The following is a 523,274-nucleotide window of genomic DNA, read 5'->3' on the forward strand; positions in this document are numbered from 1 at the left end:
GCAACTAATCCATACCTGCCTAGGATTTTGTACTTGTCACTTTGCTGCAACATGTGTCAACTCTGATCTTCAGCATGTCAGCAGGGATAGAACCTAGATGTTCCCTGCCTTCCCCCAACTCTAAAACCACAGGCCTCTCTACCGCTTGCACTACAGAAGAATCTGTCAGTTGTTAGAAGTAAAGAGCCTATGAAACAGTTTGGCAGTTTCCATTTCATCGTGAAGATGGCAGTAGTAGGTGAATGCAGAGGCATAGTCTAATCTCTGTCATGAACAGCGAGGCATCAGGGTCAGATCCTACCAATTTAGGATAACCTTGGTTAAATTCTCTTGAACAGCCACCACCTGCATGTTAGTTCAGTGGGGTTGTTTGGTTTACAGCCTGAATATTGCCTTGGTTGCAGGATAGTGAGCCAGAGTTACTGAACCTCAGAGTTGCTGGACTGAGTACAGTCCAGGTCAGAAGGGAGCAAACAGTGCTACTGTGTAATAGCTGCTTGGTGGCTCAATTGAATTTGGCCAGTGGATCTCTTAGCTGGTGGAACTCTTAGCAAAAGCTCGGGTTGTCCACATCCGGAAAGGCCACTGCTGCTACTGTCAGAACTGGGTCCTTTGTTGGCATGCTCTGCGGGGAAGCAAAAGGATAATCATGCTTTGGAGAGTGAGCCACCTGTTTATACCCTAGAGATGCCTGCAGGTTACAGTTGGGATGGGAGCAGGGGATAGTTTGCAACACCACTGCTTAGGCTGCACCTGTTCTGTAGAGAACAGAGGACTTCAATCTCCAGGGCTGTCAGTATAGCAATTTCACTAGTGCAAAATTCACCACCCCTTTTTTATGAGTGTATTTCAGTATTGCCAGACACAATCTCTCCTTTGGTTTCTTTATGGATAGAGTGGCCACCCTGTGGTGAAAATACAACTGTTTGGATGTTATTTTTATGGGAATTTCCTGTTGTTCTGAAGTCAGATGGCCATCTTAAGTTCAGATATCACTTCCAACCTTGGTGCCGAAGAGCATGGGTTTGGGTACCTTTATGTGCTGCAAGATGCACCTGTTTTCCCAAATTCCCAAGGGAGTTTTTTGGGATGGGGGTGGAGTGGAGTGGTGTGGAGCTGGGATCTCAGTTATAAGTTGTTATGGTATATAGTATGTAGGCTGCATAGAAGTCAGGACATATTAGCTCTGTGTATCTATCACCAAGGCCGTGTAAGTACTTAGACAGCTGCACATTGGGACATGTTTGCTCTTAGCCATCTTGCTCAATGTTTTCCTCCAGCTTCAAACAGTCCCACACAGAAATAACTCTGGTGCATAGTGTTTTGCATTTCTACAGGGCTTTTCATCTGAAGATCTGTCAATATAGAGGAAGGTGTCTTGGTTGTGTCCACAGTATCCTTGATAGAGAGGCGGGAAACCTGAGTCCCAAAGAGATTAAATGAGTCAGTAGCAAAGACAGAACTTGCTCCAACTTAATTCTGTCCTAGTTATATTTTCATCACTGTTTTATATCTGCGATTCACTTCTCTGGGGTCTCTCAGCAAAAGTCACTTGACCGAGAGTTTGGTCCTAATAAAAGCAACCCATACATTGTTGTTCATTGCCCGCCTTAATTCATGAACCCACTGGAATTTCTCATTGCAGCTTAATTGGGTTAAGTAGTTTGTAATGCAATTCTCTAGCAGTCTTAACCCTATTCCCAGGTGGCAGGTATGGTTTCCAAAGTATAGCCCATTATATATACATTCTGGCAACTCCAAGAAGACAATCCAGATTTGTATTTACTGATATCTTTTTATAAGCGTGCGTTGCATATTTGAAGACAGCCGTTTTCTCCCTATCCTCGCCCCTTTTGGAGTCAGGTGAATATTTAGAGAAGTACGGTATTGAAATGGTATTTTACAGCAGTATTGGCATAAATTTCTTACGCATGTTGTTTTAATAAATTGGCCCTTCTAATGCTTGTGAACAATTCCCAGGCTCATAAGTAATTTAAGATGAAAATGGGGAACAGAGCGGAAAAATGAATGGAGACACTGACACAAAACAGTATCTGGAGCAGTGTCTCCTCTTTCATAACAAACCGGAACACATCAAAATAAGGACCTGCGCTCCTGCTCCCACTCAAGCTGGGGATATAACTCTCACTGGGAGGAATGCTGAGAGGATAACCTTTTGGTTTATTGCAAATCCCGAAAAATCAAAAAATCTTTGTTTCGGGTCAAACCAAAAATACAATTTGTCAAAACTTTCAGTAAGTCAGAAAGTAAAAAGAAATTTTGTTTTGATTTTGAATAATTTTTAATATTTGAATTTTTTGTAAATTAAAGGAAAACTTGGCATGAAAAGTCACTTGGAATCAAACCATTTTGATTTTCTCAGGGTTTTTTTAACAGAAATAATTTGAAATAGATACAAATTTATAAAATGACTTTGTGATGCCAAATCTGCTTTATCAACTTACTTACCTATTTATTTTAAAGGTTAACCCCATTTAAAGTGGGAGCAGGGTTGGGTGCTAGAACAGACTCAGCCAACCTTCTATCTGGGTTGTAGGCAATGCCACTGAAAGCCGTGAATCCATTATTCGGGGTCCCTTGGGCTTCTTGAACATTGAAACCAGACCCATATATCTTGCTGAATCAGAGCCTGGTTCACTGGGAGCTGTGCCTGAGTGATGGTTAATTAGTTAAGGTGTGTGTAGAGTTTTGAAAAATATCAAATGCTAACACTATGTACCTGCAAAGTATGATTAACGTGGATAAATTCACCCTTAATATACTAAAAGTCTTCCCCTTAAAGGGATTGCCTGTGGAATAAATCAGGTTTCTTATATTGTCCTTACGAACTTACCGATGTCAAGTGCTTCTGAATTTTCAGCTGCCTCCTGGAAAACGGGAACAGAACAGTGTGGTGGATTTTCCATCACTTGAACTCTTTTAGATCAAGATTGGATGTCTTTCTAGAACAGGTGCTCTAGTTCAGACAGAAGTTACCAGCATGATGCAGGAATTACTGGATGAAATTCCAGGATCTATGTTATGCAGGAAGTCAGACTAGCTGATCATAGTGGTCCCTTCTCATCCTAAAATCTATGAAATTAGATGGCTATGCTGACTAGATACGGGCCTGAAACAGAGCTGGTCTGTTCCATTGTCCAAGCTGCATGAAATTCGAATAATAAACACAACTGACAAAAAGCAAATTAGATTTTTAAAAACCTTCTGCTTAATTTTTAATTCCTTCTAGGTCAGTATTGAAAGCTTAGTGTGCTTAGTTCCAAACTATTGGTTTGGGTTTGTTTCTGTACATTCTCTCACCATCCCAACTGAGCAAACATGAGAAGTATTAGCCAAGACGTTTTTTTCCTTGAGAAGTTATGAGGAACTGAAAAGATACTGTGACAACGTGTAACATGTTTACAGATGGAGGAGCCAATTCAGAAACATTCAGGAAGCATTTCTTCCAGATCATTGTCTAGTGTGAGAACCGAATCTATCTGAAGGTTCTCAAATTGTTGGTTACTTTGTTTTTTTTTCATTTACACTGGACATGGAGGTGAGCTGTGAAGTCTGGATCCAGCTACAAATATCCCCAGGTCTTCAGTTCAATGAAGTCTAGATCCAGTGTTTTCAACTGGACCCATATCTAATCGTCATTCTTTCTGTACTTCTGGGTTCTGTCTAAGAGCAGAACTGGAAGTGCCAAAATACCTCAGGAAATACAATGCTGGCAGTTGTATTTCTAACTTGTTCAGAAACAGATGACTAAATATATTTATTCCTAAAATTTCTAGTCAAATTCTGTAGAATCAAGTTGTTTGGATAAGTTTTGGCAAAAGCATCTAAGCATATGGTGGCTTGTCAGGACTGCATCTGAACTCTGAACCCATCGCTTCTGGGAATGCCATGGTGACTTACTACTGGCATGTTGTCCATGGCACCCATTCTCTGTGCATTCAACATGCAAATACTTTTCATTTAACCTTAGGCACAAACTGCGTAGACTAAATGATTCAACTTGATGTGGGGGAAACGAGAGGCCCATTCATTAATCAACTCCACTCAAGGTTGGCCCATCTGCCCCTCTGTAGATGGAGATAGACGGTGGATGAGCCAGACCAAATGGTGCTGTGTCTGTGACCCTTTGTGCTAGGTTGCAACACCCAAAGCAGGGAGGCTGACCCAGTCCTGTGGGATGGGACCTACTGCTGGAGGGTGAATGAAGAGTGGGCTTGCTCTTTGAGCCCTTTCCCCCAGGCCTCAGCTTTCAGCACTCCTGTGATGGGGGGTACTGGCCCAGCAAGAGCTGAATTTGGGCCAAGTGGGCCCAATCAGCCCATTAGGCTGCAATCTGGGAGGATTAAGCCTGGGAGGAAATCCCTAATTAGGGGAAGCTCACCTGTGTGGGAACAGGCAGGGCTTGTATGAAGACAGGAAATTGGAAGCAGAGGAGGCTGCAGGGAGGTAGTCTGCAGTCAGTCTTTGGGAGAAGGGAGGTGTATTTGGGAGGCTATAAGGACAAGTAGCCCACTCCTGGGAGGAGGGAGCTGTGAGGCTGGCAAACCCAGAGGAATGAGGAGGGCTAAGAGGTAAGGAAAAGGCTCAGGAAAAGGCTGCAAGGTGCAGGTGGCAACCACACCTTGGCTGCTGTTTAGAGGGCCCCTGAGCCAGAACCCAGAGTACAGGATGGGCCCAGGTTCCCCTGCCAGCCACTGAGGAAGTGGCACCTGGGGCAGTGAATAGGAGGACTGCCTGAGACTACTGGTGAGCAGGAACTTTGATACACAAACGCCACCCCCCCCACACACACACACACACCCCCGAACGGGGAGCCACACTGTGACCTGGCCGGAGAGCCAGGTCACAAGGGGAGGCTGCAGTTCGTGGAGTAAGAAAGGAGCTGCAGGCCAAGAGAGTGGCGGAGTGTAACCACTGGAAGGGGCATGGGCCTGGCAGAGCTAATCCCCAGAATGGCCAGGAGGAGGCGCCATCCAGTGGTGAGTGGAGCACCCCATCAGAACCTCCACTATACTCTTGCAAAAAATACATTATTTGGTGACCTTTCTGTGACTTATTTTTCCCCTCACACCTCTGCCCTGAAATGCACTAAAAATGTCTGTGCCAAAACCGTAGCCTTAATTATGCTCTCGTTAAGGCCCTGATTCAGACAGGTAGTTAAAGTAGGTGCCTAACTTTCAGAATGTGAGGCAAGTGCTGTCTTGAATAGAGTCCTGGATCTAAAGGAGCTCTCGCGGTTAGGAAGCTTTGGAATGTTCAGGGACTTACTCACAGACAATAATTGTATTTAAACTGCCTCATCGGTTTGCACTACGCTGCCCTAGAGAGTATGAACAAACAGAAGAAATTCTTCCTCGAAGTTTTTTAACTTCATAGCGGCTTTTCAGCATTCAGTACGCAGAGGTAAAGGGTCATGTGCATTTGCAGGCACCAGATACGCGGTTGCTTTTTAACTTGACAGTAGCAGTTGGGGGAATGAAGTTAAAATGCAATTTTTCTCAGTCAAATGGCAAGGCCTAGAAAAACACATGTGGGCTGTGTGCCCTGAGCCAAGATCAACGTCACGAAACCTAAAAGACCAGTTCTACAACAACTAGGGAAAAAATGAGCCCGTCAGTGTCATGATGGATGGGAGTGAGGAACCAGCTCGAGAGTATTCAAACAAAAAAAAATTTTTTACAAGGCAAAATGTTAACATTCTGCTGCCATTATTTTGTTATGGGTAGGAAATTATTTCAACAAGCAGCTGAAAGATATTTATATACCAGCCGCTCTCTGAAATACAATGAGAACAGAGGCCTTATTTCTCTGAACTAAGTCTGCATTCATTTTAGGATCAGAATCACCCTTCTGTCAAAACCTTGCCATGTGCTTGCTCTAATTCTTGTCTCTCTCCTGTCTGGGAGAAAATTTTGATTTTGTAGCACTTGTTCGAATTTGTCAGGAAAACAAAAATGAAATATTTTTGTTTGGGCCAGTTTGACCTGAATCAGAATATTGAGGATGTTGAACTAACCTAAAATGTTTTTAGGGTCCATTCAAAATTAAATTGCGTTTCTGTGTTGTGGCATATCGCTTCATGGGAGTCATAGTTCAGATCTCCTTTCTCTCCTATGGGCTAGAATCCCTAGCCAGACCTCTCCCATGATGCAATGTAGTCTTCCCTCTGACAGAGTGATGTGGTGCATATTTGGGAGTCACAGGCCTGCAGGTGCCTGATGGGAGATGTAGGCCAGCAAGGGAGCCTGGCCCATAGGGGAGAATGAAGGAATCAGGCACCCGAACTACAAGTCCCATGAAACAATGCACCTTAACAGAGAAATTCAGTTTAATGTTGAACTGACTTGAAATATTTTAGGTCAGTTCAATATACCAAAACAACATATTTCGCACCATGTGAAAAACACCTGACCTAGCAGCATCCCCTGGGCTGATGTTGCAGTTTGACATGTGCAGAGTTCTCCCGGGAGGGAGCTGGAGTGCAGGGTGTGCAAGGACTGCAGGATAGCCCCTGTCTGCATTGTCAGCAGCTGGTAACCAGTGATGAAATAACCTGTGTGTGTTTGTTCCTTTTACCACATTTGTTAAACTCCTATGACTCAAGGACCATGTAGAAGAGGAACCAGGCTCCAAGGATTTAGTCCTTGTTTTTATAGTACAAGCTGGATCACTTAGTGCTCTGCAGCTTTTTAGGGTGATTTTTCCCTGACTTTGGCACTGTGTAAGTGCTTACGTTTCAGGGTCCACCTCTGCTGCCAGGGGATACAGCCTGGGCCAAACTCATGAGCTTTATTTACAAAAGACTAATATTTGAACTAAGCTCAGGCATCCTCAGCCAGCTACCTCCTCAGCTCTCTCGCCAGCAGCTTCCTCTCTTCCCTTCCTTTAATGATGAGCTTGGCTTCCAGCCTCTGTTCTGGCTTCCTGTACTGGGTCTGTGGGCCCCCCATTCATGTGTGTGAGTATGTTCTGTCTCAGAGGAGCTGGGGGCAGTGTGTGCTGGATTGCTTTGCTCCAGCAAAGGATAATAGGGCACGAGCACAAGTTGGGGAGATAAGTATCGGAGAACGTGAGTCAATCATTAAGGGCTTGGTTGTGCCTTGTAACCTGGGGATGGCACGGAGTTGCACTGTCCTAGAGGGAGCAATGGTAGCCAGGCTGCCTCACAGAGCTCCCAGGCACCTTGGCTGCTGTATCTTTGGCCCAGCCAGTCAGATTCACTGGCCAGTGTGGGGACAGGGCCCTGGCCGCGCCCCTTTCCCACCCCCTTTGTGTGCTCAGGGAAGTGTGGCCGGAGCAGACCCTATACTTCTGGGCCTGGCATTCTGCCTAGAACCTCTCTGGGCTGTGCAAGGAGGGGAGGGCTCTGCACAAGGGCCACTCAGAGTCTTGTCTTGGAGGTAGGAGGGGGAACCTAGAGCATTAGGCGAAAGCATCTAAGCCATTGGTTCCCAGTCACCAGTACACTGAGCATTACTTTCCAAGGCTTTCCAGGGCACCTGTAACGCTCTGTGTACTGGTGACTGGGAACCAATGACTTACCTGCTCTTACTTGTGAGGAGTCCAAGTCGGGCACAGTGTGCAGGCCTGCACAGCCCCCTGAGTGGGGCAAAAGGGGAATGAACCCAAAGAAACCCGTTGCCCTCAGTGACAGGTCTGCCTTCTCCCTTTTAGATGCCATCAGCCTGCAGTGGTACAGCCTGAGGGCTGCAGAGGATGGGACCCTGTGTGCACTGGCCATAGCTGAGATCATGTCCCAGAGACAGACTGTCCATCCAGGAGCTAAGGCAGGGAAGGAGGAGGGATGGCCGTAACTCTCAATCTGGGAGGCTTGCAGTGAAAGTGCTGAGGAGGACTGGGGTGCTGAGGAAGTTTCTTCTCCTCCTCCAAGATTGCTGTGGTCAGTTCCCCAGCTGCGCTCTCGCTCTCTGTTCTGACCACATCATCCTTCCACCAGCTGGATTTGTTTGGCAAACTCTCATCTGACCCACAAACCCTCCTTATCGCATCATCCTGCATATCTTGCGCTTCTTGCAAGTCTTTAAGATTTGGCCCCGTGTATACAGAGCTCCCCTGAAATGCCCCCTTCTCTGCCATGGAAGATGGTGACCCACAGGGAAAAAAATTTGTGGGTGTCTAGCACCCACCGGCAGCCAAGCTCTCCTCCTTCCCTCCCCCCACCTGCCTGCCAGCAGACCTGCCGATCAACTCCCCCCCCTCCTTCCCATCGCCTTTCACCTGTCACGGATCAGCTGTTCCAGCGTTCAGGAGGTGCTGGGAGGGAAAGGGAGGAGCGGGAGACCAGGCAAGCTTGCGGGAGGGGGTGGAACTGGGCAGGAAGAAGTGGGGTGGGAGTTTGGGGGAAGGGTTGGGGTGGAGTGGGGGTGGGGCCTGGAGCTGAGCAGGGATTGAGCACCCCTGGGGAAAATTGGAAACCGGCACCTTTGTGGTGACCAGCACAAATGTAGCATGCAAGAGGATTTTTGGACAAACACAGAGTAAAACCCCAAATATCTGTTCAAAATTAACATTCCATTTCATATTGGCTTAAATTGAGCTGGTTTTGAGAACATCCCATTGTGTAAACTCATAGGGCCAGATCCCCAGCTGGTGTCAATGACTAGAATTATAGAAGTGTAGCACTGGAAGGGACCTCAGTCGGTCATCTAGTCCAGTCCCCTGCACTGAGTATTATCTAGACTGTCCCTGCTAGGTGTTTATCTAACCTGTTCTTAAAAAACCTCCTGTTGTTTTGGTTTCAAGCAGCCATACAAGGGGGTTGCACCAGTTGAATTAGCTAAATTGGTACAATTGTCTCATGTAGATTTGGCTTTGTGAGGGAAGAGTGAAAAGGAAAGAGCACAGGTAAAGGGGAGAGACAGTTGGGGTGAGATTTTCAAAAGCACTCAGGATTGGCCTAACTCTGCTGTCCAGAGAAATCTTTGGTAAAATTCCCATTGATGTCAACACGTGCAGAGTTAGGCTGAAACTTGGGCTCTTTTGCAAATCCCACCTGCGGCCACCAACATAAAGTAGAGGTGATTCCTGGCAGAAATGGATCTGGAGGAGGAGGGGCATAAGGTTTGCTCACATTCCTCAGATGGATTATGGATTCAGGTGCACTAGGTGGGCAGAGGGAATGCTCCGTGTGTGCTCTCTGCCCATCCCCTTTTGCAGCTGGACAGCGTCAACGGGACTCTGGCCCTAGGGGTTTGTCACAGTGTTGCTAAGGTGGGGAGATGGGTGAGGCTTTCAGAGAGGGAAATGGGGCGGGGTGCAGGAAGGGGGTCACCTCCAGGTTAATGCTCCCAACCCTTAGGGTGTCATGAGAAACCCTGCTGAGAAAGTACCAGAACCCTTTAAAAGTGAGTGTCATAAGGGAGGGGCCAGGGGGCCGGGAGCATGGACTCTTCCCCAAGGTTTTGTTCCTGCCACGCTGTTTAGTTTTTTTCCATTGGGGCCACCTGGTTGTCTTTGGCAAAATCAGCATCTCAGCTCATTGTACATCCCTGGCTCCAAATAACATGCTCTGGTTCCAGTTTGAATGCTGGTCTCTCTGAAACCCAAGGCGGCCAGAGAATTGCTCCTCCACCGCGCTGTGGAAAAAGGGGGTGGGGTGAAAAGGAGAAGAACTATTTCCTGCAATGAAACTCTAGCCCATTCCACTTAAAAATAGCAGGAAAACAAATTCCTGAGGGACCTTCTAAAAAAAGATTTGATGCTTGTCTCTGCCCTGCCCTCCAAACTCCTCGTTTCTCATTTATCTGGCTGCTTGGCAAGAGCCCTGTTAGACACACTGGAATTCTTTAAACTACAGAATGTCTCAATGCCAGGAGAAAGGACTGTGTTATACTCCAAAGGGATTGGGGGGAAAAACACTGCTCCAGTTCTGATAGGTACAGTATAACATCCCAGAGCCTGGGATCTAACGCCGATTTAACTGGCTGCAGAGAAATCTTCCCCCCAGAATAAGCAGAACATTGTGTGCAATAGGCCTGGCTAAGGGCTTCGATGCTATGTCCCCATTTGGCAGCCAGGGCAAGAGACATGGGTGGAGGAAGGGGGAGTGGTCGGGGCGTCCTTATGCTCCAGTGATCACTGGCTGCTGGACCAGCTGCTAAGAGTTAGATTCAAGATGATTCGGTGCATTACAACAACTGTATTGAACCTGCTAACTCATGAACAATGCTCATGTGCCCATAAGTGGCATTCTTTAAATTAACTATCTAGCTATTCAGTGCAAAACTCAACTATGCTGACTGGTGCCTCTGTGATCCCCACATGCACAGATCTACCGTATGTACTATTATGACCACAACAGCCCATTGGTTCCAGAGGCAACTGGCCTGTGACACGGGCCGTGCAGAGGTGGCATAAAGTCACATTTCCACCTCTCCCTGCTGAGCTGTCCTCAGTCCTCTCAGACTGCAGCTCAGGATCAAAGCCAACTGCATCTTCTATAACCACCCTCCGCAACAGGGCAGTCAGGCTATTTCTTAGTGAAAAGGTATTACTTGGGTGTAGAGCTGTGCGAATAACTGATCTTTTGGTTCACCGGCAGTTCCAAAAAAATCATAGGGGAGGAGGAGGAATCATTTTCAGTTGGCCGAAAAACTGATTGATTTTTTTAAAAAATTTTTTGGTTAATCAAAAAATATTTAAAAATTGTTTGGGGTCAGATAAAACATGACATTCCAGCTGAAATGAATTGTTTAATTTGTATTTCAGGCCTTTTTAACCGTTTGATCATAAAAGTAGAGGAAATCTTGAAACAAAATGTCTTTTTGACCCAAAAAATCAAAACATTTTGTTTCAAAATAACGTATTTCTAGATCTTCAGGATTTTTTAAAGGGTTGGGGGGGGTTGTTTGGGGTTTTTTGATGGAAACAATTTGCCAACATCTAAACAAATTTACGAAATGTTTCAGTCGACCTTGATCTTTCAGTGAAAGGTGTAGACAAAAAATTTCTGGCAGCTCTACTTTGAGAGGTCCAGAAATGCTAATCTACGAGACTCCCCTCCCTGTTTCACCCCAGTTATTGCTCCGTGCAGTGCACAGTTGAAATGCATGGTCCCATAAAAAGGCAGGAACTCTAGGCACCATTTAATGAGAGTTGCGGGGGGGGAAATTAGACAATAAGACTGTCACGGGCACTTACACTGGGGAGGCTACAATAGACAGAATCGCTGTCCATGTGCATCATGACCATCAGCAAGCCTGGGAAGGAATACACCCATCCCCCAATGGTAGAGGATTTCACTGGTGCTCCAGGGACTTGATGGTCCTTTTTTATTCCTCAGAAACCTCATGTCTGAATTAGAGATGAGTCAGGTTGCTCTATAGCAAAGCCAAAGGGAATTAGTCAGGTGACACATGCACCCTTTAAACGAATCCTGCAGGGTTTCATGCAGCTGTGGGAGAGGAGATACCCTGTTCGTTTCAGCTCCTTGCTCTCTCTTCCCCCGCCCTGTTGCTTTTTGTTACTCGCCCCCTTTTCTCCTCTGTCTCCCCGCCCCATCGCCCCGCTCTCCTCTACCCCACTGTCCTAGTATAATGGCCAAAGAGGAGTGGATATGGACCCACCTTTCCAGGGTGTTGTGAACACAAGGCCTGACTCTGCTTCCACTGAGGACAATGGGAGTGTGTTCAGACCCGCGATTAATTTGTTCTGTGCCTTTACAATGTGAAGCATTACAGATGCGTCACGTCACTCATTCCTCTCCCCACCCGCTCACTCCTGGCTTCTCTCTACCATTCCCCTCCTTTCCCTCGCTCTTACCCCCCTTCTCTCTCTCAATGCTCAGTTCTTTCCTTGTTCACCCACCCGCCCACCCCTTTCGCTCTCTTCCCAGCTCTGACTGCATAGGGGCCCTGACCACATCTCCCCCTCTTCAATGCTCAGAACTGTGAGAGAACCAGCCTGATAAGCAGGACTCTGGGAAGTTCCTATTCCTGTCCAGGAAGGATGAAGCTTCAAGAGGGGAGGATCCATTTTAATAATGGGCTTGCAATGTCTGCAAGAAAACAGCAGAGTGAGAATCCCACTGCTTACAATGCTTCTGCCCTCAGGGTGCTATTGGCCCTGCTGCAGGGATTGATTAGGGACCTGCCATATCTAGTCTCCCATCATAGAATCATAGAATCATAGAATATCAGGGTTGGAAGGGACCTCAGGAGGTCATCTAGTCCAACCCCCTGCTCAAAAGCAGGACCCATCCCCAATTAAATCATCCCAGCCAGGGCTTTGTCAAGCCTGACCTTAAAAACTTCTAAGGAAGGAGATTCCACCACCTCCCTAGGCAACGCATTCCAGTGTTTCACCACCCTCCTAGTGAAAAAGTTTTTCCTAATATCCAACCTAAACCTCCCCCACTGCAACTTGAGACCATTACTCCTTGTCCTGTCCTCTTCCACCACCGAGAATAGTCTAGAACCATCCTCTCTGGAATCACCTCTCAGGTAGTTGAAAGCAGCTATCAAATCCCCCCTCATTCTTCTCTTCCGCAGACTAAACAATCCCAGTTCTCCTCATAAGTCATGTGTTCCAGACCCCTAATCGTTTTTGTTGCCCTTCGCTGGACTCTTTCCAATTTATCCACATCCTTCTTGTAGTGTGGGGCCCAAAACTGGACACAGTACTCCAGATGAGGCCTCACCAATGTCGAATAGAGGGGGACGATCACGTCCCTCGATCTGCTCGCTATGCCCCTACTTATACATCCCAAAATGCCATTGGCCTTCTTGGCAACAAGGGCACACTGCTGACTCATATCCAGCTTCTCGTCCACTGTCACCCCTACGTTCTTTTCCGTAGAACTGCTGCCTAGCCATTCAGTCCCTAGTCTGTAGCTGTGCATTGGTTTCTTCCGTTCTAAGTGCAGGACCCTGCACTTATGCTTATTGAACCTCATCAGATTTCTTTTGGCCCAATCCTACAATTTGTCTAGGTCCCTCTGTATCCTATCCCTGCCCTCCAGCGTATCTACCACTCCTCCCAGTTTAGTATCATCCGCAAATTTGCTGAGAGTGCAATCCACACCATCCTCCAGATCATTTATGAAGATATTGAACAAAACCGGCCCCAGGACCGACCCCTGGGGCACTCCACTTGACACTGGCTGCCAACTAGACATGGAGCCATTGATCACTACCCGTTGAGCCCGACAATCTAGCCAACTTTCTACCCACCTTATAGTGCATTCATCCAGCCCATACTTCTTTAACTTGCTGACAAGAATACTGTGGGAGACCGTGTCAAAATCAATGACACTCATGCTATCTTGACCCACTTTGGCTGCTTGCATACAACCATTGCAGAGAGGAAGGGCAGCTCAGAATGCCAGTGATCCATTGCATCTCATTCCTGTTCTTTATCCAACCCCCCATTGCAGGCAGGTGCCCTCTGGGTGGGACCGCACTAGCTAACCAGTGTCGTACCTGGCTGTAGCCTCATTTTCTGAGCTGCTGAGCCCTCATCGCTCTCACTGACTTCTTTGGGATCTCTGAAAACCAGGCTATTAGTGATTCAATTGGTGGGGCTCTTTTCTTTTGAGTCAGTAATGAACTGGTGCCCCCCACAGCTCCAGCATGGAGCTAGGGGCTGTTAACATGTGCTGCAGAAAGTGGTTTAGGTGATTCATTAGAACAGATCTCTTCCCTCTGGATCAGGAATGACGCCTAGACTCACCATGGTGCTGAGGGGGCCCGCTGCTTCTGGAGCTACAGTATTTCCGATGATATGTAAAACCAAGGACTGGGCCACTTGATGTCATTAAAGATTCCCAGAAACTTTTTCAAAACCAGGGATATTAGCCCAGGTTTTCGGGCCACGTTCTAATTTGGGCGACTACGTTGTGCCTAACTCTAGTCCCACGGCACTAAACCAATTGTATCCTGTTGCTGAGAACGGCTAAATAGCTGCTGCTTTCCCTGGGACCAGTGATCCATCCTGTCTCAGACAGTGCTAGGACCAGCTGCTGCAGCTCTTGTGGTTTATCTAACTCCATTCAACTGAGCCAGCGCAAACCCCTTTGTGGTCCGTCTTCAATGGATTTCCACCTGGTTTATATTGATGCAGCTTAAATTAGTAAGGAATTGACTTAAACTAAATTGATATAAACCAGGTGGAAACCATTGAATGTCTACACAGTGGTTTGTACCAGTTTAACTAAATTGGGTTTTAAACTGATTTCCTTGCAACTTTGCACGTAGAGAAGGCCTCAGTGAAACTTGCAAGAAACCCTGCAGAAAGCAGCTACTGTGTTTCAGTGTAGGAGGAGCGTGTATCGTGCTTTGGGATGTCTCAAGATGGAAGGCACTATATAAAGATATTATTGTTTTGGGTAGGCAGGGGGGTGGAAATAAAGGTTGTGACAAAGAGGCTCAAACAATGCAAATGAAATCCACTCTCTGGCCAGTCTAACAATTGCAATTTCCTGGTATTCCTTGGATGCTATACAACGTGCGAGGGAGATATTTGAAAGCCGGTGTGGCAGAGGCTGAGGCGCGCAGCTCTGGTTATCATTAACAGCGGCTCTCTCCCTCATTTTTAGTATTCCCTCCGGTGAAACGCCTGCTCTGTTTCATTAACCTTTTCGTCAGCGTGGCGAGCAGCGGGAGGCGACTCTGCACAGCGTCGTCACCCCGAATTGAAACTCCCCCTCTCAGCAGCTCACGAAAGGAGCCATATTTACCTTGCCACATCGAGCAAAACAAGGCTTGTTGGGGGGTTTGGGGGGCAGGAGGGATTGTTTGTTTTGGGAGGGAGAGAAAAACACTTCTCTGAAATTCTGTGTAACCGATCCTACGAGAGCCACATAGTGGCAGTCTGCCTTGCTGTCTGAAATGTGCATTGGAAACTACTTTCAATCAAGGTAACCATTCAGCTCCCCAAGCCAAGAAAAATAGTGGACTTGGTGTCAGACCATTAGGAACAGGCTCTCTCGATAAACCTGCTTTCCTTGCCTTCGTACGGGCTGTTGGGGGGAAAAAAATCAACTTCATGGTTACTGCAGCCTTGAGTTACACACACAGGTTGGATCCTGACAAGCAAAATATTTGCTGCACTTTGGAAGACACGTCCCAGGTTGTTCCTCCCTTACTATTGGGCCTAATTCTGATCTCCCTTATGCCAGCATAAATGTGGTCAATGGAGTTACTCCAGACCTTCCTGGGAGTGACTGAGAGCAGATTATAACCCAGCTGTCTTTTTCTACCTTTCCCTGCTCCATAACTGAAAGGGGTTGAGTGCGAACCCAAGTTCTTGCTGGAAGCTGCACCTCCCTTCTCATGGAAATGACAATTTCCAGGTGAAATTTAGGCTATGTGGCCGCAACGAAGCCTCTGACCCTGTCTCCCCGACTCTAGATGTATGTCAGCGCCTCTCCTTTGGGTGGAGTTCTGGGACAGGGTGTGTTTAATCTACATGGAGTGTCTGAGGGGCCAGCACTGGTTCCAAGGACTGGGCAGTGGGCCGTGTAGTCTAAGCTCAGAGGAAGGTGTGCCAGATGGGAGATTTGTACCCTGAGGGTCCCCAGAGACCCTAAAATAGAGACCATTCCTGGGCTCTGTTCAGACTCCGGAGGCTAAAGCCCCCAGGATCCCATCGCTGCTTCTCCCCGCACAGGTAAGTGGCCAAGAGGGGGCGCTCGATGAGACCTGTAACACAGCTGCTCCATATTAAGGGGCAGGATAAAATCAGCAGTGGAGATATTCACAGCCAAACCTAGCAACTACCTCCATTGGCACTGGTGCAGTTTTGTCAGCTTTCTTGGTATGGACATGTTATTAAGATGAAAGACCGAAGAACTATGAACATACTTACTAAGGAATGCTGCTACGTGGTCGATCATGTGGTCTCCAAAAGCTTCAGGGGCATGATAAGATCATCAATAATGGACATAGACTGAATGTCCAGCCAGACTGTTAGAGATCAGTCCAGGTGGCACACAACCTGCAAAGAGACTACATCCCTTTGTGATACATCATGATGATAACCATTACAGGATTCATGTGCACCATGGCATTCGCATTTAGATTCCCAGCTTCCAAATGCTGGAAGACTGAGCTGTCTGCTTTCTGTGCTGTACCCTTGGGAGGTTATCAAGTGAGATCAGATTTACTGCTTCTAAAATGTCAGGAGAGAGTAACGGGCAAAAATCTGGTACAAGACTCAGGCTACAATAATATATGATACAATACAGACATTTGAAAGCTTTTGGGGCAGAAGAAAGCCACCAAAATGGAAGGCCTGTTAGCAGAAGGATGCATCCTCAGCAAGAGCAGGCGGTTTGGGAAAACAGCTCAATTCTTTCAAGTATCCTGCTGCCACATTGGCCCCTGGGAAGTGAGACCACCAGTGGGTTGAGTCTTCAAAACAAGTCCCACCATTCACAACATACTGCAGCTATCTTCCCCCAGGTCCTGTATACCTATTATACCAAACAACAAGCAGCCAACACCGTATAAGCTTTCTGGGACAGGGACTGTGTGTGGGGACACTGCCTAGCACATTGTGGTCACCTCCAGAACACAAAGGACGGCCAACAAGAACACAGCCATGTCAGTCAGAGGTTTTCGCCTTCTGTGTTTCTCTGGGGTCCTTCACAGTCCCTGCTGAAGGCGAGATGATGTGGATACGGTATTTGCTTTGTAGTTGTTTTATGCCCATGGTCAGTGGAATGCCACCCAGCTAAGAAGCATCTGTGTAAGGATAGTATACAGGTGCCTGAGAGAGAGACCCGAATCCCCATCTTCTTTTTCCCCATCTCTTGGACGAGCTGTTAAAAAGCAACCAAGCATTTTTGTAGAGGAAACAAGGCCAAAGAGGTCTTACAGCAAGGAATAAGCCTGAACGTGCTGAGAACATCTGCTGTCTGAGCATCATCATGTACCTTTGTCTGCCATGCCATCCTTCCAACCCAACCGTTCACCAGCCTAGCTCAGAACAGCAGAGATGCTCTGGTGAGTACGCAACTCAGAGTCCTCAGAGTAAACAGAGAAGGGGCTTGCATTAAGACCCAGTGCACTCTGGGACAGGAACTGGACCAGTGGATGATTCTGACTTTAGGGTACGTCTGTTACTTTAGGGGATGTAATTTCCAGCTCAGGTAGATGTACCTCTGCTAGCGTTGAACGAGCTAGCACTCCAAACCTTGTAGTGCATGGGCAGTGGGAGAGGCCAGCTGTCCGAGTACATACCTACAGTCTCAGACGGGATCATAGTCAGGGCAGCTAGCCCGCGCAGTCACAGCTACACTGTTATTTTTAGCATGCCAATTCAATCAGAACTAGCACAGGGAAGGTTACCCACGATGGCAATTACACCTCCAGCGAAGATATACCCTTAGACTCTGAGATACCGCCTGCTTAGCAAAAAGAACATACAACTAGGGCACACTGGGCCAAACTCACCACTATTTGAACCAGGTGGGACTCCACTGAAGTCAGTGGAGTTTTGCATGCTTACCCCAGTGCTAAATTTGCCCAGCTCTCACTACTTAGCATGGTTATCACAGCAGGTCACATAGACATGGTGAGCGGTGCAGAGCTGTGCACTGACTTATGAAATCCATCAGGCAAGCAGCTGGCTGGAGGCAAGTTTTCCTACAAACCAGAATGTTATTTAACCACAGAGTTTAGTACATTAAAACAAAGGGGCTGCCAACCAAAAAAAAACCCCGACCCCAAGCCTGGGGTCCATTATTCACTTTGGCATTGGCCATTTGTGGGTTCCTGGAGCTGTGTGAACATTTCATAAATTTTGTTGCAGACTTGAAACGTGAGCCAGGTTCACCCAAACATCTGCTGGGGACAGAGGACTCTTGTTTGTAAACCCTGGGCCAAGTCTTGTGTGAGCCTGGCTTGAGCTTTGAGTGATCTGGACCCTTTGGGTGGAACCCATCGACATTAACTGTGGTTTGGACCCAAACCCAGGCAAAACTCTGGGTTTGGCTCAGCTACGGTTGGAGGAGCAAATCCTGCTTCACAGCCATGGGAGGGCCCTGCCTGCAGCGGAGCTGGTTCATTCCTACAGCACAGAGAAGGGATAGAAAATGGAGAGCTCCTAAATCTAGCAATAGGAGGCCACGTCTGCAGAAATGGTGCATTGCCGTGGCACAAGGAAGGGATATGGCTGGGTTTCCCTACACATCCATGTACCGAAAGCTTTGGGGACACATGACAGGGCCTGACTAGGGCCAATTACTGCTGTGATAGTCTGCACTGGAAGAAAGTCAGGGCTGAGAAAGTCTAATGGCTGCTGATGCCCAGCTGGGGAAGGAGCTGGGCAAGGCATAAAGAGAAGAAGTTGGTGATAAGAGGGGGCTGCAGGGAGGAACTCTGCAGTCGTGCTCTAGGGAGGAGAGGCGAGGAGAGAATGCACCCCTAGAATAAACCCTGGATCCTGTCTGGGAATACAAACTATGGCAAGAACCTGGGAGAGGGTGAAGTAGCCACAGGGAGCAGAGGAGGCTTTCGTGGTAACCCAGGATAGGTCAGGAGACAGGACAATAGGAAAGAGCCCAGAGAAACAGCAATAGGATCTGGGATTGGGCAAACTGTGGTTGCTGGAGCAGAGGGTCCCTGGACTGGAACCCGGAGTAGTGGGTGGGCCCGAGTTCCCCTGCCAGCCACTGGGGAATTGGCATGGTCTGGGCAATGGCACTGAAGACTGCCTGAGACAGTTAGTCCTGAGAGATTTTGATACCCTGGAGGGGAAAACTACAGTGACCTGGTTGGAAGGCCAAGCCACAGAAAGGGAGCACCTGAGTCCCAAGGAGTGGGGGGGAGGGGTCCGGGCACTGTGCAAGGAAGGGGGTTTCAGACCTGAGTGGAGCTAATCCCCGAACCCAGCCACAAGGAGGTGCCCCGTGGTGAGTGAACCTCGTGACAGGGAGGCAGGCCTGGGCAGAATAGGAGTCAAGGACGATGGATTGGCTGCTTTGTAGACCTGCTGGCTATTGTTCTCCATGAAGCAGAGGTGCAAGAGAACCTCTATAGTAGCCTCAGGGCAGCAGCTCCTGCTCCTCCACAACCTAAGGAGAAGGAAGAATTTCTCCCGGTCATGCTCCACTTCCCACTTTATGCAGGGGAGAGGATTTAGCAATGACTTAGGGGTGGGGTTGTTGCTTGACTATAAAAGACAAAAGCTGTGAGCCCTAGATACAGCCATAACTGGCACAGGAAGGGAGCCAGAGATCCGAAGCAAAAAAAAAAAAAAAAGGGCTTGCACAAACCCAGTGAGCCCAAATTGCTGGATTCCTCAGGGCTCTATGTGATGTATCTGTTAGCAGTGAAAACGTGTGAAGACTAGCAAGGATTCTTGGCTTAGCATGTGCAAGCGGGGTGCTCTCCCTCATAGGCTAAACATGATGGAGAACAATGAGCTCCGGGAAACCTGTGACAATAAGTTGACTTGAGTTTTCATCAGTCACCCGCAGTTTTGTGCAGATTGGTGGTTTACTACTGATCTGAATTAGAATGATCTCGGAGAAGTGCTTGGAGTAACAGATTCTTCTGTGTTTATTTTGGATGTACATCCAGTGGAAAAATATCTTCCAAAGCATTTTGCTTGGCTATGTGGCCTGTTTTATTTGGAGACCAACTGATGATGATGAGTGGCATTAAATGTGAGCGCTGCTTGACAGCTTTTTGACTCTCATGCAAGTCCAAGTAGCAAACTCCATATGTCTGTGCACGTGCATGGGCAGGGGATAGATAGGAGATTTAGAAGAGCTGCCAGATGTATTTATCTGCTCCACACTAAGTATGAGTGTTTATCAGACACAGTGCGGATGGCAAAAGCGCGTCCGTCTTTGCAGTGTTGTAATGCACAGCCCAGAACGCTGATTTGCTGGAAGTCCCTGCAGCATAAAGGAAAACTGAATGGAGCATTTCTGCCATAAATATTGCAGAGATGAGTTTGATCTGATTTGCAATATCACAGTGGTTGACTGTGGCTTTGCTACAAGCCCCACATGAAGGGCAGCATATATATATAGCACCCGCCCCAGGAGCAGACTGAGGCTGCTTCCCGGTTTCCCCTTGCCCCAGGAGGACAAACCTTGGGCCAACCTTATTCCTGGCACAGGACACATCCTCCAGTGAACCAGCACAGCTGTGCTAGCCAGTGTGTTGTGGGGGTGAAGCCAAGGCTCTGCCCCTTCCCACCCACTCCCCTCCCACACACCTGGGAGGGATGTTGCAGTCCCACAGAGGCTGCTCTCCCTTCCTCATTGCTATGCACAGCATGGGCAGCTGGCCCAGGGAGCAAGAGGGCACCTAGCAGCCCGTCGCTGCCCTGAGCTGGCCTGGGGGATGGGCCACAGGCAGCTGCCAGCCGTGGGTCATTGGGACAATGGTCGAACACGATTTCTCCCTTCTTTGTATACAGCTTTCCAGAGGCAAGTCTAGGCAATAGGGCAGGCAGCTGCAGGTGGGATAAATCCAGAGTAACTTCACCACAGCCTGCGGATGTACTCCTGGTGTAACTGCGAGCAGAGCTGGGCCCCAAGAGTTTCATAAACTTAGGAGCAATAAGGCAAATAAAATGAGATTAACCAATTACATTTAAAATTAGAGAGAAATGCTTTTGACAGTAATTTTGAATTTCCACCCCCACCCCGCCCCCACCCCAAATGTTTCCAGCTGCAACCTCTGACTTGTGAAGCATTCACCTGAGACGTGGGTCATGGTTGCTTGTTATAACTGGTGCTTTCAGTGCATTCGGTCTCTCCTAACAAGAGGCCTCCTCTGCAAAACATTAGCCTGATCCAATGAATGGCATCTCTGCAATGAAGTCCAGACATTCGGCTTCCTTACATGGAGCAGAGAGAAGCAGCTAGACATTAAGGCCCAGATTTGCAAGGATATTTAGGCATTGCTCCATTCAACACTGCAACACCTAGGTGATTTAGGAGCCTAACTCTCCTAGGCTCCTAACACTCATAGGAACCGCAACATTGAGTGAATCAACCCCTAAATACCTTTAAAACCTGATCTTAAGCTCTTTGGGGCAAGGACATGTATTTGATGTTTGTACAGCACAACAGAGCTCTAGCCTGTAAGAACCACCACACTCAATGGTAAATAAGAAGGAGCATTACACAGGCAAAGGGAAAAGGTGCCATCTGTCATCTCATACCATCACATCCTCACTACTAGCTCCAACCACTCATGCAGAGATCCACTCTAAAAAGGATGATGGGGTGGAAATGTGCTGGGGGCAGAAGAAAGAATTTGTCCTGCTGTGTGCAATAGCACATCTGCCCCAGGACACAGCAAGTTAAATAGCAAGCAAGGGGTAACACGTCATCCAGAGGCTGTGCACTGGTCAGTCCACTGGTGCCTTCCCAGACCTCCTGCTGCCCAAGGCCACCCCTTGTGTTCAGAGCCAGGGACTGGGAATGTGTAACTTTCACCCCCAGCCTGTGGAGTTAGGGCCACTTTGTGCGGTGGTGAAATGTGGCCCTGTGAATTTGCTGGCTTATGTCAGCTTATCTCCATTTCCGCGGAGAAGCTGGCAGTGCACTAAATCCTGAGGTGCTTTAGGAAGGGGACAAGGCCGCGTCTGCAGTTCTTTCTTATTCTTTTTCTGGAGACATTAAAAGGTTTATTTATTATGCAGCTTGCCACACAACTAGCTTTCATCTTGAGGGCTGCCTAATGTTTTCAGGCTGTTTACTCCCTTAAAATGAACAGATGTTTTCGGCTTATCCTTTGGCCTCTGCTTCCAAATCCAGCAGAATTCTTCCCAGTGCTCCTCACTGGAGTAACAGATTTTTGGCTCTCATAGTGAGGAAAAGATATCATGGGGGTTGGTTTGACTGTAAACATGGAGGCAGCCATCACTTCCAGCTGGGGATATCGCTGCATCTTCATAGAAACAGTCGGAACTTCCAAACACACTTTTGATTATCGCAGAGAACAGTTGTCCTTCAGCAAGCCTACTTTTCTTTCTAAAAGAGATGCTATAGCTCCTACAGACGTTATCGACTTGAGTCAAAGACGGCTGGGTGCGGCTTTCGGCCTGTGTTATGCAGGAGATCTGACTAGATGATTGGAATGGTCCCGTAATATTTATGAATCTATGAAACAAGGCGTTGGAGGTCGGAGTGTGGCTTTGCCAGGGCTCAGCTAATGCCTATGAATTTGTTCGTGAATATTCATGAGGAACCTTTTTGAATTCTCTCTGGGTGTGTTCATACCACAAACCCGTTCTCTAGCCCATTTCAGCCCCCACTCGGGCCAACTCTGCCGTTCACTCCTGTGTTTCTGCTTTACCGTCCAGTCTAGAATGCTTTTCTCAGGTGATTGATGCCAATTCGGATATTCCGGTTGGGATTTTCAAAAGCACTCATCATCGGCCTAACCCTGTTTCCACTGATGTCATTGGGAGTTTCACCATTGAATCCCTCACCCTCATCTTGTCTCGGGCCAGGAGATGAATTCAGGTGATGCTGAGTTTGATCATTTATTACTTTGTAACTTGCTTATTCATTGGTAGCAATAAACAGAACGAGTGTGAAAAATATAAACTGCTGTCCTTCATTCAACAGACACAGAGAGGGCGAGAAATCTGAATGGTCTGTTATGGCTGCGTTAAATCCAGTCAGAAAATGTCTTAATTTGTTTACACAGACTGATGTGTCAGATTTTAATGCTTTCCAGGTGCTATAACTCAATGCTACTTGGGCCATAATAACCTTTCTTCATAATTTCCTTTGTCACTGGTGATTATCAAGGAATGCAGTATGCTATATAGAGACGAGATGAAACCAAATGCGGGGACCCAAACACCCCTGACTGATATTAATTTAATTTCTACGACGCGTGTCACAGAGTGACCCTCAAACCTGCACTTTGCGGTGATAATCATCTGCCCACACTTTAAGCAGTCTACAACCTGCAAACCCCTTTGTGTCACTCTGCAAAGTGTATGCCCATGTATCAGAATTGCACCGCATGCATGGGTGTTTCCTAGTACGCGCAGCTGCAGATTTTAGTGATCAAAAGTTTAAGCCAAAATAATAATACTTTGTACCTTTATAACATCTTCCATCTGATGACCTCATAGTGCTAATTAACTAAGCATCACAATAACACAGTGTTGTGGGTAAGTATTCTCCTTTTACAGATGGGGCAGTTAAGGCATAGAGAGGTGAAGTGATTCACCCAAGATCTCATGGGGAGTCTGTAGTAGAACCAGGAACAAAACCTCCTGAGTTCTAGCCCAATGCCTTAACCACAGAACCATCCTCCCTTCCTTTAACTTTGAGAGTGTCTGAATCCAAATCCAAATTCTGTCGTGATGTCTCTGGTTCTCTTGATAACGTGCTGATCCAAAGCCTTAGCGCCAAACTCTGATCTTTAAAATACAGACCTGAGTTTTGTGGCTTGTGACATGCTTTAATCAATGCTTTTGGTCGCTAATTTGGCCTCTATCGAATGACTGTTTCTTCCATTTAGTGTTAGCTAACTGTCACCATCTTGAGCTCATTGCTGGCCACTGTACCACACTCTGCGTAGAGGCAGAGATAGAAGAGAGAGTATTTCATTTCAAACAGAGAGGGACATAAGCTACAAAACTCTCGTCTGAATCTGAATTTCCCCAACACTCAGGGTCAATGGAATCCATGACAGCCCCATCCCACAAACACAAAGACAGGATCAGTCCCAGTGGTACGTCTCAAATGCATAACGCTGTTGGTGGCTGGATCCTAGATGCCACCTGTGATGTTCAGCTCTGTTTCCAGACTACCCTGTGGCCCCAGCTCTGGTACACTGCATCTTTTGTGTGTAAAGTTAAAGGAAGGGAGCAACGGAGCCGAGACCGGTGCTGAAATAAGTAAAATAAGAACCCTGGCAGAATACCCCCCGGCTGCCTCACCTCACGTGCCTTCTGAATTACACACTTTGTGTCATCCTGAAATAGGATTTCTGGCTCTTCCTTCATTCACAGATTTATAAATTTGAAGGCCTGAAAAGACTGTTGTTATCCAGTGTGATCTCCTGCCTGACACAGACCACAAAACCCTACCTACCCAGTAAACTCGGCATCAAGCCCATAACGTCTATTGGAGCTGTAGCATTTCTTTAGAAAGATAGCCAGTCTTGATTTAAAAAGACTTCAAGTAATGGAGAATCCACCACCTCCCCAGGTATGTTGTTCTAATGGTTAATTACTCTCGCTGTTAAAAATGTTCACCTTGTGTCTAATCGGAATTTATCTAGTTTCAGCATCCAATCATTAGATCTTGTTTGCCGTTTTCTGCTAGGGAGCTGTTATCTGAAATCTCTTCCATGATGAGACCATGATCAAGTCACCTCTTAATCGTCTCTTCAATAAATTAAATAGGTTCTCTATGCCTCTCACTATAAGGCAGGTTTCCATATCTCTAACCATTCTTGCATCTCTTTTCCAAATCCTGTAGCTCTTTTCCAAATCCTTTCCAGTTTCTCAACATCTTTTTTGAAATGTAGACCCAAAACTGGACCCACTGTTCTAGTAGTGCTTTGTGGTTTGCTAACCAGCCCCCTTGTGAGATGTTTCAAATCTGAATCCTATTTAGCCAAACTCCCAAAGTAGTAGGTTTTGATGTCCAAAAAAAATGGATGTGTGGTTAGCCCCTCTCGGTGCCGGACCTGTTTGTGAAACAGGGATGAGAAAAATATATAATGCACACCCTGTGCACAGTCTTACAGACATCTGGCAAGATCTCAAAGCTCTTTTAAAACATCCATTTAGTCTTCCAACAGCCCTGCAAGCTAGGTAAGTAGTATTAACACTCAGAGGGCTTTTTTATTCATTGATCTCAAAGTGCTTTACAAAGGAGCATTATGCCCATTTTTAAAATGGGTCCACTGAGTCACAGAGCCGTGTAAAAGACTTGATTTCCAGAAGAATAGAGGACTCCACTTGAAGTCAGTAGGAGCTGTAGTTATGAACCTGAAAAATCAGGCCTTTAAATGACATGCCCAAGATTCCACAAAGAGTGAATCGCGAAGCTAGGAATTAGAGCTTGGGTCTCATGACTCTGTCCAGGACCTGATCTACTGACGCACACAGCCTTCTGTTCATGTATTCATACTTACATAGAGAAATGTACAAGCATGTGTCTTGGACAATGCTGTCATTCCATGAGGGAAACCTGCACAGTCATGTCGGGTATCAAAACATTCCAGAGAGTCGTCACAATGACCATTGGCCATAAGCTTGAAATCACCTCGTCCTTTACAGCCAAAGGTTGCAAACTGCGCTGCTGAAAAGACTGCTAAAGAAAACAAATAACAGCTGCGCCGTGCTCCAGCAAGAAGAGCTATTAATAATTTCCAGCTTTGTTGGCTTGCCAGAGCTCACCTGCGCTGTGCAACTGCATTAAAGGAAGAGCGACTCCGTGGCTTTTCAGGGAACAAAAGGTTGGTCTGTAAGCCACAAAGCCAGGGAAAATTTTAAATCCCAAAAATAGAAAGAAGAAAAAAGGACATGCCAGCGAGACGGGATCTCATTTCATTTCTCGGTCTCTGTGGCTCTTTCTTTGCTTTTAATGTCTCGTACCACAGCTTATTTTAGCCCATTTGGTGGAAAGTTTAAAATGTTTACTTAAGGGCAGAGCCTCAGCTGTGGTAAACGGCCATTGCTCCACTGCCTTCATTTTACACGCACTGAGCATCTGTCCCTTAGTGCTTAAAACACTTGCTGGAAGCGGAAAGCGGAGTTGTGTGAAATAAGCGGCAAAGGCAAAATGGAAATATTCTTTCCATATCAGCAGAAGCAAATGTGCATACTAGTGGGCTGGGACAGAGGTTGCTTCCCTCACACTCCACACAGAACTTAAGTTTTGGGTCACTGGCGCCATATAGTCCCAGGTGCCTCAGCTCTTTCCCATCTCACCTGCAAACTCCCCTACCCCCATCAACCTATTTAGAGGCAGCACAGCGCCCTCTTTTACAGTTTGGCCCCTCTCACATTCCCTCGCACAGCCTCACTGTGCTGGACTGTGTAAACGGGGCTTAGGGGAGCCAGAGAGCCCAATTCACATTTTCTATGGCACCTGGAGGGAGACTGGTAATGAAGGATTAGACCCAGCTGGGGAGAACTAGATGGGGGATTTCCTATCAGGCTAAGACTGAGGGTAATAGGGAGAGCAGGCCCAGGAGGGCGGTAGTTGGGAGCCTGCTCTGACAGGAACCACAGAGGGGCCTGTGGGAAGGTGCCTTTACCCTGCCCTGAAAGGAGAGGGCAGCTGGGGAGAAGGAGACTCCTAGAGCAGCTCTGGGAGAAGAGAGACCCCAGGAAAGAAGCCCGGCAAGTCAGCGGCTCGGGAGGAGCTAGGCCTCCAGGGAGAAGCCCTGGGAGGCCTCACTCTGTGATGGAGCGAGGAAGAACTCTGCAGAGCCTGGGGAAGAGTGAAGGTCTGTTGAGGATTGAGCCTGGGAAGGGTGGGAAAGTTTTCTTTTTTTTTTTTCCCCTTTGAGTCTTAAGTCAGAACTTTGTTACCCTGGAAGAGTGGGTCTCTTAGGGTGATCTGCCTGGAAGGCCAAGTGACTCCACGGACCACCAAAGTCAAGAGGAGGAGGGTGAGGCAGACGGGCTGAAATGCCAGGTCTCACCATGAGGAGGTGCTCTGCGATGGTGAGTCTGTGACCCCACTGAGGTCTAACATTGTTATTCACACCCCAGAAAAACACACGCACTAGGTTTCCTGTCTATGATGTGTAGACTTAGTCCTTCCTTTGACACACTGACCAATCAGCCTTGAGATTAGCTTTCCTTAGCTATCCTGATTAGCTTTCCCTAGCTATTAAGTGTTTTATTAGCCAGGTTGGTGTTTTTGCCTTTGGATTTGCTTTGCATTCATTCAGGGCAGAGTGAGTGAGAGCCCTGATATGTCTTTATCGGGCTTGAAAATCCATCAGAAGTACTGATAGTCTATAGTGGGTCTAGAACTTCCCCTATGTCATGGCTTGGTCTCTGTTCTTCCTTTCACCCTTTCCTGGAGCATTTACGTTCAAACACATTTTTCCTGTCTTCCAGTTGCTTTCCTCCTCCTCCTCTTCCAGTACAAGTCAGCCCCAGCCACGTCCCATCTCCCTACCTGCATCAGCTCAGATCCTGTGTTTGTACTACGTGTAAAATGATCCCTGGCACAGATGCCATTCAGCTCGGTGCTTTTACGAACAACATCTGCAAGTCCTTTTGTTCACCAAATCCTGAGGGGCGAAAAATTAGTAAAGATGCACCTTGCTTTTCTTTCCTGTCAGGATCACAGCAAGATTAAGTTATTCTGGATGTATCCCTTCCAGAGTAACTGAGATCAGAGACTGTCCCACTGAGCAGAATAGACTACTAAACTTTTAGCATAACTTCACCACCATCTGAGATATAGCACCATATCGATGACTGGATTTTCCTCTTTGCCCTAACATTTACCGCTCCCTTGGCTTTTGCTGTGCACCATGCCTGTGACTAACTGCATCGCTGGTATCTCTCCTTTAATTACCCCCATAGAATCACAGAATCTCAGGGTTGGAAGGGACCTCAGGAGGTCATCTAGTCCAACCCCCTGCTCAAAGCAGGACCAATCCCCATGAGGACACATTTTCAGCCTCGTAATTATATACATGACCCATGTTAAAATAAGTTTTCCACAGGAAAACACACACACACACACAGAGCTGACAACAATTGAGCGTTATTCTTTATTACCTTTATTCTGCAGAATGTCCTGTACATCAGGTTTCCATAGTGGGAGCTTGGGAGGTTTCTGTGAATTCTTGGTGAGCTCCATGTTGAGACTTGCCAAAAGTCAGGGAAACAACAATTATTGGGCGTTGGCTACACCATCACTTTGGGAGGGGAGGATGGCTATGGATCTGGCCCAGCCACTGGCACAGTGCTGAGAGCAGGAGTTGAGGGCATTTAGCACCATGCAGAAGTGGTTTGTCCCCTTGCAGAATCAGCCCTTGGGTACTGTTGAGAGGAATTCTATGACCCACACGCTTGCTGGGTGCTCTCTGTGTTTGACTTGGCCAATGCTTAATTTGTAATGAAAGAGGTGCTGGGGCTCAAGCAATTAGGTGCCGGAGCTCAAGCCATTTTTTACATTCATAACTGATGCCGCAAGCCCAGAGGTGCTGGGGCTATGAACTGCCAAGCCTAGAGATGCTGGGGCTCAGGCCTGGCAAGCCCTGGCACAAATTAAGCCCTGGAGTTTCCTGGGGGGGGGAGGGGGGGCCTAACCAAATTAATGTGTGGTTGCTCTGTGTTTTTACTTGCCTAACAGTGTTGAGGGGCAAAAGAAATTCAAGTAGCCTCCATGTGTCTCGCCTTGGGATGATGTTCCAGTTCTCTTACTTGTCGTAATTACAGTCTCCAAGCTAGTAATACCATGGCTGGGTGGACGGCTGACTCACTGACTTCAAACAACAACAACAACAACAATAATATTGGCAGCTGTTGGCCGCAGGGAGTCCCTGTTCCAAACACAACCCCTCTGATAAACCGCACCACCGCATATAATCTTTAAGAAAGACACCAAATATTGCGAGACACACAATAAAGTAATCAGAGTTGGCAACACCACTTATGGGTGAGGCCATAAAACAACAACCAAAGCACCCGGAGGTCCTGCCTGCTCTGGAGAGTTGGTTCTACCATGTTTACCGCTACTTAACTAATACAGGCACCATCCAAGGAACTAAATTTAGCTCTGGGATACATGTACACAACTCCTAATGACTTCAGTGGGAGTTTATGCCAGAGCTGCGGTTGGGCCCCACTGAATTCTCGGTCAGTGTAAATCACACTCAATTAGCACACCTGGTGCATGTCCGTGGGGGCGAGTTACACTAATTGGCCCATACCCCTGTTTTCTGACTAGCCTACACCACTCACAGAGGACACTCATTATTTGTATGGTGGTTGTGCATAGAGGCCTCAATCAGGAGTCAGGGACCCAATGTGCCAGGTGCTGTACACGCATGTAAGAAAAAGACAGTCCCTGCCCCAAAGACCTTAGATTATAAGACAACAGGTGGGTACAGACAGATGGTAACTGTGGGATAGGGAAGAGTGGTGTAATAAGCAGTGGTCACAGCATGTCAGATTAAGCCCAGAAACTTCTATGGGGTGCCTGCTTGATCTGGATTTTGCCCTGTGTTCTGAGAAAAATAGCACTTTGCAAAGCTCAAGGTAACGAAGCCTCAGAATGTGTGAGTGAAGCAGGCTCCAAGCAAGCAAGATGGTGCTTTGCCGTTACACGTTTTAAGAGTGTGTGGATTTGATGTAAAGCCTGTTATATTTGGCTGGTAACTTGCTTACTTTGTGTCTGAGCAGATAATGTTGCTTCAGTAGTATCTATTCCCCCCTCCCCTCCTTTAACTTTACAAAGTATGTCTTAAACCTTCTCAGGAAATGTCTATAGAGACTGTCTGCACAGGAAATATCTCCGAAGGGGAGGAGGGGGAGGAAAGAAAAGCTGAACAGACCTAGATTCTTCTCAATAGATAGATTGTGTGCAATCGCTTCCATTTCACTTCCTACTTTGGTGCTGTGGTGGGCTTTTCCTCGCAGCTCCCAACCCTCCCACACTACAAGTCTTTAATAAGGTTCCTTCGCTTGGCCTCCCATTGCACCAAATCCCAGTAAATTTCCTTGTATTCTCAGGACCAGATTTTCAATAGAGCTCCGGGTCAGCGTTTCAAGTGCTCAGCAACCACAACTGGGGCGGGATTTACCAAAGAGCCTAGGATTGCCTTACATCTGCCCTCCCTGCCCTCTGCCCATGGAACTCCTCCTGACTCCAAAGACAGGGCCCAGCTTTTCCTCCCTGTAGCCCTGACTCTACAGCTTGTCCACAAGCATGGACCGCTGTGTGACATCCCACTGATGGGAGTCTGCACAGGCACAGGGTCCTTTCAGCTGCATCGTTGCAGCATCAGGGGCTAATAGGAGAATGAAAACTGGGGAGAAGAAACCTCAAATCTAACCATCGCACGTGCACATGGACAGACACACACACACACACACACACACCCCTGCACACACAACAAAAATCCCCACCCTTTATTTTTATGCCCTGTCACTTGCGTGTCTCCTCTGCTAGCTCAGTTTGTCAGCAGCGTTACTTACTTTCTGCAGCTTACTTTGAAATTCTGCCATTGGTTTAAGTTGAGCAGCAGCAGAGGTGGATTTCCCTCATTCCTCTCTCCTCCTGCAAGTTTAACGAAGGATTAAACATCTCTGAGACGCAAACCACAAATCATTGCACTTTACTGTCTTAATTTTAGTTGGACCATCTGGATCAAACACAGCCAGTCTTCAGTCTTTTATGATAACAGGAGGCTGCTTTGTGGAATGCTCCTTCTCTAACGGAATATATTGTTACCTCTTTTGACTTGTTTGGTTGGCTCGTAGTGCAGGTTGTTTCTGTTAGGAGGAGAGATTAATGAAGTGGTCAGGTATCTCTTTGATGCAATCCTGTTTATTTGCACAGGATGGACACAAAATCTTGTTACCCTGAACACAGTAGGAATCAAACAGGCGGCAATTTCTTTGCTCATGGTTCCACGCCTCCTTCCATCCACTACTCTGCCCAAAAAGTTCTCTCTCCTAGCTTTCTCTCAGGGCCACATTTTAAGCGCTCCTTGGCTGTCTGCTTGGCTTTATTTTTTTATGCTTCTTTCTGGTGGTTCTGTGGCTGCTTCCAGTGCTTCCTCTCTGACATACGCACCGCCATCAGACATGCCCAGTGAAACCCCTTCACATAGCTCAGTTTCTGACCAGCCTTGCACGTGACTTGTGTTTTGGATGGTGGCTCCTATTGTTTCAGCTATCTTACTCCAAAAAGGAGTTTAACTGCTTCCTGAATGAAGGGTGTCTGTCACGCCCACCAGCCTCATCCAACCTCTCTCATAACGACACTTAAAAATGGGTTTGAATTTCATCTAACTGCTTTCATGTTCAGAGATCCATATCTGCACTTGAGAGGAAAGAATTAGCAGGGAAAACAAGTACCTCGTTAAAGTTAACAGGACAAAGCACAGAGCATATGACCATGGAAAAACTGTGGATTAGGCTGAGTGCGGTATAAACAATGTGTTTTCTTCCTAGGGTTATCTGATGTATAAAGGAGCCTAATTTTTGGATTTTCTTGCCTGAGCCTGAGACTTTGAATGCTAATGTCTGAGTTTGATCAAAGCCAGCTGAATTCACACAGGTGCTGTATATACAGCATCCCCCTGAAGCTTCAGAAACTAACCAGGGGAACACGCCTAGTGGCCTCTTGGACAGCAATAATAATGCTAATGGAATTCTGAATGTATCTACTTACCCCATCAAGCTGGCCTGTGTTCACCGTCCCTCCTAGGACCTTCTGGGATTCCTTCCTCCCTCGTAGCAGCAGCCATCATCCCAGGCCTCACTCTTTCACTGGGATGAAATGCAAAGCTCCCGGAGAAGCAAAGAGCTTCACCCTCACCCAAGACACTCCCAGAAAGCTCAATCATGCCGTGAAAAACCCCAAAATTCTTGCAGCAGCTGCCGCTGGGTTCTCTCTCTCATATGGCGGGCCCATGCCTCACAATGGGCTCGCAGGCCGGCCTCTGCCCCCTTCCTTTGGGACTCCAATTAGCTTGTTGACATCCTTTATAGAAGAACAGAGATTTTTTCATTGCAAAGAGCTCAGCCCCCGCAGGGAGCTGGCCCATGCGGGCAAATTACAAAGTGAAACTGTGTTTGTGCTGCCATCCCCACGGTTCCTCACGTGTAGGTCGGAGTATCTGATGGCAAGGAATGTGGGGGTGGGGAGGTGGAAACAGAAGTCTTTTCGCTATGTGTTGGCCTCCTCTCCAGGCCTTTGCACGTTGGAAACCATTTCAATTATCAACCCTCACAAACGCTCTTGTTTTCTACATTCACAACCTGGCCCCGTGAGGCTTTTCTGCCTTTCCTGCTACCGTCTCTTCCGACCTATTCAGTCACTCTGCCGATAGCTGCAGCTGTCCTGGTGGTTCTTTCTGGGAGGAGGGCATTGACCCATAACACCAGCGATCATGCCATTCTTCCCTCCCTAACCACCTTTTCCCACTTGTTTCCATTGTGGACAGCAAAGGTCTGGCATCCATCGTCTCTGTCCCTTGATGTCAGAAAGCCTGTAACTGGCTGTTGAGCTTTGCCATTTTTGTTAGGAAACATCTTAGTTTAGGACAGGAAGGTGAACACGCAACTGGTTCAAGAAGCCGAGTTTTCGTCCTGTTCCGAGTGCTTCCTTTGCCCTACTATGAAGGTGGATAAAGGGTGTCTTTGCTAGCCCCCAACCTCACCACAAGCAAGTTTGTCAGCTTCCTGTCCACACTGTACACATCCCATGGAGAGCGGTGTGTTTCCACAGCAGGGTGGAATCCACGCACCGTGAGATCTTTGTGTTCATGGGAAGAGCCCCCCACAACCTTCTGTTTAATCCACAGAGACAAGCACACAGGATGGGCCATGGCAAGCCGTGCTTCCCCAGGCTGCCCCACCAGAATGCCTCTGCCTCCACGTACAGCACCCTGCACACCATCTCTGGTGTGGGAGGGGAATTTTGTCTCAATGGCCCATTCAATGGAACTGCACTTACCACCAACTGTGGCAGTCCGTTTTGAGATATAGAGCCTTGTCCACTGGAAACTGGACCAAGACCACCATAGCTTCCTGTACCCTACTTCATAGTATGCACAGTATTGGATCATTGGATCATACCTTGTGCCTCCCACAGCTGTTTGTTTGTTCCTCTACCTGATATCTCTTGTCTTAGGGTTTGTCAACAAGGAGAAATTTACGGCATAACCATACCAGTGTAATTGTACCACTGTAGTTCTACTGATTATGGTATAATTCCTCATGTAGACACTCATTCTTGAATTAGTCCCTTTCTCCAGTTTACTTTGTAGTGAGATACGCTAAACCAGAAAAAGGCATTCTTATTGTGCCCACATGGGGAACTTTACCGGTATTACTCTAGAGGTGTAATTATCCCAGTATAGACAAGAAGTTGGGTGAGGGACTGTCTTTTTTTCCCTGTGTTTGTGCAGAGCCTAGCATAATGGGATCCAGGTCCATGGCTGGGGCCCTAGGCGTTTCCTCAGTACAAATAATAAACACTGTCATAACACCAGAACCCTCAGATAGTAACAACTTTGTTACTACCAACCCAAGCTGGATTTGAACCAGTGTCCTACATTGAGCTGAGCTATGCTGACCAATACCAGCTAAGGATATGGCCTATTTCCAATATTGTAACTTCTAACATGAGCAGAAATCAAGTCTTTTGGATGGAAAATTTCACAAAATGCAGCTAGAATAAAATGTATGGATTGACGTTTCATTTTCTGGGGATCCCAATAAAAACCCGAGGCTGGGTACATCAGAGTACGAGGGCTCCCAGCGGGCACATCGCAGTAAGCGGGCTCCCTCTGGGAACCAAGATTTATCTTCCAAACATGCTGAAGGGAGACAGTAAGCAACAGTGCTTCAGCCACGGGGCTTTCTTCATTCACTCTATCTTGTGTGTAGTTAGAGTAACCCTTTACTTCTAGCATTTCATGGAGCTACTCACTCTGCAAGCCCAGTAACAGATGGCCACCAGATCAAAGTTCATCAGCATTCTGTATGCTGGATTTCAAGCTTAGAAATTCATCTGGTTCTAGTAAAATATAGCCTGAAACCTTCCTAACATTTCAGCTCAACCACAGAATTCTATTAAATGTCTAAGCCTCCCCATCCTCACAGGAGACTGAGAAGAATCATAGGATATACTTAAAAAGGGCTTGATTAGCAAGTTAATTAGAAAAGATTTAAATGCAGTCTTGTACTGGTATGTCACTGAGGATCAGCATTTTTAATGGAGGCTGCGGACTCTTCTTTTACTTTGGTTACTCCTGAAACTTACAGGAGGGTCACATTCAGACCTGGAGCAAGAGGATACAACTCCATTTGCATTCTCTTACATCTGATGGCCTCAATAATCAAAACACCACCATTACTGCTGTGCTAGGAGTATATACTATACTTCGGATTGTTTAGCTGTTCGGCATTTGTCAGCAGAGTTTGGGATTTTTGCATTGCTCCTCAGTGTTTTTCACTGGTTTTCCTTGTGTGCATCTCATTGCTATTATTAATACCTCTGCTGCGCCGAGTAAGAGATGGTCCCTTCTCTGGAGAGCTGACCTAATCAATAGACAAGACAGACAATGGATGAGAGAAAGAAAGGAGTATTCTCTCCATTTGGAACTGACACCCAAAAGAGATGATGTGATTTTAGCTGTATTACTGTAGGACCTAGGCCCACCAGTCATGGAGGAGGACCCTGTTATGCTAGGGGCGGTACAAACACAGAACAGCAGACTAGGTAGGGAGTCTGTAGCAGAGCTGGGAACTGAACCCAGCTCTTCTGAATATCAGTCCAGTGCCCTAGCCACACCTTCCTCTTGAGGGTATAGTGTGTGTTAGGTGCTTGTTGCTTCTGCAAAGTCACAATTGCTTCTGAATACATCAGATGAACTCCTGGGCCCACTGAAATCAATGGCAAAACTCCCATTGACATCAATGGGGCCAAGATTTCACCCAACATTGTTAAATTCTTGTATTCCTCAAACCATTCGTGATTCTTTCTTTCTTTCTTTCTTTCTTTTTTCTCCTCCTCCTTTAAAAAAATCACATCACTATAGAATACTTATTCCTATGGTCTATGAGAGCAGCGTACACTCTGCAACTTACTTTCTGCCTTGATTTGTATAACTGGATGGCACAGAGCTGATGGGGAGTAAACCAGAAACTGTTCAAAATGACACAGAAGAGAGACATCCAAATGTCTTTCTCACATGTGTTTCATTGTTTTAGGATGAAATCCAAACACTGCAAATTCCAGTGATTCTAGACTTTTGGAGTCTCAGACCTTTCTGTACAGTCATCTCCGTGGTTTCATTGTGGCGCAGCAAACCTGGAAAGAAAGCTTGTTGGATTGGATCTCAGGTATTTTAGCTAGTGTAGCTTGAGCTGCCAGTGGTGAAAAGAGCGCTCTCAAGCATGAATGAATGTTTTATTCTGTGCGTTTTAGATGAATTAAGCATAGCCAGGCATTATTGATGGGCTGGAGAGTTTTTCTCATAAGAAGTATTTCCATTGACACATAATAAATGTTCTTTGCGATACCTATGTGTAGAAGTGGGAGGCATCCCGTGGTTGGCAGAGGCTACTCAGATGGTATATATTTAACACACACACCCCTAATTTTTGGCACTAGTTTACCCCAAAGCACCATGTATTATTTTTCACTCTTCCAACACAGACACACCCAAAGTCCTGTTCAGAATTTCTGAGCAGTATAACTTCCTAACTGAGACAAGATGATGCTTGGGACAAATCCTACCCTTAGTTATGGTCGGGTAATTGAGGGCACAAGCGCACATTATTTGCCTCATTACAGAAATGGTCGCAGCGAGTGTCTCTTCCACTGGACCCAAAAGAGCAACTTCATTAACTGGTAGCAGTAGTTGGCTCTTTATCCCCTATGTAGAACAGGCAGTGTATTATTCATGCCTACTCTTAGGGGTGGCTTATCACAAGTATCTGAGCTCCACAGAGTTCAAATCCCAGCATGGCCCATGGTGGGAGAGTCATTATAAACTTGTGACCCATTTGAGTATTTGAACTCTATTGACCTCATTCTCTTGAATTGAGCTGTCTCTGACTGGGAGTGTGTGTAACCCACCAGCAAAGGGTGGTAGTTCTCCCTTTCTGCTGACTGGCCTATGTAGAGGATATGAGCCTACTACTGCTACTACCAAATGGAGCTAAGTAAGTTAATAGAGGCCTCTGCTTTTGGTACTAAAGGTCCTGGTTTCTACCCATGGTCTCCTAATCTTATTTATGTTAATACATTTAACATGTGTGAAAAATGTAACAGCATTTAATATTCAGCACCAAAGTTTGTGTGATCATTTAAAGTCTGTGCCAACAAAATGCCAAAAGGTTGAAAGCTTATAACTAGCATATTTTAATGAAACTGCATGCAACATGCCATGATCATTCACTAAAATAGCTGAGCTTTTCCTGTAATTAGGACAGCACAGAGTTCCGCTCATGTTGAGCCTGCTCTTGTGTTTTATGAGAGATCCCACTACGTATAAACATTCCTGCCCTTGGGTCAGTTTCAGAATTCCTTAGCTAGTGGGGAGGTGGATGCAGGCTGAGCTGAATGTCTTCTGCTTGTGGGTGAGCGGAACTAAGATGCCAACAGTCCTTAGACACTGCATTTGGGGCCAAATTGCAACTTCAGTGAAGCCAATGGGAATTTTGCCATCTACTTCAACAGGATATGGTGGCACATCTTAAACTTAGCTTGTGAACTCTTTGGGGCAGGGAATGTCTCTTTATGACCTGTTTGTACAGCGTCTTGCATAGTGGGGCTCTGGCCTCTAGGCACTACTGTAACAGAAATCATAACACTCAGGATTTGGTCCTTGGTGGTGTATTGTTATCCCTTCCTAGTTAGCTGTTGGCCCCATGGAGATGTGCATAGTCCAGTTGATCCATTCCATTTACCGATCAATAGAGGGTCACCTGGCCTGAGTAATGCCACCTCGCATCTGTATGGATTATTGGAACATCGAATGGGGTACTGGGAGACAATTTGAGCCAGCTGATCTGCTGAAGAGCTGGCTGTTGTTGGCATTGATTTGATTGATTTTTTTTTTTTTAGCGCTTGTATTACTTTGGCAGCTAGCTAAGTACTACTGTGAAAATAAAACTATACTCACAGATGCTGAGAGCCAGGGTGGTCTAAGAAATGAGTCCAAGGACCTGCCAGGATCATATGTGCCGTTGATTTAGGAGCCAGTCAGATGTCTTCACTACCCCCTTCCACAGCCCTGGAGTGCCCTAGCAGCTGCGGGACCTGAGGGCTGAAGAGAGAGGATATTGGGAACATATCCATTACATGCTGTGGAGCCCAGCTCCATCCATGCTGGGAATGAGAGCAGGAAAAGGGAAGGGCAGCATGGGCCTCGTGTATCTATGAACATAGAGATCCAGGAGTACATCTATCCGGATACTTCTGCAGTCCCAAAGTCACAGTACGTATAGAGAGTGGTTTGGCTATCACTGTCTAGGAATCTCTGCAAAGCCCCCATGCACTTCCATTGTGAGTGAGAAAGCAGAGCAAGGGTGCAATTAGACAGCAATGACTTGAGATTCGGGGCATTTCCTGGAGGTTAATGACCCTGGGGGGAGGAGTTGATGGCCCAAGGTGCTACCAGGCACCTTGAAATCCAGCCAGTCACCAGTGCCTGAGGATGCCAAGGCAATTGTTGGAAAGGGAGGGGAGAAACCTGCAAGCAGGTGTGTTGTCTCTTTATGGGTGATGCTATTTCATTTGGTGCATATGGAGCATGTGTCCTGTGAGACCTCTCGGCCACTTGTGCCCGCTTGTGGCAGATGAGATCTGCTGGATTCTTGGAGTTCCACATTCCATATCAGGGTTCTCAGCTGATGCTCCTCTCCCCTGGAATCAGCTTCTCCAGTGTCTTGGCAGATCCCGGGTTGCTGAGCTTTGGGACACAATGCAACCAAATGTATTTGTTCAGCTAATCCCTGAATACCAGTTTCCTTCCAAAGCTAATGGAACTCTTCCAGATTGATTCCAGTGCAAGGGGGGCAGGATTTGGACCCCTGGGCTCCTGAAGGTATGTGAGGGAGGTAGTGACTGCCATGCTGCAATAAGCAGGGCTGTCTTGTCTATTCAGATTATAAATTCCACAGAGCAGGGACTGCCCTCTCCTTCTCAGTGTATGTGCAGAACCTAGGACAGTGGGGACCCGGTCTCAGCGGGGGCCTACGAGCGCAGCTGTAATTCAAATAATAATAACAGGGCTACATTAAAACCACCTTGGACGCTTATAGCACGAAGCCTGTCTAGATTCACCCCCCGCCCCCATGGGATGTCTCAGAGCATCAGCACAATTCCACCTCAACTCCGTAACAGCAGGCAAGTTACTTGCACTACTGCATTTTCTCTTTTAATACTCCAAACCGCCTCAGTCGTGCTCCCTTCAGATCAATTTATTTTCTGAACTAAGAATAAAGTTGTTGCAACTGGATGCCAACAATTTCCAGTGCCAGGAAGATACTGCTGCTCCCGCTGCCTCTGTTTTACACTGAACTTTATCCGCTCTTACGTGTTTCTCTTTGGCCTTCGGAGCCAGTTCAAAGTCAACTGCCTTTCACTTTCATTTAATTTCAATCAAATGTATGCTGATTGCTGACTTGCTGTCTGTTTTTTGCATGTCACCAACAAATCACTGCCTCGTCATATTGTTTTGACAGCCATCAAATCTCAGCCTCCCAACTCATTAGGTTTTTTTAATTGACTTGGTTTCAGAGTAGCAGCCGTGTTAGTCTGTATTCGCAAAAAGGAAAGGAGGACTTGTGGCACCTTAGAGACTAACCAATTTATTTGAGCATAAGCTTTCGTGAGCTACAGCTCACTTCATCGGATGCATCCGATGAAGTGAGCTGTAGCTCACGAAAGCTTATGCTCAGGTTAATTGACTTGGAAAGCTTCGTATATGCAGCCCAGATGCAGATTTACATATTCAAAGGAAAATTCACACTAAATTTTCAAAGCCTCATGAAAGACTTACATGGCTGGAGCAGGGCTTTGGTAGTAGAATACAGAGTCTTTCATTGGAAGTTGCCGGTTCAAATCCAACCTGGATTGATGGTGAATGAAAGATGTTTGATGACATCCAGTGCCTGAGTGGATGGTCTCTGTTCCATTTCTTTGTTAGTAGGTCCCTTGTCCTTGCTGGTAGCTTCTATCCTTGCTGATCATCTCAGCAGAGAGGCAAAAGGCTGCAGGGACGTAGAGGTTGAATTCTCTTACTCCCAAAGATGCTGCCATTCTGAACAGGGAAGGCAGTGCTGGGGAAGCTTACCCTGCTTCTGCCTGCGCTAATACTGTCCTCTGACTAGGCAGAGCAGGGCTAAAATCTCATGCAATGCTGGAAAATGTACCCCTCCTGGCTACAGACTGTAGGTCTGGCTTTTGCTGGACTCTGGTATTGAGACAGCCTTGGGGGGTAGTGGGAACATGGAGGACCAAGGAGTCTGGGCCTATACTGGTCCCAGTTACCATGCAGATTTGGAGTCAATGGGAGGGGACTCAGCATCTTGCAGTTCTGACTGTATTTGCAACGTTATCAGCCATTCTGGGTGTATTTGGAAGCCCAGAGGGAGGGTGCAGTCTCCAAGGTCTTAGTTCTGATTCATCTTTAGCGCTGTGACCCCTGTGAAGGGCTGTTTTTCCTTCCTTAAAGGTTCTGCTTTTGCACATATTCCTCGGGAGATCCATGGTCAAGGTCCATTTATGGGGCAAGGCAGAAATGCTTTCTCCATGACTTCTGTATGTTTTTTCTGCACAGCTCTATGCACTGCCTTTATAACTTCACCCATCCTACTCTATGGCTCATTTAAGCGCAAGGTTTTCTTTGTGGACCGGGAGTGAAATCCATAATTGTCCTGCCACGGAGAGAGGGGGGAAAAATCACAAGCTATTCCACACAAGCCTGGAGTCCTTTGGGTATTACAACACATCTCGCCAACACATCATTCAACATCTCATTATCTGTGAGGACACTTATTATTAATTACAAAATCTCAAGCTGTCACTGTCTAAGCCATTGATTTATTTCCTGGAGAAACTAGATGTGGTATATGAAGCTATGCAACTGCTCTGGCCTTATCTTCACCTTTAAATACTTAAGGGCTCTGCCTGTTCGACAGGGCGATTGCCATGTTGCACAGCAGAGCTGGTGCAGCAGGTTACAAAGACGTGTGCATACGTGCACACTGTGTTCTCCTACGGAGACTTTACTTTTGTTCTTTCCAGTTATGTGGTTTCCCTTGATATAAGGTAAGTCAGTGAGTGGGAAATACATGGTTGTTTTGGATGGGTGAATAACCTTACAAATGTTCATTAAAAAGTAATCCCCAATAAATACTTCTGTGTGATACTTCTGTAGCATCTTCCCAGTGAGGAGCTCAGAGTGCCTTGCGAGCATTAACACAGGTAGCCTCACAATACTCCCATGTGGTAGAGAAGTTGTACTCCCATTTTACAGATGGGGACACTGAGGCACAAAGAGATGAATTGACTGGCCCAGACACCTGAAGCCTGTGACAAAGCCAGGAATAGAACCTAGATCTCTTGACTGCCAGACAATCCCATTCTTCAGCCACAGTTTGCCAGCCATTTAAAAGCATACGACAGAGTTTCAGGGCAACGGCACCTGTATTTGCCCTCCATGGTCTTGTAAGGTCACCCACTTTGGGCTTCCAGCTCCTAGCTGTCACCCCTCTTTTGGGTAGACACCCATGTACCACTCCCTCCTAACTGAATTTTAAGGCTCCAAAGCCCCCTGCCTTAGACTGTGATGTCTCCAACAAGCCAGACTGTCTAAAAGCCAGCCCTTGCACTTTTTCTCTCCAAGAGCTAGGACCAGGGTATTGCCTGGTTCTGAATAGGGCGAACACTCCTTCGTGTGCTGAACTTTCCACACATGCGTAGACCCACTGAAATCAACGGGACAATTTACATGCCTAAATGTTTACAGGATTGAGGCCATCATTTGCTCCCCTGTAGAAATAGCTCTATTCATTCAAAGTCTGTGGGTGTTTGTTTTGAGTACAGATATTTGGATCAGTGCTCAAGGCCGATGCAAGGTATAAAGCAAAAGTGCTTTCTCCCTCTAGCGGGTGGGGAGGGATTACTTTGATCCTTGGATAAAAGGTGCTATAGAATTGCAGACAGCACTTCATAAATAGTGTTATTCAGCTTTCAGACTCACATGCGCCCTGTAAAGTACAGAAATAACATTAAACCCGTTTTGGCCCAAAGCAGTTTAATAAATGATTTGGCTAAGAGAGAACCCAGCAGCTCAATGGCAAAGCTGGGTACAGAATTCTGCACTCCCTGCTGTAACAACTAAGCAAAACTTCCACCCTCGGCCTAGGCTTTAGCTGTAGAGGCCCCAGTCCCCCCAGCAGTACCAAAGCCCTGCTCAGCATGACTGGAATAGGGGGAAACTACCATTAGGCTCTCTTGTAACTTATGCCAGGCAGGAATCACCAGAATGAAGCTTGCTCTGGTCATACCTCTCCCATCCTGGCATACTGCTTGTCACTCATGCCAGTGCAATCCTCTACCACCCATTTAGGGCAACTTTAAGGCTTCTTTATGCCACCAGAGCACCACAAAGGGGCCTTAAGAGAGGCCAATATCTGGCCCATACCTTTTAGTCCTGTGTCCTTTATACTCCCTCTTAGACATCTGCTCTCCTGACTCCCACCCCGTTCCTTAGAGTTACACAGAGCCACCAAGCAAGAACAATCCCCTGTTATATCCCATCTGCTAAATTACAAATTCACAGGAAGACAGCTGCCAGCATGTCCAAATTAACACTTTAATCCAGGAGACAACCTAAACTGGCCTGCATGTTTTCTATGTGCAACACTTTAGGTGGATCATACACACAATGTGAATGTCTTATTAAAGTCTCAAAGGCAGCTATTAAAGCAGTTAAATAGAAAATGTAACTGTCCAATCTACCTGATCACCATTTCTGTGAAACACTTACAGTACCCCCACATGTGCGTTAGGCTTGAATCTTTTCACTTGTTGCTCTGTACATAGCTCCTTCATGACAAAGAACGCAAGCGCCTTCTGCTGGTTGCAAGTGGGAAAGGCGTAGTATATCTCTCCCCCTCCCCTCCCCCCACAAGCATTCTGTAGAAAGTCGAAAACCTAACAAAACTTGTTAGCTCTTGCGGGGTGTTCTTATGTTCAGAGAGGTTGTGGTTTAACTATGCTGTAGAGCTGAACTATAGATATAGATATAAACTCAGCTGGTTCTTAAAAACGGCTGCCTTTAAGGAATACTAAATTGGCACATGTTGTCATATAGGATGCAGGAAGCATCCCCTTTGGAGGAGGGGGACAGCGGTGGCTCTTTGTCATCTGTGTGCTGCCTGGATTCTGGGCTGCTGCAGGGACAGAAATATGCAGTGTAATATAGAGCTGCCCTGGAGGCTGCCATAATTTGGAACACTCCTTCCTGGGCCGCCTTGCAGCCCAGAAGTCCCATTGCCCTAAGTGCCATGAGAATGCCCCCACTCTGTCCTTTCCCATCACTGGCATGCGCTATGTGTTGGGGCTTGGGAGGGTAGGAGTGGTGTAGTAGTAATGTTCCTGCATTGGGAGAATTCTCTGCCAGCCCCTTGCAGCTCTTTTGAGGTCACTAGACACTCCCAGAGTTGTGTATAGGGACCAGGGTGCAGGTCAGAGTCTGGCCCAAGGTCACTATCTACAGTCTGTCTGTCTTTTAGAAATCTGTTACGTCTCAACCCCTCGGAGATCAATGGGGGTTTTGCATCTTTTCCCATCTGTTACTAATCTGTGAATTTTGCATATGCCAAACCGCAACACCCATATGGAAAAACTCTATCTCCTATAGTTCAAAAATACAACACATACTATGGTTCCGTGCCTGCATTCCCTCCCCTGCCCCCCCCGACACACACACACCTCCTGCTGTGTGGGACGCAAGCAAGGACAGCGCGTGTGGGATGCCTGGAGAACCTTCAAGGGGCAGGGAAGGGAGAGTTACTCTGTAGAACTGAGCTCTTAGGGGTTCCAGCCATAATAGCATAATAAAGGGAGTTGGGAGCACAACAGGGTTTGGCTGAGGTGGTGGGACAAACAGATCCTTGACTACCCAGATTCACCAGCCAGTCCCTGGGAGTGGCTGGATAGACTGAGTGCTTGCGGAGTGGCTTGACTGTGTTCTGCAGAAGGAGAATTCTGCCCTCTGCTGAACTGCTGCGTAAAGCTGGTTTACTGTGGAGAAGGCTTAGTCTGCATATGTCAATTTTCTTTTTTTCTAGAATCCACTGGCTTAGGGAGAGCCTCTTATCCCTCCCTAGGCCAGGGGTTCTCACAATAAAATTTTTGGCAGCCTTAGAGTGCAGCCACCAACTCTTGCGGGTGACCACTCTGACAATTTGTCCTAAAATATTTAATTAACTTCAGGAAAAACAAATATATGTGCACATATCCATGTCCAAATCATTGTAATTTATTTATTTAGGGTTTTTTTTTTCAGACTCAATAATAAAAACCATGTACAGTTGTCTCTATTCTTCACTGGACCTAAACAGAACAGAAACAAAATATTTGCTCGTTCTTCTCTTTTTTGGTTGTTGTTTTTTTTTTTGGTTGCTGGTTTTTTTTTATTTAGCCTTGCTAGCTAGTAAGTCTGCTCCTGTGAAAACTGATATTTGTAGGTTTGTTAATATCACTTTTCACAGCAGACTTACTCGGCCCAGGCAAGGCGGGGGACAAATTAAGCTCTGAATGGAGAGGCGAGTTGGGAGGCAGTGGGGGCTAGGGGCAATGGAGGGCTGGGGAAGGCAGCAGGGGCCATGAGCGCTAGCAGGGGTGGGGCGGAGGGTGAGCCCGGCACTGGAGCCTGGAGCTCGAAGCCCCGGGGCCAGGGGATGGAGCCCAAAGCCCCGCAGCTGGAACCCAAAGCCCCATGGCCAGAGCCAGCCACCCAACACCCCAGGGCTGAAGCTGGAAGTCTGAGCCCCACTGACCCTGGGAAAGAGGGAAAATCACACTGGCTGCCTGCTCCTCTGGTGTTTGTGGCTCCAGAGGGGGGCAGGGCCAAACACCTACTGGTGGCCCCGGGGAAGGGGTGAATGCTTTGCCGCTGTGCCCGCCCCCACCCCAATAACTACCCAGGAGGCTGTGGCCGCAAGAAAAACCCCTGGTGGCCACATTTGTGAAACGCTGCCCTAGGCTCTGATGGGCACAAACCTGCCCAAACTGCATTTAATTTAAAACAAAAATGTATTACATATTTAGCATCAAATTTTCAAATAACTCTAAGTGACTTATGAGCCCAGATCCGATTTTCAGAAGTGACCTAGGCACTTAGGAGCATAAGGCACTTTTGAAATGGGACTTCAAAAATAACATGAGTTCACATTAGCTCAGATCCAGTTGTGTGACCAGCAGGTGGTGCAAGTGACGGATTGGTGTTGGGATCTGTCGTCTTAATTTAGATGGAATAAATGGGCCAAAGGTGTTAACATAACCCAGTCATTGTCCCGTGTTGCACAGTGTTAAAAACAGTTCAGGGTTTGGTATACAGAGGCCTCAGCCTGCTTAGTGCCAAGGCAAACACGCTATTAAAATTCATATGAACCTAGTATTAAAGATACAAAGAAGAAGGAAAAACAGTTAAAGCATTTACAAAAAAAAACAACGAGGAGTCTGGTGGCACCTTAAAGACTAACAGATTTATTTGGGCATAAGCTTCCGTGCATAAAAAACCCACGTCTTCAGAGGCATGGAGTTAAAGCATTTGAAATGTAAAGTATTACATAAGGGTTTCATTTTTCACAAAAGTTCTTGTTCCCTTTCCTTTTAGCTGAAGAGTTTCAGAGTAGCAGCCGTGTTAGTCCGTATCCGCAAAAAGAAAAGGAGGACTTGTGCCACCTTTTAGTCTCTGAGGTGCCACAAGTCCTCCTTTTCTTTTTTTAGATGAAGAGAGATTTTAGAGGGAAAAGTCCCTTGTTTGGCAGTCTCTTGGATGGTATTAAAGATGGTAATAACTGTCGTTCTGGGTACAGGATAAGGGAGTTGAGATGGGCTGGAGCCATTGTGATTGCTGTTGAAGTCTGATCTCATTTCATCCTAGGTGTTGTTTGGGATTCAGCCGGAGCCAGTAGAGATGATGATGTTATGTGGGCCCATGCTGGTCAGGATGTCTCAGGATCAGGGTGACAAGGGTGGGGCCCAGGAAAAAGAGAGGCTAGCAGCCAGAATGGTGATGCTCGCTCTGATCCCATCCATCTGTTATTTCTGTGCTCTCTTCCCAAAGTCTCTTTCTCCAAGGACCCCCAAAAGGAGTGGTGAGTGGGATAGCCCAGCCCCTCATTATTTTGTCCATCAATTAGGCCTAATTTCCAATACACCCATTTTGATTCATGAATTTCCGGTTCCACATCTTCTGTTTTCACTAGGCGTGATTTCAACATATTCCTTGGACTATACCAGTGTGGCCTTTTTGTTTGGACCAATTTAATCTCTGTCTGATTTGCTTGTACTTGTATATAACATTAATTATTGACAACAACTTGACCTATTTTTCATGGTTAATTTCTAAGTAGGCAAACGCTGTACAGTCCAATGGTTCTCAAAACCAGTCCGCCGCTTGTTCAGGGAAAGCCCCTAGCGCACCGAACCGGTTTGTTTACCTGCCGTGTCCGCAGGTTCAGCCGATCGCGGCTCCCACTGGCCGCGGTTCGCCGCTCCAGGCCAACAGGGGCTGTGGGAAGCGGCATGGGCCAAGGGACATGCTGGCCACCCTTCCCCCAGTCCCCATTGGCCTGGAGTGGCAAACCACTGCCAGTGGGAGCCACGATCGGCCGAACCTGCAGACGCGGCAGATAAACAAACCAGCCCAGAGCGCCAGGGGCTTTCCCTGAACAAGCGGCGGACCGGCTTTGAGAACCACTGGGATAGACCAATTGTCACAGCAGATTTTAAACCTCTGAAGGCCCAATCCTGCTTGCCTCACTCATAGATTCTTGCCTTTTTAGGCCCAGAAGGGACCACTCGAGCCTGACCTCCTGCCTAACACGGGCCATTGAATTTCACCCTGTAACTCTATAATGGAGAGACTTGTAGCTGGAAGGTCATTTGTTCAAAAGTGGCTGAGGGCAGTAACACCCACAGTTGTGATAATAACGAATTGCTTGTGTTATTAAGCGGCTAGAGGCCTCAACCAGGATCCCATTATTCTAGATGCTGAACGTCCAAAGCGTAAGAGACAATCCCTGCCCCCTAAAGAGCTGACAATCTAAATAGACCAGACAGATGAAAGGTGGGAGGTGGAAAATGGAGGCCCTGAGGGAGGAAGTGACTTGCTGAAGGTCACACGACAGATCAGTGGCAGAGCCAAGAAGAGAGATCCCAGCTCTCCTGAGTCCCAGTCTGGTGTCCTAGCCATTGGACGTCTTGCTATTATCTCACAGCTTTTCTGTGGCCCGTGTGAAAAAAGTTGAGTACATGATAAATAGCGTTTTCATAGCACTTGTGGATAATTAGAGTCTGAGACCCATGCCATGGCCAGTTGCCTGGGTGCATCCATCTTTGATATTTAATAATACAAAATTACTCCCAGGATCTAAAAATATCAACTTCTAATCTCTCCCCATCACCACCCTATCAATCACTAGGTTTTAGTGTTGGTAGCTGGTTGTACCGTAAATGGAATCTAGCATTCTTTCCCAAAGATTGAAGCAGATGCTTTCAAGAGGCTGCCACATATTTTACAACATTGCCACCAACTCCTCCGTGGTTGCCAAGTTCTTCAAAGGCTCTTAAAATGAACCCAGTAAAAAGATGTGAGCTGAGATTATAATTTACAGCCTGATCGTCAATTTTGTGCCTGCAGGTTCCTATGGGCTTCTCTAGTCCTTTCCAGCAAGCTAATGGAAACCAGTTATATATCTTCAAGGCAGAATGCTGAGAGTTTAAAGCATTCCCCTGACTAGGTGCAGTGAAGAATCAATACTCTTTCTTTCTGTGCTGGCCAAATGACAGTGCATCTTTACTTCACTACATAGTACTTAGCTTTAGCATTAGTCATAGGTTAGGGGGCAAAATATTGCTCCCTCCTTTATATATAGCTTGTTGAAGCCCTCCAGAGTGCCGTCCTTCCAGCCCAAAAGCAGGTTAGAAGCACCTTATAGGTTTCAGTTAAACTAATCAGCATTTTTCTATTACTCCAAGAGCTGGAGACATCTGTTTTTCTTTCTCTTGACCAAACCTAGTGATGGTTTAAATGAGAATATATCCATGTGTCCTCCTAAAGAATTATCTCATTTATCTGAGCCACAATGTCTACTGACACAAAAATGGTGTGAATTACTGGAGACTTTGTCTTATGCCATTTATTATACATGGGGGCTCAGTTAGCGAGTCTAGTGTGGCAACAGATCTAGATTCCAATAGTCTTTGTGCTTAGGGGAACACAAAGACTGATTCTGAAAATCCTTTTGCAGGTGCTTAACTTTATGCACTGTGAGGAATCCATTGATGTCAACCATCCAGCATGTTACAATGGACTGCTCATAGTGCACATTCTTAATCATGTGCATACAATTTTGCAGGATCAGGGGCATAAGATTGTGCCTAACTCTTGTGCAAAATGTGGAAGACTCCTTGTGTCTTTCCACCCTATCTATCTTGCGCAACTACACGTGGAATGGGGACAATCAAGCCTTTAGTAGAGTTTTAAAGTATGTGTCACCCCATGTTGTAATTTTAAAAGGTGTCTGTTTTTAATAAAGAGAAGAACTGGGGAGAGGGCCAGTATGTATACTCTATACAGCTTAGATCCCAGCATGCCATGGACATAGCCAGAGTGTTTTACTTTAAAATAATGCACAAAGCATGTTGCAACTTCAGCACAATTCCCTTTTTTCACTCATTTGCTTAAAACAAGGAAAAACAATCGATTTACAAGAAATGCAGTTCACTTCATTTCCTTCACTTGGTCTCAGCCAGAACAGAACATCATAGAGACATAGTGTCTTGATGTTTTAGCTGCCAAGACTACACAGCAGTCAGCTGTTATACACAGTAGGGAAAGATCTTGGGATTTCAGCTCCAAAACAGAAACCTACCACCTGACCTCTAGGAAATTTCCCATTGGTTTTCAGTAGTCTTATGACTTATAGCTTCTGTTGTCATTAGAAGGGTGACATGGCCACACATACACTTGAGCAGCTGTGACAACCCATCGAGAAGAGGCGGTTGTACCTGTAGCCAGTACATTCCAGTACACATTGAACCAAAGCTTTGCAGTCTTCTCTTGCAAAACTCCCATTGATTTAAATGGAAGATTTGGGCTGTAGGAGTTGTTCCTAATGTAACTCTGTCAACATCATGCCATTCTTCCAATGGAAATTGCACTAGAGCAGTGGTTCTCAACCCATAGCCCATGCAGTAGACAAAATAGGCACAGTTCTTCATGTATATTTTGCTCTCCAAACACTGGGTCCTCTGACCTTTTTCTTGATCTTTAATAAGAAGTAGTGAACAGAACATAGCCCTGGTCTACACTAGGACTTTAGGTCGAATTTAGCAGCGTTAAATCGATGTAAACCTGCACCCGTCCACGCGATGAAGCCCTTTTTTTCGACTTAAAGGGCTCTTAAAATCGATTTCCTTACTCCACCCCTGACAAGTGGATTAGCGCTTAAATGGGCCTTGCCGGGTTGAATTTGGGGTACTGTGGACACAATTCGACGGTATTGACCTCCGGGAGCTATCCCAGAGTGCTCTATTGTGACTGCTCTGGACAGCACTCTGAACTCAGATGCATTGGCCAGGTAGACAGGAAAAGAACCGCGAACTTTTGAATCTCATTTCCGGAAACTGTGGGATAGCTACCCACAGTGCAACACTCCGGAAGTCGACGCTTGCCTCGGTACTGTGGAAGCATGCCGCCTAGTTAATGCACTTAATGCACTTAGAGCATTTTCTGTGGGGGGACACACACTCGAATATATAAAACTGATTTCTAAAAAACCGACTTCTATAAATTCGACCTAATTTCGTAGTGTAGGCATACCCATAGGCACATGTATGTGGACAGATCAGTGACTCATGTCCCTGCACAAAGAGGATTTTAAATAAAAGATCTTTAAAAATTGTGATGGGTTTCTGGCCCATGTCTGAAACCTTTTTGTTTTGCCCTGGAAAGTCTATAGCCTTCCCCTGTGACTTGTAAATATTCCAGTCTTTGTCTTTGCAGTCATGTTGTTTAAGTCTAGCAGCTGGGATTTTCAAAGGACCCTAATTCATAGGCACACAATTCCCATTGAAATGTACTGGGACAAAGGCACCTAACTACCTGAGGTTCCTTTTAAAAATCCCAACCAGTATAAACAAGAGGTGACTTGCCCAGTCATGGGATCCTGGCTAAAGGCCATTTCATAAATTAATACTGAAAAGTAATGGATTTGCTAAGTATATTGTTGGTAAAGATGACTGAATGTTATGGGAACTGATCTGGCAAGGTGCTGAGCGCATCCTGCAGTGAGCGGAGCACCCTGGACTCTCTCAACAAGCAGTGGGAGCCAAAGATGCTCAGCACCTTGGCCACAAACTATGGGCCGGATCCTGCAATGTTTTACGTTGAGAGAGTTAGGTCAACTCGCTTGCATACGTAAGGGGTGAGATATGATTTGCTTACAGTAAATGAGCTTTCTGGGAAGCATGAGATGTTATGGATGCATAGAGCTCCTGCCAGGTGGCCCCCATGTGCAAATTCAGAGCAAGGTCAAGCAGACCTATTTGGAGATGTTGCTGTACTAAAAACAAATGATGCTGATGTTCTCAAATATCCCGCTGCAAGGCAAATAGCTGCTCGGGAGGCTTGTGCCAATGTGCTATCCTTGGCCCTGTGCTTGGAAACCACATTCTGCTTGGTACTGTTTCATTAGCAATAAGAGATACAGCAAGCAGAGTTGTAGGAAAGAGATCTTTTCTGTGCATGCCTAGAGGCCAGTGTTACATGCTGAGAAGTCTGTGTCTGTCTCCTAGCAAACTTGCCCCAGCTTCCTTTCTTGAGCCTCAGGCCTGATGTTGCACCAAACTAGCTCGCTCCTAAAACCTGACCCCTTTTCTCCAGTTCCATTTGTAACCCTTCTGTCAGGTGGAGTCAGCAGCAAGCAGGGTTGGGTTTGATATCTAGAGCTTCCTTTTCAACAATACAACATAGAACTGGCTCGAATCCCCACCCAGGAACCTTGGAAAATTACACATCACCCCTGGGCGCCTCTAGACAATCAGGGGTAAAAGTAACTGAGGACACTTACCGGTACGGGGCGGGGGGCTCTGGCCCCTGGAAGGGGTGAGGCCTCGGGCGGAAGGGGCGGGGCTGGGGGGTCAGCATCCCCCAGCCAGCCCTTCCATGCTGTGGCCCGTGCCACCCGGGGCTCTCGTGTTGATTTAAAGGGCCCGGGGCTCTGGACGCCGCTGCTGCAGTAGCGGCATTCAGAGCCCCAGGCCCTTTTAAATCGCCGGCCCCAGGGCAGCTGCTCCCTTTGCCCCCCCACCCCGCCCGTCAGCGGCCGGGGGGAGCAAAAGGGGCAGGGACGTTAAAGCGCTGCAGGATCGATCCTTTGCCGCGGCAGCGCTTTCATGTGGGCTGGGTATGGGCCGGTGCGGGTTCTGACCGGTATGCAGTACCGGCCATAGCGGGTCACTTGCACCCCTGGAGGCAATACTTCCCCACTCGCAAGCACAGAGTCTGAGTGTAGAAAAGAAACTTTTAATGAAAGGAGGGAAGTCACCTGACATTCATTTGGGAAAATGCCACAAGCAGGGTTCAAAATCATAAAACTGTGAGCAGGATCCCCCCCCCCCCCCCAGAGTGCGTGGGGCAGTGCCTTCTGCCTCATGTTCTTGGGTCCTACAACCAAAAGCTCCTTTTCTGCGCCCCTCTCCACACCCCACTCACAGTGATTGTCCTTGCTCAGTGAGGATCCAGGCATCTGTGTGAGTTCATCTCCCACCCAGGCTAGCTGGGAAGGTAGAACTCATTCAGACCTTGCTTACACACTCATCATGCTACACGTTACAGTTCTTCAATCTTCCATCTTTATTATTCATGTTGCTGTCGTGCCTAGGAGCCCTATTTCTGGCCGAGGCCCTGGGCTAGTCATGGTATGAACAAAGACCAAAAAGTCGGTCCCTGCCCCAAGGAGCTTATAGTTTCTCCTTTATCTTTATCATCTCTTCTGTAAATAAATCGTTGGACACATCACCATTTTTTCAAGGACAGTACAAAGAAACCAACCTCGCTCCATGAAATGGACTTCTCCTGGCATTTTCAGAGCTCTCTCCTTCCCCTCCCATGCCGTGAACAGTTTGTTAGCAATTAGTTTACATCTGCCAGCTACTAACCCACTTACTGTACAGTGCAGGGCCCAAATCCTGCCCTCAGCTGTAACCCTGCATTGAAGCTGATGGCTTGAATGAGTTTAACTGAGAGCAGAATTTAGCCCCATGATCTTCTAATGAATGATTTGCAGTATTGCTACCAGATAGCAAAAATGTTAAACCAAAAGGGAATGGTCTTGATTGCAATTTTTAACATTCCAGTTCATACCTGATGTAGTACTATATCTCATCTCAATCACAGTGGGGTTACACAGGACCCAGGGCGGCTACATGGCTATTATCGATCAGTTATGGGTGCATTATTAATAATCATTAAATGAAAATGTACTTCAAGTAGGTGACACCAGTTGTAGGTTGTATTATTGTGGTTATACCAGTCCAAATTCTGTTCTCATTTACACCGCTGTGAATATGTAAAAACTCCACTGAGCCACATTCTAATCTCAGTGAGATGGGTTTAAATAGGAAATAACTGGGTTGACTTCACTGATGAGTATTCTGGATTTACCTGGGTGTAGCAGGGAACAGAAATAGGCCCGATGTGTGTATTGTCACCACAGATTTTGCAGCAGAAACATTCCTCATACTGAATTGGGTGGATAATGGTCCCTCTTCACATCCCCAACCCTGCTGCAGCATCCCCCTCCCAGCTTCATGATCAGCTGCTCTGTCTTCTGACTTTGTTATTGTTCACAATGTATTAAATTGCAAAGGGGATAAGGAGAAAGAGGCAGTTGCATTGATCACTGTTTATTAGGGGGTGATTTTTCAAAGGCACTTAGAGAGTCAATGGGCGTTGGGTGTTTCACTGCCCTTTGTGACTTTGAAAATATCCTCTTGTATTCCTGTTAGTTGAGCACGAACATAGAGCTCAGGGCTCTACAGACAGGGCCGGCTCTAGGCACCAGCAAACCAAGCACGTGCTTGGGGGCGGCACTTTTCAAGGAGTGGCACTCTGGCCCTTTTTTTTTTTTTTTTTTTTTGCGCTTTTTTTAGAGCCGGCCCTGTCTACGGAACACATGAATGCTGGGCCAGAAGCTGATAACCTGAGACATCTGCAAGACAAAGAGATCATCACCCCCCCCCCCGCCCCAAACCTTCCCACTGTATCCACCATCCAGCCCTGTAATTAGTTGATCCTTGAAACCACGCAGCCCCTTCCCCAAGCACCATGCCAGGTTCCATCCCCCCTCTACAAGTAAAACTAGTCCAACACCTAAAAGGCCTTCATGTAACATTTATGCCACCTACTGTTTACCAGGGAAACCAAACTACTGCACTTGTACTGAGTTAGTTTTATGAACAGTGAGGAGGTCTGAAAAATAAACCATCTAGTGAGGATTTTTTATTCGATTTGTTTCTGTGTAAAACTTTTGGCAGCCTTCACACGGGTGATGCACAGCACAATCCTTTCTACAATGCTGTCACACAAACCTAGGGAAGGCGTGCAGGGATACGGCTCACGTGTGCCACCAAGTAGATCCACAGGCAGATCACCCGGCCTGTGGCTCTCTGCCTGTGAGCAAGGTAGTGCCAATCAAAAGTATTCTGTAAATCTCTATTTGAGAAATGTTTCTAGATCCACAGACCTCAAACATAAGACCACGGAACAAGCAATAGAGCAGAGGTGGGCAAACTGAGGGCTGGATTCGGCCCGCGGGATGGCTACCGCCACGGGCTCTGCACCGCTCTGGGATGTGGCCACAACACGTCCCTGCAGCCGTTGGGTGTGGGGGTTGTGGGGACAGAGAGCTCCGCACACTGATCTTGCCTGTGGGTACCTCACCCAAAGCTCCCATTGGCCAGGAATGGGGTACCATGGCCAATGGGAGCTTCGGAGCAGGTACCCACAGGCGAGGGAAACACGCAGAGACCTCTGCGCCCCCTACCCCCGGGGGGCCGGAGGGACGTGGTGCCAGCCGCTTCCCGGAGTGACACGGCGCGGGGCCTGGGCCTGGGCGGGCAGGCAGGCAGGCAGGGAGCCTGGTTTTGTCTTATATCGGCCCCTATTACCCCCACCCCCCTCCCAATTTTTCACACTTGCTGTCTCGTCACCCTACCTGCAATAGAGGAATGCTGGTCCTGGAGCTAAAGCCTAGGACTAGGAAGCAGTAGATCCTGGGATGTGTTCCCAGTGCCCGGACTCCTGTGTGACCTTGGGCAAATCACTTGGAGACAAACTTTGAAAGAAAGAAGCCTGCAATTTGAATGGAAAAAGATGCATGGGATTACCACCACTGCAAGGACAGTCACTGACATTCTACATCAGAGCCATTTTGGTTTCCACACTCAGAGAGCAGTGAAGGTAAATGGCTATATGCCAAGGCATTCTTTTGGCATCTACAGTTTGGGTGGAATGAATTAGGCTCTAAGATTTTACAGTTGTTCCCCAGCAGTTACAGAGGCTCACACCTCAGCATTCTGACCTGGATCTGGACTTTGAATGTTGCAGTGCTAGGGGCTGGGTCCAGATTAAGGATGAGATGCTGAACACCTCCAGCGTTTTGTGTTGTGATGGGGGGCCATCACTGCCAGGAGTCCAGCTCTGTGTGCAAAGAGAATTTAACTGGCTGTAGATAGTAGTGCTTTGTAGTCATTACGTAGCACCTCCCAAAAGAGCTTTGCAGGCATTGAGGACTGAAGCTTCTCAGCACCTTGTGAGATGTTTTAGTCCCACTTTACACATGGGGAAACTGAGGCATAGAGAGGTTAAGATAGTCTTTCCAAATAATTCAGAAACAATCATTTTGGGTTTTTTGGCTTATCAGTCATTGTCAGGGGGCTGCAGAAGATAACACCTAAAGTTTAAGTGGGTCAAAACTGGAAAAAACAACAATTTTCACTTCTTTGTTTTTAATTTGTTTCCTTCATTTTTTCATTTGGCTACACAGCAGGTGGAAACTAATTTGAAAAGTTATAAAAATAGGGAAAATATGCAAACATTTACATGAAACTTTCTGGTTTTTTTAACCAGCTCTAGCCAGAATGTGTCTGTGCTGAATCCTCCCTTTCTACATCCAAAGGGATTTCCATTACCTGGACTACAATGAATTTACATTTCAGGATCAACGGCACAATTGACCATATTTCCTTTTTCAACTGTACAGCTGTTTTTGCCTTTTAATTTGTGCTACATTATTAGGGAGTAACACTGAATTTAACAATGCTCCTGCGTTTGCTGCAGGATGATTCAAACATCAGTACATTTACCTTCTGGCAGGAGTTCCAGGAGAGTCAGCTTCCTGGCCCATTCCGCTAACATTCCTAAATTGAATCCAACCAACAGTGAAGCTGCTTAAAAAGATCTGAGATAAAACAGAAAAGGAAGTGTGCTCTAATAGAGTGGTTTTCAGGCCTCTGGGGTCAATTCCTGGCTCTGACACTGACTCACTTTATCACCTTTAGCGAGTTAAGTCTCTTCTCTGAGCTTCAGTTTTCCTATGTGCAGTAGGGAAGAACTAATATTTTGCTGTCTCACAGGGATGTTGGGAGAATTAATCAGTTAATGTTTTCGAAATGCCTTAAAGATGGAAAATGCAAGAGAAGTGAGAACTAGGATGATTATTACCCCATTGACTAAGATATTCTGATTTGCTGAAGAGCACACAGGGTCAGACTTACAAAGGTATTTAGGTGCCTAGTGGGCTTTTCAAAAGCACCTAAGCAGGTTAGGCACCTAACTCCCATTGCAATCCCTCACAATTAATGAAGAATTAGACCTACTCAGTGGTTCCCTTCCTCTTCACCAGCCCTCTTGCTGGGTTCTCAGTCACCTATTAGCTATGCAATGATAACAAATTAGGAGGCTGTTCAAAAACGAAATTAGTTGTGGGACAAATGTGCAGTCAGGGCAACGGAACTTACAACAGGGATGAATTCAGCCCCCACAGTTAAGTCTGCAAGAGGTGGAATAAAGTGTTTTGGCTTTGCCTTTTCTGGGAAAATATCATTTGTGCAATAGAAGGGTACAGATGGGGGAAAAGTCAAGTTCAAATCTGTATCTGCCTGATACAGTGTTGCTATCTAGCCATCCAGTTCTTCTCTTGGAGCATACTGCCTTAGCATCTGAGCAGTATTTAAGCAAAGACGGAGAAATAATATGTCTCTCTTCCTCCCCAGTAAATAGGATAACATGCTTGATGAGGATTAAAGTTATTAGTGGGTGCATGCACGTCATAGGAATACTCAGCTGAAGAAATGAGTTTTGTACTTAATTCTAAAGGCAGCAAGATCCATGGTCCTCTTTCTCTTGTGGGAGTGAGTTCCCATAGTCTAGGTCCAGATCCTATGAAAGTTCTGTCTTCTGTGCTCACAGGCCTCCTCCTACACATGCCTTACGAAAGTCTATTACATCTACACAGTTACCTTTATCAGCCAAACTTGTAATCACATCAAAGATTGAAATCAGGTTTATTTGACAAGACGTGTTTTTCTATAAAACCATGTTGACTGACATTAATTATATTCCTATCCTTTAATTCTTTATCACCTGAATCCTGTATCAGCTTTTCCATTATGTTGCCAGGGATTAATATCAGGCTAACTGGCCTATAGTTACCCAGGTCATCCCACTAGTACTTTTTGAATAATAATAATATAATATATAATGACTGTCATTTGTACTGGAGTAAGACTACGACTGGAAATCAGTGTCCACGTGTATGGTTAAGGAGACGTGCCAGGACACGGTGGTGTCTAAGTTCCCTCCTACTGTCGGCAGAGGTAGTGAAACGATATTCTGTTGCATGTTCTGTTTCCATCGTAGCAGAGTGCCAGGATCGCCTGTCAAGGGACGTAGACTCCCAGGTCATTAAATCCAGCTTGGCAGACTGTATGTCCCACTTGATGCAATCCTTGTAGCAGAGTTTGGGACGGCCAGGCTTCCTACTGTCTTTTTTTAAATTCACTGTACAGAACTCTCTTAGGCAGGTGATTTGTTATCCATATGTATGACCCAGGCCATTGGCCTCCGTGCTAGCATGGCTTTCACACTTAGCATGGCTGCCAGCTGTAAGTACTTCAATGTTGGCGATTTTGTGAGACCACTTGATTCCCGTTGTGCTGCGTAGGTGGCGTTGTTGCAGGCCATTCACTTTTTGAATATGGCCACGATAAACAAGTATAGAAGACAAGGGAGCACAACAGCTCTGTAAACTTGGCATTTTGTGGAGGTTTTGGCCCCTCGTCTTGTCCAAAGTCTTTTTGTAGATGACCGAAAACTTAGGCAGCTGACTTTAAGCATGCTGAAAATTCTTTATCAATGCTGGTGTCACCGGTAACTGTGCTATCTATGTAGCAGAAGGACTTGACATTGTTTAATTGGTAACTGTTCAATTTTAATTCTGGTGGTGATGGAACTTATGGGTTTCTGCCAGGAGATGGTTGATACAGAACTTCTGTTTTCTTCACATTAATACAAAAGCCAAAAAGGGACACAGCGTGGACAATGGAATTCAGCAAATGTTGCAGGTCGTTCTTGGAAAGGGTGGCAAACACTAAGTCATCAGCACCCAGGAGATCCTTTATTTCACTTTCCTGGGATTGGCTTCCAGCCTTGAATCGATGGAAGTTTCGAAGCCTGCCATTGAATCGTGGTGTTAAAATGTCACCTGCAGTGGTTGTACATGCGGTGACTTCTACCACTCCAGCCAGGAACAACGTAAATAAGCACACAGCCCTTTTTGACTCCAGGGGCTACAGAAAAGGGATCAGAGGAATCGGCACCCACTGATACAAGGGCCTGCATGTTGTCAGGGAAGCAGTGTATAAGGTTTATTAGTTTGTCTGGGCAGCCAAACTTAGCAAGAAGGCACCAGACAGCAAAGCATCTGACGGAGTCGAACGCCTTACTGAGGTCCACAAAGGCAATTTACAGGGGCAGTTCTTCAGCAGCTTTCTCCTGTAACTGAAGCCTTTTCAGCAACAGCTTACCGAGGATCTTACCAGCGATGGAGAGAAGCGAAATGCCACAATAATTGCCGCAATCATGTCTGTCCCCTTTATGCATATAGATTGTTACTATTTGGCATCTTTGAAATCATGGGGTAAAACCTCATTTTCTCCAAGCAGAAAGTAAATAGGTCTAGAAAAGCTTTGTGACGTATAGGACCACCATGTTTCAGCACTTCAGCTGGGATTTCATCATCTCCAGCTGCCTTTCCGTTTGCCATTTTCATAAGTGCATTCTTAGTCTCCTCCAAAGTTGATGGATTGTAGAGTTCAAATTGAACTGGTCTTTGCTCTATTGAGTCTACTACTTGATCATTTGCACTCAGCTCATGATTGAGGAGAGTCACAAAATGGTCTATCTTTTTAGTATCATACTTTGCTCAGTCCTTTTTGAATATTGGCAGAACATTAGCGCTCCTTCAGTTTTATAGAATTTCCCTGGTATTCCAAGATGTAGTAAAAATTAACACTAGCTGGCCAGAAACCTCCTCAGCCAATTCTTTTAGGACTCTTGGATGCAACTTCTCTAGGCCTGCTGATTTTAAAATGTTCATCCCTAGTAAATGTTGTCTAATATCCTCCTCAGTTACTAATGGACTGGAAAGTATGTAATCCTCATATAAGAGTACATTGTCTGCTTCATTCCAAATACAGAACAGAAATATTTATTGAACACTGCTGTCTTTTGTGCATCATTAACAATTTTATCATTACCATCTAGTAAGGGGCCTATACCATTGTTAGGATTTCCTTTGTTCCCAATATACTTTAAAAATTCTTTATTGGCCATAGATTTACTACTGGTTGCAAGAGATCTCCAGCAGATGACTCCCTAATTGAAGTTCCCCAAAACAATGCTATTTTTCTTTCCACACATTACAGGAATATATAACATGCTATCTTGTTTGACTGATCCCAGATGATGGTGGAGTGGGTTCAGTTATATTGAGTTGCCTAATTGCATGGTGCACACTAGGATGTTTGCACTGCCATGTGTACAGATATTAGCATGCATGTATGTCTGAACTTTTGTGCATCTGTGACAAACACATCTCTGTGCACATTCACACATCTCGTACATTCACACATATGTGCGCACAAAGCATGAGTACAGACACGTGAACCCAGATACATGAACCCAGATGAATGCACAGTTTTTACTTCTAAGGGCACTCTGTGCCGAAAAAAAAAAATTCTGCGCACAATATTTTAAAATTCTGCAAAATTCTGAAAATTTTATTTATCAAATGTGGAGGCTCCAGCGTGGCATTGGGGAGCACTGGTCACTGGCTGCACCAAGGAGGGAGATCACTGTGCAGTTCCCCCTGGGATATGGACTCAGCGGTGAGGCTGCACCCAACTCTTACACAGCGCAAGAAGGGGGCCTGCCTTAGAAACACCCCAGGGCCCTGCCCCTCCGTGTGAGCGGGCAGGCTCAGCAAGGCAGAATCCAAGTGTGGAGGGGCTTATTGTTGGGGAATCCAAGTGTGGGTTGAGAGGGTTCTGTGTGGGGCAATCTAGATGTAGGCAGCTCAGTGGGGAATCCGGGACGTGTGGTGGGATCTGGATGCATAGAGTCTTGTTGTGGGGTTCTGATGCAACGGTAATGGGACTCTGCAGGGGGGTCCAGGTGAAGGTGATTGGGGTTCAGCTTGGGGGGTCTGGGTGTGGGGGGCTCAGTGGGAGATCCAGATATTGGGGGAGTGGGGCTCAGTGGGGTGGGGATCCAGGTGCAACTGATTGGGGCTCGATGGGGTGGGGGTCCAGGTGTGAGTGGCTCATCAGGGTGGTCCAGGTGCAGGGAAAGTGGGGCTCATGGGGGGGGGGGCTCTGAGTGTAAGGGGGTGAGGCTCAGTGGAAGGGTCTAGGTATGAGGAGGTCTGGATGCACAGGGGTTGGGCAGATGGAGGAGCAGCTCCCCGTACAGGGATCCTTCTCCCTGCAGCTGAGGAGTGATGGGTGCAGGAATCAGACTGAGGGGGAAGTTTGCAGACCTTACAGCTGGGGGAGAAATCTGGGGGTGGCTCTGACCTGGCCCTGTATGCCGTGCAGGGGAAGAGGAAGTTCTGTCCTCCCCAGCCCAGTCGGGACTAGCAGCTGTGCCTGGTGCAGGGTAGGAGCCATCAGCTGGGTCTCCCCTGCCCCACAGCGATTTACCTCTCTGCCGGCTGCCCTGGGCACCCGAAACACCCTGCTGGGGAGGGTCACATGACCGCTCTTGTGGCTTCTCTTTGCTTCCCCATCAGAAAGTCATTTTCTGCCGGGAAGCCAAGAAATCTGCGGGGGACATAACTGCTGCCCAGGCGCAGCGGCGCAGAATTCCCCCGGGAAGAAGCTGCGCTCACACTTATAGCCACGCCTGTATGCACAGGTCCCTGCACAGCTGAAGACATCTGCACAACCAGGAAGATGCGCACACAGCTACGTGCACAGCGGCCCCAGCTGCATTCCCAGGTTACACACACGCAGCGACAGCCCATCTAACCCCAGCTCTCCTGCGCCGTTCGGCACACGCTTGCCAAGCTCCTATGCACACGAGGGTGACCAGAGGGGAAGTGTGAAAAATCAGGCTAGGGGTTGGGGGGTGCAGAGGTGCCTGGAGCAGACGCAGCCCCTACTACCCGGACTGTCCCTAGAACATCGGGGCACCTGGGTCGGTTGCCCGCGCACACACAGACCCACTCACGGGCACGCGCCTCACACTCGCACACCATTGTGCACACGCAGGTGCCAGCCCAGCTCTCCCGCACAGTTGCAGGGGCAGACACACCCACTGAGGGGCCGGCACACTGGGGGGGGAGGGCACGCGCTCAGGCGCGCGCGCACGGGGGCAGGCCCGGCCCCTCCGGGTCAGCGGGCGGCGGCGGCGGCAGCGGCGGCGGCGGGGGATGAAAGCGGTGACCTTGTTGCCATGGCAACGGAACTGCGGTCGCCGCAGCCGCACCTGAGCTCTGCGCCTGCGCCGCGCCCCCGCCCCCGGGGAGCCGTCTGGCTTCGCCCCCCGCCAGTGCCCCGCCCGGCCCGGGGAGGCGACCCGCAGCCGGGTAAGTCTCCGCGCGGGGGCGGGTAGCTCTGGGCACAGAGGGGCCCTGCCGGGGGCTGGCCTGGCCTGGCCTGGCCCGGCCCCGCCCCGCGCCCCCCCCCCCCCCATCTCCGTGTGGGGCCGGCGGCGGCTGCCGCGGGGGAGAAGGAGCTGCCCCCAGGAGCGCCCCGAGAGGCCGGGGTGTCTCGCGTCCGGCCCCCCGCCCAGACAGGTGGGGGGGCAGCCCCGGGGGCTCGGTGTCTCGCGTCCGGCCCCCCGCCCAGACAGGTGGGGGGGCAGCCCCGGGGGCTCGGTGTCTCGCGTCCGGCCCCCCGCCCAGACAGGTGGGGGGCAGCCCCGGGGGCTGGGTGTCTCGTGTTCCCCCCCCATCCCCGCCCAGACAGGTGGGGGGCAGCCCCGGGGGCTGGGTGTCTCGTGTTCCCCCCCATCCCCGCACAGACAGGTGGGGGGCAGCCCCGGGGGCTCGGTGTCTCGCGTTCCCCCCCTCCCCCGCACAGACAGGTGGGGGACAGCCCCGGGGGCTCGGTGTCTCGCGTTCCCCCCCTCCCCCGCACAGACAGGTGGGGGACAGCCCCGGGGGCTCGGTGTCTCGCGTTCCCCCCCTCCCCCGCACAGACAGGTGGGGGACAGCCCCGGGGGCTCGGTGTCTCGCGTTCCCCCCCTCCCCCGCACAGACGGGGGGGGCAGCCCCGGGGGCTGGGTGTCTCGCGTTCCCCCCCATCCCCGTACAGACAGGTGGGGGGCAGCCCCGGGGGCTGGGTGTCTCGCGTTCCCCCCCCATCCCCGCACAGACAGGTGGGGGTCAGCCCCGGGGGCTCGGTGTCTCGCGTTCCCCTCCTCCCCCGCACAGACAGGTGGGGGGCAGCCTGGGGTGTCTTGCCTCCACCCATCCCCCCACAGATAGGTGGGGGTCTGGGTGTCTCGCGTCCTCCTTCTACACAGACAGGTGGGGGGGCAGCCTGGGGTGCCTCACTCCCCCCCCCCGCAAAGACTGGTTTGGGGGCTGGGTGTCTCGTGTATTCGTCCCCCCCTACATGGACAGGTGGGGGGGGCAGGGTGCCTTGCATTCCCCCCCTACATGGACAGGTGGGGGGGGGCAGCCTGAGGGACCGTGGTGTCTCGCATTTCCCCACCTGCCGCACAGACAGGTCGGGGGCACCCTGAGGGGCCAAAGTGTGTCGCCTCCCCCCACACACATAGGTTGAGGGCAGCCTGAGGCCGGGGACGTCTCACCCCTTTCTCCCCACGTCTACGGGTGAGATGAAGACTTTTTTCCTGCCCTCCCTTACCACTTTCACTAAGGCAGTGGCTCTCAACCAGTGGTCTGCAGACCCCTGGGCGTCCACAGACCTTGTCTAAGGGGTCTGCAAAAGGTGTTTGTTACCAAAGAAAAGTGGTTTTCAACCTGTGGTCTGGACACCTCGGGGTCTGCAGACTGTTTAGATTTCCATAGGGGTCCTCACCGCCGTATGAAAGTTTTAGGGGTCTGTAAATGAAATAAGGTTGAGAATCACTGCATTAAAACATTTCCTCCTGCCCACGCCTAGCAGAGAATAAAGCTGGGTGTGCAGGGCAAAGGCTTTCTTCTCCATGAATGTGAATGTGCGGGGACTGCAGGATTGTAGCAAAACAATTGCCTTCCACTTCTGTGAGTCTTTGCAGCCCCTGCTGCAGTCCGCTGGGCAATAGGGGGTGGGCAGGGGGGGTTATTCTTCTGCCCTGTTACTCCCTGGCTAACTCACTGACAGGAGCGTTTCTTTAATTCCCTGTTCCTATTTAGAAAACACAAATACATTTCAGTGGATTGACTGAATTCTTCCCTGGAAGGGGAGGTGGCATAACTGCTTGTCTTAGATCATAAGGTATGCCATGGGGGTACCTAATAAAAAAGGAAACCTGAAGGCCTGTGTTGCCTTTGAGTTTTAGGGAAGTGACATTATTCTCCTCCTCTTCCGTTGCAGTGAATCTGTAGGGTGGGTGAAGAAAGAAAAGATGGAAGGACTGTGTGCGGGGAGGGTAAGGGTGGAATCTTTATTCAAGCCAAGGAGGTATTTTATGTAAAGAGTGAGCCCATCATTTGTGGAAATAGTAGCAAGGAGTGTAAAGCTTGCCTTTGGAAATGGAGTGTTTTCCAGCCACCTAGCTGCTGTCTATCTCCAAACCCAAGAACTAAGGTGGGACAAAGAGGAGGTTGGAGAGGGGAGAGAGAGAGAGTCCTTGCATGTTTGTACATTGCCACTGTAAATTATAATAATATGCTTTTTTAATGTATATTAAACTGTCAAAAACTGAAGTAGGGACGATAAGATTGAAGAACACGGGGCTGTGGCAGCCCGACGGTGGGATTGTAGAGTTCTGAGCTGCATTGCAGGTGCATAAGAAATATCCAGGAGACTTTGTTTGGATGGGTAAACACTTGAGCTAAAATGTGCCTTTGTTGATGTTTATACAGTAGTAATTCTCTCTCTTAATATTTTAAAAATTAATTTCATATCCGTGTGGCTATAGTGCAGTCCCTCCTTACATATTGCTTGTTCACTAGTAAATATAGTCCGTTAGGGTGGTACAGTAGTATGACTGTGAACTAGTAAGAGAATTATGATCTTGTCTTAGTTTAATATAGATATACGTTTTCGCATTCATAAAACTATACTTATCCCTAGGTTCGTTTGACTGTTTAAAACTATTGATATACTGGAACAGCTAATAAAATGATAAAAATAAAGAAATCTATCCATTAAATTCCATTTATGTTATCTGTTCTGTTGAATATTAAAGCTGTACATCGACTGTATGAAGTATATTGAGATTTCAGTGGTGTTTTGTTGTTTCATTGAATTTTCAATTCAAAGGTGGGGAGATCATGATTCAGGAAGACATTGCATGCCTAAAAGAATATATAAAATGAGTAATTGGACAAACTGGTGCATAACTGCTGTAGCCTATTACTATGTGTACTGCGTAATATATGTTAAAAACATTGTTGCAGGAAGAACTGTGACAGCCAAGCTAAATGCTGTATACAAGATTCATAATAACTGAACTGAAAATTAAAATTGTAAACAAGTAATTTTTAAAAAACTTTACAATTCATACATTTGATTTCAAATTTTAAAAATGTTATCCTTTTGAACAGCAGTTTTCAAATTATCAAATTGCATTTTTCGTTGGCATAATTTGTAAAATTAAAAACTTTTTTCAATGTGGCTCATTATTAAAATCTTAAACCTTTTGAGAATTACTGTGTATTTGTTTGGAGGAATCATCAGTAAGCCTTTGTCATCAGTGGGCAGAAAGAAAATTCCCCTCTGGTGTTTTTCCTGTAAAAAATGCACTTTTTGAAGATTGTATATAGTATAGTAGAAGGATTAGGATTGCAGGTGGAATAAACTAGCTTGCAAGCTTTGCTCTTGATGTCATATTTAGTCTAGCATTTACTTTATTTAGAATTTTAAAAATAGTGAAAGATGTCTAAGGAATATTTAAAGCCAAATGTAAAGTGGTATCTAGGGATTATTTTTATAGCATCAGTATCTCCAGTGTATACTTTGTATGTATGTAAGTGGACAAATATAAAATAATCCATCTTTCTGCCTGAGGTCTTGCAGATATGTTGTCTCATTATTTTTAATAGTAAAATATTCTAAATGACTAATTTTTAGAACCAAATTAGTCTTATTTCATCATGTTGTATATAACTTTGATCTGTCATACTCCTGAAGTGCTGTTTCTGTAATGCTTTGAAACCTTTTGCGCCACCAGCTAACAAAAGTGACTTAACTGATCAGTTTGTCAGTAACTAATAATAGCATTTCTTTGCAGTGGGATGAGGTATTGTAAGATCAGTGACTCAAATGACTTAATTGTAGTATTGGATGCTCTATGGGAATGCGTAGGCATGTACTGGCCAGAGAACAGTGTCTGTAGCTGTCTTGTTTCACAGTCTTTTCCTGTTCTCCCTTTCTTGATTCTAAAAGGGGTTTAGGAATCTAAGATCTGAAAAAAGGGAAGACCTAGAAAGGGAAAAATAAAGGTTTTATGAGATGATTGTACTAAGTGACTCTCATTTGAGGTCTGGCTCTTTATTCCGGCTTTTTCATGTCTGTTTACTGTAGTGCACAGTAAAACCATGCATTTATTTCACAGCAACACCCTTATTGTATTCACAGACAAAAACACCTATACATACCTTTTGTAGATTGTGCTTTAAGGGATGAGAATATTTTACTATAAATTAATTGTACAAGCTAAATTAATATTGAATATTGTACAATAAACTAGTTTTCCAGCAGCTCCTACAATACCCTTTGAAATAACTGTGCTGAATGATGCAGCCCAGGAGAGTGGAAGGAGTTAAACTGGAGAGGTTGCACATTGTTTGTTTGTAGAAAAAAACTTACTACAACTATATAACTAGAACTTGTTGATTCCTTTTGCATCTACGATATGCCAAAATAAAATTTCTGGGACATTCCGTAGCCCATTCTTGTTTTAGTGCTGTATTTTAACATTTTTGTTCGAATGTTAGAGTAAGATAATTCACTGAAGATTGCCATGCTTTGAATGTCTTTGTTTCCCTTTGCAAGGGCCAGTGTTTGCCTCTCTAATGAACTTCTCGTAGCTGAGTACAAGAACTGTTACGTTTATTAGGCAATATTAAAACTGTTCCTCTACCTACAAGAGGATATAGATCAATACCCATAGTTCTATCTGTATTTCTCAGAATCTTTGTCACCATTGACTGAAGAAATTACTTTGCAGGGTAATGTTAGTATTATATCAGTATTGTATCTCAGCTAGTTGGAGAAGTCAGCTAACTAGATTGATAGTTCTGAACGTAGGATAAACACTTGAGAACTATTGTACTTAAATACACTTCCCCTCCTTCACATAATATGTTCATAAAGCAACAATATAAGAAAATATTGCAAATACATTTTTACTGTTCTATTTTGGGGACAGTCTTCCATTCAGTGAATTCAGTTGTAAAATTCTCATTGACTTTACTGCGGTCGGAATCAGGCCTTTAAAATGCTAGAAGATTAGTATTAGAGCACTGAGAGTCTTAGGATCCTGAAGATTGGTCCACAAGCACTGATCTTATATGAAATGTATTTTTAGTTAACAGAAAGAGGCAAACATTTAACGTTAACTGCATAACTTTTTCTTTCATGTTGCTTGTTACTCCTTTAGACAACAGATTTTTCACTTGCAGATAAAGTAAGCACAACACTGTTTCTGCAATGGTAGATCTAACCCAGTGCAAAGCATCTGTTCTCTGGTACAACTCATGCTGAAGATGCACATCGTTTGCAAAACAGGCCTTTAAAGTGAAACATACTGTGCTCAGAACTATGACAGACATTCTATAAGCTGTTTTCAAATTAACCTTCTTTTTTTAAAGAAAAATCCTGTTTACTTGCTATCAGATGCTTGTAGACAGTGGGTAGGCAGTTTTCCTGTGAAAATCTGTGAAATAATGTTTTTGCATGTAAACCCTACAAACGTAGCACTTTCTCTTGCTGTCTTAATTATTGAAAAGCAAACTCCATTTCAGGTGGGAACCAGAGTAAGCCCAAAGCAATTAAAAACAGAATATGTTGTTTTGTTTCCCATTACTTTTAAAGGTTTGGTTCAAATTGTCCATCCCCTATTATATTTCTAGTCTGCATAATTTAGGAGTATACAATAGCTGGGTGTAGTATTAATAAGACATCTGTGAGTGTTTGTGTTTACTCTTCTGTTAAAAAAAACTAACAAACCCAAAAACCTATCATATGCTATTCCTTAATTGCATTTTTCAAATAATACAACCATTGTTTGTCATGTGGACCTTTTCCTCTTAAAAATCTTATTTTGAGCAGAGTAAGGGAAGCAAAAATTTGAACATGTTTGTAGTTCTAAGTCATTATTCTAAAACAATGGAGCGTACATTTATGAAACAGTATAACTGGAGGTAGATGGACAGGTAGTGAAATTTTTCACTGTTTTACACTATTTCAGTATTTTACACAAAAAATACCATTAAGTATGTTAGAGGGCTTGCTGCCTGCAAGTTACCATCAAAGTGAAGCAATTGAACATAGGTATGGAATTGTTGTCAGTTGTGTTCTGATTTGGATGTGCAGACGCTTTCTTTGTAAATGGATTTTCCAGGAAGGACGATTCTCTTTGTGGTGCTGAAAGACTCCATCTTGTTTTGCCCAGATATGTTTTACATATATACTAGATATAGTTTGAGATTTATGCATTGCTGTTCCAAATAAACTGTTGATCACTATGTGCAAATAAATGGATAAAGGCATTTGGACTTGTAATTTGGTTGAATAGGGAAATAGCTCCAGATCATATGGGGAAGGCGTCCTTTTCCTATAAAAAAGGGGCAAATCTAAAACCATGGAAATTAAATCCAAAGAACTAGTGTTAATGAAACATGAAAGTTGAAAAGTCAAGTGTTCAGAATCAGGCCATTCCAAAAATGATGGCAAATCCTTTCCTCTGAATCTCTTTTGGGATTCTCACAATATTGTCCGTATAAACTTTTCCTTTAAAATAACATGAAAATATTGGCTCTGAGTTCATGAGGGAATTACTGAACACTTGAAAAATCCAAGAGATTTGGTTTCCTCTATATTTTAGAACCATATTTCTAATTTAAACACCATTATAGCTCCAGATTTATGTACAGAATACACAACACTCAGAATATGTCCTTGTAGGAAAAATTCTTTGTCTTGTAAATAATTTAGGGCCTGATCCTGCTTTTGATTTTTTTGCTTCCATTTTCAAGACCCTTTCTAATGAACTTCTTGTAGCTGATTACAAATTCTGTTACATTTATTAAGTGATATTAAAACTGTTTCTCTACCTAGAAGAGGATGGAACTTTTCTTTCTTTTTCACTGACTATGGAATTGTCTCTATTAGTGAAAATGACGTATGGTAGCTAGTTGTAATATTGCATTGCTGTCCACAAATCTAACTGTATTCAGGGCAGAAGGCAGAGCCCACCCTTTTACTATGGCTTTCCCTTCCCTGATGGAAATTATATTAAGTAATAAACTACTGTCTGATCTCAAAATGGAGGAGAGAGAAATGAAGTGATGCTTTCAAGGAGGGGCCATGCTACTGGCAAAAGGAAGAGAAAACTCAAATCTGTACACAAAAACTAGTTGAAATTTAACAATTTTTTTGGTCAAAAATTATTCTCAATTTTTTATGAATTTTTTTATCAAAATGATTACTGACATTTTCCTCCAAAATGGGTTTGTTTTTTAACACTTTGAAATGAAAATGTCAGAGTTCTTTTTTTTTTTTTTTTTTTTCCTGACCAGCTCTATGTGCAAGGCACTGGGATCCTGTAGTAATGGACATGGGTCACAGCATATCTGCATAGGTATTTATACGATCTCTGGCACTCCTGACATTGTACAGAATCGTTTGCCCACGATGATATTGTCTAATACAATCTGTGAATCACTCCAGTGCTGGTGATCTCTTTATGTATAATGCCACATTATTTCTCTGACCTAATAGAAGCTTGCTTCAGTCTGTTCTGATTTAATTGTGGCATCTATGGGACTTGTGTAGTCTCAGGGGGTGAGAAGGATTGTATGATCTTCATTTTAATCATTCTTGCCAATACTTATGATTTTAAGGTAGATTGTGTCAAATTTACAGGAAGTTACTGAGGCATCTGTAAAGAGTACAAGGTGGCTTATCTTGTTCATTTTCTGAACATCTGGGAACTTTAAATTGTTGCTGTCAAGACTGTCTCCTCTTAATTGATCTTCCTGCTACTATGCTGGGGAGGCCACATATGTCTGTCTGGAAAACAGCAGGGGAAAATCACCTTGTAAAATAACCAGGAAAAATGTTAGAAGTGATTTCTTAACAAATATAGGACTATATTCTCATTCTGAGGGGAGGGAAAGACATGTTAAATTTCTCTTTCCTCTCCAGAGACTATAATTATGCTTGAAATATCAAATAAAGCTTTGAAAAATGTGAGGGCAATGATATACAAATCATTGGTGGTAAAGAGATGGCAGTTTAGGCAGACTTGTATATCTGAATCATGAGAGATGTTGGCTTAATAGTAAGCGTCTTATATTTTCTGTAGCAACCAGGGAAAGGAAAATATTTACCATAGACTGTAGGAAGGAGATTGTGTGGTCCTGTTATATAGTGAAGGCTTCTACATTGCAATTTTTAATCAAAAGGAGAAACCTGTGCATGTCTGTCATATTTTATTATTTTATCCTTTGAGTTTCATGTTTTTCCAGTAATATAAAAAGTCAGTTTGACAGGAACACTTTTGTCATCTGTGAAACCGAAGCTGACAGGAAAGGGTCTTCAAAAGATAGTCTGTGCCCCTGCTTTCTTTAGGTGACTTCTTGAAACTGAATTTGCTACAACACATAAGAAAATATTCTGTCAGCTTGTGGTATGTTTTGATGAAGTAAGGAATTGGTTCTCAGCTGAGAGGAAGTTAGTTGTCTGCCTGGATAAATAGCGTATTCCAGCATAAGATCTGAATGCATGTCTGGAGGGTGCTCAAGTGCTTGTTATGTCTGGAGATGGATGGAATAGGTACCATCTGGAAAGAGATGACTTTCTTGTTTAACTGATCTCCCTCAGTCAAAAATAAAACCTTATCAAAATGGCTAGTTAGCTTCATTCCAGCACTGTCTTAATATGTTCTCCCTCCTGGATTCTAAACCATCATCTCTCTGCTCTTATCTTATGATGTGAGTGTTATATGAAGGCATTCCAGTTTGTCCACAGGAGCCTGATACACAGCCAGAAAAGGCTTCTGACTACCTCAGAAATATTTTGAACTACATCCAAACACTTCAGATCAGAAGGGGCCCTTCTCTCAGCCCTGCCTAGCATTTGTGAAGCAAGATTCCTACTTTTGTCAACTATTTCAGTTTAGTTTATTTTACTTTTTGGTTTAAGAATACATACATATATACACATACATATATACACATACATATATACACATACATATATACACATACATATATATATTTTAAAGAAAAAATACTCTGTAGGACTGAGACAGATCTACCATGAAGCGTTTTTTTCTGGTATGCCACAGTAGAGTGGGATTTTGCCCTCTAAGAGCTGCTGAATATGTCGGCTTTTGACTTGTATCAAGATTTCATCTTGCATAATGTAGTTCATTTTGGCAGGTAACGCTGCATCATCCACACACAGCCATGCTGACACTGAGAGGAGCCAGGAAAACATTCACTTCTTGGGGTGGGTAAAAGAATTTTAACATTTATTTAAGACTTCATGCTAGAAGGTGAGTGAAGTCTTGGACTGATTCTTACACAAACAAATCTACTTGCATGTTGCATTTGGTGCACCTGAAGGAACGTTGTTTGATTAAATTTATCTATTCCTCTGTCTCTAGGAAAAAGGAAATTGAGAATCTGTGTATGTCCATAAATCTTTATGGGCAGGTTGGGGCTTGATCCTGAATTTCTTATTCCATTTACATACTTTTCCTTTTGGCCTCCATTGAGACCACCACCTTCGTCTACATCTCCTGGGTTTGGGTGGGAGGGTGGAACATTGTATGTTTGTCTAGATAAAAGAACTTGCACAATCGTGCCGACACGCTCATTGTGCTAATGCCAGTATGAAAACTGTAAGGGTATATCTACGCTGTAGCTGGGAGAAAGCCCCCCAGCCTGAGTAGACTTGGTTAGCACTCTAAAAATAGCAGTGTAGAGCTCAGATCCAGGGGGCAGGGTGGGCTTGAGAATCCATACTGCTACTTGATCCACACCATCCACGTAGCTATTTTTAGTATGTTAGATTGAGCTGAACTAGCATAAGTCTGTCTACTCAGAATGGATGTTCACTCCCAGCTGAAGTGTAGACATACCCTAAATAACTAGCAGTATTGTAGCTGTAAAACAGCTGTCATGCTCACTGTTGTTTGTAATCGGCGGAGTTTGACTTGTAAATACCTTCCTCTCTTAATTCGTATCACTTCTTAAATATTTGGAAAGGTTGAAAGACTTTTTTTTTTCTTTAAATAGTTGAAAAACTAAATATTTTATGACAGGTTTCAGAGTAGCAGCCGTGTTAGTCTGTATCCGCAAAAAGAAAAAGGAGTACTTGCACCTTAGACTAACCAATTTATTTGAGCATAAGCTTTTGTGAGCTACAGCTCACTTCATCAGATGCATTCAGTGCGTTCGTTAGTCTCTAAGGTGTCACAAGTACTCCTTTTTCTTTTTAAACATTTTATGGTATCTATAACTTTTAGTTTTCTTTTGACTGTTGGCCTTACTCATGCGAATCATCATGCTGACTTCAATAATGCTACTCATATGCATAAGAGTTGAAGGTCTGGGTCCTTAAATAGCCCAGATGGATTCAGCTGCCGTCAGTCTGGTAAGAAACCTTCTCTTTTCCCCTGCTTCGTACTAGTCTCACTCTTGACAGCAATTGGCACGTTCTTTCTTTTCTGGGAAGGCAGAAGGTAACTTACTTCAATACCATCCCAAAGCCCGAAGAAAACATCGGGTATAGGGCTTTCTCCTTTGGATTTTCTATTGGAGTCAATGGGAGTTGTGCCCAAGTAAGGATTTCAGGGTTCAGCTTATAAAAAGTTACTGCTATCCTACCTGCTCGGAAAAACCTCAGATTCCCATGCAAGTAGTTCTTGAGTCTGGATCTCGCTTTGTAGACAGGTCCCTTGTGTCATGCATCAACTAACCTGAGTTTATGAAAACAATTGTCAGACAAGTTGCATGGAAGGACACTGATTCAGAACCGCACATATAAAATACATATAAATTCTAAGGTGAATCCATACATGCATTCATGAGTAGAGCCTTTATAATGAATGCAAAGCAACTAGATGAAATACTGTTCCGAACTACACTTCAGATTCAGTGTTTATTTTACAATGCTGACTGGGTTTTTTTGCAGCTTTGGTTTTTTGTAGGGTGTTCTGTTTTTTTATACTAAGTGATAGGATTAATTCTATGATTTGATTACCCTTGTTTTATCAGTAAATCTCATACTTATAAAAAAAAAGGATGTAGAGGTTATTACATTAATTGTAGAAGTATTTAGCAACTGTTCAGATGTCACTTGAATCTTTAGCAGCCTAGAAGACATGATGGAATGTGATCACCTTAAAACAATCACCTTGCTATGAAGTTTTTCCCCTTAACATAGCAGTAATACTTTGCACTTGTTTAGTTTTGCATACTCTAGGAAAGGGATGCTATCAACTTGAAATTGAGTCAGGTTTTAGAAAAAAGTTAAAAATAGTTTCAGATACTGAGCTTGCTCCAAAGTCCACTCCTGTCATTTTTTTGTGACTTTAAGAAACAATCCCCTGTTGCTATGTGAAAGACCGACACAAATAGGGAAACTGATTGTACATGGAAACAGTGAAACTTACTAGATGTAAGGTGATTGCTTACTTTAGGCCATCTGACATCTGAACAGGTTTTTATTTCCTCTAGCTTTTCGCTTGTAGTCTGCATGTTATTTCTAACAGTAATTAAAAAAAAAAATTTCACACAAAAGTGTAATTTTTAAGTTGGCAGTATCCCTGTAAGTCGTCTGAACTAATTACAAAAAGTAATATTCTAAATCATAAAGTTCAGAGTTAGCTGCCTTTTGTTCAAGGACTGACTGTGTTATAATGAGTTCCCATTGGTGACGTGTGTATTTTCAGGACGCTGCCATTGTTTCTAATTGTGCACCAATCTAGTGCTCTCTTCATCCATGCATCTCATACATACATACATACAAAAGGGGGTTACAAATTTTAAAATTCCGCCAACCATGCTGAGTGCATCCCATTGAATAGCACTGAGTTCCTGTGAAAACAAAGCAATATCCTCTTTCTCGTCCTGTAGGAGAGGTGAAGCATTAAAGTTCTATCAAAGTGTTTGTGCAAAAACTTAAATTATTTTCAAAAGTACAATTGATGCATCCAGAAAAACAAAATACAATTCTGTTTGTACATGTGTGCTCAGCTGCCTACCTGCATTCCCCAGACCATGAAGCATCCTCCCAAGGGAGCAAAATAACCTTTCTGAGCACATAAGGGAGGGCCATGCACTGTCCTTTTTAGTGGCTTTTGCATCAGTCTCCAAAGTCTGTGGTTGAGTGCGTCCAGTTCTGCCCTCAGTTACACCATTGTAAAATGCGAGGAACTGAACGCTCAGAAGCTTGTCCAAACTGTCTAGACATGTAGTACCTAATCTCATTAAGGTAAACATAGTCTTTTTGTTTCAATACCATTTGTAGTTCTTTGGCTCATGCCTGACACAAAGCAAAATAACAGTCAAAGAGCTGTCTTCATGTAGTAGTGACAGTGCTCTCAGTACGGGACAGTAGTTTAGTTCATTTCTGTTGACCATGGGGGAACTCATCATTAAAAGCATTAATGGCAGCATTATCCTGTTCATTAATACCTTTAGTGCATGAAATAATTCCCAGATCACAAGCATTCCCCGGCAAAGCAAAGAACAAAACCCTATTGAGCGAGGACAAAGAGCTAAAGTGTAAAGAGCAAGCTGTGTACGCAACATAGAGAATGAGCTGCTTCAAAGGCACCAAAAAGAAACTTTGATTGTTTCTGGACATAGTGTGCTTTGTAAATACTAGAAACACCAGGAAAGGTTAAGGTATCTCCCATTCTTTTCTAAATCCTCCTTCGGTCTGCACTCTTCTGGGGTGTTGGGCCCAGATCTTTCAAACCTCTTCCCTCTATTTCCCGCTTAAATCCATGCTTGTGATACTCTTGGGGAAGTGCGTGGGAAATGTTTAATATATTCCTAGTTTCTGATCATCTTGCCCTAGAAAATGTAGCCCAATCACAGACTAAGTGAATCAGTAATAGAGGTCCAGCTTGTTACACAGCCAGGTTTATTCAGATTGATCCTTTCTTATGCTCATATGATTTGTGCTTTGGAACATCAGTTTCAGAATCTTTGGAATTATCATCCATAACAATCCATTTCAAGTTAAGTTTGCATCTTGTTCAGTTACTGTGTGCCTAGCAGTACAAAACAATTTGCTATCAACCCAGGAAAATAATAATTTATACTTTTTATTTAACTGGCTTCTACTAGATAGCTCAAGTGAAGATTTTTTTATTCTTTTCCCAGATGAGTAAATAATAATGTGTTCAGCCCTTCCTCTCTTCCTATACTACCAGATGGATAGTGCATTAGCTAATAGATGTCTAGCAAAAAAACATATTGCAGAATTAGAGCCAGCTGAATGATGATGATTGATCAGCTAGCATCTGAGAAGCTGTTCAGCTGTCAGTTGTCTTGAGTTTTTCCAGTTCTTCTCCCGATCCACCCCTTGCTCTAGGAAAAGTCATCGAGATTAGGATTCAGTGACCTTTCTGCACTGCAAAAGCATAGAATTCAAAAAGGCAGGCAGCTATTATATGTCAATACAATGACTGTCTTCCAAAGATATAAAGTTCCCTCTTATTTGTATGGAGTGATATTTTCCCCCATTTCCAAGAAAATGCACAACTTCTTCCACAGAGACTATATAGAGTTGTTTCCACCTGTCTTGGAAGAGGGTAATATGGCTGGGCAGGCTAACGGTGGAATTGGGGAATATGATGCCCACATACCCAAGGAAACTTCAGCAGAAGTGAATGCTGCTTTGTGTAGCATTATCTTTTATCATTGCCCTTCACCTTCTGTTTTTTTCAGAGGAAGAGGTAAGGTGCAGGCATGACCACAAGGCATCCCCTGGGATTTGCTGTAGTGCAAAGTAAAAACACAGGAAGACCCCACAGGACATTCTCAGGATTGGAGGGCTGTGCTCCCTATATCGTCCAGAGGAAGGAGAAAACTGCTTACCTGAGAGGGGCTGCTACCGCAGAAACACTTGTGAATTAAATTCCATAGATTTCCCTGATTAACTTCTGCAAGGGAGAGAGTCCTAGGTCCATATTGTCAATTTCTGATGTCACATTTTCCTGCCAGCCTCATAAAACTAATCTGTTTTATTTTTTCCTTCAAAGACTAGTTAATCCCAATGTGATCCTTAGCTCCCTTAGGTCTTATGTGAAAAAAATAACCCCTGATGTGGAGTAATACTACTGTATAATAGTAGATTATTATACAGGTTGTCTTGTTTTCTGACATATTATTTTGTTGAATATATTTATTTGGAAGGTTTATATATTCTGAACATCTTTTCTGTTACTTCTTTGTGTCTTTAAGGCTTTTAATTTTTTCTTAAAACTTTTCACCTCACTTTAACCTACAGGCACAAAGCTGCTGTCGATAATGATCGTGATAGGAAAGGTTTCCAGATATTATTTATAGACATCTCTTTCACAAAAAAAGTTTATTTTTATACACTGAAATTAACCAAAGAAATCAATTGCTGATATTAACAAAAATTCTATTTGAGCTCCCATCTGCCAGTGCAGCTCTTTTAAGAGGGTAAAGCACTGTAACCATATCTGAAAATCCTACCATGTTTGGGGAATGGTCTCTAATGCAGATTTCATTCTGCTGTTGCATTCAGTCAGTGAGAATACAATGAGCACTTAAGAATCAGATGATGCTGTAAAGCTTTTATATGGCTGAACTTGGCTTTGCAGAGAAGGCTACATCACTCTGAAAAGGTAATGCAACAGAAATATTGACAATGCTTAAAATTAATGGTGCCCCAAGGTCATTAATACAGCTGAAAAGTCCATTTAAAAATTATCATCTGGCCTTGTGGGCTCTGACAAAATACAGTTATGATGGCAACAGAGTGGCTCTCAGCAAAGCCTCCTCCCTCACTTGCAAAGCAGTTATGACTGTTCTGAACCAATCCTGTTTTACTGAAATCCAGGTTATACCAGACCATCCACCCAAAGCTTTTTTGTTACTTGTCCAACCCAGTAGTCTTTTGCTTAGAGCTCTGTTGGACTATAACTTTCCATTGCTTTATGTATTATGATTATGGTGATTTAATTGCCTACTAACTAACTTTGTACGTTGTCAGCACAATGCTGGCAAGGCTACCGCCCACCCCAGCAAAGACTGAACGAGCAGTGTTAATTTAGAATTCTTTTTGTAAAACAATCATTTAATCCGTGAGCTTTTTTCTACAAATCAGCTGAAAGCTCCATGCTACACTTCCATGGAAACTGGTTCCCAAAAAGCCCCTTTACCCCATTTTTGACAAGCCAACTCTTGTTTCCATGGGAATAGCAGCCTCTAGCTGACTCATCAGAACTGTATATTTCAGCTCTGGCTACCAAGTAAGATCAGCAAGACCCTGTTTTTTAACTATCAGCTAGATTCAAGAGGCCACAGAAACCTCTGGTTCTCACTTTGGGGTGAGGGGTTGAAGTTGGAAAGTAGTGTGTGTATTTTTAGAAACATTTTTCAATTTCATTAACTTAATTTACTGTTAATGTTCCCAAATAAAGATGTTTTACAAAATGTAATTACATACCTAAAAACATCTTTTATGTTTTAAGTTCAAGCATTTAAGATTGCCAGTGTGACCTTAATTCTTCCCCCTTGTTTGTCCATCCTATGCCCTGAATGCGTCAGGGATCCTGGGGGGAGAGGGGAAGTCATGTAATTAAATAATGTATCGTAATGCATATGCACAAGAGGGAGGAAACAAGATTGCATGGGCAACCGTAAATCTGACACTTCCTAATGCTTGAGTACTTGACTTTGCCACCTTAATGTTAATTCTCTTAACATGACAGGTTTCAGAGTAGCAGCTGTGTTAGTCTGTATTTGCAAAAAGAAAAGGAGTACTTGTGGCACCTTAGAGACTAACCAATTTATTTGTGCATAAGCTGCATCATAAGATGCATCCGATGAGGTGAGCTGTAGCTCACGAAAGCTTATGCTCAAATAAATTGGTTGGTCTCTAAGGTGCCGCAAGTTACTCCTTTTTCTTTTTTCTCTTAACAGTCTCTTGTACATACTTTTATCCTTCTTTTAAAGTTTAAACAAATTGTTATGAAAAACTGTGACACTCCTCATCGTGTGTCATCAGTGTTTGTACCCTGAACCTGCAGGACAGACTTCTGCCACTGAGCTACAGGGCTAACTACAATAGCTGGCAGTAGGAGAAGGCTGTTGTCCCAGCAGGGGTATGGGCTACTGGAGCCAGGGAATGTTCAGGAGTAGCTTGGCACACATCTGTCTTCACCCTTTCTTGGAGTTTGAGGGAGCTCCTGCCCCTTGCGGTGCCCTCAGAAGGGGGATGGGCCCCATAAGCGTATGCCAGTATGGGGGGAGCCTGGTTCATGCTCTCACACACCAGCTGCTGCAACAGCTCCACGTGTTTCCGGTATAGCGTGTGCTGCTGATGTCGCTTTGTCAGCACGCACCCAGCTCGTTAGAATGTTTGTTGTCAATTATTATTTTGATGTGGTGCCAAAACTTTCCTGAAGCATGCAAGGAAGAGAAGGGAAATGGTGATTTTCAAACGTTCATAACTTTATCAAACCTCAACAACTTCATGGGACCAACAAATGGCACTTCCCTAGCCTGAGGGCTTTCTTCCTGCAGAATTTCAAAGACCTGTGCAAACAGTGGAGGCGTTAGAGCTTCTCAAAAAAAAAAAATGTTAGGCAACCTAAATATAGAGATTACTACCAAATCAGAATGCATCAATAAGTACAGCAGCACTGGATACCCCTTCTTCTTGGTTGGCTTGGAGACTGGCATTACTGATATTACAGCTTTCTTTACTGGATTCTTTAGTGGAGCATTAAGTAATCAGGGAAGCTGGTGTTCTGTCATAATTTCCTCCCAAAATCATCTAATTCCTGGACACAACTTCCACATGTGCAAAAATGTTCCCCCTTCCCTGCAGTCTCTCCAAGAGATTTTAAAGTGATGAAGGTTCAGTTAGAAACACAGGGGCTGAGGTTACATAATATCTCACGTAAAATGGAGATATGGCAACTGTATCAACTGCATACTATCACTTCTGGATTTCTGGCAACTACTCTGTGCAGATCACCCTGGGACTAGAACACTCCAAAATGCCCTTTTAAAATAATCTCAAGAATCAGACCCTGACCACTGCTTTAATGCCTTCCTCCAAAAGGAGAATATTACTGCCCTTGCCACAGGGTCCCATCTTGCTTTTGTCCTTGATTACACCATGCTCAGTAGAGTCCTTGTGGTCACACTTAGAGTCATTATTGTCATCCCATGAGCTGCAGATATTATGGTAGTGCAGTGGAAAGGTGTCTTTAGTGTTGTGTAGCTCTCTCACGCAATGTTGTCCTATTCATAGATTATAAAGCCAGAAGACACCACTGTGGTCATCTAGTCCGTTAGCCATCTCCATCTCTTGAGTGCCACAGGGCAGATCTAACACCTAGATAACTACTGCCTTACAGTCTGTAGAATCCAATGCCTTAATGTTTCTGTTTGTACCAATATTTTATGAGTACCAGAAACAGAGCCATATTCTCTTTAAATGACACATCCCATTGGTCCATTGTCTTGTTCTATAGTATGTCATCACAGAATCTTGGACATTCTGTCTTGTATGGAGATGTCGGGAGGCTGTTCTTCAATACTGAGAATCCTGCAAGAAGTTGCAAGGATCTGTATTACAGTGCAGTAGAAAATGCTATCAGAGACAGAATAGCGCAACACAACGTATAGTTCTCCTCGAGCAACCTTCTCTTAGTGCAGGTTCCATTGTATCCATTTGAGCAAAAGTCAACTTCCATTAGGTAATCTTAACAACAGTTTCAAAGTATCCCAGCCCCGGATGTTTCCAGCACATTTGGCTCAACCTTTAGTTAAAGGCAAATGATTTGCTGGTCTCTTGGACGTTCACGTAAGGTTTCACCATACTTAGGTACAATACACTTCAGTGCTTTGTTTCCTTGCCCTATATAGGGGGAGTTACTGCGTGTGCCTAATTTCCTGTGCTTCAAGAGGTGAATCAAAGTCCACAGTAAAACAGACATCTACTATTCTGTTTTCTTGGAACTCCACTTTTATCTTGTTAAGGGATTAGTGCCTAAAAGCCTGTCTGGAGCTAATGCTTTAATGTGTTAACTACAAACAAATGAACACCCTGTGTCCCCCGCCCCTAGCTCTCAGCATGGAGGCTGCTGCCTAGAATGCACTCAGACTTTCTATGAATGTTAATGACCAGTTCCAATAATAGATGTAATTAAATGCTTTAAACAGGTAATGTGAAATGCCTTTTACTCTTTGTGGGCCTGATTCTGCTTTTGTACTGGTTCTACATGAGTGTAACTCTACTGACATTATTGAAGTTGCTCTGATTCACCCAAGGCTAGAGCTGGACTCTTTATATCTGCAAGGTAACTGTGTGCTATAACTCTGACTCTCTTTAATAACAGGTTCCTCAATGTCAGGATGGCAGCTTCAAACCTGGAGAACCAGTTGCACAGTGCCCAGAAGAATCTGTTGTTTCTCCAGCGGGAACATGCCAACACACTCAAAGGCTTGCATGCTGAGATTCGACGACTGCAACAACATTGCACAGGTAATTACATAAATACTTCCAGCAGTGTTGCTATGATCACTCAGCAGGCTCAGCTTTGCGAAAGGCTTCACTCCCAAGTCCTCTCCTTCCTGAAGCCATTTGAAATACTATTTCACAATAGTATTCAAATATTATTTGACCAGTTGCACTTCCAGAAGAAGCTTGGTATTATATTATATTTTAGTAATTGCATAAAAACCTGCAGGTTCATGCCATTTCTCAGTATTGAAATCTCCATGAATCATCATCTCCTGTTTTGTACTTAGCTCAAACAATGTACATTTCTGAGTACACAAACTATTGTAATAAATAAAGTACAATTGTTAAAATAACTGAAAAGCCTGTTTTGTGAAGTGTTCTCTCATATTTATTTCATGTACATTGGCTTTCTTGCTAATATGGTAATCTGCAGTGGGTCCCTTAGTTCAGAGTAGAAAGGTTCTGCTATAATTTATTATAGCAAATAATAATGTACAGTAGAATGTCAGAGTTATGAACTGACCTGTCAACCACACTCCTCAATTGAAACTGGAAGTACACAATCGGGCAGCAGCAGAGACACTCCCTCCCTCCCAAAAAAGCAGTACAGTACTGTGTTAAAAATAAACTACGAAAAGAATAAAAGCAAAGGAGCATTTTTCTTCTGCATAGTAAAGTTTCAGAGCTGTAGTAAGTCAGTGTTCAGTTATAAATTTTTGAAAGAACAACCCTAATGTTTTGTTCAGAGTTACGAACAACCTCCATTCCCGAGGTGTTTGTAGCTGAGGTTCTACATGTTTTAAGGGCTTATAAAAATGTTTGTAGTGCAAAATATGTATGTATGGTCTAGCAAAAATAATTTGCACTCAGGTCTAATGTGTTGATAACTGATTTTGATGTAGTAGCAAAGATCACTCTTATATTTCTACTGGCTGCATCTAATGTGAATTACTGTACCAGCACCAAATGAACGTAGAAACCCTCTTAGGTCCCAGCTAGTGTGTATTCCCAGCCAATGCAGGATTTTCCCCTATGGTATATTCTCCAAAGCTTTGTCTAGTCAACAACTTTTGAGAGAATATTTCACAGTATTCATGTACAGGTGTGCACTGGGCTCAAGCAAAATAGCCTATTAAACTAATCAATGGCAAACAATGCTAATAAGTGAAAAAACGGACAGAACAGATTTTACTCTTCAATTTTAGTCATGAAAATCATTTTAAGTATTTACACAATAAACATGTCAGAACACTTAATTCAATCAAATTAAACCCAAAACTTAACATGTGCAGCTGCAGGATACAGAGGTAGTTTGGGGAGCATTTTCTATAGCTTTCTTTAAGGCACTGACTTAAATCTGTTGAAGCAGACTTTTGCTACTAGAAACATCTATGAATGCAAAACACAGTTCTAACCTCTTTACAGATATGCTCTATTTTAATCATACGTAATGTCCAAAAAATAAAACCTGTTTCTTTTTTAGATTTGACCTATGAGCTGACTCTGAAAAGTTCGGACCTGGCAGGTAAGAAATGCAGTGCAGGTGATGCTTTTCATGTTCTGGTTAATGTCTTCCATCTTTTGGTGTGTTTGTGAGTGCGTGTGAGTGAGAGGTGTGGGCATCCATTTTTTTTATTATTATTATTATTTTAAACACATCACAAGTATGTAATAACACTTTTCACTTAGAATGTTCAGTGCCTTCCAACCAAGGATCCCAAAATGCTTTCTTGCTTGCTAGGCTTAATTTCTGAATGCTTTTGAAGAGTTCCTATCCCAGGGTCACAAAGAAGCCTATGGAAGGACCAGAAATAGAACCCAGAACTGCTGACTCCCATTTCTTTGTTTTAACCACCAGACCAGCATTTCCTTCTACTCAGTACAGGAAGACAGAAACTATAAATACTCTCACTCTGCCCATAAATCACATTCTTGAAACTGTGCGAATACTGTCGCTGCATCACAGATCTGGAGAAAACTGCCAGGCATTTCAGCTGTGCTGGGCTTCAGCTGCTGATACTTAAGAGCATAATGCTTGCTGGGGATAACCCCTAGACTAGGGAAAGGGTACAGACAGTTAGGCCTCACAACACGGCTCTGTGTTAAGTATTTGATTGTACCTATTTTACAGAAGGATAAGATGAAGTATGAAAAGATTAAGTGATTTGCCCGAGGTGTCGTGCCATGGCAGTGGAATAGCGCCCAAGAGTTCTGACTTGAAGAGCATTCTTCTAACCATTAGCTCACCATTACATTTATAGACTTTCTAATGTGGTACAGCCAGGCATTCTCCTAGCCATGTCAATGAGTTCTTGTTACTCTTGGGGGTTTAGCAGGATTTGCAAAATGACTTAAATTTGGGAGCATTCAGCAACCAAAATTTACTATAATTTCTGGCTACTTTCCTAGAGCAACTGAGCTATCTTCATTTTTACTTAAACTTGGTATCATCAACTGGGTTCCCTCCCCATCCGAAGCTGCTGAATGTGGCATTGTCTTGTATCTAATTTTTTATTTAACTAAGAGCTATTGTGTTAGCTTTTAAACTAAGAAGTGGCCAGTGTACTTCCAGAAGTTAGCCTTTGGGATGTTCTTACATTCTGAGAATTAATTTTAAAGAAAGGAGTTGCATTGCTCGTTTTTTACTTAGCGGCTATAATTAGCTTGAAACAATTTACTTTTCCTGTTCTAGAAAATGGTAATTCAAGAAGTGATGAACTCAAAAGAAAATGTGAAGCACTTGAAGCTCAGCTGAAAGTCAAAGAGGCTGAAAATAATGAATTATTAAAGGAACTGGAACAAAAAACTGCAATGATAATGGTGCTGGAAAACACCATTAAAGAAAGAGAAAAGAAGTATTTAGAAGAGTTAAAAATGAAAAGCCATAAGCTAAATATGCTGTCAAGTGAACTAGAGCAGCGAGCAAGCACTATTGCATATCTAACTTCACAACTGCATGCTACCAAGAAAAAGCTTATGAGTTCAAGTGGGACTTCGGACGCCACCCCATCTGGAAGTCCAGTATTGTCCAACTACAAGCCAGCCCCTCCCAAAGATAAGCTACCTGAGACTCCACGACGCAGAATGAAAAAGAGTCTGTCAACACCACTAAACCCGGAGTTTGAAGAGGCCTATAGATTAGGATCGGATAGCCGAAAGCTGCTGTTGCGAGAGCCTGTTGATGCTATGCCTGATCCCACTCCATTTTTACTGGCCAGGGAAACTGCAGAGATCCACCTGATCAAAGAAAGGCCTTTAGTTATTCCACCCATTGCTTCAGAACGCCCATCAGGCGAATCACATAGTCCAGCAAAAGAGAAGCAGCACAAGGCGCATATTGGTGTGGCACATCGAATTCACCATGTAACAACATCCCAGCCTCAGCCTGAGGTTGAAACATTAGCAGTGGATCAGGTCAATGGAAGTAAAGTGGTCCGAAAGCATTCAGGGACAGACAGAACTGTTTAAGTGAAATGATTGATGTGATGCTCTATTATTCTGTTGCTGTTTATGCACTGTGATCAAATAGGATAAATCTCACCTGCAGTAAAGTTTCTTTTAATGCCCCATGCATGCCAAATTTTTTCCAGATCTGTCATTAATAATTATCCTACTTCAATGAAACACAAATGAGACTCTCTGTTCATATTGCAAAGTATATAATTACTAAATGCTGTGGCCAAATCTAGGTGTACCTGACTGCTTGCTTCTAAGTACTACTCCATTTACTATAACTGCATAAGTGGACAAAAGCACAGGCTACAGTCTGCATTATTAATCAACATTAATGAAAAAAAGATACTAATTATAAACCTCCAGCAATATGTATTGGCTGTTAATGTTTAAAATGTCAATGTTCCTTTGAAGTCTTGATGGTGTGTATGTAGCGTTTCATACACAGACTCTAACTTTCATGACAAAGCCTTTCTTATGGCAGCATTGAAAATAATGCAGATGTGCACATGTGTTAAGATAACCTACGAGAGAACTTTTTTTCAGTGGTCCTGATCAAACTGTGTTCATATTTTTGTTACATTTCTTTCCACTTTTACAAAATTCCCAACAAACTTTATTTTATTAATCCTGTATTTTGATTTGTGTCCTTTTCTTCATTCTTTTTAACAGTTTCAAATGGTCATAATATATAACTGACTCTGGTGGGAGTGTAGGAAAGAGAATACCAATTGAAAAACTATTGTGTAAGTCTTCATGGAAAGAGTACGAATACTGTCCTAATGGAAAGCAGGCTCCTGTTTTGGTGTTTAGAAATTGAATGATTAATATTAATCTTACACTAATTAATACTTTGCACTATGGTGCCTTTTGTACAAGGCTCTTAAAACGCCTTACTAAGGTGTAAAAATAATACACTGCACAAAAAGTGCACTATTGAAATGTTTGTTTTTATACTTAGTCTGTATATTGTACAACAACATAAAAACCATCAGACCTAACCAATGATTTATTTGTTTTTGTTTTAAGTTTGAAACAACTTTATGGAGACACCAGGCTCATTCTTTTTTGAGGCACGCTCACAGAAGGATGCAAAACCCAGATGGTATTTCCAGAGTTATCTGGCAATGTTAACCTTGGGAGCCTTTCAACCCATTCTCAGTGTTTTAAGTGGTTTGGAGAATTCCATTACTAAAAATGTCAATTATTAGCAAAGTACAAATATTCTTTTAGGTTTTTTTAGAGGATGGGGATCTACAGTTCAAAGGAGAAATGAGTTACTAACCTGCGAGACAAAAAAGGGGAATGTTTTCATTTAACCCACTATTTTAAAAACTGTTTTGGGTTAGTCATCTCTAGTAGCAAACAGAATTATTTAAGTAGTTTATCCTTAAGCTCCTCATTCCAGATGTTTGGAAGATGGCACTAGTTTGCAGTTCTGTAGCACACTTCAGCCATAGATGTCAAGGTACTTTACAGCAGTGGATAAATCTCATACTCATTTTAACCCATGTTTTGAAATGACTTACCCAAGAGACCACAGGAAGTCAGTGCTAGAGAACTTGGCTTTCCTCAGGACATTGTCATGCTGGCATTCAAAGGATGGGAGGAACAGTGTGGTCTATGTGATTCCTATGCTCTCAACAATACTTCATCTCTCCCAGTAACATACCAGCTGCTTGCCCATTTCCCTCCTCCTTCCTTTCCTCTACCCTAAATACACACAACACAAAAATGCAAATGCATATTCCTTTAACTCCTAAATTTCTGGGAGTTAGCCTCAACACTCATTCTTGCTGTGGTAGGAGTCTGCTGTCCGATAAAGCACAACAAATAGAATTGTGCATATGATGATTCCAAAATGCTGGTAGGTCCATGATGTGCCTTTACCAATTTGAAATACAATACTTGTTTAAGCTAATAAAAGAAACAACTTCTTAGAGGTTGGAAGTAGGTACTTATCCTTTAGACTAAGGACATTATAGATCAGCTAGTGCTCTGGAAAGTAATCCAACTTCCCATCTGTGCCTGTGTCTAAAGTTTACAGAAAAGTGTAAGAGTGAAGCTACAATTATATGAAAATTAAATCAAAACATGTCTGTGGCATGACTGAACAACCCCCTCTCTTTGCTCTCTGATCAGATTATTTTGTTTTAAGAACTCTCCAACCTAAAAGGCTAAAACCTTTATTTTTTCAAAAGTACAGAAAAGATTAAATTGAAATAAATAGCTAAAATCCTTCTTTAAATATGCAGACAGAATTAAATATAAGTTAACTGCATAGTGCTTTTTATTTACTAAATCTTAATGTTTTAGGAAAAATTGCTGCAAATACTTGTTTTGAAAATGTCTCCGGGCCAGTTTAAAATCAGTAGAATTCTCTTGAAAATGCAGGGCAAAAAAAACTTGATCCCGTGCTTCTTGGCTTAATTTGACTTCATAAGTTGTTCTCAGATATCCACCAATACACTTTGGGTGTGGGAAATCAACAGTTTAAGGTGTCAGTCAGAGTTCAAAGTGAGACAGACCCCTTGCAGCACCCAATGGGAAATATGCTTTGTGGTTGAAAGATCAGCTTCAAAAACTAAGCCAATGCCCATGGCATTTCTTCTCATGGAGGTTGTGTACACAGGTGTCCGGAATGTGTTCTAAAGGCAAGAGAAAGGCAGGTATTGTTTGAAGTACAACAGGGGGCTCATGACGCTGCAAACCTGCTCATGCATCTGACTGCCGTGGAACTAATCACATGAATAAGGATCCTTAACAAGGATTAGGGTTTGCAGGATTGAACCCTTACGCCTTTAGTAAAGGTGCTATAAGAATCTTGCATTCACTATTAGAATACTATTAAGACAGCCTTAATTTAAATCCCTGGTTGGGGCAGATAGGGGGACAGGGATGTATCAGCTTCCCCAATTTTCATTTCATTCAATAATCCTAATTGGCCAAAACTAAATGTGTCACCAAGTGATAGCAACTAACAGCAGAGAAATCTAATTAAGGAAGGCAAAAAATTATGCCTTGTCTATTTCAGACACAGTCATCTCTAAACCAATTTTGTTGTTAAAACGATCACATCGGTATGTGCTCTGCCTGTGGTAATAGGAAAGAGCCTGTCAGTCTGTCCTTGAGGGAAGATATTCATACCTGTAGTTTGAGCCGGTGTGATTCAATAGGAATTATCTTTAGAATAGGTAAATCTACCGTCAAGACTTTGGGCTTGCTTCGGGCAAGACAGCAATTCTCAATGTCCCAGTCTGCTCCTTCCAGATATAGACCAGAAACAAAGCATCCTGCAGCAAGTAGAAAAGCAACATCTTGTAAATGAATCCATTTAAAAAGGATTCTTTTTTTGTAAGGCTCATTCTCTCTGGACTAGCCAGACCTTGTTAGTATGGGTTTACAGCAACCTCAGCGCATTGAAATACTGTAAATGACTCCTGTGTTTACTTATTATGAATCAGGCACAAGCCAATTTCATGCAGTTTTTAAAATTAAAAATACCTTTAATTACACTATCTAGAGTAAACATTTTTAAAGGCGCTCAATCTTAAGAGCTACATTTGCAAAGGCACTTAGGTTCTAGAATCCCAGATTCACTAAACCCTTGCTCAGCTGCTTGCCTAAACTCACTCAATGCCCAAGATTTTCCTGTAAAAGTGCCTGTTTCCACCCCTGGGCCCATGCATTGCTGTGTCCCTCTAGGTGTCCACATGCTTAAGCCCCCATGTGAGCCTGAAAATCCACTGATCTTGCCTGCAGGGCCTGAGCTAGGCAAGCTCAGAGGCTACCTAATGCCACACACCATGGGGGGAGGAGGATCTGCCTCATAAGTTGTAGCCCAGTGATTAGGATACTCAGCTGGGATATGAGAGACCCCCTGACTTCAAGTCAAGTTAACAGCTGCCCCCGCCCCACCCCGGGAGAAGGGATTTGACCAGAGATCTGCCACCTCTCAGATGAGTGCCCTAACCAGTGAGCTAGTCCAGTGTGGGAATCCCTCAATTGCTCCTGTCGAAGCAGTTCCACTACATATAAATAATGAAAGAGGCAAAATGGGCCAAAGCATATGAGCCTGGTAGGTAAGGCACTCACCTGAAAGACCCAGGAAAATTGGAACAACCCAGTGACATTGCTCAGGGGTGTGAAAAATCCATGCCCCTCAGTACTGTAGTTAAGCTGACCTAAGTCCCCAGGCAGACAGTGATAGGTTGACAGAAAAATTCTTCCATTCCCTCGGAGACAGATTTACTCCAGTGCCAGGAGAACCTCTCCCTTCGCTGTAGTGTCCACAATGAAGCACTACAGCAGTGTAGATGTAGCATTTTAAATATGGACAGAGCCTAACTCCCATTCCCGCTGAATACCTTGGCATCAGTTCCTTCCATGAACGGTCCTGCATGACAAACAACTCCGAGTTCTTGGCTGCAAAGGCGTAAGTTAAAACAAACTAACACTCATTACCTTTGTAAAATGACCATTGTGTTTGCAGCCTAATTAACAACCGCTTTCTCAAACTCTGCACTGGAAAGTGCTACCTTGCCCAGGGCGCTCGGTGACTTCCTCTGCAGTACCATACTGGGTCACTTGTGTGTACAGGGTGGAGCGATCCAGTGGCCAGCCATTTTTCCTACAGGTGGCTTGAACAAGAGCTGTGAGATAAGACTCAGGAATCTGTAGTCCTGAGAGCCACATAACATTTGGTTCGCCCTCATTAACCTGGAATCAATCACAAGAGAGACCTCTTTCAATTCCGAACTGCTCCGTCTCATGAGGGACCTGCCTGCTCCTCGTTCAAAACCAAGGGGTTCAGTGCTAAAGCCCTGCAACTGTCACTCAGTTTAAGTGGAAGCTGCAGGTATGAAGCATCTCTAAAGACTGGCCAAGGAGCCCTATCTGATCTGCCCACTGCAAGGGTTCAGTAATGCCGGTGTCCCTACTGTAATGGAATGGGTTCGTTTCAAACAGCTTTTGGTGACAGCGTTAAGTGTTGAATCCTACAGACGGACTCTAATTTGGGCAGTAAATAATGCAGATACAGCAGAGGGTTTCTCTGTTCTCTTACTCACCCAGGACGTGTACTGGTTATACCTATTCCTAAAGTAAATCATCCAATTTCCAAGTGTTTTTAGCGTGTCAGCTGCCAGCTTTCTCCAGATGCTCGGGATCTGTCCATTAAAGAGAGCCCGAGCCACTTCATCCAGTTCACTGCTCATTCCAACTTCCCCAGCCAAGGCCTGGGGAGAGAATTTGCAGAGACAGAACTTAAGAATTTCAAAGCCCAACAAATTGAAATGAGGAGGATTCCCTTTGAAACTGAATAGTCTTACTCTTTGTAGTTCAGCCAGGGATCTGGACATACGAATGATCAGTTTGTTAAACCGTTCCAATTCCTGCAATAGCACGACTGTTGTTGGTGAAATTTCTATTCCAAAAGTCTTTCTTATCTGGTCAAGATCAAATATTTGAGGCATCTTGTTTTCTATGTCCTTTGCAACCTGTCCAATATATTCATCTCGACCAATTCCACTGCCAGATTCCCCTGTAATTAGAACAGTTTAGCGAGCGCTAAATAACTTTTATGTTTTCTATTAGTCTAAATTCAAACATTTCCTATAGATTTTTAATACTAGCGGATTCTTGTTCCTCTCCTGCAACATCTTGCACATGGGCACCCTTCTTTGCCCATATGGAGCCATGCTGAAGTCAATGGCAATGTAAACACAACAGACTGCCCATGTGCAAGAAGTTACAAGACCAAGGTCTTAGGCATTCATGATTTACTTTTTGTTTGCAAGAACTGTATTCTAGGTGACAGAATCATACCTGTTTGAGGTTGCAGCTCAAGAAGATGAGACCACATATCTCGAGCAGCTTGTGTATAGTATCCGATTTCGGCATTGGGATGAAGACCAAACACCTCTGGGGTATTAGCAAGTGGTAGAGACTCTAGCTCCTCTATAACACAAAAATACATGAGGCTTATCCAAATGCAGTGTATTAAGATACAGCTACCAGATCTATTTGTGTCAAGGGTGTTTAATGTTTAAAAAGTAAAGAATGTATTAAAATTGTAAACTAAAGATTTTATAAAGAGAAGTGTGATGAGCTGACCACTAGACGCTCGCAGATTTACACACGTCTGGCCTTATTAACCAAGGGAACAAAAGCATTTCAATCAGTGCACACAGTGGATGGCTGAAGTTTGAGACAGCCCTTATATAACAATAGAAATACAGAAAGGAAAACAGATTGTAGGTAGAATTTTTAAATAGTAACTTGTCTAGAAGGAAATGTATTTCTTACCAACAAACTCATCCTTTGAGTTCCCTGCTGGGATTTTATAATCAACCTCTTCATTTTTATAAAAATGGAACGGCTGAAATGTGTCAAATATGAAATCCCCTAAATACTCATCCATATATATGGTCAGAATGCGACGATCAAAGCTGTCAATTGCACGCCCACCGTACATGACCTAGAAATTGGTGAAACTATTTTATATAACATGCTTACTTGCAACAAGTAGATTTTAAAACTTTTGGAAACATCAAAGTATGTTTGGCTGTTGCATACTGCCCCTCCAAGAGGAAACCCTGTGCTTCTCTGGTAACACCTCCTTATGGGGCAAAAGCATGTGCTTGGACACTAGGGGGAGTCTAGAGATGGCTGCCAGATTGTGAAGACCATGGCAGAGCTGGTCCTCTCAAGCTTGATTACTGCAGGGACCACAAAGGGTCAAGAGCTCACTAAGATGCAAAATTTCAGTTTCTTCTGCCGCTTTACTGAAATATGTAGTGTGTAGTGAGAGCTCTGAAATGTTGCAACAGGAGCTTTGTAAATATCCCTTCGTATAGTTCACACTCCAGCACAGGCCTATTGTAATGATAATTCTTTGCAGTTATTCTGTGTAGTGCTTTTCATCAAAGGATCCCAAGGGCTTTCTAATCAAGAATTAATTAAGAATCCCAGCTTCTCCGTGGTGTAGGTAAATGTTATGTCCCTATTTCACTGAGACAAAGAGGTGAAGTGACTTACTCAGGGCCATACAGCAATTACTTGAAAGAACCAGGAAAGAATCTTAGCCCACTTTGCTTGAAGATAAGATTGATCTTTTTGCAAGTGCTGTCCTTATTTACATGATTTCATTTTACCATCAGAGCTACTTAACAATCAGATTTACCTCTCCAATGAGATACTTGAGACTGCCCCATGGGATTTTGTCATCATTTTGCTGGTAGGCTTTGGTCAAGTATGTATTCAGGATTTCCATGCACACCTAATAACAGTTATTACAAAAGTGTTGGATGAGAAGAGTTACAAATTTGTCAGGCAAGGATACAGACATTTAGTTTTCACAAAATTCTAATTCGTACATTAATCATCATGTCTTCCTCAAAAGAAAATGAAAAATAAATCTCACAAGAAACAGCCAGCAGGGGCAAAATGTAAAGAGGCTGGATCAGGAACCTGACTTGTTATTCTCAGCAATCCTGATACTGGCTAAAAGTAACTTTATAGACTCAGGGGTCTACAGGGTCTGTGATGACAGGGAAAGGAGGAACACTAACTTACTGTGAAAAGGAAGATGGACAGACAGAGCATATTTGCAAAGGTAACCTGTGCAAACTCAAGGGCCATTAGGTTTAGCTTCTTACCTGGAAATCAGATTCATTAAAATCATATGGTACATTCCAGCCAATCTTCCCAAACTTCCTTCTCTCCTGAACCACTGCATGGAAAAATGCTAAGACATAGACCAGTGATTTAAATGCGCCATGGGGGCATTGCTCAAGGGCTTCATGGGGAATTTTGAAGTAGGTGGCTCTCATATTCAGTTTCAGCCCATTCGGTGGTTCTGTTACAACCTAGCAAAAGAAAAAAACCTCTCAATTAGCTGGCAAACTATTAAAGTTATGAACTTTACACTTTTGCTTCATACTAAAAATATAAAGAGCAGTTATATAACAACAGTAATACTTTATTAAGTATACTTAATTATATTTTGAAATCAATTTCAAATATTTTGAATTACACATTTTAATTATGTTGCCTTACATCATCCTTCTGAGAAAGGTAAGGCTTATTAACCCTATTTTGCAGATGGTGAAACTGAGGCACAGACAACTTCTTAGCTTGATTTTCAAATGTCACAAAAGCGCTAATTTGTGCTTGCAATGGTCACAGCTGTGCTCACAGATTGGGTTTTTGTAGTCTTAAATGGAAGATATACACATAACTATGTTTTGCAGATCTGGGATGAAGCATGCCGGTGGTGAATATTTTAAAGATGTCATTGATACACTAAAATACATATCTGAATCAATGACTAACTGTCACTCTGCTGTGTTAACATCTGTCAGATAAAATGATAATTGTCACAGCAATGATTTACAACCACAGAAATAGTCACCACAAAAAGAAGATTAGTACAGCATCTCTGGCATGCCATTTATAAATAATCAGCTCATCTTGCTTGTGATAAATGCTTCAGCCTTATGTAGCAGCTGGAAACAACTGTCCTATAAGAACATTTGCCCTATTGACACTGTTGCCCAGCTAGACACAGACCTCGGCTCTACATTTTCAGCATTAGAGAAATGACAGGAGGTGTAGCTGGGTATTTCTAATCCACTCATCACCATGGTGTTTGGCTCTAAAGGGCATTTACAAGTTCACTTTTACTGATGAATTGATTAAGAAGTATGTGCCTAAGGGTAGTATCAGATGAACACGTCTATTAAACTTATTTCACATCAGTGAAACCTCACCTGCTGGAAAACCAGAGGATGACAATAGGATCTTGCTTACAAAGAAAAAAGACAGCATTTAGGGCCCAATCCTGCATGCAGGCCACACTCCCACCAAGGTCAATCAGTTTTGCCTGAATAAGAGTGGCATGTCATGCATTAAGAGTGGTGTGTCATGCCCTCTGCTGGTGTTTCATCCCTGTACTGTACCTTTAAAGACTTCTGAAGTATTCCAATGGGAAAGCCCTGAGTAGGGTCAGTAGTCAGCCACAGGCGGAAGTCTGGATGAGGTTTAGTAATTCTCTCCAATGCTTTCTCCAAATCAATCAGCCATTTCACCAAAAGATGACAGTTCTGCAACATTAACCACTGTCCACGAGCCACTGCATTCTCCAGCAACTGCAGTGCAACCTGTGTCAATGAGATGGAAATAGCTGCCTATGAGTAAAGCTTGCTTTGACCCTGAAAGTGCAGGGCTTCTGAATGGTTTAGTGCCTCCAACTGCTTCCTCATAGCAAGAAAACAGAGCATTTTCCTTCTTTCTTTTGAAGCAGAATTCTCTTGGCACACTCTGAGGGAAACAAAAATGTGCAATTAAGCCATTGTTCCAATTCGCAGAGCCTCCCAGGAATACCTTGTGCTCTTCTATTTCATTAATTGCTTTAAAAATAAAAACAGCACAAAGCTTTCAAACACTTGAAAACAGTAATGAAGTAAGCTTAGGTCATTAGAGTGCGGTTTTCAAAAGAGCTTAGTATTGGTCTAACTCAGCTCTCACTGACACCAATGGGAGCTTTGCCACTGATTTCAAATGATAACAGAGTAGCCAAATGCTGAGTGTTTTTGAAAATCCCCCCGCCATGCTAGAGCAGGGAAACAAGCGAAGGTACAAACAGAGCACAGATGAGGGTTTTTTTGCTTGCAAATACCAATATGCAGTGATGACGTTCCCTACATTCATATCAAGTGATGGAGCGGCAGGGACATTGACTGAAATCTGACAGCCTGCATATCTGCATCTTTTCAACCTCAACAATTTTTTTGGTACAGGTGAGGAAGCAATTCTGAACCTGTCTTGACTCAAACAGCAAATTAACTGACCAGACAAATGTCTGCTCTTATTTTACAGAAAGTGATTGCTTCTAGGGCGGTAAGCTGTATGCCAGTTCCCACCCAGATTGCTTTGTTTTTAATACACAGAGTATGGCTTTCCCAAAAGCAGGGGGTTGTTGGGACAGATGCCTGGACAGCCCCGTAATGTCAGAAATGAGATCTGCAGCAGTCACAAAATAATGTACTGAAGGCAGCACACACACCATCCCGCTGAACTGTGCTTTGTCACAACAAAGATACCTTTTCTTGTCCTTGTCCCATGGCGAGGAACTTGAGTCGATTCCCTCCAAAGCCCGTCCGATCAGCCAGTTTCATGAGGTCACTGGCAGGGTCAGAGCCAGGACTTAGGATAAAAACAATGGGCGAGTTAGGTGTGCTCTGCTCGAAGATAGCTTCAAAGCTGATCACAGGAGGCTGAACATATCTGGGGGGTTGGGGAGAAGTACAATAAATTGGTACACTAATTTGCACAAAATATTTAAAATGCCATCTGTTAGGGGAGCGTTAAATGGGACAAAGGGCTATTAATCTCAGTTACCTGTTTAGGCAAATTATGGAAATACATGAACGGAAATTAATGATAATACTTTGCTGCAGTCCCTTCAATTCAAAGGATCTCAAAGTTAAGTACAAATTTAGGGGCTGAACCTGCAAACCCATCATCCAATGCAGTGTTTGCCTCACATGCAATCTATGGGACTATATGTAGGAGGAGTGAGATTGCGGGATTGAGCCCTTTAACTGAAACACTTACTATATCTATGGATCACATCACACACGACTGAAGTACAGCGACCTGTGGTGTGGAATTTGGCAGTTATTTAACAGTATGTACCTTAGGACAAGATGGTAAGTGGAATACTGTGTTCAACTGAAACCATGGGGAGAATTTACAGAGAATGAACATCACCACTGAAGCTGGAAATTGGCTCAGACAAAGGGTTAACACTGGACCTAATGAAAAGTGCGGCATGATCCTTAATCATCAAAGAGATACACCGTCAGTGCTGGGTACTGTACCCGAGTCTTGTAAACATTACAACCAGAGCTGGTCAGAAGATAGAATTTCTATTCTGTAAGAAATTCCAACATTCCAAAAATCTGTTTTCATTCTGAAACCAAACAAAGAGTCAGAATTTCCTGCAGAATAAAATATTTTAAAATTTTTGATATGAGGGTCAATGAAATGTTTCATTGTGTTAAAACAATATAATATAAATAATAATATACTATATTAAATATATATATAATCTTACAGTAAAATTATTATAAAAATGAAATTAATCAAAATGATAAATTTGAAGCAAACTATTTTTACCTTTATAAAAACAAAATGTGTCAACATCATCAAAACAAACCAAGAAACTCAAAACGATTTGTTTCAACTCCCTCCCCCTCCAAATGTTGTCAAAATTGACACATTCCTGTCAAAGGTTCTGATAAAGCTGCATTTTGTGACAGAAAACTGTTCCATCAAATTTTTTTCAAGCAGGTCTAATTATAACTGATCTCAGCCCATTTTATGTATACTTTTAATGGCAAGGAATTTTTAAAACTTCTATTGACGCTTTTCTTGTTAAATCTACTGATGTCACATACATTGTGCACTGTATATATGGGAAGTATAGATGTTCAAAATAATGATACTTGTCAGTTTAGGGGGGGTACGGTGTTTTGGTGGGAGGAAGAGCGAATGGCAAAGATTTGCATAATGAGAGGGACAGCTAATTTCTGGTAAAGTGAAATGAGCAAAGGCCTAACATCTTCAGGTAGAGTAGCTAGGGGTTATCACACTGCCCCTAAAACAGCTGCAGCTCCAAAAATGCTTATGTCCTCGAAGTTATAAATACCAGCTAAAATAGGACACTTGCAATTCTTGAAAAATAAAATCCATCCAGTCTGATACAGAACCTTTAACTATGCATTAAGAGGCTAAATGAAAGGAGAAATGTACATGGATATGCACTAGAATTAGCTGAGGAAGGCTCTGGAGAAAAGCAGGGGATCATCAGTTACTCCTTTGCTCTCCTGTGAGCAAATCTTCCCCACATATATTTACCTCAGTAAGGAAGCACTGGACAGGAGACCTTTTGTATACTTTTTTCCCCACTTTACACTGATTTTTCAATTAATTACCACCTGCTTTTTGTTTACTTTTCAAAGCTCTCAAGTCAAAAAAGCTTGTGAGAATCTAACACAATTCATTTTTCATTCACATTTAGGTTTGTGTCTATGAAATATCAATCTGCAGTAAATACTTAGCAATTGATTCAGGTTACCTCCGACTTTCTTTGGTTCTTTTAAAACTTAGAAAGATTCTGGATAAAAAAAAAAATATGACAGCAACTTACTTCTCATCCATTGTCAGAGTAACGTAGTCAGTTACTGCCCGATATATGCGGTCTACTCGGAAACAACGTAAAAGCAGCAGCTTCTGAAAATGTGTGAGACTATTTTGGTATTGCATGGGAAATGGTGATTGTTCCAGGGCATCCAGATCATACCACTAAGAAAGGAAATACAGTAGAGAACATGAGTTGATCAGATGGATAAATCAACCAAGTTTATTAGGAAAGATAAAGTCAATCTGATAACAGGACTGCAACAAGAGGTACAGACATGGGGAAACAGAGAAGAATCAGAGAAAATTGAAACTAGAAAAGAGAAACTAGAAAAAAATACTAAATAAATGCCAAAAATCAACTTTTTCAGTATCAAACGTGTCTATCCAATGCCATTGTCATACTTTCATTTTATGGTAATTCTCATAAGATACAACTAAATGAGGTCACAAGCTCAAGACAATAATGGATGGTCTAGAGAAGGTGAATTGGAGATTCCTATTTACTTTCCTGCATAATGCAAGAACAAATGAACATTCAATGAAATTGAAAGGCAGCAAATTTAAAACTGATAAAAGGAAATACTTTTTTATACAACATGTAAGTACTCTGTAGAACTCACTCCCACAAGATGATAAAAGCTAATAATTTAATAGGATTTAAAAAATGATTAGAGGTAAAATCCTGACTCTACTGAAGCCAATGGCAAAACTGTCATTGACTTCATTGGGGCAGGGATCTCATGTTAGACATTCAACTGGAAAACAAGAACATCCACAGTTACATAAGATAAGATGTTTTAAAACATTTAAAACCCTCATGATTCAAGACATAAGCCAGTCACAAATTGCCCAGGGTCAGGAAGAAAGTTCCCCAGGAGTAGGTTATTCCAGATTTTTCATTATCAGTTTCTTGAACCTTCCCCAGAAGGATCTGGTACTGGCCAGTGTTGGAGACAGAACAGCAGACTAAATGGCTGACTGGTCTGACTATGGCCATTTCCATGTTTCTATGTAGATCATGCAATTACCCCCAGCTTCTAAAGAAACATCCAGTCAGGGAATTAAAGGGAAAAGCCAGTGATCGCTCAAACATTTTTAACAAGTTGGATCATGTTTGAACATTTAATTGAAGAGGGAGGGAATAGAAACTAGACTAAGAAAATCACTTACTTCTTTCCATACTTCAAGATTTTTTTCCACGTCATCTGGAAGAGACCCAAACTCCTCAGGAAATAGTTCAGATAGGCGAATTATGTCCTCCCAGCCTTGATCCAAAAGCCAAGTACACGGTTTCTTTCGTGTACTCTTCTCCAGGGAAATATTGCCTAGTCATAATTCAGAAAACTAAATAAATATCACTATCATAAAAGGGAGCACACTGACTTTTAATTAGTCTGCTGGAGAACAAGTTACTACTTTGCAAATATTTGCATGCCAAGTTTGTATTTTTGCCACTATTTATGCATTTAACTAAAGATGGACTCTTGGTGTAAAATCCTGGCCCCTCTGAAGTCAATGGGAGCTTTGTCATTGACTTCACTGGAGTCAGAATTTCACTGTTGGCCTTTCTGCCATCAAACAAGCTGGAAACAAATGCAAGGGACCACATCCTCTACTGGTGTAAACGAGCCTAGGCCTATTGAATTAAACTAAGCTATGCCAATTTACATCAGCTGAGGATCCACTGTGTCAGTTACAACGTGCTATAACCCGTTAATAGAAGTAGGTAAACTACTACTTTGTCTTTAGTTGAACATATGCCAGGTATTTTTGTTGAACATCTATTTTAAAATATTCCTCGGGGCTCAGGCTCAGCATGCTAAATTTTAGGATCTATATGATTTAGGAGCCCACGTCCCATTGAAAGTAAATGGGACTTAGGTGCTTATGGAAATTTTACTAAGGAGCTAACTTTGATAGTCAAATATATGTAGTCAAAAATCTTGATTTTAATTCTGGAAGAGCATATAACTACTAGAAGGTACTAAGTATCCAAGTTACCTTTTAAAAAGAAGTCCAGTTCTTCTTGTGGGACTCTACCATCAGCTTGTTCTATTTTGATAGTCATATTAAAGGAAAATAATAACTTGTGTCTCTCAAACAAGCCTGAAATAAGAACATAATATTCTCATCAGTCTGCTTCTTAAGAATTTGGGCTTGGGACAAATTTCAGATCCAGATCTTGACTCTGATCACCCCACAAAGTTCAAGGTGGTGAATTTTGGTTCAGCCCGCTGTAGAGATCTGAGCCTGCTACAACATTCACATCCAGATCTAGCTTCAGATTCCAAACGATCTCCCCTCCAAAGCTCAGAGAGGTTGAGATCAATCTTTCTGGTTTGGAACCACTGCTATTTGTAACTGATTGTTTATTAAAAGTAGAAGTACTTCTTAAATATCCAGGGGATGGAATACAGCACTTCCCTGCGTCTCAGAGCGACCTTAACATGAGGGAAGAAGGGGTAGAGAATGCAGAAGCATTAGCAGCGAACAGAATATTTACTGAATTCAATATTTGTTGAAATTCCTTGGACAGCACAAAATTACATTGCTTTGCACAACTGACTGAAGGAATTCCCATTACAGTCATTCAAACATACACAATGCCATCCCAGTGCTTAATCACACTAACCTGTGCAGCCATAGTTATATATGTTGAATGTCAATGTATCCATGATATTTTTTAGCCTCTTTGGAAGAACTGAGTTGGGCATGGATTTCCGAAGCGAAAACCCGAACACATCTAGGAAGGAGGCCAAGGAGTATTGATACATGGTGTTGACAAGGGCCATTTCAGATAAAACAAAGAACAAAATGGCGCCCCTCTTAGCAGCAGGTCGGTAGCCATCTCGCAGCTTGTCAATGTCCACTGCTGTCTTCTCAGCCAGTTTTAGTTTCTCTGATACCTAGCAAGTGAGAAATGTGGCTCCCAAGCATTAATTTTATCCATGTATAACTACTACACAGAACTACATGGTTAATGATATGCTGAGCTAATCTGTGGCTAAACAATATTGAAACAGCATTTTGAAACACTATGAACAAGCCTTCCAGGATTTAAAAATATATCAAGCAGTAAACAAGTATCAGCATTTATAAAAAATCATATGAACACTGGCAGGTGTGCCATCAAAAGCCAATTGCTGCCACAGAACCAAGAACATTTCCTTGAAACAATCCCACATTGAATAGCTAAAAATTCAAGTAGCCTTTTTTAAAGAAAAAAATCATATTAATAAACATTCTTTTCCCTCTCCAAAAATGCTTTAGTTCAGTTTATTAAACTTCCAGATGATAAAGTTGGAATATCTGTGATACAGAGCACTGTATGTTTGTAAGAAATACTGGAAAAGATTTACAAATTTCAGTGAACCTTCAGTTTGAATAAAACCATGCAAAGATTGTTTCAGAGTTGGAATAACATGTTACCAAAGATACAGAGATAGACACATGCTTTTTTTTTTTTTAACTAAAAGATCCCTATTATAAGGAAGTCTTCTCTGAAGGTAGGCTTGCCATTTGTCTGATGGAATAAAATCCTCCCCATGGCACTGAAATATGTCATGATGTTACATCATGAATTCATGATCCAGATGAAGACCTTCTGACTCACCACCATCACATCAAGCAGAACATTGTAAAGTGATGGTGTTTCATGGGCCCAAGATTGACTTTGAGACTTCTGCACACTAAAGGATTTCCTCAGGAAATATCATGCTGTCTGGCCCCATACCTAAAGATAATATATTTCTGATTATGGATAAACATTCCTGGATCAAGTGGGCAACTCGGAGCAAACAAATTCTTAAAGAATTAAGATTTCTGTCTCTGGACACAAGTGCTAGATCTGTGCATGTATGGAGTTCTCATAGACAACTGCTCACCATGTAACTCTCAGCTCCTTTTCAACTTACATCCTAACTTAAGGAATAAAGGAGGATGAAACAAATCCCAAAGGAAAGACAGGGATTCCTACGTAGAACAACCATGAGATAAGGCTCTTATAGGTACCTCAGTAGCTTTGGCTTTTGTCTCCTCCAGGGTGTGCACCAAGTCCACATTATCCAACATGTTTCCTGTGGAAGTTGCCAGTTCCCGGAGGAGAGAATCTTCCAGATCTTTCAGCAAGTTTTTGTTCTCGCTGGTTTCCTGGATGAGATGTTCTCTCTGCTCTTCTAGCTCTCTTCTTTCAAACCCCACAATAACACTGAGCAGCTGATCCTCAAGGCCTTTTAGTGTAACTATGGATGGAAAATGAAGAACCATGTCCTCAGCACAATCTTTCTTAAAACACAAGGTTAGCTTTCATACAGTTCCTTCAGGCTATATGATCTTATATAACTCTGTGCTGAAAAGACAGGTTTAGTTAACAGCATTGAGTTTTGTTCTTCTATATTGGTTCTCACCTGACACATCTAATAAGCAGCATGTAGTTTAGTTTCCTTTTAGACTAACAGCAGGAAGTGGAAAAATTTAACATTAAATCATAGAATCAGAGAATCGTAGGATTGGAAGGGACCTCAAGAGGTCTTCAAGTCCAGTCCCCTGCCCTCAAGATAGGACTCAGTATTATCAGAGGCTGAATACAAGGAGGAGTATAAACAATATAACATACATTATAGTATTATACATAGTTAACAGGCACTGCAAATTCCACTGCCAGAGAGCCAGGACATTTCTGTCTCCCTCTTCTGATGTGGTCAGAGGGCTAGCCATTATTTACAGCAGTTGTTCTCTGTTTTCTAACTCATCTAGGGCCAGATTTTGACCCCCTTACTGCTACTGAGAAGCAGCTTGCCCCATGAGATGTCAATGGGACTAGTGGAGAAAGGTGTCAGACAACATGAGTAAGGATGTCAGAATCTGCCTTTCACTCAGGCCAGACCTGGATTTGCGCAGGTACACAACTAGCACTTAATCCAGCCGAAAAGCAGAGTTACTGCCTGGATTCATTGGTTTCAGACTAATGAATCTGCAGCTGGACTCAATATCCCCTGGCTGAAAACGCTTGCATTTTGCAGTTGAACTCATCCAAACTCATGTGCTGTGGTTTCTGATACAAGAGAAAGGATCTCAGCTTTTTGGAGCAATAGCTCATCTGAGCCTAGTTTATGCCCTATATTTGCACTACTGAGCAGTTAATACTCTGTCCCTAACAGCATGCATATGCTCACCTGTATAGTTGATAACCATGGCTTTTCCAAACACCGATGGTGAATATTTAGGGTTAGCTAGCTTGGTGTTCAAGTACAATTTGAAGTTATTGTCATAGTCTACCTCCTTATCACCCAGTACGATAAATATTCGCCCCTGGGCAACTTTTATATTCTTTTCTAAGACGTTGTCAATCACAGGATCTATGTATTCATCTACATCATGGAACAAGAAAGGACTCCCATACTTTATGGCCATTTCTAGTTGTTTAAGGAAATCAGGGTCATTAAAGGAAGCCATCTGAAAGAGAACAGAAAAATGGAAAGATTTGGAACAGTTAATATTGCGTTCACTGAATATTTCTATTTTACAATAATTACCAGTATTCATTAAGCTTGCTGTTTGTCTATGCATCTCTGCCTTTCATCCTACAGATGATATAACCCTGATTGGGAGAGATCAAAGAAAGCACATTCTTGATTCTGATCCACTGAGAAAAACTATCCGCTTGGAAAACAATTCTTTCCTGCTGCAACTGCATCCCTAAACACAATGTGGCCTAAATTTTTATCTATCCTGTTCTTGCAAGCACTGGGGCTTTCTGTGAGATGCAAGTCATGCACCTTGCAGCATGAGTAACGAGGCACGCCCAAAGTTCAAGTGAGTTTGCAGGTGCCATGCAGAACGAGCATCACATTGTTGGGTACCCAGAACTGAAAAGGTAGGGGTTTAGATGGCTAGGCAATGGAGCAAGGAGGGGAAAACAGTGGTTTTGAGTGAGCTTGGAGGACTGGAACAGTGAGGGAATTGAGGATCATGGGAGGGTCATGGCCCAGGGGGATTAAGACTAAACAGTTCTTCGATACAACAGCATTTCACCTCCCCAAACAGACACCCCTTCCAGATGAACTCCTGAATTTTTGACAACATGCTTTATCACTGGAGAAGAGGCGTCTTGGTGGCATCTGCCTCTGGTCTTCCAATGTCACATAGCACTAAAAGAGACAGAAGCAGGATGTAAGCTGTTGCTCCCCTGCTGAGGGTAGAAGGAAATTGGAGCCCAGCATTCTTTGTTCCCAAAATTGGAGGTCTCTGACATGGCAGCTTGGCTTCTGGTGTTTCAAATATCCTGCTTCAATCCTCCACAGGCTGGATGCAGGGCGGGGTCACTATCCATCTGGATAATTGACTTTATGTTTAGATGCTTAATGGCACTGCACTTCCATCCTGTTGAGGCTCAACCATCATGACTGCCAATTCCCACTAGTAACTGGTGCCTTGGCCAAGGACAGATATTTATGCATCTTTCAAAACAATAAATATAAAAATAAAATGAAAATTTAGCTTCACCCGCAGATTATTTTTTTCTTCTTTTCTCCTGATCCAATTTAATGCCTGCTGCTGGGGGTCTATGCACAAAGGGAATCGGCTAGCACGTGTTGTCAGAATGCCATTCTGAACAGAGAGCTCATCTGGAGGCAAACCTTGGGAGCCCCACCTGGGAAGGAAACAGAGTAAAGATTGCTGTGTATTTTATTCTTTATGGTACAGCAGCATGCTTCACTTACGGGTAAACCAGTGCTATTCTACTGAGCATTCTATTACAACACCCTAGAACATACAGTGTATCATGGCAAAAACAACCTCACAGCAGCGAGTCAGAGCCTGGGTCTACAGAATTCCACTACAGTGCTGAAAATAGCCATGCCGATGTTTGGGCTCGGGCTCTGAAGCCCAGGGAGAGGAGTGGGTTTCAGAGCCCAAGCTCCAGCCTCAGCCCAAACATCTACACAGCTATTTTTAGTGCCACAGCATGAGCCTGAGTCTGTAGACACAGTCTCTAAGACTTGCTGCCATGGGTTTTCTTTTTGCCATGTAGACATAACCATAGACTCCCAAGGGAAACAATGAAAGCATCATTGAGTTACTTATAACTAGCCTGGTTAAAGCACTAATTAATGTACTATGGTGAATAATCCTGAACTAGACAGAAACTGGTTTAAATGAGACAGGTCCTGACCCAGATCCACTGAAGTCAATGAAAGGACTCCCACTGATCTTTGCATCCCACTCATAGTCTGGATCTACTTTGTGAAACAAATTTTTCAATGGCATCATGTGGTACCAGCTATACTGAGTGCTATAGATGTACAAAGTACGATTTGTTAGATTCCAGGTGCTCAGTTCACAAGAAGAAAGATGTTTGTCTCTCTGCCAGCCGTGGGATCTGAAATTCTTCCTGGGATGCTTGTGCATCACGAGTAGTAAAGATTATACTCTACGAATTCAGCCATTGCTCACCCCGGTAAAAGCCCACTGCATTGACATTCTGACCTTTCTTACACTTATCTATCTAATCTCTATCAGGTACTTCCAGAGCACCAATCACTGTATAGGATTTAGGGGTCTTCAGTTGGTAGCCTAAGGGTAACAGAGAGCAGGAACAGAGCTCCAGACTGGAATTTAGTTAAAAACTCTGTTGATCATAGAATATCAGGGTTGGAAGGGACCTCAGGAGGTCATCTAGTCCAACCCCCTGCTCAAAGCAGGACCAATCCCCAATTTTTGCCCCAGATCCCTAAATGGCCCCCTCAAGGATTGAACTCACAACCCTGAGTTTAGCAGGCTAATGCTCAAGCTCAAACCACTGAGCTATCCCTCCCACCCTTGATCAGTGTGAGCAGAATACAGTATATTTCATATTGGAGAGGGGTCAAGATTAGACAATAGCTGTATTGGTTATGCTTGGCTAACAGGAGTAAAAAGTAGTTCAAATTTAATTTTGTCATTGGAGTAAGCAGACAGGACTCCAAATACACAGGGGGAAGATCTCTTTGCAAGGCACTTTGAGATTCTCGGACTATAAAAAAGGACTATATGAAAAGGACTATAAAATTATTATTCTCTATTGAGAAAGATGATCCCATTTTCAAACAGTCACTTTTCAGAGGCGATTGTACGCTGATGGCTTTTTTCTGATTTTCCTGATTTAGTGCAAAAACAGAGATGGTCCAAACCCAACCCCCTCCTCTGCCCCCGAACCCAACAATCTCCAATCCTGGATCCAGATTCAGATCCAAACTGTGTGACTTCAGCCTTTCTCTACACTCAGTAGCAGCTGGGCTGCTTTTTTAAAGCTCAGTGATTTCACATACCTGCTAATCTCTACGTCATCAGTCAGGAGGTTTTCCAATCTAAAAGGCTGGCTGAGAGGAATCTCTCGTGATCGGATATCTTCTTGCCACTCATGGTAGATCATCTCATTACGGAAATCCCAATTGAATGCCCCTTCATAGCTCAGAAAAGCAGCACAAAGTAGACAGTCACCTAGCAGCTTCACTTTTCGTATTTTTAACTCCTCTAAATCATTTGTCCATCTGATAGAAAAATTAATGAATTCTGGGTCAGTCTGAGATCTTTTCTGCAGTAGGGGTCAGAGAACTCCAGCATTTCTAAAGCTGATTATGTTTTAGCTTCAGGTTGAGAAGAGCCCCAAACCTACAACCAACCACATAGCACAGCAGTAATGGCAGCAGAAAGTTCAATTTGACCTGGATTTGCATCATGCCTTTAAACAGTACTTAACTGCAGCTACATTTTGCTTTTTCCATTTCAATTTAAAAGATTAACTGTGAGTCTCAAATATACCCAGTAAAGACTTCTGGATTGAAAAATCATATTATTTGTTTTTATTATTTTTCAGGGGCCAAAGTATGTTAGTTGCTTCACAGAAACAAACAAAACACACAGGGTGCAATTTTCAAAAGCACTTAGGGAGGTGGTGGAATCTCCATCCTTAGAGGTCTTCAAGGCCCAGCTTGACAAAGCCTTGGCTGGCATGATTTAGTTGGGGTTGGTCCTGCTCTGAGCAGGGGGTTGGACTAGATGACCTCCTCAGGTCTCTTCCAACCCTAATCTTCTATGATTCTAATTCCCATTTTCAAAAGTGACTTTCATTGAAACTTAGGCTCCTAAGTGCCTAAATCACTTTTGAAAACGGGACAAACTCCTACATCACTTAGGTGCTTTTGAAAATTTTATGCGTGGTTTCTGAGCTTACATTTTAATGCAAAAAATCTCTCTTCTGGCACTAGACTTAACCTTATATTTTCAGATCCCAAGCCAGAGATGAGCTTGTCAGCAGCGATAAGTCTCCTTTCCATGATCTCTGCTTCTTCTTGTAACTGTTGTTTTTCCCTTATTGCAGCTTCATACTTGTCACCCAAAGCTTTGAGCTCCCTCTGAATTGTCGCCAGCTCTGTCTGTATCTTTTCCAGATCACGTTTACTTAAATAGTAGTTCCGTTCCAACCTAGCCACCTACATTATGAAAGACATCATGTGTCATGTCTGAGGAGAGAGGAGTTTTATTTTTTGGTGCAAAATCATTGGTTTTCAACCTTCAATTAGCTATTTCATATATGTTTAAGACAATCTGGTAATAAATAGTGTAAGAAGAAAAAATAGGCACTGTTTTTCACCCAACTCCTCTCACCCAATACACGTATAATATGGTCTGATTCTGCAGTCCTGACACTGACAAAACTCTTAGCCTTGATCTAGCCAGGTACTTAAGCACATGAGCAGTCCCACAGACATCCATAAGAGTACTGGCTGCCTAAGGAAAAAGGGATTAGGGCCTAAAAGAACATTTAGAGCCAGGACTTGACAAATGCACTTGCCCATTGGCCAGCAGAAAACCTTCCTTGGTGAGCAGAGATGTTTCGTAGTCGTACTGGTAGGATTTACACTTTAATTTTATAAAAGAATTACATTGCTAGCCCTTTTTAAACAGGCCATAAAAATGGTTCCTGCTTAAACCAGGGAAATGGATTCGACATACCATTGAGTCCCTCTATGCTCAAATGCCCTGGGTATTATTTTAAGTGAGTTTTCAGTAGGCATCTATAACTTCCTTCTCCATTCTCCCCCCCAATATTACATTACAAAACTCCTCCTTTTACTTCATGTTTTAATGCAAACAGAAACTGGTATCACAGACCTATAATACAATGAAAACAGCAGCTTGCAATTGAAAGCCTGGCTTCCTAAAGTGCTTTGAGGTTTACTGAGGAAAAGTGCTATATAAGAGCTAGGTATTATTATTACAGTGGTTCTAGCAAACACCACTTTCATAGCTGTTGACACTTTGACGCGGAGAAACACTGCAGTACATAAAATTCCCAAGTGTTATTTTTGTGGCAACAAACACTCTTCATAGTCCTTTATGTTCATATTTGCACACTGTACCTTTTCTCTCTTTGGCCTGATTTCCTTAGCTACATCACAGTAGCTCATTACTGCCTCGACAAATTTTAACATTCCCAATCCTGCTCTGCTAACAGCTTCCATTTCTTCAAATGTCGTGTTAAGAGTCTTTAACAGAGCTAAACGTTAACACACAAAAACACTGCAAGTCAGTTTAATAACAATGCATAAATCACAAGAGCAATAGCTTTCCTTGTGAATCAAATCTCAGCTAGCTCTCTAGCTCTGTGGTATGTATTGGAACAAGGATGTGATAACCAATGCAAAACAATTTTACAGTATAAGGTTATGCTGCTGGACAATAATAAAACAAGCAAGATATTGTCAGATATTCAAGGACTTTAGGCCAGCTGACTCCAAGGGAAGCTGAGTGAGAGCAGCACTTCACAGGGATTGCTCAGCATTTCTCAAAATCTAGCCCTTTGCTTGCTAAACGGCAGTCAAAGGTTATTATGCTCAATGGACCAAATTCTCTTCTCACTGACCCCTGTGTAACTCCACTGGAGTTACTCTGGATTTACGTTGGTGTAAGCATGAGCAGAATTTGGTCCAATTAGTTTGAGTTGCAGCCCACTGCCTTTCCGTGACACATGTGTGTTGTATCTTTAATGTTCATCGTGAAAATGATGTGACAATTATACTTTCCAAGTAGCTAAAAAACAAACAAAGGCCCTGCTCAACTGTTCAGTTTATGTCTAACCTTCTCTAAGCAAAAGTCAACCAAGATTACAATGCAAGTTAAGGCATAACCCTGTGCAGAGAGCAAGCATAAGGCCTTTGTGCCAGGAAAGACCTGGTTAAGCCCACAGTGCAAAACAAGTTGGGCAGAAGCCTCACGCTTGCCCTCGGCGCCAGGGTAAATTTCACCTGAAGAGAAGAAAGCATCCAGCATAGCAGCTAACATCTCAAATAATATTAATAAAACTCTACATTAAATTCCAAGTGCCTGATTCATTAGCTGAACAATTTACCTCGGACGGATTTAACTTGGGTCTGAGTAATTCCATCAAAATCTATCTCCATTAGGGATCGCAGGAAATTTGGGTCAGACATCATTCCTTTGGCCATCTTCCAGTTTAATTCTTTGTATCCTCTCATTATGAGGATACATTCACAAACAGTCTGCACCTGTTTAGGGGGCTTAGCAAAGGACCTAGAAAATAAACATGGGGAAAGGGGGGAAATAAAGTGCATGATGCTATAAATACATAACTCTTGTTGGAAGAGTTTTTTTCCAACCAGTGGTGTTTAGTGCAAGGGGTGGTATAATATAGCAATTCCCCAAGATACCTCCTCATCCAAGTGAGAAATACAATCCAATCCAAACAAGGAAAGATTTATAAACAGAGGGCTAAAAACTAAATATTACATTCATACAACAACTTCCTCAAGGTTTCTAAAGGAGTTCAACCATCAGAGAAATAAAACCCTTAACCATGTTTTTACTGGAGCTTAAAGCTGCATCAGCCTGCAGTAACAGTGACAGAACACTGGCAGCAGCTGTGCTGAGCTGGTTTTGGAAATAATCCTCGGGACTCCTGGCTAAACTAGTGTAATCTACTAGGGGAACAAAGGAGATTTTAGGATGGAAAGGTGAGAAGAAACTCATCAAAGTCTGATACTCTGATCTTTCCTTTGAATTACAGTAGCAGTTGTATCCCATCGTACAATATTTTCTTCTGGGTACTCATCTATCTCCTGTTTAAAGGTCTTTATTATATTAGGTGTATTAAATGTAAGTGTGCTTTCCTATTCAATATTATTTAACAACTGTGAGGGATGACAGGCCTTGAACCCGGACCCACAGGCAGCATCAGGCCACAACCACCACCCAGCAGATCACCTAAACAACCAGAGAAAGGGAACCAGTGAGTGCTAGCACGCAGAGGGCCCCACCCCTGAAGCTCCCAATTGGGGGAAACATCCAGCACCCTTTATTGGCTGAGGTGCTCTATATAAACCAGCTCTATATAAACACAACACAAGAAGTTGTCTGAGCAACCCCTGGCTGGCTGCTACTATGGGACCCCTCCTGCCTGCCTGACTCCTGAGCCCTGCATTCCTGCCTGCTCCAGGTCTGGTGAAAAGCAACGGTGTGTAACAACAGCCAGATGCTCCATTGGTGTAAATCGGCATAGCTCCATTGAGTGGCAGAGGAAGGTCAAGTTGCCCATTGCAAGGGGAACAGGGAGGAAGAGTGTCTAGAGGCCTAGTGGGAGGAGGACAATTAAGAAGTGTGGTGGGGGCTGGAAGAGTCTGAAAGGAGAAGGAATGGCAGAATTTTGAGGGGAGCTGAAGTTTGGGTATAGCTTTAAAGCCACCTTTACAGAAGCTATTATTAAAACACAAAAAGAAGAAGGTATATAAAAAGAGAAATACACATTCATACCATTAAAAATCTTTGAAACTCAAGTGCTGTGTATCCCACATCTAGTGCAGAATAAAATCACCACCCCAGAGTGAAAGGGCTAGGATAGCTACTGCTTGAATGACCCCCACATAGACTTCAGCAGTACTCAGGGTGGCAGAAATGTATTACAGAATAATTAGAAAGACGTCAAATATTGGATTGCTTTCCTGGAAGGAAGGACAGGCTTGCGGTTGACACACAGGACTTGGAGATCCCCAAGCTCTGCCTCAGACTCCCGATGAGACCTTGACCTCTCTAGCCTCAATCCCCGCATCTGTCTAACAGGGATGATCATGCATCCTTACCTCACAGCAATGTGTGAGGCTGAGGGTGCTGGTGCTTGTCAGGTACTTAGACTACAGCAAAGGCACCGTGGAATCGAATTTCTAAGAGTTTATACTCTTACAAATCAGAATTAATCACCTAATCTCTGTGACATCAGACTTGTCCAGCTTCTGCAGCTCCAGTTTAGCAGCTTCTAAAATAGGCATGGCCTCAGCCAGGGCCGTCTCAGCATCCTTCTTTTCAACAGCAATGACTTTATTCTGTTCTTCTATCTCCACTGCTTTTTCTTCTGCCAATTTTTTCTTCTCCTCAGCTAAGAAGTGCAAAAGGCAGTACATAGTAAATGGCTTACTAAGATTTGTATCTAGCTAACAAACCAGTAGAAGTGCACATGGCCTAAAATCAGAAACTACCACTATCTCTAGATCACTATTAACTCATTTGGTGCTAGGTCACAGCTGTTCACAGTACTCTTCCCATCACAGATAAGTTCTGGAATGCTAGGAACAACAGAACACCATCTCCTTTTCTACTCTCTTCTTCCTGTTTGTGTCTCCTCTTTCAGAGAGGAAACAGCTTACAAATCCCCTTCTGATTCCCGGCCCATTCACTCCCATTGCCTTCCCACATGCTGCCATGCCTTTGCCTCACAAAACTCCCCTTGCCGCTAGTGTCTTCTCTCACAATTTGCTCCCCAACAGTTTGGGATGGGATGTGAAGAAGAACACTGTATCTACTTGAAACTCCAATGGATGTTACTATGGGCAGATTGCAATTGTACAGGTTGGAATTTGGTCAGGAAACAAACAGTCAACAGTCGTTCTCTTGTGCGAAGTACTATATGACCATTAATGACACCATGGTGGGACCTTCGGTCAATACTGACAGAACAAGAGTATCACTTACTGAATCATCAACCCTGCGTTCTTTAAGAATCTCCCAGCCTAATACTGACCTGGCCCAACCCAGCTTAGCTTGTGGGATATGACAGGAGTTTTAAATACTTGCCTATTGCTGTGTTGGTTGCTATCTCTTGTAACAAGGCCTCACAGGCAGCTGATTTTTCAGCCAGTACAATCTTCTGCTCTGCAAGTTTCTCATTTAGTTCATCCAACTGAACAGCAGCTTCCTTCAGTTTAGCTAATCCTCCTTCCAGACGTTTGCATTGTGCTTAGTGAAAAAGAGGGAGAAATATTAGTGATTCATGAGCTATCATACAGTGACAGACACCATTATTTAAAATGTGTCCTGTTCTGTAGTCAAAGAAATCAGTCCTTTTCTTAAAACTGCAGCAGGCCTCCCTTGCCGTTTCTGCAGGGTCACAAGTTGTTATGGAGCTCCCAAGAGCCCAGGTTCCTTGGTCAGGCCTGTTGTTGAGAGTGTAAAATGGTAAGGAGTCCAGCAAGAGAGTTTTCCCCCTTTCAATCCCAGTGCTACAGCATCAGCTCAGGAGTCGCAGAACTTGGCTGAACCACGTCCCCTCTCCTCCTGTGGCACATTTTCTGTGCTTCTGCAGAAGACCAGCTCTGACTGTACATCAATCACATTTCAATGCATTAGGCACATTTCAGTATCCACCAGAATACAGCTAACTGCCAAGAGGAAAAAGCACATGTCACACAGGCATCTCTATAAAACCCTGAGCTGAGTCTGAGACACCAAGTTCAAATCCATATCCAGACTCTCCCAAAGCTCAGGGATGTTTGGATAGGAGGTTCAGGCTCGGGTCCAGATAAAGAAGAAGTGTCACTCAGGGAATAGCCCATTATTCAGGTAACATTCATTTGGGTTGTATTTATTTTATTGCTTTTCAACAGACTTGCTGAGTGAAATGAGTCTGTTTAAAACATTTCAATCACATATAGTCTTAAAAAGAGAAAACCTTACCTAAAATGAACTGATTTTTCTCTTCCAGCAATTTTGAGTAAGTATTAATGAAATCAAGATAATTCTTTGGTGTAACATAGTTGCTGCGTCTCAGCTTTTGTAGGAATTTTTTACTGAAATTTCCTACAGATTCGTGCACCATGACAATGTGCTCAATCACAAACTCTGCATGCTCTGCCGGGATCAATGGATTTTCTCCTGAAAAGAGGATATGAAAAATAAAACATCTCAAAGGCATTTAAAAGGATGCTAAATTTCATTTATCCCCATTTTACAGATAGGGAAACTAAGGCACAGAGAAATTAAATGACTTGCCCTAGGACAAAGAAAAGTCAGTGGCAGAGTTAAGAATAGAACCCAGGAGTCCTAACAGCTGGTCTCCTGCTCAGAGTACTAAACCATGCTGCCTCTAGGCTTGGGAGTTCTCTCTTAACTTTACCAGTATATGTAAAAAATGTTCTTTCCCTGCACACCCCCACACCCCCTGAAGAAGGCCGCAAATTTGAGTTCTGTGGGGTCTGGGATATAAGCACCCACTGTCAGATTGAGCTCAGGTATTTGCATTATAGTACAATGTACTATTTTCCAGCCACCAATTCTTTTCTAGCCTAACTCAACTCACCATTTAAACAACAAAGGACAAGAAGTTGTAGATGTGAAAGTGTAAGATTAGAGCAGATAGTCCACTGCAGTTCAAGACCAACACAACCAGATCTGCAGAGGTTTAAAAACCAGGGTCTGTGCAAGTTTAAGAATCAAACATTTCCTGTGGACCCTCTATGGGAAGCTGGAATGATTTGAGAGCTGTGTTTAGATACAGCTTTGATGTCTACCTTCTTAGCAGAAAGGAGGGAGTGAGAGTAATACTGTTTCATAACTAAAGCTCCCAAGTCCCTTTCCATTCTCCTTGCAGCCAGCTCCCTGTAATCCCTTGTGCATCTATTACTTTTTACTGCCTCTGGGTGGGATTTTCAGAAGGGCTTAAGTGCCTCCAGAAAGCAAGTCCGGGATCCGTGCTTCTCAAAATCCCATCCTCAATCTCTAAACCACGTTCATTTAAGAACCCCGAAAGGGATCTGTCTAGAAGTGAAAACCTGTTCTTTGGCACTGAACCTTGTGCAGAGGACTGGAAACATCCTGCCAATGTTTGTCAGGATGCTTTATTTCACTTACCTGGCCATAAGATGATCTAACTTCTTGGAAATGCAGAACCGTCAGCTTTGTTGTTTCAATTTGAATTTTAGAAAACTTAAAAAAATATTTGGGGAAGAGACATATTAAAAGACCTATAGTCTGAGAAGGGAGGATTTCACACCTGTCAGGATTTATACAGCCTGAGCAACTGTAAGCAGCTAAGGCTCAGCTCAGACACCTGTGCTTTTATGAGTCAACAGTGTGCCCTTGTTGCCAAGAAGGCTAACAGCATTTTGGGCTGTATAAGTAGGAGCATTGCCAGCAGATCAAGGAACATAATCATTCCCCTCTATTCGGCATTGGTGAGGCCTCATCTGGAGTACTGTGTCCAGTTTTGGGCCCCACACTACAAGAAGAATGTGGAAAAATTGGAAAGAGTCCAGCGGAGGGCAACAAAAATGATTAGAGGGCTGGAGCACATAATTTATGAGGAGAGGCTGAGGGAACTGGGATTATTTAGTCTTTAGAAGAGAAGAATGAGGGGTGATTTGATAGCTGCTTTCAACTACCTGAAAGGGGGTTCCAAAAAGGATGGGTCTAGACTGTTCTCAGTGGTAGCAGGTGACAGATCAAGGAGTAATGGTCTCAAGTTGCAGTGGGGGAGGTTTAGGTTGGATATTAGGAAAAACTTTTTAATTAGGAGGGTGGTAAAGCACTGGAATGGGTTCCCTAGCGAGATGGTGGAATCTCCTTCCTTATAGGTTTTTAAGGTCAGGCTTGACAAAGCCCTGGCTGGATGATTTAGTTGGGGATTGGTCCTGCTTTGAGCAGGGGGTTGGACTAGATGACCTCCTGAGGTCCCTTCCAACCCTGATATTCTATGATTCTATGATATCTCAGTAACCATTTTTGAATGTTTTTTAGTCATTACACCGTTAGTTTAGACCCAAGAAGCATCCTTAATGTAAGAGCAAATAAAGAGCCTTACAATATCTTAAAGTAAGGAGCGTGTTTCTTGATACCACAGAATACACCATGAATTTGAAGGTTAAAAACGCCTGACATTTTACTTACCTAAAAAGCACTTGGCAACTGCGTACAAGGCTTGTGGGGGCCAGGGCAAGAACCAGTCAATACCAGTATTGTTAACAAGACCTTTAAAAAAATGAATATTGTCAACAAAACAGTCCATCTTCAGTAGTAACCCCTGATCCTGAAAACATGCTTATGCTTAACTTTACTCATGTGTGTGTTTGCTGGATCAAAACCTTAATTAGTACAGTTGTCTGGTATTTTCAGCAAAGGTGCTTACACGTAAGCCAATCCCTCTATTTCAATATCAAATAATGAAGAAAGTGCCCAGTGTCCAGGCCTATCCCTCTTCTAACTCAGTGCATTGTTCTTTAGTATGGGATGCAATAAAACTTCTCTTATTTTCACAGTCACTCACAAATCCACTTTTCTCTGTAAATACCAAACCAGCAGATGGAAACAATTCGAGAGTTACTCTAACACAGAGACTAAATGCTGCAAAACAGGCAGGCCATTTACTGTACATTCCTGGCTCAAAGAAGTTAATCAACTGATTGTTAACTGTCTGACCCAAATATAAACTGACCTTGTAAATGTCAATCAATAATCTCCACTTATGTGTGGTAAGTAACTGTGCAAGTTCTTAATAATGAAACGCACTATGCTGTATGTTTGCCTTGATGCAGTTTAACTGCCTGTGTGTCTGATATCTGCACACACCCACTGGAGTACATAAAAGACAACTGCAGACCTGCATCCCATAGGTACACAGGGGCTAAACACTAAAGTGTTAGATTTAATATACAGACCTGGGAAATTTCTGCAACGCGTTCTCAGGGTATCACCAACTGGTGACATCCCAAGTACAATGTGAAGGTTGTTTGCACTCTTATTTACAAAATACTGCCAGACACTTTCTTTAGCAGGTCCCATTCCAGCTTTAATAGCTTCATCTCCAATCTGACTGAGTATGGAGTCTTTTTCATCGTCTGGAAAAAGTGCTGGTACAATTCCTACCATATAAAGACAGAGGAGTCACAGAAAGTCATCAGTATGGCAAAGAGGCAGCAGGGCGTAGGGAATGAGCATGGGCCCAGAAGTCAGGAAATTCCTGACTTCTAAAATTGGCTCAGCAAAAGTTACTCTTAATAGCTCTGGACAAATCACTTAATTAACCTCTCTGTGTTTCACTGTCCCTATCTAGGAAATGCGGGCAATATTTATGGTACCTTCATATCTTACAAGGGTGTTGTGAGGAATAATTACTTCATTTTTGTTTAGGTTTCAAACATATAAAACATCATAGCTCAAAAGATTGTCTCTTTCACCAACAGAAGTTGGGTCGAGCTTACACAGAGCTCTCTGTGTATCCTGAAAGCTTGTCTCTTTCACCAGCAGAAGTTGGTTCAATAAAAGATATTACCTCCCACACCTTGTCTCTCTGATATCCTGGGACCAACAGGGCTACAACAACACTGCAAACAACATATAGGTGCTAAGTAATTTATCGGTGCTTATAATAATGTAAAATAAAATATATTTAAAATTATTTTGATCACATGCATATGAAAAATTAAAACGCATGCTTCATCAGATTTGTACATAAAACGTAACTAGTGAATATCATAATCAATCTACATTTTAACTGTCACAAACAAATGGCTACTCTATGTATTTAACAACTGATACAGACAGACATCATGACAGGGTTGGACAGACAAATAGACAGACACAGAGATACACACAAGGGAGACAAGGAAAGAGAACACAACAAAGAGAGTAAGTGTGATCTGTGTAATAGAGATTCTGAAACTGTGGGCTGTGGAGCACTGGTGGGTCACAAAGCACTTGGTGGTGATCTGTGGAGGTTACCTATGCAAGCTCGTGCTGTAGTTTCCATGGGGATTCATAGATATTAAGGTCAGAAGGGACCATTATGATCATCTAGTCTGACCTCCTGCGCAATGCAGGCCACAGAGTCTCACCCACCCACTCCTGTGATAAACATCTCACCTATGTCTGAGCTATTGAAGTCCTCAAATTATGGTTTAAAGACTTCAAGGAGAAGAGAATTCTCCAGAAAGTGACCCGTGCCCCATGCTACAAAGAAAGGCGAAAAACCTCCAGGGCCTCTTTCAATCTGCCCTGGAGGAAAATTCCTTCCCGACCCCAAATATGGCGATCGGATGTTATTCAATTGCCAATGAGAGAGGACGTGTCCTCTGGATCATGAATGGAATCAAAGATTTACGTGAGACAATCTCGATTAAGATATAGTCCACATTAAGGAATAGTTTGAGAATTCTGGGTCAAGCACCATGGCCAGGGCAAAATAACCATACTGGCCCACTAAACCTACCCAGACATATGCATATGACCATGTGGGGATGCAGAAAAGCTATAACCAAAGCCAAGGTTATTTCAGGTAATATTTAAAGAAACAGTGTTTTTGCCCTCAGACTGAAACATGAACTCCAGCATCAGAGGACACAGTACGAATAGGAAACATTAATATTTAAAAGCTACATTTGTCTGGTGGCTCGAGCAAAGGTGCATTTTTGATTGTGCATTGCAAGTATTTATGGATTAGCAACCAATGTTCCTGCATCACCTGAAGTTAGCATATTGTTGATGAGTTCCAGGAAACCTTCTTCTGCCACATGGGCATCTGTAAACAGGAAAATCATCGACCTGTTCTCAATACCAAGCTTTACATACAGTGTTTTTAAGTCTTCCCGGAAATTATTTTCTCCATATCCTCGACTCAGAACAATTTCAAACACCTAATAATGTAACATAAAAATACACTTGAAAGACACAGAATATTGTAGAGATGGGCCAACAACATGATTTTGAATCTGGAACGCAACTTCCCCAGGGTTCTGGTTTGGTCCCATAACTAGTAAACATATAATGTGAAAGTAAAATGGTGACAAAATATTTACTGCTCTGTATTCTCTTTAAACTATTCCATCCCCACAATCCTCCAGGCTCAGAACCTCAAAATCATTTTGGACTTCTCCCTCTCCTTTGTTTCCCCACTATCTTATTTAGATGTTTGTACATCACTGGGCACGATGAGGCCTCACTGGTGCCTCCGAGAACTACTGCACTACAGATAAATAACAACAGTGGCAGTTAAAGGCTACTGATTTTTCACTTAGATCTCCAAAACCCACCCTGTATTCTCTGTTCCCACCCACAAACACCCAGGTTCAAGACCTCATAATCTTCCATGCCAAATGACTGTAATCTCCTATCTCCAGCCTCCAAATGCTCACCTCACCCACTTCAATCTCTCCAGAGAGCAGCCATTACCCTGATTTTGACTTCACTCATTTTCCATCATTGTCTGCATCAGGCTTAATTTCTGTGATGTCCCTTTCAAGGCTCTACTCAATTTAGGGACCACCCACCATTTATCTATCCTCACCACCTTTTAGTGAAAATGTGCAATCCCACAGACCTCACATCCAGCTGTATATGCAGCCAGTCTTGCAAGGGACTGTTTTCCTGAGCCTCCCACTCCTACAAGCAGCGCATGGCCACGATCCATCCGTATGATGCGATGCACGCGGGTTAAATGCTCCAAGGCATCATCAAAAAGCACCAGATTCATTTTTGTATTAACTTCATTGTACTCTTCAAGAATCTCCTTTAAAGCCAATTTGTTAGACAGTTAACAACAGAAATGGGAAATGCTGAAAAGGTTAATAAACAAACGTAATGTAATAACAATTTATTTAGAAGCGTTATTACACAAAAGGACATTGAGAAAAAACAGATTATCAGAAAGAATTTAGCATTTAGGATTTCTTCAGCTCATGGAATAGATAGATGTTCACTGATTTCTATTATTTCATACCCAAACCTACTGCCAATGGAAACTATATGTGCATAACAAGGGGCTAATAGACTCCTTAATGGTTCCAAACAAGTTTACTTCACACAAAGAACAAACAAAAGCCTGAACTGGAATATTATGAAAAATGGGCACTATTTATTTACTTTGGAAATGTTTCAATTTCATGGATAAATCTGTTTAAAATCTAATCCAAAACTGAGTTAAAATGAGTTACCGACACCTGTCCTTGAACCCCCCTAACCATTTTTCTTGCTTTACAATCAGTATTTTCCTGTTTGTAAAATGTTTTTCACACAAACAGCAAGGGAAAGTACAACTCAATGAGGAAAGAGTGAAAATGACTATATGCAAAGCACTGTCACATGCACAAAGTAAATGAACTGATAAAATAAGGGGGAAATACTTTTCTCTCTCTAATCCTTTTCCATTTGAGTGCTCTCAGTTGTTATTAGTCACAAAAGGGGGAAAAATTCAGACTGAAATATGACTTTTCTGTTGACAGCATCCCTTATAAAAAAAACCCCAAACTCATGTTTATAAAACTTGAATTACTTACTTCGAGCCCAGAATGTCTCCAACTTAGGTTTTAGTTAAATGTCAGAAACATAAAGATTAAATGAAGTGAATGCTATTTTTCTGTAGCTTTTAGTCTGGAAACTTGTCAAAGTCTGAATGTACCGCAGGTGGCATGAAATCATAGAAATGTAGACCTGGGAGAAGCTTGGAGAGGTCAGCTAATCCATCCATCTATGTTATAGCCACACCCACCTGAAGGGCAAACTGTTGTCAACTATGGGTATGGCTACACTGTAAATACAAACCCAAGCTGGCCTGTGCCAGCTGACTGAGGCTCACAGGGCTTGGGCTAAAGGGCGGTTTAACTGTGGTGTAGATGTTTGGACTTGGACTGGAGCCCCAGCTCTGGGACCTCCCACCTCGCAGGGTTCTAGAGCCCAGGCTCCATACCGGAGCCCGAATGCCTATATTGCAATTAAACAGCCCCGCAAACCAAAGCCCTGCTAGTACGAATCAGTTGGCACAGGCCAGTGTGGGTTTTTATAGATATACCCTATAAGTTTATACAGACAAACTCATACACAGATGCTGGTTAAAGCACTATACCTGAAAGAGAGCTTTTGCTGCATCATAGTCCTGGATGTCTTCATAAACACGAGGTTCCCCTTCATTCAGTGCCATTCTGAAGTCTCCAAAAAGAATAGGGTCTCTCATGACCTGCTCTAAATCATCTTTGTAATACTCTTGAATCAAGCCTTGTATATGCCCTTGTACCTTGAAGTATATAAGAGCAAATAGTTAAAATGATGCAAGGAGTTCTGAATTCAGGAACACTAGAAGGGCCTGATCCTGCAAACTCTTACTCATGAGCTATTTGATTGATTTCAATGAGGCTACTGGCACAAATACAACAGCTGCAGGATTGGACTCTACTAGCATTGTGTGTTTATCCTCTAAAACCCTGCAATATATACAAGCAGCCCAGGCACCACTGATGCCAGTGAGCTGCACAGGTTTAACAGAGAGCAGAATATGCCCATTATAAAAAACACGACCATTATTCTAGTAAAATGACATACCACCCTTCACTCTTATAGTTAGTTCTGATGTCTTGCCACCAGTGTCGCCCACACTTCATTCACTCTTGTAATACATAATGTAGACACATATTGTATACAGCACACACATATGCACATAAATATAAATGCATTCATACACTCATATATACATTATATAGTATTGGATGCAAACATATCAAAGTGTAAGGAGATTTAGCACATCAAAATGTTTTTTGTTATTCAAATATTTTATGGTACTACACAAGAAATTGTGAGCTCCCCATCCTGCAGCCTTTACAGAGACAAAATTTCCATTCGGCCAGTGTATAGCTGCCTAAATTCATAGTTTTTAATACTGATTGTCATCAGTTTATCTCAGGGCCTGATGCTAACCCTTAATCGGGTAAAACTCACATGATTGGGACTGGTAAGCTTCAGGACTCAATACTGCAGAGCTATATTGAGATGATGGTAACCATGGCAATGAAGCATAGAGTCACAGAGTTTAAGGCCAGAAGGTCACCTAGGATGACCTCTTGTAGATGCATGAGTAGTTCACGGAGTCAGCAGAAGCCTAACACGCATGCAGCACCTCATTCAGCTTTCCAGTGCTATATTTTATATATCTGATGCCTGTAATGCCCAGAAGTTTGTGATATCACAGTAAAATCACAGCTTAAATGACCTTTTGTCCGTTTGTGGGTTTGTTCACTTATTCTGTTGTAGCCAGTTACTAACCTTTTTCATGGTTTTTACATCAGTGGGCTATGGGTATGTCTACACTGTGAAATTAGGTCGATTTTATAGAAGTCAATTTTTAGAAACCGATTTTATACAGTCGATTGCGTATGTCCACACTAAGCGCTTAAGTCGGCGAGTGCGTCCTCACTACTGTGGCTAGCATTGACTTACAGAGCAGTGCACTCTGGGTACCTATCCCACAGTTCCCGCAGTCTCTGCCCATTGGAATTCTGGGTTAAGCTCCCAATGCCTGATGAGGCAAAAACATTGTTGCGGGTGGTTTTGGGTACATGTCGTCAGGCCCCCCTCCCTCCATCCCTCCCTCCGTGAAAGCAACGGTAGACAATCGTTTCACGCCCTTTTTCCTGGGTTACCCGTGCAGATGCCATACCACGGCAAGCATGGAGCCCGCTCAGCTCACCGTCACCGTTCGCCTCCTGGGTGCTGCTGGCAGACGCGGTACTGCATTGCTACACAGCAGCAGCTCCTTGCCTTCGCGGCAGACGGTGCAGTAGGACTGACAGCTGTCGTACGTCTCCTGGGTGCTCCTGGCAGACCTCGGTGAGGTCTATCAGGGCGCCTGAACAGACATGGCTATTCTCCTCTTAGAGCACCGAATGGGAGCCAGAGACTCCAGGTCATTCTCTTCTTTAAGTTTCATCTCATGGAGATTCAGTCCTGTCCAGAATATCATGGGAGCTGGAGGCTTCTTCCTCAGGCTGCTCTCCCAGCCGGCAGCACTGCACAGTTCACCTACCCCAGCCTACCCCTCGCTCCCATGGCTCATGAAGCCTGGACAGTAGAGAGGAGCAGTTCAACTATAAGGCTGAGCAAGTGCAGAATGGTGGTAGAATGTGCCTTTGGACGTTTAAAAGCTCGCTGGTGCTGTTTGCTGACTAGGTCAGCTCTCAGCGCAACCAACATTCCCATTGTTATTGCTGCTTGCTGTGTGCTCCATAATATCTGTGAGAGTAAGGGGGTGACGTTTATGGTGTGGTGGGAGGTTGAGGCAAATCGCCTGGAGTCCGATTTTGAGTAGCCGGACACCGGGGCGATTAGAAGAGCACAGCAAGGCGTGCTTGCGCATCAGAGAGGCTTTGAAAACCAGTTTCATGACTGGCCAGGCTTCGGTGTGACAGTTGTGTGTGTTTCTCCTTCATGCAAACCTGCCCTCTTTGTTGATTTTAATTCCCTGTAAGCCAACCACCCTCCTCCCTTCGAAATAAAGTAACTATTGTTTTGAAACCATGCATTCTTTCTTTATTAATTAAAAAAAAATGAGATAACGGACAAGGTAGCCTGGGTGGGGTGGGGGAGGAGGGAAGGACAAGGTCACATTGCTTATTGTAGCCACACTAAAAATCAAACTGTTTGAATGACAGCCTTCTGTTGCTTGGGCCATCCCCTGGAGTGGAGTGGCTGGGTGCCCAGAGCCTCCCCCTCCGTGTTCTTGGGCATCTGGATGAGGAGGCTATGGAACATGGGGAGGAGGGGAGGCGGTTATACAGTGGATGCAGTGGGGCTCTGTGCTCTTGTTGGCTTTCCTGCAGCTCCAACAGACACTTCATCACGTCCTTTTGCTTCCCCAACAGACGCTTCATTATTTCTGTTTGCTCCCCCATTAGCCTCAGCATCGCGTCCTGCCTCCACTCTTCACACTCACTTAATTCTTTCCTGGCCTCTGCCACTGAATGCCTCCATGCATTAAGCTGTGCCCTATCAGTATGGGAGGACTGCATGAGCTCGGAAAACATGTCATCGCGAGTGCGTTTTTTTTGCCTTCTAATCTGCGATAACCCCAGGGACGGAGATGATAGGGGAAGCGTAGAAACATTCTACGCTCTACAATTCTGGGGGGACTGCATGATCACCTGTGTTGCTGAGTTCGCCATGCTGACCAAACAGGAAATGAAATTCAAAAGTTCCCGGGGCTTTTCCTGTGTACCTGGCTAGCGCATCAGAGTTCAAAGTGTTGTCCAGAGCGGTCACAATGTAGCACTCTGGGATAGCTCCTGGAGGCCAATACCGTTGATTTGCATCCGCACTACCCCAAATTCGACCCAGCAAGGTCGATTTTAGCGCTACTTCCTTCATCAGGGAGGAGTACAGAAGGCGATTTTAAGAGCCCTTTAGGTCGACGGAACAGGGTTGGTTGTGTGTACGCAGTCATTTATAAATCGAACTAACACGGCTAAATTCAACCTAACCCTGTAGTGCAGAACAGGCCTATGTTTAAATCAATTACACTGGTGTAAAACTGGAGTGACGCAGTGGTGAATCAGGGCCACAGTTTGATTTCAAGACTGTAGTAGAACAGTTGTTATCTTTACTGTTTTGAACTAATTCCCATATTAATATAAAGGATTACTAGTAAATGGAAGAAGTTACTTACCAATGTCTTGTCTACTTCATTGATCAATCTATCATGGAAAACTCTCAGGCACTCATTTCTCCAGACTCGCAACATCTGTGTGACTGTTTGGAACCTATATCAAAGTTAAAGAATCAGACTTTACCAAATCAGTGGACACAACAAATAAGGTGGTTAATAGTGCTGTTATCAAATCAGGATTTGTTTCCTTTTTCACTGGAAAGAGTAACTTTATCTGCAGAGATCATATTTTACAGTTCTTGTCATCAGGAACAATATTACAATTCAGGATTTTCTAAACTCCTTTCCTCCCCTAAGTGATGTATCTACAATGAAAGGCAAAACAGAGACAACTGCATCTATGCATAGGTTCCTTTTTTACCTACCTGGATAAAAAAAGAAATCTACATAGCTATTCACATAGCCCAATCACTGATTAATTTTATCTTCAATTTAATTTGATTAAAACCTCAGTAATCAAACACTTTTACCCTTCATTCTCAGCAATGCTGTTCAGGCAAAAGTACTGGTTAATTTGGCTATAAAAAGTTCCCATTTAGGTCCCCAATTCAGCAAAACATTTAATCATATGCTTCAATTTGTCCTAGTCAACAAAGCACTTAAGCACATGCATGTGCTTAAACCCCACTGACTGAAGTACAGGCCTAAAGTTTTGTGCTTAAGTACTTTGCTGAACTGTGTTGGACGGCTGAATCGGGGCCTTAATAATTAAAGAAAAGGCCACAGCACTTAATGGGACAGAAGAAAAACAAGTAATGATATTAAAAGATGCTTTACAGATATTTGTTACTGACTTCATTAGCACTGCCATGCACTATGCAACCTGGAGGTCAGGTGAATAACAAGATAAACCATTAATTTACTCAAAACAATAGGAAGCAACTTGACTGAAATAAGAAAAAGGCATTGCAATCAAAATTAAGATCAAAGCTGTGGCATAGCAGAAGCCGGGTAGCTGAAAGTAATTATAGACACAGCATCCCTAACCTATGCCATTACAGATAGGCAAAGGCATATTGACATGGGTTGACTTAAATGTCAGTCTTAAACAGGTGATAACTGAACAGCTGAGAATTATGCTAGAGCGAGGAACTCTCACCTGGGGTAAAGCTGGCAGAACAGACGCCTGCACCAAGTGCCCCCCTGATCCTGGCATGGAGTGTGTGTCAGGAAAAGGAGGTGGTGTATCAGAGCACAGTGATCCTCAGCTGGTATACGGTTCTTTAGGGACTATATGCTGCTGGAAGTAAATCAGAGAAGCTCTAGACCTCTCTAACTCACACCACAACTTAGAATGGTCCAGACACCCCCTTACTATCAAGAAGCTGTATCTGACTCCCTGATACCCAATTCTCCTGAGCAAAGCACAGCTCAGCAGCAGGAGAAAAGCTACCCCTTATTATCTCCTATTTATGTGACTGCTACATATGGGTTTCAGAGTAGCAGCCATGTTAGTCTGTATTTGTGAAAAGAAAAGGAGTACTTGTGGCACCTTAGAGACTAAATTTGTTAGTCTCTAAGGTACCACAAGTACTCCTTTTCTTTTTACATATGGGTGTTTTCCAGATAGCAAAACTGCCTCGCACTGGGCCAGATCATAAATGAGTGTAGTTCCACTGAAGTCAATATTTCTAAATATTTTTTCACTTACCGCTCTGGGGTTGTAAGAACAAGTCCATTGTAGACCCTGGAGAGATCACGCAGATTAAAAATATAATGGAATTTGGAAGGAGTTGGTGGTAGATCCCGGACAATTGCTTTATAAAGTTCCAAAGTACAGAACGTCATCTTGTCAGCGATCGCTGCTATAGAGTCATTAAAAATCTGCAAACATGAGAAAGGCAAGAGTTCTTCACGAGACTGATTGGGGAGAAATGCGTTTCATCAAACATACTTCACTTTCCTACTCTTCTACCCCTACTTGACAGATTTAAAATAAGTCAGTGCAAGATAAAATGTTCTTCAGAAATTCAGTGTATAATGTAACGTGTGCATCTGACATTTAGTCTGGCTATTTTATTATTTAGATTGTAAACTCTTTGGTGCAAGGGACATCTTTTTGTTCTGTGTTTGTACAGCACCTACCACAATGGGGTTCTGCTCCCATGACTGGTGCTCCTAGGCACTACTGCAATATGGATAATAAATAATATTCTCATATATAAAATTGCAATTTCATGTGCTCAGTGATGCAGTTTAATGCATTATATTTAATTTTCTGTGTTTCTTTTCAAGTCAATATTTTGTAGATCTTTGTGCATTTACAGTAACTGGCTATAGGTAGCTATGAAAAACATCAATTTACGAAGTGTCTTCTGGCTTAAAAGTCTATTGCTCAATATGTATCAATTCAGCACAAGATGACCACTCTTTACTAATTTTTTATTAGCAATATTCTTTGAACAGCTACAAAAAACACTTACTTTATGGTGGGTTTTCTTTTCTGATCTTAATAATATTTTAGTATTTATACTATCTGAAGACCAATAAACACATTAAAAAATCCCATTACAAGGAGAAAGAAAAGAGGAGGGAAAGGAGAAGAGAAAAGCATGTAAGGTTCTAAAATGAATCAGAATGATTAATGTGGAGAAGTGAAAATGATTTGCAAAACTGTTTGTCAGCAGCAATGTGGGGCCTGATCCAAAAGTCTACATTGAAGTCAACGGAAAGACTCTCATGATTTCAGTGCGTCTGTGGACAAGGACCATGGTGGGTAACAAAATCTCTTAGTAGAGTGATTGCAATACTGCCAATCTGAAGTGTGGCGTTATTGTTTGCTACTACTTCACACCACTTTGCCTTCCCAGGCAAGTTGTTCCCTATTTGGAGCCAAATTCTTCCCTTGGATAAATGTATGAGGCTCTCCCAACTTGAATGAAGACCCAGGAAAGTATCTGAATGCCCACTAATAACAGTCACCAAGCTGTAAGGGAAAGATTGGCCACAAACGGGAAGAGGGGAAATCATTAAAAGAAACACTTTCAGGTTCTGTAGTTTCATGGAAGATAAAACTAATTAAAAATAACAACCCTATTAAGCCTTTTAAATAAATTAAAATTACCTCAGTGTGACCTTTCAAGATGGAGGCATAAATCAAATGCAAAGATTCCTCAGAAGGAAAAGGTACATTGAAAACACTGAAGAGTGAAATGAATCGAGGGTCAACTTCATTACGACCTCCTCCAGCTTTGCCCATGGCAGCAATAAAGCCAAGGTCTCGAAGACTCTTACAATTCATCTCCTTACCACGGTCATATAAGGAACCTTTTTCCAAGAGCAACTTCAACAAGGCTATTGGTTGCTGTGTGCCATATTCATCAACCTTTGTAAAATGAAAGAGCCAACATATTTCAATCACAGCATGTCTGAGTCACCTGTAACTACTTTGAGCAAGAAATCATTAGCTCCATATTCAATAGACTATTAGCATGTCTAAGTAACATTTTGTAGGGCTTTGGGCACTGATTGTCCTCACTCATTCGGATTGTCTCAGGTGGGGAAAGCACCTCATGTTGCTGATGAGTGACACACAGGTACACCCCTACCCAGCTCTTGGAGAGATATGGATGGATTCTAAGGAAGTCACATCTCATGGCGCCAATATCAACCAGAGGGAGGGTCAGTGTATCACAGGAATTTTAAGGGCAAGAAGAAAGGAGGATCCTGATGGCGGATCCTGATGGCAAAAGAGGCCACTCAAGACAATCTGCCACCATTGGCAACACTTCAGTGTGATGCTCCCCTTCTTATAGGCCTAGGGCAGCAAATTTGGCCCAGCCATCCCTCTGTCATGATGAAGGAGTTGCTGGGCCAAATTTGGGTGAGTGGCATTGCAACCTCACACACTGAGTCACAATGCCACTCAAATTTGGCCCGGCCACCCCTCTGTCATGGGGGGCTCTAGGCAGCTGCCTAGTTTGACTATAGATAGAGCGACCCCGGGATGGCAGCCTATCCACCAAAAAAGATACATTTTTAAAGTTTAAGAGTGATATTGTAATAGCACTGAAATATGCCAGGGTGCTCAGAGGTCCAAACCTTAGAAATTGGAAGGTACAAAGCTGAAGTCCAAGCGTGTATAATTAACCCAGTTGGACCTGTGCATTAATGGACCACAAGAATGCAGCCTATCATCTTCTTATGTTATATTGCAAACAGGATTGTAGCTTACCCTTGGCATGTTCATATCATCCATGAAAACCAGGAGGCGCTTTCCCATAGGGGGTCCATAAGTATCCTTAGTACGTTTCTCTACATTTGCTTCTAAGTTTCTCTGAATGTCCATTGATGTTGTGCGAGAAGAAAAGTTAATTATTAGCAGCACCTACACAGGAAGAAAAAACTTGATCAAAACGGTTTTTAAAAATATTTTAAATGGCACTTTTTAGACAATGTTCTTCACATTTGACAATATGAACAAAATAGCACACCAGCTGTACATTAAACACCATTCTGGTCTGGCTATTCATGTAGAATATAGCCAGTGTCACTCTGGGGGTTCAATAAGACACCAAGATGGTCATTTGATAAATACATTTTTATCTTATAAAAAACTGAATCCCTATTTACGAATAACTACATTAATCCAAAAATATTTTAGATACTTAGGACCTTGCAATCAGAACCCTGCATCCAAGTGCAGCCTCATCAAAGTCAAGGGAGCTGTGCACAGACTCAGGGCTCTACCAGTGCAAATCCAGTTGTTGAATCGGGGTTTTAAACTGGAGGTATTATTTCACCCACCACGGAAATGCAGCCACCTCTGGGGTGAAATGCAACTATTTAACAACATACAACATGAGAAAGAGGAAAACACAGGTTTTATAAACAGAACAGAACCCACAAGTACATACGTTAGTGTCTTGGTTTAGGTTTTTTAGAAATGTTTGTGTAGTTGCAGTCTTAGAAGTACCAGATTCACCAACAAGAACAACAGGGTGTTTGATTTTTACCATCTGTTCTAACAACCATGTAGTGCGTGTTGTATCCACAGTAGGAACTATTAAAAAAAAAGAGTAAAAGATCAATTTAAAATGCAGCAGAGCTGGAGGTTTTGCATATGTAAGCACTGCTGGTGCAAACCCATACTGTGTTAATATACAGTTGCATAAAAAGAGTAATCTGAAACAGCAGAGAAGTAACCGTATTTAAGAACAATCTTAATTGCACAACCCTCTCTTTTCAATATTTATTGTGGCAACTTTATTTATGTGTGTTGAAATAGATTACATTCACCCCATGCACAGATCCAGCAAAAGCTTGTGCACCATTTAAGCCCCACTTAACCGCTATTTTGAGGATTTAACTGGGATTTATGAAGGCCTTTTACTGGAGCTCTGCAGAGGTGAATTTTGCACTGTGTGACTAGATTGAAGCAATTAGGGATAACTTTAGTGGCCATATAATTTATTTGTGTTTTCAGTGAAGTTGACATGTACTTGCTGAATTGTTACTATAAAATTATATGCATTACTTTGTCATAACTGTACAACTCACTTGTCACTATTTTATTATGCTCACATAACAACTTATATTGTCAGATTTCAGAGTAGCAGCCGTGTTAGTCTGATTTGAAGGTATACATTGTCCCCAAATGTGAAATAGTTATGGGTGAGGACAAAGTCACAAAGTTCAGCCACCAGGTTTGCCGTGACATTATCGGGGATAGTGTTCCTGATGACTTGTAGGCCATCTTTGTGTGGACTGTTGGTGTAGAGGGCTTCTACATCCATAGTGGCCAGGATGGTGTTTTCAGGAAGATCACAGATGGATTGTAGTTTCCTCAGGAAGTCAGTGGTGTCTCGAAGATAGCTGGGAGTGCTGGTAGCGTAGGGCCTGAGGAGGGAGTCTACATAGCCAGACAATCCTGCTGTCAGGGTGCCAATGCCTGAGATGATGGGGCCCCCAGGATTTCCAGGTTTATGGATCTTGGGTAGCAGATAGAATACCCCAGGTCGGGGTTCCAGGGCTGTGTCTGTGCAGATTTGTTCTTGTGCTTTTTCAGGGAGTTTCTTGAGCAAATGCTGTAGTTTCTTTTGGTAACCCTCAGTGGGATCAGAGAGTAATGGCTTGTAGAAAGTGGTGTTGGAGAGCTGCCGAGCAGCCTCTTGTTCATATTCTGACCTATTCATGATGACAACAGCACCTCCTTTGTCAGCCTTTTTGATTATGATGTCAGAGTTGTTTCTGAGGCTGTGGATGGCATTGTGTTCTGCACGGCTGAAGTTATGGGGCAAGTGATGCTGCTTTTCCACAATTTCAGCCCGTGCACGTCGGCGGAAGCATATATTGTATTATGGGATTTCATGACAGGTTAATTTTTACTCTGACTAGGCAATTAAGCCAGGCTCTGTGATTTTCCTGGCTTGTCTACCCTGGGAGACTGTGGGTTGGTCTTTTTCACTGGTTTAGCAACTCCCTACTTTTTACCTTAGTAGTTATGTAAAACATGGTTCCTAACAATCCTTAAAAGATGAACTGTGAACTAACTCATTTTTTATCCAACTCCAACTGCTTCTTTATTATATATAAAGATGGCCTGACTGTTCTTTTTTTCCTTGTCCTTTACATTAAGATGTATCATGAATATCAGTTTTCCACATTCCCCTGAAGGGTTTTGACAAGATCCTTGAAGAACTTGAAGGGTGACACCCCACAAGGCTGGACCTGAACAGTTGATCTCTGCCACTGAGAGGGAAGGAGTGTTGAGTCTAAGGCTATGTCTACACTTAAAATTCTACAGCCCCACAGCTGCAGCTGCACCAATGCAGCACTTAAATGTAAAAAAAGTTACTACAGCAATGGGAGGGGTTCTCCCGTCGCAATAGTTAACCCACCTACCCAAGAGGCAGTAGTTAGTTGGACTGAAGAATTCTTCCATTGACCTAGTGCTGTCTACTCGGGGATGTAGGTTGGCTTAACTATGTCGCTCAGCAGGGTGTGGATTATTCACAATCCTGAGCGACATGCAAATGTGTAGACTAGCCCAGCTGTCTAAGGTAACAGTCTATTATGATGGCTCCAGCATGAAGAAGGCTATCAAAGCCCAATATTTCTAATTGGAAAAAAGGGCAAAAAAAGAAAAACCCCTTGCAGTAAACTTTAAGGCTATTGTTGAATATCACAAAGGAGCAGTAAAGAGCAAAAATATTTTTTTTTGCCTTGTCATTCATCTTCAGTTCCTGAATGAAACATCCCAGAATGGAATCCTGCACTGCACAGGTTATTTATTACTAGAGGGCTATAGATAGCACATTTTAGATTAAAGGATACCAACACTTACCTAGAATGTCAATAAATTTCACATCAAGCTTATGAAAGTATTGAGGAACTAGTTTGCTCCAAGGTATCCACTTTTTTTGACGCCCATCAAAATGAAAGTCATACAAAGTTGGAAGCTGACCTGCAATCCACAATGTGGTTCTCGTTTAACAACTAAAGATCATCTGGGACATTGAAATATTTCAGGAGAAACATCATTTGACTAAGATAAATGTGCAGGGTGAGATTTTGTAATAAGAGGTGCAGCACAGAACTCGCAGCCTGGGGGAGTATCCTATGGTATCTTTAAGTCACTTTGGTGCCCTCTCAATCTTGGGTTACTCCAGGGGCTAGAGAGACCCTGACAGCCTGTCTAAGTCATCTGAGAGACAAGGTGGGTGAGGTTATATCTTTTATTGGACCAACTTCCGTTGGTGAGAGAGACAAGCTCTCAAGCTTATACAGAGCTCTGCTTCAGGTCACCTCTCTGTAAGCTTGAAAACTTGTGTCTCTCACCAACAGAATTTAGTCCAACAAAAGGTATTACCTCACCCACCTTGTCTCTAATATCCTGGGACCGATATGGCTACAACAACGCTGCATGTCTACATTATGGCAGTCTCCCCAGACTTCCCACGGCCATAGTGAGCGCTGCCTAGAGTCTATGCAGCGCTGAGTGCTGAGGCCTCCCTGACAAGCCATTCCCACCCAGCCCCCAGACCACCGCTATCCCAGGACTTGCAAGGGGGACCCTCAGGAGGAGTCTCGTGGCTGTCTTCCACAGTGTTTCCTGCCTGGGCAATCCTCCCCTGGGTGGAACTCTTCTCAGAGAGTGGGTCAGTACTTGAGAGTCATTCAAAGTCAATAGTAGCAGATGGCTCTCAGTGACAGTCCTTCAAAGAGGTGTCAATAACACCTTTCTAGCACAAGACAAATGTCTGGAGTGCAGAACAACACGCTGCCCTCAGGCAAGTTTAGACATGATGTTCAACACATCTTGTATTTAACTGTGACACTCTGAGTACATTTCCCAGACCTGAAGCAGAGCTCTGTGTAGCTTAAAAGCTTGTCTCTCCCACCAACAGAAGTTGGTCCAATAAAAGATATTACCTCAGCCACCTTGTCTCTCTAATATCCTGCATACAACATACAATACAAACTGTTTGATACAGGCATATCCCACTCTGTCACAGCTGTTTTTTTTTAAAACAAGGGAAGTGTCCCAGATTAAATTATAAATGACAAAATCCTACCTGGCAGTTCCCCTGGTTTAGCCATGACATTATCATCTTGAACCATTGACATTGAGGAAATACGTTTAATACTTTCATCAAATTTAATTCTTCCAGTATCAAGGAGGGTAGCACCTAAAGAGGAATACAAAGCTTCCAGGAAGTAGCATTCCAGAACATCAGGATCATCGGGTTCCAGGACTACTACGGCTTCCAGCATCATAGTCAACTGCGTCACCTGTGATAAAAAATTGAGAAACAACGGCTTCAGATGAAGTTCAGAATTATGATGACTTTTAATATGCCTTCTTTTCTTTTCATGCCTTTGGGGCAAGGCAATATATTCAAATGTGTTGTGATGATTTGTGTGCATATAGGTGTGTTTCTTCTAATATAGGTATTCATTAAAGTAAAATAATAGTGTTAGCAACTGACTGTCTTTATTTTAGTGGAAATAGAAGCGTATTTTGTCTAGAGGTCATACTGAGGAACACTTTGGTTTCACCGCTGTCATTGGCTTGCTGTGTAAACTTAGAAAAGTTATGTAGCCCCTCTGTGCCTCAGTTTCCCCTTCTGTAGAAGCGTCTTAATCAATACTCTTTATATCTTACCATATTTAAATCTGTTTGGGGAACAATGGTTTTCAGCTTCTCTCCTTGCTTGCCATCCACAATTCCTTCTACAATCATATCGATAAGGTATGGTACGTATTTTTCAAAGAGACGATTTAATTCAACTTGTTCTTGCTGAGAAAAAAGAGATAGGACATAGCCACACAGAAACATTAAAAGCCAGTTTGCTACCTGTCTAACCAACTGTAAGTAGTCTTAGGACTTGTCTAAGCAGCCCCATAATTTGGACTACGAGGGTATGAAATTCCACACACACTAGCATCCTGCAGTCTAACTGCCCTGTGTGGATGCTGCGGGTGTGAATGAGAAGGTATCTAGGTCTGTTTGAAAGATGACTATGTTAACATGAACTAGGTACCTTCTAGTCTGTGCCAGCAGCATCCACATGGGGCAGAGCACAACAATTTGGGACACTGCAATTTCCACCCCTATAGTCCACATTGTGACACAGTTTAGACATAGCCATAGAGATGTTCCCTGTACCAGAGGAGGTCTGGGTATGGTTCCCTCAAGAGGTGCAACATCATTCTATGGGCCAGATTCTCAGTAGGAATAGATCTGAATCAGCCAGCTGAAGGCAGTAGAGCTATGCCAACTAAAACCCACTATGCATCTGGTCCTTTGAATCCAAATCAACTGAGAACACTGAGCCAGCCCAAGGGTTAACTCTCGTAGAACTGAGCTGAATTCACAGAATTCTTGCTTCTCCAGTTTCCAGAAAGATCAGGACATGTTGCAGGAAGAACTTAATCAAGTGAGGAACTTCCAGGTATAGGAGGCCATTCTCTAGATCTCTGCTATAAAACTTGGAGTCTGGTGTCTTTCTGCTCACACTACAACTCTTATCAGCTGTATGAATGGATGACACATATTTGTTTGTACATAATACAGGGATACTTGTTATAAATACACTTTAAATAGATTATTCTTTTTTCTGTACAGGTAACCTTATTTTTAACATAGTAACAGACATGGTGGTGTACACTGAACAGATACATCATGATGCCTACTATTTTGTTTTAAAGTACCCTAATGAATTATTGGTATACTGGAAGATTACTACCTTTTATTTGGCGTATTATGAAAAATCAGGGGTGGTGAAGATGGTTTCTTGGATTTATTACAGGATTATACTTATTTATTGCTGATAAAATTGGTTGAAGCCAGGGCATGGGGGTTACTCTAGAGCAGTGGTTCCTGAACTTTATTGGCTCACATATCACCTGTGAAGTGAATGGCTGGAACATCAAGATCCCATACCAGCAGTGGAACTCTTTTACTAAAGTATATTATTCTATGTTAGTTCATTTTCATTTCCTTTTGTCTTGGGATTTGTCTACACTTAAAAAGCTGCAGCTGCATCACTGTAGTGCTTCAGTGAAGACATTCCGTACACCAACAGGAGGGGTTCTTCCATTGGGGTAGATAATCCACCTCTCTAAGAGGTGGTAGTTAGGTTAATGGGAATATTCTATCGACTAGTGCTGCTCTACACCGGGGTTAGGTCAGTATTGCAGAGCTGTGGATTTTTCACCAGCCTGAGAGGCGTAGTTATACCACAGTAAATTCCTAGTATAATCTAGGCCTTGGTATAACAAAAAGCCTCTTCAAAGCAACATGCAGCATATTACATAAGCAGGGGTCATGGATTCAGTACTTTATAATATGAATCGGTTATTCTTATGACAGTTTTTGGCTTTTATTCTGGAAATCAAGCACCTCCTGCTGATCTGTTTTTATATTATTTGTTTCCACACCAAAGAATTAAAGGTTAACATGCTCATTTTCTTACAGCTCTAATCAAACTTGGTAATAGTGATCTATCTGTATGACAAATGAATTCTAAAGAAATTCAGCCAATGAAGGTGCCACAATTCTATATTTAATTCAGGTAGTTTCTGAAATCATTATCTCATCAAAACCAGCAATTTTCTACCTTGTTTCCTCTCTGGTTAAGCCATTTCTCCCAGTAGGGCTTATATTTCAAGTTTTTAGGATCTACAAAGACCATCCCACAACGGGATACGGTAGCAGGAGATGCATATTGTAAGTCTCCAACCTAGAAAACAAAGTTGCAATGATGGCCATAAATAACTTGAAACCATGAAGAGCACTTGTGGCTCCTGCTTTTCAGAATCTGCAGAGGCAGATGTAGTTAACCCTTTAGTTGTTGTTAAATGATGTGGTCATTACTCACCTCAAATAACAGAGCACAGTGAGTCTGCAGCCTGATGCGCTCCCCGTTGGCCAAGGTTAACAACTTGTTATCATCCATTACAGAATTCATATTTTCCACCCAGAGAGCATCCACATCTCCATCAAATAAAATGTACCTGTAGACATGTCAGACAAAGGGACCTTGAATAAACAAAAAGAAAAGGAGTACTTGTGGCACCTTAGAGACTATCTTTTTGCGGACACAGACTAACACGGCTGCTACTCTGAAACCTGTAGAATAAACAGTGATTCATCTTCAATACTCCCCTCATGTTTTGAAATTAACAGGGCACAGTCTATAGATTTATTTCCTTTTTGAAGTACTATCATCATCATCAAAGATGTTAGCTCAATTTTAGGATAAGCATATGAATTAACTCTAATGGAAGAGATTTAAAGGCTCTCTTGCCCTTTCCATCTACCTGCCTAGTTCCCATTCACCTTACTAGGAATACTGAGCTCACATTAACAGACTGCTACACATCTACAGGCTCAGTTCATACAAATTTGCTTTTGAGATTGCTTGCCTGCTGAGGCTCAAGCATTCTCCTGCCGAAGTACGAGAGGAAGATGTTCTCCTTGGGCCTGACCCAAAGTCCACTGACTTTACAGTATATCCACCTTGGAAAAAGCTGCCTAGTGGTGGGGAAAAAAATCACCAAATGTGTGGCACCACATGTGAGGGGGAGAGGACTTAGTCGCCACTTGGAAGTTATGGTATACAATAGGGCAGAGGTAGAGAGCTCATAGGCAGATCTCCCCAACCTGCCTCAAACAGCTCCACAATTCCTCTCCCACCTTTGTGGCCTCATGAGAGTCACTGAACTCCTCAGCTTTAGTTTCCCCATCTGTAAAACTGAAATATCATTACATATCTCATTCAAAGGGGTGTGTATTAGATGCTGTTTTCAAGTGCTTTCAACCAGAAAACTCTATTTAAGAACTAAGCAATACTGTTAGTTCCCTTCTTCACATGTACAGTGCACAAGGCCCACAAATGTGCAATGCACAGGGCTGCAATTGCAGAACTAATAATATGTTAAATTTGCGTCTGATGAAAGGCCATGACTATTGCCCAGTTTAAGGTAATTCAATGGAAAGGGAAAAGATAGTATCTTATGTAGCTTAAAATCACTCTAGTAATTCAAAATAAACTTAAGAGAATGATTCCTTACCTATCAGTACCTGTGGTTCTTCAAGATGATTTGTCCACATGGATCCGCTCATATTGCACCTGCATCTAATGCATGCAAGATCTCATATGTATGAGGCACATGTGCACCAAGACTGGGATCCACATGGACAAAGACTCAAAGAAGAACTGTCAAATACAGGTAACATTTTTAGCAGAAGCTATTGTCCCTACAGAATCAGATTGGGACACCAAACTCTTAGGACAATATCTTTGTTTGGTTCCTATCCTCTGGGTATGTTCCCTTCATTTTTCCTTAGGACTGTTAATCTAATTTGTATTAAACATAAAATAAAGTGACTGTAAAATTCAGAATACCTAAAAGTTACTAATATATTTTCTAATTCTTAGGTGGTTACCTTCGCTCTTTCTTATCAGTAGGTTTGTTGATTTCCCTGAAGATGTTTGATAGAACTCCATCTGTCCAATCTCGCGTGGTAGGGTCAAGAATACCATACAGCTCAATCACACTCATGGCTTTAGGGTTCAGCATATAAACCTTTGTCACTAATCCTAGCCTAAGCAGAGAGATAACAGAAAGAACAATATTACCAAACACACCACAGCCCAAGTTGAACTTCACACTAAGCAAACACTACAGTAGGATAAAGTTTTAGGGAAGATCCAAGCATGACCACATAGGACTGCTGCAGTACATTTGTCCTGTAGACTATGCCCTTTTTCAAATTCTGATTCCCTTACATCTACTTCTGTGCTCACCTGGTTTGGGCCTGGCACAAAGTATTAATGACAACAGACTTGCCACCTCCAGTAGGTCCAACCACCATAGTAGTATGACGAGTTAACATTGTCTCATACATTTGAACTACTTTATCCACCTGAAAAATAACATGAACTTAGATAATTGTTTCAGAGTAGCATCCGTGTTAGTCTGTATCCGCAAAAAGAAAAGGAGGACTTGTGGCACCTGAGAGACTAACAAATTTATTTCAGCATAAGCTTTTGTGAGCTAAAGCTCACTTCATCGGATGCATGTGATGCATCCGATGAAGTGAGCTGTAGCTCACGAAAGCTTATGCTCAAATAAATTTGTTAGTCTCTAAGGTGCCACAAGTACTCCTTTTTTTAGATAACTGTGTATACAAAACTCATATGGGCCAGATTTTCAGTTGGCGTATATCAGTATTGCTCCACTGACTTCAGTGATGCCACTCCAATATACACCACATCAGGATTTTACCCACTGTTTACAACAATAATGTTAAACAATTCAACATTTTTTCTACCTGGATTGGTAAAACGACATAACCACCTTCTTCCAGCACGTGTTCTACAGCATCGTTAAAGTTAGGGTAGCGGACTCGAGGACAATCCAGGCCAGGAAACAGGTCAGAGATCAGGCCAAGGAAGAGCGGTACATCTTCAAACACAAACTTAGGAAGATTCATATCTCGGAGAGCTCTCATCAATACCACATCCTAGACAAAACACAAAAGAATAGAGAATCCCCAAATATTCAACCAATTTTCAAAAGTGTAAATAGCCTAGAAAATATTTGTATAATACCACTATACAATTATTTTAACACAGTGTTAGCAATTTTTACTACATGCACTCCTGATACCTTTAGATAATTATCTTGGCACAAATTACTATTGGAAATAAAAGCCATTTCATCATGGTGAAGCTGATCAGTTTCAACTGGGATTTTAAATTGCATTTTTTCATTATATGACCCAAATTTCCAAACACTGGTGCTGGAATGTCCCAAATTACTGGTTGTTTCTTGAATTAATTCACACAGGCTCACTGTTAACGTACTTATTTCCTTTAGAAAACTCTGCAAAACCCACATTTGGGTATACAAATGTACTGGAAGGTATGGTACAATTAGCAGCTTTGCATGTGCAAATATGGGTTTTGATTATACAACTGGCATATAAGCATTTTTGGTGAGCATAATTTAAGTGTTACATTGGAAAATTTTACTCTCTATATTCATCTAACCTTTGCATCCTAGATATAAATATTAAGGCCCAGATCCTCAAAAATACACAGGTGCCTAATGGCAGTTAGGTGCCTAAATACCTTTAAGGACCTCGCCCTAAGACCTTCAAACATATGTACAAATTATATACAAACTAAGGGTTAAAACAGCCATACACACTTTCTTTTATCTGCATTTTGTTGATAACGTGGCTACCCATATTTACATACCCTTTCTGTAAGCACTGCATGTAAGGAGGTGGTACCTGAACGTTGTGCAAGGAATGATGCTGCTTAGTAAGTAAATCATTAAGTGGGAAGACAAATGCCACAGACAGGAAAGCATCCCTATTTCTGTAGCAGATGTACAAACGGCATTCTCGATACAACCAAAGATACCATGAATGAACTGCTACATACAGTGGGTCAGATCCTCAGACAGTGATAATTTCAATGAACCTATGAGAATTTACACCAGTCATACTGGGGCAGTTCCTCAGCTGAACACAGTAAGTCTACCTCATTAATATCAGGTGATCCTCTCTTCAGTTCTCCAGCCATCACTAGTACTGACTTGAGAGCACGCAGTCCAAAGTCATAATGATGCTGTTTAGAAAGTTGCTCTCTTGCCAACTTGTATAACACTGTCATCTTTTTGGCAAGGGCCTATTAGAGAGTGAAGACAGAGAATCATAAGAAAGAAGTCCCAATCCACACACCACTCATGTACATGTTTTTATTTTACTTTACTTTGAAGTAAACTTTCCCTACCTTTGCCAAAAGAAAACCTTCAGAAAAGAGCATGATTTCACAGATTTGCTGGAGATCTGGTACAATCACAACCACAGGCCTGAATAAAGCTTTTACAGATTCAGGGAGCTCAGTACGGCCAGCATACCCAGGATTCATGGTGATAAAAATGCCCATTCGTGCATCGAGGGAAATTTCCTGCCCTTCAAACTAAAACATGAACAAATGTCAGACTATACTGACTCTGACATAAAAAGATAAAATGGCAAAAATTCTTTGCACTTCTCTACTATACCTGTTACCTGAGGATCTCAAAACTTTACAATAAATAATAAATTAAGCCTCATAACTGCCATGTCAGGTAGGTAGGTAGGTAGGTGTTATTATCCCTGTTTTACAGGTGGGGAAACTGAGACAGGGAGCAGTTAAAGGGAAGTGCTCATCATCTCTGAAAATCAGGCCACTTATTTAAGTGCTTAAATATGCACTTAAATACCTAACTCTTAATACCCATGTGTAATATATTTGCACAGGTAAACTGCATCTTATGATAGGCTCCCCGAATCCCATGCCTTAAATACAAGACTAGCCTTCTTTCTCAAGAGGTTTTGGGTGGGTGGATGTGGGTGTTTACCTGAAATGTTTTCAACTGATTCATTAGAGCATTTCGGATTGTCTGGATCTGAGAAGAGATGACTGAAAGCACAGAAGCATCTATACGATTAAATTCATCAAAGCATCCCCATGCCCCACACTGGGCAAGACCGGAGAAAATTTTACCAACTGCCTGAAAACAAAACAAAAACAGCCCAAAAAAACATTCAGCACATTTTGGCATATAGTACACCTGTAAAGGACTTAACAAAGCCTATGGTTACTTGTCTGCCTTCCCACTCCACAATCTATTGCTAGGCTTATTCACTCTATGCTGGTGGCCCACAATGAGCTTAGAATCTTATCATCTTGCCACTGATTCTCACTGTTACAAGGCAAAGCCAGAATCCTGAGCTCCAGCCATCTCAGGAACTTAAACAAGAAACAACATTTTTTTACTATATTTAATTTTCAACTGCATGGGATTTGTTTGTAATTAGAATAGGTCTTCTGCAAAAGCTAAGGACAAGTCATTTAGCCTGGTCTTTGTGCATAATGGTGCTAATATCATGTTACCAGAGAACACAGCCTTCCAACTCTTACTTTGAAATCCATGCCTTCGCCGCAGTTTGTTACAACACACAGCAAGCCCAGGGCTTTGGCCAGATCCTTGGTTGTCTCAGTTTTCCCTGTACCTGCTGGCCCTGCAGGTGCTCCTCCCAAAAACATGGATAGAGCCTTTTGGAAATAAACCACAAAAGCAAGGCTGAATGGAGCAGGGTAACACACTGCAATTCAGCTCAAAGGCTTCCTACAGTACAATATAGTTTACCGATGTGGATATCATATAAACTGTTACACCTGAGCCTGGGTTTGGGTTGTTTAGCAAATATACTAATTAGAAGAGCAAGTCAGTCAGAGACTGCATCGCACTCATGAATTTCATGATTTATTTCTGCTTCATCCCCATTTGTGCTCTTCCTTCACCTCCCACAGCTGCCAGAGTGCCTCTCTCCTAGCATTTCCAGTTCTGGCTCCTGCCAGTCAGCTTTTACACTGCATGCACCTCAACAGCCTCTCCAGCAAAGATTGATCCGTAAGCATGGAAAGTCAGCAGAGGATTAGGCAGAACAGAAGATGGGCACCAGAAATCAGAACTGAAAATACTGGCTGAGGTCGGAGTTTTTAGCAGCCAACAGCAGAGGAACTGGAGATCTCACAAAGTGGCTCCACCATCACTGTAATAATGCCTTAAAATGATCAGCTTTCAGCCATGATTTTAAGAAAACAACCAGCCTTGAAGCTGATCTAGCCTTTTACATAGTCTTTAAAAATTTCAAATCACATGGGATTTTAACTGAGTTTAAATATACTTTTATATAATGTGATCAGTTGCGGAAACAGAAAGGGGCAATAAAATAATCATGTTGTGAACCCCAAGAAATATATTTCAGCAGAATATCATATGACAAAATCCCTTTAATATATACCTGTGTGAGCGTTAGATAGATACGATCTGTAAGGGGAGTGATGACTAGTCTTCCATTCAAGCCCATATATTCATAACCATAGGAAAAGGTGCCAGTGCACTGACGCACATTCAGGTCATCCGGCTCTCGATCCCAGTAAAAACGCAGCTGGCTTTCCCATTCAAACTCTCGAGCTTCCATGATGCTATAAAGGAGAAAGCAAAAGATTGTGAGTACAGAATACAATCTCTCTGGAATTATCTCAGCGGGTCAGTGGATTACCTGTCTCTTACAAACGTATCAACAATATCTCTGGCATGGACATCAATGATGAGAACAGTATTGTATTTTTTTCTGTCATTTCTATTTAACGGCTTTGTGATTCGGGTAACCACGGCATCAATCTGCTCGTGCATTCTCTTAGCATAAAGTTTCATTGCCTGTTTTTCTCCTTTCTTTACTTGGTGAAAGACGTCTTCCATCTCCCAGGTCCACCAGACCTGATTAGCAGCCAGCACCATCATGCCTTGATACATCAACATCCAGTCAACTCTATGGAAAATATGGATAATATATTTGAAAGAACAGTTCTACCCTGAATGTTTGGAACAACTATGACACAAATCTGTCTTTCTAGAGACAAGAGAGCACTCTGTAAAGGTGTCTAATACTATTTTAAAAAAACTAGGAAATTCCCCCACAACAAAACTAACCTGTAGTTAAAGGTTACTTAGTGCAATTAATAACAAGACAAGAAATACCATTACACAAATCATCAACACTAAAAACTAGGGCTGTCAATTAATTGCAGTTAACTCATGCGATCAACTCAAAAAAATTAATCCCGATTAAAAAAATGAATTGTGATTAATCGCTGTTTTAATTGCATTGTTAAACAATAGAATACCAATTGAAATTTATTAAATATTTTCAGATGTTTTTCTACATTTTCAAATATATTGATTTCAATTACAACACAGAATACAAAGTGTACACTGCTCACTTTATATTATTATTTTTTATTTCAAATATTTGCACTGTAAAAATGATAAAACAAACAGTATTTTTCAACTCACCTCATACAAGTATTGTAGTGCAATCTCTTTAACATGAAAGTGCAATTTACAAATATAGACTTTTTTGTTACATAACTGCACTCAGAAACAAAATAATGCAAAACTTTAGTGCCTGTAAGTCCACTCAGTCCTACTTCTCATTCAGCCAATCACTAAGACAAACAAGTTTGTTTACATTTACAGGAGATAATGCTGCCAGCTTCTTCTTTACAATGTCACCTGAAAGTGAGAATAGGTATTCCCATTGGACTTTTGTAGCCGGCACTGAAATATATTTACGTGACAGATATGCTAAACATTCATATACCCTTTCATGCTTTGGCCACCGTTCCAGAGGACATGCTTCCATGCTGATGATGCTGATTAAAAAAATAATGAGTTAATTAAATTTGTGATTGAACTTCTTGCGGGACAATTGTATGTCTCTGGCTCTATTTTACCCGCATTCTGCCGTATATTTTGTGTTATAGTAATCTCGAATGATGACTCAGCACATGTTCATTTTAAGAACATTTTCGCTGCAGATATTACAAAACACAAAGAAGATATCAGTGTGAGATTTCTAAAGATAGCTACAGCACTCGAACCAAGATTTAAGAATCTGAAGTGCCTTCCAAAATCTGAGCGAGATGAGGTGTGGAGCTTGCTCTCAGAACTCTTAAAAGAGCAACATGCCGATGTGGAAACTACAGAACCCAAACCACCAAAAGAGAAAATCAACCTTCTGCTGGTGGTATCTGACTCAGATGATGAAAATGAACATGCGTCAGACCGCACTGCTTTGAATTGTTATCAAGCAGAACCCGTCATCAGCATGGACGCAGGTCCTCTGGAATGGTGGTTGGAGCATGAATTTTTAGCGCATCTGGCATGTAAATATCTTGCAACACTGGCTATAACAGTGCCATGAGAATACCTGTTCTCACTTTCAGGTGATATTGTGAACAAGAAGCGGGCAGCATTATCTCCTGCAAATGTAAACAAACTTGTTTGTCTGAGCGACTGGCTGAACAACAGGACTGAGTGAACTTGTAGGCTCTAAAGTTTTACATTGTTTTATTTTTGAATGCAGTTATTTTTTGTACATAATTCTACATTTGTAAGTTCAACTTTCATGATAAAGAGATTGCACTACAGTACTTATCTTAGGTGAACTGAAAAATACTATTTCTTTTGTTTTTTACAGTGCAAATATTAACCAAAAATAAATATAAAGTGAGCACTGTACACTTTGTATTCTGTGTTATAATTGAAATCAATATATTTGAAAACACAGAAAACATCCAAAAATATTTAACTAAATCATATTTATTGTTTAACAGTGTGATTAATCACGATTAATTTTTTTAATCGGGCGATTAATCACAATTATTTTTTTTAATCGCTTGACAACCCAACTAAAAACCGTTAAAAACTAAGGAAATCACAGGCTCTGGTTATGTACACAATGCTGACAACAACCTTAACTCACAGTTATGCACACAGATGTTTAAACAAAAAAATGTTCATGGCCCAGCACCCAAGCAACCTTAGCTCTCTCCTTACAATAAGTCTAAATGAACCTTATCCATTCAGCACACAGCTTCACTCTGAACTGTCCATAACAATTTAACACTGTATTCCTATCTGCACAAAGGTTATATGACATGCAGCCTCAGACAAGCATAATATCAGAAATACTTTACAAATTCAAGAGTACATTAACATAATCTATCGTATCTATTGATTTATCGTCTATATTATTGAAGAACATATTTATCTATGTATATCTATAGTGCCTATCACTGAAGTGCATAAGCACATCCAAATACTCATCCAGTCTTTTTCTCCTGAGCAAAATAATTCCACTTACAAGTGGACACGTGTCAAAGGACACAAAGCTAGTGGGTGAACAGATCCTAAATTCCTAAGCAAGTTCATAAAATTATTCTTTATACTGAAAAGCAACTGTTAGTGTCAGAACACTTGGGCTACAGAATAATCCCCAATATATAATCAAGGCTGTAAATTACATTTCCAGTTATTCATTTGGAACTTATAGAATTAGATTTTGTTCTTCAAATGTAACACTTTAAAAGCATTTTTAAAGATAAAATTTTTAAAGATAAAATTTTTACAGAGAAACAGAACTACAGGGACAGAGTTAAAGTTGTTTAGATGCTGGGCACTGAGATATTTTTCTGTTTAACTGTCTGTGTATGTGAACTGGGTGGCAATCAATTTTTAATGGACCCTTACCATACAGAGTAAGAGAAGGGAACTATATTTAAATAAAAAAGGAAGTCTCTACAACACTTTCTGTATGGTTTATATAGACTTCAAACTATTAATGGTTTATTATGCTCCAATTGTTATCTTTATCACTTTGATTACTTCACCTGCTTCTATCTTCACAGTATCGAAAAATGGCCTCTTTAGTAATGAGTCTGTTTGTTCTTCTCATTTCAACCAGAACAGCTGTCATCCAGTTCTCGACTCGGCCTTCTGCTGCAATGGCCCGCCGGAACTCCATCACTTCTCCTTCGGCTGAAATCATGGCTGTTGCAATTTTTTCACCACTATCACCCTCCTGAAATCTCAGGGATGCTATGTTATCATACATCTGAAACATGCCAGCAGAGGAACACTTTGTACTATCTGTACTAGGTTCCTAAGATCTGGTACCTCACTTAACCCCCATTAGAGTTCAGAATCAGGCTCTGACCAATCAAATATAGCAGACAAATTATTTTTAAATATTGACAGCCAGATTTTGCACTGATTTATATCCCATTAACCCAATTGCAGAGAGTGTAAATGAGCACAGAATTTGGCCCCATTAAGATTTTTGAGAAAATACAAATTTATGAAGTGTTATAGAGATGGTTATTCCATAGTAGTTCACTATGGGGTATGTTGAATCTTCCTCCGAAGCCACTGGTACCAGCCATTGGCATTGACAGGACACCGTACTGCATGGATCACTAGTCTGGTCCAGTGTTTCCTGTGTTGCTATTACAGCAAGTTTAGTTTGAAAGAAACACTAGCAGGCTCTTAATAATATGTATAGTATAGAATCTTCCACCTGAAAATCATAGTGCGCATGGGACATTCTCATAAGCAGGGTGCTTTACCTTTATCATGTGTTCCTGAACACAGAGTTGGTCACTACTACCAAGGATGCTGAGCAACTCATCATCAGATATAAAGAAAAATCGGGGGAAAGCGTTCCGCTTTGAATCCAGATAATCGTTCAAGCTTTTCTGACATTTCTCTAGACCATCACTTATCTGCTGGAGGTCTGTGAGTCGATTTGGGGCTTCACAGCATTTTTTTATCACTGGGTCTTTTACAGTGTCACCCATTATCTACAGACATAGAAAAGAATCTTTAGAAACTACTAAAGGTGACGCTGAGGAGCAAATTGAGTTAGATTTCTCTTGTGACAATACTGAAACAATATAGGATATTATTATATATAGTCATAATCTTTATTATTATTTACTATTTCTACAATACTGCGGAATGCATGATGCCTTAGACAGATAAGTCGTGAAGCGCTTGCAGCTGCAGAACCTTTATTACTGACCATGATGCAAGAAATGGAAAGGATCCAACCTGACAATCAGATCCCAGCTTAAATGTGTACGTCTGGCAATTAGGAAAAAATATTTTTACTTGTAAACTGATTTCTGTGCCAAGTAAGCTCACTGTCACATTGACATTTTTACAATCAATTCGAATAGCTGGGAGTATCACTAGAGAGAAGTACTTGCTTAGTCATCACGAGAAGAAAAATGTTAGGGCACTGACATCTATAAATGGAGGATTGCAGTTCAATATGGAGCTAAAAGCAAAACATATCACGTAATTCTCTCAATCACAAGCTGTTACGAAACAGGTCAGTTACTTGCCCTTTTAAATATCCTGTCTATGTTGTCAAATTTTTTTGCTTCCTCTGGAAGCTGTGATCTTATATCCCCACCAATAAAGATGCTCTCCAGGTACATCCATTTCCTCTGAACCACCATCCAGACCTAGAAGAAGAGTCAAGTGTTACGATCAAAGAAACAAGTTCGATGGAAAATCTTGATCATGAAAAACAAAAGCTAGAGACAAATTAATCATTCAGTTTCTTCCCTACCTCAATAACTTCACCAATCAAGGACAGAGTTTTTTCCCAGTGGTGGACTGTTGATAGAAAAGGACCTACAAATCGACTGCCTGAGATACTCTGAAGATTGACAGCATTGTCATCAAGAATCTGAGTAATTTCATCGACCGATCCCAAAATAAAGCCTCGCTCTTGAATGCCTTTGAAATACCTCACTACAGTGAACTTCATGTTCTCCCAAGTTTCCACTATCTCCTTAACACCCTGCATGTGAAGATAAAAAGAAGCCTGTTTCAGTCCTGTAAAACTAGAGGACAGTCATTCTAACATCAAAATGAAAATCGCTCATTTAGGATGGCCTTTACACAGATTTTTCTAGCTCTAAAGGGCAGGTCTTCTCTGAACAGGGACAATGTATCCATCAGATCTCTTCTTAGTGTGCATTATGAGTTTTATCTGCTAATCTCAATGAGAGAAATAAGTTCTTTCTGCTTTTTATCACTATAGAGCCAACACAGTTCAGAGAGAGATGGATTTGGTTCCATCTAGTGCCTCATTAGCAGAGCTATCGTCTCAGTTACCTCCATTGCAGCTCCAGTGAAAATAATCCAGTTATACTAGTATCACTGAAGGACTAATCTGAGCTGCAGAACCTTTATTACTAGCAGTGATGCAGAAAACGGAAAGCATCCTGCTTGACTATCAGATCCCAGGTCAAATGTGCAGGGCTGGCATTTAGGAAAGAAAATATTTTTAATTGTAAACTGATTTTTGTGTCAAGTAAGCTTTCTGATAGACAATAAACATGGAAAACTACCCTGACTCTTTTACAATCACTTTTCAAAGTAGACTCGCACTTTAAAACCCATCTAATCCAAACAAGGATCACACAAATGGCTAACATAACCTTTTTTGGCAACTAACGGTTAAACTATTTATTGCTATTCTAAATACCATTTGATAACTAAAACTGAAAGACCAAAAACAATGATGAAAATAAAAACCTCTGTTGTCATAAGTGTCTTCGAAACAAGCTAGGTATTATTTAAAAACTTTACCTTCTCAATGCTAAGCTCTTTAACAGCAGATCCCACTATCTCATTGATAACATCTGAGTACTTATGCAGCTCCATAGCAAACATATTCTCCAAGGTAAAAGTTGCTGTTGTCATTTCAAAACTAGTGCCAGTTCTCTCCATAAGATCCTTCCAATGCCTGGAAGAGTTTCAGTAAATCAACACGTTATAAACAAGACCAGATATTATCAATAGGGATCAGCTTAAAGTGCAGGGAATAATACTATCAAATGAAGACAAACTGGAGGAAACATTCATTTCCTAGACACTCCATCTTCTCATCCCAGCCAAACACAGGTTGGAGGTTAGCTCAGCAGCTCATTCTTTACTTCCCACCAATCGGGGGGGGTGTGGTTTTGGCAGTTCCATGTAATGCAGGTAAGAGAGATGAACTGGTAGCTTTGAGCTGTCAAGCTGTTGTAGCAGAGAAAGGGTGGTCTGAATGTTAGGAGATCTGGTGAAAGGAAGGAGGAGCATTGACTTGATCAGGTCTCAGCTACCTCTGTTTGAGATCAAACATAAGGAGCAAAACATCGATCAGCAGCCAGCTTTGAACTAAGCACAACCAGTGATTATCAGATTCCAGTAGTGTTTCTAGCATTCCAGACTAGAACTACTAGCATTAGACGCTAGACCAGTAGCTATAATATGTATAATATGTAGTAGTATATGTTCATTTGAGTGCACAGAATAGGTAATTACATGGTACTATCACATTGATATGATCAACCAATTTATTTGAGCATGAGCTTTCGTGAGCTACAACTCACTTCATCAGATGCATACCGTGGAAACTGCAGCAGATATTATATACACACAGAGATCATGAAACAATACCTCCTCCCACCCCACTGTCCTGCTGGTAATAGCTTATCTAAAGTGATCATCAAGTTGGGCCATTTCCAGCACAAATCCAGGTTTTCTCACCCTCCACCCCCCTACACACAAACTCACTCTCCTGCTGGTAATAGCCCATCCAAAGTGACAACTCTCTTCACAATGTGCATGATAATCAAGGTGGGCCATTTCCTGCACAAATCCAGGTTGTGGATCCAGGACCTGGATTTGTGCAGGAAATGGCCCACCTTGATTATCATGCACATTGTGAAGAGAGTTGTCACTTTGGATGGGCTATTACCAGCAGGAGAGTGAGTTTGTGTGTAGGGGGGTGGAGGGTGAGAAAACCTGGATTTGTGCTGGAAATGGCCCAACTTGATGATCACTTTAGATAAGCTATTACCAGCAGGACAGTGGGGTGGGAGGAGGTATTGTTTCATGATCTCTGTGTGTATATAATATCTGCTGCAGTTTCCACGGTATGCATCCGATGAAGTGAGCTGTAGCTCATGAAAGCTCATGCTCAAATAAATTGGTTAGTCTCTAAGGTGCCACAAGTACTCCTTTTCTTTTTGCGAATACAGACTAACACGGCTGTTACTCTGAAATCTGTCATTTATATGATCAAGTGCCTAGCAGCCAGTGCAAGTGAGATAACGACATGGCCACATTTTGCATGCATGAATTTAGTGGCTGGTCTGAGATACTGAGCCTATGTGTCTATGATTTTGGTTTCGTTCATTTTGTCAAGCACTATGACACAGTAAATGTGAAAATAACTATCAACGAATGTATAATAATGGTCCTGTGCTCGATACAGTCTAGAATTATATTTATAATTATATTTCATATTTAGAATGAGACTTCATATTTTACATAAAATACACACAATATTTACACATACTGCATCATCTTGTGCAATCTTAGTAATTGGATATCAGCTATTATGGTCCATAATATGCAAAATGTTTGCATGATTTCAACATCTGGAATTAACAGTTATAACAAATAAAAATAAATGTCCTTGCACATATAAAAAATTCCTTAAACAAACTGGATCAAACCTGTCTCTCAATGCTTCATTTTTCAAATCAAGCAGCAAAGGAATGGAGTCCTTGAATGCCTTCATCTTTGTTTCCAGGTGATAAGCCACCGGCACACTGCGCATTTGCTTGGGCAGCTTTCGGAGGCTTTTAAGAAATCCTTCAATTCCTTCTTGGAGAAACTGCACATTGAGATTTACCCAGAGGGTCTGCGACCATTCCTCTTTAGCAGCCTGGAAACAAGATAGATGCAAACATTCATAACATTTCCTTTTAAGTTACTATGAAAGGAATGTGACAAAAATATTTATTATTTCTCCTGCAATAGCATTCAGAGGCCCAGTCAGCATCAGGGCCCAAATGTGAAAGACGCTGCACAAACAGCATAAAAGGCAGTCCCCTGCCTCAATGATCTTATAGTCTGATTTAAGACAAGACACAGGAGGGGAAGCAGTAATAAGAACCCGCTTTACAGAGTCACAGTCTGGCTTTTAATATGAGGACATCTTAATTATTCCAAAATCACTTAAAAAAAAAAAAACTCATTCAAAGACCAACTAAGGTCACGTATGGCCAGCCTGAGATCCCTCTACTCACAATGAGCACTGCATCTAACCACAGGAGCAGTCCCACTGAAGTCAATGAGACTACTTGGGGAGTAAGATGCTAACCAGCATTAAAAAGAGTATCAGAATCTAGCCCTAACTACAACATTATACTTCCTGGACCAGTGAGTATAACTAAAGCACTATTCAGGCGATCTACATTCTGGTAGTCAGAAGGATAAAACAATCACAACTTATTTCAGTCAAATGGATAGGAAAAGACTTGACTGCAATTAAAGGAAAGTTCTATATTATACATATTTTTATAGAACACTTACTCTTTGCAACTTATAAATTGCATAGATCTGCTTTAGACCCCTCATATCCTTCTGCACTTTTAATAAGTCAGGGTACATTGTGATTGGAATGTCAAAAAGTTTCTCAGCATTAGCCAACTCCTGACGATTTTTCTCATGTTTTTCCAATTCCTTATCAAAAATATCTAAGAGCTCCAGTCCTGTAAAGAGAAGGAAAGTCTGCTAGACAAAAATTTTTCATGGGTTATGATGGGTAAATAATGCATCATTTTTGTATACACATATACACAAACTATATTTCTTCAAATGTCATATGGTGAATTGTTCAGCTTGTATCTTAAGAGGGAAAAACATTCTGAAAGTACATAGGTTTCTGTTTTCAAGTGTATTAGTCTTCAGAGGATGTAACTACAGAGACATAAGTCTTCTTACCTTTGTCAAGATTCTCCCCAACAGCACCAGGCCCCTCAGTAGTAAATCTGTGGAAAAAATCTGCTATTTGGCTACTGTAGTCTCCAATCTGCTCCCTTGTAATCTAAAGGGAATATTGTTTGAATTAGGGTTTTTTCCTTCCTTTTCTAAATGTATTTTAAACATGTAAGGTAAAAATATAACCTCTGTGAATGTCTTTTTGATGCTTCCAAGGCTGTGATCAACTTCCGATGCATCAAATAAGAGAATCTCCCACATTTGCTTAATCTTGTCGACCAACTCTCTCTCTTCTTCAGTTGTCTAAAGAGAACACACGTATGAATACAAAGTATGTGAGCCAAATCCTGCAACTCATACTCACATGAAGGATCCTGACAGAGGATGAAACTGATCCATGGTGCAAAGGCAGAACAAGACCTTCCACATCATGAAAGCCTTTCATCAGTACAGTGAGTACCCTTGAATAAGGCAGTACATGCACACCACGGAAAGGATCTTCTCACCAAATGACACAGGCTAGGGTAGATGGCCATGAGGTGAGTGCACCAGCACAGGGATCATGAGATGGACATTTTTGCAGATCTTGTGGTTTCAACACCCACACAGCTAGCACAGAGAGCTGCAGCTCCTATTCCAGCTCACAGGGCAGGAAAAGAAGATATGGGGGCGAAGTGCACAGCAGCCCTGCTCACTGACCCTGAGTTAGAGTGGTGGATTTCACCTCCCAAACCTTACTGCACTCATGGCTTGATCCAAAGCCTATTGAAGTCATGTTTTTCCAACTCTTTATCAAAAATATCTAAGAGCTTCAATCCTGTAAAGAGAAGGAAAGTCTTCTAGACAAACACTTTTCATGGATTATGATGGATAAATTATGCACCATGTATGTATACATCTACACAAATTCCACTGATTTCAGTGAGCTTTGAATCAGGCCTCCATTCTGCATAAAGCCCAGTCTCTTAGGCTCTATGTGAGCGGAGTGGATTTCCCCAATAAAATGGTACCACTGACTTCTGTGGGAATACCCTCACAAGTAGGAATTATTCACAGGAAAGTAAGGGTTACATGATCAGGCCTTCAGTTATGAAATATACAAAACATTATTTAAATAACCTGAAACTGAGCTAAACAAATGTACAGCAATCTAGTAAATGTCAATCTGGGAGTAACAGTGTGAAAATATTACTTTTTGATTCTATTAAGACAAAATAGTTTAACTAAAGTTCATTCGTTTACATGAAAGGTGTTTGTATCTGAAGCACAAGTATAAAATATCTATGGGATTAGATATAAATTCACTTACAGGAATGTTATATACTGCAAGGGTACGGTATCTCTCCTGAATGTCTAAATATTTCAATTCCACCTGTAAAGAAATATCTTTGATCTCTGCAATTGTGCCAAGAACAAATTTGAGATCTTCCAAAGAATCAGGCGCTTTCCTAAGGTTCTGTGATAATCTCTATAAAAGAAAATTACTTTTGAGAAATAGCAGTAAGAGAATAATTAGGCAAAAACATAGACAATTAAGTACAATTATATTAAGTCAGACCATGTAAAACAATTAAACAATCTGTATGTATTTTTTTAGTTAGCAGTTAGTTAATTGATGATAAAGATGAACCCAACAATGTCTGATCGAGATTTCTTTTTCCCTCATAAAATAGGAGGCTTAGGTCATCCAACTGTGCAGCACCACTCAGAGCTGGTTAGAAAGACTGATTATCAGTGAGCAGAGAAAACATCTACCTCAATATCTTCCTGAAGACTGAAGAGTTCCTCTTTTGCAGACTCATTGAGAAGTTTTCCAAGAGAAGTCACCCAGCCTTTTGCATTTTCCTGTACTGTGTAGGCTAAAGGGCCCAGGTTAAGCCTAATGCACTGTTCATCTTTAATCAAGGGCTGTTGAGTCACTTCTTGAGCTATCTTAATATAGAACTGCAACTTTTCATCAAAGGTGACACAAGCTGGTTTCTTTGCAGCAAACTTCTCCATAACAATGGCTTTATCTAATTTCCACAGAGGGCGATATCTCTTCCATCTATTCAAGTACTTGGTGAGAGAATTCAGGAGCTTGTGTATGTTTTGAGTGATGAGAACAGCCTGTTCGATTATTAGTGGATTCTGAGAGATGTCATTAAAAAAACTCAAGGTGATGAGTTCGTCTTCTTCAGCGCGCTGAGGGGGGCAGTCAATACAGGTGCCGTGCATCCACCGTACAAAATGCTAGAGTTTTAGTATTAAAAAAATAATGTATTAATGGGGGTGGGTGAAATTAGTGACGGTTGTTAGCCTTTAAGTAGGAGATTGCTGTACTAAAATCTCAAGGCTTAATTCTGATCTTAAGTATGCAGGCATGTTGGACTTTTAAAGTTAGCTGTTGGGCATTTGACAAAACAGGAGGCCTATGTATCTGAGATCAGAACTGAATTCAGAGTACCCTACAGTACCAAATGCATTCTTCCAGGCATTGTTATTTGGTCTGTTTTTCAAGTCTGTCGCCTGAGGATGTCATAAGCTAGGCCAGAGGAGCAAGTACAGGTCAGTCAGGCTCAGCAAGAAGGTAGAGCATGAGCAGTGAGTTTTGGAGTGGGAAGGTGGAAGGCAGGACTGACCTGTATTTATTTTTTTTTTTTTTGGGGGGGGGGGGTTGTCTGTTCATCAGTGCAGGGTAGGGTTCCTCCTAGAACATTGTGTTTCTTTTCTGAAAAGAAGCAATGAGCATCCTACGATTGTGAACAGACCCCTGGCCGGATACCTTATTCCCTTGGGCTAGTATAGGAGTTATGCCCCTTCCTGAGTGCTAGGTAAGCAGCCTGCCCTGCTGCTTGTGAGGAGGTCAGTGGCTATAGGAAAGGTTACCTACACCTCTTTTCCTCCTTGCACACACATGCACCGGAGGGTAGGATCCAGTCTTAATTACATTTGGATGCTATTTCCCTGCTGGTATTTATGTATGTATAGGGCCAAATCCTAAAGTTCTTACCCAAGCAAAACTCCTGATGAAGTCAATGGGAGTTTTGCCTGAATAAAAACAGTATGAAGATCTGAGTTTGGTCTTTTGTCATTAGCACAGTTTGTAAAATAAAACAATATACTGAATTTTCTTATTCCAACCAATATAACTGAAATCTTCCCCTTGACATTTGTGCCAATCCAAACATAAAGCAAGAATAACTCATTGTGTCAACAAGCAAGCCCTGAATAATCTTTATCAATAATCACCTTAGTGACTTCAACACAGTCTCTGATACAATGAACACTCATTTTGTCAATTTCACTGGCATTAGGATGCAGGATTATCTCAGGAGCAGATAAAATAGTTTCTGTTTGGAATAGTGGGACATCCCGAAGAACAGCTGCATTAAAAGCCTGCAAATTCCTGCAAAAAAAAAGTTGGACAATCTTAATCCTGCATTTTATAGCTTCATAGATAGGCACAGATATGTGACAATAAATAGCAAGAATTGCAGCCATGAGGTCAAACTCTCCCGTCGGATATGCAAGTCGCTCCCAATTAAGCCATTCAATGCTGACTTCAGTGGGAGGCCCACATATGCATCTGAGGACAGAACTTGTCCCAGACTGCCATGTATAGACTGGTTTGATTGGTAAACTCTTAGGGGTCTGCAAGAAAACAGGCAAGAAATTGAACTCTGGTAAACTGATTTCACAAACATTCCCAGAATAAAGCAGAACTGCCCTTTGGCCCAGCCTAACTGGCACAATGGGGCTATAGCAAATGCATAATCCACTCTCTGAGCGCCCCGGTGCAGTATGCCTCTAAAACCAGGTGGTTAGTCAGCTCCACAGCTGCTCTCCACCACAGGGGGCACACTCTGGAGCAGGCTGAGCATGTGGAATAAGAGGAATAGTGTGGATCAAGGATTGGAGGAGGTATAGCCAGTGTGCTTTTACACCCAGTGATTCTGAACCCCTAAAATGGCCCAAGGGACAACTGTAAAAGGCATTCAAGTTAGCCTGCATCGGGGTTCACACTGGCCCCTAGCAGCCCCAGAATAGAGAAGATGCAAGCCTGCATTCTTCTCACCCTTTGCTGACATGGGTAGCCTCGCAGGGATGAATCTGGCCTGCAGTGTTCAAACTCCCAGACACTATGTCTGATATATGCTGAATGCAGCCTTTTCATCCTGCAGAAATTGTACCTTAACCCTTCTTCTATCAAGAACACAATAATACCCATTTATACAGAATTAGAGTTCTCTATAGTACCCTTCTAAACATTTCTTGAGCCCTTGAGTAAAAGCTAAAGCACTCATGTTTCAAGCAGTGTATGGACTGGGTGCTTTAAGTGAATTTGGGGTGTAAAGCTGGGCCAGTGAAGGGTAAAAAAATCAGCAAGCTGGTTGACCTGTAAGCAACCCTTAAGAACATACCAAAAGGGTATTGCAATGGTAAACAGGGCCATTCCTTGTAGATAGCTATCAAAGCTACGTTAAGTAGACTAGAATTATTAACCCGTTTACCTGTAGTGTTAGAGAGCCAAAGAGTAAATGCTAAATATGTCTATGTCTACATGCATCCTATTAGAAATCTAACAATGTGACCTAATTAGCTTGTAGATGAAGCAATTGGCCCCTCTGCCATGTACACTGGCCAAACTGGACAGTCTCTACGCAAAAGAATAAATGAACACCTAGTCACAGGGGGGATGGATTACATTTTAGCATCTATGAATTTAAAAACAACTGATTTGAAAAAAATAAACAGATGCAAGACAGGAAATCTATTAAACAAATGCAAGACAGTAAATCCACTAGACTTACTTCAGAACTAACTGTGTCAATGTATGATAAATTTTATTTTCCCAAAATGCATAATAGGGTGCTAGTTTTGAAGCTTTGCCAGTGTTTGTGTTGGCAACCAGCCCTTCCATTTTTGTTAGCAAAGGTCCAATGGCAACATACTTTCTAACAATGTGTTCCACGTCTTTAGATCTTTCGCGCTTAATATACTCAAAGAATTCCTTCACTCCTGTAAAAGTTTATGAAATAAAATTATTATTTATCACTATTTAGTTGTAATAGTAACAGTAGATTAACAAAATAATTAGTTGTGATTTATCTTTGAACAGTAAATTCATCTTGCAAGTTAATTTAGAATATCTTCATTATTATATCAATACCTCAGACCTTTTGGTGGGTACAGATTCAAGAATCCCAAACTTGACTCAGACCGAGATTTTTACATATGGCGGTAACATTTTTAATTATCAGAGACATTCTGAAATAGCTAAACTCCACTAGTGCACATTAACGACTGGAAGACCTGCTGTGATGACTGAATTTCACAAATGAGTAGAAGCCGCTCCAGCCCCACCCTGTATAACCGCAGTCTCCCTGACAGAACTTGTGCAGTACAGCTGCACAAGAGGGCAGGAGAGACTGTATATAGGGGACTCCAGCACCAAGGAAGCCCCCACACAGCAGCACATGGTGGAGGTAGGGGAAAGGCCAGGACACGGATGACCAGAAGAAAGGCAGTTACCGGTTAAAAGATCCACTGCTATGTAGATCTTCATGTCTCACCACCACCAGAGGGGATATTGAAGCTATGCTTGTACTCCCTTCACTGTACTGTAATTAGCCTTGGGAAGTACTTAATATCGTGTTCTCTTGGCAACAATAAAAGAGGTGTAGCAAGCACACCACTTCAGTAAGACACTTCACAAAGCTGAGAAATGAGAATACAAAATATAAGACCTACCAGGAAGTTCATCCTCATTTTTCAAAGGTGGGGATTTAAATAGATTTGTTGACTCTATTAATAAAAGCTTGTTGTTTATATCTTCGGCATTCTTATGAATCTGATGTACAAGCGATTCAAACTTCCCAATGGCTTGGGTGCACCGAACAATATAGTCACCAATACCTTGAAAATAACGTGTCCATTTTATTCTCCTTCTTCAACATATCTTACACCCCCATTTTATTAATTAGCCAATCTAAGCTTTTAAAAGAGCAATGTAGGCAGTGCAATACACATTCCTTCTAAGACCAAAAGGTAACTGCATTAACATGTCATGTATAGGGGATTCAGTTCCATATTCATTGGGGAAGACTAGTATGTACTTCTTTAACAAGGACTGGGTCAGGCCAACGGACTACACCATATTTTCCACAGGGTAACAGTCTGTATTCCTAAATCTGGACTGTGCACCAAAGCTATTAGCAATTTATGACATCCTTGATCTTGAGCTGTATTCACTTCTGCTCAGCATTTTAGATATAACAAACTGCTATAAGTTGACAAGAGAAAAAAAATGTATAGCCTGGGAGATGTTTTAGTGAAAATTAATATCTAAAGGACATTTTCAAAATATCATCTCTATTACCTAAGGAGTTCCAATTGAGTCTCTTGTACCCTGATCTAAATACTCTCCAAAGCTCTTGAATGTGATCATCAAGAAGCTGGATTTCTGCTTCATCTAGTGTTCCCATTAATTTGTGATAGTGATCCAACATCTGTTTCATCCCATTTGTGTATCTAAAGAGAGTCACAAGCATAATGCAAAACATTACAATAACATTACCCTTATTGCCTAGTTAATACTTAGTCCTGCCTTGAGTGCAGGGGACTGAACTAGATGACCTCTCAAGGTCCCTTCTAGTTCTATGATTCTATGAAGTCAATGGAAAGACTCCACTGATTTCAACAGGCATTGGGTTGGCTCCTATAGTGCCAATCCAGAAAAAGCATTTAAAACATGCTCAACTCAAAGCACATGAGTGAAATCAATGGGTGTCAGGGGCTTTTGAGAATCCCAGTAGGCACCTATCTGCATCATTAGTGCCTTAATACCTTTGAAAATCTGCCCTAGGTGACTTGCCCAAGGTCACACAGGAAGTTGGTGGCAGAGTCAGGCATTAAACTGCGGTCTCCTAGTGGCTGAGGAATGTTACAGTGCATAGCAGTATAGTATATGTTTTTCTTTACTTCATATTTTTCTTGGGGGGTTACCACATGTTTTGTTTGCTTGATTTCATCATACATAATTCAGAAAGCAGACAGCACCAAAGGAAAGATTATTTGTGCAAAGTTCCAAGAAAACATAACAATGACTACAGGGTCTCGTGTTTTTAAAATTTGATGACAAAGGGCCCATTCCTGTTCTGGGTGAAGTCAATAGGAGTATTGCCATTAAGTTCAGTCAGAACATAGAGCATGTTCAAATTTTATATCCTCACCTAAGAAATTTGTCCTCTTGCAGGGCCACATTCCTTGCTATTTCAGGTACTGGAAATCCCAGCTGCTCCATGTATTTTGTTTCATTGATAACCTCTTGGAGGTTGGGAGAAAAATTGACTGCGAAATGGCTCCACTTCTCCCCGGTGTCAACCTCTTCAGAATGCAGGCTCTACAGCACAGAAGAGAAACAGCAGCATGAAGGAGGGAGAGGACATGTCAGACAGATAAAAATCAAAGAAACGATTACCTTCAAGGGGCATTTTCAAGGGAAACAGACTGATTCAATTGTGTCATATAGCACAGCAGGCTTGGTATTCAGGGCTAGCTGTGGAAATGCGTTTCAGACTGGCTGCCACACTCAGCACTTTCCTTTCATGAATTAAATGCAACTATCTCTTAATTTAAAATGGACCATAAGAGATAGAACAAATACTCCCCCCTATATGCTGTCCCAACGATCCATAATGGAAAACCCAGTGTTTTAGTCCCAAAGAGTTTACAACCTAAATAGACAAGGCAGACACAGGGTGGGGGAAGACACATAACACACAAGCAGAGTGAACAATGTGATGGCAGCAAACTCATGTTAATTTCATGATTTTTTTGGATTGCACCCAGAAGTACATGGGAAACAAGTTGCCCTTTTAAGTGGAGTATCCTGCAGTGAGCACAGCACAAATCTCTATATAGTAAAGATGGGGCTGTTGGAAAATACTTACTATTTTTTACAGCACCTGAATAATGTGCTCAGAGCAAAACAGAGATATTAAGACAAAGTACTGGCATGTCCTACATAGAACTGCCAGGAATGGTGGCACAAAGCACATTATAATTTATGCTTCTGCCAGGTCATTCAACAATTGTGACAAATATGACAGCCCATGCCAGATCCCCAAATAATTCTGAATTCAGAAGTATCGACATTTCCCGCAAACAACTCAGTTCCTCTCTTTAAGAAACCACTCTGAGAAAATCTCACCTGATCAGTAACTTGGCTACAAATCAGTGAATAAGCAGAAGATTGACACCTGACCCTTCCTCCCCTCACCTGATCGGAGGGCTCCAAATTAGCTTGGACTATGGTCCCAGAAGGATGGACTTTAGCAAGCAGGGTTTTTTTCAATAGTACTGGGAGCATCTGTTCAGTCCAGTCCCTCCAATTATCATATTTCAGATCTTCATATTCTTTCATTCTCTTAGCCACTTCCAGATACTTTTGTTTTACCTGTAAGAAAGAATTCAGCTCCATTCATCTTACTCTATAATAGAGACAGAGCCAACATTTTCTTGTCTGAACAGGGCTACTTAAAATAGTTTTTAATATTTGTTTTTATTAAATAAGGGAGCAAGTATAGTCTAGTGGTTAATGCAGGGGGTTGAGACTGTAGACTCCTAAGGTCCATTGCCAACTCTGCTACTGCCTCTTTGAGACACACCCAGAGATGTCACAATCAATCTGTGCCTCAGTTTCCCCATTTGTAATATGTTTTGTATCACAATACTTATGTAGACAAACATGCCATGAATCTTAATTAATGCATGTAAAGCACTTGTATATATTTGGATGAACAGTGCTATTGAAGGGCAAAGTACTACTTTCTTTATTAAATACCAATGAAACCAACATACCTCCTTGCCACGCTCACTAGCCAGCAACTCCTCTACTTCTTGAAACCGAATAATAGTGTGTTTGATACGATGAAAAAGGGATCGTGACCAATATATTGCTCCAGCCATTGGAGGATGATTCTTGTACAGAGGTGGATTACTGAGGTTTTGGATGAAGATATTATTAACTATCTCAATCTATAAAAGAATCGAAACAGTATAGAGTTATCAGAAACATCACCTTTCATCTCCACTATCTCTAGCACATGCTAGCACATATTACAAGGATCAATAGCTAATTCCAGCAGCAGAACACTAACAGTTTGTTAAAAACTTCCATGGCATCTTTATTTTGGATTAAGCTAATTAGAATTATTTGCCCTTCTGCATTTTCACCAATAGGTGCTCATTTCACTTTTGATATTCCCAGTCAGATGGCACTTCATTTTAAACATAATGTCCTTTTGATGTTCTTGCATTTTTTTATTAAAAGGATATAACTTTATATTATTATATTATTTATTATATATTACACACACATGCACACCCATACATACATGTGGTCATATTTTGGTTTCAATCATATAAGCAATCTCAAATGGTCATCCTAATATTATTCATACAAAAAGAAAAACAAGCTTTCAATACCAAGGGATCAATCCTGACTTCACCTGGAAGGTGGAAAAAGGTGTGTGACAGGATCTATCAGGCCTTCTCTGCCCCTGCTAGAGGCATCAGCACCCTGACACCCCTCTTCTCAAGGAAAACCCACTTAAGCCAGGCTACCAATAAGACTCAACCCGCCAGAGGACTAGAAGGGCCCTAAGGAGACACTGACCAATTGGGAGCCAGCAAACCAGTTAAGAAGGCTTGCAGGCTTCTACTGAGAGAGAGTGCTAGGCAAGACGGGTATAGAGGAGGTGCACCTCAGTGCCAGCTCAGAACCTAATGGGCGAGGTCAGGGCCATGCCTTCAAGCACTGCAACTTACCACTTGCCTTTGAGGTTTGTTTATTTAAGGGAACAGATAAACAAAGATAACAAATTCAGAATATAGCTAACTGTTTAGAGACTGACGCCAAGCTTTCAGCATGGGCCGCTCTGCTCCAGGCAGGTGGCCACGGCTTGCAGACTAAGGCAGAGAGCACTGGCAGTACCTCACTTGACCCCACAGGAGGTGCTATGAAACAGCCCCCACCTGTGATGAGGTGGAATTACATGTGCAGTAGTGTTGTGTGCACATAATGCATGAGGAGAGCCATGATCTTATCATGGCAGCTACAGCTGCCGAATAAAATATGGCGTGCTATCTGGTCAAAGAGGGAGTCCATGAGCTGGCAAGCACATATTCTGCCACCATCAGCACACAATGGCAGGCATGAGTTTTATTGTGCATATTACTGCTGGCAAGGAGATGGTAGGAAGTCTCAGGCAGGATGAATGGCCAAGATGAATATGCTACACAGATATTTGTCTACAACTGCAGGATCTGACATTAAGGATACTATTGTGCAACTGGTCCATGTGTGAAATTCCCTTCAAAATCACTGAGAATGCCTCATGGAGTGGTGGCAGAACCAATTCCTAAAACCGAATACTATAGGAAAATGACCCTGTTGGGAGAGCATTTGATGCTGGGATTTTGACCCTAGAAGGAGTTTATAAATGGCAGGATTTGGGGAGATGGAACCTGATCCAGAAAGGTGCTGATCACCTGCAGTTCTGCAGTTCCTACTGATTTCAATGGGGGCTGCAGTTACACAGGACCTCTCAAGATCAAATGCTTTATTAGGTGCCACAGAAGCAGGGGAAGAAAAACATCTAAAGTATCAGTAAGTAGTAAACTGAGGTTGTTTTTCCCAGGAGAAATCTCTTAGACCTGATAAAGAGTACCTTTCATAGTTCTTTAAATGTATCCTCCACTAATTTATACTCTTGGAGTGAAGGCATATGCCCCGAAAAAACTTCAACTGGACAAAATGCAGCAGCCTCTCTGCTTAGCAACACAGTTCACTCTGAAGGCATTACCCTGATGCCCTCCCCTCAGCAATGGCTCCCCAAAGATTATAGAATGGAGTTACTCTGATATTCAAAGCTCTCCATGGGACTGGCCTGGACTACCTTAGAAATCATAGAATATCAGAGTTGGAAGGGACCACGGAAGGTCATCTAGTCTAACCCCCTGCTGAAAGCAGCACCAATCTCCAATTTTTGCCCCAGATCCCTAAATGGCCCCCTCAAGGATTGAACTCACAAGCCAGGGTTTAGCAGGCCAATGCTCAAACCTCTGAGCTATCCCTCCCCCCACTGCTCCCTTTATTGCCCTGATCTCCCACAACTGATATGTTCCTATCGAACTATCACCCAGCACGAGGAGGCTCATGAGTGTAGGAGACATAATTTTCACTGTAGAACAGTGGTTCTCAAACTTTTTTTTCATGGACCACTTGAAAATTGCTAAGGGTCTCGGTGGACCACTTCATGATCTTTCCAAATGTTGTTTGTACGTTAACTAACTATTGTGAAGTACTTTGGATAAAAGCACTATATAAAAAAACCTTAATAATAAATATTTTCTGTTCTACAAATAAAAGCACACAACTCATATTTTAATATCAGTAGTCTTACCTTTCTAATGCGATGGATGTGCCCTCTCTCTCCAGCCACGACAGCCTCTGAGCTGGGGCTGGGAAAGAGGGGGGTCTCTCCCTCTCTCCCCCACCATGGCAGTCCCCGAGCTGAGGCTGGGAAGGAGGGGGGATCTCTCCCCGGCAGCCACAGCCCTGGAGCTCGGGAAAGTTGCCTCTTTCTCTGGCCGCTGCAGCCCTGCATGTCCAAAATTCCCCCCACCCCCTCTTTTCACCCCTCTGCCCCCTCCTAGCTACCCCCTGTTCCCTGCAAGGCCATCACCTCACCTTACATGTGCGTCTTCTCCAGGGTCCAGGCACCTAATCAGTGGCGCCATGCCTGTGCGGCTTCACTAATTAGGTGGATGGACCTTCATTCTCTCATGTGCGGCCGCTGTGGACCACCTGAATGGAGCTTGCGGACCACTGGTGGTCCACGGACCACAATTTGAGAATCTGCTGTAGAACTTATGCCCACAAGAAATAAAAATGACCACAGGCCCCACTGCATACAGTACTAAATGCAAACCTTGTCTCCCTTTGACCCACAATAAGTATCCTGACACAGACAACCACATACACAAATATCTACATACTAATCTTGCTATTTCTCCTTCAGGCTGCGAAGAAAAGAGAGAGATTGTTATGGTTATTTCTAAATACTTGGGAGACTCTCAAACACTATGGTGACAGGTGCCATATAAGTCCCTAGACAGATATATAAATTTATTGTTCAAGAAGGGATACTTCTACTTGGTAGAGAATTTTATGTGTTTCTTAAGAAATTCTTAAGTGAAATACCTCTTTACAATACTGTGCCAAAATATCATTAAATTTCATCATCATCTGTCTATTGATGGCATCCCGAGAGCGGATGTGTTTAAAGTTTAAGAGCATGTCAAAAGCAGCCTCTGCTGATCGAAGGGTCTTAAAGGACTCATCAATAAAGTTCTTGGCCTCTTTTTCTATAACCTAGACAAAGAAAAAGACAGCAAGTCAAGAAACAAAACTGCTTATGGATTAACCTTGCGGAGACAAAGGGAGGAAGAGAGAGTGGCCTAGGTGTAAAACACGTAACGTTGGGCTAACATTAAAGTATAATTTTGCTTCTCTTTATTTGATTTTTTTTTTTAAAACAACTGATGCCTGTTCAATGGCCTAAGGGAAATGAGTGCGCTGGATCTCAACCCAATACCTACAGGGCAAGAGTCTACATCACAATAAGCACCATCCCAACTGGTACCATTGCTGGCCTTCTCAGCAGAGAGGTGAGAGACTGAAGGAGTCCAGGAGTGTGAGCCTTAACTCCCATTGAGATCACAGGAGAGGCATGTTAGCAGGTGAGTGTCAGGAAGGCAAACTCTGCCACTGCACAATAAAAAAAGAGCTTCAGACTCCAGGGCTGTGAATGAACCAGCACCTTTCGCCAGCTCTACGTTCACATGCAAAGTGTAAAACAAACAAACAAAAATAACCTTTGGCTTCCTCCCAAAACTTCAAATTAAAATGTTTGGCAATGTTTATCTAATTTTTCTTTTATTATTTATTTATTTATTACTTTTCAGGCTTGCATTTATTTTAAGTTTAAATTTTTAAATTCTCGAAGGAAGATGGACAGTGTTATAGAAATAACCAGCACAGGATCTGCTACCTACCAGCACTTCTGATTTAAAATCTTCCATAACAAATTTCCACTGAGAGGCACATTTGATACTAAAAGGGTCAAAAGTCAGCATTTCCATAGGACTAATCAGCCCATCAACCCTTCGCAATACGTCATCAATGCGCTTTGGATCTCCAGTGACAGCTTTCAGTTCAGGACCAAATATATTGTAGAACTCTTCAATAACCTGTTTGTTCAGACAAACAGACAAGAAGGAATTATTTTTAACTAGCCTTCTGCCACAACAATATTTTTGGTTATTCTTTCCTTTAATAAATAACTTTTACAGAGGAAATAAATAATCCTTACACTGACATACAGTTTGTATATTCCCATAGAAGACTGTACAATTCCATATAAAAATCTAGGTGCCCAACATCACAGTTCTTATTCAGACAAAATTCCAATTCCTGCTGGTAGGAATATATTGATAGTTACTACAAAGTTTATATCCTTTCTCTTACCCCCACTTTCTGATCAAAAACTCACTTATCCACAAACATTTATATTTATTATGTCAATGGCATCAAACACGAATTTCCATAATTCTGATCAATTATCTTGCATTTGACATACTGACCTTTCTTATGTGTGTCAAATTTTCCAAAAGACTGTACATGGAAAACTCCCACAGTTTTAGGGATTATTTTTCCCCCAAACGAAGTATGTTTACTGGTATTTAGTATAATTCTGATAAGCTACTAAATCCTAAAAATGACTAATATATAAAAATATTTGATTGTTTTAAATATGTATAGAGTTAGCAATAACATAAACCTATTACAATATATCTTTTCTGGACTAGGACCCTGATCCTGAGAAGACTTAAGCATGTACTTAACTACACACACACATAAGTAGTCCCACTGACATCAAACAAGTGGTCCCACTGTCCATTGTCTCAAGTTAAGCACAAGCATAAATATCTGCAAGATTTGGTTGTAGTTTTGGATAACTGTTCCTCTATTTATGTCTCTGAATTTTTTTTTAAAACATTACATTTATTCTTCATGTTAAAAGTACACATTTAAAATACAAGACCTCTTAAAATATTTAAATTATTTTAATGATAATATAATAATGAGTAAATTTGGTGATGAATCACATTATCCATCTCCAAATAAAGAGCTCAATTTGGATTAAAGTCAGCATCCATTTCTGGTCCTACAGAGGTTGACTCAGATATAGGAACCCATTCCATAATGGGGTACTGGTGAGCAGAGCCTTATGCTCACACTGTCCTACAGAAACCAATGAGACTCTGCAGGCATCAGAATCTATCCGCATGGATCCCATTGAAGACTTGGGTCGATAATTATTACACCCCTATAATTTTATCCCTTTTGAACTTCCTTCTTCAGTTTGATCCTTTTCCTCCAACTTACTTGGCCCACACTGAGGCCAAGGCCAATAGTATTCCAAGATCAGATAATAAGTGCTCAAGCAGGCAGAAACCATCTGCCTTCCCTCCTCTGAAGCCTTATGTATATTAGAAAAGGTGTGTAGAGTCCAACAACCTGGGAGGCAGGAGATATACATTTCTACTACAACAATATTACGAAGAATCTGCCAGGTGAGCCCATTAGCAAATTTCTTAAAGGTTACTAACATTTCATTCAATTCAGAAAATACAATACAATGCAAAACAATCTCTCACAGCTGGGGAATCTAGATACACAATCCTTCTATTTAAAACCACACACATTACTACCTGCACAATATCATACAGATCTTGACAGATTGAAGCCATATAATCTGTTTTTTCAAATAGACGCTTTCGGTCAAATTCCCATCGTTGATCTCTTCCCGAGGCTTCAATTTGGGCACGAATATCAAAATAGGATGTTTTCCACATTTCAAGGGTGCCTTTGGCTTCCAACAATTTAGTTTTTGCAATGCTTCTATCTTCTCTATTAAACAAAACAAAGCCATTAGAAGACTGACAAGAACCCTTAAAGGTTTAATATGAAATTACGCTTTCATTGAGCTAGAATATCTTGGTTCAATAAAGTCTTCTATTTTAATGAAATCTAGCTAAAACTTAAAATTTCACAATACTGTCTTGCTCTCAAGAATATTTTATGACTTTGGTTTTTGAAAACTTCAAAAGGAAGAAAGATTTCAGGGCTGATTCTGATAGCACTTACATCATATTTGTACCACTAGAATTCCATTGATTTCAATAGAGTTACTACGAATTTATACCAGCCCATGTCAAAAGGGAACCAGAACTCCCATCTTTAAAGCTGCTTCAATAATATATGACAGTGTATAAATGAACTTCTCAAATTTGCCTTTAAATTTGCTAACGAAAGCTTCTGAAAATAAGTAAAACACACTTGGTAAGATTGGCACCTATCATACGCAAGATACTCAAAGCTACTAATAGTTATGACCTAGTTAAATAAGAATCTACTGCTTACTTAAACAAAGTCCGTAAGTCCACAACTTTGCAGACCCTTGCTGTAATTTCCCATGCAATTCTTTCCATGAGGGGTATCATCCGCTCATCCTTGTTGTAATGCCGCGAGATAATCCACACCATTCTCAGTGCGTTCATCATTGAAGGAATTGTATCCAAGACAATATTAAATCCAGTGCCATGAGTTAAATTCTTTTAAATAGAGGATAAATATTGTGAATAAGATTGCCATGAAAAAACAGATACCTATTCTATTAACTAAATACTTGGGCTCAAGACAATTTATGAGACTAACAAACATGGCCAAATCTAGCAAACCTACATGTCAGTAACTTTAAAGTTACTAATGTGCCTAAGTGTTTGCAGGACTGGGCCTACAGATGTGAATATTCAGGTTTTGGCAATTTGCTGTCTCATTAAAATTCTAGTTTTCATTAAAGACTGCCAGTACTTATTGCCCAAATCTACCTCCGAATGCTTGAATGAGTCCTATCTCCTTTAACAGGAGACTCATGAGTGCACGGGAGACTCAGCGTCAGAAACTGGCCCAAAAATGGAGTAACAACAAATCTTTGGTTTTGTTTATTCACTCATTTTATTACCCTTGTTAAGTGACTCCCCCAAGGCTGTTGCATAATAGTGAGCACTTCCTACGTTAAGTGACTAAAATCTCAGACCTAATTCTACTTTCAGTTACTATTCGCAAATACAACTCCCAGTAAAGTCAGTTCCAAAACTGGGGTTTGAAGCACCCCACATTCCATCAAGGTCTAGTGGGCACAGAAGTGAATGAGAGTTGGCATGCAGTAGATAAAGCAGCCAAGATCTTAGGACCCTGATCCAACTCCCATTGTCAATAAGAGTTGAATCAGGCATTAATTCAGTAAACTTGTACAGCTGCCTAAAAAGGTTACAAACCACTTATCTATGAGAGAGAATACGCTCTCCTTTCTATTGATCACTGCCATCCAAACAACTCTTTACCTAGGAAGAGAAGCTAAACGAGCATTTTCTTCTTTTTTACTATTTAAGCAAATCACAGTGTATTTTTATTATTGATAAAAGAATGATAGGAAAAATAAAAAAGAACAGCTAGGGTTATATCAAACGAAAGACATGACTGAATTAAACATTGACAAATCTTCCCAAAGTATCATTAGATAAACATACCTTCAAATGGCGCTCCAGAGTTGAAAGAAACCTAACGTTATCTACAGCTTCCACATGGTGCCTGCTAAGATCACTTATGACTATCTGCAAATTTTCAAGAAATCCAGATTCAGCTTCCTTTAGTATTGCTAAGATTTTTTTCACTAATGGGAGCTTTATCTGTTCAGTCAGAGCACTTAAAGTAGCATTTCTTTCACGCCACAGGTCAATTTCTGCTAGTGGGCCATTACCCTGAGGATGAGAGGAAACAAGAAAAGGCATTAGAATTCTCTTTATGACGGGGGGGAAATTTTTAACCATGCTGACATTTCTTAAGCTTGTATTTGCAACATGTTCAGTGCACTAAACAAGGCTGCATCAATAAAGACATTTATATGGCTACACCTGCATAATATGGCCATAAGATATTTCTGAAACACTGAGCACTTCCTAGAGGAAGAAATATTTGCAAATTTAGGCTCCAATCATGAGATAAGCCCCACACAAGCAGACGCCTGAAGTCAATGGGGCTTCACACAGGCAGTGGGGTCTGCCATCTGGAACTAACTGCAGAATTGGAGCTTTAGGCCCCAGTTCTGCAAACACTTATGCATATGAATAACTGCGTAGATATGCATAGTCAAGTTGACCGTAATGGGCTTACTCACTTCCATAAAGTTACTTGTGTGTGTAACTATTGGCAGAATCAGGTCCTTATAGTGAGAATTTTTGAATAGTCATGAAGATTTCAGGGATAAATGAGTGCTAAATTAAAACAAAATGTCATTGCAGTTTTTAATATTATGTAATGTTTATCACATTGATTTGACTAATAGGGAGACAGCTAACAATGATGATTTTGAAAAGGTACACTCCATTATCCAAGTTTATGTTGCAGAAGATTCAGAAGATGGGGATAAAGTTTTTTTCTAAAGTGTTTCTATTCAAGGCAAATACAAAACGGGGACTAACAGGCTGGGCAATAGTACTGGGGGGGTATAGTGGATCACAAATTGAATAAATTGAAAATTGAAAATGATATTGAAAATTGAAATAGCTAATATCATACTGGAGTGTATTAGCAAGAGTGCTGCATGTAAGGTAATTATCTTACTCTACCCAGCACTGGTGAGGCCTCCACTGGAGTAGTGTGTCCAGTTTTGGGCACCACACTTTAAGAAAGATAAGAAGATACATAAGAATATAAGAACGGCCATATTCAGTCAGACCAAAGGTCTATCTAGCCCAGTATCCTGTCTTCCGATAGTGGCCAATGCCAGGTGCCCCAGAGGGAAGGAACAGAACAGGTAATCATCAAGTAATCCATCCTCCGTCACCCATTCCCAGCTTCTGGCAAACAGAGACTAAGGACACCATCCCTGCCCATCCTGGCTAATAGCCATTGATGGACCTATCCTCCATGAATTTATCTAGTTCTTTTTTGAACCCGTTATAGTCTTGGCCTTCACAACATCGTCTGGCAAGGAGTTCCACAAGTTGTGCGTTGTATGAAAAAATACTTATTTTTGTTTGTTTTAAACCTGCTTCTATTAATTTCATTTGATGGCCCCTAGTTCTTGTGTTATGAGAAGGAGTAAATAACACTTCCTTATTTACTTTCTCCACACCAGTCATGATTTTATAGACCTCTATCATATCCCCCCTTGGTCATCTCTTTTCCAAGCAGAAAAGTCCTAGTCTTATTAATCTCTCCTCCTATGGCAGCCGTTCCATATCCCTAATAATTTTTGTTGCCCTTTTCTGAACCTTTTCCAATTCCAGTATATATTTTTTGAGATGGGGTGACCACATCTGCACACAGTATTCAATATGTGGGTATACCATGGATTTATATAGAGGCAATGTGATATTTTCTGTCTTATTATCTATCCCTTTCTTAATGATTCCCAACATTCTGTTCGCTTTTTTGACTGACGCTGCACGTTGAGTGGATGTTTTCAGAGAACTATCCCCAATGACACCAAGGTCTCCTTCTTGAGTGAAAAGAAAAGAAGTACTTGTGGCACCTTAGAGACTAACCAATTTATTTGAGCATAAGCTTTCGTGAGCTACAGCTCACTTCATCGGATGCATACTGTGGAAAGTGTAGAAGATCTTTTTATATACATACAAAGCATGAAAAAATACCTCCTCCCACCCCACTCTCCTGCTGGTAATAGCTTATCTAAAGTGATCACTCTCCTTACAATGTGTATGATAATCAAGTTGGGCCATTTCCAGCACAAATCCAGGTTCTCACACACACACCCCCACCACACACACAAACCCACTCTCCTGCTGGTAATAGCTTATCTAAAGTGACCACTCTCCTTACGATGTGTATGATAATCAAGGTGGGCCATTTCCTGCACAAATCCAGGGTTTAACAAGAACGTCTGGGGGAAGGGGTAGGAAAAAACAAGGGGAAATAGGTTACCTTGCATAATGACTTAGCCACTCCCAGTCTCTATTCAAGCCTAAGTTAATTGTATCCAATTTGCAAATGAATTCCAATTCAACAGTTTCTCGCTGGAGTCTGGATTTGAAGTTTTTTTGTTGTAATATCACAACTTTCATGTCTGTAATCACGTGACCAGAGAGATTGAAGTGTTCTCCGACTGGTTTATGAATGTTATAATTCTTGACATCTGATTTATGTCCATTTATTCTTTTACGTAGAGACTGTCCAGTTTGACCAATGTACATGGCAGAGGGGCATTGCTGGCACATGATGGCATATATCACATTGGTGGATGCGCAGGTGAACGAGCCTCTGATAGTGTGGCTCATGTTATTAGGCCCTCTGATGGTGTCCCCTGAATAGATATGTGGGCACAGTTGGCAACGGGCTTTGTTGCAAGGATAGGTTCCTGGGTTAGTGGTTCTGTTGTGTGGTATGTGGTTGCTGGTGAGTATTTGCTTCAGGTTGGGGGGCTGTCTGTAGGCAAAGACTGGCCTGTCTCCCAAGATTTGTGAGAGTGTTGGGTCATCCTTCAGGATCAGTTGTAGATCCTTAATAATGCGTTGGAGGGGTTTTAGTTGGGGGCTGAAGGTGACGGCTAGTGGCGTTCTGTTATTTTCTTTGTTAGGCCTGTCCTGTAGTAGGAGACTTCTGGGAACTCTTCTGGCTCTATCAATCTGTTTCTTCACTTCCGCAGGTGGGTATTGTAGTTGTAAGAATGCTTGATAGAGATCTTGTAGGTGTTTGTCTCTGTCTGAGGGGTTGGAGCAAATGCAGTTGTATCGCAGAGCTTGGCTGTAGACGATGGATCGTGTGGTGTGGTCAGGGTGAAAGCTGGAGGCATGTAGGTAGGAATAGCGGTCAGTAGGTTTCCGGTATAGGGTGGTGTTTATGTGACCATCGTTTATTAGCACTGTAGTGTCCAGGAAGTGGATCTCTTGTGTGGACTGGACCAGGCTGAGGTTGATGGTGGGATGGAAATTGTTGAAATCACGGTGGAATTCCTCAAGGGCTTCTTTTCCATGGGTCCAGATGATGAAGATGTCATCAATATAGCACAAGTAGAGTAGGGGCGTTCGGGGACGAGAGCTGAGGAAGCGTTGTTCTAAGTCAGCCATAAAAATGTTGGCATACTGTGGGGCCATGCGGGTACCCATAGCAGTGCCGCTGATCTGAAGGTACACATTGTCCCCAAATGTAAAATATTTATGGGTAAGGACAAAGTCACAAAGTTCAGCCACCAGGTTAGCCATGACATTATCGGGGATAGTGTTCTTGACGGCTTGTAGTCCATCTTTGTGTGGAATGTTGGTGTAGAGGTTGAGTGGTAACAGCTAATTTAGACCGCATCGTTTTACATGTATAGTTGGGATTATGTTTTCCAGTGTACATTACTTTGCACTGTGATGTGGACAAACTGGAGAGAATCCACAGGAGAGCAACAAAAATGCTAAAAGGTTTAGAAAACCTGACTTATGAAGACATGGAAAAAAAATGGGCAACTTTAGTCTTGAGAAAAGAAGACTGAGGGGAGACCTGATAACAGTCTTCAAATACGCTTAAGGATTGTTATAAAGAGGACTCTGATCAATTGTTCTCCGTGTCCACTGAACAAGAAGTTATCAACTTAATCTTCAGCAAGGGAGATTTAGGCTAGATATTAGAAAAAACTTTCTAACTATAAGGATAGGTAAGTACTGGAATAGGCTTCCAAGGAAAGCTGTGGAATCCCCATCATTGGACATTTTAAAGAATAAGTTAGACAAACATCTGTCAGGGATGGTCTAGGTTTACTTGGCCCTGCTTCAGCGCAGGGTTCTGAACTAGATGACTTCTTGAGGTCCCGTCCTGCCCTTCTTTTCTATGATTCTCTGTGAAATTAGTTCTAGTGAAAGGAACCTGATGGCAGCCCAGAACATTGAATTCCTCTAGCCTCAGAACAGGCAGCTGCAGCAAGCTCCCACACACTGTCCTGCCAATACACCTTGCTCCTTCCCCATGATCCCACTCCTAGGAAAGGAAACGTCAGTCTCCAAACCCATTTAGTACCTTGACTCCCTGCAGAGATTGCCATGAAAAATAGCCATTAAAGCCAATTGTGGTGATAATTTTTGTGATGTGGACACTTGATCGTTGGCAGCTGGGTTGAGACCACCACTCTCATTTTATACAGAGCACTGAACAGCCATCAGTCGGAAACAACTTTCCATAACTAATAATAATCAGGGTTTGCACAGACAACTTGGAAGTGAATTGCTTTATACTCCATTACCCAGAAGACACCCAGTTCCCCACTACCTTTGTTTTGCTTTACATTAGTTAGCAGATGGAAACCCCACCCTTTTGGGCAATCAAACAGAGAATAACACTGAGCACAAACCAGTAATGGAGAGATCAGTTTTGGCATGCTGAGTAGTTATTAGCAATGTTACCTGTGGGACCTTTCTGAGTTGTTCCTCAACAGCTGTGGATATTAATGTTAGCCAGGTCATTCCACAGTGCTCCAATGTTTCAATCACTTCTGGATCTGCGGCAAGTTCACTCACTTCTGCATCTAGATTTATAGTTGGCATCTCCAATTTAATCTCTCCTGTTGGAACAAAATGCAGTTAGATTCAGTTAGCCATTTTATTTCCACTGTATGCTTCATCAACACCATTTGAATAATACAATGAAAAAAGCACAAACCTTCCATCTAAGTATCTATCTGAGGACAGCTAGTTAACCTTCTGCTCATTCTATCAGTGATTTTGGCCAAAAGTTTCCTCTCTCTCCAGAGTTATAATATTTAATGAATGCAAAGTGTAACCCCCCCACACACACACCTCTCACATTTCAGGGTTTAAGACAATCTCTAACTATTAGGAATTAGGCTGAGACATCATTGAGGCAGATTATCCCACATCTACCTATGCTGGGGTTCTTGCACCATCCTCTAAAGCAGGGGCGGGCAAACTTTTTGGCCTGAGGGTCACATCGGGTTTCCAAAATTGTATGGAGGGCCGGTTAGGGGAGGCTGTGTCTCCCCAAACAGCCAGGCATGGCCAGGCCCCCGCCTTCTATCCGACCCCCCCCACCACTTCTCGCCCCCTGATGGCTCCCCCAGGACTCCTGCCCCATCCAACCCCCCCGTCCCCTCACGGCCCCCCTGGGACTCCTATCCCATCCACCAACCCCCTGCTCCCTGTCCTCTTACCCCCCCCGGACCCCCCACCCTGACTGCCCTCTGCCACCCAACCCCTCTTCTCCTTCCTGACTGCCCCCCGCGACCCCTGCCCCATCCAACCCCCCAGTTCCCTGCCCTCTGACCGCCCCGCCCCCCTATCCACACCCCAGCCCCCTGCCCACCACCCCCAATTCCCCTGCCCTCTATCCAGCCCCCTGCTCCCTGCCCCCTCACCGCACTGCCTGGAGCACTGGTGGCTGGCGGTCAGGCCGCAGTTCTGTAACTGCGCTGCCCAGCTGCCCAGAGCGTTGCGCTGGCGGTGCGACACACTGAGGACAGCAGGGGAGGGGCCAGGGGAAAGCCTCCCGGGCCAGGAGCTCAGGGGCCAGGCAGGAGGGTCCCACGGGCCGGATGTGACCCACAGGCCGTAGTTTGCCCACCTCTGCTCTAAAGCATCTGGTGATGGCCATTGTCAGAGACATGATTCTGGACTGGAGAGACCAAAAGCCTGATCCAGTACGCAATTCCTATATTCCTGTGTTCCCCTCCCTCATTCTCCCTCCACATGACTGCTGGAAGGCAGTTAGGGGCGTTTAGCATCTCTCCCACTCCTATTCCTGGCTCCTTGGCAGGATATTTATTGCAGCTCTGTTCCATTTGCTCCATGCTCCCTTGCATGTATAAACCTGCATGTAATGCTCTTATAATCACAGAAGAGGACCTCTGATCGAATCTGGAGACTCCCCAGGAGCTGCATGCAATTCTACAACTACAGGTTGAGTATCACTATTTGAAACAAAGCCAAACCTGAATGAATTTCTTTCTACTGTCATGTAATGTAAATATCAAGTGTGGGGCAGGGGGAGATACTTGCCTTCAATCTGCTGTATAGTCCTTTGAATATGGCTTAGGAATTTCTGCAAGTTCATTAAGAACTCATTCCTTATTATGTGAAAACTGTGAAATTCCACAGACTGCTCTTTCTTTTTTTCAAGACACTCAGCTTCAGCTAAACGCCTGTCTTCAGCCTCTGGCTTTTCGGTGTCCGGATGAAAGGCAGGTTCCTCAGCCTTGTGCTGATTATGGGACAAAGCAGGCAAAAAAACCTGAAATGCAGACATGTACCACAAATTAGACTGTTAATGATTTTGAAAGATCAACATCCAGTCAAATTTCTAACTGTAAGCAGAGTCAGAATGAGCTCTGCCCTGACATCTGGTGGTGAGCTGTGGAAAAGGATTTCATGGGGCTGATCTCGTTTGCATGGGCACACCCACCCTGCCTAGCATGATGGACTGCTTGCCCAAATGGTCACTTTGGCTGCTGTGGGATCTCCAGTCTCTCTGTTATTGGGGCAGGATTAATAAAGAGTTGTTTTCCTGGTTATGTGAATCAAGGACAGTAGAACTGTACTTGGCTTTTTATGATGGAGGGACTCGCCCTCAACTAAGTAGCACTCGCTAGGCAAGGGACATGGGTTCAAAAACCCAGTGTATTGAGAGAGGTTGGGGATAGGTATGGGTATTTGATAGTGTGGGTTCTAAACACTACTGGTGTAAATAACAGACCTAATTTTGGCTCCCTTAGGAGTCTTGTTGCATGCTGCAAAGCTGAAATCACTGATGCTTAGGTCTAAGTATTAGACCTACTTTGGGCTAATGATGTACCAGCACTAAGGCTTCCCCTACTACCAGCTAAAAATTTCTGAGAGCTGAAATCACTAAAGAGCTGAGGTTGCTGCGACCTGTGTTAAGTAGGGGGGGCCTGAAGACAAGTTGGTGAGCAGACAGCAAGGATGGCTACTGCAGAGAGCAGAGCGGATACCTGGGTGGCTGGCAGAGAGGAGCGGACAGCAGTACAGCTAGTGGAGAGGCATAGAGAGCAGAGTGGAGCAGATAGCAGAGCAGCTGGTGGAGAGGCATGGCTGGTGGTGAAGACTGCAGCAGAACCCCATGGAGACCTCTGCAGTGGAGCATGTAAGATGCCCCCCATACCTCCCTCCACTTCCACCCAGGCTGGGAGGTAAATTCTGCAGATGAACTTCTGAACTCTGGGGGGGCTGCAGTGACCAAGGACAGAAACTGGGGGATGGGCGGGTGACTATTGGGTTGCTGGACTTAAGATCCTGAGGGGAAAAGGACACTGCCAAACTCACTTGGGGATGTGTCTTTTGCTCATAGTTGGTGTTGTGAATCCTGTTTGTGGTGTTTCCCCAACATAATGCCACATTGTTTCCCTCCTTTATTAAAAGGCTTTTGCTACACTCAGACTCTGTGCTTGCGAGAGGGGAAGTATTGCCTCTTAGAGGCGCCTAGGGGGGTGGTATGTAATTGTCCCAGGTCACTGGGTGGGGGCTCGAGCCAGTTTTGCATTGTGTTATTGAAACGGAACTCCTAGATACTGAACCCAGCCCTTGTTGCTGCCAGCTCTGACGGGCAGAAGGGTTACATAACTATTCATTTAACAAACCTTTGGCTCTATTGCACATGACTAACTATAATTCATTTCGTCTCTTTATCGGCATGATTGTCTCCTAAAATCTTATAGGGTAATAACCCAGTCATCCTTTTATTCTGTCTTCACACCCATTCTGAAAGCTTCCTTCAGCCTCACCTGAGTCTCATGTATAAATAAAGGCATGTGTTATTACATTCCCAGACTCCCCCCACACTTGGAACACGCAATGAGATCAAATATCAGCTCTCTCCACCCCCTTCCCTAAACACATGGGGGGATTCAAATTAAATATATATAAATTTTAAGCGGGTAAATCAGATTAGCTCAGCAACTATTAGTATTTACTGTGTACTGACAATATCAACCTGGTACTAAATGGATTAGACCAGAGGTGGGCAAACTACAGCCCGCAGGCCATATTCAGCCCGCGGGACCCTCCGGCCCAGCCCCTGAGCTCCTGGCCAGGGATGCTTGCCCCCGGCCCTTCTCCTGTTGTCCCCTCACCCTGCAGCCTCAACGTGCCACGCCACAATGCTCTGGGCGGCCAGGCAGCGCAGTTACAGAGCCGCCGCCAGCCACGGGTGCTCCAGGCAGTGCGGTAAGAGGGCACAGAGCGGGGGGGTTGGATAGAGGGCAGGGGATGGATGAGGGCAGGGTAGCAGAGGGCAGGGAACAGGGGGGGTGGATGGTGCAGGTGTCGCGGGGGGCAGTCAGGAAGGAGAGGAGGGCTTGGAGGAGGCGGCAGGAGGCAGTCAAGGGCAGAGGTTCCGGGGCCGGTCAGGGGACAGGGAGAAAGGGTGGTTGGATGGGGCAGGGGTCCTGGGGGGCAAGTCAGGAATGAGAGGGAGGGGTTGGATGGGGCAGCAGGGGGCAATCAGGGATGGGAGGCCCGGGGGCGGTCAGGGGACAGGGAGCAGGGGGTAGTGGATGGGGTAGGAGTCCCGGGGGAGCCATCAGGGAACAGGGTGGGTTGAATGGGACAGGAGTCCCGGAGGAGCCGTCAGGGGGCGGGAAGTGGGTCGGATAGGAGGCAGGGGCCAGGCCACACGTGGGTGTTTGGGGAGACACAGCCTCCCCTAACCGGCCCTCCATACAATTTTGGAAACTCGATGTGGCCCTCAGGCCAAAAAGTTTGCCCACCCCTGGATTAGACTCTAACAAAAACTTCAGGGGTCCATACATAGAAATGGTAACACTTACCTGTGAGAAAATATTCTTCAGCATCAAAAGTGTGTGACCATTCAGAATGCCACACTCTAGCAATTCAGGCAGAATTTCATTAGCTTCGTTCACATCATTAGGTTCACTAACTGTTTCTAGACAGTAATAAATAATAAGTGTTAAGTTTAGCCATTTGGTATAGAAAGCAGTAATTAAAACCAGTGCTGATGTGTTCCTGCGTAAGGAGCAATTAAATGTTAATAATTCTAAAAAGTAAAATATATCTGCTAATAAACTGGGTATGACATGAGAGAATTCACTCAGCCACTTATAAATGAAACCTGCCTGGACTCTCAAATGCTCTAATGCAGGTTGTAAGCAAGCAAAACGAGATCAGATGGATCATTCTACTATAAGTTTTATATGCCAGCTTGATGGCTTAGTGGTGGTTCTTTCCTCTGTCATATTGGAAATCCTGTTTTAATTTCCAGCTTCTCACTCTTCAGAGATAATGGGAAAATCTTGCAAAGAACTCATCAAAAAATGCCAATTATTTTTTGCTGGAAATGTTGAAAAAATTAATTTTTGTCAAATCTCCTGCAAATTTTTGTCAAATTTGGGAAGAAAAATTAAAACTGAAAAATATTTTTGGTTAAAAAAAATTTGATTTGGAACTACTTCGGGCCCCTACGTTGCGGCTGGTACTGGTGGCCCTAAACTAGTTAGAGCTGTTTGGTGGTCCCAGGACAGGGTTAGGGTTGGGGCCAGTTAGTGGCCAAGGCTAGAGTCTGGGTTGGGGCTGGTTTAGGGTGACCAGACAGCAAGTGTGAAAAATCGGGACAGGGTGAGGTGTAATAAGTGCCTATATAAGACAAAGCCCCAAATATCAGGACTGTCCCTATAAAATCAGGACATTTAATCACCCTAGGCTGATGAGTACTGCCAAGCTCAGGCTGAGACTATTTGATAGCCCCTGTCTAGGATTACAGTGAGGTGGCACCAGGATAGGGTTAAGGATTGGGTCTGGACAGCGGTTCGAGGTTGAAGTTACTATAGCCTGCAGCAGACATTGTCACTCTTTTCAGGACAATTATTAACTGTTAAAACAAGATTTGTGTTTTATGTACTAGGACTGTATATCAGAATTCGAGCCATGTAAACCACCCTTGTCCATGTAACAGGTTTGAGACACTAAAGTATAGCTCAGTTATCTTCATCATCACCCTACTGCCTAGCATCATATACAACTTTTAATTTTCAAAGCTTCTTGTAGACATTCAGCAATTAAACCTCAATACTTCCTCTGAGGGAGGTATGCAAGTCTTATCCCCATCTGTAAATGGGGAAATGAAGGCAGACAGCTTAGGTGACTTTCAACAAAGTGAATGCCAAAGACAGATTAAAACTCAGAAGTTTCTGGCTCCCAGGCCTGTTCTGAGACCACATTTGTCTATTCATCCTGAATACACATTGTCCTAAATCCCAGTCATCATAATTTCTTAGTCTAAAGTGCTTTTTAATACAAACATTGAAAATGTTCAGTCATAATTTATCCATGAAAAATACCTCTTGTATCTCTGAGAAAGAACATAATATCATCATGAACAAATTCTTCAGAAATGTCATTAAAAGCCACATGAAAATATAGGTTGTAAACTGTCTGTTTTATGATCTGAAACATAAGAAAGATGGAAATCAATGATGAATCTGATTATTTGCTGCCACATTTCTTAAACAAATCCTACAACAGATTTAGAGTTCTGTCAGTTACCAGCAGTAGGACAGAATCAATTCCATCTCTTACTCCACTATGTTTATGTTATTGTGCCACATAAACCACTAATCATAGAATATCAGGGTCAGAAGGGAGCACAGGAGGTCACCTAGTCCAACCCCCTGCTCAAAGCAGGGCCAATCCCCAATTTTTACCCCGGATCCCTAAATGGCCCCCTCAAGGATTGAACTCACAACCCTGAGTTTAACAGGCCAATGCTCAAACCACTGAGCTATCTCTCCCCCCATCACTGAACTATCCCTCCCCACTAACACAACAACAAAATTAAAAAAAAAATCACACACCTAACAGTACAAATATTCAGCTTTGGGAGCAACCTAAGATTTTTGCCTCCCAAGCCTATGGAAGCTAAGAGTATCAAGAAATGAGCACTGTCAGTTTCAAATGAGAGAGAGGTACAGCCCACAATGCCATTGATGGCACCCTCAAAGGAACACATAAACACATATCCCACTACTCAGGTGGAAGGAGAAAAGACTGGGGATTCAGAAAATGACACCAGTCATACAATGAGATTAATTAAATGACTACGTCCTGACAGCTAACAAGAGCCCTGTTAGCATGCACCCTTACATGAACAGTAAGTGACAAGCAACCTGTGGCCAAGGGCCTAGTCTCCTTCCCCACCTCCTTCGTACAGTATTATTACTTATTGGTTCTAGCTAATTGTGAACTTTGCTAGCTGTTTGATGCAAACAAATCTGGAGGTTGGTGGTGTAGTACGTGGTACACAAACAACCTCTTGATATATTCACTGTAACCATAAGTATTGAAAACCTATGTCAGGGAGGGTGATTCAGAGTGCCTGTACAGCATTGCACGACAGGCAAAGTTGAATTATAGGGGTTTTCACCTTTCTCTGAAGCATCAGGCACAGGCCACTGCCAGAGGCTTCATACTGGACACCTCAGTGCGATGTTGTGTTCATCCCACACCACCCCTGAAGGGGCTAAGTTGGCTCAGAAGTGGCTAATTAACCTAACAGGCTGCACCTGGAGGAAGACTTAGGACTAACTGACAATACTAATTGAAGATGAAGACCATCTGGGCAGGAGTAGGAGGGACTCATATAAAGGCAGGAAGTGAGACTAGAAGGGGGCTCCTGTGTGGAGGACTGCAGTCATGCTCTGTGCCTAGTAAGGAGAGATGAGGGAAAACCAGGGGGCGAGCAGAAGCCCTGGGACCCTGACCAGGGTTTTTTCCCCAGAGGGGTGATGGAGAAAGAAGCCTGCAGAGTAGGAAGAAGCCCAGGGAAACAGCAGCAAGGGTTGAGACCATGCAGACCTTGGCTGCTGATGGTAGGGTCCCTAGGCTGGAACCTGGAGTAATAGGTGAACCTGGGTTCCCCTAACAGACAATAGGAAAGTGACACAGTCTTGAATGGGAAGACTGCCTGGAATGGTACCTGGACAGCTGGTCTGGTGAGACTTTGTTAACCATAGAACAGGAAAACTATACAGTGAACTGGCCGGAGGGCCAAGCCATGAAGAGGAAATACTGTGACTCCTAGAGAGTGAGAGGGGCCCTGGCCCCCTTCCTTCCCTTGCTTGCCATCAGACCAGGCAGAGGTAATTCCCAGCCATGAGGGAGCCCCCTCTATGGCCTGCAGAGAGTGTATCCTATTACATTCTGTCTCAGATGGAAAATCATATGCTCGTAGCGTATGTTTTATCTTGCTCTAGGACCACAGTATGCAGTTTTACATCTTTAATTCTACATAAGATTTATTGAAACATTCATACATTTTTAAATATTCTTATCACAAACAGATTCCTCCAAGAAAACAAAAGTAAAATGCAATGGACTTACTTTGAATATCTGCTCTCTGCTTTCACCCGCAAATCCTTGGGTTAGCTCACTCAACCCCGATACAATAGATAGATGCGATACATGTTCTCGTGAAGATTTAGAGTCTAGAAATTCTGAAACAGATGCTTTGCTTTTCCGATCCTTCTCTAATAAAGAAACACACAGAAGAGGAAATCAATGAAGCTCACCTATTCCAATCTTTCAAACCAACTCATCAGACTCAAATTACAGTCCTGAAATAAATGAAAGAACAGCTTTGCTGGTCTCTTTTGCAAAGTAGCCATCCAAGCTATGCATTAATCATACATTTCTGTGATTCACACTGTTCCATTTCTGCAGAACAGAATCTCAATGTATTCCTAAATATGCATGTGCCTCTGCTGCTCTTACATAGTAACTAGGGTTTTACAATTTCTAATGCCTACAATTGAACTGTGATGAAAAGATAGATCAACGTATTTCAAAAGTCATAGGTGCATTTGACTACGCAAAGATTTATGACTCAGTCATGGCTTTCACGGTAGAAATGTGCTGGTGGGAAGTGTTCAAGCCGTGGGGGCTGAAGACATTATGCCTACATAACAAAGGAATAGCCATAACATTTCTCTTGCTGGCTTTTTAAACACTTTTACTTTTCTTTCCTCCTTTTTTGTGAAAGCCTGTTGTGCCATAATATTAAAAATTTACTGGGAAAAATTCTGCACTTGTTTACTTTTATTCTGAACTAGTTAAAATGGAATAAAAGCAAGGCTTCATATCCAGCGTGACTACATTATGGTTCTCTTAAACCCTACTGAAGGGATCTACATTTAATCCATCTCAGTCTTGATTGTTTCAGTATATAAAGATAGTGACAGGTCTCTGGGACTCCGAAAGAATCACCCCTTCAAAGACAGATCAGTTTAAGTAACTGCTATAACTGTGCTGGGTGAAGAGTTTTGGTTTTTCTTTCCCAGTCACTCAGTTAGAGAAAAAACACAGCAGCTGATAAGATGAAGAAACAAGCCAAATCAAGTGATGTCTTTTAAGGAAAGTACTGAAGCAGAACTCCTGAAAAACCATATCAGATATTGGTTTGCCATCTACTCTAGACAAAATCTATTTCACACTGTAAAATCAGATTTACAGGCCTGGGGAAAATAGACTTTAAATAGCCTCAGATCTCTGCTGAAGAAGTCTGTTCTCGGAATAAATATCACAGGTTAAGTTAAGTCCTAGTGCAGTGGTTCTCAAACTTTTGTACTGGTGACCCCTTTCACACAGCAAGCCTCTGAGTACGACCCCCCTAATAAATTAAAAATACTTGTTTATATATTTACCACCATCATAAATGCTGGAGGCAAAGCGGAGTATGGGGTGCAGGCTGACAGCTTGCGACCTGCCCATGTAATAACCTCCTGACCCCCCAGTTTGAGAATCCCTGTCCTGGTGTATGTGGGAGTAATGCCACTGAAGTCAGTGGAGTTTACCAAGACTGAATATGTCCCTCTGAATTTCTTCACTGCAGCTTCCTAGGGTATGTCTAAACTGCAATTAGACACCTGCAGCTGGCCCGTTCCAGCTGACTTGGGCTCGCAGGGCTGAGGCTAAGGGGCTGTTTAATTGCGATAGACGTTTGGACTCAGGCTACAGCCCGAGCTCTTGGATCCTCCCACAGGGTTCTAGAGCCTGGGTGCCAGCCCAAGTCCAAATGTCTATCGCAATTAAACAGCCCCTTAGCCCAAGCCTCGCAAGTACAAATCAGCTGGCATAGGCCAACCTCCAGTTTTTAATTGCTTAGTCTCTTTCCCGTGCAATGTGAAACCTTCACCTTTTGTATGAAGAGTATCTCAGCACAGAAATTACAAGGCCCAAAGTCATTCTAAGCTAGTGCACCAAAATGCGTCAATTTGGGAAGAAAAACATTTTGAGTGAAGTATTTTCATAACAAGCAATATTATAACAAGAGTTCCACTCGTTCCTTATATGTACATTATATACCCACAATATCAGGACTCAGTGTAGTTGGTATTCTCAGTTAAACTTCACATATGGACATGAGACAGATCAGCGTTTCGTAACCTGGGGACCCTGACCCAAAAGGGGATCACAAGGCTATTGTAGGGGGGCCATGAAATCACAACAATATTGCTGGGAGAAAGGGGAGCTGGAAGGGTCGGTACAGCAGCCACAGCTCTCTGGCCACCCATCTCTGAAGGCAGTACCACAAACAGCAGCAGCAGAGAAGGAATGCAATACCATACCATGCCACCCTTACTTCTGCACTGCTGCTGATGGTGGTGCTGCCTTCAGAGCTGGGTGGCAGGCCAACACCTGCCGCTCTTTGGCCAGACATCTCTGAAGGCAATGCAGACGTAAGGGTGGCAATACCATGAGTACGCTTCTATGAGTATGTACGTTAATTTACTATCACTTTTTGGTGAGTACATCACAGCCTGAAATATTTTCCAAGAGGGGCCCAGCAAAAATAGTTTGAAAACCCCTGAGATAAATGATGCCTCAGACAGGACACTTCTAAAACAAACAGTTTGTGTGAGTAGCTCTCTGCCTTTGTGTTTAACGCAACACTGTCAATTTTATTGTTAATTACATTTTGTCTGAAAAGTTTTTACCAACTATTGATAAAGTAACACCTACTATTACTAAATCTGAAATTAGAAAAAAATCTATTTTTCATTTGGTAACTTTGTGCATTTGACTTCCCTTTGTTTATAGTTGGTTGCAGTGTTTCACTATGATCAGTTTTCCCGTTGTTTACTTTGTGCATTTGACAGCACTTTGTGCATAATCAGTTAGTTAGGTAGTTTTGTTTGTGTGGACCCGTCACAAAGCAAGAGAGAAAAGTGTGATTTAAAGAAACACATCAAACAAAAGTCAATAAAGGGATTCTAGATCTGGTGTAGTAAGTAAGTTCAACTATTTTTAATTATTTTAATTTTTTTATTTCAGGTTTACAGTGTTCCTTTATATTAAGTATCAGGGGGTAGCCGTGTTAATCTGTATCCACAAAAACAACAAGGAGTCCGGTGGCACCTTAAAGACTAATAAGGTGCCACCAGACTCCTTTATATTAAGGTTTTTAGGGTATAACAAACAATCTTCCTTACTTATGCCATACTGGGTGAAGCATAATCCTGACGTATTTATCCCCAGCAATGAACCTTCAAGCTACTTGCAAGATCTACTGATCACACATACTTCCTTCTGCTGAGGCGGTCTCAGCCAACTCCTCCTGACGAGGGTTATCTGGATCTTCCTCCTTCATGTCATTTTCAGATATGGTAAGCTCCTCTGTTTCTTCTGTCCAGGATCAAAATGACACACATGTACAAAACAAACGCGATTTACTCAAGTACTACTGTACCACAAAAGGGGACCCCAAAAATCTGAGATGCAGTCACACCGACAGAGATGAGACAGACACATGGGCTGCATGGATGCAGAGCCCTGTGTATGGACAGGGGGGTCACAAAAGTACACTGATATGGAGATACATAGATGCAGGGAACATATGGATATATGCCCATATGGCTGGATGTGGACAGCGCACAGGCACACTGACATGAGACACATGGACACACGAAATGGACAGAGGGACATGGAATGGGCAGGTAGACAGAGAGAGGACACAGGAGACGGTCCCAGGGGTGGAGTGGCAGGGGGCATATGTGATGGATCACAGGAGATGGAAATGGGGGGTGGACAGACAAAAGAGGGGCATAGAAGACAAGGGGGATAATGAGGATGGACGATGGCTGGACACATCCCAAGTGAGGTTGACAAGGAGACACGGGATGGACAGACAGTTGGCGGACACGGGGCATAGGTGCTGGAACTTAGGTTTCTGCCACCGCACCCCCTGGCTGGAAGTGGTTATTATAGACAGGATTTACAGTTTGGTTCAATGGCTCTCAACACCCCTCCCCCTATAAAAATTGTTCCAGCACCCCAAAGGATGGACATGGAGATGGACACAGAGGGGATGGATATACAGATAGACAGGACACTGAGGAAGGAAACAGGATACAGAGGATTGACAGATGGAAGGAAAAACACAAGAGATGGCCAGCCACATGGACAAGTGAGGTGGATGGGTGGACAGACTGGCGCACAAGGCGTAAATGGAGGGACACAGAGGATAGTCAGAGAAGGTTGACCAGATGTCTCGATTTTATAGGGACAGTCCCAATATTTGGGGCTTTGTCTTACCTAAGCACCTATTACCCCTCACCCCATCCCAATTTTTCACACTTGCTGTGTGGTTACCCTCAGTCAGAGGGCCAGACAGGAGACACAGGATAGAGGGGGCACATAGGGGAAAGGCAGACAGACAGTTGGTGGGCAAGGAAAGGATGGGGGACGGAGGGACACAGGTTGGGTGGGCTGGGTGGGCACAAGGGACAGACGCGGGCTTGGAACAAGCTGGCTGCGCGCAGAGGACGGGGGGACCACAGGGGCAGGACGGGCAGGCGGAGCGCCAGGGAGGGGTGGCATGCAGAGGACGCAAGGGGGGCACGGGGCAGGACGGGCAGGGGGAGCGCCAGGGAGGGGGCACAGGGGCAGGACGGGCAGGGGGAGCGGCGGTGCGCAGAGGACGCGGGGAGGGGGCACAAGGGCAGGACGGGCAGGGGGAGCGCCAGGGAGGGCAGCGCGCAGAGGACATGGGGGGGGGCACAAGGGCAGGACGGGCAGGGGGAGCGCCGGCGCCCAGAGGACTTGGGGGGGGCACAAGGGCAGGACGGGCAGGGGGAGCGCCGGCATGCAGAGGACGTGGGGGGGCACAAGGGCAGGACGGGCAGGGGGAGCGCCGGCGCCCAGAGGACGTGGGGGGGGCACAAGGGCAGGACGGGCAGGGGGAGCGCCAGGGAGGGCAGCGCGCAAAGGACATGGGGGGGGCACAAGGGCAGGACGGGCAGGGGGAGCGCCAGCGCGCAGAGGACGTGGGGGGGGGGCACAAGGGCAGGACGGGCAGGGGGAGCGCCGGCGCCCAGAGGACGTGGGGGGGGGGCACAAGGGCAGGACGGGCAGGGGGAGCGCCGGCGCCCAGAGGACTTGGGGGGGGGCACAAGGGCAGGACGGGCAGGGGGAGCGCCGGCGCGCAGAGGACTTGGGGGGGCACAAGGGCAGGACGGGCAGGGGGAGCGCCGGCGCCCAGAGGACGTGGGGGGGGCACAAGGGCAGGACGGGCAGGGGGAGCGCCGGCGCCCAGAGGACGTGGGGGGGGCACAAGGGCAGGACGGGCAGGGGGAGCGCCGGCGCGCAGAGGACGTGGGGGGGGGGGCACAAGGGCAGGACGGGCAGGGGGAGTGCCGGCGCGCAGAGGACGTGGGGGGGGGGCACAAGGGCAGGACGGGCAGGGGGAGCGCCAGGGAGGGCAGCGCGCAGAGGACGTGGGGGGGGGCACAAGGGCAGGACGGGCAGGGGGAGCGCCGGCGCCCAGAGGACGTGGGGGGGGGCACAAGGGCAGGACGGGCAGGGGGAGCGCCGGCGCGCAGAGGACGTGGGGGGGGGCACAAGGGCAGGACGGGCAGGGGGAGCGCCGGCGCCCAGAGGACGTGGGGGGGGGCACAAGGGCAGGACGGGCAGGGGGAGCGCCGGGGAGCGGCGGCGCGCAGAGGACGATGTGGGGGCTACAGGGGCAGGCAGAGCGCCGGGGAGGGACGGGGGGGGGGCACAGGGACAGGACGGGCAGGCGCAGCGCCGGGGAGGGGCAGAGCGCAGAGGGGGGCGCCGGGGAGGGGCGGGGGGGGCACAGGGGCAGGACGAGCGCCGGGGAGGGGCGGGGAAGGGGGGCCACAGGGGCAGGACGAGCGCCGGGGAGGGGCGGGCCGGGGCGCCGGGCAGGGCCACCAAGGAGCAGTGGGGCTGGGCAGACCCCGCGTCACACGGACGGAGGGACGCGCGGGGCGGGCAGGCGCGGCGCTGGGACGGACCGATCTCGATCTCCTCCTGGCGCAGCTCGGCCCGCAGCAGCAGCGCGGCCCCCGCCACCTCCCCCTCCTCGCCGGCCGCGCGCTGGTTGAGGAAGCGCAGCACGGTCTCGCCCTCCTCGCCATCGCCCCGGTTCAGCAGCTCCTCGAAGGGCGCCGGGTCGGAGAGCCCCAGGGTGCTGAGCACCCGGTCCCGCAGCCACTGCACGCGGACATCGTCCAGGCTCATGGCGGGGCGGGCAGCCGCGGGCAGATGAGCCGCCGACCTCAACGGACGCTACCCGGTGCCCATGGCAACGGCTCGGGGCGGGACTGGCCGCGGCGCGAGCCCTGCGCTTCCCGGACCCCGCCTCTTTTCCCTCCCAGCGCGCGCCCCGTGGTGCCCGCAGAGCCGGGCGGCGCAGGGCTGAGGGTGATTGCAGCGCCCCCGCCCCCAGCCAGCACCTTCCCCACTCGCCCTCCCACCCCCCACCCCCACCGCCCCCAGCCAGCACCTTCCCCACCCCCACCCCCTCGCCCTCCCACCCCCACCCCCACCGCCCCCAGCCAGCACCTTCCCCACCCACTCGCCCTCCCACCCCCACCCCCACCGCCCCCAGCCAGCACCTTCCCCACTCGCCCTCCCACCCCTACCCCCACCGCCCCCAGCCAGCACCTTCCCCACTCGCCCTCCCACCCCTACCCCCACCGCCCCCAGCCAGCACCTTCCCCACTCGCCCTCCCACCCCCACCGCCCCCAGCCAGCACCTTCCCCCCTCGCCCTCCCATTCCGCACCTTCCCCCTCTCCCCCTTTGAGGGAAGGCTATCCCCTGAGGTTCAGTTTAACTGCACGGGATCCATGAATAGTGCCACTCGCCAGTCGTGTCCAGCCCCCCGCAAAAAGCCTGCCCCCAGGAGCAAGGAAGTTGTTCTTTTTAAGAAGAAACAGGGCTGAAAGGGGCTGGAGGAGCAGCAGCGGCACGTGGAGTGGGGGGAAGCGGGCAGCAGCGCGAAGCTTGGCCCATGCAGCGCGCACGGCGCTGGCGTTCCCTGGCTGACCTGGGGCAGGCTGGCAGCGTGCAGGGGGAGGATGACCCTGTACAGAACCAGCCTCGTTCCCACTAGCCTCTGCAACATTTGTCAATTGTCCCTTTTACGGAGCGGGCCAATCCTGTGGTTGTGTCTCGGTGCTGGATGTGTGCGCCCCTAAGAACGGGGATAGATCAGACGTGATTATTCTTACTTCGGCTCACTAGAGGCCGCTGCTCCCACAGGGAATAGCAGCGTTAGAGCCAGCCTATTCCCATGCTGTACTTGCCTGGTGCCCTCCAAAGCAAGCAGTTAGAAGCAACTGTGCCCGTAGAAGACACAATATCAGAAGAGAGGCAAGGGGGGTGGAGGAGGGAGAGAAAGAGCAAAGGGAACAGGACAGTTTATAGAAAACCAAGCTTTTGTCTCACAGACCCAGCAGCAGGCAGCGTGATCAGCTAAAGTAGACTGACAGGAGCCCCATAACCTACCACAGCACATTCTAGTTCCCCCCCCCCAAAATCCTCCCTGTGCTGTTTAGAGTCTTTTCACACTTTATTAGTGATGACCACTAATTCCTCAAGTACCATTTGTTTCCTTCACTATTTTACTTGGTTCTCAAAACAACCTGAATTAGTACAAAATGTCAACAAAGTTCCCCATAAAAATGCTTTCACCTTACAGGTCTTTAACCCTCAAGTCATTTTTGTTTCATAGCACTAATGGGGGGGAGGGGGGGGGAGGGTGGTGTTAGTTTTCTAAATTCCAGGTTATGACACTGCAGGTTTAGGGAATCTACTAAAAGAATAAAAATGTAAACTAACAATCTATTACTAATTCCAGAGTGTATTTTCTTAATCCTGCAAAGAGGTCAGCCTTTCCTGTAAAAGTAACTGAAGTTTGCAGGACTGGGCCCTGACAGACACCCTGATGGAGCAAGGACTTTAAATATGTCCTTAACTTCAAGCACTGAATAGTCCCACTGAAGTCAAGCAAACTACTCAAACACACATGTAACTTCAAGCCTTTAAGTGCCTTGTTGAATCGCAGAATGTTTTCAGATAGGCTGCTCAATGAAAGTCCAGACCGTACAATTCAAGTTAAAGCAAAAATCCTGTGTGGCATTTACCTATGTGATCTTATGTCTCCACTCCAACAATTCTGAATTTAACAAAAAAAGTAGATCTTTAGTCAAAAATATGAAAATATTCTCAATTAAAATAAAATTTAGAGATAGAACATAATACATATGCAAGCTCTAAGTGAAGCTTTATTCTTAGAAGAGGCCAAATGGCCTGCTTGGGGTTGCACAAGATCTGGTCTAAGAGGTAAGAAATTAAAAGACCCAAGATTCAATAACCAATGCAACTTTTTACAATAGTGGGAACCTCTTAAAATACTGTAAATAAGAAATTGAAATATTACATAGGACAACATTTTAGTGGTATAATTTAAGAGCTACAGGAGTTCATTTTAAACGATTAAATACAACCAAACACTGCAGAATATTAATTCTGCAAATGGCAATTAGATTTTATTTGGAATCAGTATGAAAGAAAAATGTAAAAGTTAACTTATGCTGTTCTTATGGCACAAATGTCAAACTATTACGGTAAAATATCCCAATTTTCATTCTGATATAAAAAAATACAAAAGCACAGTCTCTTCCCCTCAGATACACCCTTTTAAGTAAAATTTCTTAACTCAGTATAAACAACTTTGGTTCAATAACATCAGATAAACCAGTCACTCCAGTCAAGTTATATTCATAAATGTCTTTAAACCCAAATATATACAGAATAAATTTAAGGCCTGATTCTGCACTCGTCATAAAAATATAATTCCTATTAATGGGAACTTTATATGTGAAAGGTCTGTAGAATGAGCATTTAATAGAACATATTCTCCTATATAATTTGAGTCACCCGTTAAAGACATCATTAAGGCCCTGATCCTGCAAAATGGTCTGGATGGGCAATCCCTGCACCCAGTGCAGTTCCACAGAGGTATAGGAATCCACATACACAGATCATTTAGCAAAACTGGGGCATAAGACTATAAACTCCTCAATGAAGGGAGATAAAAAGAACCATAGTTGGGTTTCCCCACCTGCCCTTAATTTTTCTTTTATCAAATGGATGTGCACTTGCAAAGATTAAAGTAATAATTCTGGGCAGAATTCAAGACATAAGATTTAAAAAAAAAGAAAAAAAAAATCTCTGTGTACTTTTAAAAATAGCCCCCAAAAAGTATTTTATATTAGTATTTACCAGTTTATACTATTTTTGGTATTCTCCTAGGAATAACTACTGAAAACATACACTATTTAATCTTAACTGCTTCCAGATTCCATTAGATGGTAATTTAAGTTAATGAGGGTGTGATCACATGAGTAATACAGAGTAATCTTACTGTGTATTTTATATGACGAAAAGGAAATTAAGGTCTTTAAGATCATTTAAAAGTAATCATTAAAGAACATAAACAGTCTCTTCTGGAAATAAAATACCTTTCTTATTTTTAGAACAAGCAATAAGATTATTTTTAGAATTATTTTAAAATTAATTTACAACATTAGTTTATCATGAAAAAAATGTATATTTTATGCTTATATATTTTACAAGAGGCTCCAGATCTGCAATGTATTTGTATGAAGGAGGTATGTTACAGAATTATTTGGCTACATTATAAGGCAATCAGTGAAAAACATTTTTCTACGAACTGTACAGTGAGATCTAATTACATGATTTGCAGACAACTCTGAACACCTCTGCTTATGCCAATAAAATTACGCAATATCATCTCTATTAAAATGTAAAAAAATGTGCTTGAAGGAAAAAGGAGTAAACTTGTAACCTCCACCAGTGTAGAACTTGCTCTGAAATTCCACCCTGTAATGAGGGGAAAAAAAAAAATCCACATATTAATACACAACTCCTCAGAGAACAAGACTAGGAGCCAGGAATTCATGAGATCTAATTCTGGCTCTAACACTGATGCCTTTCGGCTAGTTACTTAACTTTTCTTCCGGAAAGAAAAGGAGTACTTGTGGAACCTTAGAGACTAACAAGTACTCCTTTTCTTTTTGCGAATAAAGACTAACACGGCTGCTACTCTGAAACCTGTCGTTTTTCTGCCAGAATCATTGATTGGCCTGACATTTATAAGGAGGCCCAAATACAGAAACATTCTACTATGCCAGTCCATTTCTCGCTTCCTATTTTCTGTTGTAGTTTGTTTTAAAGGTAGTATGTTTATTATAGTGGGAACCTACAGTATAGCACTGACAGGACAATATGATGTGTATGCTTCTGCATACAAATATGTACAGTATATTTCTGTCTCCTACCCCTTTCATACTATGAACACCAGCCAATACATTTAATATTAAAAATTCTCTCTGAATTAGGTTAAATTTGTAAGAATCATGATGTTGAGGGTTAAGATATGATTAAGAAATATAAGGAATATAGGCTTAATTCAGCAAAGCACTTAGGCATTCGCGTACATACTTTGCTGAACAGGGATGGACTTGCATGTTTAAGTGCTTTGTTGAACTGGGGCCACAATGATGGACTGAAGATGTTTAAAGTAATACTACTGGATTAAAAATTAATTTTTTCTACCCGAGTTACTAATTCCCTATAGTTATCAAAACCAAAAGTTTTAAAAATCCAATTTACTTAGTTATATTTTGCACTGAATTCATCTTTGAAAGTAACAAATCAGTTTCACATATGAACCAACCTACTCCTACAATGAATACAAACAGTGCAAGGGAAAAATTAAATTACACAGAAAGCTGATTTCAATTAAATTTATTTAATGTAATTAAATGATTGTATCACTATTAAGTTATTAAACTCTACACTTTCATTTTCAAAATACGCATTCTAAATTTTGGGCCTATCATACCCAACAATATCCCTTTAACAAACCAATGCAGAGTTTAATAAAAATAAAATTAAAAAAGGGCAGTTTTTAAAAATTAAAAGTTAGCACTCACCAATGAAGTCGTACAGCATGTAGAAAAGCAGAAAGACCTTCCATGACCAAAAGAATGACTACTGTTAACACAGCAAAGAAGGCTAAAACTGGAACTAACAGCAAGATTCCATATGCTGCATCCACACGAAGGCCCACTCTCATTATCATTGCCCACAGCACTTCTGATAACTCTACAAAACAAATGGTTTCCAAAATTACCTTTGGAAACATATATACATACCCAGGGAGTCTGTTTTAACCAGTCTGCACTCCATTTTCAATTATGTTATTGTGCTAGAATCTTCTGGATCAGAAAATGGAGCAAAAAATGTTCCCCTTTGAGGGAATCCAGTGTATATCACAAGGTGCTCAAGAAACTCAACACTGCACAATAATTAATATTTTTGTAACAGGTAATTTGCATTCACCAGAACACTGAATGAATAGTCTGTTTACTGTATAAACATATGTAATCAGGGCAGGATTATCTAGAGCTGCATATGCTGTTTTGTTCTCTCAGGAAATAGCTAATATAAAATTATGTATTACAAACAGTCTCAGAATAAAATCTACTGCTTACGACATCTAATTTATTAAAACCACAAATCCACTAACCAATACTTAATAGTTACTATTGCAGGTGAACCTAACACAGACCAGTGTTCACTACATTAAGATTTGAGTACCGAGATACATATTGATCACATAGTTAGTTTTCTAGCCGCTTTAATTTCACACTGCAAAGCCAGCACACCTTTTCAGACAAGGGTATTTTAAAAAAATGTTTAGAAACAATATCACACTCAATAAGATTTTAATAAGCTCACATGCATACAACGCACCACTACTTCATCTGTATTCATTCAGTGTAGCATAAAATACCTATATAATTTGGCTGTGAGACACATTCCTGAAATCAGAACAAGAATATAAAATATGAAAAGGTTGGTGGTTTTTGTGATACTCTCTCATGGTCTCTCAATGAATAATTAAAGGGAAATGGGCAGTGTATTTGGAACATAAATGCCCAGGTTCTAATTTATAATGACACAAATTCGGAAATATACTAGTCCTGATTCAGGAAAGCATCCCTATTCAGGACAGCTCTTAAGCACATACTTAACTTTAAGCCCATACTTAAATATTGTCCTGAATACAGATGGACTTAAGTACATGCTTAAGTGCTTTTCCGATTCCTGGCCACTAAGGGAAAGACTTTAAATATCACATGACATAATACATCTACAGAACCATTTTAAGAGTTACTAGCTGACAGCCTTCAGATAATCAGGAGTGAACAATGAAGCCATATGCCACATGCAGCACGCCAAGTCACAATTCCACTTTTCAGTATCATGTGCTTTCTATTAGTCCAGGTCAGTTCACTAGGGATTTTTTTAAATGACCAACCAGATAATTTCATAGCTAGGATATTCTAAATGATCAAACAAACAAACAAAAACCCCATACAATATTAAAGTTACATTGGAATACAAAGACTTACGTGCATGAGCAAGACTTAGTGCCCAGAGTCTCAGGTATGAAGCAGTGTTGGAGATGCATCCTAGACAGTATTCAATGGTATGAATAGTCTGATTCATAAAAACATCTGCAAAGTTAAACTAACAACACATATATATGTAAATACACTTGTATACATTAAATCCATACTGTGGAGTGCGACAACGTACAACATGCATTTGCAAATCCACTGTAGGTTTTAGACCATTAAAACAAAAATCTATTTAAAGGTCAAGTAAGTTTTTATATAATTAAATCATTGTATAAACTCTGAAAGCTTACATGCTGATTGCACTGATGATAAAATAAAAATAAAAATAAAGGAAGGAAGGAAGGTGTAGTTTTCTAGCAGGTTCTCTACTTATATGACCAAATAATATTCTGAAAATGCAAGTAGGCATGTCAATTACGCTGAATGCATATTATATGAACATACAGTTCTGCCGTACTATAATGTGGTCTATTGGAGACCTGAGTTCTAATCCCAGCTGGGCTGTTCATTTACTGTGTTAAGTTTGGACAAATCACAAACTCTCTCTGCCTCAGCTTTTCCCATCTCTAAAAGGGGCATAATTATTAGTATCAACCTTTGTAAAGCACTCAGAGATCCTCAGATGAAGAGAGCTATATAATGGTAAAGGATAATTATTAATGTAGTAATCTTGAGTTATGTTGGCTAGTTACTAACAAACAAACAAACCCACCCAAGACCAGTAATTTTTCCTGTAAATCCTGATACCATTTCTTATGAAACTGTGGTACAATTTGTGAAATGTCTTTCAGTAGCGCTCTCCTATTTCCTATCCATATTAGCTCTACAGAGGATAAGTCTCAAATCTCCCAGTGAGGTAAGTATTATACTAATTTTGCAGAAGAGTAAATTGAGGGACAGAGTTTAGGAGTGTTAATCAACTCCTACTAAAGTCAAAGGCATTCAGATAAGGTCTTAAGTGATTTGCCCAAGATTATATTGCATCAGCGTCAGGAACTTGGAGTACAGCTCAAGACTCCAGATTTCCAGTTCCCACTAATGACAAGAGCACCTTGCCTTCCCACTGTCAAACTACATAACATACTATTCAAAAAATTTAAATCAAGAGCCTTTCCTTTAGAGAAGAGCCCATGAAAAGAAAAGGAGAAAGTTAGAGTATACTCTCCTCTTTGTCTTGACTAAAGACACCCAAAATCAAGTACCCATAAAACTATGCAAGGGAGCTTTGATGCTGCTTGATTAATTGTACTTTAAAAGGAATGACTGTAGTCTCAGCTGCATAAGGCACTTTGTCTATTTCCCATTATATCAAAACCCAGGAACCCTAGTAAGCTGAACTGATACATTTTTGTGATAAGAAATGCAGCGCAGAACAATCACAAATAACAGAATGTAAGTTGTATGCAGCCAACCAATCAGGCCATCTTTATAAAAGTCCCCTAGATGGCATTTTTAGAGGTTCCAGGAACTCAACCTGGTTTAGTGTATGGCAATTTTCCGAGTATCACCCCATACAATTTCCCACTGATAACTTGCTTTTAGACCATTCTTATTACAGGCAGTAGCTGAAAGTGTTACCTCTTCTCCATCCTCTTCTCTGTGCCCACTGCCTGAAGGGCTGTTTCCTTCCTCCACATCATGTGATCTCAATAGAGAAAGTTCCTCTTCACTTTCTTTTCGAACGAGTCTGTAGCCACTCTGCACAAAATGAAAACAGTATCAGTGTCAGTTCACTAACAAGAATTATTGATGTCACTGTGAAAGTTGCAGCTCTGTTTGTATTTATTTAAAGCAGACATTGCAAAAAAATTAAAATTCTCAGGGCATGTCTACACGGCAATTAAAAACCGCACAGCTAGCCCGTGCCAGCTGACTCAGGCTTGTGGGGCTTGGGCTGTGGAGCTGTTTAATTACAGTATTGACTTCTGAGCTTGGCCTGGAGCCTAGCATCTGGGACCCTGCGAGGTGGGACTCTGTGAGGTGAGACGGTCCCAGAGCCCAGGCAAAGCTCAGAAGTCTACAGTGCAATTAAACAGCTCTGCAGCACAAGATCCACGATCCTGAGCCGGGTGTCTATCTGAAATGTAGAAATACCCTCGGGGCCATAGAAACTGAGAAAGCTGAAGTGGAAAGGCCCTATTATGCAAAAATAGGCATCAATTTTTCTTATTTGCACGGTCATATCAAGCTATAGGACATTTAAGAGCTCAATGCTTCTACATACTTTCTTAATCTAAGAGAATTATTTTCTTTACCCATATTAACAAATTTAAATGTATCTTACATCTAATGTAGTTAAAAGAATTTTGACAAATGTAACTTGTGAAAATATCTAATTAGTGAGTTTCCCGCTGTGGTTTTAAAACTTTATTGTAAACAATCAGTAAAAGTTTTATTCACACATCTACGACCAAGGAAGTGTTACAGAAACAGCCAACAAATATAGCCACAAAGTGTTTCCTGTACTGATTTTGCAGCACTAGCTAAGTGCAGTTCTCAGAACTGCACTAATATCTGCAGTAAGAAAAGGAGTACTTGTGGCACCTTAGAGACTAACCAATTTATCTGAGCATAAGCTTTCATGAGCTATAGCTCACTTCATCGGATGCAGTGCAGCTAGCTCACAAACGCAGAAAAGGCCCAATTCTGCAAATACTCTCAAATCATGCATGCGAGTGTTTGTAGCATTGAGCCTATAGTTTGGAATGACAAAGTGTTATGCAAGTTGAAATTGTTGTAGTCTGATTAAATTAACTTTGCTGTTTTTTAAACGTTTAGGAAATCTATTTGTTAGAAAGGGAAAAGTGGCCAAAATCATAAGGAAAAGAAATTCCATGTTCAGGTTTCTAAAGGCTATTACAAGCAATGAGTAAAGTGAAACAGTTACTCAATAATGCCTTTTTAAAGCTTCCCCAGTATAGTCAATAAAGCTTTCTTAAAAAAATTAATTTTAGCCAAAAGGATTTATAATAAAATACCCTTTAATACACTGCTTGTCAATTTAAAAAAATGCATGCTACAGATATATATAGTTCTTTCAATACGTACTCTGTACATTCCAATGCCTCGGCCTCCATTGTGCAACCAATACAAATAAAGTGGTTTTCCAAAAAGCATTACAGGAACAGAAAGCATAGCAACAATAAATAAAAATCTCTGTAAAATAACCTGTTTGTGGGAAGGGAAAAAAGAAAAGGTGTTTAAAGAGGAGTTCAGACAACCTCCCCTCAAGTACTTAAATCAATTTTTTATTAATGAGGAAGAAGCAACTGATTTCCTTTAAGGCCCTGATTCAGCATTTGAGAAGTCACACCTGATTTCAGTGGATCTTAAAGACATGCTTAAAGTTAAGCATGCACTTAGGTGTTTTGCTGATTCAGGGCCTTAAATAGCAGTTGTGGGAGTTCATCTTCTGGATTGGCCCCAAAAGACAGGCAAGCTTGCCAATTTCCAAGCTTAAAAAGATTCTTTTGGTACACAGAATAGCATTAAAAACTAAAAAAGAAGAGAGAGTCTGTGCTCTGTTCTGCATCCCTTTTATTAAAGGGAATCAAAACTAGCCTGAGTAAGGAGTACAGGATTTTGTTCTAGAAATAGCAAGTGTGTTGGGGTTTTTTTAATCTACATGAAAAGCTTAGATGAAGTTGAAGAGCAAAATGCTCAGTCAGTCATAATGGATGTGCTTTTTATTCATTTATCTTTTAAAATAATCCTGATACAACCTCTTTACTGTCCCTACACTAGAGTCAGACATTAGCTTAATTTAACATTCAGATAATACTTTTTGTTCAATCACGCTATTAAAGAACATGATCTTCTGAATTCTATCAACCTCTTTTCAGTTTATAAGAGTAGTACTAACCTGTCCTGTATAAAAGGTGTCCATTCCACTAGTGGGAAATAGAAACATGTTAATAAATTGAATCAGAATACTGGGAGCAGATCTGGAGTTTTCTGCAGAATAAGCTAGCCACTTAAAGATTATCATAAATACAAGATACCCGAAGATGCACAGCATGAATAAAAGTTCAGGAAGGAAAACCAAATAAATATTGTGCTTCTTCCTGAAATACCTAAAAAAATAAAAAAGGAAAAAGAATTAATGATGAACAACCTTTACACAGAAAGATCACGTATAGTGTCCAATTCTATAAGGTGCTGAGAGCCCTCAACCCTGTGGCATCAATGGAAGTTGAGAGTGTTCAGAAATAGAAGTTATGGGCCACATCCTGATTCTTTGAACTCAACAGAAATTTTACCATGGATGTCAGTGATCTCAGAGCGTTAAGAGAAGAAGCTAAAGTCTTTTCAAATAAAAGAAAACAAAAATTTTTGCAAACGGGCCTGAATCCTGCATACACATATGCAACTAGTTAATTTTAAAGAACTGAATCATCCCATTGATTTCAATGAGACTACTCATGACTTTAGTTTAGCATATGCATATTTGTAGGATTGGGGCCCAAGTAACAAAAAGAACATTAATGTTTCAAATAAAACCAAGGCATTAACAATGTTACACAGAAGAAGTTAGGAGGGGCCCAAAAGTGGCAGCTCCAAACCCACCCTTCTCTAGAAGCACAATACAAAAAATCTCACTTCTCACAGGCTGCAGATTTTTCTGTATAACTCTGGCCTTTCTATATTTTTCCAAGGAAATCAGGATCTCAAGCAAAAACTGACTTGTTTTTGTAAAGCAATTTTCATTGTGAATTCACATTGCCTTTGCTCAGTCCTCAAAAACATTCCAGTTTCTTCCAATCTCAGATAAACATTGATCAGAAAGTGTCACATTTATTTGCTTGCATGTGTTTATTGCCACATTCATTTAGCTTTAACTTCCCATACTTACAAGTGGTTAAAGACCCCCAGAATAACTCCAAAAGTCATGTGAGTCACTCCAAAAATCACAGACATTTTCATTTTGAAAGAATTTAAAAAACTGAGACGGTTGCTTGCCAGGTTCCAGATCTGAAGGGAAAATAAAAAGTAAGAGAAATGAATAAGATGAAACAGACTTTCCTAAAATGACTAGTTTGGGGTGTAACACAATCTCTCCTCAGGAAACCTGGGATATGTCTACACTGCAATTAAAAACCTGCAGCTGACCCATGTCAGCTGACTCAGGCTAAGGGTTCAGAATAACAGCCGTGTTAGTCTGTATTCGCAAAAACAAAAGGAGTACTTGTGGCACCTTAGAGACTAACCAATTTATTTGAGCATAAGCTTTCGTGAGCTACAGCTCACTTCATCGGATGCATACTGTGGAAAGTGTAGAAGATCTTTTTATACACACAAAGCATGAAAAAATACCTCCCCCCACCCCACTCTCCTGCTGGTAATAGCTTATCTAAAGTGATCACTCAAACACTCCCTTATGTTTTGCCTGTATAATAAGCAGTGTCAAACTTTTAACTTATGAGCTGTAAAGCACTGATCATCACAAATGGGTAAATTTAAAGAAAAAGCACCAACCGGATCTATGCCAAAGGGATAAATTCCACTGAACACGCCAGTAACATTTGGATCCAATGTCAAATATTGATTAGACTTCAAATCGTCAAGACTGTGGCAAAAGAAACACAATCAGATCCTGTTGCTTAAAAATAGTAAGCATGCATTACTTTCAGCTCTGCAGAATGTCCTTCCTACTTCCTTGTTTAGCAGAAAGAGAGAAAATAAATGGCTGATCCAAGGGTTGAGGGAAGCATAAAGGGATTTCTAAGCACAATAATAGTAAGATAAACAGCCAACATATCAAATTGTTCCCAGGTAAATTAAGTACTGATGATAATTGCAAGAATGGCAACCCTTGAAAATGCTTTTCTATTTATCCACAAAACACGTGCAGTATGTGCAGTGTCAGCATAAGCTCCCTCATACAATATAGGTCAGCTCTGACCAGAAAGGACACCACTATAGGTGAGATATATGTAGTTCAATAACCATTCAGTTCTTGGCCTCTGTTGAAACTGTCAACAAAGCAGCTGGTTGTGGTGGTGTTTGTTTAATATGGCTAAATGTGCCCAAGAAATTTGGCTAAAGCTACCAATTTATTTCACATAACCCTCCAAACAGATATTACATTGCAACAACTTATGATCACTCTCAACCTGAGTGGACTCATACTGGTGATCTAGATAGGAAAGGTTCCATATTTCATCTCCAATCCCATAGCCATCTGAAGAGGAGAAAACTACAATGACTGTGGCCATATTAGCCTAACCAGTCTCCTAGCACTAAAAGACCCTGCTAGCATAAGGTGCTTCACAACTCCGTCATTACCTGGCATCTTGACTGCAGTGACAGTTCTAAGACCACATGAGTTTGAAGACTACAAGAGCTGAAGAGTTCAAACTCCATTTTATCTTAAGCATTTCATTTTCCCCTTTTTCCTTTGTTTTTGACAACAAGGAGACGTCCCTGGTTTGTTTTTTTCTATTTTAAGTTTGTGAATGTGTGCTGAGTGTATTTATGAATATTAGTACTTCATGAATATTTGTTTACTAGCATTTTATGAATATTAACCACACGGTGAGGCACCGAAGAATAATCCCCAGACTGAAGTTACCCTAGAAATTCTGCTTTGTAAAAAAAAAAAAAAAAAAAAAAAAAGAGCCTGTGTGCATTCCTAATTTTGATAACAGCATTTACAAACTGTCATCCATAATTCTTGCTTATCAAAAGTTGCTAACTATTGCATATTAGAAGAGCGATGTTAAAGTCTGTGTTCAGAAAGGAAACAGAGCAACCACTGTTGAAATCTAAAGAGGAAATTCCAATTTACTCAAGGACATGACTTAAAAGTAACAGTAATTTGGCTTTGATAATCAAAACATTCAACCTGCTAAACTGACTGCACTGCCATGGGCAAAATCCTACCTGGGGTTTATAAGAAAACAATCTCTTATACAGATTTCTTATTTTAGGGTCTATAAGAATCGATTTTACTAACTGATGGAGTAGTTTTAATCCACTGTTGTCAATTTTTTTCTTTGACCCTATTTTGATCTTAATTTGATCACTGTATTGTTTAACCCTTAGTTAGTAGAATGTGTAATAGTGTAGCCTTAGTTACATTTTTGTTGGTTTTAATTTTGTTTGCTTATGGCTTTTAATAAAATTTTATAAAAAGTATACTAAGTCATATTTCTTTCAATAAACAACTGGGCCAGAACCATTAAAAATCCTAGTGGATCAGCTGACCCAAAAGGAGTGTAATCAGATCCCCACTAAATTACTCTTTGGTTCCTACTGCTGTTTTGTTACTCTCGGGTTACTCGTAAATGTTGGGTTGCGGTCATTGGTACAGATGCATGTATTTTTAAGACGATAAGCACAGATGTATTTCTTCTCAAGGGAAAGAGACGAGTCTCCCAGCAGTTACATAAATTTTGCAAACAAAGAAAGAGGCGGGATTGGTCAAGAAACATTTTCGGGAGGGAAAAATAAACTTGAATGCAGTATAAAATATTGAAATGATCCCAAATGACTAGAATTATTGTTTATACTGCACCATAATTGCGCATGGTGCTTTACAGACAAAATAATGTGTGTCTGCCCCCAAATAATTTCTCAAGTACTATTGTTCAAAGTAAGGGCATTTTACTCCTTTGGGAAGGATTTAGAACCTCTTAATGATAACATTTTATGAAGGAATTAAACCAGTCTATTTAAGAAGGCAAAACAGAAGGGAATTAGAGTCTTTTCTAAACATTGTATATTTGTTTTAAGGGTATAGTAAACAAAGCATGTCACTCACCGCCAGATATTTTGTTCAAACATTGCAGAAATTTTCCATCCAGAACCAAATATATTTAATGACTTTGAAAAACAGTCATTATAGATCAGGCCAGTGTACACAGAAAACAGACCCATCAACAAAATTATGTATCTCCCTTCAAAGAATGTTTTCATGATCTGTAAATATTGAGGTACAGCATTGTTAGCGAGAGATGTGTGAACTTTCATTATCTGCACATATCCAAAAGGAGCACATGACCACATTAAAGTTACTATAAGTTAAAAATCCATATGAAGAATTATTACAGGGTATAAAGAAAACTAAGACAAAACCAAGAAAAAAAAATCAGACAATCTGGATTGAAGACATCGTTTAATAAATTAGTGCCTCTCTTTAAAGATACCCGATTTGTAGCTCACCTTTCATACCTTTAATATCAAGTGATAGATTTGCAAGAGTTTTGTCACTATCATTACCTAAGATTTTTACAATAAATGTAGTCTGAAAGTCACATTTTTGCTTTAAACTAAATCTGTATATTTGAGGAATCTATATAGACACATACAGATTCTACACAGACTCACAGAATACAAACCTAGACCTTCTCTCTATCCTGGAGTCATTATACCACCAAATACTCTACTAAGAGCTTAGTTTATTGCTATGACCATTTTTCAAAATGCTAATGTGTTCATTTTTTGTGGTTGGCATTCATTTAATATCACCCTAATATCTTGCAGGCCATATCAAGTCCATGCCTTACTCTGGACTAAGTCTGTCTCTGACAAGGCATGCACTCTCCATACACAAAAAAAGTGAGTCAACACTATACGTGCAAACTGGCTTCATATTTTTGAGGACAATTTTTTTAAATTAATTAGATTTCAAGTTGACAGTCTCTTTAAAACTATCCTGCAGCAAGTTTCATTTATGTGTAATGAAAATTTACAAAAACAATGGAAGAAAATTAGCATTTAAAGTTTTCATTCTGTCCTCAAGTCAGCCCATTGTGACTAGGTGCACCAGCACACATTGAAAAAAAATCAATGCAACTGAAAGTGACTGCAATTCCTCTAAAGCCAATGAACTTTTGCACAAGTATAGCAGACCAGAATTTGACCCATAATAGGATATTTAATATTTCACAACATTCTGCTATGGCTGAATGAGTTAGAGATGTAGCAGTAGTCTTTAATTCACAATTTGCTTGGCTCAGCTCTTGTCATAAGAACGGCCATACTGGGTGAGACCAATGGTACATTGAGCCCAGTATCCTCTCTTGTGACAGTGGCCAACGCCAGGTGCTTCCGAGGGAACAAACAGAACAGGCTATCATCGAGTGATCCATCCCATCGTTCGCACCCAGCTTCTGACAAAAAGAGGCTAGAGGCAGAGGATGGTGTTGAATCCCTGACCATCCTAGCTAATAGCCATTGATGGACCTATCCTCCATGAACCTATCTAGTCCTTTTTTGAACTCTGTCATAGTTTTGGCCTTCACATAGCCTGGCAACAAGTCCACAGGTTAGCTGTGTGTTGTGTGAAGTAATACTTCCTTTTGTTTGTTTTAAACGTGCCTGCTTTTGGTTTCATTGGGTATCCCCTAGTTCTTGTGTTATGTGAAGGAGTAAATAACGTTGCCCTATTCACTTTCTTCACATAAGTCAAGATTTTATAGACCTCTATCATATCTCCTCTTAGTTGTCTCTTTTCCAAGCTGAAAAGTCCCAGTCTTTAATCTCTCCTCATACAGAAGCTGTTCCAGACCCCTAATCTTTTTTGTTGCTCTTCTCAGTACCTTTTCCAATTCAAATATATCACTTTTGAAATGGGGGAACCAGATCTGGACACAGAGTTCAAGATGTGGGCCTACCATGGATTTATATAGAGGCCTTATATTTTCTGTCTTATTATCTATCCCTTTCCTAATGCCTCCTAACATTGTTATTTTGACTGCCGTTGCACATTCAGCAGACGTTTTCAGCGAACTATCCAGTGACGCCAAGATCTCTTTTTTGAGTAGTAACAACTAATTTAGACCCCATCATTTTGTATGTATAGTTGAGATTATGTTTTCCAGGGTGCATTACTTTGCATTTATCAACACTGAATTTCATCTGCCATCTTGTTGCCCAGTCACCCAATTTTGTGAGATCCCTTTGTATCTCTTTGCAGTCTGCTTTAGACTTGACTATCCTGATTAATTTTGTACTGTCTGTAAATTTTGCCACCAGTTTACCCCTTTTTCCAGGTCATTTATGAATATGTTGAACAGCACTGGTCCCAGTACAGACCCCTGGGAGACACCACTATTTACCTCTCTCCATTCTGAAAACTGACCATTTATTCCTACCCTGTCAATTAAAATGTGTTTATTATTTATATTACCATTTAAACAACTATATTTTGAAAAGATATATGCCTCTAGAAGGAGATTATCACAACGTGCAAGCTAGGAAATCCCAAGACTAATGATCACTACTGCCATCAGTACCACTACAAGTTTTTAAAAGGAGATAAACGCTCCTCTTGTAGCTAGATTCTGACCCTGTTTCTTTATCCAGATGGACCAGAGTGAATAGTAGCCTTATCAACCAAAATTAGTATCTTATATGTGCGCAAAGAACAGAGTTTTCAGAAAAACAACAACTGTCCTATTAAAATTATCTAAATACTGTTTTGTTTGGGATTTGGGGGAAGGGGAGTGGGGGCTTACCTCATCTTGTGATCGCATTAGTCTAGGGTGGTTTTCATAAAGTACCATCAAGAGGGCAAAGATAAACATTAAGAGACCATGTCCAAAGTCTCCAAACATAACAGCAAATAAGAAGGGAAAGGTGATGATGGTGTAGAGAGCTGGGGGGAAAAGAAAAAAAAAAAAAAGCAGCACAATGGTTAATTGCAATCATATTTATTGTGATATTACAATTATCTTAATTTTGCCGAATGCAGTTATACTAAATTAATACAAAGAAGTGGTTACATTCTGTAATGTAATCCTAAAAATGGTATGATGGAGTTCTATTTTTATCATCTCACAGACACTCCATATCAAGTTTGTTGAGTTTACATATTCAAAGATGCTCGAGCTCCCAGCCCCACACACTTAAACTGGGTTGATTCTGACTCATGCAGGACCACCACTAATGAGGATTCTGCAACTGGAAATTAGTTAACAATTCTGATTATAATGATGCATGAGCAAGAAGAGAATCCAGCTCTCTCCCCATTGTTGTATTGACTCCACACGGCTAACATGAGCAAAAATAAAGATTTGTTTTTAATCTGTAAAGCTAGTAGAATCTTATCCTCATTGTCATGCCAGAGATGGCTGCAGCAATGCATACACAGACTCTGTACAGTTATTAAAGTACTTTGGAATCCCTCTGGATGACCGGCTCCATACTTGTGTAAGATCAATACCATAACTAAGGTTTCCCATTTTCATGATTATCTTTTCTTCCCAATTCTTCTCTCACAAAAGCAAATAAATTACCAAGATAATGGGTGGAGATACCATAATTAACTATTGTCACCATTCGCGGTGCTGAGAGAATACATTGGAAATCAGATCTTTCCTTGTTCCTCAGAGCACTATTTGCATTCTTGATAAAATACTGAAAATTAAAAATGGCCATTAACAATAGAATGTAGAAGTCACCATTTCCCCCTTTACTAAGGGCTTGATTCAGCAAGATACTTAAGCATATGCCCTTTTACTGAGGCAGGGAGAAATGAATAAATTAATGCAGTGCAAGATTTCATCAACTGTCAGTTGACACAAACCTGGATTAACTTCTCTGTAATTCCCAACTCCATAAGCATCAACAATGTTTTGGAACCCTGAAGTGAACTTATTGGTACGTATTAAAGTTGGAGGCGTTTCTGTTGTTTGTATGGTGTTCATGAATGAAGAGATCGCAGCTCCACTCTTTCTCTAGTTATAGAATGAAAAGGGACAAAAGATAAATTATATTAAAACATACTGAACATGTACTTTGCTAACCCAGAAGAGAAATAATTTTGATTTTGACAATGTCCACTGAAACAGAAATTGTAAGGGACTTATCTTCATAACAGAAACTTACTTTCTTATATCTGAAGTACACTGCAGTTTGAGTAACTTTCAGATCTGCAACAATCTTCAAGTGCACTAAGTCTAACATTTGCGTCTCTTTCTACTAAAAATATCCACAATGACAATTTTATACTTAAATCTTTTTACAGAAAGAGAGTGAACAGTTCAGAATATGAAATTAGATAAGTAATAGACACTTATGAAACAAAGACAAGATTTGCTATTACAAATAGTCTAATTTACTGTAACACCAAGCTTATTCTGATAAAGCTAATTTTATCATTTTTATAATAGGGCCAAATTAGTGCCTTCCAGTCTATCACCAGTCTAGGGTGATTTCACATGGCCTTGTGAGCCAACTCATTCCTTAAGCCCAATCCTGCAGTTCATACTCTCAAAAAAACTCCAACTGATACCAACAGGGGTTCTACCCAATTACAGTGTTGGAGAGGGCCCACAAGGGCCCTTTAACCTCTGTAGGGAGTTACCTATGTCCAGCTCTTTTCCCTCTCAAGTAACATTGTTTTATTTCTTTCCCTATCTTTATTGTTGGCTCAAAACATTCAAAGTTTCGAATTTGTGTGCACACCAACCACATAAAATGACTTACTGATCCTTCCTCGAGTGCTCGACGCAAGTTTGGCAGATCAGCTACTGGGCACCAAACCTCAGCAATTAAACATTTATTTGTGACATCAAAACTGCATTGGTTTAGTACATGATGAATGGCTTTCATCTTCTTCACTTGGATAACCCAGGTATAGATGGATTCTGATGCTTTACATAATACTTGTCGTAAGTAATCTTCAGTTTTATGCAGCACCTTTGTCAAAGGAAAAATTAGTGGTAACTGAAAATGTAGATGAAAGTTTAACTACAGGAGGAGCACCAAAACTTTGCCCAACTATGGGTCATATTCTTAACTTGCTAGGAGCCCCAAGGGCAGACCTAACCTACATAAAGTGAAAGGAATTGCAGCTGCCTTGATTTTAATACAGAGATGCAGACCACAGAGACTATAGTTCTTACCAAATAATGTGCCATTCTTGATCCAAGCAATCCATCACTTGGATCAAGATGCAGCATTGTATGGTGGAACTTGTCATCTGCACAGATCACACTTATGTAGAAGAGGTGGCCAGTTGCAAGTCACAATGGAATTGCTGCTGAAAGTGGTAGTTAATATTATTATGGCTGCCCTTGAACTACAATAAACTGAACCACCAAGATTAAGGTTCTTCCTCTACAGCAGGGGTGGGCAAACTATGGCCCACGGGACCATCCTGCCCAGCCCCTGAGCTCCCAACCAGGGAGGCTCACACCCCCCTCCCCTGCGGCAACACCGCTGTGCAGACAGCGCAGCTTGCGCCCACCCACCTCCCAGGCTTTGAAATAAGCCTGGCCTGCCGCTCTGAGCGGCATGGTAAGGGTAAGGGTAATGGTAAGGGGGCAGGAGGGTTGGATAAGGGGCAGGAGGCCCCAGGGAGCAGTAGGATGGGGCGCAGGTTTGGGGGGGGAGGGGAGTAAGGAGACAGGGGGGGTTGGATAGGGGGTGGGGTCCTGGGGGGGCAGTCAGGGGACAGGGAGATGGGGAGGTTGGATAGGCGTGGGAGTCCCGGGGGGTTGGGCAGGGTGCAGGGGTGTGGATAGGGGACGGGGGTTTGGATAGGCGTGGGGTTCCGGGGCACCTGTTAAGGGGCGAGGGTGTGGATAGGGGTCGGAGCAGTCAGGGAACGGGGGGGTCGGATAGGATGTGGGGTCCAGGGGGGGTGGTTAGGGGTGCGGGGTCCCGGAAGGGGACGGTCAGGGGACAAGGACCGGGGGGGTTGCATAGGGAGCGAAGTGGGAGAGGGCAGATGGGGGGAGGGGCCAGGCAGTTTGGAGAGGCACAGCCTTCCCTACCTGGCCCTCCATACCGTTTCACAACCCCAATGGGGCCCTCAGGCCAAATAGTTTGCCCACCCCTGCTCTACAGGTAGATCTGCATGTGTGGGACATTGGCACCCATGTGAAACTTCAGCGAACTTAGCAGAGCACCACACTGGCATAACAGTAAGATCGGACAAAGCAGGATACATTAGTAGAGTCTAAGTTTTATTTCCTCATCCTCCTTGTGCTGAACATTCTGAAAGTGAAGCCCAATTTACAGAAGCTCATGCAAGGCCTTGGATAAGTGTGGTTTTTTTTTCAAGCATGACAACATCAACTCAGTCTTTCATAGTACTATGGAAAGCTAGCTATTTTGCAAAAAAAAAAAAAAAAAAAGAGAAAAGAGCCTTGAGAAAGGCTTCATCACTGACCTTTTTCCTTTACTCCCTTTATTTAACACATCAAAATAAATAAGTCACAATGTAATTAATTCATAAAAACAACTCATTACAAAAGAATTAAAAGATAAAGGAAGGTTTTTGAAAATGTAGGCTTAATTCTTGAAGTATATTTGTCATTTTCAGTAAGAGTCTAGTATTTAAATAGTATTTAAAGTTTTGCAAAGCACTCTGAATATATGTAATTTGCTATTAAATATTTATCAACCATCGAAGCACAGTACAACATTAAAAAATTTAATCTCTAACATCCTATTATAGTACATAAGTATTAACATCTCCATTTTACAGAAAGGGAATTTGATGAAGCGGTTAAGTTTCCTGCTAAAGGACACAGCCAGTGCAAGAACATAGGTAAGAATTTAGGAATCCCTGGCTCAAACCCTTGGATCTGACAACTAGCCCATGTTTCTCCTTCTATAACCCTGTTACAATCATTGTCCTTTTTTTGAGAAGGTATTTATGTAGGTCAACTCAACTCACGGACAATATCTAGTTTTGAACCAAGTCATGCTTTTCAAGTGACTTGCTCCTGGTCACATCCTACTGTCTCATAGTCCTTTGTTCTGACTGCTTTACCACACAACTACTACATATCTAAAAACCTCCAGAACCTTTTACCAACAAAAGTTTGGGCACTTGAAAAAAAAAAAAAAGTTCATAGCATCAAGTTACAGATGTATCAACATAATTAATACTGCAACTATGGGCTAAGTGGTTATCTATGCTCCAATATCTTCAATGAAAAAGGTACTAGTTACATTTTACTCACAACGTGAAGATCCTGAATGCGAACGTTCAGTCCTTCAATAACATCTCTGCGCTCCTCAGTGGTATTGGGATAGGGGTATACATGACAATGATAGCTGAAGGAAAAAAATAGATGCCTGAATTAAACATCCAAGCACTTGAAAAAGATCTGTAAGGTGTAGATCAGCCTTTATGGGTGTGAGTCTTACCTCACCAAGCAAACACGTGAAAAAACATTGAGAGGCCATAGATAGGTGATTAATTGGGTTGCTGTACTCACCACCTTTCCCTTTCACAGATCTTGGATCAAAATCTATCTTGGGTCACAAGAAGTTTGGTCTCAGTCCCCATGTGCACTACACCACATAATGTGACATGATTGGCCCTCTTCAGGGCAGTGACTGCCAGAACTAGAGAAGGGCACTGCAGGTAAAGGCTAAGGATTGTTGTGGTTTTGGATCACCTGCAGAGAACTTCGACATGCCATTGTAGTGACTCCCTCCCTCATTCTCAGAATTCACTCCATTCAACTATCCAAATCATCTGAATATTTTTATTAATTTCAGACAAGTCACTCAATCCATTTTACTGAGGGTTTTAAAACAGCTCTCTGTATGTTTGATTTAATCATAGTCTAGTCGATAGTTCTCCGGACTGGGAGTACAGTGACCTAGGTTCTCTTCAGAACTCTGCCCCAGACCATGTATGACCTTGGTCAAATCACTAAACCTCTCTGTGCTTCTGTTTCCATTTTACAGATGGGGAAACTAATGTACTTATCCTCCTTTGTAAAGTTCTTTGAGAACTACAAAGGAAAAAGCCTTAGGTATTATTTGTTCCCCCTCTATTGTTTCTTGGCCTGCTTAACAAAGGCAGAGATACTGAACCAAAGTACTGCCAGCGAATGGTTTTAAAACTAAAACAGGAAACTGCAAAAATAATCAAAAGACGGCTGCTTACATTTGACAAAGAAAAAAATAAACAGGACTTACAAAAACACTAAACAGTATACAATTTGACCCATTAAAGGCCTAATTCAACTCCCACTGAAGTCAATGGAAAGACTGGCATTTGACCTCAATGGAAAGTGGACTGGCCCGAAGTCCTTTAGTCAAAATTCAAATGGAAACAATAGAAATGTTAGCATATATCCAGTTGATAGGGTCACTCTTTAGTTGCATACTTAAACTAAATACTTGAGTAGAGATCTTAGATAGAAGGATTTGTGTATTTCTTTGTACATTACATAATTATAAAACTAGATTACAACTGAAAAAATAACAAGCAGAAATAATGAAAATTAAATCTTCAAAAATGTCCCGTGAAGTCAGCATACCCAAGTAATGAAATAGTCACCATAAGCAAAAACTAAACAACATTATTCAATATTCAGTAAAAATGATATTAGTTTTATTTCTCACCAGTCACATATCTTCTTAACCTTCTGGCCAATCTGTTCACCCCAAAAGGATATTAAAAACACGAACCATTTTCTGATTTCACCCTAAAATAAACAAATACATTGATGTTGTTCATTTTAATTATGATTTATAATTCCACCACAATTTGACAATATTTGGTCGCCCGTTACTCTTATTGGTCTAAAAGGCAAAATTTCTGAAGCAAAATAATGCATGTTGATAACAGGAGAAACACCATTAGCAGCATAAAATTCACATCATCTTAAAAGACACCTAAAAAGGAAAATGTGATAGTGCCCTTTTTTCTTCTTTATGTTAGATTAACACACACCTTTTGGGAGGGAATAAGAGAAATCAATTTTTTTTTTACTCTTTTTCTTATTCACCTTAGAAATATCTGTAGTGCAAGAAAAGCTCACCCTTTAAGAACTATAGTGTTGCAAATTAGATACATAGCAATATTTTCAATAGCAGACACAGAGTACAGCAGTGTGAGGCAGTCTTAACTGTTTTAGAATCTTTTAATGTTTAAAGTTTAGGAAAAAAATCTTTGTAGATGATCAAACATTCCTTTATTATTGCAATAGCAGATTAAATATTATATATTCATTTTAAGTACTGTATGTGACTGGTTAATAAATACCTGAGTAGTCATTAACGCCATGTACCTTACTCAAGATATCCTGCCATAAAACCATCACCATTCCATGAGACTCCACATATGTCAAGCTGAACTACACAAACTGCTGATTTTTACTCCTGCAGTGATAACAGGATCAGGACCAACATCTGTTTTGTTTTAATTCCCAAGGATATTGAGAACTCATTAACTTTCCCTTTTTATCTGCTGCCGGATGACCAATTTCTCTTCCCCTGAGAATCATCTTATCTAATTGTATGATGAGTAAACATAATGAAACGGTATCTATGATGTTTACTCACTGTATCTGGATCTTCCAGACATTCATCCAGCTCTGCATAAGTAAGAATGGTATATCCTTTGCAGACTCTCCATAGCATTTTTTCAAATGCTTCAATTTTTGCTTGGTGAACTAAACCAGATATAAATCTATATAAAAACAGACGTCATAAGAGTAAACCAAAGCCCATAGGAAAAGTCAAAACCTAACAATATATTTTCTCTAAGAAGACTAATTATAATAGTTTAGCATCGGAATTTTTATAGAACAAAATGTCATACCAAGCAAATGCTGATCAATTTTCTTTTATTTCCACTCTACAATGTATAATACGCAAGCTTATGCCTAAATAAATGTGTTAGTCTTTAAGGTGCCACAAGGACTCCTCGTTGTTTTTACTGATACAGACTAACACAGCTACCCCTCTGAAACCAACACGCAAATAGTACATTCTACATCGAGAAGAAAAATGTAGAGTACTGGTCTGAGCACACATATGCGAACCAGCTCGACAAATTCCCTCTGAACCCAGGGGCAAATTACTCAATTGTTCTGCACCTCATAGATTTCCCATTTGCAAAATGTGATATATACTTCACAGAGGTGTGGTGAGGATTTGTGTTTGTACATCACTTTGAAAATATGTATGTGTTAAGTATTAAACATTTTATCATCTTTACAACTTTCATGTTATTATTACTAGTTCATTAAAATGCTACGTAATTACCTTGGGATAAAAAAAGGCACCACATCAGATCATTACATTCTATTATTATAAGCATACATTGTGCCTAATACAAATGCTTTATCAGTTTAATGAAGATTTTTGGTAACATTTTGGGGCCAGTCATTCTGCTATTAAGTTAATGACAAAATCTGGCCCAGTAAGTCTAAGACACAGTGGGACAGATTCTCAGCTATTATAAATTGGCATTGCTCACTTGAAGTAAATGGAGCTACAACGATTTACACCAGCTGAGGATCTGGCCCAATATTTAGAGTAGTTTTACAACAGTGCATCAAGGCTTGATCTGCCAGACTTGACCAATAAAATTTCTGTTCATATATTTTAACATTACCTACCCCAGCTTGGCACCCAGCCTATGCATACAAGTGTAGTCCACCAAAGGATCATTTTCTAAAGATGGGAATTCCTCATAATTGGCATGTAAACAGGATTCATACTGACAAACAAAAGATACAGATAACTTTCAGGAAGTTCAATATTTTAGTCAATTTGATATCATAAAACCAACTAAAAATTCAATGAAAAAAAATGTCCCACATAGGATTTCAGACAAGCGAGGTTTCAGGATCTCAGGTGAACTGCCTTTTGTCAGCATTCAAAAATACTGTTGCAAAGATTCTATGACAGTATTGTAACTGCAACTCGTGTACATAAAAAGTCAAATAGTTCATTCATCCAATTTCTACTAGGTTGCAATAAAAGCATTTAAATGACTGGATTCTTAGCCTGTTAATTCTTTAGAGCAGGGGCTGCCTTTTCATTGTGTATGTGTATACAGAGCCTAGCACAATAGGTTCCCAATCCCTGAGTGGGATCTACAGGAGCTACACAATAGAAATAATAATAAAGGACAAGACACTGCATGTTGTTGTAAAGACTGCCAAGTTATATAATTACTAACATACTTATAAGACAAAATTGTACATTAAAATACAATCTTCCCTATGTAGTACACTCAGTACCTCAACGGGTCTTTTGACAAAGGCTTGTGTGACCCGCAACATGTGTGTATACTCTGTCAACTCAAGCAGGTTTTTCTTCAACTTTTCTTTGTTTTTAGTCACCTCCCTCAATTCTGTCTCCAGCTTCTGCAACTGTTCCTAAAAAATGGAAAAAGACACTGTATTACTTTCCCTCTCCATTGAAAGTTAGGGATAGTTATTTCTAATTATTGAATGCTTTTTACCATACATGATCATTTAAAAAAAAAAAAAAAAATCAAGTAGAGCATCAGAGACAGTTAATTCTTCAATCTGGTCAAATTAAACAATATATGTACCTAAAATAGGGAATGTTTAACCATTTATTCTGATAATAGATACAGTCAACTAGCAGTCTATTTTTTACAGCTGGTTCTAGAACTGAAATTTTGGCATCCCAATTAATTCATTTGAAAGTAAGATCAAGGGAAACATTCCAAAAACTATTTTCTACTGGTTATATATTTTAATTTAAGTAAGAGCTACAATAAATCTTGTAATCTAAATCATCTGTGAAAAATGCCTATTAGTACATTTGGCAGAAAATAATGACAAGATACTGAAATCAGAATAACTTCCATCTCTGCTGAAAATTATTTAAATCCTCAAAGAAAAAAGTTATTTTCAGTTGCAGAATAAATATAAAGACACGTCCTTTATTCTCCTTCCTTTTCTCCCACATTCACGATCCATCAATTTCTAACCTGTTATCCAACCACCCTTTTTTATATTACATAGTCTGGGGCTCCTTTTCAAAAAAAATTTAACGTTATACCCAGATCCTGTAAATACACCCATGCATAACTTTACTCATGAGTATTCCCACCAAAACCAAGTGAGTAACATTACACACATACTTAAATGTTTACAGGATCAGGGCCTTTGTCACTGGAGTCAAAGGCTGCCCTAGACCAAATGATGCCATAGACGAGGAGCGTCTTCAGCTCCCCCCGTCCCGCTCATTCGTTTAACTTTTAAATATCTTACTTTTTATTGCATTTTTAGACCATTTCACTACTTTGAAGCACGATTTGTATGCATGATTTATCCCTGTCATATAAGACGCTAACAACAAAAACAGTACCCCAAGCCCAGCACCTAAGCCCCTAAATCCAGCCCTGACTGGAGTTACACCAACAGAGAATCTGGCCAGCTATTTTTTTCTAGCCCAGGATCTCTTTTGTTTTGTTTTATCTATACAAAGTCCTGAATGCTTTCAATTCCCAGATTTCTCAATGCAAACTCTGCATGTTTAGACGCTTGAAGAGTCCTTAATTAAATCCCTACTTAGCTTGCAAGGAAAGATAAGACAATCCCATATTTTACTAGCTTTTTTCACTAAAATGATCTAACATCTATATTCACACAACAAGAAATTTTAAAAACTTTATAAAAGTTAGTTTGCCTCACTGATGCAAGAGATTCCCAGTTTTTTAATTATTAAGCACTAAGGGTTGGATCCTTCAGTCTGCCTATGCCATTCTGCATTGTGTAAGCTTGATACATCATTGGCATCAGTACCATAAATTAGGGCTGCCTCTGTGCATCCTTAGCTTGTACCAGAGCTGGACAGCCAGCTCTTAATCAGAATTAGGGCCTAAAAGGTTTCACAATACGAATGACTGAATTTTGAATGAGGAGGTTATAAAACATATACCGGGGTGGCCAAACTGCAGCTCACAAGATGCACGCAGCTCTTTTACAGTTAAAGTGCAGTTCGCAGAGCCCCTTGCCCCTCCCCTCATTCTCTGCCTACCAGACTTGGGGAGGGAGGAGCTCAGAGCTTCTGCCCTGCAGTGAGGTGGCAGGGCTTCAGCCCTGCGAGGCGCACCTGCAGGGGCTCGGGGCTTCAGCCCCAGCAGGTGCCTCCTGTAGAGCTGACGCCTCAACCCCAGCAGGCCTGCCCCGCTCTCAAACTTCTGAAGATTTTCGTATGTGGCTCAGAGGGCCAGTAAGTTTGGCCACCACTGACATATATTATTCAACTCACCGTGCATTTTACAAACAATTGTTTCTCCCGAGATACTGTAAATAGAAATCAATTCAACAGCATCTACACAAAACAGCTGCCTGCTTTCTATGCATTCAGTGCCTGCTCAGCTTTCACATTCACAACTGCCAGTGGCCTCCTTTGGAGTTATATGTGCTAAAGAACTGCAATACTGGGTAAATTCCCAAAGTGACCTACAAGACTAAAAGATTACAGTCACAGTAGTTAACAATTTGTCTGGGAAACCTGACAAGCCAGGTAAACCAGCATACTTAGTATGTCAAAAAAAAAAAGAGATGCAAACAAGCTCTGAGTTAAACAGACAAAAAATTAACAGTTAACTTTAGCTCTGCCACAGAAAAGCCCACATCAATACCGCATCTTCACTCCAGTCTCTAGCATATCACTGGCTGAAAGGAAAAAAGCTACAGAGGGGAAAGCTTGAGCACGAAGTCAAGAAATATTTTTTTCTAAGTTATGCCAACCTGATAGCAGAGTTAAGCGCAGAACTGTTAGGTTAAACACAATTAAAGGTCAAATACCAAAAGGCGCTGAGCACCTGCAGCATTCAGTTTAATAAAGGAGAACAGCAAATTCTCAGGATTTGTTCCAAAATGAAGGAAAGTAAAATTCAGTTCCAAGATCCAATCCTACCCTTTCATTTCTGCAAAATTCTTTGAAGAGTTACCTGTATTTCTAACATGTGTTTAAGATGAGGTGCAGCAGGAGAAGTATCTCCTTCAGGAAGAGCAATATCAGCTTTCTTAATTTCTTGCACTAGAAATCCTGGAGTAAGAACAGAAACAGAATTGAAAAAAGAATTGTATTATGCAACATTTTTCAGAACATATTGCCTAGATAACTTATTTAGGGGTCCAAACATGCCTGAACACCCCTGAAAGCTGCTGAGTACCCTGTCAGCGGTCATTGAGGGCACTAAGTATATTGCAAAATCAGGCTCTAGAGATCTTCTCTTTTTCTGATTCTGATATAGTCTTTAGAGGTACTGAGCACTAAGGACCTTTAAGGTGATGGAGTTTTTTGCAGGGGGAGGTCATTTAAAATACAAGGCATATTTTTCTTTTAAGTATTTGTGGAATTAAATATTTTCAGCCATGAAGTCTTTGCAGAAAACTTTCAGCCACAAGGACCTTGAGAAACTTTTAACATTTCATGATATCTCTTCAAGTGACTTCCTTCCCCTATTCATGTCTTCTGCAAAAACTGATGTCCTGCTCACTGATCCACGTGTGCAATAAAGATTCTTCAAAGCAGGGGGCAAGGGTAGCCTTGACAATAAATGCAACACATGCAGAGCAATGGAAGAGCTGAGACAGCTGCTAAGAGTATGAAAAGGATGTGGGTTTTACATGACCTAAACAAATAGCTCATAAGAGGGTACCAAAAACATTTCCATAAAGAGAATTTACGATATTTTTCCAACAACATATGGAAGCAAGTTGAAATTCAATTAAAAAAATCTAATTACCACTAATCTACTAGCACGTGAATGTAATTATGGGCACAGAAGGCTATTTTTCAGGACTGCTTGAAAGTTCAATAGCTGAAGGTCACCTTGTGCACTAATATACTTAATTCCTAAGGAATTCATTCTAGAGAGAAAGTTCCATTTTCCTAACCAGAATTTTAAACAGAATTTATGTTGAAACAGTTGCAGTAATTTATCAGCAATAGTGTTTAGTAACTCTTCTACACCCGAAGTTTTTTATTAAAAATATTTACTGGGCACTTAAATAATGTTTTACAAAGGTAAACAGACATCACTAAACTCATTTTACAGCTGGACAAATGGAGGCACAGAGAGGTTAAGTGACTTGCACAAGGTAACACAAAGTGTCAATATCAAAACAAGGCCTGGTCAACACCTAAAAATTAGGTTGACCTAACTACGTTACTCAGGCCAGTAAAAAATTTCAAACCCTGAGCAACGTACGTAGGTTGACCTAACCCCCAATGTAGATGCATCTCAGTCGACAGAAGAAAGTTTCTGTTGATCTCTCAGAGAGAGGGATTAACCACACCAATGGGAAAAACCCTTCTGCCCACTTAGGAAGCATCTAATGTGATACACTTCAGTAGCACAGCTGTAGCACAGTAGCTGTGTCCTCGTAGCATAGACTCAGGCTAAGAAACATCTATTTGTTTTCACTCTCAGAACAGTGACCTAATCACTGACTCCCAAATTTCTAAACATCCTAGACTCTATAGAATATGTAAAAGAAAGTCTCAGATTTCAAAGTGCTCAGATTCTGTTCTGATCAGCATAATAAAAGAACACAGATAAATAAGATCTCCAATGTAGTAGTACTCTGATTGTGTAAACTTTAATTAAGTAATGACATCGCTTAAGAGATTAGTTTAGAGAAAGAAAAATATTACAACAAAGCTTACCAAGTATCCTTTCCATTTCTTCACACTTCTTCACTTCACCCACAAATTTTCTCTGAAATACACTTACACTGGGGTTGAGCTGAGGGTGAAGGAGAAAAAATACTCACTAAATATTTATCAAAGCAGTAATTTCTCCAAACACAACTGGTTCATCGACTTTAGAACCCCAATCTTACAAACACTTGTGCTCAACAATTTTACAAACATGAACAGTCTAAATGGACTCAGTGAAACTAATAACATGTAAAAAGTAAAGGAGGACTTGTGGCACCTTAGAGACTAACCAATTTATTTGAGCATAAGCTTTCGTGAGCTACAGCTCACTGATGAAGTGAGCTGTAGCTCACGAAAGCTTATGCTCAAATAAATCGGTTAGTCTCTAAGGTGCCACAAGTACTCCTTTTCTTTTTGCAAATACAGACTAACACGGCTGTTACTCTGAAACTCTTCATTTAGGAAGATGTAAAGGGATTTCAGACAACAAATTCAATTAAAACAGATCAAAACCTTCTGCCTCTTTTTCAGCAAACTGTAAAAATAATTACATCCCATAGAGAAACCATTCCAATTTTATTTTTATTTTATTTTAAATGTAGTGCCCTTATGACTCCAAATTAAAGACACAGATTTAGGATTCAATCCTTCACCCACTGCAGTGAATGGGAGCTTTGTCACTGAACTTCAGTGAAATCTGAAAGTGAATTCAAGTACAAAAATTTCATTTTACTACAAAGCTACTCTCCCAATGTCATAAATTGTATGTGCAGTGTTCATGAATGTGTATTCAACTTTAGGGAATTTTCATCATGGTTTTTGTATTATCAGCTTGAAAATATGTATGTATAGTATATTCCACTATTTTCCTTTTCTCTGCAGCACTGACAATAATACCCTTAATCATGCAAGCAGTCCTTTCAGGATTAATCCCATTGACTTCAAATGGTACTACTCACAAAAGCAAGAGTTGCAGAATCAGACCCTAAAATGGTGTTTGGACAACAGGACATAAGTTGTCTTTAAACACAGTTTTAGTGTTAATTATTATTTTTAACAATCATTTCTTCTAATCTACCATATTTACTTTCCAGTTTCCCTTCAGAAGTTACTTCTAATTAAAACATCTGAAAGGAAGTTGGAAGAAATTCTGAAGTTTCAGCCAGTAAGCAGAGATCACCCAGATAATCCCAATGAATCACACAAACAACAAATAGCTATTGACCACCCCTATTTTACATTAGACAGGGACTTGGTTTCACCTACTAAGGAAAAAAGAAAAGGAGTACTTATTCTGCCTATACCTCCAGAAACAGGTATGCTTTAAAACTGCCAGAAAAAGAGAGTCAGGAAGATTGATGTGATCAGAAAATGAACTCTGCATCTTTTTAAACAGTTTAGATACTTCCACTGGCCTACCACTTGGATGTGCAGGCATAATAATTGAGACCATATACTCCAAGACTGAAGTCAAAGGAGGCTCCACATGGATGTGTGGGTTCAGCCACCTAGATCTGATTACAAAAATCAAGGGGATGGGGCAAGAGAAGGAATAGTGGGGAGTCAGGCAGAGAGTCTCAGGGTGAGGGGATGGGGGAATCTCGGGGGGGGAAGATGGGGTAAGAAGAGGAATCTGGGGGCTGAATGGGGCAGGAGTCAGGAGGGGAGTCTCAGGGGGAAGGGGATGAGGCAGGAGAAAGAAGGGGGGAACTAGAGGCAGGAGTTGGGCGGGGAGGCTAAAGAGAAAGGGGATGGCGGAGTCTCGCAGAGAGGGGATGGGGCAGGAGAAGGAAGGGGACAGGAGTTGGGCGGGGAGGCTCGAAGTGGATGGGGCAGGAGGAGGAATCGGGGGGTGTCTCGGGCGGAGCAGATGGGGCAGGAAGTCCCCCCATACTCACGTCTCTGAACTCGGCCAGGCCCCTCTCGCCCAGCTCGCTGAGGCACTCATAGGCCGAGCCCGCCTGCAGGAAGAGCTGGGCCAGGCACATACTCTCGCTGCGGAACAGGGAGCCCATGATGAGCCCTGGGCCGCAGTGGGGTGGAGGCTGTGGTCACCCGGCACCCACACACCAAGCGGGCTGACGAGGGTCACCGGGCCCTGTATCGCGACCGCCTCCCGCGGGGCCCGGCGGGCTCTCCCCTCCCCGGGGCCATGGGGGGAGCTCAGCTCCAGCGTCCGCGAGCAACAACTCCAGGCGCTTCCGGTGTCTAACCCGTCTCCTCAGCAGGCCGCGGAAGCGCCGGCCGGGCTGCGGCGAGCCGTGCGCTCCTCCGCCCCGCCCCCGGGTCGAGCGGCAGAGCGCGCCGGGAAAGGGGCCAGGGCGCGGAGCTAGGCCGCAGGCGCCTCTCGGAGCAGCAGGGCTCGGGAGAGCGGCCCAGCGGGCTGCCTGCGGGGGCGCACGCCGGGCCGGGGCTCCGGCAGAGCTGAGGGCGGTCTCGCTCGGCGCATGGGGAATGCATTACCCGAGGTGACAGCCCAGGGGGCACCCGGCGGGGTGAAGCTTTCACAGGAGTTAGCGGGGCCGCCTGTTAGCGGGACCCAGAGAAGCTCGACGAGATCCGCCAGCTCACCACCATTCTCCTCCCCTGGGGTTGATGGCCCTTAGCTAGAGCCTGATAAACTACTGAGCCTTGTCTCCTCTCAGGATTTACAGCCACACAGCTGGGCCGGGTCAGTTATCTCATAAAACCCCAAAGATTTTGGCAGAGAAGAGAGCCTTAAAAACTGTAGAGCCTGCTAACTTGTGTGAAAACTACAAACTATCCTGTCTTCGCTAGGTGTTCACCTTGTATGAGTTACCTCGAGTTAAGACAGGTTTCAGAGTAACAGCCCTGTTAATCTGTATTCGCAAAAAGAAAAGGAGGACTTGTGGCACCTTAGAGACTAACCAATTTATCTGAGCATAAGCTTTCGTGAGCTACAGCTCACTTCATCGGATGCATACTGTGGAAAGCGTAGAAGATCTTTTTATATACACACAAAGCATGAAAAAATACCTCCTCCCACCCCACTCTCCTGCTGGTAATAGCTTATCCAAAGCGATCACTCTCCTTACAATGTGTATGATAATCAAGTTGGGCCATTTCCAGCACAAATCCAGGTTTTCTCACCCCCCCGCCCCCCAAACTCACTCTTCTGCTGGTAATAGCTCATCCAGACTGACCACTCTCCTTACAATGTGTATGATAATCAAGGTGGGCCATTTCCAGCATAAATCCAAGTTTAACCAGAACGTCCGGGGGGGGGGGGGGAGGGTAGGAAAAAACAAGGGGAAATAGGCTACCTTGCATAATGACTTAGCCACTCCCAGTCTCTATTTAAGCCTAATTTAATAGTATCCAATTTGCAAATGAATTCCAATTCAGCAGTTTCTCGCTGGAGTCTGGATTTGAAGTTTTTTTGTTTTAAGATAACGACCTTCATGTCTGTGCTTGCGTGACCAGAGAGATTGAAGTGTTCTCCGACTGGTTTATGAATGTTATAATTCTTGACATCTGATTTGTGTCCATTTATTCTTTTACGTAGAGACTGTCCAGTTTGACCAATGTACATGGCAGAGGGGCATTGCTGGCACATGATGGCATATATCACATTGGTGGATGTGCAGGTGAACGAGCCTCTGATAGTGTGGCTGATGTTATTAGGCCCTGTGATGCTGTCCCCTGAATAGATATGTAGGCACAGTTGGCAACGGGCTTTGTTGCAAGGATAGGTTCCTGGGTTAGTGGTTCTGTTGTGTGGTATGTGGTTGTTGGTAAGAGCACACCTTTTCTCCCTACTGAAGGCACCCTCAATTGAGACCACCGACATGGAAAGTTTCACCAGACCCAGAGGCAGTTCCCATCTGGGTCACATTTTATCCAACCCCTCCCCCCCATCCCAGCTTTCAAGGTAGTTCAGATTAACCACTGAGGTTTGGGCCTATTCTCTTCTGTCTAACAAAGAGGGGACTGAAAAACAGCAGTTTGGTTTGGAAAACCTCATTGGGCAGCTTTGGGTTTTGCAAAATGTAAATCAGGGATGGTTGTGGGCATGATTCATCCCCAAGCATAGGACAAATGGATCCAGTACTCAGCAAACTACAAAACACTTTCCTTCACCCCAAAGGGGAGGACGTTGAAACTAGCATTAAAATAAATCCCCAGGCCCTTTGGAGGGATAGGCAAGAACATAAAATCTGCTTCAGCAGCAAAGAAGTAAACTGTCCCCTTCTTTCCTCATAATCTTGGATTGTCTTTATCTCTCAGGCCTGCTCTAAGTCTCATCCATTGGAAGTAAGGAAACTCCTTAACTGGGAAAATTCAATCATTTTTAAAGCTTCTCCCTTATGAAAATGAGACTATGAGCCATGCGTTTTAATGGGAATTACTATTATTCATGAGACATTTACAGTCATACCCTTTACTCAATCATTTCTCTTTGAAATCTCATTCAAATTGTCCAAGCATGAGACAGATGCCCCCAACTCTGCCTCTAAAGTGATCGAGTAGCTATGACAGAGGGCAAAACTTCCATACAAGAACAGATTTAGAAGAGCAAAATATTTTTGCTTAGAAAGAGGGGTGGGGAGAAATTATAAAGACTATGTACTTTTAGATAGATAGATGAGACAAGTAAGCTGTTATTTTTTACCTTGTCCCACAATATAAGAGTACTTAAATTTAAAATGGATAAAAGGAAATAAATGCTTTATACACCTCATAATTATCCTATAGAACACAAAGTTACAAGATACTAAACTAAAGAGATCAGTTTTAATTAATGAGTAAAAAATAGACTAAAAGTTACAAGATCTATTAATCTTTATTCAAGACAGGTAATCAGTTGGAACTACCACCCACCACTCCATTCTCAGGCAGTGTAGTGCATAATTGGCCACGTGGATTGTGCAGGGGTGAGTCACCTGCTGCAGCACTGGTGTTAGGCCACTGTTTAAGACAAGATACCAGGCTAGATGGCGCCTTTGGTCAGTAAAATAGGCTTGTTCCTGGCAATTTTTAATGTATCTCACTTTAAAAAAAAAATCTAAACTTAATTCCTACTTTTATGCAGTAACTGCATATTTCTAAATGTATCTACTTCAAACCACAACATACAGAACATACATATTTTTGTAAAGCGGTCACCTGTGAAGGGGGGAAAAAGGTTGAATTTATGTCTGCAAAAGGTTTTGGATAAGAAAACTCTTCTAGCCAAGATTTTAGCCTTTAAGTCTAGTCTCTAGAAATCATGTATTAATTTTGTTTTATATGTAACCCTTCTGTTTCCATTATCCTTACTCACAATTTCTTGAATCTTGATCTTTGATAATAAACTTATAATTGTTTTCACTACAAATATATCTCATTGCTGAGGTATTGTACAAGGAGCGGATCCTGAGTTGAATCATTGAAGCTGGTGTGTATACTGTTCCCTGCGAGTATTCAGTGTATAAAGGGCTGAACACTACATGGGAACTCTTCAGAGGGGCTTGAGAACTGGAATGCACCAAGGTTAACCTGTAAAAAAGAGTAAGGGCTAGTATGACTCCGAGAAGATTCTCCGGATGACTAACAGACTGGTGGTGTCAAGGCACTGACCCCCAGTTAAGCACAAGCAAGTCTCTCTCTCACTGGAGGCAGTGGGGTAAAGGTGACTCTCAGTCCTGGGCAAGTTGAGAACATCACATTCCCAACACTAGTTATGCACAGAGCCATCCAGCAAAAGCAAGGAAAGCAAGACTTGATCTTAAGAAAATTAAAACAGCCAATTCTTTTCTTTAAAAAATAACTTCTTGTTAACACGTACAGAAGGAGAAATTGTTTTCCTTTGCAGATATATTTTTAAACAATTAGCATCACAAATGAAAATAAACACAGTGACTACTACTGAAGTCAAATAAGGCATTTATAGCAACTTTTTAGATGATGCTTTTTAAAATGGGAAACCAACTCCATTGTGATTATTGCTACTATTCCAAATTATTTCTTTCCAGAGTGATCCAGCAAAATGGAAAACCTAAATTAACTGTAAAGCTCAATCTTAAATTGCTTAGAGAACACTAGTTGTGTGCTTGAATTAATCATTAACTGAAGTTTATATCTTTTGTTGGTAAATACTCAAATGTCTTACAGTTTAGTTATGAATCCACCCAAGCACATTTCTGAACCCATGCAGTGCACCTCAAAAATCAATGTCACAGGAATGCACTCTGGCAGATCCATTTACAGGATCTAGCCATTAACAGATTATCTTTTTTTAAAAACCTAATACAACCATATTCTATATAGCACGGACATTAATTTTACATCTCTGAGTATTTATATAAAATACACAAAATCCAGAAATTACTTTTTTCAAAAGCTTTATAATAAAAGTACTACTTATCGAAACATTGGTTGAATACAAAAGTGTAAAAAAATGCATTAATAAAATGGTTCTCTTTATACTCTCAAATTTTAAACTGTAGTATTATTTCACACTTTAAGGATTCTGCTCCAAGGATTACTCAGAACAACTGCGAGTAGAAAGAAAAATGCCAGTATTAAGCCTTTGGCAAGACACTGAGAGTATGGTTCTCCTGAAAGAAAACAAAAATCTAAATAAATATAAGGATATGAAAACCCTGGCCCTAAAGTTTTACTTTTATATTGAATTAAAAATCAGGCAAAGATAAAAAGCTACAGACTACAACTGAACATGGACCTAAATAAAATAATGTAGTACAGAATAACTTGAGGCCTCAACCTCGTGCTGAGAACAGTAGGGGCAGTCCTCTGTACCCTTGCAGTTCTCATTGCAGGAGCAGTGCCTTAGTGTGCTTTACAAACATCAGCTATTTAATCCTCGCAACCCCCCAATAATCAGATCATACTCATCTTTTACAAATGGAAAAACTGAAAAGTTAACTGATTTACGAATGGCAAAGCTTGGACTGGAGTACAGGAGTTCCTAACTCAATTAGCTGAAAGTTGCCAAATGCTACAGGCAAAGGCATAATACAGAACTTGACAGACTAATAGGCCAATATTATAGAACAAGCCATGCATTCTTCTTATAAAGTAGGTTGGCCAGAAAGAAAAGTAAACAGAATGGGAGAGAGAGAGTTCTGAAAGGGGCTAAAAAAAGAACCTTGCTCTCCCTAAAACAACATTATAAAAATAGCAATAAAACCTCAAGAGAACTGACAAAGTACTGAGTCTGGTAACTATTCTTCATTTTTTCCCCACTTATCTGCCAAGATACAATATAAATCCAGTCATGGACAGTAAAGAACAATTTAATAAACAAACATACTTTGCAGCTCACAATTTCCAAAAGACAGGAAGACTTCACTTCCATATTACAAAGCATCACGTAATTTTACTGATAATCTTGATAATACATTGTACTCCACACACACTACTTTTTTACCTGTGTAATACCACGTCAATGGATAAAAGAGTTGTGGCCAGCAAACTTCATTTCGATTGCAGTCGTATTCTGTATAGTTCATCTGAAATCTACAAACACAATTTTAAAAAAACCTTAAATTGCAACTATGGTACAACCAGTCACCAGTGCAAATGCAGGGAAAAACAAATTAGAAAGATGTTTGGATTAAATAATCTTGCAGCTGTTTCTTTATTAAATTATTTTTGCATGAAAGATCAATTAAAACAGGAGCATTAACCTGACGACTTCCTTTCTAATCAATCAATCTCTCATTTTTAGCCATGGGATGATTTAAGGGAATGTTCCTTCTTCTGATGAGCACAGATTTACACCAAGGAAGAGGATTCTTTTGGGGGTAGTACCAGGGTTTTAAACCAGAAGAACTGGGATGAAACTGAGATAGGAAAATTTAGGTTGAATATAATGGAAAAAAAAAAAACTTATTTATGGTAAGAATTTTTAGTCCATAACATAGTTTCCTGAAAGAAAGTCTCATCTCTTGAGAAACTTAAAACTAGACTGGACAAAGCAATATAAAGTTTACTATAGGAAACAAGCTTGCCTTGCTGGGGCTGACCTAACAGACCTTTCCATACATAATTCTACGGTTCTAGTAGCAAAAGAACAAATACTATGCTTTAGAAATAAAAACAATTGTTTGAATGTACCTACAAGGCAAGTGTCAGTTTAGGGGCTGATCCAGCACCCGTTATCCATTTAAGTGAATCTCACAAATAATTCTACTGAGGGACTTGTCACACGAGTAAACATCGCAGGATGAGGCCGAGATGCAGAGTACCCTTCAACTCTCACTGAGATTCCTCTGATTTAGTGGGATTTAAGGCACTTTACAGAAACAGACACTGAACTGGTAGAACAGCTGTGATTCAGTGCAGTCTAACCAAGCCTCAAACCTAATGACTATTTTCTGGCAAACCAAATTTACTATTTTATTATTGCTATTTTAATTTGGTATTTCTTCATAGTTGATGATAGATATCTGCTTTCTATAAAAAGTTACCTCGTCATTGGAATGGGTGGTTGAGCTGGTACTTTAATAAACTGGACTGAAGAAGTGATAGGAAGAGAACTGGACTTATTTTCGCAGATAATCCCACACTGGAATTGCCATATCACTGTTGAAAAACTGAAAGAAAATTAACATACAATCAGTGTAATTTATATGGGAAATATCAAATGGATATCGAAGAGTATATCTTGTAAAGGGTTTTTTAATAATATTTACAGTGTACCTGTTGCTGTATTCTTGCACTGCACTTTCATAATTTTACTAGTTATTCTCTATTTTAATCAGAGCTGGGCAATATCATTCTCCTCGATCCTAATTAAAATTTCAATACACTGAGTTTAATACAAATGCTTTTCACTTTTATATTGTCTTTTCATCATGGCTAACAAAGCATTTAATAAACATTGATGGAAGCCTCACATCACACTGTGATTCAGGTAAGTATCATGCCAATGTTACCTAGCAGTAAATTGAATTGCAGAGAAGTTAAGTGGCTTGCCCTGGGTAACCCAGCCAGTCAGTATCAGAGCTATGACCAGTACTCAGAATAGCAGTCAGGTAAGATCCCTAAGCAACAATGCACATTTGCCAGTCCAAACAAATGCTCATTTTGCATGGACAGTGGGTAAATGTTTTTGTTTTGTTTTGCTTTTTTGCTGACACAACTTTGGCATACACAAAATAGAAAATTTTACCTATAAAGGTTTATATTATCTACATCTAATGAGATGGAATGTATAAAACTTACTGCTAACGTGAGCTTTTGACACTTGAAACTTATGAGTTTTGGGTTATTTTCTTCTGGAATTTTTCCACTTATGCTTTCAAATATATAGCTTGCTACTAATGTGTGTGTCAAGTGAAACTACACAAGTAACAAAGTTATTTACAAGCAGAGAGAAACATGGTGGCTAATAAAAGAGAGACTTTCAGGTTAAAATAATACATTTCCTTACTGCTGTTGCGAGCAACATTGGAGGAGACTTTTTTAAAATTGTTTCAGTTTTAATAAGTCTATTTTATCTTTCACCAATAATTTACTTTTTGCACATCTTACCTTGGAAAGGAAAACAAGCTAACCAGAAAGTGAAAGTGATTATGGACTAGAGCAGCTGGATTTGGGTTGCAAACACTGCGGAGAAGAAGAAACCCAAGCAAAACCCTAGATAATCATGAAAAACCTGTAAGCAACTTTTTTTTTAAAACTACATATTTTTGGCTTCATTTACCCAACAGTGTCCAACTATACTTGAACACAATATTCACCAAATATAACAAGTGCCATGATTCTGTTGTACCTGATCTGTACACCGAGTATCTCTTCCTGTGCAATCCCTTCTACTGCACCCACGTCAGCAGTGATTATGTGAATATTCAGGTTAGCAGGAATATCTGAGCAGATGCCGTTCAAATTTCCAGCACTTGCATTTGCACTAGAATTAGGTGGATCTAAACCTATTCAGGAAAACAGAGTTATTTAGATTTGAAAAAAATATATATTAAAAACATATTTTAAACATTATCACGATACAGTGAGATACTAATAAAAACTGCATAGGAATAAAACAAAAATGTCTTTTCTTCCTTGGAGAAAAGAGAGGTTCCACATGAAATACTGAGATTGATCAAATTTTATTTTTACTGTCAATCTGTACACATGACATAAATTGACATTTTTATTTCCTCATTGTCATAAAAAATGTTCAGAGTATCAGTATTTATATTTAATTTGTGGGGGGATTGGGGGAATGGTATTGCATATACACAGAAAAAGAGGATTTCTCATAATTTGACATTAAAACACTGTTACCGTACACCTTTACTATGGTTTTATAAGAGAAACTAAAATTTTCTAATCATATTGTAAAGTAAAACTAAAATCTATATTAATCTAAAATACAGATGAAGCTTTGACTTACGTATTATTTCCACCAAATCATTTAGATCACTGTAACTTGAGTTGCCTCTCTTCCCAACATGAGTAGCTTGTATTAATGAATTAAGTCTATCAGTTACATCCTCCCTGCAAAACACTCATGTTGTAATACATTACAAATAAACCTATATCTATACCACTCTGGGCTGTGATTTTATTAGATCTTGTCAGTACTTGTACAGGAGATCCAATATGAAAACCCAAGTGCTGCTGGAATTGATGTGGATGACTCAGTAAGGTGACACACTTCCTTTTGAACCAGTAAACTCCATGCCCAGGCATAATAAAATGGATTGCTATGCTACTGGAGGGGCCATTTTGTGGATGAGATGTAAAACAAGGGTATTCAGCATTTGTCGTCATTAAGTACCCATCCCTAGAGAGGAAGGCCAGTCCAATGCTTCAAACACTAGCGTGGGACTTTGGAGACCTAGGTTTGATTCCCAACTCTCTCACAGATTTCCTGTGTGCTTCCATTTCCCATCGGTAAAATGGGGATAAAAGCATTGCCCTAGCAATATTGTGAGGATAAATACATTCAAGTTTGTGGAGTCCTTAGAGATTATAGAAATGGGGGCCTATAGGGATTTTAACGAGACATTTATTAGTAGTTTGAAGTTTCAAAATTCTCAGTGCATGCTCTTAAACAAATTTCAGCTATTTGAGTTATTCCAGTGAAAAAAATAGGTCTTTTTTTTAAATGGGGAAAAATTATTTATTGACATTCTCCCAAGTCCAAAACTACTTTAAAGATTTTGCTGAAACTACTAAAAAATTCCCCTTTAAAAAGGCACTAAAAATAGCCATTTTCAAACACAAAAGTTACATAATTAGAGAAATATGAATGTGTGGATATAAGAGGCTTGTATGGGAAGTGTTTTGCAGCACGGGCTATCGTAAGTCAAAACAAAAACCCACCACTATAATAATATCAAATTAGTTAAAGTGCATAGGTTTCTTATTTTGAATACTAACATAAGAGTTCTATAAATATTTAAAGCCACAAATGAATACAGGGGGGAGGAGGACAGGATAACCCATATATACCTCACCTTAACTGACCGCAATCTTCATTAATATTAACTTCTAAAATGCATCCAGATAGTGAATTTAATCCAAACAGAACTGGTGAGAAAGTTGCTGATGTACACAAACCACTGCCAACTACAAAATGAAAACATTTATTTGCGTTTCTCATAGAAACTTTTCAGTCTCTAGCTTGCAAATTTGTAGAAAGCTACTTTGATTTAGAATGCTAAAACAAATACTACTAAAATTCTATTTATCTTAAGTGTCCATCCATTTTCATTTGTAGCATCTTAAAAATTACAGATTCTTCAGTACTTTGTTTTATTGCGTATGTCTTGCACTTCCATATAAATGACAATACTTCATATTACCTGTTAGTGTATTTTTCCAGTATTTCAGTAGTGGTCTTTGATTCAAGAGAGCACTATATACAAAATAAAATTATGATACAGGAAAGTCTGATTTATACATGTATATTTCATTGTATTTGGAGTTTCTATAATAAATTTATCTAAACTCCAAGAAACACTAGATTAGCAACCCAGAGCAGTCTGGGAAGGCCAAAATAAAAAAAGATGTAGCAAAACACATAATAAAATTAGAGTATTTTTGGTTTATATTGCAAGTTGTGATTAAAACAGCATATCAAAAGGTAGTACCTGGCTGCCAAAGTTTTAGAATGGTAACAGTCTCAGAAGAAATATTTACGGCTCTAACAGGTTTGCCAACTTGGTAACCTAAACACAGAAAGAGAAACTGAGAAAGTTTTATAAGAATTCATCAGCACTGACAAACATTTTTATAATACATAAAACTCCCCAAGTTCTTAAAAATGCCATGGTCTAGAGAACTGAGTTCAGAAATGAAGGCTAGGAACTACTGGATTCTAATCTTGGCTCACTAACTACTCTGTGACCTTGGGGATAATGATATGGACCTCCTTTGTAAAGTGCTTTGAGATCTACTGCTGAAAAGCACTGTATAAGAGCTAGGTATTATAGTTAGTCTCAGTTACTCTCACAAAAGAGAGCTGTAAGGATTAGTTAATGTTTGTAAAATACTGTACTGTCTAAAAGTGCCTAGTAGTATAATCATGAAGCCTTCTCATTTTGCTAGAAGTATTGTCTCCTACAGTTCTGAACGTGTTGGGAAACCCTAATTGACTGATGAGGTGCTTAGTTTCACATCTAAACAGAACTTTTCATTATAGCAAGAATGGTTTCACTTCAAACAAAAGAGTATTAACGACTTTCAGAAAACAGTAAGAGCCAAATTCTACCTTGTGTTAGCTGGCTGCACTATGGAAGAGAGGAAAGAGGGCAAAGAAAGCCTCTTCTCTTCTATCTTCCTATGCAGCCACAGAGCAACATTCAAATTCAACATTCAAGGGAGCATTAGGATGAAAACTGCTAATGCATCATTTCAATGGGAATACTTACAGTAGCAAGCACTATGCCTGTTAGTGTTTTCATGATCAGATCCTAATATTTTAGTTCTACAATATCTGATGATACTTTTCAGCATCATCAATATTATCAGTAGCAGGGTAGAAAATGGAGAGGCTGTGATTATCAACATTAAGATGAAAATGAGAGGGATAAAAAATAAAATTGGGCATAACTGGTTATGGCTATCAATAAAAAAGTTGTTCCCCCCCGCCAAATCAGCCAGCAGAAGCTAAAGTAAAACAGAGTATTATTACCTGGATTCCCAGATAGTTCTGTTGTATTAGTACTATTGAAGCTTACAAAGTTTACTGAAAATCTCTGTGTCAGTATTTCTATTAAAAGAAAAAAAATGTAAATAATTTCTTAGAAAAAAAGTAGTCCATTGCAATACTTTTGTTACGTAAAAAAGCAAGTGCATCAACAATTAAACTCCCTCTCCCCCCACCCTCACAGTCACCAAAGTCTTGTTAACTAACATATACATCAACCAGCAGCTGCCATGTAGACCCACGCTCTTGGATTGTGCATGCTCATATAGGATTTCAGAAGCTGATTAACAACTTCTATGAAGCCTCTCAATTCCAGCAATGCAGGCCACTGACACATGCCTTTTTTTGTGTAAACAGTACATAGAATATCAACCTCCAATCATTGATTAATAAATAACTACCCTAAAACTAACAATATACCAACCAGACACACCACTTGGCTCTTCTTAGCCCAATGGAAAATTCTATTTCAAACTGCATTGTCTTCTGATGTTTGATTAAAAGTATTTTTCACAAAACTTCTATGCTGAGAAAAAAACTATTTCTGAATAAACTATTTTGTAGAGATGCATTATAGTACCTCCATCACATAGTTCTCCAATGAGGACTGTGACATTTATTTCCTCTATTGTCTTGCCTTTCCATATGAACATATAATATTCTGCAAAGGTCACATTTATACATAAAACCTCAGTACGCTGAATGTCTTCTGCAAAGAAAAGAACAGTTCATTTGATGGAAACCATACTAATGAAAGAGGTCATTACATCTTAAGGAAGACTTTCTATAAAATGCAATAAAAAAAAACTATAACAGCCTTCATTCTAACTTTTTCTGAAAAACAAAAACACCTCCTTTTAGTGTTTAGTTACAATGATACCATACCAATGCAGAGCATCTAAGATGCACTCTTCTAGCCTGGAGATCTTCTACATGAAAGTGCAGATCAACTGGCTGTAAGATAGAAAGAGTACTTGTGGCACCTTACAGACTAACCAATTTATTTGAGCATAAGCTTTCGTGAGCTACAGCTCACTTCATCGGATGCATACTGTGAAAAGTGTAGAAGATCTTATTATATACACACAAAGCATGAAAAAATACCTCCTCCCACCCCCTCTCCTGCTGGTAATAGCTTATCTAAAGTGACCACTCTCCTTACAATGTGTATGATAATCAAGGTGGGCCATTTCCAGCACAAATCCAGGGTTTAACAAGAACGTCTAAGGGGGGGAGGGGGGGGAAGGGTGTAGGAAAAAACAAGGGGCAATAGGCTACCTTGCATAATGACTTAACCACTCCCAGTCTCTATTTAAGCCTAAATTAATAGTATCCAATTTGCAAATGAATTCCAATTCAGCAGTTTCTCGCTGGAGTCTGGATTTGAAGTTTTTTTGTTGTAAAATAGCAACTTTCATGTCTGTAATCGCGTGACCAGAGAGATTGAAGTGTTCTCCGACTGGTTTATGAATGTTATAATTCTTGACATCTGATTTGTGTCCATTTACTCTTTTACTTAGAGACTGTCCAGTCTGACCAATGTACATGGCAGAGGGGCATTGCTGGCACATGATGGCATATATCACATTGGTGGATGTGCAGGTGAACGAGCCTCTGATAGCGTGGCTCATGTTATTAGGCCCTCTGATGGTGTCCCCTGAATAGATATGTGGGCACAGTTGGCAACGGGCTTTGTTGCAAGGATAGGTTCCTGGGTTAGCGGTTCTGTTGTGTGGTATGTGGTTGCTGGTATTTGCTTCAGGTTGGGGGGCTGTCTGTAGGCAAGGACTGGCCTTTCTCCCAAGATTTGTGAGAGTGTTGGGTCATCCTTCAGGATAGGTTGTAGATCCTTAATAATGCGTTGGAGGGGTTTTAGTTGGGGGCTGAAGGTGACGGCTAGTGGCGTTCTGTTATTTTCTTTGTTAGGCCTGTCCTGTAGTAGGTGACTTCTGGGAACTCTTCTGGCTCTATCAATCTGTTTCTTCACTTCCGCAGGTGGGTACTATAGTTGTAAGAATGCTTGATAGAGATCTTGTAGGTGTTTGTCTGAGGGGTTGGAGCAAATGCGGTTTTATCACAGAGCTTGGCTATAGACGATGGATCGTGTGGTGTGGTTGTAAGATGCATTTAATGAGAAAGGAGGTTTTTCAAAATACCAATCTATACATCTGCATGTGGGTGGGGTTCAACTATTATACTTGAGTGGAAACTTTAAATATAGCCAAAGGGATCCGTACATCTTAACTCCATTACAACTGTTCAATTACTTTTGCTACTGGCTAAGATATATAAGGACTAGAGGTCTGATCCAACTCCCACTGAAGTCAATAGACTTCTTTACATAGACTTCAAAGGGAGATGGATTAGACTTTAAAATTTTTCAATTTGCATAGCACTAAGTTTTGTTTTGTTTTAGTTTCAGGTAATTGCAAAGATCTCTTTTAACATCTTAACTTAATCATCAACTCCTTGTCTCTTTAAGGATGGTAAGAATAATATGAGTACAGAAAAGACACATACCTGGTTTAGTGATGAAGTTACGTACATCAGTTACACTCCCATAGATCACACTTTGTTGGATGGTGTCTGACAAGAAAAACAGTAAATGCAGCAAATCTAACTAGCAAATGAGACACAGCCTAATACTGTTTCCTCATCCAAGGTAGAGGATTTATTAAACTATAAAAAAAATGAGTTAGAAAATAAACAAGCAAAAGTAAAAGACTAGACAGTCATTACAACACAACAGGTTCCTCTGAAAAAGCATGCTTTATATGACACAACAAAATAAGCTATTTTTGCTGAGTCGCTGTATTAAGATGCGAGCGATAAAATGGACCCAAGCAATGCCCTCAGACACACAGGTACAACAGGAAGACTGAATTAGGCCCAGACACTTTAAGCCTCTAGTTGTACAAATACACATTTTCAGAAGAGCAGTAATGATACCAACACTATTTTCTAATTATAATCAGATCTTTCCTATTAAATGATAATGTATGGTATTTTGAAGGATTAATATGCTCCCACAAAAGTGCAACGTGTGACAAGAAGTGAGGTGAGGGGAGTATTTTACAGCGTAAAGAGAATGTCTTACTTTGGAAATTTCATTGGCAAACAACTTAAGATATGTTGTCCTCATGCTGGCACAATGGCCAGGGGGTAATGTAACTCTATAACTGAGACCCAGGAGATAATGCTTCGTACACTAGGAGAACAAAGTGTTACAGAGAAGCCACTTATGACTAACTCTAAAGGGAGGATAGTGTCCGCCCTTGGCTGAGGAAAAAAAGTTCTTACAACAGTCTGAATACAGGAAAGGGATGCTCTCGATGGGGGCTAGTATTTAAACCCTGTTGGCCAAAATTTGTATTCGGTGGGAGAGGGGAAACTGAGGAAGTCATAACCCAAGCTCAAAGTCTCATATCCTGAATCTGGGGACCCTAAAGCAGGAGGCTTGCCACAAGAACCAGTCAGTCAACAGTTGAATGGCTGAAATGCCTTGCAAGTGAGAAGTTTTGTTAGATCATAACAAAAACAATGTAGGATATCATATTGTCCATAAATAGCTACCATATTATCAGTCTTAGGACTTTAAGATCACTATATCTATTCTTAAATCAATATCAGTACATTTTCTCAAAGCAAACACAACATACCTCCAGTACCACTGTTTATCATCACATTATGAGACAATCCTTCCTTGTAAGCTGACAGACTAGTAACACATTTAACATCAAAATTCTGAAGGAATGCTACTGGGGCGTTTCCAACACACTGCCCAGCCATGGATCGCTGCATGCAGTTCAAAAGAAAAGAATATGAAGATGGAATTTATTCTAGTTCTACTGTTCAAGCTAAAAAGCACACCGCCATTTCATTGCACATGGTGTCTGTACTATGCCCACCTACACTTATCTCAAAACAAGCAAGCCATTAGACCAAAATTTATATTTAAAAAAAATCAGATTTTAAAACATAATTCAAGGTTTCACTGTGATTTGCTAGACCAACTACAATCAGTGATTCTAAAATGAAAATTCTAAAATGTAAAGAAAATTAGAAAAAGGCTGAGTAGTTGAGGATGGAGCTAATAGAAAATAAAGTTTTCAGTTAAAGAGCAGGGATTATAAAAAATACAAAAATATGTAAAGAACCCTTAAAAATGTTAAGTTATGCCAAATTTGTTTATATTTCTTGAGTGTATTCTTCTTGGTTAAATTCAAAATATTAATTTATATGGGAAAAAATTGATGGTAGAGAGATGATTTTTTTTTTTAATGTGAATGTTCTGCTAGTTGAAAAGTGTATTTCACCAGTTCAAAACAGCTACTCACAGAATTGCTTGTATCTGTCTTTGTTCCTATACAGTGAGACAGACAAATAAGGAAAAGAAAGAAAAAACAAAACCCAAATACTGCTAACATGAAGCTATTACCTGACGAATTGTAAAATACTCATTCTCTGTTGTCATAATTGGATCTCCTTGTTTGTAACCACTTAAAGGTTTTTCTGGAACAGTTTGCAAAGGAATCTTAAATGAAGAAACTAGAGATGAAGAACTGCAAACAAATGTTAAAAAATAAATGATTAGTGTATCACCTATCCAATACAAATAATTACTCATTATCTCTTTCAAATCTCCCTCTTTCATATTACCTCTAAATCCATACACACAGTTACATTTCACTATAAAACTTAAATAATGCATATATTTTAAAATGTTTGTTCTGGATAGTTCCTGTAAACAACATTATTCGCATTACAGAAGAGGTATAACAACTTCTTTGGCGTATGATAACTATTCGATACATTCACTATGACTTTTTTTTATTAAAACTTACACAGACCCATGGTAGAAGTAGCCAAGAAATGGTGAATTGTTAAGAGGAGACTGTACACACAAGAAGGGAAACCAGTCAGGAGCACTGTTTGTTGTCTGAACAGAGCACAACTGGTCAAAAGGCAGGTTTACATTCCCACCAAACACTCCAGCAAAACATGATCCACTGAACAATTGCTTCAAATCTGGCGTGCATTCCTTGAAATAAAAAAGAAAACGGAAGCTGTTTAACATGACAGGGCTTTTTTTCTGCTTCACCAAGGATGCTCTCTCATTGCCTGTGATGATATACATACCAGGATTATTTAAAAGGGAGCTCCTAGCACTACTCAGAGTTAAGATTAAAATGGAAATACTGACACAAATGTTGTATTCCATAACACATTTAGCAGAGTCATAACATTTGAGCAGAGTATGGCCTTTTAAGTCTTTTCACTATATCAAGTTTCCCTTTTTAAAATTCATTAATTAAAAACCAGAGGAAAATAACAGAAACAGTGTTTCCAGTGAAATTTAGTGCTTGGGACACTTCTAGTGAAGTCCCCTATTTATAGTGTTTTAAGTTATGTACTTACTCTTCAAAGACAGACAGTCGATACTAATGTACAATATTTTAACAAATAATTTCTCAGGTACTTTAGTGGACTTTGCTGTATTTCCCTAAGAGTACTGGTAACATAATACTTTAAAGGGAATAACTTAAAAATTATATGTATAATAAGTACCAGATCACAGCAACAACGAATATCACAAATTCCAGCTGTCAGATTACAAGGACAAGAGCCAAGGGGCTGAAACACTTGGTTAGGGATGACGGTTGCATTTTCTATAAAAGGGTAATATAAAATAAAGTTAGGCCATAAAATTAACATTTTCATTTGCATTGCAGTTCCACTAATCAGATTTGAGACAACATTCTTTTAAAAAAGAAAAACAGAAAGTATGCATTAAAAGTAATTCCTACCTTATACATTTTATTTTTTAAAATATTGACAAATAGTACCAAGGTTCTTTTATTGCTGCCCTATCTCCAATTACCTTACATTTTGGGCCAAACCCACCCCAACCAAACTCACTAAGGACTCCCCTCTAACAGGCAACTTCACATCTCAGATGTCTAACCTAAAAGATTAGAAGAATCCTGTTTGCATTAAGACTGAACAGATGGAAAGTGACTACTAAAATAAATTAGATGTTACATATCCACATTGTGACAGGTTGGATCACAGAAACCCCCTGGGAGCTACCATCTGATGTTCCAAGACTACTTCTGTCCCTGCTTTCCTGCCCAGTCAGCTAAGGACTTCAGTGCCCTGCTTGGTTTGAGCTAGACCCGCTAGCCTGCTGCAAACCCAGACCCAGGTCTGAACCACATCCTGTAACAGCTGTGGGCTTAACTGAAAGCTGCATGCAGCAGTGTGCCTGTTTTTAACACTCAGATGCCCAACTCCCAATGGGGTCCAAACCCTGAATAAATCCGTTTTACACTGTATAAAGCTTAAACGTAGTCTAGTTATGTCATATATACATTCATAAGCATATCTCCATAAACCCCTATGGGGGGCACCGTCACACACATCACTATATTTTAATCATCACTTCTCTTCTGTTTAAAAAAAATAATGATCATTAATTGAAAAAAATAAAACAATTACTACTAGTCTGCCTCACAAGCAATGGAACTGCAAAGGGAGTTTAGCTTGTAATTACCTTATTAAATCAATTTTGCAAATGCCCAAAAGACACAACTGTAGCCCCCCAAAAATATGGGGTACAATGCTGGCTGGTGCAACTGATGTTAATGAGTGTTTTGATTTGATTTAATCCTTTGTCTATAAATTATAAATACATTAAATTTGGAGCAACAAGAGTTAGCACACTGGGAAGTGCCAAGGAAGACATACAAATATTCAAAAATGAAACTGGAACCAGACAAAATATTGATTTCTTTTTAACTACCTAAACACTTACCTGACACATTTCCCGTAAAGGAAGAGTTGGCATATATTTCAGCTTGAATCAGGAGATTTGCCAATGTTTTTGAACCACGGCAAGCAGAAACTTGAAGAGTCTCAACAACGCAAAGTGGCTCCATGCAGCAATCAGTTGCATTAGACAAACACAACTGCAGGTTTCTCATCAAGGTTACAGTCACTTTGGAAACATTCTGAAAAACATCAGTTAAAGTTTGACAGCTATTTTTAAATTTACTAGATTGTACCCTGCATCACCTTTGTGCAGGGCAAGCATCATTGACAGTGTATCCCTTCTGCTACCTGTGTTATAATTGAAGCCTCTGTATATTATTGTATCAAAAATAATACTTGTTTTGGGACAAACTTGAAATGTCTGCATTGAGATTTGCAAGTAAACAAAGCTGTGAAATGTATGCAGAATTTATTAACATATCTACACAGATGTTTGCTCACACTCAAATGAATTATACTACCTCAAAACTTACATGCACAAACCTAAAACAAGCAAAAGGATTCATTTTTGGTTCCTCATAAAGTCCTGCCAGCTGTGGTTTGGACTGATTTTGCTGTCCATCAAAGCCTCAACTTAGCAAACACTTCTGGATGACCACAAGCCATGAAAATCATGGTATCCCACAGAAATTCTAGAATTCATAATAATAAATAAAAGTGATAGTCTAGCATTTACGTAGCACCTTTCATTCTTATATAACACCTTTCAAAAGATCTCAATCCCCTTCACAAACTACAGACAGATAGCAAGTGCATCTACTTCTGGAGAGGCAGGCAGCAGTCAACCACCATGACATATTGGCATGAGAAAAGGTTCACAAAAGGGCAACTAAAATGATTAGGGGTTTGGAACTGGTCCCATATGAGGTGAGATTAAAGAGGCTAGGACTTTTCAGCTTGGAAAAGAGGAGATTAAGGGGGGATATGATAGATGTATATAAAATCATGAGTGGTGTGGAGAAAGTGAACAAGGAGAAGTTATTTACTTGTTCCCATAATATAACAACTAGGGACCACAAAGTGAAATTAATGGGCAGCAGGTTTAAAATAAATAAAAGGAAGTTCTTCTTCACTCAGCACACAGTCAACCTGTGGAACTTCTTGCCTGAGGAGGTTGTGAAGGCTAGGACTATAACAGGGTTTAAAAGAGAACTGAATAAATTAATGGAGGTTAAGGCCTATTAGCCAGGATGGGTAAGGAATGGTGTCCCTAGCCTCTGTTTGTCAGAGGGTGGAGATGGATGGCAGGAGAGAGATCACTAGATCATAATCTGTTAGGTTCACTCCCTCTGGGGCACCTGGCATTGGCCACTGTCGGTACACAGGATACTGGGCTGGATGGACCTTTGGTCTGACCCAGTATGGCCATTCTTATGTTCTTATGACAGAGCTGAATTCTGGCTAAACTATCACCCCTAAATCCCTATTCTTATCAGAAGTGTGGTGGGATCTTCAGTGTCCACAAGAATGATTATTCCAAGAAGTAAGAGATCAAGACAAGAAATCAAACATGGCTATTCTTTATGCTACCATTAAATTAGCTTCACATTAACTTTTAATACACCAGACTTCTACTCCCTACCTTTAGAGTGAAGAATCAGTATTTTACGTACCATACCATAAGAAACATTCAAACTCCATTCACCATATCTGTTACTCCCACTGCAGTAGGCAACGGTAGGCAACATTCCTAAATTTAAAAGAAAAAACGGTAAAATTTGTTTTGCTGCTTTACGTCATTCTCATCTACACTTGGAGCAAAGTTAAACCCCGATCCTGCAACTGGCTCCATATGGCAGAATAGATAAAAATCATGGATTTATTTAAATTGGATTTGTTTTAATTTTGTTATTTAAATTATAATCAGATTTAATTTTAAAAACATATATTTTTAAAAAGAAAAACTTAATTTCATACAAAATATGTTAAGGCCTAGATTTATAATCTCTTAAAACACTGAAATAAAAAATAAATATGCTGAAACCATGAGCCTCTGTCAAAAACTTTCCATTAAAGGCTGCTTTTCTCTATAAAGAAATAAGCAGAGGAAAACCATCTAACTTTTGAAAGTGAAGCTTTACCAATATGGCACAATATTAGTAAATAAGCAATATATTATTCACCATTTTGTAACATACTAAAAATGTACAATTAAGAATCTGAAAATATTAAGCTACAATCCAGTGGTTCTCAAACTTTTGTACTGGTGACCCCTTTCACATAGCAAGCCTCTGTGTGCGACCCCCCCCTTATAAATTAAAAACACTTTTTTATATATTTAACACCATTAAAAATGCTGGAGGCAAAGCAGGGTTGGGGTGAAGGTTGACAGCTCGCAACCCCCAATGTAATAACCTCACAACCCCCTGAGGGCTCCCGACCCCCAGTTTGAGAACCCCTGAGCTACATAGCTGCTTAAATAAATGTATAAAGTTACACTGTACCCTTCTGTAGGTAGCAAACACATGTACCAAATCCAGTGTAAAGACTCTCTTTAGTTGTAAATCAACGTGTTTTAAAGGTTATATGAAATACTGAGAATACACCTTTCTTTAGAAAATTACTGAAGTACAAATGGAAAAGTTGATGAAAATCAATTATTTAAATTGAGGCTTTTAATTTGGTGATTTAAATCACCTTAGTATAAATCAATCCACCTTGCCTCATTGGCAGACTCCCATGTCCACATGAAGCCTCAGTGGAGACAATGGGGCTCTGTGCAGTGCTGGTTGTAGGATCAAGGCCTTATTTGATCAGTAGGAGTACTCTGGAGCACCCAGTACAGAGGCAATTGTAAAACAAGGTATACAGTTTTCCTTCCAATCATCTTAGGAACAGAAAGTGAATTAAGATTTCAACTAATATTTGTTTGACTGTAGTTTTTAAAAGTAATGGTTTTAAGTGATCTCACCTGTCTCAGTGTTCACATGAATTACATTTATAGCCAGAGCAACATCTGCTGAATTCCCAACTAAAAATGAACTGACCGTGGGCCCAGACATGTGGATAAAAGAAGGCTGAAAGACTAAAAAGAAAACAAATTGTATTAATATTCAGAATATGCGCAAAATCTTATATTTATTACAAAATGGGGTAGACACGGCTTGATTTTTTTTCTGGCATTCTAAGTTTAATTTAAATAATTAAAAATAAACAAAGACCAATTTCTCATAGAGCCCAAAAGAATAGTAGCCCACCAGATTTTTGTTTTCTACACTCAAATCTCTGTGACAGCCTCAACAGGTCATTTAAACTTAGCCCAAAGAAACAAACAAAAAACCCTAAAGGATCGTCTGAAGGCTATTTCTAAATTTCTCTTACTCTTCTGGACACATGCACCTTGTGTTTTATGGAGTCTTGTCTGCAGCCTTTGCTAAAAATTAAAAACAAAGTTCTGATATCCTAAAAAATGAGGATTACTCCTCCCACAAAATAAACCTCTAGTATCCAGGAACATTTACTGATGTCTGCATATTCCAAGCAGGACTAACACCTTTGGTTTCACACACTGAAGACTCACTTCTGAAAGCCAGATTACCAGAGTACACCCATAACGAGAGAGAGACCTATGGCTTTCTCTGACCCTTCCTTGTCCCCCATTTTCTATGACCAAATAGCCCCATGCAATCCGTCTCCAAAAATCTATAAACACCCACTAGTCATAGTCATTGGTTAACTCTCACTACCTCTCTCATGAGCCACAAGACCCTGACCTGTCCAGCACCTGACCGTACAAGCCTCCTGCCATAGGTCAATGTGTCCCTCCCCTCCTGCTTCTCCTATGGGATTGATTAATCCTCAATCTGTGCACCCCACTCTCTAAAGTCTATGTAACCCCACTCCACTGTCCTAACCCCTGCCTCCTCAGAGATCTCTCTGCCCCCTCCCCATTATCCCATCCTCCTAGCTCCCCCACAGGTCTCAGGTCCCTCCACACTGCCCCCCCAACCCTATCCCCCATCGGTCTCTCTGGCCTCCCCCCACCTCCCTCACAGTGCTCTGGGCCGTCCCACAGTCCCCCCATTAAGGTTGCCAACCCTCCAGGATTGGCCTGGAGTCTCCAGGAACTAAAGATTAATCTTTAATTAAAGATTGTCACGTGATTAAATCCCTAGGAATACGTCCAACCAAAACTGGTAACCCTCCCCCACAACATGTACCTGTGTCCCCCTCCCCCACTTCTCACAGGGGTCACTGCCTGCCCCTCCCCACCCCCAATGGTCTCTGGCCGCCTCTCCCACACAGGTGTCTGCGCTTCGTCCGCTGCCAAGCCTGCCCCGGGTTTGAACTGAACAGCGCCCCGCAGACCCAAGGATGGCAGCCAGACGGGCCCCTCCCAAACCTAGAGACCCCCCGCCCCACAGTTGCCAGGATCCCAACAGCACCCACCGGGGTTCCCTGGCGGGGCCGGGGTCTGGGCCCGCCCCGTGGGGGGCTCAGACCCCGGCAGCAGCAGCAGCACCCAGAGAACAGTAGTGATCATGTCGGGCAGCGGCTGCCCGAGAAACGCGGCGGAGGCCGCCTCAGCTCAGCCGCCATCTTGCGGCGGGCCTTGGTCGCTATGGAAACGGCGGCCCGCGGCTCAGAGGGAGGAGGGCGGGGCTGGCGAGGCCATGGGGGGCTGGCTTCAGCCTTCTACCAGGGTGAGGGGTCGGCGGGCTGCAGCCGCTCTCCCCTGAGCGCCCCTCGCCCGTAGCTAATGCTGCCAAGAACGTGTGGGGGTGGGGATGTCCTTGTCTACCCCCGGGAATGGCCTCGGCCTGGCTCCCGGCATGGGCGCTCCCCCCCAATAACTAGCCGCCAGGGGCAGCGCACGAGTCAGCCGGGGGTTCCCAAGGGTGGTGTTGGCCCTAGGCCTCAGCAAGCCCAAGCTCCCGGCCCAGGGCAGAAGCCCTTGGGCTTCAGCTTCGGCCGCCTGGGGCAACGAGGCTCAGTCTTTGGTCCCCCGTGCTGGGGGAGTTCTGCGTCACTGCGCTTGCGTAGAATTCACGGCCCCCGCAGATTTCTTTGCTTCCCCACAGAAAAAGGACTTCTGACGGGGAAGCAAAGGGTTAGTTGCAAGAGTGGTCACGCGCCCTCGCCCTGGCACTGCAGGCAGGTTGGTTTGGGCACCCAGAGCAGCCGGTAGAGACGTAAATCACCACCGGGGCTGGGTAGTTGTGCATGTGAGGGGCGGGAGACACTGTCCCTCTGGCTCACTATTGCAGCATGCTCGATGTGGATGGGCAGGGCTTTGGGGTGTTTCTGAAGACGCAGGCATGGGGCAGGCTCTGTTCCCTCAGGCAGAGCAAAATGTAGCAGCCTGCCTGCTTAGTGAATTGTTCCCAGTGTCCTTAGTGAAGTCCCCCAGGAGGATAAAGCCAGTGTAAAAATTTTAAAGCTCCTTTACATTGCCAGAATGGTGTAAAGGAGCCTTATTGTAAAGGACAGTATGGCCTTATAAATGCTTATGGTGCTTTAGTGATTAGAACTGGTCTAAATTTTTGGACTGAAAAAATTTCTTGTCAGCATGTGCTTCATGAACTGACCTTTTTGGAGATGGTCAATATACATTTCAGAGGGGTAGCCATGTTAGTCTGTATCAGCAAAAACAAGGAGGAGTCCTTACACACCCACCCAGGAACCAATCCCTGCAACAAACCCCCTTGCCAACTCTGTCCGCATATCTATTCGAGGGACACCATCACAGGACCTAACCACATCAGCCACACCATCAGGGGCTCATTCACCTGCACATCTACCAATGTGATATATGCCATCATATGCTAGCAATGCCTCTCTGCTCTGTACATTGGCCAAACTGGACAGTCTCTACACAAAAGAATAAATGGACACAAATCAGACATCAAGAATTGTAACATTCAAAAACCAGTAGGAGAGCACTTCAATCTCCCTGGACATTCGATAACAGACTTAAAAGTGGACATTCTTCAACAAAAAAACTTCAAAAACAGACTTCAATGAGAAACTGCAGAACTGGAATTAACTTGCAAACTTGACACCATCAAATTAGGCCTGAATAAAGACTGGGAGTGGCTGGGTCACGACAAAAAATTTTCCCTCTGTTGATACTCACCCCTTCTTGTCAACAGGTCCACATCCACCAATGGGCCACATCCACCATGCCTGAATTGGCCTCGTTAGCCCTGATCCCCAACTTGGTAAGGCAACTCCCATGTTTTCATGGCTGTATATTTATACCTACTTACTATAGTTTTCACTCCATGAATCTGATGAAGTGGGTTATAGCCCACAAAAGCTTATGCCCAAATAAATTTAGTCTCTAAGGTGCCACAAGGACTCCTCATTGTTTTTTCAATATAAATTGTGAATTTAGGTCCCCAGCCCTCACTTGCGCTTCAGTTGCCTATGATGTAACACTGAGCATATATCTGTTGACTAATAACTAGAAGTAAAGGGTCAATACTAGCTACATTACTATTAGAGGGGTTTGGTGATTTCCTTCAGTGCTCCCCACTCCCATTCTCCATCCACTGTAGCGTAGTTTAAATAAATTACAAAAATAATTAAAACCATGATTATATTGCCTTATTTTGACAAAAATATGCAAATTTTTCAGAATTTTAAAATATTGTACACAGAATTTTTTATTTTTTTGGCGCAGAATTCGCCAAGGAGTAGGTAGTGTAGTAATTTTTGTTGTCAAAAGGGGGTCACGGTGCAATGAAGTTTGAGAACCACTGGTCTAGACCCACTGTCTTTTCTTCTGGAATAGCCTCCACATGGGGGCTATTCTGGCCCAGCTCTTGCAAAACAGCTCCCTCTGCAGTAGCTATTCCAGGCCATTTCCCTGGGGCAGGCCAATGTCTTCACAGCAGTGGCCTTTCTAGTGGCTGTTTTGTGCTGTTGTATAATTGTCAGGATATCTAGAGCTCTTGTAAAGGCATCTTTCTTAAATCTAAATAAATACATATACAGTATTACTCCTGTGGGAGCATGTGCAGAATTTATATCGTCCCCCCCACCCCACCCCACCCCAGATTTCTTTGCTTCCCTAAAGAAAAATGACTTTCTGACAGGGAAGCAAAGGGAAGCCACAAAAGCGGCCATGCGATGCTCCCCAGCAGCATGTTTCAGGTGCCAGCAGCCAGCAGAGAGGTAAATCACTGTGGCTGGGAAAGACCCAGCTGGTGGCTCCTACCCTGCGCTGGGTTCAGCTGCTAGTCCTGGCTGGGCTGGGGATGGGGAGGACAGGACTTCCTCTTCCCCTGCACAGCCTCTGGGGCCAGGTCAGACCCACCCCCAGAAATCTCTGCATACTCCCCCCACCCCACTTCCTACACCCATAGCTCCTCAGCTGCAGAGGGAATGATCCCTGTACAGGGAGCTGCTCCACCATCCACCTAACCCATGTGCATCCAGACCCGCTCATACCCAATCCCTCCCAGAGCCTCATTCCCCTGCACTCAGAACCCCTCGATGAGCCCCACTCCCCCTGCACCACCACGATGAGCCACCCACACCCGGATCCCTGCCCCACTCCCCCAGCATCTAGACCGCCCCCCCAACTGAGCCCTCCCAGACCCCCCCGCCGAGCTCTAACCCCACGCAGTCCCCTCCCAGAGCCCCAACCACCTTCACCCGGACCCCCTGGCAGAGTCCCATTAGCCCCAACCACCTTCACCCGGACCCCCTGGCAGAGTCCCATTACCACTGCACCCAGATCCCCCCTGCACCCGTATCCCTCACTGAGCCACCCACACCCAGATTGCCCCACAGAGAGCCCTCTCTACGCACAGCTGGATCTCCCCACACTAAGCCCCTATACACTTGGATCCTGCCTTGCTGAGCCTGCCTGCCCACACCTGGTTCACCTGGCATGGAGTGACAGAGCTCTGGGGTGTTTCTGGGGCAGGCCCAGTCCTTGCGCTATGTCAGGGTTAGGTGCAGCTTCACCACTGAGTCCGTATCCAGGGGGGAGCTGCACAGTGATCTCCCACCTCTGTGCAGCCAGTGACCTGTGCTCCCCAGTGTCATGCTGGAGCCTCCATATTTATTCGACAAATAAAATTTGCAGAATTTTAAAATATTGTGCACAGAATTTTTAGGTGCAGAATGTCCTCAGGAGTAACAGTATGTACCAACAGAGTTTACAAACCACACCTAATTTTACATTACAAGGGCCCATATTGCCTTCTTTATCGCACATGTTTAAGGCTAAAATATTAATCAAGATACTCAGCAGTATGCAAGATGCTTTGTCTGGTGTGGACCCTCATACTAAATTAAACTTTGATTTTGCCTTTAAGGTTATAAAAGGAAGGGGAAAAAAGGCTTATTTTTTTAAAAAATCACTTTATTACAAAAATGTATATAAAGCAAACTATAAATACAGTGTTCATATAAAATTGCATTTAGCTAATAAACAAGCCAGTAAAAGACTGACTTTTTCAATAAAAGGGTTACACAGGCAAAAACCTGATGAAAATATTATAAATCATCATCTCCTGCGTATACCATTTCAAAGAGAACTTTATCTACAGTCCTGTTTTCTACCTAGAAAACAATTATTTCCATATTGCCTCTGAATAGTACAACAATTAATATAGATTAAAACACCAAAAGATACAGTTACGGATTAAAAATAGGGAATTAAAAATAGGGAATTACATTTTTTGTTTGGTTTAAACACAAAACGTTTGGAAAACTGAGAACATGCATCATGCGTTCACCTGCTGAGATACAGGGAAAAAAAATTCATAACAGAGGCCTTCCTACATTATCTTTCTTCGGTGCTAGTCAATCTAAAAAATAAACTTGTGATCAGATTTCAGACAATTAAACTGTTTTCCAGTTTCAAAATATCATAAAACAAATCCCTGCACATGAAAGAAAAAAAAAATACACAGATGCTTCTGTTGCTGAACTTCAAAAGGAAAATTACTCATCTCTGTATTACCTGGTAATACATTATTCAGGTGAATAATTTTCAGACTACTTTCGTTTTGGGGAGAAGATATCAAAGTGAGAAAAGAATAAAACACACTTAAAGCAGATAATACCCACTAAAAGGGAATTTAGTGGGGGGAAAAGGAAAAAAATATATTTCAAACTTGCCTCTTCACAAATGAAATTGAACTACAAACCGTGTTGAAAAGAACTATAGAATCCATCCATAACACTACAGCCTGGATCCTGCAAACATACACAGCCATGCTTACCTTTACTTCGACATGCATGCAGGATCAGGGCCTAAATATGTGCATTCTGTCTCTAACTGTAAACAGACTCGGGGATGCTATTATGTTGTTCTACGAGGTAAGTGCACCCTCTGCTTTATACAAGCAGTTTCTGGCTCCTGATAGTCACAAATAGGAGATTTGATTTTAAAATAATACAGAGCATGCACCAATACAACCATTTGTTGCTTATAGGGATGATGCATACAACATTTGTGATGTTTTTAAATGTTTAGCAACATAGATTTGAACACTTTGAACAATTATTTCTTTCACACCTATAAAAAAATGCCACCTTCTCAGCTACATGCTGTTTCATGGAATTACATGCAGGAGGTAATGGTTGGTGCGTTTCTAGAATGTTGCTATATAGCTAGTTTTAGTTTCTTTTTCTTGGCCTTCATGACAGGTGGTAATGAAATCTTAAAAGCAGTCCTGAAATAATACAAGAAAAAAAATAAGATATGCTGAATACATTTCTAAGCCAAGCCTACACAAGCAAACAAAAGTCAAGAAGCGTACTTACTCGCACGTGCTACAAATAGGGCTGAAGTTGCAGAATACTGGAAAATAAAAGAATAGGCCAGTTTCACTAAAATAGTTACCTTGAAACAAGAGAAATTAGGTCAGTTCTGTTAAATATATTTGTAAAACTTACTTGACAAACACACAGAGCAGACATAACCTATTTCAATGAGATTTCGATGACAGAAGCAAGCCGCTCGATAGTCAACATGAATGGGGGGTGGAAGGATTAGTTGGGATCTTTGCTCTTGATCAGGAAGAAATACCCACTGTATAAATTTAAAAAAGGGGAGGGTATTTTAGAATCTGGGAGGAAACTACTGTGTTAAACGACTTTGCTATGTACACCAAAACTATTGCAGAGAAGAAAGTTACCCTCCCACCCGCCAAAGAAATTCACCTCTACGACTGCATTGGTCATTAAGTAATTTGAGGAAGAAGGGAATTTTGTCTTCATTAACCTTCCAGGAAATGTTTTGATGCTCATACCGCAATAAATAAAAGATGGCCTTTTAAAAATCAAGTCATTTTAAGACATGACTATTAATTCAACCTTCATTCCACATCAATTTTAAGCATGTGTGAGTTTAGTGGGGGTTAGAGGTGCCAGAATGATACCCCGGAGACACATCACAAGTTTATCCACAGAATCCATAAAGAACAAAGAACAGTGATGGAAGGTTTGCTGCCCCTCATTTCCTCCTACCACCACCACCACGCCTCAAATTCTAACCTGCTGCAAACACCTCTGCAGGTAAGAGCGTACTTCAGTTGTCATGGCCCATCCACTCACTGAGCACTATACAGCAAATGCCAACCAGATTGTCAGTTGCTGTCAATTTTGGTGGGTTCTGCATCATAGGCACTTGTCCGCTAGGAACTGGATTAGACCAATTCATTTCAAATAGACCAATGAACAGCCATCACATAATACCTACTTTCAGTCATTACCAGCCTGGCCTGGATTGAAACCAGCAACCCAGTAGTACAAGCTTATATCATATTGTCATTTTCCTCCAAGTCTCCCCAGGCAAAATCAATGTTATGCACAAGCGCTTCAGGTAAGTGATATTCTTAGATACTTGGAGAGATATTTCCTCTTGTTCAGTTTCCCAGTCTTCTTTCACGATATCCCCTCACCACAGTGAAGCATCACACATGACTATGCCAGCCAAGTGTGACAGCCCTCCTGCAAAGCCTGCCCTTGTGATGCTGGACCATACCCTCCCATGACCTCCCACTGCAGCATCTACTGAAGCATATCACACAGCTGAATCCCTTCGAGCAGTCAGGGTTCCCAACTTCCATGTCAGCTCAAAGGGTCTGCTTCTGCTCCCAATGAAGTCAAGAGGAATTTTGCAACCGACTTCAACAGCAGTAAGAGCAGCCCTCAAGTGTTTTTTCAAGTTAACTTACCAGCAAATACTGCAAAAGGGATGGCATCCGGGGCACTTTCAAGTATTTGCCTCCTGTAATGTCACAAGCCTGGAAAGCACACGTTTCAAGCACTTAACATAGGAACAATTTTGACACAAACCTGAACAGAAATTGCTATATGCTACAGAAAGGTTAAAAAAGTCACACATTTTTCAAGTCCCACAGATTTCAGATTCTAAAGAAGTCAGTTGCCCCAGATATGTCCATCCCTGGCTTTTGAACAGCCTCAGGGGAAGCTTAAAGGGGGAGGATTGTCCATGGAGAGAGATATGAGCAAGAAAGTGTCTCCCCTCTCTTTGGTACTGCAGTAAAGGACAGATGTTAGAAATAAGTAGATATCAATGGACCTCAAACTTAGATACAGAGCCAACTTTATTTTTTAATTAAGTTTCTTAAAATCAGAGTTCTTACATTGCTTATACACCTGAACATTTTTTTTTTTTTTTGCTGGATTCCCAGTTGAAATTTTAAAACTGAAAGAATCCTCAATTGTTTCTTGTACTATCCTACATTAAGATTCTTGATTCATATATGCCACCAAAACCAGTGCCTACTCAACAAATTTTTATCCCTGGAAGGAGGGCAATAGTTTCCAGCAATCAGTGTCTGTTAAATAGAGAACAGTTCAGATTCAGGACAGCATGTTCCAATAACAGGGGGAGAGGAACTGATAAAAAAAAATTCTGATGTGACAGAGTATCCAGGAGATAAAGTGGAGAGAGCTGGATTTAAGATTTTGTCACATAAAAGGAAGCAAATGGGAGCCTGTTCATTATCGCACAAGACTGAGGCTTGATTTGCGCAGTTCTGATCTTTCCATCTCCAATCAAAGGGTGCAAAAAGTTTGAGAGAAGAGCGATTTTAAATGTGTCAAACAAGCGGTCACAAAATAGCTATTTTCAATTCTTCATCTAAGAACCAACATAATAAATGAGTAATAAAAGTATATTATACCTGCTGTAGGAGTCCTGAATCAGAGTCCAAAACACAGGCATCAATCAAAATATTCTGAAACCAAAACAATGAGGCTTACAGAAAATGGAAATTACAATAGTACAATAACTATAACTCTCCATTAGCATTACTGCTGAGATCTATTTCAGCTGTAAGTCACACTACATACATATGAACAGACTGCTGAGGCTATGGGCCTTTGGCACCAAAACAAGTCTTTTACTTTAGCCATAGCATGTACCACATCATCCACCCTTCCCTGTCCAATAATTGGCAATATGGGAAGGACCACAGATGAAGCTTACCTAATATACAGTATCTAATTCTAAGGTGTAGGGGGTAAGGCTCAGTAGTAATTTTGGCCATTTTCTGTTACAGTGTGGTGACCTGGATCTACATTTTAGCTTAGCTGCCTCCTCCCGTGGCAAGAAGATGCTCAGACATCCCCAAGCACCCCTTAATTAGAAGCACATACATAACAGGGAGAGACAATCTTTATGTTTACATGTTGATATTGAAATAATTGAATATTTATCATAATAAAACATTAACTTCACCTGTTTCTGTGCTGCAAAGATCACATTCATGAAATTCATATACTGCAATGCACTGTCTTCTGCAGCTTTTATGACCTAGGTAAAGCAATTGACACCTGTTAGCCTACACACTACTACTACTGGATATCACAGCTCATTAAGAAAATTTAATACAGAAGCTCTTACCAAAATTCTTGATTTAATTTCTTGGCTGGCTACATATTGGAGACAAAGAAACATGAATTAGTGTTTCACAGTTACTACACAATTTCAAAGAAAAAATATTGGAGGCTAATGTATGGAGTATGATCATACACCTCACTTGCAGCAGGTACATGAGAGACTGCTTTATTGGTATACTGAGAAGACCAAGTATCATGAAAAGAGCAAGACAGAAAAATCTGACAAATACCAGCAAACTTAATTCAGCATTGGTGTGAAAGCAGATACCACCACATTCATTCATTCTCAAAAAGCAACTGGATGGTAAAAAGCAAGGGAATTTCAGTCTCTCATTGACAATTCACTAATTCAAACACAGACCAAGTCACAAGCGTGTGACAGTCGTCATAATGACTTTCGGGTTGTAATTTCAGTCCAACGCATAGATGTTCACATCACAAAACCACCAACACAAATGGCTGTATTAATTTGCTGTCATAAAGATCAAATTACATACAGTGTCATGAGGTGATCCCCCAAGAGTCCTTTCAGGCGTTAATCACAGACCACAACCACTCCAGGTCTCCTTCACCAACACCAGACTCTATTATAGTCTTTCAGCAGGCCACAGTCTGCAGCGTTATTTACATGTATTTACATTCCATAGCCAGCTGCCCCACTTGCCTCTAGGAAGAGAGCAGTACAAGCAGCACCTAGTTCTGCCTTCTTCAGCCTTCCTTCAAGATTCCCACTCTTCCTTCCTGTCAATTTATATAATCCCACCTGCTGGGTTGCTTCTGCTTCCATTAGCCTTTCAGTTGTAGTGCTATTCAGTTAACTGACACCCTCTGTCAACTACCTGTCTTCCAGTTAAGTCCCACTTAACATATACTGGTGGGTATTACAGAGACAGGGTGCTGATTTAGCTCCTGACTCAGCACACCCTGTTACACATGTCAACCCCTATACTGCCGATCTTCAATCAGTGCTCAAATTGGGCAGTTTAGATTATTAGGACAACCAGTACTGCCCACTGCTGCCAGTTGAAAAAAGTTCAGCATCCCCCCCAGTTCTAAAACTCAGGTAAATATTCAAGTAGAAGAAAAGACAATACCTTTTACTTCCTTGTTCATCCTGTGAATATCTATTCCACTTGGTATTCAGGAAACATTTTATTCTAGGAACGTCTGAGAAACAGATCTATAAACCTTCCAAAACAGAAAGGAAGTGTACTACCTGTACTAAACAATTTTACCCTCTTTTCCCAACACACACTTTACTGAAGTTTCTAATCTGATGGTATTATACTCATAAGTCATAACTTTAGCATAATAAACTGACAATATTCTAACACAGAATGCTACCACAGAAGAGTTCAAGATTCCCTACAATGACAGTGTGAACAACATAAGGTAGAGAGAGAGAGAGTTTGAACATTCCAGTATTAAAAAGGATACAACAAAGTGCTTTAGCAAGTGATCCTGCCAACAAAGTTTCCGTTTGCTGGCCCTTCATGTCAGCTGTAATCCAAAAATACACAGAATTGACCTTTGTACAAATTAAAAGTATTTGAATACTAAAAACATTTCATTTGAATTGTGTCTTGGGCAAATAACATGAGAACATAGGCTCTAATAAAGGTCCGATAATTCAGTATCCCATTGGCCTGAAACAAATAATTGCACATTAACAAAATATGGAGCGATGGAGAATAAGCTTCGGAAGACAAATGCAAAGGAGCTTTCCATCAGTTCCTAGGGCTCTTTCCAGCTGTTTTGTAGTTATTCATATTAAGCTTAGGCATTTCCTTTACTTCATCCAGACCTGTAGACAGCCATCATATCCTTAGTTACCATTTAGCCAACTGTCTATATTTCAGTCTTTATTAAGTCAGCCCCTTAGGTTTTTTGCTTTTCTCTGAATTCCCTCCAGCTTGATTACAGCTTTCTGGTACTGAGCTGCTTAGAATGGGACAAAATATTTCAGGTGTGTTCTAAACAGTTGTACAGTTGTTTTTGCAACCCAGCTCCCAAGTATATTATAATCATTATAAAGATAGGTAAAATGTGGAACTTAATCTCCTTAACAGTGTCCTTTTCACATAACATCTCAAAGTATTATTTTTCTTACTTTAAACAGCATTTAAAAAAAACTAACGAGAACGTGGAACCAAATTAACCAAGATGGCTATATTCTTTAAAAAAAAAAAAAAATCTTACTTTTTGTCATCAGGTCTTTAAGCTCCTCTGCGATTACTTCATTTATTGCAGTTAATAATTCATATTTTCCATCTTTGCTGCCAGAGCAATTAGATTCTACGAAACTACCACCATCTCCAAAGAGATCTGCAAATGCCCAGTGCTTTCCAGGGTACAAGAAACGACTAAAAGCAAGAAACAGCAGCACACTATTAATCATTTGTTTTTAAGGAAATAAGTGAAGAGCCACAAATGCAACCACCATGACAAAATTTCATTCCAAACAATTCTTAGTACCCAGGACACTAATAACTATGTAAGGAGTGTGTTTACAAAGCCCTAAACGGCATAAGCCCCACCAACATTAAATACTTTCGCTTTGACACTCATCCTAATGGGCACTGGCATTCAGATACCATCTGCCTTTAAGGAGCTCCCCATCATTTCTTAGCTCAGCAAGCAAGCACCCTGTTATTCTGACAATCTCCAGGAAGGGAATTTGCACCTCTTTTGTTAACAGTCAAGATTTAAAAGTCAAGGTTTTTATTTTTAATTTCAAAAGCTATTTTTCTTCACCTCTTTCTTCTTACAATCCATTTCTCTTGTTTTCTTTTGCATTCAATCATCACCAACCCAGAATCTCCTCCCCTCGTTGTTTTTATTAGTTTGTTTTTTTAAAATGGTATCTAATAGATCATGTATTTTAACCTTGGTTTGAATTATTCTCTTCAGCACACTGAGATATTCAAAAGAGGAAGATCTGAAGGGAAGTTTTATAAATAAAAATGATACTGATATAAGGAAGTTATTGTACCTTTCTTGTGTATGACTTGCTATTACAGCAAGTTTGTTGCTGCGATTCATAAATAGATGTGAATTTCCCAACACCATGACTGCATCCAGGCATTTTGATAATGTAAACTATTGAAAAAAGAAAAATCAAGAAAGGATACGTATGAAAATCTCAGAAAAACAGATGTACCATAAGAGTCACTGCATTTAAATAAAAGAACTTTTAAAAAATCTGCACATACAGGTAATATTTTCATTAGGGTTTGGAATTTACAAAGGGAATGAACATGAAATTCAAGAGGCAGATAATCCTCTCTGTAGTAGGTGGGAAAGTGTCTGGGAAAGTGTTTTTCCCACTTCTATGTATGTGCATACAGAAACAGAAATGGAAATTAAAATAAATATTATATATGATAGACTGACAACCCAGAACCGCTAATAATGATAGTCATGCTCCAGAACATGTTTGGCCTTGGAATACCATTTATATATGGTTCAGCACCTTCAAAGCACAGTACAAAGATTAACTAGTTAATCCTTACAAGAACTCTGATGTGGGTATTATTATCCCAGTTTTAAAGATGAGGAAACCAAGGAATAGAGATTTTACAATTTTCAAGTGTCCCCTAATCAACTGTGCATGTCCAACCTGAGAAACCAACAGCCTGGTTTTCAGAGGTGCTGAGCACCGACAACTTCTACTGATTTCAAGACCCAAGATGCTTCAAGTCGAGCTCTTAAAATTAGTGGCCAATTTTGAAAATTTCCGACTAATTTACTTGGCCAAGACTCCAGAGCAAGTCAGTGACAACAACTGGGATTAGAACTCAAGAGTACCTGACTCTCCATCCTGTACTCAGTCAGATAAACTGCTGCAGCGCAAACCAATCCAGCATATCATTTGTTTAAAGGGGCATTAGACATGACAAGATATTATTGCAACTCTTTTATCATCCTGTAATATTGACATAATTTTGAATCCAAAGAGTATTTCACAATTTCTCCCCAGCAAATGCAGTTCAATTTGGATCGTCATGCATTTAAAATAAAACAGAGTTGTCAAAAAGTTACAGAAAAAGTCTTTTGGAAAACTTCATTGTGACCCCATGCTAGTCAGGAAGCCTTACCTCTGATTCCCCTAGCACTTTCTTCCCCCACCAGATAGGGTTGGTGTCAACAATGATGACTAAGAGATTTAGCTCATCATCTAGAAAAGCAATAACAACACATATATTTGAGAAAAGACAACACACTGACACTATGGCATCAACAGCTCCTTTAGAAATATGGGAAGGCCAAAACTTAAAGATCCATAAGCTAGATCCATATTTGGTTTGTTGCCCATTTAGTTGACTGTGCATAACTGTTTGCAGGATCAGGGCTGTATATTCTACTACTATTAGACACATTTTTCTTTAGGAACACTTTTCAGTTTCACACACAATAGCAAAAAAAAAAAATGTTAGCAAGAATGTGTGATCAAACAAACACGCTAAGATTCAGCATAACTGCAGTTATTCCATAAATTTATTACCAAAAATTCCATGAACGGCATAAAACATGGAAGGGGAGTAGAATGTATTATGTTATGCATAATGAAGCATTATATATTTTTGAACCCAGATATGGGGGGATGACACACTTTAGAAATGCAGAGACAGTGTCAGGGGCTATTCCCGAGCTAATTCGATTCTAGTGTTTTGCTTACACCCGTCTGCTTTTCAGGATTTTTATCAGCCTCTCTGGGAGTCACAGATCCCAGCGCAGGAACAATGATTTAAAACAAATGGGGGGAAGAGATAGAATTACTGTGGCTGCATGTGAATGGCAAGAGGGAAAAGAGGTGTTGGCTGCTTACAAACCCCAGCTGTCTCTTAACTTAGCGGCCCCCGATTGCAAACAGGTGGGGGCCTCGCAGGCAGCAATTGCATCCGCTGGGGGGCGAGGGAGGGGGCAACCCGCCACCCCTTCTCTCCCACCCGCCGGACGGCGGCGCTCTCCGCCCCCAACGAGCGCGCAGCCCCCAGGCTGTCAGTAGAGGGCTGGAGAAGGAGACAGAACGGGGCCGAGGGCTCCCAGCGGCAAAACCCGCGGCGGGGAGAGGTGACAGTAGAGAGAGGCCTCGGCCCGGACCCTGAGGAAAGCGCGGGGGAGATGAGAGGACCCCCCCGCACACACACACACTTCCGGCACGGCCCCCGGGCGATAGAACAGAGGCGCCTGGCCAGGACTCACCTGCGCTCATAGTGCCCAGCCCCAGGCAGGCGGAGAGCAGACACCGGCTTGGCCGCCACTTCCGGCGCCTGGAGATGAGGTCACCCCTCACTAGTCGCACTGCACCACTACGTCATGCGTGATGCGGCAGGAGCCGGCCTGTGGCGAAGGCGCTGGTGCAAGCCAGGTCCGGTGTCACCACGAAAAGGGGCCGGCCGGGGACAGCTGCTCCCTGCGCGTGCGAGAGGGAAACGGACCCGGCTCTTGCTGTTCCCAGAGGCCCGGTCCCGCCTGCAGCTGCAGCCATGAACGAAGCAGGTAAGAGGGGCCCGGGCCCGATCCGGGGGTGGCAGATTAACCGGCCCCTCGCCAGAGCCGCCCCTGGAAGCGGGTGTATACACCGCGGCGTACGTGCACTAGCCTCCCTCGCGGCCTGGGGCTGCTCCCTGCCGGCGGGGGCGCGACGAGAACCCGGCTGCCCAGCCGCTCCCCGGACCCGGGGCGGGGACCAGGCTTGGCCAGCCCGAGGTGGGGGCTTGCCGGGCGGGTCCCTGCGGCTGACGGGCCCCGTTTGCCTTGCAGAGCTGATCGAGGCCTTCAAAGCCCAGATGAGGGAGGATCCTGACGTGGCCTCGGCCGTGGCCGCCATCCGCGCGCTGCTGGAGTTCCTGAAGAGAGACAAAGGTACAGGGGCCCCGGCGGCCCACGCCGGCCCGGCCCGCGCTCCGCTGCAGAGCGAGACGAGAACCCGCAGACCCTGCCCCAGGGCCAACGGAAGATGGTCCCATAGGACGAGCAGTCCTGAATCCGTCCTGTAGAGGGCAGTGGTAACACACCTCACCGCCCACCTTGCCGTATTTATAGGCGTGGACGGATCCCGTTTTTATAAACTTCGATTTCACCGTCCGCGCGCAGACCGACAGAAGATGCTGCCTGGTCGTTATTGAACGAGGCTCTCTAATAAATTGTTTGACGCCCCTGTAATTGCCTGCAACTGTGAAAACTGTTAGTTGATAAAAACTGAAAAGATGCTAAAACCCCAAAATTTTGCAGAACTGTGAAATGCAAATCAATGCAACTTAAATAATGCTCGCAAATAACTATTGATATTAGCCATCCAAATTCTTTTTAAAAAAAAACAAATTCTGCCAATCCTAAACATTTATGACACACACCTAATTGCGATCATGGTGTTTCAGGGGACTGGAATTCAGAGCTTTGTTGCATTTCAGGTGATCATTTAATTTTTGCTTTCTCAAGAGGCAAGCTATACTGCAGTTCATCTCTGCTTCCAAGATCCTGCTTTTTCTTTTTCCACAAGCAAAACTAACAGTCCAGTTCCTGCATTGCAGTAAAAGGCAAGCCCTGTATTTTGAACCTGAACGTCATACTGTTTTTAAAAGTTCAGAAAAGAGTTAAACATGGAGGTCTTTGAGGAGAAAAATAAAAAAGCAGGCTACACTCCATCCAAAGTTAGAAATAAGAAAGTTGTCTGGTGGACATTGTACAGAAATGAGCACATGCTGTGAGAAGCGTGCATTACTAATCAAAATCTGGGAAACAGAAGTAGTACAAGAAAGGTTTTCAAAATATATTTGGTGTTTGTTTCATTAAGTATAATCTGCTTCATTGGATATGTGCTCTTCTACTCACAGAGTGGCTAAGTCTTGACTGAGCATGGGTGCTGAATTACCGCATTAATGGCAAGAACTTGTTCCTTCAGGTTACAGTCAAAACACATTGATGGGCAGGCAGGAGTAGTCAACACTGCTGTTGACTATGTAGTAGTATTTCATCAGTTTTCATTCCTGGCAGCGATGCAAGTTTCAGGAGTGCTTATTCTCTTTTTAGATGACTGTTATTCTAGAGAAAGGTGGATGGAGGGCATGCTGGAGGTAGGGCTTACAAGACTATAGATTTTGTACTCAAATTTATGGAATCAGTTGAAAAACTTTCACATGGTGTAATAAGCTTCCGCTGTAATCCCAATACACTGAAGGAGAAATACCAAGTTAGTCATTTGGAAGTGTTTAAAATAAACCCATTAGTGCCACACCAGAATACACCTAAACTTCTGTCTAGCACAGTAGTTCTCAAACTTTTGTACTGGTGACCTCTTTCACATAGCAAGCCTCTGAGTGTGACCTCCCCCCCACAAATTAAAAACACTTTTTAATAAATTTAACGCTATTATAAATCCTGGATACAAAGCGGGGTTTGGAGTGGAGGCTGATAGCTTGTAATGAGTATCTTGTTTTGAAATGAAGTTTGCATTTTTCTCTCTCTCAGGTGAGACCATTCAGGGTTTGAGAGTAAATCTCAAAAATGCCATTGAAACTCTATCTGGTGTTGACTCTTCAGTGGCAGTCTCTTCAGGCGGAGAGCTCTTTCTAAGGTTTATCAGTCTCACCTCACTGGAGTACTCGGTGAGTTTGTCACCAACTGTAATGCTTCACTCAAAGTAACACCACTCACAAAAGTAATCCTGGGCCTTAATTTTTGTTCTTATTGCTTTTTCCAGGACTATTCAAAGTGTAAAGAAATCATGATTGAACGAGGGGAACTTTTCCTTAGGAGAATCTCTCTTTCAAGAAACAAAATTGCAAAACTCTGCCATACATTTATCAAAGATGGTGCTGTAAGTATGTCAGGACTGATGAATCTGTTGTGGGTGTTCCATTATTTCAAGTGATGGAGGAAATAGGAAGGTTTTATCCTCATCTGTTAAGGAGACTACATTATCTGATGTTGGCTTTCCTAACTAAAGATGTTGTTCCTACTTATTAGTCATCACATTTGTTTATGCCACATATTCAAATATTTTTTAACACTCCCTTTTTCTTTCTTTCTTTCCTTCCCTCCCTCCACCTTTGTTTCCATACAAACTGACATTAAGCCTGTGGCCCAGTTCTAAGTGGTACTGAGCACCCACAACTACTGACTTAAATGGAAGTTGTGGGTTCTCAGCCCCTCTCAGTGTCAGGACTTCAGTAATTAAGTGTCCTATAAAGTCCAATTTTCCTGATGGCTTGACATCCCATGCTTTGTAAAAATACAGGAGTTTAACATTGGACAGGTCACCAAAAGTATCTACAACTCTTAAAATGTTACATTTTTTTGAAATCGGGATATTATCTAAAGTAACTGACGATCATGTTTAAAACACTTGTGCATGGTAAACAATTACAAGAGATCATGACAATAACAAAGTTTTCCTGAAACTTGCTAAAGCAGTAAAATGTCTGTTACTTTAACAGCGAATATTAACGCATGCCTATTCGAGAGTGGTCCTCAGAGTGTTAAAGGCAGCTGCTGAATCAAAGAAGCGTTTCAGTGTTTATATTACTGAATCACAGCCCGATCAAGCTGGGCAAGTATATGTCAATTTTATCTTCTTGATTTAGTAAGATGCTGTAGAGCTAATGTCTATCAGTGGAGTCATATTTTAAGAACAGCTTTTTCCTGTTTTGAATGATTGAAAGGTAACTATTTCATTGCAAAACATCACATCCCTCTTGACAGTCTACAGCAATGCCCTTCTAAAGAACCACTATCAGCAGGCAATTCCCTGTACTAAATAAACACATTACAGCATTCCCAAGCTTTCGAGCTAAGGTGTAACAAAACTTTAATGACCAACCCATGCTAGGCAATCCATTTTTCCTCTAAGAAGGATTGCTTAAAAGGCCAGTCAACTTGAAGTATTTTTTAAAATAAGCTACTAGTAGCGAGTGTTACTCGTAACAATAGGAGGATAAAAATGTTCACCAAAAATGTGGTGGTTTTTGTGTTTGGGTTTTTTTTTAAAAAAAAGTATGAGTTCCCTTTGAGACATTACATAGTATAAATTACTGACAGATCTGTACAGCACGATCAGTCTCCAAAGGATACAACGTAGTGTGAGGGAAGTAAGGAAAATAGCAAACCATACATGCTGTATAACAACCAGGTAGCTGCCACTCTCTGGCCACCCAACTGGGCAGTTTCATTTCTAATGACAACTGAAATACCTGAAGATCGGCCAGATAAACTGTGATTTATCCACTTCACGAAAGTAACATTTCACAGTACGCTCTGTTCATAGTATCTTGTATCTAACACCAAGCAGATGAAAAAGCTGAGCGTTAAATGTACAGTAAACTGTCAATTTAATCACATTTGTCTGAGTCTTTTACCTTATATAGTTACAAGTCATACCTATGATTTCTAAACTGAATGATTAGAGGGGAATCTTCAGTTTTACTCCTTGTATTGTCAATTTCACTATTTCCCTGATAGTCAGCTTGTTTCCCCTTTATTTGTGTGAGTTTTTCATACAACAGGGAGAAACCAAAAAAAGGAGTGATTGCAAAACCACAATTACCAATAGGGAGATGCAGATATGTGTGGGCTCTACTATCGGTAATGCTCTACCAAATTCACAGCCATGAAAAACGCGTCACAGACCATGAAATCGGGTTTACTCCCGTGAGATCTGGTCTTTTGTGTGCTTTTACCCTATACTATACAGATTTCATAGGGGAGACCAGCATTTCTCACATTGGGGGTCCTGACCCAAAATAGAGTTGCAAGGGGGTCATAAGGTTATTTTAGGGGGGTTGCAGTATTGCCACCCTTATTTCTGCGCTGCTTTCAGAGCTGGGCAGCCAGATAGCGGTGGCTGTTGATCAGGTGCCCAGCTCTGAAGGCAGCAGCCCACCATCAGCAGCGCAGAAGTAAGGATGGCATGGTATCGTATTGCCGCCCTTACTTCTGCACTGCTGTCTTCAGAGTTGGGTGGCCAGAGAGTGGCAGCTACTGACTGAGGGCCCAGCCCTGCAGGCAGTAGCGCAGAAGTCAGGGTGGCAATACCATTCAATGCCATCCTGACTTCTGCGCTGCTGCTGGTGGCGGCTCTGCCTTCAGAGCTGGGCTCCCGCCCAGCAGCCACCGCTCTCCAGCTGCCCAGCTCTGAAGGCAGCGCCGCCAGCAACAGCAGCACAGAAGTAAGGGTAGCAGTACTGTAACCCCCTCCTACAAAAACCTTGTGACCACCCCACAACACTTTTTTGGGGTCAAGACCCCTACAATTACAACACCATGAAATTTCAGATTTAAATAGCTGAAATCATGAAATTTACTATTTTAAAAATCCTATGACATGAAATTGATTCATGGTCCATTTTGGTTAATTTGGTAGGGCCCTAACTATCAGGCTTTATTCATACATACTGAAAAAAAATAGTTGTATCACATCTATGAATTTCACTGACCTATTTAAAGGAAAATTTCAAAACTTCATAAACGTTATTTTAATAGGCAAAAAATGGCAAAGGCCCTTAGCAAGCTCAACGTTCCTGTGACTGTGATTCTAGATGCTGCAGTTGGGTAAGTATATTAATTAAATTCTTAGAAGTTAACAAGCCTTTCATTGTCCTTCTGGTTTTCATTTTAACTAAAGTATATATGAACTTCCCAAAAATTTGTTCAAATTGGAATAGATGGTTTAGCTAATTTAACCTTTCACTGTAGTATCAACTGGCACAGCTACTGTACAAGCTAAATCTTTTAACAGGATAATGTGATTGCCATAAATCAAGCAGAAGTATTTGATAATGTTTAGATATTAAATTGAAAAAGATAATTAAACTTAAGTGTAGCATTTAGGGATATGGGGGAGAAAAGGAGCTGAGATGCTATAGTTAAGGGTTTTTTTTTTTAAAGTCAGATGCTTTATATGTACACAAGTGCTGTGACTGGATTTTTTAAAAAAAGCTAATAATTGCTTACTAGATACCAGAATTTGAGTCCTAAATGCATGAGAGTGGAACAAGGATCATGTCCCTAGCCTCTGTTTGCCAGAAGCTGGGAATGGGCGATGGGGGACGGATCATCTGTTCATTCTGGGGCACCTGGCATTGGCCACTGTCGGAAGATAGGGTACTGGGCTAGATGGACCTTTGGTCTGACCCAGTATGGCCGTTCTTAAGTTTATGTTCTTATGAACAGTGCATTATTAAAACTTAATTCTCTATCCAATTGCCTGAGAGCCAATTGTCAAGAAGATACACACCACTCTAACTTGCTATATTTTACAACGTAGTTAACTTAATCAGTCAGGTCACTGATTTCATAGTATCTGGCCAGATAACTCTTAGAGACAGAACTGAAAAAATAGAACTTCTCTCCTTATGAGCATTTTAGTTGGTGTTGCATTTCCTTCATGCACTAGGATACATGCTATCTCTATACTTTTATAGAGCACCTCTCATCCAAAAAGTATCTTCTTTCTATCAATATAAGGGAAAAACAGACGTGAGGCGGCATCAAAAGAAGGGAAAACAAAGGATTAAAGGCATTTGGAATTATTTAAAAGTATATTTTGGTAGTGACCATCTTGAAATATGGAGCTAAGATAGACTATTATGAAGTTAATATTGAATATTAACTAAATTTCTGTAACTGATTACTAGTAACTACTAGACTTCAGCCAAAATATCCTCAGGAACTTTTGAGGTTAATGCCTCAAGTATGTTTGGCAAAGCATTGGTTATTTTATATTCCTGTTTGGGGAGATCAAGGAAGGATAATTCCAAGGACATATGAAGAGGCTGCATGCATATATCTGGATAGTTGCAAGAATGACTAGTCTACTGGAAAAGCAAAATGATCATGAGGTATTAACAAAATTGTTTAAGTCACATTTCTAGTACTATACTATACGATTTAACTTTTTTTCTTAAACAGCTACATCATGGAGAAAGTGAACCTGGTAATAGTTGGTGCTGAAGGCGTGGTTGAAAGCGGAGGAATTATTAACAAGGTAAGAGGTGCTAAATTAGTGATTCTTCATATACCTGGAGCAGACTGTGCGTGTTGATAGATTTTGAAAATGTGAGCAATGTTTGCATTGTATTTCTAATAGATTTTTACTCACTAGAGCTTAATGGGCTTCTTCTAGATGATGCAGGGGGAGGTTAATTCAGGAAACTCAGATTGCTGCTGCTAATTATTTGTGAATAACCCCCGTGTATTAGTGTCATGATTAAGACTATTATAATAAATTGCCACCTTCTACAGTCCGTTGCAACTGAATAGTCTTCATGGTTACAATATACTTAAAGTTTAAGCTAAAATCTGTTTTGCTTCAGAGTCCAATCAGTTTCAGTTTTACACAGTTGTCAGCATCAATAAGTCTATATCTAAGGCAACAGATTTATTTTGCTTACACTACTGTTTAAAAATAACCATATTCTGTCTGCAACTTTCATATTGATATGCAAAATAGAATATGGCCTAAAGACTAGTTAGAGTTTGCAGATAGAAAGATAACTTTTTGGCTTGAAGGAGGAGTACATTACACATGAAAGCTGGTTAGAATAAACAAAGATGAAACTTTCCTGACCTGAAACATACTAACAGGTAGTATTCTTCATTTTGTCAGAATAGGGAGTGGAAGTCAGGACTCCTGGCTGCTGTTCCCTTTTGTACTACTGCTTCCTCTGTGCATCAGTCTCCTGCTTTGTAAAATGAGGATAATACTTGTCTACATCACAGAGGTGTTGTGACCCGTAATGGTGCGCAGACAAAACTCTCTTTTAAAAGAGCATACTGTTTCTTAAGCTTTATTTCTAGGATGAGTTCCAGCCTTTTCAGAAGTGCTTTTAGTTTAGATGTTAAGTACACTTGAAGAGTCTACTGGTTGGAACCATGGAAGTTCACTGTCACTCTAGCACTGAGCGTATGTACTGTTTTCCATCTAACTGTCTCCACAGATTGGTACAAATCAAATGGCTGTGTGCGCCAAAGCGCAGAATAAACCGTTTTATGTGGTAGCAGAAAGCTTCAAGTTTGTAAGACTCTTCCCTCTAAATCAACAGGATGTCCCAGATAAGTTTAAGGTAAGGGAAATTCAGAATACTTTCTAACCCGCAGAGCTGCATGTAAATTGGTTCTATGAGCAAATAATGTCATAGATTCAAGACCTTAACCATAAATTTATACCTAATGCACTGAAAATGTAGTTTACATTTTTCTATCTAGGGTAAGTCAAAGCCACACCCAACCTGTAATAACATACAGTATAGCTTAAACAAAAGTGTGTTTGCCAATTTAGATTTTCCCACCCTCACGCACTTTACTAGTATTTTATAATATTGAAAAGCTTCCTGCTCTGTGTACACTCAACCAAACTGCCAGAAGCAGCAGCACTTCCCCTCAGTGCTACCAACATACTGTTCCTGAAGCAGCTCACTCAGTACACAGGACAAGCAGCTGGCAGCAGAATGGCTGGATCAAGGGAAACTCTTTCCAGAACGATAAACCTTATGTATTACTGTGTAGATGATGAAGTGGCTGTACTAGGTGGCATCAGTCTATGCTGTGGTTAGAGCTGTGGGTTCCTTCAGCTACAGCTTGGGTCGATAAAGTTTGGTTAAGGCCATATTATTATTCAAGCTCAAAAAAGATTATGGCCTATCATTTTGTGACCACTCATGGTTTTCTTCTCCTCCCCCCCCCCCAGTACAAAGCAGACACCCTGAAAACAAACCGAAGTCTAACTGAGGAGCACCCCTGGATTGACTACACCTCACCATCACTAATTACATTGCTGTTTACAGACCTAGGTGTGTTAACTCCATCAGCTGTCAGCGATGAACTTATTAAACTTTATCTGTAATAGAGCAGATTCACTCACGTTGTGCTCTGTTGTTCAATGACCATCTCTTCACAGTTGCAGAGTTTGACAGATATAAACTATCCCAACATGTTGTAGAAAGGAAACTGTATAAGGATTAGCTTCATTACCAGCAGCCTTCTGATTTTTACAGTGAAGCAGCAAGTTTTGAATTCATTTATTACATATAAATGGACCAGTGTGCAAACAGAAGTGTAAGTCATTGAGGGTCTGACCCTCTAAAATAAATTTTTGTAGAGGGGTGCAGCATTATGAGCCTGACACCTAAACTGCCTTTCCCCACATACAACCTCTGAACAGGTTGAAAAATTACTTAATAATTCCAGATATGTTAGGTACACATCTGAACAAAAAGAATCCACCAGGCACCTGATAACTGAATTCTACATTTCTTACCCGAAGCATTCAGTTTTGGAACAGTCGTCTGATTTAGTTCTGTCTTCAAAGTTGCAGCTATGCTTGTGCCCCCCGTAGAGACTGTCGAGATTCTACTAGATGCACATAGTACTTATGGAAGCCAAGGCGGTTTTGTAGGTAACTAACAATGCAGAGCACGGCATGAAGCAGCCTTGTGTAAAAGTACGGCTTTACTAAAACAAAAGAGACATCTTCACGGAGAGATGGTTGAAGCATGATTGTCAATCTTCAGACTCTGAGTCAACCACAGCTTTGACTTTTCTCTCACTGCTCAGCAGCCTCTTCTCAAACTCTTCCTCACTAATTTTACCCTTTTTTAACCTTTTCAAAAGTCGTGTGTCATTCAGCAGCTCCTCCATTTCCTCATCTTCAATATCTGAGCCCTGCAGATAGTTGAAACAGTGATTTACTCCTGTACTTAAATGCTTATGTTCTATATATTTGAACAGTCTAGAAATAACCCTATTCATTTTTTACTGCTGATGCTTTGTTACATGTATTGTGCTGCTGCCATCCATTGCATAGCCATATTAGGCTGTCCCTTATATGTGCGGCAACACACAAGGCAGCAATAAGGGTTAAAGACGCTTTAGCAACAGAAGGGGACATGAGGAACAGTGGATTCCCTTCTATTAACATTCAAAATACTATTTAAATCTTAAGTCCTCTTTTTCCTGCTTACTCAACCCTGACCCTATTAAAGGAAACCCCAGATAAGATTAAACTTGCCAACTGAAAAAGAGTGGGGGGGAGGTTAAAGTTAATACAAAGAGCTTTGCTTTGCTAAAAGTAACATTACATTTGCATAAAAACTGCATGGAATATAGTGAGTTTGAGCCACTTGCAAGGAGAGGGCAGCCTCACATCTTGCTCTAGAGCAGGGGTCTCAAACACATGGCCCGCAGAGCTATTTCCTGCGGCCCGCCAAGCAGCCCACACCCCACCCACAGCCTACCTCCAGGCCAGGGGTGGGCAAACTACGGCCCGCGTGATTATCCCGCGCTGCTCCCTGAAGCGGCTGTCCCTGTGGCCCAGAGAGGGGGGGGCAGAGGGCATGTATTGCCATGGCTTCCAGGCACTGCCCCCCGCATCTCCCATTAGCCGGGAACAGGGAACCGCGGCCAATGGGAGCTTCAGGGGAGGTACCTGGAGGAGCAGAAAGGCAGCACACAGAGCCCTGTGCCCTTGCCCCCCCTACCCCGGGGAGCAGGGACATGGTTCCAGCTGCTTCCCGGAACAGCATGGGGGCCAGGGCAAGCAGGGAGCCTGCCCTGGCCCCCGTGTGCGCCGCTGCCACCCCAGAGCCCACATCCCAGAGCCCGCCTGCATCCCACACCCCAACTCCCTGCCTTGAGCCCCCTGCCGCACCCTGCACCCCGACCCCCACCGCACCCCTCCTGCACCCCAACCCCATGTTCTGAGCCTCCTGCCACACCCCACACCCCTCCTGCACCCCCTGGGGGCAGGGAGGGGGTGGAGCTGGGGTGGGGACTTCGGGGAAGGAGTGGGAAGAGGTGGGGCAGGGGCAGGGCCAGCAAGCGGGGGGGCGGGGGAAATCAGGGGAGGATGCGGCCCCCAGGCCAATGCACTAGTCCTCATGTGGCCCTTGTGGTCATTTGAGTTTGAGACCCCTGCTCTAGAGGAGGCTGGCTGAGGAAGGTGTGAACCAATGTATTTCCTACATGCTGCCCATTTTGGACTATACCTGGAGAGCTCAGGCCTCCATAGCTTTCATGGCCCAACTTGACTTTCTGCTACTGGAGGCTTACAACAGGGTTCTGCTGACAGAAGCCAGGCAAGGAGTAGAGCCTCATCCCTCTCTATAGTGGGCTGACTGCTCAATTTTTTTCTTACGCACCCTTTTGAGAATGCAAGAAACTCAGGTACTGCAGCTCCCTTCATTTCATATTGTTTACAGCTCTGAGGAGTGAAACTTAAGCAATCCAGTCACTGGCAGAGGAGGAATGGATGGAACTTGCTTTTGAATTCATCAAGTTCTGTCTTCGGGGGTAGCAGGCAGGCAGTGTGGACAGACAGTTCTCTAACTTTCTGCCAGACTGAAGTCCTTATACCCCCTTGCTTTTTGGGAATGTTACATTCTAACCTGGCTGTGACTATACTGAAGTAGTTACATGTGAGTTTGAGGAACTTAATTTACCTCGTCTCTTCTCCGTTTCGTTGTAATTTTCTTCTTCTTCTCCTTTTTGGCTTTCTGCTTTGACCAGGCTTTATTCCTTATGAATTTTCTTTTTCCTTCATTTTCTTGTCTTTCCTTTCTTTGTTGCTCTAACAGTTTTTGCCTTTGTTTTTCTCTATTTTTATCTTTGAATGGAATGGAGTCTGTATCAATACTGACAGGAACAAAGTCTGAAAAACACTTTCCTTTTAGTTCAGGCATCTTTGGCATCCTCAGCAGGGCAAAACCTCGAGCAAAACTAGCAAAGTCCAGATCTGTTAAAATAATGATTAGGATATTAGCATGTGACAAAGTAATAGACCTAATCCACCAAAGTACTTAAATACATGAGTAGTTCCACTGATTTCAATGGGACTACTCATGTTTAAGTACTTTGATGGGTTGGGGGCTAAGTTATATTGGGTTGTGAAGGAGGGGGTACATATCTTAATATTTGCATAGGGTTAAACGCAGACAGAGTTTATGTATGTAAAACCCCTTCCTTCCCTGACATACTGCTTGCATCCTGATACTCAATTGCTTCTTTATTTAGCGGTTTCTGGAAGTCTGTGCCTATCAGTGGGAAATTGTCCAACAAAATTTTTTTTTTTAATCAAAAAATGTCAATTTGTCCAAATGGAAATTATTTACAAGATAGGGCCAGTTTCCACAAATCTCCCAATTCAAAATAATTGTAGGGAACAAGGTTTGAAGTTGTCAGAATGTCCCACTGCAATGTTTAACAAGTAATTCTAAAATTTATTTTTAAAAAAGTAAAATAAGGGTAAAAACTCAACGTTTCTAAACTTTGATTGACCCAATCAAAAAAATTCATCTTACCGGTTTGCAAAAACTTTCAAGACAAACTTTTCATCCGATTTCAGGACAGGAAAAAGATTCAAAATCTCAAACTTTCATGAGACAGAAAAATCATTCCTTGCCCAGCTTTACCTCACAGACTCAGAGCTAAGTTATTCAGTCACCACGCTCATCATATAAACAGTCCTTAAAGTAATGCATTTTTCTGCAAAGTCAGCCCACTGTTAGATGTCTTTAGAAAAATCTGTCACCAAGAAGTAATGCATCTTTTACTGTTTTCATTAAGTCAGACAAGGATCTCTGCGCATTGTAAGCAGTGGTCTATGTCTCTCTAAGATTTGCTTCCTTGCTTTGTCAAAATGGCATGGGCTGGGCTCTTATCTGCAACTTTGACTCTGGCTCCCCTCTGTGGCTTTGACAAAATCACAACCTCTGTGCTTCAGTTTACCCCACTATGAAATAGGATTACACCTTCCTTCAACAGAACTTCAGGAGTCAGTAATTCATGATTATGTAGCATTTTACATCTTCAAAATGGTATCAGTATTTAACTTAACAGAAGGTAACTATGTGTATGGGAACTTGGCAAGTGGATGAGCCTGTAGTGCTTGTGCAACAACATTGTAACTTTTGCCAAACTGAATATAGTCTTTGAAGTAAAGTAAAAATAGCAGCTGCTGCTGGGAATTACCTTTTATTCGGAAGATAAGATTGCACTCATGTTTGGCATAGGCCTGCACACAAGATACAAATGCTTTCATCCCTTTCTCAAACATGGTTCTGTCAGCCAGAGCCAGAGACTTCAGTTTTGGAAGAACATCTACCACATTTTTCAGTGGTTTCATTTCCTGCATGGGGCACTAAACCAAAAAAAAGAAAAAAACATAAACAAGAGGTAAATGTAATGGCTTAAAATAAGCATTGGAACTTCAAACACATAATTCAACATCAATTAAGCCTCAACACACGGAGGATATTTACCTGCCTCATGTTTTTTACTGATGAAGAAAGCGAGGCAAAGTTAAGGGGCCTTCAAAGTTCACACATTGAATTGTGAGAGAATAGGGAACAGAATGCATGAATCCTCACTCAACTCCAATTACTAGATCTCACCAATCTCCACTGCTAATCTGGTGGAATTAAGACCATTGTTTTACTTTCAGCCCCAAAATGAGAAGGATGTCACTACAAAGGTATACACTTTTTCTATTATAGATTAAATAGATAATTACACAATGCAGGGAACAATCCTGCTTTAACAGGGAGATGAATTAGTTTAATTAATAAAGAGCTCTCACATCTGTTTTTTGTTACTCGGCTAGGTTAAAACAACTCATATACATGTTTTAAAATTTATGAAGTCTGATTTCAAAAAACTGGTTTTAGGTCTGATGAATTAGTTTTCATTTTAATTCATTTCTGCTGTTAGGAAATAAAAGCCAACTCACCTTTTGGTTTATTGAGAGAAAATTAACGTAAGATTCTTCCATGGGAAGCAAAAACACAAGCGCACTGCCTAAATGGCCAATTCGAGCTGTTCGACCACAGCGATGCACAAAGGCGCTAAAAACACAACAGAAAGTTGTTTTAAACAGGATGAGATGTTTAATTGCTTTTAAAGTAATACAAGACAATGAGTGGAATGGCAGGTTTATGGAAGGGAAGATCTAGGGCTACTGTACTCTTGATGTAGGTGAGTAACTACCAACAACAGGCGTTACCTGAATTCAGTGCAAGCAACATATAATCCTTTTATTCGAAAGATAAGAATTTAAATGTTCATGTTAAAAGGAGATTTGTCAAATATTTGTGTGTGTGTGTTATGGTAAAATGATGACACTGGTAGCTGTCAGATAAGGAAATAGTTACTTTAATTAGCTTTATTTTTAACCCTCATTACAGCACTTCCTGAACAGCTCTGCCCCTACCTACATCTCTGCTGATTTACTTCTTTCATTCCCTGAAGGTCTCCCACCTTATTGCCTCTTTGGTATTCTCTCCTGCCACCCCTTATGCTAGGAACTCTCTTCCATACTCATGTAAATGTCCACTATCATTTTATTAATGTTAACCCACCTAACCTATAAGTGCGATTATACATCCATAAGTGCTGTTCAAATGTCAGTTTTAACAAAAACTGCAGTACTCCAATCTTCCTTTGGGCATGTGGGACAACTACATTGTTTTGTCTATCCATTCAAACTAAATCTTGGGCAGGGAGTAGGTCTTCCACTGTGTTTTGTACAGTACTGAGCTCACTCTGCACTTAAATAGTACATTTACAGGAACAGAAGTGGGATTAAAGTTCTTATGAAGAATTGAAGTTGTACCTTGCACTGCTAGGTGGATCATATTGTAAAACCCAGTTTACTTCTGGAATGTCTATGCCACGGGCCATCACATCAGTGCAAACTAAAATGCCACTAGAAAGTTGGAAGAAAATGCAAATTTCTGATTAAATAGTCATTTGAGAAGCGCCAGCCAACAGCTCCCAACTTCTGCCCTGATTTATAAATCATGCATCCCAATTGGAGGCTGTGGGGGTGCATGTCAAGGCAGAATATTTGGTCTTAAGTTTTTTAAAAATATGACTATCAGAATTAGAGGACATATTACAGACGAACTAAAATTCACATTGAATGAAAATTCCACTAAGTATTTAGGAGAAGGAATGTATTTTGTATTCTTTCCTACATACCACTAATTGAAACTGAATAATCAACTCTTCCCTTTACAAGTTTCATATTTAAATTATTTCCCCTGCTTCTAAATACTATAAACATATTAAAGAAAGATCAAATGATCTAACTGCAGTTTTTAAACTATCAATAGGAGACTGGGGAAATGATTCTGTTTCACATAGAAACCTAAAACTGAAGTCCTAATGCTTGGATGGCAATAAAAAGAACATCACAGGGCAAGAATTCCAGCCTTTTTCCAATGAGAGACAAATATTGTTGGGCCCTAATGACTGCACATATTGCAAAACTGACAAAAGCAGATAACTTTAATGGAAATGAAAAAGCATTTTGTTGGCGATAAACCCACATTCTTTTTGTTCATATACTAATAAATGGGTATCATGGGTTTCAACTCCTTTTATCAGACAGAGGGGAATTTTCACCATCCTTCTCTTTCAAATGGGAGTTACCCGAGAGCAGTTTGTGTTATTGTTTTACCAATTAATCTGAATTTTTTCCTCATTCGGTACACCTATACACACGTAAAAGTGAGTGTGATTTATATCATCCACATTATCCCAGCTGCTTCAGTAGCCTGGCTGGCAGCCTGCTCAACACGAAAGCCACATTTCTATTCCCATGTGGTGTGTACTTCCCCATGCTGAAGATGAAGTTTTACATTTTTTAGCATTTACACCTTTCGCTGGAGTAGTCTATTCAAACGCTCCTACCTTGGGAGTTTCCGAAACTCAGTAAAAATCTTGTTACGTTTATGTTTCATTTTCCCATGAATGCACATTATTTTCACATTTTTAACTAAGGATTCCAGAGCTTTCCCATAATATTCCACACAGGCACAGGTACTGAGGAGACAATGAAAACCACAAAAAGTCGGCATCAACTTTTGTTTGTAAGTTGTATTTTTAATGTTACAATTGCATGTGGATTTAGCGCTGGTGAAAGATCCTGCCTCAAAAGCCCTGCAGTCTTGGAGTGCTCTGCTTAGCCACAGAACAGGTACAACATGACAGGACAGTGCAAACTTCCTCCACACTGCTGAAGTTACTAATCATGCTTGTGGTATGAGTGATACAGCTATCCATAGGGAACTGGATTGAGATGGTCAACCCATTTTACATAGGACTGCCATCAGATGATGAGTTTCAGTCATTAACAACTTGTGCTGGATTTGAACAGCTAAGCTGAAAGCAAATGACATCCCCATTACTAGCACTCTGAGCCATCCAGTCTCTTGCTAGGAAAATTTGTTACTATGAAAAATGGGAATGTAGCTGAAGAGCTTTTACAATACATTTTCTAGACTCAACTATTTCTACTTGATATATTCTTGAGGAGAGAGATATTGTGAGTCTGAAGAAAAGCAATGCAGGATGTTAGACTAAATGGCTTCCTATGGGTCCCTTAAAGCACTAACAGTTCTATTGTTCTATAAACTCCTCCAAGATATAAAGATGTCTTTATAACCAGCTTAATTTGTTTTGTGACAGCACAGGCCTTTCATATGAGACCTAAAATTGAGGTCCTGCCACTTCTGGTCTCCAAATATCCCAGGCTGTTTTTCACTTGAGTAGGAGCACTGGTTCTCAGTACCCTGGCCAAATTCTAAAAAGGGTTACAATTACATTCTGTCTCACTAAATACCCCCTGAAGTGTCAGACAATATTTTTCATAACTTCCTGTTTTTAACTATCAAACGGTGTTGATGTTAAACACCAGCTATATTCCATCCCATTTTGTAAGTACAGAAATTGCTTTACCTACTATAATTTACCTGTCAATTTAAAGATCTGATTCTGAATTCCTTGCACACACAAAATCACTCTGAATTAATTTTGGGAATGTAAGATCTAGCCTTACAGGTGGAAAGGGCTCGAGGATCCTTCTGAAAGGTGCTATACCAATTGGCTATTTTTATTACTAAAAGTATGAGCATTATTTTAATGACTAATGTACAGCTGTCTATGATAATACCTTATTGTGGTTAAGAAATAAACACAGAAAGTTCATATGTCCTGAGCAGTTCTTTGATTATGACAAAGTATAAGACAATTTTAATGTGAAGCAATGATCCGCCCTCCTTTTTTGTGCATTGTAGTCTACACAGAAAGTGGTTAATATGCTCCCTAGTAGATCACCTTTAGCATATGTCTCATGCAGCACTGAGCACACAAATAATCGTTGCACTGTTTTCACAAAGAACCCCAAATTAATTACCTGAAAAAGACTAGATGTTTTTCCTGCTTGTGTCGTCGAAGAAAATGCACCAACTGATTAAATTTTTCATCCGCTTTGCATATCTACACAACATCAAAAACATACGGAAAATAAAACAGTGGGTTCAAGATGAGCTGATTTGCTTGTTTCTTCAATTCACCTCAGTACAGAGCCTTTGCAATTGATTCGTGCACTAATAGAGGAGGCATTTTACACAAGTTAATGCTTGCTGAAACGTATTCCACATACATCAGTGTGGGAACATGGTCCTTTATGTATACTGGTGCTTACTTAATTAAAAAGAAATAAACATTAATGCTGGAATTCAGCTTTAAAGTTACCTATTATTGGAGGTTTCTGAAGCTGAACTATTGACCTAATTACAAATCTTGGTTGAAATTATTTCCTCAGTGAATAAATACAGAATGACCTCAAGGACTGGGGAGTGTTACATATTATCCCCATTTCAGAGACAGGGAAAAATGAGGCACAGAAAAATTGAGCAAGTTCCCCAAGGTTATAGAAAGTGAATCAATGGCAGAGCAAGGAATTAAGGCCAGCAATTCTGACTTAGTGTCTCCAACTCAAGCTACTTGACAATACTGCTTCAGAGGAATTTGAAAGGCCTTAGGCTTGCTTTAGTAGTTGATTTATCAGCATGAATCCTTCTGAGGGCAGCTCCTATTTCAATTTTTGTTTACTGCAATAATGTTGCTAGCTGTTTTTGCTGCAGTCTTAGAATACTCACTGTTGCATTGTTTCTGAAGGCAACATGACTGTCAAACTGCAGTGCACCGGAGTGCAACATTCTGAGTTCATCATTATGTTTAAAAGAGAAACAACAAACATGGGGAGCAGGGAGCCTCACCATATAGTAATTTTCAAGCCGCGTGGGTGTTTTCTGAGTGCTACTCGCTGCCACTCCCTTCTCTTTCACTGAGATGCGGACAGGATTTCGGAGACCTGCTCTCACCAGGTTCTCTACTTCTTGAGTCTGAGTTGCTGAGAACAGACCTGTTCGTCTCTGCTTGGGCAAAAAGTCCAGAATGGTATTTAAACTGCAAGTAAACACAATTTAAAAAGAAAATAGCTCCAGAGTTCCATCAAGAGGAAGTTTTATAATCAGTTTTTAAAACAGAATGATTTTTACAAAAGGGTGCTGTGCACAACACCGGCTGTTGCACTAACAATCATGTGTTTGCTTGACTGATTATACTTCATGTGTGTTTGCACCTGAGGTTTCAAATAGGCGGTCAGATGATATTTACTTGAACATACTAGGCCTATGAATAACTATGTTTTTGATTATTAGCCTTGTTATGTTGCCCCCTTCCCTTGGCTCTTCTCTTTTTCCTCCAAGCTCTGCAGAGAATGATAAAAACGTACAAGGAAGCTCAAAAAGAAGACAAGATCAGAAAAGAGTGGATCCTTGATACATACTATAGTTTGGTATTTCTTCCTCTTCAGTTTACATTAGTGTATGATCAATTTTCATGTCATATTTGAAATACCAAATTGTTTAGTGCAATGGTGCCATTAATAGCAGAAGGGTATAAATAAGCTTCACATGCATTTCCCCACCCATCATAAAGTTAAAAAAGGAGGCATTGTGCAGTGGTCAAAATCAGAAGGATCTTGTGGTTAAATCACTTGACTGAGACTCAGGAGAAACAGCTTTAATTCCCAGTGCGACAAGTCACTTAGGCCTTGCAAATTCCCTTAACATAGACAAGGACATTAATTTATTTGTGCCTCGGCTACCCATCTGTAAAAACAGGGATAATACTTCCCTACTTGAAAGGAGTATTGTAAGGACACATTCATGGTTTGTGAGGTTCTCATATACTATCTTGATGGGTATCACAAACACCTGGATAGAAAAATTGGGACCTGGGACTCCTAAATTTTAGTCTCACTGTGTGACCTTGTACAAGTCATGTAACCTTTCTGTGACTCAGTTCTTCATCGGTAGCACAGGAATAATAAACATCTTGAGCACATTAATGGTTCTAAAATGCTTTGAGAGCCCTAGATGGATAGCATTATAGGAATGGCAAGTACTACTAGAATTATATTAAAAAAATACCTTGCTTCGAATCCCATATCTAGAAGTCTGTCTGCTTCATCCAATACCAGCACATCAAGTGATTTCACACAACTTGCTAAATCCAGCCCATCTGCTTTTCTTCTGAACAAATCCTCTAGACGGCCTGGTGTGGCTATAATGATGTTCCCACTATCGGTGACAGGGAGTATACAGCTTAGGTTATATTTTAATTGTACTTGGATGTCAACACCACCCCAGAATCTCATCATACCACAAACCTCCACTCAAAACACAGTCTGGAATCTTCAAGTGGGGACTGACCTGTGCACTTCTGACAATGGAAGAGAGCTCAGTCCACTAAAGACTTTGCTATTGTCTGTCTTATTAACATATAATGTGCTCAGATATTATGCTGAAGGGTAAAAGAACAAAACCCTAAAGATAAATAACTTGTGCATACAACAGCTCTGCAGCTACTTATATTGATCCTAGAGCTTACATAGCTATAAAATAGCTGTAAACTGAAAAGCGTACTGGCATGCAAACAAGACCACCAAGTCTATGCCACTTTATTTCAGAATTTCCATATACGTATCACCACAGAAAGCAGTTTATGAAAATTACGTATCAAATTACTTAGACAATATTCTGGTATTCCCAGTTCAGGCCTCTGACAGAGTGCCAAGCAAGGAAGGCTGAGTCAGCACTGTTCACAGCAGCTCCAATCAAGCAAGGCAGAATGGAGCTGACTAAGCAGAGCTGTGCCTAATTTGTTGGTGGGGCAGCGCAGAAAGGCTAATTAAGCCATTAGCCAGGAAGGAAGTGGAAAGGGGGAAAGCAGGCAGTAAGGGGGGAAAGAGAGATTGCTCTCCCTTGCTTGTTATAGGAGCTGTATATGTTATGAAGGTGGTAGGAATCCATTTGTAAATAAACTGCACAAGGTGTTGGACCAGCAGAAGGGTCTCAGAGTAGTTTGTAGACAGGAACAAAGCACAGGATCCAGGAGCCTGTGTTACAAGGCCACAGATTGGTCTCTCACAATTAAGTGAATGCAGAGTATTTTTTAAAAGATCCATTAATTTTTTACATGCTTTTTTCAACCCCACCCTTCCCAAGCTGAACCACAAGGCCATTTATTTAAGATCCTCTTTGGCACTTACCCCTGCTGTGACATTTTACACTAAGTAAGCCAATTAAAATCTCTCTTTAGTTAAAAAAACAAAACAAAACACCAACACTTTAATTTATGCTATGCACTAGCTGTAGCCCATAGGATTACTTTTCTAGCTATTATATCCTACTAATTCAGCCATCCGTATCAAATAGTATGTTTTTCTTTATGAATTAATCCATTTTATATATGTTTCTTATATTTTATCAGTATTAATTCCTATGAAATTAGGATGTGTTGAGGCATACAATATGCGTTTCCTAATAATTATACATAGAATAAGTTTTGCTGAAATGCAAAAGCCTACCAGCCAGTATCCAGTAAGATCCGCTAAATAGGTAAAAGTATAATCAGTTAAGAGTAAGTCAGCATAAAAGCTGGCAACCTGTGGCACAGATAGGAATGGTCCCTGAACTGTGGGGAACCAAAGGGAGGAACTACACACAACATTGAACAGGTTTATCCGGCATCTGCAACCGGTTGGTAACCACAGGGTATACCACAGACTTGTCAGTTGCCAAGAGAGCCTAGGTTGGCAGTTTTTGGAGTGAGATAATATGGAGAGAGTAAGTGTCATAATCCACTAACCTATAGGCTAAGAGTACCCATAAATTTCTTAGGGTATGGAAATAAGATTTGGACATAGTAGGTTGGATCTGAATTACATAGTGTCAGGATCCTATAAAATACCTTGTAAAGATATCATAGGGAACTTTAGCTTTCTTTTCTTTGTTCTCCTATCTTCTATCATGCTATCAGCTCAGCTTGTGTAGTGCTCAACATTCCTAACTATTGGGGAAACCAGAACCATCCTGTTATCGGGCATGCCAGGAGTAAGCTGGTCCTTCACCTCCTATTACCAAGGCCTCAAGGTATGTTAAGTTAAGGTACTTATAATAGGAATGTTACCACCAGGAGTTCTGGCATTCTTTTACTGTTTTGCAGTCAGAAGAATCATAGCATTTATTATTCTTTTGTTAATCTCAATAAAGCTTTTATCAATTTGGTACTGTCCTCAGTGTAAGTGGTTTTGTCAACCACCTTGAGAGTCCTCTCCCGATATAGAACTCTGTGAGTTCTCGGACCCTGTAGTCTGAATTGGACAAGAACCTATAAATCTTCTCGTCGGATGTGATCAGTGGCGAGCCAGAACAACTAACCCATAAAATTCAGGTCAACAAGCCCTTGGTCAGTAACACAGATTTTACGTTTGATCCCTTCCTACTGTTTTGTTAGTCCCTCATTATCCGTGTCTAATTCAGGAGACAGATCCCGCAAACACAAGCACATAAATAACTTGATTTATAGAAGGCAATGGGTTAAATACATCCTTAAATATGTGCAGGATTGGCACCCTAATTTGTAAACTCCTTGGGGCAGGGATTATGCTTCATTTCTGCTCTGAGAGGCACCAATAGAAACACATTATCAGTCAACTCACCCATGTTCTTTGAATTTTTTAATATCTTCTATTGGATTCCTACCACCAATCAAAAGAATCTGGCTGAAACAAGAAACATGTCACTCACAAATTTGCAAACAAAAGCCAAAGAAAAGTCTGTTTTCATTACAAACCTAAGCATACCTACCTAAATTGGGGGAAGTGTTTTGTGAAATGTGATAGCACTTCATCAATCTGAACAGCTAACTCTCTTGTGGGTGTGATGACTATGGCTCCAACCTGCTCATTAGAACAAAAGGAAAGACAGAAATAGACAAATGCCCCAAAAGACATTTACTATTTGCTGTGACTATGAAATTATGATGCTAAAGTTTCCATGGGCAAACACCATTTTTGTTAAAGTGCTGAGAAATAAACAAGTGATCCAATTCAATTGTCGTGTCCTGAAACATGTCAAAATGGGATGCATTACACAGCTGGCCACACAGTACAGTAACACAAAATCCCTTTGAAATGCCCCCCCTTTTTTTTTAATTGGGTGCACAACATTTTTTTTTAAGGCAATACAAAGATCTTTAGTGACAAGTAGCAGTGAAGTGAATTCAAATTTGTTCAGAAGTCAAGAGACAGTACAATAAAAAACTAAAAGGTCATAGTCCCTGAGATATCTTGTTCTCTAACAGTTTACAGACATCTTTTGTTCTTGGTAAACAAAAAGCAATATACAAAGTACAAATTATTACTAATCAATTTCACAAGCTATTCAGGAACACATTTAAACAAATCTATAAAAAGCAGCACAGAACTTTAAAAAAGTGTTTTCAATTTATTCCTGGTTATGAATGTAATGAGGGGCTGATCCTGCAAACCTTTAATCACATGTGTAACTTGACTCTTAAGTAGTCCTATAAGTCTTCAATCTTAAGTTACAGCTATATATTTATTTATATATTCAGAATCCCTCAATTCAGTCTTACCTGCATTTTCTTTAACTTCTCTTCCCGTCTGAGGAGAATTTCTAATATGGGAATTACAAAAGCTAATGTTTTGCCACTGCCTGTTACCTGTGAAAATTGAAGCAAAGTTAGTTTTTTCACGAGTGCAAATACTTGTAAGAAAAAATAAACAGAGAATTCAATTCACAAATACTCACCGCTTCTGCAGCAACATCTTTATTGTTCATAAACAAAGGTATGGTTGCAGACTAAAGGAGACAGAAATATGGCGCAATTACATCCTCACTGGTTTAAACAAATCTTATGTAACTCAATTCACCCAAAAATCTAAAAGTGCTTTACAAAAGCACATAAGTGTCATCAACCCCATTTTACAGATGGGAAAATGAATCCCACAGAGGTTAAGTGATTGTTCTAGGTCACACAGGAAGTGCAGGGGGAAACAGAGATAGGGACCTGCCCCAAGAGAAATGGGGGTCTTGAGAGGGCCCCAGGGTGGCTAGGAAGGAGAACCTGGCAGGGTGGGGATAACAGGTGGGAAGCTTGACACGGTGGCAATAATTGGAGAAGTGTGTTTGGAGGGGTTTGGGGTGAGGGGGCAGGAATAGAGAGACCTGGGGAGGGCGGGTTTGAGCGGTGACTGACCTAGGAATAGAAAACCCAGGAGTTCTGACTCTATTCTAAGCACCAGCCCCTCATCTAAAGCAGAGGACTTGAACCAACTTGTCATTTCCATCAGATCACTAGAGCAGCACACACTAGCACCTATTGCCTTCTCAGGCGCTACTCATTACATAACGGAGCATCTTCCTTTGGGGCTTGCCATCCCCTATGCACTATACACAGAGACAAACTGCACCGAAGGGGCCCTCCCCCTTCACATTAAAAAAAAAAAGGCAGCGCACACAGGTCACACCATGGACGCTTTATGATGGGCTCCCCCCTTTTGCATTGGCCGGAGGGGCAGACAAGCAGCATAAAAATACTCACAGGAGCCTCCGCTGCAAGCGGGGGGAGGGGGGCAGAGCCTCCCTCCTATTAAAGGGCCCAGCAGGTACAACTGCCCAGTGGAGCCCTGAGGGGGTCGCTCACAGCCCCCTCCCCCCCGTATTAAGAGGGGAGGGGCGCAGCCCGCCTTGAGGGATACCACGGGGGTGGCACCCCGGCTATCTTCCGGGGGACAGACGGCCGAGCTCTCCCCCACGCCGTATGAAAGAGGATGGCGGCGAGCACCGGCTCGGGGGAAGGGCAGGGGACCCCCTGGACTGAGCACGGTCCGCACCGCAGAGCCACCCGCCACGGCCCAGCAAGCGGGGCGGCTCCCGCCCCCTACCTGCACGGGGGTCATGTGGGGGAAGCCCAGCTCCCGCAGGGTCTGCAGGACGCCCGGGCTGAGCGTGACGGGCAGACACTCCCACCGCCCCTCGGTCACCCCCTCCATCTTGAACAGGCTCCCTTGTGCCGCTGCCCGCCCGCTCAGGCTCCCCCCGGCCCGGCTGGGTCCCGTCGTCAAAGAGTCCGTGGGAAAACAGCGGCCGGGCGCAGATGCGTTCCGCTTTGCAGCAAGGTGCCGGTACCGCGCTGCTGAGGCGAACAGTAGCGTGAGGAACTGCTCCGCGGCTGCTTCTGGACTAAGCCACGTCCTTCTACACTTTCTCGAGGCTTTTATTCCACACTCCCCAGGGTAAATCTTTGAGCACGTTCTGAGTTAGCGCTTCAGAGGTGATTTCTAGCTTCCAGACTTTTCAACCATCACCAGTTCCTTCTACAGAGTAGCAGCCGTGTGAGTCTGTATTCGCAAAAAGAAAAGGTGGACTGGTGGCACCTTAGAGACTAACCAATTTATTTGAGCATTTTTACATCACTCAAGATTGCCACAGACGAACGTGCTGAACTTTCCACCCATAACCTCAAACTGACAGGAAGGTAAGTATTTCCTCTAGCTAAGAGATACGGATCCAGTTCTGACCTTCCTTGCACCAGCACTAAGGAAGGAACATGTCTGTGTAAAACTTATAAAAGACAAGAATCAGGTCCTATGCATTTAGGAAGTTCTTGCTTATCATGTACCAAAGCACATCTGTTTACATCTTAATAGGCAAGCCTGAAGGCATGATGGGTATGAGCGGTGGGATACTGGTGAGTTTCTCTGCCACTGACTTTGCTTTATTAGGCGAGAGATTTTTTTTTTCTTCTCTCCTTCCATTAGATAAGTAGAGACCATAGAAATGTACCTTTCACAACACAAGTCACTATGGGAAGAGGTCAACATTTGGTGAATAACTGCTCTTCAGTAGCTTCTGTGAAATCTTGAAGTTCCAAACTGAAATACATAGTAATTGGTATACAAATGCCCTTCACACTTAACCAGGTAACAGTGGATATGCTGGCTAGCTTCAGCCAGCTGTACCTCTGATTAACAAGATTGAGGACAGTCCGTATAGATACAGTATTAAGGTACCCTATAGCCTTAATTTTTCCTATATAAAAACTTTATAATATTGAAGGTATCAAGGAAGCAATATATTCAATGGACAACTTATGACATCTAGGTCAAAGGCATAAAATTTGAGGTGTTACTGAACACACAGTAAGATTACATTTTAAAGGGATCAGTTTTGAATATTCCACATAATAGTCTAGGAGCTTACAGACCAGGCATTTTATAAAATGCACTAGAAATTTATGTTTATGATGAACTTAGAGCCCATTATACCTAATGGCAGCTCAACCAAAGACAGATTGTAGATGTGCTAGGAAAGCAGCAGCACTAGTTATGTGGATACTACCTGGATATGCATGGTAAAATCCAGATCTTGATGATGATACAGAAATGTGCTTGTCACTTTGGTGGGCAGATTAGACCTGAATCAGAAAGCACTAGTCAGCAACATAATTGCACAGAAGCTAGAAGATGGACAGCAGATAGTTGTACTGGTGCTTGGAAAGCCCATGAAGTTCTTCAGGCACCTATGTGGATACATCCAGTGAAGTGAGCTGTAGCTCACGAAAGCTTATGCTCAAATAAATTGGTTAGTCTCTAAGGTGCCACAAGTACTCCTTTTCTTTTTGCGAATACAGACTAACACGCCTGCTACTCTGAAACCTATGTGGATACTCTTTCACAAGCAGTCCAGGTGCTTTCACCTGTACCAGCTTGAAATAAGAAAAAGATTCCCTATCTCCTCTTCTGCTGGGTCAGATGTCTCAATTTTTAAAGTTGTTTTTATTTAGTTTTGCATGAATACTATAGGGTATTAGTGAAATGCAACTATTATCCTGCTGTTTTAAACATAAAAAAGCCTCCCTACAAAAATAAAATAAGCATTTTCCATCAAGCATCTACTCTTTGCTAAACATCCCATTTTAAACATTTTCTTTACATGCCCTCAAATACCCAACTCTAATCAAACTGTTTTGGACTTAATGCTAAAGCAACTAGTGCCCAACTAGCTTTCCCTGCAAAAATCAGGCCAAATAGTTTGTACTCATTTGACTGTATATTTAGTTCAAAAACTTTCCACAGGTTGATAAGAAAACTAATAAAATTCAAATACAAGTGTGGCTGCACGTTATTAGTAAAAGCTGTATATTTAGTATTGTCCAAAATTTCTTTTACCCCATAAACAGAGTAGGATATTCCAACTAAGGTGTATTTTTCTTTGCACTCATTTTTTCTAAAAATATTTTAAAAAGCAAAATCTCAAACATGAAAAGGTAGAGAATGTCCTAGTTAATGGTCAAAAGACAAAACCATTTTTTTAAGAATTTGTTTATTTATTGAACCTGGGTCATATTTAGATTCACAAGCAATTTTAAATGTACATCTTAGAATTCAATTTTGAAGTGTTTCACACAAAAATATTGGCACACAACAGTTGCATTAAGGTGTAACAGCCACCCTTTTTGAAGAACTGCTGCAAGTGTTTGCCCAAGGTTGAAAAAGTTTACTTGGAACATGAAAACCTGTAACAAATTTTAAATTAATTGTACAAAACGGTTGTGTGTTACTTGTAGACCTTCCCCCCCTCTTGAAAAGACCCCATCCCATTCCAAAAAAAAAAAAAGAAAAAGAAAAAGATTACAACTAATATACATCAGTCACAACATAATCCTGGATCAGCACCCACACCATAAACGAGTCTTTAAATTTTTTAAACCCAGCATCAGATACCAAGAAAATAAAGTAATTGTTTATACAAAAAATGAAATCCACATGTGCCTGAAATAAAGAAAAAACACACCAGTACTTAGCATTATGCTAATTAGGACCAGATAATGGCAGAAAATACCACTTAAAATAAGGGCTGCATAGCATTGCAATAAACCCCAAGAACCATTAACCCTTTGGCATCAGAAATCCAGATTTCCTGAACACTGGTGCATTCTGCAATAGTGCCAACAGTATGAGCTTCAGACCTGCAAGCACTATGAGGTTAATAACTACTGTTTGCCAAGACACTGCACACAACTGGCTTTGATAGTTATAAACCTGTGAAACTGAAGCCACATAATTGTCTGGTAATAAAAGGAAAGCATGTATTTTAATATCAATGTTTAATTAAAAAGAATGTAGGGAACAAATCAATGTAATTAAGATCATTACGGTGGATTTTTTTTGTGACCAAGTATGCATACTACAGTGGAAATGCCAGCTGTCTTCTATTCATTATCAGTCATATTAGAATGAAGTTCTGCTTCATTTGCCCTTCTGGGCAGTACATGAAAGTGAAGAGGGGATTATTTTCATTCCATAATGTCTACTGCAGGATTAAAGATGTGAAGAATGCAAATAGTCACTTTAGGACCTTTTACTGTTTCACTAAACAGAATTGCAATTAATTATGAAAACAGAAAAAAGTTAGAAAAAGACAGTAACGTTGCTTATTACTACGTTTGAATTATAGCATTTGCAGTCTGTTTAGACCTCGCTTAGCATAAAGACTAGGCAGATTTCAAGTGAAAAAATTATGCCAATTAAGTGACAAGATATTTTAACTCAGCTTTTGCTACAGAAGATATATAAAAACATTTCATTTTAACTAGGAACTTAAGCAAATAAGTTTTATAGTTCAGAAATTAGGGTTTAGAAACTAAATGATATTGTTTTGTGACCAAGATGTTTGGTAGATAGTAAAGTGAGTGTTTGGGATCATGAGGAAAAGTTCTTAAACAACTCTTCGGACTTCAAAAAATCTCTTCAGGTAGTAGATTTGTCCCAGTGTCATGGCAACTAGTACAAGTGCTTCAAAGAATGACCAGAGGACCACTCTGCTGTTTGTGTTGTCATTAACTGTTGGAGAAAAAACAGAAGTATATGATTACTAAAATATTTAAATAAGTATGGCGTAAGGTATTAAATAAGGTCTATATGGTTATGACGGCAAGCACTATACACATCTGTGCATTCATCCATACAACCCTTAGAATGCTGGCATACTCTGCAGTCACAGCCAAGTGGTCTAGGATGACTGTGTTACTCTCTAAAAGGTCAATAAAGCTGACAGACAGGACACATCACTCTAAAATTACAGCTACAAAAGGGTTATAAGGTCTAAAGGTCCAAGCAGAATTTGCCAGTTATATGTCCATTTTTCCAATCCAAGGGGCAATTTTCCTACTGGAATTATTTCAGACACCAGAAGCTCTTTCAATCTCATCAGTCATGAGTTGCAGCACCTTTCAATGCCCTATCCCATCTCCATGAGAATGCTTACTAACCCAGACTAAGTTTGATGGCCGCACCTGGTACCTTACTCCAGATTTACTCCCCTGCTTTTTTCCCCTTTAGTGCAACAATTGCATTTCCTAACTTCACAGTATCAAGTCTATCAATCCACTGTTCTACAGAGTCAGTACCATTTCCAATATTGATAAAACAAAAATACAGCCAACTACCACTAAAACTGGTTAGTTTACACATACTGCAAAGCATTTGTACTGTAAACATTTAAAGAGTTCACTGGCATGTCAAGAATGAGCTGTTACTCTCAGGTAAAATTCTAGAATAATGCTGGTAGTAACAGCAGCAAACTGTTTGAGTCATGTGACAACTAGTTTGCCACTGCGTTTAAAACACTCTCTCCTAGAGCCTAATGTTATACCATCATATCTTCTATATCCTTTAAAAAAAAAAAAACAGCATAATAGACACTGTTAGGAAGACAGAAACTGGATATGGATATCTAGTTCACAAAACGTTAGGTCAATTCTTTTGCAGTAATCATTATTGCTTGAAGAAAGCATGAAGACACATTCTTCCTGGATGTGAAATTATGAACACGGACCACAACTGCTAGAACCAGTGTAATGAAATGCAGCAATGGAAGAATTTAATAATTGGATTTTGTTTGATGGATGTCCCCTCAGGAATCTGCCTCATTTTCCCCAAGCCTTTGATTATGTTTCTCTTTATGAAAAACTATCAAGGTAATTTTGAATCCATGAGGATAAGGAGACATTGATGTTAATGTACATTTATAAATTCAGCCCTAAAGTAGTGGAAAATTATATGTATTGAATCTTTTTAAAAATTAAGTTCCTATACAGAAAGTTCTAACGTACAGTTATGTGTTTCACAGGAAAACAGATTTTCCCTTTATTTGTACTGTATTTATTCTATCTGCCAATTCTATTTAAGTAGTGGGGATTGCGTCTTAGACCCTGTTCACCTTCCTCACATGAGCAGCAATAGTTCCACTAATGTCCAAAGGCTTATCTCTGCATAAGGAAGACAAGGTGAATTAGGCTCAATTACAGCAAAGCAAGCCAGACTTATTTTATGAATGAAATAATGCATCCATCTACCACCAGAAAACGTATCACTAACCTTGAGACATTCATGAACATACCATTTACTAATTACAAATAGTTCCTGCTTTATCTTTCAAATTTTACACTGGCAAAGCAGATATACATTTTGCATAACAGAATTTTTTAGTTACACTAGGGACAACCAGGTTTAAAGAAAGAAATGAAGTGATATGACATTGAGATCCTATCATGCTAGCAGAACTTGAGAGTTTTAAAATTCTCAAATAACCAAATGTAGTTTCTAGATACTTTCCCTAAAGCTCAAAATATCCAACATTTAAGAAAAAAACAGCATGCAAGTCAAAGAAAGCCACATACTTGCTCTGTGTATTCTCTCACGAACTTCCATGTACTCCTGTTCATGCTTTACAGCTGTCATGGCCACTGCTAACTCATTAATCATCTCTTCTAGCTTGTTCTGATGAGCTGCAGAATAATTTTAAAAGATGTCAGAAAGGCTGTATTACTGACATATCAAAAACAGCTTCTCCTGAAAGTGGATGAATAGTTATATTTAATTCCATACTATGGTTAGTTTTGTAAAATGTAGTCTATACAGCTGAAAACTTTTCAACCTTGTCGGAAAAGACTGTTCGATAAGTAAATCTGATAGTGACAATGATGGGAACGATATTTCTAAGAATCTCAGAGTCAGGTTCACAGGTTTCTTCCTTTACAATTTTATTTTACATTTGGGTAGGCCTCCTTCTCCATGGTATCTAACTTGGAGGCCAGGGCAGGGCTGACCAATTTTATAGTCAACACAGATCAGTGACATTCAACATATATACACACACACTTTTCCAGAGAAGCAGGGTGCAAAATTTATCTGATCATATCAAATCAGTACAATATTGTGCTAATGCCTGTCCTGCTAGGATTACCTTCACTATACGTCCTTCAAACACATTCTCTTAAATAGTACAGAGCTTTAATGCTAATTTGCCAACAGCACAGCAACTGAGAATTTAGTTTAAACTTGTGATGTTGGCTAAACAAGATAAGTTTCTGAAGAGATGTGTTTGGCTACTCCTCTTGTGACCTTCCTTTGTAGTTGACATATGGGATAAAACAAGTTCTGAAGGAAGACACCTTTCCTTCCAAGTACTGGCATGACATGACAGTGGCCTGATAATGGAAGAGGAAAATAACACCAGATGATTATCATAGAACAATGGCTTGAGATGGCTCACCAGATGCTGGGAGCAAGACAGCTAGTATTTAGTTTGGATGTCAGATGACAGTAGGATACAGTTTACTGCCTTCAATGCTGAGAGCAATGTGCAACTCTGTAACATTTAGATTAATAAAGTGTACTTATCAGAATTCTCTAGCACCAAGAACTTCAAGTCACTCCCCGAAAGGTTGACCTCTGCTACTAACAGTTCAGATATCTTGCAGGAATTACCTACAAGTTCAGGACAATTCATGGGACATTTAAGGACAATACTTGGGAGCCACCATACTATTACCTTTGCTTGTAAATGGCAGATATTTTAGATGCAGCCTTAAATGCTACATGAAGGACCTTTTTCTTTCAGCAATAAGAGAAAGAACAAGGCTGTTCAAAAGCCACACTTTTTTTAGGAAGGAGGAAATAACTCATGAGTTATGAATTCTGTCACCAAAAAAACCCTTTATAGTTGCCTGAGCAATACTGACCTTACCTTACAGATATCAAGATACACCACCCATTCTCATGGCCAGCTGGCTACTGCAATATGGGTAGCTTATTAGTAAGAACAAAGATCACTACTGTATGGATTGTTTAAACATGCTGAAAAGATACTTGCTTACAGGCAAACATCTGCCTTAAGCTGAAGAAACTAGACTTGTGTCAGTATTCTGCATGATAGGTGTGCTATTCACAGACTTGAGAGAATCTTTTAACTATCTCTTATGAATAAGAACTCAGTTAGAAAATTGTTAAATATTTCAAGAAAACGTCAAGCACTCACTTCACACATGGGTTACATATCTGCTATAATAGAAGACAAAAGGTAATACTGTCTTCTTGCTAATTACTGTACTGTAGCATGATTTTCTAAATTTTATGATTCAGTCCGTTTCCCAAAACCTTAATTTAATTCTACAGTAAATGACATCTGTTGTAATTTTTCACTTACAGGTTATGCATTAGCTGTAAGATTATATTACAAGGAATATAATATGGTTCATTCCCCTCCAAAATGCTCTCAATTCCCCATGCCCACTTTAATACCAGAAAGCAAAACAACAACCATGAAATATCTAAAGTTACTAGGTGTTCAGTATTTTAAATTGAATTCTATTTAACAAAAACTCCTGATTATGTCTCCTGCTAGCCATAAATAACCCCCTGAAGACAAATCTTCATTAACAGTTTAAGGGCCTAATCCTGAGAGATGCTAAGCACCCAGACCTCACAATAGAAGCTGCAGGTGCCCAGCATCTATCAAGATCAGACCTTCATTTTGTGTAGTTTATTAAAAAGACATTCTCATGCTAACAAACAGATGTTAGAGAAGAGGAAAAGCACAAGTTAGATGTTAGTAAATAAACATATGCAAAAGACAAGATGCTAATGAGCTTTCAAAAAGCAGTACACATACCATCCCAGGTATCTCCACCACCTAGGGAAAAGTGTAAGAGATGAACAGAGTACAGGACAAAAAGCTGCAGATAAACCAGTAATTTACATGGCTAGGAGAAAATTACATATTAGCACACTTATCAAAGAATTCAATTAATGCATGTAGTAATCTACACAGCGCTGAGCACCTCAACTGGAAGTGTGAAACTTAGGAAAAGACTAAAGAATGAAAGCATTAGTTCCTGCAGGCAGCAGAACGATTCCCAGTCATTTTGCATTATGCTGTATAGTAGTGTCTAAAAATATTTAGACCCAATTGTAGCTGCTCAAGAAAATGACAAACTAAAGCGACTACATGAGATAAGAATTCTGAGATTTCTTGTACAGTACTTCGGAAGGATGTGTGCAGAGAAAAGCTTCTAAGTTTAGTGTTTCAAGGTCACAAATCAGAACCATTTTCCTTCCAGAAGTTCTTCTCACCTTCTGTCTCCATGTCTTGCCCTTTTGGAGCTTCTCCAATATCAATAGTGAACATCACTATCTTAGGAGTCATGGTGGACATTCTGTTGCTAAAGCAAAACTTGTAAGTTCCATCCATATGAGCAGCAAATGTGTATTTTCCACTGGACTCTCGGTCTCCTTTATAAATCCCTTTATTATCAGGCCCTGTAATCTGGGGGCAAAAAAGAAAATTTCACTACTCTGTGTGTGTGTCTTGAAATCATGCATTTAGAAAAAGCAAATTTAAACTAAACTCATGATATTCTATCTGGACACAGCACTCCTACAATTGATATGCAATACCAACAGAATCTATATAATCTCTTACGTCCCACAACCAAAAAGCAGTATGACATTTTTCTATCTGCATTAGAACCTTTCAGAAAACACCTCTGTAAGGTGATGCAAATGGCTTTTTAACTGCCAAGACTTGCATTATCTTTCAACGGTCAAGATGAACATTATCTTATGTTTACTTTTGGATGCTAAACACAGAACCCTAACCTCCATTTCTGTCAGGAAAGTAAATGAGAAACTAACTTACTTGTTTTGACAAATCACTATTGTTTTTAAGTATACGATTCTGTGCTGCTGTAGGTGCCATTTTTTACGATATAACTGAACAAGTGTACTGACAACTTGTGGTCATTAAGATGTTAAGGCTCTTGTTTGCCAAAAGTAGAGTGTTGAAACTTGCGTCTTGGCCTTGTTTCATTACATTCTGCTGCCCTAGATATCGTGAGTTTAAACTGCATTTAATACTTTTCCTCAATACCTCTCCTACCTATTGTATAATGTCACTGCATAACTGCAAAAAGCACCAAGAAGAGGTATTGCTAGATCTAGTCATTCCACTCACAAAATCACTCTCAGTATTGTCCTTCTTTATTATATCTCACATCCTCTTGAGAAAGTGCTCAAGATAAGCCTAATATTTGCCATGTTCTACTTCAAAGCTGACTGCATCTGTGGTTGGTGAAAAGATTCCACTTGTAGACTGAAGTGTCTTTGGGATTCTTTGAGATGAAGTGTGTACATTATTCTCCTACCGACCTGGACTTCTTTGGGGGGAGGGCAAGGGGGGGGAAGGTGTTAAAAAAATTAACAGCCCACGATTCATAACATGTCAGTCAAATCCAACTAAGTTAAGTCCAAATTCATGCATCAAAACTAGGAAACTGCTGTGGGCCCCCCAAACTAATCAGCACTATTCTGTAAGAAACATCCCCTACCACATCCCCTGCTTATTTTGAAAGCTTTCAAAAGAGGATGTGGGATAGAGAAAGGAAGGAAGGTTTTAAGAGGGTGGTTTTGAAAGTGCAGTTACTAGACATAGTAGTGCCTTTTCCAGGTGCTTTCTGCAGTTACATTGACAATAGAGAGCAGTTGGCCTTGGGCAACTTGATCTGCAGATGTAATTTAGCCTCTTCTGGGGGAATTTGGACATCTCAAGTTACCAGCAGCAGAGACCATGACCTAGCGTGAGTGTGATAGTGCTTCTGCCAAGTAGAAATTTGGCAGGTAAGCCTGGCATATAAAGAAATGCAAGTGACCAAAGAGAGAGCTATATGAACATTCCAGCCAATTGTGATTAATACATATCTGTCTTCGGATTTATCTCCACCAGGGCAACTCCCATCATCACTCTCCCTACCTTCATAGCTCTGAGCTCTCCCCATTACTAGCCATTAGGCTACTAACTGCTCAGGGTGCAAACTCTCTTCCATTCCCCCCCCCAAGGCTGTCAGTAGCTTCACATCCTTGCTCTCACGCGCCTACCCCCACCCAATGGTTACACTCAGAATCCCCTCATACCACAATAGGGCACATCCATACACTGCCCTGGCCCTTAAAGGATCCTGCTTTTACCCTTGATAAGATAGAGCCTGATACAGCTCTGCTCCCTGATGCCAAAAAGCTTCACTTTGCCTCATCAAGGCATTAGTTTATCATCCTCTCTTCAGCACGGGCAGATGGGAAGCTAGGCTGGGCTCTGCTCAAGACATTCCATGCGCCCTGGAGTAAGCCAATACCAGAAGCTGAACCCTCATCCCACCTGAACAGCTGCGCCGCCCCCCCACCCCCAGCCATGGCTAGCCCCCCTTACACTTTAGAAACCAACAGCCCCACAAGCTCAAGGCAATGGCCAAAAACGCCGCCCCTGGCCGCCAGCCATGATGAGAGCCCATCGCTCTCACCTACAGCACGGATCACCCCCTCCATGGCATGGCCTGCCTCGGCCTACCCTCCCCCCCCACTCCCCCCGCCAAGGTCAGTCCACAGCCCCAGCTCTCCCTGCAGATCCGCTCCCCACGTCCCGCTCTCGTTCCCTCCCTCCTCACGGGGCCGAGACCCCCGGTTCCCCCCCTCTCTTTACCCGCCCCCGGCCTGCCCGCCCTCCCCCGCCTCACCTCCACGTCGATGTCCAGGAAGCCCCCCTCGGCCACCTCGAAGATGAGCCCCATCTTGGTGCCAGACGGGACCCGCTCCAGGAAACACTCCTCCGCGTGCGCGTCGATGCTCACGAAGTAGCCGGCAGCCGGGGCTGAGAGCGCGGCCAGCAGCGCCAGCACCGCCCTCACCGGCGACATGGCGGAGCCAAGGGGGACCGAGCGGCGCGGCAGAGGGGGGACTCTTCCTGCTCACAGCCCGCCCCTTCCGGGGCACGGGGCCGCCGCTCATAGGCCAGGACAGACCCACTGCCACGTACAGGCTGCGCTACGGTGGCCACCGAGGGACACGCCACGGTGGGCAGTGCCAATCCGTGAGGTGCAGAGTTTGGGGGGAGGCAAGAGGAATCCGCGCTGCGCAGGGGGCGGTACGGTACCCGACAGGGCCAATCCGCGCCGCGTGGGGAACGGCCGGGGGCCGGAAGGGGACAATCCGCGCAGCGGGATTAGATAGGGCCCGTCAGAGGCCTATGAGGAGCGAGTCCGGATCAGGGATCTGTGAGACCCGGATGGGGATGTCAGCGCACAAAGGGGCCCCGCCGGACGGGGCAGGAGCCTCCCGGGGGGGAACCACTGAGGCCAGTGGGGAGGGGCCGGGCCGGGAGGGGGCCGTTAAGACACAGAGGGGAGTTCAGGTAGCCAGAGCCCACCATGGAGCAGGTTGCAGCAGCTGCAGGTTCCTGTCACGGGTTACCCCGAGCTGGGCTCGTTACGGGCACAGTGGTGAGGTTCCCCGGGTTGGGATCGCTGCGGTGAAGAATTGCCAAGGCTTCCAGCAAAGCCAGGCATAACAAGGGCTCCGCTCTCTCTGACCTGGTTCTTCCACTGCACCCGTCCTCTGGAAATGCCCGATAGGGTCCCCCAGCCTGTGACCTGTGCTGACAAACACTCCCATTGGAAGGTGGACCTAGCATTTGTCCAGTCAAGTAAATATTTCCCCTTACCTGTCAATATTATTTCTTTTATTGGACCAACTTGTGTTGGTGAAAGAGACACGTTTTCGAGCTACACAGGGGTACAGGACCCGAAGAAGAGCTCTGTGTCACCTGAAAGCTTGTCTCTTTCACACAGCTGTCGGGTCACTAAAAGCTATTCCCTCACCCACCTTGTCTCTCAAGTATCTCAGCCCCAACGTGGCTACAACGCTGCAAAAAATATTTGTTCTGTGTTGTCTGGTTTGTGCTTAAGACAATCCTTTACAGCCACTTTTCCTGCCATGATCAGGAAGCAGAAACTGCAGGGTCTGAATTTGACAAAAGTGAGCTCTAAAGCTGAATAACGTATACTAATTAATGATACTACTCACCAAAACTGAGACAATGTTTACTTACTTTACTAGGATTTATGTTGATAAAAAGCACTTTGAGATTCTTAAGTGAAAGGTGCTACATAAATACAAAGTATTATAAGGCCACTAGAAATAGGACTAGTTGAGCAAGAAAATTAAGCAATGGGGAACTGTAGAGAGAATAGAAATGTAAAATTAGATATCTCAGGCACTGCATTAAAATGTGATGGATATACATATGATATTGCATCACATATGTATGTTTCTAGTCAGAGGGTAGGTGCTTTCCATTTGTTAATAGGGACGTCTTTTGTGTACACTTTTCAACGTTAATATGGGAGGAAAATAATCAACACTGCCAGTCACAGAAACAAAGAGTCATGTTTGATTTAATTTTTGTTGTTGTTGCACCAAACCAACAGAAGAGTTTTTAAAGCTAGAGTAAAGGTTGGGCCATCTACCCAAATGTTCATAAGCCGAGACTTGCCAAAGAACCATTGTGATTAACCATCATCTGAGGTAAGATGTGTGTGTCAACATCACATGTATTATTTCGGCTAAAACTCATAAGCCTCGTTTCACTTGCATTTTGTAACCAGTTAATAAGAATATTTGCTGCATGTAGTTAAAGTTCTGCTACAGCTCACTTGCAACTAATGACAAGTAAGACTCATGCTACATCTCTTTCTTGACTGTTCCTTATTCACCAAAGTAGTTCATATGAAGTCAGCTGAGCTAGCTTTATTAGTCAGAGTTTCAGGCTCAGGCTACAAGTACCTACAGAATAACAAAAAAAAAAACGCTGAATGAATTGAGGAGCTTCCAGCTCCCTGCAACATGTTGATAAGGTAAATTTAAATGGAATATAAAAGTGAGATTAAAACATATTCATGCAGGACTCCTTTAAGTAGTAACTTTTAAAATAGATTCATGCAGAACTCTTTTAAGTATAAGTTGGCTGGGAAGTAAAACCATCCAATTTACCATGGTTTATGTTGCGACAGATAGCTCGGGAACAAACCCAAACACTGTAAACTAACATCAATCTCCTTAAATCTGTTCAGCAAAACAGTATGATACCACATCACAAATGGTTTGGACTAGCCAACAGAATGGTTGGACAAAGTATGGCCTTGATCCTGCAAAGAGAACTGTATAGACCCCTGTGCGTGTGCAGAATCCCATTGACTTCAATGTTGTCTTTGCAGAATCAGGACCTATGGACAAAGAGAGAGACAGCATTTAACATAAGCAATAACATCATCATTAATTATGATGATTGAAATGAAGTAAGGGCACAGTGAGCTCAAAACCTTCATTTATTAACAAAGGAACATTATAACTGTCTAAATTACTGTCTTGATCATGAATTAGGATTTTCGGCATTTTAGGAGAACTTGTTGAAATACATATTGGGCACTAAGACTAGATGAGGCTTTGCCAAACCCACTTTTGAACAATGCTGTAACAAAATGATTTCTAATTTAAGAGAGAGCTAAGCAATACGGGTAAATTCCCATATTAAATTTGCATAGTGAATCTTGACTCTAGTAATCTGTTCTCCCTAAATTAAGGGAACTTCAAGCACATAGAGAGAGCAGATAATTTCACACAAAATGAACATCAGAGTGCGGGGCAACTTATTAATAGCTCCTGATTGTTTGAAGACAGAAGCAAAGTATCTCAGGAGTGGAGCAATTTCAGTCTCTGAAAGGAGGTGACTTTATATCCTCACATAATTCAGTTTTACTTGTCTGTATGATACTTATACGGTTGTACCTTCCATCCAAGGATCTCAAAGTGCTTTACAAACATTGATTAAACCCCACAACACACCTATACATTAGGCATGAAAGATATTATTATCCCCATGTTACAGAAGGGGAAACTGAGATACAAAGTAGTTTCATGACGTCTAAAATCACATAGCAAATCAGCATCAGAGCTGGGATTAGAGCTAAAGTAGTGTCCCTTAGATGATAGCTTTGGAATTATACTTTGTTGTTGTTGGCATCAATAAAATGTTTGTTTGCGTGGGATGATTTGTTTGTTTTGTCTTGTTTTCAGAGGTGACCAGGTTTGTTTCAATCACAGACAGATGATTTTCTTGGATCTACTGCAAGTTGCAGGACTCAACGCAGGAAAAATTCCCACAGAGGTCATTAAGAGTTTGAGGTATATTAGTGCAGCAGGATCAGGCCATAATTCTTAAATCACTGCTGTATCATAGAAGTAAGATATGGAAACTGCCTATTCAATCATTGAGTTCATTTCTTTTGAGGGCAAGATCATAGAATCATAGAATATCAGGGTTGGAAGGGACCTCAGGCGGTCATCTAGTCCAACCCCCTGCTCAAAGCAGGACCAATCCCCAACTAAATCATCCCAGCCAGGGCTTTGTCAAGCCTGACCTTAAAAACTTCTAAGGAAGGAAATTCCACCACCTCCCTAGGTAACGCATTCCAGTGTTTCACCACCCTCCTAGTGAAAAAGTTTTTCCTAATATCCAACCTAAACCTCCCCCACTGCAACTTGAGACCATTACTCCTCGTTCTGTCATCAGCTGCCACTGAGAACAGTCTAGATCCATCCTCTTTGGAACCCCCTTTCAGGTAGTTGAAAGCAGCTATCAAATCTCCCCTCATTCTTCTCTTCCGCAGACTAAACAATCCCAGTTCCCTCAGCCTCTCCTCATAAGTCATGTGTTCCAGTCCCCTAATCATTTTTGTTGCCCTCCACTGGACATTTTCCAATTTTTCCACATCCTTCTTGTAGTGTGGGGCACAAAACTGGAAACAGTACTCCAGATGAGGCCTCACCAATGTTGAATAGAGGGGAACGATCACATCCCTCGATCTGCTGGCAATGCCCCTACTTATACATCCCAAAATGCCATTGGCCTTCTTGGCAACAATGGCACATTGTTGACTCATATCCAGCTTCTCGTCTACTCTAACCCCTAGGTCCTTTTCTGCAGAACTGCTGCCTAGCCATTCAGTCCCTAGTCTGTAGCAATGCATGGGATTCTTCCATCCTAAGTGCAGGACTCTTGTCCTTGTTGAACCTCATCAGATTTCTTTTGGCCCAAGCCTCTAATTTGTCTAGGGCCCTCTGTATCCTATCCGTACCCTCCAGTGTATCTACCTCTCCTCCAAGTTTAGTGTCATCTGCAGACTTGCTGAGGGTGCAATCCACAACATCCTCCAGATCATTTATGAAGATATTGAACAAAACTGGCCCAAGGACTGACCCTTGGAGCACTCCACTTGATACCGGCTGCCAACTAGACGTGGAGCCATTGATCACTACCCGTTGAGCCCGACAATCTAGCCAGCTTTCTATTCACCTTATAGTCCATTCATCCAGCCCATACTTCTTTAACTTGCTTGCAAGAATACTGTGGGAGACCGTGTCAAAAGCTTTGCTAAAGTCAAGGAATAACACATCCACTGCTTTCCCCTCATCCACAGAGCCAGTTATCTTGTCATGGAAGGCAATTAGATTAGTCAGCATGACTTGCCCTTGGTGAATTCATGCTGATTGTTCCTGATCACTTTCCTCTCCTCTAAGTGCTTCAGAATTGATTCCTTGAGGACCTGTTCCATGATTTTTCCAGGGACTGAGGTGAGGCTGACTGGCCTGTAGTTCCCAGGATTCTCCTTCTTCCCTTTTTTAAAGATGGGCACTAAATTAGCCTTTTTCCAGTTGTCCGGGACCTCCCCCAATCACCATGAGTTTTCAAAGATAATGGCCAATGGCTCTACAATCACATCCGCCAGCTCCTTTAGCACTCTTGGATGCAGCGCATCTGGCCCCATGGACTTGTGCTCGTCTAGCTTTTCTAAATAGTCCCGAACCACTTCTTTCTTCAGATTATGCCCTACAGTTCTTTATCTTATCTAATTATGTGTTTCAAGTACCTACAAGGTTAGCCTTGTCAAAGTTGAAAAGATTATTTTAATAATATTTCTTACCCTGAATAAATTCTGAAATGCATTTAATTGCATTTCTGACCCAACCATGACCAGTGGCCTTTATTTAGAATGTTGGAGACATACGGTTTTGGGGAACACTTTCAGAAGTGGATTAAAATAATCTACCAAAATCCTATAACATGTATTTGGGGAAAGATCACAAAAGCTGAGCCAATACCATTATAAAGTGGAACAAGACACGGGTGTGCTTTACCACCCTTATTATTTGATTTAATTATTGAACCATTAGAAGAAAAGATCAGGGACACTGCAGAAATGCAGGGAATAAGTGTATTGGGAATAGAAAACAAAGTTTCATTATATACGAATGACCTTATGCTTTTTTTACAAGTCATAAATGAAAGTAGGCCAGTATTACATGAAATAGTTAAGGAATTGGGATACAGATTAAACTACTCTACATCAGCAATACTAAACCTTGGCTTCATATGATCCCAATAAATGATATATACCCATGGAAAGCAGTGGGTAATGACATTATATATTTAGGCATTAATGTATCACTAAAGTGGGGGAGCTGTTTAAATTAAATACTGAGCCATTAATGACAATTATTTACAATGACCTAGAAAGTTGGGTATTATTACCAAAGACTTTGATAGGTAGATTTCATGTACTTAAAATTCATATCCTGCCCAGGTCTTGTATCCTTTTTCCATTATTCCCTTTACATCTCTGAAAAAAATCTTCAAGAAATTAAACAAACTTATTCAGAGATTCTTATGGTCAAATCAGAATCCAAGTATCAAAATGGAATGGCTGGAATGTCCAGTTGAAATGGGAGGCCTGGCATTATGAAACTTCAAGAGATACTATAAGGAAGCACAAATTAGACAGGTACTGGAATGGCTCTCTAATACTGAGAGTACATCATGGATACAGATGCAACAGACACTGACAAACCCAATCTCATTATATAGTTATGTGCTCAGCTGGATCATATCCTATTATTCTGGCACCCAGAAATACCACTTGTTACTTAAAAGTGCACTTACTAATTGGCATACATGAGGCATAAAACCAAACAAAAAGAGCAGATCTCGGTAATATCAACATTAAAAAAAAAAGTTTGCTTTCAAACCCCAGCTGAATGATGTTGGGGCAAATATTACTATGATAAATGGAAGGATTTATTTAGGTATGGACAACCCTTCAAACAAACAGATGTAGCTGATATATTAAAAAAATAAAAGTATGCACAATATGAGTTTACACAGATTGCTTATCTTTTATTTATTAAAAATACTTTCAGAGAAGAAAGGAACAGACAAAACTATCTGTATTTTACAATTGTATATGTGGTCTTCAAATTTCAGCGATCAAGATTACATCTAGAATGTATAATCTCATGACTATGTTTTTAAAGAACAAATCACATAAAGCTATTGTCATGGAGTGCAGACTAAATCTGAAACAACAGTAAAATAACAGAATGAGATAATGCAGATGATAATTATTGTCTCTAATACTAACCAAGTAGTGCAAATTCAGTACTTTTTAGTTTACACAATGTATATTTCTCCATCTCTATATAATAAAATACATAGTATTGCCCCAGATATTTGTATGAAATGCAAAACAACCAGACCCTCTTTCACATATGATATGCAGCTGTTGGATAGTAAAAAATAAAATTAGAAAACCATCTTGAAAGAAATAAAAAAAAACAGAGATAGAACTTGAACAGGACTTAAAGACATGTATATTGGGAGTTGGACCATTAAAATGATTCAAACAAGGAATAAAGAAGTTACTCCTATTCTTGCTCTTTATAGCAAAAAAAAAAAATCTTAAATTTGTGGACACGGGCAACGATTGCTACTTTAGATGACTGGAAAAACTATTAACAGAATATCTTATCAAGGAAGGTTTAAATTATGTGAGAACAGTCCCAGACAAATTCTCAAAAAAACCCAGATAAAAGAAGTAGTGTGCCTTGCACAGGAAAACAACAGAAATAATTAAGTCATTGATATGCTTTGAGAGAGAGACACTCCCGTATTTTGAGGATAGTCAAGAAGAATATACGCAGAGGATAATAACTGAATTACATCTCCTCCCCCTTCCTCCATTAGCTTTCCTTTGTATCTTCTTGAGACTTGCCCCCCACAAAAACATTCAGCTCCCCCCCCCCAAAAAAAAGTAATAGGAATGATTACACATATACATATGAACCATGCTAAGGTTGTGTTTAAGTAGGTTTGGGGCGACGGGAAGAAAATATTAATGGTATAACATGATATGGTAAATATACAATGTTGCTTAAAATGTTAATTTTGTATTGAGATATGGGTCTATCTGTGTCAAGACAATGTAATCGTAATTTCTTATTGTTAATTACTCAAAATATCAGCAAATAAAATCTTTTCCCAAAACAAAACAACTGTTAGCCGTGCTTGTCTTACTAAAACTGTGATACTGGCAGTATGGGACATTTTGATTAAACATTCAGGTTGCTTATTTTGATTAAGTCCCAAACCACAATGTATGGATGATGCTTCATAATAGACAAAATAAATGGAGCCAAACATTTAGAGATCTTTCACGTATTAGCAGAATAACAGGGGAGATGTTTTCAATCATATTTTACATGCTTTTATAGTAAGAGCTGAAATAGCTTTTCTAATTAAAAGCAGGGTACTTAAGATGAAGACTCCAAAATGAATTGAAACTGATAGTTCATTTGAATTAGTCGAGAGTAAGAAACCAAAACAGTTAATCCACACATTTTGTAAGTCACAAAATAACATTTTCTTCCCACTTTTCAGTAAAGGTTTAATAGCAGAGGCATCCCTGTAGTAAGATCTCATATCACTAAGAATTTGTAACAAAAAATACTACACTATCTTTACAAGTATGCTTCTGAGTAGGGTTGCCGGGCATCCGGTTTTCGACCAGAATGCCCAGTCGAAAAGGGACCCTGGCTGCTCCGGTCAGCAGCGGGAGGCCCCTGTCTGCCCTAGCTCTGTGCGGCTCCTAAAAGGAGCCGCCAGGTCCTTGTGACCCCTAGGCACATGGGCAGCCAGGGAGGCTCCACGCGCTGCCCCTGCTCCTAGTGTTGGCTCTGCAGCTCCCATTGGTCAGGAACTGCGACCAATGGGAGCTGCAGGGGCAGCATCTGCGGGCGCAAGGGCAGTGCACGGAGCCTCTCTGGCCACCCATGAGCCTAGGGACTGCAGGTACTTGGCAGCCGCTTCTTGGGAGCTGCGGTACATGCCACCAGGGCCCTGCATCCTGAACCCCCTCCCATACCCCAACCTCCTGTCCCAGTCTGAAGTCCCCTCCTGCACCCAAACTCCCTTCCAGACTCCCCCCAGCAGCTTCCCTGAGCCCCCTCTTGCACCTCAAACCCCTTATCCCCAACCCCATCCCAGAGCCCACACCCCCAGCCAGAGTCCTCACCCCCCACGCACCCCAACCCCCTGCCCCAGCCCGGTGAAAGTGAGTGAGGGTGAAGGAGAGCAAGTGGTGGAGGGAGGGGTGATGGAGCAAGCAGGGGTGGGACCTCAAAGGGGCAGGGCAGGGGTGTTTGGTTTTGTGCCTTTCAAAGTTGGCAGTCCTACTTATGAGGTATCAAATAATTAAAATGAAGTCACATGATGCATTTTGTGATGAGATAAGCCTTGCTTTTTTTAGTTTGTTTGCTAATGGTCTGATCCTGCCAACTCTTATGCACCTGCAGGATTAGGACCTAAGGGTCCAATCCTGCAGTATGCTAGACACCTTCAACTTCCAGTGAAAGGGAACACCCAGCTCTTCAAAGGATCAGGCCCCTTTCCCCTAAGGGCCTGATCAAAAGTCCATTGAAGTCAATGAAAAAACCCCATTTGGCTTCAATGGACTTTGGCCAGGCTCTAATTTACACTGTCTCTTCCAATCTTTAGGGTGAATTAGTGATGTTCTACTGTACTTCCCTTTACAGCTATCTCCCTACAGCTGTATCTAGTCTTGGTTTTTGCTATCCTATCCAATTTATTATTCTTTTTTTTCCCATCCACATTCGTATGTAAGGCTGAGCAATTTTTCCTGATTGAGTCTGTGGTCACGTGGATTCTTTTTTCATCTTTATTTAACCCAGACAAGATATTCAGTTCACAGCACATTTGTTCCTCTAAGGTACCCTGGTGTGGCCTTTCATGTATTCTCATTATACTCCCATAGCTTTTCATGCCCCCTTAGACCATGTTTTCCATGAAGTGATGACTTTGCTGTTATTCACTCTCATCCCTTCTACACTGGAACATTTTTGCCACTAAAAAGTTAGTTAACAAAAAGTATGAAAGTCAATTTTTACTGGATAACCTGGATGCTTTGTGACTAATGCTAAGCAGGGAAGTAGAGCGTTCAACCCAAATAGAACCACACAATTAAATGAACATGAATGCCTCCTGTTCTTGGCCAATATGGGGAAGTTAGTAATTTTACTACTTATGATGGAATGTTAATGTGATCCTGACAGCTGAAGTGAACCAGTTTCACTGCATACTCAGCCCAATGTTGCAAAGCTTCTGTGCATTCAAAGCTCCCACGCATGTCAATGGACATTTTGTGTGTATGAAAGAAATGCAGGATCAGGTCCAAAATCACAGTATATAAGATATTATAGTAAGTCACGTCTTTATTAATTTATTTATTGTAACTTTTCCCCTTATTCCAATCCCATTGTTTGTTGCTGTCATTCATTGTCTAAAATTAGGGCCCTGATCTTGCAGTGCATGGATTGGATTGCAGGATAAGGGTCTAAACTAATCACTTCAGGGCAGATAATGTGATTTTTTTTATTTATCTGCAAAGTATCTAATACATTTTTGTGTTCCATATAAATAATAAATTATATACATTTATGAGCATAAGCAAAAAAACCCACTATTAAATTTCAATTAATTCATATACATAGTTTACTATATAAAAAAACTATTTACATTAAATAAAAATTCTATTTCCAGAGCAAAGTCCAATTCTACAGACAGTTACTACCAATGTCAATGAGACTTCTTAGAACATTATGCCTGGTAGTGTTTGCAGGATCAGGCCCAAAGATAAAAACAATGAACAATTAAGCCAGCAAAATCAATTTACTCCAATAAATAATAAATTTGAATAAATTCAAATCCTGCAACTGGATCAGTGCTCGGTGGACCCTGTACACCTGAGTAGACACACTGACTTTCATGTTTACAGGATGGGACTCAGATGTTTTCTATCCTAGGTAATGCCACTAACGACAAAGTGACTTCTAATGATGGTAGTAACTAGTTTGTAGGATCAGGTCCTGTGTTCCCACTGCAAAAGACTTTTAAAGTTCATGTTTAAAAATTTTCTATTCACTTAAGAAAGAATTCTCAAAATTTTTGCTGCCTCCTTTTTAAGGTGCTTTGAGATCCACTTATGAGAAAAAATATGAGCTAGATATTAATAAAATATTAAATCTTTTTAATCCAACACAGATTTAAAAATCTCTGTGTTATTTTTGTATCCTAAGTAACATGCTATCACACCATAATTTTATACTACGTAATTATTTGTTACATCAGCATAATAAAACTGTATTACGTATTTTGATGTAGCTATTTTCTTTGTTTGGTGTATAGCAAACAATTGTGGCAAAAGACAAATCTTGTCACTCCGATGAAATCATACCTGCTCTTGAGGAGAGGGGGAAATTAAATCAAGAATATGTAAATCTGTCCAATATTTATCCAGGAGAAATAATAGCGCAGAGATATCAAGCTAACAGTTTTAAGTGAACTTTTACTATTGACATCACATTTCTCCAGCTTCTTCCCCCCCCCGGGATCAATACTTACACTTTACACAGACGTGCTGTCTGATGCACCACACTGATTTTCAGTGCGGCTGCCGTGTTTTGAGAGGCTGGTGTGGAGAAGTGTAAACCCAAGATCGACCAGCAGGAAGACACTGGTGTGCCTCAGACACGCAGGAAGTATTTCCTAGTGCGGGGAACAAGGGGAGGGGGGAAAGCAGTCTGGTGCATCACGTGCTCCCCAAATCTCGCATCCCCAACTCCTGCTATCCCAACTCGGAAGGCAGCAGGCATGCGTGGTGTCCTCCTCCTCGCACGGTGACAGGCTCGCGTTATTGGCACCGAGCGGGGCGGAGAGGAGGAGGCTGGCAGGGGGGTGGGATTGGCGGGGGCGCTCTCTGGCTCCAGCTGTTCCGACCCACATGCCAGGCCAGCGCCCAGCCCGCAGCAGCCCCGCTTAACGGGCGAGGCAGCGGGCAGAAGTTGGCAAGTCGCTGCTGGGGAAGGGCCGGCGGCTCCAGCGCTGGGGGGGCGGCGGCGGCGGCCTATGAGGGACTCCCGGGCGCCGCAGGGACGGGCGAGCCATGGACGGGGGTGGGGGTGTCTCCTCCTCGGCCCTGGAGAAGAACGTGGCGGAGCTGACGGTCATGGACGTGTACGACATCGCCTCGCTGGTGGGGCAGGAGTTCGAGCGGGTCATTGACCAGCACGGCTGCGAGGCCATCGCCCGCCTCATGCCCAAGGTGGTGCGGGTGCTGGAGATCCTGGAGGTGCTGGTGAGCCGCAATCACATCCACCCCGAAATGGAGGAGCTGCGGCTGGAGCTGGATCGGCTCCGGCTGGAGAGGATGGACCGGATCGAGAAGGAGAAGAAGCACCAGAAGGTGGGGGATTTTTTTTTGGGGGGGGGGGGGCGGGGGGCTCTTGTGCATTCACAGCGGAAAGGGGGGGCTCTTGTGCATTCACAACGGAAGGGGGGGGCGCAATGCTAAACTTGTCCCGCCCGCTTTGCCTTGGGGGAGAAGTGCTCGGACTTCTCTGCAAACTCCTGGAGGGACCCACCGCCCGGCTCTGGGGCGGGGCTGCCGCCCCCTAAGTCCTGCCCCGGGCTGCCGCCCGAGGCTGGGACTTTCCCCCCCCCCGCCCCCCAGGCCTTTGCAGACTTTCTGCGCTCGGCGGATTCGAACACAAAGAGCGAGGGGAGCCGCCGGGCCGGGGGCGGGTCCGGGGCGCCGCAGGCCCCCGCCCGGGGAGCCAGAGGACATGGGGATGGAGGTGGGAACGGGCCCGGCTCTGAGTGCTAGGGAGCGGGGGTGTGCCAGGTACAAACCGCTTCACGTAGGGACTTTTCCCCGGGGAGATCCGCCGCCCGTGTCCCCTTGCCTCCTGCTTAGCCCGCCTCGCCCTGCAGGCAGCGGCCCTCCCGGGAGCCGAGCAGAATCCCCGGCCAGAGAAGGCGGCTCGTGCCGCAGCGCTCCGTGGGAACTCTGAGGACAATGCCCTGGGGCGGGTAAACAGCCTGCTCCTTAGCCCGACGGGGAAAGACCAAGAGGTAGAAAGCCGGAGCCGAGCAGAACTTCAGCGGGTCTGGCTCCCAGACTCCTGCTCAGTCCACTAGGGCGGCTCTGGGGCTGGCCATCTGTCCGTCCAGGACAGGGGGTGCTCTGGGACTGTGGGGCCTATTTCCGTTCCCTCTGTGCGGTGTCCAGTGACTCCTTAGGGTCTGGCTACCCTGTAATTAGACACCTGCAGCTGGCCCGTGCCCGCTGACTGGAGCTCATGGGGCTTGGGCTAAGGAGCTGTTTAATTGCGGGTAGAAAGTCCAGCTCGAGCTTGGAGCCTCCCACCTTGCAGGGTTCTAGAGCCCAGGCTGCAGCCGGAGCTGGAACCTCTGCACTGCAATTAAGCAGCCCCTTAGCCTGAGCCTTGCGAGTCCGAGTCAGCTGGCACGAGCCAGCTACGGGTTTTTAATTGCAGTGTAGACATACCCTTAAGACACCTTTGAGGAGCAGTGGGCACTGCCTGGGGTCCTCTGTTCACTGTCCTCTTCTGGTCCCCTGATTTTCAACCTTTGACCTCACTTCCATCCCTGTTTTTTCCTTCACTGTCCCACACACTCACTCACTTGTAGCCTGCACTTAGTGGTTCCTCAGGCTTAGCTGAGGGCGTGGGCCTTTAATATTGGGTGGGCCTAGGCCCACCTCTCCCAGATCTGAAAATGGTGTGGCCTCTCTGAGGAGCAATGCAATATTTGGACTAAGCTGCTACCAATAAAGTGCTCCCACTCCTGCTCACCTGGATGCCAGAGACAGACATCCTTTCTCAAACCCTGTTACCCTAATGTGGCAGCAGGTCAGCATGAGCTGCTTTGATTATTGTACTAGAAGTGATCGGGTTTATTTAGAAAACTATCCAAATGACTGTGATTTGGATAAAAATTGCTTCTTTTAGCAAACTCACTCCTGTGTAATCACTCGTGTCTTTTTGTATTGCTAGTTGCTGACACAGATACAAAATAAAGATATTTATAGAATTTCTCAAAGCTAACCCCACAAACTCAACACATATAGTTAAATACAAAACTTCCCCAAACCCTGCAAAGATATCAGGTAGAAATTTAGCTAAATATATTAAAAAGCCCAGTGCTGGGCTAGAGACTTCTCAACTAACATTTTACAGATAGGAATTGTGTGCAATAGTGCCTTTAGAAGTGAAGGAGAAAAAAAGTACTGGTAAATCCCTAGAGAGTGATCTCATCTCTTTTGATCCACATAACAGACACAATACGGGCATGAGCAGATTCTCTTCCCACTCCTCTTTCCTTGCCCCCCACCTGATCTAGAGAACTATCTCTGAATGAGCAGGTAACTCATTCTCCAGCCCTCTTCAATCCTTGGTCCCTCTGCTAGAATGGGACTGTATCCCTTGACACCTAACTCTCATGGCATTTTTGTGACCAGAGCACCTGTCTGGTAAAAACTACTATGATTTGAGACCCACCAGCTTATTTTACAGGGGCCATCAAAGATTGAGGTGGTAAAAATCACTTTTTCACTATTAAAAGAGAATGCTACCTATAAAAGAGAATGCTATAATGGGTAGCAGCACCAGAAACTTTAATATTAGTTGATATTCAGTGTGAACACTTCTAAAAGTCAGTGCATGTTTTTAAAAAAGAAAAGTTTACCTATATATGTGATCATCACATGTCATTCTAGGGGCTACACAGTGTGTGGGATCTCTGCATGCTTTGTGTCTGGCAAAAAGTTTAAGCACAGATGTAAGTTTTTCCCATAGACATAAATATTTCAGGGTAGAGAGAATGGTAATACACATTAATATCTGTAACATGGGGATCAGTTTGTCATTCCCCTGTGCTTCTCCAACAGTTCAGCCCCCAACAGAGATCATTCCATCTCTGTCTGTTCTGTGAAGCACCAAGCACATTCTTGGAAACTATAAAGTAACAACTACATGAGGCTGAATTTTGGACTAAAATGACTGTGTAATTGGGCCTGAAAATGGATGGCAGTGTGGTTTCATAGACACATAGGACTAGGAGGGACCACCTCGGCCATCAGATCCAATCCCATGCTGTCTCTGGCATCCCCATCATAAAATCCATCATAAGTCTATTAAGTTTCTCCTTAAAACGATTCAGGTTGTTTGTCCCTACAACTTCCAGTGGAAGGCTCTTTTAGAACCTCATTCTTCTTATGCTTAGAAACATTTTTCTAATTTCCAGCCTAAATTTATTCATGGCTAGTTTATACCCAGGTGTTCTTATGCCAACATAGTCTTCTAATTTTGTAATAAAGAGTTTTTATTTAGATCTATCATTAGGGGATGGAAGGATCTGATTTTTATTGATAAACATTGGTTTCACGGCACACATGCAAACGGACAAAAAATATTTCCATCAATAATAATCAAAACTTATAGACAAGCAAAGGAAGGAAAATGCTTGTTGAGAACTTCTTAGAGTTTGATTTAAGGATATTTACTTTATATATTTTGACATGTGTTGTTGACAATTTGTATTTTAACAGTTATAAAACTAACTTTTTGAATCTCAAAGTCTACTGTTATTAAATAATTATTGTCTGAACTCTCCCTTATCTGACTCCCCCCCATAACTTCCCACAACTTTGAAAATTTAAAACTGAAGCATTTTTCCTGATTTTTTTTAAAACCCATAGTTTGCACAACTGTGAACATCTAAATTTATAAAAATTTAAAATAATTGCTTAAAAATTGATATTAACCATCAAAATTATTTAAAAAATTAATTCTGCCAAGCCTATCTATCATGGTTTATTTTCAGCAAAGTTAACTCTAGCTCTGTGTTAGAACTGTGCTTTGATTTTGAAGTTTCACGTAGTTACAACTCGCTCCGGTAGAATTACATGTGGAAAAATGAGCAAGTAGCTCAGCCTAGGATTCCATGTTCTGAGCATGGCTTTCTTGTTAATCACAGCACATACATTAAAGTGGAGCATAGATTGCCCACAGGGAGAAATGCTGATATTTGGGATGCAGCTTTCAAAATAAAGATATAAATATGGTCTCCACTATTCCAGGAGGCCTTTATACTTAGTATCCTGATTTGACCTGTCCTGGAATTGGTAACAGCTGCACTTGACACAAAGTGGCCTGAATAAAGGTAGTTACTATTTTGAATAGTTTTGCTGTTCTCTGTGTAGTTGACACTGCAAAATGTGATTACAGTATATTAGAATAAGAAAAAGCAAGCATAAGCTAATGGTTAAAACAAGCCTGGGTAACAGGAGCTCTGGGTTCCAACATGAAAAAACTCCTCTATGTTCTACAGTATCATACATAGCACCATCACGAATCTAAACTGTACTGTTATGGAACATTGTGCTCTTTAAAAAATAAAAAAATAGCATGTCCATCTCTGCCACTGACTGACCTCACAAGTATTGTGAGCTGTGTGTTTATACTACACTTTAAGGCTGCTGCCTAGAAATCAGGGGACCTGGGCTCAATTCGTGCCTCTTTTATGGACTTCTGATGTGACCTTGAGAAAGGCAGCTGAGCCATACAGAGATTACGTGGCTGTCTGTGAAAGGGGAGTAATAATTGAGGTCCTCGGCTAGAAGTTCAGAGTATTATCATAAAAGGATAGCTTTAGAGGAGAATTGCTAGTGTATTCTCCAAATAGTTTTGGGCAAAGGCTATTGATTTTATATATTACAGCATTAATGTTCTGTCATGATCCGGCTTTACTTTAGGAATTAGAACTGGTGGAGGATGTATGGAGAGGGGAAGCACAGGATCTTCTTACCCAAATTGCTCAGCTTCAGGAAGAGAACAAACAACTGATGACAAACCTGTCACACAAAGACATCAATTTCACAGAAGAGGAATTTCAGAAACATGAAGGCAAGTTTAACATTTGAAATTCAGTGATGGTATCTTTGGGTTGTTTTTTTTTTAAAAGTCATTCCTGATCAAAGTGTCTTGATTGTACATTTCAGCTTGTTCCTGTAGATTGTTGCAGGTCTGTTTTATCAGGATACAAAAGCTGTGAATAAATTCTGGAAACAAAATAAAGATTGGAACAGAGTTATTCACTTGTTTGGATGAGAAACAATTTTAAAAAGCAAAACCTAGTTTTCTTTTGGTTTAACATGAGATTTTTTGAGGATAGCAACTTGTTAAAAATTTCCTTTAATGAGTTTTTTTAATACAGATAGATCTAACCACTTAATAATTGTATATGTAGGATAGTGCGGAAATATACAAATCAGCATTCACACTTGGGCATTTAGTTCAGCGTAATTGATCGTAAAGCAATTATTCAGGCTCCCTTCTGCTGAATTGTCAGAATACTAATTAATCCACAACAGGCAGTGTTCAGGGGTGGGGGAATTCATATTTTAAAAAATCACCATGTGGTCTCAGATGTCTTGCCAGAACTTCAGAAACCATCTCAATAAATTGCACAAAGAGGGGGAAGTGGTTACAGGAAGGAATTAAACACTAATTCAGGCCTCATAATGAGTTTTATTTTGGGAGAGAGGCTAAATTTATAATCAGGACAGTGCGTAAGCACCAAGGAGAGAGAGCCAGTAACTTTAAGCACTTGCTTCATCTCAGTTCTCAAGTTCGAAGGCTAGCTGGGAGGTTTTGTCTCACATAGTATTAAATGGGCAGAAATCTGATTAGCTGATCATAGTCCTGAACCACAATCCAATACTGCAATTGGTTCTGTGTGGACAGATGCTAGTGCCCATCTGCAGCCATGCTGACTTCACTGGGTCTCTGCACAGACAGAGATATCCACTTGCAGGATCACAGCCTATTAGTACAACTGCTCAAATCAAAGATCAGAGTAAACATTCAGCTCATTTAAAAAATTTTTAAAAGTAACAGCACTTCATCTAGAGACCTTAAAGAAGCCGGGCACTTACTAGTGACTAATGGCACTTAACCCTTTGCCTCCGCAATGCACCTGCTTCACCAGGGCTGAATTCAAAGCTTAGACTTGAGTACCCTTGTACTTGATCTGCAGAGAGCGTTAATGTCATATTACAAAGGAGGATCTCTTACCCTCTCAAGATCACTATTTCTTTAGAATATTTCTTTAGCTCTTCCAATTTAACAGGCTGTATTTGAGCTAGTTTTCACAATTTCCTTAGAATTTAATGGAATATTGATTCCATGAAAAGTGTCAGAATACGAAATAAATAAAGAGGAGTCAGACTATAAAAAAAAAAAATTAGAAAAAACAACATGTCAATGGGTGACCCAGCTCAGTGTCGTCTGCATGCTTGTATTTAAATACAGTAATAACTCTTGAATTTAGATAGCCAAGCAGGTGCCAGACATGCTTTTCAATGTTATTTTTACTTTGTGTGGTAGAGAGACAGAAAAAACTATGAGAACACAAATACTCTAAGAGCCAACATCTCATTTACTTCAGTGAGAGCAGAATTTGACTCAAACGGATATAGATTAACAATGATCCAACTGGGATTCCCTTACGTCTGACATCGGAAGTTACTGATGCCTATTCCCACTGGAGAATTTTGCTTGTTAACAATTGGGACCAGGACTGGACTGCACATCATGTTAAAGTTTTAATTTGTTCTGGTAGGAAACACTGAAACAGATGCTTGATTTTAAGGGCAACTGATTGACAGAGTAGAAAAAAAAATAACCAGACACACAGTGAGTTGCTGAATGCAGCTTTCCAAGTCCCAAAGCTCAGTTCATGTAGCTGTAATCAGGTTCTAATCTTTACACCCTAGCATTACTTAGTAGGCGTGATCATGGCTCCTAGTGGCTGGCCTCAGGGACTAACAGTCTGATGCTTAATCAGCAGATAACTACAGAAGTCCTCTCTAGCTCAAGGGGCAGAGGCCTGTGGCTTTGGTGTTAAGAACTCAGGTTCAATCCCCACCAATGACTGTGGTATCTGAATGTACGTAGCCTCAGTTTACTACACTTGAAACTCCTGCACCCCACTGCATTCATATCCCCCCTGAAAACAATTCTTCTGTGAGGTCTTTCAGTGATAATGAGAGCTTGTGGTTGCTGATAATGAGACCACTGCCCAATAGTGTGTCACTGTTTCCTTGCACTATTCTGGCTGCATCTGGCTTCTCTTGTCATATAGTTAGATGGTAAGCTCTTTGGGGCAGGGACTGACTCTTTGCTTGGTGATTGCACAACCTGTAACACATGGGTGTCCTGCAGTATTGTCATCAAAATCAGCATTTCCTTTGCCACAACAATGGCTTAAAGCCACTTTATAGTAGTCCCAAACCCCTATCCTGACAAGCAGGGTTCATCTCTGCAGCTGCTGTGTAGGGCGACAGGCAGGAGAGAGAGGCTGCCATCCCTTCTCCAAGGCTGCTTTCCTATTTCTGAGCCTGATTCTGCACCATGGAAGTCAACGGGATTTTTGCCAGGGACTTCAATGTGAAGAGGATCAAACCCCCTCTCTCAGCAAAGGCAGTAGGAACTGCAGTGGGTCTCAACCCAGCTGTCTGAGCTCTGCTACCCTCCAAACCCAAAGAAATCACAGAATTTGATTCCCCACCCCTGGGACCACAGGAGAAACCAGTAGCCCTAATTCTGAGCATTTCTGACGCATCTCAGTCTCCCACACAGCTCAGGTTTTATACAGGCAGCTCTCAAGTTTCTCAGGGAAATTGGTTCAAGTTGTCGTCAACTGTCACAGCACCTGCAAAACTCCCATTGTCTCAGCATCATGGATATTCTAGGAAAATCACAGAATCTATGACAAATGCAGTATTAATAATAACCCACCTCCATGTACCGAGTGTATTTAAAGGAAATATTCAGCAGCAACAGAAAGGTAGACATGTGAACCTGTGTATCATATATGTATAATAATGTTTAGCCAGTACTCTGCATCTATATAGACTGGTGTCCTTTGGAGCAAGGACTTCTGTACTTTGAATAAACACACTCGCTGTGCTCACACAATTAAAGGGCAACCTAGTGAAATACTTCTAGTGGCCTTGTTCCATAAGACAGCTCTTTTAGCTTGAAGAATGGCCTGTAGCAACTCATCCTTAGGTATGCAGGACAGAACAGCAGTAAGCGTGAGCCCCTGGTCTTTGGGAGTTGAGCAGAGGCCTTCAAGAAGCAGAGCAAGGTTAATATGAAAACTGTGTGGGAGAAAACAGAATTCTAAGTAAATACAGCAGGATCTTGGGCTACAGCTGCAATGTTAAAAATGTCACTCCTACTCATGAGACCAAATTAATACCTGGTGTAATGCCAGTGACTGAACAGAATATATCCCTGGTGTAACCCCCACTGATCCAAGGAGCTGGCCCAAGGCATGTCAGAGAGGGCATAGAGATACACTTCTCAGCTTATAGAGCAGCACAGATAACATGACAGGAGGTCACACATCCTGCCATCTCAGGTAGGATCAGCATTGTGATGGGTACAATACGCAGGAGATCCCAACAAACAAGAATCACAAAAACCTCTGAAGTATGTGTTCTAAAGACACTCTGTTACTCCCCACTTCTCATCAGATCCTGAATCAGACTTGGTTTGGTTCCATTACTTAGGCCAGTTTCAGGTAAGAGACAGTCTAGAGTCTTAAAGAAAGCATTACTGAGTCAAGTTAACTCTTCTGCCTAGAGATATGGCCTATGGGCCAAATCCTGGAATGTGCAGAGCAACCTCAGCTCAGTCTAGTAAGGCAATGGGAGTTGAGGGTTGCCCTGTAGCTCTCTGGATCAGAGCCTACAATCGCCAGGGAGGAGATGAGATTTTGCATCTGCTTATCCTGGAACCTGTCCTACCCCATATTTGGATCTTTAGTCTGACTTCAAGTGTCATATTGTAACATCAGACAACTCCTTCTTGGAGACCATAGCCTGCACTTGCATGGAGACATCCTCAACGATCTCATAAGCCTTGTCCCACATCTTTAATTTCCATGATCCTTAATCCCTTTGATGAAAACTCAGACAGGGCCTGAACCTGCTCCCAAGGAAGTAAGTAGAATCAAGCCCTTAAGACTTCATAATTTTCCTGACAGGGGATAAGTCAAGAACCCTTAACCATGATCTAGACAGTTCCTATTAAAATCCTCTTGCAAATGTAGGGGCAAGCATTATATTTAAATTAAAGTATTTATATTGTGGGCCCTGTGCCCTGCTCTACAAATACATCAGAGTCCCTGACCATAAACAGTCAAGATTTTTTTTAAACTGCTTGCTTTCTTACCATCCCATGGAACAATGCATTGACCACGCCGATCCAGAGGAAATTGCTGATGGGATGTGCTTAGGGAAACCAGCCGGGTGTGCCATTTTAAGATCTTGCAGATACACAACTTTGAATCATTTAGGATTAATTATTTCACACTTAAACATGCAATGCATGTTTAAGAAAACGTAGAGGAGCAAAATGATTGGGGAACAAAAACATCCCCACCCACCCTTGTCCCGGAAAAAAGCCCAGTGATCTGTTTATACATTTGAAATCTTCAATATTCACCAAGAGTTAAAGAGGAAAACAAGAGAGGAGGGGGGAAAGAGTTAACTGAACATTAGAATGAGACTTTACTCCTTAAATAGCACCTGCTAGCTATGAATCTCAAACACTTTCCTCATGAGTAAGGTATGGGAGAAACTTGCTAATCCGCATACTTTTTAGAACATGCTAGTCCTTCTGTACTTTGAAGGAAAGTTTTTAAAGGCAGGTGTTTTAGGCCCTGATCTTGCAACTGGCTCTGCATGGGTGGGTCCCAGTGCCCACACAGAGCCAAACTGATATTTGCTAGCAGGCAATAAAGCATTATCCATAAAAATGGAACTACTGTTGACAAGATACCTGTGTAAAGGCACACAGTGCTCAGCTATGCTGGCTTGTTCATGTACTCATTTGTAATGGGACTCTCGCTCCTTTGTAAGAGTTAGCAGGGGTCCATTGTATTACCATTCCTGTTTTACAAATCGGGAAACAGAAACACAAAGGTGCAGTAACTTGCCCAAGATCGTACAGTGAGTCAGCAGCAGCACTGGGAATAGAATCACAGTGTCCTAGCTTCCCAGGTGTGTGCTTCAACAGGAGAGTGCAGACACAGTGAAAAGGAAACCAGTTTGTAGTCCAGGAGCCCATTTCTCTTCCCCACAGGAGACCAGTAACACCCACTGAAGTGAATGAGAATTAGGGGTCTCTTGCAAAGCAGTAGAGACTGGAGAGAGAGAGAGAGAAAATCAGGCCCCAAAAGTAGGGCTGGCAGGTTTAAGCAGTTTGCTGAGAAATAAAAGAAAATAAATATAAGACAAATAAGCTCACCAGGAACATCTGAGTCACTCCAGAGGCTTCATAGATTTTGACAGTAACACACCCTCCAAAACAACAGCTTTTCCTGTATACCACTCCTCCCTCCAACACCCTGGTAGAGGTTCCCTTTCTTCTGCTTTTGCATAGCTCAGGTAGCTCCCTGACTTCCTTTGCAGTAGCAGATGGGAATTACTACTCTCCCCCTCTGCAGTCATGTGCTTTTGCAACTCATAAGGAACCTGCACCTGTTCCAAATTGCAAGCTGTAGAAAAACTGGCAGTCAAAGGCAGGCTCCCTGCAGGGGCGTGGGATTATTCACTCTCTCCCACCTATTTGTCTTGCTTGCTCTTCATGCACTGTTAACATCAGTGCTCTTGAGGGCAGGACTCTTAAAAGGGTTCTACTCTGACTTGGGGTGAGGGAGTTTTTATCACCTGGGATTGGGGTCTGTCCACACCCCAAGTGACAAAAGAAAAACAGAAAGGAATGAGTCAGCTCACAATACAGAGCAAAGAACAGACACTGCAAATCCAAGGTGGGTAAATCTGCTTATACAGCACATTGCAGCTGAGAATTGCCAAAGTGTGTTTAAAAAGGGCTTTGAATTTGGCCTCATAATAACCCCATTGTGGTAAGTAAATTATTATTATCTCTAGTTAATAGAGGGGAAGGCTAAGGAACAGAGAGGTTAAGTGCCTTGCTTAAGGTCACACAGCCAGTCAGTGGCAGGACTAGGCAAAGAACCCTGGATTCTGAATCCCAGATTCTTGCTTTAACCACTAAATTGCACTTTGGCCAGGGCATCTCTAGTGGCCTTGTTGATAGCCCATTAGCTCCAGGCCACCCTTTCACTGGCACAGAATTATGTATCTATATTAGATACAGTTAAGTTATCTTACTTGATCTGTTAAGAATATCAAACTATAGGTCTCTGTAGAATGATTATTAGCTGTGAAGCAATTGCAATGAATTTATAATCTCCCCATTTTAAACACTTGGTTACATTAGCAGGACAGTATGGTATTGTTCTTTGTTGCTATACTGCCCACAACTGCAGTTCTTAGGTGCTCGATCTTCCCTCCATACTGGTCGTTAATGGGGGCGAGTTTCCAGTTTTGTGATTTTGATATTATCCTAATGAATTGTTGGTCAAACTACAGGTTAATTTAATCCCTTGTTCATCTTTTAAACAGTATTGATGGAAAGATTTTTGACAACACTTCAAACAGGCTTTACAAGGAAATTCTATTCCCCCCCCCCCCCCCCCCGTAAAGTGTAATTATTTTAAATCTGAATCACTACAATGAGAGAGAGGAAGTTAGAATGGAAAAAAACATATATGGAATGATCCTAACTCAGATTAAACTCCTGTTAAATTTGCTCTGACTTTGGACTGCAGGATCTAGGAAACTAGAAATGGAGATGCAGAATGTTAGTTCAGGCCCCAGTATAGTGACGTGTATAAAATCAGACTAGATCTTGCCAATGCAAAATACCATCTCCCACTCCAGAGAGAGAACCTTTTTCTTCATTAAATAGAAAACTTTGTAGGGAGTGCTAATTAGATTACACATCATTCATCCATTGGACCAGTACATAAATATCACCATTGGATATGTCCTATAGAAGCACAGTAATGGTATTACATACATTTGTTTATAAATATATCAGAAGCATATTCATCACTTTTCAGTGTTGGTTTACACCCTGTAAACTGCATAGCCTGTTTTCCCATCATCTGTGAATCCAGTGTGTTGGCTAAATAACCGTTCTTTCTTTATCCAAGGTATTTAACCAACAACCTCTCCCCCTTTGTTGGCTGAATCAGACTATGTCCAGTGTCTTTCCCAAATGTCATGATCATTCTCAGTTTATTTTCTTTGTGCTGTTTTCTTTAAACCAGGAATGTCCGAGAGGGAGAGGCAAGTGATGAAGAAGCTGAAGGAAGTGGTAGATAAACAAAGAGATGAGATCAGAGCCAAGGACCGGGAACTGGGACTTAAAAATGAGGATGTGGAGGCAGTAAGTGTTTCTTGCCCTCTTCCCCCCCTTGAAGGAACCACACAGATGTTTATGACAAGTTTTAAATTAATTTAGTGCTTGTGAAGGCCAGATTATTATCCCTGAAGAGTCAAGTCGTCTGTGTATCTGTAGAAGAGATAAAAAGATTGTGAGCTCTTCAGGGCAGGCACCAAACCCTCTTCTGTGTCTGGAAAGAACCTCGCACATTGCGGGCATGACTAGAAACCAAGAATGATAAGGGAGCAGATTTTTCACAGGCCCAAAGGGGAATTGGGTGCCGAACTCCTATTGACTTTCAGTGTGAACGGGGCACCTAACTCCCCTAAAAGCTTTAGAAAAATCTCCACTTAGGCAATGCAAACTTTTCCACACGGCTCACATGGCCCAGCTTCGCCCTTGGAGGCATCAGCTCTAGACAGGAGATGGCTGCATGGCCCATTAAGCTTTACTTTTCTCTGCTGAGCCTGTCAACAAGGAAGCCCCACTGGGGTGCTATTTGTGATGCAGACACCTGCTCCCTAGAAACAGGGAGTGAAACCACTATGTCATTTCACATACACCATCATCAAGGAGAGGATGGATGGGCTTGTGGCTCAGACTCTGGACAGGACTCGGGAGACCTGCATTCAGTTCCTGACTCTGCCACAAACGGTGTCCTTGAGTAAGTCACGTAATGTCTCCTTTACCGCAGTTCCCCATCCCATCTTATAGCTGTCCCATCTATTGAGATGGTAAGCGCTGTAGGGCAGGGACTACATGTATGTACAGCGTCTGGCACAATGTGGCTCTGACGTTGGTTGGGGTCCTCCAAACGCTACCGTCATACAAGTAACTAGGTGAAAGCTTGTGCTGTCATGCAGGTCTAATTCATAAAGTGTAAAAAGGCCAACAATGGCTCTGAACTTAAAAACTGGACAGTGAGAGACTGCAAAACCCAGTGATGACTGAAACTGGTGATATTCTAAACAAAACAAGCTCTCCTGCTAACACCACGCTTGTAGCTGTTTCCATCACGTCACACTGACTCAACAGAAATGTTAGGCTTCAGAGTGACAATCCTGGCATCTTCTTACGTAGATTGATGATTATCAGACAGTAATAACCTTGATCACTTCCAGTCTAGGTCAAAGCTTGATCCAGTATCCCATGAGCCATCCAGTCCCTGAACCTTGCTTTGCTGAAATAGATTCCAAAGAGAAATGTCGCATTTGAAAAGCTGGATATGTCCGGAGGATAATGTTCTGTGCTGCGGGGGGGGGGGAACAAACTCCATTTACCTTGAAAGCCAACTGTAGAGATGGCAACTGTAGCAGATTAATTGATTAAAAATGAATGGGGAAATAAAGGAGATCTTTCAAGATAAATACAACAGGAACATATTGCTAGTTCTTTAATTTAATACTTGTGATTTAATTTACCCTGGTTTAATGGAGGCATACTTATTGTGTCACTTTATGGCAGCTGCAACAACAACAGAACAGGCTAATGAAAATTAATCATGACCTTCGGCACAGAATCACAGTAGTTGAGGCTCAAGGGAAAGCGCTGATTGAGCAAAAGGTGGAACTGGAAGCCTATCTGCAAACCAAGGAACAGGAGATGGGCACTTTGAGGGCGGAGCTTGGGAAGCTGAGAGAGAAGCAACCAGGGGAGCACAGCCAAAATGGAGAAGAAATAAAGGTAAGAGGCACTTGATTCTCCCTGGGCAAGTGACTCCCATCATCCTGTGGGACAACTGCATATCCAGGGGTATATTGTGCCATCGGATTTGGAGTGTAGATCCCCCCTGATTTCAATGGGAATTCTGATCAGATGGCCTGATACAGCTGTGAGACTGGACCCTGGGATAAGTAGCAATTTGGATTAAAGATCTGTGTTGCTTAGTGACCAAAACGTTCTCTGGAATTTATGGGCATCAGTTTGAACAGCAGTGCAGAAACTCTCAAAATTAGTACTGCCCTCCAAATGTGATGAACCTCCAACTATTCACGTCCCTCCCAAAACACCCGGCTGCAAGCTTCAGCAGAGTCACATTAAGAAAGGTGGACATTCAGCTAGAAAGAACCAAAGGTCCACCCATCCGTTCCCATAGATAATTACAAAGTGATGATGTAATGCTGTTGTAAGCTATAGTATCTTTGGACTGTTAGTGTAGTGAGAGGCAGTGTGGTCTAGTGGATAGAGCATGGGGTGGGAGCCAGGAATTCCTCAATTCTAATGGCATAGAGAGCTGCATAGTTTTGGTCAAGTAACTTTTGCTACATCTACACTGCAGGTGAAAGTGTGACTGTAGTAGGGGTAGGCATACCTGAGCTAGCTTTAATCTAGTTGGCACAGGTAATAGTAGTGAAGATGGGTGGCATGGGCTGGCAACCTGAATGTGTCCAAGTTCCGTGGTGGCTTGTACTCAGGTGGCTAGCCCATGCTTCCACATCTATACTACTATCTGTACTAGCTAGATTAAAGCTGGCACCCTTAACTCTTGGCCTCTGTCTTGCTATATATAAAGTGGGGGATGATAATACTTACCCAGCTTTAGTAAGGCACTTGAAGAACTGGGGAGGCCCTATAAAGTTTTATTCATTCTTTGCAGTGTAAACGCTTGATGTGCATTTGAGGCATCCAGGCCATGGCAGGGCCTGTGTTAGGATGTGTTATTTCCAGTTAACACAATAAGTAGTAATACCATGTGTTTATAACGTCATAGGGTAGCCAGCTGGGAATAACTGCAGCCCAGAGGTAGCCAGTCCTATCGTCCTATAGATGTGGCAGCTGTTCATTCAAATACTGTGTTGATGGCACTCTTCAGTGATGGAATAGTTCTATATTGAATAAGAAAATCTCATCTATGCATTTAGCAACCTGTCGAGCTGCTGTCATATGCATCACAGGAAGTGTGACTTTCTGATTGCATGACAGATCACAGAATTCTCCAGATACAGTGACAAATAGTTGATTTGGGAGAGCAGTATTAAATGTGCCTCGGGCAAGCCAAAATATCTCTAGTGTCAGCTGTTGGCTTATATTCAAGGCGGCCGGTATTTTGTTGTTCTTGGTTTTTGTCGTCGTCCCCCCCCCCCCCCCCCCCCCCAAAAAAAAAATATTTAGTGTTCCAAAATGCAGCAGCTGAGCGGTTTTAATCTTCGCCCTGTCTATACAGCTGTAAATTCTAATGGGTCCCCCTGGCAATACTGTTATTGGTCATTAAAAAGTTTATGGTATTGGAGCAGTAGCAGTCCCCATGTTCTGCAGTAGGCGAGGTCTCTCTTCATTTTACAGACACATCACTGTTCAGTGGAATTCAGCCTGCTAGAACATTAAATCTCCTCTTTTCCCTCCCGGCCCCCTGCAGGACAGGTGGAAATTTTAGGCTCCCAGGACTTGTACGTGGGCCTAAAAGTATCACGGGAGGAGAAGCTGGCTACTGACATCGAGGCTTGAAACCTATGCCTAGTCTCACTGAAGTGAAATGGGAATTTCTGCTGGCCTCATTAGGAAGAGGATGCCTAAGTCATAGGGTTTATCCTGGTGTCCTTGGCTTAGAATTTCTTTTCCCCATCCACTCCACTTGTGTGCAGTGTGTCAGAAGGCATCTTCCCTCCACCCCACATCAAAGGTGCTGTGTGACTGTCATGCACATTGGAGTGGAAAGGTGCTATGGAGATGTAAATGATGGTCTGACTTTCTTTTCTGGTCCCTGGCTTTCACTTTGTTTTACTGAGGGTTAGAGACTTCTATTTCTTTACAGCTCAGGGTTTTCTCTAATAGTTCTGTAGCTCTGAATCCTCCCAAATTTTGTGGGAGGTGTTATGATTTGGGTTTTGGGTTTGCCCTATATCTAGTGCCTACAGATGACCGCTCTGTATAAAGCAGCATCAATGATCACTGCCCAGGCTTCCCCGATCCACCTTCATAGGCCTGCAAGTTACTGAAAATCTGCAGTAAAATCTGAGTGAGTTAAAAATCTCCTGTGTGTTACAGCGTTTGTGGCGAGGAAGCAGAAGTGTTTATATATAGTTATGGTTGAGTTCCAGTTTCCATTCTAAAGCTCTCCCCCCTCTCCCCCCCCTATGTTTTTAAAACAATTCCTCTTTTTGGGAAGAAACTTCCCATTGGTCTGCCTTTTTCTGAGTGTGTGTATGGGGGAGGGTGGAAGGAATGTACTGTATTTAGAGCCTAACTTTCCTTTCACTACTTCTACTGGTATAAACCATGAATAACCCAACTGAAGGGGAGAGGGATAACTCAGTGGTTTGAGCATTGGCCTGCTAAACCCAGGGTTGTGAGTTCAGTCCTTGAGGGGGGCCATTTAGGGATCTGGGGCAAACATTGGGGATTGGTCCTGCTTTGAGTAGGAGGTTGGACTAGATGACCTCCTGAGGTCCCTTCCAACCCTGATATTCTAGGATTCTAAGTCAGTGGAGTTACCAGTCTAAAACTGGTGTAAGGAAGAGGAGAATTGGGCCCTGTATCTTTTGCACTTATGTAACTTAAACAGTTGACTGTCTAGAAACTCCAAACTTGGCTCATTTCACAGCCTTCACAGGAAGGAAAAGGAATCTGTGTGTCTGAAGAACATCAGTTTATTGGCTTTAAAGGGAGATGAAGCTGTTACTAAAATGTAGGATTGGGAGTAAGATGACTTGGATTCTATTTCATTTTCTACTACAGACTTCTTGGTGACCTTGGGCAAATCACTTAACCTGTCTACAGCTCAGTTATGGGAGAGAGAGGCAGGGATGGAGGACCTGGTTTACATATGTAATGTAGATGACCATGTTTGTCACAGATTAGAAGCACATTGTAACACAGCCCCTTGACTTGGCTGTAGCTTGATTGTAGATGGGCCCTCTGAATACCCTGCATGGATGCTTCAAGTCATTCTTTGTTGGCTTGAATGTAATGTATTGCTTCAATTTTCAGTATCCAATTATTGCAGGCAGATGAATCTTGCAGTCCTAATAATGACCATTATGGGGCTTGTTACCCTACAGAGGGGCAGTGTAGTTATTAGTCACCACCACTGAAGTTGAGCATAGAATATTTACCTCTCTGTCTACATTAGAATAGAAACCCCAACAGAACAGTTGACTGAGGAGAAATAAACATTTTTGTCCTTTAAAAAAAACAAACAAAAAAAACCCTGAATAATATAAAACCACTTCAAACATACCTCCTGGATTTACAGTGCACATGGCCTATGTTAGTCCTTGTTAACACATACCTTTAAAACTTAATTGTCATCTTGCTACAGATTTGAGGGGGAGGGGTTTCTCACAGTAAATCTAACTATTTGTAAATTGTCTCTATACAGCACCTAGCAGAGTAGGGTCCCGGTCTCAGTTGTGGGCTCTGTGCTGCTGTAACCTAACAAGTACAGCACTTTCTAGTAAGCCATGTAAATTATTGGCATAGAGATCTCTCCAAACTGCAAATCTGTGAGAGATCCCTGAAATGTACTGCCTGCCTGCATTCTCTATACCGGATACCTTAGCGTTTCTGTTTGGGTCTGTTGTTCCCTGGGTAACTTCTTGCTCACACTACTGTGTGGTGTTTGGCAACATCTCAGCAGATAACTGGCACATGCCCTCTGAAATGGAGTAGCACACAGCTTTCCAGGTACAAAGCTGGAGAGAGAGGCTGCCCTGCAGCAAAATGTTTATAAACCTATCCAAGCACTTGATGTACTTGACCCTTTTTGCTCTTGGAGAGGTTACAAGCTTTGGGGAAACTCACTTGCCACTTGTGTTTACATCTATGACTGAAAGTAGGGGCTGAACCATGTATCTTGAACCACAAATAGGAATGGTCACTTCTGACGGACACACAAGTTAACCCCTGGGAGACCACAAATATAAAGGAGTGTGTGTGTGTGTGAGTGTGTGTGAGTGTGTGTTGTGCACATGCACACACTATAGGGATATATTTATCCCATGGAGATCATATCATGCATCATTGACTGCCTCATGTGCACTCTGTCCCCTAATCCAGCCCTCCGGGGAATATTTCCTTCATAGAATATCAGGGTTGGAAGGGACCCCAGAAGGTCATCTAGTCCAACCCCCTGCTCGAAGCAGGACCAATTCCCAGTTAAATCATCCCAGCCAGGGCTTTGTCAAGCCTGACCTTAAAAACCTCTAAGGAAGGAGATTCTACCACCTCCCTAGGTAACGCATTCCAGTGTTTCACCACCCTCATAGTGAAAAAGTTTTTCCTAATATCCAATCTAAACCTCCCCCACTGTAACTTGAGACCATTACTCCTCGTTCTGTCATCTGCTACCATTGAGAACAGTCTAGAGCCATCCTCTTTGGAACCCCCTTTCAGGTAGTTGAAAGCAGCTATCAAATCCCCCCTCATTCTTCTCTTCTGCAGGCTAAACAATCCCAGCTCCCTCAACCTCTCCTCATAAGTCATGTGTTCTAGACCCCTAATCATTTTTGTTGCCCTTCGCTGGACTCTCTCCAATTTATCCACATCCTTCTTGTAGTGTGGGGCCCAAAACTGGACACAGTACTCCAGATGAGGCCTCACCAATGTCGAATAGAGGGGAACGATCACGTCCCTCGATCTGCTCGCTATGCCCCTACTTATACATCCCAAAATGCCATTGGCCTTCTTGGCAACAAGGGCACGCTGCTGACTCATATCCAGCTTCTCGTCCACTGTCACCCCTAGGTCCTTTTCCACAGAACTGTCTAAACCTCTAAGCAGCTTGCGTCAGCTGCCATTTATAAATAACAGCTTGTCAAGACAATTGTTTCCACCATGATTTTACTGCACCAAATTGAACTCTTTTAAATGTTTCCCCTGTCAGAGACTCAGGCCAGTCCTGTGCTGAGCATAATACCACTGGCAAGGGAGACGCCCCTATTTACAACACTTCTAGCTCTGTTAGGACCTGAGATACTGACTTGAAATTGTCACATTATTCTGCACAGAATTGTTTTTGTGGGTCACTCTTAAGAGTTGTTATAGTTTAATCTGAACCCTGTACAGTGGGACTCCAGGTCACAAAGCACCTGGTCTTACAGGCAGAGGAATACAAAATACAGTCCCAAGTGAAAAAACAATTGCGAAGCTCACTATCCCATTCCTAAAAGCTGTATTTTTGTAATGTACATGGCATATAGAAAATAAAGAGGGATGAAGTGGGGAGGTATACGTTTTAGCAGTACTCATTTGGGATGACCTGAATTACAACATAATGATTTTTGCCACTGGTTAATGGTGTCCTCATCCCAAATTCATGCTGTTAAAATCTTTGTACTAGACAGGCATGCACAAGATAGTGCTGTTCAATTAGCAATTTACTATCTCTTGGGCAAAGTCTTTTTCCTGACACCCAACGGGTGACTATCTTGTACCATGAAGCATAATGATCATAACTCATTATATTATATAAAAAGTCCAGATTGATCATGACATAACTGAGACACTCACTATGACTTTTAAAAGATTACCTATATCTAATAATCATTTTATTCCAGTGAATGTCCCATTCATTTCACTGACCATTTGGAAGATGCCAGCATTCTAGGGATTAACGAGATTTTTCTGGGCTTTTTGTTGCTCTAACAACTGGCCATCTTCCCATTCACTAAACTAATTGTGAATGTTCAGAATTAAAGCATGAATGAACACAGCTCAGGGTTGATTACAAACGCATAAAAGTGGGGAGAGGCTGTGAACCTGCACCATTAAGGACTCAGTCTTGCTCCCATTAGCATCAAAGTGGCTATGGTATTGGTCAACTGACCTGTCGAGACCACACCAGGGATAATGCTGCTAAACAAATCTGCAAATATTTGTAGGCATGTTTTAAATGAATTTGTATTGGCCCTATTCATGCGTTAGCTTCCTGTTAACATTTGTGCAATGGAGTGTTACTAGCACAGACGCTCATGGAAAGTAAATTTGAGCTTATGTGACCAGATATTTGCAGAAACGTGCAAAGCACCAAACTATAAAGTGACCTGGTGAGATTAGAGCAATGGGGGATGCAGACAATGAGAGGAGAGTAATTCTGACTCAAGGTGAAGTCCTACATAGTGGCACAGAGGAAATAAACAACAAAGACATGCAGTGGGGATGAAGGATCAAGCGGCAACATCCATCCCATTAGAGGAAATATACTTTCATCTTGTCTCCTTACTGGTGTCCTGATGGAACTTTGCCATATAACTAAGTTCTCCATTTGCTGTAGGGCAGAGCTGGGCCTGGGTGGGGAGGTGTACGCAGGAGCAGTTTGTTTTAAGTAATCCATGGTCTGAAGCAATTTGAGAATCAATGTTCTAAAGAATTTTCCTATTGAGTATTGAGCCCGCTAAAATATTGGCTTCTCCTCTAAGGTGGCGCAAACATGTCAGGTCACGAGCACGGTATAACTGCCTTTGCAGAAGACTGCAGCCAGAGGGGGGGGAAACTGAAAGCAGCAGAGAAGTAAGTAGGAAAATAAGTGAGAAAACAGAGGTGAACAGGGGCATGTGAGGATGCTTGGGGTGTCCTGGCTCCCCCTTCCTCCCCCCAGAAAAGTGACAGTGACTGTCAGTGTTTTACTAATGAATTGAATGAGCTTGGTACTAATAGTTTAAGGGATGACTTCATTGTTAATTCAGCTGGGAGACCCAGATTTGTAAACAGGCCTAGGCCCTGAGCCAGCAAGCGTGAAAGTGTCTACAGTCTCTGGAGAGAAAGGATGCTTTCTTCTCATTGCTGTAACTCATCAGTTTCATGGCAGTGGCATCTCTTCTAATTACAGCCATTCCCCATTCTTTCTGCCAGGGTGAAGGTTAAGCAGTAATTGCAGTGGCAAGCAGGACGCTGGAATAACTGCCTGCTCTGGAACTAGCATCGGTTGTTGGCTTGGGCTGAGTAAACTTAGCTGCATTGGCTATGTGTGTGTGTCAGTCTCTGCTGACTTAGATGAGATCTGGGGAAGGGGATGGGAAGGAAACAGAACTAAAATGGACTCTGAAATGATGCATGTGACCAAGATGGGTGTAATTGTATGGAAAAGCACTTAATTATGATTTCCTCTGAACGTTTTGTGTTCCATAGTATCCATCTTATGACATTAGGTTGCAATAAGAAAAAAACCTAACTGAATAGTAAGATTCTGACAAACCGAGACCAGCCATCATTCAAGCTGCTATTCCATCCTTGCAGGACATTGGATAGAATACTCTGCCGCAATAGTTTGCACTTCTACAAACATCCATTAACTAACCCTCCCAACAGCCCTGGGAGGAGGGTGAAGGTTATTTTGCTAATGGGTGAGCAGAGGGATGGAGACAGTCAGGCCCATACTTTCAAAAGTGGCTTGTTTGGATGCCCCAGTACTTGGGTCCCCAGATTTAGCTTCTTAAGGCCTTTCCATGTGAAGTGCTGAGCACCCACCATTCCAAAGTGAAGCTTGTGAGACCTCTGGACCTGTGAAGAATCAGGCCCTTGATGTCTAAAATCAGGTACCCCAAACTGGAGGCCACTACTGGAAAAGTCACCTTGTGTGTCTTACACAGTCACACAGTGAGTTAGAGCAAGAGGTGGGAATGGAGTCCTGACTTCCCTTTCTCTGCTCCAACCACTAGACCCCTTCCCTCCCAGTGGAGAGAATGTTATTTCCATCGATATAACAATGACCATGGGGAGACTTTGACCCTGATCCTGCAAACAGGTACACACGTGTTGAACTTTAAATACGTGAGAAATCCCCTTGAACTCTCTAGCACTACGCAGATGCTTAAAGTTAAGTGTTTACAGGATTGGATATTGCCATTTGCCTAAGTTGCATATTGCCATTTTCTAGCACTCCAGGGATTCTCAGTAATAGGAGCATGTAGATCATGCTCCTAACACGTTGGCTATCTGCTTTCAGCGGTGTATATACCTGCTGTTGTCATCTCCCTCATTCTAATCAATCTCACTCTGTAGTGTTTTTCAGAGGAAAAATTGCTACCACCTTGTTTTTAAATGTGCTATAAATAGATAGGTTTTCATAACTAGAGGGCAAGCTCTAGAAGCCAGTAGTTTTTCTGAATTGTTATATAAATGGCCTTTCCCCTTTTTAATCAAATAAGTTTAATGCCAATTAAAACCACAGGTAGTTTCCTGGGAACTAGAGCTGGTTGGAAAAGTTTAATATATAAAACTTTCTGCAAAAAATAGTTTAGATTTAATTTTCCAGCTAGCTCTACTAGAGACTCTACTTTCTATTACTATGGATCACCTGTAGGACTGACATGGACAAGCAGTGCAATTCAGTGGATAGAGTATCAGACTGGAGCCAGCAATTCCTGAGTTCTAATCCTGACTCTCTACATGGACTCACTCTGTGAACAAGTCACTGCCTCTTCTTGTACCAAAGGTCTACGTTGCACTTTCGCTGGTAAAACTTTTGTCAGTCAGGGGTATGAAACAACACACCATAGCCAACAAAAGTTTTACCGACAAAGTGCCAGAGTGGACAGTGCTTTATCAACAGGAGATGCTCTCTCGCCAACAACGCTACCACCCCTCGTTGGGGGTGGTTTTATTTTGTCAGCAGGAGAAGTCTCTCCTGCCGACAAAAAGCAGGTACACTGCGTACCTTACAGTGGTACTTCGTAGCCGCACAGCTGTGCGGCTGTAAGGTGCACAGTGTAGACATACCCTTAGTTTTCCTGTCTGTGAAATGGAGGTAATAATACTGACCTACCCTGTAGCGCCTTTGGGATCAATTCAATGTCAGATCTGTAGTGCCATGCTTTAGAATAGAAGTGCTCAATATTTATTTTTATTATACTGGCCCTAAATGAGGGTGCATCTTACTTAGACGCTTTCTTTGGGAAATGAGATCTCAATCTACCTTTTTCTGTTTGGAGTGTTGAAAGGAACATATCTATTTAGGTGGCTATACTATGAATATAAAATACCTAGTTAGGAGCCTCTATGCCACTGGAACACCAACAGACTCCTGACTTCAGTGACACAGCCAGGAAACTCTTGGACTCTCTTGGTACCTCTTTAAAATCCAGTTTTGGAGGTGGGCAGCTTGCTTTCTTCCCTGCTTATCTTCATCATGCACAAATATGTAAATCATCTGTCTCTCTCAGCTCATTCAGTGATACTGCTTCCATGGGCTGGCACCCCATCAGCACTTGCAACAAGTATTGAGTTTCAAATGTACTTTGCTGCACGCACGGTTCCAACATTTATTTTACAGCTGGAAGTATCCCAGATCTCGTAGCGTTCTCAGTTGTGTTGCAGAACATCCTGATTCCAAGCACACGCTTCCAACAGACTTGTATTTTCTCCGTATTGCTTACTCTGCTTTATATGGCCACCTGATGTCACTGACTACAGCAGCAGTATTGTGTATGGTGACATTTTTCTCCTTCTCTGCAGTCCCTTGGGCCACATCCCTGCAAACAGAGCCATGGAGGATCTCATGGACTTTGGTAGGGCTCCACACAGGTGTGAGAAACCATCTGTGTAGATAAGGGTCCAAGTTCTGCAGAAATTAGGATGCAAGAGACAGAACATCTGCAGGCCCCAGGACCAAAACTGGAGAAATCTCCTAACTTTGAGTGAATCTTACATAGAATTACTATATAGAAGGATGGGAGTAACTGGTCTATTTTTAAAAAAAAAAAAGCCAACCCTATTGTTACTCACAGGGAATATGGGGTGCTCTGCACACATCTGTAGATCTCCTCTTTGCAGCTGTTCAGGTTCACTGATGTTGACATCAAAGAGGTGTTAATTAAGCAAGGGCATTAATGTAGTAGGTTATTATATATTCAGGGAAACTTGCAACATCTTCTAAAGAAGCATATCTTTATGACTGAAAATACACTAAACAAGCCACACAGCAAGGGTCATTTATTTTAAAAGGTTTGATTAACTATCTTTAAGAAACTGTGGAAAGTAGGGCCCTGTCAAAACACAGGCCCTACATTTTCAAAAATGACTAGTTTGTTTTGGGGAGGCTGATTTGTTGAACACCTGGACCCTCAAAATCAGGCCCCTTTAAGGTGTCTCAGGTTGGCACTCCAAATCACTAGTCACTTCTGAAAATACAGGTCGCTGGGTGGATAAAGTAGAAAACAAAGTTCCCCTGGGCAGGGGCACTAACTGCCAGCCCCTTGATTTAGGGCCTCCTTGCTGTTGGCACCCACTCCTGACTCCTCCCATCTGTGGGGTAAGCCTTTATCTCACCTTCTATCTTTGAGGCCTAAAAAACCCGAATCAACCCCTGCGTTGTTAGCCTCCAGCAGTTTCCAGCACAGTGAGGAATGCTGCGATCTCCTACCATTGAATTATTCTTGCTGGGGATCTTATTAAACCTGAGCAATGAAGCAAAGGTAGTTGGTTTTCCATAGCACTCCCCTAACGTTGTTGATGGCTCTTATAATATTAAGAATAGAGATGGATGATTTGATTGCATCTCTAAGGAAAAGTTAAGCCTTTATTGAGTGCACAATGAATTAATTAAAGCTTGTATTTCCTCCTCCAGACAGAACCTAACAATGATGACTATCTCTCTGAATCGGAGAAAATGGCTATGGATTTAAAAGATCCAAACCGTCCAAGATTTACTCTACAAGAGCTACGGGATGTCTTGCATGAGCGGAATGAACTGAAGTCTAGAGTGTTTTTGTTGCAGGAGGAGCTTTTATATTATAAGAGGTGTGTTGGATCCCACTGTTGGTATTGCTACCTCTGCCTTCTCCATTGTGCTACTCCTGGAGAGGCGCAGAATAGAGAGAAAACAGAGGTTGGATCTCAAAACTGAGTGTCCGCTTAGTCTCTAAGAAATGGCAGCGGATTCTTGGCTTCCCTAAGACAAAGTAAAGATGGCTCCAAAATCTGGTTCATATTTGAATTTTCACCAAGTTTTGGGAGGACTTTGGTTCAGGATCATCCCTAATTTTAATATTCCCCAAAACTTGTGACCTCTCAATAGTGAAAATTTCAAACAAATGCATACTTTTAAAAGGGAGAGAGATTGTTAGCGCCTGTTTAAAAATAAATAAATATTTTTAAAAAAACAGAAAATGGCCTTTTGAGAGAGATGGAAATATTTGCAATTTTTTTCTTCATTTTCTTTCCTCCCTTTCTTTTTTTAGTGGCAAAATGGAGGAGAAGAATCTGGGGAAGGGAATTGAAAACTCCAACAACCAAAAATCTTAGTTTAATTTTTTTTTTTTTTTCAAATGAGCAACAAATCACTCCTTTCCATACCTGCAGAACAAGATCTGGCTTGAAATTACAACAAAAAACAACCACACACCCTAACTCTTTCGATCAGCTCTTTGTTTTTTTTTGTGTGTGTGTTTTTTTTTTTTAAAAAACTTTCATGTAGGAACATATTATTTACTTACACTCATTTAACATTCTCAGCAAAGCTATACAGGGTCTATATGCCCCTGGGACAGGATGCAGAGCATTTCACTTCTAGTCACTAGCTAAAATATACTCCTTAGCACGTGGCGACTGCCCAAAACGTATTGCCATCTGATGCCTGTTCTGTGGCCCAAGGGCAGCGAGGTGTTGGTCGCAGTTCAGCACCCAGTGGAGAAGTGCCAAAATCATAAAACTATCGTAACCATTGCCATTAGCATGCCAGTGATTCCAGTCTCCTCATAGAGGCCAAAGACTGAATGGGCCCTGAAGACAGAAGAGCTTAGCCTCCCCTTACAGGAGCTCTGTTGATACCATCATTTGAGTATATCAGTAGGGGGAAGACTGTCTTGCTGCTCCCCATGCTGCACCTGTTCTTTGACTAAACCAGGGACTCCTGAGCTGTCAAGCCAGCACTTATGCATCAACATTTAAAAAAAAATAAAAAATCACATAGTCAGATTTCCTCTCATAAACAGTGAGATCCATTAAACTCAGCCTGTCGCTCTCCAGGGATTGCTGTACACTGCACAGCAATATTCTGTCCTGTTCTGAGTTTAAAAAGCTACTGCAGGTACTTGGGTTACTTGAATGTTGAAGTTTTTTTTAATGCAGGCAATATTGTAGCCATGTCAATCCCAGGATATTAGAGAGACCAGGTGGGTGAGGTAATATCTTTTACTGTTCCCATTTCTGTTGATGAGTGAGACAGACTTACACAGAAGTCTGACACTTTTAATCACTGCATATAATTAACCCTACAAATCCTCCTCACGTGACCGTTCTAGAACTCCTCTTTTAACATGGGTGACTTGAATTTGAAAGAGTATTGTAAATTAAAAGAAAGTAAGGGCCTTATACACTGCTGATGAAAAGATTGCCACTGACTTTAATGGGTTTGAATCGGCCCCTCCAGTTCCTTTTAGTTTACAAAGCTTGTTCAGATTCATGAAACTCAGGGTGTTATCCAAACCCACTAAAGTTAGAGGGATCTTTTCATCTGTCATGGATCAGGCCCTTGGTTTCTTTTAATTTACAAAACTCCCTCAAATTTTATTTTAAATTTCTTCAAAATAATGAAAGAACTAAAACTTAACCGTATTTTTTTTTCTCAAAGTGAGGAAACAGAAGAAGAAACTAGATCCCCTCAACCTACACCCATAATTAATTCAAAAACCTCAACTCAGCCAGAATCTGGAATCAAACGACTGTAAGTAGCATTCTCTTCCAAAGATCTTGAACTGGGCATGTTTCTTGGGGGAGGGGGTAATTGGGTTGGTTTTAGTTCTGGTTCCCCGCCCCCATTAATCTTCATTTAGTGATATCACATGCACATGTGTTTGGAAATAATCCTATAAAAATCAGTATTATAAAAACACATTTTATAGGTTTTATTAAACAAAACAGTGCTGATTTAATTCTCAGTGACTTCCTATCTCTGACAGGTTCCCTTCACACACTTAATAGAGAGAGGAATAAGTGTTCTGTGCACTTCTATTTATGGTACAGATAAACTGAGCTCCTATGGTGTGTGAAATTCTAATATTCCCTTCTTGAGTACTGTTCATAATACTCAGCTTGAGTAGAATAGCATATGTTGCTATGGATTGTAACAGCGTATGAGTTAACAAGCTGTCAGCCACAGAAACTCCTGCTCTTATTTGGAACCATCTTGTCAGCCTATTCAGGCTCTGAGGATGTTCATGTCTGCATATGAATGTGTACTGCTGGTCTCTCACCATGGGCTGTGGTCCTATTTTAAGCCTGATCCTGCATTCCTTGGGCACCCCAAATTGCATCTGAGCACAATGTAAGATCTGGGTGCGCTAGGAATGTAAAATTGGGCACTTTTCCACGTATGTGCTTGCTTACATTTAGATAGTAAACTCCTTGGGGCAGAGACAGCAGACTCAGCAACAGGAACATGTCAGCAAGCTTCCTCCCCTAGGTCTCACACCTGAGAGCTGTAGAATGTGTTTGTTACAAAAGAAACAAAATCTCAAGCACTTAACAGCTGGGTCTGGAGTTCAGTTTCCTTCCTTTCCCACGGCTAAGTAGCTCTGTTTATAGATTCCTACATCCTGAGAATCTGAGCCTTGCCATTTCCCTGTATGCACCTACCTGTATACAGAACACTTGCATTAGGTCTAAGCATAGAGTTAACTCTTTGCTCCTCTGTACCCTGTATCTATTATTTTTCTGACCTGTAAAGCTCCATGCCCCCTATAGTGGGGTGTAAGTAATAATACTGTGCGGACAGGATTAGAAAACCAAATTATAGAATCACTTCATTTTTCAGTTTATCTATTGTCAGCTCACTCCCTCACCTTTTTTATTCCAAATACTAGCTTTTGAACCCACTAAGAGGTTTTCATGTTTTGTGAATAGTGTAACTATTTTAACAATACATAAACTATTTGGATATGCCACTTTTGTATTTAATTGCAAAACTCTCCCATCCTGTCCCTATATGCCTATAACCTTCAGCTCCATATAAAAATGATGCCTGCACTTACATAGTGCCCCCCACTGGATGATCTTGGGGGCTGATCCGAACTCCAGTAAAGGTACCTGGAGTGTTTCCATTGACTCCAGTAGGCTTTGGCTCATGCTATTTAGTGTGTAAGAATGGGCCAGACTTCAGACTTGTTACTTTGACGCTTTATTTTTTATTTGAAAATTATACTTTGAGTTTGGCATTTGAATTACTTTTCCTCATGATTATGGTTCTGATGCCCTACTTTTATAGCACTTATGAGAAGAGCATGTCCTGTTTGGACTATGGGTTTATCTTGTATGTTCATCTCCATCATAGATGTTCTGTTCCTGTACTACTGTTTAGTCCTTCACTTTATTTAGCTTGATTCCCCATTTGTGGGGAATGGCCCCATAACCAATACAATGGTGACTGAAACTTATGGGTTGGGTTTATTTTGAGCAAAGGCAGAACAAAATTGTAAACTGACCACATTTTGTTGCAATGCTAACTGGACGTTATTTGCTTCTGGCTCTCTGGTTCTAATATACATAGGCAGCATAGGGAGTCATGGCAGGAGAGCATGGATATTTGGAGTGGCTGTCTCGCTGGGTTCTTCCTTTATGATTTTTCTGGAGTGCTCTGGAACATATGTTGGGCAGCTGGCCACTTAATCAAGTGGAAAACTTCTAGACAGATACTCAGATTTTTTTTTAATCATCTTGCCCTTTAATTTATCACCTGTATCTAAATATTAGTAAAAGTTAAACCCATTGTTTTGACTTGTTCCCTTCTTTCAAAAACTCCTTTCACATTTTAATAAATTCACATACTGTCATCTTGAGCATAGAGCTCTCCTGCCTATTCTTGCCAGGATATGGAACTGTGTACCAAACCTGCTATCCATGGGAACTGGCTTTCTTGTCAACTGGCACTCTCATCACGTGTGTGTGTGTTGTTTGTTTTTTGTTTTTTTTTGTTTTCCCGCCCCTGCCTCTTGCAGGGGTGGGTGGGGGGAAATGGGATCCTTTTTTTATTTGTATTTTGGTTAAATTGGGGAGAATTCTTTCCTTATCGTAATTTAACCAAGACAACAATGGTACTTGAACTTTTTTGCAGCCTCCCTAGACATAACCCATCTGTCCTCATGATCTCTCTCATGGCACCAGCAGTCCTCCATGGCTGGGGCACTGTCTGCAGTCCTGAGTTGGGGGGCACTCCAGGACTTCAGCAGTCCCCATATAGGCCAAGGTTTCGCGGGGGGGGAATATGTGATTGCCTGAAATAAGGAAACCGAATGGCTGGGAAAGAAAAAGGCCCCCATTTCAGTGTCTTCTCCTGCAGCTGCCACGTTACAGTCCCCCCACCCCCCAACTCAAGTACCAGAAGGAGATGTAACACAGCCCAGGTAGCCAGCTGCTTCTTGGCCAGGTGAGAGTTAGGGATACAGTTTATCCCTTGAGCTGACAGATCTCTCCTGCTCCAGGCAGACTTTCAGCACCCTGAGACTATAGCCATTTAATTACCAAAATAGTAAATAAATCCCATTATCCCCATTTTACAGATGGGGAAGTAGAGGCAAAAAGAAGATGCAGCCACAGTAATAGACCAAAATACCACAGCTTTACCCTAGTGATGATGCAGGGCTGGGAGATGCAACTGTGGCTGAGGGAGCCTTAGTCAGATTTAGGATCTGATCCTGCAAGGTGCTGAGTCTCTCCTGTGCTCCAGGTCTCATTGCCAGTGGAAGTTTTGGGCACTAGAACTGCTCAGCACCTTCTAAGATCAGGCCCCAAGTCACTTGCTTAAAACCATAGAGGGACACTGTAACTACAATATTCTAGTGTAAGCTCTCCAAACTTGCAGTAGCACTGGGATAAGATCTAATAGATTAAAAATGCTACCTTAGTATCCTTTGGAACAGAGCCAGGATTAGAACTCTGACATTCTTAGCTGTCACTCCTGTTTTCAGACTGTCTCTCCCTCTCTCAACAAAGCTTAACTACAAACATACAGATTTATTGCCATCCTCTTAGGAACAGCTGTATGTCCGCCTCTTTAAAACACACCTTTCCCTTCACTGTGAATACAGTATTATAAGGACACCAGGCATAGTCTCTGCCATCTTGGATTTGCTCATACAACTGGTGAGTTGCTGCATTTGCAAACAGCTAAGGGAAATAGAAGTTCTGAAATCTCTATATATAATTTTTCCTCCCTGGAATTACAGCTTGATTTTTAGATTCTCTACAAATTTAAAGGGGCACTGATCTCCTGAGATCACCTTGATTTACTAGTAAGTGTGTGTCTACTCCTCTATGGCCAAATGTGAGGAGAGAATATCTGTCGTCAGCTAAAAGGGGATACTTGTGCGGAAAAAGCACCAGCACTGGAATTAAACATGCTGGCTCTATTTTGTTTGTATGCTGTACTGCAAAGACTTTTTTTCTTTCCTTTGAGTACCACACTTGTTTGTTCAATATAGTGCCTGAAGTAGTCTTACATCTTGTTCTGATATCTGAGCTCTGCAGCTAACTGAGTGGGCCATGGCATGTAAAACTAGAAGTCTGAGCTATGATGAATAATATAACAATGTTTGTTTTGTTTGAATCCAAGAATAGCAGCTACAGCAGCTGTGTTAGGAAGGCTTCCAAGCTGCATTAGGTCACAAGTGAAATGACTCTGGTGATCTCAACTTTATCCTTAACTGACATTAGTCCACAGCACAAAAATAAATTGGCCACAATTGACAGTATCTGCAGAGGAGAATCCTTAGAACAGCAGAGGGTGTTACAGGTATGGATGAAGATGCTTTCTGTGGACCAGTCATACTAGCCAAAGTGCTCTCATGTTCAGGTTTTTTGAGCACCAGAGCGTACCTCCAAGTTGCATGAATTGTATGATGCGCAGTAAAAGGGCTGAACGCTTACAAAGAAACTACGTCACAGCAAGTCAGCTAAAAGAATGTTTCTTGTAGCATAGTTGCAAGGCTTTGAAACCAGTATTCTAGCTGCCTGTGGTTAGCATTTCTGCAGGTGTATTGATGCAGAACCTCTCAGAAGAGAGACATGCGCCCTTTTTAACCAAGTAGAATGCAATGGGGTTTGTTTGTAACTTGACAGTATCAGTTTTGTCACTTGCAATACCCTTAAAACTGTAAAATGGATCATTTCTAACCCTATTTCCTATGCAGATATCCATGGGAAAGCAGTAGCTATTGGTAGAACACTGTTTGTATTTCTTAACATCCACCTTCATCCCTCACTTCACCATTATGTATGTGCCTGTTTCTTTTACAAACCTGTAACTGGAAAACCAATGTGTTCTCATGCTCTGCATTGCTAGAGATTATAATCCCTTGGTGAAGTTACACCAAGGCTGTGTGCTGCATCACTGTAGAAATTTGACCTCTCCGTTATCAATATTTTTAAGATGGCATAACAACCAGATCTTAATTACTAATTTCTCTAACCCAGAAGTGCCAGTGAGCAGCTGTCTTGGGTGATGCACATTTTTCTCTCTAACTAATCCCATGTGTGATAATTCAAAGTAACCCTATGTATCTTTTATGGAATGTCTTATTTATTACTCCAGTCTTATCTTTGTGCCTGTACTTTTCTGACCAGGATCTTTACAGCCATAATGCCCATGGTAGCAGCTGGATTGATTCCAGATGATCCCACATTGCAGCCAATAAGAAGACTTGTGTCCCTTGTAGGAATTTTTTTTTAAATGTGTTGTACGTGGGTTTTTTTTGTTTTTGTGGTTTTTTAGGGGGGGGAGTGTTCTTTTTTGGTTTGGTTGTTTTTTGCATGACCCTCATGTATTTAATATAAACTGCTGGCTGCATTCTTATTGGCTGACTATAGGATCACAAACTCAAAAGCTGCCAATCAGAATGATCAATCAGTACATATTCGTTTCAATATATGAATGCTCAGTTTTGAATATTCTGTTCCATCACTTTGTCTTAGTTACCATGCTAAACCAATTTGTCCATTAACCATTAAGAAATTAATTCAATAAGAACATTTTAACCATTTGTTAATTTTGCTTACTAAACCTGTTTGTTTTATATCTACCATGACAAGTGCTTTTTAAAAACTGTAATTTTATTGACCTGCTACAAATTAATTCTACAGAATATAATAGCTGATATCTGTGCTAACTCCTAGTGTTTACTTATAGGTTGTCATTTACATGTCTGAGTACATGTTCATTGTGGGTTTTGGTCTCCTATTGTGTGCTCCACACTATCCAGATTATTTGTACTTAAAACAAGTTCTACAACTATGTTCTTGGCTATGTCAAGAGGGCATTGATTACTGCTAATGCAAGCTCTGGTTGAATTTTGATTTGATCTTATGGTGGTCATGTGAAGTGACCATTCTACCGCAGGCTGCAAAACCGTTTTCATTCTAAATTCCTTCCCTTCCCACACAGAAACTTGTAATCTTTCGAAACATCCAACTTTTAGACTGAGAATTTCCATGCTTTCTTGGCCCAACAATGACACTCCAAGTTTACCAAAATTTCTTCAGCTGGATTTAGAATAAATAGTTTATATATAAAATATCCATTTTCCTACATCATAATTTGAGAGTAACTCAAATGGCTAAACTTTAACCCTTGAAACTTAGCATGTAAATGCAGCTGTCGTCACTGAAGAGTGTGCTTTACTAAACTTGAAAAACATTAGTTATGAACATTTGAAAATGTAGGAACAAATATGCACAGGGGAAAGCCCTAGTTAGCAGTGCACTTATGCCAGGAGGACTTGGAATCTGGCCTTTAAAAAAAAAAAAAAAATCCAACCAACCAAAAACAGATGCTGCATAATGAATTTACAAGCTCTGAGGTGAAGGTGGCAGGTAGTGCTGACATATATACTTCCTTAAAACAAACTGAAAATTAAATGCAAGACACTGCAATGTTAAGGCTGCAGACTTTAAATCAAAAAGTTAGGAAATGCAAACATTCAGGTCCTACCAGCAATGTTAACTTGCTTGAACTGCACTCATGTAGTAGTATCTATCCTGTACTTAAAAGAAGCTTAATGTAGTACTCTTACATTATTATTTGTATTGCAGTAGAATCTAAGGACTCCACTCCTAGACCAGGACCACATTGTGCTAGGTACTATACAAACACAACAAAGTCCTAAAAAAAAAAAAAAAAGAGCACCATAAAAGCAGAAGGATATGCATTGTGGTTAATGCTAAGATGGTACCTTAACTTTTGCATTTCCCAACAAACATTAATTATATTTTAACATTGCCTGAACCCTTTTTGCATTTTTTAATATATGGTTCACTATAAGAATAACATTATTTTGCTTAAGCTGATAACTTCTCTACCATACAAACAAGAAAAATTAATAAACTACTTTTATTTTTATGTAGTATCAGCTTTGCATTTAATTGCGGATCACAGGCTTATTAAAATAGCTTATCAGTTCATACACACCATTAAGCACCCACACACTGTGTGGGTACATGATATGCACATTTAATGTGTTAATGAAGGCTCTGATCCTGCAAACACTTACCTACGTGTTTAGGTGTGTGCTGGAACTGGGCCTAAGGTATTAAAAGTATACACTTTAACATTTCTTTAAATTTTTAGTGACTTATTGTACTTATTTCCCTCTTCTTTCCCCCCCTCTAATTTTTCTCTGTTTTAAAAGCATATTGTAGTCTTTTCATGCCAAAAAGACACACTGCCAATTTCTTTTGTTTATGGCATGAAACTAATCCTTTTGTTTCTTGGGGTTTTTTGTTTTAAATAACCACTACACCCAAACTAAGACTGCATGTGTGTAGAGGTCACAGCATTTAAAGCTTCTTTTGAAGCTTCAGTAACAAAGCAGCTGGAGATGGCAGTGACTTCATCTTGAATAATGTTTGCATCTGCAAAATGAAGGCAGCGAAGCCTGATAGAGCATTTGTCAGACAGTTTTTTGCTCTTTAAGTTTTGTTGCACCGTGTATCATGTCCGTTATCTCACGTGTCTCCAACCACTGGATCCTAATTTGTCTGTCTTTCTTTCTGGAAGGTTTAGTTTCTTCTCTCGTGATAAAAAACGCATGCAGACGACACAGAAAAACGTTCACTTCCAGGATACTTTTGGCGAATGGGCAGATTCAAACAAAGATGACTCCTACACTGAACAAGGCCAAGAGGCTCTTCAGCATCTGTGATTAACACTCCAAGCTGCGTTGCTTACCACAGTAGATCTGAACATTCTAGTAACAAGAAGCTTCCGTAACCAAATCTGGCAGCTCATCGTTTTTTATTTGCCTGGCACACGTTGCCTGTTTCAGACGTACTTTTTCCAAAGGGATTCCTCAATGTTTACTTGGTGACTGCTCTCTGAAAACAGAATCCAGGCTCTGTAGTAAGGGTTATTTATACTCTGGGGGTATCAAAGCTTCTAGGTTGTGTGCTGAATAACAAGTCTGTCTGACTCTTGCATTTAACTACAGTAACACACGCTTCTTTAAACCAAAAAAACCCTGTGCCATTAGAGGTTTATTTGCATTGAACTACATCTATTAGCAAAGACCCTGATACCATGTTTATGTTAACTGGGGGGAGGGAAGGGGAATTTTTCTTAGTTTTGTTAATGACACTTTCAAAAATAGAGAGGTTGCAGTGTATACACTATTTCCAGGGCAGGTCCTACCACAGCTGTATCCTGTCAAACTCACAGGTTGCAGAGAAACTACTTGGAATGTCAACTGATAACAGTACAGAAACTGGAGCAGCTGTGAGGGACTGTGATTGTATATCCCCCCTTGTTGTTTATAGTGCCTAAAGCATGTAGATACTGATGTACAAGGTGAGTGTGCCTTGCCTTTTGCTCTGAGTTATGCAGTATTAGCAGCAAATGAATTGCTCACACAGAGGAATTCTAAACACTCTGCATTTTGTTTTCTTCTTTGTACCGTGCCCTTTTTCCCTCCACCCTCTCTCTCTCTGTGTAGTAGCAGACCTCTGCCGTACAGGAAATAGATCACTTTCCCACAAAAGGCTTCGAAAAAAGCCCCAGGCAGCACTTTTACAAGTTCTTATTCCCTAGCTGAAAACCATTTTAACACACCTATAGTGGAGGTTTTAAGTCAGATGTTACCGCCTTTGTTCTAGGTAGAAACAATCCCAACCCCCCTCTCTCCTCCGCACCGCCCCAAAATTCTGTTGGGACCATAGGAATTATAGACTCTAAAACCTCAATCATGCAGGCTATTCCCTATGCTAACACACATTATACTGCAGGGGTGCTCTGTATGGACCCAGGGAGAGAACTGTTCTGTTACAGTGGAGTTCAAGCCATTCTTAGGGGCTCAGCTGTACTATCAAAAGAGTCATGCTACCGCACAGTTCTGCCCCAGGTGAGACATAGCTGCATATATTTGCCTATAGGCTTGTCTGCCCTAGAGTAACATTCTTTTATTTAAAAAAATATATATATCCTAACAGGACCTGTAGCTGCTGCTGCCGCTATTTTAACAGCATAGTGGTTGGACAGGAGCCCATGCTAAACTACAGCAGCAATCAACACCCTGCATATACTAAAGCTGCCACTGTTGCTGCCACTGCTGCCTCCGAACCCGCGAGGAAACATGTCAGCAGAAAATAAGCTTTAGAGAGTTTGTGAAACACTCTTCCTTATTGTGACTGCAGACTTGTCTTCTGACCCTACAGACTGGTTTAATACTACTGTTCTTGGATTTTAAAAAAAATCCCTGTACATACAGGCCAGGGAAACTGTGCTAGAATCCATCTATAATTCAGCAGAGCTGGGAAACCTGTTGCAGCATGGTTCAAATGCTCTTCTGTTTTGTACTCTAAATGGGAGCGAACTGTGCTATGACCATGGGCCCTTTCCCCTCTACAGGATAATGTCACTGTTCCCCACATCGACCCCTGCCAGGGTTGGGCTTTTCAGTGAGGGGCCTACATACACTCGCAGCTCTAAATGAGGTCAAGGGCAGGCCTGCTCTTGTAGCCTTATAACTACATCACTCAGGAATGTGAAGACTCCACACTGCCGCATAACACAGTCCTAGCAACCTAACTCCCCGTGGAGACAGCAGAGCTTCTCCCGTCGACATTGCTGCTGCCTCTCGCAGAGATGTACTAATTACACCAATGGGAGAAGCTCTCCTGTCGGTGTAGTAGCATCTTCAGTGAAGCGCTACAGCAGCACAGCTGCAGTGTTAAGTGCAGATCTACCCTGATTTTGCAAATTCCCAGCGATGTCTCATCCTTACACATTCAAGTACATAATTCCTTAAGAACCCCTCAGATTAGTTCTGTAGAACAATTCCAATAACTGGGTGGTTGGTTATGCTTTAGCCTGTAAGGCCATGTCCATGCTGCAGCTGGGACCAAGTCTCCTAGCCCTGGTAGACAGACTTGTGCTGGCAGGGCTCAAACTGGTGCAGTAAAAATAGCAGGGTGGCTTATGCTGCTTGGGCGGCAGCTCAGGCATTCAAGCGAAGCCAACCCTAGCTGCTGGGTATGAACTGGAGTGACTAACCTGAGTCCCCACTGGAACTGCAATGTCCATACTGCCATTTTTAGCACACTAGCATAAGCCACCGGAGCATGAATCTATCTGGCCTGGCAGGCTCACTCCCAGAGGCAGAGGGGGAGGAGTCTGGTACTTGAAACACATCCCCATTTGAGATGCTGATAGCAGCGTCCAACACTAGCATTTTATGAAGGCAGTGCAATGAAAACAGAACCCGATTTAGACACACTAACATAACTTATGACCTATATTTGTCATCTTTTAAGAGAAGCCACACCTACAGAAAGTATCTCCACTACCTATTTAAAATGTGGATTGGGCATACACTTTGTTTATGCTTAGGCCCTTACACAAAATGTGGGAACAATAATACTTTCCAAGTTTCTAGGATAAGTTGGGAAAATAAATGTAAATGAAATCAGGAAGGTACTGCTATTGTATGATGCATTTAAGGTCTATGAAATCTGGATAATGACCCTTTAATATATTACTCTCTATCGTACTTTTGTTCCTCAGCTTCAAAAGGAAAAAAAGCAGCTTCCCAAACTGTTCGGAGTTCCCCCTAGTAGGGAAGTGCTATAGGGTGGAGGCAGCACTTGCATACGTTATTTTGGACAATTACGGCGATAACACACCAGACCATTGCTGCTCTTTATAAACCAAGTTTGTACTGTATCCTGCTGTGAAATTCACTGTGATGTTCCTGTAAATCCTCTTTATAGCACAGTTTGTCTGGCACTTTAACAGCACTATAGCAACATTAAGCACTGCAAGAATGTAGTAGGTTTACAAACTGAACCAGCAAACCACTTTCAAAACTGTTTAAGAGCTGTGACCTGGGACAATAACGATACATAAACTAATACTTAGCTCTATATCTAAGTGCTGATCTTAAAAGAGGAAGTTTCTAGCTCCGTGTGTCAAGTTAGCCCCACAGTCTGGACACCACTGCACTACTATTGGGCCAAAGCTGCAGCCCATCTTAAACAATGTCACTAAGCAGTTTGAACGTCCCCCATTCATCTCTGTGGGCTGCTACCTTGAAAATCTAATTACTACTGAAACATAACATTAACCATTTCATTCCTGACTCCACAAACAGTAAGAACATAAGATTTGCTATAGCAATTCAGACCAATGGTCCATCTAGCCCAGTATCCTGTCTTCCAGCAGGGGCCAGTGCCAGATGCTTCAGAGGGAATGAACAGAACAAGGCAATTTATCAGGTAATCCGTCCCCCGTTGGCCAGTCCCAGCTTCTGGCAGTCAGACATTTAGGGACAGCCAGAGCATGGAGTTGCATCCCTGACCATCTTGGATAAGAGCCATTGATAGGCCCATCCTCCATGAACGTATCCAATTCTTTTTTGAACCCTGTTATACTTTTGGCAGTCAAAACATCCCATGACAACGAGTTCTATATGTTGACTGTGTGTTGTGTGAAGCACTACTTCCTTGTTTGTTTTAAACCTACTAATTTCATTGGGTGACCTCTGCTTCTTTGTTATGTGCAAGAGTATATAACACTTCCTTATTCACTTTCTTCATCATTCATGATTTTACAGACCTCTATCATATCCCTACTTAGTCATCTCTTTTCTAAGATGAAGAGTCCCAGTGCTTTTAATCTCTCTTCATGTGGAAGCTGTTCTATACCCCTAATCATTTTTGTTGCCCTTTTTGTACTTTTCCCAACTCTAATATATCTTTTTTTGAGATGGGACAACCAGAACTGCACATGGCATTTAAGGTGTGAGTGTTCCATGGATTTCTATAGTGGCATTATGATCTTTTTGATCTTATCACTTTCCTAATGGTTCTTAGCTTTTTGTTTTTGATCGCCACTGCACATTGACTGGATGTTTTCAGAGAACTATCCATAACGACTTCAAGAACTTTTTCTTGGGTGGTAACAGCTAATTTAGACCCCCATGAGATTATGTGTGCATTAATTTGCATTTATTAACATTTAATTTCATCTGCCATTTTGTGGTCTAGTGACCCAGTTTAGTGAGAGCCCTTTGTAACTCTTTGCAGTCAGTTTTGGACTTCATTATTTTGAATAGTTTTGTATAATCTGCAAACTTTTCCACTTCACTGATTACCCCCTTTTCCAGGTCATTTATGAATATGATGAAAAGCACTGGTCCCGGTACAGATCCCTGAGGGACCACACTATTTACCTCTCTCCCTTCTGAAACCTGACCATTTATTCCTACCCTTTGTTTCCTATCTTTTAACCTGTTAGTGATCCATGAAAGGACCCTCACTCTTATCCCATGACTGCTTACTTTGCTTAAGACCCTTTGGTGTGGGACCTGGTTGGTCAAAGGCTTTCTGAAAGTCCAGGTACACTATATCAACTAGAGCACCCTGGTACACATGCTTGTAGACCACCTCAAAGAATTCTAATAGACTAGTGAGGCACGATTTCCTTTTACAAAGGCAGCGTTGACTCTTCCCCAACATACTGTGTTATCTATGTGTGGTAATTCTGTTCTTTACTATCGTTTCAGCCAGTGTGCCTAGTACTGAAGTTTGGCTTACTGGCCTACAATTTCCAGGATTGTCTCTGGAGCCTTTTTTAAAAATTAGTGTCACATTACCTATTTACCAGTCATCTGGCACAAAGGCTGATTTAAGCAATAGGTTACATACCACAGCTAGAAGTTCTGCCATTTCATATCTGAGTTCCTTCAGAACACTTGGGTGATTACCATCTAGTCCTGGCCATTTATTACTATTTATCAACTTGTTCCAAAACCTGAACCTTTGACACCTAAATCTGAGATGGTTCCTCAGATTTGTTACCTAAAGATAAGGGCTCAGCTGTGGAATCTTCCTTACATCCTCTGAAGCGAAAACTGATGCAAAGAATTCATTTAGCTTCTCCGCAAGGGCCTTGTCTTGAGTGTTCCTTTATCACCTCAATCCTACAGTGGCCCCACTGCTTGTTTGGCAGGCTTCCTGCTTCTCATGCTTTCAGCTAACGCCCTCAGATGGAGCAGTCATCTGAAAGGATGTTGCTGGGGGAAGAGCTGCTCTCTTTGAATAGACAGAGAGTTGAATATCTACCATGTAGCTTCTTGACAGATTCAAGTAAATGCTCTTCTTTTAAAAGTCAGCTAAGAGGCACAGCAGTCCTGTATTCACTGTGCAGAATCTTTTGAGGTTTCTTTGGTCCAAAAGTAAATCTTAATAATCTAATAAATATTTCTGACGGACTTGCTGTGTGCGTGTCTTAGGTTATTGGGTGTTGAAAGACCGTGTGTAACGTGATCCTGAGTGGGTTGTACTCTTTTGGCACACAGCTGAGGGGTTTATCTTTTCTTTACACATTCACAAAGCTTGTACTGCTCCTCATGCAAACTAAGTCTCCTTGAACTAAAGTGAGAGGCTGGCAGATCAGTAGAGGGGAAAGTCTGGAGGGGGAAATAGTGCAGGTTTGAAGGGGAAGCTACTATAGGAGATTTCTATTGTTCCTGCCTCTAAAACAAAGTTTCACCACTGAAATAAGGACTTTGAGACAATGGATCAGATGCTGGACCCCCCTCCCCCTCACCCTCTCGCCACACACACTCACACACCCCAGCTTCTCACTGTGAAGGAAAATCCTTGGTTGATGCAGGAGCTGCGTAAAAGCTCCAATGTCACTCCTATTCTGACCCTTGGCTGGTGTCCCTGCACCACCCCAATCCCCAGGTGCCAGAGTGGCCCTTGGAGCCCTGGACAGCTGGGCATAAGTTAGGGCCTCTACGCTGCCCTAATTTACACTAAGGCAGAGATTCTTAAACTTCATTGCACCACGACCCCCTTCTGACAACAAAAATTACTACATGACCCCCCGCCCCCTCAAGCTTTGGCTTCAGCCTTCAGTGGTGGGGCTCAGGCTTTGGCTTCAGCTTGGGCCTCAGCAAGTCTAACACTGGCCCTGGGGACCCCATTAAAATGGGGTCATGACCCACTTTGCGGTCCTGACTCCCAACCCACAGTTTGAGAACCACTGCACTAGGGACTGAACTAGCCTCAAGATTGAGCAGTAAGCATAGGGAGATCTAGGCCAGAGTGTAAACAATTAGTGACTTTATTCAGAGGCCCTGGCAAGATAACATTTGGAACAGTTCTGGTCAGAACGTTGACATAGTTGCTGCTGCCCGGCTTTCAACAGGGCCTCTCCCTACTAAACACGAATATGCTGAGCTCGCTAGAAGCGAAACTTCACCAGTTCTAGCACAACACGCCTTTATCTGCCCTGCACTTGTAACAGAGGTGGGGGAGTCAGTTACAACTAACCGCCGTAGTGCACACAGCAACCAACCCATCCCCAGAAGCAGATTAAAATCCTGGATGGGTTGGGCTTTACTCTTGTTAGGGGGCCATGGTTCGGGTTCCATCTCCATTACAACATTTAACCATGTTATAGCCAGCTCAGCTGTCAAGGGGGACGGACTGACCCAGAAAAGAATTTTGCTGCTTTGCGAAATAGCTGGGGTAGGCGTAACCTCAGAGTTGTGCTCTCTAGGCAAGAAAGAGCAAGTGAGGTGCAAAAGGAGCAGGAGACAAGGAGAGACAATAACAAAATTATAAACTACATCATTCTTGCACCCACATGGGAGCAGCACCCAACAGCAGCTGTGGAGGTACAAAGGGTAGACAACAGGTTATGTGGCTGTTGTATTACATTGCATAACTGTCCCACTGACGGGTCCCAGGACATCATTCTCAAAGCTAGAGCAGGAGTTTCAAAACAAAGGGATACACAGATGAAAGTCTGTGTATTTGCTTTGATTGGGAGCTCTCCATAGACTTTACATTGAGATGTGCCATAGCCACAACAGCTGCTGGAAATTAACTTGAGAAGTCACGTGATCTGCAATCCACCCTCATGTATCTCTATGTCTAGAACATACAAGTTCTGCTAATTAAAGGGAAGGACTGAATGAAGGAGGGAAGCAGCTCTCCATAAAAAGAGATTTCCTAAGGCATGTTTCCCCATTGCACCCAACACCAGTCAAAAACACTATTTCTAAACATCATGTCTATCCCTATCTCTCTCAAGCAGCTGAATCATTTCCTATCTTTTTTAAATTGTGAGAAACATTTGCAAAAGCCAAAGATGATGATTTTATAGATATTTCTTCAATAGGTGACTTCATTAGTATGTCACGTGAGCACATGGCATATATAGGAAATATTTAGGGACTGGGCTCTCTCATATACAAACAAGCCGTTCTCTGAATAGCCAAGAAGCCTGGGCACACGTTTAATTTTACATCTCACTGAATTCGGTGGGAATGCAGGCACATCTGTAAGTCTGGTATTCCTTACAGAATGCTAACAAGTATGGTGTGCTTAAATTTTTTTTAAACATTTCCTTTTTATTTCCATAGGTACACACAACTTGTACATTCCATTGGGTCTCCCTGCAGCATAGTATAATAGAGAAACCACAGCAAACAGTGATTACTGGTTCCTTAACGTTCTTAGAAATGGAACTACATAGAACCAGATACCATCAGATGCAGTAAATGAAATACTCTGTGCTTTCCAATGCTTTTACTTCCCAGATCCTGCTACCCCTCCACCCCGCTCTATAAAACACAAGAGTGAGACTTTGCGTAAAGAAAACAACTGAAGAGCAACAAATAAAATAACTGGCTGTCTTAGGATCTGCCTTCTAACATTGACTAAACTTGTTTCTCTCTCTCTCTCTCTCCCCAAGCTGCATTTTCTTGTTTGAACTGCTTTGCTGTAAATAATTGTCCAGGAAGGGTCTTCCAGTTAGCTGACTTCTCTGTCTAATCAGTTCATCTTTAGGTTAAAACTACATGACATTTCAACATTCACAATAAATAATAATAATTAAAAAAAAAACTTTTGCTGTGAATGCCCAGTTCTGACTCTCCTCTTTTTCCTGTAGGACTCCTGTCAGTCTCTGGGGGGCTGGGACTGTGATACCAATCCCAGCTACAGCTCTCTCAGCTCCAAGCTGAGTGAGTGGGGGAGGGCTACGCTGAATGTAAGGCAGTATAAGGGCCCATCTATAGAGGTAAACTACTGGGTAAGGGGGATCATGTCATAACAGAACTGGGGCTCTGTCCTGTTTATAACCGATGTTGGCCTTGCCTATATAGAATGGTTTGAACCATGTTAAGGAACCCTGCTACAGTCCTGACCTCCAGAAGGAAAGGAGAAAATCACTGCATTGTTAGAATACATCCACAGGAAGATTTGCTTCCACATAAAGAACATTTTACATTTAATAAGGTGGGGGTGGGGAATCAAACCAAAGAAAGAGCAGATACCACATAATACATGAGACAAAGAACAAAAGCTCTGTAAATAAGAGATCCGCAACTCAACACAGGTACAGGTTACTGCAGGAGTCATTGTCCCCTCTTTCTGGCAAAACCACCATAGAAATTACCTAAAGGACAATAAACCAGAGACAATGAGCCAGCTGCTTGGCTGGGGCAGTTCTGCTAAAGACAGCGGCTCTGTCCCACTTTACACCAGCTGAGGATCTAGTTCCAGGAAATTAGCAGGGCTCCTTGCAGGCTGGAAGCACACAGCAAAGCCACAGGTTGCGTCCCAATGACCGAATCTGTTCCCATCGCTTTCTTGGGAGGCAGGCCCAGGCCTCTATTAGAACCTGACCACAGTTCAGGGTTGTTTGAATCAGTAGGTTTTGGAGGGGTCTGGCTGTAAACTTCCCCACAGTACACAGGTGTTCAGCTTATCTGTAACAAAGACACTTTCTTCTACCGATGTTTGTCATCATCTCTCTGCTTCTTTGCGTCCCTCTCCCTGCTCCGGTCTCTTTCCCTGTCTTTTCTCTCTCTGTCCTTCCTCTCTCTTCCTCTGCTCCTTTCCTCTTTGGAATCCCGCTCTCTCTCCCGGTTGCTTTCACCCCAAGCCCACGATCGCTCCCTTTCCAGCCATCTCTTCTCTCGGTTCCTTTCAGGGTCTCGGTCCCTCGCTCTCCAGTCCCTCACACCCTCTCGAGACCAGCTCCTCTCCCTTTTCTCCACAGGCCCCTCTCCATAAAGGTCACTTTTCATAGTTGGCAAATTGATGGGCTTTCGGAAAGGCCTGTCCCGCCCTCCAAACCGCAGCTGCCCGGATTCCTTCTTGCCTCCAAAACCACCTCCAAGTCTCCGAGGGATCCATCCTTTGAGGGTCCTTTCCAGCTCAAAGTCCACAAATATCTCATGCTGGTCAATAACCAGCCTGTTGGCATCTCTATGGGCTTTCAAGAGCGCCCGTTCCTCTTTGTACTCTATAAACGCATAGCCCTTGGAACAGCCTGTGACTAAGTCTCTAACCAGACGAATCTTCCTAATGTCGCCATACCTGGAAAAAGCTTCCTTCAGCTTCTCCTCTGTGGTTTGTAGATTCAGTCTCGCTACAAACAGAGTGAGGTGGGGATCTCCTGTAACCCCCTTATTGGGTACATACCGTGCCAACATGGCCCTCCAGATGGCACGGTCATGGGGCTCTTCATCTGTGCCATCAATGCTCCCTGCTTTGAGGGGGTCATACTCTTTTGCTATGGGCGCCCACTCGTTCATTTTCTAGAGGGAACACAAACATCAAACATACTCCAGTGTCACTGCTAACATTCTGTATAAACGTTCACCACTACAGGTGAATTGGAAGATACAGTTAATGAGGATACTTGGCATTTGCCTATAGCACTTTCCATCCCAGGATCTCAAAAGCACTTTACAAACAAACACTCCACCGCAGGTTGATTCCCATGTTACAGACAGAAAAACTTGGATGCAGAGAGGTTTTTAGTTTTTAGCACAGATCTGTCTGCTAGAACGCCTCCTGGATAGGCCGCGAGGGGCACAGAAAACCCTCGACACATCCTGCATCCTTGCTAGCAAACCCCCTTAGACTTTGCAGAAATGACAAAGAATCCCCTTATAAGATTAATTAAAACAAACTCCACTGAAATCCTTTTTTCAGCTAGACTCCCTCAAGCTCCAGCCCCCTGGGGAAGGCGATTTGCTCACTATGGAGGTGGGGAGCATTTGCTTCCTGATGTGGGAGGAAGCGTTGCATTATCTGGATGTTTTAGGGGAATATCCTGCCTATGGCCTGGTACTGGGTGTATTTAAGCGCGTGTAAGAAGAGGCCAGATGCCTCCCACAGGCCGCTCGGTGGCGGCCACAGGCCACGTGCTTCTCAGCCCATCTCAGCCCCCAGCTGGGCTTTGCAGCCTTCCCCCCTTTGCCCGCTGCAGCGTGCGCAGCCCAGCAGCCAGCTCGGCGCCTTCCCAGCTTTGCCCTCGGGGTCTCACGCGCTGCCGAGAACCCGGGGGCCGCTCCCCGCCCGCCGAGGATCCCCGAAATTAGTCAACACACCCCTCCCCCCACCTTCAGCACAACGCAGGCCTCGCGCGTAATCCCCAGCTCTTGGGCGGCTTCCCCGAGCAGCCCACACCCAGCCCCTCTGTCCAGCCGGCCGGGGCGGCCACATACAAATCTACCCGCCCCCCCTTTACTGCAGGCGTCCCCGGTGCACGGCCCAGGCCCCGGGCCCGGGGGCTGTATCCGCCCGCCCACTCACCGCCTCTGCCCCGCCGCGGCCCGCTCCTCTCCGCCCCGCCCACCGGCGACAGCCCGCGGCCCCGGCTTCCCGTCGGCGGGGGCCGCTTCGCGCGCGCGCAAACCCCAGAAGCCGCCGCTTGGCAAAATCCCGCGCAGGGAGGGGCGGGGCGCCGTGCGCAAGGCGCAGCTCCGCGGCCGGGGGCGGGCATCGTGCGAGGGCAGCGCGTTCCGCGCCCCGGCCGGGCCGAGCCCGCGGAACGTGGCGCTCCGGAAAGGCAGACGCGTTTGCCTTCCTCACCCCCGGCCCCTGGTGGAGGGAAACGGGCTGCAGCTGCATTTTCCTTGCTAACCTGAGCGGGCTGGCTGCGGGGGGGCTCGCCTTGCTGACCCCCCTGCTGCGGGGAAGCTGGCTGCGGGGGGGCTCGCCTTGCTGACCCCCCCTGCTGCGGGGAAGCTGGCTGCGGGGGGGCTCGGCTTGCTGACCCCCCCTGCTGCGGGGAAGCTGGCTGCGGGGGGGCTCGGCTTGCTGACCCCCCCTGCTGCGGGGAAGCTGGCTGCGGGGGGGCTCGCCTTGCTGACCCCCATGCTGCGGGGAAGCTGGCTGCGGAGGGGCTCGGCTTGCTGACCCCCATGCTGCGGGGAAGCTGGCTGCGGGGGCCTCGCCTTGCTGACCCCCCCTGCTGCGGGGAAGCTGGCTGCGGGGGGTCTCGCCTTGCTGACCCCCATGCTGTGGGGAAGCTGGCTGCGGGGGGGCTCGCCTTGCTGACCCCCCCTGCTGCGGGGAAGCTGGCTGCGGGGGGGCTCGCCTTGCTGACCCCCATGCTGCGGGGAAGCTGGCTGCGGGGGGTCTCGGCTTGCTGACCCCCATGCTGCGGGGAAGCTGGCTGCGGAGGGGCTCGGCTTGCTGACCCCCATGCTGCGGGGAAGCTGGCTGCGGGGGCCTCGCCTTGCTGACCCCCCCTGCTGCGGGGAAGCTGGCTGCGGGGGGGCTCGCCTTGCTGACCCCCCCTGCTGCGGGGAAGCTGGCTGCGGGGGGGCTCGCCTTGCTGACCCCCCCTGCTGCGGGGAAGCTGGCTGCGGGGGGGCTCGGCTTGCTGACCCCCCCTGCTGCGGGGAAGCTGGCTGCGGGGGGGGCTCGGCTTGCTGACCCCCCCTGCTGCGGGGAAGCTGGCTGCGGGGGGGGCTCGGCTTGCTGACCCCCCCTGCTGCGGGGAAGCTGGCTGCGCGGGGGCTCGCCTTGCTGACCCCCCCTGCTGCGGGGAAGCTGGCTGCGGGGGGGCTCGGCTTGCTGACCCCCCTGCTGCGGGGAAGCTGGCTGCGGAGGCATATCGCTTCTTGGTTCCTCAGAGCTAAGGTCAAGCATAAGTAGTCTCTCGGCCTCTCAAAGGCTGCGATCAAGTGTCTTGATGTTTCTGGTCTTTTGGCCCTGCAATGAAAACCTTGGCTGTGTCTCCTGGACCATGAAGTACAAACATTATCTTATAAGTTATATCCGTTCTTATCAGTTTAATATCTGACCCCTTGCTGGAGGGGGCTGGCTGCAGATGCATTTGCGTGGCTGCCCTCCCTGCTGGAGGGAAGCTGGCTGCAGATGGGTTTGCCGGGGCTTGCGAGCAGCACAGCAAATCCCCGCCTGGCTTAGCTGTGGCAGGGGCGGAGCTGGCGCCAAGCTAGGGATCCGGAGCGCGGAATTCACCTTCAAATCCGAATCGAGCTGTATTGACCCGAGAGGGTGCACAACGCAAAGCAGCTAAGCGCTGGGGCGTTTAAATCCCAAGGGCAGCTCTGGCCCCTGCTTTTGGAGGCTGAGCTGAGTATCTGGTTCTGTGACAAGGGGCCCCCGCCACCCTGAGGCACGTGGGTGGGGAACTGGCCCTACCCAGGAGTGTTTCAGAGTCCCTCCCCCTCCGGAGGCGTCTCCATGGAAACTGCAAACGTTACCCGGGGGGGCAGCCGCTCCACCCTGGCCAGGGCTTGCTTTGTCATCCTCGTTCTCTCTGCAAAATGCCATGGGCAATGTCCAGCTGCCCTCACAGCCTGCAAAAGCACCGCACCCATTACTTCAACACAGATCACTCCCATGCCAGCCGCGGCCCTGCCTCTGGCGACAGAGACTGAGTCCGCGGGGTGGTTTTGTCTGCGCCCCCAGCCTATCACCCTCCGCCCATCTCTGTCTCCTGGACGCTGCCTGAGAATGGGAGCAGGGGCCCCTTCAGCTAGAAGGGAAGCTGTCCCGTGTCCGCCGGCCGGCCTCCCTTCCCACAGGGCTACATTGTAACCCTTGTAGCCCCACCCCGGCCTCCCAGCCTGGTTATCTGATTGGCCCCCAGGAGCTTCCCCTGGAGGCCGAGGAGAGGACTTGGTCACAAGTTTCACGGAGGAGGAGGAAGGGAGGAAGGAAGTTGTTGAGAGTGGTGGCCGAAGCAGGCGGCAACTGCAGCAGCTGGTCTGAAACCAGCCCTCTCCCCCGTGAAGGAGCTTGACTGGCCACTGGGGCTTGCCATGCAGGGTCATCAGCACCCAGAGGAGGGAGAGGAGAAGGAGGAGCTTGGCCCTGAAAACGCCTTTGAGAAGAGCCCTTTCCAGCTGACAGCAGAGGATGTCTATGACATTTCCTACGTGGTGGGCAGGGAGATCCTGAAAATAAGCAGCGAGCCCCAGGGGGAGGTGCCCACCAGGGTCGCCCAGTTGCAGTTCAAGATAGTGAGGATTCTGGAAATGCTGGAGGCTTTGGTGAATGAGAGTAACCTGACAGTGGAGGAGCTGAAGATGGAGAGAGACAATCTCAAAAAGGAGGTGGAGGGACTCAGAAAGGAGGGTCCTCCAGGGAATGCAGAGCAGGTAGGTATAAGGGCAGGTGCAACCTCAGGAACTGATCTGCTTATTGTGCAACGTACAGTTTGGGAAACAATATGGAGGCATGGGGTTTTATTAACAACACTAGTGATGTCCAGCGAAGCATCTCCATCCATTTGGCCCACCTTTTGCACGTTGACAGAGTTACAGCTCTGTTGAGAAACTGCTGCTGGCAACCTCATGAGCATAGGCACGGTTTGAGGCAAGCAGAATTCTCAGCGTCAAAAATCCCTGCCTGATGGGAGCCCATTCTAGCACAAAACACTGGAAAACGCATTTGCTCACATGATCCAAGCCATTGTGTGGACAGGCCCTATTGGAGAAGTTGACTTTTCATCCCTGCTGAAGATCCTGGCCCAGCTGTCCAAGCAGAGACCGGCTCTGTACTGTAACATTGTAGGTTGTTGAGCCAATGTCCTGTATGTGCCAGGGCATGGTTTTGGTTGGACAGAGTCAATATGCTGAAAGAGAGAAGTTCAGACATTCAGGCCCTGATTTTCATGTAGTGTAGATGTACAATTGCACATCTGTCTTTTACATACAACTGCTCTCACAAAAGCACCTAATTTGCCATTTGCACACACGTGAAATCCTTGTGTTTGTGCAAATTAGGTGTATCAGAGGAGGAATGACCTTGTGGTTTAGGCACTTGGCTGGGACTCAGGAAAGCTAGGTTTAGTTCTGAGCTCTACTCAAATTATCTCTGTAACCTCAGGCGAGTCCCTTAATCTCTCTGGGCCTCAGTTCCTGTCTGTGACAATGCGGATAATAGCACTTCCTTTGCAAGTTTAGAGGTAAACCCTTTGGGGTGGGGACTGTCTTACTATGTGCATACAGCGCCTGGGACAAGGGGGCCCACAGGCGCTACTGAAATACAAATAATAATTATTTTGCACCTAAATGGTATGAAAAATCAAGATTGTAAAGTCTGTAAAGCATGGAAATTACTATTGTTTGATAAACCTGATTCTTTGTCTAAGGTATGGCCTGACAGCTGCTCAGGGGCTATCTGGGCATGTTGCGTCCTTACAGTTGTTTGGTTTTTAAACTGTTGCCCTTTGTTCTACAGCTGAGCCTTGGACCAGACAAAATGATAATAGATCTCACAGATCCAAATCGTCCACGGTTCACATTGCAGGAGTTGAGAGATGTGCTGCAGGAACGTAACCGGCTGAAAGCACAACTTCTTATTACACAAGAGGAGCTACAGTGCTATAAGAGGTAGATCACTAGGTCATCCAGTCAGCAGAGAGCACCTGTTTATTATGTGGGGATCATGTCAGGGGAGATTAGTATTATTATTTGTTTGCTGTAGCACCCACCGTGTGCTAGGCACTGCCCAGATATACAAGACGGTAACTCTTCGGCTCTCTGTGGGTATAGAGTGCCTCACAGAATGGGCCTTATTCTTGGTTGGCCCCCTTTTGCACTACAACAATAAATATTATTATTAATAATATTAATAACAAAAGAAGGGACATCCCTGCCCCTAAAAGCTTATGGTGTAAGGATAAACAGACAAGCAGAGAGGGGTCAGGGAGGGAGGTTTCAAAAGGAATTTTCGATATAAATCAACCTTAAAACTGAAGTCCTGCCGGCTCTAGGTGAGTTACAAACACGTGTAATAGCACACATCAACATTTGCAGGCAGTTACTTCAACTGTGTGTGCAAAGTAGGAATTCGGGCACACAAATCCAGTGTGTAGGTATGCCTGGCTGGCCACGTGTGAGTGCAAGTACCTCATTCGCACATGCAATCATAGTAACTGCACACATGCATTTTTAATGAAAACCGGGCTCTACGTATCCCATGCCACGTGTCATAAGAGCAGGGAGGTTTCTGTGCTTGCCTTAGTTAAAATTTCCCTTCTCCTGTTGTGCAGACTGATACATGCACACATCTCTGAGATGAAAGGTGGTAAATAAACTCGCATTTCAGTGATGCTGTATGTATAGCTGTAAAGCACTTGAGCATCCTTCAGGATGAAAATGCATATTTTGTGAGACCCTCCAGCTGAAGACTGAGTAAGGCATATACTACAAAAATCTCACCCAGGGATAAGGATTCAGTTCAAGGCAGGTGACCCAGGTGACTTCCTGGAGTGCCAGGCCTGGGGGGCACCAGGTTTGGGGTGCTGTTTTTGTTGTTAGTGACAAAAGGGAACATAGAATGTTTGAAGTAACATGGCTCAGATATTCCATATTTGCTTATATATGGCATGAATAAATACAGATTTACAGATCCTAGCATGCACATTTATTGTCTTATATGACAGGGATAAATCATGCATGCAAATCATGCAAAGTCGTGAAATGGGCTAAAATGCAATAAAAAATAAGATATTCAAAAGTTTAACAAAGGGGGGCCACCGAAGATGCTCCTCGCCTGGGGCACCATTTGGTCTAGGGTGGGCCCTGATTTAGATGACCTGGGTTCTGTTCCTGGCACTGCCACTGATCTATAGTGTGATTTTGGGCAAATCACATCACCTCTTTGGTTCTGTTTTCACCTCCCACCCTTTGTCTGGCTTGACTAATTAAACCATAAGCTGTTTGGGACAGGGACTGACTTTTACTCTCCTTGCAAAGTGTCTGGCACAATGGGGCCCTGATCTCAGTTGAGGTCCCCATGTGATACCATAATACAAATAATAATAAATCCACCCTGAGTACACTTCTATAACAGGCATGCATAATGCAAGCTATAGCTGAGAAGCTAGTTTCAATCCTGCCCACTCAAACAGCAGTTTTGCCAACAATGCAGTTAAGGATCCACTCCCCCAGCTCAGCGGACAGGCTGTACTAAGTTAGCTCAGTCACCCATTAATGGCTCAGTTGGCCCTTGACTCTCCAATTGCCTAACACAGCTCATTGGAATCCAAGTTACAAATTAACGATGTGAATGTTTAATTCGTAAGTGGATCATGAGCTGTGGGGCTCTAATTACCAACTAGTACTGGATTTCAATCCAAGCAAATCAAAGGAAAAACAATAATTTGATTTACATGATAACCTCCTAACAAGGTGCCCAGGGTGCTGAAAAACTCAATTGACGGCATCAGATATAAAACAAAGTAGTATAAATATGGGACCTTTGAAATAAAAATTGTGTTTTAGAATGTCATGAATATATTTCTATATATGTGGCTATATAGCATGCAGATAGCACAAAATGTCACGTCCTAAATTTAAGATTCACAGACAATGTTTTAGTGGCCGGATAATGTATTATTAAAGACGTGAGTTTGTCTCAGGTGTTTTTGAAGGAGTATGGTTCAATGCCCACCTTGAACAGCACTGCTTATCTGCATATTGTGGGCTTTGATTCCCCTCAGATCTCAAGATCAGCAGAGTCAGGCTAGGTCAGTGCAGTGGTGATAGCTGTGAAGGTGTAGTCCTAAGTACCTTCTGCCTGGCCATACAAAGCCCTAATACAGGCCAGCAAAGCTTGTAGTCATGGCTTGCACTGGTGAAGCTTATCCCAGTCCCAAGGAGGGGAAATAGCCTTGGTTTAAATTCTAGCTTTGCCTGTTTATAGTCGGGGTTTGCACTGGTGCAGCTATATCCCTTAAGGCTGTAACCAGTGGACATTTCCTGTGTAGGGAAGTGGCACAGGGAAGGTGACACTTATTTACCTCACAGGGGTCTTGTGGACCTTCACTGACTCAGGCCAGAATCTGCTGTTACACCTGTGTAAATCTGAGTGACTGTGCTGGAGATACCCTGGATCTGCACCAATGTAACCAAGCTTGGAATTTAGTGCTTTGAGATCTTTGGATGGAAGGTGCTTTACAAATGCAACACAGGATTAAAATCAGTTCTCACTGAGTATTAAATCATTACATAACACTCCATCTGTAGCTATTTAAGCTTCTAACAATTATCAATGGGGTTCTTACAAAAATATTCTAAGCTAAATTAGAGAGACGAGGTGTGTGAGGTAACATCTGTTATTGGACCAACTTCTGTTGGTGCAAGAGATAAGTTTTCAAGCCACACTGAGCTCATCTTCAAGGCTGGAAAAGAGCTCCGTCTGTCTCGAAAACTTGTCTCTCTCACCATTAACGGGATAGGGAACCATGATGCAGCCAACAGAAGTTGTTCCAATAGAAGATATTACCTCACCCACTTTCTCTCTCTAATATCCTGGGACTGGCACGGCTATGCCTGCACTACATCTAAGCTAAATTGCTGGGCACAATTAAAATAAGAGTGATTCACTATTAGCATTAGTCCAGGTTAGCTGTGTCCAGAGAAATTAGAGCTCCTATTCAGGAAACCATTTACACACCACTTGACTTCAGTGGGACTTTGTGCACAAGTGAAGAGCTTTCTGAATCGCTGTCTGCATTCATAGATATCATAGTGGCTGCATTGTGTAAACCCTCGCTTTCCAGACCAGCACAGAACAGTTCCTGGTAGCATTTTTTCACAAACTACAACTGGTACAACATTCCTACCCACAAAGGAAAGGTGCAAAGACACCACACCCAGCAAACATGACAGTGACGTTAGCAGGGTATATGGACATCATCTGCTCAGATGGCACATGGTGCCAGAATGAAGAAAGGGTTCAGTATGCACAATGGGGGTGTGGCGGGGGAGAAGTGTAGCACAGATTTAAAAAAATTCCCATCTCCCTCCTTTGCTAGTGGCATTTCACAGAGGGAGGACCAGGCTGGGCCAATGGAAAAGGAATCCACTGTCTGCAGACCTTCTGGCTCAAGCAAGTCTAACGAAGAGAAAACAATCATAAAGCGTCTGTAAGTATTGTCACTTCTCTTGAAGCACTTTATAGTGGTGGGCTGACTTGACTGGATACTTGTTCTCCCCTCACAAAGCCCCCCTTCCTCGTTATAAAAAGTTAGGGCTGTTGCTGGAATCCTGAAGCCGGCAAACCTCCTGAAGCCAACCAGAATTTGGTAGCATCAGGAGTCTACCACCAAGATGCAGCGTGGGCTGGTGAATAGTGACCTGCCTGGGGAGTTCAGCAACGTGGGTTCTATTCCCAGCTCTGCTACTGATGTGCTTTTAGATCTTGGGTAAATCACTTCACCTTTCTGTGCTTCTATTTCCTTTCCCACCTCTTGTCTCGTTTTCAGTGCAGGAACTGTCTTTTACTGTGTATTTGTACCCCACCTAGCACAGTAAGGGATCAAGGGGCTACAGTAAAACCCAGATTCTTACATTGTAGTGTTTCCAAACTACTGAAAGACAATACCTTCCATTGATAACAAGGACAGTTAACTCTTTTTGTAACATGTATTGCAATGATATTAGTGACAGGAAGCCTGGAAAGATGACACGAGCATTAGAAATAGTGACAATTATCTTGTAGCTCAACTGCGAATGCTTCTGCTTTGATGTCTGAGGCTGACTGGTTCAAACTGCAGCTGTGTATAGCTCCTCTCTGATAAACTGGTAAAAATAATCGCTGCTTTAGTTAACTTTTATGTGAGTTAATCTCATGACAGGGATAGTCTGAATTAGACCCAGACAGGATGATGCTTTGTGTAAACAATGTTAACTAAAAGGTATCGGGCACAATCTCTAACTAGTAGCAGTGCCTGTATGAGGAAAGGGTTTCTTAAGAACGGTCCCAGGTCAAATGCTTGAGTACTTCTTGGAAAATTTGAGGGAAATTACCACTTAAATGACATGGCCCAGCTTTCAGTTCTCACTGTTTCATATTCCTAGAGGTACTTACGTTTTAGACCACTTTATAAACTATATCAGTGCAGCACCCCTGAAACATTGCATCAAAATAACAGTAAACTATGGTACCTTTGAGGTGTAGAACTCAAAGTGCTTTATAAAGGTGAGCATCAGAATTTGAGTGAGGGGAAACTGAGGCACAGATGAAGTGACTTGCCTGAGGTCACAGCATGTCAGCAGCAGAGACAGGGAGAGAACCCAGTTCTCCTACATACCAGCCCCATAATCTATCCACTGGACAACGCTGCTTGCTTCACATACTAGCACAACAGCAAAGGGAGGAGTGATTTTGCCCCGTGCCTATGAAAAGCACCCTATGAGGCCAGATCATCCTTGCTACACAAACAAGCTTTCAATTAAGGGCTCAGCCCCAGGGACACAGGGAATTGCATGGCATTTATTTATTGTCTTGGAGTTAGCCTTCTTGGTCCAAGAATTTCCAGCCTTTCAGAGCTAATCATTAAGCTGTCCTACCCTGTAGAAGGCCATTGCCTCCCCTGTGAGTACACTAAGAATCTCCACATTGTGTTGTTTACTGACTATCCACCAAGGTTTGTTTGTGATGGGATTCAAGTAGCTGTATGCAGCAGGAGCCTGCTCAAGCCCTGCGCTTATAGCTCCTGAGAGCAGCCCAGTGTGCAAGCAGAACAGGCTCAGCTGGTGGTTGTAGCTTTTCCTTTTTGTAAGACACTTCCCCCCTCCCCTTTTTGCTCCAGGTTCTCTTTTAAATACGGAAAACGAATATGACTGAGAATTTAGCCACTTCTGCTCAGAAAGTTGCAGCATATAAAGCCCTTGAAAAGGAATTAAGAGAAGAAGCATTTGAAGGAAAAGCAGCAGTTTCACTGTAGAGAACAGGCCACATCTCAAGAACAACATGTATTTGTATACTACTTTAAGATTTTGCTTTATAAAATAACATTTCTTACAATGTTTGTATTACGGTGTAAGTGTTAATTTCTCCTCTTGTAAAGAATGGCATATTTCCTCTAGACATATCCAAGCAGATGGAGTGTGGAATAAACCTTTTCTATATAGCTATTTTCAGTCTTTCGAAGAACCATACCAAAATGTAGCCTACGGAAGAAAGAATATTAATTTTTCCACTCACATCTCACTGTCTGGGCTAGGGGATTTTCAAAGGCTAGAATGATCTTGCTGATATTTTGCTAGTTACACTGTCTGCAAAAGTATTCATAAAACTAATTACCAAGACTGAAAAATATGTTTGCATTTAAATTTAGTGTGTGTTTTGTTGTCAGTGATCTGACACCAGAAATGTCTATCTCTTAAAGCAACCCAGAAGCTGAAGCAAACTGGAAGTTGCCCAGATAGTGGCTGTCTTGTAGTTTGTATTAAATTAGTTTGATGTCCTCTGTTCAGCAGCCTAATGCCTACCACTGAGGCTACTATAATTGGGAGTAACTGACACCTTTAGCGGTAGACACACAAGCCAAGCATTGGCTAGACTAGGGGTGGGCAAACTTTTTGGCCTGAGGGCCACCTATGATTATGGAAACTCGTATGGTGGGCCATGAATGCTCACGAAATTGGGGGTTAGGGGGCAGGAGGGCTCCAGCTGGGGATGCAGGCTCTGGGGTGGGGCTGAGGGTTTGGGGGTTCCAGGCTGGGACTGAGGGGTTTGGAGGGGGATCAGGGCTGGGGAAGGGAGTTGGGGCACAGGAAGGGTTGGGGGGCAGGCTCCAGGCAGTGCTTACCTCAAGCAACTCCCAGAAACAGCAGCATGTCCTCCCTCCGGCTCCTACCCAGAAGTGCAGCCAGGTGGTTCTGTGCACTGCCCTGTCTGTAGGCGCCAATCCTGTAACTCCCATTGGCTGTGGTTCCCGACCAATGGGACTGTAGAGACAGCACTTGGGGCAGGGGCAGCATGTGGAGCCCCCTGGCTGCCCCTATATGTAGGAGCTGTAGAGGGGACATGCTGCTGCTTCTGGGAGCCCTGTGGAGTAGAGCAAGACCCCGACCGCGCTCCACCGCTGGAGCACCAGAGCGGGGCAAGCCCCGGACCCCACTTCCCAGCAGGAGCTCAAGGGCTGAATTAAAATGTCTGGAGGGCCGGATGTGGCCCCCGGGCTGTAGTTTGCCCACCCTTGGGCTAGACCATGGATATAGAACTCTCATGGCTATGGGTGATCCTTCAGGTCAAAAGTAAAGCAAGTTGTAGCAGAGTATTAACACTGTTACTACATGCGTTCATCCTGCTCAGTGGATATATAGAACTTCAGTTAGTAGTGAAACCTTTCAGAGACAATAAATATATTCTTGAGCTATAGCATATTCTACACTGACTCCTCATTGGTACTGAATGGGAAGAAAAACACTACAAATTGAGAATTCTAGTTCTGGGAAAATAATCAGAGTAAGAAAAGCATACATTAAATGAGCTGCATATACAGAACAGATAAGAGACAGGAATGTTAATTATTTAGCTGCAATCCACTACTAAATGAATTTAGGTCAAACAGATGGAAGGTAGGTGTAGGGGAGATAATTAGTATCTGAGGTTTGTGCTATCATCTACATCTAGAAAGACACAGTTATTTTAACAGCATTAGATACGAGGCTGATTAGACTTGTAAACAGTAGAAAAAATTAAAAGACTCAAGAATATAATCTTATTGCCTTTCAAAAGGGAAGTGAATTCTAAGATCTCCTTTGATTCCCTTTTATATACTAGCAGTAGACAGAATATAGGTCAGTTGATGATACTGCATATCTATACTTAGTAACAAAACATGCCTGGTAATATGGCTGCTCAGAAGGTAGAAAAACCAGCAGTGTCGTTTTCAAATGTGTTCACAAGCAATGGAATGTTAGTAAAACAATATCAAAGATGCCTAACTTGGAAAGATTTGTCTATATCCATCCATTGCAGAGAACTGGAACACAGGGCTTGCCATCTTCAAAACATTATTACACCCCAACATTGGGGATGCTTCTTGTATAACCCTCCTGGGTCTGAGGGCTAATTAAACTGAGAGTCATTCTATCAAGTATGAAAGAGTCTATTGGGCCAACACATACAAACAGAATTAGACTATTTATTTTTGGAACGCAGCCATCACATCAGCAGTTGGTGCTAACAAAATTAAAGCATAACTCTCCCGCAAAGGTCTGTGTACTCCATCACGCCTTCCTGTTACTGGGAGGGAGTGTTCATGAATATTTCTAATTCAGTACTGAGGCATGCTGCTACTAGGAAAGCAATTTGGGTGAGGGGGTGGGAGGGAGGAGAGGTGGTAAGATCTACTCAGGTTCTGAGTTTCTTATAGGCTAGCACTGCGCAGGAGGGATAGCTATGAGAAAACTGACAGCTCCAGCATTCCTGAGGAAAGTAGTTATCCCCACTGAGTTAAATGAAAGGGCAGCCCCTCAGAGAGAGAGGGGTCTGGACCATTAAAGATGTACTCCAGACCATCTGAAGTGGAGCCTGTAAGGAACAGGGAGACAATGCAGCATTCAGAATAGAGTAAGTGGTTGCAATCAGCCCATGTAAGAAGTAGATGAGTTCCTCAGTCTATGGACAGTCTCAAAGCCTCCAATAACCTGCATCTGGCAAACTGACCAGTTCACCACCACCACGTCCATCTAGTCCTTACAGTTAAAGGAGCCGATACAAGAATATCTGCCTTGAGCCTGAAACCGCAGCTCAAAGATGTTAGCTCTTCCATTCATTTCAATGGAATGTTGACACCAAAGCCTTGTCATTGCCACTTAAATATTAATATCTTTCACATTGAATTTTAGCAGTAGAATACATCTAGAACATTTCCCCCCATGATCCCAATCCACCTTCCAACCCTTACCAGCTGCCGAATTCCCCAAACATTCCCTTTCCATCAGCCAAGACCTCCAGCATACCATGGCCAATATCTGCAATGCTATTGCATGTCAACACAAGACCATACAATATGGTGATATTTGTGGGGCGTAATGAATGGCGTATATAAATAAGGAATGCTGTACCGTTGTGTTACTTGATTCCCTAATTAATGCATTCACTTCCATATGATTACCCGAAGCTGCCATGCTATTGCCAGTCTTGCTGCAGAATTCCAGGCCAATTACAAGGTACACGGGACCAGGCTAGAAGGTGTACAATTGAGGTCCATTAGCTTAAACTGCCTACAATTCCCCATTTAAAAATTGGTTCCTAATACAGTATGAGCAGGCTCCATGGCTGGGGGATTGACTGAAAAAGCTAAATCTTTGGTTTTTTGTTTGTTTTTTTTTTTAAAAGAAGTGTTCAAGACTAGAGCCAGCCTTTTCAGCTTGTATTTATAAAGTTAGTACATAGGACAGTTTGGCCCCAACCCAAGGAATCCCTGACTCAGTTATGACGCCATTGGAATATCATCAACATGAGTCGGGGGACAGGGAGTTTGTGGGAGAGTAAGATAGGGATTCTTCTACATGATAAGATGCTAAAGCCAAACTGCATGTTGGTATGAGGTGGTATTCTGCTTAGGATATTGGTCTAACTGCTGAAAGACCGTACAATAGGAAAGCAGAAAACTCCATTCTCTGTGTGCCACTAGCTTTATTGCTGTGTTTCAATGCAGCAGCATCCAACTGTCAATTACAAACAAGGCATGAGTGTATTTTCATATACAAGGCAGGTAGGTATCGTTAGACCTTGTTTTACAAAAAGGGGAAACTGAGGAACAGAGGTGAAGAGTCACTTGCCCAAGATCGCAGTGAGCCAGTGGTAGAGTAAAGCACAGGTTTGTCCCAGTTCCCAAGTCTGTGTGTGCTCTAGCCACTAGCTGACGCTGCAGGGGGGAGAAGCTCTTTCAGAACAAGGGAATCTGCACACATTTTTGGCTTCTCTATTAGAGAGAGAAGGAACTCTACTGTGCCGACATCTAATTCAAATCCCCAAAGTAGCTTGCACACAAAATATATAGTTGATGATGGTTAGCGAGTTATCAAGCTTCAGAGACTTGATATACACATATCCTCCCTCCTGAGCTTTCATTGGATAGAGGAGACAGGCATTTAAGGGTTAACCATTTTCACAGCTTGCTTAAAAATATCTGAGACAGAGGCAGGCACAACAGCAGCCAATTCATTGTTAATAAATATATATTTTTTTATTTTACAGACACATTTTCTTCAAGTTTTTGTTTTTAAAATACATCACTAAACCAGCTCTCTTGCTGCTGAAACACGTAGGTTGGACTGTATTACCCTGGCTATCACACAAGTGAACACGACTGCCTGGGGTGGTATGCCCAGGAGGAGCAGCTTTGAGAACATGGAGGAGCAGAGGACATTAATAAAGCCACAGACCTCTTGCTGACACATTTTCCATCAACAAGCGTGGCTGGTGGCCTAAGGCCATCTTTCAGCTACACACATGCCAAGCATGCCTTGGCAAACATTTCAATTGATAAGAGTTCATATTCACTGTCTGGATCTCCATTGTATAGCCTTCCCATACCATGGATTTGGTTCCCCCAATAACGAGCCTGAACCTGTGATGTACTGAGCATCTTCTGCAAGGTGCTAAGCACCCTCAATTCCCACTGAAGTCAATGGGACCAGACAGTGCATGACAGCTTACAGGATCAGACCCCAAGGAATCTACTCTCTTCAATGCATATGCATAACTCCAAAAGCAAAATTGAAGATGCACATGAAGACAAGACTCCTAATTTTGGAAACACTCTAATCCACTTCCAGCATTCACAGTAAATAAATAATTCTGTTTCTGATGTGGCCAATTTGTAGAGAGAGGCCTTTTTTGTTTTGTTTTCTAAAAAGCCATCTAACAAAACTCCCACAAATCAGCCACTACCTATAAAAAAGGTACGATCTCAAACTTTAGAAAACAGAGTAACGCCCAAAAAGCAATTCCTCATTTTGATGACTTGCACGTTTTATCTTCACATTTCTAATAAGCACCAACCCAGTTCATAAAAATCCAGCTCCATTTGGATTGGAGTTATGTCTCTCTGAAGAAGACAGCCAGATTGATCATTCAATCCCATTATTACAGTGTATTTTGGTGCTTTTGTTGCCAACAAGGGGCACTGCGCTGGAAAAACGACTCCTAGCACAGACTAGTTAATGATACTAGCAATGCTTCATTCATGAAAAGGTCCTTGGTCAGTCAGTACTAGGTTTAAAAAGGCTGACAAGTAGTCAAATCAATGACTTGAGAGTTAGAACATATGACACATCTGTCACCTTCAAGCTAAAGAGTTGATATCTCCCCCTTTAAAACAGGATATGAAATTTCATTGCAAAAGCAGGAGCACAACCCAAGAGATTCAGATTTGATTTCTTCCCTCCCCCCTTATAAAATATGCATAAGTCTTTGACTGCATGCTCAGGAAGCACTGATCAATCTATTTGCAAAAAATGTACAAAACTGAACAATAAAAAAGTTTCAGTAATCTGCGACCATCTGTTCAAGCCTGTCTGGAAACCTGTAACAGATATTTAAATACTACAGCACAAAAGGTGTTTTTTAAACAATTTTAAAACACCAGAAGCAATCCATTAAGATAGCCGTGTTTTTATAAAAAAAACAAACCACCAACTCTCTTCAACGGTGCTCAGTCCGAAGAAGGATGGATTAGTGTTTCAGCCATGGATGAGCTTCAATGGAAGCTTTGCTCCTGTCTCCATAATCATACAATAGTTCTTCACCCACTTTAATGTCTCGCGAGGCTATCAGTATGAGATGAGGTACGCCGTCAATATCATGAAGCTTTGTTTGACAATTGCCACATTTGCTGTGATTAATCAGCCTTCCCAGACGATTAGTCTCTTTTGTAGCATCGACACTGAAAGAACAAACACAGATTGTAAGATTTCTGCACAGCACACACAAGTCACACTCTCACTACTAGAAGAGGTTAAATCTGCACTGAAAATCAAGAGATGAAAGAAATTGTGTGCAGTCAGCACACGGCTTGAAAACAGACAAAAAAAAATACTAAAGTAGTGATGCCACTACTGCCCTGATAGGCAGAACAAGCTTAGCCAAACTGCTCTTGCAAATCTAATTACCACAAGGTCAACCCCCCACGGCATACATTCATCACAACTTTACGTCTTTCAACTCAACCACTGATTTCTTCTAGAACTGACATCTTAGAGTCATTTACTGAGCTTTTTGTGGAGCCCTTTCTTCTCTAGATGTTGCTTCCTCCCCATTAGCAGCCATCAAGCAACCACCCAGAAGGACCTGCAGTCTTACACAGCTTCCTCAGAAGATAAGGTGGAAGGTATGTATTGTGCCAGCCAGGAAAAGGATGCACAGCTACCAATAAAGACCCCTGCTCCTTTAAGACTGGATACACTTAAGTGTCCAACACATGCTCAGTCTCCACTGACCTGGGAATATTCCCAAAGTTGGTCCACACGTTGCTATGCCACAGCATCTACCTGAAGATGTATAGTGCCTATCACTATAGCATCTCAACTTAGGTGTCACTGGGACAGCATAGTAGAAGTCAGACCGTTACAATCTAGAATTGTCAAACATATTTAATATGTAGGACTGTTACAAGACGACTTAAATTCCAATATTTAATAGATCCTAGTTACTGATTTAATCAGCTGCAGCAACTTTAAGTAAATCATGGTGTATTACTACTCTCTTCAATTCTTGACCTGTTTTTACAAGCAAAAATCCAGCCTGGTGAGGAAGGTTAACATATAGAGGTAAATAAAGCTAGTCAGAAAGCCAGATTCTTAGCTCTGCTGCTGGTCTATGAACCTCAAATCCCAGATCTATCCACTAAAACATATGGTCTCTTAATTCCAATTTCACTCATTATAACCAGAAGAGATGATGCCCAGCATGTAGTTTTGAATGTTTAAGCAATAGGAGTGAAAAAGATGTATTCAAATAAAAAGCAAATATCTCAAGGTAAATCTTGAGCTTGGAACTTTTACACTTTGCAGGAAAACTGAAAGATCTGGCACCTTCAAAGCTTCATCCACTTATTCCATTATTATATTCCTTATATAAAAAGAACCTTTAAAAAAAAACACAATCAAAAGCTTACCAGTACATTTTGCTTAAATACTGAAAATAGTACATATAGCAGCCTGTGGATGGATCTTGGGCATACACAGCTTCTCGCTTTTTAGCATCCATGATCTCTATGAGATCCCCATGATATTCTACCACAAATTCTCCTCGACTGAAGTGTCTGGTAGCAATTACCCCTCTCCCTTTACCATCAATGAAATCAATCTGTCAAGGAGAAAAGGAGCTCAGTTAGCAAAGCTGCAAAATATTTGAACTGTTTCAAGTAAATCTATTTCCTACCTATCTGGGGGAAAGGGAACCTACAAGGATTTGTTGTTGAGACGGTGCACCAATATTAGAGTGTGGCACATATGAACAAGTATTTTAGATAGCAAGATATGGCAACATATTGCACACCTTTAGGGGAGATACATGGGATGAACTTAGGGATGCAGATCACCAGATATTTAGATAGACTGTTTCCTAGATAAAAAAGACCAATGTCAACTGGACAGTAAAGTGGGATTAGTCCTCTTTTTATAGCAATTATTTGTTTTCTTTGAGCAGTGGGGGTGGAGTTAGTCTTTCCATTGCAGACTAGGAGATACCCTCAGTGTCCAATTTGGCTGCAACACAAAACAACAGTTAGAGATGCAGAAAGGCCTATCATGGAAGCTAGTCTAGTCCAGAGCCAATACAGTCTTGTTCCCTACAACATATTCTCTATTTTATTATCTAATCCATCACTTCATTGGATCACTATTCCACTGCCTAACACACACAAGGGAAGTTTTTCTGCTACTAGCACAGAAGTTTCCTTATTAATTCGAACACATCACTTTTCGATGTAGCCTTTCAAATACCCTAAATGATTTCTTCAAACATTAAAGACTGAGCAGCCTCAGGAGTTCTGATCAGATAATATGAAGTCTAGAAATTAAGTTTTAGTTTCCCCCACACACACACCAGTTTAGCAGGGACAAGAAGTACACTCTTACTTCTGAAAGGGAAAAACAGCAACAAGACTCCGCAAGCAGTGAGTAGACTTAACTTCAGTAATTGTGATACTAGCTAATAAACAGATAGTGTCTCTCCTATCAGGACACTCCCATTCAATGCCACATGGAAAAGCCTACTTATGCTGTTCAGTGACATACCAATAAACTTTTACCATACAGATGCCGCGTCATGCTATTTAAGCTGGTGTTGCAGTTACCTTCATTCCTTCTTCTTTCCCACTTTCAATTAATTCATCTATTCTCCTCTTTTCCTCAGTCTGCAAAAAGAAAAACCCATAGTATTGCTACTAGGATTTCTGCAGGGTTTTTTAAGCTAAGTGTTTTAGGAAGGTGTTTATCCGGTAATCTCACTTTTCTAAGTACTCTGTGCTGCTCTATTTAGAGTTCAAGCATGTCAGTTTTGTCAGAAATATTACAACATTGCAAAGAAAATTTCAAATTGCGCTCCAGGAATGTGCAGTTTTTCCTGTATGAGCAGCTGGAAGGCATCATAAAGAAATCCAAATTTAGGTTTTGCTGTTTATGAGGAAGTGTTACTTTACATAGTTATACTGTGCATTTGTTATTTGCTCTTTACCTGAGATCTATCCTAGATAGTACTTTGGAGATTACAAGTACCTGCATTCATCCTACAAAGTTTTCATTTGACTAGCAGTATGGAAAACTGCCAGGATTCGATGGGTTATACAAAAAGCACAACCTGCAATTCAGTTTTGCTCTTCCGGGAACTTCTTCTAACAGGGTAATAGTCTGTCACTTTTCGATTCTGTGATGTTTTTCCTTGCGCTCTGAGGGAAAAGGAAAAGATACAAAAATACTTCAGCTTTTCTGGCCTCACTGTCCTAACCCAAAAAGGTCAAGAAGCTTTTCCTTCCAAGACAGTGATTTGAGAGATGGCTGGTCAGAACTAAAGATTTTTTTTTTTTAAATCTGCACCCTTCATTCTGATACAACGCCTTGTACACCTCCATGCTTCCCCACCTGGCCTCATTACCAGTACTTCAGCTCAAACTCTTGAGATGAGAAAAAAAAGCAGGTATTTCTTGAAGTGTAGAGAATTAGCTCAAATTACTATTATAATATACTATTATATTATACTGTGTGTGTCTCAACCTAAAATGCTCTAGAATTTCCATCGTTAAAGCTGCTCCATGGTTGACTGCAGCGGGAGATGGAAGCATCCATCACACGGTGAAACCTTGGCTTATGCTACTCATGCAAAAGTGAGCTTAGATACCAGCTCAGCCATCAGACCACTAGCTATAAAGGTAATATCCTGGGTCTGGCCAAAGAACTTCTTGTTTTGGCCCCCCTCAAAAATGAGGTCTTAACCACTTTTGTTAGTTCCCATTAGTTAAGATTAGTGGAAATGCTCACCAATTTATACACAAGCTAGAAAGCAGTATGTTCAAGAAAAAAATCCTTTGCAAGGCACATATCAGTGCTTACATCACAATACAGAATTTACATTAAGTTGTTCTTTAGGGTAGGTTTCAGAAGAAAATCTCTAAGCCTCTATAGCAGAAAATATTTCTGGCTCATTTGCTTAAAAAAAATTCCAAAATATGGCATATGGCTGCCTTTGCTCCCACATCACCTACTTTCTCCTTGGTCCAGGTTTTGCTTTTACCACCTTCTTCTGAGCTTGCTTTGCATTTGCTGCATCAGTAGAATCAGAAGGCAGAGGCATGCTTTTCTGTGTTTCTGCGGCTTCTTGTTTTTGATTAGGAAGAGACGCTGAAGAATTACACCCACTTTCTTTATCATTCTGATCTTCTGGTTTTATAGCACCTTCTATTGTATTAACAGTCCTTTTTTTCCCTGTGGATGGAAAATGTAGGACAGACTAACATAAGGTGTCTTCTAGCTTTCCTTTCTTCTACATCACAAAGCGCCCTAAACTCTTAAAGATTTCTAACCTGTATTTTATCTGTAAAAAAGTTATGGGGAGGGAAGGGGAAACATATTGTATTTCTTCTGTTATACAGCAAAATAAGTAGTCATAAGGACCAAGTTATCTGTTATGCATCATGAGTCTAATTCCTACAGGTTCTAAAGGGTGGAGGAAAGGATCTGAACCCAAGCATTTTGTCTAGTTAAAGATGTTAGCCAGACAAAGAATTTCCGAAGTCTCAACATCGCAGACACTACAAAGGGAGTTCTGTAACAATTGCACGATTGTCCAAGCCAGCAAGTTTGCCATATTGAACTCTAAAACTAGCATGACACCTAGATGAATATTCTGCAAGGAAAGAGTGACTACAGGAGTCTGCTGGGGTACTGTAGTTCCATACTTTGTGGCAGCAGCTATTGGTATCAAGAGGCCAATGCCATCAAAAAACACACAATAGAAACAGAAGAGGAATCAAAATTGCTGTTCCTATTATACACATTGTAACAAATGTACATGCTGCAGCTGGTACAATCAGTAAATGCAGACTCAGAATGTGGGTGGTAGTCTCTAGGATTCCTGGTAGATTCTCAAGGTAAATGGCTCAAAAAAACCAGATACAACATTCTAGACCTTCACCTGGCCTACACTGACCTCATTATGGCCTAGATTCAGCAAAACATGTGCTTAATTTTAAATTAGTTTTAAGAGCCTTGCTGAATAGGGATGAGATTACTCACATGCTTAAAGTTGAGTACATACTTCAGTACTTTGCTGAATTGGAGTCTTTATCAGAAACCTCTAGAGGGCCTCATGCAGTCACCACTTACATCAATGCAAGTCTTTCCTCGGATTTCAATAAAGATTGGAACAGGACCCCCCCCAGTCACTGTCAAATTGAAATCCGAGTACTCTTACCATCTATTCTCAGTGCCCTCACTTTGGATGGGGGAAGGTTCTTTATTTCTGAAACATTTTCTATTGGCCCATCCAAGCCACTTTTACAAAAGGACACGCTTTTATTTTATTGGCTTTTTCTTTGTTGCTGGGTTTGCAGCTAGGTTGATGTGGCTTAAGGCTGAAGCCATTTTTTTCTGTTTAATGGAAATGTGAACTGTTTTTTTTTAAATGGCACCCAGGTTCCACAGCAACTGGTGCTTAAGAAATCCTTGTAATAAACAAGCAGCAGTAAAACTAGTTAGGGTCAGACTAATTCCATGAACACAGGAAGAGGAGATGTTAACTGCATGCAACCCAGTGTCTTGTACATACAAATTTTCAGATAAGATTTGTATCCTGGTTAACTAAGTAAAAATGTTTTTAATAAGAAGTGCTAAAATTGTTGAGAGCCGAAGGTTTAACAGATCAATGACTCTCAAACTATCTATGAAACATTCCCTTTTGGTGTGCAGAGCTACTTCTGTCACAATGAAAAAGCAGCTACCCGTTTTCAAGCACTGGTGGTCGAGCCCAAGAATCAGTTTTCAAAAGATTGTTTCCCTTGCCGCACCCGTAGCTATCTATACAGACACTAAACTTAAATACTGGCACCTCTCTTCACACTACATGGCTGCTTTCTTGGCTTGGTGTTTCCTTGGCATTAATTCAACAGTAATCAAATTTGTGGAGAAAACCAACTCTGGGTAATAAACATGAAAAGGAGGACAAGCCAAACTGCAAAGTGACCCACAGAGATTAAATACAAATGGGGGATGCAGGCAATTTAGGGAATATTGAGAATTAACTATTTAAGTCCTACACCAGGAAAAGAAAACAAATAAGCCAAGAGACAAAACAAGAGGGAAATTTTAACCAAGCAGCTACATCATTTAATTTAAGTGAAACTGGTAAAGAGATCAGTATTAGCAAGAGAGTTGAAATTCTATATATTCTAACTATTTGCTGGGAAGGCAGGGGGTCTATACAAAAGGGATCTTAAGTTGTACCCAATTTGAAAGGTTGAGGAAAAAGTCACAGGGCCAGACAAGGCATGTTTTCTAACCCATAGGCAAGCTGTTGTAAGGTCAATCTTACCGTCTCCTCTTTTGCATGTTTCATTTAGTGTTTTGCCTTGACATTTCACCTCATGATGCATGACTGAGTTTTCCTCTTGAAGGGGCGGACGAGCCCCAGGAGATTTGTTAGGACTTAGGTAGGTGTAGATTTTGGACTGGCCAAGAAATACGTTCTCCTAAAACAGAGAGCCAATAAAGCTCATTACATCAAAGAAATCTCATTAATCTCAAGTCTCCAGTTGGTATCTGGATCATGCTACATAGGCCAACACCTACATTACTGCAGCATATTTTGCATCCGAATAGCAGAGGATGCATCTATATCCATCTGTCTATAAAACCATCTGTGTTCAAAACCGTATCTCTCTGGCTGGTAATAGCTTGAACAAAACTTACCATGCAAATTCTCAGCACAGAGACACTTCCTCAAAAACAAATTAAATGCATCAGGTTAGTTGAATTAAGTGTTAGAATACAGGCCTAAATGCTTTTCTTGAATGCGTACATAGCTCCTAATGACTTAAACACAAGGTGCAATGCTGGTCTCTGAGAGCAGCATTTGGTGCCAATATTTTTTTCCATGGACCTACGTATACTTAAGGTGCTCTCTCAAATGCTTCTTATTTTTAATAGAATATTTAATTTTTGATAATTTTTCTCTACAGTACTACAGACCAGAGACAAGTATATTCCATTATTTAGGGAGCGGATATTCCTCCTGAAATTGCATTAAGAAAAACAAGCAACAAAATTGATCTAAGGCTAGTTTTTTAAAAACTCAGTTTTAATAATTCTTTGCAGTTTCTCTTCCCACCCCCGTTCCAAAAATCAACTCTAGAACACACATCAATACCTACAGTATACAGAGGTACCAAAGACATCAGAAAGAACTGTCTAACCAATTTTAAAATTAATCAGCATTGTTTCTAGTGCATTGTATGAACAGGTTAGAAAGCACTCCAGAATCTGCTACTTATGAGGTAGGTACTGAATGATGCTAACTGTACTCTGACAATGTAGAATCTGATGAATGAAGTTGGACTCTGAAGTTTGTTCTCCATGACACACTGCCTCATGTGAAATTACTGTCCCTCAAAGATAGTATCTACAGTATTCAGATTGGGCAGGTATATCGTAGTATGACATAACAGTACTTATCTCAAGCGTTGTGGCTCAGAATCTTAGCTTTTAATTTTAAAGTCTACTTGTTAGGATTATAAAAAAACCAAATCTGAAAAATGTGAGCCAAGCATAACCAATGCAGGGAAGATTTGTCTGGGTCTGGAACAATAGCTCTGAGAGGTGTGAATTTACCCACACATCTCAGGAGGTGTGAACTCAGATGCTGAGTGATGACATTTAAGTGTCATCATTGTTTATATGAGCAATGAAGGGGGGGAAAATCACAGATCTGCGCACTCATTTTGGCATCATGAATAGATGGTGTTTGGGAGAGAACATCTATTAAATTTTCCTCCATCTGCTCAATCAAGAATGAGCTCAGGAACACAGCAGAGCCCAGAACAGCACTGAGCCCCATTAAGGATCTCACAGGCATATTTAGAGTCAGCCAAGCTCCAGGAGCCCATGGACATATTTAGAGAACATGCACAATCTACCATGAGTGGTGCCTCTTTCCTGTGATGTAAGAGCACAAGAATGGCCATACTGTGTCAGACCAATGGTCTGACTAGCCCAGTATCTGGTCTTCCAACACTGGCCAGTGCCAGACGCTTCAGAGAAAGTGAACAGAACAGGGTTATTTATCGAGTGATCCACCCCCATCATCCAGTCCCAGCCTCTGTACTTGTGTGGGAAGGGCTTATGTTGGGAGCTTAGAAGAGTACAACCACCTTCTCCCCCTTCTCCCAGTTTAACTCTTAGGTGTCTATCTAGCAAATGTGATTGTTCAACACATCATGACACCATGGGGTTGAAGTAATTTAGCCAGAACCAAGATTGCCTTGGCTATATTTCCTACACAAAAAAATGATTTTAAGATGTAACAAATAAAAATATATATATTTTCACTAAAAAAGGAACCTTACACTAAAGCATGAAATGTACCACATATTCCAACATATAGGTGCAAAAGCACTGAAAATTAAAGGGAGCCTATTGTGGAACATACATATGTTTTAAGCTTAAAAACTGATAAACTGCTTATTGTTATAACCGTAGGGTTCTGTGTCTGAATTAGTCATAATTTGTAATCTTTATCTAATAGCAGAATTGTGTTAGTTCCTGGGCATTTAAAGGCTCACTCAGCTTGTTTAGCTGCATTTATAAGTGAATACACACACACACACCCCCGAAGTCAACCCCCTTCACAAGTCTATAAATATTTTTCTTCTTTCTGTAGCATTTAGGTCCCAATTTTGTGGGCACTTATGGATTCGCTAACTTCAGTGCAACTAATCACATGCTAAAAGTATTTGGAAGACCCAGGCTTTAAGACTGCAAATTCTTCCAGGCAGGGAAGGAGACAGTCATTGTATGTGTTCACACAGCTACCATAAGCCCTTCTGCTGCCACCTGACTCCCACAGACAGATCCTTAGCACCAGCCAAAGCCGCAATGAATGGGGATCAGCTTGCGAGACTGGGGCTCCAGTGAAGCTCTGATCCTGCCTAGGGCTTGCAAGGCTGCTGCAGTAACGTCGTCCTGCCAGCACTCACACGCGTAACTTTACTCACGTGAGCAGACCCATTGACTTCAGTGCGGCGAGTTCCTCCCGGGTGGAAGCAGCGGCGGGGCCAGGCCCGTGGCGCGCCCCGCGGGGCAGCTGCATGGCCACGTCTGCCTGGGCGGAGAGCAGCTCCGGGCGCCCCTTAGCCGGGGTTGGCCGCGGGGAGCGCGGCGACGGGCCCAGGCTGGCTGCAAGGGGCGGCCCTTTCCCCACACCCCGACTCCTCCTCCCCGCGCTCCTGGAGCCTCGCCCTGCCCCGGGAGCAGCCGGGGCGTTCGCCTTACTCCCCCGTCCGCGCTTCCCCGGGCCCGCTCCAGCCGCCCCTCAGCAGCCCGGGCTCGCGAGTGGCAGGAAATAACCTTTCCGGCCAGGGCCCAGACCCCGGTGTGGGGCGGGCGAGGGGCGGGCACGGCGCTTACCCCGTTCATCCTGGGGCGGCCGGGCCCCCTCCTCTCGGTGCTCTCCGGAGCCGTCGCCGCCTCCGCTTTGCCTTCCCGGGGCTTGGACATGGTCTTGCCTAGGGGAGAGCAGGGGGTGGGGGCGTCAGAGCCATGCCCGGAGCCGCTTCAGTCCCCGGCAGCGGCCCGAGCCGCCGCCACCTGCGCCATGTTTCAAGGGCTCGGTGCAGGGACAGGCCGGCCCAGCGCGCACCCCGCACGGGGGAGGAGCGCCGCCGAGCCCCCCCCTCCACCCCTGCGCTGCCGAGGGCGCGCTGCCCCCCAGGGGAGCCCAGAGCAGCAGGAGAGAGAGCAAACCAGCCTGGGCTGAGGGAGCAGGTGTCTGACACACACCCCGCCCCGCAACACACGCCTCCTAGACCCCCACAATATACCCCCAATCTACCCACTCACGCCGCCCTCCGTAAGACATACACCCCTCAATCACCCCGACCGGGACCCAGCCCCCCATATAGCCCCATACCGCCGCCCCCACGTCACACCTACCCTCTACGTAGCCCCCACCCCTCAAGAACCCCAGCTCCATTCACACCCACCCAGGCCGCAGCGCCCCTCGCACCCCACGTGCCTCCGCCAGCCCACTCACTCCCTGCCCCCTTCTCTCTGCCCCCATAGGCGCCCAGCCACCAGCCCCTACACACGCCCGCTCAGGCCCTTCCATAACTTACCCTCCCCCCCAGCACCTGTCAGGGCGGGTACCTTTAGCCATGGCTCCGAGAGCGGAGCCAAGCCCGGCTCAGAGCTCTCGCAGCAGGAGACCCCCCCCTCCCTCCGAGAACCTTCAGGGTTCTCAGTGTCGCCGAACTGCTCCAAAGAGATACACTGAGCCGCTCTCCGCTGCCTGAGTGGCGCGCCCACGTGCCTATCACACCACCCCCGATCTTTGATTGGTGGGCAGGCCAAACGTCCCGCCTTTCCCCTATTCCACGGTGGGCCATCCAAGTCAGCGCAGCTGCCTCCCAGTAAGGGTGTTTAAATGTGCGTCCCCTGGTCGCTGATTGGCCAGTGCAAAGAACAAGGGGCCTGTGATTGGAGGCCAGACCAGAAGTTCTCCCTCCTTTGTTAGGCTGCGCCATGTGGGTGAGAGTTCTGGATCGCTTGACAATAGCCTCACGTACCCCTAGTGTGGGGTTCAAGTTGGTTGTACATACGAGTTCTATAGGGAACAGTGCAGAATACCCAACATACACAAATCTCTCCCCACTTGGCCAAATCTTTGGCTCTATACTATTCCTTTCCCGGCATCTCCCTCCCACCAAGTCTTATCATAGAATATCAGGGTTGGAAGGGACCTCAGGAGGTCATCTAGTCCAACCCCCTGCTCAAAAAGCAGGACCAATCCCCAATTTTTGCCCCAGATCCCTAAATGGCCCCCTTAAGGGTTGGACTCACAACCCTGGATTTAGCAGGCCAATGCTCAAACCACTGAGCTATCCCTCCTGCCTCCAACATGCTCAAGAAAAGAAGTAGATCCAACCGGCAATTTTTCCTGCTTGAGCTAAATTATATTTGGAGCCCTGCAAAGACAATGCTTACTCCCCTGAGACTGCAAAACTCTTCTGCTGAGCTCTGTGTATCCTGCTAACTAGAGCCAGTCCCAAGAGGTTTGGCTATGTGCATGTATGCACTTTGGGATGGGATTACATGTGAGGGTGTGACATTTAAAAAGTGCCTGTGAATTGACAAATATGATGAACACAGACCTTGCACATTTCATTTTAAACAAAGCATTCAGCTCCCAGGAACTGAAAGAGCATGGTTATAGTTTCTGCATTGTACCTCCCTACACCAGGAAGTACAGGCCTGGAGCCCTATCCACTAAACCTGGGGTGGCCAACCTGAGCCTGAGAAGGAGGCAGAATTTACCAATGTACATTGCCAAAGAGCCACAGTAATACGTGGCAGCACCCCATCAGCTCCCCCCACCCTGCTCCCAGGGCCGACGCCCCCCCGCGCCTCCCCACACCTCCTAATCAGCTGTTTCGTGCCATGCAGGAGGCTCTGGGGGGAGGGGGAAGGAGTGAGGGCACGGCAGGCTCAAGGGAGGGGGCGGGAAGGGGTGGAGCGGGGGCAAGGCCTGTGGCAGAGCCAGGGGCTGAGCAGTGAGCACCCCCCGGCACATTGGAAAGTTGGCGCCTGTAGCTCCAGCCCCAGAGTTGGTGCCGGTACAAGGAGCTGCACGTTAAACTTCTGAAGAGCCGCACGTGGCTTCGGAGCCATAGGTTGGCCACCCCTGCCCTAAACCATACATCATGGTTGCAGGGTTACATTCAGGGCTGGATTCCTAATTTAAAACAAAATGATCACAATTATGGCATCGAGGCTATTAAAGCTATACTAAACTTGCCTTTTAATTAACATAAAGCTGTTCGGTGATTACATTTCAGTCTTAAAACGTAGAATATAAATATAGTTAATTCAAAATAGCCTACTTCTGACTTTAGAACAGCTGTTATACTAGTTTCTTTCTGGGAGGGAGTTTGGTGCAGGAGGGCATTCTGACCTGGGACAGGCAGTTCGGGTGTACGAGGGGGTGCGGGATCTGAGAGGGAGTTTGGGTGCAGGAGGGGATTCTGACCTGGGGCAGAGGGTTGGGGTGCAGGAGGGGGAGTGAGGTGCAGGCTCCAGCCAGGAGGCGCTTACCACAGGGTGGCTCCCGGCTGTCGGTGCAGCAGGGCTCAGGTAGGCTGCCTGCCTGCCATAGCCCCATGCCACTCCCGGAAGTGGCTGACAGCTGGCACATCTCTGCGCGCCCCTGTGGGGAGGGGAACGGCATGTCTCTGTGCACTGCAATCGACAGGTTGGTGACCACTGAACTGTATATAATTATAGATTTATTTTTGCAGGGCCCCCTTCAGCCCGAGGCTCTGGGCTGCAGCCCCTAAAGTCCCTGCATTAATCTGGCCCTGGTTACATTGTACCTCAAAGTCAGAAAAAAATATCACCAAGAAGCTTGTAGAAACAATGAGGTTGGATGCCACATGGGACTGTCAATCGCATACAGTACTGAGCTTTTAACCTCTAAGTTTTTAGTATCAATTCAACTAATTTTGATAATGAATGGAAGTTATTATACAATGACAGTTTGGTAGCCTATATGAAATGAGTTTGGTGGCCTAAATCTAGCTCCCACTGGTCACCCAGCCACTTCACATGTCAACATCACAACAACTGGCATCAATGTCAAGTCTTGTTGGCAGTCCTAGCAGAGAGGTCAAGATGTGATTGGGCAGTGGAGCCTGAACTATCTTCTCCATTTTAGAGGTAGTTCCTCAAAGTCTATCTCTTCACTGCCCCAAAATGGTGGGGTTTTACAGCAACCAGCGTTATCTAGTTATCTTGTTGTAAAATTCTACTGTAAATGAGGCTCTGTATTTTTTACCCCAAGGTAGCTAAGTAAGGTCAGCCATAGGTAGTGGTAAGGTTTAGTGTTGACCAACGTTATCTATTTAAGCATTTATACCAAGCGGATCAGCAGGGTATCTGAGCTCTTTACAGATTCTGGGTCTGATTTTGCTATTCAAACTCACACTCTACTTCTGAAATCACTTACCATGTAAGCTAATATTTCACCACGAGTTATGGAATCAGCACGGATGCTTTACAACTAAACACAACAATAGCAAATTTCTTTCTCTCTGCTTCTCAGTGGTTATATTTTGTTTCTGTTGCCTTTCTATTATGGAGGAGTGGTAGTAAGACCATAGTTAAGGTTGCATCAAGGGTTTCAGTTTTACAGGGTAATGATTTGTTAATATATTCTAAATCTTTTGAGAATAAAGCCCAAAATAGAAACATAGTTTTCAAGGTCTAATTTTCTGTGTATATCTTAGACAGAGCTGATTTTTATTTTGTGAAATATTAGTAGTAGGGTTGTGGGTAAGCTAAGTCAGAGAAACTTCAGAATAAACTCGCAATCAGGGCTGATGTTGGGACAGCGTGTTGGAAGTTTTACTGCTGTTCCCTGCAGTGTATCTGTTCTGTGAATAAAGAACTGCAATTTCCAGAGGTGTTAAACCTGCAGCTGTTACAAGCATAAATTTAACACACACACAGGAAATTTCTTTAATAATCAATGTTTTAGATGTCAAACCACTAGAGAATGTGTAGAAGATGGGCCATTGGAGGTCCAAATACACACTTTTGACAAAATCAGAAGTTTCAGCACAGATGTGCTGATTTTCAGTAGCAGACAAGAGGCCCTGCTGGTTGCTGTAATAGAAATGGAGTAGAGAAAAAGAATATTATTTTGTCCTAAACCTGAAGCTGAGTAAATTCCCACCATCAAAATATAAGTCTGTCTATAATGGGGCTTTGTATTTTTTTCCCCCTAATGTTTCCCACTGTTGCTATTACCAGTTCAGTTCCACAGGCTATGATCATGATGATCCGACTATTGCAAATAGGGCTCAAAGCACCCAGAGACATTTTAAACACCATGACCTAGGTCCTGCAATGACCTCTACATGGGTGCAGAGTTCTGCCATGTGGACCTCAGTGAAGCATCAGGCCTATATCATCTGCTCTCCGTGCCTCCCATTCTCCCCCGGCTTAGGATTGTTTATGGAGGCTCTTCTGGCATAACACTGTAGCACAGATGCAGCGTACGTTGACAGAAAGCGTTCTTCTGTCCATGTAGGAACACCACCTCCCTCAGTGATAATGATATCAACGGAAGTATTCTTCCATCAACATGGCTGTGTCTACACTGGTGGTTAGGTTGGCATAGCTATGTCACTCAAGGTGTGTGTTTTTTCAAGCTACAACTTTTAAGTGTAGACCAGGGATGGCCAACCTGTGGCTCCGAAGTTAATATACAGCTCCTTACCTAGGCACTGATTTCAGGGCTGGAATGATAGATGCTAAACTTTCCAATGTTCTGGGGGGTGCTTGCTACTCAACCCCCTGCTCTGCCCCAACTCCACCCCTTCCCCAGAGCCTGCCATGCCCTCGCTCCTCCCCTCTCCCCCCATAGCCTGCTGTGAAACAGCTGATTGCAGTGGGTAGCGGGAGTAGGCACTGATTGGTGGGGGCTGCCGGTAGGTGGCAGGCGCTGGGGACTGGGAAGTGGATGAGGGCTGCTGATGTATTACTGTGGCTCTTTGGCAATGTAAATTGGTAAATTCTGCCTCCTTCTCAGGCTCAGGTTGGCCAGCCCTGGTACAGACCAAGCATCAGTAGAACTGAGAGTGATAAGGTGGTTATAAAACAGAAAAGCAATAGTTATAATAATTATTTATATTGTGATAGGCCCCCCAACCAATGTACTAAGCACTGTCCACACACACAAAGGAAGAAAGTCCTTGCCTTAAAGAGTTTACAAATGAAGTAATCTTATATTTATCTGATTTTATTAAAACATAGTTCTGATTGCTATGGTAGCAAAGCACACAGAATACAAAAGATATAAATAAACCACCTTCAAATTATGGATCTCAAACTGCTACTACCTTGGCATTTTAGCTTGTGCATCTGCAGATACTATTTAATATATGTTAGATGCCATAATTAAGGCTGAGATGGCCATTCCTGACACTTGATGTAAACATTGTTTAAATTTTAGCACAGACTTTGTACAAAGCAAAATGATGGAACATCCACGGAAGATTCAACTGACAATGTATGTCATCTTATATGAATTAGAAATAGATTTTATATTGTGCTCATCAGAGAAATATCAAAACCCACATAAAAGTACAGCCTTTTACATAAAACCCTCAAAGGACAACCTATAGTTAAAACTATTTTAACCTACCCCCCCTCCCCATTTTTACTGCACCGTTTCACCCATTTTTTTACCTACACTTAACAAAATCGAAAACCTAATTATAACAAATCAATGGGACAAAGACACAAGAGTAAGTTGAGTGGAGAGAGATCACAGTGCTTTGAAGCACCTCCTGCAGTTCCACTATACTATCTGGGACACAGTTCTGACCTTCAAGTAGAATAGTAAATTATCAGTAGTATTTTACACCCTACAAAATATGTAACAAAAAATGTAATAGAATGTGAGACAGCCAAACGGAGCAACATCATAGAGGGTGGATTCTACACATTTGCATGAAAACACAGTAAACCCCTTTTTACATTTGTAGGCTTGTCTACTTCAGGGATTTTTGCACAAATGTTGCAAGCTCTCTTTTTCCACTGGTGCAGTGAATCTATACAAGAGGGCTGTGCTGGTGTAGTACACCAATGCAAAAATCTATAAGGTAGACATTTCATAGGCTGGGACAGTGCCTGAGCCTGACTGCTCTTGATGCTGCTCTCAGTTCTGCTGCTGCTTATACCATGAGATTAACGCCCCCATGCCAAACCTCCAAACAGAAAGTGAAGGTTAGGGTTGGAAAATCACTATCCAACACTCGGATCCATGCAGGGGGGTATCCTTGCACTCTTTTTTTTGGTTAAAGGTGACCTACATTGGAAAAAGCAAATTGGGCCTGTGTACTTTGGTGCCTCTTTATGATGTACAGTATAAAGAAGGCCTGAACTTTTTTTTGTTTGTTGGTTGTTTGTTTGTTTAATTATAATTATAAAAGGGGTTTTTCCTGATAATTTTTTACCATTAGAATTTCAGTTCCTGTTTAGCCTGGCACACTAGTTAAGCGATGTCATGATAAGAGCCAAGAGAATGAAAGCAATGGAGGAGGAAAGGGATTTTAGTCAGACTTCAAAACTCTTCCTTTTGTTAACAACTATTTAACTGCAATGCCTAATGAACATTTAGGAAAGTGAATGTATTTGTTAAAATTCATCTCCCTTCACCCACTTCCCCTTCAATGAGACCTCCAATTGATTCTCCAGGAAAAACAGGGAAGACAATAGTTCAGATTCCTATGTACAGAACAAGTAAGAAAAAAAAGTCTTAAAAATGCAGGCCCTCTTTCTACACTTCAGAGAAACAAAGTTTTACAGATCACCTTTAACTAATCTCTCCCTAAGCCAATCTGAGGTTGCTATACCTAAAGTTTGAAGTCGCTTTGGTGATGAGATCAACACATTAGCTTGTCTGTATTTAACTTTTTTCTTGTAAAGTCAAATCTTGGACATTTTTATTTTCTGTGAAAATAAAATTTGAATTTGAAATTGTGGGTCCACGGGCAGCCACTAGGGGGCAAAAACAAACTAAGTAACCATCATCTCCAGAACAACAAAGAAAACAGTGTAATCTAAAAGTCTGCTGCTCTGGACAGTGTAGGTACAATTTTTTTGGTATGTTTTATCACCACTATTAAATGACAAAAAACACTGTCTTTTCTCTTAGTTCTCATTAGGGAGCTAGAGATGAAAAGGCTAATATGGGGGTAATTGTATTTCATCATGCATGAGTTTATAACCCCAAGGAGTCGGTTTGTCTGTTGCAGCCAGTCACCATGATTCAGCGCACTTAGCACACATGGGAGTTGTTCGTTTACTCAGTCTCCATAGAGAGCACCATGGTTGTTACTAGTGCCAGCTTCAAAACCCAGTCACCTAAGCATAATCTCTTTTAGTATTTGTAATAGCAGCCACAAAAAAACACTGCAGATGACTATTAATACATTTTATGTGGGCAAAGTTAAGGCAAAACATTAGATTTGCTTAAAAAGGGAAGAAAGCACTTAGTGTGAAACTCTTCAGCACAAAATAAGCTTTTAATATAGATTTGTGTTTTAAAGTTCTGATCTTTTAGCAGTGCTGAATTAAAACACATTTTTCCCTTCTAATCAACTCACACATTTGCAACTGATTGTGTTAGTTCTTATTATGTATTCTTTGACTTATCTAGCAGGCATCACATTTATAGATAAGCACTTTTCATAAATTTTACACAAGTATTTCCTTACAAGATGAAGTGTTGACTCAACAATCCATCAGTCTCACCCCTAAAGATAACTCACTCACTTATAAAAAAAAAATGTAGTGATGGAAAAAATAATGCCTGACCAATAAAAGCCTGGCAGTGTGATGTTACGTTATGTAGAATGATTTGATATAAGACCATATATTACTAGTTAACATTTTAATTATAATAGCAGGATATGACTAATTACATTTCCTATATTGGGGGACGGGGGTGGGAAATGGTTGACAGCATCCAGGACAGCAGCTGCTGAAAATGAAAAGTGTCAGGCCCAAATCCTTAAAGGTGTTTGGGTGCCTAACTCCCATTGATTTCAATGGGATTTAGGCATTTAAATACCAGTACCCAATGTGGCCCAATTCAGCAAGATACTTAAGCACAGGAGTATCTTAAAGTTAGGTACATGATGAAGGACCCAGTCCTGCCAAGACTTATGCATGTGCTTAATTTTACATACGGCAAGTAGTTCCATTCCAGTCTACTCACAGCGCATAAAGTTAAACACATCCATTACTCCTTGCAGACTGACAGGAGCCTATGTATCTTTCTGAATCAGGGCTTGAATGCAGGAATTATACAACAGCATTAAAACATTTTATATTTCATGGCAGAAATTTTTACATTTACACAGGTGCACTTAATGTTACATATGGTGCACATAGACTGTGCACAGCTAGTTAAGTATGCTTTTATTCAAAGTGGTTAAGAGGCAATAGTCAGGCATTAGGTAGCTGCATTTTACACATTCCTGTCACCTCTGGCCAGATTTCCTTCCCCCTAAATGTCTGAGGCCTAAGTGATAAGCCTGATCTGCCTTACTTCAAGCATGGTAACTAGATTGATCTAATTTACACCCCACTTATACCCTACAGAGATGCTCTGGCTCTGCAGAATTTAAGTGCTCTGCAGGACCTAAGCATCAGCCTGCAGAGATTTGTAGCTCTGCAGAAATAGAGTGTCAGGCCTGTGGAGCTCTGCTCCTGAGTTCCTGATCTCCAAAGATGCTGAGCATTAGAGATACTTTTATAAAACTCCCTAGGAAAACAAATGCTTGAAACTTTATTAATACACTATTAATATTGCATCTGCCAGGGACAAACATGCAATCTTAATGATATAAACTAATATTCAGTCTTTCATTACCTTATCACATACAATTTTCAATATGCAAAAGTTAAGCAATGTTAACTCAGTCATATTGCACATACATAATATTTTCTGTTCAAATGTGAAGCTTAATAAATTTTATAACAAGCTGCAATACATAAGACATAACACTAATATATGGATAACTTTAACTATAAAATTAAGTGCTGTTTATGCTGAAAGTTTAAAAGTATGTCTTGTGGTCAGAGTTAAGGTTATTTTTGGAATGGGTAAAATGATTTTTTTCATATCAGTAATGTGTCTAACACTAATCAAATGTGTGAAGTGTAAGATTAATATTTATACAATTTACCCTAACTAGTCATTTTCATCCTTTTTATTCTCATTTCTATTGTGTAAAAATGGAATACCTACATATAATGAAGGAGCGAGCATCACTGAATATTTTTAGTCATTTTATACCAATGCCTATATAAAGATTTTAACAATATATTTTATGGCTCCTCAGTTCACATTAAAGATAAATAACTTGCATCCTTCTTAAATGTTCAAAGTTTAAATTACAATATTTTTGTTTCATAATTTGGATAAACATCATTATTCATTGTAGCAATCTTACATGTAAGGTAACAAAGCTTTGTGGTGCCTACTTTTTTTTAAATAAAAGGAGCCCTGAAAACTAAAATAAAGATGTCATAAAACGACATGTCAGCACATAAAGTTTTCAAGCATACTGGGCTCTTTGTAGTTTATGTAGACTATTTTATGCATCAGGCTTGTCGCTGTCTGTAGAGAAAACTTAATGCACCAAGCCTATAGTTTTTATTTTTTTACAGTGCAGGCTCTTAAGGTCCGTGATGGAGTAGCAGAGACGGCTGTCATCGCAGAGCCCTTGAGCTGGGCAGGAGTCCTCCAATTCATGAGAAGACACTTCCTAAGAGAAAAAACAGCAGCGAGAACTGTGGACTTAAGCCAGGAAGTCTGTAGTTCAGGTGATCTCAGTGTTGGGAAGTAGTTCAGTAGGATCTTGTCACAGACCCTACTCGACTGCTGAAAGTTTTATGCCTCTAGAGGTAAAGAGCACCTAACACAACGTTATGCACCTAAAGAATACACGAGAGGCCTGGTTTAGTAACCACATAATCAATGGTACCCCTTAGCCATGGGGTGGGTACCTAAGAGGGGCCTAACTTGCACCAATTTAGTGTTCACTGGACATGCATGGTGCCAGGCATGTGCCAAGCAGGAGCAGAGGCTGCAAGAATAGCAACTGGCAGGGAGGGGCACGGGAAGGCAGCCGACTGCCCACTGTCCCACGCACCTCTCCCCTCCTCAGTTTAGCAGCCCTGAGCAGCTCAACGGGGGAGGGCTATTCGCTATCTGAGTGTGGGTGGGGGGCAAATGTTCCTGTGCAGGGCCCCCAGTGGGCTAGCGCCGCCTCTGCAGCTTAGCATGCTGCACCCGCAGGCCCGCTCAGGGACTGTCACCCCGCCGCAGCTCTGCCAGGCCCGGCCGCCGCAGCACTCAAGGCCGCCCAGGCAAGGAACCTGTGAGGCGCACGAGCCCAGGATCCGGCGGAAGAGGACGCAGCAAGCGGGGCGAGCCCGCGCCTGCGCTCATCCTCTCTAAGGCCCTCACTGACGCTAAACCTTGCGCACGCGCGTAACCCTACAACCGTGACCTCATCACCATGGCTCTGGTTCAGACCCTTCTCCCATCGTGCCACGCGCAGAAGACGACGGCGCCTCCCGTCTTGCGTACGCACGCACGCCAACGACCGCCAGCGTACGGGATCACGTGACTCCTAGCAGCCGACTTCTCGCTCTCCCCTCCCCCACCCACCGAAAACTGGGCCTGCACTGACATTCTCGTCTACGGCAACTACCATGGGCTAGTCCCGACAGAAGAAGTCGGGCCCCGGGGTGGTCGGGGAGCTCCGTCGAGCGGTCCAGGAATTTCTTCCTTCACCCTCAACCCACGGACGCTAAAGGCACCGCGTCACGTGATGGGAGAGAACGCGGGGAGAAGAAGAGATGGCCACTCCTCTGATGGGAGGGGCAGTGAGAACAAGTCAGGTGGTGCAGAGCGCGCGCCCAGCCGCGACGCGACATACTGGTGTCCCGTGGATGTGGCGCGCGGCGTCCGGCGGGAGGAGGGGCGCCAAGCGGTGAGGTCACGTGTTGCGGCGGCGCCGCCGCCGGCCCTAGGCCCCTCCTCCATGAGAGGGGAGGCAGGGCGGGCAAACATGGCGGCGGTGAGTTAGAAAGCGTCGGACGGCGGGGCTGGCGGCGGATACTTCCAGGAGCGGCCGCGGAGGGATCGAGAGCGAGTGAGTCCTGCCCTACCTTCTTGCCCGACGCCGCGGGCGGGGGGGCTCCCCGGCCGCCTCAGGCGGTCCTTGCTCGACGGGGCCGCGGCAGTCGCGGGGATCCCCCCCTCAGCTCCCGGTCTGGGCAGCCACGCACCAAGCGGGGCCAGGCATTGTCCCACGGCCTCCCCCACTCTGGCCCCAGACAGTGCGGGTAGGAGGCCCTTGGCGAGAGCCACGCGGGGTGGGGAGCGGCCGGTGCATGGGCATTGTCTGGAGGTGGGGACTCGGTGGGCAGGGGGATGTCGATCGCCCGTGCAGCCCCTTCCTCTAAGCGTGACCCCCAACCCGAGCAGCCGGCCCCGCAGTGACTGCCTCCCCCAGAGTGTCCCCTTGCTGGCAGAGACCCTGCCCCCCCACGCCCCATACCCTTCTGAAGTCTTGTTGAGTGGAGGGCGCTAATCGCTGCAGCGTGAGGGGATGGGGGTTGGATAGGCGGTGTGGGGCCGGCTGACACTGTTACACCTGCGGGGGTCACTGCCCCAGAAGAGAGCGAACTTTCCTGCCGTTGGCTGGCAGCACGTATCTGTACGGCGAAGTTTCAGCTCCTGGGTTTATTGAAATTGTCTTGTAGGATCCGGTGGATAACGGCAGAGAAAACTTGTGGCCCTTATAACGTGGCGGGGCGAGTCCCCCCCCCCCCGTTTTCTGGTTGGCTAAGCAAAATCGCCTCATTATCTAATATTTCTAACCACTGTCGTTTGTGTCTACTTAATCGCTTGGTTAATTGTTGCAAATAGAGACTCCCTAGCGACGGGAGAAGACGAGCTTTAAAAGAGGTTTGCCCTTTGGTGCTTCACTGGCTTTAAATATTGTATTTGTAGAACCTCCTACGATCTCTGTAAACTTAATGCTGTTGTTAAGGGAATTCTTAAGGTGTTGGAGATCTGAAAACAAAAGTAGTTTATGGGACGCAATTACGCAGCCAATTCTAACCCAACCCGGAAGTTTATGTCCTGAACACGTGTTTGTGGGCAAGGTTAGGAGGCTGAGGGTCGCTGACCCTTTAGTGAGAGGAATCTGTTCCTTAACGTTTGTGTGAATAGCGAGCAAAGTGCTCAAGGGTCCCTGCAATCAACTGGGATCAGTGTTGGGATTGAATGCCACAAACAGTAACGATTAACGAATGAGCCTCAAGGTCCGGTTAACTCTGACAGCACACCACAAAGGTTGCTGGGGAGAGTAATCACTTAACAAGGAAATGCTCCTAAACTTTATTGAGAAGAGAGGCCTCGTCTTTTTCAGTCACTATGAATTTTTTTAAAAAAAGATGATATCCCAGCCTTTTTATTTGAGGGGGAGGTTATGTCTGTTTAAAAGTTCTCTCTGAAATAGATACATTCTTAGCAGGTCATGTATGGTGTTTAAAGAATGGGCTAATCAGTTGAAGTGTAAAGGGATACAGTTTAAAATTATATGACAAATTTACAAATCTTATTTATTTTTCACTGTTTTTTAGGCTACTCATTGCATTTTATGTTGCTTAATAAGTTTCGCTTAGTTTTCATTAACTAATACAGTGGGACAGTATTTAAAGTTTTTATAGATGTTTAGACTTCAACAATTTTCATTTACTTTTTTTAAAAATGAAACTATTAAAGTTTCACAACTTTTTTTATTACTCCTAGATTTTTGGGGCTTGATCTGCCTGATGGAAATTGATGTATGTATACAATGGTGTATATTGTGTTATGATACAGTATTCGTATTGACAGGTTTCAGAGGTACACTACATACTTAAAGGGCCATAAATTTACCTGAATCTAAAAATGACACTTCTGAAAAATGAAAATAGGATATATCTCCCCCACCTTCTTCCTTCCCACAATCTATCCCTTGTTTTCTAGAATAAGTTCTTTTCTCATCTGGTGATAAAATGGTGTGAGAGATTGACATTAACTGTAGGTGCTTGAGGAGGGTTCCAGGGGCAGACAGATAATTGAAAAGAACTGTCTTGCGTAACTCAGTCTATACTAGTACTGTCTTCTGGACTGAAGTAGAGAGAGGTTGGTGACCCCCAATACTTTATTGGAGACACTCTCATTCTCCAGAATCTTACTTTTCAAGGTGTTTTTTTTTTTTTTTTTCTTCAAGTATCTAGCTCTTAGGGAACAATTGTTATTGAGAACTGTGAACTGACTCATTCATTTCAATGGAGGTGCTAACTTAAATTCCCAATTACAATTTAAACATGGTCATGATGATAACTGCATGTAAGGAAAGAAAGGAGAGGGATGAAAATCTGCACAGTCTGAGGCACTAATTTCTTTTTGACTCAACAATTAAATGTTGCTTGGGAGGGGGACACCAATTTTTTCCCCCATCCAGTGACACATCTGAGCTTCCCCTCCTCCATGGTTGGGGATTGCTTTTTTTTCTGGAAAGGTGGCTCCTCCCTGTGCTGGAGGCTGTCTGCAGGCTTGAGCAGACATTGCTGTATTAACTAAACTTGGGTTGCTTTCAGGATTTTCTTTGCAGCTATGATGACTAGTAATATATATATTTTTTTAAATTGAAAACTTAGATTCTGATGTCATTGCATGACACTAAGAGCCAGAGTGCTAGGCGTGTGCCTATTTTTCCTTTGCCTTATTCCAGACTTGCCTGGGGATATGTGAACCCATTGCAGAGGAGCCAAGCCTAAGGAATCCATCAGATCTTGTATGGTGATGTCTTGAATATCTGCACAGTCTAATATGTGTGGCATCTCATTTTGGTTTCTGAAGGAGGCAGAGCTTGTGAGACCAGTGCTTTTTCCAGTTTGAGTTCTGTATGTCTTGTCGTCCTAGCAGAATCCTTGCTAATAATCTCAAGTAAATTTTACTGTGATCTTATTTTTTGACAAGGCATTTCAGATCACTTGGGGTAATGTAAGAAATTATCTCAGGACAGATTACTATGCCGTGTATGGTAATAATTGGAGGTGGAGAGGGAGAATGCTAATTGTTACAAATAGAGCCTCTCTAGTGATGGGAGAAGACTAGCTGGAAAAGATGTTTGGTCCTTGGTGCTTCACTGGCTTTAAATGTTGTTTTTATAGGACCTCCTTTCATCTCCGTAAGCTTAATGCTGTTGTTCAGGGAATTCTTAAGGTGTTGGAGGTCTGAAAACAAAAGTAGTTTATGGGACGCAATTACGCAGCCAATTCTAACCCAACCCGGAAGTTTATGTCCTGAACACGTGTTTGTGGGCAAGGTTAGGAGGCTGAGGGTCGCTGACCCTTTAGTGAGAGGAACCTGTTCGTTAATATTTGTGTGAATAGTGAGCAAAGTGCTCAAGGGTCCTTGCGACCAACTGGGATCAATGTTGGGATTGAATGCCACAAACAGTAACGATTAACGAATGAGCCTCGAGGTCCAGTTCACTCTGACAGCACACCACAAAGGTTGCTAAGGAGAGTAATCACTTAACAAGGAAATGCTCTTAAACTTTGTTGAGAAGAGAGGCAGCACCTTTTTCAGTCACTATGAATTTAAAAAAAAAAAAGTATAAGATCCCAACCTTTTTATTTGAGGGGGACGTTACATCTGTTAAAAAGTTCTTTCTGAAATAGATACATTCTTAGAAGGTCATGGATCCTGTTAAAGAATGGGCTAAGCTAGTGGTTTTCAAACTGCGGGTCGTGACCCAGTACTGGGTCACGGAATGTAAGGCAATGGGTCACGGCAGTTCTGGTAAGCACCACCGACCAGGCTGTTAAAAGTCCTGTCGGTGGTGCTGCCCGGCTAAGGCAGGCTAGTCCCCACCTGTTCTGATACCACGCTGCTAACTGAGAGCTGCCTGAGGTTAGCCTGCACCCCAGTCCCCAGCCCTGAGGCCCCCCCCCCCAACCCAGAGCCCTCTGCTGCACTCTAAACCGCTCATCCCTGGCCCCACCCCAGAGCCAGCACCCCCGCACCCCAATCCTCTGCCCCAACCCTGAGCCCCTCCCACACCCTGAGCTCCTCATCCCCAGCTCTGTTGAGAAGCGGGCATCAACAATTTTCTTCAACTGGCTTGCCAGGAAAAAAAAAGTTTGAAAACCACTGTGCTAATCAGTTGAAATGTAAAGGGATACAGTTTAAAAGTATCTGACAAATTTACAAACCGGATTTATCTTTCACTGTTTTATTTAGGAAAAAGAAAAGGAGTACTTGTGACACCTTAGAAACTAACCAATTTATTTGAGCATGCATCCGATGAAGTGAGCTGTAGCTCATGAAAGCTTATGCTCAAATAAATTGGTTAGTCTCTAAGGTGCCACAAGTACTCCTTTTCTTTTTGCGAATACAGACTAACACGGCTGTTACTCTGAAACCTGTTTTATTTAGGCTGCTCGTTGCATTTTTATATTGTGTATGGTTTATTGCATTTTTTTTTGCAGTGTATGGTAGCAACTGGAGGTGGAGAGGGAAAATGTTTGCATGGAAGCTACAGCAAGGATTTTAGTGTTAAAGGGTGAGCAAAGGCTTTTAGCACTCTTGACAATAAGATGTGTTACCTTGGGTTTTTAGCATTCCACATGGTGTGAGACATTAGGTTCACAGGGGCTATGCCATAGGCATTAATTCTTTAAATATTAGCCAGTGGCTTGGAGGGTTTGGTGGAAGCCACTGCAGATTGACTGACTGTGGCAATTGCAAACACACAGTTAAATGCAATTTATGAATAGAGAAGTTCTAAAAATGTCATGGTATATTTAGTGTTGTGTGACCTGTAGGGGGGCTTTTTTTAAAACGGAAAATCTTTCTGGGCTTGAAGTTATTACCACCCTTCTTTCCTTTTGGGGAAAAAAGTAGGCTGGACATCTGTTTCTGAATATTTTAGATTCAGAAAAAAGCTGCTGCTTTTGCACTTTCCACCAGGGCTAAAACAGGGAAGGTGCGAGACAAAGATTGGCAGGTTGGCACGGATACATGCCGTAATAAAAACAGCATTGAGAATATTGGCAGTTGTGTTTTGTTCTTAAATCAGAAGCTTATTTTGCGTGATTTGAGAAGAAATAGGTTTATGTAATACATAATGTTAATGAAACCCTCTTTTACCTTGAAAAAATAGCTTTGTAGTGGCATCATACAAAATGTGTTCTGAGCCATTTTTGTACCATCTTTTTTGTTGTGACAGTAACTTGGATTTTTCTTTCTGCTTTCTAGAAAAAGTGAGTTGTACCGTTGCTGTCAAGGTATCTATTAGTTGTATAACAATTTTTTGTTTTGTACTTCAGCTTTTTTTGTGACTCTTCTAACAGGTTGGGTCTTGTTGCTTAGTAGTATTGGGACAGTTTACAGATGACTTTAAAAAAAAATTCAACAATGAGAATTTTAGGGAACAGCTTGTAATATTGTCAACTCTTTTTAAAGCAACTTTTGTGGGGATCTTGGGATGCAAGAAATAGCGGCTTTTGATAAAGTAACTTTTGCTTATACTAACTAAAAAGCCTTATACTTTGAAAAAATTATGGAGTTGTATTTTGACTTGATTAGCTTAGTTTTAGGTTTGACTACCTGAATGTAAGAATATAAACAATAAGGTATTAAGATGTAGCTTTTTTTCTGATGTACTTCTGTTGTGTTTTTGGGTTCTAAATTAAAGCAAAACTGAGTAGTTGAAACTTATATGTTGGGCTTAGTTATGTGGGTTAAGTTTCACAAAACATAAGATTAGCTATTATTTATTGAATGTTTTTAACTTCAGTGACAGTGTCAGGAGTTCAGTATTCCCCTAGTGTTTGCAACCAGAACACTATAGCTTTGTTCAGATTATTCAGAAACCAGATTACTGAAACTAACTAGTCCAGAGTCATCCAAACTGAATGCTATGCAAGTAAACCGTTGCAGTTCTTTTACTTAATCTAAATTGTTAGCAATAGATATTTTTTAAGGGAATTTAAAAGTGGAGGGACTTATATGAGGGAGAGTGGCAATTGGGATGTCTTCTGGAGATTATTGTGATCATACAGCTGGAGTGCTTAAATTATATAAGGGTGAGTATAAAACAGGGGTTCTCAAACTGGGGGTCGCGAGCTGTCAACCTCCACCCCAAACCTCGCTTTGCCTCCAGCATTTATAATGGTGTTAAATGTATAAAAAAGTGTTTTTAATTTATAAGGGGGGGTCGCGCTCAGAGGCTTGCTATGTGAAAGGGGTCACCTGTAAAAAAGTTTGAGAGCCACTGTTGTAGGAACATATGAATTGCTATACTAGTTCCAACTAGTGGTCATCCTTTGTAGACCCTGCAGTAGGCAGGTATGAGATAACTTGCCCCCACGGAAAGCTTCTTCCTACCCCTTTTAGTTGTTGGCTTATACTCAAGCATGAGTATTTATCTCTTGTTTGTTAATATTTATAACCCAGGATATTCTTAATATATACACTAAACTTTTAAGTGTCTTGCTTTGAGTTCCACAGACTAATTGTCCATTTTGTAGGAAAGTCTTTTTTCACCCCAGTTTTGGATTTGTCCCATCTCTGTTCCCTAAATCACCCCTTATTGCTATATTATGGGAGAAGATAGATTGAAAACTTCTGTTCACCCCATTCATTGTTTTTGCATACTTTTATCATGCCCCCTCACTCAACTCCACTTTGATAGACAGTCCCAATCTTTTCCGTTGCCTTTCATGAGATTTTCCCTGTGCTTAATCATTCTAGTCACCTGTCTCTAAGCTTACTTTATTTCCGCCATCTCCTGATAGAGATGGGGTGACCAAAACTAAACACAGTATTCCAGGTGGGGACATTTTGTTGATTTGTAGAATTCCATTATGATTTCCTCATTTAGTCTCTCCCCATTCACCTTTACACTGTGTGCTCTTTTGGCCACATTGAGCAAAAGTCTTCATTGAGCTAGTAACAGTGATATGCAGGTTTCTTTACTGGGTTCTAAGTAAACTATCAATTCAGAAAAGCATGTGCGTACTTCACATTGAAGGGAATAATCTGCATTACTTTGCATATGTCCACATAGAACTACTACTTCCACTATGAAGTTCTTTCTGAAGTTCCTGGAACTTCTCCAGTATTGACTAAACCATGTCTTCTGCAAATTTTGTTGCCTTGCTACTCCCACCCTTTTCCAGTTAATTTATAAATGTACCGATCACTGCCAGTTCCAGTCTGGAACCTTGTGGCATCCCACTGTTAACCTTTTCTCAGGATGAAAATTAATCATTTTTTCCTACTTTGATTTTTGCCTTAATCCAGTTTCTCAACTGACTAGTTTTTTTAGTAGCCTCTTTTGGGGGATGGTCAAAGGCCTTATGAAAGTTTAAATTGTCACCTTTTTCTTTCATTTGTTTATTGACTTATTCAGATAATTCTAAAAGACTAGTGAGATGGTTTTTCTTTGAGGAAGCAGCAGTGCAACTAGATCTCCTCATCATGATGTTCTAGGTATCTTATATTTAATTCAACCAAGTACAGAAGTAAGGTCACTCTGAATGCCTTAAAAAAGAAAAAAGTACAATATTTGTCACCCTATAATACTTTGATATAATATCTGGCTTTAATGGGATTATATGTTTTACTGACAGTTAAATCTGGATGTGTCCTCTTCGATTTGGGGCTCTCTCTGTCCTCACATCTTGGCCGTGTCTAAGTCTTGTCTTTTTTTTCTGCATAACATCTCTAAGATGCAGCCTTTCATCTTCATCCCTACAATTAAAACTATCAAGTAAGCTCTCAGCTCGCATCTTGATTACTGACTGCAACATCCTTCTTTTTGGCTTTTACAATCCAATCCAGCGTCACCCCCTCTTCAGATTCCTCCACTGGCTTCTCTTGCTCGATCGTATCAAACATAAGCTACTTGTATTCACTTCCAAGGCCCAGAGCTGTAGCTCACGAAAGCTTATGCTCATATAAATTGGTTAGTCTCTAAGGTGCCACAAGTACTCCTTTTCTTTTTACTTCCAAGGCCTGTCAGTCAGTCCCCATCCTACCTATTATCTCATTTGCTGTTGAGCTGTCAGTGCCAGCTTCTGCTTGTCTACTTGTTATATTTTCAAACAAGCACATTTCTGTCTTCCCCCATGCTGCCCATTTGCTTGGGAAGTTTCCCTGTAAAAATCTACAAAGCCATCTCATTATGCAACTCCAAAACCCCCTAAAGCTCTCCTTTGCCATGATGCTACAAAAAAAATTAACAGGCTGTTGGTGTGGTGAAATCACTGCCTGTCGTATTGACCAACATTTCCTCATTGTTTCCTTGTGCTCCCCCGTATGTGTCCATCTGTTGTCTCTTGAGGGCCATCTTTTTGTTCTGTTTGTACAGCATCTAGCAGTGGGGTCCTTATCCTTGACTAGGGCTCCTAGACACTATGGTAATAGCTACTAACTTCATTCTTAAACTGGTTTACTGAATTTACATTATCCGTTCCAGCATGTTTTTCTTTTGACACCTCAATCTTTGCCAGTACCTCTTCTATTACTAGAAGAGAGCAGGTATCTCCTCAACAATGGGCAGTCTAGAACTAGGGAGCACAAGAATTTTGGATCTTTGAGCTTTGTTTGTTACCTGTTCTGGCAATTGTCAGCCGTGTAGGTGCTGTTAACCAAGTGTTGAACATATCTTAGCTATGAGTGCAGACAAGGATAAACTGCTTAGCATTGTTTTGAAAACTTTGGATAAAACCATGTTTCTGAAACAATGCTGAATGTTTTGTCCTTTTCTATGCTTACAGCTAAACAGAGTTCATCTACACAGAGTGCAGACACCTGTAGTCAACAGTGAGTAAACTCTAGGAATTCAAGCAAGGCTATACAGAAAAGTGAGTAACTGTAATGTTTGAGCAAAAACTGAGTCCCTTTGTGGAATAAAAGCGGATATTTGTATTATGATTTGTAATAACTGGGCTTCCCCTCTCCCCCAAAAACATGGAATATTTGACTTCTTAATTTACTCCAGGACAGTATTAAAACTTAATTTTAACAGGTTTCAGAGTAACAGCCGTGTTAGTCTGTATTCGGAAAAAGAAAAGGAGTATTTGTGGCACCTTAGAGACTAACCAATTTATTTGAGCATAAGCTTTTGTGAGCGATAAAGTGAGCTGTAGCTCACGAAAGCTTATGCTCAAATAAATTGGTTAGTCTCTAAGGTGCCACAAGTACTCCTTTTCTTTTTAATTTTAACAGCTATCCTATGCATGAAAAGCCCATGGCCTACCTTTTGCTCTGAGTGTCCCAATGCTGACTTAATACATTAAATACAGAGTTGACCATCTATCCTGCTCACTATGTGAAAAATTATCTCAAATTCATTTATGGTACAAAAACTAAAAGATTTTTAGTTTAATATAAAACAAGTATTTCTAGAACTACTTAATTTAACTGACTTTTTTCCTAAATTCTTGTCTCATTAAGCAGGTACAGAATTGTTATAGGCTAAACAAACCAATTATTTTTAACTACTAGCTAAGTACTTCTCCCTGCTTAGGCAATGTGCTTTAGGGGCTGTTCTTAAAGGGACCCAACATAAATGGCACTTCCATCTCACCACTTTTGCCTACTAGTATTACTTGAAACTCCTACAATTACCAAGACAAAGGCTAGAAGAAAGCTTTTTAAACTTTGTTTACTTTATGCATTTGATAGCATCTTGTGAATAGTTAAGTTTTCATTGGATCCCCTGTTTATGTAGATCTTGTACGTAAGTGAGAAATATTTTTTAATTTTGAAAAATTGAGCACAAAACCACAGGCATTGTCAAGAGACTCTGGGCACATTTAGATCCTGAAACTTGTTTTAGGAAAGTGACTGACTAATTTGACTGTGCCCTTAGAAATCAGATAAAGAAATATAAAATGCTAAAGGTTTTGCAGGATAAAAATGATTACGATTGTAACTTGTGGTCTTATTTATTTTTGTTTTAGAGATGGTGGAGCCAGGACAAGATCTGTTGCTTGCTGCTTTGAGTGAGAGTGGAATCAGTCCAAATGATCTATTTGATATTGACCCTGCGGACATGGGCCTTGCAACCCCAGCACCAGCGCCAGCTGTTCAGCAGGTTAAAAATGAGAGCTTTTTAAAATTAACCAATATTGCATAATATAGAATCATAGACTTTTTTTGTTAACGATTGTGAAAGAATGGAATTGTATGTTTTCATTGCTATGCTGGGCTTGTGTATGGAAAAAATTGAGATGGTAATCACCTGTCTTAAATATGTATTTTAGAAATCAAAATTATGTACGTTATTGACTGAACTTGTATTAATATGAGTTATATATACTTTCTAGGGCCACAATGTCATGTATCCACACATAGAACTTCCATTGATATGTCTTGGGTGGCTTTTCTCTCCTTCGAAGCAAGAGAGAGAATTGATTTAATCTCTAGGACAGCTTACACACCCCAAGAATGGAACACATTTTTGGACATGGACCGGAAAACAATAGTCTGTCAACAGAAATGAAATTGCAAAACTCGCTCAGTTTTCGCAGTCGTTAACTGGAAAGGCTTTATGCTTGAATCAATTTTGGAGGCAAAGTCAATGGCTTGGTGTGCTACCATCTTGATTTCTAATGAAACCAGGATTATTAACAGGCAAAGTTGGTCATTAGTTTTAAAATGGGGGGGCGGGGATAGTAGTAAAGGTTTTCATTCTTTTTTTCCTACTAAAACTAGTACCTGATCGTGCTTGCTTTCTTTCTCTCTAGTCAGTGCCACTTAGTGCATTAGAACTAGGCTTGGAGACTGAGGCAACAGTTGCTGTTAAACAAGAACCAGAGACTGTATCTACTCCAGCACTATTAAATGTCAGGGTAAGAGCTGACATGTTTAGAGTTTTGTATGTGTAAAATAGTGAAGTGAAAAAGTGAGGAAGGCCTAAAAATTGTTGGCTCTTAGCCATCCCTTCAGTATAGTTTGTAATACAGATAAAAATTCTTTCCCTGCTTTTTCAGTAACACTCACTTTTGAAGGGTTGGCCTGATGTGTAAGAGATGCCATGTGTTAGATCAAGCCAGATTTAAAGGGAAAAATTGTTTAAGGAAGAGCCCAGTTTAATTTCTTACGAGTACATTTAGAATAAGGATGCCATTAAACCTGATGCTTTTAGGTAGCATATATTATCCTAAATTGGGAGACTGAGAATTCTGGATGTATTATGCAGAATATCAGTTAACATAGAAGTTATGAACAAGATAATCTTTATCTTTCTAAAGATAACATAAAGTAGAAGTAGATCAATATCTCGAGGGTAGGGTTAACAAAGAATCTCCACAGAAAAAGGAGTTCTAAAATAGACATTAGTTTATTTATAAACTAATGGTAAAACCATGTTGTGCAGTGTGTAAGATTTCTTTACAACCCAAGCTTCTCCACACAGCGGATGTACTTTGTGTCTGAATGGTGAAATCCTTTCTTCTTACCTGTTCTTTCCTCTTCTCTTTGGAAAAAAATCCTGTGAATCTGGATCCTCCCATGAAGCAACACTCATGCATTTTGGAAGAAGCTTCTTTCTCAGGCTTCCACATCCTGAGATAAAATGGCATTCTATCATCAGTTGGTTGTGCTATGGAAAGATAATATTGACAGTCCACCAACTTAAGAACAAAAAAACCCCTCACACTGCTTAAATTGATACCTCCTGTCCTCTAGCTGAAAGGCATATAATAGAAGTTTTGCTTTCCGAGTATTGTCACTTTTGAGAATCATCATGATATTTCCAAAACAGGAAAATCTCACATTTTTGTTTTTCTTTTCTAGCAGCCACCATCAACCACAACCTTTGTGCTGAATCAAATAAATCAGCTTCCAACTTTGGGGACTACAATAGTAATGACAAAAACCACACCTGTGACAACTACTAGGCAGACCATCACTGTAGCAAAAATCATTCAGACCAGCACAACGACTCGACCGTCGGTTGCAGCACCAGCAGTACGCAATGCCTTGACCACTGCACCTTCAAAGGACCAGGTCCAGCTGAAAGATCTGCTCAAAAACAATAGTCTTAATGAACTAATGAAATTGAAGCCACCTCCGAACATTGCCCAGCCAGTTGCAACAGCAGCTAGTAAGTGGTTCTTTCCCCTTCATCATGTGCATTTTGTTTCAGAAATGTGATACTGAAATAATCTAATAAAGAGATCTTGGTGGTGGTCTTTTTGGCTCTCCGTGGAGTAAGAGAATAGAATAGCACAGTAACATTAAAATTGATCCTAGAAAACCTGGCATATGTTGGACTCCATACTTTATTTTTGGAATGTTGAGAAGTTGGAAGCGGCACAAAATGACTGAATTTTTAAAAACTCAAGAACCCTTTGATATGTCCTTCTAAGAATTGAGACAAACTGAAGATAAATTTTTAAATAGGAAGCTGGTAAATGACTGACGTTAGTAATGTTTTGTATATAGCAATTTGTTAATCTTGTTGAAGTTGCATTATTTGAACCTATGCCATTGTCTAATCTCGTGTGTGTGTGTGTGTGTGCACGCGTGCTAGGGGAGTACTGTCCTTAAATGATAGTCAGAACCCTTTCTCTCTCCTTCCCAAAAAGACTTTTAGAGCAAGCTAGTATTTTTGACTTCTAGCCATGTTTCTCTAAAGCATCCATTGGGGAGGGAATAAACAGAAATCTGTGCACTTAAAAAAACAAAAAACAAAACAAAAAAACCCCCCTCTTTTTGTGTTGTAATGTTAAAATCTATTGTGGGTGGTGGCTAATCTTTTTATAGACAATTTAGTGCTTCTCCAATACTCCATATTTAGGGGGAAATTGTTACAGGAATAGTTAAATGGTAAGTTACAAATATTGGGAGATCTAATATGTATAAACATCTGAGATCCTGTGGCAGGATCAAGCCCAGAAACTTAGCTACCAGCTTCTCCTTAAATATAGTTGATGCGGTACTGCAGAAGTTTTTGCAAGTCGTGTGTGTGTGTGTGTGTACGCACGCACCCACCCCCTACCCCCACATAGAAGACTTGCAAAAACCATTTATAATTAGTTTACTTTAAGCAGCACTTTGGGTATAGATAGTTTCACAGTTTTCTTTCACTATGTAGAGAGCTTTCCCTATTGTGTTGATCTTTCCATACAGGCAAATAAGGACTTAAAAAATAAAGAAACTCCTGACATGTGGTACCTGAAATTTTAACTTTCAAGTTCACAATGCACCCCTTTAAACATTAACATGGAATCAGAGGGAGAATTTTTGTTGCCTTAGCGTAATGATTATGTGCCTAGTCTTTTTACAGGGCATGTCATTGTCTCCAATATAGTAGTAACTTCTTGATGTATTTTGTCAGTTGCTGAAGTAGAGTTGAGTCCAATATAACTTTCAGTAGCTTGAGAATTTCTTTATTTTAAAAAAAATAAACAAGTAGGATATAGTATAGATGAGGCTGGCTGTGAAGACTAGAACAGGAACACAGTCGCATGTCCCATCTTTGTTCCAACTGTTTTCCCAGTCTCCACCAAGATTATAGGTGACTAAAACTAGCTAAAGGTTGAGGTGCTTAATCTGGAAAAACAAGTCAGTGATGCTATAAAGCTTTAACTCCGTTCCCTTATCTCATTTGTGCTTAATGGAAGGCTGTATACCTGATGGAAGATATTATGGAATATCTGGATGATATTCCAAATTCTGGAAGGTGACATTGGTTTTGTAACACACAACTGCTGAACGTATAATTCAGCTGTCCTATGAAAGGGAAGGGTTTTTTTTAAACAGCCCAGGGTCTACAGAAAGCAGACTCTTTTTTTCTCTTCCCTGATGACATCTTTGCAGAAACGCTTAATAGAACTTGGAAGAATGACGCTTTACAGCAGAGCATTTAAATGCTGTCTTACTATATAATATACAATTTTTAGCTTTTTGTATTTTTATATAACTCTTCTTACAAAAGTAACCTCTGCAAGTCTTACATTTAACTTATACTTTTGCTTTCACATACTGGAAGCTTGAAAGATAGCTCCTTAACTAAAACATTCACTGTATCCATCCTTGTATAACTATTTGTCTTAGATCTGTGCTGTGACTCTCATCACCATTAAATTCTAAAGGGAGGAAAGTGAACAAATGTCTTGTTGTCCATTTGTAGCATTTAAAACAATTCAGTCCAACATGTTAACTTTCTTGCAGAAATAATTGTAGTGTCTCCAAAGGTGGTAAACACCACCAAACCAGGTAAGATCACATCTCTCGATTAAACTGGGTTTGTGGTTTCCTATTAAACTGCCTTAGCTCTCACTATTAAATGGCCTATATAGGGATTTGGTGAAGGTATCTTCTCTTTAAGTTACATTTAATAGACTCACGCATCTCTCTCAGATACGATGGTACTGGTTAAACTAAAGATTTAAGTACATGTGGCTCCCTCAGAAGGAGGCAACAGGACTAATTTCAGGCACATTCAGAGTTCTATAGATAAATATATTTGGCTATTGTTCTTGAGGAAGTCAGTGTACTATCAAAGATTTCAGATCTTCATTTCCAGCTACCTTGACTGTGTGATGTGTAAATCAATACAACAGAGAAAATGTAAGGAAAATTATTAATTTCTGTAAAATGTAATTTTTCTTGTAGCTGATCTAAGCAATGGTGCTGTAAAGAAGGAGGCATCTACAAAAGAAGTAACAAGAATATGGGTAAATGATGTAAAAATGAGAAGTTATTCACCTACTATGGTGAGTAGTAAGAATGAATGGATATAGTTTCTTAAATGAGTTTTATATATAAATGGTCCCAACTGTCTTTATCTAGTTTCAGCAGTTGCTCCTGTAAGTTTCCTAGGTTTCCATAACCACTTAGCACATCTGATTCTGAAGGAGAATTTTCCCTGGCTGCAGTAGTTGTGGAGTGGTTGGTCCAGGTAGACCATATCTCCAGAGCGGTTTCCATGTGAGCTAGGGTAGGAGTCATATGAAGGTCAGGCATCTTTCACAAGAACCCACTGTGCATGCTGATGGGTAATCCTACCTGACTGAAGCTGATGTGCAGCTCTCTCACTCTGCTTTTGGAAACTCCCTCTGTATAAATTTCCCTTCCATGCAGCCAGATACACAGCTCTCCACAGTTTGGGGCTTTTAATGTTTCTGCAGCAAATTGGACCAGCCTTGGGTTGTATGACCATAAGATTCTGTTTCTTCTCCCATTGATATGCTGGGTGTTTAATGAATAACTAGCACTGATACCATTGAAACGCGCTTAAATCGTACTTCAATGGGAACTAGATTCAAATGAGTCTAGTGTGTGATCTCCAGTATGGCACCTGGAAGCTGTCTAGATCTTTAATATTAAAAGAGCTATCTGATGCTGAAGGGTTTTGTCTTCAGGGATGGAGGATGTTTCTTTTCTGCTTTAAAAAAAAACAACAGTGCTTCAGGCATCTGTTGTATAGTAGCCTAGGCCACGGGATGATAATGGGCTATTGTCATCTCTTGGTGAGTAATATTGGGTACCACAGTGGTGGGTGCATTACATATGCATACTGTCCAATACTTCAAAGTCATTTGAATCTTTAACCAATGGAAATCTGCAACAGATTTCACAGAAATATTTACTTGAAGGTCTTTTCCTTTCTAAGTTACTTTACAGGTGTATATGTTGAGATACACTCTCAAATGCACGTCTGTGAACCTACATTTAATCCGTGGCATACTGACTGACTGCAGTAAAATAGAATTGTACTCCTTTTTAGCACCCCTTTATCTAAATATGAGTTATGTCCCCTGTGTGTCCCTGGTTATGTAGACTTATGCCCTGAAGTTTTGAATTCATGGCAAGGCAAACAAATAGCTTCCCATTGGTTCTCATTACATTTGGATAATTGAAGTTCAATTAAAATTTATACCAACTGGTACATAAAGTCAGCTTTAAAAACTTTATAAAACAGTTGGTCCACTGGCTTAGTTGCAGTGCTCACGCTGCTTTGCAGATTTTAATTTTTTTGGCTCACATTTCCTATGCTAGTATCATTTAACTCACTTTCCAGTGATACTGGCATCCAGTGGAATGCCACTGTCTGTGAAGGGAGTCCCTACAAAAAGAATATGGCTGTTGAAGCCTTCTGGAATCTTGTAATTGATGTGCCTATTGCTCTCTGGTTCAGGTAATGCACTATTATGAAAACACTACTAATGTCAATGTCTGTATTCTAGCTTCCACTCAGTGTTCCTGTACACTTCTAGGATATTGAGCATCAGCAATATATTATTTGACTAATGCAGATATATTTGTATTGTAGAAAGTGCCAGTAATAAAAGAGGAAGAGGAACCTGAGGAGGAGGATGAAGAAGAAATGGGTCATGCAGAGACATATGCAGAGTATATGCCAATAAAATGTATGACTCTCTGGTTGCATCCAAAAACTGAAGCTTTTTAAATGGTTTAGTGCCCAAATTCCTAACAGAATATGTAGAGAGAGAATAGTAATGCTTTATAATGCATCAAAATCAAATAACTAAAAGGGGACCAGATTTTGCTCTTTGTGGAGAAAATTGCCTTCTCCTGCAAAGGTCAACTTTTGAAAGAGGCTAAGATATTTGAACTTGGCCTTGGACAGGTCTGATACTTTTTTGGTTTAACTTTCTGTCAGTAGTTCATGAACAATGGTAAGTTTTTACAATAACATAGTTGGTAAGCGAAAACTTTGGCTTGCCCATGGTCTTTAGAATTGTGTCCATGTATGCACATAATTTTAAAATAAACAGTTGTTCCTGACTGCTCAGGCCTGAACTGTTGTCTTCATATTAGGGGGCTTTGTCTTATTGGCCAAGTACAGCATTTCAGTAACTTGATTACTGAGCAGTCACTAGCCTCCATCTAAGCATGGCTGGGGAAGTGTTTACGTGTATGTAATTTAAGTGTATGGTCAAATTTGGCCCTAAATTTTATTTTTTTTAGCAGCTGTTATAGAACCAAAGATTAGTAAAAGTATTTCCACAGTTTCTTATTTCAGAAATAAATTGTCTTTAAAACAAATGAACATTACTCTGCAGATGTATACTTAAACTTTGCAGCACTAAGAATATGGAAGTAACTGACTTAATTGATTTGTTTCACTGTCCAATCTGACATGTAAATAGAACATAAATAATGACATTAAATTGCTAAAAATTTAACTTTTAATAGCTCATGGTGTTCCTAACAGGTTTAAAAAAAAATTACAGCATGATTTTAAGCAGTGTTTGAATCCCTTGGTTCATACTGCGTACAAATACAGATCTGTTGAAGGCAGACCCCCACTAAAATGTTCAAACTTTTAAGGGCAAAAGTTACCAATAAGATTGTCAATGTAGAACTCCAAGATACACAAGCAATAGAATTTCACCACATGTTGTAACTTTAAAACTGATAGTTCTTTTCCATATGCGTCCAAAAAATGTTTTGCTTTCCATTGTCACTTCATCCTGGTTGCCTTTTATTTTTCCACAGCAGGATGTGGCACCAATTTCCTCCCCTGGTCTTACCAAAAAAGTAAACCTTATCCTTTTCAGCAGCACTGTAGTAACCCACTGCTCCTAAGGCTTCTCCTTTTATTCTTGCTTTCACTGCTGCTTTCAGTTGAAGAGTTCGCTCATTGGAATAAAAAGATTTAAGAGCTACACCCATTATGGTCAGTGTGTTGGAAAGACATATGACACTTTTTCTGAGCAGTTAATGTAAAATTGCACTCCTAAGTGTATTACCTTACTGAAACGTATGTAACAGATTTTGTGGGAACCCAAGGAATGTAAGATTGTAAATCTTTATTCATCTTTTATTACAGCTCAACATGAGTGAAATACAGGAGTTTAGTTTAAGCAATTCAACATGTCACAAAACAGAAACTGGTTTTCAAATGCCCGTAAGCTCCCATATTGATGACATTGCTGTAGTCTCAACTGCTATTTGTAACCAAATGGTACAATACTTTTGAGAACATTAAGTCTATTTAAGTGACCTGCAAAGCTTTTTGGATTTTTTCTAAGAGCCCTCATATGACAGCATGTGTTTAAGTTCTCGTAACATTTTAAAAATTCTTTTTCGATCTTGTATTCCTTGGAGTGTGTGTCTTGGAAGTGCCTTTTCTCTCAGTTCATGTAACTTCATTTTTTTGTGGATTAGTGACATCACAAACCCAGTGGAACTATGTGCTAATCACTGACTAATCTGAGCTGCTCCTAGTCAGACTCTTCTCTTCCCACACTCTGTGCTATAAGATAGTTTGACCACGTACACAATCTAGCAATGTGTAAATAAAGACTGGTTGAGGAAAGCTATTTATATGTTCTTGATATGAAAACGGCAGTGATGTCGTCAGAGAGCAGAGCTTAAGTCCTTCAGGGGACTTTTCTGTGAGGGAAGGCAGAACTCAGAGCCATTAGTTTTAACTTAAAAGGGAGATTTTGAGAAAGCAGAAGTGGATCTTCATGGACCATGAGTCTTACAAGCTGAAAGTGAACAAACTCAAAAGCTTCGCAGGTCACCTTTAAATTACTTTCATTATATGAAATCGTGGATTAATGTATTCCTTTTTCTTAAAGGGACACCATTTCATATATTAAGAGCAGAAGCTGGATTCAAAAGCGCATAGGAATTTAGAGTTGTCCTGCATTTAACCTTAATCGTGAATCAAAAACACCTAGTCTTGGAAATTGTTATGGGGTTTTATCCACTTCTGAAATAACTAATGTAACGAGTGAAACTGTTCTGAATTATGTTTAGAACTACTGTTTTTTTTTCCCCAAACTAGTAAAAATTGGTCTACGTCATCCTGATCCAGTAGTAGAAACAAGTTCGTTATCCAGTGTAACCCCTCCTGAAGTATGGTATCAGACATCAATATCTGAAGAAAGTATTGATAATGGTTGGCTGTCGGCATTGCAACTTGAAGCAATTACTTATGCAGCTCAGGTATGTTGCACTATAGTATTTTTTAAATACTTTATTTTCAGAATACAAAGGTCCACTGAAGGACTAAATATTGCCTTTCAGGATCAGCTTGTGAAAGGGGGGAGGGGATAGTGTGGACTTGTCTGTTCCTGCTGGAATCTATAAATGATGCACTTTTGAAAACTTGTTTTCTTTCACAGCAACATGAAACATTCCTGCCTAATGGAGACAGAGCTGGATTCTTGATAGGTGATGGTGCTGGTGTAGGAAAAGGAAGGACCATAGCTGGAATAATCTATGAAAATTATCTGTTGGGTAGAAAAAGAGCTGTATGGTAAGTTAACGATTTGTGATGGTAAATTTTGTAGTTATTACAGTATTTAAAGTTAGTGTAAGCTTTTTTGGACAAAAGTCTTGGATTGTTGCTCTTTTGGTCTTTTGCTTCAATAATTTTACAGATTATATGCTTTTTTTGTTTTGTATCCAGGTTTAGTGTGTCAAATGATCTGAAATATGATGCTGAAAGAGACTTGAGGGACATTGGAGCAAAAAATATTTTGGTTCATTCATTAAACAAGGTGTGGAAACTTTTTACTATGTACAATTGAGGCAAACCTTTAGGTACGCTTGTGTGATGACATACATGTTACTGTTTAAAATTAATACCATTCTTAAGTTTTATGTTGAAACAAACAGGATTAATGGTGACCAGATACTCAACACAATTAATATTAACAATAAGGGGAAAGGAATGCAAGCCAAATACCTATCTTTAAAAGGGGGAACAGAAGACCTAGGGAAGTATAGACCAGTCAGTCTAACTTAAATATCTGGAAAGATACTGGAACAAATGATTAAACAATCAGTTTGTAAGGACCTGGAGGATAATGTGGTTATAAGAAGTAGCCAGCATGGATTTGTCCAGAACAGATCATGCAAAACCAGCCTAATTTCCTTCTTTTTTTTGACAGGTTTACAAGCTTAGTGGATAGGAGGGAAACAATAGAAGTGATATAGCTTGATGTTAGTAAGGTTTTTGACAGTCATAACATGTCTCTCACAAGAAAACTGGGGAAATGTGGTCTAGATAAAATTACTATAAGGTGGGTGCACAACAGGTGGAAAGACCGTACTCATAGTAATTGTCAATGTTTTGCTGTCAAACTGAGAGGATGTATCGAGTGGGGTGTCTCAGATCAGCCTCAGGTCTGGTACTGTAGTACTTTTATTAGTGACTTAGATAATGGAGTAGAGAGTATATGTATATAGTTTGCAGATGACTCCAAACTGGGAGGCGTTACAAGCATTTTGGAGGACAAGATTAGAATTCAAAAGAAGCTTGACAAATTGGAGAATTGGTCTGAATTCAACAAGATTAAAGTCAATAAATATCAGTGCAAAGTACTTCACTTAGGAAGCAAAAATCAAATGCACAACTACAAAATGGGGGAGTCGCTGGCTGTGGTAGAACTGCTGAAAAGGATTTGGGGGTTGAAGTGGATCACAAATTGAATGAATCAGCAATGTGACTTAACGGCAAAAAAGGCTAATATTCTGGGGTGTATTAACAGGAGTGTTGTAAGACACATGAGGTAATTGTCCCACTCTACTTGGCACTGGTGAGGCCACAGCTGGAAAGCAGTGTGCAATGCTGTGTGCCACATTTTAAGGAAGATGTGGACAAGCTGGAGAGAGTCCAGAGGAGAACAACAAAAATGTTTTAGAAAACCTGACCTATAGGAAAGGTTAAAAGAACTGTGCATGTTTTAATCTTGAGAGAAGATGACTGAGGGGGGACTTTGCTAAAAATCTCCAAATATGCTAAGGTCTGTTATAAAGATGGTGAACAATTGTTCACCATGTCCACAGAAGCTAGGATAAGAAGTAATGGGCTTAATCTGCAGCAAGGGAGATTTTGGTTAGATATTAGGAAAACCTTTCTAACTTTCTAAGAGTAATTAAACTCTGGAATCGGCTTCCAGGAAAGGTTGTGGAATCCTGAACATTGGAGGGTTTTTAAAAACAGGGATGGTCTAGGTTTACTTGGTCCTGCCTCAGCGCAGGGGGCTGGAGTTGATGACTTCTTGAGGTCCCTTCCAGCCCTACATTTTTTATAATTCCAAGTGACATGTAGATGTTTTTTTTTCAGTTTGGCTCTAAACCTGCAAATAATTACCCATATACACCTAACTTCTAGTCAGAAGTTAAGGGCACTATTTATGCTTGAAGTCCTTTTAGAGCTGGGCAGGGAATATTGCTTCCTTTTTTTTTTTTTTTTTTTTTGAGTTTGGCGTTTTTACTGCTTATTTTTCTTTTTAATGATAAATGGATAGCTAAAGCAGATGCCTTACTATGTAAGAGCTAAATGGTGTTACTGGTCATATTCACTGTCTGACTAAAAATGATTTTGCTTCCTCTTTTTAAAGTCTGTCAGACCAATGACTAGGAAACAGATGAGTAAATCATTGTTTTTTTAGAACGTTAAGACAATTCACTTAGTAGCCACTGTAAATAAATTTGATCTCTTGGCTAAATGCTGTATTCAACTTTTAAAAAAAAAAAAAAAAAAAAAAAGGTCTGAGTACCTGTTGACTCATGATGACACATCTTGGCTTTAAAACTCAGGGAAACCCCTAAAGGGGGGGCCTAACCTGTAAAATCTGAAACTATGGAAGATTATACCTTCCAGGATGCACTTACGAGAGCACCACCATACTATCGTCTTAACCATGTTCCCAGCTGCAAATTGGGACCTAATCCTATAAATTGAAATCACTGGTGACTTCACTGTTATGTAAGGAATGCCGAATCAGTGCTTCAATCAATGTCACTCTTTGAGCATTCACTAGATGCAGCCGATGAAGTGAGCTGTAGCTCACGAAAGCTTATGCTCAAATAAATTGGTTAGTCTCTAAGGTGCCACAGGTACTCCTTTTTCTTTTTGTGAATACAGACTAACACGGCTGCTACTCTGAAACTTGAGTTGTGAGGTGTCTCTTCTTGACTAAGATGCAGACAGACCAATTTTTGTAACTTACTAAAATGTAACTTTATCTCTTTTTTTGCAGTTCAAATATGGAAAAATTTCTTCCAAACATAATGGGAGTGTAAAGAAAGGTGTAATTTTTGCCACATACTCTTCTCTTATTGGTGAAAGTCAATCTGGTGGTAAATACAAAACCAGGTTAAAGCAGCTTCTCCACTGGTGTGGCGATGACTTTGATGGAGTTGTATCCTTTCATTTCTTAGTCTGCAAGAGAAATAATTGAACCATAATATAAAACACACCTCTTTTGTTGGAAGGCAACCTTGTACATTTTATTTACAGTTATTTTAGGAAGGATGTTTTTCATTAATTTGAAACTATACAATTTGTCAGCCACCACAGACGTTTTCTAAATGCTTTATTCAAAACATGTAGCACACTGTACATGTGACCAACTAGCAGCCTGCTTCTGGTCCTATGTTGGTGTAAATCAGGGATTGACTTCAATAGAGTTAATGAAGTTACATTGATGTAAACCAGAATGAGATCAGAATCAAGGCTTTGGTCTTTAAATAGGCAGGTTGAGCCTGGAATATGGTCATCAGAAACCTTACCTCTTGGTTAAATTGTACATAATTTCTTTCCAGTTCTTATGGCTTTTTCCTGTAAAATCTTTGGGGAAAATGCATAGTACTTCAAGAAAATTCATTCCAAAAATACATGAAAACATTATACTAAGTGTATATTTGAATCGTTTAAAATTGAATGTGTTGACATTGCTTTAAAAAAAAAGTCAAATTGTTTCTGACTGACGTCTGTGTAGAACATTTACTAATTAAAACTGATAGCTAATGAAAGTATAGAGTTTACTGCAAAAATCAATTAAAAAAAACAAAACCCTCTGCATTCTAAGTGCCCTGTACTATATTGATTGTAGGATGCATAATTATTCCTTAATTAATGTTCAGATAGTATTTGATGAATGTCACAAAGCTAAGAATCTGTGTCCTGTTGGTTCTTCAAAACCAACAAAGACAGGCTTAGCTGTATTGGAGCTTCAGAATAAACTTCCGAAGGCTAGAGTTGTTTATGCTAGTGCCACAGGTAAGTATTACTTAATACAGATGTTTAGAGAAACCTGACTTTTTATTGGCATTGGTACAGTGTGTGCTATTCCTTTCAGGTGCATCTGAGCCACGAAATATGGCATACATGAACCGTCTGGGAATATGGGGTGAAGGAACCCCATTTAGGGAATTCAGTGACTTTATTCAGGCTGTTGAAAGAAGGTAATGTAATGCGTTAAAGAATTATAGCAAGAACAGCTATAGTTGTGGCTGCATTATGGTTTCCAGTTTTCCATTTCAGCCCTGTTTTCAGTCACTTATAGTTCTCCTGAAATTCTTTCAAGCTTGTTCTGTGTCTAAAAATGAACCTTTCTTAACTTTTTTAGCAAAAAATGAAGTAAATGGAGCTTGGGTAGGGATATACTTAGTTTAAAAAAAAAAGCTAATTAACTTTCTAAAACCTACAATTGAAAGAGGTTGAGGTACAGTGGTTTTAAGTTAGAGAAGTGCAATTGGGTGTTGTGGTGAAATGTTTTTGATTTAATTGATCCTCATGAAAAGTACATAATGCACATACCCAGTACGCTTCATACAGGATAGATTTAGCTACAAAGTAAAAAGTGTAGTGAAGGGGCAAGCTGATTCTGGAGGTCTGGTGCACGGTGTATAAGGTCAACAGAAGTCCTGCTTCTTGGGGCTTTGTGGTGGTCCTTAGCCGGTTAGTTCCAGATTATGGAATTTACACTGTTCCTCATTTAATGAAAACCGGAATACCTTTTAAAGAAAATGGGCACGTCATTCCCCAGAACTTTCAAATAATAAAAAAAAATCTGGAAAGTGCCATACAAAAGAATGCAAATGTAACATTCTCTAACCATTTAATTCCCATTCACGTGGTTATAGTATTTGAAAAATACATTTCATACATTTTTTCTAAATCTTAGATCCTCTTTGTGTATCATCTTGTATTGTGTATAACAGACATTGTTCTCTATAGGGACTATACTAGTACAAACATACTATGTATTAAGTATGCAACAAAAGTGAAACTAAATATATATAGGCCTAAATTTTCAGCTAAATTAACTTCATAGTTGACTACCTTAGCCCCCGCCTGCACCTAAAGCTGTGCTGATGGTTGAAAATAGTTTAGAATACCTGGCTGCTTAAGAGCCAAATTTGGCTCTTATGCCAGTATAAATGAGAGTAACTGAATGAACAGAAAATGCACTCATTTAATACACTCTTGAGAAATGTGTATTAAAAAAATCTGTCAGATAACTGTAACTTTGGCATGAAAGTAGTGTAAGCATAAAAATGGAAAAATTACAGGATGGCTACCCATGTATGTGTTAGGTCATTCGAAAGGTAGGCTGTGTGAGAATTATCTAAACGATCGTGTTACAGGGCATATTCAAAAGAAGGCAGAGTTATGGTTGTGCATGCAGCCTGATCTCTAATATTTTCTGATTTGTGTTTAATTATACAACTCTAATGCTCACACACATTGGTTGTATGGAATACATATTCGTTTATTATTTTTCATAGTGTACTTTTTAATATGCTATTTACTTCTAAACCACTTAATACTTTGTATTTTTGTTTTATTCAGAGGTGTGGGTGCCATGGAAATAGTTGCCATGGATATGAAACTGAGAGGAATGTATATAGCAAGACAGTTAAGCTTTTCAGGTGTGACCTTCAAAATTGAAGAAGTTCTGCTTTCACAGAACTACATTAAAATGTATAATAAATCTGTGAAACTGGTAAGAATTTATTCAGTTTTTAAATCTTCATGACAGTTTGAACTGGTAGAAGCTGAGAACTTAATGGGTAGAGATCATTTTATGTCAGGCTAGGCATAGTGTCCTAATTATACAATGTATGCTGCTGTTATAGGAAAAGAATTAAATCCATTAGCTTTGCTTTAGTACGAAGGTTCCATTACATATGGCTTTTCTTTGGAGAAGGGAGTTGCTTTTACTCTGGAATAAAAAAGACTAAAAGAATTTACTTCAGAGACGTTTTTAAATGAGTCATTACAAAATCACAACAGGGTTCAAGATTTATATTCCATTACTTATTCCTAGTCTTGTGCATAACAAGTCTGAATGATTTATCACTATAAAATTCAGACTACTTAATCTTCAGAAGGAATTCTCATATAAAATTGTGTAAACTTCTAATGAAAATTTAGTTCAAATGGAGTTGAATTGTAATAAAAATACACAAAATTACTCTTAATTTTAATGAACCATCTTTACAAACAAGGGAAATTGCAGTTTCTATAATTCACTTAACTCTTGGCTATTTTAATGGACTTTTCTGGTTACTTGGCTTATATACAATAATACAATTTTTCTACATAGAAAAACAGTAGAAATTAATACCTTATATTGGATAATTGGATGGAACAAATAGTGAACATAATTGTATGTGTAAAAAACCAAGATCTATGTTGAGATATTGTTGTATTTAAATTTGCAATGAAGGCATGTTTAATGCTTTCCGAGGTCTATCTTCAAGTTTGATTTCTGAAGTACTTATCTTGAGCCAACCTTCTTGGTAAGCTTTCAAAACTTCACAGCATTAATTCTGCTGCACAAAACTATCCTGATTATAACAGCTACTTTTCATAGTTTGTCCCTAGTTTCTGGCAGGCAGGCAATTATTTATGTTTTGAGAACAAACAGTGTCTCTCTAGCTCACTCACATGAAATATTTTGCTATATACTTATTTGGTGTTGGATCTTCTGTCAGGGGACCATTTGTTGTTGTATACTCTTGTCCACTGTTGCTTTTCAATTCTAATAAGTTTGTAAAAGACTGCACATGTTTCTTTCTTTGTCTGTTACCTTCCACTGTCATTAGTAACATATCTGTCTACTTTGAAAGGTGTGATTTGTAAAATTTTTGATTTCTTCTTCAGTGGGTGAATGCCAGAGAGAAATTTCAACAAGCAGCTGATCTTATTGATGCAGAGCAACGCATGAAAAAGTCTATGTGGGGTCAGTTTTGGTCAGCCCACCAGAGATTTTTCAAGTACCTCTGCATAGCATCCAAAGTCAAAAGGGTGGTACAGCTAGCTAGAGAAGAAATCAAGAATGGGAAAGTAAGTTGTTTAAGTCTGGTAGTAGTTCAGAATGTTTTGGAAACCTCTCTAAGTGTAGTACCATCCAAATTACTTGTTCAAATGGCTTTGTTTCTAGTACTAATGTGTTTTGAAGGTGTGTGATGACATGCTTTTCAGCTTTCTGAGGTGGTTCTTGATTGTGAATCCCTGTTTGTCTAACTTACGAGAAGTAAAAATATGTTTTTTTAATCAGAATCTCAGGGCTTTGTGTTAATTGTATTCTTCTCTTCCCCCCCCCCCCCCCCCTCCAGTGTGTTGTTATTGGACTACAGTCTACAGGAGAAGCAAGAACATTAGAAGCCTTAGAGGAGGGTGGTGGAGAATTGAATGACTTTGTTTCCACAGCAAAGTAAGTCTTCCTTTTTTTGCTACCGTGTCAGTGTGTTTGAGTGAATTTTAGTGCCAAAGAATGGGGAAAAACTGAAGTCACTATATAACCATTTTTTTCCTTAACAGATGAAAATTTGGTAGAGGAACATTCATTCTTAATTTTGTTTTTTCTTAAACACAGAGGAGTATTGCAGTCTCTCATTGAGAAGCACTTCCCAGCTCCTGACAGGAAGAAGCTTTTTAGTTTGCTGGGAATAGATTTGACTGCTCAAAGTAATAACAATTCACCTAGGGACAGTCCTTGCAAGGAGAACAAAATAAAGAAACGGAAAGGTAAAGTGTAAGCTGCTATTTTTATGTATTTGCTATACTATTGAGGTAATGGCAGCACTTAAGAGAATTGCACAGAATAAGATTCTTTGTAGAATAATCTTTTTGTGGGTGGCAAATGGAAACGATTGGGACAGCTAATGGAATCTGGTTATTGGAGGACCAAATCTTGCACCTTCTATCTGTTTGATACTATAGATATGCAGGAAAGTTGCAACCTTTGTGAGTCACCAAAAAACTTAAAGATCTAAAATTTAAATTCATGTGCTTTCAGTTACGATTCACTGAAAAGCCCCATTTCAGTACTAAGGCTCTATTTTTTTCCTAGTCACTGCAGAGGTATGAAAACAGATTGTGAAAAATAGACTACAGATCTCTAAATCAGTGTTCTTATTTTGGGGGAAAATAGGTGAGGAAATAACTAGAGAAAACAAGAAAGCTCGTAAAATAAGTGGCCTAGCTGGGAGCAGTTCCGATGAGAGTGAAAGCGACTCTGATGCCTCAGACAATGAAGAAAGTGACAATGAGAGCTCTAAATTTTTGAGTTCTGGAGATGATGATGACTTCAACCCATTCAGAGATGAATCTAGTGAGGACGATGAAGATGGTAAGATAATGTGGATACTCTTCCTTAAGTATTTAGCTGTATTTCTGAATATTACATGTCAAATATAATTTTATTTAACACTTCAGTGTGAGACAAAATAGAGGACATTTGTTATAAATGTATAATCTGAAGAAGTAGGTCCTGAAATTAAATAGTTCTAAAATTGTTGTTTTATGCTTAGTGGTTTACCTATGATAGCTGTACTTGACCATATCTTTTAAAAGCATTTTTTAAACTGCTTTTTTGACCTAGAATTTAACTAACTGGAAGATATGTAGAATTTGTGATTGTCCTTAGGAAAGTTAATTTTTTTGAAAATGGGGAAGTGTCTTGACTAGTTACTTAATATTTTCTTTAACTTCAGACCCCTGGTTAATTAGAAAAGACCATAAGAAAAATAAAGATAAGAAAAAGAAGAAAAGTATAGACCCAGATTCCATTCAGAGTGCCTTATTAGCTTCTGGTCTTGGATCAAAACGACCTAGCAGTTTTTCTTCCGTTGCTGTTACCACTGCTTCTAGTACCAATACATCAGGTATGAATGAGGTTTGGAATTCTTTGGAGTCTCTCTACTTTTTCCCAACAATTGCAAAGCATTTAAAAAAGCGTAATTTCTTAAGGAATTTTTTGTCTTTACATTTCAGCTAACAGTAATACTAACAGCAGCTTTGTAACAAGTCAAGATGCTGTTGAAAGAGCCCAGCAGATGAAAAAAGAATTGCTTGATAAACTGGAAAAACTAGCCGAAGACCTTCCTCCTAATACTTTGGATGAACTTATAGATGAACTAGGTGGTCCTGAGAATGTGGCTGAGGTAGGTCCAGTGTGACTATTGCAAGTGAAGAATTTTTTGTTTCCCTCCATTTCGCTCAATATTTACATGTATTTTAGAAATCTGGTTGTGGTATTACTATTTTTCAAGATATGTAGTGATGTGAGCTGCATATTAGAGGTTTAAGCTGATAAGTAAGTCCATTAGACTTGCAGGTCCTTATAACTCCAAACGCTATAGAACGAAATGTAAAGACTGGTGAAGAGAAGGGATCTCAATAGATAAGGACTGGGAAAAACTGTCTATGATTTGATTTTTCTGTTTTTCTCATTGGGTGAGAAATGCTGGCTTCTGTCTGTCTTTGTACTGTTGCTTAATTTCCTGACTAGTTAGCTAAAGCTGATATACTGTGTGTAGCAATGTATGATTGTGCCATTCTCCTTTTAACTCCAGGTTTCTCTCCCGAAGTCCAGGCAGGGAAGACCCAGAGTGGAGTTGAGGACCAGGGAGGGCATGTGTGTAAAGCTTCACATAAGGGACAACACTTTTACCCACCAGCACTAAGAACATTTCTCCTGTAGGCTATCTGTCTGTCCTGCAGGAACATTCTTTGTTCCCTTAGTTCAGAAGAGACCCTGTTACTTTCAGTGAATTTCTTTGGAGTTCTAGTTCCTTTTTTTCCCTTCACAGCTTTCCATACTTCCATTTGCTAAATACTATGTCTTGTCTACATGAACGATTAGATCATGGCAAGCTAGTGTGTGAATCTACCTTGCACTACTAGCCAGTCGCAGTCTAGCTGTCCACGGACAATGCACATCAGCAGGGTGTTTTGTTAACGTGTTTTGAGCTAGTTCTGTTTCAGAGGGGACCAATCTAGATCAAAGCACTCTGTTAACATGCTTAGTTCTGCTATGAGTGCAGTTGGACTGGACTAGATGACCTCTCGAGGTCCCTTCCAGTCTTATGATTCTGGGATTCTATGCGTGAGGAGGGTGCACACAGACCATGGCAGGCTATTGCAGGGTAAATTTACACTGCACTTGCTGCTGAATTGGTTTTGTAGGCAAGGTCTTAGACTTACGAGTTCCATGACTTGACTACAGTAACAGTGAAATCCTCTAGCTACTAATGATGCCTTCATTATCAGACAATAAAAAATACTAAGATTGGTGGTCCTCCATCCCTTCCACATAACCTCTGCTTTATTGGATTGCCTTTTTGATTCCCAAGGTTATTCCAAAATAGGAGTATTGTGCGCTGCTCAGTATTGCATCAGTCGGGCAGCTTCAGGTATAAAATGTATCTTGGTCTTTGGATACTTGCAGTGAATTGTTTGCTGTCTTCTAAGGACAGTGTGTGAATAAATAGCACTGATGTTTGAAGTAATTTCATGTTCTATCATTTCAGCACCTCTACGATAAGGTTAAAAATATTCCTTTGTTTTAAAGATGACAGGCCGCAAAGGGAGAGTTGTAAGCAATGATGATGGCAGTATATCGTATGAGTCAAGGTCTGAACTTGATGTGCCTGTTGAAATTCTAAATATCACAGAAAAGCAGAGATTCATGGATGGAGACAAGGTAAACTACTTCTATGTAACTTCAAGGAATTGTTTTATGTTGGAGAAATTATAGCAGGTCTGTCCACAAGCAGTAGGCACTAGACTGTTAAAATGTGCAGTTCCAACCACAGTCTTAGCAGCACAGTATAATAGAAATTAACTGATCTACAGAATCATATACCCATTTTACTCCTAAAAGCTCTGTCAAATACATGACTTTTATGGAATGTCCTGAAGGTCAACAGGCTTTTTCAGCTGGGAATGGGAATTTAACCATTAGTTTTAATAAGTCCTTTGTATTTAAAAGGAGAGACTCAAATTCAAGTGGACACTTCTAAAAACTCAATCTTCTGATACAGCACTCATTTAAAGAAAATAAATAAATCCAAGGCTTTTGCTCCCCGGCTGCTTATAAATACCTCATCTGGAATACTAGGCAGTACTTGACACCTCCATTTCAAAAATGATTTTGCAGTGATAGAGGTATATAGGGAAAATCCATGAGTGACTTGTCATGGGAAAACTCACGAAGAAAGGCTAAAAAGATTTTGAAAAAATTGGGATTATATCCCTTAGAAAGGAGACTGATAAGAGACATAATAAAAGTGTAAAATAATGGTATAGAGGGGAGAGAGAGGGCTTCTGTCCTCCTTGTCTCATAATAAAACAACCAGCAGACATTCAATGAAATGTGGCTAATTCAAAACTGATAAGAAAATACTTCTTTACACAGTATGTAATTTGGCTGGAACTCATTCCCACAGGATGTTGTTGAAACCAAACACTTAGCAACATTCAAATAGGGATTGGATATTTTTATGGATAACAAGAATATCTAGAATTGTTATAGTTAATACTAAGATATTTTGGAAAGGATATAAAAACAATTATCCTATATCTACCAACAGTGATGTTTCTTGTACCTTCCTCTGAAGTATCTGGTACTGCCCACTGTCAAAGACTGGGTGGACAACGCGTCTGACTCAGTATAACAATTCCTATGTTCCATACTTCTTGAAGAGTCTGAGAGCATCACCATCAGGCATGCTTCGGCCTGTCCCTCTTCCCTTTTCTCTCTGTTCACCCGTCTGCCTGTTCTGTTGTCAGTTTCAGTTTTTCTGGTAGTACTGGTAAAACCCTCTTGTCGAGCCTGTGGTACCTTGAGTGATATAGCTGACCCTCAGCTAAACAGGGAAACAGCTACAGGACTAGCTGCACCTCTGACCCCTTGCTGAGTTCATTGAGTGCACCCACTCATGTTTCAGGCCTTATGACCTCCCCTCTCCTGCGATGGAATCATGCAAGTCTCTGGGTCTTAGACTGGGTTCTGCACTGCAATACACTATGGCTCAACCGTATTTACTCCAACAGATCCGGCTGGGTTCATGTACCTGCAGTTCTTGCCTCGGAGAGCTTCTGATCAGTGCATTACAGTGACTCAAAACAGCCTTCTTAAATCAAAGTATTTAACAGTAGGAACAACACAAGAGAAAAGAGGCTTTAAAGCTAAAGTTCCAAATGTCTGTCTGTCTTACCTAAAGGCTTACCACCTTCCTGGAAGCTTAGGAAGGCCTAGCTTCTTCAGACCCACAGGTTGGTGTCTGTCCTGTCATGATTAGCTGCCAACTACTGTTTCCACTCTAGATTGAGCAACTTTAACTGTTGTTAGGCCTTTTGCAGTGTTGTAGTCGTATTGGTCCCAGGTATGAGAAAGACAAGGTAGTTAAGGCAATATATTTTATTGGACCAACTTCTGTTGATGGGAATGTACAAACCTTCTAAGAACACCCCCCAGACCTGAAGTACTCGATGTAGTTCGAAAGCTTGTACCTTCCATCAACCGAAGTAGGTCCAATAAAATATTTTCTTACCTGCCTTGTCTCTCTGATGGACCTTTTGGTTCCCGGCCTTTGCAAAACAAGCTGTTACTTGGCTGGAGCCAGGGAGGTAAGATCTTCCCATTTAATAGTTCAGGCATTGTCTTTTTATTCCCCTCAAAGTGTTTGACTGGAGGTGTCTAATATGGAGCCACTGCCTTGCCTTCCTGCTTGTTTTTCCAACAGCCTGCTGGTAAACTAAATCAATATATTCATACAGTAAATGTTCTAATTAATGGTCTCCTACAATATTCCTAAGTTAGAGCTGCTCCATATTGCCTATACCCACAGTCCTGTGAGATGCACACAGACCAACTTGAGAAATCCATGTTGTCCATCTGAAAGTTTTACGCTGACGACTGTTAAGAGTAACTCCTCAGACTACAGAGCTTATTTTTTTTTAGCTTGGTTATCTTATGATCTCTCACTAAATCGCTTGAGTGAGTTGTAACTTAACTTTGCTGTTGCAGTTCTGTTACAAGTTGCATGTAAATATTTAAATCTTTTATTCTATTTTATAAATACCTGAGTATTTTCACCTGAGGATCAAATGCCAAAATGGTTTTATACTTGGCTATCAAGGTACCCTTATCCAGTGCAGCAGCCTTATAATTTATATTGCTCGTGCTCAGCTGCCACCTTGCAGGAAAAGAGCTTTAGTTGCTATAGGAGTCTTTCTCCCTTTCTTTCATGAGGGGCTGGCCTACGTCACAGGAGCCTCTCCTCTGACATGGCAGGACTGGATGCCGATCTCTGCTGTTCTCCAATTGCAAGAGGGAGTTGCTGGGACAGTAAAGTGATAACCCCCTTTCCTCTCTCAAGGGCTCTGTGCCTTTGTAGCATTTGTTTAGCCTAAACGCAAGAAGATTAAAGCTCATCCCCACCCACACCCAAGTACCAAAGCTAGTGATGTAGCTCCAGTCACGTAGCAATTGGTAATTCCAAAATCAGCTGTTTTTTTCACAAATCTGGAAACTAAGGTTTGGTCTCAAATTCACTGCTAATTTTTCTTCTATGTAAAAGAACATTGCCATCATCTCAGAAGCTGCCAGCTCAGGTATTTCATTACAAGCCGACCGTAGAGCTAAAAATCAGAGGCGGAGAGTGCACATGACTTTGGAGTTACCGTGGAGTGCAGATAGAGCAATACAGCAATTTGGTGAGTTAATGGCTGTATTTTAATTCATCAAGTTCAGAAATAATCTACTGCACTAGGCATGTCCATGGTTAGTTTTGGTATAATATGGAGTATTCTGTTTGTTAGATGCTGTGAGTTATGTCTCATTAATTCTGGTGAATAAAAATGGTGGTGTATACAGAGATTTGTAAATGTTAGAATTAGTTGTTTTGCGTGTTCTGTGCATCTTCATGAAGTAATCAGAAACTTGGAGTGTTGCATTTGGTAATGTTCATCTGCACATAGTTTTACAGTAGAATTTACAGCAGAATCAACAACTTTCTAATTGTTGTCTTGCTCGTGGAGCAGCAGGATTGCTAGGTTTAGTTATATTTAAGCTCCACCCCTCTTCCCATCCCATAGTAAGGCCAACTGTCTGTGCCCCTCAGTAGAAATTTTGCCTGTAGGCTTAGTGTAAAAAGTCTAAGCAAAACTGGTATTATACCTTGTTTCATAGTATGTGCATCCAAAAACATTCCCCCTTTGTGCATAGCAGTTGTTTCTCTTCACAAGATTTATCTACAACTGGTATATAAATAGGATGGGTGTTCTGAATTTTTTTAGTTCCTATCACATTGACTCTTTGCTTAAGAATGTATTAAGTCTGTGTGTGGCAAAAGTATCAGTGTCTCCCAATTGCTTGTTTATGATTCTGGAGACTTCTTTCTACTTTCCCATCAAATGTTCTGTGGAGTTCCTGGTTGGTTTTTGTAACTCTTTTTTTCACTTTTAAATACACAGGAAGAACTCACAGATCAAACCAAGTTACTGCACCAGAGTATGTGTTCCTAATTTCCGAATTGGCAGGAGAGCAAAGATTTGCATCTATAGTTGCCAAAAGATTAGAGAGCTTGGTAAGACTGTTATGTATAACTCAGTTAAAGCACTGTACATAGTCTATTTTTCAGTACAGAGACCTCTTGTATGTTTTAATTACAAAGGTATTGTCTTGACAGGGAGCTCTCACTCACGGTGACAGAAGAGCAACAGAAACTCGAGACCTTAGCAGGTTCAACTTTGACAACAAGGTGACATCTCCTTAGTTTATTGTTTTTGGTTTTTTTGTTTTTTTTTTTTAAATAAAAACAGATTGCAACAATACTTATACTAGGCAAAATGAAAAGGTGCCTGTGGAGGAATTCCCTCTCATTCTTCCTTTTTGAACTGTTGTATTTTGCTTCTTTCTCTGCCCACTGTTTGGGGAGGGAATGTTGTACTCTGCTTATAAAGTGCCATGTAAAATTACAGCATATATAGATGACTTAATCTACCAGGTAAAGTTCCATGTTTTAACCCTAAGCAGTTGGCTGTCTTTCAATCAATCTGTTGAGTGTCCTGAACCTGGGGAAATGACCGTGTTAAGGAGAAATTAACAGACTGGGCTATTACCATACAATGCATTTTGTTAAACTGAAAAATTCATTAGCATTTTCCCATTTTCTTCCATGCTCTAATTTAGTTGTTTGTAATTTGGATTGTGAATGGAAAAACTGTATTCAGGCAAGGATTAAAAATTAGTTCTTTAACCCATGGTGTATACCAGCATGCATACTAGAATTCTGAGGCTTAACCCCATATGCAAAATTTTCACAGTACTGTAACTTAATTTTTTTTCTTAACACAGTATGGCAGAAATGCTTTGGAGATAGTTATGAAATCCATTGTGAATTTAGATTCCCCAATGGTGTCCCCACCTGCTGACTATCCTGGAGAATTCTTTAAAGGTAATTGTAATTCACTGTTTTCTAACCTCTAGTTTTTGGTCATCCTTTCTCAAACACTTACTTCTGTTTTTCTAAATGGTAGTGAGTTAGGTTTAAATGTAAAGAATTATTCTTGATATCAGGTGGCTTAATTCTGTTCATATTACCAGTACAATTCTTCTAATTGTTTAAATTAACTTGTGAATTTTATATACTAGTTCTTAGCCCAAACATGAGATCTATTCCCCCATGATAAATACAGCTGAATATAATTCCCATAAAAATGTTTAAGGGAACATATATAGTTATTGTATGCATAGGAAAATTTGGAGTTAAATTCTCTTTAAATTCTGTTTTCCTATGGGTACCAATTTCAGAGAATGCTACAGTCTTGTCTAGTTATGGCTATTTAACCACAGTACTAAAAACTGTTTAAAAACCTTACCTGGTTGTCACCCTTTTTTTTTTTTAAGAAACTTATTTTGCTCTTCTGTTGATCAAAAATGTAGTAATATTGGTATTCCTCCCTACCCATGTTTCGACTCGACCAGAAGCGAAGGCTTTGTATCGTGACTTCCTAGCATATGGATCAGTCACAAATTATATATATGGGGTGTGCAAAGATTTGGAATTGGATTTTTGGGGCAGGAGTGGGGATTATCTGCTGCTCCAGAGGTAACGCAAATATTGTTTTCCTAGCTATTTTCGTTTTCTTGGCAATTATATGGTTATTCAGAGGGCAGGACAAAGATGGCTTCAGTCCTTGTAACTTTTTCTTTCCCTAGATGTTCGGCAAGGATTAATAGGTGTGGGCCTAATAAATGTAGAAGACCGATCAGGAATTCTGACACTTGATAAAGGTATTGTTTTTGGTGTATCTGTCAATGTTGATAGCTGATGTATAATTTTATTGTCAAATCAGAAATCACTTCTGTGATTATAAAACCACAGAGCTGGCAGTGAGATTTGGAGGCAAAAGTGGCACCTGAAACGTCTCTCATTTATGTCTAGATTTGAAGTTAATCTCTTTAAGAAATGTATGCTTTATTTCAAAAACATGTTTTGCTTTGATAGTTTGAAAAGTTTGATTTTAGTTAATTTTTAAAACATATGAATTCTAGTTTAGGACTTCACTTATACCAGAATTCTCTCTCCTAAACTGTGCACTTTATACATTATTTGTGATTCTTTTTAGATTACAACAATATAGGAAAATTCCTGAATAGAATTCTGGGTATGGAGGTTCATCAGCAGAATGCTTTATTCCAGTATTTCTCTGATACGTTAAATGCAGTTATACAAAATGCTAAAAAGAATGGAAGATATGACATGGGTATTTTAGGTAAGTAAATCAAATTTCTTAATGTTTTTTCTGCTCCTTAATCTGCTTCTCGTACATAAATTATTGTTCTTGGGTTTCTTTAAGATCTGGGCTCTGGAGATGAGAAGGTCAGAAAGGCAGATACTAAGAAGTTTTTAACTCCGGGATACTCTACCTCTGGACATGTAGAATTATACACAGTAAGTTAATTCCGTGATTCTTCAAACTGCCATAACTTTAGTTGCCCTTGAAAATCCTTAATTTGAAACTTCAGTTCTTAAATTGAAACTTGGTATTCCACTATGGAGGCTTGTAAACCTGTTACTGAAAGAATGAAGTTCCTTGTCATCTTGTAAAGACCACTGTTAACTGTTGTGACTTAATTGTTTGTATGTAATCTCAGTAATTGTTCCAAAATGTGGTGTTTAAACATCCTTGTTTTAATATCTCTTCTAGATCAGTGTAGAAAGAGGAATGTCTTGGGAAGAAGCAACTAAGATTTGGGCTGAGCAAACTGGACCAGATGATGGATTTTATTTATCTTCGCAAGTGAGAATCTGTTAAAATGTGTTGTTTTTTCCATATTTCTCAGATGCATTTTTTTTAGTAGAACAGAACAATTTTTTGGCTGTCCCAATAAACTCCACTAACTTACATTCTTTCACATTAAATGTGTAAAGTGAATATATTCAAAACTTCAAAAATTGAATTTATTTTCAATCCCGTACAATCTCTTATTTTTTATTTAGTTTAGCAAAATGCTTTCAAATTTTTATAAATAAGCAAATTGATTTTAAAAATGATTTTGTGGTTTATGTAACTTCGTTTAATCATCAAGCACTGATGACAAAACACTACTTTTTAAGTCATTTAGGACAGGTATCAAATGTAACCATACACTTAGTTTTAAGTGGTATTCATTTTAAAATCTGTGTGCTCATGCTATATGCAAGGTAAACCGTGTATAATCTCAGACACTAGGGTGTGAATTATGGTAATCATGACACACCTCTTGGAAGCCAGTGCCACTATCTTTCACCTCGTGCCAAACTACCATTAAGACATGTCGTTACTGGACCATAATTATGACACATCCTGTTATGTCATATTGGTTAATTGTGTACTCTTTCTAGTTGTGGACCAATATGTATATAGAAAAAATTGTAATACATGTGGCTAGTTAAAGTATACTTGGAGAAATGATTGATTATAATTAGGATCTGGATAGCTATTCAACACATCATCTACTTCTGTCCACATTTATTGTATGCATAATTATTTAGGAAAGACACTGTCCATGTTTCAACTTATAAAATCATTTTTTTCAGATAAGAAATAATAAGAAAACTGCCATCTTGGTAAAGGAAGTGAATCCCAAAAAGAAGCTTTTCTTAGTATACAGACCTAACACTGGGAAACAACTCAAATTGGAAACGTTTGCAGACCTGAAAAAGAAATATAAGAAGGTAACCTTTTAAATCAACATTACTTAAAAAGCAGTTTCTTTGTGGTAAAAGACAATGCAGGATTTTTCAAAACCCATGTCTGTCCATACACAGTATGGTGGCAAGTTATAGAAACACTTAACTAATGCTGTTTATGAAGTAAACTTCGTCCAGTACAAGCCTATAGTTATCTTTATCCAAAGAGATCTCTAGGGCTTTGCAAGCCTGCCTAAACAGTGTTTTGTATCTGCAAAAACTTACCAAAATATCAATCGTTCCATTAAGACTTTCCATAATCTAGGAGTAGCTTTCCAAACGTCAACTAGGGAGAAGGTTCAGCTGCAATTAAACTTGCAGAAGATGCTTTATCCCAAACATGTTTGAACACTACGTACAATACACTCTAACCATACATGATTCTGAACTTCCGGCTGTTTCCCTGCTAATGTTTCTAAAATACTAAAATTAATCTTTTCGTTTGTCCCTCAAGATCATATCACAGCAACACAATTGCTTTAGTAGCCAATGTTTTCCTAGGCAAGTTGACTGTGAACTGTTAAGAATTTACATGATGCTTGTAAGAATAAGTGAACGAAGAGCACTCAAGTGTGACGATGTCTTTGAATTTATCGCTTTATAAACGAGGTTCTTGGATCTACAGACATCTCAATCAGTGAGATTCTACTATACCTAAACCTTTATTTACATCCTTAGCAGGATTTCTACTTGTAGCATGGATTTACCAAAATGCTTACAGAGCAATATAACTTGGATTGTTCATATTAGTACTTAAAAAAACCAAACAAAAAACAAAACCAAAGTTGTATCAGTGTTATCTGTCGTCCCATTGCTACAAGCAAAATACTGTGTGCGCTGTTCTGTAGTTTTCAGAGGCCACGTTTATATTTTAATACAACTTTTAAATGGCTTTTCAGGTACCTTCTGAAGATGCTCTACCACATTGGCTAGAGCAGTACAATTCATCGGCAGATACCTGTACCCATGCTTATTGGTTAGTATTTATATGTATATAAACAGGTTTTCTACCAAGGTGTTTGACTAAATCTGTTAATTTATCACTTGGACCAGGAGTCTACAGTTTAATTTATCAACTTTTCATCCACATCTTCATAAAAATTCCAAGAGCCAATATTGGTCACTTCATGTAATTTCTGAAGGAGTCTCAAAGTCAACAGTCCAAGTGGTAATCTGCAACTTCTTACCTTACAAGAGAGAGATGAAAATATGAACTTGTTTTCAGACTTCATTTTTTAGTTCAGAGTGGGCATAATGAAGAACTTTTGTAATAACGCAGAGGGACTAAAAGTGTCTCATGCTTTGGTAAACATATTGATCTGTTGAGATGTATTGGATATAACTAACTTGAAAAAATGTAAACCCAGTAACTTTAGCTAGATTCAGAGTTTAGATGGTTGAACTAAAGAACATTAGTTTTAATGCTGATTCTCCTAGCAGTATGCTGTTAAACCCTCAACATCATGTCTTGACTTCTCAGTGCTAACCACTGATGAAGAATGTCCGTGTATTAATACCCCAACATCTGAATTTGTTTTTAGAGCACTTACCCTCTTGCTAATGGACATTATTGGTCAGAGCCTCAGCTGGTGTAAGTTAGTGTAGCTCTGTTGACTTTAATGCAGCTTTGTCAGTTTACGCCTGCTGAGGATCTAGCCCGAGATGTACTAATAGTCTTTCACAACTTTAAAAGCCATTTTGTGGAGTAGCTTTATCCATGTCCCCGTCTCACTATCCATCATGACCATCTTAACTTTCTCCTCCTTTAGTGTTTACTTACACAAGTAAAGATTTTTCATTTAAAAAAAAGTTCATTTGAATTGTAAAATACCCTCCCTTGTTCTTTAATGTGTTAAACTCTCTTCCTCCTCCAGGAGAGGCAATTGTAAGAAAGCAAGCCTTGGATTAGTTTGTGAAGTGGGCCTCCGCTGTCGAACTTACTTCGTCTTGTGTGGTTCAGTACTAAGTGTCTGGACAAAAGTGGAAGGAGTTCTAGCCTCTGTGAGTGGTACAAATGTGAAAATGCAAATAGTTCGGCTAAGAGCAGAAGATGGACAGAGGATTGTAGGTAAGTAAGTTTGTCCATTATTTTAACTTGTTTCTGCTGGACCACATAGCAGTCAGTTAAACTTGGGGTGTATAGACTGAAGTTATATTCTGAGTTTGTGGAGGAGGTATACACGTACACACAGAGAATAGGCCTTTGTGCCTTACTATAAGTAAGTATTTTGATTTCTGTATTATGAGTTGTTTGCATGAGGTTAAGGGGAGGAACTATTCCAAACCAGCCTTCAGCTCTAGCCGGCAGAAGTTTTCAGCAGAAGAGCCCCCCCCGACCTCCCCCCTAAAAAAAAAAAAAAAAAAGAGCGGGGGTGGGGGGAAAGGAATAGGGGTGAGTCACTTCAGGCTAAACAGCAGGCTCATTGCTGTAAAAGTTAGGGTTGTTGCACCCCTACACTACTGGACAAAGTGTTCCACTTCCCCCTCCTGTTTATCACTTGATGCATATTTCCCAACAAAGGCAAGATCCACTTATGTCCCAATACACCTGTGGTTCTCTTGGCCACCCAGAAGGGTTAGACTCCATTTTTTCCAGCCAGCTATCTTTAAAACCAAAGCCACTCAACTTTTCAGCCTTGAAGAGGGGTTGCAAACCCTTAATTCAACCATTAAAATACTCACTCCTGCAGTGTTTGTGGGCTGTTGAAGCCATGGCTGAAAAGTATGAGTGGAGTGGCTCAAGCGTGGAGACCATAGGCCTTAGCACAGGGGTGGGGAAAATTTTTGGCCTGAAGGCCATATCTGGGTGTGGAAATAGTATGGCAGGCCATGAACGCTCATGAAATTGGGAATTGGATTGCGGGAGGAGGTGAGGGCTCCAGCTCAGGGATGCAGGCTCTGGGATAGGGCCAGAAATGAGGAGGTCAGGGTGCTGGAAGGGGCTCTGGGCTGAGGCAGGGGGTTGGAGTGCAGGAGGGGGTGAGAGCTCCAGCTGGAGGTGTGGGCTCTGGGGTGGGGCCAGGGATGAGGGATTCAGAGGGCAGGAGGGGGATCAGGGCTGGGGCAGGGGGTTGGTGCGTGTGGCATGGGAGGAGGTGAGGGGTGCAGTCCCCAGGTGGCGCTTACCTCAAGCCGCTCTCAGTAGCAGCAGCATGTCCTCCTCTCTGGCTCCTATGCAGAGGTGCGGTCAGATGGCTATGCGTGCTGCCCCATCCACAGGCATGGCCCCTGCAGCTCCCCTTGGCCGCAGTTCATGGCCAGTGGGAGCTGTGGGTGCGGCGCTTGGGACAGGGGCCCCCTGTATGCCCCTACGTGTAGGAGCTGGAGGGGGGACATTCTGCCGCTTCCAGGAGCCGCGTGGAGCCATGGCATGCGCGGGGCAAGGCCCGCTCCTCAGTGGGAGCTTCAGGGCCAGATTAAAAGGTCTGATGGGCCAGACGCGGGCCATAGTTTGCCCACCCCTGCCTTACAACTTAACTCCACTGATTTTAGTGACATTTAAAAGGGGTGTAAACTGGATTTTTTTTCTCTTCATCCCTGAACGTCTGTAGTTTTGTGACCTCTTCTATCCAACCAGGAGAGTGAATAAACAGCCAATTGCTGCCTTGTGCATTTAGTTGAAAATACAGCAAGAGTAACTTCCCTAAAGACAGTTTGCATTTTTTCCTGCTAGTCTGTGACTGAAGGATCAGATGACTTTTGAATGTACTACTTTTAGTTGGGAATAGAACCTGTTTTAGCGCTCGATAAGTTCTTAAAGCCTTGACATTGAAAATTAAATCTTTTTATGCAAAAGCTGCTGCTGACATTTAAGGAACTTGGAACCATTGGCCTAAGTTCTTAATTATACAAACATTTTATACATTTAAACTGACTTGTTGCTACTTACAGGTTTGCTCATTCCTGCAAATTGTGTATCACCCCTTGTAAACCTCCTGTCAACATCAGACCAGTCTCAACAGCTTGCAGTACAACAGCAGCAGATATGGCAGCAGCATCACCCACAGAGCATCACCAACTTCAACAATGCTTAAGAGGACAGACTACAGGTGTTGACTTTGGTGTTTGAGAAAAGGCTGTAAAAGCATATCACTTGCATAAAAATCAGGGACAGATTCCAAAGAAATATAATTTTTTCAGTTCAGTTGTGTGGTCTCAGAAGTACTTTGGGAATAAAGAGATACATAAAGGATGGTAGAACTGAAAGCCAGCAGTTGCTTATGGTGGTGCATCTGTCTATGCTCTTTGTAGAGCTTCCTGTTTGCTTTTACTTTTGGCCTTTTAAGCCACAAACCACAATTTTTGTTTGAAAATGCTTGAAAATTCCCAAACAGGCTTTATTTTTATCTTGTCATACAGTGCTCAGGGTTTAACGCAGTACATCAATGCCATTGCTGTGGGAGATAACCTCGAATGCATGTATTGAGTATATATAGAAAATATATATTGGGTTTTTTCTCTTCAACTTGTAAGTTTATATAAGCATGAAAACTAGAGATTGCACATCATGCATTCATTCAGGTTCCTTCCCAGTTTCTGTTTGACAGTGCATGTCTTTGGAAACAGGCATGAACAGGATAAACACCCCAGTCAAGAATTCCGAGAGAAACAATCTTAGTTGTACAGCATTGGTTATTGCATTTTTATAGTGTTTATACCCAAGTATTGCATTTTTTCTGGTTCTCTCCTGGAGGTTATATATTTGAGTCTGCAACATGTTTTTTGTGATAAGCATCTTAAATTAAAAAGTTACTTCATTTTAATGTATTAATGGTATTCCTAATGTGTAATGCAAAGATGGCTAAAAGCCTTTCCTTTAAAATTAAAATATTTCCTTAATCCGAGGTGACTATGGAAACTAAGTGCAAATTCACTTCCACCTCTCATGCAATCTTATATTTTTTACTTCATTAATGTAATTTAATTTGTCATTTGTAAGATGAAACCTTACTTGAGCTGTAAATTAGACAATGGGGAAACTCTTGAGGGTTCCGCTATATGTGCTGTTTCTGTTACCCAGTAACTTGAATACTGTTTAATATGTTGTAAGACATTGTAGAGTTTATCTGGAGCTGTTTAAAAGAAATTGTAATGTACAAATGTGAATAGTCACTTATCTATAATATGGGTAAGTTTTGTTTTGCCTATAATAGTAGATGTTTATAAGAAAGTGAAGGACAATGTTTGTCATTTCTTGCTTGCACAGGTTGCACTATTGAAAAATTGAGATTGTATAAACCTGTCCAAAAAACTGCAAGATACCAGAATCTTGTAGATGTCAAATAAAACGTTATTGTACTAACAAAACTGGAGTCTTGTTTAGGCAATCACTGTATTCCAAAAAACTAACAAGTCTAGTTTGGCATTCAACAAGACTTGAATGGTCCAGCCTACTTAAGCTAGTCTTCTGTCTTATGGTCCATATCAGTCTTTAAGTTGAACTAGTTAGTATCTGAGACCAGTGATAAACTCTATACTGAACTTCAGTGTATATTTTACAAGTAAAGATTGTGCTGTAAGTACAGTAAAGATAAGGGTAAAGGGTTGACCTGATGGAGACTTCGTGCTGTGATCCATTGTAGTGCCGGCCTCATTTCCTTAAACATTTACTCAGTGGACCAGATTCTGATGTCTCAGTGATGTAAATCTGGGATAACTATGGAACTGAGATCGGAAATAGATCTAATAACCTTATTTTTAACTCCATTAGGTAAATGATCAGTGTGAAGTCCCGTTATTGCACTAGTATTACACATGCAGCACTAATATAGGAAGAGCTCATGAATCTGGGGGGAATTGTGTGTGTGCAGGAAGTTCCATGTTTTATTCAGCCAGCAATTGAACAAATTGAAATGCATTTTGAAATAAAGACTTGTAACTACAATTGATGTGTCTGAGGCTAATGCTGGCAGCAGCTATACTGTGAGAAAGTATTTCTAACCCAGGTAATAGTGGGTGCAGTTCCATTTCTAACTGTGTGAAATTGCAAGACAGCATTGACCTGACCTCACCCACCCCTGTACTTTGTTCTGGAGCGGGCAAGGAGTTATTTGACTCCTGCAAGGTTATCAGCAGATGCTGGTGAGCCAGGCAGGCTGGACATTGTGGACCATAAAAGTAGCAGGCGTGGTGTGAGTTGCATGGTCGTCATTGCCTTGTTAGTAGGTGCATTCAACATCCTAATAAAGGTGAAATATACTTCATTTCATTATTCTGTGGAGAGGCAGCTTACTCTCAGCCCTAAAATTGTTGTGTTGAGCAAAACATCATCTTCAATGTGTTCCTGGGTTGGAAACCCGTATGCTCTATCTGCAATGCAATTGCAGAGCCTGGTCGAGAAACTTCCCCAAAAATGTAATTTTCCATTTTCTAATTGGTTCTGTTTTGTTTCAGGATAGAAATATTTTTAATGGGTTGAAACAATCAAACCAGTAACTATACGCACTTTCCTCTGCCACAAAGCTATTTCCACCCCCATCGTTTGGTTGCAGATGTACAAGAGCTGTTTCCATACTGCTATATCATTGTTTTTGCGACCCAGATACTTTTCTAGCCTTATGCCAGTGATTTCCTGATGCATCTTGCTAATGAATCTAGACCCCAGCTCCAGAGGGAGTATCCCGATAGGCTGTTATAAACTTCTGTTTTGACAAAGGTCTTTTCTTCAATCTCTTGCTCCCTATGTAAACAACTCTGGTAGTCTTGATTTTTATGTGCATGCACCCTGGGACATCATGGCATGTTTGTCCCCTGGGTAGCCTTAGTGCTATTCACTTTGCATATAAGAAGTATTAACACTTCTTTTTGCAGTGATTAATTTGTATTGTTTTTACCATTCGATGCTGGAAGTGTTAACTCCTAATGCTAGATGCTCATGGGAGGAGTGGCCTATGAGTGTAGGTATAAGTAGAATGGCTTGGGAAATAGATCAGTCATCAAGACAGGAGGAGGGAAGACCTAACGCAACTGCAAAGATAGGGTGGCTATCCCCTCACAGCACCTCTAGTAAATTCAGGCGTCAGGCAGTGGAGGGGGCAGTAAGAGACTCAGATCCCATAATGTAAGCTAAAAGGGAGGCAAGACCCTACTTATCACTTGATCCCTATTTTTGTCTCTTACGGATCATTGTTCCACTTGGACAAATAGTAACAAAAGACATGTGTAAAACTAAAGCTGGATATAGAGGTCATTTATAAGATTAATTGTTCAGTCTCGTTTGTTTCACCCATCATTCCAATAATGCACAGGTCCCAGAGGCATGCTATATAAAATGACTCTGTAGGAGCACGCAATGTAGAAGTGTTTGAAGTGCCTTGGCCTGGAGTTAGAGAAGGGATCAGATAGTTTTACATGTCTGAGTCAAAATCCACTGACCTTATTCGCTTATTTCAGTTGTGTCTACTAGTATGCTCAAATACACTACACATACCTCTCTAACTCTTGCGGAAACTGTCTTGTCCAGTAAGTCTCGAAACTTTTGCAGTCAGCTTATGATTCTCTAGCACAGGGGTCTCAAAGTCCCGGCCCACGAGCCATCTGCGGCCCCTGAACCTCCCCGCTGCGGCCCCCGGAAACTTTTTAAAAATTTTTCATCCAGCCCTGGTGGCTGCTGGCTGGCTGCAGGAGAGATGCAGCTATGCTGCTGGCTGGCTGCTGCAGGTACCGCCCCCTGCAGCTCCCATTGGCTAGGGAAGAGGGACAGAGATACCATCACTAGTTGCCGGGCAGAATCAGCTATGGAGGCAGCATCACTAGTCATTGGGTAGAGTCAGCCGGGGTGGCATGAGGCCAAGGGAGTGAGGGAAAAGGGTGGGAAATGGCCTGGGAAGTGGCGTGACTAGTGAGGCTCCAATGACAGCATGAGGGGGCATCCTGCCTCCATCCTCCCACCCCAACCACTGACTCCGTGGCCAATGGGAGCTCCAGGGGACGGCGCCTGCACAGAGCGATGTGCCTGGTGCCTGCAGATAAGAAGAGGTGAAGATAAGAAGAAAGGAAAGTAGTTCTTTCTAGCTGTTGGCACTGCAGGTTGGTGTAATGAAATGGGGCCCTTTATTTACTGTCCCATATAATGTTGGTTGGTTGTGTAGGAGAGGTAAGGTGACTAGATAGCAAGGGTGAGAAATCGGGATGGGGGTAGGGGTAATTGGCACCTATATGAGACAAAGCCCCAAATATCAGGACTGTCCCTATAAAATCAGGACATCTGGTCACCCTAAGGAGAGGGCCATCTCAGCAGGAGCACCAGGAGACACTGACCCTGATGGGAGGATAATCCCAGTCACACAGGAAGGGTTTGAACCACCCACTGCCCCATGACTTGAGGGTAGTAGCCATGCGCCTCACCCCCTGCATCTGACCAGTGGGCAGACCACGACTGTGCCTCCTCCTCCAGCCGCTTTTGTGCCCAAGGAGGCCAAGGCCCAGCCCAGCAAGGTCCTGCTGTCAGCGGAGCGTGGAGTGTGGGAAAGTGGATCGAACACACCTCTCTGACACCCACCTTGCTGCATTCCTGAAGGTACCGCTGCTCAGCCAGTGAGGCCAAACATCAACAAACTGACAGAACTGAGGCATTGCCAGGTGTCTGGCAAACACTAAAAACTCTCAAGCAGGTGAAGAATTGGATAATGTTATATGACAGTTTTATGATTTCTAAGAAATTCAAAATAAAAAATACAATAGAAACGTTTTCTTTTCTGAACACCGTCTTCAGTGACATCATTGGCCCGCTGGGAGGATTTGGGGACTGGCACTGGCCCTAAGGTAAATTGAGTTTGAGACCCCTGCTCTAGCAGCAACATACCCGACTCTACATAAGATGGAGTTGAAGTCCTCCAAAGATGCCAGTTGTTTAGTCAATGTCTTGAACTGTTTTATATAAATGAAGAAAATTCTGCAACCTGTAAACATTTTGGGAAATGAGTTGTTCTGGAATTTTGCTTTTACTATTGGGATAAATCTTGCTTAAATCCCATAGTATGTTATGTTCATATATAGACAGAACGTGTATATAGAGATCTGAAAGACAACTGAGTTCATTAATGTAAATATCTCCTGTAAAGCTACTCGAGTGATCTTGTTCTTAGTCTTTTTCCCTTTCAGATGTCCCAAGAGTTTTATTCCCATTTTCTTTACTTGCCACACACGGCATTTGTGTGTACATTAAAATATATACAAAATGTTCCATGGGTATCATACACTAGATAATTCTATTTCACAGTCGTGTTTTCACAACTATCAATTGTCTTGTCTTCTATAATTTTTTCAAAGGGTATTATGTATTTTTAATTCCATATTTTTAGTGTGCAATGCATTGTCTTGAAAGAAACGGATTCCTGATGTTGTCCTTTGATTAGTACCACTCGGTTTTTATTGCCTGTATCAGAGGGAAGCAATAGTTTGAATTTTGATTCAGCTTATGCTCATACCTTTTGATATCAGTCTCCTTAGCCTTTTCAGTGCATACTTGATGCTCTAGCATACACTGCTAAGTAAATTCATCTTAGTGTAGGGTGGGAAGAGAATATCTCCAACCAGTGCACTGCGAACTCCTACAACTGGGATATGATTGCGAGCACAAGATCTACAGATACAGTTGGTGACCTAAACAACAGCATTGTCCTCAGTCCTAAAGCACAAAGTTATGGTGATCAATACTTACCATGGATCTGGCTCTTCAAAGTGCTCTACAAAGGTGGGTAAGTTGAAGGGAGAAGATGCTGCTGCAATTGTGTCCTCCTAGAGAGGAACTTAAGCTTTATTTTAATGCATTGATTCATGAACAGGAAGTGCAGACTGAGAATTAATCAGAAATTAAGTGCCTGCAGAGCAAGTGGCAAATGCAAATGATCCACATTTAAATTTAGGTCAGAACTCATGGGGAAACCATTAAACTTTCCTCACAGGGAGACCACCCATATACCTGTGGAAGTTACTTAAATTCTGGTGTAATTTTTAAAACCCCATTATTATGGGTGGTGGGGGAAGTTTTGTTTCATAGGTAATTCCAAGGCAGTGTGGGATTGGAAAAGAAATGAATAAAATTAAAGTAATTTTTTTAGTTTGTGCTTTACTCAGCTGTTAAACTAGAGGCCATCCAAACCTAAAGGCACTGCTCCCTATCAGCTCTTATCTTTGAGAAGGATTTATTGAGCCCCCTTGTTACTGCACTGTATATTCCACAGACTGGAATATCATCAAAGGAAGAATCTCACTGCACATGAGACAAAATTAATCTCTGTGCTAATTCTATTACTGTTGGATGCTTCACTAAGAAACTCTGAGCCTTAGGAAATATTTAAACCATTTCTCCAGTGAAGCGCCAGCTACAGTATGAGTCCTCAGAACAACCTCATGCCAGAGACTGAAAAAGCAGCTACCCATATGAATGCATCTGGAGGTAAACCAGGTTCATCTCCGGTGCCAAAGAATAGAGTGTAAAAGTAAATCCAGGTGCAACTGATAGCATAACTTGCTAATTATGAGACCCACTGAAATTGAACACTACCTGCTTTTCTGTTTTAAAAAAGGAAAGAAATGCCTGAAATGCTCCTGGCTTGCAGCACATGGTTAGGACCAGTAGTGACGGATGCTCTTAAAACACACTTTGGTCTTGTAGTAGTATTGTGGTCTTGTGGATTTTTAATGCCAGAGGGTCCATTGTTTTCTAGTTTGACCTGCATAACCCAAAGGTTTAATATTTACTCTGATCTTCAAATCATATGACAGTCCACAAAATCCCTAAGATAGAGGATGTTTCAGTATAGATAGGTATAGATATAGTATAGGTATAGATAGGTCCTGGGCAAGCCCAAACTGTTACAACCTGTTCAGAAGCTACCGTGTCGTCCACGTCTACTACAGCATCGTTTCATAATATTGTATAATATACTCTTAAAAATCAGTGGTCATTTTCAAAGAGAAAGAGACCCTTTCCTGGAGTGAAGATAAAATAGAAATAGTGGTAGCTGCACTTACAGCCAGATTGTTATTCCTGACCAAATCTAGAACCATGGGTTTTTTTAAGTTTAATTGATAGTGGGGTTAAGACTCATTTAAATCCTCATATCAGTTTGCTTTAAATTGTATTTTCTAATAACTAAATCCACTTCTGATCTGAGGTTCTGAATGTCAAGTTTCAGTTTTAACTTTAAGCAAACTTTAATGGGCTGAGTTACCTGTCTGGGACCAGTCTCTTGCTATATTTGACATTTGCACTGGAAAGGATAAAGAGTTTTTACTACTAATGTTTTGTTTGTAAAAACAATCTCCACAAACCCAGTTGGAGAAGATAACTAATAAAATAGCATGTTCATGATAAGCCCATCACAGTATTGCTGTATGTAAAGTCATCAGACCCATTAGCAATTTATATAGAATCCCACAAACTACTGCGTTTTATTTTAGGTGAGTGTTCCTCCGATCGAATCCTGTGGATTTTTGCCCTGAAATAACTTTTGCCATATGAATACCTCTGAGCAAAAGATGTTGCTTGTATAGGTAGAACTTCACTATTCATGTTCTCTCCCTGTACATCTTAACAGTACATGATGGATTCCAAAGACGCTTAAAATGAAAGTGAATTGTATGTTTATATATATATATATATATATATATATATAGAGCTAACCCTAATTTGGATTTTCTGACTCCATTAAAGACTTCAACTTATGCTGGTACGGTACTGCACTACATCTCCCTGCCTTTCCTGTGTTAGCAATAATACCAAGTATACATAAGCACCAACAGTTTTGAGTCAAGGTGGCAGAAGATTTTGGGGTGTCGTGCAGTAAAATTTTAATGGCTGCATGAATTAGCAGGTTTTATACTCAAGTCAAAATGACAAACTGTGGAACGTTATGAATTTTGTAATTTTGTAAAAGTTTTCTTTTTTGTAAAAATTCTTAAATAAATTAAACTGGCTGTTACTCTGATTATTTTTCTTTGCTTATCTACTGTAACATTTAGATACACAACTGTTACTTCTGAGAGTTACCTTCAAGCCATACTTGCATACACTGAAGATGCTCATTGTTGCCTCACTTCTAGGAACCTTTAGACTCTTAAAGATTATTTTGGTATAGCACAAAAATATTTCCCTTTCATTTAATTTAGTAAACTAAAATACTTGACACTTTTAGTACCTATTAGAGGCTCCCAAGAATTTAAACAATTATTAAATAAGAATAGGGAGTTACCAGTCCTACTTAAAAATTAGTTGTAGGATTCCTTAACCAAAGTGAAAAAATAGGGCTGGCTGGCCTGTGTAACAGAGCTCAGAAACTTTGCTTTTGCTTCGCTTAACCCAAAGAGTTACCATCGGAGACAGACCACTCTTTTCTCCGTTCCCATGTGGATGAATTGCTTTAAATTTTCTGTCTGATTCTTTTTTCTTTGTTTTACTGTTTCCCCAAAACTGTGCACTCAGATTCTAATGCTTCTGTGATGCCGGTAATTCTTTGTGACTAATGAAGATGCTCATGTATTAGAGCTGCATTCTTCATTTTTATTGACCTTTTTTTTCTCTTTTGCCTGGGAGCAGGGGTGGAATTCTGAAAGGAATTGGGGCAGGAGAGAGGATATCAAACTGGCAACTAGCAAACTGAAGTCCTCTACCTGCAGCACCCCTTTGAAATCCAAATGTAGATAATTTTTTTCTTTCTTTGAGACCCTGCTGCAAGTAGACATATGCAGAATTTATGTGACTCAGCTAAATTTATGATGGGTTCTAGAGGGCATGAAACTGAGAGATGTATGTCCGATCAGGCAGAGTTGTTGTCGTTTCTTTTAAATCATCCACCCTAGAACCGAGAGGGATTTAATTACTCCTAGATTTGATCTTCACTGCAGTTATTTGGGAGTGAATAAAAATTGCGTGTATGTCTAAATGAGCAATGAAATGACATCTGTTTGAGCCTGCAACAGCAGGTGAATGAGTGCAGGGAAGAGCAGAGGGGAGACACATACAGACACTTCCTCCAAATTCTGATCCTTCTCCCCTCTCTGCCCAGTTCTTTTGCCAGAGAACCTGATTTTGAGAGAACATGGAGCTGCCTCAGCCCACTAGGTCTCAGGAATAGAAGCTTTAGTCCAACAAGCCTAGCTCGCTGCAGACACAGTGGCTTCCAGCCTGGAACCCTCCCAGAGGCTGAATAGCCAGGTAGGAGACCAAAATTCCGTTGAGGGCCAGAGTCCGTTTTCATTGGGTCAAACTCAATGAAATGCAAGAAAACAAAAAAGAGGCAGGGAAAAAAAACATAAAGAGGCAGGGAAATGTCTGTGTCAGTGGTAAGAAGAGAGAAGGATGTTAAAAGATGCTAATTTTAACCAGACTTTCTTTACTACCAAGATTACAAGTGGAACCTTCAAATCTTCCATCTCCTCTGAAGATAGGCAACCCAGCTGCACTGGCTAAGAAGGTTATTTTTACCCTGACCTCTTCCTGCAGCTCTGACCACCTCATGCAGCATTTCCCTTAACTGACTTCACGCAAGCCTGCTGCTCCCTCTTCAAGCGTATTGCCAAGATGCTTACAGGGAACCCCCCCCCAGCTTTATTTCCCATGGGAGCCTTCCCTTTCTCCTACCAGTGAATGTGTTTGTGACACCTGAACACCGTTTCCTACTAAAATTGGCCCTGTCCAACACTTCTGCCCAGCTCTACAACCTCCCCTGCGGCTATAAGACCTTGCAAAGAACCTCTGAGCAGCCACCGCTAGTTTGCACAAATTCCCCTTCCCTGCTGCATTTAGGGCAGCGTCCCTTATCAAGGACATTGTTCCCTCTTTAAGTTTTACAGCCAATGCACCATTCTAGGCTCTTTGCCAGGATCCCCTGGATTCAGTGTTAATGAGACTCCTGACACTTAGAATGCTGTTCTCTGTTGCCATAGTTGCAGCGGGAAGGGTCGGGAAGATGGCAGACTCCTGCCCGCCTCCATCTCTCCTTGCCTTTCACACAGGTTAAGTGCCTTTAGGGCTGCTCTGTCCTTTCCCATCCACAGTGGCCTCTAGGGGCATGTTGATGCTACGGCAGTGCAGCGGTAGTGTAGATGCTTCCTACTTGGACAGAATGGGTTCTTCCGTCAGTGTAGTTAGTTCCCCTCTCAGAGAGGTGGATTATGTTGATGGAAGAATCCTTCCTTTCACCTAACCGCATCAGTGCTGTGGGTTAGTTTGACCTAACTACGGCACACAGGATGCCATATTTTTCACGGCCCAGAGGAACATAGCTGGCTCGGTTTAATTTGTAAGTGTAAAGCAGGGCTAGATCCATGCAGTCTGCGGACACAGCTGGGAACACCATAAGCTGGCTCACGACCCTCAGCCTGTAATATGGCTGCTCTCAGTCTCACAGAGCTGTGTATATTACCCTGGTCATGAGGGAACTCTGCTAAATTGTGGCTTAGCTGTATGTGGCTGGCTGCAGCCCAGTTTGGGGCAATCTTACACCAGGCCCTTGTGTACCCAGCCAAGAACACAGCAAGCAGACTCGGCACTCAGGAGAAAAGTAGATCCTCATCCGCTTCTCATAACTGACTTAAATTTAACGTTCATGTTTCCTCCTTTCATTGGCTAGGAAGGTGTGTACTCCGAATAACTATTCCATTACCGCCAGCTCGTTCTGAGGGAGGGCTGAGGTAATCTGGCCTGCCCTTTCTGAGAGGCCTTTGGACCATCTACTTTTCTAGATTGTTGGAGGAGAGAAAGGGAAGAATCAGTGGCTGGGGCACTCAGGTACCACTCCAAAGAGCTGGGTCCAACTGCTGTCTTGGCCACAGACTCCCTGTGTGACCTTGGGGGCACGTCTCTGTGCCTCAGCTCACCATGTCTAAAAATGAGGCTAATAATACTTCCTGGGTTTGTCTCAGAGCTGGCGGTAGGCATAAGCAGACTAAGCAATTGCTTAGGGCCTGAGCAGCTCAAGGGGTCTCCCCTATTCACTTCTTTTCATAAGAACTTGCCTGTTTTAGTAATTGGGGGAGCCTCCAAAAATATTCCTGCTTAAGGCCCCCAATGGGCTAGCACTGCTGCCGGGTTGTCTCATGTATTTCAATAGTAGGAGGAGAACCCTGTGTGTACAGCATCTAGAACCAGGGGCCTCTGAGTCTGGTTGGGGCCTCTAGGTGCTACTGCCATAACAGTCCTAGAGGTCGGATCTGCTGCATTTCTAGAGTGGTGGAGGCTTTTTAGCTCAAGTCCTTGACCACCTCCCCAGAGACATTCAGAGAGCTCCTGGGGCTCCCCCGTTACTCTTTTTCAATTAATAAAGGGAGAGAAAAGGAATCATTAATACTGTGCAGCATTTAAAAGCTATTCAAGCCACGGCAGTGACTCTCCACGGGGAAATTGTCCAGCACTTATTTATTTCAGTCCCCCCAAGAGAACAGGCAGGACCAGCATATCTTGGACTTGAAAGAGCTGGATCAGTATCTCAGCTGCGCTAGGTTTCAGAGAGCGTTCTATGTTCACTCTTTCTAGCTTGGGCAGCCTCCTACCCATGTGGACCTTCCCAGTGCTGATTTATATATGCAGCTCTCAGTTAACAGGGAACATCTGCTTGGGGGCTTTTGTCTCCAGCCCAGTTTGCCTCACCGACACTGAGGGAGCAGGGGTGTCAAACTCCTTTGGAGAAAGGGCTGAATTGTGTGTGGAACAGCAGGCGGTGGCCTGGGGTATAAATTCAGGACTATATAAGACATAAGAACGGCCAGACTGGGTCAGACCTAAAGGTCCGTCTAGCCCAGTATCCTGTCTTCTGACAGTGGCCCGTGCCAGGTGCCCCAGAGGGAATGAACAGAACAGGGGATCATCCAGTGATCCATCCCCTGTCGCCCATTCCCAGCTTCTGGCAAACAGAGGCTCGGGACACAATCCCTGCCCATCCAATGCCCCCCACAATGCACAGGGAGTGCCCACAGATGCCAGGAGGTTTGCACAGAGATCAAAAGGAGAATGCAGCCTATGTATAGTGATTTAAGGTCTGGATATTATTTGTTCAGTGCCTCATTATCCCATTCACTGGTCAGTGGGAGAGTCCTGTTCCTGTCCTTCATTTCTCTTTCACCCCATCCTCCTTCTTCTATTTCTCTCTGTCATGTGACCCCCATAAATACATCATGTAGGCCAGGTCTAGTGAGTGGACTGTATGTTTGACACCCCCTGCTTTAGAGCAATGGCAGTAGCAGCAGCCTGAGCCAGGAAAGTAGGCATGGAGCTTTGCTTTAGGCTTGCGCCCTGCAATTAACCGTACAATAGATCCTGAAGCAGGACTGGCCGAAAGCAAGCCCCAAAGTCCCTTGTCTCCGACTCAGAACCCACCACCTCCCAGATTGCTGTCTGCAGCAGCTGAAAGGCAGTGCTTCTACCTCCAGGGAGCAGAGGTGGAGTAACACAGGATCTCTGGGGTCTTGTACCACAGCCTGCAGTCAGTAAGAGACAGAGCAATACACAGTGATACAGACTGACAGCTGAATGGTGCCAGATAGCTACTTGCTGGGTTGGGCTTCCTCATTTGGCAGAAAGATCAAAGACTCAGGAGTGGGCGGAAAACAAGAGTCCACTGCCTGGAGGGCTGGAAGACAGATTCCATCCAGAGAAGCTGAAGGGGTTGGGCTGGGAGGAATGAGAGTTTGTCTAGGATGGGGCCTTAGTCTGGGAAGAAATCTGCCCAGGGAAGCAGAGAAACAGAGAGAGAGTTTAATCCACCTGTGCAAAAGGTCGTACCAAGAAAGAGACCTAGAAACACGGCACTGTCACAGAGGGATTCATCTCACTCACTGCCAGGTAGGGTTCCCAACAGTCCCTTATTACAAGGGACATCCCTGCTTTTTTCATCTCTTTTCAACAAGGTCGGGAATTGCTGAGCGCCGCAAAAAGCAGCACGAAATACCCCCTGGCAAATGAGAGTGCTGCTTATTTTTCTTCAAGTGATTGCTCATGTGTATTCCACAATAGGTGTGCATGCTCGCCAGTGCATCGGTGCCGGAAGTTTTTCCCCTAGCTGTACCCATACGGGGGGAGCGCCCCCCCGTGATCCCCGAAGTGGCGCCTGCCTGCCGCGGTATAAGGGGAGCTGCGTGCTCCCCCCACCCTCAGTTCCTTCTTACTGCCAGTGCAGGTGCGTCAGAACTGCTCTGCTCCAGCTTTGCTGTAGCTTGTCCCCAGAACGGTTCGTTCGTTCAGTGTTAGTACCTGTAATTAGTTAGCTCTTTAGCTAGTCAGCAAGCCCAGGCTGGGGCATGCCGCGGGCCCCAGGGTTTAAGTTATGCGACTCTTGTAGTGACCCGCATGCAGACTGTTTGTGCTGTTTGGGAGAAACCCTTATCAGCGAAAGGTGCAATTCCTTTAAGCCTTGGACCAAAAGTGAAAGGGACATTAGGCTCCAGGCCATCCTGATGGAGTCGGCGCTCACCCCGACTCCGGCACGGCGCTTTGAACCAGTACCCAGCACCATGGCATCAGTACGCGGTGACCCTCCGGTGCCATCGACCAGTCAGCACCGCTCCGCGTTCATGGGGCATGCCAAGAGGGCCAGGAAGGTTCCCTCTTCGCAGCGGCACCGAGGGAAATCTGGGACAGAGGCTAGGCCCATGTCTGGCAGTCTTCGCTCCCCACTGGGCCCCAGGCCTCTGAGTCACATTGAGTGGAGTAGCCTGGCCCCTTTGGAACAGGCCTCTCTGGATGTCTGGATGCCTTCCACGTCTGAAGCCCTCCAGGCGGCCCAGGATGTTATGTCCATGTCGCTGCCAGGAGCACCGCCGATGTTGGCCCCATGCTCCAGAGGCAAGCCGCCGCCGGGATCTCCACAGTTGCCTCTGGCTCGGTCTCGGTCTTGGGAATGTTCCCGACGCCGTTCACCGCCCAGCGACCGCTCGGCGCAGAGTCCATGTGGATCGCCCTCAACACTGACCAGACTGTCTGGCTGGGTTCTGTCCGGCCAGGACTCTTGACACCGCTCGTCCTCAAGGAGCAATTATCGATGGGACCGCAGCAGGCACTGCCAACGGTCCTTGTCTCGGAGGGGGGACCGCGGCCGCTCACAGCATGGTCGTCGGCAAGCCATTCCTGCTCGGCCTCTCGCTCCAAGTCTCCGCCAAAACATTGCAGCCCTGGGTGTCAATCACCAGCATCTCGCTGTCGTGGGTCTGCCCGTCGAGGCTGTTCGTGGAGCAGCTGCTACCGTCGGTACTGGTCCTCCACTTCGAGATCGCGGTCCCATGGCCGACGTCGATCCCAGCACTGCTGCTCCTCCTCATCCAGAGGCAGCAGCAGATTGTATGCCAGCCCGGCCTCCATTCGTAGCGGTCCTTCGATGGGCCAGGCCAGCCAAGTCGAACAGCTGGCCCTGCCAGTGCTGCAGCCAGGGCCGGCTCTAGGATTTTTGCCACCCCAAGCAAAAAAATTTTTGGCCACCTCCACTTTTTTTTTGTGGCCCTCAGCCCCCATCTCCGCCCCATCCCCAAATACCTGGCCCCGCCTCCTCCCCTGGGCGTGCCACATTTCCCCCCCCCTCCATTGCTTCCTGCGGCTCCCCCACCCCCGCAACCTCCCCACCCTAGCTCACCTCCGCTCCGCCTGCTCCCCTGAACAAGCCACCGCTCCACTTCTCCCCCGTCCCTCTCAGGCAAGGGAGAGGCAGAGCGTTCAGGGGAGCAGGCAGAGTGGAGGTGAGCGAGGGTGGGGGAGGAGTGCAGGAAGTAATGGGGGGGGGTTTGAGGAACCGCTCCCTGCCCCAGCTCACTTCCGCTCCACCACCGCCGCCTCCCCCAAGCGCGTTGCCACTTGGCTTCTCCTCCCTCCCTCCCAGGCTTGCCGCACGAAACAGCTGTTTGGCGTGCAGCAAGCCTGGGAGGGAGGGGGGAGAAGCGGAGCAGTGGTGGCGCGCTCGGGGAGCAGGCAGAGGCAGAGCGGAGGTGAGCTGGGGCGGCAGGGGCACATTTCTAGGGGCGGCGTGGCTGGCGCCAGAATGATGCCCCTAGAAATGTGCTGCTCCAAGCACCTGCTTCTTTTGCTGGTGCCGAGAGCCAGCCCTGGCTGCAGCAGGTGCAGTGGCACCGAGCGTCATGGCTGGCCCAATGGTACCAGCGGGCACTGTGGTCTCTGGCTCGCTCGGTGGCCAGAGCTTTGGAAGCACCATCGGCCTCCCTCTTCAGATCCCCAAGGAAGGAGTCGGTAGGACGTGCATCCTCGGCACTGTTCCTGGAGTCCAACCAGGTGGCAGACCCTCCGGTGCCGGCCAATACCCAGAGCACCACACCGGCTTCTTCTCCCCGCCCGGAGGAAGCAATTGCGGCCCTGCTCCCCTCCTCCCCGCAGGACGACTTCAGGGCCCATGAAGAACTCTTAAAGAGGGTGGCAGCAAGCCTCCACCTCCCGCCAGAGGAGATGGAGGAGCCCTCAGACTCCCTGTTTAACGTGCTGTTCTCGTCGGCACCGGGCAGGGTGGCCTTGCCTCTCCATGAAGGGGTGGCTAAAATTTCAAATGCCCTGTGGCAGACACCGGCCTCATTGGCCCCTATCTCTCAGAGGGCGGAACGCAAGTACTTTGTACCCACTAAAGGGCATGAGTACTTGTATACCCACCCAGCGTCCAACTCCCCGGTGGTCGAGTCGGTCAACCACAGGAAACGGCAGGGTCGACCAGCCTCAACCCCAAAGAACAAAGACTCTCGGACACTGGACTCTTTCAGAAGGAAAATTTATTCATCCTAGAGCTTCCAGTTGTGAGTGGCAAATCATCAGGCTCTCCTGGGCCAGTATGAATTCAATCGGTGAGGCTCCCTGACCAAGTTTGAGGACTCCCTCCAGGAGTGCGACAGAAAGGAGTTCAAGGTGCTAGTGGAGGAGGGGGCAGCAGCCGCTCGGGCGTTCCTGCAGGCAGCCTCGGATGCTGTGGATACGGCTGCACAATGCATGGCCTCCGTGGTGTCGATGAGATGGGCATCATGGCTCCTGCTCTCTGGGCTTTCCAGCGAGGCGCAGTCCTCCACGCAGGATTTCCTGTTTGATGGGAAAGCCCTGTTTGCGGAGGAGACATATACAAGGCTGCACGGCATGAAAGACTCCCACACAACCCTCCAGACTCTGGGCCTATATGTACCGGCTCTGGCAAAACCTAAATTCAAGTCGCAGCAGACTCCCACCCAGGCTGCCCTCCCGAAGTATGAGACTGCCCACAAGAAACAGTGGGACTATAAGAGACGCCCTCAGAGGCAGTCTCGGCCGGCCCCCCAGCCTGGCTCCTCTAAGGGCAAGCCGGCGGGGAAAAGGCGCTTTTGACGGGCCACTAGGGGGCACCCCGCTGTCCTCATCAGGGATCCACCCTCAATAAAGCTCCCCTTCTCCAACCCATTGTGTGCTTTCCTCCCAGAATGGTCACAGCTAACCTTGGACTAATGGGTCCTCAACACCATCTCCTGGGGTTAAACCCTCCAGTTTACTTCCTCCCCACTCAAAATCCCCCCAATTCTGTCCCTCTTGGGGGAATCCCTCGCATGAAGCTCTGCTCGAGCAGGAGGTGGGGCGGCTCCTAGGACTAGGAGAGGTAGAGGCGGTGCCCAAGGAGTTCATGGGCAAGGGGTATTACTCCTGATACTTCCTTATCCCGAAGGCCAAAGGGGGGGCTCAGAGCCATCTGGACCTGTGAGGTCTGAACCAGTACATGGTGAAACTCAAGTTCCACATGGTTTTCCTGGCCTCCATCATCCCTGCCCTGGAGTCTGGGGACTGGTACACTGCCCTTGATCCATAGGACACATACTTCCACATCCACATATTCGAGGGGCTCAGGCACTTCCTCTGTTTCATGGTGGGACAGAATCACTAGCAATTCATGGTCCTCCCATTTGGTCTGTCCACTTCCCCCAGGGTGTTTACAAAATGCATGACGGTGGTAGCAGCCTACCCAGATGGCGGGGGGAGGGGGGGTCCAGATATTTCCATATCTGGATGATTGGCTGGTCAAGGGTACCTCCCGGTCACAGGTGAGGGATCACGTGGCGCTCCTACTGTCCACATGCACTGCCTTGGGCCTGTTGGTAAACAGCACCAAATCCACGTTAGTCCCGGTCCAACGCATAGAGTTTATCAGGGCGCTCCTGGACGCAGCGTCGGCCACAGCCTCTCTCCCGCCAGACAGATTCGAGACCCTGAAAGGTCTCATTGACTTGGTTTCAAAGTTCCTGGTGACAACAGCCAGGGTTTGCCTGCAGTTCTTGGGTCACATGTCAGCGTGCACGTACGTGGTCTGTCACACCAGACTCAGGATGAGGCCCCTCCAGCTCTGGTTGGCGTCGAAGTTCTCCCAGGCCACGGACAGGATGGAGAAGGTTCTCACCGTGCCGGACTCTGTGATCACCTCCCTACGGTGGTGGTCCACCCCAAACAACATGCTCCAAGGGGTTCCGTTCAGGGACAGGGCCCCATCATTGGAGCTTATTCAGCTTATCCAGCTTATTCTTGACTACCTCCTCCACCTGAGAACCCAGGGCCTGGCACCTTCATCAGTCAAGGTGCACCTGGCAGCCATATTGGCCTTCCATCTGCCAGTGCAGGGGCACACGGTATTTTCCCATGCTATGACTGGCTGGTTCCTCAAGGGGTTGGACTGTCTTTCCCCATATTCTAGACCCTCGGTCCTGCAGGGGGACCTGAACCTGGTGTTGGCTTGTCTCACAGGGCCCCCTTTTGAACCAGTGGCCATGTGCTCCTGGTCTCACCTCTCATGGGAGGTGGCCGTCCTGGTTGCAATCATGTCAGCCAGGCGAGTCTCAGAGCTCAGGGCCCTGACTTCTGAGCTGCCGTACATGGTTTTTCATAAAGATAAGGTCCAGCTCCGCCCACACCCCACATTCCTCCTGAAGGTGGTCTCCGCTTACCACATGGGTCAGGACATTTTTCTACCGGTCCTCTGCCCCAAGCCCCACATGTCCGATGAGGAGCACAGTCTCCACACGCTCGATGTGCGACGCGCTCTGGGTTTCTACCTCGAGCGGACCAAGCCATTCAGAAAGCCCTCACAACTGTTCGTCGCCTCGGCCGATCGCATGAGGGGCCAGCCGATTTCCGCTCAGTGGCTTTCCAATGGGATCACTTTGTGCATCCGTTCCTGTTATGAGCTGGCAGGTGTCCCCCCACTGCCCATTGTGAGGGCACACTCGACTCGAGCGCAGGCCTCGTCGGCTTCCTTTATTGCCCACGTCCCCATTCAGGACATCTGTAGGGCCGCCACTTGGTTTTCAGTTCACACGTTCACCTCGCACTATGCGATTGTCTCCCAAACCAGGGATGACGCTGGGTTCGGCAGGGCTGTCCTCCATCCTGGGAACTTGTGAACTCCTACCCACCTCCAACAGATATAGCTTGGAATCTCCTATTGTGGAATACACGTGAGCAATCACTGGAAGAAGAAAAGACAGTTACCTTTTTCGTAACTGGTGTTCTTCGAGATGTGTTGCTCATGTCAACTCCACATCCCGCCCTCCTTCCCCTCTGTCGGAGTTGTCTGGCAAGAAGGAACTGAGGGTGGGGGTAGTGTGCAGCTCCCCTTACACCGCACCAGGCAGGTGCCACTCCAGCAATCGCGGGGGGCGCTCCCCCCATATGGGTACTGCTGTGGGAGAAACTTCCGGCACTGGTGCACGTGGCGAGCACGCACACCTATTGTGGAATAGACATGAGCAACGCATCGACAGAGACTCCGCCGATTAGAAGGCATGAGATGCACTGTCCTAGGGATGGGGGTTCCATGACCACCACTCCCAAGAGGAGGAGGCGGGTGGTGGTGGTCGGGGACTCTCTCCTCAGGGGGACTGAGTCATCTATCTGCCTCCCCGACCAGGAAAACCAAGAAGTTTGCTGTTTGCCAGGAGCTAGGATTCATGATGTGACAGAGAGACTGCCGAGACTCATCAAGCCCTCAGATTGCTACCCCTTCCTGCTTCTCCACGTGGGCACCAATGATACTGCCAAGAAAACCTTGAGCGGATCACTGCAGACTACGTGGCTCTGGGAAGAAGGATAAAGGAGTTTGAGGTGCAAGTGGTGTTCTCATCCATCCTCCCCGTGGAAGGAAAAGGCCTGGGTAGAGACCGTCGAATCGTGGACGTCAACAAATGGCTACGCAGGTGGTGTCGGAGAGAAGACTTTGGATTCTTTGACCATGGGATGGTGTTCCAAGAAGGAGGAGTGCTAGCAGAGATGGGCTCCACCTAACGAAGAGAGGGAAGAGCATCTTCGCAAGCAGGCTGGCTAACCTAGTGAGGAGGGCTTTAACCTAGGTTCACCGGGGGAAGGAGACCAAAGCCCTGAGGTAAGTGGGGACGTGGGATACTGGGAGGAAGCACGAGCAAGAAAGCGCGAAAGGGGCGGGTTCCTGCCTCATACTAAGAAAGGAGGACAAACAGCAAGTTATCTCAAGTGCCTATACACAAATGCAAGAAGCCTGGGAAACAAGCAAGGAGAACTGGAAGTCCTGGCACAGTCAAGGAATTATGATGTGATTGGAATAACAGAGACTTGGTGGGATAACTCACATGACTGGAGTACTGTCATGGATGGATATAAACTGTTCAGGAAGGACATGCAGGGCAGAAAAGGTGGGGGAGTTGCACTGTATGTAAGGGAGCAGTATGACTGCTCAGAGCTCGGGTAAGAAGCTGCAGAAAGACCTGAGTGTCTCTGGATTAAGTTTAGAAGCGTGAGCAACAAGGGTGATGTTGTGGTGGGAGTCTGCTATAGACCACCAGACCAGGGGGATGAGGTGGATGAGGCTTTCTTCTGGCAACTAACGGAAGTTACTAGATCGCAGGCCCTGGTTCTTATGGGAGACTTCAATCACCCTATCTGCTGGGAGAGCAATACAGCGGTGCACAGACAATCCAGGAAGTTTTTGGAAAGGGTAGGGGACAATTTCCTGGTGCAAGTGCTGGAGGAACCAACTAGGGGCAGACCTTGACCTGCTGCTCACAAACCAGGAAGAATTAGTAGGGGAAGCAAAAGTGGATGGGAAGCAGTGACCATGAGATGGTTGAGTTCAGGATCCTGACACAGGGAAGAAAGGAGAGCAGCAGAATATGGACCCTGGACTTCAGAAAAGCAGACTTTGACTCCCTCAGGGAACTGATGGGCAGGATCCCCTGGGAGAATAACAAGAGAGGGAAAGGCGTCCAGGAGAGCTGGCTGTATTTTAAAAAATCCTTATTGAGGTTACAGGGACAAACCATCCCGATGTGTAGAAAGAATAGTAAATATGGCAGGCGACCAGCTTGGCTCAACAGTAAAATCCTTGCTGATCTTAAACACAAAAAAGAAGCTTACAAGAAGTGGAAGATTGGACAAATGACCAGGGAAGAGTATAAAAAAATATTGCTCGGGCATGCAGGAGTGAAATCAGGAAGGCCAAATCACACCTGGAGTTGCAGCTAGCAAGAGATGTTCAGAGTAACAAGAAGGGTTTCTTCAGGTATGTTAGCAACAAGAAGAAAGTCAAGGAAAGTGTGGGCCCCTTACTGAATGAGGGAGGCAACCTAGTGACAGAGGATGTGGAAAAAGCTAATGTACTCAATGCTTTTTTTGCCTCTGTCTTCACAAACAAGGTCAGCTCCCAGACTGCTGCACTGGGCAGCACAGCATGGGGAGAAGGTGACCAGCCCTCTGTGAAGAAAGAAGTGGTTCGGGACTATTTAGAAAAGCTGGACGAGCACAAGTCCATGGGGCTGGATGTGCTGCATCCGAGAGTGCTAAAGGAGTTGGCGGATGTGATTGCAGAGCCATTGGCCATTATCTTTGAAAACTCATGGTGATCGGGGGAGGTCCCGGACAACTGGAAAAAGGCTAATGTAGTGCCCATCTTTAAAAAAGGGAAGAAGGAGAATCCTGGGAACTACAGGCCAGTCAGCCTCACCTCAGTCCCTGGAAAAATCATGGAGCAGGTCCTTAAGGAATCAATTCTGAAGCACTTAGAGGAGAGGAAAGTGATCAGGAACAGTCAGCATGGATTCACCAAGGGCAAGTCATGCCTGACTAATCTAATTGCCTTCTATGACGAGATAACTGGCTCTGTGGATGAGGGGAAAGCAGTGGACGTGTTGTTCCTTGACTTTAGCAAAGCTTTTGACATGGTCTCCCACAGTATTCTTGATAGCAAGTTAAAGAAATATGGGCTGGATGAATGGACTATAAGGTGGATAGAAAGCTGGCTAGATTGTCAGGCTCAGCGGGTAGTGATCAATGGCTCCATGTCTAGTTGGTAGCCGGTATCAAGTGGAGTGCTCCTAGGGTCAGTCCTTGGGCCAGTTTTGTTCAATATCTTCATTAATGATCTGGAGGATGGTGTGGATTGCACCCTTAGCACGTTTGCAGATGACACTACACTCGGAGGAGAGGTAGATATGCTGGAGGGTAGGGATAGGATACAGAGGGCCCTAGACAAATTAGAGGCTTGGGCCAAAAGAAATCTGATGAGGTTCAACAAGGAGAAGTGCAGAGTCCTGCACTTAGGACGGAAGAATCCCATGCACCGCTACAGACTAGGGACCGAATGGCTCAGCAGCAGTTCTGCAGAAAAGGACCTAGGGGTTAGAGCGGACGAGAAGCTGGATATGAGTCAACAGTGTGCCGGTGTTGCCAAGAAGGCCAATGGCATTTTGGGATGTATAAGTAGGGGCATTGCCAGCAGATCGAGGGACGTGATCGTTCCCCTCTATTAGACATTGGTGAGGCCTCATCTGGAGTACTGTGTCTAGTTTTGGGCCCCACACTACAAGAAGGATGTGGAAAAATTGGAAAACGTCCAGCAGAGGGCAACAAAAATGATTAGGGGACTGGAACATATGATTTATGAGGAGAGGCTGAGGGAACTGGGATTGTTTAGTCTGCGGAAGAGAAGAGTGAGGGAGGATTTGATAGCTGCTTTCAACTACCTGAAAGGGAGTTCCAAAGAGGATGGCTCTAGACTGTTCTCAGAGGTAGCAGATGACAGAACGAGGAGTAATGGTCTCAAGTTGCAGTGGGGGAGGTTTAGGTTGGATATTAGGAAAAACTTTTTCACTAGGAGGATGGTGAAACACTGGAATGCGTTACCTAGGGAAGTGGTGGAATCTCCTTCCTTAGAAGTTTTTAAGGTCAGGCTTGACAAAGCCCTAGCTGGGATGATTTAGTTGGGGATTGGTCCTGCTTTGAGGAGGGGGTTGGACTAGATGATCTCCTGAGGTCCCTTCCAACCCTGATATTCTATGATTCTATGATTCCATGATCTCAAAGAACACCATTTAGGGAAAAGGTAACTATCTTTTATTAATGATAACACTGGGAGCAGGAGTGTGGCGGGGGTGCTAAGAAAACAGTCCCTTATTTTTAAAATACAATGTTGGCAACTCTACTGCCAGGCCAGAACTCCCCAGCACTTCCTTACAGTCCCTGGCGTCTGTGCCCCAGCAGTGCGGGTCCCATCCTTTCCCATCACTGTCTTCAGGAGGGGTAGATATAGGTAGATCCCCTGTTGTTACAAAGCAAACTAATCCAAAAGTTCATCCCTGTTCTTGTTTTCTGTTGTATTTTGCGCTGGACATCCAGGGTTTGTCTGCCCTCTATCCTGGAGAGCCGTTAGAGTGCTGGCATCACACAGCGCCAGGAGCCTCAGAGCTGAATGAACAAGAGGGGAAAGGATTCTTAGTCAGGCTGTTTAGCTGGTTTTGTTCACACCTGTCACTTAGATTCCAGGCAAAGAGCTGGGCGGGGTGGGGCAGGCAAGATGTGCTCTGTGTTCAAGATTCTAGACACACAATTGCGTGACTGAGGTTTAAGAAATCTCTCACTTCAGTTCTCTGGTGCTCCAAGGAGACCTCCAGCAAACCAGGGAAGACCAGACTTGATACTCCTAATATTTCCAAGTAGCAGCAGCAGCAAGGCCCCTTTATTTTAACCCCCTCAGGCTTTTGTTACACATTCAGAAAGAGGCCTTTGGACAGTGTTCTATTTTACTGGTCACTTCTATGGCAGAATCCAGGGGACATGGGCCTGATAAACAGAGAGAACCTGGAGTCAGAGATGCAGACAGGGAGGGAGCACCCAACTGTCTGCCTGGCAGGACTGTTCCACTTGGCAGGAAGATGAAGAACTCAGGCATGGGAGAGAAACAAGATTATCCTAGGGCTGGAAGGGAGAGTCAGTCTCCCCAGAGCTAGTGAGGGGATAGGGCTGGGTTGGGAAGAAGTCTGTTTTGGGGAAGTTTGGAGAGAGAGGCTGTCTGGGGGATCAGGAAAGAGGGGGATCAGGAGAGAAAGGGTGTCTGGGGGAGCAGGGAATCAGGACTCTTGGACTTCACTCCCCATCAGCTGCTGCTAGTTTTGTGGCGTAACCGCTCTGTATCTGAATTCACCACTCTGTGAAGTGGGAGTTGTGAGATTTAATGCATTATTGTTTGTAAAAGGCTTTGAGATCTCTGGGTGCTTTATAAAAAAGGGCCAAGTGTTGTTATCAGAAGGGTGAATCTACCAGATAGATGCGGAGTATTGAGCAACACTTTACACAATGCAATATCTAAGAAAAGACATTAAGCAAAGATGCTCAGAAAAAAGCCACTAGCCTAATGTCCAGAGAACTTGCAAGAGACAGATTCCCTCATGCATTCTCCTCTGCTTGCAACCCTCTTGTTTCCCACTGCCTAGCTTCCCAAATGGTTCCATTCTGTCTATAACCAGCACAGGCTCTGCAGACTTCTGGTGCAGCACACTTTAAGCAACAAGAAGCATGACAAAGAAAGAAACTACATCTAGTACTAAAGACACATGGCGTGGCATTTCAGCAAGGGGAGGGAAATCTTGTTGGATAGGAGCAATAAGTGGTGATGGTAGGAAATGAGAGGTAGCTGTATGTGGAACAGAAGCCTTGTGAGTGTAAGAAAGCTGGGAGGCTTTGGGAAAATGATGTTTGGGGTGGAATATCAAGGCCCCACACACTGGAGGCACAGAAAGGGAATACGATGATCTGTCTTCACCAGAGATGCCTTCACTAGTCACCACTGAAGAGCCATTAGAGATTATTAGGCAAATAATCACCATTTGTGGAAGTTCCTAAATATGTTTTTACCCAGCAGACTTGGAAGCAGTTGTACGTTTGTAAAGATAGACGATAAAAGCTCTGGAGGAGCTGTCATCAACTTGTGGCTCAGTAATTTGTGCTTTGAAAAGTCTCTAAAGACATATTTACATGAGACCTCAAGAGCTCATTTTACCACCTCTCATATACAATTTATGTAATTATTATATTGCATATAATTATTTATTTGCATATATTCTATATGATTATTTGATTATAAGTATTTCTAGGTCCTTAAAATCTTGGGGATATTTACAAAAATGATTGAATATAAATTCCTTCCAGAGAAGGGACAAAGCTCTAATTTCTTCCCCTCACTTCCAGCTGGTATGTATGTTTCCCCAGCAGGTAGAGCGTTAATGTTAAAACACACACAACTTAATTAGTTCAAATTAACCAAATTAGTTCAATTGATATTAACACCCACTAGCAGTTTTTTACACAAATCACAGTGGCAAAGAAATGCCGAGATTTTGATGCTCCACCTTTAATTCCTCTAATTTAATGACAGGTTTCAGAGTAGCAGCCGCGTTAGTCTGTATTCGCAAAAAGAAAAGGAGTACTTGTGGCACCTTAGAGACTAACCAATTTATTTGAGCATAAGCTTTCGTGAGCTACAGCTCACTTCATCCAGCTCACGAAAGCTTATGCTCAAATAAATTGGTTAGTCTCTAAGGTGCCACAAGTACTCCTTTTCTAATTTAATGGTTTAACCCTATAGGATAATAAACATGGCTACTTTGCACTCGGCTATTGCTTTCTATTTGTAGCTCTCCACGTGCTTTATATAGGTAGATCTACATAATTATTATTATTTTACTTTATTTTCAGAGATGATAGAGAGGTTACTAGTCTCATTTCACAACTGGTGAACATACACAACTCTCACTGAGGTCAGTGGGAACTAAGGATGTTCAGCGCCTGTGAAAATCAGGCCACTTGTGACTTTAGACTGTAGTCCATCAAAGCAGGGATGGTCTTTTTTCTGTGTTTGTACAGCAACCTGAACAATAAGATACCAAACCCAACTGGGGGCTTTGGGCACTACCATCATATAAATATTTACTACTGTTTGCTACTGTGACTACAGGTCACACAGGAAGTCATTGGCAGAGGTGAGACATTAACTCAGGTGTCCTGGCACCTAACCCAATACACAATCTAACAGATCACAGGTACAAAGGAGTTACCACCTATGAGTGCTGCACCAGACGTGTTTTATGTCAGGTGAACTTTGAATTCCTTTGGTTTGGGTTTTAGTCTTATAACATCATTTAAATGTAGTTTGTGTGTGTTTCTTTCCAAAAGCTAGAGGGATGTAGGATCCAGTCCTGCAGTACTTTCTCAGGAGAAACTCAGCAGAAGCTTTTGCCTAAAAAGAGCTGGGCCCTTACTAATGCTGTATATTTCTGTAGGGTGCCCAATGGCCTTGGAGGAAGGGGGTTGAGAAACACTGATAATGGAAATAAAGAAAGTACACAGAAGGAGAAGAACCAGGTGAGGGGTCACACAGCTTATGTCTTTCTGATAGTGCAGTAGTATTTGGAAATGTAACTGCATGTAAGGGGGCCAGAAACAAGGTGTATAGAGAGGAGGAGATGATTTAGTGGAGACTAGCCCCACTTATGGCCTTTTCTCCTTTGATTAAAAAAAATTAAGAACACATTCTTATTTTAAGTCACTCCTGCCTTCAGAGTGTGAGTGTTGGGAGAGAACATCAAACTCATGTAACACACTGGTTCTGTAGGACATGTCCCCTTCTAGTGGCTGGCCTACATAGGGATTAAAAGCCCACTACTGCTACCAGTTAACAGTCAGCTCAGGTGGTGGAGACATGATTTTGGTGCAGAAGGTTCCCAGCTTCTATCTCTGCTGGGTGTCCCATGAATAGAGGTTATTGCACCTGACAGGTGCTGGATGGAGAACAATGGAAGTGATGTCCTCTGTTTGCAGAATGTGGACCCCAGCAACATGACCTGACCCTCACCTGAAGGCAGTATCTCTGAGGGAATTTGGCTCTGGTATCCTTGCTACAATTGCCAACAAGGTAGATTGTTGGGATGGTGTTTTTTTGTTGCAGCCACAAATGATTAAACGGAGACCACTAATTTTACATGGACCACAGACCATTAGACAGATGGGAACAACTTTTGGTCACTTTGTACCCAAGCCAATTTCACTGGGGGCTGCCCAGAGTGAAAAGTCAGAACAAAAGGTAGCCAGTCAAGCCAAGTAAAGTTGACATGTATTGCAGGTGCCAAAACTTAAGGGTCTGATTTTCTGTGGTCTTGCACCTTGTGTTGTCATTTACAGCTGAGCCAAGAGAGTTGCAGAGTTGATGTAAAATCCTATTGTTCTGACAGGGTATCAATAGACACCCACTTTGCACAGGTGTCAGTGATGGAGAATCCGGCTCTAAATTCTTGACAGCTTCCTATCAGTGGAGAAAGAAAAAAAGGGAGTGCTCAAAAAAGTAGAAGGGTCCCTCTACACCTTGTACTACTGTATTCTAAAGAGAGATGCTTTCATAGGGTCTTTGCTATTTTGAAGACATTTATTATAGGAGCATTGTATATTTTTAAGCTGTCAGTGTAAGAACCAGGTAAACCACCCAGACTCTAATTCTCCAAGGCCCTGCAGTTTACACTAATGCAGAGTGGCTGTAGAATACTACTAACTGGGAAAGGCACCATTCTACACCTACTTCATAGACGTGTAAAGGACTGCAGCAGGGTCAGGGCAATGGAGAATCAGGCCCACAAAGAGCAAGGCCAAGAATTGTGTGTTTCTGCAAAGTTTTACAAGCATTCGAGGGATCATTGTAAACACAATTATTTCCAAATCCTGCAGCAAAGTTTCAGGGACAGTCAGGCATCAATTTGCAAAGTGCTGGTTAGGGGGTTTAGCTGTGTGACTCCTGTTGACTTTGATGAGAATTGCGCAGCCAAGCTTTACGCGCCACTTTGAAAATATGGGGTAAAAAGCATATAATTCTGTGCCTTAGGCTTTCAGGCCCTGTGATAACAGAGTACAGCACACATCAGTTGTTTAAGCAATAGTCCTCACCACTCTGGGCTCCACTGCCCTAACTTGAGATGCATTTGGAGTTGAAAGTGATACTTCAGAACACCCAGATCATTTATTTTACAGTAGATCAGGCATCAGCCATGATTATTCCTATTAGACAGTGCCCTTATGTAGTGTTTAGTGGGTAGAACAGGGGAGTGGAGCTCAGAGACTTGAGTTGCAGTTCCTGTTGTGTGACCTTACACAAATTGTTTAACCTCTGTGACTCAGTTTCTCCACCTATAAAATGGAGATCACACCTACCTTCCTTTGTAAAGCACTAATGAAATGGAAGATGATATAGGCCCAATTCTGTGCCATGTAAGTCAAGGGGAGGCTGCCATTAAAAAGGAACGGGATTGGGCCCCATCTGGTTGTAAAATATTAGTAGAAATTATAACAGTGTTACAGCCTTCTCAGAGTGACACTCGTACAATGGAAATGCCATGTAATGTGAAAGTTCCAGCATGGTGCTTAATTACAGTTGCAGAACCCACTAGAAAAGGCAGTCGGCCAGATTCTGATCAATTACACTCAGGTAAATCTGGAATCATTTGAACTGAATATCCCACAGGTTTACTGTGGATAAATCTGAGGATAACTCTGTTGCAATTAAATCGATCCCATCGTCTGAATGAGTTTTGGGGTCACAGATTGGTGTTTCTGAGACTTTTTAAAATTTTTTAAACTTCAGCATTCTGAATCGACGTGGACATTTATTTTTCATGACCACGTCCTTGCAAACAGAAAACCAGTTAATTATTATTATTATCATCTAGTTTTGTCTTTATTAAAACTCTCAGTTGCTGCAGTCTATATTAACCTTCAACCTCTGATCAGACCAAACTGATGGTCAGACAGAAACGGTATTTAGTATATAAAATAACTGAAAAGAACACCTGTTTCACTTTATTAGGAGAATTGAAAAGAATGTTTTCTAACTTATTAGCAGATATTGCCCACCACTCAAATTAATTGGAAAGATTATAATATTAAATTTTTAAAAATACAGATTATTGCCTAATCTCCCGCAAAAACCCATCCCAGCCACCCTAAAACAAATCCAGCTCTTTTTATCCTTTAAAGAATGCCCCTTCAACACTTCCCCACACCCCGAACTCCCCCCTTTGAACAAGTTACAGGATAAGCTTTCAACCCAAAAGTTCTGCCAAAAGTTTCTGAAGTTAATTTAAAACCCCATGTTATTTAAAACAATAACAACCCCCAGAGCTCTATTGTTTGCTCTTTAAAAATCAAAATGACCCCCCCCAGCAATAAAAATCTAAAGTGCTCTGGGCGAGAAGGACCCTGGCTGGGAGAGACGTGTGAATGCCTTTTCTCCCCTAAAGTTTTTGGATGCATGTCTCCTAATGATGTATGGATGATATATTGCATTGTGGGTGTCAATATAAGTGACGGCCATATTTGCCGGTGCTGCTACCGCTGTAAACAACCCAAAGTGTCTGGGAGACACAGAGACGCTCCACGGAGTGTCAGGGCATTTTTCTTTCTTGCCTTTGCCATGTCTCTAGGAATGTCTTACAAGCCCAACCTGAACGCCCACCTCCCCGGGACTTCCATCAACCAGGGTAAGTCTCCGACGGCAACTGGAGGGCAAGTTTCCCAGCCCCTTTTCGGAGGCACAAGCAGAGCGCCGCGGTGCAGCGCGGATACCTGGGGAAAGCCCCGGACTGTAGTTTTTGTCCAGTTCTAGACGTAGGGTCAGATTCCCCGGAGCTGATTCATATCCGCCATTATTACTAATCACCCGCGGCGCGGCGCTGCCCAAGGAGCAAACTTCGGCTCCCCCCCCGCCGCCCCTCCCCGGGCCCCGCGGCGCCCCGCGCCCCGCCTGGCGCCCAGGTGCCGGCCGCCTCCGCGCGGCGCCGCTCGGTCGGTGGCTCTTTGGATCCGGCCGTTCGCTTTCCTCCATGATCGCCTCCCCAGGGCTGCTGATTGATCTGGATCAGGAATATTCTGTGCGCGGCTCAGCCGCGACCGCTGCTGGCGGGACGCTGCAAGTGCCTGGCCGCGCGTGGTGCGGGAGCCCCGCTTCCCTCTGCTCTCCGGGGCTCGCGCCCCGAGTGACCCCCCCTTTCTGCAGGGCTGCGCCCCGGAGCCGCTTTGAAACAGCCCCCTCCGCCCCGAAACGGCCCCCTCTCCACCAGGGTTTGCCCTCAGGGGAGAGTCACTCAAAGTGCTGGAGTCTGGAGATTAGCCTGGGCTGGATAAGTCTCCCCCTACCAGCATGAGACTCAGTCAGGAGCTTTGGAGAGCTTAATTTTTGTGAACGAGGGCCTCCTTTTTATTTCATTTTATTTTTTCTGTCAGTGCTTGTTTTTATTCCCCATCTTTTCCACCCCCTGCAAAGTTACTGGGGTGGAGTGAACTTTTTTATTTTCAAAGGTAACCATCATTTAAAAAAAAAAAAATTCTGCGGTGAACTTTGCTGCGTGTATGGGGGTGCGCGCGAAAGAGGGTGCGTGTGTAATTTGGAAAATTCGGAAGAAAGCAGCTGCAATTCACTGTGGGATATTTTCAGGCGATCCCGTATATCTGCACAAGACGGATATTAAAACAAAAAATGGAGAAGTTGTCTGTAACCGTTCTGGTTTTAACAGCTCGCTCACACATATAGTGTCTACAGGTCTGACATCAAAATATCAACAGGAAGAAATGTGACTTTAAAAAAAAAAAAGGCAGAGAGAGAAGTTTTGATGTTTTAGAAGGCGGTGGAAATATACTTCAGTGGTTTTGCAGCACTGTCTGTCATTCTGTTCCTGGGGTATTGATGAGCTAAAGGGATTAATTACATGTACCCCAAAGAAGCTACAATGACCGGCAATTATAGCAGATCTCATTTTGCTGTAAGGAATTGTCACCAGCTGACAGAGAAGAAATGAACTGCAGCCTTGATCCTGCAAACACCTACACATAAGAATAGCTTGAAACATGTGAGTAGCTGACTTAAATGGGTACTCAGGTGTGTACAATGAAGCATGTAAGTATTTGCAGGATCATGGCCTGAGATCAGTGTGCTACTTTTTAAAAAAAGCCAGGAAAAAGGCATGTTCCTGACTTCAGATTCTTGTGACATACTAAAGCAATGTCACCAGAAAGAACCAAGCGATGGAACTGTTCCTTTTTGTGTCTCACTGCAGCCAGTGTCTCATTCTCTAAAATACCTCCATAGAAGAGCAGGGACACTGAGCTTTTTGTTTTGATTTTTGGCTTACGTCATGGAGCGAGAGGAAAACACAAGGCTAACTGCACTTCAGATGAACGCAACGGCTAAGACCATGGCAAACATGTTACTGAGACTATTGGTTTAAGTAACTTGGAAAGTTCTTTCTGTGATTTTTGTCGCTATCATTGTTCTGTCTATATGCTCTCTAATGATCCATGCCATGATTCAGGCTGTACGTTTCTTTCATTCAGTTTGTCCTCCTTTTTTAATGGCTTTTCAGCAGTCCCCTGTGAGGCTTCAGTGATCCCCGAACTTGTGCTTGTTTGATTCATGTTGTCCTTAACACCCACAGACTCTTTGCAAGGAAAAATATTTTAATCAGTATCCAAAATGGGCTCTCTCTTTCTCTCCATCTCCTGCCATTATCCCTCATGCACCAGCCCTTCCTCTAGCTAGTGGCGATGCCAGCATGATGGCCTGAGGCCAAGGGAGTTAGACAAAGCATTCCTTGCAGGGGCACACATTGCATTCACAGTGATGTGATTACAAATGGCTTCCCTCCTTGCTGGACCCTAATTCTGAGTTTCAGGAGGTTCCTTCTCTATTGTGTTTAAATTAAATGCCACCAGCTCAGCTAGAAGTGGAAATCCTGGGTTTGCTTCCAAACCCGGGGCTAGAGCATCCCTTTCCTTTGTATCCTGTGAAGGGGCTGAAAGCAGGACATCTGTCCCTTTGGCCTGAGATCAGCTCCGCAGAAGCTGCTCTGCGGGAACTTGGAGTGATTGGGGCTCAGGGCTTTGAGGGGATGCGGCCAGCTGGGGGTACCTATATAATAATGCCGAAGCTCTGTGCTGCAGGGTTTTTGGTGCAAGTGGGACTAGAGGGGCTGTGGTGCCATGTTTCTGAAGTCTGTGTCTTCACTGCACAGTTAACTTGTGTTATCTACGCTCTGGTTAATTCCTCTCAACTAAGTCTAGCTCAAGTGAGAGTGGCCACTCTACAAAATAGCACGTGAGCTACCTGGGGTGGTTGTATTAGCAGCTGATGAGTTCTGCTAACCTGAGCTGCAGACTATACCACCAGGCAGGCCAGCCAACTCCAGTTAAAAGGTCCACCACCCTGGGGTTTTTGTGTGTGGATGGGTCTCGAATTAGGGACAATGCTCAGGTTATAAGACAAGTTACTCGTGCAGTGAAGGCAAGCCTTGAGAGAGAGGAGAGTTGCCATAGGAGCAGGGAGGGCTGCAAAGGGTTAATGGGAGATCTTGGGATGACTGTGGGGATTCCCTGCAGATCTTGGGATGGCTGTGTAAGGAAAGTCTGTCTACTCCACAGGTAATTTAAACCCCCTCCCCAGCTATATGATACTGGGGGCACTCCAGGGGCCTGATTCTCCACTGCCTTGCAGCTTTGTCATTTACACTCATTCAAAGAGAGAGTAATTTGCTTCCAAAGGGGAATTTTACACCTTGCTTTGCCCAGACTTGAGTGATGATGCAAAGCTCAGGGCAGTTGGGGTTTAGGCCCCAGGTGATTAAACTTGCATTGTTTTTCCAGGTATCTGTAGTCTTCCCATGGGACTTTCCACTCTGGAGCCTGGGCTCTTGTGGTATAACGTTCAGTGCTGGTCCTGTGTTTATAAACCAGCCCCTCACAGACAAGTTCTTAATCTCAAACACAAAACCTTCTGTTTTTTAAGGTCCTCTTTATTATCTCACTCGTTTTTTTTGTTTTGTTTAGTTTAAACAGGGCTAGAGCTATTATGGCTGTATTTTGTTTGTGCACCAGCATCTTTAATAATTTCACCTGGAATCTGCACAGCTCTGGGAATGGTATTTGCAAGGCGCATACTGTATCCGTCTCTTTTTTTTTTTTTGCTCTGAACCCGCAGCAATGACCGCTTAAACTGCCCCCCACCCCAACAAAATGCGAAGATCAGAGTGAAGTTTTAAAACTTCCATGTGTAGGATCAAGTTCCAGCAGATTATAATGATGTTAAGATAGCTGGCTGCATCCCGGATCCACATTGTTCAACAGCAACCCTTTAAACAGAAAAAATATTGTAACCTAGGACTTCCATAGTTCTCACTGTGCTTGCAGTGTCACCACTCAAAACTTTACAGTGACTGAGATTCTCCTGTTCCAGAAGCACAGGTACCTCCCGCCACTTGAGCCAAAAGAGAATCTCCATTATCTGGTATCAGTATAGTAGGGGCCCAACACAACTGAGAGTTCTGATTCCAGCCAGTAGAGGGCAGTGGAACATATGCACCTGCTAGCTAGTCTCTTATGTCCAATAATATGTTACATTATTAACATTAAGGTTCTGACTCAGCTCCATGAACAAACTGCTTCCTTAATGTTCTTTATGTAATTATATTCAACGTGATCCTGTTGTCCTTATTCAGGTTTTATGGAGGGGGGAGTTGATTGTGCCACAGGAGTGCAGAAAATGAAGTACTCTGTTCAGATATCAGTTTGTGGAAGCTTTTACATATTAAACTATGCTAGACATAAGGAGTAATTTGTGGGCATTATATTTAACATTCGTTTTCCAGATTTACATATATATTTAAACTCTCTCTTGTCTTGGATTCACTTTTTCAAAGATTCGCAGTGGCATTGTTTTTATGACTGTAATTCAATTTGCTAAAATGTAATACAGCGCTTGCTCACTATTCACTGGAAGTCCAAGTCGTTAAAAATAGTCTGAAAAGAGCTGAGCTAAACATGCTGAGTAGTTTACTTTTTCCAGATGTAACTCACCTGGTCCCTTATCAAGTGAGTGCCTCCCTCCCCCCCAATTCTCCCCCCCGCCCAATAGAAATGGATAATGGCAGGGGGACACTGAGGGGTGTTTTTTTGCTGGTTTGAGCCAAAAGGGGTGTGGAATTACCAAATATGAATTACCTTTGTCTGTGTCTAAAATGTTAAAGCTTAAAAGAGGTTCTTTGGCTGTTGCAGAAGAACAACCCGAGCATTTTTTGTTTGGTTTTGTTTTTAAGGAAATGGCCTGATTCTCATTTGCCTTTCATTGACACCAAAGCCCCTTTCCAGGCTCTGGCAGTGTAAAGGGGATTTAAAGTGGGTGTAAATACAAAGTAAATAAATAGATATAATGCACGTTGCATTTACACAGCTAGAGCACTGTGAAGGGGACTTTGTAAAGGGGATCAGTCCCAATATTTCCTACTAAAATGGCTTTTTTATTGTTTGTTTGTTTAAATATTCAGTGGGACTGGAGTGTTTAGGGGAATTGGTAATGGGACACAGAGTGTTTCACTGTGAGGTTGGCAGTGCCTGTCCTGCTTTGCCCTGGTGCTGAAATAGGATCTGCCTGCATAGACACTGATGCCCATGTGGCATCTCCATTTCTATTATTCTAATCATTTAGGACTGGAAGGGACCTTGAATCAATTTCTAGTCCAACTCCCCACACTGAGGCAGGACCATGTAAACCCAGACCATCCCTGACAGGTGTTTGTCCAACCTGTTCTTAGAAACTTCTAATGATGGGGATACCACAACCTCCCTTGGAAGGTATTTCAAAGATTAACTATCTTTATAGTTAGAAAGTTTTTCCTAATAACTAACCTAAATCTCCCTTGATGCAGATTAAGCCCATTACTTCTTGTCCTACCTTCAGTGGACATGGAGAACAATAGATCACCATCCTCTTTTTATACTAGCCCTTAACATATTTGAAGACTATTAGCAGGTCCCCTCTCAGTCTTCTTTTCTGAAGACGAAACATACTTTGCACTTGTCTTCATTAAATTTAATCTTGTTGATTTCAGACCAATTCTCCAGTTTGTCCAGATGGTTTTGAGTTTTAATCCTCTTTTCCTAAGTGCTCGTAACCCCTCCCAGCCTGGTGTTATCCACACATTTTATAAGCATACTCTCCATTTCATTAGCCAAGTCATTAATGAAAATATAGAATAATGCCAGACCCAGAACTGGACCCTACTAGATATGCCCTCCCAGTTTGACAGTGAACCATTGATAACTACTCTCTAGCAATCAGTTTTGCACCCACCTTATAATAATTTTATCTAGACCACATTTCCCTAGTTTGCTTCTGAGAACATTATGTGGGACTGTCCAAAGCCTTACTAAAACCAAGATACATCACATCTACACCTTCCCCCCCATCCACTAAGCTAGTAACCCTGTCAGAGAAGGAAGTTAGGCTGGTGTGGCGTTATTCATTCTTGACAAATCCGTGTTGGCTGTTACTTATAAACCTATTATCCTGTAGGTGCTTACCATTTGATTATTTAATAATGTTCCAGTATCTTTCCCGGTATCAAAGTTAGGTTGACTGGTCTGTAATTCCCTGGGTCTCTTGGTTCCCCTTTTTAAAGATAGGTACCATGTTTGCCCTTCTCCACCTGTCCTCCAAGAGATTGCAGTGAAATTTTGTATAAATGAAGCCAAAATGTTTTGAGTGCTAAGAACTCACATTCTTTCCTTCTAAGTTTGAACACTAAAACCACAATTCAGACTGATGCGATTGTAAATGGCCAGATTCCACAAATTGGGCACAGCATCCGGGGTGAAATCCTGGCCCCATTGATTTCTCTCCTTGTGGGTAGTCACTTCCACCTGTGCCCAGGAGCTGTAGAATTCCACCCAATCAAAAAGGTAGCAGTTTGCCCAGAGTACAAGGCAGTGGAGGAATTTACCCAGTGAGCTTAATTCTGCTCTTACTTAAACCAGGTTTACATGGCTGCGACACCAATAAGTTCAATAGGATTATTTCTGATTTACATGGATGGGTTTGAGAGTAGAATCAGGCCTATATGTTCATTACACAATCTTAGTTGGGCAAATGTGTTAAACTCACAATTAATCCACTTGTATTCAAAATGCAACTTAAGATGAACTGGCTTTTTCTTAGGGCTGAGAGTTGTGTGTGGGGTTTTGTTTTTAAGAAAAAGCTTTTATTTTCTGCTCTAAGAAATATCAGGTTTTGCCTTTATTTATTTATTGCCAGAGGATTCTATGGATGACTAGACAAGTGTGTGGGGGATTTACATCACAAGAAGATGACTGCTGAGCAATTGAGAGGGGAGCAGGTTTTTATTCAGACTCTTTAAGATGTGTTTATTAACTCCCCGTTTTTGCTCAAGTGCTCATCAAACACTTGGGATAAAAGCACTTTGTGAAAAATTCAGACCTCCTGCAGAGGCACTGTGGGATAATTGCATGGATTTTCTCCAGCAAGCACCAAAATATTCACAGATTTTGTACCAGTATAAATACTTTAGTTAAAATAATAAAATCAACCCTCTAACTAAATAGTTATACTTGTAGGACCCCTAGTGTGGACACAATTATACTGGAATAAATTCCTTAAATTTGCATAGTTTTTTCCCCTTCCCATACAGGAATAACTATACTGCTAGAAGCATCTGTAACTGTATGCAAGTGGAGGTGGGAACGTGTACCACTTTAACTACATCTGTGTAATTAAAGCAGTACAAATACTGAGTGTAGACAAGGGCACAGGTAAGCAGCACAGTAGGTTTGGATGCGATAAACATGCCACATGGTTGTGTGGTGACAAAAGCTGCCACCATGTGTCTGTAACTGTTTGTGTGTGTTATAAGCAGATCAGATGAGAGTGCCTTGACCTGGCTACAGAAACAAAGTTTACTTTGCAGGATGCACAGGGTTTTGTGAGCTCTCCAAGCACAACCTGACTTCCCATCCACTTCACTTGCTGGCAACAGCAGTAGATTTAAAAATGCAAATTCTCATCAACCACATGAGTGAAACCAGAGAGACTTGGAGGAGCAGCTCTGCAGGAAGGAAGAGGAGTTAAAGGCAGGGCAGCTGCATGGAAGGCATATAGCTCCATCCAGCTTCTACTGAAGTCAGTGGAAAGGTTCCTGTTGCCTTCTGTGGGAGCTGGGTTGGGCATATAGGGCTTGATTCCAGGCCCGCTGAAGTCTATGGGACCTTTCCATTTACTTGAATTTCACTGCGTGTTGAATCAGGCTGAGAAAGAGCAGCTGGAGGTAAGTTGGGGGGCTGGAATGGGGAGGACTGGGAGTAAATGTTATAACAGTCGTTCCAAGAGTGCAACTGAATCTTGAGGGGAGGGGATGTTTGAGGCTGAGGAGTGCAACTAGCATCTGTCATTCCTCCAGAGGCTCTGGTGACAGTTGTACTCCAGCACTCGTCTCTATTCTCTATTTGCGGTATTGCTAACTGCCAGCATTCAAAAGTAATGAGTCAGGTCCCAAAATCATGAGATTGTCCCTTAAAATCATGAGATGGAGAAAATATACATTTGGCGTTCTTGTTTGACCTGTGGTTTTTGAACCTTTGGGGGCACTCAGATGATTTTTTCAAGCTTTTTTTCCTGCAATCAAGAGAAACTGAAACTTAAAAATGTCTCTGTTTAAACTTCTCTAAAAATTGCTAAAAACTTCTCTTTTTAAAAAAATATGCAAGCTGAGATTCTCATATGATCACTTTCCTCCAGCATCTGGAGCATTAAGAAGAACATCAAATAGTGCAAGGCTCGTGATAAATCCGTGAGCGTTGTCAGCACTGTTTACATCTAAAGATAGATAAATCAGCATGCCTATCATCTAGTCCCCCAGTCTCCTGGATAGAAAAATACTTGCACCCCTCCTTTATCAATACCAGCATGGATTGGCTACCAGCCTAGGGTTAAGCAACATGGGTATCCCAAAATTGCCACCATCAGACCTTACACCCTGCGGTGAAGGTCAGCAGCCTTGACCTCAGTTGGATCAAACTGGGGAGTGAATTTGAGTTGTCGCTGCCCCTCCTACTCTCCCCTCCACGTCTACAGTGAGAACATACTGCTCCAGGTCCCAGATGTTCAGGTCTAGAGTCTGACTCCAGCTAGCCTCATCCCTGGTGCTGGCAGAGGGAGGAAGCTGCTCAGGTAGCCTGAACAGAAGCCATATAGCGCTCTGCAGATCTCACCAGCACTTTGGATCAGCCCAAGGTGCAGACAGGATGCCCGAGAAATACAACATCTGAATGCCATGATCGATCTTTCACCCTCTTCTATGGAGTACAGTCATTTTGACATCTTGACCTGGTCTCCTATGACTTATGATGCCATATAGAGCTCGCTGGCCTGGTTTTGCTGCTCATTATAATGACAGGAGCCAGCAAATGTAATTTGAAATCTATTAAATGCTTAGATACACAAATGTATTTTGGATTAACTAAGTAAAAACATCTAAGATCCAGGACCCTTCTAGAGGATTAATGGGAGAGTTGAGAGGGTGAGAAAAGGCCAAGGTTCATTACCCCTCACCAGACATTAATTCTCAGGACATACCTTGCACTCAAGCTCGTTAGGATCACAACCGCGTTTTAAATAAATACAAAAATTTGATTTTCCGTTTATTCTGTCGAGTCCAACTCCCTCCCCCACTCCCTCGGGGAATGACTGGCAGGCGTCTGACATGGACGCCTGCAGTGCATGAAGAACTCGTATCACAGCCAAGCTAAATCCCTTTCTTTGTTCCCTGTGCCTGCTGCTACTGATAAAGTGGTTGGCGCATGGCATTATGTCTTATTGCATTTTTGATGCAGACTGCAAAGAAACAGGTAAACTCACCATGGTTACCACTACTTGTCATTCGGCAGGACATTCTTTACTCTGTAATGGCCGCTAGTGTCTGCATCACAGCTTTGCATATGCTGTGGGTAAAGTAGACAATACAGTGTCCCTGGCTGCTCCAGTGCCAAAATTCCATTGATCTGATGATTGAGAGGTGATGCACGTGGTGTCACTAAAATCCCAGTGCCAATCCCTTTCCCATAGCTCTCTGACAGGATCAGGTTTTTAGCAAATTCTCCTTATTGGTTGTACACTTTTTCCTTTAATGCTCCTTCAGCCACTGTCAAAATCTGCAGCTACTCTGTACTGCAATGCCATATTGTTGTCAGTGTCCAGATCTGTGAAACTTTCTCATGCAGCACCTCACTGCTTTGTCTCAATGCATCAGGCACCTGATGGTTTTTGTTCTTATCTGTACACTCCTTGTGTTGTAATCTTGACTTCTGTCCAGGCTGGGAACCTGACATAGTTCCAATTAACATGGTCTAAGCAGGAGATCAATGAGATGTCTGTTCTGTATTGTTGTTAAAAGCAGCCAGCGGAAACAAATAATGTTAGTTGTTTTCTACTTCTTCTTCTTTTTTTTTTTTCACTTCATAGCCAATAGGAAAGGTGTGTTGGCTAGTTGCTAGGACAGGTGACTGGAGACTGGACTCCTGAATGTCTTGTCCTTGTAAACCAGGGATAGGCAACCTATGGCCCGCGGGCCAAAGGCGGCAGGGGAGCTGATTTTCAGTGTCACTCACACTGCCTTGGTCCTGGCCACCGGTCCGGGGGGGGCTCTGCATTTTAATTTAATTTTAAATGAAGCTTCTTAAACATTTTTAAAACCTTATTTACTTTACATACAACAATAGTTTAGTTATATATTACAGACTTATAGAAAGAGACCTTCTAAAAACGTGAGAAGGTATCACTGGCACACGAAACCTTAAATTAGAATGAATAAATGAAGACTCGGCACACCACTTCTGAAAGGTTGCCGATCCCTGTTGTAAACTGATTGACCCTGTAAATGCCTTTCCGCCCAGGTGGTGGGCTTATTACTGCAAACCGTTCCGCAGACTTCAATTAGACTTTTCAGAATCACCTAGTAGCAAGCATTCACAGGATTGGGCCCATGCTTTGTGACTGGAGGGAAAGACACTTAACCCACCTATGCCCAGTTTTGTTTTCTGTAAAATGGGCATAACCAAACTCCCCTTCCTTACAGCGTGCTGGGCTAACTAATGGTTGTAAAGCGTTATGAGACCCTTGGAGGAAAGGTGCTACTTCCCGCAAAGTAGCATCATGGATGTCGGTTCGACGTCATTCTTATAGATTTTGGAAAGGTCGGGTAAAATGTGGATATAAAAATATTGCAGGTGTAAGTGTGTCCTGAGACGACAACCCACGTTACAGAGTGTAAGAATGGAGAATGTTAAGGTGTACCATCGCTAGGAAAAAGGTGTGTTATACCTCATGTTAGCAACCCTTTCAAGACAAGGCAGTCTGTAATTTTTCAAACAAAATTAGCAGATTGAGCTAAAGGTTAAAGGGGAGATGAGTCTTCAGCTCAAGCAACTGACTCATGAAAAAGCTACAGACCGCCTTGTCTTCACTAGGATTTTATCTCGCATTAGCTAACTCAAGTTAAGAACACCCTTTCTTTTTGTAGTGAAGACCAGGCTATCATGGTTCCCTGTGATTGCTACAGAAGCACAATGATACTTTCAAAATGAGGAAGATTAGACTCATGGTTCCATCATGCACTCAGTACTTCTTACAGTGTGATCTCTGCTTCCTCTGATGGTGTCCTTGCAAAAATAAATAAGAGTCAGGAGTAGAACACTAAACGGAACAAAATGACTCTCATGTCAAATCCTTTTCATTTGTATTTCATTTAAATTCCAAATAGGTCCACGGACATGGGAAGGGAGTGGGAAAAGCCTTGGAATTTTCAGGGAAGAGGTCTGTAGAGAAGGGAGTTGGTGTGTCTGGATGGCTGTAGAGAAAGCCTGGACAGAGGGAAGTTACAGTAGGAGCAGGAACGTTTTAAGGGGAAGAGGAGAGAAAGAACAGCTAGCCATGATGATATAAATCCCCCTTAGGTCAGATTCTGCAATCCCTACTTGGGCAGAACTCCCAATAAGGTTATGAAAACAAGCAGCAGGATTGGGACCCTTACATGCCTTTTTATTTTTCATGGTGCATTTTCCTGAAAAGGATGATAGAAGATGACTGAGGAGGCTGTTTCAGTGGGCAGATGAGATGAGATCAATAGGTGCCATTAGCAGACTCACATGGACAGAGGTTGAGCCCTTAAATCAGCAGTGCACAACACTGGATCTGTCTATCATGTGCATTTCCCCCCAAAATTTTGAATTTTAGAAACTGATTAAGGAATCTGTTCAGATTCTCTTCTACCGGAGCAGATCTTTGACTGATAACACTGGCAAAACCCATTAAATTAGGTCCTGTAACTCTTGCTTAATTTAAAAAGCCACCTTAACTTATGGAATAATAATAAAGGACACAAAAGGTTTTGGGTTTATTTGCGGGGAGAGTAGGAGGAATGTTCCTGTGCAGTGTGAGTAACTCACCTTGAACTCCTTCAGGAAAAGATGCAATCGTTCAGAAAGCGCCAAGTATAGCAGCTATCTTTTGAGGAACCTATTATTTTTAAAATAATCAAGATGGAACATTAAGTAGATGATTACTTCTATTACTTTACGATCCATGCAAGGTTTATTGACCCTAGAAGTAATGTCTGTCAGTATTTACCTAAAGGGACCATAAAGTTTGATAATGACAAAAGTAAATATATGTTCATAATAAGAATGTTCTGTCAGTGCAGTTTAACTTCACACAGAAGTCTGATGATCTTGTGAAATATCAGACTTAGTAACAAAAAAAGTGGTGTTATATTAGTGATATCTTTCCTTGGTTTATTTGCATAGCCCAATCCTACTGGTGAAAAATGTTTGACATCACACAAGAGATGAATGTGATGAACAATATTCACTGCTGACGTCACACAATAAATAGTTGTGGGGTTAGCTCAAAATAGCTTTTAGGGTGATTTGCATTGCAAATATGATGACAATTTGAGTTGTAAAATTATAGCCATATTTACAGTAAGTCTATACAGAACATTTAATTTTATATAGTGTTGCATTTTTAACAGTACAAATGATATAACTAGGCGTGGCAGAACTAAATTTTTACTTTTTCGGTGTTTATTTTTGAGCATTTTTTTCTATTAGTGATTTAAATATTCACAGTTGTGCAAAATGATGGGGTGTGGGTCAGACAGTAGATGCTAAGATTCAGAAAATTTAAACTTTATAACCCTTAAAACACAAATTGCCAACATCACATGTCAAAATATACCAAGTAAATATCCTTAAATCAAACTCTTTAAGTTCTCAAGCTTATGGGTTTGTGTGTGTTTGGTGACATGATCATTTACCGACATTTACCGATCAAAAATCTAATCCTCCCAAGGCTAGAGATATCTGTAATGTTTTAGCCTGCACTACTTTCACATGTAATCATCCTGTAGGGAACACTGTACTTTAACTGTCTGTACTGTTTGCAGTGAACAGTGTGACTCTTGAGTTAGTGATCTGGAAAAAAATGTTGACAGGTTACTGTTTGTTTAAAAACAACATCAACTCACTGAATTATGCCCCAATGGGTATTGACTAATTTATCCTTAGATAATAAATCTTGCTTTCCTATTTTTTCTTCCTCAAAAGCTGGAAGTGTTCACTCTCCCTCCACAAGTATGGCAACCTCTGCACAATACAGACAGCTTATAAATGATTATGGACCCCCGTCTCTAGGCTATACACAAGGAATGCAGGTAAAATTCCAATTTTTTTTTTAAATTGTATTGGTGACGAGTTTTGAGCGATAGTATGAATCACATGTGGCATGGAGACTGATGTGACCCTCCCTTGCTTTGAAATGAAATACAAATGGCAGACAGATTCATCACATGCATCCTGGTTTCATATTAGACTAACTGTAGTGCTCACTGGGGGTTATAGAATCATATGTAAGTCTGGAAAGGACTTCAAGAGGTCGTCTAATCCATCCTCCCATGCTGAGGCAGAGTATTTAATAACTAACTACGAGTCCCTGCCCACCGGTGAACCTTGATGTGAGTTGTGTTTGAAGACAAAGGTACAGGTATAAAATGATCAAAGATTATAATCTGATGGTAAAGGCTGCAACAAACAGGACTCTATTAGTATGACTTTTAAAATACAAAATCATATTTAATATTAAATATATTTCTAACTGTAAATTAAGATTTACACCAGCAAAACAATGTTATAAAATGCATGATCCAAACCTTCCTGTTGGCTGCTACAAGAATCTAACTGGTCAACTTTTGTGGAGTGGCTTCTACCATTTAACAGGGAGAAGGAGGCCTTCTCTTGGCATATGGACAGCTTTCTTCTCTCTCTCTCTTACTGACTCCCCACCTATTTTAACATACTCTGAAAACATGTCTGGTCAGTTTTTGCCTGTACTACTACTTAAAATTAGAACAAATGGAGGGAGAGAGAGATGAACTTGAGCGTTGGGTTAGTTAATGATTTGCAATACTGTTCGGATGAAATGTTAAACGGTCCCAGCCCTGCAGTCAGATCTGCCCTGATAGATCCTTGCAACTGCATGGTACCTCATCGTATCTGATGGCAGGAGCAGGGGCTAAAGCAGCATCGTGTTTAAAATCCTGTAAAACTATAAACTTGATGCATTTAGTGCAAGTGACCATGATCAACGGGAGCACATTATGAAATAGATTCTTATGATTTCTTTAATCTGCTATTTTTTGCTATGTATAATTCAGATTAATTTCTTTCAAACTGTAGGGTACCAGCAGCAGTCAAGTACCACAAAGCAAATATGCAGAACTTCTAGCTATCATAGAAGAATTAGGAAAAGAAATTAGACCTACATATGCTGGAAGTAAAAGTGCCATGGAGAGGCTAAAACGAGGTAATCTTTTTTTATTAGAATGGACAGTGTTTTGGATCCATTATTTCCAAACCGTTTCCCCACATCCCTTATTTCAGAGATGGGGAAACTTACAGCTGGCTTGACTTAGTGTGTTTAGTTATGAGTTGCTGGTTTAACATAGTTTAGCAATAGCCCATTCACTTTCTACGTGACCGACCAATGACTGAATGGATTTCATGTGTACAGAGGGGAGTACAGGTTAGTGTAACTTGCACCTTTTTCCAGCCCCCTCACTGTGTACATAACATCAGTGAAGGCTCCCAAAAGACTTACTTAGAATCGCCTAAACTCTCTTCCATAGATTCCAAACCATGTACCAAAGTATCACTTATACATCACTTTTCCAGCTGGTCCACTTAATCTTAACTGAATGTATCTTTGCTTGAAGAGATTCTGTGCTGTGGTAACTTGCATATTGAGGGGCCTGTAGAGAGGAGTGTAGGGGGGAAAAGCAAACAGGAGGCTAACATTGAACTAGCCAGCATCTTCCTCTGTCACATGTATTTCTACTCCTCCTGGCTCCTCTGTTTAAGTTCCACTTGCTTAGACTGCCTCATACGTCAGTAAGCAGATGTAAGTACATCTAAGGGAGCCTGAAGCTACTAGAGTCTAAGGGCCCAGTTCATCCGTGGTCCACAGTTCCTTTTGGCCAGCAAAAGAGGGTAGTGAGTCTCCTTTCTTCTCTGTTGGGGAAATCACTGCATGCCCTACAGCTGGTGCAGCCAGCTCCACACCATCCCCTGCAGGAGGCATGTCAAGGACATTCCTGAAGTGCTGCTGGAGTGACCCATAAGGGCCATGGGCAGCTCAGTGCAAGGCAGTTCCCCAAGTTGCTCTATCCTGTGCCAGAGGCTAAAATGGTCTCTGGTTAGCCCAGCAGCTGCGTAGTGCAAAGGTGGCATTAAGCCAGCTGTATGTAAGGCCCAACCATTAAGGGGAGAGTAGTATATCTACCACAATGTGCAATAAAATGAATAGTAGCTGTTCTTGGAAGGGATGTAATAAAGTCTGCTGATAAGAGTGGTAAAGTGGAATCTGGGCTGACTAAAATCAATGTTGCAGGAGTCTCTTTATTGCACTCGCTGAGTCAGTGTCAAAATAGATCAAGAATGGCTATAGGCTAATGAGAAGGACGTAGAAGAAACTTGGAAAAGTTCAGACTGTCAGCATGAACAATTGCTTGCTGAACAGTTGAGTTGCTAAATTAAAGTTGTGCTTTCCTACATTACAGCATGTATTTATATAGGGCTCATGGATATCAGCCAGTTTTTCTGACATTTTCTGACTCAAAAACTTGCCCACTCAATAGTGGAGGAGGTTCCTATGAGGAGGAATTAAGTGTGTGTGCGGGGAGCATACAGTAGTATGATGGGGTGGGGATGGGGGAATCTTGCAGGCGTCCCGCACAGGAGCGGGAAGGTATATGGATCATTCCTCCTGCAGGAGACTTCTGTCTTTGTGCTCCACCAACTTAAAAGCCACACAGGCTGTCAAGCTTTGAAATCAATTAACAGTCTGTTTTCTACCTAATTCAGGGTAGCTCTGCTGCATAAACTGGGTACCTTGCCACATAAAGTCTAATGTGCTGCTTTGAGTCTGTATCTGTGCATACCATAGGTACTGGCACCAATTTTCTAGTGTGCATATATATTTAACCCTTTGAAAATCCTTGTATCCCTAACTTTTCTAGTGTAATTATTTAATGAACAATTATTTCTTTGGGTGCAATCACTGGCTGCTCTGTGACCATGAAGCTTCCAGGCTGGCAGTCCTTCAGAGGCAATGTACTTTGAGTGGGATGAAGCTAAGCATCTCCTGCTGCTCAACAGCAACTCCTCCACCCAGCTAAGGAGCAATAGTGGTGGGCTCTGAGCAGAAACCAATCTATTCTCTCTTGCCCTGAAACCTTGGTGCCAGAGCGTAGCCCTGTCTGCACGGGGAAAGTCATGCCAAAATCTCCCTTGGACCGAACACAGGCTGCTGTGAACTTCGGTAGCACTCGTCTAGATCTGCCACTAGTGTTTTAAGTATTAAGGCTGGGACTTACGGTGCTTTTGAAAATTCTAGTTCATGTCAACTAGACCTGAGCAAGGTTACACAACATAGTGCTTAAAATGGTGGACTATCTACGCTGGCACTCTCAATGTTGTTACCACTGGTGGAGCTTGGACTTTGACTTTCAAGGCAGGGTGACAGTTATGGCTCTGAGTTGAGAGACACCCTCTCAAAGCGGGTTTCAGAGTAGCAGCCGTGTTAGTCTGTATCCGCAAAAAGAAAAGGAGTGAAGGGAGCTGTAGCTCACGAAAGCTTATGCTCAAATAAATTTGTTAGTCTCTAAGGTGCCACAAGTCCTCCTTTCCTCTCAAAGCAAAAGTTACTCGATGGACAGATCAGGTTTTTTTGATTAAATTATTTTTAGCAAATTTTCAAATTACAATTATGCAAGATCCAATTTTTTTTTAAAATTAAGATTTGCAGTTTAAAATAGCCTGCGCTGCAAAGTTTAGATCTATCTCTGAATGTGGAACTTAATTTCACAGGTGCTTGGATTCAGGGTTTTGGTTAGGACACATTTAACTGAAGTTTAACACAATGGTCCCTTCCGGCGTTCATCTGTGAAAAGATGCCAGTTAGGAGAACCAAACTCACTTGCTTGAACTGCAGGTGGGATGCTGCTGCCACCGCTGCCTTAGTTATGGTACGTTGCAGCACCCTTGCTAGCTAGTTTAGGACAGAAACATTAAACCGCTTTGTTGAATTTCGACTGTCACCTAACCTGAGACTTTCAAAAATCTTCCGTTCTTTTACAGGCATCATTCACGCTAGAGGATTAGTTCGGGAATGCTTGGCTGAGACTGAACGGAATGCAAGATCCTAGCCTACTAATTAAGTTACAAGACTTTCCAGCTCTTTATGAAGAAAAATGTAATACTTATTCCTTTTGAAACATGCAGATGAATCTTTTTATTTTGAGCGTTTTACCCTTTTTTTGCCCTTATGAAAACGTACAGTTAAGAACGAGAAGATTTTTCAATTTACTGAGGGTTTGCATTTTTTTAGATGTTAAACTCCCCAAATTCTTTCTAAAAGGTTAAGACTAAAACTGCATGCAGAGGAATGCTTTCTCTCCCACAGCCTATACTTAAGTTCCTTTCTTATCCAGCCACCGTCTCATTCTTTTTATTTCTTTGACTATATTCACTTAACCCCACATGGTCAATCTTTCAACCTTTGACATAAACTCTAAGGATTTTTTTTTTTTTTAAATAACTGCACTGGTAGCATGTTTTACCTAGTAGTTGGCTATACTCACACAGTTTGCCATACAGCATAGACCCTGCTTAGAAATAATCCTTTTTTTTTTTTTTTTTGCATAAGCATTTGCATGATTGTTAGTGCTTTGGAGTCCATTTAAAGTGCATGAGTTATAAATACAGAAGATAGAGCAACCTAACAAACAATAACAAGGTCCCAGAAAACTAATTTTCACCCTAAGGCTGAAGATTTCATTGTAAGTTTGCCAAAAAACAAAATTCTGGATAAGTTACTAAAACTGTTATTTGCATCTTTGTATGTATTTATTACTTGATGTAATAAAGCTTATTTTCATTAACCATTTGTATTAAAACTGTATGTACTGTCACTTTAATCAACATTATGTTAAAAGTGCAAAAACTCAGTAGATAGGCCAATGTTTAACCTTCATGCAAGAGCCTCAAGTCCAGGAACAGACTAAGGAATAGGGCTGCAGACTGCTGGAGACGTTCCATCCATAGCACTGGCCCGATGCAGTCAGTCTCTGGAGGAAGCAGGTAAGACTGCTTGCCGGCTCCATTGCTACTTATAAAAAGCAAAGTGTGGGATATGTGTAAGAATGAAAGATACCGTAAAGTTCTAGGGATGTGATTTGACACCTTGTAAAAAAACCCATCACCACTCCATTAAGATGGAAGATCACCTCTTCCCTTGTGATTTTAAATCAACATCTTTAATAAAACTGAGCAGATGCTCCCTATTCAAATAAAGCTGGGGAAATTTTAAAAACAGAATAAAGACCCTTTCTGAGGTGAAACTATTCAAGTGTATTGTGATATAGTAAAGACAATGGCATAACACTGGTATTCAGTCGCATCAAAATTCTGCAAGGTAAACTAAGTAAAACTGTCTACTGAAACTGGACAATGAAACCCAAAGAAAGGGAGACTTATCAGTGCAAACTATGGATGTTGGAGGATAATGCATTTTTGGGAAAGGGACAATTTTGCATAAAAATGGTTCAGATGAGTGAACTCACAGACGTTCCTTTCAACCTACTATATCCTCCACATCTTTGTCTGTTTGTCAATTGAAGAAAGATGTGAAAACTAAGATGTAATGTCTAAAAACTAAGGCTGTCAAATGATTTAAAAAAAATCGGTTTTAATTGCACTGTTAAATGATAGAATATCAATTTAAATTTATTAAAAATATTTTTGGATGTTTTTCTACAATTTCAAATATACTGATTTCATTTACAACACAGAATACAAAGTGTACAGTGCTCACTTTATATTTTTGATTACAAATATTTGCACTGTAAAAAACAATAGTATTTTCAATTTACCTCATACAAGTACTGTAATACAATCTCTATCGTGAAAGTGCAACTTACAAATGTAGATTTTTTTTTTACATACCTGCACTCAAAAACAAAACTATGTAAAACTTTAGAGCCTACAAGTCCACTCAGTCCTACTTCTTGTTCAGCCAATTACTAAGAAAAACAAGTTTGTTTACATTTGAGAGATAATGCTGCCCGCTTCTTATCAGAAGGTCACCTGAAAGTGGTAACAAGCGTTCACAAGGTACTGTTGTAGCCAGCGTTGCAAGGTATTTACGTGCCAGATATGCTAAACATTTGTATGCCCCTTTATGCTTTGACCACCATTCCAGAGGACATGCTTCCATGCTGATGACTGGTTCTGCCTGATAACAATCCAAAGCAGTGCAGACTGACAGACCTTCATTTTCATCATCTGAGTCAGATGGCACCAACAAAAGGTTGATTTTGTTTTTTGGTGGTTCGGGTTCTGTAGTTTCTGCATCAGAGTATTGCTCTATTAAGACTTCTGACAGCATGTTCCAAACCTCTTCCCTCTTGGGTTTTGGAAGGCACTTCAGATTCTTAAACCTTGGATTGAATGCTGTAGCTATCTTTAGAAATCTTATATTGGTACCTTCTTTGCATTTTGTCAAACCTACAGTGAAAGTGTTCTTAAAATCGAACAACATATGCTGGGTTGTCAGAGACTGCCATAACACGAAATAAATGGCAGTATGCGGGTAAAGCCACGGAGCACAAGACATACAATTTCCCCCCAAGGAGTTCAGTCACAACCCTGCAAGGCTCAAGTAGTGTTTCTAGCTTTTGCAGTTTTTCAAAATTATTATCTGGTGGCACTGATAGATTGGGCTTTTGAAGAGCTGATGTGGCTGTGATAGCAGCTTTACTTCTAAGCATGAACTGAACCATACCCAATGTGGAGTTCCATCTGGTTGAAATATCTTGTACAAGAGGTTCTTGTTTCTGTCCATTTGCAGCTTGTTGTATTTCTAGCTCTGTACTGTTAGCTGGATTGTGCTTGAAATGGCCCACAAGTTTTCTACATTTTGCCAGCACGTTTTCTAAACCACCATCGAGTGCTACTGTAATGGATCGCTGCAGACTGTGAGTGATGCATGCCATGTGTTCAAAAGGCAAATGACTAGCTGCTGCAATCATACTGTGTGCACTGTCAGTACTAATTGTTGTTACCTTTTCTTGAATATTCCATTCTTTCGCAACATCCAAGAAGCACTCTGCATATGTTTCAGCATAATGTCTCTCTTCAATGTGTGTTACCGTTAAAGCAAATGATAGCAGTGTCCATGCAGCATCAATTAGGTGTGCTGTGACTCCAACACAGCTGTGATTGCTCAAGGATGTCCAGTGATCACCACCCAAAGCAACAGCTAGTGCATTTTTCAGAAGCTCCAACTTTGTAGTCTTCTCATGATATAGGCATCACAAATACTTGGCAATGGTCTCTTGGGAGGGCAAGGTATACGACTAATTAGAAGATGCTATTTGAAGAACGTCTCTTAGCCCTCTGTTGTTTACAATGTTGAGTGGTCTGCACTCCATAGCTATGCACTTTGCAATAGTACTGGTTAAACTGTTGTACTTTGATCCATGGGCTTGTAGCAATCCTGAAACTCTATAAGTGTACTCTGTCGCAGCTGGCAGGATTCATTTGCTGTCAGTGGGTTATCTGTAGCACAAGAACTGGAGGTGAAAGCATGTTTAGCATGTATGTGGTACTGCAGACTTTAAGTACTTCGATGGTACTGGAATTCAGTCTTGCAATAGCTACAGATAACTGTCTTTTTATCCAGAGGTTTCTTAAAAATAAACTTCCCATTCAAAAGACCTAAACTTTTGGTGCTTTGCTCCATTAACTTTTTCTGATATTTAATCACTCCAGATCATGAGAATACAGTAGAACTGTGCCAGTGTCCACCAAGTAATGTAGTACAGTAAGTAAGAAGGTCAAAACAAACCTGTGCGAGTAACTCATTTAAAAAAACATTGTTTTGTATTAATTGCTTGTATTAACTGCAATTAATTGACAACCCTACTAGAAATGAGAGGGTTTTTTTTATAGCTCATCCAATCTGTCTACTGTAAGTTATAAAGGGGGTTCTGATTTAAATGGAAATGTTGCCTGAGTACGGACTATAGGATAAGGCCAACTATGTTTCAGGAGAAGTCCTCATCTTTATGTGACTTAAGCATGAAAGCATTAGAGATTGTGTCTAAATCCTCTCACAGTGAGAGAAGAATATTCTCAGCTGATTTGAGTTTTTCCCTCCATTAACAAAAGTGGATAGCGTTTTCCTGTAACATCCATTTAATTAAGGTTTTATGGATCTTGTTTTCTTATCACACCTGTCCTAAACTTGGCACAAATGAACTGACGATTATATTGAATCTGAGTGTACTGGGATGCCCACCGTAGATGAAATATATGACTGCTATTAACATTGGGCTAAATACTTTAGCCTTGCACTAATAGCAGGTCACTAAACTCAACAATTTAATAGTGTTTATTATGAAGTCTTAACAGTATTAAGCCAGAAAACTTCTAACACATGTTTCAAGGGTAGCAACAAACTCTCTCCTCTTTCCCTGACAAGCCAAATCGGTATTTTCTCTCACACTTATTTGGCATCTGATTCTTGCATTTCTTTAATATGCCTTTTCTTTTCTAGATTCTCCTTTGCTCTTTTTTTCTTTTCTTGCTTTTTCTTCTCAGCTGCTCTTTTCTCTTTGAAAATGTCACTATTTTCACCTTTGTAAAAGAGGTCAACTTTTTGCTGCAGGATTTCTCTGGCTCTCTGTCGGTTCAGCTCCACTGATCTAGTTTGATGACACTAAAAAAAATTTTGTTATTGTAAATTAATTCTGTTCATTCTACACGTACACATTTTTTCCTTTTACTAAACATGTTGTACTACTACAGAGCCTCATCCTGTAAAATCCTTATTAATATAAATTAATCCTAAAATTTAAAACTGTTTACATGAGTAAGGAGTAGAATACTTGGCTTGTAATTTGATTTTATTTATGTACTAGCTGAAAGGAAAAAAAGCAACCCTGATAAGAGAGATTTAATTTCAGACTAGTAAGGGAAAGTGCACAAGGAAATAAGAAGCCAAATTTGTGTCATGACAGTTTCTAAAGGAAAAGTGTTCTCTTTATGTGGTAACATTCAAGAAATGATTAGAACAATTATGAAGTCTATTAATTAAATTAATGGCTCAAAAAATCCATTTTAAATGAGCTAGCCTCTCTCTTTCTGCAATAGCAGTAAACGGCAAACCATTTTTGGTAGCCATCAGATGACATGAAGTTAGTGTTTTGAAGTAGCATTTATTAAGGGTTCTTCTAGTTTTGCCTATTGATTTTTGTCTTAATCCTTTCTCACTGGTAGACTTGAAAATTGCTCCTCCATTCTTTTGAAGTTACTTCTGAATTTAAATTATACAGAGTAAAAGAAGACATTAAGTTACAGCTAGTGAGCAAAAATTTGTCTCATAAGGATCAATGGGCAGCCCCTAGTTGATAAATTATTTTTACTTTTGAGTAATTTGAGGAGCAATAAGTAGGCTCAGTTTGTACCAAGCTTGTTGGATCTGTAGTCTCATCTTGCATTTGTAATAGGGAAGGGAGAGCCAGGAGTTCTGATTTTTAGTTCGCTGCTCTAGGACCCTGGGAAAGTCACAAACTCTGTCCCTCCATTTTACCATCTGTAAAATGGAGAAATTTCCTTATGGCATAGCATGTTGGAAAGCTTAAAGTTTATAAAGTACTTTGGAGTTCTTTAGATGATAGGAGCTATTGAAGAGGAAAATTTCAGGATCCCTTTAACTGGATGCAAGATTTGAATGCAAATTTGGTGCTGCTTACTTTTCCTATGAATGAAAGGATTGCCTCAAAAAAAAAAAATCTTATCATTTAGCTCTTTAAAATCTAATTATTATACTCCTGGGGGAATTCTGCACCAAAAATTAAGAATTCTGCACACCATATTTTAAAATTCTGCATATTTTATTTGTCAAAATAACACAATATAATCAGGCTGGTTTCAATTATTTAATGGAACCAAATAAATGAATTACCTTGACTACAATCCCAGATGGAATATGCTTCAGGACCACACAGTTGCTTGTCTTATTAGTTGCTTGGCCTCCTGGGCCATCACCTCTTACAAACTGTTCTTCTAAGTCTGTTTCACTTAGTGCAAGAAGATCACAAGAATTCTTCTTTCCTGCTACCGGCAATAAAGGTACAGCCAGTCGGGGGGATAAAAACTTTTGCTGCCTCCAAAGCCATGGCCTCCAAGACAAAGTATTTATGTTGGTTAGTAAGATTGAGGAATGAAACAAACTTGAAGCATTCATAAGGAAATGGAAACAAAAACTCCTCTTGACTGGAACCTGAAATAGAAAATACCTTGTTTTAACATGATCTAGTTTAGCCTAATATGACCCAATGCATTTTAAAAGATGTTATAAACTAGCTATGTAACATTGTTACAGATATGTCAAATTTGGAATGCTAAATATTTCAAATGAATGTTATGAAGTTGCCTTACAGACGAAATAACAACTTTGGCCACTTATTTTGTTGCATCTGTAAAATAGCCACTAAATTAAAACAGACTAAATTTCAAAATCAAGGTGTTAAGTGGCACCTGAAAACACTTATTAACAGAGAAAAGCCTCACACAATAAGTGTCCAAATTTGAGCTTTAGGATGCAATTAGTTCTGGTGAAATAAACTAATCGCTCACATCATTCTTTTAAGTTTACTTTGTCTTGGAAATTTGATATAAACAATGGTTCAAAACAGCATTCAAATAGGGAAGCAGTTTTGGTTTATACACTCTGGGTGAAATCCTGGTCCCAAGAAAGCAACAGTCCAAATATTATCCCATATACCAGAAAAGAAGGGGGTAAAGACCTAATGGAAAGAGAAGGCTATGCACCTGGCTACATAAAAATCTTATTTGGAAGTCCTTACTCAGGCAAAACTCCCACCAAGTCCTGATATCCTTAAGTCCAGATTCATTCTTGCATTAGCTTAATAGTTCCTATAGTTTTGAGACTATTCCTGGTTCCCATTCTAATTTTTAAAATAAATGGAAGTAACATGTTTTTACTTGCTGGTACTTCATGCTGCACTGACTTTACTGAATTTATCAGTATACCAGCTTGATCAACTTGATTTCAAATTAAGAATCTTTTGTGCTCTGCTGTTTGCCATAAGTTGCTCCTGTCATCAAACCTTTGTGATTTCATTCATGATTTTTGTGCCCACTCCTCCGGTTCTATTTTTCCCTTCATAACTGTTTGTTTCCACATCAAAATGGACACTGACAGTTTAAGATAGCAGGTGAAAGAGCAAATGGGCTATGAAGACAGAATGCTTCACACCTAGAGTGATCCCTCCTAGTCAGGGTTTTTGATCCTTATAGGCCTGAAAGTGCAGGGAAGCTTGCACTGCAACCACCTATTCTGTGGTTACACAAATGACTCCAGATTTCTAGTGTTATCAAACAGCACTGTTCCTTGGGCTCTAAGTTAAGATAATAAATGTCTTTGTTTTGCTTTAAATATTTACTTATTTGGATTAAAAGAATGACTACGTGAACTGTATGTCCTGAATGCAGTTGATGAAAAATGTTAACATTCAACTAGCAATAAATCTACACTGGTACAAGAAAGGGGGAAAAACGGAAATAGTTTTGAGTAGTTTTAATGAGCAAGTAAAACTGGCCACTTGGTGGCACTAAAAACTAAAAGATGGGAATGCAGTGTTTTATTGCAGAAACCATAAAGCAACATTTAATTCTTCAAAGCATAGCAGCAATGAGTTATGGTAACAATTTTCCCCTTCCTCCAACTCAGTTACTATTGTCAGTAACTGGTTGCTTATATAACCTTAGTTGAAACAAAGGATAACTGTCTGAGCTACTCATCACACATGAATAGAGAAGGTTTGGGGAGTGCTTAATGCTTGCAGACTAATGTGAATTTGCTACTGTTCCTTGATGCTACAGCTATAAAAAATGACTAAAACAAATATGTACAGAGCAAGACTGACCTACCAGGATTTCACTTTACACAAAACAGGGTCTAAACCCCCCCCCCCGCCACACACACAGTTGTTAGATATTGTGCGTGTAGGAGAGAAAGGAAATAATGGTGAACCATAGTCCTACTCAGAATAGGTGGTACCTTGCTATCATTAATATAGCTTAATGAGGGGAAACATCTTAATATATAAAAACAGTATCATCCCAGGGTTTTTTTATACAGTCCTAGAAATGTCAAATCTGTCAGAATTCCTTAGATCAGGAGGTTTGTACAGTTTGAAAGCTCTGCAATTATTATATCCTATTTATAACATCCAACAGCACACTGGAGATTTTAATTATTGAAGTCTCCACACACACTTAAGACACAGAAGTATCACTCCATTTTGATGAAAGGCTTCTAAATAGTCAACTGTCTTGGTGTCTCTTGGTTAAATATATCCTGCAACTCAAACTGAGAAAACTTTATCAATTTTAGCAAAATGCCCTTAACAGTCAGGCTAGGAAGAACAACAGTCAGTACTTTAATATGCTGAATATTCTCCTGCTAGCCTTCCTAATTGGAGCAGTCAGCACATATTCCTAAACGCAAGGGTGTCACCTACAAAAAGAGTAGTGGACAACTTGGGTGTTAGGACACCTGTGTCCTATTCCTTCTACCCTGACCCACCGTATGACATTAAACAAGTCTCTTACCGATAGCTTATTTCACCCATCTCTAAGACATGCAATACCTGCCTTATTAAGGTGCTACACAAGTGAGTAGCATTATTTAATGAATCAGCATTCTCATACTGATTTGCAGGTCACCTTATACATTAAAAATATAAATACTTCCTATGTGACTTAAGATGTGTTTTCACTAATGGCTTTCTCCTTCACAGCTCATCCTCTCCTTTTGCTTCATCCTGCAGTGAAGTCACAATCCAGTACTTACAATATCAGTTGTCAAGGAAATAACTGTGGTAGTAAAAACAATGCATCATGCTTTTACTGCAGGATCAGCTAGGAAGAGGTCAGCAAGGGACAATGATCTGATTTAAAACACAGATTGGAAATTATTCATCATGGTAAGCAATTATGGCATATAGATAAGAGATGGGTTTTTCCCCCTTCTAATATAATATCTTTGGAACAGGCACCTTATCTTCATACCTGTCTGTAAAGCAACTAGCACCCTGTTGGCACTGTGTGTATGTATGTCTGTTGGGGCAACTAAGAACTAGTCCAAAACATCAGTGTTTATTTTGAAATGCAAATAACCACTTGCAATAACTTGTATCTATTTCTTAAGAAGAGTATCATCCACTTAAGGTCACTGACTAGGGTTAATAGTTAAGTAAGTAAGGCCTGCACAAACTGTTTCAGTGATTCTCAGTCTGTGGTTCATGCAAGTCTGCTTTCATTCCCTCACACACTGGCAGCACCCTAACAAGCACCTGTCCCACTATTAGCAGCATAAAGGATTCTAGGATAGAGTTGAGGTTGTGAGCACAAGCCTGGGGAAGCAGAAGAAAAAAGTAGTAGAATGTGAGGTCAAGGGAATAAAAAGTCTGAACACCTGCTCTGTTTGGTTTGCAGCCTGGGTTTCCAGTGTATGGGGAGCGAGATGGGTCCTCTCTCTCAGTCACTGGAGATACCACCAGGGCCTTGACAGCTGAGGGACAAAGCAGGAGGCTCAATATTGCAGATGCATTGTCCTGCTGGCTGAACTCCCATATTGCTCCCCATCAGGCATATTTTTGGGGGCTCCATCAAGACCTTAAGTGAAGTTCTACAACCCAGTTCTAAGTCCATGAAAAACAGACAATTTTGAAAAGGAGTTTGTGCAGTGGTGGCTAGAACAGAGGAAGGGGGCGTGGGAGCCAGGACTCCTAGATTTTTAAGAGCAGGTTGGATAAACACCTATCAGGGATGATCTAGATCAGTGGTTCTTAAACTGGGGTGTGAGACATGCCAGATTTTTTTAGAAAGTAAATAATTGAAAACACAAATTAAGCACAGTCATGTAAATACAACTACTTTGTTTCATCAAACCTAGGTTTTTATTATACATTTTTTAACAATTACTGTAATATACAAACAAAATATATCTAGGTTTTTCATAAAGGGTGCGAGAACATATTTTGATAACCAAAGGGGTGCAGGCTGCAGTAAAGATTAAGAACCACTGGTCTAGATAATACTTAGTCCTGGCTTGAGTGCAGGGGACTGGACCGAGGTCCCTTCCAGTTCTATGATTCTCTCCCCAGCTCGGGGAGGAGGGCGGGGTGTCAAGATGGGTGTGTAAGGAACAAGAGCGGGGATTCCTAGATTTCCTCCCCAGCTGTAGGAGCAAAGAGAGAATGGAGGGTTGGGGGGGGGGGGGGGGGGGAGAAGGCCGGGACTTCTCGCCCCAGTTCTAGGAGCAAAGTGGGAAGGGGGACTGAGAGCCGGGACTCCTGGGTTCACTCCCCAGCTCTGGGACCGGAGGGGGGTGGTGGGCGGTAGGGATAGGAGCCGGGACTCCTGGGTTCACTCCCCAGCTCTGGGAGCAGAGAGGGGATGGAGGGTTAGAGTGGGGGGAAGGGGGGGCAGGGATAGGAGCCGGGTTCTCTCCCCCGCTGGGCCCCTGCCTGTAGCCTGACAAACCCGCAGCGAAGAGCTGGAGTCTGAAGTCCAGATCAAAGGGGGCTCGGAGTCAGGCGCGCGCCCAACCGCTCTAAGGCGCCAGGCGGGGCCCTTCTTACTTACAGGCAAGGGAGGGTCAGCACAGGTCCCACAACATCCGCATCGGCCGTTTTGCGCATGCGCCCTCCCCCCCCCAAGACAGTACCACAGACATACATCTGCGCATACGTAATACACTTCCTACTGTGTGAGCGCTCTGCGTATCTCCAATCCGCAAGAATCCTTCACCGTCCCTCACTGAGCATGCGCAGGCAAGCCCGTCCTCCCGCACACTATGCCGGAGCGCAAAAACCAATCAGCCAATCATGACCCAGGTACTCGTGCGGCGCGCAGCCGCACCTGCCAATCCGAACGCGGCGATATGGCTCGCCTGTACTTCCCGCACCTCAGCCAATAACGTCGCACGATTGGGTCTGGCGCGCGGCCAGAACAGCCAATCATCGCGAGGGGGCCAGTCTCTCGTGCCCTCTGCCCCCCCCAACGTTCGAATCCCAGCCGCCAATCGTGAGGAAGGAGATTGCGGCTGGTGCTTGTTTACCGCCTAACGGTCGCCGGAGGGGAGCAGTGCTGAAACCAGGATACCCTTCCCTCCGAACAGGCAGAGATGCAGGTAAGGGCGCAGCGAGCCCAGACATGGGACCCTGGAGCAGAAGACACCCAGTGACGGGGGCCTTAGCATGCCGCGGCTTTCAGCCCCCTCAGTCCCAGTTAGGCGAGACGTCCTCAATTATAGCTTCGACCCCGCCCCCAACAGCGAGTGGCGGTCTTGTTGACCAATCCTGGGGTAGCAGCCCTGTCAACAGTCTAAAACGCGGTGGTTAGCCGCCCAATGAGAGGAGAGCGGCGGAGCCTGGACTGGGAAATTGGAACGGGGTGCGGGGCGGAGAGCTCTAGGGGAGAGGAAACCCACGGAAAGGAGGCGGGGTTAGAGGGGGAGAGGAGAGCAAGTGACTGAGGAGATAGCTGGGAGGGAAGGGAGAAGAGGCTGGAGGGAGTGGGAGGACCCAGTAGGGTGGGGTAGGAACTAGTGGGAGGTGAGGAGAGGGTGGGGGCTTGAGGGAGGATGGGGGCCTGAAAGGGGAGAGATAGTGGACAGAGAGAGGGCCTGAAGTGGGAGGGGAGGAAAGTACTTGAGGGCAAAGGGATCAGATGCTGCTCAGATGTGGGGGTTGTTAAATGAGGGGGGTAATCCCCACTGTAAATGTGCTGGTGTTGGTGTAGCAGCTCACCAGCATACATGTTTAGTTCATGTTTTTTTGAGTTGGTCCTAGAGTTTGTTCTGGGATGTACCTTGGCCTGTAAGAATAGGGTCCAGGAAATGTTTCCTGTCATTTTTCTGTTTAATTAAAAATGAGAATAGTCTAAAATTGTAAAAGAGTTTGGAGGTTACTTGTCACGCTCTTAAGCACGGGTGTAATTGAAGTGGTTTAGTTCTCCCAAATTAAATTTAGTGATCAAATGTGTTTCTTTTATGGCCAACATTTTAAGAGTGATAAAAAAAGCCAACATTTAATGTCTGAAATGTAGTTTCTGCATGCTGAAAGTTCAGAGCAATCTAGATGCAATTTTATGTGCACTTGACTTCTCCATATTTTTACTCTCACAGGTATTTAACTTCTATTAAAAAACTTGCATCAGTTCATCTGAGGGAAAACACATAAGGGTTAGTTTTGCAGACTGGTCTAATTTAGTGTCTTTCTACACTAAATGGAAGATCAGTGTTTGGGACTGTAAGGGCTGATCGGTACTGCAAGAACAACCAAAATAAGGGACCCCATGACAGCTGAGTTATTTCCTGATCCTGTTACAATAACGTTAAAATTTGTAATGTGGACAGGACTAGGCTTGGCAAGCTGGTCAATTGACTGGCCAGTTGGTCACCTATTATTTGACCAATGTCAAATATCGTCAACAGATATTCTAGCAAGAACGCCCAGAGCTCAGCAGCAGCCTACTTTTGTTTGCATCCTCATGATATCGATTAGCAACCCTACTTAAATGTCTTGTCGCTCACTTCACTACCTGTTTGGGGGGGAAAAGGTGAACTGATCGAAAGTTGAGCATCTTAACTGGGTGTAATCTTCAGAACAAACATTCTGTGTATGCATGTATATCATCATATACCAGACCATCAATATACGTAGCAGCTTACAAAGCACGTTAAACAACTTAAAAGACATGGTCCATGTCCCAAAGTATTTACTATCTAAACTGACTAGACAAATGTACAAACTGAGAGAAGGGTTCAGTCATTAAACCTTCTCCCTAACACAAAGAAAATTAGATGCACAGCCATTAAGCTTGAAGAGTTGGCCTCGCATAAGTGCATTTAAAAATGACTTTTTTTCTTTTATAGTTGCCATGTGTTTGTTTTTGTTTCTGTTTAATTTCATGTTTCTTTTCTTTTGTAACTGTTAAGTCTTGAGTAACTTCATATTTAAATGCTAACCTAATATTGCTATAAAATATAATTATGCTATCATTTTTTTCAGAACTCCACTTAATAGTGTTTTGCATTTTTCTGAGTTAAAAAGCTCAGTTAAGTAACTCGTTTTTTGTACTTAGGTATAAGTATCCATCTAAGATTTTTGGACACCATAAAGTCATACTCTTTTTTGTTACTGTTGTTAATGTTCTGATCAATTAATGCTTTACAATATTTGGCTATTTTTGACATTATTTGATTAGTCAATTGACCATTTATTTTTGGAATGATCAACCAACAGAAACCACACACTGTAGTTCACCTCTCCACTTCCAGCAAGTCCATGGCATAGGTTCTGAACACTTGTAACATAGTTTGTTCTTGTGTTGTTTGTAGATGCAAATCATGTGACAACTGTGTTTGAAAATTATTCCAGATGCTGTTATATAACCAAGAGTGGACCAGTCCTGAACTGATATTCTTGAGGCAGCGGTTGAGTCTGAGTGCAGTGAAGGCAGTTTATTCAGTCCTTGAGGGAGAAAAGGACCTCATATTGTTCTATAATGATTTCTTTTGCTGACTTGTAGAGCAGTACTAATGGATTCCCGAGGGAGCAAATTCTGGCTTTCCTGGGCTGGATCAACAGTTGACACAATCCAGGAACTTTTAACATGGAGCTTGATGCAAATTTGCCAGACACCCATTAGTTTAAAGACTAAACTTACCAGACAGAGCCAATATGAGAGAATGGTGTCAGGAGAGCCATCAGCAAATACCAGGAGCAATTTGCTGCTAAGGAACATAATCCATGACTTCAGGCTGATGGAAAATGGGTGAATGCTGGGATTCTTGCTAAGAAGCTGTCCCTGAACTTTGGTTGGGACCTCTATTTTTTGTATCCACTTTTAGGTGTCTGATAAATTTGAAGCCTTTCCACATCTTTTCTGGCTGCTAGAAGGGAGAAAGAGCTTTCTTTTTCTAAGCACCTCTGACTATTAGGGAGGTGTGCATCTTTAGTATTCTACCCTTTCCCCAGCTTCTGTTTTTTTAGATCCTCCTCTCATGGAGATAGCTGCAGTGCCTGCCTGTGAAGTAATTTTTTCAGACATGACTTTTCTCAGTTTCACTGCTGCCTACTGAATTATTAAATACCAGCAATGAAAAAAACAGAGTCTAGTTAATTTTCATCAGCTGCTGCTTGGAAAAGCAACTTTAAGATGATGGTTTGGGGGGAGCAGGACGGTGTTCCGGGCTGGGACTGAGGGTTTTGGAGGGTGGGAGAGGAATCAGGCTGGGGCAGGGGGTCGGGGCACAGGAGGGGGTCAGGGGTACAGGCTCTGGGCGTCGCTTACCTCAAGTGGCTCCCAGAAGCAGTGGCATGTCCTCCCTCCAGCTCCTATGCGGATGTGCGGCCGGGCAGCTTTGCACACTGCCCTTTCCGCAGACGCCGCCCCTGCAGCTCCCATTGGCTGCGGTTCCCAGCCAATGGGAGCTGTGGGGGCAGTGTGCGGCACCCCCTGACTGCCCCTATGTTTAGGAGCTGGAGGGGGACATGCCACTGCTTCCAGGAGCCACGCGGAGTGGGACAAGCCCCCAACCCTGCTCCCTGGCAGGAGCTCGAGAACCAGATTAAAACTTCTGGAGGGCTGGATGCGGCCCTTGGGCCACAGTTTTCCCACCCCGATCTAAAGATTAATCAAATTGTTTAATCAAACAACGAAGCCAAACTGCTTTTTGAATTGAAAGTATGATAATTCTGTATTTTCAAAGAATAACAACGGTATCGTTTTGGGGAATAAAATATGGAAAATTTGGACTTGGTGAAAACTGTGCAAGAACTCTCTCACTCTTCTATAGAATCTGACATCAGAAGTTCCTACAACTCTGGCTGTAACTTGAATACTAACAGGTAATGATAATGTATAGCACAAACTAATATGTATATTTTTAAAAGAGGAAATATGTATTGGACTACAGCTCTTTTTTGTCTCTTTCTGTTTGGATGGTGCCTAAACTCATTTGAAGTGATGTCTTGTTTCACTAAAGTAGAAGCTTCAGAATTTATTATGCGGCTTTGTTAGCTTCTGCTGGGACAAAAAGAAAGGTGACAAAAAAGGGCCAAAGCATACATGTGAAATAATACCTCAATTGTTGGTGTACTTCTTTATTATTTTAAATCTGTAGAGAATGCAGCTGTATTATTAAATCTGTATGTAAATGTATATAGGCCACTTCTACCCAAATATAATATTGTGAATAGTTTGTTCTTTCATATGTTAAATGGAGCTAATATAAGACCACTTTTATGATAAAATTGCTTATTAAAATAGGTTTCAGAGTAGCAGCCGTGTTAGTCTGTATTCGCAAAAAGAAAAGTACTTGTGGCACCTTAGGTGCCACAAGTACTCCTTTTCTTATTAAAATAGTAATTGTATTAATTTACCTGTACTTACATTTTGTAATGTAGGAGGAAGCATCACAGTTCACATTTATTTATTGTTCTTAAAATGCATCTTCCTTGTTTTTCCAACTTGTTTCTTTCTTCCTTTCAAGGTTGAACTTTTTTTCTTCTTGTGCTCTTTGGGCCTGATAAAAGCCCAATGAAGTCGATGTGATACTTTCCATTGACTTCAGTGGGATTTGGATTAGGTCCATTCAGTCTGGGATCAGTTATGTCAGTGTCATGTGAGTGACAGTTGTGATCTTGCACAGCCTTTGGTAATACTGATGTGTTTTCTGGCATTGAGAAATGAATAAAGATAATTCTATTCCTTTAGTATACTGTTGCTGTAGGAGGGATAGGACTATCTATTGTGATTAATGAGTATTGCTGTTGAAAGCCACAAAATCTCATTTCTTTAGACGATAGAGAGGTACTTAGAATGAAACTAGACAACCTTTTAGTCTGTCACTCAAACTGCTAACAGTCACATTTCCAGGCAGGTGACACAATAAATGTTGAGCCAAGAATGACAGTCTGTATCCAGAGCATTTTATTAAATAAAGCTATAAAATAATAGAACATACCTGTTGACTCTTACCAATTCTTATTCTATCTATAGGTACATCTTTATAAAGACAAGAAGGAAAAATTAAAAATTCTGTAATTGTGATGGTCTCATAATATCTATCAATCCAGAAGGAGGCACTGCAGTTCTTTTCTTTCTTTTTCTTTACACTTCATAAAAACAGAAAATATATTGTAAACATCCTGATATGAAATAGGATTCTGCAAGACAACTGTAATGTGCAAAACACGAAAAGGAATACAAAAAGCTGTCCACTTAAGCAGATAACTCCATTGTGCCAGGAAGCTAAATCTGGGCTAGTGAACCTACCAGGTAGCTAATCAAGTGTAGGACTGTGATTACTAGTTCAGCAAGGACCCCAAGTGGTTAGTGAGCATATAAGCTTTCTGTGGCTTTACCCTATACTTTCACCTCCTGTGAAGGTTAGAATTTCCAAGTAGGAATTAAGGCTAGGACAGAGATTTTTTTTTGGGACTGTACCAGATTCCCAATAGAAAGAGGGAAGGTTGCATTTCCCTGGAAAACAGGGATTTATAATTTGTGATTAAATTGTAGCCCTGGTTGATCTCACTCACTGCTGTGTTTGAATCCCGACACTGGATGATTTCGTTTGACTCTGGCTTCTCTGGCACTCTGCCTGGGCATAGATTCTGTGTGGTACCCTTTCTGGAAGTGGGATCCCTGGGCCCAGTTGCCCTAGTTCCCAGGACCAGTGCTGAACTCCCTAAGAGTCCCCAGTAACTTAAACATGCCCTTTCCCAGAGCTCCATTTTTGTGGGCACTCTGGTTTATAATTTACCCCTTCAGGGGACATATTATAGTTGAAGCAAATAGACACAGATTTTGCAAAAAGATTTTTAGAACAATCACTTTTTGCTTTAAACAGCACCAGAGATACACAGATCAAGACAAAAGAATACACATCTACACACCATTACCCGCCCTCACTTCATTACCACTTGTGAGCATTCTTCAGGATTTGAATCTGTTTCTTCTCAGGGATCCAAATCCCTTCTCTGAGACTTCACTCCTCCAGCTCAGGCTTCTCTTCTGAATCTCCTTTCTGCCCCTGCAGCCGCTTTCTTTAGCTTTGTCTGGTCAGAAACCTGCATTTTTTGAATCACTCCAAAGTTCTCAGTGTTTGTGTTTTTTAACCCCCTGTTCTGACACTTCTGTCTCTTTGTTCTCTTCTGGAGATTTTCCACTCCTTAAACCCCTTTTACTCTCTGCAGCCAAGCAAGAGAAAACTGCTTTCACCTAGGATGTAGTCATCCCATTTTTCTGTCTGGGTTTGTTGATGGTCTTTAACAACTGTCCTACTCAGAGATGGACACTAAGGAATCTCTCTCTGTCTCCTTAGGACAAGGAATATGAGGCAAGAATACAGTAAAGTTCATAGTGATAAGTACTCAAATATGCAAAAAGTTCATAATTTCAAACAGAATTAATAAATTATACATTGATTCCCTAAGTTATCACAACATGTTTTATGAATTCTCTCACTTTTTTGAGGGGAAAAATAACCTTGTTTGTGTGATCAGATCAATCTGATTTTTAGTATATTGGGTTTCAGAATGAGAAATCAATACATAAAAAGGGTTTTGTATTACTAGTGTATTATTTTGAGTACTGTTGTTGGACAACATTTGGCACAGTAAATAATTCAAATGTTTTTCTTCATGTTTCAACAGAAGTAGTCCTTCATCCAATCCGAATGGAGTTTCCAGTTTCTCAGGGAAGACCAGCTCCTCTGTAATTCCTGGTTCTGTTGAAGTGCTGGCCTCCTTTATGCAAGATATACAAAAGAGTGGAAGGACAGACTCAGAAATTTTGAAGAACTGTGAGGTATCTGATGTTCAGTTTTATTTTTTTAAGTTTGTATTATGTAAAAAGGTTGCAGTATGGAGGACAGGTCTAATGGTGCTATAATTTAGAAATAAGATGTGACAATGTGTGTTTTGACATGTATTTAGGGAACTGTTGTGACATAACAGTTAGAATGTAGTACATTCCACAATGTAATCAGTTACATTTCTGTGCCTTATTGGAATCCTAGCTTGGCTTCGTATATCTTAATATGGCACATATAAAGTACAGATGTAAATGTGTTTGAAATGTAATAGACATTTTTTTAAAATGTTGCAATAACTTTGAGTCTAATTTTTAAACCTTTAAAAGCACTGAAATTCAATGTAAAATATTACACCAGGGTAACTACACGGTTGTTAGCAGAGTTACTTGTACTGTATGGTATGGTACCATGAAATCAGAATCAGAACCAAAGTCTTAGAAAAGTACTAGTGTGAGTCATTAGTTTTATTTTCAAGAAACGATTAGTGTTTTTGAATTGTGGCATCAGTGTGTGTTGCATTCTTCAACAGGTGTCAGGTCACTTTAGCTCATTCTAGATTAAAATATAAGTATAAAAATAAGATAATGTAAATAAAACCAAACTCACTGGTGCTATTTATAAATTTGATAGTCACTTAATGTTTTAGAAGTCTTTTACATCATTTTATTAACTTGCATTTGTTTTAGTCTTTTTAAAATCTGTAATAATGTTATTGACATTGTAGTAGCACTTTGTAGCGGTGGAAATGTCTTGAAATACTATTAATGTTTTACAAAAAAGTAGCTTCTTTGCAAATCCAGTACTTTTTCAGAGTTTCATGACTTGACATTTTAACATAAATTTCCCCAAACCACTAGGCAGAAGTCAACATCTTGATAGTGAATAAGAGATAGTAAGTAGGTAGAGTGGGATACGGTATGAACTTTAGACAAATATTACTCTGACTAGAACCGACCCTGTCATCAAATGATGGGACTCAGGATTTTGGCCTGCATACATAATGTATGTTTGCTTTTTGGAACATACTCACCCCGAGAACCATTGGTGCTCCTATTCTCTTGTCACGTGAATGACAATGAGAGTGGAACCAGTGCAGGATTTTTATGGCAGGACTCTGCAAGACATGTTGGAGTGTTGCTGCCAAGGTGATTATTAATGGCTATAATTGTCTATGGTCAGCCCCCAGTGGTGAGGGTGTCGTCTGTATCAGTCTTGACAGTGTTGCCTTGACCTTGTCAAGGAACGCTCAAATCCCTCAAAGCTGGTCTCCTATCTCTGTATGTTCCATGGTGGCAAGATTTTCTTATAGATATGGCAATGGCAACGGCAACATCATCACTGCTTATGCACCTGCTAACCTTGATGATGAGGAGGACAAGGAACTATATGCACCAGCCATGTATGATGTCATCAGCAGAGTATCTGTTCATGACATTTTCATTGTGTGATGTGATGTCAATGCTATGCTGGTAGCCAATGCTAGAACAGCTTGGCCGGAAAGCATTGGGCATTTCTTTGTGGATGCGACCACAAATGATAACGGTAAGTGATTGCTCAGGTTTTGTGCTCCAACCAGACTCCATGTTTCTGACACCGATTTCCAACAGAAGAACATACATGCCTGGACCTGGTATTTGAATGCTGGAAGAAGAATCAACAAAGCACTAGATCACATTCTCATATCCAAGCAATGGAGAATCTGTATACACCTCTGTTGGGTGATAAGTAGCACTGAAGTTGGGAATACTGCCCGCAGGTTGCCTGTGGCCATGGTGAAACCAAAGTTGTAGGCAACTCAAACCAAGCCTTCCGTTAGTCATTTAGACTGACTGACTGACATTGCTGTCAAAATGAAATACCAGACCGAAATCTTCAAATGATTTGACACTCTAATCCTTGCATATGAAAACCCTGAACATTAGGAAATCAACAATTTGTGCGACTGTTTCCAGCCTTCTGTTATGGATGCCCCAAACAAAGTGCTGGGGAAAAGTTGCACCAGCCCTAAACATTAATGAATCAATCAACAGAGCCCGGACATCATAGGAAAACAGCATGTGGCTCACTTAAATGGGAACTATCAAGAATACTGATGACTCAGTGCCTTGCATAATACAACTTTAGAGCAGGACCATGAAATGTTTTGGGCAAATAAGGCTCAATTGATGGAAGCTTCATTGGCCAGAAATGATTATGGCTTGTCTGTAAAGAACTGTGCACCTTAAAAACTGGTCCACGGAACAAATCCTCCATTGTGAAAGATGGACACGATAACATACTGGACACCGAGGCAGAGTGTCTGAATGGATGGAAAGAACACTTTCAGGAGCTTCTGAACAACCCCATCAAAGCTGCTGATGTGCAGCTTCAGGAGGATGCAAAGAATCCAGTAACCGCCCCACCATGTAGAAGATGTACTATTGAGGAGGTTCGAAGTGCAGCCTATACGCCCAAGAATTGTTGTGCTGCTGGTATTTGTGGTGTAGCTGATCAAACATGGTTGGTATTCTGTCTTGGAGTGGCTGACACATATTATCAACCAAGTATGGGTTCGTGAGAAACTACCGAATAACTGGGACCATGGAATTGTTTTGAAAAGGGAAAGGTGATTGTCTGGTGTGTTTTACTCACCATGGAATCACTTTGTGCTCCATTCCAAGCAACTGTTCACACTGGTTCTTCTTGAGCATGTTAAGCCCACTGTAACGAATCTGTGACATCTACAGCAAGCCAGGTTTATGCCTGGCTGATTAACCACAGAACAGATTTTTACCATTAGACAAACGATTAAAAAAGCCCAAGAGTTTTGGTGTGGGAAGGATGAGATGTATATAGCTTTTATTAATATAAAAGCAGCTTTTGACTCTCTGGATCATTGCTCCCTATGGCTCCGCCTGCAAGATGCTGGTGTGCTTGGCAAATTCTGCAATCTTCATAGATATGCACTTCCAAAATGAAAGCTGTTTGCTTAGGTACTAGTGTGTCCAACTGTTTTGAGTACCACAGAGGCATCTCTTAAGGGTGCATGGCTGTTTCTGATCTGTTCAATACTGTTGTTCACTGACTGACTGGAAGCCATCACTAGCTGCACACAGGGGGTGGTACTGCGTGACTTTTGACATAATAGACCTGGAATATACAGATGACATGGCTGTACTTGCATTCTCATGAATTAATCTCATCAGTGCCCTGAATGTATTTACAAAAGATGCAAGTAAGCTTGGTCTTCTTCCAATTGACTAGAAGACCAAAATGATGTAAGTGGTCGAGGTATCTCTACCCCATCCCATCATGGTCTAATTTTGTAGAGAACACTTTTTCCTCCTTTATTTTTTAAATAAAACTTAGATATGAATACATTAACTAGAAGTGTCTTTTTTTATTTTTCTATGTTTACTTTGAGTGTCACTTCTTTTCCTTTGCTGTAGTTGTTTTTCTAGCTGCTATTATTATTTATTATTTATATTGCAGTTATAGCTAGGGGCCTTAACTGAGATTGGGGTCCCATTGTGCTGCTAGAGTAAAAGCAATATGATTTTTAATTATTTCACTTTTTGGTTTAATAGACTAGGTGGATACAGTTATTCAAACTGGTGGAGAAACAGTGTCAAGAGCAGATAGTTGCCCAGCAAGAGCAGTTCCATCACCAAATTCAAGTAAGCCATTATTTGTTTATGCAGCAGTTTTAGGCTGACTGCTTTTTAACATTTTGATAAATTTTTGTATATTTACAAAACAGTACAGCACTGTATCATCCACTGCTGTCGTTTTTGTTCTGTGAATACATGTAGGTCCTGATAGTCCTTACATATGTTCAAATTTAGTTAATGGGAGTTGCGTGTTTTCATATCGGGGGAAAATTGGACCTCTGATGTTTAATATGGACGTCTGCAGTACCTTATCACCTGGCTGTTTAATAGTGTACATTTTTAGAAAGGGAAAAACAAAGTGGGTTTTTTTGACTCAAATTGTTCTTTTTCATAAACATGTATTTTGACCAAATACACAACAAATGAGATTTTTATAGATAACTACCATTATATGTTAACAGTTGGAATACATATTTTTCTAATTTTAAAATAATATTTGCTCTAGTTCAGAAAACATAATCTGAAACATGATTGTCTTAGTTTTATGGAGTTTTGCGCATAGTACAACATTCATTGTAATATTCGAACAGATATTTTACCCTTGACTTGGAGAACTTCCCTGTCTAACAATGAAAAAAGATTCAAGATGTTAAGATCTTGTTGTCAGGATTCAAATTCTCCCTCGTTCTTGTTTCACAATAATATCAGATTAGAAGAAAATGTATGTGTGAGCATGTAAAAGAGAGAATATTTTAATATACATAGAGAATTTTTAATATCTTCATTTTGGTTGCTGTTTTTTCCGTTCCCTTTCCTGATACCGTCTATGCTAGTATTAAGCAACAGTTCCTGAATTGATAAAATTAACAAGAGGTACTGTCCTTTTCTTCTATCCTATCTCCTATTACCTCCTTATTTTTTAAAATATTTTTGTCTGAACATTTTTGTCCTACCCATGTGCTGCACTCTTGTATTTTCTTCCTCATGTTGTAGAGGTTAATTATAGTTGTTGTTGCTCTTGCTAGCCTTGACTAGTACACTATGTTGGCTTTACCAGCCTTGCTTTTATTGATAGGAGGGCCTACCTCTACAAGAGTTAACTCTGTACTTTGTGGTATTAGCAGAGACTAGCTGCATGAATGGTCACACTGTTGAATATAAAACTAATGGCCCTAATGCTTTTCTCAATTACTCCCGTATAAATTAGGAGTAACTCAATTAAATCCATCATGAAGTAAATGGAGTTACTCAAGATTTATACAGGTTAACTGAGAACAGACTTTAGCCCAGTGAATCAGTGGAAAAATATGGGGAGAAAACATATTTTTAATAAGGAGACAAAACTTGTCATGTAGCAAGAAGCTTCTTTGATATTTAGTACCACTCTGAGATATTTGGTTTGCTGTGCTGTCAGTGACATTTTAACTCCAAGGGACAAAGAGCCTGAGTTCGGTTTGGAATCACAACGGGGCAGATCCTCAGTTGATATATGAAATTCTTTGAAAAGCTACCTAAAATACATGTTTACTATAGGTCTGAACGTTTGCAATAGATAATTCAATATCTAGATATTATGTAATATTTTCCATTGCTTTTGACCTTGTAGAGTCATTTACATCTGTGCAAAGTGGGTGTACAATGCTGCCCAGTTAGAATAGTAGTGTTTTACACACTTTCCATAGATGTAAATGCCTGCACATATTGAAAGGCAATGGAGAATCTGACCCATTTATGTCTAGTTCCTCCCCACCCGCACAAAGAAAACTAAAACAGAAAATGTTGTTGGTCTTGTGATCCAAATCACCAGTGGCCAAGGAAATTTTAATTTAGGACAGGAACTCCATCCTTGAATCTTTGTGGACAGAGAGGGAGAGAAAAAGACTGAGTTAAAATCCTCAGTAGTTCATTTTTACCACAAGTTAATTAAAGCTAGTGGGCCTGATCTTGAGAGGTGCATTACACCTGCAACTCCCACTGAAATCAGTGGGTTTTGCTGGTGTTCACTATCTCTTGGAATCAGGGCTTGTTTTTATTTTTCAGATTTTTGGACAGAAAGGTTTTTGTTTAATATTTTAATCTGTGCTCTCCAGAAACATTAAAGGAGATTTGACTCCTGTGCACAGAAAACTTATTAAAGTGTATGGGAGTTTAGTACGTTACATTTCTGGAAAACAACTATAGATTCTGATCTTGCAATGCATGCATAGAGGACCCCTGTGTACACATAGAGCTTCACTGACTTCAGTGGAGATATAGGTTACAATTCTAGTGCAGCTTATTGCAGGATCATGGCCATAGGTACCAACACAGAACTTGATAAAAACATTTGGTTACTCTTTGGAACTGTTCCAGTAAATCAGGAATTATAAAACAATTTTTAAATGGTGTATTGTTTACCAGTATACTGAAATGGCTCTTTTGGAGACAATCCAGACTGAAAATTAAATATTTGAATTCATACTCTGCTAATTCTAGCAAATCTATATAGATAATCCAGTTAGTGAGGATATTTATGACAGAATGTTGTACAACCATAAGGCAAACACATAAAAAGTAAACCTCTGTGTCAAAATGAACTGCATAATATAAACTTATTACCTAAAAGGGATATTTTAAAACAAAGAGTTCATAGAAAATAATCTTACAGAGGTATGTTATTCCTATTACAGTTAAAGCTGAATTGTAGTTTCCACTTCCATTAAAGCTCTCCTTCTATTGTCAGAAATGTATAACTTGGATATAAATTTCCTTTAGACCTAAATTTAGCAAACATGTTCTTTGCCCTGAGACAAATTGTTTGCCTATTTTAAAGGATATGATTAAACAATTTATACAATTTATAACTCTGTATTTAGCTGATAAATCACAATAATTCTGAAGGCATATTGGATACACACATGCATGTTTTTAAATTTATAGGTGATTGCTGAGGATCGTCATTCACTGCTTCAGACTAAGATTTTTTTTTTAACACACATTTTACTGTTATGCATAGGACACGTTTTTATTTTATGCACAATATATATCGAAAAGCCTTAACCAGGAATTAGTTCAGATAAGTTCACTAATTCCTAACAATGAAGGTTAATGTAATATGCATCAAAATACTAATGGGATTTGTGGCACAATTGTATGGTAAAAGCATTTTATCTATTCATCTTTTTTCTTTTTTTTTAGTGTATACAGAATGAGATAAGACACTTAGTGAAGTTGCAGAACAGTAATGCTTCATGGGATTCCTTCAACAGCAAAAGTTCTCCCACTAAACATGCAAACAATTTCTCTTCACTAGAAAGTCAAATGGGGTTTTGTTCTGAAAACTTTGAAGAAACTCGGTGCATTGTCAATCAACTTAAATCTAATGAAGCTGAAAGTCAGCCAAAAGCATCTGCTGAGCATCAAGAGTGTTGTGTAAATAGTATTTCAATGAGCAGTGGTTATGGTACCCTTTCTGCATCAGAACTGAATCCTAGGAATTCTAAAGACATTCTGAAGTGCATGGGGTATCCAGAGAAGATTTCAAAAGGACAGGGTGATGCACCTGTGACAAAGAAGGATTCAATTGCAGCCAATGTACAAACTAAAAGAGAATTTATACAAAAAACTGAGAAATATTGTCCATCACTAAAAGATGGTATTTTAGTTTTTCCTGCTGAACTTGAACATGAGATTACTGAAGGTCAATGTGGAAAAGCAAACTGGTAAGTGACAGACTTTCCAATTAGTAAATTTAGTACAGTGTGGCGCCAGTCCTGCAAACACACACGAGTAATTTTATGCACACAAGTAATCCCATTGAATTTAATGAGACTACTGGCATGCGTAAGTGTACTGTGCTGCTTGGCATATGGTCAAGTTAATTTATCTCAGCTTTTTATGTATGATACATTTCTTGCCTTTTATGATATTTGGAATGCTTGTCTGTTATTGATATGGGGGGATAAATGCAGTGATATATTTCTGATTACAGAAATGAGCTAAAAACACATAGTTGCTATGCAGTGTTTTCATTTATAGGTGGCAAATTTCATGTATTTAAGTTTTGAATGTCTGCCTGTATGTGATTAGTATGCTGCTATCTTGTGCAATGGCATCGTTTCCCGTGTGCATGCATTGTAGTATAGGTTGGACTGTCATGAATCACAAAAAACAAAAATTGTTCTTTTTTTGCTGTACTCAGCAGAATGAAAGTTCGAAGGGTAAGAAGAACTTTTCATCATCAATAAACTGAAATGAATGTCAAAATGTTTAAATTAATTTGGCTGGTTGACAGCATATAATACCATATATGGCTGACTCTTCCCTTTCAGTGAGGTGGAAATGGGAATGTGTGATTTCTGCTCCATATTTATATCCTCTGGGTGTGAGTGTTTCTCTCCCTCATCCTTCTTTTATTGGGGTAGATTCTGATAACCTTGTTCATGATGACTAGTATCTTAGTTCCATGAGTTGTCCTCTTGAAGTCAATGGGGCTCTCACAGAGTACTACTCATCATAAGTAAAGGTCTCAGTCTCTCTCTCTCTCTCTGTATAAGTTTTCTTTGTGTATCTCTGTTTGCATCTCTCCTACTGTTACAGAATCACTTGGCTTGGAAGGGACCCCTAATAGTAGGCTATGTGGCCATGCCCCTGCTTAATGTTGTGATTGAGTCTGTTGTTCCTAAATTAACATTAATTGCTGTTGAGTCAGTCAAATTAGTGCTTTACATTTGGCTATCTTTTTATTCATAATCAGACTGATAACAGACACACTGCACTGAAACACTTTACTTATGGAACTAGCCAGGATTCCATGGTTCTGGTCAATTCCAGCCTGTCACCAGTGTGCCACTGTTAACATAATTCTGTGAATTAACATAGCGCTCACTTGGCTTATTGTAATCCACTGTGTAGTTACTTGAACTGACCAGGAAACATGATGTTTGTCTAAGTATGTGTAGTGCCTCTGTTATACATATAAGTTTCTGTTGTGATTTGTTAAAATATAGAAAGTTTGATTCTAAGTTTACGGGGCCAATAATTTTCCTTATCAGTGCTTTTGCTGGAAGTCAAAACGCAGAAAATCAATTTGGTATCAGTTATTTCTCACTCTTTCTCAAAAATGCATATGGGCAATGAAACTTTGATATCTGTGTTTCATATTGAATGAAATGAATTTAGCAAGAAATGAATTTCAGTAGAAATTATTTTTACATTACTATAAAGGGAATAGCTGTTGTGTGTGGTTGTTGTTTTTTTCCCCTCTTCTTTCCATGTAGTAAATATCTAACATCATGGGCACAAAAGCTGAAACAAAACCAGCCGAAAAGAACAAATCTGGAAGAAGAAGGGTACATGAACGCTGTGCAAGGAAATGAGCAAGCTAAGAAATTAACATTTGAGAACGTAAGTGATCTACTACTCCTCCCTAGGATGTTTCGACACAGATGTTCAAATAAAGCTTTATGAGTTACTTTTTACAGTATGTACTTTTTATAAATGATTGTATACTTTGCAACTGTGTTGTATTACATCCAGAAATCTCTTCCTAAAAAATGTAGGGCCTAATGTGAGGTGAAGCCCTACAGAGCTGAGGGCACTTAGCATCTCCTCGGAGACCCTGCACACCCCTTCCAGGTCGGGAACCTTAAGCAGCTGGGAACCACTGACTAGTTTTATTGGCCTTTTATAATAAAACTCGTGGCAGGTTTTTCTTTTTTCAAGCATTGGTTGATGTAAGCACAAGGAACTTTGTCCCTCCCCATATATGCTTTCACTAAAAACCTGCCCCATGAATCCAATTACAGTATAGGGTGCTAAAAACACACAATCAGCCCTACCTATGAGAGACATTTGGGACACTGGATTAGATGTTCAAAACCACTTACGGTAATGTACATAGTTGTGGCCTTGGTATTCATGGTTTTTGTGCTGTAGCTCTAAAAGTATAATGTTGCCTTTTCTTTTAATGTTCATTATGTTGTCTGCCCAGAATGCATTCACTCTTGTGTTGCCTTCCATAGAATAAAAGTGCCAGCTGGCATGACGTTTTTAACCTTAAAGGAGCAATATGCAGTATAATAATTTACATGCTAATCTCAGAATCTGGTCAAACATCTAACTATGATGCTTTAGAACGATGGTAATTGTACTAATAATTGTCATACACCTCTCTCCTGACACCATCTTAAGGAAGAGATCCTACACAGCTGTTTAATGACTCCACCTGCCAGGAAGTAGCAGCCTTGAGGATTGCTTATCACCTGGCTTTATAAGGTGCTGCCTATTCACTTTCCTTTTAGTCTCTTTGCCGCTCTAGAAGCACTCAGTTGAGACCTTTTCATTGTCATGCCTCTGAAGAGCAGAAGAAAGAAATTTAAAAAACTGAAGTTAAGAAATAAGAAAAAAAATTTGGGGGAGAGAGAGAACATGTGATGCAATGATTTGGGAAGGTTTTTCTGCTTTGTTTTGGTTTTTGTTCCCACTTTCCCATTTAGCAAATCCTCCCCTTTTTCAGTCCTGAGCTATACTGAGCTTTTCAGTTCTGCCAAGCAGCATAGTTACTGAGCAACAATAGCTTCCTGCATTTGGGGCTGAGCAGCATCAGTATGCCAAAAGGGTGGGAGGTGGGGGCTATCCTAGTTGATTGGAATGTCTTCAGACCCTAGCATGCTCTTGAGTAAACTTGAATGTACTGCAGGATAGTATTTCTGTCTTGATTTTCCCCAGCTCTGCTTAGCAGACCTTCTTGAGGTGTACTTCCCACTCTACTCCTTTGTCGGTTGGTGCTTTTTCCTGGAAAAAAAACAAACCCCATATATATATAGCTTCTGACTCTTTTTCCTTACTTTTCAGATGGTATTGGAGGGAGCTTAGCTAGTCTTTCAATCTTTGGGCACCCTGAATGTAAAATCCAGTTCTGTATGTCCTGCAGGGGGAAGAGGAGTAATGGATTGTGTGATGTAATTCTTAGAAAGTACAAAACTTGAAGTTGCAGCCGCTAGGGACTTTCTCCCAGTAAGAAATCTCTTGGAATCACTTGCAAATGATTGGATATCTGCAATGTAAAAACTTTGTTTTATGCCAATATGTGTACAGGTTATTAAGGAAAGCAATATACTGCATGTATACAGGACATGCTTTTCAGAAAACAACTTTATATAGGTATCAAATGTATTGAAATTTAGGTAAAATTGTATTTTTCATCGAAGACTACAGACATGCTGAGTTTGACTCCTTTACAAGAAAATATCTTTGAGTTATTATAGTGCAAGTTCAGCATTTCTGAAGAAGAACACAGGAATTGCCAATCTAGTCTAGTATCCTGTTTCTGACAGTGGCCAGTACCAGTTGCTTCAGCAGAAGGTTTGAGAAAACCCTGCAGATGGGATGGTGCTCTCAAGTATGATGCTTTATATACCTTCCAAAACTCTTCATTTTTTAATATTAAAGGTGGGTTTGTAAATTAGAGACATTGTCTGTTGATTTCTGACTCCCATCTTGAATTTTACCCCCAAAAGATTTAGTGTATCAACGTACTACATCAAAAGTCTTGCAGAGATGGTCTTCGGTGAGAGTTGCAGTACTTGGCACCTCATTGAATGAAGTTCCTAGTCATATCCTAGTCGTATTCTGTTTTAGCAGTGTTTCTTCATTACAAAAGCTGTTTTCATTCACTGAATGTAAAACAATTTTTGAAGGTTCCCCGAGGTTGTACTAAGGAGTTTTGAGATTCCCAAGGCTTGCTCTGTTTGATTCCAGGCTCTTAAATAGGGTCAGAAAGCTTCAAGCACTGGGCTTTTAAGATGATGCAATTAAATTTGAAATCACGTAGAATACATTACCAATGCACAAAAAAGGTCATTTTACTAGAGTTTTGACAACTTCATGGGTTGAGATGATGAAGGCTTCAATAAAACACCTTTGTATAGAGCCATACCGGTTCATTTGCCATATTTTCCTGTTCCTTCTTAAAAGATGGGACTACTTTTTTCTATGGATGCTTCATTTTTGTCAGAGTGCTGCAGGTAAGACCTCAACCTAGTTTAACTACCCTATACATCAGCTTAGTGAAAGGCATTTCTTCCTTTGATTAGGGAAGAGGAGAGAGTTATGACAAAATGAAAATTGAAATTATTTGCTGTAGTCTTCTCCATACTACTTCCCACCTCTGTTGAGGTTTTGTGTCACTTTGTATTTGTTGGGGTGGTTGATTAGATAGTCTTGAGTGATGACAAAAGGGTGTTGGTGGTGTATTACAAAGTTAAGATTATAGAGAGTATTTACCTCCTGATTCCTGGTAGGTGGAGTCATAACAGCTGAATGTAAGAAATTCCAGTCTTAGGATGAGGAGAGAGAATAACACATTTATTGGTAAGTAAGTCGTCTCTATAATTGCACCTTTTATGGAGCAAAAATTCAGATGACTGTCAAGCTGACAATGGGAGAGTTCTTAGTTTTGTGAAATTTCACAAAACCACATTCAACTAAACGTATCACACTTGAATTAAATAAAAAAGTGGGTTCCCAAATGTGTGTGTGGGTCTTTTTTTTGTTTTTTAACAAATATAGTATGCTGTGTTTGTTGGCTGCAGCATATTGGACACACAATGTCTGGGCCTCCATATCAATTCAGTTGAATGCAGATGAATCATGTTATTAAACTAAATTTTTAATTCATTGTTTGTGTAACAAAAAATGTTCTAATGCAATATTTTGAACTGGTGCACCTTTATTCCTCCTTTTCTGCTTTTATGTTTTGTAGTCCATAAACCATGTTCTTTTCCCTTTGGAATTTTAGACTAGTGTTGCTGCTTCATCGTCATACACTTTTTACCTCAGCCAACCAAATGAAAGTCCGAATTCCTTAGCCTCTGAAGCTTCAGGTAGAGTTAATTACCGGTTTATTACTAGTAAAGCCTGACATTCCATTCTTTTTTCTTTTAGATTCTCAGTATTTAGAATTCAGTCCTTTACAGTTACCTCTTCTGTTGTTTTTATTTTTCTCTAGGAAATTTGTTTCTAGCATTGGCAGGCTGTTGAACCTTTTAAAATCACATAATTCTGATTATCATCTTGCTATTTTCCCCCTTCAAACCCTTGATGACTTTCACAGCCAATATCTCACTACAGCTAGAGTTAGGCTGTAAATCAAAGGATCTAAGGCAATGTTTCAAAACCTACTAGGACTAAAATCACTATGCTGGATTAATAAACATTTTCAGTTGTCAATCCTGGTTCAGTGATCAGAGGGAGTGTGGAAACTTGGAAGCACCACTGCTGTAAGCCTGCAGCATGTTTCCATACTCATTCCCCAAATATGTGAGCAGACTGCATAGACCTGTTTTTGTCAGTCAGACCCAAACAATCAACTGACATATTTTGATCAGAACATAATGCAGATACATTTTAGGAACAAGACTAAGTACAAAAGTACATTTATGCAAATTTACTACACCCACTCATAACCTACTGAGACAGAACTGTGAATTTAAGGCAGCAACTTGGACTCGGAGCTGTTTGTTCATCCCATTGATGCTGGGTCTTCTGGAGGATTTTATTAGCTTACTCCAGAGTGCTGATCCAAACCAAGGAGTAGGCAATTCAGAGTTATGACTAGGGCTAGATTCTCAGCTCTAGCGTACATTTTCATAGCTCCATTGACTTAAATAGGTCTATGACAATGTACAGTAGTGGAGGATCTGTCCACTAGAGTCCAAGGAGGAAGCCCAAATATTTTCACTAATTTATTGGCACTATGTTTCTGGAGTGGTATAGTGTAATACTAGTATACTTTTGTTAAAACCTCTTGATGCAAAACACCAGTTGCTGCTGCCAAAGATTTGAAGATGCTTAAGTAGACACTAGTATTTAATACAATGGCTATGTTGGCTATGAAAACAACAGCTACATAACAGACTTCACTATTTTTGTTATGCAGAAGTGAACTTTAAAATTGTGATACATCTTTTATTTTTGCTTCTTAGGACTTACCTACTGGAAACTAGATGAAAAGGAAATGTATCACTCTTTGCCTGAAAATTGTAGAAATGAATTTTCTAGTATTTTTGCCACAAAAGTTTCATCAGATCAGGTACTTTTTTGTTCTTGCTTTGAAAATCCTATAACTGTTCATTGTTTCCCATTTGCTCTTTATAGTCCGCAAAAGAGTCAATCTCTGCAGTCTGCCTGCTATAGGGGCTATCTAATTTCTTTTGTGATCCTGTGGCTGTTGAGGTCATAGAGGTGCTCAAGCTACCAGTAGCAGCCCCCTATTTTAAAGAGAGGGGGATAGAGGCTAGTGTGGTCAATGAAGGAGCCTGAACTCTGGATCTCCCCCTTTCCCACTCTTAATAAGACAGCAACAGAATCTGTAGACCTTTTAGAGTATGTCTACACTGCAGCTTGGTGCATGGCTCCCAGCCTGGATAAACAGACATGGGCTACCTCTGCTTGAGCTAGCAGTACAAACCCGCCCACCCCCTAGATCTGTACTTGGGTGGCTCACCCATGCCACTGCCCGTCTTACAATGTCCACACTGCGCTTTTTTTTAAATGCACTGGCTCAAGCAGCGCTTGCACATGTCTGTCTACCTGGACTGGGAAGCATGCTCCGAGTTTGTTCCCCACCCTAAGGCATGCTGCAAGACCTCCACTCAGCAGGCTTTTGGGACGGGGTGCATTGATGAGGATCTAAGTGAGTAAAAGAGATTAGTAATTGATAATCCTGACATTTTGGTTGTGTGGGGAACATATTTAATTAATAAAAGGTTATTTTGTAAGGTTTGTATGTATCATATTGTACACTTGCCTAGAGTTTAAAAAATAAGTAACTGAGAGATACCTCCTAAAACAATTGTATACAAACTTCATTAGTAATTAAAATATCTTTAAACCCTGCAGGCCTGAATGTCTTGTCACTCCAGTGATTTACAATGTTAGGTAGTCTTATGTAAGCTTTGGTGCCTAAAGGGAAGATGAGACGGTGGATAGACAATTATGAATTTACCATAACAATCATACTTCAGATGATCCATTTTCATTTGGATTGAGTGGTGGGCTTCTGTTATTTAGCCCTGTCAATTACACAGAGAAGTAAACTTCCCCATGGAAATGTCTTTTTTGCTATTAACTCCCACTTTCAAATTCTGCTTCTTCATTATTCACTTGCATCTGGTGAACTGCTGTGTTGGGGTCCTGTGGGCTGTCAGGTGGAGAAATTGTAGTAAAATTGAGGAAAAGGCAGAAGTGCTGTTCTTCAGCCGTTCACTATAGATTGCTTCTCCTAAATGTGTAGCCATTATTGTTTTGAACGAGCAGCAACCAGAATAATTGTTTTATTGAGCTCCTCATTATCTTCAGTCTTGTAATGTCTACTGGAAACTAATCTGCCTTTAACATGGGTTTAGCTGAGAACAGTAGAATTAAAATTACCACCTGCTTTTTATCTTGTTTAAATACTTCAGGCATTCAGAGAGAGAGAGAGAGAGAGGCTTACTGTTTACTAAGGATTTATATATATTATTGAAAGCTCAGTGATTTTCCATGGGTGCATTAAACAAGCCCTTCCTAAGTTCTTCATTTTAAATGAAATGTATTAGGTGAAGATTGCTTAAATATCATGTTTGTTTTAATTTGGGAAACAATTAGCAATTTTGTTGTTTTTTAAGTCATCTTCTGGTGATGAGATGAAACCATCGTTGAAGGATATTTATCATAAAAAACAAAGGGAAAGCAAGCAGCCGCCAGAATGGAATCTCATTTCTCCAGCCCAGCCAAGTCACCCACCAGAGGTAACATTTATTTGCACATTAATGCCTCACGTTTGAACAGAAACATTTGGCATGTTCTGAGATTTCAGACTGGTGATTCGCTCTCATTTTCCATTCACAAACCAAGTTCCCACTTTTGAAACAAAGACAAGATGTAGGTTGTGCAGATCTTCATGACCTTATCTAACTGTATCAAATGCCATGATATCTGATTTTCCCTCTTCTTCCTTGAATCATCAACAAAATAGTTAATCACTCTTTAAGAGTCAACCTTGTTAAGTTTCAGAACCAAAATCCCTTGAGATGATTAGGGACAGCACACCTTTCTTGCGGTTATATTATCACATTCTCTGCAGTCTTGGGCAGATATCACTGAATTCGATTACATTTGGCTGACACTTTAAAAGTTTTCTTCACAACTACAAGTTCTAGAGATCGCTCCTTTATTAAAATGAAAACCAGGAAGACAAGTAGCTGCCACCAAAAAAAAGTGCCAGCTCACTAAACTGTTGCAAGTCCACCCAGTTCTACCCTTGTGTATTGCTACCAAATAACTGTTGTAATACTACTTCTAATAGTTTCTGCAGTAGATTTGTATGTCCTTCTAATGGGTTAAATGATTCTTCATTCATAAAATCCAATCATAGTTTATTAGTATTGTAATTATTTATTTCATAGGTCTTAACACTAGATCCAACATTGCACATGAAACCCGGTGAGCAGAATCCAGGACATTGTTTTGTCAGTGCTTTTGGTGAGAAGACTCCTTTTTCTCCAGACTCTATAGTGGGTCCCACTTTTTCAAGTCATTCCGACACTGATTCATTTTCACATACAAGCAATATAATTTCACCTCAACTAGGTGGTTCTCCAAAACATACTTCCAGCACTAAAGATTTACATTTGGACCCTTGGGAAAATAATGCATTCCAAAGTGAAACCAAGATTGGCTGTTCTTTTCCGATGCCATATGCTGATACTAGTAATGATCTGTTAATCAACACTGATGAAGAAAGTTTAACTTTAACTCCATCTTCGATCATCCAGTCCCAGCTTTCATGTGCTGACAACAATTTACCAGAATATAGTATTTCCGTGACTTCCTTCGAAGAGCCGGTGATGTTGTCAAAGTAAGCATTTTTGGCTTTTGTCTTATGTAAATTTAAAAATTCAAAGTTCAGCAGAATGGAGGGAGAGGTTGGATTAGCTCAAAAAAACACTGCTAGAATGTCACTTAAAGTTTTTTTGGGTAATACAGATTTGTGCATACCCTCTCTGAGGTAACTAAGAACGTAAGAATGGCCACATTGGGTCAGACCAAAGATCCATCTAGCCCAATATTCTGTCTTCCGACAGTGGCCAAGGCCAGGTGCCCCAAAGGGAATGAACAGAACAGGTAATCATCAAGTGATCCATTCCTTATCGCCCATTCCCAGCTTCTGGCAAACAGAGGCTAGAGACACCATGCCTGCCCATCCTGGCTTATAGCCATTGATGGACCTGTCCTCCATGAATTTATCTAGTTCTTTTTTTGAACTGTTATCCTCATTTTACAGATGAGGAAAAACTGAGGTTCAGAGAAGTGAAGTGACTTGTCCAACACCGCGTTATTGGTTGTGAGAGCCATTAGAACCCTGTCACCCCATCCCATGCACAACATTAAACAGCTTGCACAGGAGGTAACATGACTGCTAACGTCTCTGTGCCTCTGTCACCATTTATAAAATGGAGATGATAATACCTATTTCACAGAGTGAACGTGAGAAGTAATATGTATAAAACATTTCAAGGGATAAAATATATATGTATTATTATTTGTGGCGCCCTGCTAAGAGGAGCAAAGAGCCACACTATCCAATGAAAAGCAAATATCCCTTCGCTCCCTCTTTTTAAGCTGTATTGCTTTCCTCAGAGACCAAGAGACCCAGTCTACATAAGGGGGGTGTGTGTGTGTGTGTGTCTTTTCTAAGGGATCATGGCTTGGAGGTAGTTTTGGAGTTTTCTTCTGTTTTTTCCCCCCTATTTTAATTTAGCATGCATATCTTCTATTGGTCTGTGCGGGCAGAGAGAAGAAAAGTCTTGAATTTGTTAATATACATATGTACGTATATACAAGCACTGAGAGCTTGATCCTAGACCAGTAAAGCCAACTTTCTCTATTGACCTCAATAGGAGCAGTAGATAGTCCTGTGTGAGAGAAGTCCATGTAGTAATAAATATGGCAATGGTTTTAATGTTAGGTTGCCAGTGGATGGTAATGTGGACTAGGGTAAGATTTACATTCAGTAATGTGGAAAAAGCAATATTTTTTTGTTCTTAATTTTTAAAATCAGGATTAGGCAGAACTTGAGGAAAAAACATGCCCGACACGTAGCTGATCTACGAGCTTATTATGACTCAGAGATACATAGCTTAAAACAACAACTTGAGGCAAGCCATAAAACTGCTTCATCTGAAGAGCTGAAGAAAATCAATCGAAATCTTGTTGATAGGTAATATTTGTTTTTGTGACTATAAGGGAAAGAGTTTTTTATTGTATAAATTCTTTGGTAATTTAAAAAAAAATTTATGCCTCTAGGTGTGACCAGTTAGATGCTGCTCTCAATGAAGCTAGTACTCGCCTGAGAACCCTTGAAAATAAGAATAATATGCTAGAAATGCAAGTGGTAAGTATATATTGTGGGTAACATGGATTAAAGTTGGTTGTTAAGTGAAAAGGTAAGAATGTGCAACTATTAAAAATATAGATTAAATTGATAGTTATATTGGCCTCATCCAATATCACATAATATTAACAGCCAGATCATATTTGCATAGACACTACGTTCTGCACCTTTAGAACCTCTTGATCTACAAAATCCCCATCTTTTGAGTGTCATTTCATTCCAACCACTGCCCATTCTCATGCAAAGAAATTTTGCCATCATGTGAGTTCTCTCTGCCATTTTATTCCCACACTCCCTTCCCAGTGCATGATGGGCAAGCTGTGCTCTACAGATGTGATCCTCCTTATCCCTGATTGTTAACATTTCTGTTTGGGGTTTGGTTGAGAACCTTGACCTCTGTAAATGTTTAAACTTTATTATTTGTAAATAACCCTATCCCCCACCTTCCTTCCAATTTTAGCAAGAACTAAGGTTCACCAATAAAATATTAAAGGCATGTGTTTCTGATCTCTCTCTCTCTCTCTCTCCCTCAAAAAAAAAAGGGGGGGGGAGAAGGCTAAATACAGTAATTACTTCCTTTTCTTATTTTACACCTGGGTGATGAGGCAAATTTCTTGTGCACTGAGGCAAAAAGAACTATCCCTATAGCTTTATTTACGCTACTGTAGGTGGTAAAGGCCCAGCTGGGTCAGAATATATGAATCCTCCTTTTATGACCCTCAGCTTTCCTGATAGGCCTGGGCCTGTTCTTTCATGGCTATACAGCAAACTGGTTCCTTGCTAAAGAACAGGAAATATTTTTACGAGATGGAAATTGAGTGTCTTGTCTTGAATCTTAGTTTTATAGTCCAATGCATTGCACTAAAGAAAGTAGCTTAAACTTTTTTCAGTTTCTGTGCATTACTAAAAACTAACTTCTGCTTTCTATCCTTGTAAGATTTAAGATTATAACTTTAATATTTAGAGACAAAATATGTTATGTAAATGTTTTAATGAACCTTGGGTTTTTTTGTAGACCGATTGGAGAGAACACTTTTATGCAGTCAGTAATACTTCCAAAGTTTTGCAAGAACGTATTGAAGAAATGCGTGCAAGTCATAAAGAGAAGGATAACAGTATCAGCCGACTAAAATCTAGGCTTAAGGATCTAGAAGAAGCATTTGAAAAGGCTTACAAGCTGTCAGATAATAAAGATGCCAGGTTAAAGGAAGAAAATAAAATGTTTCAAGATGTAAGTGAGAAAATAATTAATAATGGTTTACAACTGCACAATATTACACAAACTGTAAAAGTCCTAGGTGCTTTTGGAATAACGCTTAAAATTTACTGCAGCAAAATCGATCTTAAGTGATCAGCCAAGGGACCAGGAAAATTCAGTCCTGTGGAGGTGGCAGTTAAATAAAGGTTGAACAAGATTATACTAGAAATATAATAGATATTTTAAAATTGTTATTTAAGAGACCAAATTGTTTACTCAAATTGGTCATTCGTTCAGATTTGATTATTTTGTTGTTGTTGTACATACTAAAAGAAAAGAATATGTATAGTATAACTCATCTTGTATTTTTATTACTTTTTAAACTGTTAAGATTATTTTACTGAGATTATAGAGAAATTAAGTATTATTTATACCCTTCAAATCCAGATGGCTAGGTGTTGTTTTGCAACAGCAGGGAGACAGATCTCTAAAGGCTCTGCCTACTCAGTTTCTTTTCTGTCTCCAGCAGTCAAATAGCGGTGCTAGCTTAGCTTACCATCTGTGTGTCTGGTAAGGCAATATTTTCTGAACTAATTTTAGAATAAGTTTCTCATTGATTTTTTTTTTTTTTAATTCACTGGGGATGAGCTGACTTTCTGTATTGTAACTCTTTGTGGTTTGTTTGGATTTTGTGTCCGACTGCAGACCAAATTAATAGAACCTTGCTCTCTAGCTTTTCATTATTACTTTATATTAAAATTAATCTGTCTTTACAGAATGGGTGTTAGCAGTGTGAAAACGTATTGGGAGCTTTAGCTCCCTTTTTAGGATGGGATTCTGAAAAGTGCTCTGTGTTGGCCAAAATCTTTCCTTTTAAAGTGAGTGGGAAATTTGACCATTGACTTCACTGGGAGCAGAGCAAAGCCAGTATTGAGCACCTTTGAAAATCCCATCTTTGGGTAAGTAATTTTTGTTTCCTTTTTTCTGACTACTTTCTTGACATTTCTTTTATAAGAAGTTTTTTTATATTTTGTACTTTTAATAAAATTCATTTTAGAAAAATCTAACATACTCCAAGCAGGGTAATGCTAAAGCACACAAGGTTTATTAGATAAGTCAACAAACTGTTAACATTATTTGTGCAAACAAAAAGGACTGCAAATATTTTAGAAATAAAGCCTACTAGGGAAAATCTGACTTTCTGGACTTATCCAGTTTGTGTACTGTTATACATATGCCCCGAATATTTAAAAGTATGTCTGCCACTGGGAATTGGAAGAAAAAAGTGAATTTAAAACTGAAACAGCTGTCAGCAATAAAAAGGGTAACTCCTGAATAGAGACAACTATATTGATCAATAAACATGAATTCATTAAGAACCACTCCACAAAATCATTTCTTTATATTGTTCAGTAATATTCTTCTAGGGTGAAAGACTCCTCTCAAACCCTTTTTAAAGCTTCAGCTCAGCAAAGCACTGGATCTTAGGGCTTAAATATGTCATAAATGGTGTAGATGTTCTTGCAAGCATCCTGCTCAGTGATGATTTTTCACCCGTTGTGAATGAGGAGATCCATATTAAATATTTTTCAGGTGTTGTTGGTCCCAATCTTGCAAATTGTTCTGCAACGCTGCATTTGTGCATAGCCCCATTGACTTTAATGAAGCTCCATAGGTAGGCAGAGGTGCCTGTGTGCAAAATTGTTTGCAGGATGGTGGCTGTAGTCAGAAAATTGCTCTATGTTAAATGACTTGGGTCCACATCCTGCAAACTCTGACTCCCACAGTTAAGCTCATGGGTCTGCAGGATCTGGCTCATAATTCTTTTCATATTAATTTTGTTCAGTTTACATTTAAAAGGTTTTTCATTTTTATTCAGCCTTTAGTCAGTTTTATGGCCCAGACTCAAATATTACATTATCTGGATTGCAAATACTCGAAGGGACTATGTGTCTTAAGAAAACCTGTTTCCACTGGATTTTTTGTGTGTGTGTAAATTTTCAATAGATCGTAAAGCTTCATAAAACAAAAGTTTAACAAACCCTAAAGTTCAGGCTTAACTGATTTGGCAGTATGTTTTCAACTTTTTGCCTCAAGTAAACTATTCTTCAGTTCGAATAATTTCTACGTTTAAATCTTAATAGTCAAGATAGTGCAAGGGACAATGAGTTGAAACAGAGGGTGAGGGGACGTAAGGTGCCTCCTTATTTCTATATGCTCTTCCTGGGGCCCAGCGCTGGAAGGAAAACAGCCTTCTTGCAACTTGTACATCTCCTCCACTCATGTGCAGGTGGGCTGGTGCAGGCAACCAAGAAATGGTTGGCTTATCCCTCCAGTGTGCCACCCACTGGCACAGAGGTTGAAATAGTCTGCTACAGACATAGACTGATAGCAAACTGGTGTACTAATTCACCAGAGCAAATGGGCAGCCAAGGAGAGAAGTTTAACTCTCTTAAGTCACAATTCCCTCATGTGTCTTCACCTTACATTTACAATCAGAAATATACAGTCTAGCCTTACCGTAGTGTAAGGGAGCAAATATGCTACAATTCTTATTTTGCTTGTAGCTAAATGGCTTAAACTTAGTTTTTGTAATTGGTCTTTTGCTTTAGGTCAATAACTTTAAAAGAAATTAAAATGCATATGAAATTATAAGAGTTTAGTTTTCCATTATGTTTTAATTTTACTACTTGCAGTTTTTTTTTCTTTTAGCTTCTGGGAGAATATGAATCTCTTGGAAAAGAACATGAAAGAGTAAAGGTAAGTAGGCATGGATTAATTATATTCTAAAAACTTTTGAGTAAAAAGTCTTTGTATAGTTTTAATATATATATTTTTAAAGGAGTGACAATACTGGAATGTCCAGATATCCAGCTATAGGTGAGAGGATAATATTTGAATCAAGGGAACTAAAGGCAGGGAAAAATTTGAACAGCCACAGTATTAGGCCCAGATATATCACCATGGCACAGAAATGCATATTAATTGGATATTTTAAGTATTTAAAAAAGGATTACAGGGATGAATCCATATATTTTAACGAATGGCTTCATAGTATGTTTGCAATGTCAAAGAAGAAGGAAGAGCATGGAGTTTAGAGTACATCAGATGAAGAAGGAAATGTTATTGTTTATATGATAGTCTAATCATAGGCAACAAGGGTATTGCAAAGTCAAATTGAAGTCTAAGGATTTTTTTTTTACGTAACTCCCTTTCAAATAAAAAGGTGACACACATTGTAATTTTTCAATATAGATGAAGTTACCCATTTTTTCCCTTATAAAGTATCTGCACTTGTTCCTTTTTTCTTTGTATATTTTATAGGATACATTGAATGCAACTGAAAATAAATTGCTTGATGCAAATACCCAGATTTCTGATTTGAAAAGGTAAAATGTGAAAGCATCTTAGTACTATCTTAATAATGTGAATCTAGGTTATAACGCATTTAGCATTTAATCCTTGATAATGAAAATTATTGCAGATCTTTAGATGCAGTTGCGATTTGTAAAAAATTAATGAAGCACCTTTGTACAGATATTGAATAATTTTATGTTACGTTGCACAAATTATAAGAGCCTACTTATTTTACAACACTTTAAACATTTTTTGCCTCATCAGGACCTCCTCCCAATCTGGAATGAATGGGTTGTCTCTCTTCTTTCTGTTGTCACTCAGTTCAGCCAATCCACTTGTCAAGCTTTTCATGCCAGAGTTCTCTCCTCAAAAGCCCTCATCATCAGCCTACCAGTCTTTGTTCTGGTTTTCAGGAATGTGGATGCTGACAGGAATTTGCAGTTCAAGATTATGGCACCTAGGCACAAATAAAGGACAGGAAAGTGTTCCATGTATAGAGCAGGAATAATACCTCCTGTGGCTGTCCCTCCTGCTATCTAGACCTCTCTCCTGGCTGATAGAACTGCAATCCATTGAATTTACACTTTCTGGATATGTATCAGGCAGGACACATGACCATCAAGGGATGAATGTTGGGGCCAAAGTCCAGCCAGTATTGTGCATGGGTACAGACTACTGAAAGTCTGTCTCATATTTCTCAACAGTTCCCTTGCAAGCCTGCTAAACAGAGCATTCAGGGAGGCTGGCAGGGGAAGAGGGACTTTACTCTGGGAAAGCTCTAGTATAAGCCCCACAGGATCTCTTTGAGCTGACTTCTCTTGCTGTGTGACTCACTGTGTTTCTCTTTTGTGGGTAAGTGCTGTCATCCCTTCCCTCCCCATGTCCATTTGAGCATCTGGAGTCTCGCTGTTCATAAATCAGAAAGATTAGGAGAGATCGGGAAATTACAATTTTTCATGTACATTTTTGTTTGTTGTTTTTCACAGTGTTACTCTTAGGATGGTCACCAGTTTCATCTCCTAGTCAATTCTAGATTTCATTGCTGCTAAGCCATTAACCTTCCATTGCTTTGTCTAAAGCCAGACTAGCCAAAGAGAGAATTTGGGACCATTTTGGGTGTTGTCATGGCCCTTTTATATATTTGTATAATTCGCAGGTTTTTAGGAAGCCAAAATCCTTATTTATTTTGTTCTGGGTCCAAAAAAAAAGGGGAAAGAAGGCCTCCTGCTTAAGCTTTGAATTTACTCCTCAATCAAGAAAGTATACATTATTAAGCATTTGAGAGTTTTAAGTCCAGAAAGGGTGTAGAGACATCCCAAGCTGACATGGTGTCCACCTGTCTAAAAGAAACTTACTGGTCATTCACCTGGCATCTATCTACACTTTTTTTAGGTATTTCTCTGAAGATTGAGGAGCCTTTGCCATACTTGTATTCTGTGTTCTGAGAGCAGGAGTCGGGGCAGTTCAGTCTAGTATTTCTTTTGCGTTGCCTGTTTCTCTCATCTGGTTCCGTGAACTGCTGGGGCATAGACCATTCCAGATTGGAGGAACCTTAATGGAAAAGGATATTTTGTTTTCCTATCTGAAAACTGTATTTCTCTGATGGATCCCAGTATCACTTTTCGCGGTTACTTGAGGTGGATAACTACCACCTTCTTACATCATGGGAGGGCCTTGTCTTTGCCCCCTAGATTTTAGGAAAGCCTCCCCAACTACTGGCTGTTGGCAACACAAGTCTTCTGCTCTGGGCTCTACAACCCCCTCTCGCAATGCAGGCTAGCAATTTCACACACCCCACTTTGATACACTTGAGTGCCCAACCCTTTATTGATTGGACACCCACAGTCTACACTGATCTGCTGCCTCCATGGAAGCAGTTCACCTCAGTTCACCATTCTCCTTAGCACAAAGGACTTAAATAAAATTCATTTTGGTTTTACGTCTAACAGAGTTTGAGATAGGCATTCAAATAAAAGCAAGTATAAAGGTTTGGGAACATAAGGATACAAGTAAAAGAAAAACATATACAAAATCTTTAGCTTATACTTATTAACAAGTTACTTTCCTGTCTAATACTATATTTCTTACCCAATGGTCAGTCCTTGCCACGTTTGTCCAGTTCAGGAAGCTACGATTCACCTTTAATGAGACAGCTCCCACTTCCGCTGGCAGAGTATCTCCTCTGTAATAGAACAAATGTTGTGCCCTTTCCCGAGGGGATTCCTTTATTCAGAGACTCTTCCTGGAGTTCTTTTGTCTTTACAAAGCCTGCACCTGGTCCAGATAGTAACCATGGGGCTGGCTTCACAAATGTCTGTTGTTCCCAGTGTTGATTGAGTTAGCTCTGAAACCTGCCTCGCCTCATGTGACAAATTCAGCAGTTTTGAAACCTAATATTCTGCATTTTATATGTATCTCTTAAATTATTTCCCTTACAAACATTTCACAGTAATCATGACAATCAGCTAGTTCCTAGCTTTCAGCAGAGACCACTCACAAGCTCTTTGATGAAATATTGAGAAATGGTTGGACACAGAGGTAATATACATGCCTGGGCATGTCTGTGTCACAGTCCCCCAATTTAGAAGCCCACCAGGTTTTGGCTTTTTCACTTTAACTCTGATTGCAGGTTTAATAGAATTCTTGCTAAGGTTTGATTAATAGAAGGGGTGGGCTACTTTGTGGGGGAAGGCAGGTGAAAAGGGAGAGCTATAATGTGAAAAGTCTGAACAGCAGGCTGGGTGAGTTACCTGAGTGACATGTGAGATGAAGATCAGAATGGGGGAGCTCTTTATAGAAATCCACCTTTTCAAGGAGGAAAAGAGATTTTTTTTTTTCTTCCTTTTGGTGAAGCTAATTTTAAAAAAATAGACTTCATTCAGCTAGAACCCACGTAACCTTACTAGTATTTTTAAATGGTTTTACACTTGGATGGAATTATTCCAGGGAAACATATTTTTTTCTTGCCCTCCATTCATGTTGTTTAACTTCTGATTAGGCAGAGCTTGGAATCATGTACAGTGAAGTATCTTAACATACTGGTTATGCTCCTTCCACCTAAACTCCACTAAGGACATTAAAAAATTTAAAAAATATTTAAAAAATCCCTATATTTTAATACTGTGTAAGATCTAATAACACTATCTTAAACTTCTTTTTAACCTCCTTATAATATGTCTTCATTACTTCTGCATTAGAACAATTTCAAAACTCGAAGCTCAGATCAAGCAGGTAGAACATGAAAATATGTTGAAACTCCGTCACATTACTGAAAGTCATTTAAGAACATCTCATGCCAAGTAAGTGAATATTCTGTCCTGTGAAAAAGTGGGTGATGTGTTTTATTGAGCAGTTTGTCTGTTTTGGCTGAAAATCGGTTATCTAATGGTAGACTGTAGCAGTTGAAGGACGTTACATAATCTAGTATATTATATGCCAGGAAATGATTAAAAGATCAAATAAAAAATATTGGCGTCCAGCTTTGCAAGCTTTACCTGTACAATCCTTACTCTCATAAGTGGTTTCAATTACTTCATTGGGATTACTTAAATGAGTAGAGATTACCCTTGTCAGTAAAGGTACACAGTAGGAAGCATAAGATCTGAACCTGCAATTGGACTATAAAGGCTCCATGTTATTGTACCTTTAATACTTTGAATCAGAAAGGTGTACGTGACTCTTTAAATTTTTTAAAATAACATTTTACAAGTGTCACTTACATTTATGTGGAAATTAGAGTGTAAATTTTGCTAGAAGAAGGGAAAAATTGGGGTGTGCCTGCTTTGCTCCTTTGATGTATAAAGCAGGCCTCAAAAGTTTTACCTTCATCCGTTTTTTTAAATAATAGAAATGTTAGATCATGACTTCCTGTTTGTTTCAATTTAATACTTTTAATTGGTGCTGTGGTGTGCACTGCATGTTAATCTAATGCATATGTTTTAGGACTGTCCATTGGTATGTACATTCTGATATAGAAGTACTTCAGAGAGCCAAAGTGATCAGTGATAGCAGTATTTTCTTGGATCTCAAAATTTTTCTATTCAGGAACTTCAGAAATGTACCAATTAGCAACTGGAGGGATAGTTTCTATTGAGGACTAGTTGAATAGCTAGAAAATGGGGATGCCTCCAAAATAGGAAAAATGGAGAAACTTAAACATTATGAGACAGATTTGCCCCCACTGGTGTGTAGGGAAGAGGTGCAATTTGCTGAAGCCAATGTAGAACTGGGGATGAAATCAGGCCTTATAAATTGATAGCACACCTAGAGAAATCATCATTCCATTTAAACAAACAGCAGGATAGATTTAAAGAAATATCATTACTGTTCTTGGTATTGTGTGAATGATATGCTGTTATTCTAATTTTTGGGTACTTTTTAGTGAATCTATATATAAAATCACTTTTTTTGGTATTTCTAATCTGTAATTTTTCAGTTGAAAATAGTTGGTGGCCTCTATTCATCACTCCTTTGTATTATCAGTTGTGCTCTTTCTTTTTAAGAAATATATAGGATGAGACAAAAGAGAAGTAAAGAGTTGGAGGCTTTAAACCAACAGATTCACCTTAGGTACAATTATATCTTAGTTTTGTAAAATTCATTCATAATCTTTGAGAAGAAGCAAACTTGGTATCCGGCATTTGAAGTCAGAAAAGCAAGTGTTTCTGTAAGGAAGTATAGATCTGTGGAAAATACTGCCTTCTAAAACTACTTTATAAATAATTGCTGAAATTTGAGTGTGTGTGTTTTTTCTTTCAATTAAAACACTCACTTTTTAAAAAGGTACTTATTTCTCCAAATATTTACAAATTTGTAATTGTGTATTGGAATGTAAGATCTTTTCTCTCTTTGGCTAGTATGAGTGCTATTTGTTTCTTTGTTTTTTTTTTTTAATTTCAAAACCAAAACTTCAAGCATTTCATAATCCTGAAGCTTTTCACTCCAATAGCAAGCTGACAGCTTCTGATGTAAACAGACGGAAGTGGTTGATACCAGGGGCAGAGTATTCAATCTTCACAGGCCAACCGTTAGAAAATCAAGAGAGCATTATGGATAATAGACTTGAGGAAACCTACATTCCTTCTAGGTAAGATAGCTTCCTGTAACCACCACCCTCCACTCTGATGTAGTGGAGAATCAGAGCAGTTGTATTTAAGAAATAAGTATGCAATTTCTGATTTTAAAAATAATTTTCTCTAAAATTGACTGTTCTTGAGTTTTGTGCTTGTATTTATTTACTAAAGTTCTAAAGTATTTATCCATTGCCTGAAGTGCTATGCATGTTTTGAAAGAACCTACTAATCTAGTGTGAAACAGGCAGGGACTTTCTTAGCTCTTAAAGGTCTTTTGGCCCTTGAAGGGACCTAATCGGTATATCTTGTTCACTGACCAATTGTCATTGTCTTTATGCCTTCTGGAGTGTTCCACTTCAGTTCCTTGGTCATCAAAGGAGTTCTCTGTTAGAATTGCACTGGCATGGTTGGTTGCAGCTCTGCTGGTTCTGCAGACTTCAGTTTTGATGAGGATGTCACTCTGTCTTTTTAGTAGTTTGCCTTGTTCCTCGTACGTTCCTCCGTCTCTGTCAGGGTATATTTGGTTTTAAGATTTTGCAGAGTTGATGTTTGAAAAGTTCTAGCTCACCAAACTTCACTCATTTCCACTATTGCTCAGATTTGGGGGCTCAAATCATCCTGTAACTAATATTTAGAAGTCAGAGGTTTCTGGATGAAATAAAGAACATGATAAGAATTTCCATTTGGACTGTTATAAGATGACACAATACTTTTCACCAACAAACTGTGAAGTATTAAATTCATTTCTGTGCGAGTATAACTCTCGGTTGACATTTGTATCGCCTACTTACAGTATAAAACCTTGGTTCCTCATATGCTGCTTTTATATATTTAAGGCACCATTCTCCTCCTGAAAAGGACCCTTCACAAGAAGACTCTTCAACAAATGTAATGGCAAAAAAAGAAAATGAGGCACCAGACACACCAATCATGAAAGCCTTTAAAGAACTTGAAGAGGGAAAAGCATTTAAAAGTTGGGGCACACAGACCGAAAAAGAAGACACTTCAACTAGTAAATTTATTTATATTCTTGGATTTGTCTTGACTTGCATCCTCAAAATCACCTGTCCTCCGTCCTACCCCACCCCCTTTTGTTTTCAAGGATTAAAATTAGTCTGGCTCAGGTGAAAAGGGTAAAAATAGTTAATAGCTTTGCAAACTTTGTGAAGTGTCTTTGTGTATCCTAAAACAGTGCTCTGTAGTTTGCCAAACAAAACCTGAAATAATAAAGCTAGCTGACTTGTTTAAAATAGTAGGAATGCAAAAAATTCTCTATAGCATCATACTGGTTCATCTAGTTCAGTGTCCTTTCTCTAGGGGAAATTTATATACACTGAGGATTAAGAAAGTTCCTGCTGTCTTTGCACCCACCTTTGTTTTGTTGTAGTGTAACATCTAAATGTTGGCATGAAAGATGGCATGTATTATATGACTGAGTAGACTTAATCTCTTCCTCTATGGTGCTGGAGTTACAGGTCCTCAGTACCTCGTCGCATCAGGCCTTTATTACTCAGGAGCCAAAAATATGGATTTAGGAGCCTAAATTCAAGCATCTAGGTTTGAAAACTTAGGTCCTGTTCAAACTCCTGTCTCTCAAGATACTTGTGCTACCCTGCTTTCTGTCTTCTGTTTCTATTAAGTCTGTACTATTTCTCACTAGCTCAGACTTGTCCTGTTTACCTTCACTTTAAACTCAGTTCTTCTCTTCTATATCTGTGCTGCAGAACAGCTCTCCTCATAGGTCAGGTTAACATCTTACTTCAATGAATATCAAATATTGATCAATTTCTAGTGGGAACAGGACTTAAGCATGTACAGCTGGTTAGTATAACACAAACCTACTGATATGGGAAACAGCTGAGATGGAACAAGTACCGGTTTGAGTACAGTAGGGTACATGGGGACTGAGTGAAGGAGAATCTTCAATATCCTGTGTAATATAAATGTTAACTTCTATATGTTTGCTTTGTTACAGAAACATCAAATCGACGTCAAACTGTTGGATTTAATGAAAGCGCTTTTAGTGCTAATGAGTCCCCAGAGAAATGCAGAGATCAACAAAGATCAAAAAGATATAGCTCACCTAGTGGGCAGAGGTCATCATCCCTCCCACCTTCAAACAGGAAGGCAAACACTCCAAGTAAGCATTTTTGTGTACAGGGTTATTGTGTCTCACTTCAAAATGCAATGTATTTAAATAACATAAGGTTGTGTTACAAACAGCTGAAGGTAGGAAATTTAAAAGTTATAATTCTCACACTGTTATGGATTTTCTGAAAAAAGGATTGCATACATGAGCTACAGACTATGTGAAAGCTGTAACCTTACTATCATTTGTCAGTGTGTGACACATACTTTATATGATTTGAGAGGACAATACTTCATGAAGAACTTTGAAAATTAATTCTTTAAGACTTGGGATCAAATTGTATTAAGAAAAACTATTTAAATAGAAAAAGTGTTGGGCACTTAAATCTTTTCTCCTCTGCAGCAAGAAGAGAAATAATGCTGGCACCAGTGTCAGTGACATACAGCCCAAAACGATCTCCAAGAGAAAACCTGTCTCCAGGATTTAGCCACTTGCTTGGCAAAAACGAAAACACAGTGACTAGGTACACATTTGTAAATATTAATTTTGGAGCAGGGTTTATTTTCTGATAGTAGTTACACAATTTATGGGCTTGATCCAGCATACCCATACTTTTGTGAATAGTTCTTACTCGTGGCGGTAGTGTTATCACATTTAATGTGAAATACTCATATGAGAGAGGCCTGGTCACTTAAGTAAGGGTTTGCATGACTGGGACATATATCTGAAGTCAAGTTTGCTTTTTGAAATAGAGGAAGAATAACCTTGGATTCCCCCCAGTTAGCATTCACCAAGGTGATATGTCAGGTATATCATATTTGATGGAATAATATTGACAGGGAAAAGACTGTAGAGGCATTGTCCTATGTCTACACAGAGTAAATCTGGGTCAGTTTGCAGGGATACAAGTGATGCCTTAAAGAATGGGTAAAAGAAAGTAAGCATTTAGAGCTCTTTTTCACTCCCCCAAAGAAACTTGTGTGGAGACTAAACTTACTACTGAAACAAAGGGTTCTCTTTTTATAGTAAGCTGGATATCCTGTTTGGCAGAGCTGCAGAGGGAGCATTCTGATTCTGGAGGTGGGGTACAGGGCAGGCATACGTAAGGAGGAGGAAAAGGAAAGTACAGCATCACTCTTAAGTGTAACATTAAAGTGCTCTTGAGAATGGGAGTCAGGCCTCTTCCTTTAGAAAGAAACACGTTGCATGATTCAAGGCCTTTGATATATGGAAACCAAAGAACCTGAGGGTGGGGTTGTAATTAGGAGAATCCAGAGGGATCACATTTTCCATTGAAGAGGAAATTGTTTTTAATATGTAAAAGTATAAAAAGAAATACCAATTATAAAAAAATTGTCTCTGACAAGTAGTTGTCTCTTCTACACCCCTCCCCTCATCATTCTGTAGATTCAATATACTTCTGGATGATTTGGAAACTGCTCCTACCTCTACATTACAACATAGCAATCCAAGAAAACAACTCCAGTTTCTTTCAATAGATGATATAGAAGGTAATTTGTCAGAATGGGCAGAATTATGTTTGTTTGTTTTTTTCATCCTCCTAAAGGGAACTCTTTTTCTCCACATAGCTTCCACTGACTAGATAGGAGGAATCATGACATTTTTCTAATAAAGCTCTATCTTTTATTTTGCAATAAATAAATGCAACAGTAATATTGCTTGTAGCTGTAGAAAATTACTATTATTACAGTAAATATTTAATTTTTATGCACAAACAATAGAATAACAAATAATTCAACTGAAAAATAAGAAAGGAAATACATTTTCTAATTTAGTTAAGCAATGTATGTATTACGAGGAACCATGTCATTGTATGTATTCAATATCCTTAATGAAGGATCTGTTTCTAAGTGTTGCATACAAATAGTTAAGGGTAATTATAATAATAAAGCTAGTTAATTTAAATTTTTTAAATAGTTGGATGAAAACATTATTTTTAATCACATTTTCATTAAAATACTGAATGTATATTTTATATTACATTTTAAATTTTTAATATTTTTAATATTCAATCATGTTTTTAATTCTTTAACTATAATATAAAGAGGAGTCTGAAGCTACGGTGAAATATTTTTCATTACCTGTATTAAATATTCTGGTTTAATATTGTAGTAAATTATTTTGTTGTAAATCTGAGATTACTAAGGTCTTAACTCATCAACAGCGACTAATCAATATTGCATAACTTCTAGCCAAGTTTAGCTTCATCTTGAAAGAATTCTGATAATATCATGAGGCATAATTAAATACATTAGTAAGTTTTAGTAGTGAAAGCCTCATGTGAATTTTTGTGCCTTTGTCTGTGTCCTACAGAATCACAGTGATTCATTGCTTTTCCTATGGTTCACTTTATGTTCTGTTATGTATAATACATTATATATAATGGAGAATTTAAAAAAATAAACAGCACTTTCATCTTTTCATAGGAAGGCAGCATTCAGCTAAAGGCACTGACAGCTGTGTTAAACATAGTTCTTGCACTGAATCTTTGCACACTGGAATGAAGAAAGGAACTGCGGCATCTGGTTGGGAAGAGAGGAATATACAACACAAAAATGAACAAAGTATTCGTCCACCAGTAGTACCTTATGATGCTGATTTCAAGTATACATCAAGAATTAAGACATTGGCTGAAACTGAGAGACTTTTTGATGAACTCACACAAGAAAAGCAACAGGTAAAAACCGTTTTTTCCCTAAATTTATGAATAAATGCTGAATCCATCCGATGAAGTGAGCTGTAGCTCACGAGAGTTTATGCACAAATAAATTTGTTAGTCTCTAAGGTGCCACAAGTACTCCTTTTCTTTTTGTATAAGAGAGAGGCTAGTGAGATAGCCATATAGCTGCACTATGCCTGGCTCAAACCAATTCAAAGTTCCCAGAGTTGTTCTGACAATGCATCGTCTTCCTTACACAGTAAACTTCTGCAAAAAGAAAAGGAGTACTTGTGGCACCTTAGAGACTAACCAATTTATTTGAGCATGAGCTTTCGTGAGCTACAGCTCACTTCATTGGATGCATACTGTGGAAACTGCAGAAGACATTATATACACAGAGACCATGAAACAATACCTCCTCCCACCCCACACTCCTGCTGGTAATAGCTTATCTAAAGTGATCATCAAGTTGGGCCATTTCCAGCACAAATCCAGGTTTTCTCACCCCCCCACTCTCCTCCAAAAACCACACACACAAATTCACTCTCCTGCTGGTAATAGCTTATCCAAAGTGACCACTCTCCTCACAATGTGTATGAAAATCAAGGTGGGCCATTTCCAGCACAAATCCAGGTTTTCTCACCCCCCCACCCCCATACACACACAAACTCACTCTCCTGCTGGTAATAGCTTATCGAAAGCGACCACTCTCCCTACAATGTGCATGATAATCAAGGTGGGCCATTTCCAGCACAAATCCAGGTTTTCTCACCACCACCCCCCCACACACACAAACTCACTCTCCTGCTGGTAATAGCTTATCGAAAGCGACCACTCTCCCTACAATGTGCATGATAATCAAGGTGGGCCATTTCCAGCACAAATCCAGGTTTTCTCACCACCACCCCCCCACACACACAAACTCACTGTTTGTGATACTGATACTCCAGTCCTTTGACTCTTCTACGCAAAGTCATATTCTGCAATTGAGCAGACAAATGGGGATAGAGGGTCTGAGGTGAATTTATTTTGCAACAAGCCAAGATTTAAACTAGCCTTTCAGAGATGAAAGGTTTGTGCATTAAACCATTCCAGCATCAAATCAGAGTGCGCTCTTCTTCAAAGGGATGTTTGTGAGGGTGGGCAGGAGTACACATAATTACATAGTATGGGACATATTATATAGTTACACAATATCTAAACAACTACACTGCACATATATCTCTAACCTATCCCTGACTTTCTTGGAGATTAAAGATTAGGCAGTTTTTTATACTGGCTCTTTAATTTACAGCTGCGATATTTTGTGTGTTACTAGATTGAGGCTGCATTGAGTCGAATACCTGGTAGTGGGGGAAGAACAACCTTACAAGCAAGATTAAACCAGGTGAAAACACTTATTTCTGTGTATCTGACTATTTTTTTCAGTTAATCTCCCAATACTGGAAGTTCAATCTGTATTCTCTGTTTTGCTACAGAATAAGGTATGGTTTAGTGGATTGTAACAGGAGCTTTTCCATACCACTCTACAGTGCCCATGAATTGGTTTGAATCTTTAGCTTTTATGGAAATTGTTTGCCAGTTATCGTGATGTCTTAGGACTAAATCAAGAAATGATGGGGTGTAAATTAGATTAAGTTAAAATCACTTAGAACTACTGATATGTGTAGTTGTTGTAAGTTAGTGCAGTGGTTTTCAACCTTTTTTTCAATTGCGGATCCCTACAATATTTCAAAAGGAGGTGTGGACCCCTTTGGAAATCTTAGACATAGTCTGCGGACCCCCACAGCTCTGTGGACCACAAGTTGAAAACCACTGTTCTGTGGCAACAACAACCTTTCACAGAATCCTTAGACATAGTCCACGGACCCCAGATTGTAAACCACTGAGTTAGAATACAGTAGAATCTCAGTTATGAACACCTCAGGAATGGAGGTTGTTCGTAACTCTGAACAAAACATTATCGTTGTTCTTCCAAAAGTTTACAACTGAACATTGACTTAACACAGCTTTGAAGCTCTATTATGCAGAAGAAAAAGGCTGCTTTCCTCCCCTTTTTTTTAGTAGTTTACATTTAATACAGTACTGTACTGTATTTGCTTTTGTGTGTGTGTCTGTCTCTCGCTGCTGCTGCTGCTGCTGCTGCCTGATTGCATACTTCTGGTTCCAAATGAGGTGTGTGGTTGACTGGTCAGTTTGTAACTCTGATGTTCATAACTCTGAGGTTCTACTGTGTATCTGCACAACAAATGAAAGTATAGTGGTAGCTCAGGTAGGAACACGCATGCTAGCTTGAATCTAACTCGCACAAGGAACAATAGTAGTGAAGATGTGGCAGCATAGACTTCAGTGCAGGCTAGCTGCCTGAGTACATACTCAGGTAGACAAGATTCCTGGTGCTAATGGAAAGCTGTTAATGTATCAGAAAAGACACTGATGGAAAATGGGGACAGTACCAACATATTAGTTTTAGAAGGACCATTACTTGTAACTGTATGATATTGAATGTATTATCTTTTTCAAATGTTTTCTTTAGGAAGCCTTGGAAGATCGCTTGGAAAGGATTAATAGAGATTTGGGCTCAATCCGTATGACACTGAAAAGATTTAATGTTTTACGTACCTCTGCAAATCTTTGAGACTTGTACCTATTAAATTCAGATATGCTTTTGTTTGCACTAATGTATAATTATGCACTCAGCAAATGCAATTTGTTTTGTATTTTTGTAAACCCTCAATAGTAGTTTTACAACCATGTTATCCTTACACACAGCAATATTTTGTACTTCAAATAGCCACATATATTTAAACATATTTTCTTACACTTGAGAAATCAATCTGTTAATCGTGTATTTTACTATTTAAAAAAAATGTGAATTATTTTTAAATAGTGTATAAGAATTCAGTTTATAATAAGGAAGTAAAGTGAGGCAGCTTGTTTTCTGAACAAAATCATGTTGTAATCTTTTTGCAGTTCATTTTGCTCACCATTTTTATAGAGATTAATATCTACATTGTAAATAATAGGTACTATGACATTTTGAACTTTTATATTATGCAGAAAGCAACACAAAGCTTCTGTGGTGAATATAACTACAAGCATATGGTAAACACCTTTTATTTAAAATATTGTAGCTTTGTTTTTAATTTGTTGTGACATATCTTAAATAAATGCATATCTGCAAACTGGAATTCTATTAAATGTCCATTTGTATAAATGCATAGAAAGTAGTTATACAAACTGAAGATTTTTTTTTCAGAATTGTATTTCTTGTGTGAATGGGTGAGGATATTACAGAGCCACGTGAATTAAAAATTATTTCTTTAGTGTTGAGACTTACTAATTAATTTAGAATCCTGTTGGAAATATCCAGGGCCAAATTCTGTTCCATGCCATCTGGTCTTGTCCTTATATATCTCAGTGTTGGTAAATAAGAACTCCCCTCCCAAGAGGCTTGGAGAAGGAAAAGTATACGGAGCTCTTCAAGTGTTTAGGGCTTGCACAAACTGTGTGGCCTTTATCTCAGACTGTGAGGGGCAGCTTCTCACTGTGAGCCTAAATTAATGCTGAAAAGGGGTTTTCAAGTTACAAGAGGGTTGAGTGTTGAAGATGCAGAGCGCTGCAGAACTACATGCATGGCAGCATCGGTAGAGGGCCTTCTATGTATGGAAATCTTGTTCATGCCCCTCACAGTCTGAGATAAAGGCCACACTCTCTGCGCAAGCCCTAGACGCTTGAAGAGTTCCATATGTTTTCCCTCTCTTAGCCTTTTGGGAGAGTAATTCTTGTTCTCTATTCTGTCTCTTTGTAATCATTAGGAGTAATTAAATGTAATGATCAATGTAATCACTCAAAAAATCTCCACAGGTATCTTCCCTTGAGGAAATAGTTTGCTATAGTAACTGTGTACTTAATGTTTCTACTTTGTCTTGATAAAATTCACTTCTGATTATCTCCTTCACACACACACAAAAGAGAATTGCACACAATGAAGGGATGTATAATGACTCTCAGAAAATAATACTTGACACAGAAATGCATTCTGTACTATGCTTCAGCAAGTACATTGTATACGAGTGAAAGAGGGTTGAGTTCTGTTTCATTGTGGCTTTTAGGGGTTTGTATAAAATTTATCATTCCAGTTTGAGATTTTGCTTCAGTAGTTTTGTAACGAGTGCTTTCTTTATACAGTTTTAGCAACTAGAAGCAATACTTGCATTATGTCTGGATGACTGTAGATTGTGATGTTTTTTGCAAGCTTGATTGCCATTGGCGTATGTTAGCAGATCATTTCTAGTACTGTGTTGCTATTTCTCAACAGCTCTAGTTTGTAAAGTTTGGACACAATGGATCACAGTGAGTGCTAGCACACCTCTCCTCTCCCCATGACGCTCCCAAGACCTGGGAAATCTAACCACAGGTTTTTTTAATATGCCAGGCACTAACCATCATGCTGTCCCTATTCCAATCACAGTTATGTTCACCTTTGTTGCCTTTGTCCAGCTTGTCTTCGTCCATCCCTCCATGAATGAAAGTCGACGTCACACCATTTCTTTTTGTTGCAAGCCTGTTCTTTCCATTTCTGGCCAAAGAGTTTTATCATGGGATCGGCCCAGCGCATTTTCAGTCTCCCCAGTGGTCGCTTGTGGTCTCTGGGGATCCAGTCACTGGTGCAGGTTGTTCACCTATTGTCTTGCCTGTGGACTACATGATCTGCCCATCACACATTAAAAAATAAAATCTGCCTTTTACACTTACAAATTTTGTTGTGGTGAATAATATGTATTTGTTAGGTTGGACATTACTGAATTACAAAGGTGCATACCTAATTTTTCAGTTTAGTATTTTAGTATTTAACATTTAATTAGATTATTTCCTGCTGCCCAAGAATAATACTAGGTTCAGGGATATTACCCAGTGATCTAGGTTTTAACCATATCATCTGTTTCAAATTCTGTCATGGTTCAAGCTATCAACAATATGATTACTTTGCAACAGAAAGGGCAGGATCATTGGCATAAGGGAAGCTTGTGCAAGTTTGATTCTAACATTATAGAACTAGGTTTTAAAGCATTCAGTGAAGAACCTTCCCTATTTGCCCCTGAATACAGGCACTCCCCAAATACACACACACACACACTCACTCACTCTCTCTGCAGCATTCACTTTGCCAATGGAAGATTAGAAGGGGGACTGAAAATGTCAGTGAGGGGGAGCTCAGGAAGTGGAACATTCTCCCTCTGATCTAACATAGACTAGGACTAGTCTTCTGGGTATTTTATATTCTGATTTGTATATTGGATTCAAAATACCTAAATAGAATAAGAATCTCAGCCTCCAAACAGCTGCAATGCCACTCACAAGGAATGGTGTTGCCACAATTTTGAATTAGCATAGTGTGCTTGCTAATGCCTTCAAATGTATAATTCAGCCTGGAGGGTTTTCTCGCAAGGAGTCCATTACTGGATACGTTTACACTTGGGAATTAAGACAGGGCTTCAATCTTCACATTGTCTTAAGTGCTTTTTTTCTTGTTTACAAATCTGTTCTCTTCCCTCAGTTATCAGAAGAACCAATTTTCCTTGGATAATTGATATACCTACTGGTTTCGCATTTCAGCTATTCCATTATCGCTCCACTACCCTTCATTTTAGACCTAAATTTACCTCCATCCTACCCTCTTTGGTACTGTTCTCTTTTTATTACTGTCATTTGTTGACATCAGGAAAGAAGAATCATTAAAGTGAGTTTATATTATTTCTGTCTGAAAGTTACCTCCCATTAGCTCAGGCTTTCTGAGCTATTTCTGTTTGTGTTGTCATACTGCTGAGAAAAACTAGGTGTTGGTCCAACATTTTCAAAAAGTATCACTGATTTTGGGTGCCCTACTTAAGACACCTCATGCCTGATTTTCAGAAGTGCTGAGAACCTGCATCACCAAATTATGTCTGGGAAATCTAGATGTTCAGCACTTCTGAAAATCAGGCCAAGGGCTGGAAACCAAGAAATAGGCGCACCCAAAATCAGTAGCTGCTTTTGAAACTATATCTGTTATTGCAGCTGACGTTTCTGAATGGTGTCCTTTTAAATGAGATTTTTAAATGTACAATTTTAAAATGGCTTTCCTTTAACACCGATTCTGTGCTGAAGGCCAAATTATATTTTCAACAGGTTTGAACATATTTATGCTCTTTCCAAGTATGCTCTTTTCCCTTTGCAATTCCTCCCATTCCGATGGCACTTCTAAGCATCGGAGGGATGGGAAATTAACTAGGAATCACCACATTTGTGTGTCAGTCTTTTCTGTTAGTTTTCTTGTAGACAGCTCTCCGGTGTAAATCTCTTCCATTGCTGGATCCTGCTTTAATTTGTTGCCCAAATTTATAGCATTATGGTAAAGTGAAGAGAGAGGCAGATCAGTTATCTCCAGACCAACTGACTGATCAACATCCCTGCTCTGATAAGTATAGTTAAGGACGATTATTCTCTGAACTAAATCACTGAGATGTGCTGAAAAATAAACAAGTGAAAAAAAATTAAAACAAAAGCAAGAGGTCCAGAGTTGTATAAAACTGTTGTCTATCTTATTTCCTGACCCTCAGATGAGGAGTTTTGTTACTTTAGTAGTACTTCCTTAAGTATGTTGCACTTAGCTGGTTTCAGTTATTTATATAGCAGTGTATAGTGTAATTGTGGACAGGCACTTTGCAAAGCAAATAAAGAGGCATGGCCCCTGCTTTAAAGTGTTTATAATCTAACTGAGAAACAAAACACAACAGTTCAAGCATAGAAGCAGCAGATGAGCTCTTTGGAGGAATGGGTTTTAAGGAAGAGATGAAGGGCAGTGGACAAGAATTGGTAGATACTACATTTGGGTAGGAGACAAATTTTGGGAATTTAGTGGAAAAGATTAAAGGAGCAGTAAGGAGAGAGGATAGGAATGTTAGTAGGGAAAGAAAGTTGGAGGATAAGAGAGCAGTGGTGAGATATATAAAAGGTTTTGAAGGTGGGGACAAAGATCCTGAACATGCTGCAATAAAGAAGAAAGTTCAGTGTGTTGATAGTGCAATTATATGGAAAAGGCTAATGACTTTATTTGTAATTCATTGTATGTCTCCTAGCTCTGCAAATTGGTTGTTGACAGTGTATAGTTGTGTGATATGAGAAGTAATCACAGGACATATTTTCAATAACCAATTACGATAACTAATGATGTCATTATTTTTAAAATATGTAAGGAATCTGGTTACTTCTCAGGCTTTACACCAGCATAGATAACTGTATTTTTCTTGCCTTTATCCAATCTTGTTAGTGAGCAAAGATGTAAGAGTAGTCAGTGCTGCTCTAGTCTTGCTATGTATCTCAGAATCAATCACTATGTTGAAACTGTAACAGGGCTGAGGTGCTGAGAATGTAAAGGAGGGCGGGTCTGGTGGGAGGTCAAATTAAATGAAAATGTTAGGCTTCCTAATTCTGGCCATTAAGTTCCAACCCTGGCGTATGATGAAAAGGTAATGTGAAAGAAAAATCAGTAAAGGAAAGCTTATAGGATGGAGCTTATCAATTACTTGTAATTATTTCAAGTTAATTTTAAGTCCCATTATCATGGGATGGAAATTAATGTGCAGATGATATAGGCAACCATCATCAAACCAGCCTGAAAACATTGATTTGGAAATTCTAGAAAAGCCACACACAAGTCTAGATGCAGACCCAAGTAATTAACATGTTGCATTATATTTATCAAGGGGTAATGCAACAAATTAAAAAGGGTCAATTGGGGGATCCTTCCTGCCCTAAGAAGTGAGAGAACATTTTGAGGCAGAGATAACATGGCTTAGTGAAGCCCTGTCTTCATACTTTGAGCTTGTGATGTTGACTGGTGCTTTGCACCCACAGTCAGCAGTCATCTGAGGAGTTTTACAAATATTTGTTGTGCTAGGTGGGGGTTGCAATGCATGAGCAGAGATCTTTCACTTGAGTCCAGTTGACCTGATTTCTTTTCATGGTGGATGGGAAGTCCCAAGCCCTGCAGCTGCTTCCCCTACATCCAGCCCTCAATGCGCTCTGCCTTCCATTTGGCCATGGCCCTAAAGCCATTGATCCCAGCAATGACCATAGCAATAGCACTATGGGAAAGTCCCCGAATACACTAGTGTGCATTACTAGTGTGAGATGCTCCCTGTACAGATGTGCCATGAGAAACAGGGCTATTGTGTGTACACTGTGCAAGACAAACTTCCATTTATGGATCTGAGAGTTAGGAGAGGCGGGATCCATTCCAGAAGTACTCCTCGTTCTTTTTGCTGATACACACTAACAGGGCTATCACTCTGAAACCT

At 41.9% G+C, this 523,274-nt stretch overlaps 15 protein-coding genes, 1 long non-coding RNA gene and 1 pseudogene across 37 annotated transcripts; 7 read left to right on the forward strand and 10 right to left on the reverse strand.

Moving 5' to 3' along the window:
- The first annotated feature begins 78,483 nt into the window (after positions 1-78,483).
- CCDC92 (coiled-coil domain containing 92) lies at positions 78,484-82,069 on the forward strand. The gene is made up of 3 exons (XM_077835354.1): positions 78,484-78,622; positions 80,085-80,126; positions 81,294-82,069. The coding sequence occupies exons 1-3, from the start codon at positions 78,493-78,495 to the stop codon at positions 82,067-82,069; spliced, it is 948 nt and encodes a 315-aa protein (XP_077691480.1). The 5' UTR covers positions 78,484-78,492.
- Positions 82,070-84,555: 2,486 nt separating this feature from the next.
- On the reverse strand, positions 84,556-182,405 carry DNAH10 (dynein axonemal heavy chain 10). The gene is made up of 79 exons (XM_077835358.1): positions 182,180-182,405; positions 179,445-179,546; positions 176,328-176,392; positions 174,209-174,314; positions 172,682-172,797; positions 169,899-170,130; positions 168,291-168,448; positions 163,419-163,649; positions 162,250-162,440; positions 161,538-161,736; positions 159,819-160,013; positions 158,965-159,135; positions 155,559-155,735; positions 155,029-155,154; positions 153,929-154,098; positions 153,076-153,227; positions 152,448-152,612; positions 151,508-151,715; positions 149,946-150,102; positions 148,470-148,946; positions 148,024-148,182; positions 146,901-147,017; positions 146,718-146,820; positions 146,307-146,485; positions 145,445-145,656; positions 143,526-143,682; positions 142,498-142,731; positions 142,268-142,390; positions 141,488-141,721; positions 140,753-140,976; positions 137,581-137,850; positions 137,320-137,503; positions 136,433-136,567; positions 135,870-136,022; positions 135,257-135,445; positions 135,005-135,151; positions 133,786-133,977; positions 133,259-133,377; positions 132,898-133,056; positions 131,327-131,462; positions 131,066-131,188; positions 129,109-129,243; positions 128,519-128,735; positions 127,288-127,407; positions 124,859-125,004; positions 124,177-124,329; positions 123,067-123,327; positions 121,654-121,826; positions 120,003-120,096; positions 116,418-116,585; positions 114,897-115,085; positions 114,042-114,213; positions 112,240-112,443; positions 111,473-111,553; positions 109,265-109,462; positions 108,386-108,547; positions 107,516-107,690; positions 105,654-105,835; positions 104,665-104,801; positions 103,517-103,734; positions 102,571-102,792; positions 100,766-100,913; positions 99,436-99,715; positions 98,273-98,502; positions 96,894-97,167; positions 96,263-96,367; positions 95,432-95,586; positions 94,269-94,423; positions 92,158-92,341; positions 91,015-91,215; positions 89,713-89,922; positions 89,238-89,333; positions 88,361-88,532; positions 87,881-88,012; positions 87,385-87,596; positions 87,124-87,291; positions 86,593-86,773; positions 85,202-85,347; positions 84,556-84,702 (listed from the first exon to the last, which is right to left on the reverse strand). The coding sequence occupies exons 1-79, from the start codon at positions 182,403-182,405 to the stop codon at positions 84,556-84,558; spliced, it is 13,776 nt and encodes a 4,591-aa protein (XP_077691484.1).
- A 2,288-nt stretch (positions 182,406-184,693) lies between these two features.
- LOC144275830 (V-type proton ATPase 116 kDa subunit a 2-like) lies at positions 184,694-236,546 on the reverse strand. The gene is made up of 38 exons (XM_077835359.1): positions 236,396-236,546; positions 234,918-235,031; positions 233,620-233,696; positions 231,990-232,185; positions 230,744-230,844; positions 230,020-230,216; positions 229,614-229,737; positions 228,835-228,970; positions 227,696-227,761; positions 225,756-225,884; positions 225,161-225,238; positions 224,118-224,195; positions 223,482-223,593; positions 222,413-222,516; positions 221,792-221,948; positions 220,485-220,610; positions 219,443-219,531; positions 218,512-218,609; positions 213,948-214,097; positions 212,056-212,134; positions 210,332-210,429; positions 207,636-207,773; positions 207,009-207,109; positions 205,948-206,074; positions 205,006-205,088; positions 203,607-203,700; positions 201,118-201,330; positions 200,216-200,366; positions 199,146-199,285; positions 196,448-196,605; positions 194,161-194,251; positions 193,538-193,656; positions 192,548-192,758; positions 191,734-191,853; positions 190,264-190,383; positions 188,677-188,794; positions 187,192-187,363; positions 184,694-186,076 (listed from the first exon to the last, which is right to left on the reverse strand). The coding sequence occupies exons 1-38, from the start codon at positions 236,487-236,489 to the stop codon at positions 185,974-185,976; spliced, it is 4,662 nt and encodes a 1,553-aa protein (XP_077691485.1). The 5' UTR covers positions 236,490-236,546; the 3' UTR covers positions 184,694-185,973.
- Positions 236,547-240,302: 3,756 nt separating this feature from the next.
- GTF2H3 (general transcription factor IIH subunit 3) lies at positions 240,303-250,191 on the reverse strand. The gene is made up of 13 exons (XM_077835185.1): positions 250,046-250,191; positions 248,938-249,017; positions 247,833-247,939; positions 247,040-247,203; positions 246,278-246,340; positions 245,935-245,964; positions 244,845-244,873; positions 244,680-244,754; positions 244,123-244,176; positions 243,148-243,216; positions 241,865-242,000; positions 241,733-241,769; positions 240,303-241,641 (listed from the first exon to the last, which is right to left on the reverse strand). The coding sequence occupies exons 1-13, from the start codon at positions 250,053-250,055 to the stop codon at positions 241,572-241,574; spliced, it is 924 nt and encodes a 307-aa protein (XP_077691311.1). The 5' UTR covers positions 250,056-250,191; the 3' UTR covers positions 240,303-241,571.
- Positions 250,192-250,202: 11 nt separating this feature from the next.
- On the forward strand, positions 250,203-258,696 carry EIF2B1 (eukaryotic translation initiation factor 2B subunit alpha). Its single transcript, XM_077835187.1, has 9 exons — positions 250,203-250,342; positions 250,607-250,708; positions 252,314-252,450; positions 252,546-252,662; positions 253,282-253,394; positions 255,323-255,391; positions 256,751-256,826; positions 257,779-257,904; positions 258,528-258,696. Exons 1-9 carry the CDS (start codon positions 250,330-250,332, stop codon positions 258,681-258,683), a joined length of 909 nt encoding a protein of 302 aa, XP_077691313.1. The 5' UTR covers positions 250,203-250,329; the 3' UTR covers positions 258,684-258,696.
- Positions 253,763-274,054, reverse strand: DDX55 (DEAD-box helicase 55). Of its 5 annotated transcripts, none has more exons than XR_013348083.1 (15): positions 273,939-274,054; positions 272,803-272,853; positions 272,627-272,713; positions 271,837-271,928; positions 271,689-271,751; positions 269,116-269,265; positions 267,898-268,087; positions 267,030-267,112; positions 265,526-265,657; positions 264,444-264,536; positions 263,562-263,676; positions 262,805-262,973; positions 261,277-261,569; positions 259,098-259,501; positions 253,763-254,118 (listed from the first exon to the last, which is right to left on the reverse strand). XR_013348083.1 is itself a non-coding variant. In XM_077835183.1 (14 exons), exons 1-14 carry the CDS (start codon positions 274,044-274,046, stop codon positions 259,340-259,342), a joined length of 1,788 nt encoding a protein of 595 aa, XP_077691309.1. In that variant the 5' UTR covers positions 274,047-274,054; the 3' UTR covers positions 258,844-259,339. The 5 variants fall into 5 exon arrangements, 2 of the variants coding, with proteins under 2 accessions (XP_077691309.1, XP_077691310.1); XR_013348084.1 differs by lacking the exon at positions 253,763-254,118 and adding an exon at positions 256,823-257,523; XR_013348085.1 differs by lacking the exon at positions 253,763-254,118 and adding an exon at positions 257,498-257,520.
- Positions 274,055-276,361: 2,307 nt separating this feature from the next.
- TMED2 (transmembrane p24 trafficking protein 2) lies at positions 276,362-285,150 on the reverse strand. 2 transcript variants are annotated; one of them, XM_077835101.1, is made up of 5 exons: positions 284,903-285,150; positions 282,471-282,663; positions 282,010-282,030; positions 279,737-279,844; positions 276,362-277,898 (listed from the first exon to the last, which is right to left on the reverse strand). In XM_077835101.1, the coding sequence occupies exons 1-5, from the start codon at positions 285,080-285,082 to the stop codon at positions 277,774-277,776; spliced, it is 627 nt and encodes a 208-aa protein (XP_077691227.1). In that variant the 5' UTR covers positions 285,083-285,150; the 3' UTR covers positions 276,362-277,773. The 2 variants fall into 2 exon arrangements, with proteins under 2 accessions (XP_077691227.1, XP_077691228.1); XM_077835102.1 differs by lacking the exon at positions 282,010-282,030 and having other exon boundaries at positions 284,903-285,146.
- Positions 285,151-296,226: 11,076 nt separating this feature from the next.
- On the forward strand, positions 296,227-336,436 carry RILPL1 (Rab interacting lysosomal protein like 1). Of its 2 annotated transcripts, none has more exons than XM_077835455.1 (7): positions 296,227-296,872; positions 301,244-301,394; positions 308,701-308,819; positions 310,281-310,499; positions 321,316-321,488; positions 323,320-323,412; positions 328,305-329,856. In XM_077835455.1, exons 1-7 carry the CDS (start codon positions 296,573-296,575, stop codon positions 328,408-328,410), a joined length of 1,161 nt encoding a protein of 386 aa, XP_077691581.1. In that variant the 5' UTR covers positions 296,227-296,572; the 3' UTR covers positions 328,411-329,856. The 2 variants fall into 2 exon arrangements, with proteins under 2 accessions (XP_077691581.1, XP_077691579.1); XM_077835453.1 differs by lacking the exon at positions 328,305-329,856 and adding an exon at positions 330,733-336,436 and having other exon boundaries at positions 296,231-296,872.
- An 837-nt stretch (positions 336,437-337,273) lies between these two features.
- SNRNP35 (small nuclear ribonucleoprotein U11/U12 subunit 35) lies at positions 337,274-343,790 on the reverse strand. Of its 4 annotated transcripts, none has more exons than XM_077835456.1 (2): positions 343,712-343,790; positions 337,274-340,786 (listed from the first exon to the last, which is right to left on the reverse strand). In XM_077835456.1, the coding sequence occupies exons 1-2, from the start codon at positions 343,754-343,756 to the stop codon at positions 339,974-339,976; spliced, it is 858 nt and encodes a 285-aa protein (XP_077691582.1). In that variant the 5' UTR covers positions 343,757-343,790; the 3' UTR covers positions 337,274-339,973. The 4 variants fall into 4 exon arrangements, with proteins under 4 accessions (XP_077691582.1, XP_077691584.1, XP_077691585.1 ...); XM_077835458.1 differs by lacking the exon at positions 343,712-343,790 and adding an exon at positions 343,467-343,529; XM_077835459.1 differs by lacking the exon at positions 343,712-343,790 and adding an exon at positions 341,597-341,716.
- A 324-nt stretch (positions 343,791-344,114) lies between these two features.
- RILPL2 (Rab interacting lysosomal protein like 2) lies at positions 344,115-351,876 on the forward strand. Its single transcript, XM_077834729.1, has 4 exons — positions 344,115-344,611; positions 345,696-345,847; positions 349,279-349,389; positions 351,058-351,876. The coding sequence occupies exons 1-4, from the start codon at positions 344,273-344,275 to the stop codon at positions 351,086-351,088; spliced, it is 633 nt and encodes a 210-aa protein (XP_077690855.1). The 5' UTR covers positions 344,115-344,272; the 3' UTR covers positions 351,089-351,876.
- Positions 351,877-355,426: 3,550 nt separating this feature from the next.
- On the reverse strand, positions 355,427-367,240 carry KMT5A (lysine methyltransferase 5A). Of its 3 annotated transcripts, none has more exons than XM_077834725.1 (8): positions 367,121-367,240; positions 366,383-366,480; positions 363,294-363,450; positions 360,970-361,189; positions 360,069-360,156; positions 359,566-359,625; positions 358,384-358,574; positions 355,427-357,153 (listed from the first exon to the last, which is right to left on the reverse strand). In XM_077834725.1, exons 1-8 carry the CDS (start codon positions 367,128-367,130, stop codon positions 356,943-356,945), a joined length of 1,035 nt encoding a protein of 344 aa, XP_077690851.1. In that variant the 5' UTR covers positions 367,131-367,240; the 3' UTR covers positions 355,427-356,942. The 3 variants fall into 3 exon arrangements, with proteins under 3 accessions (XP_077690851.1, XP_077690852.1, XP_077690853.1); XM_077834726.1 differs by having other exon boundaries at positions 367,090-367,200; XM_077834727.1 differs by lacking the exon at positions 359,566-359,625.
- A 7,897-nt stretch (positions 367,241-375,137) lies between these two features.
- LOC144275605 (uncharacterized) lies at positions 375,138-377,404 on the reverse strand. Its single transcript, XR_013348053.1, has 2 exons — positions 377,263-377,404; positions 375,138-376,311 (listed from the first exon to the last, which is right to left on the reverse strand). It is a non-coding gene; the product is annotated as an uncharacterized LOC144275605 (long non-coding RNA).
- A 167-nt stretch (positions 377,405-377,571) lies between these two features.
- Positions 377,572-420,777, forward strand: SBNO1 (strawberry notch homolog 1). Of its 7 annotated transcripts, none has more exons than XM_077834992.1 (33): positions 377,613-377,706; positions 386,405-386,491; positions 387,593-387,726; positions 388,379-388,483; positions 389,430-389,739; positions 392,256-392,356; positions 393,916-394,012; positions 396,406-396,566; positions 396,746-396,879; positions 397,033-397,123; positions 399,614-399,775; positions 400,500-400,635; positions 400,715-400,820; positions 402,211-402,364; positions 403,528-403,710; positions 403,983-404,080; positions 404,243-404,394; positions 404,801-404,998; positions 405,363-405,533; positions 405,643-405,812; positions 407,222-407,353; positions 410,235-410,370; positions 411,130-411,242; positions 411,345-411,416; positions 412,013-412,112; positions 412,877-412,951; positions 413,287-413,433; positions 413,518-413,612; positions 413,869-413,961; positions 414,741-414,878; positions 415,793-415,869; positions 416,768-416,961; positions 418,785-420,777. In XM_077834992.1, the coding sequence occupies exons 3-33, from the start codon at positions 387,595-387,597 to the stop codon at positions 418,925-418,927; spliced, it is 4,176 nt and encodes a 1,391-aa protein (XP_077691118.1). In that variant the 5' UTR covers positions 377,613-377,706; positions 386,405-386,491; positions 387,593-387,594; the 3' UTR covers positions 418,928-420,777. The 7 variants fall into 7 exon arrangements, with proteins under 7 accessions (XP_077691117.1, XP_077691118.1, XP_077691120.1 ...); XM_077834994.1 differs by lacking the exon at positions 386,405-386,491 and adding an exon at positions 380,344-380,406 and having other exon boundaries at positions 377,615-377,706; XM_077834988.1 differs by lacking the exons at positions 377,613-377,706; positions 386,405-386,491 and adding exons at positions 382,144-382,182; positions 382,878-382,906.
- A 10,730-nt stretch (positions 420,778-431,507) lies between these two features.
- On the forward strand, positions 431,508-465,488 carry CDK2AP1 (cyclin dependent kinase 2 associated protein 1). Of its 3 annotated transcripts, none has more exons than XM_077834625.1 (4): positions 431,508-431,676; positions 460,600-460,706; positions 461,728-461,854; positions 464,686-465,488. In XM_077834625.1, the coding sequence occupies exons 2-4, from the start codon at positions 460,629-460,631 to the stop codon at positions 464,751-464,753; spliced, it is 273 nt and encodes a 90-aa protein (XP_077690751.1). In that variant the 5' UTR covers positions 431,508-431,676; positions 460,600-460,628; the 3' UTR covers positions 464,754-465,488. The 3 variants fall into 3 exon arrangements, with proteins under 3 accessions (XP_077690751.1, XP_077690750.1, XP_077690752.1); XM_077834624.1 differs by lacking the exon at positions 431,508-431,676 and adding an exon at positions 447,394-447,644; XM_077834626.1 differs by lacking the exon at positions 431,508-431,676 and adding an exon at positions 458,286-458,306.
- An 818-nt stretch (positions 465,489-466,306) lies between these two features.
- On the reverse strand, positions 466,307-468,349 carry LOC144275433 (E3 SUMO-protein ligase ZBED1-like; annotated as a pseudogene).
- On the reverse strand, positions 466,307-475,390 carry MTRFR (mitochondrial translation release factor in rescue). The gene is given in 4 exon segments (XM_077834622.1): positions 466,307-469,327; positions 470,576-470,893; positions 475,288-475,347; positions 475,349-475,390. Coding segments are annotated over 4 exon segments (633 nt in total). The 3' UTR covers positions 466,307-469,114.
- A 335-nt stretch (positions 475,391-475,725) lies between these two features.
- MPHOSPH9 (M-phase phosphoprotein 9) lies at positions 475,726-518,123 on the forward strand. Of its 3 annotated transcripts, XM_077834692.1 has the most exons (24): positions 475,726-475,834; positions 479,420-479,558; positions 482,370-482,523; positions 486,097-486,186; positions 489,298-489,821; positions 491,379-491,505; positions 494,900-494,984; positions 496,086-496,192; positions 497,769-497,891; positions 498,549-499,000; positions 500,204-500,362; positions 500,449-500,536; positions 501,552-501,767; positions 504,447-504,494; positions 505,059-505,123; positions 508,289-508,390; positions 510,040-510,177; positions 511,000-511,175; positions 512,139-512,303; positions 512,655-512,775; positions 513,660-513,763; positions 514,700-514,950; positions 516,251-516,319; positions 517,469-518,123. In XM_077834692.1, exons 2-24 carry the CDS (start codon positions 479,452-479,454, stop codon positions 517,568-517,570), a joined length of 3,573 nt encoding a protein of 1,190 aa, XP_077690818.1. In that variant the 5' UTR covers positions 475,726-475,834; positions 479,420-479,451; the 3' UTR covers positions 517,571-518,123. The 3 variants fall into 3 exon arrangements, with proteins under 3 accessions (XP_077690818.1, XP_077690819.1, XP_077690820.1); XM_077834693.1 differs by lacking the exon at positions 486,097-486,186; XM_077834694.1 differs by lacking the exons at positions 512,655-512,775; positions 516,251-516,319; positions 517,469-518,123 and having other exon boundaries at positions 514,700-514,836.
- Positions 518,124-523,274: the final 5,151 nt, after the last annotated feature.

Source organism: Eretmochelys imbricata, chromosome 15, assembly GCF_965152235.1.
Source record: "Eretmochelys imbricata isolate rEreImb1 chromosome 15, rEreImb1.hap1, whole genome shotgun sequence".
Classification (NCBI taxonomy): Eukaryota; Metazoa; Chordata; order Testudines; family Cheloniidae; genus Eretmochelys; species Eretmochelys imbricata.

Excerpts from the sequence above, each read along its gene's own strand:
- GTF2H3 (XM_077835185.1), bottom strand. Across the intron at positions 247,940-248,937 it reads AAGTGCTAGGGGAATCAGAG|TTTACATTATCAAAATGCCT; the intron begins GTAAGGCTTCCT and ends TTTTTTCAATAG. Across the intron at positions 242,001-243,147 it reads CCCTTTTGCAGTATTTGCTG|TGGGTATTTCTTCCTGATCA; the intron begins GTAAGTTAACTT and ends AAATTTATACAG.
- DDX55 (XM_077835183.1), bottom strand. The coding sequence starts at position 274,046 with ATGGAGGGGGTGACCGAGGGGCGGTGGGAGTGTCTGCCCGTCACGCTC. Across the intron at positions 271,752-271,836 it reads AAACACTTCCCCCAATTTAG|CCAGATTCTTTTGATTGGTG; the intron begins GTAGGTATGCTT and ends TTCTTGTTTCAG. Across the intron at positions 262,974-263,561 it reads TTCTCTCAATAAACCAAAAG|TGCCCCATGCAGGAAATGAA; the intron begins GTGAGTTGGCTT and ends TTTTTGGTTTAG.
- RILPL2 (XM_077834729.1), top strand. The coding sequence starts at position 344,273 with ATGCAGGGTCATCAGCACCCAGAGGAGGGAGAGGAGAAGGAGGAGCTT. Across the intron at positions 345,848-349,278 it reads GAGCTACAGTGCTATAAGAG|TGGCATTTCACAGAGGGAGG; the intron begins GTAGATCACTAG and ends CTCCTTTGCTAG. Across the intron at positions 349,390-351,057 it reads AAAACAATCATAAAGCGTCT|GTTCTCTTTTAAATACGGAA; the intron begins GTAAGTATTGTC and ends TTTTTGCTCCAG.
- LOC144275830 (XM_077835359.1), bottom strand. The coding sequence starts at position 236,489 with ATGATCACTACTGTTCTCTGGGTGCTGCTGCTGCTGCCGGGGTCTGAG. Across the intron at positions 225,885-227,695 it reads TAACTTCATCACTAAACCAG|AAGACATTCAGCGTACTGAG; the intron begins GTATGTGTCTTT and ends TTTTCTTTGCAG. Across the intron at positions 193,657-194,160 it reads ATCCCTTTGGCATAGATCCG|ATCTGGAACCTGGCAAGCAA; the intron begins GTTGGTGCTTTT and ends TTTTCCCTTCAG.
- CCDC92 (XM_077835354.1), top strand. The coding sequence starts at position 78,493 with ATGGCAGCTTCAAACCTGGAGAACCAGTTGCACAGTGCCCAGAAGAAT. Across the intron at positions 78,623-80,084 it reads ACTGCAACAACATTGCACAG|ATTTGACCTATGAGCTGACT; the intron begins GTAATTACATAA and ends TTTCTTTTTTAG. Across the intron at positions 80,127-81,293 it reads GAAAAGTTCGGACCTGGCAG|AAAATGGTAATTCAAGAAGT; the intron begins GTAAGAAATGCA and ends TTCCTGTTCTAG.
- TMED2 (XM_077835101.1), bottom strand. The coding sequence starts at position 285,082 with ATGTCGCCGGTGAGGGCGGTGCTGGCGCTGCTGGCCGCGCTCTCAGCC. Across the intron at positions 282,031-282,470 it reads GCAAGACATGGAGACAGAAG|GTGGTGGAGATACCTGGGAT; the intron begins GTGAGAAGAACT and ends ACTTTTCCCTAG. Across the intron at positions 279,845-282,009 it reads TGGTGGAGATACCTGGGATG|CTCATCAGAACAAGCTAGAA; the intron begins GTATGTGTACTG and ends ATTATTCTGCAG.
- SBNO1 (XM_077834991.1), top strand. The coding sequence starts at position 387,595 with ATGGTGGAGCCAGGACAAGATCTGTTGCTTGCTGCTTTGAGTGAGAGT. Across the intron at positions 397,124-399,613 it reads TGGTTCATTCATTAAACAAG|TTCAAATATGGAAAAATTTC; the intron begins GTGTGGAAACTT and ends CTTTTTTTGCAG. Across the intron at positions 412,952-413,286 it reads AATTCTGACACTTGATAAAG|ATTACAACAATATAGGAAAA; the intron begins GTATTGTTTTTG and ends GATTCTTTTTAG.
- CDK2AP1 (XM_077834624.1), top strand. The coding sequence starts at position 447,416 with ATGTCTCCTAATGATGTATGGATGATATATTGCATTGTGGGTGTCAAT. Across the intron at positions 447,645-460,599 it reads CGGGACTTCCATCAACCAGG|CTGGAAGTGTTCACTCTCCC; the intron begins GTAAGTCTCCGA and ends CTTCCTCAAAAG. Across the intron at positions 460,707-461,727 it reads GCTATACACAAGGAATGCAG|GGTACCAGCAGCAGTCAAGT; the intron begins GTAAAATTCCAA and ends TTCAAACTGTAG.
- RILPL1 (XM_077835453.1), top strand. The coding sequence starts at position 296,573 with ATGGACGGGGGTGGGGGTGTCTCCTCCTCGGCCCTGGAGAAGAACGTG. Across the intron at positions 301,395-308,700 it reads GGAATTTCAGAAACATGAAG|GAATGTCCGAGAGGGAGAGG; the intron begins GCAAGTTTAACA and ends TCTTTAAACCAG. Across the intron at positions 323,413-330,732 it reads GAATCTGGAATCAAACGACT|GTTTAGTTTCTTCTCTCGTG; the intron begins GTAAGTAGCATT and ends TCTTTCTGGAAG.
- EIF2B1 (XM_077835187.1), top strand. Across the intron at positions 252,451-252,545 it reads TCACCTCACTGGAGTACTCG|GACTATTCAAAGTGTAAAGA; the intron begins GTGAGTTTGTCA and ends TGCTTTTTCCAG. Across the intron at positions 252,663-253,281 it reads CATTTATCAAAGATGGTGCT|CGAATATTAACGCATGCCTA; the intron begins GTAAGTATGTCA and ends TTACTTTAACAG.
- SNRNP35 (XM_077835456.1), bottom strand. The coding sequence starts at position 343,756 with ATGACAAAGCAAGCCCTGGCCAGGGTGGAGCGGCTGCCCCCCCGG. Across the intron at positions 340,787-343,711 it reads TGGAGCGGCTGCCCCCCCGG|AAAATGAACGAGTGGGCGCC; the intron begins GTAACGTTTGCA and ends TGTTCCCTCTAG.
- MPHOSPH9 (XM_077834692.1), top strand. The coding sequence starts at position 479,452 with ATGGAAAATTTGGACTTGGTGAAAACTGTGCAAGAACTCTCTCACTCT. Across the intron at positions 491,506-494,899 it reads AGAAATTAACATTTGAGAAC|ACTAGTGTTGCTGCTTCATC; the intron begins GTAAGTGATCTA and ends TTGGAATTTTAG. Across the intron at positions 505,124-508,288 it reads CAGATTTCTGATTTGAAAAG|AACAATTTCAAAACTCGAAG; the intron begins GTAAAATGTGAA and ends CTTCTGCATTAG.
- KMT5A (XM_077834725.1), bottom strand. Across the intron at positions 360,157-360,969 it reads AAACCTGGACCAAGGAGAAA|AGCGCAAGGAAAAACATCAC; the intron begins GTAGGTGATGTG and ends CTTTTCCCTCAG. Across the intron at positions 358,575-359,565 it reads GGAAAGAAGAAGGAATGAAG|ATTGATTTCATTGATGGTAA; the intron begins GTAACTGCAACA and ends TCTCCTTGACAG.
- DNAH10 (XM_077835358.1), bottom strand. The coding sequence starts at position 182,405 with ATGAGCCTGGACGATGTCCGCGTGCAGTGGCTGCGGGACCGGGTGCTC. Across the intron at positions 153,228-153,928 it reads CAAGAGGACAAATTTCTTAG|ATACACAAATGGGATGAAAC; the intron begins GTGAGGATATAA and ends GACTCTCTTTAG. Across the intron at positions 137,851-140,752 it reads TACTGTGAAGATAGAAGCAG|AGTTGACTGGATGTTGATGT; the intron begins GTGAAGTAATCA and ends TATTTTCCATAG.